This window comes from Pithys albifrons, chromosome 3, assembly GCF_047495875.1.
Source record: "Pithys albifrons albifrons isolate INPA30051 chromosome 3, PitAlb_v1, whole genome shotgun sequence".
NCBI lineage: Eukaryota > Metazoa > Chordata > Aves > Passeriformes > Thamnophilidae > Pithys > Pithys albifrons.
In genome coordinates this window covers 33654515-34231230 of record NC_092460.1, presented here as the reverse complement: position 1 = coordinate 34231230, position 576716 = coordinate 33654515, and the positions used below count along the sequence as shown (strand labels likewise).

Below are 576716 nucleotides of genomic sequence, written 5' to 3'. Positions count from 1 at the left end.
AAAACTCCCCCTCATCTCTCACAAAATAGTAAAGAGAAAAAGAAAAAGGACATAATTTTTATAGAAAAAAATAAGTTTGAACTGCAAGTATGAAGCAGAACATGAAGGCTGAGTAGAAAACTGAAAAAAAAACCCAAACAATTGTGAGGCTGTGGTTTAAACTATATACAGAGCTTGTGTTTCATTCCATTTGTTCTCACTGTACTGATGGCTATTTGGTGGGTAATTTCAGAAGTGTCAGGATTAGACTTCAGTGTGATTGAGGGGGAGGCGGAGGATTCTGTTTCTAGAGATGTTCTGTGGGAGGGGAAGGATTTTGCTTGTGTCTTATGTAATGAGGAAGAGTCTGGAGAACTTGCCTGTCTATGAGTAGGAGGTGGAAGGATTAGCTTTTGATGTAAAGTCAAAGGAACAGCCCTGGTCCTGATCCCTGGAGAAGGAAATCAGAAATACTTTTCCTTCCTGTATGTCCTGTTTTGTATATTAAAGAAGGGATTTTTGTTTAGATTTTTTTTTCTTAGGTTGGAAAACTGCTAGATTATGCGCAGGCAGGAAGGCAGGGGAGACAGGAAGGCAGGGCATGTTGTGAAGAGGCTGGATTGTGCCAGTGAGTTAGGGGAAGATTTACAACAGAGACCTGAGAGAGGGCTCAAGTTGTAACTTGAGCTACCTGGAATATGGATTTGTAAGGATGAGATGTGCTCAGGGTCCTCCAGAGAACCAGGGAGCAGGGTAGGGAATCCCAAAGTCAGGGTTTGGCTGTTGTAGTGATACCCTTTGATGAGGGCTTTCACCTTTTTGGGACAAGGCTTGGTGGCACAGTTTGGGTTGAGGACAAACAGCCTTTACCCCAGCAGGGCTGAGAGGCAGGAGTCCCTGCTGTCTGAAAATGTCTCCTTCAGCATCCTTTAGAAAGTCTGTCCCTGTGGGCTTTCCTCCAATTCCCTTGAGGTTCCTGTAGTCTGGGGGAGCACCAGGGAAATCCCTTCAGCAAACCTCAGATTCCCTGTGTGGTGGCAGTGAAAGTCCTTCCCCCTGTGGATGGCCACTTACTTTTCTTACCCTGAGAAATTCACTCTCAAGAAAATATAAAAAGAGTCATGGGAAGCAACATGGGAAAACTGGCTAGTTTTTGTTTGTTTGTTTGTTTTAACTCTGCCCCTGCTTCACCATCCAAAACCAAGCCTGTTGTTCTGAATGGGGCACATGCACATCCATCCCAGCAGACAAATTACAGATTAAGACTCCACAGTCACTTTTTCAAAGTGATTGAGTGATCACAGTTTAAAAGATTTTCAGAGGCAGTTACAACAGCCTAAGAGCATCCACACAGGAAGTTATGGCTCAGCTGACATGTAACCCATTACGCTGTTGTAAGTGTCTTCACAGCTGCATTTGTCCTGAACATATTAACATTCATTCTCTGTAATGTTGAGTTTGTGCTTCATACAGCTTAGTGAAGAAGGCAAAGACAGTCTGAAAAAATACCCCCAGGAACTGAGTAACAATAAGTCAGAGCCTGGATGCTTTTATATTCTCTTTATTTTTGCCAAATGCCACTTAGACTATAATAACAATTATGAAATTCAACTGTTTCATGGTGCTTTTTACTCACAGATTTCAAAATACTTTATTAAAGTGGTGAGTTACTATTATTCTGGCTTTGTAGGTGGAGAAATTAGAACAGAAGTGGTTAAGATCACCACCCAAATAAGGATCCAGCTGGAATAATACATGTCTGTGTTTTCGTTCTGGATCCAATATGTTGTCCTTTGAATGTAGATAGTGTTTTTATAAGTGTGAAACTTTGAAGAATTCCAAGGAAAAGACCAAGTTCAGGATTTGCTGATTGCTGGGGGTTCAGAGCCGAACCTAAAGATTTCCAAGAGTCAGTGTTAACTTGCATAGTCACAGAGTATATGCAATGTTTCTCCCTTTCTCTTGTGCTCGACCCTGCTTTTGACAGGAGACTAGGAGAAAAGGGAGCTCAGGTTTGGCTCAGGTTAGACTCACCCGCACTTCCTCATTGTTTGGATTATTTAGAGAATCTCAACAAGACTGTATTAGTGTTTGTGGAAGCCAAACAAATGCTAAAGAAACATGTAAATTTTAAAAGAAATTGTTTTCAGGTGCCTGATTTTTGTGTTTGGACCCAGTTTTGGAATTACTTTTATTTTTCTGCATAAACCCAGCAATACTTACAGTTGAGAAGTTGTGGAATATTCCTATTTAGAGTCTGGGAGAATTTACCCCATCGGTTTTGTGAAGCAAGAGTATTCTCTTTAAAGAACTATTATTGGTGAACTAACAAAAATAAACTAGACCTTATTGCATCATTTTTCTAACTCGAAGAAGGTGTCATAAGTAATTGGGTCCAGGGTGAGGTCAGTGATGGAACAAAGAGATGACACAGTCCCCTACACTCATTTTATTGTCTGTGGATTTACAGATCTTCTGTTTTCCTGTGTCATTGTTTTTTTCTAGCATGATCATTTCTCTTTCTCTACCCACTACTGAAAAAAAAAAATAACAAAACGTTTCAATATATAGTAGTTAATTGCTATATTACAGCTCTAATTAAATTCTTGGAGACTCTGCACAGTATGATGTCCATGCCAAGAGGGACATAACCCATTCTTAAGTGAATACATGTTCTTGTCAAGTTCACTTATCTACATTTTACTCACATGAAATATTCCTCATCTCTTACTTCTTGACACACGTGACTGATAAATGTTTTAAAGGCACATTTAACATTGATATTTTTGTCATATGAAATGACAATGGCTTCAATAATTCCCAGATTTTATTTTATAGAAAGTGACACACTGTGTGATGGCAAACTCCCCAGACCATAAAGCAAGCTACACACTTGTAGGAATATATATTGCATCAAAACCTGGTCTTTCTGTGATTTGAACCTAGACTTCTAATGTTTCAGCCACATAAGAGTAGTTTGAAGAGTGTTAATATTAAAACACATCATACAAATACCATGGATTTGCAGAATAGCCACAGCTCAGTTTTTGCTATCTATTCTTCAGTTTACTTTGAGACATTTAAAGAAGAGGGATTTTTTCTTACTTTTTTGTTAATCAAGTCATCTGAGAAGGGAGATACATTAGAAATACAGATTTTTGTCAAGTCATTTGCAGATTTAAATGAAGTGTTATGTAGGATTTTATTAATTCTACATTTTTTATCACACATCTGTCAGGGTCATAGGTAATTTTTTTGTTCAGATCCTTAGATAAACATTCAAGTCCTTACTCTATGTGTGGACAAGTCTGTTTCAAAAAGCTTTACTCTTGAGAGAACTTTTGTAGTCACAAACCAATAATTTTGTTTTCACATTGAAAGAGATAGGAACAATCATTGTTCTTGACCTTAGAGTTCCATTAGATCAGATATCTGCAGTAATTTGTGTGTGTGTAGCTTAATGACAGTGAAATTCATCTGAATGAGCTTTGTGTTGGCATCATTATTCATTTGATATTAAGCCGTTACATCATACCATGTCAACACTTATTCTGACTTTGGGCCTGATTCAGCTTGATATTTAAGCACCTGGCTAACTTTGAGGACTTTAGTAAGCATTTACTCAAGTGTTCTCAGTGCTTGCTGAATATGGGTCTATTTTTGTCACAACTAAATATTAATGCAATAATTAACAAGTATGTTGTGTTGGCAGCAAGCAGATGGACCCACATGTATGGGAGCTGTATCTATGTCATCATATGTGTCTTCATTTGGAAACACTACAAAGTACTGCAGAGCAGCCAAATACTGACTCTTGATGATGGACATGATAAGGAGGAAGAAATAGTTCATGCAATTAAAACAGAATATCCCAGGCTTGGTTAAAAATGTAGTCATGCACTTTGATGCTTCAGTTTGACTTTTTACATGAATTGTAACTAAGCTTTGGTCTTAAATAGCTGTTCAAAGCTCCCAGAAATTGCTTTGTTCAATTTATGATGGACCATAGTGCTGACCAAAGCATCAATAAGAAATGTGTACAATGGCTTGAGGGTTTTATTCATTTATTTTACTGTCTGTCTGTCTTCTCCCATACTCTTATCTGTGCATATTTTTGGTTCATTTTATATATGGGTCAGTTTGAGAGACAAGTTCTACTGCTGAAGTTAATATTGGTGAGGATTTCAATGTATAAAACATATTTCCTTCCAAGCTGATGACACGAGGTCAAGTGGGCTTACCTTACTACTGCAAGTAAACAAGTGGCAGTTCTGTCATGAGCAAGTGAAGCAGAGATTGTCTTTTTTTTTTTTATGTATGCAGTGATTATGGAGTGAAATGTCCCCAAAGATGAGGAAAAACTGTCACAGATATATCTCAGGAGCCAGTGAGAATTTATCTAAGGACATGTGACTTGAATCTAGAGCTTTGCATGCACAAATGTTTTAAAGAATTTGATGTGAGTGGTTTTTGGGGGTTTGGGTTTTTTCTTACCTTAAGCAAGAATTTCTGAAAAACTAATCGTTCTCTTTTGCTGGTCAGCTTCACTTCTCAGTTTTCATTAGACATAACCCTACATCATTCCTGTTTCTGTTGGGTCAAGCCGAAAAATAGACAAGTCAAGGGGGTTATGCTGATTTAAATGCCACCATGTTGTTTTGTGAAAGTTGAAACTACTGGTCCATTGTACTTTTAAATAACCTTAAAACTTCCTTCTGTTCTTGTCTCTTTCTGAATCAGAATGAAAAAGGAGGCTTTCAGGAATTTTCACTTTAAAAAAATCCCAAACAAAAAGCTCACTCTCCCAGAAGTAAAATCTAACCTTGAGAGAAAGGCACCACTTCATAGCCCAGAGGTTAACATGCTCCCACAAGACATGTAGAATCATTGTCCAGGGTTCTCATCTGAAGCAGAGTTTGAACTCTCAGCTTGGATGAGCGTCTGTCCTGCTGGCCTGTGGGGTGTTTTGGGGGTTTTTTCTTTTTTTTTTTTTTAACTCAGTTATTCTAGGCTTGAGAATTTTGCTACTGAAATGAACAAGTTTCCATTGGTTGGTTGGTTGGTTGGTTGGTTGGTTGGTTTTTTGTTTGTTTGTTTGTTTGGGGTTTTTTTCTCAATTAAAATGCATTTAATTGAAAAATTGAGAGTAAGTAATATTGTTGGGTAAATTTTGGTTAGTGTACCCAGTGCAGCGCTGGGACGGGAGATTCAAAAGTTGCAGCAACTGAACAAGTAAATTGTTTCAGCCTGTGAACAACAGACTCTTACCACCCCTTGCGATCCCTTGAACTCCAAAAGAAGAGGGTCTGCACTAGCAAACTGCCTGGCAGAGCTGTTGTCTGCAAATTGAATTCTTGCTGTAGGGAAGAATCAGCACTAGAAACATGTGTAACTGGTGACTTTTGATTTTATTATTTCTTGTTACACTTCCATAGGTCTTTTTGGTACTGTTTTCTGCAGAAGAAAGTACTTTCCCTGGTCTTGAACTTCAAGTGATATGTAACTTCAGTGCAAGTGTAGTATTGTTTCCTTGCCTTGTCATTCATTAGCAGGTTTTTCCTTTCTTAAAATGGAAGCTGTATGCCCTGGCAGAATGAAATGCCATTTTCAGAGCTGGAGCTCCACATTCTGTGTTTTGTTGTACCAAACCATAAAAGAGATCAATTCTCTTTGCTCAGAGTCTTCTGTATTGAAGAACTGTCCCACAGAGCAAGGTCACATGGCTTGGAGGTTTCAGTGTTACTTTTTCAGGAGCAATCTGCAGCTTTGCTTCTTCCATGAGTCAAAGTGCACTGAAAGAGGGGAAAGATTTCCAGTGACTTCTGTAATTTCAAATGCTCCATCCTGTGCTGCTGTGTGCTACAGCTGATGGAAATCCTGACTTAGGGCTGTCTGTTGGCAATTGTCTGGGGGTGGTAAAGGTGTTTCTTTGCCATTTCTTGTGCAGAGTCTCAAGCAGTGAGGCCCTGGCTTTGGTTGAGGACTGTTAAGAAGAAATGAAATAGAAATGATGTCCAGGAGTAGCGATTTACCCTCCTGTTTTAATACCTGTGAAATTGCTGGACCAAACTGGGAGCTTTGGCATAACTGCCTTAAGTTATGACAGGCTAAATCAGAAGCTTTTCCTTTCCTCTCTCATTTATCCTTTCCTTCTTGCTTTTCCCCTTTCCTTTGATTATATTTGTTGAAATAAATTATTGCCACACACAACCTTTTTTAGTGTTGGTTTTCAAACTCATTGTTCCTTGTTTCAAGAGGAGCATTTCACATGAGGTCCCTATTCAAAGTGAATATATATGATAAGGCAAATTGTTTCAACACTTGCTTGCAAGGCCAATAAAAAAAGATGATGTAGTGCAAATTACCCTTGCAAATGCTCTCTAAAAAGCTAATAACATTTTTCCCCCCAAAGGATAGTTCCCAGCCATAAGGAGAGTTTCTCTTTCATGTTCATTTGCCACACAGATTTATAAAATGATCCCAAATCCTTGCATAGGCTGTGAGGGATTGCGGCTTTGAACTGCTGAATTGGAAAAGCTATTAATGGAAGAGGAAAAGTTTTCAATTTCAGTTAGATTGGGTCAGGATGGTATAAACTCAGCCCTCCAAGTTTTGGTGTAAGATGGAAGGCTGTTTCTACTTTGTTGATAATTTTCATAGTAAGATTCACATGGTTTTCTGTTTAAAGGCATGAAATGAGATGATAAGAATGTAAGGAAAAATCATTAGCATATTCACAGCTTTATTTTATTTTCAAGTAAAAACAGTCATTTTAATTTGCTTTCTGTGAAACATGGTATAATTGGAAACTTTTCAAAACCAGAACTATAAGGCTAGTGGTCAAAATCTTCAGGGAAAAGATCTGACTGTCCTGCACTGGAACTTGTCCTTTATGCAGGCCTGTGGGCAGTGCCAGAGATGGTCCTTTCCCTGCTGACTTGGTGCTGGCACATGGTATTTTCTCCTTCTCTGCAATCCAGGGTAGCATAAAGAGGCAGCCCTGCTGCTCTCACTTGTGTTTAGCCCCTTTAGTGTTTGGGGGGTGGGAGGTGGGCTGCCTACCTCCAAGATCAGCAAGCTATGTTCCCAACCCTGCGAAAACCCTGGAATTCTTCCACCCAGGGAGTGTTTCCAGCTACACACGCTTTCCCTTTTTAATCGGACCTGCAGTGTCTTGGTGATTGTAAAGGACTTTGAAAATCGGAGCTTAGCCAAATTACTTCTCCTTCATGCCATTTTGACAGAAGGCTTTCACAAAAATTAAACAGTAAATAACTCCTGTGAAATTGCATCTTGTATTTACTGCTTTCAGGGTAGTGGGATAAGTGATCAAGTGAAAGCCAAGCAAGCTGAATTTGTGTGGTTTTTGCCAAGAATGGCATCCACAAACTTTTCCTGCAATCCCACTCTACATGCCCTTGGTAGTTGGGGAGAGGGACTTTGCGAACACACACACACACACATATATATATATATATATATATATATATATATATATATTTGAACACTTAATGTATATATATTAAGCACTGAACTTGGAGCAGTGAGTGCGGGTTCCTAGTACATAGCTGGTGGTACCAAGTCTCAGTTGTTTGCAGCCTCTCTTGGATGTGAAGGAGTGGTAGGGAATATTTGCCTGTAAAAGACTCTCTAGCCTTTCCTTGCATCACTGAGCTGGATGGGACTGGCAAGGCAGTGGCTGCTGTCTACACTCTCCTAACTGCTCATGACATGCTTTTGAAGCGGAACATGTGTAGGGCTGGGTTCTTCTGGTGGAGCCAGCCCTATCTCCTTCCCCCATTTCCTTTCTGTTGTTAATCTGGTAACTGACCACTTAATCTCATTTATTATCTTTGTAATTGGAACTGAGAATGCCTGTGGCAGGTGAGCCTCATGCTTCTGTGCGCTCGCTTTGATTTCTCCCCCTGTAGCCGTAAAAACACAACCCTTCCCCCTCTCCCTGTTACAGCAAGCCCTGAACACAAATAACTCTCAGAAGCCTGATGCTGCTATATATTTGATTTTGTTTGCAAGCTTGTCTTATGACCAGCTCTCAGCGTGGGAAGAAGCAGGGAGTGGGGAGATGGAGAGAGAGAGTTGTTGCAACATATTTTAACATATGTGCTTTAGGCCTCTTGGTGGACTCCCTCTTGGGAGAGGGGAGGGAGCATGCCCCCAAGCAGTTGGTTGGCTTTGCTTGTTTCTATAGCAGCCTGAAGGAGGAAAATCATGTTTTAGCACTAATATATTCAACCAAAACCCCCTAACAATTACAGGAAGAGTCTTTTTTATTATTATTAAAGAAATTGCATTAAAGATGAATGAGCATATATTGGAATAATTATGTTTTAAGGTGTGTAACATTAGAGGGTACTGAACGGAATATCGACTGTTTTGTAGGAACAGTAATAATGAGATTTCTGTCACCTAATCTTACAATAATTGGGTTATTACTATGCAAATTAAGGTATTACTTAAAAAAAAAAAGAGGAGGTAAGACAGATCCTTAAGGCAGCCATTTATCTATCCTTAAAGCTATGCTGTCGATTCTCTTTAGGCTGAAGATCCTTTTTTAAACAATTTGGAGATGCTAATTTCATTATTTTTCACCTGTGTTTCCTACTAGAATGATTTTTATTCTCCCCAGGTAGCAGATCAGGAGTGGTGGTCTTTATACATTTTCTAGTCTCTTATGGATTCCTTTAGGAATAATTAGATCAAATAGCTATGATTATTACGTTTTTGTTCCCACTTTCCTTTAAATAAAATAATGATTTGTGTATTTTGCCTGAGATTTTTACAGCAGGATCACAGAGAATATACATAAATCATTTTTATCCTACTTTTCCTTCAGCAAAGAATTATTGAGCAGCTTCTTACCATTTTCATGCTTTCCATTAGCTATTTAAGTTTACTTACCTACCAGTTATTAGTCTTGAAGAGGAATTGAGGAGGGCTCAGCATTTGTGGTTTTTTGTTTGAGACTTTAATAGCTTTTACTGGATCCACCAGAGGTCTGATGGCATTTGCTCTGTCCCTGATTTTTAGAGGTAATATTTAAGATTGAGCTCCCGATGGGAATTCCCTCATTTTAGCATGAGTCTTAGTTCCTTTGTAATGCATAATATTTGTAGAAATTTTGTTTGTGGGAGAATAGGTGTTCATAAGGGCTTTCTGAAGCCTCAATCTCTGCACTGTAAGCACTGTTGTTGTCTGAGGGAGTTCAGTTCCAGCTCGGTGTGGTTATGCCCAGATGTGCTGTGCTCGCACTTCTCATAGCAGGATACGTGTCCCCAAGGAGGTGCCGAGTACTTCAAACTCCCACTGGCTTCAGCATTCCCAGCTTTACATTTGTTTCAAGCATACAGATGCCTCTCTGCACTAATCCAGAATTTGACTTCTTCTGTCACCAATTTACTCTGGAAAGCAAAGCAAGATTTAACAGTTGGATTTTGAGTAATTATAGTGTTACTCCATCTCCAGCCCTCTTGTAGTGCCTCCTTTGGTCTCTTTTTCTAGTACATGGTGACTCTCACTTTCTCCTGTTTGGTTCACTGCTCTCCCACTCTATTGAAGCCTGGTTCTTGTTACACTTAATTTTAACACTTTCAGATATTTCTTTCTCTCTCTTTCTTTCTTTCTTTCTTTCTTTCTTTCTTTCTTTCTTTCTTTCTTTCTTTCTTTCTTTCTTTCTTTCTTTCTTTCTTTCTTTCTTTCTTTCTTTCTTTCTTTCTTTCTTTCTTTCTTTCTTTCTTTCTTTCTTTCTTTCTTTCTTTCTTTCTTTCTTTCTTTCTTTCTTTTTCTTTCTTCCTTTCTTTCCTTTCTTTCTTTCCCTTTCTTCTTTTTTTTCTTTTTTCTTTTTTTTTTAATGTGCAACTCCCAAGACAAGTGAAGAACTATAGACAGGCAGAACGGGCACCAAATTATCACTTGTGGTCTTATCCCATCACAGGCAGCAGCTTCCTCTGTGGCTTTCTGCAAGCAGCTTAATCTCATTTTCTGTCTTTGCTGCAAGTAGGTGTAGGTATCCATAAAATTCACCAGTCCTAGGTAGTTAAGGGAAATGATATTATCTCATTATTTACCAACTTGTATACTGGGGCAAATAACAGCATAGCAAGAACACATTTATTGGTTAAAACCTATAAATTAATCAGGGCTTTTAAGGCGATTTTTCTCATGAGTTAATAACAAGTTTATTAACGATGCCAAGTAATTTTGCAAAATATACTTTGATTTTGCAACACTGTGAATTATTTTGTATTATTTGTGGCAGCAGTTTTGAGGTCCTGCCTGTGAAAGGGGTAGGGGTTTATGTGGCATGAGTTACTGTCAGTTCACACCTCATGTCACCACTGTGCCCCTGAAGCTGCTGGTATTGTTTGTTAAGGAGAAATCTTAGTGAAAGATGTGAATTTCCACGATCCCTTTGAATATAAAAACAACTAACTACACATTAACAGTGATGTGGTGTCACACTTAGATGTTTCATGGTACCTGCCATCCATCCAAGAGAAAGCTGTTAAGCTCTTAGGGATTCGCAAAGAGATGGTCCTTTTATTGACTCTTAACTGACAATGTCTCCTTTGCTCAGTGTATTAATTGTTGCTTGATTAACAGCTCTGAAACAAACTGAGCCATTGACCTTGTGGACCCCAAGTTGTTTGACTTAATAATCAAGAAGAGTCTGTTTAGGTGCATGTGCCTGAAAAAATGAATCTGAATTTAGATCTGAATCACAACAGCATACAGTGAAAGAAAAACTACTATAATAGAAATAAGATGCCCAGAATAAAAGACCTGTGCAATTTTTTCCTAGAAGGTCAATATTAACACCACATTAGGGACCCCTAAGCCTTTGGGGCATGGTTGAAGTAGCTGCAGTGAAATAATAATACTAAACCACTTTTCAGAGCTCATAGTTTAAAAAAAATGTTTGAAGCTCAAAAAGATTATTTTGTTTAAGATTTCAGTTTAACACATATGCATCCTGCCCTGGTGATTGCTGGTGGTTGCCAGGAAGTTCTCCAAGAAATCTGCAAAATGTCTAGTCTGTGTAACAGACGGGAGAGCTGGGAAAATTGTGTGAAAGTCCAGAGAGGTTTAGATTTCTTTTTCTCTTTTCTCCAGAAGGAGTTTTGGACCACTTAGATAAGACGTGAGAAGCTTCAATTCTCTCTCTACACCCATTGGAGCAAAAGCTCTGAGCCTTCATTGAGTCTGTTCTTCCTTGACAATTCCAGGTTGAGAACAGGGTGAACTAAGCAAGCTGTGCTTGGCAGGACTGATGAGGGAACAACATAAGTATTCTTTAGGCAGGAACTGAAATTTGAGCAGCTACTTAGCATGTTTTGGATGCTGCTATATTACATAGTGTGGAAGACCTATGGGATAACTAACTAGACAGGAACATATCCTGACTGTGCTATGGCCTGCATGCCATATCCGTGAAGCACCAGCACACTTGATGGAATGATGGAGATGCCACGGTGACATTATTTAATTGATGAAATAAGAACTGCTACACCAAAGTTGCATTTCCTCTTTATTAACTGACCAATACACTTTTCACTGGGATCATGATTTCCTATGGTATGAAAAGATAGAAGCAAGAGGAGAAAGGAGACACCCTGAGTTTGATTCTACATCTGCCTCATGTTCCTTCAGCTTCACCTCTTTTAACTCCACCTCTTCCAAGGGTCCTTTGCCAAAACACCTCCCTTCTCTGTGTAGCCCCAGGCAACCTCTGCAAGTCTGGGGAAAATCAAAGGAGGAAGGGCTTCAGTTACTAATTAGTGATTGATTGAGCTAAATGTTGACACCTGAGCTGAGGGAATGACTAATAGCTGGTTCTGTGTACTCTTTCCATGGGTATATGCATTGGGAGAAAGGAGGGCAACATGGATGGAAGCAGAGAAGGGAGCTGCAGGATCTGTGCAGGTACTTATATTTATTACTGTTTTTCCTGGTTTATTTTGGTCTTTGTTTCCTCAAGCTGTTAGAGACTTACTTGATAATCTTTACTAGGTAGGAGGTGTAAATTTGGTGTTGGTCTCTAGTGAGCTGAACTTGCTGGTACATAGTTTTACCAGCCAGATGGAAGGAGTGGTGCTTCATTGTTTTTATCTGTTAAAACCCATAATGATGATTAAAAAAAAAAATCACTTATTGAGGAGTTTACGTACTGAGTCCAAAAACAGTCTCTGACCTTTTCTAGTACCTTAGACTTTAATTGTAGATAACCAGAAATTCCATTAGATATTTCATAATCTTGTCTCTTTTTAAAGGCAAGTATCAAAAAAGAAAAAGTTCTGTCCCATCAGCATGTCTGAAGTCACTGCTGTTGAGTCTTCAGTAGCAGACGGCAAAAAGATTTTAACAGTTGCAAGTTGAAGCAAAACTGGCTGAAATGTGTGTTTAGCTAGAACAAGATTGGTTGGGAGCGAGATGTGGGAGTCATCAGCACAGAGGTGGTGAATTGAAGCCATCATTCCTCAGTGATGTGAAAATGCAGAGCTATAATGCATATAATTGCTCAGATACTACAGGGACATTAAAAATACACAGTGTTTTATGTAACATAGCAATTTATAAAAACACAGTAGCAGTGTGAGTGAGGGTAGTGGGAAACCCTATAATTATTTGGGCTATGATGTTAATAGATCTGATGGCAAGCTCAGATCCAGATCAAAATAATTAATTTTTGGTTTACTTTTTGCTAGCTTTTGTCTTTTTTTCTCCCTTCATATTTCTCGTGTGAAACTCTGTCATTTCTTTATGTTCTTACATGCTGGTAGGTGATTTCACCCTCCAGTGTGATGGCAGGCAGATGGCTCTCTCTGCAAATAATAGTCCATGCTATTCTGCCTCTTGGCCACTGAGCAGTGTTGTAGCAGTAGGGCAGTTGAACTCACTATGTGATAAGTATTAGCTTGCTTTGCCTTTCCTGGTGTAATGTTTGTGATTCCAGGCTTGCTCATGAATGTGCTTTTTCCCAGGAGACTGTGCAAAACACTTGCCGAGGCACCAGGTCAGCTGTTAAAAGCTAATTCTCAAATGGGTTCAGCTCTCAGTCCGTTTGTGGATAACCTATAAGTGGGAGTAATTTAGACATTTAACCAGACAAAAGTCCATGCCACAAACGAAATGAAAATGTTGTTATAGATTCATGATATGTTGTTTCTGCAAGCAGTCAAGGATGATGATAGTGGGTAGAAGGATATAAGTGTAAGTGGTTTAAAACTGAACAAATAAAGTTCTATCACTTTAACAGTTGTCTGAAAACATTAATGGATGATATGGGGTGATGTTCTTCCAACTAAAAATCTGTAAACTTCCATGAATGAAAGTAATTTCTCTTGACCTTGAATTTCTCAGTTGTATGTGAGGTATGAGGAATAACGTCTCAGAGATAGCAGCGGTGAAGAACTAGTATTATATGTAGTATATTTTAAACCCCAGGACTGTTCGTTGACTGGGACTTTTGCCTTTCTCCCCACTTGATGAAATCAGCTCCTTCTTTTCAGTGTTCATGCAAAACTTACTTAAGTTTCATCTTGCATGGTTTCATGTCCCTTTAGTTTCCCTTAGAGTCCATGCTTTGAATAAAACCGAAACCCAGGAAGGAAACTCAGCTGAAACCACCACCACATTTTGCATAATTTCCACCAAAACCCATAAATTAACCAGGTTCACTCTATATTTGGCCTGGCTACACCAAAGAGTTACTGAAGCCTTACGGAAATGTTCTGTAAATCTGGATTCCTTAGCCTTCCTTATATCCTGATATACATTTCTGAGGCTTGAGTACAGTCACAAACCTTTGGAACTGCTATTTAGTATATCAGATGACTTTGGGGGGCATGGTGTTTTGACTTGGCCTAGGAAATCGCTTGAGCTGGCCTGAACTCTCTCTCTTAAATGCCTATTTATTTATTGCTTGGATTGCTAGGAATACAAGAAGCAGAAAAATGTACCTTGCCACGTTTCTGTGTCAGGAAGGTTCTTCTCAAATGTCCCTTTGAATCACCCCAGATTTGAGTATAGGTGTGTGAGGTTTTTTGTGGGGTTTTTTTCCTCTTTTTTTACCATGAGGGGAATCTATTGAAACAGTTAATAGCATTAACAGGAGTATAATCTCATGGGAGTTCCTTTTTACATTAACAATACTGTATTCCTATGGGAATTAATTTTTGTAACTCAATGAGCAAGGATCACTTTTGTAGTACTTTACTTTTGACACCTCTTTCCTTACCCCATTTCCCCCAAACCAATGAATTGTAACCACACTGCTTATATTTTATGGATAACCATTTGTCTTGGGGTGAGTTGGCAAAATGCCAATTGCCTAACACAGAGAGTTAGAGCCTCCCTCCCCCTGCCAAGAAAAGGGAGCAAGGAAAAGAAAACTGGAGGCTCTAGGATTTAAACTTGAACTAACTATATATATTTATACAGAAATGAGAAAATTAAAAGAAAACTAGAACGTAATACACAAGTTAGATATAACAAAAAATAACTCCCCACTCCCCATCAAACACAAACCGCACCATTCTAACTACAAATGACTCCAGAGTACTCAGTTCCCCAGAGACAGACCCAAACAGAGAGAAGGACTAAGAAGAAAGATTTTGCTTCCCTAAGATAACACGGTGATGAGCCAGTGCTGGGCCTGGGCCTCCTGTGGCACGGTGCATCCTGCTGGGACCACAGCTTGAAGGAACTAACAAGCCGCTCCTACACTTTGAGATGATGTCGGAATATGGTATAGAATACCATTGGCTAGAAGAAGTCAGCTGTCAGCTAGCCCAGCCCAGCTCAAGTCAGCTGATAGTCTCAGGCCTAGTCTGAAATCTAAAGCCTAAATTTAGGCCTAATTAGCTAAACCCATAGCACCATTCCATGAGAAATGTTGACAAAAGATGCACTCTGTGTGTATAACCAGTTACTGCCTTATTTCTCACAAGCTTTGTGAAACTCTTTGAATCCATTAATAGCCAGGCCTTTACCTTTAAACAGCTTCCAGGGTTTTGCCTTGTTGATAGGCGTAGGAGTCACACTTCTGTTTGTGAGCCCAACTTCTCTGAATTAATTTTAGTTAGGCTTGTGACCCCAGTTGTCAAGGCCTCCGCCTCTGAATTGGTAGCCACTGGCTCAGGCAGTTTCTCTTTTGATAAATTGCCATTTGTGTAATTACATACTCCTTACTTTTGATATCTTCTTTGACTTCAAATCTGGGAGCAATTCCACTTTATTTCTTGTGAAGTGGTGTGCTTGCTTGGTTGCTACAATCTCTTTTAGAACAAGGTTGGGAAAGTGATGCCTGTTCGTGATCTGTGAATGATTGCTGGGCAGGTTGAATTGCAGGGAGCTTGGTGTCTGTGGATGGGCATGTTCGTGCATGTGTGTTTATACATAATTGTTGAACTTGGTCAGGGTTATGATCTTTGTTTAGGATGGGTGAATTTGGATGGTGCACTTACCCTTCTACACCTCCATGTATGACAGTGGAATGCTCTGTAAAATCACAAGACTGCTGCCTGGATTGTAATGGGAAACTTTGTGATGCATGTTTCAGGTTGCTTTTAATAATTTATTTTCTTACCGAAAATGTTAATTTAATTTATATCTTTACAGTTCCTTGGCCATGGGGGTACCAGACATTCCCAAGTACCTTTTATGCTTTGCTTTGGAATGACTTGCTTTACAAGTGTTGCAATTTCTTTGGCAGTAATGAGTTAGTGCATATTACAGCACAAACACAAAATTTTGATCCCAGACTGCACCAAATATAAAGAAATATTACCATTTTTGTTTGAAGTTTTTCTCTGAAAAGTTTCTTCTAAGATCTTCTTCGAACTACAGAAACCATTTGTAATTCCTGGTGGACTTGTAGTTTTAAAGAGGTGAGTATCTTATTTATTCTTTGAAGGCATCAGTATCCAAACCTTGACCAATATTTGATGTTGGCTTCAAACAACAGCCTAAGTCAGTACTGAAATCTTCCTCCTGACCCATTTGCCACTATTATATTAATAACTGTCATTTATGTAACACCTTTCATCATGCTGAATATCCAAGCAATTTACAAACACGTGCCTTGATTCCTCAGAGGAATGTGCAGTTAGTCGGGTTTAAATTTGTCTGGGGTCAGGGAGGTTAATAACTCAATTCCTTCAAAAGGTGCCGCAGTTTTAATGACCACAGCCCTTCGGATCTCTGAGACTCTCCTGCCGAACCAACACCTCTGTCTGCAGGGTCTCTGAGCACTGTGCTGGCATCATTACTGACTTGTGCAGCCTGTCAGGGAGAACACTACCTTTGGAATTAGTCGTGCTTTCTGCAGGACCCTTACTGGTTTGGGTTTGTTTTATTTCCTCCCCTAATTAGTGTCCATCCACCTTCATACTGGCCATCCTGAGATAGGGGTCTTTAGGAGGTGCAGGTGGGTCAAGTATCAGGGTAACAAGGTATGCTTATATGTGTGATTCTAAAATTTTTATTAAAAAGAGTGAGGGGAATGGGGAAAATATACCTCCAAAACTGAGTTTTGGCAGGGTAACTTACATGTTTGGCTTTTTCCTGATATTTCAAATGAATGATGATTTTAAATTAGCAGAAAGCTGAGACAGTTTGAGCCCTGGTGATTCTGGAAATAGATATTTATGCAGATGAGCATGATGTGTGTGTGCTACAATTCACCACTGTCTAACTCCAGATGTCAAGCACTCCACTGTTCCCAGTACATAGGTCTAAAATATGTTCATGCATAACATAAACTTGGTTTACAACCACTTATATTTAGACTGATTATAAGAGTTTAGCTACATCTGTGTACTTCTTGCTCAGGAAAGTATCAGAAAAGATTACTGAAGAATTATTTCATTCATTGCTTTTGAGATTTAGAAGGTTAGTCTTTGAAGAAATAGGTCTTATAACATGTAGGACTTTGTTTCATGATGACAGGTGTATATTTTATTTGGAGGTACTAATACCCTTATATAAACAGCACTCAAAGATCTTGTTGAATTGGGCATTAAATCTTAAGCAGATACATAGAGTATTGGAATCAGGTAATATAATCTTCAAGATACCAAATGGGGAAAAAAATTCTAATAATTAAACTGTGTACTCAATTATTACATCCAACACATCATGTTTAATGTTTACACTCTCCTGTTAACATACTATTATCTGCATTCACAAGTCATTCATAGATAACTGCTTATTTATTCAGGTAACCAGCAAAGCAAACATGCAATTGATGAGATTTTGCTCTGCTGAAATCATTACAATGAAGTTAGAATATTATGCTTTATATGCAAGTGGAGAATATTGGTGTAAGTGCTCTTATGGGATACTCTCATATGAACTATGTTGTAAAATGTCACAGTAAAATGCAGCTGCAAGGCTATTGAAAATTAGTCATTTAGGTAGTATAAGTATTATTTTACAAGGTTTATCCATTTATCAATAGTACCCACTGTTATATCCTAGAGAAATGCCTTAGGAACAGAGGAGATAAGCATATATGTACAGTTCAGTGTCTTGAGGATGGCAGGGAGTTATAATTTAAACTGTTTCAGAACAGAGTTACTTTTGTGGTTGTCTTCTGTCATATAACTGTAGCTTGTATAATTACTGATGTTTTTAATGGATGTACTTTTTCTTTTGGCAGTTTAGTGCAAAATACAGATCAAAGGGTGAATTGGTGCAGTACTTGTCAGAGAACTTGTCACCTGTGCTTGAGCTTAAAATACCAAAGAATCTCTCATTAAAAATAAAATGCTATTACCCTCAATATTGCAGTTTATGATAGTATGACTTTACAGTGTTTGGGGCTCTTACTATCACTTTTCCAAGAATTTTCAGTGTCTTGTTTCTAAAGTTGGTTAAAGCATGGTGCTAATAACATCAAGGTTGTTGGTTTGATCCCTACTGGGGCCACTGACTTAAGAATTGGACTTGATGATCCTTGTGGGTCCCTTCCAACTTAAGAGTATTCTGTGAAACCTGGAATTCCATCTTGGGCTAAGGAACCCAAGCCCTGTAGTGTGAGCAAGTACTGCTGAGCTCTTTGAAGCATCAGAGACTTTTCAGCATGAGTGACACAGTGCTTGATGTGGCACAAGTGTGCCTTTGTTTTGAAAGTGCCTGTCATGAAACAGCATTAGGCCTTCTTCACAACAAGTCAAGCCAAAGGAAGACCATTTAATAGTACTCTTCTCTGGTTTGGAACATCAGGCATTGCATGCTTGAGCATTCACTACTCCTCCTGTAACAACTTTGCATCTTAGAAAACTCCTTGAGATTGTTGCCTGAGAGGGAAGGCTGTGCTCGGTTCAGTGCGGTGGTAATGCTGTGGCCAAGGCATTTACAAAGTAGGTTTTAGGGTAGCTGTGGGCAAACAGCCCTGTGGCAGCAGTGTTTGAAGCCTTGGGCTGCAGTGCTCTACACAGCCACAGACTGCACGCATCAGCGACAGCTGAGCTCTTGCAGCAGTGTTGGACATTGCCTCCTGTAGCCCATGCTTTATGTTTATTTTGGCATATTGTTTGCTGTCAATAGTTTTGGTAAAAAAGTAAATTATGTAATCCTCCATGAGGAGGAGTTCATGAAGTGCTTGGGGCTGGCTCAAGGTTAGCAGGATGGTCACAGGTGTCAGGTGCCAAACTGTGGTTAATGGGAGCAGTGTTCTTGCCTGCCTTAAGCTTGGGGAATATGCTTGACCATTGCTAAGTATTTTGTTTCTCTTCTTTACAAAGTGATGGGAGCCTGAAAGGTTAGTTTTCCTTTTCCTTATAGTTCACTAATGGGGTGGGGGGGAAAGCCCAGCAAATATCTTGCTGACCTTTGAAACCTGCCTGAGTGTTTGGGGTCTTGGTTTTGTGGGAGTGGAGGGACAGAGTGAGCAGTTGTTGCGACGGCACCAGCAAGGGTTAATCAGCCCTGCCAGCCTGAACAATGGAGACAGGGGGACAGCTTTAAACGAAATGAGCTGAATATTTCATTCGGCCACTCAGCTGCCTGCTCCAATTGCCTCCTTTGCTAAAATGAGAGCTTAATCTAAAGTGACAACAACATCAGTTTCTATGTGCTCCAGTCACACAGAACATGACTTCCTTAACATAAACACTATTTACATGGACCGTCTGGATATAGCAGGGAATCAGGAGTGTGCCCAGCTAAGACAGAGGCTACAATGAAGGACGAATAACAGGCAGCTGAGAATTAACATCAGCAAATGAAAGTCTGACCCTCAGAGGGCATGTCCCTGTTACATTTTAAAGCTAGAAAGCCTTGCACTGGTAACCTTACTTTCAGTAAAGACTATATAATTTAAAAGAAAATAGTACCTTTTCAGTTTAGATACTTAACCAAACACGTTATGTCTGACCCATTTTCCTCCTCTGTGTGACATGAGATGAAGGACCCCCAGCTGCAATTACTACTCATTCAAACAGCTGTAACTGGTAAGCCTCCTCTGTCCTTGTGCAGAGCAGCTCCTGGGGTTTGGCATGAAAGTGTGGAGATGCAGCTGGGCAGAGGCAGGATCTAAGCCCAGCACCCTCCCCATGGCCCAAGCCCAGGTGCCACCAGGGTGAGACCAGTGCCACCAGGGTGTGCCATGTGCGTCTGCATGAAGAAGCTGTTGCTGAACCTCAGAGCTGCTGTGCTGCTGCTGGAAGAGCAGACAGTGCTCTAGCCTGCCTGGACAGGGCATAAACCAGGAGTGTCCATGCACAGCCTGGCTTGCTCCAGGCCCTGAGACTGACTCTGCAGGAGTAAATGCTTATGGTCCCTGGCTCCATGTGGGAGTTCTGCCCAGATGTAGGATCAATGGAGAACAGGATTGGCCTCTTCTTTCTCTCACCCTGCTATATCCATAAGGCCACTCCAGCAGCGTCCCAGACTTGCAATTTTTTTTAAAGACATTTGTGGTTGGTTGGTTTTTGCTATACAATGGAGTTTTAGGCTACTGGAATAGTGAGGCATTTATACTCCTCTGTGTATTGTAAAAGGAGGCCTCCTCATTGGGAAAAAACTCCAGATAATTTACTGGGAGGGAAGGCGGGCTGAGAGGGAGTTTGGGGTTGTGTGGCAACGGTAAGTACAGGAGAGATTAATGCAACTTCTTTTCTCTGTGATGTGGGTGCTGTGAGGACCTAACCTAATCCAAAAGGGTTTTTCCATCTCCGTTTTGATAGATGTTGGGACTGTCCAGGCAGCAGCCATGAGCACCTTCTCCCTCAGCCACCCTAGCAGCCCTGTTATTCCCCCATTCCTTATGCCTTCCCTCCTTTCCCCTGGCTTGCTGTTTGTGCAGAGTCACACGTTCAGCTGCGCAGACAGGGCACTGTGCAACAGCAGTACTAGGTATCAATTCACCTTTGGGTATATTGGAAAATCCACAGTTTTCTGAAAGCTATGCTAAGGGGGCAGTTGCTCAAGTAGACATTACTCTCTAGTTCTTTTATAAGACCTCTTTTTGCTCAGTTTGCCGTCCTCAAATTGGAAGTTACTTCCTTTAATATTTTTTAAGGTGTGGGATAACTGTGTGGTGTGTTGAGCTGAGAAGGACAGTAGGGTACCTAGGTCTTTATCAGTCCCTGCAGTTAGACCTGAGAAAGAGGAAAAAAGATTGTGTGTTTGTGTCATTTTGTTCTCCATCTTGGACCGAAACATATGCCCTCCTTTTGCATAAAGAGAGGGCAGTGGTTCTATGCTACTAAAGAAGAAAAGATTTCTTTGCTGTTACTGGGAATTTACAGCAGAATTTACCAAAAATTACTGATCCTTAAAAAATTCTGTTTAGTCTTGTTGGAACATTTGCTATTCTGAAAACTCAAAACATGCTGATACTTATAGCATCAAGTAATATTTACTTTTATTACTAAATGTTACTCTTAACATTAAGGACATTTGTGAAGTGTAGAAAATGAATATTTGCATCAAAATAGGCCCAGTGACTGCAATCCTGTAGCTGAAATCCAGAGCAGTTCCTTGTTCATATTAAAGAGTAACTACTGTTGCCAAGTTAGGTGGAGTTTTGTGACACTTTTTAAAAACATACTGAAGTTAACTTTGAGCTGCTGTAGCTACACTTTAAAGAAGGAATATAGATCACTTATGGTGTCAATACAAGTCTTAAAATAGTAGCCAAAATCTGTGCTTTTTGATTCTGTCTGACTACTGTCTTTCCTTTTTCCTCACTTTTGGTTCCAGAAGGGAGTATAAGCAGTCACAGATTTACAGAACTACAGGTTTATTCCTTACACCAAAAGAAAACAAGGTCTATTATTATTGAGATGCAATGCACTGGCATTGGTTTGAGAACTAACACCTCTTCAAAGAGAGCAGTCACTAAAATCAGCTCATCACTGAAGTGCAAGGGGGAAAGGCAAGACTAATTTTACTACAAGGGATTTTAAGGGTCATCTGAAACACCATCTCACAAGTCACTGTTACTAGGTACTGACCATCAGCTGGGAGTGATAGATTTTCAGAGGCATAGAATATGTAAGTTAATATTCCTACTGTATCACAAGATAGTTCTTACAGCTTTGAGGGATTGGTTATTGTTTTATCATTGAATCATAGAGTGTTTTGAGTGGGAAGGGACCATAAACTTTTTTCTTAAGAAGGCCACTCCATGGTATTTATGGTATAGACAGTTTCCATGGCTTCAGTCCTAGAAACAGGCATTGTGCCTATCTGCCTTTGGCTGATGCCTGAGTTTGGTACCAGAGGAATAACAGGATGTGCCTGTCTCCTGCCAAGCCTTTTTTAAATTTAATTTTATTTTTTAAGAGGATAGCAACAACGGGAAAAATACAAGAAATAAAATAACATGAAATGCATCTTTGTACAGCTGGATATTCATTTAGCCTTATTCTAAATAATTGGAAGCCCTAGTGAGTTCTTTGCTGTTAGAGATTTATCTTATTGGATCTGCTTATCCCTTCCAGACCAAGCCCTTTGTCTTGATTTCAAGACTACCTTCTTGCCATGTGATACAGTGTTAGGAAAGGGTGGACTCCTTTCTGGAGAGGTGTCATCTCAGGTGTTTCAAGGGACCATAACACTTGGATGCAGGTGAACTTGTGACTCCTCTGTCCTCATCCTGGGCCCCATAAAGAGTGTGGACTGGGGGTCATTAACCCCTTCTTGGCCTGTGTTTCTCTAAGCAGGAAAGACGTAGAATACTGGCTTTCATGTTGGAGAGTAGCTCTTGGATGCTAACACAAGTGATTACTAAAAAAAATCTCGTTTTCTGAGGATTACTAATCTGTCTATTAGAAGTATGCTTATTACACAGTTATTAAACCTAATGAATGTATTTTTAACATGCAATAATTATCTAATTAAATATAAAGCATTAGTTTAAGTAGTCTAGCTCTTACTAAAATGCTGTCTATTAAATGTAGATTTATTGAGGATTAACAACTACATAATAGAACTGTATCTATTTTATGATTGTTAATCCTCAGTGAATGTTTTTAATAATTAATTGGCACTTAACTAAAGGATTATGTTCATTGTGATGGAGTTTATGAAGCAATAGAACGTTTTTGTGTATGATTAAGTGCCAAAGGGAATAGGCCTATGATATGGCCAAATAATTAGGGGTGGGACATAACAATGACACACATGACAGGACACCAAAAAGAGAACCAAACCAAAACACAAACCCAAGGAAACTAAGGGGAAATAATGAGAAAATCCCATATAGTAACAAAATTTTTAGTTCCCTTGTTGCCTGATATGTTTTTGAAAGTTTTGTTTAGTTTCTTATATATTATGTAGGAGAAGTAGTAACCAGTGTGAATTTTTCATAGCGTCAGTTATGAAAAAACACATTCCTTTGGTTTAGGTGACCCCACAAGAAGACATTGATCCTGATATGCAGTTAAGATTTCAGCTGTTAACAACTAGGAAGGCTGAGTCAGTGGGAATTATCATCAGCCATTACTGTGAACACCTTTAGATTTTTCATGGGTGGAAAAATTCTAATGTAACCATGAAGCATTGTAGTGAATATTTGGTGAATTTCTGCACTTAAAGTATTTACACATATCCCTCAGGTCTCTGTCTTGGGACCAGGGCACTTTAATATTTTTATCCATGACATAGAAAAGTGAGATTGAGTGTACCCTCAGCAGGTTTTCAGATGACATGAAGCTGAGTGGTGCACTTGGCTCAACAGAAAGAAGGGATGCCATCCAGAGAGACCTGGACAATCTTCAGAAGTGGGCCCATGAAGAACCTATTAAAGTTTAACTAGTCCAAGTGCCAGGTCCAGCACTTGGTCTGGGGCAATCCCAGAAACAAGTACAGACTGGGAGAAGAACTCATGGAGAGTGGTCCTGACAAGAAGGACTAGGGGGCTCTGGTGGATGAAAAGCTGGACATGAGCCAACAGTGTGTGTTTGCAGCCCAGAGGTGCATGGCATCCTGGGCTGTGTCAAAGGCAGGGTGGGCAGCACGTCAAGGGAGGGGATTCTGCCCCTCTGCTCTGCCCTTGTGAAACCCTGCCCAGAGTCCTGAGTCCAGCTTTGGGGTCCCCAGTACAAGAAGGATGTGGACCTATCAGAAAGGGTCCACAAAAGGGTCAAAAAGATGATCAGAGAAATGGAGCACTTCTCCTATGATTAAAAGCTGGGGGAATTGGTTCTGTTCTGTCTGGAGAGGGGAAGGAGACAGCAGCCTTCCAGTTCCTAAAGGGGGCTTGTGAAAGAGAGCGTGAGTGACTTTTTACATGGGCAGATAGTAATACGGCAAGGGGGAAGGGTTTTAAACTAAAAGAGGGGTGATTTAGTTTAGATGTTAGTGAGATTCTTTACTGTGAGGGTGGTGAGGCACAGGAACAGAGTGCCTGAGAAGTTGTGGATGCCCCATTCCTGGAAGTGTTCAAGGGCAGGTTGGGTTGGATGGGGCTCTGAGCAACCTGCTCTGGTGAGCAGCATCCCTGCCTATGTCAGGCAGTAGGGTTTGGAAGTAAATGATCTTTAGGTTCTCCTAAAGAACCAAAGCCATTCTATGATGATTCAATGATCCCTGCATAGTTTATTTCAGAAAGAAGTTGTTCCATATATTACATATTTTCCAGTGAAAGACGATAAATGAAAAAAATGGCAAATATTTTATTTAATAACAAAGGTTATTGACAAATAAATCTTCAGTTGATGTAAACCATTGTAGACAGCTTTACTGTTTCAAGACCTTTAAGGAAAATTATTGGACTTTGTGAAAAAATGAAACACCTTTTTAGGTGCATTGAGTGGGGAAAAAGGAGAGCAAGTTTGTCTGTGCATGTGAACATAAATGCATATATATTTTTGCATTTGAACAGCATAAATTAAATTTTCATTCTTTTTAGACTCAGAATCATTTAGATTGGAAGAGACCTTTGAGATCATTGATTTGAACCACTAACCCAGCACTGCCAACTCCACTGCTAAACTTTGTCCCTAAGTTTCATATCCACACATATTTTAAATATCTCTAGGGATGGTGACTCGACCACTTTCCTGGATAGCCTGTTACAGGGCTTAACAACCTTTTGGTTAAGAGATTTTTCCTTGTGTCCATCCAACTTAAACATTGCCTGGAGCAACTTCAGGCCATTTCCTCTTGAGCAATCACTTGTTACCTGGGAGAAGAGGTCAGCTCCCACCTGTCTATACCCTCCTTTTAGGTAGTCGTAGAGAGACATAAAGCTGTTCTAGAGCCTCATTTTCTCTAGGCTGAACAACCCCAGCTAGCTCAGTTTCTCCTCCAAAGACTTGTGCTCCCGACTGCTCTGGCTTAGTTGTCCTTCTCTGGGCACGTTCCACTGTGACATAGTAGGTCTCTACCCATTTCCTCTGGAGTTCTGGAACTTCATTCTGCTCTGTGTGTTCCAGCTTTTGGGGCTGAGTATTGTGAGAAAAACTGGTCTTGCTATTAAAGATTGAGACAAAGAAGACATTAAGCACCTCTGTCTTTTCCTCATTCTTTGTCAGTGTGATTGCCCCTGCATCCAATAAAGGACGGAGATTCTCCTTAGTCCTCCTCTTGTTGCTGATGTATTTATAGGAACATTTTTTGTTGTCTTTTGTAGTAGTAGCCATATTAAGTTCTAGCTGGGCTTTGGCACATCTAATTTTCTTTCTGTGTAACCTCACAACATCCTTGTAGTCCTCTTGAGTTGTGTCCCCTTCTTCCAAATGTTCTAAATTCTCCTTTTTTTTTTCCTCAGTTCCAGCTAAAGTGAAATTGTAGTTAGAATTTGCTGCAACTATTGGCGAGTGTGTGTTTTCTGGAATGCTTTGTAAAGTAGACTTAATACAACAAGTGATATGCTGTGGTTTGTGTTGTGGTTGAAATTTGATCTTTGTGGGTTGGAATGTTTAATCATGTCTTTTTTAATGCGTTTTGGAAGTGAAGATAGCCTTTTTTTTTTTTGGCAGCATTGGATGTTCCTGTGCTATATGGGTCTCAGAACAGTTTGGGGATGGGGAGGAAGCAAGGTGTATTTAGATATCCAAACCCCATATTTGCAAGTCTTAGTTTGTAGTCACTTAAAGAGAGAAACTTTAGGAATAATGAGCAAAGGGGAGTGTAGAGTCAGATGTCAGCCTGAGAAGTCTTAGTGTCCTCTTCAAACTTAAGGTCTCTGAACTCAGATGTTAATTGGAGAGACTCTGGCAGCTGGGAAGGCCCTGAAGGTTCAGATTCTGCAGATTCCTAGGGCTTCAGAGTGAGCCATGCAGGTGACCATATTAATACACAAGTCTGCAGGCTTTTTAAAAAATAAATGGTAAAAACAACAACAACAAAAAAAATCTTATCAGGTTAATTATTTTTCAAAGGTGGTAATCCTGAATGCCCACAGGATCTGGCAAACTACAAGACAAAGCCAGGCTTTCCCCCTAAAGCTTAACAGCAGTTGTGTTGCAGCAGCAGCTGCTGCAGAAGGTGAATGTAGTGGTGATATTGATGAGATTACTAATTTGTTTAGTAGACAGGGAATGAGGATTCGTCTGTTGGCTGTCATCATCCATCAGCCGTATGTTGCCCCAGGCAGTGGGTATATGCTCTTAGCCTGTTACTAATTTTACTTTGTTTTTTTCTCAGCTTAGTTCTTTTCTTTAGTTCATTTCATTCATTTGTTGTGACTGAAAACTAAACAAGAAAAAGGAAAGAAAAGTCCATTGCTACCTCTCTTTGTTTGTCAGAGCAGGTACCCTACAGCTCCTGCCTGCAGCTTCTTCCATCTGATTTGGCTGAAAGCTCTTGATGAGAGATGCTGTGGCCTACAAGGAAAATACCTTTCATGGTGTAAGAAGTTTTCTCTAGAAACTGTGATCTTAGCTGTATTTACCCTTCAAAATCAGTGGGTGGGAGTTACTCCATTATTATGTGGTATTACATCAGCCTGTGAATGAGTTGATGCTCTGACATGGCCACACCTGTGTTGATATAGTGTTGTATGTGCCATGAGTGTTGAGGGTTTTTTCTGTGGTCATTTGTGAGTTTTGGTTTTTGGTTTATTTTGGTTTTTTTGTGGTGCTTGGTTTTGTTCTTTTTAGTTTCTTAGACATTTTGGATTGTGCTAATCAAACTTCTACAAGGGGTAGGAAGTTCGTGGAAAGGAATTTTGGGGTCAATATTATTAATTGTAAGCTCACTGAAGTTTTTATCTCACACTGATTATGATTTCTCATTAGGCCAGTTCTGCAGGGGGAGGTCTGATTTGTAGCTGCAGCTTATTTGATTTGGATTAAGCTTTCAAAATTGAAAATCCCTGCTAGAGATGATGTTTAATATAACTAAGGGGTCAGTTCCCACTGTTGTCATTAAATTTGTACTGTAATGTTGTGGCACTCATACAAAACATGCTTAGTATTGTGGTTATGAGTGTCTTCAGGATCTTTTCCAGGCAGAGATGAGTGAGGCACAAAGGACTATAAGTAAGTCTGAATTTCCAGGATTTGTTGCAATGTCTGATTTTTATCCTAATAGTTCAAGTATTGATGTTTAGAGGCACTGATCACAGTTTTAAGTATTTGCTGAGCTTTACAGCAATTTAGAAAAGTTCTAAGGAGCCATCCTCAGGGAAGTGAAGTTGGTGGTACTGTTATAGAAGGTAACATGCATGAATTTGGAAAAACAGTTAAAAACTCAGTGGGAGACGGATATTGGGAGGTAGTAGGGAAAATGTATTATTATATAGCTATGCTATTTTTTTCTCTTTATCTTTCCTCCAGTGTATTTCCTCTCTCAATAAAAATAATATGGCACTCCTTCTTCAGTCTTCTCTCATTGAGACAGCAAGTTTTGATGATGACTATAGTGTCAGCATGGAGTGCACAATTGCTTTCTAATGAGTGGATGGCAGTGGTGGAAAGCCTGTAGGAACCTCCTGCTGGTGGCTTTGCTGAGACTGATTGAGCTTCTGGGTTCTGAGGTTGTTCTCTTCTCCCCCTTTCCCAGCTTTCTTTCCCTTTTTTCAGTGCCGAGGGGACTCACCAGCCCACTGCAGGGTCTCAAGTAGCGGTTCCCCTGATCCCTTTCCTGGCTTCCCACCTGTGGCGGCATCAGGAGAAGTCAGATGCTCCTCTAAGTCAAAGAAGAGTTTGACAATGAGAGGTTCTGTGGAGATGACTTTCACTGGTACCTTCTGAATGCACAGATTCTGACTGATGAGGAGTTTCTGATGTATTAGTGCAGACATCATAAAGAGGTTACTTGCATAGGCAGAGTAGGATTGGACAAGCTCAAGGGGATATCAAGGAATAGACAGGTGAATCTTGATAACATATTTTGTGGTTGTTGTTAAAGATGCCAGACTATGATTTCAAAACAAATGAATTCTGCTCATCTTCTCACAAAAAAGCGCAGTTTTTTAACCAGATTTTTGCATCAGGCTGGTGGCTTGGTAATCCATGAGTTAAGGGTTGACTTCAGAACCCCAAGAGTCCAGCTTTGAAAACTTGTTAGTTTAATCAGCTTCCCACATGTAAACAATTTCAGCATGCTTTCTGAGTGGCTTCTAATTTTTTTTTTCATTTTAAAATACAGTTGTTGATGCGTATCTAGCATAGTTTTATTTTGTTATTTTTAACTACTTTTGCTTGCGTGAGTATTGCTTGATGATTTATCCCAGTTTACATGGAACTTTAGACAGGGGAAAAATAGCTGCAGAAAATGTTTCAGGTAGCAGTAAAGTAGCAAATCCTCTAAAAAAATCAGTGTGGTATAGAGGAAGAGCAGAGGATGGTCAGAAGAACTCTGTTAGAGCTTGTAGGTGAGCATTGGTGGTCCCTGAAACTTCCTTCACTGTTGAAGGTGTTAGTAGCATGTTAGCATGTTCACCATCATTCTACTTGAGTGAAGAGCTTCTGTGTCCTTTGACCTTATGTTAGGGCAAGTTGGATGCAATTTTCAAGCTCAGTGTGACCATTGCAATGCCATGATACACTGGGTTTGGGGTTTGCCTTTTTTTTTTTAATGGATAGAGAGAATGGAAGAAGAGCAGAATGCATTGTCTATTAGTTGTGACTGTTTATAATATTGAAATTAGAGATGGAGAAGCACTTTCATAGAATCATTTAGGTTGGAAAAGACCTTTAAGATCTAGTCCAACCATAAAACTTTTCAACAAGCCTCAAGGATAAACAGCATTCTTGGACTCTTGGGTAAATTGTTGGCTATTGAGTTTGACCTTATCTTTTTATAGTCATGAATGTGTCCAGGTGCATTGTAGTTTTCTTGTCCAAAGCTTCAAATAGGAGCTAATGAGTGGTGATGATTATGCTGAGATCTTTTGTAGTATCTCATAAATTCCTGAGGTGAAAAGAGGCTTTGTTGTCTAGGAAGTCATCCTGATAGTTTGTTTTGAAATAGGTAGGGGTAAAGTTGGTGTGTTTTGCTTCTTTCTTTTCTACTGACTTCTGGTGGGGGGGAGGAGAAAAAAAACTATCAAGAAGTGATGAGAAATGGAGAGTCCTTTTTGTAAAATACCGCGGTTAACGGATGGCAATATTTTGAGTACTTCCAGCTAGTTACAAGTCTTTTATCAAAGTGTTGTTTTTGCAAATTATTTCTGCGCTCTGCATGTGTGTCTGTGTACTTAAACCGAGCAAATTACAGCAGCGAGGGAAGAAAGACGTCCTTCAGTAGGTAGCAGCGCGGCGCTGGCTGTGCGCGCACGCTGGGGACTGCGGGGTCACATCCTGGGCCACTCGGGGAGGTGAGGGCAAAGAAAGGCGACGGGGCAAATCACTAGAAAGAGGAAAAAGAAAAAACAAAGGAAGGGAAGCAATGGGAGGGGTGGTGAGAGGGGTGTTCTTGCTTCTGTTAGCGATGCCTCAAACAGCAGTGCTTGTACCCAGAGGATCCTCCGTGGGGGCCTTGTCTCTTTAAAAGCAGTGGGGGGTTGAAGCTGGGGGAGTGCTCACAGCAGTATGTATAACACAGCTGTGCTTTGTTTATGCTTAGGCTACAATAAAAAAGCTATAAAATGTGAGATGTCATAGCTCCACTTTGCTTTATTTATACTGTTTCCTCTGAGCTCTGTCACACTGCACATTCATCTGCTAAGTTGCAGCAAGAATGGAGATTAAAATATCACAGCTCAAAATAGGAGTCAAGCGGAAGGAGATTCATCATAGCCCTATTAAAAAATATGTAAATATGGGAATGAAGTCATTTTAAAGCTGTATGGCTCCCCTTCTCAGTGGGCTGGGGAAGCTGTGAGTGATGCGCTGTGCGAGTGACAGATTTATGGGACTTGTTCTTCTTTCTATTTTTTTGCTCCATTCCATCAAAATACTTTTAAGATTAAAAATATCAATTTGAATTGCAAATTTTCTGTATGCTATATTTTTTAAAAAAGGGTTTTCTTCTTAACCATTGCCTAAACTAATAAAAGAACGAAATATTATTCTCGATTAAAAGGGGTCAGATGCACACTCTCATGTTGAACTTGCAGGAGACAAGCTTTGTCCTTCTAGAGTGCTTTTCATCTGGGATCCTCAGAGCACTCTGCAGGCATTATGTCAAGCCTCTCATGCCCTCAGAGATGGGAGCCTGCCTTGCCCTCTGTACACCAAAGTACACTGAATACTTGCAGCTGGAGTTCTTGGAATTGTCCTGTAGCACTCAAACCACAGTATTTTTAATGGAGGTTTGTTCCTTTTCTCCCCTGCAGCTATTTTGAAAATGGAGCTTGGGGTAAGAACTCTGAAGTCCCAATTTCTGATAGCTTTCTGTATGTGCTGTGCAAAGAGAGCTGCCTGTGCTAGCAGGAGCAATGCTCTTTCGAACTTTGCAGCAAGTCTGTGGTCTTTGATGTGGTCAAATTTGGGTACGAGTTTTACCCTGGACGAACAAAGCACAGATGTTAACATGATATTTGAGAAATGAGGGATTTTAATTAATACCCTGAAGATACAAGAAAGCCACCAAGATATTTCACCCATGTTCAGTTCTGAAGCCTGGCTTTGAATAAAGGAGGTGAAATGTGGTGCCACTAAATGGAGCTGTGCTTTGTAGGTCAGTCTGGGTAGAGTGCAAGGATGAGGGAGCCAAGGGAGAGGGCTGCTGTGCTTTTCTGCAGCAGCTCTGGGAGCCCAGGGGGTGTAAGAAGGGCTGGAAACTTATTGTTAGTGACCAAGGGAAAGCAGTGGTTTTTCTCTGTGTGAACTTTGCAGCCTTTCAGCGGGGCTGCTCTTGAAGAATAATTTTGTCAGTCCATTCAAGCAGGATCCCTGTTCTGCTTTTGATCAGCAACTCAACAGTATGGAGAAAATTCATCCAAAGGAGGGATTAAAATTTATCATTACATATCAAAGGTGGTTGAGAAGTGCTAGCTTTTCCCTTACTTTTTTTTTTCTTAAGTGATGGTATGTAAACACAAGAAGTTAACCAAAACTTAATTAGAAGGTTGTGCTTTGTGGATAAAAAAAAAAAGTCAGCTGAACAAGACCAGGTCACCTGTCTGTCCTGTAACTATGTCAAGTGCAACACAGACAACTGAAAGAGCTGGATCACAGTTAAGTTAGTTTCCAATTCTTATTCTTGGGAATGCCAGCATGCATCATAACTTGTGTGAACAAAAGTGTGAGTGAAACATTGTCCACTAAGAATGGGGCTAAACTAAGCTACTTCTTGTGGCCCTTGGTTTATTCCCTGGAGTGCTGGCTTTCCTGATGGTGACTTTCACCCAATCTTTGACTTTAGTGTGTTGGCAAGAGTAAGGAGGAGTATCCTTGGATTTGGGTTTTTGGTTTTGTTTTTCCTTCTTTTCCCTTGTTGCTATGAAATACAGGAAAAGTCAACTATTTTTACTACTCCAGTATGTGATTCTGGAGTACTTCTAGGATATATTAATTTATTCATTAAGCTCTTATTGTCAGCAGGCAAGACAGATTTCCTTAGTAAGCTATTCTTGTGCCTTGCATGTTTGAGCATTGCTGCTTCTGGCTGGGGCCACCACCCATACTATATCTGAGTTGTTTAACCTGAGAAGAGCCTTGGATATGGGATGTTAGTGCCCTTCAAGTAGAATAATAATTGCTTGTCCCTTTAAGTAGGTGCTGAGTCAATCACAGGTTATGTTGAGAGTATCCAGGAAATGCTTTGCATTTATGAGCATGCATCCTTCCCTGTTCTGGGTGCATTGTTACCCTGCTGTGTTGATCAGTGAGGTGTTTATCCCAGAGCACCTTGTTTATATGGGATGAGATAAACATGGATTTGCGCAGGTTTGGGGTTTTCTGTGTGATATTTTGGCCTGTCAATGTAAGCCTATTGACCTGATAACATTAAACACGTATAGGTGTATTTTCTTAATGCAGCTATAGTCCTGTAAGCTAAAGAAAGCTATAAAAATGTAGTTGAGCTTTACACATTCACAGCTCCGAAGTACCTGTAGGTTATAAGGTACTCAGAAATAGTGATCCTCCTTCTCCCAGGTCACTTGTCCTTTTTTCCTCCCCTTTGCTTTCTGTTTGCTTTAGCTTCAATCAAATGATGAATTATTTGGTGGAGGAACGAAGAATTATATTTTTCAAGATGCAGTGTGATTTATAAGTCCAAATCCCATTAAAAAAATTACTTGGGATAATTTAGGAATGTAAGACTTGCTGGAAAACAATGGATTTGAACAAAAAAAAAAGTGCTTTGTAATCTGTTTTTCTTGTAAAATTTATTGCCTAAGCTACCAACGTTCAGGATGTGTTATTTCATTTAGCTAATGTTTTACTTGATCTATGTTTGTTGCATGAAAGGTGTTGACATATCATTACAAAAAGACAGTAATTTCAGTATTCTCATATCTGTTCAGCAATGGGTCTTCTGGTTGGGGCCTAGGATGTCCTGTTGCATTTCAAAGTCCAAACAGGTTCAGAAAAACATCTCTTGTTTCATTAAGATGATGGTGGGAAGAAAACTCATGAACTGAAGTTGTATTTTAGAGAGATTCTCAGAACTATTCAAAAACCAGACTTAGCTCATGCTTCCTCAAATCAGTCACACTCTTGGGTCCCTTCAAAACCTTATCCCTTGCATTTCTCAAGTAGGTGTCTGACTATGTACATAACATGAAATATTGCATTTGTTCTATATCTGGTTCCATGAAGTTTAACATTTAAAACCCACATTTTTTGTAATCAATGTATCTTTTCATAGATTATGAACTTTTAAGGAGAAAATACTGATGTTAGTTTAACATAGTCAACAAAATTGTATTGCAAAATTCTAAGAATAAAAGTCTAAACATTAACAGGTTGAGATTATAAATATCAGTTCTGACTTAAATCTAAGTCATATACTTCTATATATATATAGCTTCACAAGGCTTATTGATTGAATTTACATATGAAATCATCAAAGTATTATGCAAAGTTTAAGAAGTGCAGCTATGATACATTTAGTTAAAATTGGAAATTAACTTTGGAATTAGTTCCTAAATTTGAACATCTTAACCCAGGCAAGAATGTGATTTAATTATTTGGGAGTCTTTTAAGAAAGTCTTACCACTGTGAATTCAGTTGATTATGAGAACCTAATTTGAGACTAAGCTATATTGACAGTTTTTGTGATATAACCGAGTTCTTGGTTGCCCACAGTAATCTGTCCAGCTGATATGACCTGCAGCTGTTTTCTTCTTTGTTTGAAGCCAAGCAAAGGAAACATTAGGTAAGAAGTCAGCATTGCTACATGTTTCTTCCTTGCTAGCAATGTCAGTTTTCAGCCAGATGTGTTACAGCTGGACTGTGCTAAATAATAAATACAGGTAATTCAGTGAATCCACTAAAGGATTAATATTTACAAAACATAAGGCTCTCCCAGGCATACTGTATCAGCTTGGCTAAATATGGAAGACTATTAAAGCTTGACAACATAACAGGGTAAGTCATTTGCTATCAGTTACATTTTAACAAGAGTGTTTCCTAATGCCAGTTGGTTGACACTGATGTTTTGCAGCCTTCATAACATTTTTTTCAATATATTTAGTAGCAGTCTTAATACTTGCTACTAATGCTGCACTGGGTAATTTGTTTTGAAAGCAAACAAGAGTGCTACTGTCTTGAATATTTTTTACAGTATATTTTAAATACTTTTCCAAAGCACAATATTAATACAGTATATCCTGTGATGGTTTTTAAGTGGACAAGTTTTTATTCATTTCAGTAGTTTCTCTCTTTAAAGGAATAAACCTTTAAAACTACCTAAACTGTCATGGGGTTAATGATTTTCAAAATGACTACACTGTTAAAATATGTATACAAAGTTAAAACACAAAAATAAGAAAGTTTATAGAGTGAAAGTCTTGTAATTTTCAGACAATTGCTGAATTCAATTCCCCCCCACCCCCCATAAATACAGTTATATCAAACGGTGTAGAAGAAATTAGTGAAATGGGTTTTATAGTCACACTGAAATACACTAGCAATTAAAAAGGTCAAAATTGGCTCTTGAATTTCCCCAAATACGTACCAATCAATGTTGCCTGTAATGCTGCCATGTTTGGGCACCATCACTAAATTTGATCCCTCCTTTGTTTTGAAGGATGAGATTTCTTATTGCTGACCTATTACCATGTGTGGCTCTTTCTCTGAAACACTGGTATGAAGCACAAGGCTGTTCTGTCTGTCACCTTGCTCAGGAGAACCAGAGTTCACTGTTTAGCTATTCATTCTTGTTGGTGAATTAAATATGAAGCTGAATGAAACCAGCTCTTTTCTTTTGATTCATAAGCCCTTGTGTTCCCTTGGACGGGAGGAAGGAGGGTTGTCCTTTCTCATCTCATTCTCTGCCTCTAGGAATAGGAGTATGTTGAGTTTGGTAGGTTGTATATTTGACTGCTCATGAGATGGTGACCATATTCTGTCTTCAGCAATCTGCATCTCAAATGGCAGGTTGAAGGTCAGCAGGTCTTGGTTCCTTCGTGAAGTCTCCTGTGATATCAAAGATGGTCTCCTGTACTTCAAGTCATTAGCTCAGTCTTTCACAGAATGTGAGTTTCTTGCAATCTATTCTCTTTGGTTCACCTTTGGTTGTATTAATTAGTAGCTTACATCTGTCTTCTTGTTTGCCTGGTTGCACAAGGAACTCTTCCCTCTTCTGCCAACCTGCATAGAAATGAGCAACTCTTATTGCACAGCTTCTGTTTCCTCCCAGAATTCTTCTGTGCAGCTTGGATGTGGACAGACCAGATGAGGGACTGTAAGTCTTTCTCAAGCCACTAGACGTGATAAAGCCATGTATGTTTTTGCATCTTGTGTTCCAATGCCATAATTACTTCCATGTTATATTTTAATGCGTGTCTCCACTGGCTACCCACAAAAATTAATTGAATAATAAGACCAAGCAAAGAAGCTGAACTGGAAGCTTCAGGCTTAAGGTGGAGTTGGCATCTGAATCAATAAAAGGGTCAATTTTCTTTTTTTGATGCATTTGCGACTCCCATAAGCAGAAAGGAACATGCCTTCCTCGTTAGCTGCTGAGGTAGGCATGCAAGCCATAACTGAGGAACTGCAGGCAGTGGGGAAGCAACCAGCAATAAAAGTGGCTGGAATAAATTCCTCTGGTGCCTGGAGCTGCCTGGCTACTGTCCCACCACTGCCCAGGAGCACCCTTGTTTAAATGACAAAATCCTGTAGTGGCCACACATCCTTTTGGGGACCACCCAGATGTGGGTTCCTTGAATGCAGCAACTGATCTTTCTGGCCAAACCAGTGGGTTGTGGAGCTGATCCAGATACATCACAGTTAGCAGGGATGATTTGGGTGGAGAGGAATCTTTTAAAAATACAGTTCTACAAAATTCAGTAGGAAAAAAACCAGAGTAACTGACATTACACATTGCTCACCTGCAACCCCTGCAGACACAATGAGTTTACACTTTAAATTACAGCTTCCAAGAATAATGAGGAGCAGTAACTACATGACTGTGCCCTGGAGAAAGAAAGAAAACCAAAGATAATGTACTACTTACTAGGTAGCCTCATAACGGCTATGAGAGAGTACACTATTAGTCCTACTATGTGTAACAGTTTATTGAAGGGGGGGAGGGGGGGACTCTCTGCCTCTCTTTCTCTCACTTTCAATAGAGTCACAGTTATATTTTCTCATCAACTAAAATGGAAGAGGTAAGACAGATCCTTTCTTTGCATATGGTGGTGTTTGGGGTTTTTTCCACTGTCCAGGAAACATTGCAGTTATGTTTCAAGGAATAAATTGAGTGAGAGTAAATCCCAACTGAACTTATTTAGCTGAAGAAGTTTTCACTAGCAATGTGAGAACACAATGTCGGACTGTAAAAATAAGGAAATAAATAAAAATAAAGCTGCTATTCTAGCTCAGTAGTCATATTAAAAAAAAAAAAAGAGAGAGAGCTGACTGTTTAAACTTTAAATATTTTATTGACTTCTTTGCTACTGCAATTTTTCTGGTATAAAAAGATAAATAGGAAAATATTACATAAATAACTGGGACAATTTTTAGTGTTGCAAAAAATCACTGGTGGAATATCGTGATGCCAGACTACCATGTTATTTTATCTCTAAAATTGTTTGTTACTTGGCTTTAGGACCTTTTATCCAAAGAATCATTAATGCACTTTAATTGTATTATTACTAATAGGAGTAGTAAAAACAATAATAAAATATTTATTTGAATTGCAGTAATTACTTTGTCTTTGTGTCTAATTAAAGTCAAAAGACTTTTAACATCAATGGGAATCTTTTCACCAACTTCAAACGTTTGGACCCTGCCCTATGAGAATATTCAGCTATATTCTTAATGCTATTGGTTATGCTGCTGTTCACTCTGATAATCATCGTAATTTATAGATTCATCACACTTGCCTATAATTAAACTTTATTTTCAGAAGTATGATGATAATTGGATTTCTCAGTCAAGACAACTGCTGATATCAGTGCAAGAATAACAGCACAGAGTGAGGATCCTTGCAGTCAGCACATAAGTTAGGAGCTAAATTTCCCAAATATCTGAAATGTGGCAAATGTAGTAGGACCCAGAACTTTGTTACTGCCCCTCATGTGGGTGCTGTTCTCTTTATGGGGACAAAAGCCAGGATTCACTGTGATTGGGAAAAAACCCAACCAACCAAAAAAAAAATCAAACAACTAGACGCAGCTCTAGAGTTTAATGAAAATAGTGATATTTCAAGTGGTTTTCTTCACCAAATTATTGGTTAAGCACTCAGAGGGCAACAACTAAGCATATTGTGAAAGTACATGGGTGCTGGGGGTCACTGCTTCTTGCAGAAGTCAGATACAATCCATCAGCTCCTTAGCAGGGATTTGGGTTTCATGTGACAGTGGCTTGCACAGAGTTGCAGATCTGTGGGTCCTGGTGGGAGGGATCCTGGTGTCCCTCCTCAAGGGCCCTGTCTCCCAGCTCTGTACAAGTGTTCAAAGGGATTCAAACAGATTTTCTAAATAATACTGATACTATGCTTGAAGTGAACATTTTGAAAATATGTTTCGGTCACCTGAGAATATAGTTTGGGATTTTGATGTTGTATTGTGCTTGCTCTGGTCCTGTTTCTTCTTTGTGAACCATCCAGGTAGCTTCTGTGAGTGGACTGGAGGCAGAAGTTTGGCCTTGACAGTGGTTGGTGCTGCTTTTCTGAAGAAACAGATGGTACCAGGTCTTCCTTTTCCTGTTGGAGTCATCAAACATTAGTGGACAGTGAACTGCAGGAAAAGTTTTTCTTATCAAGGAGAGAAAAGCAGGGAAGAATTCAAAAAACACAAGTGAGATTTCCTCTTTCTTGGGTTTGTTGCAGTGAGATAGCTTTGTGCCACTCATGAAGACTAAAATTTTGTTGTAAAGGCATTGCTACAGGTGAGGTACTCCCTACTTGTCAGTCAGCTGGAAAAAGAGTGAAAGGACTGAATGAATGGAGTAATTTTGTATTGATTAAGGGAAATATTTTGAAACTAATGCTGTAATAATTGCTTAACAAATAATATTTGAAATGAGATTTCATTACTAAAGGGCAAAATACATTTGTCACCTTTTCTGTACTATACATTTAGATGAAAAGATTGGTGTGTCCTGTACCAGTTTTATCATGGCACAATAAGCACCTCAGGCTGTATTATATCCAGTGTTGTCACATCAACCAAAGTATAGTTAATCATTTGACACATTGCTTATTTTATAATAATAAGCAAGGCTCTTTTCCCTGCCCTCTTTGATATATTGTATAGATATAAACCACTAATGAAATGAGGCTCAGGTAGATAAATACTGTACTTTTGGGGGTAGACCAGATTAAGAAAGGATAGACATTTACATGTGTTAGATATAGATTTATGAGGTGTTTGTTTCATGGTGTGGCCACGGGTTGACTGCAGTCAGGGAGAAGTTTCCTGTGTGATAGGCTGTGATATCACTGCAATATACCTGATATCTTACACTCTGAGCTACTGGGTTCTGGCTGCTGTTACAGTATTGAACTAGGCACTGCTTGGTCTAGTGAGCATAGCACATGTCTTAATTCCTTTTTTAATGTTCTCAGTAGCGCTATTGTTTCATGAGTTCACATAGAAAAACTTTATTAGCATTAGTTGCCAAAGATATAACAGTATTATTGTCACTAATAGATTTTTTAATCCAAGTTTTCTTTTTGTTTATTTTCACTTCTGTTTATGATCAGTCTCGTACTAAAATACAAACAGTAATGGTGTCAAGTCCATTGGCATTTGCCTGTGTGGATGTACTGAATATGGAACTGGGGAATAGTGCTTGTGCATATGCTTTTCTTGTATGGTCTCCTTAGGTAGCATCTGGGTCGACATGAACTTTTCTTTTGTATCTAGATGCTAACAATTTGCTTTTGAAAGTAGAGTGAAAATTACAGACTGAGAAAGTAAAAGCTGTCCTGAAATAGGCAGTGGAATTCCAGAGGTTAAGTCTGACTGTAAGCGTCTAATCTGAGCTCCTAATTATCTCTGGTTCTTCTGGAAAATAGAATCACTAAATCTCTATAAAATATAAAGCCTACAGTTTTTAAGTGTGTAATACCAGTGGTCACTCAGCTTCTCAGCTCCTGGTCTTTATCACTTGAGCTATTTCTCGCAACTTGACTCATGTGCATTGCCATTTGGTCTATTCCTGAACAGGAACACAAACATGATCCAATACCTGTTTTGTCTTAGATGATGCATGTACAACCACTGCCACATTTTGCCTTCTCTGGTGTGGCACATCCTTCTCTGTTACTGAGAGTTACGTAGGCAGTTAAATGCCTCCCTGACATCCGATCCCGTCAGATTTCGGAAGCTAAGCAGGGTCAGCCCCGGACTAGTACTTGGATGGGAGACCTCCTGGGAAATACCGGGTGCTGTAGGTTCTAGTCCTGAGGACTTCACTGGCACTGTCCAAGCTCGCTCGACCATGGCAGATGAACCTCAGGACTTAAATGGTGGGGCCAGTTCTGCACACGCTGAGCCTCACCTAAAAAATCCACTGCGCGGGCTGGAAGGGCACACCCACGTGGGGAAAGCCCTTCCCAAATCTTCATTTGCGAAGCCGAGCCACACACACACACACTGAGAGTTACAGTGTAAAACTAAAAGTGAGTAAAATTGTTTGATTAAGCCAGCATCTTGTGTATTTATGATATGGTCCAAATAAAGGTGAGGTTAAGAAAGAACTCAGAACTTTTCACTTAAAACAATATACTGCTTTATTTGGAGCTATTCAGGAACATGAGAAAAGGTGTCCACATTAAAACTGTTAACTAATACAATCCAGGGGCAAGTGAATGTTGGAAGTCCCACCTTCTGCTGATCAGGGAAGATATGAGTTGTTCCAGTCTCCAAGCTGCTCTTTGCTCTAAAGTGTAGTTGCTCATGCTCTCAGTTTGAGATCCCTGGTGCAGTCCCCAGCATGTTGGTCAAGAGAGCAGCTGTCATACTAACATGAGGCAATAACTGCCTCTCTTGCAACGTTTCTGGCCTGGAAACAGAGAGAGAATATTAATAATCTCATGAGAGTGAATAAGCTCTTCTCTGTTGAGATGTGATGGTTGAGTGAGCTGTGGGAATGGGTAGGCAGCTTTCTGCAGGAAGTTTTGGAACAGAATGTGTCTGTGCCCAGCAGTGAATTTGAGTTTCTAAGCAGAATGGTTCTCACCTTATATCTGAGTTGCTCAGGAGAACAGAACTAGGTCCTTAAATAAGTGGTCCTAAGATTATGTATGAGAAAATATCAGGACTCTGCCATTGTGAAGACATATCTTTGCAGCCACCAGGAATCAGAAGGTGTGCTGCCATTTAGGTGCTCAAAGCATTTCACTCTAGTAAGTGTTGCTGCCTGACCATTGCTTCTCTGGAAAACTCTCCTGGGAAGACCAGTTTTTCCAAGTGGTGACATGGTCCTCACCATGGCCACTGCAGGGTGAGTTCCAATAACTTGTATTTTGACTAAATGCTGGAATTGTTTTTATTGCTGTTTTTTTTTTTAACTTGCTTTACAGTAAAGCTGACATGAGTTGGTGCTTTCTGGATGCCTCCCTGGGGAATAGAGGCAGAGGCAGCTAATCTTTATAAATCTGGTGAAAGCAGAAGCTGCTTGTGCCTAACAGCATCCAGGTACTCCAGAAAGTGTCGGGATAAATCTACTTGTTTGGGTGTGCAGTCATCTGGCTGTACCTGTTTCCCAAGACTTTTGCCCCAGAAACTGTGTATCCAGGGTGACAGATAAGGGCAAGTACATGTTTACTGCTGACCTACCTTTCCTGTGAGTAGAGCAAAAGGCAGGTAAGAAGCTGTATGAAATGGGATTCTGCCTGGTGTGGGATGTTTTCCACACTATTAGTTCTTCTGTAATTTCCAAGGAAGTGTAATGTTAAAAATATCAACATCTCTGGATAGGTGCCGTGCTTTTGGATTAGTTTAAGATTATCTGTTCATTGTGAGGAAAGATTAAATTTCTTATAGATTTGCTGCTGTCATCAGTCCCCAACATGAGTAAACAGCTGAATTCCGAGAAACCTTCTCTTGCAACTGTCTTTTCTTTAGAAATATGCCAAGTGTAGCATGCAAACTACCGTGGGAAAGTTGGCTTCCATCTGTTGGCACTGTTTAATGTCCAGAATTTGATCCTTTCTTGTGTGTAAACACAATAGACATTTTCTAAATTGGATTGTTCATAGAGCAATACAAGATGTAAATGATATTGTTTCTACTGGTTACATTGGATAAAATATATAACCAGCTGCTGAATTTGTAGCACAGAGGCCTGTCATACTATTTCTTTTATGTACTGCGAGTGAGGTACATTACATATGTAAGTTCATTTACTCCAACAGCTTACTTTTGCAAATATTATTACATACGGAGGCTATGAAAAGGAGTACCTATATTTTGCAGTACCAAAGGCTGTAATGGCAATTTTCCAGAAGCTTTGAGATCTTCATGTGATTTGCATAAAATACTACGTTTGCATGTTTTTTCATCTCAGATAAATGTATTCTAGTAAGGTATGTATTAACTAGATGGATGTATAGTAATGTTATTTTCTTCATCAATAACATTCCATGAGTTGTGCTTTCTATCCATTGTGCCAGCATTTGTAACCATCATGTAATGTTTAATTCAGAATTATTTTGGTGAGGGGAGCGAGGTGGTAGTGGTGTTTATTGGTTTTGTTTTTTTTCTTTTCCTCAGCTATTTTAAAAAATAAGTAGTAAATACTTATTTGACTGATGAAGAAAAATCTGATCTGCAGCATTCCACTGTCTGTGAGGAGCACATTAGTAAAACTATGATGAGGATGGAGCTGACACCAGGATCTGCAAAAGAATCTCTCTCCTGTAGGATAAACCAGAAATGGCATTATCTGGCCTTTCTAAAGGGCATGTTAGCACTATCCTTGTGTTTTAAATCCTGTCTGAAGAGTAGATCAGCAAACAGTAATCAGCAGATGTGGATTCCAGGGAACGGACAAAGTGTCTAATGACTAAATGCAATGATTAGTGAAGGTAGGATCAAGACAAGACTGTAATCCCCAGAACAACCAATATAACTTTTTTCTTTCCAAAGCTAGTTAATACCTTGCCCTTTTAATTATCCCAGCATTAGAGGGAAGTGCCATCTTCTACCTGGTTCTCATTACTCTATCTGTCATGTTAATTTAAATACTTGTGAACATATAAAACAGGCTTCTGAGAAAGCTTTTTTCTGGCTTTATTTCATTTATACATATCTTTGAGTCTCTAGGTTTTACCCATTTTATAGCTAATTGTAAAGTGTACAGCTCTCTCTAGCTACACTGAGGGCAGAGTTGGGGTCTGCTCTGGATGTCCAGTACTGCCCCAGGTAGCAGTGCCTGGAGGCACCAAGCTGTAAGCAGATCCCCATCACTGCCTGATGGGACCTCTCAAGGTCTTGTAGAGAGCTCAGTGGCTTCACCTGGGAAAAGGTTTGTTACTTCCTTACAATCAAAAGTTTCATCATGTGGAGAAGGTAGGAAGAAGCAAACTGGTCTTACCTTGCTTTTTCTAATTCTCAGCAGCAGTTTGAACAGCCTTGTGACAAAAAGAAGTGGATGGAAAAGAGAAGAAAAGCAGCAGGGGTAAGCTGTGGAAAGAGTTACAGAAGTTGAGAGAAGTTATAAGGAAGAATAAGTGAAAGAAATCTATATGCTTAAGTTCTTGCAGTTTGAGACTGTCTAAGACTCAACTTAACTTTGAGCACTGATTTTTTCCTTGTCTTCCCCACCCCTTCCCACCTCCCTTCCAACTGTGTATAGATTTTGTCCTCACAGGTCTTCTGGGTATGATGGTAGTTGTGATTAATACTGTGAATTTTTGGTATTCACTATGAAAAGTAATATTGATTTCAACAAGTCCTGCTTCATTTCACTTACCATTTTGACTCTGAAAATCCGTTCTGATAGTGCAAGCAGAGCATTTTTGCAGAAGTGAGAATACTGACTTTGTTGGCATTACTGACTGTGAGGAATGGTTCTTTCCAAATTTAATGTTAAAACAGTCACAGAAAAGTTGACTAATTTTTCCTAATGAAATCTTAAATGAGTTATTATCATTTTAGTCACTTTTGGTGGCCTGTCTTTTGTTTGTATTGATGTGAAAGTAAAACTAGAAAAGAAAATCTTCTCTAAAAACTGTGAACAATGCAAAGATAATGTTTTGATGCTTTGAGAAGGTGTGGGCTATGTAGTGATCTTAACCCTTTCAGGGAATGGAAGGCATGAGGCACACAAAGTGCCAGTTTTACTGATGCTCTGTGGAATTGCATTCAAGCTTTAATTTTGTCTTTCTGGTATTTGGAGGATGGGATAAACAATAATTTATCTTTCTGAGGCTTTTTCTTTTTAAGGAACCCCTTATTTCTGACGTACAGAGAAATACCTGAACTAGTTTTTCGCATAAACATCCTCCCATAAATAGTAGTTTCAAGTAGGAACTTAGACTGGTACACTCAGGGAGAATGACCTGCTGTAACATAGCTGTTAACATTATGTTTGGGGTTAAAAGGAAGGTATTGGTATAAAGTTGACCTTTAAAAGGAATATAAAAATAAAAAAAGCCTTGCTTTTTAATAAATCCCTTTTTTGATAAATCTTATTTTTTTCAGACAGTAATTGTATTTTAGACAGTTATATTTTCCTTATGGAGAGGTTGAAATTAGCTAAGACAGCAAGTAAGCAATCTTATCCATTCTACATGGGCCTGTTTCATCCTCTGCAGATCAATACAGATTTAGTCTGGAAGAACTTCCTTGATCAGAGGAGCTAATGGAAAGAAGTAAGTTTTAGGCTTTTGGGTTTTGCTCTTTATTTCTGAGCATGTACTGTAAATGTGTTGTGCTTAAGGGGACAACTGCACAATGGTTTTTGATGTGTGGTGTGTCTCTGGTGGGACTGAATTATCATAAGTGGCCTTGTGGAAGATCAGCTGTTATGGTCAGCTGTAACCCTTCACCCATCCGTGACACAGCCCTGAGCCACAGTCTGCCCTCCTGATGGAAACAGCTCCCTGCTGCTTCTCACCTTCCTGCACTCACCTTTATTTAACATTTCTGCATTGCCTTTGAAACACAGAGATATACCGGTTGTTCATCCTGGAGCTCAGGTTCATTAATTTCCAGATGACTGAAGAGCTGCTCTATCAGATTTGTTGGCCTCTGAAGATAAATTCCTGAAATAGAAATGTGAAAAGCAAGTATCTCTTTCTTAGTGGTTTACCCAATGTCCAGTTATTTTTCTCTATTTACTGCTCAATATTTTTTTGCATTTCCACTTAAGATAATCATATGTTGGTATCCAGTATGTAAATTGAATGTGACCATTGGAGGATGTGGTGTCATTTTTAGAATCCATGTGTGCACCTCACATTGACTTTTGAAGTTTTAATACCTGTGGGTGTGACACTTGAGAAATCTTGGGCAAAAATTAATGCCAGGCTAAAAATCTAAGGTCAGTGAGTTTCATGGTGTCCTGCTAGAAGCATGTAAGAATTTATTTTATTTTTTGAATACTTTTTGCTAAAGGGGCGTGGAAGAACCCTGGTAACCATAATCAAATGCAGCACCTACTAATAAGGCAGCAACTCACAATTCCTTTAACATGCTGGCAGCTTACTATATTTCTAGGAATGTGACATGCTCCTATGCACAGACAGGCACGTGCAGAGGAGTTTTCACATAAACTTTGCAAAGGAAGTTCAGCCCTTCTAAGAAGAGTGTTTTAATATCCACAGGGAGCAAAAAAGTTGTTCATAAGTCCTGCAGGGAATGTATGTTCAGGGCTTGCTTTTTGTTGTGGTGCAGGGTGTACCCTCCTGGAAGTCTGCATGGTGAAGGTTGGAGGTGGCCTGTTACCTCCTGCAGGATGGTACCACCAGCCTTAGGCTCACCCTGCATCCCCAGCAGATGTGTTGTTGCTGTTGCTTTCCATGCCAAAAACTCAATAATGGTGGCCACTTATTTTTGGATGAGTCCCAAACCTTACAGCACAATTTCCAGACATTCCTGATGGACCCTCTCTTGGTGGCAGAGAAAGCCATTCATTATGAGGAATGTGCAGAGGAATGGTGAGCTTTGGGATGCCCCTGCAAGTGCCACCTCACACACAATGAGAGTGTGCTGCTTGGATAAGGTAGGTAATAGTTCTTCAGACTTCTGCTCTGGATGCTATTTCAGATGACTGATAACCAACCATGTGTTTGCAGCTTCCAGCTTAGGTAGGAGTCCACTGCTTCAAAAGAATATTGTTTTATGGTATGCAGGTTGTAAAACAAGCAATTCCAGGTTGTAAATGAGAAGTAGTTCTAAATTCAAAGAGAGTGGCAGGTTCTCATTCTATAGGATGCAAAGAGTGAAACTTGTGGAGGGACATGACAAGTTATTTCAGGAAAATAGCATGTTACTATTGCACAATAAGAAAGAAAAAGTATGCTCAGGAAAATTGTAATGTTAGTTGTTTTTATAAATCCTGTAGAAGGGAATGAAATGCTTATGGACGTTACAGAATTGTTGTTTTTTTCCCCAAACTTCCTATGTTTTTTTGGTTGAGTTTGATTTCAGTATCATAGGTTTCCTTTAATTTGTGAGCTATCTTCACTTTTTTGTTTTTTAATTTTTCTTTCCTAGGAAAGAGTAGGGAGTAAAGGAAGTACCAAATGATTATTCAGAAAAACTAGAAACTGAATACTTTGAAAAACTGAAGAAATTTACCAAAACAACCTTATTTTACCCTTTTTCCACCCCTTACTTTTCTTAATATTTTAATTATTTTTATCTAGCACTAAATAAAAATGCAATACTTTCTATAAAATGAGTCTGTGCTCTAAGCTGTGGCATAGCAATGTATGTGTTTGTGAAACATCACAAGACACTTTCAGGGATTAGTAGGTAGCTGAACTGAAAATCCAGCAATAGGCAATAATCAGTAGCTGATACACTTGAAAAATATCATGGGATTGGCACTGGTCTCAAGTGGGTGGGATCTCAAAGGAGCAACCTGGTCTAGTGGGTGGCATCCCTGGCCCATGGCAGGGGGATTGGAACTAGATAATCTTTAAGGTCCCTTCCAACCCAAGCTATTCTGTGATTCTTTTCTCTGGCAGTATGAAATAGTGATAGAGGGAAAAGATTGGTGCCTTCTGACAGTGCACTGGGGGCTCTTTGATTCCCAAAGATGAAAGCCAAGTAAATCAAGATGTTTGTAGGCAGTTCTGTGCATAGTGCCAGTAAAGAGTTAATGGTATTTTTTTGGTTGACCAACTCTTTTATATGCTTGTGTGGAGGAAGTAGTAAGGAACTTGTGTTTCCTCTTGAGTTACTGAAGTTTTCTTTCATTTTCATTCATGAAATTCAAACCATCTCAGTTAAATAACAGCACGTAAGAGGTTCCTGCTTTTATTATTACGTCTTTGGAAGATAACAAAAGGAATGGGTGTAACCAGCTGAAATACTGCACTCTTTGACAGTCAATATTGGAAAGCAGTAGCAAAGCCCTCACTGTCCCTAGATGAGCAAATACTTTACTTTTCCACTCAGGGTCTAGTAGCTTTTTAGGCTGATTGAATTTGAATCTTTGCTGTTGCTTAATAGCAGCTGATAAAAACAGGGGGAAAAAATGGTTAGAGAGTATGAAATCTGAACAGCAACACTTACACAGACTTTTCCTTGAGAACATTGTTGTGGTTTTGTTTGTTTTTTTCCCCCATCCTACCTCCAATTACCTCTATGTGTCAGTGGAATTACACAGTTACTTTTAAGTCTTTGGGTCATGCTTAGAGATTTCTGAAAACATGAGAAAGTAGGAGATAAAGTTCTGCAGGGATTTAAAACATTAAAGTGTAAAAGGCGGCCTTTTCTTCACTTGTTTCAAGGGTTTGAAATGTGCCAACTTGCTTCTGCTGCATTTCTATCTGCTAACTGAAACCTGAGCGAACCTTCCCCATCAGCTGGGGTAAAAGCAACAATGTGTTCTGGGCTACTGATACACTTCTGTTTGTTACCTGGCATTCCCTCTTGTGAAGTTATGTCTGGGATTTCAGTGCCTGGTTGTCACAACTCTTCAGATGTCTTGGAATGGTGAAGATGTGAAGTCGATCCACTCTGTGATGGCTGTGGGCCCTCAGGCATCCCTAGAGGCTGCAGCCACAGCACTGCTGTTCTACAGACACTCGGGAGCTCCTGGAATTGCAAAAAGATGACTTGTCTCCACTGCAGCCTTATACCAGCATAGCAGATATAGTACAAAATACATGTGTTTAATTGGTTTGGAAGATAATTGTAAATGGCAAAGAAGAACAATTATCTAGTTCCTTACCAAGCTTTGATTTCTTCTTGGTTGTGTAGATGAGCCAAACTTTCCAGACATGGAACATGTTTATGAGTGTCTGTAATACTTTTTTTTAATCCCCTTGCATTTTTCCCATAGGCTTGTTCACAGCAACACCCACTGGAGGTAATGAGCAGTGACAGTATCACTGCAACTTTCCCCCGGGGAGCTGAATAACATTGGCTCCTGCAAGCTTGCGCTGGGAGCAGTGTTTTTTGGGTTTTTCTTTATAAAAAGGGTGGGATGCCTCTAGTCTCCAGCAGCATGTTTTCTGTCAACCAGGAGAAAATGCTTAAATAAAAAAGTCTAATAAACCTGGTAAAGGCAAAGCTGGGATTTGGGTTACTCAGCTGCTGTAATGCGTTATGAGAACGACACAAACTTTAATGCAATATCATTTATTTTATTCCTGAAGTAGATTCGTTGTAATCCAAGCAAGAAGTGGAGCTGTCATGACAGTGTGAGCATGTTCAGTAGAAGCATGAGATCCTGTTTTTAACAGAAATTCAACCCTAGGCATATGAAAATGTGGTATTAAGAGTATAAACATAAGAAGTTCCTGCTAAATACATGGATATGGCCTTTTCCTGGCCTTTTGATAGGAAGACAGATCAAGCTGAACATACAGGACCTGAGAGTTGTGTTGCTGTGAGAGCTGGGCTATAATTTAGTGAGCTGACAGGAGGAGTGAAGCATCTCCTCAATATCTGTGTTTGGCAGAGGAGATGAATGCATACATCAGGAAACAATGTTTAAGTGTTTTATTTCCTTATTTCAGCCTGTCAAACTGTCAGTGTAGTTAATGGCCACCAAGGGAGAGTGCGAGGAAGGGAGGGAGAGGAGTAGGAGGATAAATGGAAGGAAACAAAGGTGCTGTGGAGTCTGGAAGAAAGGAAAACTGGAGAAGATTAGCAGGGCACTGAGGCATAATAGTCCCCTGGACACAAATGTCCAAACTCCCTCCATTGGCTTGAACCTCCTCTCCCCTCTAGACTTTCAAGGAAATGCATAGAGATAATGAATGTCCTGGAACACTGCACAGGAAAACTTTATTAATTTTGCTGCACAAGTACCTATGCCCACCATCAGCAACAGGACTTCATGTCATATTTAAGTTGTGTGTTTCTCTGAAGTGAAATCCAAACTCAAGTGAGATGGAATTGGCTTTTCTGGACTTGGAGATTTTGGGATCCAGGCAATTTATTTGTGTTGTTTTACAAACTCTGCGTAGCTGGACTTTTTCTTTTAAACAAACAAGGCTTGAATTGTTTCTTTATTAGGTATACAGGGAAATATAAGTGTTGCGGACTACATTTTTGTTTCTGACACACCCACGCACCTTCCACAAAAGTCAGTACAAATGGAATGCATTTCATAAAAGAAATATTTTTAAGGCAAAGCCAATATTATAAATTATTTTCATTGCATGGAAACAGAATGAGAGTTTAAAAAATTTTTTTTTGTTTAGTACATCAAAGACTGTTTGGTTCAGTAACCGCAGAGAGCAGGATAATACAAAATATTCTTGTACTTTAGGCAAAAATGACGCCTTATTAATCACGTGGGTTGGCAGCAAAAGGACATATGGTTCTGCCACGGGAGGTGGAGTTGGCTTGCACCATCCAAACTGTCTTTTAGAGGTGCAAAGCCCAGGCAGGTTTTGTCCCAAACTGGATAAATGAGGAAGCTGAAGCTTTGTGGGCTTCACGAGGAGCGTATGGCTCACTTGTGCCTTGATTAGAGCGATAAAAAGCTCTCCCCTTGTGCATCAAGGCAGAGAGCAGAGGCCATATGAAGGAGGGAGAGGTTGTTGGGATTAAACCTTAGGATCAGTAGTTTTTGGTTCAGAGGAAATCTCTGGGCACTGCTTGTTTGTGCCAGTAGAGTTATGGGGCCACAACTTTTCAATGTGAAGCTACGATTGTGTCATGCAGCATCATAAGGTATGAATTTGAACTGGACATGGGGAAAAAACAGTTTTCCTTTGACAGAGGACTGCTGGAATAGTTGTGTATGTTCTATCCAAATATACATTTCTTATTAATTATTCTACAGGATTCAAATAGCTTTCACTTGGTATTGCCTATCCGTTACTTCTTAAAGTTTAAGTCAAACAAATTAATAAAATAAGGAAAGACTGAAACAATGATATTCAGCATGGTTTTTATTGTATTAATAGTCCAAGTTGTGAGTTCTTCTGTAGTCATTTCAATGGAGAAGGGTTTTAGGAGGAGGTTTGAAAGATAATAGTTTTTCAAGTCTTCCAGAATATTTTTGGTTATGAGGGGAGCTGTGGAGAGTACTTGGTGTACGTTTCTGAAAATATTGTTATTAGGTGTTGGAGGGTGGTGCAGCCAGCTGCCTTGAGTGACGATTCAGCCTGGCTCCACAGGATTGAAGAGAATAAAGTAAGATGACATTAGGCTGTGAGGAAATGAGAAAAGCAAGGGATCAGAAGGGTGACTTGCTGTGGCAAGTGGTAAAATGGGGATGAAACTGCTCTTATGAACACTGAAGTAGCTGTGTGCTTAGATCATGTTTTTAATGGCTTTATACTGCAACTCGAGCTGAAATCTGCATGATATTGGAAGTACTCTGGTTTTAGCACCCTTAGAAAAAGTTGTTAGTTACTTGTCCCTGTCGTCATGTGGGCATGGGTAAAGCCTGAAACATGATGTCAGTAGAATATAGTAATGCTTTTTTAGTGCAGCCTTAATCAAACCCAAGAACCCTCCTTACTGTATGCACAATCATGTCCCCAGGCTCTGTGGTCTCAGGAGATGCAGCAGATCAAGAGAAGAGTATCTGCTCAAAACCTGACTTAGGGATTTTCAGTGACTCAGGGCAAGCATGGCTGGTGATTGAGTGATATGAGAACTGAATGGGTCAGCCATGGCTGTGCTGGGGAGAACTGAGCTGCCAGTGAGCTTTGCTTGCTTTCTTTTTTCATGGTTCATTGAAAAAGAACATGCTTCATTTCAGACCTGTAGCAGCATTAGTAATGTCTGCCTGAATGCAGAGACAAGAAATTGCATCTCCATGTTTAAATTTTACATATGATTGTGATGCAGATTTAAGTTACCTTGCTATGCTAAGCTGTGATAGGAGCTCAGTGTTAAACAACTGCATTTCATCTTTGAGTTTGGAGGCTCTTTACTAAAGTAGACAAATTAGTCCAATGTGCAGGCTTGCATGGCTGGAAGGACTGAAGAACTGAAGCAGAACTCTAAAAAGAAGTGACTTTGTTAGTCAGCCAGTTTTTCAAAAGGAAAGAGTTTATGTCAATCCCTGGAAACTACTTCACATTGTTCTCATTCAGAAATATACATAGGAGATTCTTTTTGCCAATAAAAGCATTAATTCATGGGTAATGAGGAGTCCTTGCCATACCCATGTGAAAGCTCTGCCAGATTTGGTCAGATGACTCCACCTACTAAAACTATGCATGCTTATGACATGCACTGCTTTAAGTCATAAATAAATCTGTGGCATTGTGCCTGTAATAATCTTTCTGCAGAGCTGTACAGGCTACTACCCATTAGCTGATGTATTTATCATGCTTACTGTTCTTTTCCATTATTGCTGTAGTAGGAGTACAATGGCATCTGGTAAAGTAATTTAAAAAGTATTGTTAAAAGTACAAAAATAAAGATTATGTGAAGTACATCCAAAGGTAACGGAGCTCAATGGGAGCACAAAACTAATTATTTTGTATCATTTTGTTCATATAACTGATGTTCATTCATACACACTGTATATGTGTGCGTGTTTGTGTATGCATAAATACATTTATTTGTGCTACACTGAAGCTCTCATGCATGTCAATACTTGACTATTACAAAAGCACGGTGACTATAAACACATAAGATTATGAGATTCCACTTGTGATGTTCATATGGAGATGCTATTTTAGTATGTAGAAGGAGGTGATTGTGTAATGAAAGGCTCTGTTACAGTATAAAGATGTAATCTTTAGAATTACACAGTGTTAGACATTCACAGCTAGGGAAATACCCACCATGCAAGACTGATGTTCTTTTGTTCTTAACTATCTGCTTTTACAGAAGTGAAGGAATAATTCTGTAATAGTGATATTTCATAATGAATTATACTATAATATTGTAATCCTATACTTAAAATAGAGGGGGTTCATTACTGAACTCAGGTGACTGCCATCACAAAGCTGAGTGTTCTCTAACTCTGGTTGTTTATAGGTTTGTTTATTGTTGTTGTTTAAAAAAAAACCAACCCACAACTCTTAACAACTAATTCTCCCTTGTAATTCAAAACTTTCTTGAAGCATTAAAACTTAAAAAAACCCACACCAATTCTGATTTTAATTGAGATAGGAAATTTTCTAGTTTAGTTTTGTGAAGTATTATACACCTAAGGCAGAATTTTGTTGGGATGATTTTTTTTAGTCTTAAATTAGAGGTTTCTCTGTTGATGTCACTCCAAAAGAAAATATTCTATGAATTGTGATTAAAATTTCAATTTTCTTAGTTGACATTGTGAATACATTTCATCATGATTGTTCTGGGTACCAGGCTGAATATTTTGTATCTCATTCAACAAAGTTAACTGAGGGTGTAGGGATATTTGGGGATAAAAGGACAACTTGGAGAATTTGTGAAAGGGCATCAAATGTAGATCTGTGAGCTGAGGGTGTATATTAACCTGCACTGGGTGTATGTAACAGCTGACACATCATCACAATCTCTGTGTTTCTGCAAGACTTTGCAGTCTTGCTGGAAGCGCAGTAATAATTATATGGACTCGGAATGGATAAAATGGCAGCATTGCTGTATCTAAGTATTGCAAAGTGTCTGTGTGGAGTGTGGCATTTTGGCATCTCCCTTCTGGCAGCAGTTGAACACTATTAATTCTGAAGTAAAAAAAAGGTTTCAAAGCTCACATGGGCCTTCCCTGGAAAAAAAGCAGCAAGGGAACTCTGGAGGGCTTTGTTGGAGAAGTCTGCTGTCAGCTGTCTTAATATTGCACTCCGCACTGGCAGCTCTTGGCAAATGCTGTGATGTTGTGCCCATGACCTGCTAATATAGAACATTTGCAAGTTTACCAGGAAAGTAACTTTTGTTGTTTGGAGATACTCTTTTATGGATTTTAGGACAAGGTACAGTTAATGAAAATCCTTTAGAATTTCTGATACAGATACCTCTGTAGAGAATTGTGTGTGGTAGGAAACTAGTAAGCTATCAGTCTCATGGGAAACATTGATGTCTTTACATTAAGACTAAATCCTAGGTATTCTCTTAAGTACTTTGAAGTCATACAAACATCCTCTATTTGCATAGCAGGAAGTCAGTGGTCCTTACAAGTACTCCCTTGATTTAAAGAAATCTAGATATTGATAGTAAAGCCCAATTTTATTATGGCCGGGTCATGGCCAGGGTCACACAGGGGTCTCATGCCTCCAAAGTATGTGTCCACTGTATAGACAAAATTCAGCAATTTTTATACAGTTTGCTTTGAATATTATCTATTACAGACACTTGTTGGGCTTATGTGTATTTTCTACTATAAGAATGTTATATAACATAACATAATTTAAAATTCTACTTTTCTCCACCCCTCACCACCCAGGTTTCCACCCTCCAGATGTGCTGAAAGCATTTCTCTTATCAGCCTTTATTCAAGCAATTCCCTAATTCTTTATCTCAACTGCCCAAATGCAGGCAACCTAAGTCTCTTTTACTTTGGCTACTGGCAGTTTTGGGCAAGCCCCTTCTACGAACAGCTACATGTTTGCAAAGTCACAGTAAATTTAAAAGGTGATAGTAACACCTATTAGTTATAGTTAAACTTCTATGCTATACTATTTTTGTCCCTGTTTCATCATTCCACTGGAAATACCAAGCAAAAGAACCACATAAAGATTAAAGCAGGTTCAGTTCCCATCCTGCATTTATGTCTTCGTGCTCTGCCCAGAAAGCCTGTCTTGAGCTTCCTTGTTCATTTTGTCATCTACTGCAGTTGCTGAGGCATGAAATATCTTCTGGCCCTACTCCTGCCAGATATTGTGCCGTTTGGCCTAAAAGTGGATGTTCCAGGTTCTCTGAGAATGTCCAGTGCAAGAAGCATGAGATAACAGGACTCGAGACTTTCTGGGGATGTCTTAGAAACCCATTGGTGAAAAGTTTTTGCAAATGCACCAGACCTTTTCAGTTTTGTCGATGCTGGACTGTCCAACCAGACTCAAACAAAAATTTTAAAAAGTGTATGATTGAGATATATATGTTTATATGTACATATGTATATATGTCACATTTGTGTGTGCATGTATGTTAGTAATTACAAGCTCATTTTGATCAGGACTTTAACTTACCTGAATTAATGATTGGCTTGGTGTTTAGTGCTGAAAGGTGTGGAACAGGAGGGAAGTATCAGAGTAAATTCAGAGAACAGTCATTCTTACAGTTCCCTCCTTTCTGTAAAGACTGTGATTCTGGGTTTCAGCTGTGCCCACTGATTTTAAGCTTGTTCTGCACTCTCTCTCTTCTCTCGCTGGTATTTCTGAAACAAGTCGCTCAGCAGCAGCTGCCAGAGCTCTTACAATCAAGCAGAGGATTTCAGATCTCAGAAACTTCTGTATTAATACCATGTTATTTATTTGCCCCTTGATTTATCAATCTGTAAAACTGGTAATGGTGATACTTATCTTGAAATTTGCTGTAGACTCAGAGCCTGATCCAAATGCTGCTCAAGTCCATGGAAGCTCTCCATCTGCAGGTACATTTCTGAATTAGACCTTTTATTCATTGGTGTTTGAGTCATCCTTAGAGGAAACTAGGTATGAAACATGAAAAATTACTGCTGTTTGCACAGTGTTAGGATGATAAGATTAAAGTAAGTGAAATGTGCTTGACTCTGGCTTTGAAGAGTCTAAATTAGAATCATAGAATGGCTGGGTTTGGAAGGGTTGGAGATCATCCAGTTCCAAGGCCCCTGCCATGGGCAGGAACACCTTCTGCTAGACCCGGTTGCTCAGAGCCCCATCCAACCTGGCCTTGAACACTTTCAGGGATGGGGCAGCCACAACCTGTCTGGGCAAACCTGTTCCTGTGACTTCACCACCTTCACAGTAAAAAACATTTTCCCAACATCTAATCTAAACCTGACCTTTTTCAGAAATTAGGCAAATTGGACATAACACAACAAGATTATGGGGGAGGGGTTAAGTGTGGATGAGGAATCATAAAATATATGCATTGTGTCTTATGTCTTCAAGAAGTGCAGAATTAGGATGCTTTTCAGTCTCCACCTTGTTCCTAATTTTGCAGCATTCTGTTAATTTCTGAGACAGAAAAATCCAAAAAAACCAAAAGTTCTCTCGATTTAGCTCTGTCTGGTGCTCTGGTTTGTAGGAATGACTGATTGGATTTCTGCACCAGAGGTTGGGCACTGTGACCTGGCTGCTGGTATTTGTCCAGTAAAAATAGTTCTCCCTCACTAGCTTTGGATTTGGCCTCAAACACAGCATTAAAAAAAAATAAATAAAAAGACAGAGAGAGAGGAGAAAAGGGAAAAATGGGGGAAATGAGCTGCCAGGAGGAGCTCCCTTTTTGATCATTAAGACAGCAACAACAAATTATCCCCATTTAGTGTATGTTTTGAGATTGCTTTGGTGCCAGGAGTTCTGCCACCTGTTCCCAGCAGGACAAGGTGGGGATAAGAAGAAAACTGGTAATCTTTGAGAAATAAAATATACATGTGCACTTACAAAGTGAACTTTGATAATCATTTTAGTGAACAAGATAAACCTTTTCAGCATTACAAATCACTCAGAGGATGAGCTGCTTCAGTGTACCCCAGACAGCCATGGCCTATTTGTTTTCATTTATTTAAAGGAACCTCAGCAGGCAGTTTCAAACAGCAAGTCTTGCATTTTTTGTTTTGTAAAACAAACCAACCAAACAAAATCAATCCAAAACCAAAATAAACAAACAAAAAAGCCCCTATCATGGTGAAAGGTTTTTATATTATCTCTGTTTTTCATAATCTGTTTTTCCTAATGCTTGCAAATGAGACAGTAAAATTCATTCTAAACCAGAAGCAATGCTGGTTGCTGTAAACCAAGAAGTCAGAGTAGAAGTCATTAGAAGTCATACAGGTTATCTGGTCATGCAAATAACCACAACTCCATGCACCTCAGTGGCCTGGAGGATCTGACCTGTCAGGTGGTGTGGAAGCAGAGACAAATATTTATGACCATTAATAAATTAGAAGGTGCCCTAAGCAAAATGAAATGCAAGAAAAAAATACCTTTCTAGGCTCCAGTTAGGCTGGGTCCTCAGCAGGAAGGCCTACTTTCCCAAAGGCATTTTCCCATCCTTGCTTCTCCCAGCAGCTGTTCAGACAGACCCTGTCTCCACTCTCTCCAGTAAAAGGGACAAGAGGAAGCTGGGAATTAACCCTTTGCTTGCAAGAGACTAATTCCCTTCTTGTATTTGGGAAGATACTGCTTCAAAAAAAAAAGTCTACTTTTGCTGTAACGGGAAGGGTCAGAGGTAACAGATGAAAACATCCAGCTGTTGAAAATAAGTATTAGAAAATTTGTCCCACTAGAAGGACAGTGAGTCTTGTGACAGTGGGGTCTTGTGTTCTGGTAGCAATGAAGGGGTTAAATAATTTTTGGCAGCCCATTGATCATGTAAAACCATAAAGCAGTTCCAGTAGAAAAAGATGTGTAGAGGTAGAAAATATCGGACCAAGTGCATGCTCTTTGTGGATAATAAAAATTACCCACTTTCTCACAGATGGCGAATCTGGCAGTTTTCCACCAAAAATTTGGACTGCATATCAACTATCCAAATTATTTTAGTGTCTGTTGAAGAGTGTGTTTGGCAGGGTTTCCAGTAGGAAAATAGGAAGTCGATTTGAAAACATTAACACTATTTGAATACAACTGCTTAAGCTGATTGTTCCTTAGATGAACTCCAGTGGAAACACATTCTACCCTGCAAGTCCCCAGAAAGTCTCCAGGTGGAAAAAGTGAAGATGTGAAAGTGATGCTTAAGGGGGCAGGGAGAGGTTTACCTTCAGGGGTTTTATCTTCCTCGTCCTTCTGTTTTACTCAATTATATACAGCCTGGTTAATAATAATCATTGTTACTTAATATAATAATTGGGCAAGTATTTGAGAGGAAGGAATGCCAAGAAGGAGGGGTATGGCTGAAGAGAGCAAATATACAAAGTACCTGTATAGCTTTTAGGGTTCTAAATTAACTTCACTGATTTGGGAAAGGGAGGTGAAATCATTATGACGTATGTGCAATGGGCAGGTACTATCAAAGAAGTAATTGAGGGATTAGTTGCACCAAAACTGTGAAAGAAGGACAGTATAGAAAGCAGTTAGAGGTATGTCATTATGGTCTAATTCTCCTAGAATAACAGAGGATTTTTGAGTTAAAACTGGACCTTGTTAAGAGGATGGACAAACACTCAGGTGCCTAGCAAAGGGCTGATTGCATCTTACTCTGAAGCAGAGACAGGGTAATAAATCAGAGGAGTGGCAATACTGCAATTCTTAACCTCTGGAACACATTAGGACAAATTCAGAAAAGTATCTGAAGAATAAAATGAAAATTTCCTGATGATGAGTTTGGCTAGAAATAAACTTATAGCTACTGGTCATGGGTAACGTGAAACACTTGAAAAGTAAATAACAGGACACCGATGCACTTCTGAAAGGAAGTGATGGAAGTCATGTTCTGGCAGGCAATTTCACTGCCTTTGGACAGACTATTTTAATGCCAGCAGAAGTAAGTTAGTATTTCTAACTGGGGATATAATCAGAGTAATGTTTTACTGAGTTTTTCATAGAACAAAAAATAATAGGAAGGAAATGTCCTCTGATTGTCTGACACTTTCTGTCAGAGCTTGGAAATGTCTTGTTCCCTTGGGCATCATGAAGGATGCAGGTTTAAGGGTTTGGGCCAGTAAAAGTGCTGGAATAAAGCTGTTGCACTAATATGACTTTTATTAAACTTGCATCAGTTTAAAGCCCATGTACTGTTAGTAGGGCAGCAGACAGAGCAGCACAGTATTTATCTTCATAAATCCTGTGGCTCTTCTGGTTTTCACTTCAATCTGTGTCCCCTTACTAGACTTAAGTATGCATCAGCAGAAAAGCTCAATCCTACCAGCCTATCTACTGTTGTTACTGCACTGTCAGGAGTTGGTGTATTGCTGTAGTATGATCTATCCTCATGAGAGGAGTTCATGCTCTGAAGAGGTCAGAGTCTAGCACTTCTCCTGTCTCTGATCTGTCAGTACACTGATACACTTCTAAAAACAATCCTTGTAAAGTTCTCAGGCTTTGCCACATTTCATCTCTTGTTCTGGTGCGTGCAGAGTTATTGTCAAGCCCTTCTGGGTGTCTGAAGGATAACAATGGAATTCAGAAGTTCTTTTGGTTTGGTGAAATTCTTGACACAATGAAATTGTTAAAAATTTATTACTTGGATTTTGGAGAGGAAATCTTTTAGAGGACATTCAGGTCTCTTCTGATGGGTGGTGTGTCTGATGAATATGTTGTTTCCTGGGCAGTGTTACACAGGTCTGGCATTTACTCTGGGAATGGAGAACACAGTAGGATCCTTGCCCTGGAGTGGAGCATAAGGCAAGTCATAGGCAAAAGTAAATACACTTGAAATATTATTCTAGAACAGTCAGGAGAAGGGGAGGGGGGGGGGGGGGGCGGAAGAGAGAGAAGTCTTTGAAATAGTTACTCAGTTTGTTTTGTTTGAAGGGTTAAGTGTACCTGTACAGTCAGGATTCATTAATATCTTTTGTTTGTACTTCATCTTTTGAGTCAGCAAAAGTATTCCTAGATACTGAAATGGCCTACTGGAAGTGCTGAGTCAATCTGTGGAGTATTTGAAAGATTTTGACATGTCTTGTAAAATGATCACTGTACCTTTGTGATAGGCACAGTTTCCTGTACATATATGTTAGAGCATATGTCTTTAGCCAATTGTAGTGGCACAGAAATACTGATTTTAAGATCCCTACATTCCAAGTTGTGGTAAATGTTTAGATTTTACTGCACTGTCCCTAGTAGGCAATGTCACCAGCTGAAATGTTTGGTGCCAGTCAAGGAATTTTTCCTCTTTGCCATGACATAGCACAGAGAATAGGTGAGATAATTCAGTATGTGGATCTGAGACATGTCAACTTGCACTACTAAAGCACTACCTTATCAGTTTTGATTCTTTAATAAGATGAAGAGAAATTTGTGTCAAATCCAAAGCCAGACTATGCCTGATCATTCAACCATCAAACAGGAAAAGATTTATTTTTATTATCAAGGAAGGCATCTGACAAAATTGCTTTTGGGTCTCCTAATCTGTGTCCACGATATCAAAATTTCAACAAATTTTAGGTTTGCCTTATGTAATGAAGGTGGCTTCATGCATAAAGTCCCTATTTGGTATGTATACTGTGTTGTGTGCCCATCATGAAAAGATGAGTGAGTAAATTTGAATGAAAAAGCCTCTCCTTCCTAATCTTTAGTGTCAAAATGGGATGCCAAATCTGTAAACAGGCCTTTTTTTCTTTGAAATGTTTTACTTGGATCTCCCCAAGTGATTGGAGATTTCCAATACTTCCCCTGTCTTCTAAGTTTTCTAAAACCATCAATTGAAAAGTAGGAAAGTGAGTCAAATCCTAATGCTTAGCCTAGGTCTAAATCTAATCTTTGTGGCTTCAGCCCAGGTCTACTCCAAAGATTTTATAAGAAAGTGCTTTTATCATTCCTGTGATATGAATACAGGAAGTTCTTGAACTTTCATGATAGTCAGTTTTTGTAATATTTCAACCCCAGTTACAGAAACTGGTTTTGATAATTTAAGATTATAATATCACTTTTGATTAATTTTATTTTATTTTTCCCAGATTTAAAAGAATTCTGATCGTAGAATTGATCAAATTGTGGTATTCTGTTTGAACAGAATCACGTTTAGTGTTTTACTATACCTCCAACTCTCCAATGCTCAAAATTATGCAGTCCTTTAACTTTTGGGCCTCCTTTTACATGAAAAATAGGATGATTTGATACCAGGGCCACTCTCTCTTCCTGTTCTTTGGAGACATATATTTCTTCTGGTATGATAGCTATAAATGCCCTTGATCTTCACAAACATATAGCTGGTGGACATTGTAACAAGTCTCAGCTTGCTGGGAGAAGTCTGTAAAACTAAGACTGTTTTCCAATGTGGATAATAAAATACTTTCCTACTCCTTTTTATGGTTTTAACAAGCATTCAGTGTTCCAGTTCATATTAACCTGCTTTCCAGATTTCTTTGGAAATAAAAGTTGTGAGAGCACATCTGACTTGGGTCCTGATTCTGCAGGTTGCAGGTGCTCAGAGCTGGTCAGGATCTGCAGTTCTTCACACAATTAAAGTATACAGAAGTCTGTTACTTGAGATACTTTTGCCATCAAAGTTTGGATTCATCTCTCTAGGACTAGTAATAGAAATTACATGAAGTCTTGCCTTTTGATCTCAGTCTGTGAGGCTCATGCCTCAGCCAGGGATCCAGTTGTCAGGATTTTCAGGCTGTTTCATTTTTTGTATGTTTTATAATGGGTTGGTGTATTTCTTTTTGTTAACACCCAGTTGAAAATTGAGCATGTGCTGGCAGATGAAGTTACCATTGGTCAGTCCTAATGCAGGAAACCAACATGACCTTCAGTTAAGCATTTGACAAGTGTACAAAGACAGTACATCATTTTCTGATTCTCCTCCTCTCACTCCTCATTCTTCATCCAACTTTAGGTGAAAATTATGGTAAGACATGGTGTTCTGTGAACCTAAGGCTTTCTGCCATGTTAGGTTTTCCTGTAGTTTAATTTTTCTGTGTTTGGGTGGACTGTCTTCTCAGCTAGAGCATTTGTCTTGGTGACAATCTGATATTTAGCAGTAATTTCTACTTGCCTTTTTTTCACTTGAGCATTATTTCCCAACCCTGGAGGTGCTCAAGACTAGGCTGTGGATGGGGCTTGAGTAACCTGGTCTAGTGCAAGGTGTCCCTATCCTGGCAGGGGGATTGGAATTAGATGATCTTTATAAGGTCCCTTCCAATGCAAGTATTCTGTGATTGAGAATAAATTTGTAGATCTGTCTTTTTCAGCCTTTTCCTACTTTTTATAGCTTGGAGAATTTTAAAAATTTCCTTCACACAGTTCTACCTTGAATGGTGACTTGTAGGACTACAAGGTATCTATTTCACATGTATTCTTAGTGACTGAGATGAGGGTTGCCCTGTTACACATTAGTAGTGGCTTTGGCCACCTCTTCATTTGCAACTTGGAATTTGAAAAGTTCACATCTCCAACTCTTCTGCACTTGAAAATTAATTAACAATTACACTGTTCATGAATCAATCAATTTTATATAACCTTAAGGCAGGAAAGGGAGTTTGCGGGAGTAAAAAATAAAATGCAGGAAAAGACTTGTAGCTGTTAAGTCTGAAAACTGGCACTCACAGGAGTGTGTGAAATCCCAGAGCCAGTGTGGAGGGATAGGAACAGGAGTGAGCAGCATCTGGGTATGGGTAGGCTTGGAGCCTGGGTTCAGTCAGGCCAAACCTGATGGAGATGTTTAGGTGCACAGTGTCATCTGGATGAAGTAATAGAGAAGCAAATACAAAGCTGCTTCAACTCTGACTTGTTTATGCAGTTGGATTGTGAAGCCAGGTGTGTATCGGTCTGGTGAGCAGACAGCCAGGTCTCTAGAGCTTTCTAGAGCCTCTTGGTTGACTTACTGGGTGCAATTTTTACATACATACTTTTAAAACTACCTATTTGAAAACAAAACAAAAACAAAAACCACCATCCCAAAGTCAGCATAAGGATGTCTACAACACTCCAGCTAGCTTTAAAAGAAAATGTTTGCCAGCTCCCTTGTTGATTGTCATAAATGCAAAGTGTAATGAAATTTTTCTTTATGCTTTTTCCTTTTTTTGGATGGCAATATTTAAATAAACTTCCAAAAACCAATAGGTAATTGAACATTATACTTTTAGCTCTTTCTTAGTCAGAGCAGTCCCTACTAGCTTTTGAGCAAGATTTGTCCAAGACAATTAAGCAACTTGGCAAAAGAAATTAAATAAAGCAGCGCATTTTAAATGAACTGCATTCCAAAAAAAAAATGGTTTTTACCCACGCCACCCACATATATGTTAACATACAGAATTAGTCCTAACCTGCCAAAAGAAAATGCACAACACCTTTCAAAGATGCAAATTGACAATTAACAAAACAATAGAGTTCTAGCCTTCCTTTGCTGAGGTGCAAATTGATAATCAGATTGCAAGGGAAAACGGATGGCTTCCATTTAAGATCTAGTTTGAGGTGAAGGCTCCCTATGGAAGGAGAGGGAAAGCAATGAAGTAACGTAACCAGTTCTACACTGGGAAAAATCCACATGAGGAGCACAGGGATACACCAAGCTTGCATATTGTTAATTGTGACAACAGGAATGAGAAGGGAATGGTAAAATTTAGTTATGTCATGGGGTTGCAGAGAGGAGAGTAATAAGCTCTTTTGTCCCCCTGCACATATGTAACATCCTACAGTGATGTTGATGGGAGAAACTGTAAATCCTGTGTAAGAATTTTATTTCATTTCTTTCACAGTCAGTCTTGCATTCACTTTGCCCGTTAAATTCCATCTCTCGTATTTTTCCTAATGTTTCATGTACCCATGAGTGGCTGCAGGTAACTACAAGTTTTTTATCCCAACTTACCTCAGATATAATTTATCCTTTCCAAAAATGATGTTTTATATAACAATTTCTACTTGAGTTTAAGAGCAAATAAATAATGAGAACCACCATTGACTTTTGTAATAGTAAATTTCAGTGCCTGGTGGTTGGGCAAAACAGGTTATTGTACTGCAGGAAGTTTTCATGTTACAAATTAGAAAGGACATGAGGAACTGCAGATTTGTTTGGATAGTTGCAATTTGGATGCAAATTTGAAGAAGCAGTCATAAACTTTGTTTTGTGTTTTTCCACCATCTAACTTGTGTTTGTTCTGAGCTTTTGGCCAGCTCCCATGAAATTAATCCCTTAAGTCATGTTCTGTTGTGGCCTGTTGTATTTCTGCCATTACATACTTGTGAAAGTAGCTGGAGTTTAATGGGATTTTTGATTATTTTTCTTTGAATTTACCAATGGCTGATTCCAATGCTATTTAATTTATAACATCTAATATCTCCAGAAAATCTGTGTTGTCACATGTGTATGTCCATTTTAATTCTTTTTCTTATGAATTCTTTTCTCTTGAAGTTTTGTTACTATGGGAGCTGCATTTTAAAAGTAGAAGAGTAATTTGAGGATAAGGCCTTTTTAATAATCTGAATAATTTGTGGCATTTGACAAATATATAGCTATATACTCTGGAATTTTAAAGACTAATTGAAGTATTTGAGACTTGGTTAATTTGAAATTAAGCTGTATGATTAAATGTCCTAGATATCTTAGAAAGTTTCTGCCCTAATTATATGATTTTAATGAATTTGTTGCTCTTGAAAATGTTGAGTTGACAGCTGCTTAGGATAAAGTCCTGGCTGGTTGCAGCACATGATGGGTAGGGGATTGCAGAGCTCTGAGTGTGCTGTGCATTACTCGTCTCTCAAAACAAAGTTGAAGATCACTCAGTAAATGAGCAGCTGAGCCTTCCCTTTCCATCAACAGAGAAACTATATTTTATTTTGTGGACAGCTGGCTAGTAGAGAACACTTGACATCTTCCTCTGATTTGTGGTCGGTGTGTATCAGTGCATGTCAGCCCACAAGGATGGTTATCGCAGCCCTCATCATGCAAGGAGGAGCGGAGAAATTTTGGATGCTGACACCAGCAGTGACAGCACTTTCGAGCCTGTATTCAGGGAATATATTAATTCCTCTTCCAGGTGTCAAGATTTAGCACATTTTATGTATTTTGATTAGCACTGAATAGAAGATTTTTATCCTTAGTGGTGTAGTGGCTTGTTGCATTTAGATACCATTTATTATGAACTAGATTCTGACATTGAATATTATCTGACTTCTCTGAAAGCTAACCCCTCTTGAGTGAATGTAGTGTTTGACAAGTAAATAATAGTGTATGATGGCCTATGAACATGTTTTAACCTGCTCCACTTAAGTTTTCTTAGCCTTGATGCGTGTATTTAAAGAGTGTAGTATGCAAGGCATGTAAAGATGGAAAAGTTTGTTTATGCATTCAATGATTTCTTCTTGGGCAAGAATCATGTTGGTGTCATTCTACACAGCATTTTATTATCCTGCCTCTGGTACAAAGAGGTATGTAATCTGAAGACTGGGGGGTGGACTTACTTTTTCAAATAAAAGCCACTAAGGCCAGCACTTTTTGTCCCTTTTCATGTCTTGTGAAGTCTGTGTGATTTCTAACCCTTTATTTCTTTTTTTCCAGGCTATTCATGTTTGCTGTCGGGCAGGGCAAATCAATCTTTTCTAAGTACTCTTTAATCATAAATCTAGATGTATTAAGCTTGCTATTACCTAGTCAGTGGTAGTCAGAAACAGGCAGGGGGGAATATCTAGTCAGTGTGGCTGAACTGTGATTGGGATCACGGGGCTGCACACTCTGCACCTTCACTCCTGACTGCAGTGATGCTTTTGATTTTGTTGGTGAGCTGCCTTTTTTTCAATTTTTATTTTTCTGTAATAGTGGCTACTTTATTATTCTGCCTAATTATTGTGTTTTGCAGTGTCTGTTTTGTGTGCGCTGAATGTTCATTCCCTGAGCTTACATTTCCCCTCTGGTTTTCAATAAATCTTGGTGGACCTTTGTATCCTGCCATCTTTTCTGCTCTTTTTCCCTAGAGTGCTAATTCCCACCCCCTGAATATCTGTAAAATCAGCATTTTATTTTTTCCCTCCTGAGCAGCTATTGCCATCAGCTGTTATAAAATAATGGCTTTAGATGTGTCCCTTATAGTACATTGACCCCTCTGTCTGATTTATCATTAATTTCCAGAGATTTGTTCCAGGCTTGAACTAATTCCTTCCCCCCAGGGTCTTGAGTTAAAAACCACACTGAAACCCACTTCCTTTTGCTTTTGTACCTGGAATATTAATCATATTGCCACCAGCATCCCTGGTGCATGGAGGCATCCCACTACTCTTAATGATATCCTGAATGTCTCCATTGGCTTCTGTTACAACAACATTCAAGCTTCTTATGCTTATTTCTGAGCTTGTATTGTGTCTTCCTACAGTTGATATCGCATTTTCCTCTCCAATGACCACACTTTTACTTAGTGGAAAATTAATATTTGTCTCCCCAAAGTTTTTGCCTGATTGCTTCTTCTTACTTCTGTTTTGCACCGTTAAAAGGAGAAAAGATATGACCATTTGCAGTGGAACTTGGGCTCTGTCTAAAAGTTTTGCAATATTTGCAGGTTATGGTTTTGTGAGGCTAGGAAGAATTTCTATGTGTACTTAAGAATATTGAAGGAGGATAATCTTATGAGTGCCGCAACGTAGTCCGTGGAAAGTGTTGTATCTCGGGTTGTAAGTTTTCTTCATTTTAATGTATTTCTCTTAGAGTGGGATGTGTTTTTGAACAAGCAGGTTGAAGACATTGGTTAATATCTACTTGGCTCTACGGAGTGTAGCACAAAAAAGCATTGGTGTGTCCACCACAGAACCATTGGGAAAGGATGAAAAGGAATGTTAAGCCTTATCACCCATCACAGTGATGACATCTCCTATGTCACCTGCTATAAGCATTGTGAAAGCTACATTGCCTTGAGTTGAAACTTGAAATCAGAAATATTAACTAGTCCTTTGGAGATAATTCCTCTGCCACAGAGCATTTATTAATATTCTATTTATTCTTAACATTGCAGTTAGCTCTTTATAGGAAAAGGACTGAAAAGGATGCTTTTCAGGAACATGTTCCTTTGTAGCTGAGGCCCATCAGAGCCCCTTATTATTTTCCTGCTGCTGCAGTGCAGCCTGGCAAGCAGTTACAAACTGCTGCTTAGGATGACTGCAAACCTGGTGTACCCAAATGTCTCCCTGTCAAGACAATAGGAGATGTCAGTGCTCATTACTTCTGAAAATTAACACTTCAGAAAACTAAGCCCACCCTAACCCGTTTTGAATTTTAGCCCTTTTGATTTTAAAAAAAGAAAAAAAATTATTTTGACAATGTGGAAACCTTGATACTGAATTGCTTGATTCACAGGTGTTTTCTACAGCTCCTGGAGTAGTTTAGTAACCTTTTATCATATAAATTACATCTGTGTATATGAAGTATCTATGAACAACTCTATATGTGGACATCTATGTATATGAAGCAAAGAATAATGAAATACATGCTCAATGTTGCTTCTTGTTTGCAAACCTGATGCTAACTAAATCAGCTGTAATCTATGAGGTTCCACATTAGCTGGTAGAGCTAATATGTAGCAATGCAGACAAAGAAACACATTGAAAGTAAAACATCAAGTCCTTACTCATTGCAACAGTTATTTAATTAAAGATTTCAAACACTGGGGCTGCAGCATAGCATACATCTTGCTCCTTGCCTCTGCCTGGTGTCAGGAGGACATGCTGCTTCTGATGCCTGGAGTAAATATGTGCAAGACCAAAGTATGTCTTGGAAGTTTTGTTTCTTGCAGGGATTTGTGTGTAAAGACTCCATTTGTGAGGCAGAAGTAGCTAAAAATAGTATATTATAGCATGGTTAACAAACTATACTGATAGCAGTGGAAAAGCCGCACTGTCACAATTTCTGCTTGCCACAGTTTGGGGCATTTGTGGGGGTAAGACAATGTTAGTTATCCCTTTGTACTCTTGCCTGATACCCTTGGTTGTTTATGCCCAAAGTTTTAAATACCTGGAGATATTTTCTGTAATATAAGACCATTTCTTAAAGCATTTTTTAAAAGTGTGTAGCTTAAAAATTCTTAGATTGAGTTATAAATGTTGGGATGACAATAAAATATATGTTGATGTTTTTGTTTTGCTTCCAGCCTTAAGTCAGAAGTAGTGTTTATGCCAGCTTTCTGCAGAAGCAGGAGGGATAGACCTAATAAAATTGTAATGAAAGCTGAATTCCAAAGCATTCACAGATGTCTAGGAGATGGAGTTTTAAGAGAAGTACTGACACAATAGCTTGTGCACTAACAACATCAACAACAGTTTTGTGGTGTGTACAGCATTACCAGTCATGGTTGCGATAAAGATGCTGAAGTGATGGTAGCCACTTTGCCATATACTGTCAGCTCTTAAATACCCCTAATAGTCTGGCTGTCCTTACTTAGACTAATTTACCCTGTGTTGCTCAGTTCTTTTGGCTACAGGACAGAAGGACCTGCTTTGGTGTTCATGTGACTTTTTTTGAATTCACTTTGGGTTTGTTTTTTTGGTTTTTTTTAACATCTGGCACTTTTACATGCCACTTACCATCAGGGCCTCTTGCCTTTGCTGGCTCATGGTTGGCTTATACCAAGCAAGTGACATGTTGTGAGCAGCATCTTGGATTGCCTCGATGTACCAGGAGGGTCACTGGTGCTGCACTGCGGTTGGGTGATCTCACTTTTCACTGATGACCTCTCACCTTCAGCTTCCTGGTTGGGGATCACTGCATTGAAGCCACCAAGTGGGTGATGGTAGTGTGGAAACCAGATGCTGTGGTGACAGTTTCTAACAAGGAACCAGCGTGTCAGCTTTCAATTGCTGCCAGCAAGGGGTGGAAGTGCAATGGGCAGCAGCTGTATGGTGGTAGGACAGTACACACAATACTTCTGTTACAGGAAAACATTCAAAGATGCTCTATCACTACAAATCTTTGACATCAAAAGTTCATTTGAGGTTTTTGAAGGGCTGGGTAGCTGTTCCTCCTTGTACTCTTTTCTCTCTGTGTTAACTGCTTCCTGTATGATCCAAGCTTGTGGGAGCACCTGTGGTCAGATGTCAAAGGGTGTGAATTGTTTCCTTCCTCATCATGATTGCCTGTTTTCTGTCCTGGAAGCATCAGCCATAGGGTTTCTATTTGAAATTATTGTCTCTGGGGCAGACAAAGGAGTGCAGCTCTGCCAGCTGGCTCATTGCCCTCCTGCCCGTCCGTGCTGTTGCAGACACCTTGCAAAGTGTGGGGAGAGGTGTGGGTGGTGTGATGCTGGGCTGGGGCAGCTCCAAGGCTGCATGCCTGAAGGATTGGGCTGCGCTGGCCAGAATGTCTCAGGACACGCTGCAGGAAACAGTATTTTGGACCCCACAGTGGCAATGACATAATTTCTGCATTGTTTGGGAGCACATTTATAATCAGTCTTGCTGCAGGGTCTGCACTGCAAAGAATGGGATTTACAGATAACTTTGGGAAGGGGGGAGTCTACTGGAAAGCTGCAGTTTCTGCCTATTTTGGTTAACTGATTCAGCCTTTCAGGGTCATTTAGGGTGGATTGATATGTTCTCATTCTCCGTATGTGCAGCAGCGCAAGGATCCTGCAGATTGCAGTAAACGGGGAAAGGGAAGGAGCAGATTGTCCTACCGGAAAGTAAAAGACTCTTTCAGGATTGTGTAGGTTGTGTAATTTGAAGATCAACATTGCTTATGGTGAACAGATGGAGAGGATGATTAGAAGCTACAAGTGCCCTCCTGTGCTATAGGCCCAATGTCAGATAAACTACCTCTACAGAAAATTATCACTTTCTGAAATTCTAGGACAACTGTAGGTTGTATTCTATGAAATTGAGAGAGAAAAGTGGTGTGAGGAGGAGGAAAGGATCTAGACTGTTAACTGTGTGAGACTGCAAACTGCCTCTCAGGAAGCTTAGATTCAAGGTGGTTTTAGTGTCTGAGTGCTCAGCATTGTTTTTATGAAACTGTGAAAGAGGAAATTCCCATTATTTCAGTCCTGGAGTTTACTGTGGCTATCATTAGTACAAACCAGGATGATTTTTCCCTCAGTGAGGGCATGCTTACCTGCCTCATGAGGTCTAACAGTGTAGTATTTATTTATTGCACACCAGAGCACACATGCTAAAACCTGAAGAAATGATGCATTTTGTCACATGTAGCTGTAGGAGAAGCTTATCTGAGAACTCCTGGTGGAGAGCTGTGAACCAGTGAGTATGTATGGCAACAGTGCGTAGGTAATATTTAAGGCTGGTTTTGTGAATGTTTGGTTTTGGGGTTTTTTTTGAAAGATCTACTTAAGGTATTATGAATGATGTTGTAAAGCAATGGACAGTGACTGGGGAGTAAATGGTGAGTATGGACTGAGTTGACACATCTTCTGGCTGGGAATGAGGCATCTTCCTCTGGGCTTAGCTGGCAAAATTACCTGTGTGTCACAAGGATCTCATTTGGAATCAATAGTGTGAGGACCAGGAAGGCATCCAATGGCAGGCTGGAAAATCCAGTAACTGGGTAAGTAAGCATCAGTCTGACCAGAGCTTGGCAGACAAAGCAGTAAGTGTCATAGCAAGACAGCAAGGAAAGTGCCTTAGTGGAGCTCTTTCTGCCAGTCCTTTAAGGGTTGGAATGAAAGTTGTCAGTAAGTAGAAAAAATGCTGAAATTGCAAGAGGGAGGAAAAAAGTGCATTTTCCTGAGGATGAACTGAACTGAACTAGAACATGTAAAGAAGAATTTTGTTTTACTCATGGTTAAATTGATGGTAGTGAGCAATGCCAGTCAGTTAGAAAGGCAGGTGATCAAGCTCTTCATCTACCTCTCTGGCATCAATGGAGAGCAGTCCTTTCTCTAGCCCTAGATGCCAAAGTCTTTGTACCCACAGCAGGTTGAGGAGCCCTGTGTAGCGCAGAGCCAAAAGAAAAACCTGCCTTTATCCTGTCTTCCTAAAACTCCAAGGAGTGGTCATTTCCACAGGCTTAGCTTAACAGGAGAACCTCTGTTCAGGGCCCAGGACAAGAGCTCCATGTATTTGTGCACATGTGCTCTGATCCACATTCATACACAGTAGAAGCTACTTGAAATATTTTTTAGCAGTGAGTAAAAAACTAGAAATGTTGACACACATTTTGTGTACTAAAAGTAAAAGGTAAAACCACATTTTAACTGCTGGCACCCCTGAAAAGCTTATTTTTGATGATAGTAAATATAATGGGGAGAATGTGCTACAGAAGGGGGAAACGACAGCAGACAGAATATGGTTGTGTATTTTTCTGCTTGTGCAGTATATGTGTGTTCATATGTGTGTAAACATACCTCACAGAATCAGAATATGCAGCAATATGGAAGATGTTACTGACACGTGTATATAATGTATGGTATTACATACAGAAACTGTTTGGTAAATGAATGCTAAGATTGTGAAGTCAGGCACTCAAAGCATAGGAAATGCCAGAATTAGATTTGCCTGCACAACCTTAATTCAGCCCCTTTGTGCATATGCATTATGATACAGTCTTTAATTACATGATCACATATCAGACCACTGAAATGATGGTGCTGACAGAATGAGAAGATATTCCATGTTATTTTTTTTAATCCTTTTTGTGTGGCCCTCTGGCAGGCATAGTCTGCACACATTCAAACCCCAGCTTAAAAACATCATTTCTGTCATGTTATTGCTATAAGAAATACATGTGAAAATTAGTAACTTCTTATGGGCTTCTCTGTGATGCTTATCCCTGTGTTACCTGTATATTGCAAAGATGTTAATTGCTTCTTAAAACACCCCTAGAGTTGTTACTCCTATTCATTTTATAAGATAGGGGAAAGTTTCTGAGGGGAAGCAAACAGCCCAATTCACTCAAATCCTACCTATGTAGTTACAGTTATCCTAAATCCTGGCAACAATCCAGTGCATTGAAGTCTGCGTAGTTCTGAATATGATACTCTCAGGCACATGGTGTGACTCTTGGGAATGGTCCTCTGCAGGGCCAGGAGTTAAACTCGATGATCCTTGTGGGTCCCTTCTCTGATTTTATTTGTTGTAGGGAGTTTCTGGACCACCTTAAAGTGTTTGAACCCCCATACCCCAGAAGGGTGCCCTTGCCACCTGTTTCAGGGGAAACATTTTCTATCCTCCTTCCTTAGTGGTGGCACTGTGCACCAAGGAGGCCAAAGCCACATGCCAGCTGGGCACCACACTGGCCTGGTGGTGGGGTTGTAGAGGGACCAGTTCAGTGGAGTGGTTGGTACTTAGACACAGGGCCTTAGCCTTTGCTGTTAGTTTACCATGATGATAACTGAAGAAAAGCTTGAGCAGAAGGGATCATCTCTGCAGTATCTGTTCAGTCAGTTGAGAGAGGGGAAATTCAGAATTTACTTCGATAGGACTTCTCCCTGCAAGTCTTCAGAGGTACCCCTCTGCCTCCATTTGACATGTAGGGGAGGTAGCTCCTGTGATAGGCTTCTAAATGCATCTGGGTCAGATCTGACTTTGTAAAGTGTTGTTTTCACTTTATTATAGCTGTTTGTATCTTTAAAATATAGCATCAGTTGACTGCAAAATATGGCATCCCCAAGTATACGTTCAGGTATACCAGGTCAGAAAGTGGGACGTGTATGGCTAAGGGCTTCCTGTAAAAATTTGGGATTCCTGAAAAACTGTCCTCCTTTTGGCTTGAAAATCTATGCTGTCTTCAATTCTTGTCTTCCAGTACCTAAAATGAATGAGTTAATGGTCCAGCAGGCAACTTTGTCTGTAAGCATGCAACTCACGATCATTCTCAGAGCTGGCTCTTCTAGGGTGATCTTCTTCTAGAAAAAAAATTGAGTTTGATCATGCAATTAGAAAGTATAGCAGTGTGTACGCACAAAGGCCGAATCTTAGCTTGTGCTTTCAATGGCTAAATTAGGAATGATTGTACCATCTTAAAGTACAGTATTTTGTTGAATGCTCACTTTAATTCAACATTTTTAACTGGGAAATTTTCATCATATTAAACTGAAAAATAAGAATTTCACCCTGCAGAGTTCTACAGCCCTTCCCCTCTTACTTATGTCATTAGAGGGCTGTTACTTAGAGGCACTTTGTAGAGTCCTGCTATTTTCTGCCAGTTGTGAACTGCTGCAGATGGGCTGAGTTGGTCAGAAGTCCAGCAGTTACTCCAGGTTGTGGGGGTAGTGATCTCTGGCAGAGCTGGTGTATTCTAAATTATTTTTGTTTTTCTTATCTTCCCCAGTACATCTTTCTCCTCAACTCCTATCAGCCCTTGGTGCTTCATTTTTTAAAAAAAAATCAATTCTGCTTTTCAGTGCTTTAGGTCTTTACATGGAGTCATGTTGTTTAGTCTGTCTTATGAAGCAGGTTGGCACAATGAGGGTAGCACACGGGATGTGCGTAGGGTGGAGCATGCCCAACATACTGGACCATTCACTCTGTTACATGGATTTTCAGCAGATCTTTTTTCCTTACATGCAAATTGAGAGCTCACTCTTCCCCAGTCTTAGACAACATTCCAGTGGCTGGTTGCAAAGGACAAGTTGCAAGAGTTATGTTCCTCCATGCCCATTTCAAGGGTCATCCAAGAACGGTTTAAGCGATGTCTCTTGACAGCGAGTGATTTAAGAGAAGAACGTGTGGATCAGGTCATGAATGGAAATGTATATAGCCACAGGACTTCTGCATTTATTTTCTTGTGGATAATATATATTATATTAAGCCAATCACAATTAAGAGTGTGACGCTTCTGATGAAGTGTTCAAAAAGGTTGTACCAGTAGTGTTGCAATTCCTGCTGATGTGCCAGAAATTTGGACAGAAAAGCGAACTATGTAACAGAGGCCTTACATCATAGATTGGTGAGAATTTGGCCCTTTGAAGAGTACTAGTCCAGAGATTTAGTGAATTTCTCAAAATTCACCTTAGCCTTTTATTATGGGGTTGCTTGTGCTGTTTGGTTGTGTGCACCACAGTTGCTAAAGTGAGAAATACTGCTTTGCATTCAAGGAAGCAGATTTTCATGTTTGCACCTGAAAAAGCTGCCATAGCTAAAATAAGCAACATTATCAGCAATATAATTCAAGTTTGGGGTATGAAAGGTGCAGCCATATTTGGAGGTTCTGGTCTGCCTGTTGTATTGGTGATTATATACTGCGAGGAGGGATGAGGATTTGCTGCTTTGCCAGTTTTAATAGAGGCGAGATAACTAATTTGATTCTGGATACTCTCATCATGAGTTGCTTGAAGGTGTTCAAATTTGCTTATGAAATAGTCCCTTCTGAGCTGAGGAGATGGAAATGAGACACTAAAAGGGTTTTCTTGAAGTGCTTCCATGTTTCCCTGCTCAGAACATCACATTTGATATTAATATTAGGTACTGAGGCAAAGTCATCAGGTAGAAAAGGGAAGAAATGGAGAAATAGTCATTTTCTTGTGTGTTTCCTCAGGATGCTATTTTGAGGCTTTAAAAAAAAATTCATGCTTTGCTGATGAGGCTGCTGTAAACCGGGGAAGTGGCAGATGTAATTGAAGTCCCAGGGCCCTGCCCTAGAAGAGGTCCAATACTGGCAGCGTACATATTGCTTATATGAAAGCGAACAGATGGATACATTTGGTCAATTCTGCCAGGTTCATATGGAAACCTTCAGAATTTTTTCTTACTATTTTGAGTGGAATACTTAAATCTGTTCTCTACTGGGAGTCTGTAGTTGCCTGGGATGGGTGCTTTGGTAGCTTTGAGCAGGGAGCATTGCCGAACTGTGGATGTCTTCCGAACAGATATGTTTATCTCCCCATGTTCCCCCCTCCATTCTCCAGGACCAATTCAGCTACTGGAGGAGTGAGCTGGATTTTTTTCAACTTCTGTGGCATGAGAGCTGTCAGCTGAGTCTTAATCATGGAGCTATTACTGGTAGTGAAAATGAAGGAAAGAGAAGAAATCCAGCTTGCCATGCTAGATCAATTGCAGAGACACGTTTTGGTCATTCTTGGGGTGGGGAGAGGAGAGGGAGAAAGAGATGGGGAGAACAAAAACATAGTATTTTCTTTAATTAAAAAGCCCCCTAATTTTCTGATACTAATTCACACTGAATTCTTGCTCACAGTTTTTGATGTTTCCCAATTCAAAACAACTGAAAGCAGTCAAGTGAAAGGAGAAGAATGGAGAATCAAAGAGGAGGGGTGTGGCTGTATCAGTAGAACATGGCTTGAAGTGCTAATACTTAGTCTGGGGGAGTGAGGAAGGAGGTAGGATTAATCTGTAATGCTTGAAATTAGTCGGGTTTGAGTATCCTTTACATGTGTGTACACATGCGCACACACACACTCAATGATCTAATAATATGGTATTGGTGGCATCAAGTAAAGAATTGTCATAGAACTAATTCTAAAAGTCTATCATACAGAGGTGTCAGCATCTGTGTTGTCATCTAGCTATCTTTTTCCAAGTGTATAGCATATAAAAATATATACATCAAGTATTTATACACTATGAATGACAGCTTTGTTCAGTATTAAAGTTATTAAAGAAACTTGCATTTGGATTCATGTAAGGAATTGGATACTTTTATCAGAAAGTTTTAGTGTTAAAGCTTTCCAGGAAAGCTGTAAACAAAGTAGGAAGAAAAATGAAACCTCTGATATTAAAAGCATGATTCTGTGAAGATTGTAGTTGTGCAGATACTAATTTCTCTGGTTTTTTTTCCTAAAGAAAAAAATTCTTTGAGCCATTAGCACTGATAACTTTCATTGAAAATGAGTGTTAAAAAGTAGAGTAGAAGCCCAGCACACTGGGAGAGGGGAGTGAGAGAGCCTGAATTTGACAAAAATAGTTTCTTCTCTATTCCTATCTCACTCTCTCGAGCTCCATCCTTCTCACAAAAACAACTCCACCCACTGATGTAGAAAATGGCCATCTCTTGCTGTCTTCTTCGGAGGTTTTGTTTTGATAGTGCTAGTGCTAGTTTTGGGGGATTAGCATGAATAACCCTATCAAATTTTGTTAAGACATTGTACCAATACAGAAAGACCCATGTATACTATTTAAAATACCCTTGTTAACAGAGATTTAGCAGTCATTTCATTCTCCACTGTTCATCACATTCACACATGTGGGATGGGCATTAACAGATTGAGCTACATCTTTTCATTTCAATTCTGCAGCAGTCTCTCTTTGCAGGAATATTTTATGTGGTAATAATTTTCTTCCTATTACTGACTTTCTAACTACGTTAATGGCAGTAGACTGGCCACAGAGACATTCGTGAGAACTACCTTTGCAGTGACATTTAAACAATTTATTTGATCTTGCTTTAGCATACCTGCTCATGCCTTTTTTCACTCTGTTGTCGACCTTAGGAGAACTTTGTGTGTAATTATGGGTCTTTCAATCACAGTCAACTTAACAAAATGGTATGCAAATTTCTGCAGTATATAATTTCTGAAGTCTTTGGGATTTGCAGTGTGTCTGCTGCCAAGTGGATACCCCTTGACTGCAGGGGCACTTTTAAGTAACAGCCGCCCAGCAGCTCTGAGGCAGTGTCTCAGCTGAGGATGCTCTCTCTTATGGATGTGCAATTGCTGGATGTGTGTGCCTTGACTTACCCAAAGCAGAAGGTGCTATCTGTATCTGATTTTGGTTTTTGGTTTTGTTTTTTTGGGTTTTTTTTGGTTGGTTGGTTGGTCTTTTTGGTGTATAATACTGGAAAAATTAGAGCAGAGAGAGGTAGAGGGCAAGGGGGGAGTTGTACATATGTCCGTATTACATTGAATTGATCATCTTATCACCATTTAGAGAAATTGCAAGTGGTGGATTTGTGGCCAAATGTGTTACTGGTGTGGGATTGCTCTTGGCTAAAAGCCTAAAATGAGGACTTTTTCTTCATGAGGGCATATCTTATCCTGTGCTTGGAGAAGCTTCTTCTGTACTGGACAATGTGTAAGAGTGTTCATAGGATGAGAATAGTTAAAAACAATTACCACTGCCACTAAAGCCATTAATACTTCTATCAGGTTCTATTAGGATCAAAAGTCCAAGTATAAAGTGCTTTTACTAAACCATCCAAGTCAAACCTGGGGAAATTGAAAGGCAAGAAATTAACTGAATTACTTGGCAAAAAATTATATTTATCAGCTTGTTGATTTTTAGTATAATTCATGGAAATGAATTCTGTGAAATTGTCATTCCATGACAGCTGATTGGGTGGGAAAAACGTAGGATTGCTGTTGAATGCTTACATTGACAGGAACATTCCCATTTGCTAAAAATAAAAACCTTGGACAGTAACATCATACAAATTTGTGTATGTAGGTTACCTACTGTATGATGTCCTCTATGTGGGAAACACGTGAAGCACATGATTAGTCTCTTCAATTTCTGTTGAAGTGAATAATGTTTTAGGTTTGTTGTTTTGTTTTTTTTGTTGTTGTTGTTGTGGGTGGGGGCGGGGGAGGGAATTCCATTTTTTGTTTGTTTCTTTTGATTTTTTTTTGGGGGGGGGGGATTTTTTTAGTGGTGTTTTGTTTTTTTTATTTTTGTTTTTGTTGGGTTTTTTGTTTGTTTGCTTTTGGGGTTTTTTTGTTTTGTTGTTGTTCTTGTTGGTTTGGTTTTTTTTTAAGATCAGAAGGTAAGCCTATATGTTTTCAGCTTGGCTTCCTCATGAACATTTGTAGATTGAGGTGCAACTTATGCTGCTGGTTATACTTCATGCCTTGACATTTTTCAATCCTGGTCATGAAAAGAGAATTGAAGCCTCAGAAAGTTATGTGAAAAGAAGGTAGGTGTCTTGGCTGGGTCATACAGCTGCCCTTAGCATAGGTTGCATGTTGTGTTGTTACTGCATTACTGAACTGGATTCTTTGCCCACATGTAATAGTCTGCCTACAAACAATAATAATCATGGTGTGTGTCACGCTCAGTTCTCTACAGCATTGAAGCTCCTCTGTTGAAGGGGAAAATTCAAAGCAATCATCAGTTCTCCTAAAATTGTCAGTTTTGGTTTCCATGGTCATACCAATTTAGTGTCTGCGTCTGATTTTTCCATTATCTTGAGTCTCATATACAACTTTGACTTGCTGTCGGAATTGAGTAGTCCAAGGATGAGACAAGGGAAAATCAAGCTTTTTTCTGTCCTTGGGGTAAAGGAAATTATATGTAGTTCAACTTTCTCAAGTGACAACATTCATTAGGCTGTTACTACAGACATCTGTATGTAGTCATGGATAAGTTGGTATTTTCTGGGCACTTCCAATAATAAAATCCTAAATCAGTGTTTACAGAAAATGCTGGAGCTTTTTACAGCAATTCCTTCCAATGTAGCTTTTCCTTAAAAATATTTAATGGAAATGTGCAATCAGAGAAATCTAAATTAAGGTACACTATGAATTTCCTCAGACATGCTTCTTCTGCCTTCTTTGGATGTCAATGTTGGTCCTGCTTAACACATAACCTGTGTGTACATTCTGGCTGCTTCCAACTGGGGTCCGCATTATTATCAGCTCTACTGTTGCTGTGCAAAGAACACTGTAGTCATGTCTCTACCTAAAAAAGAAGAAATAAAACAGAGTTGTAGATGGAATGTGGGGAGAAAAGAGATAGCCCTTTCCATTTATTTATTTATTTTTGTGCCTGATTTTTGTTTTGCCTTTTTTTTTTTAATTTAGTTTTATTTGTTTGGGCAAGTTTCCTGCCACTTACCTTTGCATTTGCATTTCCTATTGATTGGCAATTTTTAAACTGTTTATTGTGTTCTTTTGTTTAGCTGTTCAAGAGCTAAAACAAAAGCCACCAGGCCCTGTGAGGGACACATTTGCATGCGGCAAGCGTTGCCCGAGGAAAAAGTAATTGCTAATGCATATTTATGTGGCACAAATTTGCCATTTGTTTATGCATAAAATTATCAATAGTGCAGGGCGGCCCAGCCATAGAAAATGGTGACCTTTTTAGCTTAATAAAGAGAAATCAGCTGTTATTGTGAAGAGATCAGCCATTTATTCTGTGTTGAGGGACACTGTCGGGAAAATGTAGATTGGTGCCAGCAATATCATTAAATGGAAGGCCAGTGACCCTTTCGGTATAGTCTATTATACTTTATCTAATAGGGGATAAATGACTCTGGTTGGCAAATAGATTAAAAAAAAAAAGGAGAGAGAGAGAAAAAAGAAAAAAATACTCAACTAAACCCACTACCCCTCCCGACTTTTCTCGTAGAGCTCAGCCATATGAACAGGTATATACTGAGGAGGTAATCATGCACAAACCAGCTGGTATTTTTCTCACAGAAAAATTACTTTAAAGCCAACTAAACAACAATAAACTCCCAAACAACCCCAAACCAACGCCCAAGTCCACTCTGTTTAGACTAGTTTTGACTGCTTTGGAGTGGGAAAAACATGCAGAGCCAGCCTGTGATTCTTCCTAGTGCATTCTGTCAAAAGCAGTGTTCCAAAGGGCCATAACAGGGTGAAAATTCATAGTCGGAAAGAAGAAGGTACAGTCTTTTCTGAAGGTAACAGGTTTTCCAAAACAGTTATGTTTTTTCCTACATACATTCAATTTTTTAAGAGTGGATAAGTATTTGTGAGTTATACCCCAAGACACTGTGGAAGGTGCAACAACACAGTTTTCTTTATACCACTCCATTAATTCCCCTCAGCCTTAATGGACAGACTGAAGACTTGAAGAGTTAAAAACTGACAGCCATAAACCTCAAGAAGTTCTTGTGAAAACGAAAAGTGTATGCACAAACCCTCATGTTTCCCTGTTTCTCCCATTCTGCTATGCGTAGTGCATTGCACTGTGCATAACGGGAAGCAGCTTCTGCCACTGCAGAGGTGAAATGTGGAGAGCTGTGAGTCACAGTAACTGTAAATGGCAGCATTTTCTGTGGGCTGGGCATTTGATCATCTTTTTTATCTCTGGGAAATATCCAGCAGATGATTGCAATGGCACTACTTTACTTCTCAAAGGCAGTGCTAGATTATGAGGTGTTTATGTACACACCCAGCCTGGTTAGGTGAAGTGAGAGCCCACCCACCATGACCGTGGGACTGCCCACCTTCAGAAGAGGGAGGTTGGCCTTTGCCCACCCTTCTGCCTTGTGCCTTCAGAAAGCCCTTAATGGTATTTCTATGCTGATCAAGAGGTGATCAGAGTAATTTTGGGGCTTTGCTCTGTTTGCTTCCTAAAAATATACCACAGGCTGTTTGTCACTGAGTGTCATCTTCCTGGTGGCCTCAGTAAAGAGACGAAGGGTTTAACAATGGAACTTACAGATTGCATCAGTGGAAGCTTTTCGAGGGAGGACTGTCTGGACATGATGGTGTGGCGGCTGTGGTCAGAGACAGGACTTCAGTCTTGTCAAGGCTGCTGATCTGATTTCACCACTATTAAAATTTGGGCAACATAAAAAAAAAAGAAAGTAATTTCAGTAAAATATGATACAATACATAAAACTTAATATGGGAGATATTTTACAGTATATGAAGTATTACTTTGTATAATAATGTTGTGGAAGTCTTGTAAGGATGTGTGCTACAGTTCAAGACTTCATACTTAAAATTTTCTCTCTTATTAGGTGTTTTTGGAAAGGGTTGATTCGATTTCCTAATTACACTTTTCCATGCATTTAATTCCTATGCATAGAGCTCTTGCCTGCTTCTGGAAGGATGCCCTTGCAGTCCTCCCAAATAGTGATCCCCAACCATGTTGCTGTAGAAACAAAAACATTGTAGATTGTGTTATGGAAATAGAGAGAAAGTCAAAGAAATTACTTGAAAGTATACATTTTCTTAGGTACATCCTATGGAAACTGCAGTTAATATGAAGTGAATTTAACTGCAGAGTAGGATCTAGGTTTCTTCACATGGCAACAGGCCCCTTTTTTACTGGTTCTGTCACTCCACTCAAAACTGTAGCCAAGAACCACAATTTCAGAAGTCTCTATTAATGTTTAGGGGTTACCTCATTGACTTGTTAATGAACAATTGAATCAGGTAGTATTTTATCTTTAGAAATGCATTTTTATTTTTACTTCAACAAAATAATTAAGCTTTGTTTATTCCAAGTAGATCTGCTTTTTTTTTCAGAGGGCCTTTTTACGTGTAGATATCTCTAGTTCTGTTCCTGAAAAAAAAATATCTTCCTTTACATGTCAAAGCTTGTAGCCAGTTTTGGGCCTCAGTTTTGCTTTTCCTTTTCTCACAGTCATAAAACAACCCTTTGGAAGTGTGTTTTAACTAGAAGATGCTTTAGTCTCCTGTATGGGAATAAACTGGGGGTCAGTGTTGTAAACTAACCTGAAACCATTTGAGATTTTAACTTGGGTTATAATTACTACTACTGTTGTTATTACTATTTCTTTTTTTTTTCTTTTTTCTTTTCTTTCTTTTCTTTCTTTTTTTCCTTTTTTTTCCTTTTTTTTTCTTTTTTTTCTTTTTCTTTTTTTTTGTATCTGCCTACCTAGGCCTGGTTGTGAAATACAACTGAGTACAGAGAAACAGAAAGCAAAGCTTCAAAAACATAGAAATATCATGTTTCATGGAAAATCACAAGTTTTGTAAAGAGGAGTTGGTTAAGGGTGGAGATAGGTCAGAGACAAGACAAGCAAAATCACTGATGGAAGTTAGCAGCAGATAAAGAATGAGCAAAATCAGTATTACCTTTTCCTTGTATTCTGCTGATATAAAGAAGTCACGGAAACAGCACTGTGCCTTGGTTCCAGATCACTGGGAAATGTAAAATTATAATGGGGAATATTCTGTAAACCCAGTGACCTGCCTTCATTGTCCTGAGATCTCACCCTAAGCAGGAATTAACTGAGTGGGGCTTGTGCTTTTCTCAGCTTCTGGTGCATGTCTGCTGTATTAATAGTGTGTAAGTTAGGGAAGGAAGATAAAGGACAAATTTTATATGATGCTATTTAGTTGATGAGTGTTTAATGCAATAACCAAGTAATAAGAGTTAAGAAGTTGATATTCTTTGGTTCTTTGTGATGCTGGTAACCAGGTAGTCTGATAGGTCCTGCGGCTCTTGACCTATTTTAGTAAAGGGTAATTTTGGTAACTTACCCTCACTGAAGACTGAATTTCCACCTGGCTTCCTTCTTCAACGTGGATTTATTTGAAAAGCCCATAGAGATAATAATTTTTCCAAGAGCAGAAATTCACTATTGAAGAGATTTCTATACAAAATTAACAGAACACATTTCTGTTTGTTCATCTGATTGCTCAAAAATTATATAGGAAACTGAGGTTTATCTTCAGAAAGTTTGCCTGTATACAGAGCTTAGTATTAACCAGGAATGGTTGCCTTCTGAAACCCCATGAACTAACCTGCTCTTGGTGGTGTCTTACGTTTTGCTGCTTTTCATGGAACCCTCTGAGCTATAAGTCTGGCAAAGCAATTCCATCAAGTTAGACTTGTAGAAAAAAGTGTCTGATTTATATGCTGAGGTTACTGATTTCAGAATTTTGGTTATGTGAGTTTTGCAGTTGAAAGAGAAAAGAAATTCCTATTTATTTTATTCATACATACATTTTGCACTACAAATTATTCGTTTTGGTTAGATTAGGTTGATATTAATAGACTGCAACACTGCTTAGGGATGCAAAACCTGACTGAAAGGGTGGCCACTTCACATGTGAGATGAACTTTGGCTAGTGTGAACTTGATGTGTCACACCACAAGTATGGTCTCAGATTTGCTTATGTGATCCAGCAAAATATAGTAGTGCTAGAGACTTTTTTATTTTTGAGTCACTGCTTTGATGTGCACTTTGAGTCATGTAAGACTTACTTTGCTACTTTTGCAAGCAGGTAGACTGAGGCACAGAGCTCGTAATGGGGATCCTATGGCTGGGAGGGGACACCAGGGGCCTGCAGCCCTGGAGTGCTGTTCAGTACAACAGTGGATGCAGGTAGTCCCGGCTCCCACCTCCTACATCTCATACTTGTACACTTGGTATCACAAAATGCTTTTCCCTTCTCTGCTGAAGGCTTGGAGTAACACAGTAGCAGCCACAGCTGTGACAGGTGCCCAGAGTGATCTGGGGTGCATCACACTCTTCAGCTGTGGAGGACCAGGTGGGGTTTGGGAAGTCGTGCTGAGTAACGTGAGTCATTGGAGTTCTGAGCTCTGTCTTACTTGGGGTTGATGCCACTCTGTCACCCATGCAGGGAGCTCAGGTACAGCTCAAGTATGTCAAGGCACCACCTTAGTCATGGAGTAAATTTGTGAGTAATCCTCCTACTCCCAGGGTGTCAGCTGGGAGCAGAGGCAAATGCAGAGGACCTCTTGCTCCCAGCACCATACTCGCACCACTAGCCTTGCAAGCATTTTAGATTGGGGATGTAAAAACACTGAGTGTAGGTGAGCTGTTTAAACACTCAATAGAAACAGAAATATGTAGTCATATCTTTCTCCTAGTTCAATCTCTGTATTGATTTACCATGATAAGAGGTGCCACTTTAGTTCTAATAATGTCTACTTTTTTTTTTTTTGCTATTATATGTCTATGGCAGCTTTTCCATGTGATATATTTTGGGTCACACATTAATTTACACCAGCTTCTGTTCTGCAAAAAAGAGTTCATGAACTAAATGAAAAGGAATGGGGAGTGGGATGTCTAGCAGAGCCCAGGCTTTTGTTTCATGTTTTGGATGTATTTTAAAATAAAATTGTTGATATGCATTTGCTTTTATTTTTCTAGCCTTCCTCTGGCTGATGACCGGGTTCCTGTTTGATCCTGTTTACAAGCTTTCGAAGATTGAAAATAACCCCAACTCCTGTGCATTGGGTAGGAAAACAAAGCCATATAAAGTCATGCTGCAATTACTCTGAAGGGTGGCAACATGGAAGAGTGTGGTAGGAAGGAAGAGCTTATGGAGAAAAAGGAGAAGGTTACTAGGTTACCACAAAAGACATTAGTGCATACAATTTTTCTCACACACTCTTTTGGACCAGGAGCAGGGTTAGGGTATATAAACAAGTAAATAAGAGTGGTGTGTGTATTCCCAGTCTAAATGTTTTGTCTGTACTTCCTGTTACTCATTTAAACTGCTTTGCAGTTTTATTTCAATCTATTTAGAACACCAGCTAAGGTAACTTAAAAAAATTTTTGGGGGTAGGTTGCTGTTTTGGTTTGTATAGGTTTTGGGGTTGGGGTTTTTTTTATTTTTTATTTGTTTTGGTTTTTGTTGGGTGGGTGGGTAGGTTTTTTTCCTTTAAAATTTACAGACAAGATAAAGATTATTCCCTAAATTACTGTAAACTTTTGGATATATGTACATTGTTTTAGTAGTGTTGATGTGTAAGTATATCCCGAGTACTAAATTTTTATAAATATTTTATAAAATGACATTTCTTGCACTTAGGGAGAGTAGATGGGGAACAATCTGGTTAAACGTTGTTGGCCTGACAAGGGACTGAGACAATGGCACAGTTGTGGTGTTTTCTTGATCGTTTTAGTTTTTGTCCTTAACCTGACTGCCATGAAATAAACATTTGCAGAACTAAGGTTTCAAACACAAGCACCTCCTTTTGGTAGCATTGGTTTTCTCTTGTTATTGTGGACCTCAGGAACTAGAGTATGCCATTACTGAGTGTGATGAGTTTGTCCTAGGCTTAGGTGTCATCCAGCTTGACCAGGATGCCATCCTATTTATGTTTCTTGTATAATTAGTGCCTCTGCAAGGAGTGCAGACATGGTGAGAGGTCCACTTTTTGTGGATGAACATGAGGAAGAGGTGTGGAAGGCAGTAGAAAGCCAGTCATGCAACTGAGGATTTAGGGCCAACTTAAGATGATACTCTGAGACAGCCTTCTTGAATTCAGTATGACTTTGTCCACATGTAGAGGGCTATTATACTGTTTGCTTTGGGGGGAAAAATATCTATTTAACTTTGAATGCAAGATTATGTGATTTATTGATAATATTCTGGTGTAAATCAATGCTTTTATGCTTCATGGTGAAGCCTTAGATACGCATACAAGATGACAGTCTAAGTCATGGTGTTTTAACGTGATTGATTCAGATATGAGTGAGGTTTATGATTCACTTTCCTCTTTCTAAATGCCAGAAGTCAGTTGTGACATTCTCATCTTTTCCTCTTCTAAACAAGATTATCAAAGAAGAAATCACTAATTTACCAGGCAAGGCTTAATAATCAAGGAAGTGAAACTTCTACTTTAGAGAAAAAAGAAAAAAAAGAAACCCTTTCCTGAGCTGCTGGTTGATTTTTAAATAATAAAAGCTTACCATATAATGAGCAACAGCTTTATTTTTTTTAAATATTATTTTTTAAGGCTTTCATTCTGAGAGGGGTCACTAGCCTTTGAGAATTGAGCCACTTTGTTGACAAATCTGTCCTGTAAATTGAACAGCATTAATTAGAAGTTTATGCTGCAGAATCTTACTTTTTAATGTGGGTGGTGGTATCAACGAAAATGTCTAATGAATTTGAAGATGATTTTTAAAAGGTCTGCCACCTGTAGATAAAAATGTGCATTACTACACATGGTAATTATCAAGACTGAGGGCCTTGACATGATCCATTGACCTTTTGAAATCAAAACACTTACTGTAAAGAAAAAAAGGCACTGATTTCTCCATCTATGTTAACATAGGACGTCTGTATATTCAGCTGTATTGATACAGTGTAATATATCTAGGGGGAAAAAAGATACTTTGAATTATCTTAGATCCAAGTTTTCCATCATTTCCTCTACAGACTTATAAAGCTTTTACTATTTTTGTATGTGTTGAGGGATATTTTCTTTTTTAATGTAATGAAATAGATTACTAAAAATATTCAGGTGTCTGAGACAGCAGCAAAACATCTCTGAGCCACCCTACAAAAATAAACTAGATTTGTGCATGCAGGATGAAAAAGAAAGTATACAGGAACAGATTTCAGCTTCAGGCTTTCTTTCAGGGGCACTTGCAATAAGGGAGGGGAGCAATAACCCAGCAACTATCATTGTAAAAATTATGAAAAGCACTTTGATGGTCCTTTTTAAAGTCAGTTCACTAAACAGGGGCCAAATCAAAAGCCTGAAAGGCAACTTGTAGTTTGCTATTAACAACCTCAGCCCCTTGCTGCTATTTGCAGTTGAGAACGAGTGCTTCTGCATTCAGTAATGGTGAGAAAAACTAAAGGGAAATAAAGGACGCAAATGAAAGATTTTCTGTTTTCATATGAGTACTTGGAACACCAAGCAAGCAAAGAAGCAGCAATTTTAGCTAAGCTATTGTAATAGAAGACCATTGCACCCAAACTGTCTCAGCAGAACTTCCTGCATAATTAGATTGTAAATCTTCTCAACTGAGGAAGTTTTGCCCAGGGTCAGATTGTCTAAGTAATAATCCATTCTACATAAATTAGAAGATTTGAACTGCTGGGATACATTATTACATTAGTTTTGTTTTTTATTCCTAATATAAGTAAGGAGAACAAATGCAACAATTCTTTTTCTTTTCTTCTTTTTAATTATGTTATGTCTCTCTAGCTTTCGATTACCTCAGAAGGCCTTTCCTGTAGGTTTTGGGTTTTTTCCTGAGCAATGATGATGAAGTTGTCATCTAGGCAAATTAATACATTTTTAATATACTTCAGAAAGTGATACCATAGAATCCTTTGCCCACCAGATTCTGTGATATCACTTCCTCAGTGAAGCATTTAGCCAGAGATGCTGCTGCTCTTTTTGTGCTGCTCAAGTTTTATCTCGCACTATGAGCCCCTTGTTCTGCAAAGAATAGAGTTACCATCTTCAGGGTAAGAATTAATGGGTGAAAATTTACTAATAACTCATTTACAACAAGCAGGCTTCTAAGTTATTAGCTCAAATATTTCTTTGAGAAAAGGAAGACAATGGGTACTTTACATGCCTATGCAACTATATGTAAAAGTGATGGGGTAAGTCCTTAACTTTTTATTCTGGCAAAAATTGCCATTGAAATTTCAGTATCAGATCTGCTTGAAGGAAGCAAAGTTTGCAATGTAGCACAGATTAATTTATATGAACTTGTCAGTGTGTGTTTGGGGGGTATGGGCTTCTTTGGTGGGTTTTTTTTGTTTCCACATTTGAGTTTCACTATGAATTGGAGAAGTAGTCAACTGTTCAGGAGAGCTTTTTGGAAATAGAACAGCCTTTGGATTGGGCTCTCAGTGTGTCTGTGTAGACTCCACCAATACTAAACACCAGAGAGAGGAGATAAGGAAGGGCTTGTGGAAGTGCTCACAGTGCTGAGGACTCCCAGTTCCTGGGGCTACTTCGGGTGTGCACCAACTCCATGGTCTCCATAAGTGTTAGAGATCTAGACCTGCACAGGGGTAGGAACTGGTAGCAGGATTGCAAAGCCAGCTTAATCTAGCTCTGGGATGGGTTGTCAGTCATCTTGTTGTTGTTGTTGTTGTTTATGTGTTGAGAGAAGTGTAATAAGAGGAAAAGGCTGGCTGCTGTCATTAATGATGTTTTTTTCAAATATCTGCCTCTTCTTACTGAAAGTGCATGTTACATAACGGGTTGGGGTTTTTTTCTTTTGGTTTGGTGTTTTTTTTAAGACAAGGAGACTATCTGAGGTTGGAGATACTAAACTCATTTCCCATCTAATTCCTGTGTTCAAGGGTAGAAAAAAAAAAGATGGAATAAATAATTCTGTGTTTTCAAATACAGGGAGTATTTTGATCAGCTGATGCTGGTTCTTTGAGCTTGGCTGCCTTGTGAGTCTGGGATCAGCCTACTCTGCAGAGCACTGGCAGCTGAAGGCAAAGCATATAAGTTTTGATGGAAATGGCAGGTGCTTTCAAAAGTCCTGGAACTGGAGGTAGTCCCAGACTGAGGGGTGTCTGATCACCCTTCCCTCAACTGCTGCACAAGGAGCACACTTCAATAAACTTTTATAGTTTCCTCCACTGTTGTGAGACACAAGTGGATGTGGACAAAAAAGCATAATACTTTAGAAGACATGAAGGAAAGAATGGAAGCCCTTAGAAACTGGCATTTTGGGGAAACACTAAATCCTTCGAGTGCTCCTGGATACATACAAGACCGTTGGAAGTCAGTAGATAAACTATTATTTTTTGCTTCTACTTAAAGTCCAGACTTGCTTTCATTGCTGTCATTACAATCCTTATAAAATTACTTTTTCATAATTAAAATCTCCATTATTATTATTATTTAGTAGCAAGTAGCTGTATGGGAGTTTTTTTCCTCAGGAGCATCAGATATAAAGGAAATAAGAAATCAGACCTCAAGACTACTTTTGAGGCAGAAATAATCCAACCATTATTTCTGGTGTAAAAGGTTTGTGAATAGCATCATTTGCCTAGAAGCTGTTTTCCAACCTAATAACTCCTGGAATAATGACCTAAAACTATTTCCAAGAGGATTAAGGCCCATATAACTATGAGGAAGTATAAGTTTCTGTAAAAGCTGCTTTCTGATTGGTAGAGAGGTGAGTTCTGATTTAGGTTAAAGCTGCTTGCTTCGAAGAATCAGTTTCAATCTTTCTGAAGTCAAAATGTTGAAGTAATCCTCTGGAAAAGGATTGTCTGAGGGTTTGGGGATTTTTTCCTTTATATATATACATATATGTGTGTGTATATGTATTGTGTATGTTTAGATATTACTTACTGCCATAATGATCTGAAGGATAGTCATTTAACTGGGTTTTCAATTGGTTTGGGAGAAGCTTTTTTAAAATCTCCTGCTTTAGTGTGCCTTGGGCAGAAGCTGTTCAAAATGGGCTGAAACTGCAGCTGAACACTTGGCTTGTTGGTTAATCATCACTTGAATACTCTTCATTGGAGAGACTGCAAAACAGAGAATTTATTATCTGTAATGATATTGGTGTGTTTTTAAGGTTGTGCACGTGTTGTATATGCTTTGCTCTTGTTAATTGCTTTTTTAACTAATGTGACCTGTAAGAGGGAGGGAGGAGAAAACATGGGCTGGGGATGACTTGGGAATATCCAGTGCACAGGGGTCAGGCATTATGCATTAGAAGAATGCATGGATTTGCACCTGAACCTGTTTGATAAAGAGCTGCTCACTGAATTGCACTTTTAAATTGGCAAAACTTCCTAAATGTGCATCAAAATACGCTGGTGACAGAAGTTCACTGCAGAAAACACGTGAATTCACACTGAAATGGCTGTTAACCACCTATTGTTTTTCACCTTCTTGAATTAACCGAAGCTAATGCTGTAATTCTGGCTGAATCCCAGAAATGTCTCAGCAGATCACACTGAAGACCTGAAATCATCAGTGAGTTCAGCCAGTTTTATCCTAGGGTGCCTTCCTTGCCAGCAGTCAGGATTGGTTTATGTCTGTCCCAAGAGCATACTCGTGTAAGAAGGTGAAGTAAACATCTGGCATGAGCAAAGTAAAATAGAATTGATTTATTTACAGGAGGAATTAGTATCACTGGCTGTTCAGAAATTTGTAATATACATATACTGTATTAATTCTGACCTTTGGAGGAGTTTGGCCTTGTGCGTGATTTAAAGGCGATTTAGCAGAGTTTCTCACTAATAAGGTAACAATCAGATTTGGCTGTCAACTGAGTTGCTATACAAGACAGAGCCACTTTTGTGGGACACTGAAATCCATCTTTGAAAAACGCAGAAGGAATGTAATCAGTGATGGTACTTAATATGCAGCTGAACTGGGCCCTGTTTTGGAAAAATCGCTCTAATTTTTTACAGTGATTGACTGTAGCCACAAAACAGAAAAGCGAATAAGTGTTTGCTGATCAGATCTATGGCCAAATTCTTACTTTGATTCAGGGTGCACAGTGCCAAAAATCTGATGCATAATGCTTATGGAAGATTTTTTTGGTTCTATATGTACTATAAATACATTCCACACGGCTTTATACAAAGCTCTCTGTTATTTCAGTAAGTCACAAGCTACTAAGCCTGATCCAAAGAAGGTGAAGCTCTGAATAAAGTTCTTTAACATTTTATGACTTTGAAACCCTGTTTTAAAGTGTATTTGCTTCATTAATTTGTGGCTTTGATCTCAGTTGGGTAAGCATTGAAAAGATAGGCAAAATTTAATGGGGAAAAATCTACCTTTTCACAAAGGTCTCTTGTTGCCATTAAGCCAGCAGACTGAGGAAATTTCCTTTTGATTTCCAGTAGTCTAGGTTTTGGGTTTCAACCAGGAATATGTAGTTTTACTTAAATAATTCAAGGAATACTGTTGCTGAAGATATGATTTGGTGTGACCAGGTTTGCAAAACTGCTTGCCTTGTGTGAATAGGAATCTTTCCTGAGATTTTTAGAGGAAAAAAATATATCTGTGCTCTACCTACTCTCAGCTATGTCACTGAGAGTGTGGTTGTGTAGCATAGTCTTTCCTAGCCCCCAGGCAGGTCTGTCTGGACTTGGAGCTCCTTGGAGTGTCCTCAAGAATCAGTAAAATGAATTCTGGCTTTGTTTTTTATTATAAGGACCAGGAATTCCAGCATCATAACTAAAAGTTATGGATTAACTAGAGAGGTAAACCAAGGAGTTTGGTAAACCTCAGCAGTAAACTCTAAGTAGAACTGCAGATGTATTTTGCCATTGCAGCAACAGGTTGCTCAAGTTCCTCCCTATTTGTTTGTTGGGTTTTTTTCCCCAAACTACCGTTTATATAGTCAGGCACTAGAGTGAAATGAAGTTGAGGGAACTCTTTCCTTCCGTTCCCTCCCCTCACCACTCTGGAAGCAGTTTGATATTTACAATGGAAAGTGCAGTCTTGTACCCAAGATTGGTGATACAAATACAGTATTAACCGATTCAGTTGCCTTGTATTTTGCTCACAAGATTCATAATTGTGCCTTCTTACCTGTACATACCTGAGGTTTTGTGCTTTCCGGCATTGCAATTCTGGAAGAATAGAGTCCACTCCCTGCCATGTGTCATCTCTGCAGCCACCAAATAAATGCCAAGCATAAGGTAGATTGTGGTCATGGCTTATGCCTGTGTAACAGCAGTGGATGTGACTGGGTTTGGGAATTGAGAGTTCTGGCAGAGCATATGTGGTCATGGGAAGATTATTTTGGGGTGTCTCACATGTGGGGGCAGTGACAGCAAAGTTGAGCTTTGAGATCTCACACTGGGTTCACCCCAGTCAGAACAAGTGCTCTGCATCCCTTCCCTCAGGAGAGAGGGTGAAGAGAACATCAAAGAATATTGATATCCTGCAGCAGCTTTTTGGTCAGCCTCTGTAAACTTGGATGAAAGAGGGAAATGGTGAAGATAATTTTATAAGCGGTCTGTTGTTTCATGCCTTCCTCTAAGAGTTGGACATAACACAATGGCTTGATTGGCAGCTGGTGAGTGCTGAGCCCCTACACTCAGAAAATTAGGCTTCCTTGCAGCATCTCAAGTGGGGTGCCCCAAACTGAAGCACCTGAAGCTTCCAGCTGCTCCTGAGTCATTGGGTAGGAGCCCTCACAAGGTCAAAGGGAGATGGGGGATTCAGTGACTGGAACTTGTCATCAGCTTCTAATTTCTACACCTTAGAAAGGGTTAATGCCGAGGTGCTCTATTGTATTAATGATGGTTGTCTCTTCACAGAGCCCGTTGGGCTCTTTCGGGGGCCTCTCAAAACAATGAGTGCAGTGAGGCTGTTCTGTCTAATTACTCTAAGACAGGGATGCTAAAGAGGAATTAATGACAGTTGACAAGTGCAATTAATAATTATAGCAAAGCTGGGAGTCATGCAGCAGGCAGATGACAATAACAGGGTAACTGTACATGACAGCTTTCATCCGTTCCCCCCCAGCCCCACCCCTCCTGCTTCTTCTTTCTTTTGCCCTTTAATCTGAGCTGCTGCCTGTAACTGGGCCGGGCCCTGTGCAGACAAGGGAGAAAGCTCGGAGATCTTAGATTTGTCCAATTTCTAAACTGCCCCTCGGCCCCAGTCTCTCTTTCCTAAAGAAAAATAAAATAAATTAAAAAAATAAGAAAATTACTAACAGCACCAACTTAGCAGCATAGGCTTCTGTGAGCTTTTGTGGTCAGGTGTTGACAAGACTACTTAAAATTCATGTTGGGAGATTGGAAGGAGAAGGGGACAGGGAAAGGCAGCAGCAAGCTGGAGTTGAAGTGGGATTTCCATATCAAAGGCCAGGCCTTTGGCTCTGAATGGTAATTAAAGTACCCAGATTTCATCTCCTTGGTCAGCTCATGAAAAGGAAAAAAAAATTAGAGAGAGGATTTTTTCACTCCCTTTAGACTACAGTACAGCAAGCAGTAAATTAAATGAAAGTTGAGCTAAAAGGTGCCTAACGCTGCAATCTTTTGCATCTAATAGAATCTATGATGTTTTTAAAGCATTTATTCAGTTCACATCTTCATCTTGCTGTGATTATAAAGGATATCATGTCTGCTTACATTTATTGGGCACACATCTTGGCCTTCCCAGGGTTGTAAAAGGATTTCACTTTGCATTATGTTGCTGTTGTGTTACAGCCTTTCAGCTTAAAAAAAAAAAAAAAGGGAGGGGAGAGAGTGTGGAAAGAAAGGAAAAAAAAAGGCACATTCACATTTCTATGTAATTTTTAGCTGGTCATTGCAGGAACCACTAACAGTGAGAACCAAATAAATGCAAATTTAATGATGCATGGGGAACTAATAATGAGATACAGCAGCCTCTCACCTCGAGGTTATTGGTTCAAACCAAGAGCATGGCACCATTGAAAGTGGCCACAAACCAGCAGTCACATGATAGTGCATGTGCAATGCTTTCACTTGGGTCCAGTTCCTAGTGGATACACAGCGATGAAATGGAATTTCATCGCTTGAGCTTGCATTTGCTCAAGTCCCTCTTCAGGGCCAAGGACTGTGGGACTGTGTCCTCTCTAGATTTCCTGCCCATGGCATGGGACATCATGTTCAAGGGTTATGCTGTAACATGCAGCATCTTGCCTTGAGCTCCTTTCCTGGCTGTCTTGATTCTCGGTCTCCTGTAGACATGCAGTGGTCTTTGGAGCTATTGGTCTGGCCTTTCAGAGGCATTGGGTGAGCGCTGAAAGCTTGGAAGCTTGGCCAGTACCATTGGTGTCCTGTTGTGCTCTTCAGTTACTCTTCAGGTCTGGGCTGGCCAGGCAGTTACTCAGCAGCTTGGGCTCCTGCCTCTGAGTTTGCACCTCAGCAAATCCATGGTTGCACCCTCTTTGGCTGACTGCCCTGAGGAAAATAGAAGTTTAGCTCTTTTCAATTCTGCTTCATAACTATTAAAGACCTTACTCAGGGCCAAAATGTGTATAATTAAAGGTAAGCAGGCTGGGTCTCACTTGCTTGGGGGGGCTGGGTCAGAACCTGCTACAGGTCACTGAAAATACCTCTCCTAACCCCACTGAATGTTGGATCAGCTCCCTGAGCTGAAAACCTAATGTTTAGCTGGTTTGGTGCATTTGCCTATAGTTACATCTCCATTATAGCAAATGTGTGTCTCCTGACATAACCATTTTGTGTGAGTCACTATAGGTGTGGGCAGTGCTGGTGGTGTCCAGTTTCGGTTAGTACAGCTGTTGTGATGGAAGGGGAAAGAACAGCTCCTTGAAAAAAGGCAAGGAATAGTTAAGATTAAAATTTAAAAAGGAAAGGAGGGAAAATAAGGTAAATTATTGTTGTTATAACAAAGAGCAGGAACTCAGAAATAAGCTAAAGTAAGTACTCCCTGAATACAAAACAACCCTGAACTCTGGAGTCTTGAAAATCTAGACTTGTATTCTAGATGCTAAGGTTATTTTTCTTCCTCCCCAATTTTTTCCCTTTTCTCTTCCTTTCTTGCTCTTTTGCTTCTCTCTTACTCTCCAAGGTGCGCTCTCCTCCCCACCTGCCCCCAGCTCAAGTGCCTCATTTTCTGCTATCGTGTTTAAAAAAACTCTGCTGCAGGGGCTCCGAAATGAATAAAAATGTAATCCTCAATGTACCCATTGTGCACTCTCATTTGTTTCTGCTGTATCGATTTATCAGTGGAGGGAAATTACTTGCTGGAAGAGAGGATGCCAGTTAGAATGACATTTATTTCATAGTACAAGGAGGCTCTCCAGCGTGTTTCCATGTAACCCAGATATTGGAGCTGTAAAAGGGCTTGTAACAAGGTTTAGTGCTATGATTAGATCGTGTGGAGCACCTTGCTTTCATAACAAGCACTTGGTGGGAGCCAAGGCCTCTGGTTATGGTCAACATTTTTATTTCCTCTTACCTTAACACAGAGTATTTAGTTTGTACCTCAAAATATTCCTGTGTTCAAGACTCAAGCATGCCAACTTGTGCAAATCTTGCTTAGTATTTATAAGGGTTTTGAGTTTTCTTGTCCCTGAGTAGGAGAAAAAAAAACAAACCAAAAAACGAAAAGATAAAATATTTACTTGTTAATCTTTTTAGCTTTGTGTTTCCTTGTATTTCTAGTGAAATAACACTGTGATTTTAATTCACTAAAGCAAATATTTTCCTCCAGTGACTGTAAGCTATGGTTGCTCAAGGCAAGCAATTACCTGTAAAAATGGAGCATATTCTTGGCCCAAAACCAGTAATAGGTATATATGAGTTGCAAATAAAGGTGGGACTCAGGAGGCTGAATCCTGGTCCTGGTGTTTGTTTGGCTGCTGTTGCTGGATAGTTTGTGCTGAGGGCTTTGCTGTGTTGATTGATGTCTGGGATCTGTTTAACTCAGCAGTCCCTTTTCAGCAGCATCAAAGGTCAAGTGGTTCAAAGAGGGATTCACAAATCCCAGAATGGGTCTTGCTCCATGGCACTGCCTTTTAGCAGATGGATGTTGCCTTATTCCTCACAGTGTTTTATGTACCTTTGGAATTGTCCTGTTAGAAGGTATTCTTAGAACCCTTTAATAGACATTAGTATGTCAAAACCTGTGTCTGGAAATAAACTGGATTGTCAAGCACTTTCTTTCTAACATGAGTATTGATAGCATATAATCTTCATTAATTTCCTGTGATTTTATGTATTGCTACAGAAATGGCATTGTTACTAACTTCTATACATTTATAGTAAGCTCTCTCTCATTTAGCTGATCATGAGCTTCATTGGCATCATATAGTAGGGAGCTTTGGGAATGAAACCTGCTGGGAGCTGGTGCTGGTGGGGAGCCCGCCACTGCTGCCCATTGCAGGAATGTGGGGAAAGAGGCAGTAGGAGGTATGGGAAGTTATGTCTATACTGAAGATTTCTTGATGCTTTCTATTCTAAAACTCTCAGCTGTTCATATCTTTGCCAAATGATTTCAGCTTTGGATGATATTTTCCATTTTGGGTGTTTGCCTCAGACACTAGAAAAAAAATTAAAATAATTTTTCAGCCAAAATGGCTCAGCTGTCCCCAAGCTGAGAGAAAAAATAAGTTGTTTTGCTTTTATTAAAAATATTCTCATTTTCTCAATGGAAAGCTTAGCTCCCAAGTTACAGCCTCTGCAATGCTAAATTTTGTGTATCCAGGAGTAACTTTATTGAGTGATATAATTAATCAGGTTTACCTAACCCATGGAGATTTTTACTATACTGTGAATGTCTCTGTTGCCTTTCTCTTTGAGTTGGTAGCTGGGGAGTAATGGTTAAGGTGTGCTTAGCTAGAGCTACTTAGCCCATCTGCCTCCATCACTCTTTCTGTTTTAAACACTGGATAATGTTGATATAACTGCAATAAGAGCTCAGGCTGCATTCAAGCCACAGAATGAGCTAAGGGCTTTGTTAGTTAGGCCTGACCTAAACTAACTGTTTCTTTCTTGTCTAGATAAGATGTGTTATTTTCCTCCTGAAGTTCAGGTCAAAGAGAGCAAAGGAGAAACAGTAGTACTGAACTGTGACAGAGAAATAAAGCCCAGCAAGTGTCTGGCAGAGGACAGCACTATTGCTTTTGGTAAGCAATCAGGTAGGTCTGATGGAACTTGTTGCAGCAGCAGGAGTGTGGTTCTTCCCTGCAGTGACAGGCACCTCATTTGCTTGAGACATCCTCTTCCATGAACAGGCATTGAAGCTTTCAGAAGATAATAAATTACAGGTTTCCTTTTTCTGCTTTGCTGAGGTAGCAAATGGCCAATATGAGAAAATAGCTGTGTTCATATGGGGAGAAAGAATTGGAGCTTGTGAATACATGGAACTGAGGAAAGGAGGTCTCAGCACACCAAAGACTGAAGAAGATGGGAGATGGGTTGATGTAGCTAGAAAATCTTCTAGGCAGCTATGATAGCCTGAATTCTTGAAGCTTTGTATGTTTTAGGAATTAGCTATTCTGTCAATACATTGGATGATGGAAAGGTTGATTGATTTTTTACTTTTCCCCCCTTGTGAATACCCAAGTAGCTAGATTTCGAATGAAATATGGATTCTGATAAGGAGATAATTGGAAAAAAACAAGTTTAAATGGTGGTGTTATCTTAAAATAAGTGCTTCCGTGTCATACAGGCTGAAGCTATTTAAGCATATGGAAATGTATGTGAAATCAATATACTACTATGTCACTTTTTGCGTCAGAATCGGTGTGTCTGTGCTGACAAAATGGCATGTATTACCTTTCCCCATCTGTTCAAACCACATTTAGTAGAGCCTTGAAAAGCTTTTGCAAGTCATGGCATAAATACACAACTGGATTGTGCAACGTAGATAGAGCAGTAATCTAGTGAAACCTCCTTTAAAGGGAAATTATTTTAATCTTTTTTAGGCAAGAAATTAATTTTCAAAAAATGGTGTTAGTATAAAAGTGTCATAGCATTTACCAGTCATATCCACATTAAACACTTCTCCCCAACACTATATCAGAAAATAGCTTTCACTGTGGAGAAAATCCAAAATCAATTAGTTCAGTTAAAGTTATTCCAGATTTCATTGTTTGTTTTTTTTTTAACAAACATCTCCCAGATTGTCTCCAAACTTTGCAAGGAAATTAATTTAGTTAGAAGTTTCTTCTCACTTGCATATTTTAGCCTAGAGGAGCTGAAAATTTGCAGAGATCACCAGTAGAATAGTACCATTCCCACACAGCAGTACTTAAGTAGTTCTTCAAATGTCATTTTCTTTGTAATTCTTGAATTTTTACTGGCTTTTTAGCAAGGCTTTTATGATATGTAATAAAACCAGACCATTTTCACACGTGTAGGTAACTATACATATCTTACAACATGAGTGTAGTTGTCCATCCATGTGACTTTAGTGATGATTTTACATCATTTTCTTTTAAGAAGTATCTTTAGCTCATAGATATGCAGAAGTCTAAAAGCTATTTTGCTGTCGATATATTTTCCTAAAATATACAACTCCTTACACGCCTCAGGTGATTGCCATTTCTAGGTCAGAGTGGTCTCAGTCTCTTAGGCAACTTTCAGGACCACACAATTTGAGTTTCTTATCTGTGGTTACTTCCTTTTCTGTGCAACCTGATTATCATTCAATCCATCAAGTCATAGCTTTTTTCCAGTAAAACTCCTGGTAAATCTCAATGAACAACAGCTGATGGTTTAAGATCGTCGTGTCCATATAGACAACTAGAGGGAACTGTAGATAGGCAGAAGCAATGCCTGAGGTGAAAGCTGGTCAGTGTTCATTTGTGGGTGGCTTGGTTGGTTAATAGACTGCAAGGCTGCAGAGGTTTAGTGGAGCAAAAATGTGGATAAATGCTTGGGGAATACCTGTTCCTGTTTCTGTGGCACCTGGTCAAGGGCTAGAAGAAAGGATGGAAGCACAAAAGGGTAAACTATTTTTGGAAGGTTTCTTTTCAAAACCACAATGTAATTTGAGAACCTTCAAAGAGTTAGGACCAACAGGAACCAGAGGAGTATGTGCCTAATCCAGTCCTTCCTTCAGCCTTGGAGTAGACCTTGCTGATTTTCTGCATTAAAACTAATAAAATGAAAAGTTTTATAAAGGTGCAAATTGGTCATAGCTATTACTGTGACTTTTATCTTCTTATTCTTTGTTTATTATTATATTATATTTGGAAAGTATTTGAAATGAGCCAGAAGCAATGGAAAGACTTCCCTTTTGAAGCAAAATCAGAACCGCTAGCTAGAAAATCTAGCACTGTTTGTTCATCTCGTCACCATCACTAAATTTCACTTTCACTTGCAAGTGTGAACCAGCAGATTAGACACTTCCAAGGATTCATTCACTGTGAGGTTTTGCAGGTGATTTCAGTTTAATGCAACCAGATAATTGTAGCCCTGGGGCTTGGCTGGGTTATAAAGCTGCTAATCCAGACAATATTATCCAATCACATGTTGTGCTTATATGAGAGACCTCTGCCTTTAATAGTCTCTCCTTGTGCTTGTAAGTGGTAGTTTTGGTTTGGTTTTTTTGTCATGGATTTTTTGTGCTTGGTTTCGTTTGTTTTTTGTTTTGTTTTGTTTTTCTTAGCAGCCCTATAAAACTCAGACTCAGGCTAAGATTAGGCTTCTGAACAAGTCACTGGAGTTATTCAGCTCTCTGTTATGTATACCCCATACATGAAATACACATACATCATAGATCAGCTGGCTCACAATGCTAAAGTGTATGTTCACCTCCGCATTTAAGAGAGGGTAAGGTGGTGGGCACTGACAACTCTGAAAACTGAAGTCTATATTTAGTTCTAGGCCCACATGTAGCTGAAGCAAATGTATGGCAATGTTTTATAAGCAATACTGTCAAGTAGTCAGAAAACACATATTTTTGTTTTTAAAAATTTGTGTATTTGTCAAAACAAACTTTTCATGGCAATACACTGGTTTGAAAGCATTTTCAGGGAGAAAAAGGCAGGTGAAATCATGTCAGCCTGAAATGTGGACCTTTTTCATTTGGCAACGGTGTTTGCTCATCTCTAATGGAATTTACATTATTCAGTTTCAAGAGGGACAGTTCTTGCAAGTTGCTCATTCAACTCTTTGAAATGCCAAAGGCTGATATGGGTCATACCAAGCTGTGGATGTCCCATACCTGGCAGTTTTCAAGGCCAGGCTGGATGGGTCTTTGAGCACCTGGTCTGGTGGTTGGCATCCTTGCCCACAGTGCGGGGGTGGAACGAGATGGTCTTTAAGGCCCCTTCCAACTCAAGTCATTCCATTCTAAATAAAAACTTGGATGACAGCTCAGGCCTGTCATTGTCTGTGCCATGTGAAAATATAGCACACTGTTCTGCTACTGGCACCTTTATAGCACTGCTTTGGCTCAAGATACCAAGTGGAAGAAGGGGCCGCCTTCTTAACCAGCCAGCAAAAGGTACTCCCTAGGTTTAGGTGAACTGCTGTGACTGGAATAAATAACTTGAAAACTGATAGTAACATTGGTAAGACTTGCATCCTAGTGGTTTAGTCTGTTACAGATGGGAAGAGTTCTCTACACTGCCAATTTTATAAGGTAGATTGCTTCCACTTAAAGAGAAATGAGCATCAGGCCCAAGAGTGTGTTGTGCGAACAAATGCGTGGCCTGGTTGTGCAGATCCATGTGCTGAGGAACAAGGTGGAGTCCTCAGCTTCTTGGAGGATTTCATTGGGGTAAGGATCATGCCCTTTATGAATAGGAATGCTGGGCTTTTTTTTTCTGGAAAAGCTGAGTGAGCCATTGTTCTCTTCTGTATTGTAGTACTCTTTACTTATATAGCTAATTTCAACACTTTATCAACAAGTATTTGTAAAAGAGTAAAAGGAATCAATCAGGGTTAATCTATCCACACTTGTCCTCCTTGGGGAAAAAGGAAAATAGCTGCCAACTAGAACTGTGCCTCTCACTTGAGCCTGCTCTGGGGCCTATTTGACCATGCTCTGAACTGAGTGAACTTGCTAAACTTTAGCCCTTGACCAAGGATCAAGCCTGTTCTCCCTCCTCCTGCTTTCAGAATAAATTCGACTATGGAGCCCTAGTCTTAAAATGAGGATGCTGTTGTCTCAAAAACTCTACTGGAGTGTAGCAGTCAAGTCTCTTGGCTTTTTTGGACTGCTTTTATCCTTGAACTAACTTCAGGGAAGGAGGAGATACATTAAGCTGAAGGGATTGTGCAGTACTACGGTCTTTGGGATATCTGTTTTGATAATTTTTTAGAGAAGAGATCTCCCAGTGATTTCTCCATAAAATTTCTGTTAAATGTATTTCCTTAAAAAAAGAATTTCATTTCAGGCAGTTGTGACAAGGTCTACAGTGTTCACTGTGATGGTCTGGATCTGATTTTGCAAAGGTATGGCAAGCTCACATGTTAGTTTGCACATCTGAATAGTCCCTCTAACTTCAACAAGATTACTGACGTGCAGAGTTACAGGCTTGCTGAAGTCTCTGCAAGGTGCCAACCCTAGATTTTACACTGGGGAAGACTAATGTCAAGTGTGTAATTAAAAATCTTCAGGACAGGCAAATTTCTGAGCATGTGCAGTATCCTTTTAGTGAACCTCAGGATCTCAGCTGCTTTTGGTGAAAAACACAGAAAGCAATTAGCTTGCATCTTAGAGGCTAATAATAACTGAACCTTTTGGCAGATTTTTGTGATGGGATGATTTTCTCTCAGTCATATAAGCCAAATGAATTAATAAAACAGATTTTAAAAAATTGCTTATTCTATTGCTGTCATTTTACTGTCAGAGGTGCATAAATGCAAAGAATTTGCAACCTGGGCTCTGTTACTTTGCACTTTAGACCTTTTTGTAAGGATAATCTCATGCATTTGTGCCATCATGTTGGAGCAGTTTTCCCTTTGGAGCTACAATCTTGTGTGTTCTGTTGGAGATCTGATCGAATTTCATAAACTCATAAATTAAGTCCTCTTTATTTTCTCTTTTTTAATATATTAAATTGGAAGAAATTTCTTCCGTTTCAAAAGTAAAGGTTCAGTCAGATCTGCCTGGATAAACAAGATAATAGAAATTTGGGTCTACATCAGGCAGAAAAGGGTGGTGATATGCTCACTCTTGAAATGGATGATGTCTGCTTTCCCCCCAAATACAGCAATTGTAAGCTGGTTTACCACCAACTGACTTCTTTAATGTGCTTTAACTCTGACCCAAAGTGACCTCCTTGCAGCTGCACCAAATGTTCAATCCCTACAATCGTTCAGTCTTTGTGGTCTCACTGAGCATTACCAGAGACTCAACAATGCAACAAGAATTGAGAAAATGGTGCCTACATAGACAAAAACATCAGTTGCCTGCATGGACAAGTCCAATAGTCCTAAAAGCACTTTGTAAATGTAGGTACAGGAACACTTTTTCTGAATAGTTAATAGTAATACTAACCTGGAGCTGAGGCTTAGTTCCCAGTTTTGCCACAAGCTTTCCTGACTGACCAAAGGCAAGGCAAACCATGAGTGTGTCTAACTGGAAAATGTAAAGACCAGCATTACCTAAAAGGAGAGCAGTGCAGAGGGGCATATGAAGTGGTGGGGCAGTGCTTGTGACCCATGTCACTGTGGCACTCATCAGGGCCCAGGACACAAATGATGTGGTCATCCTTGGGGTGCTGGAGGGGGGAGGGAGGGTATCTGGAATTCATCGGTAGAGGATAACGTAATTACCCCCGGAAGTCACAGTGGCAGTACCTTCCAAGTAATGAGAAACAGACCTTGAGGGGAGAAGCAAGAGCTGCTGGAAGAGAGAAGAGTGAAAGAACATGAGATGTTCTCCTAATCATTATAGTTCAGTTTAGTTAGGGTTGAGTTATATGTAGGCAATGCTGGAGAATGATGCTGGTTACATGAAAACTCAACTATCTGGCACATGATGAGATGCTTTTGGAAAAAACAAATATCACTTTCCCCTTTGAAAGTATAGCTGGCTTTATAACATATCAAGCCAGATGTGAAATCCTCCAGCCTTCCATTCACCTTTTATTTCCCATCTCTCCAATTAGCTAATGTAGGAGGGTTCTGAGACACTAGTTAAGGTATCAAAGGATGTTTCCTCATTGTCCTCTGCCCTTATCCTATAGTGAGTTAAGCTTGGTGCTCTGGACTGAATGTCAGGGAAGTTTTCTTTTGCCTCTCTCCTACATGGCCAAACATGTCTGATGTGTAGTGGACTTTTTAACTTTTGTTTTGATCTTGTTTACTGTAAGCCTAGAAGGTCTTGTCTCTTTTGCTGAACTGTGAAACACATGCTGATTCTTCTGAACAGGTAGCCTAGAAACCAAATGTTTATGCCTCTTAGTTTTAAAATGCATATAATAGTATCATTTTCTCTTACCTTTGAAAAAGACTGACACATCCACCAACATTCTTCTGAGCAACCAGAAAATAGTCTAAATGCTTCATCCTCACCTGGGGCTTGTGTTCATGTTCCCATTCCCTATCAAAAGCAGTCATGTGCAGAATACAGACTGAAACCATTGCTGCCTAAGGCCACTGTTTAGGCAGGGAATAAATCTGGTCAGCTGCAGACTTTTATTTTTCAGTGGAGTCTCTGTTTTTCCTGCTCCTTTTCCAAGAGCGACAATAGCCCAAGCAAACATTCACAAAGCACCTACCAGGAGAATTACGCTGTTTGTTTCAGCTTCTTATGCTGCATCCATCATTCTACTCTCCGAGGTCTGATGGTTTTGTATGTGAAGCTGCAGAGTCTTAATGCAGGGCTCTCCTTGCACAGTGTGACTTTTCTGTGCCTTGTTCTCTAGGCTTTCAATGGAAATGCAGTGCTGCATCGCATCCTGGGGTTTAGGCTTCATAAAAATAGCCATCTGACAAAGCTTACTTTTTTTTTTTTTCCGAGGCAAAGCAAGGTGAAGGAAATTATCATTTGGTGCTCAAGCCAGTTACTCAGGCTTTCAATGACAGCTTGGGTCTTTTAGCATATCCTGTCTCGCATCTGGTTGCCTTTACAGTAAGGTCCTAGTCTGGTGCCATGTCCTGTGTCTGAGGGATAGGTCCAGTTTAGCCATAGCTGGATTTTCAGCTCGGTGAAATTGGGGGCAGTATTTATCTGTGGAACTGCTGAAGAAGCTGCCTACTAGTATAGTGCTCTGCCTGGCCCAGTTAGCCTCACTGTGAGGGCAGTTCATTAGCTCAGAGCGAGTGCTTTGGAAACGTGGTGAAGTGAGGCTGCGTATCTCTGCAGAGCACTCTTTGGCTGTGGATCTCCACCCTGAGATCTTCTCCCTTGATCTGAGGGCACTGGAGGAAGACCATTAAAGCAGGCCCTTTGGTTGCTGCAATGCTTGCTGCCACCTCACCTGGGTGTCTCTGTCCCAGCGCCCTCCCTTCTCCTGATCTACCCTACCTGGAGCTCTTTTAAAGGATAATAGCCTGCATGGAAGCAGGTTCACAGAAGTTAGAAATCAGGGTAACCTTTTGCTCATCTCTGCCTGTCTCTTTCGAGTGGCTTTGAAGAGGGAAGATCTCTCCTCCTTCCCCACTGCCCCTCTGCCCCAGCTCCTTCTCCTTCCTGCCTGGGAGTAAACAGTAGATGTTACATGTATTAACACTGCACTCTAACACAATGCTCCTGGGCGTGCTCTGTGTGCAAGTCCCTGGCAGCCGTAAATTAATTAAAAGTAGACAGAAACCCTAGGAAAAAAGCAAGTTCCCTTCCCCCGTCCCCCCTGCCCCTCTTTTCCTTTCTCTCTCTGTCGGTAAATAGCTAATTCCTTTGTTCCTTGCTGCACTATTTCATTTCTGCCATCATTGTCCTCATTGTTCTCTGAAACAGGAGGGGTCTGGGCCAGGAGCAGCCAAGGTCTTGGCTAATGACGGGAAGTCTTTAAAGTTTGCGCTGCATTTCATCTTCTCTGTGGGAGTTTTAGGACGCATCCAGTGTTTGATCCCCACCGTGCAACTTTGCTTCTAGTTAATTAACAGATCCCCATTACACTCTCTCATCTGCAAGCACATGGGAGGCCTATCAGGAGGTAATTCAAGGCCAATCTGAGTGATGGCAGAAATTAGAGAAAACGGTTGGTTTAGGGTTCTAACATTCAGGAATAAAGCTCTCCCTCTGCAGAGGTGCCCTGTAAATTTTGGCTTGTTTTGTTGTAGCATTTTAAGTTTTTAAGTGAAGTCCTTTGCAATTGCATCTGTTTTGAGGGGTTGCTTTTTTCGAAGAAGAGTAGATGAGAAAGCAGTTTATTTGTTTTGCTACTGCTTTGCTGTGCTGGCAGCCTGCATGGTGTATGGTTTTGAGGGCCAGTTGAAACGAAACCGCAGTGTTATTAGCAAGATGTTTTCACCTTCCTTTCATTCCCAGCTTCCCCATTCCCACCAAGCCTATTATACAGGTTACAAGTATCTTATGGCAAGTTTTTTTGGTGTTGAGTAAAACCACCACAGGCCTCCCAGCTGCAGAGCTTTGTCAGGCTTTCAGCTAAATACTCTATCTCTCAGGAGTGCAACCTTCTGTCGACTTTGAATGTTTAGAGTTGTCTGATATTTTCCCCCTTCTTCCCTCTTCCCCACCCTATGAGCAATGACCCCCTTTAACTAACGAATTAGGAACTGCTCCTGCAGTTGCAATTCTCAGTTCAGCACTTGGCAATGAGAACCAAACTAGGGCTATTTAGTGCAGCGTTAAATGGCCCACCACATTAGCCCCCTGGCATGCGAAGCTATTAGGTTGTTTTACTGTTGTTAAAGTTACATTTGTTAGGTGGAGTTGCTGCTCCAACAGAAACTTGGTAATGTGGAAAGACGCAGACAGCCTAGTGTCTTGTGGCTGCACTGCGTGGCTACAAGAGTCCAAAGCTTCCCCCTCTCTCCATGAGGTTATTACAGAGGAAAGTTTTCAGCTTTGCAATCGAGCGATCTCGATTGACTGTGATGCTGTGGCAGGGAGTAATCAAATCATGAGCAGTTGCTTACCTGTTCCTCCATCAGCTCCCAGCTGGGCTGCAGCAGGGTGGAGCATCCTAGCAGGGAGCCTCTGGCACTTTGGGAGCTCCAGGTAGGATGACATTCTGCAGGCTGAATTTTCAACATGATGGACTATTGTTTGTACCTCACCTGGCCATCTGGACTCCTCACCAGATCTGGAGGGAAGAGCAAGGTGTGGGGTTGTTCTCAGATTGCAGATGTTGGGCTGATGCGAGGTCTCTAAATGACTGTGGTTGCACAGTTTCCTCAGAAGCTCTTCTAGCCAGTGCACTGCAACACAGCATAGCCTAAGAAATGTTTTTTTCTTAGAAACGCTCCAGACCTCCCTCAGAACAGGCTCTCCCAGATGGAGGATTCACCATTTTCTGTTCTGAGTGAAAATGGGGTATTATTTTGATCTTGTCACCAGGGCTGCCTGGAAGATCCTGAATACAGTTCCTGTAGCTGGAGAGGACACTTAACCACATTGGGAGGCAGGATTCATCCTTGGCCATGAAGTCAGCATGCAAGTGTAGAAGGTTAAGTAGAAGGTTATATGCACCTTTGGTTCAATACTGCATGCTTGCCTGTTCAGTGCCCAGTCTTGGTTGTTGTCTAGCAGTATGTATTGTCTGCTTATTTAAAGAATCTATTGTCTTACATTCTGAATTAATAGTAACTGAAATCTCTAAAATCATGCATAGATATACACGTAAATAATGCCATGTGTTACAGCAACATGCATAGGGGAAAAAGAAAAAACCAAACAGGAAGGGCGTCAAAGGGAATGATTTAGTATTTAAGCATCAAATAGTAGTTTCAGTCCCAACAGGGTCAGCAAAGCCTTCAGTGTACCTGATTTCCTTCTAGCTTACTGAAGGCTTCATGGACAAGAGATGAAGGAGTGACACTCTTTTGCTCTACTTAGGCACAGATGTTCTATGCGGCCAACTGTACATTGCAGGAGTTTGGTTGCCCTGCCTGAGTGATGTCCTTTTTCTTGTTCTTACTCACACTGCAGGGATTTCCATCCTCTCTTCCTGCAGCAGCAACACCCCTCCATTGCTGGATAGAGAGATATCGTAAAGCACTGTGGTTCTCTGTGATGGGAGGGGGAATGGATGCGCTGATGCGAAGTGTAGCTGCTTTATTTGATTTAAGCATAATGAAATGGGCAGCACGTTCACAGTTAAGGCACCCTGTTGCTGACGCGACTGGGGTAGACAGGGTCCTCAGCTGCTAAGCAGGGATGCTTGGATGTGCCACAGGGTTTCAGAGAGAATCCCCCTGCAAAAGGAAGTGTGTGCCAGTATTGTAGAGTGCCTGTGCCAGCCAGCTTGCAGGGTTGATTTGGCATTTGGCGTATTGGTAGCGGCTGCCAGTGTGTGTGGTGGAAGAGATGGGAATAGACAAGAAAAACACAGGGGTTTAAAATAAAAATGTAAAATTATTTGCTTTGTGCCATATGGACTTCAATATTTTGACAAAACTAAGGCCAAAATTAATCATGCCAGGTTAGAGTTTTAGTTCAAAAACATATGTATAACTGTCCCCCTGAGTGTGTGTTTGAGTTACAATTTTCATACAGGAAAACCTTAAGCTTTTCAGTTTCTCATTCTGTGCTCCACTATCAATTGCTCCACCAAGGTGAACTTTTCCTATTGTGTGAAAGTTTAAAACAATTTTGCTTTTCTCGGTAGTTTCTTAGTTAAATGTAAAAGGTTTTGTTGATTTCCTTATTTAAAATTTTGTTTGGAAGAGTTTATTTTCTTTTCATGGAACTAAATGTATTTTAACAAAAGCTATCTTGTGACCAGACTGGACAGTTTGGTCAAAAAGAAAGGGGGGAAAGGATGAGAGGATGAAGGAGAAGTGGTAACCATGGCTGCTAGTAATGATTGAAGAGTCCCTATATGAAAAGTGGGAGTCTATCATGCCATTCCTGTTTGTCCTAACTGTGATGGTGTCCGCGCTGCACCTGTAGCAGGGATTTTCAAATTCACGGGATTCGAGTTTAGAAATATGGAATGTGGCCAATTTGTGGATTTTAATTTATAAAGGAACCATTCTGTGTGTCTACAGCAACATGACCTTTTGCACAAGTAAACCACAGAATTTTTCACTGTAATCTTCTCATCAAGCACCCAGCATCTTGCTGTACCTGAGCATATTATTCAGACTTGCCATGCATTAGGTCATTTTTGGACAAGCTTGGCTGTGCATTGGATATCGTTCTACACTAGTTCCTGTTGTGGCACTTTGCTTCATCACTAAAATGCCATATGGAGTCTAGCTGAATCCACTTCAAAAGCAAAGCTAAACCATACAAAGTCACTCCTGAAAAGGAACGAGGATGAGTGTGGGGCTGTTCTGTATCAGTTTTTCAGGGCTGGTTTGTTACATACACAAGTCCACAGGATGATAGCAAATCTTGAAAGATCCAGTTTTTATAGAGTTCAGGTGTGATTGAATTGGGTATTTTTGTTCATTCCACTATAGAGATATGAGATGGATATGAAATTTAAATATAGATCTCTATCTTTTTAAAGTTTGGAAATGTTCAGAGGCAGGATTTTGGCAATCTTTAATTCATGTGAATGTAAGCAATACTATGACTATCTGAGGACAGCAAATATATCTCTGTGATTGATCTCAAGATCAGCCTATCTATTATCTTAAAGCCCCTTCTTTGAGAGTGGGAGGAGGTGGGTGGAAATTTGAAAGAACAAATTTAAGCAACTGGTTTCCTTTCACTTTTAAAACTGAATAGTGAGAGAGGCATAAAAGAGCCCCAGTTTGGATGATAAAGAAACATTGCTTTGAAGTCCTAACTAAATTGCATTTCTTGTTCTCTGCTGTCGCCTGTAAGACTCAAAAAAATTGGACAAGCAATGATTAGTATATAATAATGTATGTTCAAATAGCTTATGGTATTATGAAAACAAAAATTCAAAAGGCCAATATACTGACAGTTAAAATCTGTCTAAGGGGCAATAGGAGGGAAACTTCACAAAAACAATATGCTGATTGCAAGCAGCTACCCTGCCGAGTCAAATCTTAAATAAATTATACATAGCTGTACTGGAGCTGAGAAATGAAGCAGTTTAAAATGTTCCTGGTTCTATGCTTTAGGCAAAGCCTGTATCCACTCTGTGTCCTTAATGCATCAGACATTTGGTCGGTTGGATTGAGTTCCCTGCCACAGTAACTGGGCACTACTGGGTACTTCAGAGGCCAGTGGAAAAATCCAGCTTTGTGCTAGATCAGATTTAGGGAGAAGTGTGGGTGATAAACAATTCCTCTGATTCTTTTATAAGGATTCCCTTTCTACTGCAGCACGCCCCCCTCCCCACAGTCCACTCCACCCACTTGTAAGAAATCCTGATGAAGTACTGAAATCTTGCATATTTGGGTAGAGTTTTTTTACCACAGAAACACTTAGGCATCCAAAAATTCAGTTCCTAAGCAGCAGAAGTTCTTCAAGAATTTGGGTCAAATCTGATCAGTAATTTCAGCCAAAATAAAGATGAAAAAAAAATTCTGAACATCAAAATGATTCATTTCAATACATATGAAACAAAGTATTTTGATTTCTTGGGATTTCCAAGAAGACTCATTAAGAGTACAGCCTAGTGGTGAGGACTGCTCACATGCACATAGGAGATCCATGCTCTTATTCTCTTTCTTCCTAAATTGAAGAACACTCTTGGATGAAATTTGTCCTCATCTCACATTCCATTCTTAGTCAATCTACACATACAGTCATGCTTACAGGTTCATGGAGCATTACAGACTTATTCTGTAGGTGTATGTTCAGGCCATTCCATGTGAAAACAGATAACTGGTGTCCACTCCTTATTCCAGGGAATATCTTAATGCCTATGTGGAGCTTTGACTGAAAAGATTGATAATGAGATCCTGATGTACCTCTGGTTAGGGCAGATATTAGGATAGGTTGGACACACAGATACTTGTTCTTAATTTAAGTTCAAGTCCTCCTGATCTTAGTGAATACTTGAATCTCTAAGGCACAATGGTAAGGAAGGTTTGGCAGCACCATCTTGTTCACAGGATCTACTTCTAAACGTCTGGCAGCACCTTCTTTTTGCCCATCAAAAGTACCCTTAATCCATGGTTATTTGTGTGCAATTCCCCTTTTCAGTGGTGGAAACTCAGGTTCAGACCTAAACTATTAGAAATTACTCAAGAGAGTTTAATGAACATCAACACACTTTGCTCAGGTTTTGGGAGTTTCTTAGGATCAAATCATGCTTCCTCAACATCCACTAAATTCACATTAAACAAATGAATGAAGAAAATTTTACCTGCTGCTCAGGAGGTAATCCAGTTTTGATCTTTGGCTAAGAGAATAAAACAAATTACTAATTTTAAAGCTAACATAAGGACATGTAAGCAAATCATGCTCCTGCTCTAAGTGTACTGTCATGAAATTCTTCCTTGTTCTACCAAAATCCTTTTCCAGAATTTCAGAGGTAAATCACAGTGAATAAGAGCAAAATTTGGCCCTTATTTTGGCCTGGTATTGATTACTTGCTATCTTTTCATCAGTTTCATTTGCTAGAGTAAATGCTATTTGAACTTATTTTAAAAAGTGTATTTTGATGTTGCTTGGCCACAAACAGAGGCTAATGTGTCCAGCTTTCAGACAGCTTATTACCATTCGAATATTCTCTAGGTAAATTATATTAAAAGAAAAAAAAAGATGTTTCTGCTTCTGACTCATTCTAAATGGAGACATAGCTCTAAGTAATCAAAATTGCTTTGGTTGTGCATAGCAGCATTAAAAACCTTGTCCACTAATTGAGTGAAGCGGCTCCAGTGAAGCGGCCTTGTCCCCTCATTATGTGATCTTGCAAGTGCTGTTTGTCATTGTCGCTTGCTGGACTCAATCTAACTATACTGTTGGTGCAAATTAATGGTAATTCCTTATGACAGGCCGTGTCCTTTGAGTGCAACCAAAATATGGATCTTGTACCACCCCCGCCCTTCTCTCAGTTCCTCCCAACACCTACCAGATCCTGATTTCCCACCTCAAGTATCACCCCTGACTTCGCCTTCCAGCTCCATGTAACTCACTGGTGTGTCACGGTGTGTTGTGGCTTGACTGATGCGTAACACCCCATGCTCTTCTGCTGACATGTTGTAGAGAGACATGTGTCAAACAAAAGGCAGTGTTTTCTGGCAGCTCAGGCGATCTCGGTGCTGATGGAGAACTTTGTATGTCAGGAGAAATCTGTGTGCACACAAATGTCATCATCCGCCACCTTCTGCAGCTGAAGAACTCTATCAGTAGCAGGCTACAGTGAGCAGGAGAGACCACTGGGTAATACTTTCAAATCAGTTAACTAATATATGTAGGAGTTTTGATGTGTGACTACTGTACTTTTACACACATTGGGGTTTATTAATTTATTAAATTTTTACTTCCATCCTGACTTCAAGGAATGGCCTTAAGAATGGAAGTGTTAGTTGGGAGCTCAGAACTCAAGAAATCCATGCTTTGCTTTTCCTCAGGTTTGTCACTTTGCAGCGGATGTTGATGTTCCTTTTAATAATAATCGCTACTTCTCATCTTTTAGTTATGCTGTCCTTTTAAATTACAAACTGTGCTGCAAGGACTGTCTGTGACTTTCTGTGTATAGGTTCCTACAGGGGAGCCCTGATTTCAGCTGTGGCTTCTGTCCCAGATTCTCAGCTGGTGGAAGTTGGCTGAGGGTCACTGAGGTCATTAAGTGTATGTGAAGGGTCTGTGGCATATCATTGTTATTTGCATTGCTGGAGAGCAGGATCTTCAGCCAGTGTGATCTTATCCCATATCTTAAAGGAAGTCATGTCCAGTTCTCAAGGATATGCAGATTTTTTTCTTCCTCACTTCAGTTATTTTAATTTAAAAATGAAAGTGAATAATTTTTACCTGAAAATTGAACACTTTTTTTTTTCCTTTCATATCAGGTTAGAAAGAAAATATTTATACTTTTGGTGGGGGAGAAAATTTAAGTTATTTTCTGAAGATACTGGATTTTAGTTAATTTTTCATTTAAAAATCAACTCACTAATTTCTCAATTGAAAAAAAAACTGGGGGGAGGAAGCAAGAAAAAGAGGGAAATTCAAATCAGACCTTAATTTTTTGTGGGTTTTTTTAATTGTTCGGAAGACTCCAAAGCTTTTTAAAATTAAGGTTATGGCTCCAGGCCCACCCTAACTATTGGTAGGCACTTTTCTGAGGTCACTAGATTTTGAACATTGTCATCTGAACCTGCCTTTGTAGCCAACACAGAGATATGCTTTTCAGCAAAAGTGTTTCAGCCCCCATGAGGTCTTTATGACCTGTAGGGCAGTCTGTCCATCTCAGCTGGAGGGATCCTGGGCAAACTGTGTTCTTAACCTGTGCAGTTGAGTTTAAGTTGGGTTAGTCATCCCTTGCCAACAGGTCATTGACTCTGGAATTAATTTTTTTTATTGATGCTAAAAGGTCCACAGGATGATCTATTATCACTGAAATATAATGTAGCCCCGTCTACAACACTATTTATCAGTAACAAGGTTAATGCCATTACCCCCATTGCACTGATGAGAAACCTGAAGCAAGGGAAATTACTTGGCACAGGTCAGCCAGAAAAGACATGTCTCCACTCGCACCCCACTCCCCAGTCTCATGATATTTATTAGGAGGGAACAAAAGCAAGATTTTTTCTTAACCTGAAGTTCTGGAGTCATGTTTTCATAAGTTGGACTTTCAGCTAAATTACTTCTTTCCCCTGTGGATTCAAAGCTTGGAGATGCGATTTCTGACAGTTCAAAGTCAAGTTAAAAATCTTCTATGAGAGTTTGCGTATAAAATGTCACCATATCTTTTTGCTAATTGTGTCATTTTGGCATTTTGAAGTATGCATGACAACAGCACTTTCAGAATCTACAGCATCCTAAAATGTCTCTCATGGCTGCATGGACTACTTCATGCACAAGACTTAAAGGTAAATGCTTTGGAGACTGTATCCCTGTGGATATATCATAGAAGAGAATTTCAGAACTTCTGACCAAAGAGAGGAAAAGTCAGTTGCCACCTTTGTGTACCACATTACATCCAATTGACAGGACCAACACTGGGTTACCTGCTTTAGTGTAAGCTCAGAGACGTCAATGCTATGTTGAAATAATTCCTCAGACATACAGTGTATGTATAGCTGGTGACACAGCCAAAATTACTGTTAGAGGTGCTGCAGGATCAATATCAATACCAGAGGTGCAGATGAATACTCTCTCAAATGATTGGGGGAGCAAAATAAATCCCAATTTTCCTTCTTCAGAGGGGTAGAAGTGTCCAGGCATTTAACTCTCTGAAAAGCATCTTATCACATCTCCATTGAAAGCAACAACAAAAGTCCTAAACTGATTTTAGTACTGAGGATCACACTTCGGGTGTTGCAGGGCACTTTCATATTCGATGAGAAGAACTTTGGGTTCTTTGAACTGGGGAAAAATATCTATAATTTAGATTATTTATACTCTTTTTTTATTACAGATTTAACTTGGTTAAGTCTAATCAGGTAGCTATTGTATAATTTTAATGGCCAGTGATTGTTATTTGATAATAACAACTTACATTTATATAGTGCTGTATATCCCAAAGGGATCCCAGAGGACTTTAAAGACTCAACAATAAAATACACAACAAAGTAAACATTAATTACAATTACAGCATTAGTAGAAAATATGAGGACATTAAAAATCTGGCAGTCTGTGCCTTGCTTCTGCTCTCATTTGAATTCATTAGCCAAGCTCACCCAGAGTGCAAATGGATTATTAGTCATTCTGCCATATATGATTTAAGAAATTTACTGTATGAGTACTGTAGTGAGAGCAGAGGAGGGTAGGAAAGGATGAAAATGCCCTTCTAGATCTTCAGTCATGCTGGCCGCTTAAGTGGGATGATATTTTTGAAGTCTGTTGAGCTACTTGAATTAATCCGTCTCTTATTTGGGTGGTTGTTTTAGTTTGCCCTCTCTGAAGCTGGTTCCTTGTTAAATCAGAGGAGGCTAAACAGGTTATCTTTAAAATGCCACATGCTTACAAAATCAGACTAGGAAGTCATATAGTGCTTTGTACAGCCAGTTCTTTTTTCATATGTAAGTCTTGAAATAGTTTAAACTTCAACTCTGCTACAGTCATTTTTGGGTTTTCTATGTTAACACCTCATTGAGGTGGGCCAAGCATTTTATGCCTCTTGAGCTGCTCTTCCAGGTTTTTGTACATTCAAATTTCTTCACCAAAACATTTCAAGCACTCAGACAAGCTGCCCAGGGAAGTATTGGAGTTTCCATCCACTGAGGTATTTAAAAGATGTGTAGACATGACACTTAAGGACACTGTTTAGTGGTGGACTTAGCAGCGTTAGACCATTGAGTCCAAACATGAACCTTAAGGGTCTCTTCCAGCAGATTCTACGATTCCAAGTGTTTAGCTTTGATTTTCTTTCCTTAATTGTCAATGCTGAAAAAAAAAGATGAAAACTTGAGGGATGTTAAAAAATGTCTTTTACTGTAGCATCTCAGAGAAGATTACTCTGAAACCACAGGTGGGGACTGGGAAACCTCCTGTAGCTGGCACTGCATGGACAAGTTGTGTGAAGACAGGCCCTGCCTTTCAGAGGGTGCTGTAGAGGGCTTGAAAAGCATAAAAATGAGAATTACAGAATTATTTGGAAGGGCAAATCACTGAAGGGATGGGACTACTTTCAGAGTAAATTCTTACTGACCTCAAAAGTGGAGCCAGGAAGATAGATGCTATTTCTGTGGATGGGCAATATAGGTGACTTGCTTTGTGTTGTTTCTTTTCTAATGCATAATAAGTTCCAGCCTAATTCTGAAAGATTTCCAGGATCCCCTGAAATCCTTTTGAATTGTAAAGTGTTTTCAACTATTGACACTTGAAGATGAAGATACATTGCTATTAAATTTGAGGATATCCAAAAGGATGTGTAAATCATCCAAAAGGATGTTTTCTCACTGGTTTGCAAGAGTCCTTGTCGATTGAGACAGTTTTCAGTCTCTGAAAATATTAATTTTCTCTGTCTTTTGGCCATAATATATAAAAACATTCTACTTCAAATAATTTAGTCTTAAAACCCTAGTTCTTTCTTAATCTTGGAGCTTTTCTTTAGTTTCTGTTTTAACACTCATAATAATTGTGTGAAACTTGATTGCAGATACTGACTTGTTTTTCAGAGTTGTAATGAAGCATGAGGGATTTTTACATTTTGTGGCACAAGTTTTGCATGGGTCCTGCTGTAAAGCTTTCATAATGTCTTCAAATTGTTTATTTTTGGGAGATGGAAGAAAGGGAAATGGTGATCTAAAGATGAGTTTTCTGCTCTATTTCCTCTGTGCAGCAGATGATAACTCTCAAGTACTAATGCTGCTACACCCAAGACACTGAGCTCTAATTTTTGATCTTACATGCACCACCTATTTTCTAATCTGTAATCTCCAGTTAATTTTTTGTAATACAGTTAAGGGCCTCGTCTCTGAGTAAAGTTGAACAAACATGTTCAAATAACTATCCAGGTGGACTTTCTGAAATTCTTTTCCATGGTGTTTTGGATCCTACCATTCTGATCCCAATACAACCAAGCACTGGGAATCAAACCCACATGTAACTTCTAGGGAAGGTGCTATGAAAATGTTATTACTTTCTGAAAATTAACTTAACAATAGATTTAATAATAAGAATAATTCAATGGCACTTATGATCATTAGACCTTGGAATAGCATCCAAGTCTTTTCACTCATCAACAATGCACAAACTATTAGAACACCAAGTTGGACAGTGTCTTGTGTCTCATGCTGTGCCCAACACTACGCTGTTATAGAACGCGCATAAAGACAAATTCACCTTCCATATGGGAAGATGTAGCTTTCTGCTTACTTCTCCATAGCTTTGTAGAAAAACTCCCCCTTGTTCTGGTTAAAGCTGTCTTACATTTTGAAAAGTCTGGATAGATCCCATTAGACAAGAATCCAGTCAAGGACATCATCTCCTCTGAAAGGAAATTAATATTCTCTCTTAAAGAGACTTTTTTTTTAATACATTACTTAAAAGAATTTTAAACCTGCCTTTTTTTAAACGGTCCCATTATTAGTTGAAATTTAAGGACTGAACTAGTAATTACTAATCAAAGTCTACCTGTGGGAGCAGGAACTAGATAGAACCTTGTTTCACTTATTTAAACATAAATCTCTACAATTTGAGATTAAATAGATTTCCCCAGGTTACTGCTAGTAGCCTTTTCTGTGCCTTTAGGTCATTTACTCTAAAGTGGAAAAAATGAGTGTATGTGGGTGAGAGATGTCATAAAATGTGACTGGCTTTGTTTTTTGGTATCATTAGAAATGGGTGGATTTTGTGGAATGAAGATGGAAATGAAAGGCAGACTGGATGCAATAATTCTTTGTGTGTAATAAAACCAGGTATATTCAAGTAATTTGAAATCCTAGTGGTGAGGACTTAGGTACAATGTCCTAATTGCAGTAGTTTTAGAGGGAAATAAGAAGTAAATAAAATGCAAGAAAGGTTCACTGAAGTCAGCACTTTAATTTTTATTAAGGCTTGTGGTTTTACAACAGAGACAGAGACTGTACATGACAGAAGGAATGGCAATGCATTAGTGAAAGTAGGTGTCTAAAAGAAAGTAGTCTGTGTTTGTGGGAGCATGAAACTGTTGAAAAGAAACTGCGACTTTCACACTGTCACATACAAACTCATGATGAGCCTGGCAATGAAGTGTAGAGAGTCTCTGTTGTCTCTCCAAGAAAAATAGTGTATGCAAGAAAGAGAAGGGGAAAAAAAAGAGAGAGAGCGAGAAAGAAAAAAGAAAAATAAAATAGTATAAATTACTCTGGATTTAGTTTTTGTAATGTTTGGTATCAATCTGTAAGACCAAAAGAAGGAGAGAGAATCTAAATAAGAATGTGCAAGTCCTGGGATTTTGTTCTGAAAACCTTTTTTAAAATACTTTTACAAATATCTTTAAAATGTTGAAGAAGTCTGTTAGGACTGATCTCAAAAGTGGGAAATAACCGGGGATTATTATTACTGCAAATTCTATAAAGCATTTCCTTTGTATGTTTGCAGCATGCAGAAAATATAAATAATAGCTGATTAGTAGTCTACTGTCAGAGCTCTCTGTTTTCTCCCCATATTGGATAAATCTCCTACTGATGGATCAAACATTTAATCAATCTACTAATGTGGCCTTCAGCACTATAGTATCTGAGTGCCTCCCAGTGTTGGAATGCTCAATAATGCTTGGGTTTTTTCCAGTTACTCTATGCTCCTTAATTTGATTTTGTTCTTAGTTATACTGATGTAAATCTAAAACTGCTCCATTGATTTTGATGGAGGAAGCCAGCATTTATAAACCCTAAGAGCAGAATCTGTCCTTCCTCTTGCAATTCCCCAGCTGTTCTTAAGTTGTACTACTAATAATATTTATTAGAGTTATTAATCTGCACACTCATTTATTCTCCCTGTTCCTGCTGCATCTTTTTTTTTTCTTCTGCCACATTGGGTATGATCCAAAGTCCACTGAAACAGCCATCAGTCTCACTACTGATTTCAACTGAGTTCAGTTTCCCACTTTCCACTCTGTCCATTTTTCCCCCTCTTTTCTTCCTGAAAGTTCCTGTGTGTTTGTGTTCATCTAAATAGAGGCTTCTGGTTAATTAAAGTTACATGTATTCCTACAGTTTTGTGAATAAGCACCATGCTGTAATGGGATCCTAATCCCCACACATATTCCTTGATATGAATTGCTGCTCTCATTTAGTTCTCGTTGAAGGAGAACCCCCTCCTCCTCATGCCACAGGTCTTGCTCTCAGGTTCAGCATTTTGTATTTTAGGGAGACCTTTGCTATGAGCTTGGTCTGAGTTCTGCAGAAAAATCAGTGAAGAAACTGCACTTTCTTCCTTGAGATTTTTGCTCAGTTGTAGTGAATGTAAAAAGGGTTCTGAATGAGATAGTTGGATAGTTCTGGCTCTTCCTTTGACTTTTTTTTTTTCCTTTGCTGCTTTCAGTGTTGGAAGCAGAAGAAAATCAAAAGAGAGAAGTTGAGAATTTAAGCTGGGAGACTTGGCAGGTAAGAGGTGTGTTTTCTTACTTGCCAGCGAGGTGTTTCTGGAAGTGCTGATGTGAATTGGCAGTGAGTTGGCTCAGCTCTGGAGACGAGGCTGGCCCAGGACCTGTACACTCAGGTTGAGTTCCTTGTACCTTCACAGCCTTTTTGGGTAACCATGGGCAAATGCTTCACTTTGCTGCTTTCTCACCTGTGACAGGGGCAGATCTGCTCCTCTGCTGCAGGAAGGAGGCTTGTGGAGCAATGCAATAAAGGCTGGGAAATAATGAACTGGTATAAGAGGTGGCCTGTGAGCTACGTGGACAAAGTTGCCCAGTGTGGACACTAAGATGCTTGTGTGATCTCTGTAGCTTCACTGTTTTTTCTTCTTTCAAGGTTCGTTTGATTATTTTATCCTCATTTCTTGTCCACATGGTTATTAATGGGGTGAAGGAGAAATACAGTTTAAACAAGATGCAACACTTGCTTTCATATAAAAACTGTGCTGAAAGCACAGTGACAACATTGGAAAGACAAGCACTCATCGTTGGAGAACTGTAGTTTGCAAAGACAGCCTCTCAGAGTACACTTGAGGCATATTTGAGGACAAAGACTTTTCTTGAGAACAAAAGGCACAGCCAGGATGCCAGATTTCAAACCTTTCTCCTAAGCTTGAAGCACCAGAGTGTTTTTCAGAGGAGAAGCTCAAAGAATTTTAAGTGTAATATTCCATAACCTTGTTCTTAGAAGAAGCTGTACCATTTCCAGAACACTCAGCCCGTGGCAGTCATGCATCATAGATAAGTCAGCTGAAATGGCAAAATATTGGCGGGCTATGAACAACCGCGGGTAGTTGTTTAATCGCTTGTGTCAAGTAATCTTAATAACAGGTGTAGCTACTGATCCAGTCAATTATATAAATTGTCCTGCAGTCTTTCCTGGATTCTTACTGAGGTAGAGCTATTGATACATAAGATGTGCCTGAGTGAGACTACAGTACTTGACTGTTTCAGAAGACAGAGCTTATCCAAACAGGGAGGGACTGATGTATTTCTGCCTCTCTGCGTTTTCTCTGTGGCACACTGCAGCAAGAAACCTTGATTTTCCTCCCTCTCCTGTAAATTTGTGGGAATACATTTAGATTTTAATATTCAGAGATCCAGAAGATGTAAATAGCACTAAAATAAGTATTGCCCTGTTTGAAATTCCCTGCTGGGTCCACCTGTCGTGCTTTGTCTGACGTTGGAATAATAAGCTCTGTGGGGCAGCAAATGCCTCTCTCCCTCATCTGTACAGCCCTTACCACAGCAGTGTTGTGCTGCTTTTTGGAGGGGGCTTCTAGCAACACATCACATGAAAAATACCAAACTCCTGTGACTGAGAGTTTGCAGGCACATGGAGCAAGTTTGGCTCAAAGTCAGAGATCAAAACAAGTTTGATGAGAGAATAAATCATTTTCTAATCTCAAATAATCTGGTTCTTTACATTTACAAGAAGACACGTCAGCATTATAAAAATAGCTTCAGTTGCAAAACTTTTGCTCTGAGAATGGAGTATTTGTGTTTTCATTATATGTCCCTAATAGACCTCTAACAACCTGTACATGAAGATGATTAAGGATGTGTTGTTTGATCTGGAAAAATTTATCTTCTGGGTTTGGATGTTTGGTTTGTCATTGGGTTTTTGTTGTGGGGTTTGTTTTGTTTTTTGGTTTTGTTTTTTTTTTCATTTGCCAATGCTTTCTTGGTTTCTTGTAATTTTAAAAACCATGTATTGGCATCTGGTTTTTTTGCTGTGAAGTTACATCATCTCCAAGAAAACCGGTGTAATGCATCAGGCTGTCTTCCTATGAGTGCTGGGTCATATGTTTAGTATTAAAACTCAGTTTCTGTGCTTTTTCATAACAGTTTAGTTGTCTGGTAGGAACTGGTAGTTAAAGCATGGCAGACTGGAGATAATTCTTCAGGCTCAGCCTGTTTCTATTGCCTTTGATCAGGATACATTAAACTTTCAAATATTATTTATAAATTATTTTTTCACATGCTGCTTTTGATTTTCATAGATATGCCCTTCCACACAATAGGAATAGTGAGTGATTTCTTATTATAATTCCTTAGCATATAAACATTATGTTGCTGTAAACTCTAATTAAATAAGAACTGTAAGTGCAAGTAATAATAGAAAGACATGGATCCCACTACAAAGAGTGTGCAGTTAAAGTGGTAAAAAGTGACATGGAAAAGGTGGAGAAGGCAACTGTCAAATGCAACATGTTCATGTACGTACAAATGTACTTATAGAGAGATATGCCCTTGTTTATCCCTGCAGTTTAACATTATAGTAAAAAAAAATTTACAGTAGAAAGATCAATGTATAAACAATTTGAACCATGTGGCAGAACTTGTCTTCCTGATAAAAATGAAAAGCAGCCAGAGATGGAAAGAGGAGGAATGTCGGTATTTTTTTATCGGTAGGTTGTCTTAAAGTCATTAAAAATAAATTATTCAACCTTTTTCCAAATAAAGCATGATTTTTTATGACTTCTCCCTCTATATGATTTTGATGAGAAAGAGTTGAGTATCAGTAGAGCTGCAGAAACCTCTTCAACACAGATATGGTAAAGCTTGTTAAATCTATGGGGTCTACAACTTGTGCACTCATTGTAGGCTGCACATTGTAGCTACATGAAATGAGGAAAAGGAGTTTGTCTGAGGTTGTATTGCTTGTCTCAGATTTTACTTCTAGTCGGTAAATAATATGAAAGTTTGTGGGCAAATTCTCATTATAATCCCATTTTGTTGCAGATATGATTTTGGTCAGCCTGAGAATTTGAGTCTGCCTGTGTGGCAGGGATGGGAAATGGGTGTTGGGAGAAATCGGTGTTACTGTATTACTTCTCCACCAAAAGGGTCTCAAAATGAAACCAACTGCTAAATTGGTAATCTGTGAGCTCACAATATTTGCATGCATTTCTGAGTGTGGCTGTGAGAGGGAGGAAGCCTCTGCTCTTGCACACCATTTGTTTTCTGTGTCATCCTGAACTTTGAGATTTGAATCTTTTATTTGCAGGATGGCTTTAGTTTTGGTTTGGTTTGTGCTGATTTTGTAAAAATACATGTTTGAGGCTTATTTGCAAGAGTCGCTTGTGAGTGGGTACCTCTCCCTGATTGATCATTAGACCCAGCAGGTATAAAGAATATCATGTTTATGTCAAAGGAGCAAATCCAAAGCATAATACGATGTTTTGGTGATATGTGAGGGTGCTTACTGTTATATCTTGGTGATTTTCAGCTGCAAGAACTGTCACCTAAGAAGGAATCCTGGGTCCTGCACTTTGGCCACAACAACCCCCTGCAGCGCTCCAGGCTGAGCACAGAGTGGCTGGAGAGCAGCCAGGCAGAAAGGAACTAATTGACAGGAAGCTCAACATGAGCCAACAGCGTGCCCAGGTGACCAAGAAGGCCAATGGGATCCTGTCCTGTATCAAAAATAGCTTGTCCAGCAGGACCAGGGCAGTGACCCTTCCCCTGTACTCTGCGTTGGTGAGGCCACACCTTGAGTACTGTGTTCAGTTCTGGGCCCCTCAGTTCAGGAAAGAGATTGAGGGGCTGGAGCGGGTCCAGAGAAGAGCAACAAGGCTGGTGAAGGGACTGGAGCACAAGCCCTATGGGGAGAGGCTGAGGGAGCTGAGGGTGTTTAGTCTGGAGAAGAGGAGGCTCAGAGGTGACCTCATCACTGTCTATACCTGAAGGGACGTTCTGGCCAGGTGGGGGTTGGTCTCTTCTCCCAGGCACTCAGCAACAGGACAAGGGGGCATGGGCTTAAGCTCTGCCAGGGGAAATTTAAGTTGGTTATCAGAAAATAATTCGTTCCAGAGACAGTAATCAGGCATTGGAATGGGCTGCCCAGAGAGGTGGTGGATTCCTCATCCCTGGAGGTTTTTAAACTGAGATTGGCCGTGGCACTGAGTGCCATGATCTGGTAAATGGACTGGAGTTGGACCAAGGGTTGGACTTGATGATCTCGCAAGTCTTTTCCAACCCAATTGATTCTATGATTCTATGAATTAGGCTAATTTTGTAGTGTGGGAGAGACTTGGGATAAGGTTTTTCTTGTCCCTCCATTTTGCACCCAGCAGTTGCTCATGTAACAGAATCTGGGATGACTATTCCCATACAACACAAGTTAAAATCAAGCACATTCTCCACTGATACATCCATCAAAATGGGACCAAACAGGAAATGATAACTAAAGAAGCTAAGTGTATCAGAAAACACATGTGAAATGTCCCTCCATGTGCCTGTTCTGACAAGCAGAAACTATTTGTTTGTGTGTTTCTTTAAAAATAAATAAAATTCAGTGAAACCAAGACTAAATTCTTTAAAGGAATCTGTATGGGTTGGAGTATCACATTAGGTTGGATAGGTGGTGATCTCTTGCCTAAATATCATGAGCAATGAAAATCATGTAGCTTCAACAAACAGCATACTGACCAAATGTGATCTCTTCCCAAAAGCAGTGTTGCTAAGGCAGCTGAGGCCACATTGGGAGTGAGAAGGTGGCACTTGAGTCTTGGAGAAATGTTGTAAACCTAGGAATGCCTTGGTTCAATCTGTTTGGGATTTGAAGTCATAATCTAGTGGTTTGTATACTTGTTTCTGACTTCCTCTGTGGCCAAATTTTATATGTGCATGGATTCTTTTTCCCTCTTTAGTTTTGGTCAGAATGCTTCTGGTCACTTTTTTCTGATAATGATTTTGCTCTTCAGAAACACTTTTTCTAAACAAACAAACAAACAAATCTACAATTGAAAAGCCGAGTTGCCCCTGAAGATGTGAAGAAGTGATTCCTCTGCCTTCCTCCTATGAAGAAGTTTTATATATATATGTATCCTGCATGTAGGTACACTTTGTGTTAGGTGCATGGTCTTTCTTTCTGGATAGTGGGAATAAGTGAATCAGGAGTTAGATCAGTAGGATCTGACCAGCCCTGGTGTAGCTGGGCCAGCTGGAGAGCAGGGTTTCTGAAAAGCTTTGGGGTTTTTTTTGGCTTTGAGGCTATGTGTGGGTGTTCACTTCTTGTTCACTTTTTCTGAAAGGGGAAATGCTCTCTATTTAGGAAAAAAAAAAAAGGTATTTGAGCTTTATCTGCCTGTACTGTTTTCCATGTGGTTTTCCATTGCTTTTCACTGGGAGATGTGGGTCCAGTTACTCTGGAAGCAGAGTGCATCTGGACTGGTTTTCTGAGGTGATTAGTAAGTCTCCTCCTGAAGGTGGTGTAGGCACCTCAGGACCTGTGAAAATCAGCTAGTAAACATTTTTCATCATTTTCTTTAAGCATCATTTAAAAGGTAGGTAATATTCCAGCAAATGTCAGCTTTGTGTAGCTGTTAAACTTCTCTAAAATAGAGGATCAATCCAGTGGACAAATCCTGCTATCTCTTCTTGGCCAATTTACAAAACTGCAGGAAATTTTGTCTCCTTTTCTACTTCTAGTCAGATACCTGTTCAACAAAGGAAAGAGACCATGTCATTTAGCAAATTCAGTTCTGAAGTGTAAGTAGCATTTGTGGTGTTTGCTTGTGTGAAAAATTCATAGCTTTCCGTTTCTAGAGTTTTAATCACTTTAAAGACCAAGATGTTAAACAGTTGAATTTAACCATGTGAATAAGTGAGCATATATAAATATAGAGTGAATCAATCCAACAAATAAACTTGCCTAATGTAAGGATGTGAGAAGGTAGATGTGCATGTTTTTCAAGTGATGGAGAAACCAAATCAAGCTGGGACCTCCTGTTCCCACAGGATAGGAATGGCGTGAGCCCAGGGCTTGTAGCTGCAGCCACGGATCAAGGTGTGTGTTTGCTCCATGGCTTCTCCAAAAAGAGACTACACTTTGTGGATCAAAGTGCATTTTGACTGCGGCTTCATTTGAGAGGAAACAAGATCTAAAAGAGTGTTATCTGGGTGATTTCAACTGGTTATCTGTCACATAAACTCACCACGGAGTAGCTCAGAGTTGTTATACAGTTTTCTCATATGGAGCAGGGAGCATCCCAGCTTGAACACAAAAGAGAATGGAGAAATACTGAGCAAGAGCTTACTAAATAATTTCATGTTGGGAGACTTGAAATCAAGTGAAACATCAGTAAAAGAAATTTCAGGTTTGGTGGTGATTGCTGCTGCTGTTGTAAGTACAATTACAAGCTTTCCGGTTTTGACCCATTGTCCTGAAATGCTGTTGCCAGTTGTCATTAGGAAGGCCAAGTGTTGCTACATACCCAAATGCACAGCAGAGTTCTGGCTCTCCAGAATCTGGATCAACTCCCAGTATCGGGAACAGGAGTCAAATGGCCATCCTTTCTCCTGTGCTAACACACACCCCACCATTAACAGTCTGAAAGCAATTTTATTAAAATACATAGTCCTGCTGAGCTGGTCTCAGAAGATAAATAAGCGATGTAGAAAAGAAGCTTTTGTTTAAAAGTAATTATTTTAACTATGCATTACAGGTAATTTTCCTTTACCAGTAAAGGAAATGCTATCAGAATTTCAATAATAGCTTTGTGTTACTTATCTAGATAACATGATATTGTCATTTCCAGGAGCTTAAAATGCTGTTTTATTTTCATTTGTGTCAAATATTAGGGTAAATGAGACTTGAATATATATTTTTAAAAAAACATGGTGTTTGTATAATTTCCTGAGAGCAGCATTTTGTTTTCCAACCTTTTATAGTAAAATAACAATCTAATGACAGTTTCCTAAAGTGTGGACTTGAAACAGTAGGTGACGAGCATCTTATTTTCTGTTTTGTGCAAACATGCTGCATTTTACAATTGACAGAAAATGCGAGTCTTTTGAAGAGGTTTGTCAATAAAAGCATAGAACTGTGGGAACTTTATAATGTGTATGCAGATGTAGCCAAACACTAAGTGCTTCAACCCATATATAGCTTAGAAAAAGCAGGTGTCATGTTTTACCCAAGATTTTTTTCACTTTCAAAAATTACATTAAAAGCTTAGCATCTATGTTTCCTTCCTCTCAGCATTAATTCTATTATTCTATTATTTCTAATGATCACAACATAGTTTATTATGAAGAAGATGAAGTCACTAAGGGAGGAAAGCAAATTTTTTGTATTCTTGAAGAAGTACCATCTTCCTTTCAAGTCTTTAACTGAAAAGATGGGCATTTTGTTTCAATGAAAACTCTTTTATTATTATCATTATTAATATTCCTAAGATGGATATTTATACCTTTTCTCTTTCAGTGTGGACAAGGGAAGGGCTGCTGCTTTGAGAGCTGACAGGCTGAAGCCCCAATGTGCAGTTGAGCCCATGTGGGGCTCTCCCCTTTGAGACTTGGCTGCAGCCTCAGTTTCTCGCAGAAAGCCCCATGGCATGTTTTGTCTACAAGGAGATAAAGTAGGAAAGATACCAAATTCATTAAGGCCAGTTTTTAACCCAAATTTAGGCCTAGGTGCTGCCTAATCCCTAACCTAGAGGGTTTTTAGTGGATGTCTCTAGGCCTTCAGAAATGCCAAGCCAATTGAAAGTGGAGGCTCAGGGATTAGGTGGATTTTTATATCATTTACATCTGGCCATGGTCTGTCTGCATCTGAGTTAACAATTACCCAACATTGAGAAAACAGCATTTCCCTACTTCAGAGAAGATTTGTGAGGATCAATATGTTTGAGACTGTGACAGTAGGATATATCTGTAGCCTACATAGGTAATAGATCAATTTAAATACTTTTAATAAAAGTAGGCACAATAATTCATTGCTCCATCATAGGAATATTGTGATGCTTAGTGTTTGTGATCTATGTGAAAGAGGTTGAGATCTTTTGATTAAAAAGTGATACTGCTATAACTGTGTGAATTATGACTATGCCTGCTTGCACACTGAATTTACTTCCTGACCTACCTAGGCTGGAGTTTTAATCTCCATTGAGTGAAAATTGTTGCCCCCACCCCGAAAGTTTTTCTTGTTTCAAGCTGTTCCAGTCCCTGGTTGACCTTCTCCCATTTCTGCTGCTTGAAAAAGATGGTGCTGGGGTGAAGGGCAGAACAGGCAGCTGATGGCAGGCAGGGGTTTTGCCACCAGAGAGCCAAGCTGATAGCAAGGTACCACCATGACCTGGAGCTGGCAGGCAGAAATCAAAATGCCACCCCTTGGCTGTGGAAAGAGCTAAAGATTTGTCTCCAGTAAGTGACAGGCGCCAAGGTACTGTCGCCCACTTTCTAATTTTAGCAGGAAGGCTGGCAGGGATCATACCTAGACAGACAAGCGTCGTTTCTGCCCAGGCCGATCTGCTGCCGTGGGTCCTGTTCCAAATTGCTCGGCTTGGTGCCTCCCTGGCTTTCAGGAGGTGGCGTGCCAGTGGGAGGGAAAGGGGAAACCCCTACCCTTTTCTCAGAAGGCTTGTGAAACTTCTGATCCTGCCTCAAGACAGTAAAGCTCATACCTTGTATCAGCTGTCTGAAAAGAAGTGTTTGTAGGAATGTTATTGGCAATCATGTGACTGATTTGCAAAGCCTGTTGGAAGTGCCTGTAATGGTACAGGCGGTTGCATATACATGAGAAGCTCCTGCTTGTCCTCTTGCCTTGTGCTTTGGGTGTGGTTCCAGTGCAGAAGCAGAAGTGGTTACAGGAGTTCACCAAAGGGGGAAGAGAGTGGGTCTTCCCCCCTAGAAAGTGACTGAGGCTTGGATGATCATTACACAGCATTTTCTGTCTAATTGCTCTGATATTGACATTAGATTTGGGGGGAAAAACTGTCAAGGGAAATGTAGGAACAAGTTTGAAATACTTTTCAGTCTCCTTCTTTCCTTTATTTACAAGTCACCTTCACAGCTTGGCGGCTGTGCTTGGTGATACATCCACCTCTCCATCTCTTGCAGAGTGGCTTGATATTCATGGCATCACTATAGAAACTTCTGCAGTAGAGGGCTTGTTGGCAGCTTCCAGGTTAGGCTTTATCAGCACATTTAACTTGCCATTTCAATGATCTCGGAGCCCTTTGGAAAGGTGTGATTCAGCCCTTTAGAAAGGTGTGATTCTGCATTAGAGAAAGTGCAGGAAGTTTCAGCAGCAGCAGAGTGAGAGGTCACTCAGAATCCCCTTCTAGTGTGTGGTCTGGTGATGATGCATTTGCCCACAGCTGGAGGCTGCTGGAAGAACAGGGCACCCCTGCTCTGCCAGGTTCTGTCTAGCCATGCACTCCCACAGCTCCCCTTCACCTGGCACTGACCCCTTTTGCCCCACTGTAAGCCCAACCAGAAATTTAACCTGACAGAAAAATTACTTTAAGAAACAGTGAAGCATTTTCTGCTGGTTTAGCTCACTCAACTGGTTCATTGTCAACTCAGACAAGTGCCAACAAGGCACTGTTTCTGTAGTGTTGAAGAGTAAACACGAAATGATCTGTCACATTTTGGAAATATCTGTAAGGATGCTGCAGCTAATAGTGTAGCTGTGCTTTTCCAGTGGCTCATAGTCAGATATAATCTGAAATTAAGGGCACATATTATTATCATACTCTTAATACCAGCATTTTCATGTATTTTTCCATTCTCGCAATAATGACATGGTCAGTATTTAGCTATTCTGGGTTTTGTGTAAATACTAATTGGAAGAATCCTTTTGACTAATATGGTTGGAGGTGGACTATACAGGAGAGTTGATATTTATCACATCTTTGAAAGATCATTTTCACCATCTCCACTAAAAGCTATACTTGCTCCAAGCACATCTTGCTTGATGGAGGATAAGTTGTGCCATTTTGAGAGGGGTAGTTTTTCTTTCTAATTGTGAATGTGTTTAGCCACATGAGGCTGTCAATCAGTGAGACAAAAGCCCAGTAGGATTATTTCTGTAAGTGGCCAATTTCCCCCACCCTTTTGCTCTAAATCAAGGACAGATGAAAGGTCATGATTAAAACAGTGATTTTTTCCTAAATTGTAAGTAATAGTTTGCAACTGTTTTTTTACCAAGATGTCAAAACTGTACTTTATCTTGGAAAAAGTGGGGAGGAAGAAAATTATAAGTTCTAGAAAATGTTGGCAATTTTCCAAATGGTTGTGTTGAAATTTATTTTAATTATTGTACTTGTGTCAGTTCCTAGCAGGGGTAAAAGGGGGGGGAAATAATTCAGTACAGTATTATGCAGCTATGGATTAAACAATTAATGGTGAACTTCTGTATCCTATTAGTATATTTGAATTCATTATTTCAACAAATTGTTTTATGAGCCAGTGACTAGTGGATTTAACCATTTATTTTGTAGTCAAAACAGAACAGAATAATAATTGTCTTGCTGGAGTGCATCTCTGTGTATATGCATCCATCCAAGGAATTAACCTGAGACAGTCAAATAATGCAGAATGTCATTAGGAAGTACTTTTGCCCAAAGAGTTTGGTTTTCTTATAGGCAGACAAGGAATTTGCTGTCTGGGAGGGTTTTGGCAGCTCTCTGGTGATCATTGCAACAGCTACCATCATTAAAAGTGTGGAGGACTTTGTTATAATCAGCATTTCCCTAGAAAAATATTGCAGTTGGCATTCTATGTTGTATTCTTCTCTTGAATATGTGCTAACCACTCATGAGTCAGAAATAACGCTTATTTACTGGTCATGACATGAAGATAATCACTAATGTAAATACTTCTGTGAGCGATCTTAGGGTTCAATTTTGTATGTAACAATCATTAACAATCATCAACTAAAAAACATTCTGAAGAAGTATCCTAGGGCAAATTATCTAAGCATGTGAGGATGTCACTGTTTTTTTTTTCACATTAGAAGTAAGCCAGGACCCTCATGATACCCTCATGGAATTTGAGTCAGATGTATCTTCATAAATACTCTTTATGTTAAATATTTTCTTCTCAAATTAGGCATGAAACCAAGATGCTGTCTTTAGGTAACACATTTAACTTGATAGAAAAGGTAAAATGGGTAATATTCTAATCTAAATAGCTTCTGGCTTTCCATTTAGTGCTATTTCTGTGATGGTAGGATTCCCTTTTAGCCTTGAAGAACCCTGTGCCTTTGTGATGCCTGATAAAATGTGTCATCTTCCACCACCAGTAGGAATGTGTAAGCAGATACTTAGTCACTGATGATGTGAGTGCTACAAGTCATACTGGGTGATTTCAGTCATCTTCACACACAGTTAGTTAATCTAAGTATTTGATAATGCACAGGGCCCTTGCATCAGGTACAGTTGACTAAAGGATGGATGGTGAAGTGAGTAATTTCTGGGCTTATTTTATAACAGCTAAAGCCCTCTCAAAGAAGTTCCTGTGCTTAATATGTCTTTAGTTTTTATGACTGCTTTTTGCCGTTTCCTTCCATTTATCTGTGCTAAGTATAAATTTAAGTGAAGAGCTTCCTTTTTAATGTTTTTTTCATATGAGCTGATGACAGTGGTGCCACCCTTCTTTACAGACTTATAGGTCAGCTAAGAAAAGTGACTATTGGTTTTGGCTGTGTCTTGGCTTTTTTGTGGGTTTGTTTGGGTTTTTTTCTTCAAAGTATGCACTTCTTTGTTGGCCAATTTAAATTAAAGATAGGATACTGAAGCAACCTCTGAAGTGTCCGTGGTGGATGGTGGAACTGACACTGTATTCTGCTGGGTCAGTCACTTAAGTATCTAGTGCCAAGCTGTAGGACTAAGAGTGTAGCGTGAGATAACTGTTCTTAGGATCTCTGAAACATCGAGTGTGGATGTTGCATAGATGTGTTGCTGTGAGCTGTTTATCACTGGGTGCATTGCTGGGCAGGAGGGGTAGAAGCAGAAGTGCTGCCCAGGATGGTTATGAAGGAAGGGTGCTTTGTGATTTTCTTCTACTTTGGTAGCCTGGATTCACTAAAAACAAAGCAGTTCTTGACTCAGCTCTTTTAAATTGGATTTATTGGTCCACCTCTTTTCAAATAGAAGAATGAAATTAGGGACATGTGAAAAAGTAGAAGCTTTGTGTGCCAGCTGTGAAAATATTTCAGGGGTCCTAGTCTTCCGTTGTACACAGATATTGCAAGCTAAAGATCAGCAACACAACTGATGTGAGGTAAACAATGTGAATATGGTGTTGAGAACACTTGCAGAGTGTGCCTGTATGAAAAATATAAACAGTAGGCCATTTAAAGGTATGAGAAGAAATGGAGAAAAAAGTAAATTTTTACATGCACAACCTTTTCCTTCCTTTTTGCTACAGGAGAGGAATAAAAAAAGAGATGATTTGTTTCCGAATGTTTTCTGTGTCTCTGTGAAATGATTAGCAGACAAGGTGTGCTGTATACAAGAGGTTTTACTGGCTGCCCTACCAATGAATTAGGGCCCTATTCTACTAAAAAAATAATAATGTTAGCACTTCCTTTGCAGCCATCCTAGGCTTCCGTGGTGCGGAAGTCAAATATAAATTCTGGCTGAATTGGACCCTTATGGAGATGGTGTTCAAACAGTCTGTGAGGAGAAGAGAAACCATTCAGGTCACAGGCCTCTGCGTGCTTCAGAGTTCTCCCACCATTGCTTGCAATTCTCTGAAAGCAAACTAATAAAACTTCCTATTGACTTGCACTTGTGTGTGCTTTAAGCAGTTATTTACAGTCTACCATCAGCAGATTAAAAATCAATTAAAATCCATAGAAGCAGTCAAAGTTACATACTCCTCTTTGCTGGTAAAGATTTTTTTTCAAAGATTTTACATTAATACTTGCTACTTGGTATTACTGAAGATAATGAATCAGATTTAGGCAAAGTCTATGCACCTTTAACTCTACAGATTTGTTCGTCTTTAACTTTACAGAAGCCCTGCTAAGAACTTCTAATCCTCTGTGCCTCTTGCCCTCTATAAAAATAGAAGAATTTGTGCAATTTATTAAACTGAAATGGAGATACTGAAAACTCTCCAATGCTATCATGATGGATGCTATTGCAAATGTGTAGGGAAAACAATAATCTTAATGATAAAATGATAAGTTTAATACCAGTACATTAGAACAGGAAGTGAATTTTGGTACTGCTAGTACATTAAAATAGAGGAGAGTTTGCTTTGTATTCCTGATTTTCCACAGAAACCCCCCAGATTAATTTGGTTGCATCCCATAATTCAGGGGTTGGCTGTGTGGTCTCAGGGAGATGGTGCTGGTCTGGAACTGCAGAGCCCCCCAGTGACCTGCTCTGGGGGATTTTGGAGCATGTGGATTTTTTCTTGAATTTCCTCTCCATCGTTTTGCTTCCCATTCTTTGCAAGTCTGATCTGCTTATACCATTAAACTTTCAAACATAGAGTTTCTTTTTAACTTCTATACAGGTATGTGCTCTGAAGACTATTAAACCATTGAATAGTCATGATGCTTGTTCTAATGGTATTTGTGTGCATATTGGAAGGATATAACCTACATTTCTAATTACTCTTTTTATTTATCCTTTATATTTCTTATCTTAATGCAACTTTCATTTAAAATTTATGGTAGCTAAAGAAACCACGACTTCAGCATGTTGTAGTGGTACTCAGGTATCAACCACAAAAGCCAATGCTGATTTAATGAGTAAGACAGAAAGCCCAAGCACTGAAAAACTTGGAGGAGGGACTGGAGGGAAATCAAAATTACAGTAGTTTGTGCAACATCAATTTAGTCCTCTTGAAGGTAAGCATATTTGTGGACTGCTGTATTTGATGCAGGACAAAGACTTTGTCAATGGGTGACTTCAGAAAAGCTAAAAAGGAGCTGCTTTATCAATGAGGAGTCAGAGTAACAGAGAAGATAAGGCCAAGCTTTTCCAAGAAATGATGAAAATAAACAAAATATGAAATGACTGTTTGTTAAGCCAGCAGAATCTGTCCTGCGGGTGACATTTTACATAAGAAAGACTGGCATGATATATTTATAGACTACCACGATACATATGCACAAGACAACTGAATTAAGATTGCACAGTCAACTTAAATCCTACAATTCTCTGAATAGGGTTTGCCTATGTGTGATGGGGAAAAGAACAGAAATGTCACCCTGTCCATCACATTGACTCCTTGTGGTTGTCCTTGTGAAAGCCTCACATCCAGCTGCTCTGATATCTGCCCCTCTCTGCCCCTGGGTTGCTGCCCTCTCACCAGCTTGGAAGGAGGGAGAATTGTCAGTGCTGGGGAGGAAGGACAATTTCTTCCTACCTGGTTCTTCCTGTTTACCTATCTCTACCAGTCGATTCATGGCTTGTCTGTACTGTTGATGGTGGCCTTTTTTCCTCACTAAACTGGTTGTGCTCTCCACTTTTCAGTGGATGCTGTCATGCTCAGCTTGTCTTGCTCACACTCTTCCACACTATCAGTTCAAATTTTGTATATTCTCAGTTTGTTCTCTAGCAGCTCATGTTGTTCATCTCCTATAGCTCCAGGTGTCAGAAATCCTCTTCTCCTGGTTCTGCAGTGTTCTCACTTTCCTCACGGTAAAGTCAGTGGGTGCTGACTGCAAAGGCAATCCCACCTCCCTATGGGTACCTGGAGCTCAGGGCTGCTCAGGCCTCTGTGCAAGCATAGCCTGGTGAGCCTTGGCCATCAGCAAGGGCAGGTATCTGCCTGCTGAATGTGGGATCAAAATTTCTTTTTAATTTGAGAATATCTTTTGAGTCCTGCCTGTATTTGTAAAGATTCAGATGTTCTCTGATGTGTTTGCCTAACTCCCTCTCCAGGTTTGTATTGTTAGCACTAACAAATTAATTTGCTAAAGTTATAATATTAAGTTACTGAAGTTATTCTGCTTTCCTTTTTGTTACTATGTATACCTCCTAAAATCTGTCAAAAAATATGTCTTTTTGAAGCTATACAAAAATACCATTGCTTTCAATAGTGCTACCATTTCATTCTTGGAACATCATTTTGCTTTACTGCTTTTAGGATTGATTTGGCTACTTTCTTCTATGCTGAGCCCTGACTCATAAAAATTAGCATTACCTATATGCTAAATTGATTTCTCAAACAGAGATGGTTTTTCTGAGAGGGGTTGTACTTTCAAAGCATTCTCGCCAACTGAGACTGTTCACATCCTGGGGTATTAGATAACAGAGGGTCAGAGTCTGGCCTCCAATCCGATCCTATTCAAAAAGAAACAAAACCAAACTGATGAGGTTTTTCAGTGTTTTACTTGAATCTCAAGGGCTGTATTTCCACATATAGTTAATGTTCCTGCATTTCTGAGTTATTGTAACATGAAATATTAACTGCCCTGCTAGAGCTATACAATCTTTCAGTTTTTTCTCAGCGTATAATTTCTCTTTTTAGATATCTGACCTTTCTGTAATTCTTCTAATTTATGGAATAGTGCAGTTTATCTTTTCTTTACATGTCATCTTACTTAGGATGGCTGAGTGGAGGGATGGAGGGGCTGCATATATCTTCTTGTTTCTTTTTTCTGACTCAGTGTTTAGTCATTATTTTCAGTATCATTTCATCTGTGGAAAGTTTCCCCATATGTCAGGCGTATTTTAAACATGCAGCTGAGATCTATGCTACAGCAAGCCCTTTTCAGATACGATGCTCAGCAAAGGGTAGAGTTCAATCTACAGCATTTATGGAAGTGAAACTTTTTCAAATGCTGCTCTCTAAACAAATTCCAAGCCTGTGTATTCTTGTTTTGTTAAACATGTAAATCAAGTTTCCCTATGTATATAATTTCCCTTAGAAGTCCATTTCTTTGTGTTGCCTACAGAGACAGAACGATTAGGTGAGCATACCTAAACTGTGATACCCTTTGATATAAGACATTTCAAGTATTAAAAGTTCTTGCAATAATCCATTAAGTGGTGCTGAGCACAGAGGTACAACCTGTGAATGAGGAAGGCCCCATGTCTTCCAAGATTTCAGTGCATATTGAACCTCAAACTTACCAACAATTGTTTTAGAGATGTGGTCTCAATGTTTAAAGAGTTCATCGTTGGAGAACAACACTCTGTTTTAGTTTCAGGCAGTCAAGTTGTCTTAATTAACAACTAGAGGTACTGAGCCTCATAAAAGGCCACTAAGAACTGTGTCTGTGTGAAGCTGGATGTTGTGACAGTTTATTAAAAAAAGTACAGCAAGGAACTGTAAGAATATTCTCAAAGTAGCAATATAGAAGCTTTGATTATTATTTGCTTCCTGCAAAAGTTTATTAGTTTACTGAGAATGTTGAATCTAAGAACATTTAGTTTTCTTTACCAAGCATGTGTAATTGAATGTAGTGGGGTTTGTATGCTGTTGGAAGGGAGATAATGGAGAAAACAGGTATTCTTTAACCTTCCTCTTTGTCGTAATTATTGAATAATGCTATTTATGGTAAGGTTGTATACATGTTCATGTCTTGGGAGAAGGATATGGGATTACTTATTAACAAAGAAATGGAACTCCTTTTCACAGGGAATTAGAATTGCGACTCTAGACCTGCTAATTTAAATAACTTGCAGGCTAAACAGACTTTTATAAAGCATTAAATGCTATTATGTCTTGTGAACATTAAATACATTTTCTGAAAATATTAATTTCCCATTGATTTTCTTGCCTTCTTCTTGTTGCTTTGATTTCAGACCAAATAATAATCCTTCCTCCACACACCAGAGATTGGGGATTTCTGACACTATTCTGGTGCATGTTTTTTTCAGCACTCTTTCCTCTCCCTATGGCTTTCACCTGTGTTCTATGAACAGTAGATTGTTCACATGTCGACTGATTCAGGATGACAGAGCCAACTGGTAATAAGTTTGCAGCAGCCTGATACCCTTGGTGACAGTGTAGCCCTGAGTGTGGTAGCCTAGGAGCTGTGAGCCTTCCTGAATTGCCAAAAAACCTGGTGACCTGCTCTTTCTAGACCCTGAACACCAGTGCAGAAAGATGAGAGAGCAACAGATAAACTTGGATTTTGGGGGAAAATCAGTAACAAATTTTCAACTGATACACATCAGTCTGTTTGACTTATATTTTCTAGACCAACTGCCCAAGAAGAACTTAACTTTCTCACGAGTGTTTTCTTGCAGAGCAGAGAAGGAAAGATGTTAGAAGAAGTTGAAATTCTCTATTTATAGCTACATCCTCAGCAGCTACAAGCTTGTGAGGTTTGATTCTGATCTCAGCTGTTAGTGTGTGGGGTGGTTTTGTGACTACCATTTTTTTTAGAGAATCACAGAACAGTCCAAGTCAGAAGTGACCTTGAAAATCAACTGATCCAACCTTTCTTATTAGAGTTCTAAGCTGAGATGTTTCTTGGGCAATCCACCATGCCAAGCAGTTTTGTGTGTGAAGAAAAAAACACTTTAAAGCTGAACACTACAGCTAACTCTTATCGTTAAGTCAAACATTTCTGTAGGCTGTGCTCCATCTTGACAGGTTCTAGAAAGTTTGAATGAAATATGATTGTAATCTTGGACATGGGTTATATAGCTGCTATTAACTCATATTGGCTACTGATTATGCAATTTCTGTGCTGGTCACTTCGATTAGCCTTGATCATTTGAAAAAAAAATCAATTCACTCTCCTGGTTTTAATTTTGATAATTCAAATTCGCGGTGTTCTTCATCTGCTTTGTTTGATGCTATACATAAATCAAGGTTATAGACAAAACCAATTCCTGAATGAAAAGTTTCAATTTTCTTTTCTTTTTGGCTACAACCATGCAAAGAAATCATCATTTGGGCAACTAATATGCCTAAGTATCCTTCAAAAGGAACTGTGATATATTAGAGCTGTTCAAACGTCCTCACAAATCATGTTGCCTTGCAGCTTTGATCCTGAAATATGTGAAATGATGTCTGATTTATGCCACTGATCCTTCTTTTAGATAGTTAAGTGTTCTTGCTTAATGTTATTAAATAAGTTCAAAGCAGCAAATAGGCCATCCTGGGCTGAGGACATTTGAAAAATAGCATTCTCAGCAGGCTGCATATACAGTATATGTTCTTTAGTTCTTACTTTTGGGGGTTTAGTGTACAGCAAACTACTAGAATTTTATTCTGTTCACAGCTTTGGTTACAATGGCTTTGGTGGGGGTTTTTTTCCCCCTTCACCCTCTTGATAGCCTCCTCCTGGGCTTTGTCTCCTGGGGTGTTTTGGCAGTGTGTGTGTCAGGGGAATGCACAGAAACAACTTCAGGGCAATATGGGAAAGATATCACAGTCTCCCCTAACTGGAAGGCTGATAACGTGCAAGCAAAGATATAAAACAAGCTGCGTGACCCAGCTCGAGCAGGATAAGGAAAAGAAAAAAACCTCTTAGATTGTAAATTAGTGGGACAAATTAGTACACTAAGGAACAGAGCAAGTTTGACTATTTTTCGTGAAAATCAATTGATGTGTTGTCATTTCTGCTTTAATGGGTGAAAGGAAAGAGATGAGAAAATTCTTGATTCAAAAATATTCCAAACTTGCATCAGAATACCAAAGTGCAAATCTCTCTCGGTGTAAGGGTTGCATAGGAATCACATCAGCTCTAAATTTACTAAGTCTTTTAATGGAAATGTCATACAGTTCAGACACAAGATTTAGGAATTTCAGTATGTTATATGAGCTTTATAACCGGTATTATTCTCCTGAAATTTCAGGAGGAAATATTAAATCAGCATTTGCAGTCTGCTATGATCCTTGTTGAAGCAATGAGCACCATCTCTGTCATCTCTTGCTGGAGATCTGTTAGGGAGAATTTCTTCCCAATATACTACCTCTTCACCAATACCAATGCATAAACATCAGGCTTTCAGATACCAGACTGAAAACAAAGATGAAATTTGAGCATGAGATATCATCTCAGTACTCTCTAGTTGCATTGACTTTAATATCTATATTTTTAAGAATGCAAATATTTAAATTTTAGAGTATATAGAGTATAAATAGAATAAATATACTTCTATTTGCTTTAGTCTTGTTTTATCTACCATCCTGAAGAAATTTGGAAGTAAACAAGAGCAAGTAGATGCTCATCAGTTGATTGTTTTGGTGGCTTTTTTATCTATTCTTCATTCTAGCTATTTAATTTTCCTTTTGACTGCTTCAAAGAAGTTATTACCCTGAGATTTAAGATGTCTGGATTGATAGTTATTCTCTGCCATGAAAAAGTTACATTGTTAAATCATCTGAAGTCTTCATTACTTGGGGTCATGGATGTGGGTGTGTGCTAAAATCACTTCAAACTTTTGTGTTTGTACCCCATTAAAGGGTAGGAGGGATTCAGGTACTGCTGCAGCTTTAAAGAGCAGTGAAGGATAGAGGTGCTTCAGAGGGACTGAAACAAATGCTCCCATCTCTGACTTTGTGCCAAATACTACTGTATTCTGGTTATGTTCCTAAAGGGTGCAGTTTGCAATCATATTTTCACGAGGTATTAGACCTTTATATTCATGGAGAGACGAGTTGTATTGTTTTTCATGTTTGCTTTTTATATTTCTTTTAAAAGAAGAAATTCTTAATAAATGAAAACACAAAAGACAGCGAGAAATGTGGGGATTTTTGTGGTAGTGGTGATGTTTTTTGATGTTTTTGGGAGGCTGCATTTCTTCGAGCATGGGACTTTTGTAGGCAGATCTAATCGTTAGTGAACGCCAGAAAGCAGGAGAGCCAGGGAGAGAGGGAGTGTGCGAGAGGCAGCTCAGTTTATTTCTGTGGTGTCACATCAATCTGCCCGGTTAACTGATTGAAGGGGAGAAACGCGGCCTGCAAAAGAAACTGGGCCCTGATTTGTTCAGGGTCACCAGCAGTGGTTTGAAACCATCTTGTTTGCAGATACCTCTTTCATGTTATTAGGCTGTCAGTTGAGTGACTTTGTAAGATTTATGGCTCGAAGCTGGAGCGCGTGTGTGTGTGCAGCGACGGCAGTGATGGGCAGCGGGCGGGGGACAGAGATGTTATTGAGAAGACAGTGATCCATGCCTGCCCTGATTGAGCTCTGCAGCCTTTTGTCTTGTCTTAGTTAACCTCCTTATGCATTTTTCTTTTCACGTGCTGCATAAGTAGCTCATGCAGAAGGTGAAGCAACAAGTGGTAAAGGGTTGCTCGTAACATCCTAGAACCACAGTGAACCTGGAGTGCACTTACTGACTGTGAAATGATGGAATAAAGGTGTTTATCAGGCAAGTCCCAGGTTTAACTTACTGATGTCTTTCAAATAGTTTTTTTTTACTGTAATGTCATCAAAGTTGTTGGCTGAGTGTTCCCTTGTCAGTGGTAACCTCATAGGGAAATGTGTTCTTTGAGAGAGAATTTAGAGGCAGCACTGTTTATGCTAAGAGTGAAAATTAAAACAAAATTCAACCAAGCAATTCAAACAGAAACAAATTAAGAAAGAAAAAAAAAGAGGGGGAATGACTTGATCAAAGCAACATACAATTTAATAATTTTTCTGTCTTAAGTAGTAACAGGAGTTTTTATTTTACATATACTTGAAACTTTTAAAATGCTGAATTTTGAAAAATTATTCTTTTTATTTTTTTTAATTTTTTTGAACTTAGGTAAAATTCAGAAAATAATGTTTTCTGCTCTTCTGTTTATACAGTTTGTAGTTGTGCCAAGACCAAAGCATGCATTATTTTAAAAGGTAAGACAACATTCATTGTCATAGGGTTCAGTTTCAGCTGTGGTGACTTCAAGTCAACAACACAGACTTCAGAGTGGATGAATGTTTTTGAAACATTACCACAGGGTTCTGCTATTTGCATTTTATAACAGAAAGATTTTGTTTGTATTTAGTTATCCATAAGCTAAAGGAGTAAGTAAAAATTGCTGATCTGTTTTCATTCATTTAAAAATCAAACTATATTACTGATCTGGCATGATTTGTGTGTTGGCTTTGTTTTCAGCCTAGTCAAGTTAATTAACTTAGAGAAATCAATTTGGTTGTAAATTCTTTGTAAGAATCTTCCAACACCTTTGATATCATCATATGCTTAATATACTTGACTACGAAATGCAGGTTCTGCTTCAGGAAGCTGTTCTACCACACTGTTGTTTGCTAATTGATACAGTTGTGGGAAAGCTTCCAGTAGTTCTATTGAAAAGGGAGCTGATATTTGTCTACAAGATTTTTTTTCTTTCCTCTCAAGTTTGAAAATGAGTGGTGCAGCCTTCTTGGGAAGATGTTCCCATGATGAAATATCCAGCAGTAAGGTTGCTGCTGGAGTCTTTGGAGAGCACAAGTACAGCTGCTTGTTTCCCCCCCACCTCCATATTACAGCAAGAATTGTTTACTGCATCACTTTCTTGGTCTTTCAAAACTTTGTATTACACAGTGGATAATTTTCAGGTTATAATGTAAAATTGGAGGTATTATCTATTTTTTTAAATTAATCAAACATTAAAATCCTTTCTTAATTCTGTTTCTTTATTAAGTCACCAAGAAAACACCTGGTTTTGGGTTTTGTTTTTGTTTTTTTGTTTTTTTTTCTGGGATAACTGTGCACATTTTGACCCTACAGTAATCTCACACATTTCAGGATAAATGGGATCTTGGTTGTACAGACACAAAGATGCCTTCTTTTTCTGTTTATGTAAGTATATTGATGAGAATCAGAGGTTATTAAGCTGAATAAAATGCTGCTTTCAGTAGAAAATTCTCTAACAAATTCCTGCCATCAACAGGACTGGGAAAAAAAAAAGGTGATCCTATTCTTAAATCACAGAGCTGGGTGTTGGCAGACCATCACCTTGCCCTGTGCCAGGCATGGCTGCAGCCCTGCTGTGTGACCTTGCACCAGACCCCTGATCCCATCTGCTCTCTGTGTTCCTGCCACAAAATGTACGATGTGTTGGTTGGAAAATGCCTGAGATCCCTGAATGAAAAACAACCTGTAGTAGAACTGCACTCTGAATTACATCACACAGTAGCTAATTGGATTGATAGAACATCTTGCAAATAAAAACTCATAAATATATATATATATGTAAATAATTTAATGTACTCTCTGTCCCAGTCCCTCCCACCCATACCCTTTCTCACTTCATTTTGGTCAAAAGGTAGATGAGATTTTGGGGGGGGGGGGTTGAGGCAAAAATGTAAACACTTATCATTAAAAGAATTTCATTAAATCCTGAAGTGTCTACCAAAAACGTGACTTTAGCTACTTTTAAATGAATAAGTCATTCTGATTAACTGTATTTAAGTGCAGTTTTGGGAGAAAAGGAGAAAAGACAAAGCCAGGGTCTTCAGTGTGGTGTAAGGTGAGAGGAAGAAAAGTCAGTGGATACAGATGGAAACCAGAGGGATTCAGACTGGACATAGGGAAGAATGTGGGACAGGCTGCCCAGAGAGGCTGTGAAATCTCCATCCATGGGGCTTTCAGGACCCAACAGGGTAAAGCTCTGCACAGGATGGGCTGAGCTGTCCCTGCTTTTTTACAGAAGGCTGGAGTAGGCATCACCTGAGGTTCCTTCCAGCCCAAATTATTCAGAGGAATTCTTTGATCTCTTCAGATGAATTGGTACAGATTTGTTATTCTACATCTTACATCTGTAATTTTAAGAAATTCTTCAGGAAAACTTACTGATACAGTTGTCTATGGTGCTGACTAGCTAATCTAATTCCTGGAATAACTAATATTCTGCCTGTTCATAAGCATTAAATGTAGAGTTTTGTATTGTAGAGAGTATTCAGTATGTTTCTTAAACAGTCAAAACCATTCTAAAGAGAAAGTGATTGGAAAAGACAAAAGGAGCTGTATACCATGGCTTTATTTGGGGCATTCACTTGATTCAGTCAACTCTTAAAAGCTGTCCTGTCTTCTTTAAATCCATGGTGGCAGTTACAGTATTGCTTCGTTCCTCATTTTAAATGCTTTCTGCCTCTACTTTTCAGTCGCTCACACTTAGGTGAAATTAAGAAATCTAACTGTTGGGTATTATGTTTTAGACCTGCTGAAATAGCTCTTTCTGCTTGCATCCTTATGGTCTCATTAAGACGATGCTCACAGCATGCCTGACTCTAGTGAATATTTGCAGACCTCATTTGCCTACATTAGAGACAAAAAGCTTTAAAAAAATCCTTCTTGAGCAATAAACGGTTGAGTTTGTCAGTATCAGTGATCACAGAGCTGGTGTCTCCCAAGGCAAGGGCTGAATGCTGTCCTTGTAGTTGAAAAACTATTGGAATGCTTCATCCAACCCCTTTCCACTGCTGTGATAATACAGTCGGTCCATGGCTTTGAGCTGTGGTTTTAAAGTATGAGGGCTGCTAAAATCAGTGAGAAGTCTAAGTATGTGCCAGTGTTATAGCAAGTTCTGTACATCAAGGATTCATGTAGGCAACATCCCGTCCTTTTTTTTTTTTTTAGTACCAATTATAGAGATAAGGAAGTCTTAAATTTTTATTTTAATGAGTTCCATTTTGTTGAGTCAAGCTATGATAGCTCATCATAAATCAAGATCTGTGATCTTTGGAGCAAACCCAGATTCCAACAAGTGTGAGTCATTTTTGTGCTTTACCTTTACAGTTGTGGCTCAAAGGTTTTGCTTACTCTGTGTTCAAACTTTCATGCTGAGACTTTTGTCCTATGGGGATTTAAAAAATCCTTGACCTATTCTGTAAGGCTGAAGTCATGCTTTAATGGTAACCAGAATTTCCATTCTCTCTCCATTTATTCATTTTGTTGCGCATCACCTGTTCACCTGCCCACCACAGGTGCCTCATTTCATTGTTGAGCCGATAACAATGTACAATGGATATTTTTTTAAAGCAATGAAAGATGCCATATAAATCTGAAGTAATAATGATGTTATATTTTTAAATCAACAAAACTAGAAATAATGGAACCAAAAATAATACCAGAAAAAATTAATCAGAGGTGATGTAATGTCCTGGGTTGAGCTGGCAAAGTGCCAACTGTCCAGGACAGGGTGAAAAGGGTTCCTCCTCCCCCCAACCAGCTAAGGGGAAAAGAAGAGAGAGGAAAAAAAACTTCCAAAGCCAGGTCTATGCTGAAACTAACTACATGTATTTATACAGAGAAGAGAATATTAAGAGGAAACTACAATATAACACACACTTACACAAGTTACATATATATAACAAGGAATAGCTCCCCACTCCCCAATTAATATAAAGCCCATTACTCTAAATTCATAAGCACTCCAAAAGACACTCAGCAAGAAAGAGAAAGTATAACAACAAAATATTTCTACTTCCCTGAATGCAAACAAAATGCAAGCACAGGCAACAGGAGCAGGGCCTAGCATAGTAGAGGAGCTGCTAGATGTCCTCCTCTTAGTGCAGCCATGATGGAACTAACTAAGCCACTCCCACACACTGGATTTTACACCCTTTGAGATGATGTAGTATGGTATGGAATACAATATTATTAGCTGGAAGAAGTCAGCTGTTAGCTAGCTCAGCCCAGCTCAAATCAGCTGACAATTTCAGGCCTAATCTGAACTTTAAAGCCTAATTTTTTTGGCCTACTTGGCTAAACCCATAACATGTAACTGTCACGTTAATGAGAAGTTCCTGAAGATTACTGAGCTCTACTATAAATAGATAGTAATCTCATGGATTTTCAACCCTTATTTACTCAAGAACTGGACCAGAAACATGTTTTTTTTTTCCCTTGGAACTATTGAATATTCCTGACAGAACAGTTTTTAGAAAGCAGTATCAGTTTACATATGTATATCTTGAAAATAACCTTTTTCGTTGTATTTGAATAATTTTGATACTCTTGGGAAAACAGAGAATAAAAGCAAATAAAATGTTAATGTTTTTGTTTGCTTTCTTGTTTGAATGACAAAATAGAATTATCAAGTTTTTCAAGAAAATTTGGATTAGCTTTTTCGATGGAATCATTAATGGAAGTGAAGAAAGGAAAATAAAAAAAATAATATTCTTTATCTAAAGATGAGTAAAGTGCCTCTTCATCTGATTCTTTTCTTGTTATTATTATTTACTAGGCTATTCATACTATAAAACTCTGATTGAAAGAAACTGAAATATTTGATAAATTTGTGCAAATGAGTTTCTCCTCTACCTCAATTTTGTTGGTATTTTTTTCTTTTGACAAGTTCATTCCAGATAGCATGAAGAGGAGAACTACAGAAAAATTGTTTGTCCAACTCTGGAAGGATTTTGTTTCTCTGGTTAATTGTCATCCTTACCTTTTGAAACCATAACCTGAAATGTAGTAGTAGTAGGTCTTTGAATGGATATGTGGCTTCTATGTCAGAAATGTTCCTCCTACTATTCCTATGAGAATATAATTCATTTTAACCCAATATTATTCACCCTATTAAAAATCATTTTCAAATGTTCATTAAAGTTTTCCAGATTTTGCAGATTGACCTCCAGTGCATCCATTCTTACAAAGCTTCTCAGGTCTTGCATGAGGCAGAGCAGTGATATTTTTCTCATCAGCCTCCCAGAGAAATAGATCATAAGCCATTTTACTCTTCATTTGAGTAGTTAACCAAACCTCAGATATGTAGTTCCTAGATAATAGTAAAAAAAAAATCCTATTATTTACAGTTTCCACTTGCTCCTGGACTAGATATGCACAGCATGATATGCAGTTGCACAGAAAAGAGTATTTCCTAGTTTTTGAGATGCTGAGTTTGCATTCTTAACTTTGCTGCTGCTATCTTCACTTTTAACCTTTAGTTTTTATGTGCAATACAAGCCACTGTAGCGATTCTCTGCAGCCATCCAATCACTTTTGTGTTTTTCCATTAGCTGGAAAAGTTATTCCATATAACTGGGTGGTGCTGTGCTTCTTTTGAGTTCTCCTTTTAGTAGATATTGGACCAATATATGGTCAGTGTAACAACCTTCTTCCACTTTTGATGAGGGTGCCTTGTTCAAAGAATGCTGTGGTCTGGAGCTGCCTGGGTTGTGAGAGGGCCAAATGAGAGAGCAGTGGCCGGGATTTTGATGTCTTCTTGATGCTTGAATTACCAGAAATTCCATAAGCATTGGCTCCACTGAGGCCAGGACGGGAGCAGTGCATGTTAATGCTACACACAGGGTGTCACAAAATAAATTAGAGAAAGCTTTACCCTAGAGCATCTCCCTAATGGTGAGTGTGGGCATTTCCCAATCTATTGGCTTACGATAGAGGAGCTGTCATTAGATGCATTGTTCTTGAAGACATCAGTGAGTATTGCAACAACAGTTTTTCTCCATAGGTAGCACATTACCTAGTTCATAGCCTGAGAGGCACACACTGCCTGCCAGGGCAGTTCATCTGGCCTGTGGTCCTCTTTGATGTGTGCCTTGGGTCCCTTTCAGGGGTGGGTTGCAGGCTGGGTGACTCTCTGTGGGGGTGGTGGGTGTCATTCAGCAGAAATGTGTGACATATGGCTCTGCTACCTTGGTTAGAAAAGGCTCAGTTGCTTATACAGCTTCAAGATTGGGCTGTGCTCCATTAGATCATTGGGTTTGGGCTGTGTCCTAGGTGGCCATTGTCACAAGATTCCCTCTGTGTGTGTGATCTGCTGACTCCCATCAGGGGACTTTTTTTTTTCTATTTTTATATGAACTGAGGCGTTTAACCAGAGACTGCTTCATCTTAGGTTTCCTGTTTCTAGTTTACAGTTGTGAATTTTAACACTACTTCTGGAATTTGCTATGTACACTCAATGAAAATTCCAATTCATCTCTTCCCCACCTTTGTTTTAGCTTGCTCTTAGCAAGTTTTGAAAGAATGCTTGCAGACTCCCTAAAACTGTTCACTTCTACTTTATTCTGTCTCTCGATGTAGATACAATCATTGCACAGTGTCTGTATTACCACAGTTTAAGGTTAAAGTTTAGAGGCAGCCACAGAGTTTGGGTTTTTTTAATCTATAAAACTTATTTACCTCTGGAATTTTTGGAATGAAACCATACTTTTTTGTCAGAATATGTGAAGTTCAAAGAAACTTTTGTGAGAAAAGTTTCTTATCTCCAGGTTCTACTTTCTCTTCAAAACTAGATGAAAAAGATCTGTAAGTTATTCTAATCCTATGAGAACTCACTTGTGACTTTACTGATCTGGCTAAATTCTTTGCCCTACCTGATTAAAACTTTAGATTTGCTTTCTGGTTTCCTTCATAACATAAAAGCCTTTAGCTCTCACTTGTTTGACTGTCTGGCTGTAATAGAAGGAACAGAGACCCAGCACATGCTCCCAGCATGTGAGAGTCTGGTAAAGGCCTTCAGGCCTTCATCTGAATTAATTACGGTAGCAATTTGAAGGTTGTGTATTGTTAAAAATGAATGCTCTAACTGCTGGTGTCAGTGCAGTTGACTTACCTGTTTGCTTGGGTATGTCATACTTTTAACAGTACTGGAGTTGCTCCATTTTGAAACTTAGAGTTTAAATTGCAGAAGGTTTTTTTTGAATAGAGAAGCTATTCTCTGCTTAGCTAAATTTGAGAATTATAAGAAAAGTTTTGTGCAGGTCTCTTATGTGCCATAATAATGCATGGACCTACTGCACAAGAGAAATTATTTTTTTCCATTTTTTGCCAGCATGAACAGGTGCTTTTTCCATAGAGGATTGTGATAAGAGAGCTGGTTGCAATAAACCTTTCAGGGTTTACTGTTTTATATGCAATCAGTAGTACTCTTTCTTTTCTCTTAGGACTTTTGGTAACAGTAGTAGTTGGGCAAGTCATCTAAAGGTCTACAGTTGTGTCCCAAGAGTTGAGAGCTCAGAAATGTTATAAATCTTGAAGTATTATTTGGGATGTGACGTTAGAGTTTTTATAACAATATCAAGCCTTTATATATGGCACCTTTGATTCTGTAGCACCCCAAAGCACTGTATAGAATTATTAGAGTGAAAAAGCTTTCCCTCATATCCCTTCCTGCACACTCGACACACATCTCCAAAAAAAAGTGTGTATGTATGTGGGAACCCCAAACCTATGGGCTCTGATGGTTTCCTTCAGTGACTTTGTTCCCTTTGCCTCAATTCCCCTCTGCTGTGTTCTCCTATTGCAGACTGCCTGGAGAGTTGCAAGGAGGAGGAAGGGCTCAGAGTTGGAGGAAGGGCTCAAAGTTGGATGAAGGAAGGAATTAATGCAGTGAACTCCCATGTGCTGTCAAGTTTCCAGAAACCTTCCTATCCCATTGGCATAAAGCTTTGTGGATTTGCAGGAACCATGAAGGGGAAAGCCAGAAGCAGTCAGTCCAGCAAATACTCATATCAAAACCACCCATATATCTAAACAGGATTTAATGCTTGTAAAAAGCAGAATTCACTACTATGATGTGTAAGGGCTTTCAGAAAAAAAAAAAAAGCCCGTGAGGGATGGGGGGAAAGGGGAGCTTTGGTTAGCTGCCAGTTTTTAGGCATGGACTCCTAAAGAAAGATTTCTGTTTTATAACCTCCATGGCCAACACATGGGTAAAAAACAAGCAACAGTAAATTAGTTTGCAATGCTGGGATGGTATACAGGTTTATGTTACCCCATTTTGAATAGGGTACTTGGTGTACAGCACCAATATAGGGCATGTAGTGTATCAGTAAATAATCAGATGGTATAACTTTTGTTAAAGTAAAAATATGCCAAGTAACTCACTCAGTGTTGGAACTATCATGATCTGCACAAAAGATTGAAAAGAATTCAGCTAATTATGGAATATTTCTGAGTTCTCTTTAAGTGGCAAAAGACCAGTGTGATTCACATTTTGTGCAATTGCAGAATTACAGAATAGGTTAGAAATAGGTTGGAATGGAGCTCTGGAGAGACTTGTCTAACCTCCTACACCAGGTTGTCCAGTTGGGTTTTGAATGTTGGCAAAGGCAGAGACTTCTCAACCTTTCGGGTCAGATGATGGCAGAGGTGACCATCCTTGTCATAAAAAAAAATCTTTCCTTGTACTCAGCTGGCATTTCCATTCCCTCCTGTTCTATTTCTGCGTGTCCCCAGCAAAGCTCTGGCTTTGTCTCTTCTCTCTAAGGTACTTGCGTAAGAACTTCTTGCAGCCTTTCTCATGCTTTTCTAGTTCCACCTCCACCTGAGTTCTTATATTTCTAATTCCCTGTATGCTTGGACAACAGTTCTGTGTACCTTCTTCCATTATCTATAGACTTCCTGTTGCATTTGAGGTAGCTGAGGAGTTCCCTATCAACCATGCTGGTGGCTTTCTGCCACTCTTGCTTGACCTTCTACACATAGGAATAGACTACCTGTGTTTTGAGGGAGTTGTAGTTTGGAAATCAAGCAGCTCTTCTTGAGCCCTTTTGCTTCTAAGGCAGTCTCCAATCCTGACAAGTAAGTCATGGTTCTACTATGTCTTCCTCACTCATCTGAGAAGCTTAAAATCCTGAATGTCATGTTTACTATGGCTGAGGTCCCCCTTGACTTTCACATCCCTGACCATTTCTTGCTACTTCTTGAGTAATAGGCTCAGCAGAGCATCTTCCTTAGCTGGATTGTCCATTTCCTAATTAGTTCTTCGGATGTTTTGCAGAAAGTTTCAAAATAAGTCCCTAATGGTCTATAGTTTCCTGAGAGAATCAAGGACTTAGTCCTGTTTAAATGGCTTAATATTTATATTGTATGGTTGTAAAGTGACTCAATAAAATAACACACAATCTCCATTCGTGCCAGTGTTAAAATTACCTACAGATAACTGAGTTTAGCAGAACAGTGTGAAAGGCTTTGGTTATTAGAATGGGATGGAGAGTTTTGTTTGTTTTGGTTTTCTCTTGCAGGGGAAAAGAAGCGACTTTGGTAGGCAGACCCTTTTTGTCTTTTGTGGATGAGTGTTCTCACTTGAGTCTCCAAACCTCTCTGTTTAAGCATATGGAAGGTAAATAATACCAAATATATATGATGTAAAAGCAAAAAGCATTCTTTGTCTTGTGGGAGTCAGCACTTTGCTATCCTACAAAAGCTGATACAGCTACATGTTTAGACCCTCTACTTATAATTCTGTATTGCAAATTATCTTCTCCAAATGCACTTGTGCTGTGTTGGTCAACCACCTTATCTCTGTGGTGTGTGGGAACTGTGGCAATATCAAATATGCCAAGGTTTTAGATCCCTGCTATTGTGCTAATGTTTGCTTTGTTTTTTTTCTGCATAATCTTTTTTTGCATCCACTACTCACTGATCTGATAACACCTGTGTGCTAATAGAATTACAGAGCTAGCGATTAGCAAAGGTGTCTTTGTTTTCCACCCCTTTCTCTCTTTATACTTTATTAAAGAGGATTTTAGAACAGATGCTGTGAGTTTTTTCCTCTGCTTCCTCCCACGCCATAACAGAGTATCAGCCTGTGAAGTCTTGCTTTGTTATTATATGAATATGGACAAGGGCATTCCTCTTCTAGACATTAAATGAAAAAAAAAAAAAAACAAACATGCAAGAAGTCATCTTTCTCCCAGAGTTTTAGCAGAGAGTATGCACTTTCAAGGAGACTAACTCAGTTTGTGCAAATAGTTAAAGGTTCTAAATACAGGTATTGTTCAAGGAAGCAATCAAGACGTTTATCCAGCTCCTTAAAGTCTGAAGTATGCCGATAGAAATCTTATGCCAGTGTTCTCTTTCACCGGGAAGTTCTTGTTCCAGTTTCTGGAAGTGGAGAACAAAAAAATCCTTTAATGAAACATTTCAGGGTTTAAAAACTCATGCTGACTGTAAAAAGTTACTAATTTCTTTTGCTAATCTTAACCAAATAGTGCATCTTCACTGCCAGTATTCCTGAGCAGAAATAGTATCTTAACTCGTTCCTTATGTAGCTGAAATCCTAAATAATGCTAGTAAGTTACCTGTTTCAAGCTTGCTGGGCAAAGCTAATTGTAGTTAGACATTTCTAGTGATTTTGTCCCAGTGTGTTAATGAGGGGTTAAACTAGCAACAAATTTTCCATCATCCATCCCTGTTGTTAAAGGGATGTAAACTGTACTGTGAAGTAAACCCATCTACAATTGGCACGCGGCAAGAGAACACTGCTTGTAAGACAAAGTGTTGGTACACCACAAGATTTGAACAGGAACTCAGAAGAAATAGTGAAGTTTTAGCTATTTTAACATTTTGACCTTTTTCAGAAAATGAACATATTCTCCAAAGCACAGAATATGTTGAATCAGCAGCAGGCGATGTGAAACCAGATTGTGATGTAATCTTCAAGAAAACCATATTTGTAATAAGGTTAATTAAATTTGCTGCAAGCTTGTGACAAGCATGCTGTAAGTTTGCCAGTAAATCTGGTCTTGCTTTATCAAACTGAAGGGCAAGAATTAAAAAAAAAAAAAAAGGATTAAAAAAGAAAAGATAGAAAAAGGGGGGGGGGAAAAGAAAAAGCTTCCCTCCTCCAGAACAAGTAGTGTGTTGCCAGAGGACATGCAGACTGGCAACAATAACTAATACGTTATGAGAGGTTGAACAAGTTTAAATGGGATTTGTCTCTGAACTGAAAGGCATATTGTAAGAAATTTCTTTGTCTCCTTGTGATGCTGTTAAATTGAAAGCGCAATGGGAGGCTTCAGTAGAGGCAACAAAGGTTGAAATGATAGCCTGCTGTTTGCAGCAAGCATCATGGCTCCACTGATGGTCCAGACATCTGGTAACAACAGCCACTCCTTGTCAGGTTTTGCCCCTCACTGGGCGCCTGAGCACTTTGCACTGTTTAACTCATCAGACTCTTCTAGCTCAGTATGCTCTGCATCAAGAATGTTTATGTAATAAAACAGAGCTAATTAAACATTTCAAAGGGAAACATTACTTTAACTCTAATTAGATATGATTACGGTTTCCTTATGCCTGTGCTGGATTGGTACTGCAGCTCTCTTGTTTTGTCTCCTTACTGAATTCTGCAGCATTGTTGTTTGAAAATAATTTTTGCATCTGCTTAAATAGCTTTATATTCCCCTTGCCCAGAAAAGAGCTTAAAATCTTTGATCCAAGGTGCCTGTATTTAAAATAACAGCAGATGCCCCTAGGACTCATGGGGGAAGTTGATACCCCAGGCAGTCAAGGAAATAGGAAAAGCCCCCTCACTTGAAATGTTTGAGGGTATTCCAGACAACCATGAGTGCTGCCAGGTGGGTGCACACCATGCATGAAACCTCTACTTTTCAGGTATTTGTGCTCTGAATCAAACTTTTCATAATTATTAAATCTGGCACGAGTGGAATCAGGCAGGTACCACAGAGCTGTTATCACATGCACAGATAGATGCAGGTTCTGTGACCTTCCTGGAAGTCCATCATAAAGCAAGGCAGTTGTCACAGGCAAATATAAAAGCATATCCTTCTGTATGTATTTAATCTAGAAAGATAACATCTGACAAAGCTTTGGAGACACATCATGTCAGGATACTAAACATCCAAATAGCTGAGAAACAAATACATAGGGAAATCAAAAAGAACAGGCTAATGGCAGTAATAATCAGTGAATATTTTGTCAGTTAAGCAAATGCTGTATAACTTGTTTAGTGTTTTCTAGCTTTTATGACAGAGCCAGTCTGCAGATCATATGGGAGAAGCAGACTGAATATAAGAACCCATCCTTTCTTTGTCATCCCTAAATCCAAGTTTTTATGAGGCATTTCTTCAACTAAAGGATGTTCAAATGCAAGTTTACTTCAGCTTTTCTCTTGGTTTTCACCCTACCCAAGAATTTTTTTAACTCTAGCTTGGGTTTCAAAAACTAAAAAAAAAGGAGGGGGGAACGGGTGTGGGGGGGAAGCAGGCTTTCATTCAAACTGGTTCTCTGCAGTGCTAATTAAAATAGACTTCAATGAGAAGTTTTCTTTTCCTCTTCCAACTGAAGCTTAAGGGCATAGTTCTAGCTGGAGAGTATATTGTGTTCATTTTAGTGTTTGAGTGGTTTGGTAGAGAAGCTGTCTTTCAAACGCAGAGTGACTACTATGATGCCTCAGGACTCAGCTGTCACATCAAGGCTGTTTTCCACATGTATGTATTATATAATGTGCATAAAGCATCACCATCAGGTAGCTGAAGTTTGTACATCTTACATGGAAGCAACTTTTTCTCATGTTTCAGAACTTCTCTCTACAGTGGGATTAGAGGTAAATATGTCTTATATTTTAAAGAGAATAATGAAATGGGTTGTCCCTTTGGAAAGAAAAGAATGATGCAAATCGAACAACACATGTATAAATCTCCCTGTACATAAATTGAGCTGCAGTACTGGTGCAGTATCCTTTCCTTTGTGCTAGGAAAACCGAAGGGGGGAATTATTTCCTTTAAATGTTACAGTCAACCTAAGTGACTGCAAGACTTAGTAGACTGAGAGCAGCACTGGAAAAAGAAACCTCCCATTTAGCCACAGAGGAAATCTTCCATTTAGCCATTTAATTAAATAGGAAATGGCAGTGCATAGCCCAGTCATTGTCTCAGCCCTTGTGGAGAGGATCAGAAGAAGGTCAGGAGCTTGTTCATTTTCCATGCCCACGGCCTCAGTCATGAGACCACCAGCAAGGATGGCCAATTAATAGCAAGTGCTTTCGGGGGTTTTGGCTTGTGGGGTGGTTGTTTTTTTTGTCCAGTAGGATCTAGACTGAGGTCGCAAATTCATTTCAGAGAAGCTGCTAAACAGTAGGTGAGAAGGATTTCAGTCACTGCATCTCTGAGTAAGAATGAGATTAGTCAGTGAAAAGTGAAAGACCGGTGCCTCATGGGGTTTTTGTGACTAGCACTGCCACACCACCGAAAGATACTTTCTCAAAACCTGCAGAGTTTTGGTTTCAGAATTCAGTGTTCTGCCCAATGCACTGAAAATACGATGTCAAGTTGCAACACTGAAAACCCCCAAATTTTCTCAGCCTTGAAGAGGTTTTTTTAAGTTTTATTGTCATACTCCTTTTCTGAATCACCTGCACCTCGGAGAAGTCTGTAGAAAGCTATCACCGCTTCCTGGTAAACTTTTTTAAACCTTACCAAAACAGCATTACTACTGCTGGGCTCTCTTTTGCACCATCCCATTATCTCTGATTATTAAAGACTCAACGTGGTGCAGTGAAATTCTGGCAAATTTGAGCAGTGGGAGCATCTGCAAGCCAGGCAGCACACTGTCATGGATAGCGTGAGCATCACCTGTAGCCGTCTGCTTGGGATAGTATTTATGGAAGTATCTCCTAGAAATTAGACTGACAGCCCCAATTTGTGCTGTGTGCTGTACATCACCCAGCAGATTTCAAAACACCGTTGACCTCAGCTGGATTCACTCTCTCTGAGAATTGAAAATGAGTTATATTACTGAGGCAGGATGCCTGTGTTTTGCTGGCTGCTGGCCTCTTGTTGCCCAATCCACGTGTCAGTGCTGGTGCTTTGGCTGCCTCCCCACTGTGACCACGGCAGCCAGGTCTGATGCCATGGATCAGGTCTGATGCATCCTCGAGAGTAAGTTGCATAAACTTGGATGCTCTAGGCTGGACGTCTGGAAACCAGACCCACAACAGCTACTCTTCTCTTGACTTCAGTGGGAGATGGGTTTTCAGTGCTGGTTTTAAAATGTTGTATGATTCCAGTTGGTAAGTGCTTGGCTGTCCATGGCTGTGTTTAGATGCCTTTAAGAATCCTATAAACTTACTTTGAACAAATGTGTGATTGTAGAGGTAATACTGGCTTCTGCATGTATTGTTTTTCTTGCTGATCAGGATAGACAATACATGCAGAAGCCAGTATTACTTCTACAGACTTGTAATATGCACAAGTTTTTGGAGGAGCTGGCTTGTCTTTCACCATGCAGTGTGATTCACTGGTGGTGTGTGGCTGTGCACATACATGTACTATACATACACACTATGCATACATATATTCCCAGTTTTGGTGGTGGTGAGCAGAGGTTTGGAGATAACTGTGACTTTTTTAAAAAAAGTAATTAAGGTTTCAAAGAACCATCTGACTATATGTGTGAGAAAGGCAGAGACATTGTGTGATAGCTTAATTTGAACAGAGCATAAGGTTAGCTGTTATCTTTCATTGCCCATATTTAAAATCTAGTTCCAGGAGCCCATCTTTACAGCTAACCTTTATATTACATTTAAATTCTCTGTTGGGAAACTTAACTTCACTTATGAATGTATCTAAATGATAAATCATTGGAATATGAAAAGAAGGGAGCATGGCTTCGAAGATGCCCTGCTTGCCTGCGGTTGTGTAACTCAAAGGCAGACTCAGCTGAGGGAGAAGACTGGGTTTGTACAGATCCAGCCTGCAGTGAGGCCTGGAATCAGTCGGTGTGGTTACACTGGGATTGTCTTGGTGAGATTAAAGGAGATAGTGAGCTATGGCTTGCTGCTTCACTTATCCTCAGGGCTGCCAGGCTCTGCCCAGCATGCCAAAGGGTGTGGGACTGACCGCCATCCACCCTCCTCCCCAGGAGTTTTATTTCAACATCCACTGGCATTGGCTGCAAGGGTTTGTGGCCACAGGGATTGGTGCTGGGGAGTGGTGTGGCTGTGCCCAGGCCCTGTGCAGCCCCCGTGACAGGGTCCGGGCTGCAATGCTGCTGGCCAGCAGGAGCTGGGCAAGGGGATGCCAGGATGAGCCTTCGTCCTGTCTGTGTGCTCACAGGATGGAAATCCAGCCTGACAAGTCTGAAGCTGTATATAGAAAGAGATAGATAAACTCTGTTAACCGCAGAAGCAGGTTTTAAATACATTAAAATATTTTATCCCATTATTTGTTTTGACCAATTGACCACAATATTAAAAATTCAATCATGGAGCAGCTGACAAGTGCAGTTGCCTAATTTTATTTAAGGGTTCTCCCCCCCCGCTTCCATTTTTCCATCCTGTTAACGCTGCTGCCTGTGCCCAGACAGTAATGGGCTTCTTGTATGCCCACGACTGTTATGATCATGTAAATTTATTGGTGCTTAGAAGAAGCGAGCTATTAAAACATTACAACAACCATTACAGCCAGGCTCGTGTTGGCTTTCGCTCCCAATGAACATATGCTTCCGAGTGAATGCCTAAACTCTTATTTATGGATTTAATTTAATATGCGGAAAGAATTCAAAATTAAATTTTGTGTCTGCCTCCAGAGAGTGTCAGTGTATAATAACATGGTAATTTTTACACATCTTTATGAGAAATGGGAAAATTAATTCTTTCTGACAAGTTGTAATTATTCGACTTGGAACAGTTGCAGCTGAGCAGTTTGCATGCCTGTTGTCTGTTGTTGCACAGTGTAAGGGGAAAACGTGGGGATGGAGATATATTGTGTGTCTAAGAGTTTCTAATAGCTTCTGACATTTTAGCCCTCCATATTATCAGGGTGCTCTTTAAAGGAGTGGGGACTGTAACCTGCTGCCTAGCTGGGCACACACAGGCAGCAGTGGACTCGGTGACTGGAGGTGGGTAGGAAGTATTCTGGTCTGTCTAAGGCTGAGGAAGGGACTGTCTGGTTACTTTGCAAATGGTCAAAGGAGAAAGTGAGGTAACATTCTTTGTACTCTTTGACCTCACAATTTTTCCTCTTTCATGAAGATACAGGTGGGAAAAAAATGTTTATTTCAGCTGCACACAAGCAGAGGTCTCCTGTTTATGTTCTCTTTTTTCCTTGACAGTTGATAGCACTTAGCACCTCTCAGCCTCTAGGGACTGATTCCCCAAAAAAGTTTGGTGGTCTTTAACAGTGAGAATATTTTAATGTAAAACACAACTCTTGTTGAGCTTTCCTGACAAATATATTTTAGGAGGGTAACTTTATTCTTAGCTAACTTAACTTCTGTTTCAGAGTTTCTGCTGAAAGGTAGGACACATTCGTGAAGCACAAGCCTGAAGCATCACTGGATGTATTAGATAAAAAGGAAATTTATTCAAGTGAATGAAGTGTGTATTTGTGGCTTTGAAGGCAAACCTGGCAGTAGTGGGTGCTGCATTTTTTTTTGTCCTTCTGGAATGGTCCCTTTGGGATAAACACATACTAAAGGCAATGCTTAGAAAACATTTTATCAGGCACACATTAAAGGAAATAGAGTGCCACAAATGAAAAAAAACCATACTGTGCATACTTTCATTCCCAGTGATTTATTGTGGTTGTGCTAGCTAGGAGAGTGCTAATGGTTTAGAAGGTGCTACTCCTTCCTGTAAGACACTGAAGAGGTTTTGTTGTTGTGGGTACTTGGCACATGAAGATACCATGGTTTAGAAATACCTATTTATTCAAAATGTAGTGTATTAGCTCTGATTTGTGTCCTTGTTGCCATCTGGGTTATTGCTGAAGCTAGGGAAGTAGTAGCAAACCTGTGAGTTCATGACTTCTGAGGTTTTGAAAACATTTCCTTTGAAGCAAAGGATAACTCAGCTTCTAAGGTCTCAGGAGTCCCTTTGTGTCCAGTGGACACCTTGGCCTGCTCTGCAGGTGGATGCCAACAGCTACTGCAGCACAATGGGGCTTAGTTGGGACCTGGAAAGTGCTGGGGGAGAGAGAAGAATGATGCTGGTTTAACTCAGCAAATGCCTTCTTAGGGAGTCTGGAACTTGGTATGGATGAGTGGATCCAGGGAGCTCTTGTAGAAGGTAGTATGTTTGTAAGAGGAACTGGTGTAAACCAGATTTCATTGGTAGTGATCGATGCCAGAGACTCCACACTCTTGGGGCATCACTCCCTTTATTTAGATGTCCATAGTAGTCTTATCAACAAATCTTAAAGTTAGCGATGATAATGGAGCAAATGCTGCCCAGCTGGCACAGCAAGAGCACAGGGTGCATCCCTAGGGAGCTGCTCCTCTCCCCGCCAGTTCACCCATGAGCCTGGGAGAGCAGCCATGGCAGCACACCATGGCCTCACCTGCCCTGGAATCGCCATGCCATACCTTTCCTCCAAACTGAACCTTGACTCTGAGTTGGTTATTGGGACTCCCCATCAATCAGTGGGGAGAGTGGGGAGGCAGTTTGCAAATTCACCTAATCAGCATTTGATGCTAAAACAGCCCTAGTGAATCATGTACAAAATTGCCTGTTTCTCTACCCTTTGACTCAACAGGGAGTTATGAAAATGCAGAAGTCAAATAGATCCTTTATTGAGAGACCATGGAGAACAGAAAAAGTTGAATCTTCCCCATGAAGATGTCCCCTCTCTTTTTCTTTTTTTTTTTTCAAACCAGTGAAGGCTTTATTTTCAGTTGCAGTGAATCAAGCAGCACATGAAGAGAGTGTGTCTCTTTGACCAGCATAATAAATAACCTTCAAAAACTCTAAGCTGATATGAGAACTACTCCTTGGCAAGAACACATGCAACTCTTGGAGTATGCCTTCAGGTCTTTTTTTGTTTTCCCTTCCAGGAAAGGCTGCAGTTTATTTCTGCTATGGAGAAACCTCTCCTAACTGCTGTCACCTGGCCCTCTGAATCCCTTTTGTACAGTCTTTGCTGCTTTTAAGGAAATGCTGCTCAGACCTCTTTCTGCAAACATAGTCTTCTCATGCCATACTGAGCCACTGCATTCAGGAAGTCAAGAGTACCAAGAGATTGTCAGAGTTTTCTTTCAGTTCATTTTGAACCACAACAGGGGAGAAGTTTAATCTTAAGGCAAAGCTCGGGCTGATATAGCAGGACTTAAGAACAGTCTTGTAATTACAAATTTGAAACAGAAAATCATTGAAAAACCCCAACCAAGGGCAAATAAATGCTGCAATTCTATCTGAACACCTGGATATAATGATATATGCATACATTTCTGTAGCTGGTTGAGTTCTTACCTAACCCAGAATCACCCTGTGAGAACGCAAGTCAATAATATCCTATGACTTGTGTTTCCTTCAGTTTTCACTGCCCTTATCTTTTGTTTTCACCTTCCCCTCTTATTCCTCTTTGGAATTAAGTGTTGGGCTATAGTTTTAAGTACTTAACAGTGACTTTGTCTGGTTCACATGGTCTGTGCGATTGCAAAACCACTTTCACCATACTTAGCTTGGAGCTGACCAACTGCTTTCCACCTACTCTTACCTGTTCCTCTTATAGGTCTATAATTGCATCCACATTAAGAATGTACATAAAAAAACACCCTGTAGACCAGATTCAACTGATCATGTCTGGAAATAGGCATGCAGTTGCACTGTGCTACTGTGGCAGCTCAGCCCTTTTTCTAGTAGTATTTCTGCATTTTTGCTCTGAATGAGAAGGCTGGGGTCGAGGTCCGTGAATTCTCTTTGGCTGGTGATTGTGCCAGCTGAGCTGCCAGAGGTGCATAAGGAGGGTTGTGGGCCTAGCCCTCATTTGCTGGGAGATCTTGGGATCCCAGGAAGCATCTGCTGTGCCATCTCATTGACTAGCATGCATAGGCGATGCTTGTCACGTCCTAGGTGTGCTGGAGTGGGAGTGATCTGGGGGAAAAACTGGTTAAAGAGGGGTGTGCTCTAATTCAGGAAGATACACTTTGTGCTGGTTTTAATTTTGCAGGGCATTTGAGTTATGTACAGAAATATGGAGACATCTACTTTTTTGTCAAATGCCTTCCTCTAATAAAAGCTTGGTCATCTTAGATGTTGTCTTATTATCACTACTCTTATGAGACATGTGCTGGATGATATTTTGTTGCAATCCTCTTCCTTTCCCAAAGCAACAAAAAAACAGACTAAAACAAAAAAGCCAATCCCAAGATAGCCCAAAACATATTTCAGCACTGAACTTCTGTTAGATGGCAGCATGAATGATGGTCTTGTATCAGTAAGACAAATACAGCTTCTGGAGAGGTCACAGCTCATTAAATAACATACATTTTTCTTTAAATCGGGGACCTTGCCCTTCCCATCTGAGCATGGGTGAAGAGGAACACTTTGAAAGTTCTTCAGGCTGTTCTACAAAGCTCATTCTAGAAAATACACCCACATTTGTGATCTCCAACCTGGGTATATGTGATAGAAAAGTAAGCAAAGGCAAATCACCAAATGTACTTACTTTTATTTGGTTATTCCTGACTATCACCGAGACCGTTTGGAAATGTGTTGTTATGTATGTTGCCCAATATACCCATTTTTTACTTATGACAAAGAAAAAAAACCTGTTCTGTGTTATGTCTTACAGAAAAGAAGGGAGAAAAAGAGGGATTGTTTTTATTCCCATAGTTTCTCGAACTATCAGTCACACAGGGCATTTATGTTGTTCCTGATATTTACATGGTGCTGTTCAGTGCATTATGTCCAGAGAGTTATTAAATGTTATTTGTTGAGATATCCAGAATATCTCACCAGTGCAAGTTTTGCAAACAGCCCTGATGACACCAATTCTTTTCTTAATTTGTTTAAATTATTTGGGGAACAGACGGTGGTTTAGAACAAGATATGGGGTTTTCATAGCTTTCCATAGTTCATGAAACATAGAAATTGCTATTTAAATGTAAGTAAGCTTTATCTGTAATAATGCCTCCCTTCTGTGGGGCATTTTCCACAAACCCAGTTTCTTCACACCACTTCTCTCTTTTACAGATGGCAAAATGAGACTCAGTTTAATTAATCCAGCATTCTCAGAAATATAGCAGCAGATTAAAGAATAAACCATGCTTCTTAAATTACAGTCCAGTGTTTGAAAATAACAGCATCTTTCTTTACAGTGCTAGATCAAGCTTAGTGATGAGAGAATAAAATCACCAATGCAATAAAGGGATCTGGTTCAAATATACATCCAGAAATTGGGATTATTCTTTTTTGAAGTTGCCAGCATGCTTGTGCTACTCCAGAGTAATGCCCTTCAGAGCCTTTCCTGTACTAACAACATCTGATAAAGTATTGTTCATATTAGAAGGTCTGGTGGATTTTGCTGACTGAGGAGCAAAGTCACTGAAGAAGTTGGGAAGTTGACAGCTGATCATTGCTACTGATCATTCTGTCACTTATGGCTGCTAAATTCATCTTTCTATTGGTTTTCCTTCTGTAAGACAGGAATAATGCCTGGTTTGGTGTGCAAGGTTTGATGAGATAAAGCACTGTGGAAGTTTTATCCTGGTGCATCTGCTTCCAGTTTTGACATGGTTCAGGCATGCTACTGGAAGGCTTCTCTGTGCAATAGGAGATATGAGAAGGAATGGAGAAACTTTTGAGCGCACTAAAATTTGGTCTGGGTTTGGAGGAACAGGTTTATACGTCCTCATCTCTTTATGCATGGGACCAGGGACCATCATGGCTCCTTCCTAGTCTGTAGCTTTGTAGCTTGACCCAAATTTTTATGCAGTCACAAACCTCAGAATTCAGGCCCAGTTAGGATTTTGGTGCACCAAACCTGCCCTGCTCTTCCCTGCTGATAGATAGCATTTACACTAGCCTCCCAGCACTGCTTGGATCACATTTCACTTCTTCCTCTTTTTGAGTTCTGCATATCAGAACGTGATTAAAATCATTATATCCCTATCTATATCGTGCTGTCTGTTTTCCTTCTAATTAGGTTGTAAAACAATTAGTTACCACCATGTCTTTCTCTTCCTCCTCTCCTTCTCTTTTTTTGTGAGTCCCCCAGTGCGCCCAGAGCTGTTTGTTCTCCCCGGGCAGGGAGGAGGGGGCCCTACCGTCTTGCTTTATTTACAGCAGGGTGAAGGTCAGATATAAACAGTTTTTGTTCTTGTGCTGTTGCTTTCTTTTGTGACCTATCCTGCATTGTTTGGCTTTTTTCCTCCCCCGTGCTTTGAAGTGCCGCACACCAGGTGTTCCTGTTCTGAATTACACATGAAAGGACCACATCCCTGGACTAATTAACTAGTAAACTGCACCCGCCTCCCCTGGGTTTAATTGATGCTGCTCTTAAAAGGGGAAGCCAGTTTCTTATTCCTCCTGATTTCACACCATAGTCATCTCCTCTTTATCTCCCTAAATACTGAAGATACTCTTGAATTTCTCACTCCCAGGCCATGTGGTTCTTAATATGCCTTTTCATTTCACAATTAACAAAACAATTATGCTGTACAAAATTTTTGAAAGAAATTCTCCACGTTCTTTTTTTCTTTTTGGCTCCTAATTTCTTTGTGTCTGATGGTTGCAGCCTCTCTGGGGAGCACAGTGTGCAGAACCACACTGCTCCCTGAGAGCTGGAAGATCCAGTATCTTGCTGCTAATTATTTTACTTGATTGTCTTGACCCAACAAAAGCATTGGTGTATACTGACATCTTCCACGGCTCACAGTTTCTTTCCTGGGGCAACATTTCTTGCAGTGTAATGAGCAGCAGCTTTCGTGATTTCTTTGTTCAGCCCAGTGGTCGCACACCAATATGTATCTCGCTTGTCTCTGTGGTGGGGTGGGCCTTACTGATGGCAGAAAACTGCACAAAGTGATCAAAACCAGTTTAAAATCAGCAAGCCTAAATCACATACAGCTCATTTCTGTGGGCCCTCCAAAACTGCTCAAGTTTATCCTCCAAAAGTGTAAGTTTATCTTAAGTTCATAAAGACCTGTCTTTGGTTTAACTGGGGCAGAGCACCAGAGGAAATGGAGAAGGCTGTCATGTGTCAGTCACTGTGCCATGTATCCAACTTGGATTGTATGTGTCTATGTTTATATAGTTGTTACTTCTCATGTTTCAACTGTGTCCTGTACAAGCTAAAGGACATTTTGGACTGGGGCACAGTTGATGGTCCATTGTGTAGTCAGACTCAAAGTCCTCACATGTTGTGGGGCTGTTTCAGTGCTGGGATGTGGGGAAGTCCCAAACTGGTGGTGCTGGCAGGTGTGGTTGAGCGGGGAGAGAACCACATTCAAACATTTATATAATGGTTTAATAATGTTACACTTTCTTGCCTTTGAATGCATTGTTTGTGTCTTGCTAGTGCTTTCACATTTTGAGGTATTAGGGATGATTTCATTCACAGATTTTCTTTACCTCAAGTAGGTAATTTGTTCAAAGGTTACTGACTTAAGTTTATGGTGAGGGTATGTTTGTCTGTCTTATGTATTTGTTTGCTCGCTGTGAGCATCCTGTATCCTCTTTCAGTTTAGGTCTTTCTTAAGTCCAATGAATTCTTTCCACTGGCTTCAGTGAGAGCTAGCACCTATTCATTTGATTCAAGTTTTTTCAACTTGAAATGGAATTTCAAACTTCAGTGTCTTTTGAAAAAGGGAGGAAGGATTCAGGATATTACAGGAAAGTGAGTAGGATGCAGCAACGGTTTTAGTTACTTAAAAGGCACTTCCCTCTCTGTGTAGATGTCACAGTGTAGGTAATGGTGTACCTGCCTCTTTCTTGGATACCTGGCAGAGGGAAAACTGAAGCCCTTTGCTTTATGTGAGCATTTAGTTTCAGAGGTGGGACCTGCATACTAAGTCAGATCTATATTTCTTCAAGGCAAAAGGTATTTCTTGAAGGCAGTGTCTACTAAGTTACAGTTTTGGGCCAGCTTTGGGTGGCATATGTTAATGCCAGAGAGTTTTGGATTAGGGATGTGGTGTTGCAGACATAAAATTTAAAAAGAATGTGCTGCACTAATTGGAAATCACAACTGTTCAGCACTGATGTGAATTAGGACTGCAGTGGGACTGCCACTGGTTTTTGTTGTTGAAGATCCAGCAAGATTCCCACCATGCCGAAGTTAGGAGTTTTTTAGCTGGCAGCAGCCAGCAAAATCAACACTGTTCTCCCTGTGGAGGGTAAATTTTCCACTTTTGTAGGGTGCAAAGTGACTCTTGTGGATCATGCCATTTTACAGAGCACAATGGGACCTTAGGTTTTGGAGTATCCCAACTGACACTGGAGAACAGACCTTAGAGCAATTAACTGTAAACTGACTGAGGCTTATATGCCAAAGACAGATTCAACTTTAATTAACATGCAGCTTAAGACAGGTATTTTCATATTCTAAAGCAGCTACTTTAAAACACACACACACACAAAAAGCACTGAAATCACTGGGTTTCAGCAGAAGGTAAAGGTAGAACTTTGGCCTTTATAAGTTTCATAGCTCTTTGAAATCCATGCCTTTCTGTCTTGATTTAAGCTGCTTAAAATCTGGAGCCTCTTTTGCATTATATTTGATTGTTTAGATTTAGTATTTCCTGAAATCTTACTTTAATTTTAATCAATTTTTGCTAACATTTGCAATAAGTTCATTTTAGGGAGTTTTTCCTTTAAAAATACCTTCAACCTGGTTATTATTTTCTAGCAAAGATGTTTTCAGCTTAGGGCAGATACAAATGAAAACTAAAAAAAAAGGCATTTTATTGCCAAAAAGCACTGGTATAATTCAAAAGCACCTCTTGCTAAATCATTTGTGAGTGTCTCATCAAAAGCATACGATATGGTTTTGTTAGCGCAGATCAAGTCTTTGAGAATGGTTGTCATGCACCTTCTTAATCTTAGTCATTTTAACCCTTTTCCAATTCTTTTTACCTTTTTCTCTGAGCTCTGATGTTCTGTAATTTTTTTGCTGCCTCCCCCTTCAAAGGCAAGTTTGGCAGTATTTTTATGATTAACTTTTATATGTCTGTTTTTCCAAACACTATCAGATTATAACAGCATTTAAAAGCCCATACTCATCTTTTTTATTAATCCTACCTTCCATTATCACAACTGAAACTCTTGTCATATCTTGTTTACATTTCATATTTTATTTTATTTTGTCCTTTAGGAAAAAAAAAAGAAGAAGATGCTTGTTTAGAACCTGAAATTAAGAGATAATTTGCAGTGACCCCAAGTGTTCTTGCAATCCAGCAACTAGCTGAGTTACCCCACTTAGTTTCACAGAAATAGCAGTCATGGCTAACTTATTTTTCTAGCTGGTTTACGTTTTCTTATCTCTCAATTGTAATATCTAAAATTGTGATGTGGTGACACTATGAACTTAAAGGAAAAGGGCATATGGATTGTGGCATTGTTTAAAAAAGATGCTGGCAATGTTTCTACTTACGAAACATATATAACATTTTAATTTAAACTCATCCCTTGTTCCTCAGGTTTAGATGTTGAGCCTAATGTTTGGCATTACCATTTGTGTGATGGTTGGAGAACAGGAAAAGGTTGGTATAAGTTAATGTGTAGGAAAGCAAGACATAGGTACTGTTGTGCTGCTCGATTTAAATTAGTGTTAATATCTTATCTCTATTGTATTTTGGTACTTTACTCTTTCCAGCTGGCCCTTCTCCCTGAATGTGCCCCACTTCTTCTTCATCTTTGCTCTCTCACAGTGCCCATCCTCCAAATCTCCACTGTGATGTGGGAGGATAATGTACTGAGCTCTCACTTGTGCTCAGATGAAAGATCTGATTTGCTAATTTGAGCTCTTTTTAAAAACAAGACCTAAATTAAGTATTATCTTAATCAGCAATAAAATACATTCTTTCAATTACTTGTTTCTCTAACTTATTAAGAGAACTCTAAATAGTTTCAGCGAGTATTGTTGTAATTGTTTCCTCCTTTGATTTTCATTTCCTTAGTTGTCATCATCTCCTGGCAGCGGCAGCAGCTGTAAAGCAGATCTTTCAACAGCCTTGTTAATCGTGTAGAAATTAATCTGATTTCAAAAACCGTATTGATACAGGGATTCATGTGCCTTAACGTGCCTGTGCATATCCCTGCTCACCTCTTTTACCAAGTGTGTTCTTCCCATGCCAAACTAATGGGCAGGTTGGATAATTATCTCCACTTGCCCGTGAGGATTCACAAGTTCCTGAGGGGTCAGATTTTATTGCAGTGTTCCTATCAAGTTCACTGGACACCTCCATGGAAATACAGAAGCTTATGTGAAATACACTCATGACTTAGACTGGCTAAAAAGCAGTGTTTCTTACATATATCTTCCTTTTATTTACTTCTATTCTATGTGTGCAAGAGGAGAAAATGTAAATTATATACGTGCAATTTTATCAAAGTATGGTGCTATTGCCTTGTCCAGTTACCTATTGCCATAAATCAGGAGATATACTTGGAAGGAGCTAGGGGTCCCACAAACACATCCCCTGAAATACTGCCCAGTTTGTGGCCAAATGATGTTACCAAAATAGTCCCAAGGTTTTATTCTTCAGAGGCTTTCAGATGAGTTGAAATTACATAATGCACAATGTTCATGTTTTGTGGGCAGCCATCTGTGTTTTCCTGAGAGATATTTTATTCCTCTGTGAAATAAAAAAATGATAAAAATAAATTGACATATTAAACATTCTTTTGTAATAAGGAGAAAAAGATACTATTATATCTTTCCCCATCTTCACAAAGAATACTGAAAAGAAGTTATTGGCATATTCCTCTAAGCAGATGAGAGGGCTATTGTTAATAATCTGAGTATTAATATAAATTGCATACAATTGAATGGTAGATTCTCTTTCTGATCCTATTTGTAGTCTTTACAGCTTTTGTACTACCAAATATTAATTTTAGCATTGTATCTTAATTTCCAGACTGCAATCTGTATAGGTTAATTGTTTTGCCTACAATCAAAGTTTACCTCTTTCTTCCTGTCATCTAGAGCAGAGCTCTGGTAAAGAGCAGCATCCTCTCGGCATGTTGGTGACATGATAACTTATACAGCATTATGTAAAGAGCTGCAAAGTGCTTTGCATTTCTTTAGGATAAGCAGTGACAGAAAAGAATGAAAGTTAATAATTTTAAAGGTGGTAAAACAACAGGTTCTCCATGTCAATGCAAGTGGTGGAGGCAGGCATAGCTTTTTCAGCTTCAGTGAGATTTGGGTAAAGTTTTTAAAAGAAATTCAGATACAAGCTGTCCTTTCTGCACATGTATCTGTCAGTAAAATGAGCAGCAGTTCTGTTGTGTAGGGGAACTTTAGGTGTGGAGCCCCTGCACTTGCTGGCTGATGACTAGAGCAAGATTAGTGTTCTTGTTCTTTAAAACCATTGTTGAGTGGCTGCTAGTTGAATTGGAGATGAAAGTTGAGTGTTTTCATCCTCTCACGCTGTCACATAAAGTCAGAAATCCGGTGGAGAAACTTGACGTGCAGTTCAGGCTTACCTAAAAAAAAAAAGTTTTAACACTGATTTTGTTCGTAGAGTTGCTCTTTATCTCATTGCTTGCAATGCCAAACAGCAATGTAAGAAAAAAAATGACAAAAGCATGTAGTGAAAATGCTATTTGGGATTCACAAATAAACTCTTCATGAAAATCCCAGACTCAAATTTCATCAGAATAGACTTAGCCTTTCATCCCTATGAGACAGATAAATTGAGTATCATGCAGCTTGCAACTAGCATTTCTTCTGTGTGAGAATTATAGAATCAGCATCCCATCTTTCACACATTGACACTGGAATACTTGATATTTTATTTTAACAATGATGATTATTATTTGAAAGACTTAACAGTTCTTCCTTATACTACCTGAGAGTTTTATTTCAGTGGTTATATATGTGCTATATATATTTGCAAATGATTTTGCATTTGTTGAGAGGAAAAGGAATGCCCATAGTTTTAAATTATGTAAATAAAAGATGAGACCAATTGAAAATTCATTTCTGTTGTGAAACTCAGGCTTTTGCCAGTGACTACTCATTTAAGCTCTGCACACAGAACTTGAACTGAAACACAAAACCAGGAACACTGTGCTAAGGCACATCTTCAGTCACTGTGCTGAAGTAGCATTTTTAAGCAGCCCTTGAATTCAGTAGCTCAGTGCTGGTAGCAGTGTAGGTGTGGCTGCAGTCTGATGCATGGGGAGGCAATTGCTTATAGAAAAACATTCTTACATGAAAAAGGGCAATCCTGGAGTACTAAACTTGCAGCGAATGATGAGACTACATGTTCACACACCCATGCACACACCTAGGCTTAAGGTGTCTTCCAAAGAGTAGAGGGCTGGGAATACACAAATTTTGTCCATAATGTGTTTGGGTTTGATGAAAACACTCCAAGGCAGCCTTGATGAGAATGATATTCCTCTTTGCCTCAGCTTCCAGGGACTTTGGATTCTTCCCTGTATGAATAGCAAGTATTCTTGGTCTCATGAATGGTGCTGTAAGGTGACAGGAATGGGTTGCTACCAACATGTCAGTTGTCACTTGTCAAGTGGATTGATCTCTCATTGATGCAATAACTTCCTTTTAGGTGCTTGAGCTAAGATAGTAATTTAAACATATTTTATCATTAATAGATACAGGTGTATACCTGAAGTGAACAGTTTTTCCTGCCTATCTTAGTTGCCAATTTTCTTGGAGGCTCTGTCTCCATTCATTGAAGGGATAAGTGATTGAAACTAGGCACTAACTTTCAGATTTTCAGTTAAGTAAGACCAAGAGAGTCCTTCAGTTTCTTTCTCTTGAGCCTTCATACCTGTATTCCTACTACCTTCTAGCTCCCACTTATGTATTATAAGGCAGGGAGTCTATAATGGGCTGTAATATAATTTTGTTTTTCAGATAGAAAAACGTATCTTGTTTTGGCTACTTCATTAAATTTATATCAAAACCAGAGTTGGACACCTACATACAGCAAGTCCACTCAGCAAGATCCCTGTGCAAAGACAAGGTGCTATTTTGTGACTAACCCATACTCTGCAGGGTTTGGTAAAGAGTAGGAGCCAAAATTCTCAGATGCTTTGAAGCTCCTTCAGCATATGAGGAGTTTGAAAATCTTTTATAGGGGTAATTTATCTACAGCAGCCTGTGCTAATACATTGCCTCTTCCTTGCAAATTCCTGTGGAACACTTGGAAAATTTTAAATATCTTTGAAAGGATCATGAGGGCTGCCAGATGATATCAGATGAGTCAGAGGTCTGTTACTTAAAAGGAATCCTGCAGGACTCTTGTTTCACTGGTTTCCATTCTCCTCTGGTCTCCACTAGAGACTAATGGACTAATTGGGCTAAAATATTACTCAAATGAAGCTGCTGCCCTTTCCTAAACTAAAAGGGGTTACTGAGCCACTGTTGTAATTTAGTTATTCAATGCAGAAGAAATGAAGAATAAATTAGTTATAAATATGCGTGGGATGGCTTTTTAATATACAGTCTGCTCAGTGTTATTTTGCAGTAGGTGCTCTGTTGAAAACAGAGAAACTTGGTGAAACAGAGCTGGTGTGAAGTAGTGAGCTGGGATCTGCATGGTAAAACATGCAGGGTTTTAAACTTTTCTGACCAGTACCACTATCTTACATGCAGTGTGCTCAGCTGGTGCAAGAAACAGGAGTAATTTGCAGCTTGAATTTTATGTCTAGGCTTAGATTTTGAGCACCCTGGTTTAGTTTGTCTGTGTTGGGGAGGGTCTTGTCTGTTTATCTAAGTGTGCGTGGGATGCATCAGATGAGACTATACGGGGTGATTCTGATTGTACTGCTGACAGAAAATACTCTGGATGTTGTCTGCCAGAACCCTTCCTTGGTGGGGAAATAAGTCATGGTACCTGACTTAACTTCCAGTGTCAGTAGGAAAAGAGAGAGTAAATCAACAAAATGTGGAGTATCAAATTGCCAGGACCAGACAGTATTCATCTATGAGTTCTAAAGGAATTCAAATGGGAAATAGACACCCTAACAGACCATTTGGAGGAAACAGCAGAAAAGAATGGGGTTAGTAAACACAAAGATAAGTATGTTATATTGCAGAAGAGTTAATGTGGTTTCTGTTAACAGAAGTTGTATTTCACAGATTACTGCAGTTCTGCAGAGGAGTCAGGAAGAGATCCTGGTGTTATCTGCTTTGATTTGAAAAGGCATTCAACAGGTCCCTCACGAAAGGCTCCTGGAAAAACTTAGCTGTCATGAGATAAGAAGTAAGAGTCTCTATGGATAAATATTGGCTAAAGGGTAGGAAACAAAGGGCAGGAATAAATAGACAGTTTTGACAGCTTAAAGAACCAGTGGGATAGTCTCATAGGATGTCTGTGCTGCTAGGGTATCTGTTGCTCAACATATCCTAATGATCTGAGAAAGGAAAATTGAAAAAAAGGTTGTAGCTTCTAACAGGTTATTCAAGGAGTTGAAACCAAAACAGATTGCAGAGAAGGATCTCGCTGAAACCAAGACAGATTGCAGAGAAGGATCTCACATTAGTGAGTGACTGGTTGGTAAAATTAATGGCAGGTAAAAATCTTGTGTGTATAAATTGTGAAGTAATGCATATGGGGGAAAAAATAATTCTAATTTTACATACAGAGTGGTGAACTATAAACTAGCTTATCACTCAAGAGTGTCAGTTCAATGCAAAATACCAATGATTAAAACAAGTAACTCAGTGTTATTAGGAAAGGAACAGAGAACAGTATTATGCCACTGTATTTACAGTATTATTATTATGTCCTTAGTGTTTTATCCATGATTCAACCATGTATGGAAGACTGTGTTCCTTTCTGGTTGTTCTCTCTCCTGCCTTTGTCTCCAAATAGAAAAGCTGTAAAAAAGAAAATCCATCAAGGACACAAAAATAACTAGCGACAAGTTGCTGGAAAGTAGGAGAATATACTGAAGAAATATTTCCCTGTGATGGCCCTAATTTTGTACTCTCCTCTTGCCATCTTGTGGCACTGCATAAGGCAGAAGACAACTTTGGTCTGGTATAGTCCTCCTTGGGTTACAATTTCGTGGAAAGTGTTACGCGTTTAGGGGCCATGTATGTATTCAAAGACTTTTTAACTGACTAGTCTAAACCCACTAGTGTCCCAGTTGATGTCACTGGCTCTAGATTCTCGCTCTCTTTTGTTCTTTCTTTTAGCACAAGCTTGATCTAATTTGTTCAAATAGAAGCTGTGTTATATATTTTTCCTACTCTTTCTCCTATTTCCATAAGCAATGACTGGGAGTCTTGAAGGAATCTGAAGCATAAAAGCAATCTGTTTCAGTGGGACTGTGTATCTAACTCCATTGAGATCCTCTGCTAAGTCCTTGCCAAGGGAATACAATTATCAGACTGCTTAGCTTAGTATTATTAATGGACCTAGTCTGTAGTCAGAAAAGCACCAATAGTTTATAGCTTGTGTAACACTTTAAATAAAGGGAAGACTATATTATGTTTCAACTTTTAATGCACCTTTATTTGTTCGGAAGAATAGAGGTTTCAAGTGTTATGTGAAACATGCAGACTAAAAGTTAAATATTTTGGTGGTCAGATGTGTTGTAATAGCCATGGCCAAGAAATGGGAACTAATCAAGGCTTAGATCCAAGAGTATTTAGAGAACCAGAGAGAAATGACCAGAAGATCTAAGAGACATCTAAGCTGACGGATGCCAGGTACAAGTTAAAATAGCTCATTAAAAACATCTATGTTAATAGGACATTTCATCACCTAACAGAAAATGTCTTTACATTTTACATAGTCATTAACTCAATTGTTCATGATTCTGCTCCTGGTGTAATAGGGGCTTTTAACAGTTTTGGGGTTTTTGTCATATTTAAAAGGCAAGATGTTGAAGCTGTGTATAAAAATACAAGAATGGAAGGATCTTTGTCATGTTGGCATACAATGAATCTTGTTTTCTCTTCCTCAAGTCCCTAGACTCCAAATGATGAGGGCTCCAGAGACTCTTGGATACATACACGCAGCTTAGTTGGTTCTTGAAACAAACAAGTCTCAAGCTGAGAGAAGAAATGATGTTCGGAAATAGTTTTCAAGGAATAAAATACCTAGATGCTTTTAACTCTAAGGTAAAACATATGATGGGGATCTCAACTGCAGGACTGTAAGTTAATTTGCAAAATGTATGAGACATTTTTTGTTCTAATTGCATTGATACTATGTCATTTTGGTCTGGATTTGCGTGTTGTCTTTTTAGTATTGCAGTTTGAAGAAGGTACAAACAATCACACAAATAATTACTGAGAGCAGGAGGGGCAAAAAAAACCCCCAAAACCACCACCAAAAACCCCCAAAGACCTACATCTCTCTGGACAAAACTCTTGTCAGTGCTGATAATGGAAGAAATACTTGATGAGGAAGTAGAAAAAGCCGGGAGTGCAGCTGTCTGTAATTGAAAGAATATTATAATAACTATTATTAGAACAAACCAGACAATAGTTTCGGCAAATATTTTTGTAGCAACTTAAATCATCAATGGAGATGATAAGCCACAGTCGCAGGGCAGCATTAGTGTACTAACAATGATGAAAGTCGGCAGAGGGTGATGGGCACGCATCCACCCCAGAAGCCTGCTGAAATCCCTCCTCACTCTCACCTCCCCTCTCCCGACATGGCATTCCTGGTCTTTCCTGCCGGGTAGGCTTCCCTGTCACGCTCCAACCGTCCCAGAGCTGGGTGAGTGGGGTGCACCTGTACGCGCTGGGCACCAGCTGAGAAGCCCTCGCAGGTGTGGGAGCAGCTGCCAAGGGCCCTCCCCTGGACCTGGACCTGGACCTGGACCTGGACCTGCTCTGCTCGGGGGTGATCCCGCCCCACAGCGAGCGCGCAGCCAGTTCCAGCTGCATGGCATTTAGATGTTACCATAGTGATGAGTAGTGGACACTGCCACCTTTCTCTCTTTAATTAAAGAACAGATGTGGGGAAAGCTGATCTCTTGGTGACCCTCTTTAAGCTGACATCAACACGCTAATTGTTTTCAATTCTTTTCTTCCATCAGCAGTTGCAGCTCTGTCCTTCCTTCCTATCAAGATCTTGCCTCTGGTTAGGTTAAAGAAGCAGTGACTCTTTTCAGGGTCTCCCTTTGGGGACTGTTCAAGCGGTGGCTGCTTTCAGAATGGCTAAAATCTCTCCTCTCCATTAGCAAAGTGAGTACAGAGAATTGAATGCTCCTGCCTGTGATGGGAAACTTCAGACTTTCCTCTGCTAAAAACTATCTTAGCAGTAGTGCTAAGCAGGGATTTGTTCAGAGTATCCTAAACAGTGTATGATTATGAAATGTAGGCATGCCTCCTTCCAACCTCCCCTCACCTGGCACTGTCTCAGTACAACACAATCCTTGCTAAACAAACAGGGAAGTTGTGGCTGGGATGCATTTGACTCCTGCCTTCTAATCCCACATCAGCCCTTGACTCAGAAAGCAGCCTCAACTCTCTGCCTTAGTTTCCTTTTATACAATAGCACTAGAATTGCTGTTCACCGTTTATAGAAAATCATTGTGCTTTCTCCAGATGTTTTAATGCACAGTATATATTATAAAGAAGAACTGCTGCTAGAACAGTCAGTCTTCATCAGCAATTGCTGTACACCAGTGTCAGAGATTGTTATGGCTTTTCTATAGGGACTGAAATTACACATGGTATTCATGTTAATGATAGGCAAAAAAATACATTATTTAGTGGCTTCTGCTGTATTATTTGCCCTTTTTGTTTAGCTTCAGGCTAGAGTCAATAGGCAATTTAGCTCAAGAAAAACAGTCACCAAACAAGAAAAGGGATATTATTCATCCCATGCAGGTGTAAGTAGAACAAAAATAGTGTCAGATACTAAATTTAGACTTGCAGAAAGCACTTGCATCATGTAAGTTAACTGGCGATTGCCACTGGATGTCCTCATTGCTGAAGTGTAGAGTTCGGCTACAAGATCCTAAAGATCATCATTGATAAGAACCCTTGAAATGCAGGAGGCTATTCAAACTGTTTATACAGGGAGATGGAAGAGCTGATATTCTTTGTTGTTGTTGTCTCCTTTATCTCTGTGCTTGCTTGAGTTGGAGCAAGATCTCATTTTCATGATAACCTTACAAGGCAGAAGGTAATTTATACATATGAAATACATCATTCTAACACATTCACAACACTAAAAAAAAATAATTACTTTAACTGTAGAGCCAAGCTATCTGATGAAGCAAAATTTACATTTGGGCTCATGAATTGCTTTGTGTATATAGTGCACATGGTTTCTTTCCTTAGTATTTTGCCTATTTAAATGTAAAACAAACACACAGAATTTCTCCATTGGTCCATGAAGCTCAGATCTCCTTGTCTGTCACGTAAATACTCTTTCTTTGGCAGTTTTTAGTGTATGTTGTTTAAGAGAAACACAAAACCATGTAAAATACTGCTAAATATTTTGCTGTCTCTAGAAGGAAAGACAAAATTTTTCTTTCTGCTATCATCAGCCTCAACTGAGAATTGAGGTTGAAGAATAAAAGACTGACTGACTCTACCACAACCCACCCAGCCACCGTTCTGTTACCTACTAACAGATGTTGTCCTTTTTAAAATACACCAACACTGTGGCATCAGTGTTTAAAATGAATGCTTCTCTACTCGTAGGTTTTCTTTGCATAAAATTGGCAGAAATTACATAGCAGTGTTGAGCTGCACAGTTAAAGTCCTAGTGAGCTTCCCTGGAGTTTGCTGAGTTTTAGGATGTAGGACTGTATTTTGCTGCGTCGTGAGGATAAAATGAAGGTGTGAAGTTCATATCTGAATGTCAACATCCCACAAGTAATCTTTTAATGTATTATGCTCCCACTTTAATTTGTCTGTAGGCAATTGAATTTTTCTGTATCAAGTCAGGGAAAACTGACAGGCACAGCCAAAAATGCATGTTGGCCTTCTATTCAAGTGAGACAGTGTGGGGTTTCCTTTCCCAGCAGAATTTGGAGACTTATTTATTTGACTGTATCTTACAAATGGCAGACTATTCATTTAAACCCAGATGCTAATAACAACACTGATGCAGAAAGACCTTTAATAATTTTAAACAATGGTGATTTGTGACTTCATTTATGCCAAGAACATGACTACAGAAGAAAGTGCTGTGTGCTGGTATAACAAATTGCAAAATATAAGATCCAGTTTAAGCTAGGACTAAATGCTCAGTAAGTCAGTATATTCTGTCTTAATTTGAGCTTCTCCACAGGAAGCATCTTTTTCAGGAAATGTAGCTCAAAGGGCAAGGCTTCTCACACCTCTTTTAGGGAGAGCATCTCCATTCTTCTGAGGTTTTGTTGCAAATTTTTAGATGCTAGATGTTTGGTGTATTATGATAGTGATTTTAACAATATTTTTGATGAAAGTGATTTGAGCAGCTTAGTTATTGGACCACCCATTTCCTCAACATCAGGAGGCCAATTTCCCTTTGAGAATTGTCAACTGCATAGCCACAATGCTTGAAAATTTATCCTAAGTTTCATATTTGGTTGTATTTGTTTACTTTGCTTCCAAGTACTGGTTTGATATTTCCTTTCTTGTTGACAAGTTGTTGACAACACACCAAGGAAATAGGGCCACAGCTTATACAAGGGCCCCAGGTTTTCTTATATTTTTTGAAGGTCATTCCTGTTAAGCATTTGATTTTTGTCATGTGCAAAGGTGCTGAAGTCAGATTCTTTAATATAATGCACTCCCATATTTGAAGACCACAAAGAGTCTGTTCAGCACTTTAGCAATGATGCAAGAGGTCTTATGGAAGATTTCAGAAGGTTGTTTGCTACTCTGTAGGTAATATAGATGTGACTGTGTATGTAAGCCAAGAGTCCTTGAGAACGTAACAAATATTTTAAACATTTGTAATTGAATTTGGTTTTATGTAACTATTGCCCCACATAACATGCATTTCTAATGAAAGCACACAGGGATAAAACCTTACATCTAGTTTTTGTCAGCTTCTGCCTCATACTCACCCACAGGTTCTGTTCTCTTTTGCGATGATTTGTTGTGTATCAGTATGACCAGCAGACCATACAGACTCAACAGACCAGCTGCATCCAGTATTTTGACTCCTTGAGTCCAGGATCCTGCCTCACCTTACCACAAACACAGCCAGCTTTGTTTCCTGCCACACCTTCAACATGCATGATATGTGTCCATCTCTCTATCCTGAGGCCCTCTATGCTGTGTGTGTGAGTCTCCTTTAGAAGGAAGAAGGAAACTCAAGAAATGTGGTTTTGCTTTTCCTAAATGAGGACTGATTATTTTATTTTAATTGCTGGACAAGTCGGTCCTCAAATTCATATACTGCGGTTCAGATTGGTGCTCTGACTTCCTGGGAAGTTGCTGGAGCTTTTAGACTGGAATCCGTCTTTACATCATGCCTTTCAAAATACTGCACCAATGTGTAGCTGGTCCAGCTTGCTTCTGTTATCTAAAAGGGAGTCCATAAAGTTGAGCAGGGGAAGCATCTTCTCCTTGTCTATCATAAAGCATTTTCCTGTTCCTTGTCAGTATGGAAGCAGTACTATACAGATCCTCTGCCCAGAATAGAGTAGGTTGGCATGATGGAAGGACACTGTTCAGAATAACTGCTGGAGTTGTCTGCGTCACGTTGATTTGCCGTGGGATGTATAGAGGGATTTACTGTCATCTGTAGCTACTGGAAATAGGAATCCCAGTTAGGAAGCAGGCATTACACAAGTATGTGGTGAAAAGACAGAAACTCGTAAAGCTGCAAGGGTTCTTTTTGTAAAATGCGTGTGAGTAGCCAAATGGGACAATAGCAACACTGCTAATTCATTTAATTAATATGTAATTTACTTGGAATAGTGTTCATTCTAGTCTGTCTTTCTTCAGAAAGATGTTTTCTGCTGTGGTGAAGCTGTGATTCATTTCCATTTCACTACTTTCATTTTCATGGTCTCTTTGTTAATTGTCAAGGCCTGTTTGATGATTGCAGTGTCTAGAAAATGCATTGCTAAATTATGGTCATAATCAACAATAGAAAAAAGGCCTATTCATTTAGAGGATTTTTTTTTCCCTTTTTCTTTTCTTTCCTTTTTTTTTTTTGTTTTTTTGTCCCAAGCAGTAGACTGTTCTGCTCATTAGCAAAAACAAATAATGTAGTATTTCTTTTACCCTATTTGCTTCACACTGTCTTTAATGTTTTCACTTTCATATGCTTTTCCACGGGGTTACGTATATTTGCTGTATGACAACCTGGAATGCAGAAGAGGAAGCAGAGCAAGAGTTGAAGTACATTGAATTTCTGAGGATGTGAGTGGCATACAGATATCTCAGCACCACTTAGAGGGAACTGCAAATTCCTGAAGCATCCCATTGCTCCTGGTGCATGCTCCTCAGAGGAGGTTCACCTGAGGAGATTTTGCATCTAGGCTTGAAAGACATTAACTAGCAAATAAGATGATTTTGAACTTATGTCTGCTCTGCAGCAGAAAGGAAGGATATCACTCACTGGGCCAGAAGTTAGGGCACAAAAGTTTGGAGGAAACATAAGCCACATCCTTGTTCAGTTTGTGCTCTGTGTGTGTGGTTGTATTAAGTTAAGCTATGCAGAAGAAAATAGAGATTTTTGCCAAGTTGGTGTCAAAACTAGGCATTACCACAGGCACTTTAGTAAAAGCTCTCCACAGAGGATGATATCTGTATGCAAGCCTTTACATTTTTGCCTTCATTTTGCGTTTGATGTTTTTGCTCCTGCTCCACAACAGCAAGTATGAAAATAACTCCCTTCAGTATGTCTCTAATTTCAGTCCTCCTCCTTTTTCTGCAGAATTGTGGCATTTTGAGCTTAAAACCATCTTTGCTTTAGAATATATGAAAACTTTTTGCCCAGCCAAAGATGAAAGATTATTTGTGGTGTGTGGTCAAAAGATGGCTCGATCCTGTCTAACCCATGAGACCATTTGATCAGTTTAACTGTGATGCAGTAGCTTTTCCAATGCCATCATGTTTCCCCTTATAGACAGAGTCTGAATTGAATTCAGTGTAATGAAACATTTATTTTGGCTGTTTTAGAAATGTTGCAGTTTGAAAATATCTGTCCTGGTAACAGTGGTTACATCATTTATTCTTTAAAGCAGTAGAATATTAGATAAGTTTTAGAAGTTACGCTTAAAATGTTGTGTTGGTAAATGAAATCTTTTGTGCTGTCTATGAAAAGCAGTTCTGATTGACTCAGCCGAAGTGATTAGTGCCCAACCTGTGTTATCCAGACATTTGTCAGATATTTTAGTTCAGTTCATTTCATACAACTCGAACTACGAAGGCAACCTTGTCATTGCAATTTTCACACCCTTTCTTTTTCTTTGTTCTATATGTCAGTGAAATCTTATCTCTGCAGTCTCCTGTCATAGGTTAATAGTCTGGAACAAACTTCATTTAAGTCTCTTACGCAGGGAAAACGGAGAGAGATTATAGTGAAAAAGTTGGTGGCCACAACCACTGTTAGATAGATGGTATCTCACACCCTCTGGTAGTTTTGAAATACCAACCAAAAGTATGGGAGAGGAAGAGCAGAGCCAACCTCAAAAGAGTAATTCACTCAGTTCAGGTGCCTGGCTGAACCCCTGAAAACCTCCTTTCATGTCACAAAGTTCAAGTAATTTTAAGGATGGGACAAAACCACAAAGATCAGACATAGATTTGTTCACTGTTGTTGTTATTGTACATATAAATCTACAGAAGTTTGCATAGGGTCCTGGGAAAACTATGAGAGAAGTTTTCTTATTTCATACTCTTAGAAAAAGACCTGCACTTGTTTTTCTTCAACACATCCTTTATTGACAGGTAAAGTTACTTCTTTTAAACAAGACACTGTCTTGTTTACGTGTTCCTCTATTTCTCCCATTTCCAATGCAGTTTCTGTTTGAAGTGTCTCAGAACACATTTTTATAAGTAATTATTTTTGCACAGAAAGGTAAATTGCAAGCAGACAATACTGTTAAAACAAAAAGGGAAGATCTGGGGCAAAATACGGTCAACCTGGAATTCCTGCTTTCTGCCTGGAGAAGCAGAGAACCCTAAAGTAACATTTTCCTCTGTCTCCTTTCAATATGTGCCCTCTATGTTAAGACTATGGATTTTTACTACCCCTTTGATCCCGTGTTCAGTCCTGGAAAGGATAAAATTTGCCAGCCTAGATTCAGACAGTGAGGGGGCATTCTCCAATTAATGACTTTTCTACTGTTTCCTCCAGGACATTGTTACTCTTTTTAACAAATAATCTTACTCTTTCTTAATTTCCTGTTTGTTCCCCGCCCATTTCTTTTGCTTTAATTATTTGCAGTTAGCCAACCTAGTAATAATCACACTGTGATTGATATCAGGTTCTGAAAATACAACATGATTTTTTTTTCCACTTTTTAACAAAATGCAACATAAACCACTGACTCAGAACTCTTGGACTCCGTGAAGACCTTACTTCAGATTCTGGTGAAAAAGCCTTACATTTTGCCTGCTCTGAAAAAATGTCAACACAAGTGGCTCTCAAGACTGCATGAATAAGACCTTATAAAACAGAGCCTCTCAGCCACTCACATGGGTGGATGTTTACAGGTACACTTTGGTAAGGATGTCAGTAGCGTTATGCTGGTGATAGTATTGGAATAAGGGACAAGCTTCCAACAGAGAAGAATGCAGGAACCTCTGGTTGGTTGTATACCTTTGGTATAAAAAACCCAGATTTTCGAGTTGATCTTCACCTCCTGATATTTCTAATTGTCCTCTAATCTGAACCACAGCAATTCTTCGCTGGGGATCCAGCTGTGGTGTGGCAGGAGAAGAACTGCAAGCACAGATAGGATGTCTGTAACCTGAGTGCCCAAAACCTGTGCAAAGCAAAACTCCAGGACTTTGTACCGACAGGTGCCCCTGGGTCAGATGTTGCTTACCTTTTTTTAATAAGGATGGCCACAGTCTTCATCAAACATGGTGTCACCAGTAAGAGAGACACTAGGAGACTTGCTTTCCCATGTCTGCTCCTTGCTGAGCTTAGCCTTTCCTCCTCTCCCTCCAAATATTTCTAACCCATCTCCCCTCTGAAGACCCAGAACCCCATGGTGCTGCAGGCCAGCATGGTATCAAACCACATCTCACACTTCACGTGAGTGGCTGCAGAGAACAGCTGGCTGGGACTGACTCCACAGTGCTGCTGAAACTTCAGCTGCTTTACTTCTGACTACTTTGAGTTTTATTAGCTATAGTTTCTCCCTCCCCCATCACCCCACTCTTTTTTGCTCCATATATACCCCTCTCCTCACTCCACATTATATCTCTCTTTTTATTTATTTTAAAGAAAGTTCAGTATTTCATAGAAAATGTGGAAAAACATGTTTCTTTGCTGGGCAGGCAAGGGTCAGTCAGAAATGTCTCTGTGTTAACCAGGAACCTGAGGCCTTTGGGAACACCTTAATAGCAGCAGTAGCTCAGGTTTGCAATTTAAACACTTCACCACTGTTGGGTGAGCACATAAAAGCACATAATAAAAAAACCCAACAAGACCTCTGACAAACAGACTTTTCCTTTAAAACCAGGTTGACCTGAATTGTATGGGAGTAGAAAGATGAAGTGAAAGATTGTGTATCTTGGGGAGGGAGATTATAAGTTTTGATAAAAGTGAACTTCTTACAAGTATCCTTTGCACAAGGAGAAAAATAATGACAGTCCGGAACGGTAGATGATGTACCAGAAGCATTATTGTTCTTATTCTTTGAGGAACTGTTTGTTTTCTCCTATTGTATGTTATCTGATCTCAGCAGTTACAATCTCTCCAGTGGAATTTTATGAATGTAACTAAGATTTATAGGATGCTACAGAAGAAAAATATTTTTGAAGTTGTCAAACACTTCCTGTTATAAGACTGTAAAGTGTTGAATATCTGCCTTAGGCAGATTTCTTGATTTATTTAAATTCACTGTTCTGTAGACATCTGCTCTGGTCACTCTCATTGAGAAGGTGCTGGGCAAGGTGGACTTTTGGTCTGACCTCACACTCTCATGCTTGTTTGTTTACTTTTGTTATATTGAATGATATGAGACAAAATACTTGATTCACCCACTTCAGAGTGAAAAAAATGAGATACTAGTGGGCTTTTATTCACAGTCTTAATACTCTACAGAAATGAAGCAAAGAGAATTTTCCAAGTGATTGACCCCGTCCCTTTGCCATGACTTTTGAGCATGTGCCCATATATGTCTACTTTAAGTGATTTTAAGAGATGCTGAGGTAGAGGTGTGGGAGTGAAGGGAAAGATTTGGGTTTTAGATGGTGAAGATTGTGAGTTATTACTGGTAGACAAGAAGAGTGGGACTGAAATGAAAGAGAGACAAGAAGAGTGGGACTGAAAGGAAAGAGAAGTAGAGAAAAAGATAAAGTAGGAAGGATTTAGGGGAAAGGGCAGAACAAGTACCTTTTATCAAGAACACAAGATGTGTGCCCATTTGCTGGCATCAAATGTCTCTGAAACTTAGGTGGAAGATTCACTGTGTAAGAGCTACACAGATATAAGCCTATTTTTGTCCATGGTTATGTCATTAGTAGAAGAGCAAGTTGCAGGAGGTGGAGCTGCAGGTTCTGAGCCAGATGACGAAGATGTCATTGGCAGTGCGATAAATACAGAGAAACTGCTGTTTTCTCTGTTTGCCTTTTTGAAAAATGTAGGAAATTACATGCCCAAAAGCTCTGTTAAAATAGCATTGCTTGCAAAGCACTCTAATTACATTGCTGTGTAATTTCATTTCAGAATTCTTGTATGTGTACATATGACACAGTTATATGATCACATAGAGTTTTCTTTTACGCAGAACCTCAGTGACCACACAGAATGAAGATGGTCAATTAATGAGCAGCTGTTCAACCTTGTTTGTACAGTGTGCAGCACTATCCCTACAATTCATTGTTCTTGCTCTGAAGGCAGAATTACTTGTTTTTTCATAGCCCTTTGTGTGGCATTTTTGAAGAGAACATCTAGGTTGAATCAAACTTTTTACTTTACCTTCATAATGTGTGGGTTGGGAACCTGAGAAAGGTGGACATCTCAATTTTACAAATGGGAAATAAAGAAGCAGAAATTTTGCTAATATGGGGAATCCAAGATAGTTGAAGATACTAAAAGTAATCTGGTTTTATACATTTCTTTTCAATAGTAAATATTATCTAGCATTTCATATGTGCAGAGTAATGCACTGAATGATTCAGGTTGCACCTGTGAGTGATATGCAGAATGACAAAGAAGTTTTATGCAGAAAATGAGGAAGAGGGAGTCAGGGATACCTGGGAAAGTGCACTTACACAGGGCATCTCTCAGAGGCTGTGGCAAGGAGGCAATCCAGCCTCCCCAAGCAGGATCCACCTGCCTGTCTGCCTAATGGCAGCTTTTATTTCCTTCCTCTTGTCCCTCGCCTCATTCCCACACACCTTCACAAACTGCAAAAAGTGAACCAAAGCCACATTCTCACTGACAACCCAGCCTTGATTCATTATGCAAGATTTGTTCTGTGCGATGGTACAGAGATCTTGTGGGAAAATAGTCTGTAATCCTGCAGTTAGTGTATTGCAGTTCATCTACGTGATGGGGCTAAACAAAGGTTGTACAGGCAATTATTGTTCTTCGTGTTTTAACTTCGGAGCACCAGATTTTGAAGCCTTTGCAGCATTTTGCATGTATCTCATGCTGTCTTTTCAGACTAGATATGGTGGTTCCAACAAAACCTTCTTCTCCCTTTCATCTTCTTTAACTCTTCATTGGCCTTCACACCAGCATCAGCTGATGTTTTTATTATGTTTTAGTTATTCTACTTTTTACAGCTCTGGTACAGATATTTCAATGTCCTGTAATTTATTCTCTCTCTAAATGTCAATTTTCTTGCTGCTGCTGATTTGCTTTCAGATATAATGCCTAAAGCAGGCTGTCAGCCATTCTGAAAGTATGTGATTCTTCTTTCTCAATATCAGACAAGCCAAGTTTGGCTGGAAGGACAGGGGAAAACTAAATTGTTCTCATAAAAAGAAAACATAGCACTAATATATCTTTATACTATGTTCAGGTATCCCCTTTGTGTTATTAAGGGGACTCATGATCTTGTGTGTTTTCTCTACAGGGGATCACATTAATTTATATTTATAAGGTCTCTTGTAATAGATGCTTTCCAGAAACATAAAAGTGAGTCCAAAAGTTCTCTGGATGCCATCAAACTAGAAATAAGCACTGCATAGTATTATTCAGCAGAAAAAAACCCCAGAAGACCTCAGGATTCAAAAAATGAATGATAAAATTCTGTGTATTAACTAGAGGTTGATCCTGCCATTCTTGTGAAGCTCCCTAATTTCAGTGCAAGGGAACTTTGTAAACAAGTGTTGTTGAAAGGTTGGCCCTCACTGAGACAGAGAAGGCAGTAAGACATCAGGACTGTGGATCTATTTTTGCATATAGAAATATTTAAATGATTTGTTGCAACTCATCAGGTTGCCAGTCCAGTGCCCTGTGAAGGTTATTGTTGGTCCATGTCTGGGTGCGGTAGCTCATCCCAACTGCAAGGTAATGAAACTTGGTGGAGTAAAATAATTTTAAACTGAGTTTTGTTATCTTCTAATCGTAGAGCATTGCAATTCATGTTTTCTAGCTTGGCTGTGGACTTAGATATGCAGAAGCTCTTCTGAGTTTGCACTTTGACACTCATAAATATCATTTCACTTCAGAAACATGTTTTTGGGGTTTTTAAATGTAGACATAAGTTTCTTCATGTATCACTCTGTATTACGCATCTGTCTTTTTAAAGGTGTCTCAGTGTTCCATATATACTAACAGTGTGAATTTTGACAGTTTGAATAAATCCATCAGTATTTTCACCTATCTGTCTATCTTGGTAGTGCTTGACATCCTCTTAGATTTTGCTGATTGTGTTTTAGGGAAAAGAGTGTGTTACTTTGGCTTTTTTTTTCCTTATCTCTCCATAAGAGGCATTTCAGAAAGACTGGTGCTTGAATCATGTGACAATAAAGGTGTAACTCTTGAGTGTATTCCAAGTTCAAAAGGGCAACAAAAATTTACTCCGTTTCAGTGATTTTGAAGGCATGTCTAAGATTATTATTAATAACTTTAAGGAAAACATAGTTCAATCCTTTTTAACCTCCCCTAAAGGTGCCTCCCTCTGGAACAGGCAACACTGTTCAAGTGTTACTGGCTGTTCTCCAAATGAGGCTGCTCTTATCAACTACATACATCAATGATTTTTACTTTTCAGGAGCAATCCCTAATACAAACCCAACAACTGGCCTATGGATTATTTCAAACAACCTTGAAAGACTAAAAAAGCACTCACCCCAGTGCTACTATAGACCAGCCAGTCACCTATATGATTCTCCTGGCAAAAGAGGATCAGTGTTCACCCACTCCTGTTGGTGGCCTCTGCAAAGTCTTCAACACTTCCATACTGGCCCTGTCTGGTGGAACCCAAGTTGTTGCTGCTGTGATGAGGGAGGAGTTGTGTTGTCACACAGTCCTATCATTGCTGCTCGCAGCCTTCCCTGGCATCCATCCTCTCATAGCACTGTGACTCTGCTAAAGTTTGGGGGAAGACTTTATTTGAATGATCTTTGCAGAAAGGTGGGAAAGGGTTTTAAACTCTGCATCCACATTTTTATTGAAGAGACAAAGACACTCTCTTTTTTATTCTTTTTTTAACACATGTATGTGTGTATAAAAATATACATATATTAAAGAAAAAAGAAAAGACAGCATTCAGAATAGTTACATTAAATGGTAGAGAAAACCTGAACAGCTCTTATGAACAGCTTATGAACAGCTCTTTTCTATGTAATGGCTTCTTGTGGTTTAGTCTCTCCCCTTCAGTCTTTCTTTATGCCTAGGAATGTAGGGGCTCCTTGTTTTGTAGCAATCAATCTACAGTCTAGTCTGAGGTACCAAGAAAAGTCTTCTTCCATCACCTGAGGGACTTGGCTGAGCATCATCTCCTTGGTAGAGCGAAGTGCTTCTTCTGAGAGACTCCACAACAGCTGCACAGCCATAATCGGTCAAGGTTTTCTATCCCTTGAGAACTGAGGTTCTCCTACCAAAAGGCAAAGCTAAACTTCTCAGTCTTGCCTCCTCCCACTTGCTAAGTGCTGTCATCTAATGGAAAGAAGAGCTGGGTCTGCAACAAGAGTTCTAAAAACAGTTACAGTCTTGATGAGGGTCTGTATATTTAGCTCACTTGTAATTGGTTTTAATTTGTTGCATCTTTTTTTAAAACACGTGTGATATGAATCTGAATGTGGTTCACATTAGCTTTTGATTATAAAAATAAATAATATCAAATTCAGTAGATTCAGCAGTTTCTTTGAGAATGGTACTTCCTCAGCCCACCCAGCAGTGGCTTTTTCCAGAATGAAGCACTTCAGCTTGTCAAGCTGTAACTAGGAGGCCATCACCTGGAGGGCTAGAGTCATCTTCAGGGCTGAGTATGCACAGCACCAGCAGTTGCTGAGAAAATAAGCACCTCTTCTCTAGGCCGTCAGCCTATCTGCCACTCGATCATTGCTGGGATACATAGAGCTGTGATCCAGGGCTCAGTGTAAAAGGACTGGTTGCATATTTTTAGTAAATATTTTCAGATTTCTTCAGTGATATATTCCATCAGCAACTGAAAAAAAATTATCCCTTTATAGGAGGCTTAGGGTTGTGCCTTGTGTATTTTTGCATTTTCCTTCAGTTGTGTCTCTGTTTTTTGATTGTTGGATGCAGCATTAGCAGCGTAAGTTTCTTCTAGGACCCAGATTAACCTACTGGAGCTGAAGAGATCTTTTCTGTAAGTGTGCTAGATTTAGTAAAAGTGTAGATTATGAAGCATAGGGCTAAGTAATTAGGGGTATGACATGTGTTTGGGGGGTTCAGGGAAGATTTCAAAGTCAACTGTACATATGTACGGCCAAACTTTGCAAACGAAGATTTGGGAGGGGCTGTCCCCACGTGGGTGTGCCCTTCCAGCCTGCGCAGTGGATTTTAGGTGAGGCTCAGCGTGCGCAGAACTGGCCCCACCGTTTAAGTCCTGAGGTTCATCTGCCACGGCCAAGCGAGCTTGGACGGTGCCAGTGAAGTCCTCAGGACTAGAACCTACAGCACCCAGCATTTCCCAGGAGGTCTCCCATCCAAGTACTAATCCGGGGCTGACCCTGCTTAGCTTCCGAGATCTGACGGGATCGGATGTCAGGGAGGCATTTAACTGCCCAAAGTCAACTAGTTCACTAGGTATCAAATAAAAGTCCTTATCATGGCTTAAAAGAAGACCTAATATGAATATATATAAAAGCTCCAGAAATGAAGCTTCCAGAGAATATGTGCTTCATCTTTTGAAGCTAGTGAAATTTTCTATTATGAAAAGTGAGCAATTGTGGGTAAAACAAACTAAGAAAACACGTAAACATTTATTTATTTACCTGGCTGAGCAATCCAAAAGGCAGGTTCAGTACAATATGTGCTCTCTAAATGCCATGTTGTCATGTGTCTTTGATGAAGATTTTTTTTCTTATATTCTTTTGTAGGAGCATCTTTCTTTTAAAATGCATTTTCTTATTTTTTTTTTTTTTTAGATCACAGAAAGAAATGTTATTGACCAGCAAACTCCTAGGAAATCCTTTTTCTGGCCTCTTAATTTGTTCCTGCAGTTTGACATAGGCTTCCATTTGTAGGCAGAAACCCTTGGCTATCAGCCTATAGATGATGCTCATATGTACAATCAGATATTTAAGTTTTACTCCATCAAATAAGAATGTGCTAATGGTACTGACTCATTTCTGGGTCTGCATACAATCAAAATGTGGGGAGCAAATTTGGAAGGAGCTTAGTGGTATTTCTTTTCCACATGTCTGGAACCCATGAATCAGTACTCCAACACATATATTTTGCTGTTTAAATAGAACATGCTATAGTTATTTTTTATTAAAAATATGGTTTATCATTCTATAAAACTTCTCATCTATAGATATCATGTTGGTTTACCAGTTAAGTAAGTAACCAATTCCTGATGGTTCTTGAGATTCTCCTAGATCTTAATGTACCATTGGTTTCAGCCTGAATTAGATGTTTAGCCTTTGATTCAGATGAACATTCATACTGGGAAAGGTTCTTAAAATTAAGTCCATACTTATGGGTTTTCCTAAAGTGGGTTGGGATTTAAGTATTTGCTCATTTTCCTTGAGAGCAAAAGCAGAATTTGGTCCCTGGCATCATGCTATTTCCTGTAGATAACTGTTCCAGGGTGGCTCAGTATCATAACTAAGTTAAAGTGTGCTAGATCCTTGTGGAAAAAAAAACAAAAAACAAGAAACCCAACCAAAACCAAAACCAAGCCACCACCAACCAGCTACCTATTTGAAGCCCTTTTTCCATATTTCGTCACTGTCCTGAGTGACCATGTGTTGAAGGTGTGGCTGACTGTGCACAGAGGACCTTTTGAGAATGGGCAAATACAGCATTAGAGCTGCATGGCTCTCACGTTTGCTCGCATTGGCTGTGGTCGTCCAGCATTGTGAAGGACAGAGAGGGGGAAGCAAAGCACTTTTCAGTGAAGGAGCAGCTCCTAACACTAGTGGAATATATCTCATGAGGTTGGGGTCAGTTTTTTGGGAAGGGAGGGCAGGAATCTGCAGCAGCTAAATGCCATGAAAACAGCATGATGCAAAATGAAAGAAAAAAATTGCCAAGGTCAGAAATACAAAAAAAATTGCCATCCCATCATAGGGTGAACACTCTGAAACTGTTCTCTAACGATGAGTTTAATGGCATTTGACTGTCTGCAGGTTGGGTTGCTGCGCTCCCTGTTGTCAGGCAGTGGGGGGGGGGGGGGGTGTCGCGATTTTGGATTAACTAAAAAAAGATGTGTGTGTTTTGGAGGTGCGTGGGTGAGGCAGTGCAAATGTCAAGTTAAGTACCGGTTATAAACAGTCTTCTTAAACAGCAGCACATTTTCATTCAGATCTTTTTAGGCTGTGAAGAATACTGTATCTCTAGCACATATTTAAAATAAAAAAAGCTTTCTGGCAGCGAGCTCGCCGTATCTAGTGCAACATTCTCACTCTGTCTCTCTCTCTCATCCTCATCTGTTGAAAGAGTAAAACTTCTGAGGTACGTCTTCAGAAATAGCAGCAGTAGCCAGCGCAAATGTGCAGTAATTGATTTGCTGCTGCTGTTGTTTGCGATTGAAGCGGTGAAACCTTCCCAAGCAAAACCAAGTGGTGCAAGTGAGCTCCTGCACTGCTGTTCAAACAGTGAGTTTTCTAAGACGGTTAATGGCAATTGATACGATGAAAAATAATAGCTTCTAGTTTATCCTTCGTTTCCATTTTGCACCAAAATGTATACTCAGCCATGCATATGCCGGCTAGAATGGAGCATATTTAATCTTCCACTTTGTCTCTGCAGCTTCTCTCTATATACCAAAATAGCAAGGACTGGAGTAGCTACTCTTTCAAACAGCACTTACTGTTCTTAGACGGGCTTTTTGTTGTTTTTAGAGTTTTCTGTTTTTAATCTGAGCTAAGTTTGAACAACTGTAATGGTGGGAAAATCTATCCAGGGTTCATTCTTTTTTGCCAAGGAATTGGCAAACCAGGAAGAATAGACTTTGTCATGTGCAAATATAGTGACCATAAATGGTGCTGGAGGCTTTCTCCATTGTCCTGTGACTTTGCCACGAGAGAAAGCGCGCGCGAGAAAGAAAGACACGTTTGATAGAGTTGTGAAGAACGCCTGAATGGCTATTGGGTGTTGGGCATTGTCTGGCGGTGACCTCAATTCGGTACAGTAGAGACCCTTGAAAGCACTGTCTGAAGTCACAATACCACTATTCTCCTCCGCTCCCCAAAAGGGATTAGTTAAAAGGGTGACGTTCCGTGCAGAGAGTTCCAAGTATTCCCTGAAACAAAGGGCCCTGAAATGTTTTTGAAGTTATTTTTAATTGAGTTGAACTAATTTAATAAAGGTCCCAAGAAGGAGGGGGGAAGAAAAAAAATATAAAGGAATGCGATTGTTTTATGATTCCTCGCAGATGGAATGGACATTTATAGCATACTTCTTCTTTAGTCTTCCAGAGAACAGTAGCCCCATTTACAGCTACTGTTAGCAATTTAAAACTGCTCCAAAATGAAGTCTTTCAAGAAGTTGACAGCTTATAAATAAATCTGTCTGATAAAATTGAACATAAACTGCATCTGTGGTTAGTTTGCCAAAATTAATTCTACATTTAATTAGAAATAGCAGTCAAACATATTTAATAAAAAACAGTCTTGGAGAGTAAATCAAATGAAGTCAGATTTTAGCAGATGCTTTGCTTTCCCCCCCCTCTTTCTTCTTTTCTTTTCTTTTCTTTTCTTTTCTTTTTTCTTTCTTTCCAAGGAGTGATGAAGTGACCTCACCTCTATGATCCTCAGATATTTAGAAGAGCAGACTGAGAGGAGGCCTGGGCAACCCATGAGATTATGTAGGAGAAGCCATGAATGACCAGCCTCAGACAAAGGGGGGTAATTATGGTGCTGCAATTTTTATTGATTTCTATAATTAGGATTTTCAGCAATAAGGCTGTGTTTGCTGTAAATGTTGAAATGAATTAATATGCTAATTATTAACCAAAGAGCAAAATTTGGGTTCAGTCTGGACTTAAACCCTCTGCAGCCCCAAAGTTCAGGTGTGTTGGCATAGGTAGGCTGGAAGGAAGGCTGTGCTGTGATTATTAATTACTAAAATTGTGAATGAAGTTTTATTGTTACCTCTTGAAATCAGGGAACCAGGTCCCTGCATACAAAATTTATGTTCACTGCTTTGTATTCTTTTTCATGTGCAACTCATTCATGTCTCTTCAAAAATATGATTTAATAGATTCCTTAGCTGGTGTAAATAGGTACAGCTCCCACTGTGTAAAGGGAGTCTGGCTCTTGGCAACAATTTAAAAAATACAAGGAAATAAAATAATTCAGTGTCCCAGTTCACCAAATAAAGTCAGACGAGCTATATCAAAAGCATTTGATCCATAGCATTTTAAAATTAGGTGGAACATTTTTCTTTTATAATCCTCCCTCTCAAAGCAGCTATCTGTCTACCACCAAAAAACCCCAAACTTTATTTACAGCCCAGACCTTGGATAGGAGATTTTAGCCCACACTGTCAAGACATTAAAAACTTGTTAAGGTTACTAGAGAAATCCTGTCTGCTTTTTTTTTTTTTAAATCATGTCGAAAATGATTTTTAGACATAAGGTTGAGTGCATGAAACTGTCTTTCTTTCAGGAGTTTGGGTTGCTTTTGTATATTTTGCATCCCAAAATAAATATTGCACAAACTCACCGTTTCCCATGTAGAAAGTATTGATTAACCGTCACTACAACCATCTTCCTTCTCATTCTTCTTTTTTCTCCTTTTTTGTTTTCTTTTTTCTCTAATCACTATTTTCAAAACAGTTTTAAGTTTGTAGAAAGAAAAAAAAACTTTAAAAACATACAGGAAACCCTGATAGGTAACGTGGTTTAGATACCCCTGGAGGTCATGATTAAAACCTTATTTAGTTAACCTTGTTAAAGTTCTACTGTTACCAAAACCCCAACTGACCCAAATTATACATAGGAGCCCCTAACTGAGAACTGTGGAACATTTTTAGTACACTTTTTTGTTAATGTGCTCTTGCAGCAGCACAGTCACTGGCAGACTGAAATAAATATTTGTTTCTGCTTTGAAATGCAACAGAAAGGGATCTCTTTGCTTTCCTTTGGCCCTTAAATTATGAATGGTAATGTTCAGCAGGGACTGGTTTCTAATCCCGTTTGTGAGGATATCATGCACTCACACTTGTACATCTCATTTTAAGGAGGCTGCAACTTGCAAGTCTAACAAATTGCAGTGCGCCCAGTGCCTTAAAATAAACCGCAGCAGTGTTGACTTCCACTTTCTAGGAACTGTGGCTGAAATTTCCAGAGTTGCCTATGGAACTTGAAGTCACAGGCCTTTTTGAAATTTCTTGGCAATTTAGATATAAATTCCATAGGCAGCTCTGAAATACTCAGCTCTTCTTATTTGAGCAGTGGAGAACTGTTGTCTAATTCCCAATACACTGTATGTTAGCTGGGTCCTCAATCGATAGAGCTGGTATGTTAAATCTTCTCTTGATTTAAATATTGGATTTGTGACCCTACTGACATCTGTTTAGGGCATATGAGTTGTTATTTTTGAGAGCACTCCTTGAGTGAGTTGACTTGAGCGTGACTTCATATGGTTAATTATGCTGAGACAAAAGTGCTTTGCTGAATCAAAGGCTCTAAGGGGACTGCTTTGTGAGAAATATCCTTAGAGGAGTTTTAGGAATGATACGCGCGCATATGCTTGTTACCTGCAACACACAGTCATACAGATACAGGTCTTTTAAAGAACAACTGATTCTCCAAGATCTAATGTATTTCTTTGAATATGGCCTAGTGATGATATATATCAGTCTTCTTTTTAGCCTTCATAATTACTTATTCAAATATTTCCTACTTACCCACATTTTAAAGTTTTCAAAGCCTTATCTTTTTAATGTGATGTTCAAAAGTGCTGTGTGAAGGTCATTAAGACCAAAAATTGCCATTTTGAAGCCAAGCTAGAGATTTTATTCTTCACTTAACACAAAGTTGCGATTTGAATTTGGAAGGAAAAAAAATCGGTTTCATAAAGATGTCTTTAAAAGTAGAGCACCTTCTCACAGAAATTAGCTCTTGGTTTTAATTGCATATCAGTGCTTGAATCTGGCTTGGATTTCTGAAGTAGTAGGATGCTTTGATGTTTTATTAAATATTTTTTAAAGGTGGGACTTTCAGAGAATTAAGCATGAGTATTGTATTTCGTGTACCAAGAACAGCATAATTTCTTTCCTGTTACAAGTACTCAAGGAATCTAATATGAAACGTTTTCCAATTTTCATAGTTTACTTTTAACACTTGGTGTGTAAGAGCTCTTTTTTTAAAGGGATTAGCTTAATGTAGGTAAAAGGTAAGTAGTTTCTTTACATAAAACAAAGTGAGGATAGGCTATCCTCTTCTGCCCCCTAAGTGGATAAGTCCATCTTACTGTGAGGAACACTTTCTACACAGATTGCAGTTGCAGACAGAATGGAAATCATGAAATTTCAGTCATTCCTCTGCAAAGGAGTAGACAGCAGAATCCCTCAATATTTTCTGATCTTCTGTCATTACAGTATGACTGAAAATTTCAGGAGGGAGAGGTTTATGTTTTCCGTTGTTTGGTTGGTTTTTTAACAATTTGGTACTTCCTAATCACATCCAGTATAGAAATCATATAGCTCACTTGGGCTTTCCATTATGAGAAGAGGGCTGGGGGTCACTAACACCCACTTTCCCCGCCCCGTACTTCTCTTGCAGGACCTTTGGAAGATGTACTCCATTACTCCATCTCCTTTATCTGCTTCATTCTCTCTTTTTATGCAGTGGGAATAACTATTGGGTATATGCAAATAAAGAGATATCTGCTGCTGTTTTCCTTTTATTGCTGTGGTTGGAAAAAAAAAAAGAAGTGGTTCTTCACTGTGCTGTTCATGGTAGGTACAACTTGGAGTACCAGTAAAAATCAGTCCAAAGACTATGATTCAAATGTTGGGTGAGTCTTTGGGTTAAGTGTGTCAGTGTCTCTCAAATACATGGGTAGAGGGGACTAATACACTGAGAAATTAAACTGAATTGGAAATGTTCCCCATGTAGAATTTACTGTGTTGAAGACATGCTTTGATTACTTTTCCTACAAGAAGCAAACAACATGTGAATGAAAGCAGGAGATGTTATCTCTCTGCCTAGAGGCTGGTTGAATATTTTGAGAATAGTCAGAGTTGAGTCAGTGAAATCATTTTAGGGGCAGATGATGCTGAGCTGGAAAATACGGGTCTCTAATCTGCCAAGCTTTTCAGGAAGCTGCACTTCAAGAAAATGTGCCTGAAGGTCCAATAGAACTCCAATATGATTACTGTATTATTCTCTCCAGAAAACTGATTTTGAGTAATTTCACTGTGTTATTACCTTTCCTTCCTGATTGGCATAATCTAAAAAAGTTGCCAGAAGGATAAGGGAGGGTTTTTTGGGAGGCGGGGTGGGGTTAGGGGTTAAAACTAAAGGTTTGTTTTAGATAAGAGGCCACTACTGCAGCAAATGCAGAACTAGATTGTAGCTGTAAAAACCAGAATTTTTGACTTGGACTGACAGCTGATTTTCAGGACAATTTTAATTAAATCCCTGCTCTTTCAGGAAGTGCTTTAATGAGTGGAATTACTGGAAAATGAACCTGTCTGGTCTTGGATATTGTCTGTATTTGGTAGGCTAATAAGGGGTTCATATCAAGGAACATTAGTGTAAACCCCTGATTTGGGGTTTGGAACTAGGTGATATTTAAGGTCCCTTCCAACCCAGGCCATTCTGTGATTCATTGATTTAATTTTGTATAATTCTGTGGGCTTGATGAGTTGCATTTGAAAAACATGCCTGTCCACAGCGGACATGCAAGATGTCCAATGTACCCTGGGCTTGATTTGTCTTTTTAGTGAGCAGAGATGCTTCTGAAAATTAAACCAGCCAGCAGCCACTGTTCAACAAGCCTCTGGAAGTCTGTTTCTTGTTGCAGCTTTGCTTACCTTGTGTTTAGCTGAGGAGAGCCTAAGCCTGAGTGGCAGAGAAAGTAGCAATTCCAATATAAATGTCCACAATCAAAATGATCATCCATTCAGCCACTGAATCCCTTTTTGGGCTGGTACCACAAGGAAAGAAAGAGTAGGTTGTCATGGAAAACTTAACTGTGTTATTGCCAGTTTGCCCATAATGAAAAATGCCAAAGAAGATCTTTGTTTTTAAAAGAAAAAAAAAAAAGAAGTCACTCCATCCCTGAAGAGCCTGTTTTTGAGTGATCGCCAGGTCTGAATCTTTTTAAAGATTGAAAAGATTTATACAGTTTGATTAAAGTTCACCTAAGAACCCACATTTTGGGCTTCCTGCTTTGAACTGATGAGAGCCTTCTGAGGATTGCTCATCACACCTGGAAACCAGACAAATTTCCCTCCTCTGCACTGGAAACTCCTATACTTTTGGCTTCTCTCCCATTCTGCATTTAATTATTTTGAATTCCAGCACACCAAGCCATGTTTAACTGCTACTTTCCTGCAAGTATGCTTTATTCTCCAGCTCTCGTGCTGCCTGTCCTGTTGTGATGTGCAAGTGAACAGCAGCAGTGTGACAGGGAAGAAGGTTTGTTAAATTAAGACCCTCTTAGTCTCAAAGGAAAAGGGTTACTCACTCTTCCATAGATGAAAAATGACCTCTTCCTCTCCCCTTGCCCCTGAGGGATATTTTCCTGATATAACAACATGAAAACTTGGCAGGCTCCATGTGTTAGATGACACTGTATGTTGATGAAGAACATTTCTGCGATATCTCAGCAGGGGCAGACAAGATGGTATTTGGAGAGCAAGAAGAAAAGAAGAGAGAAGAAGAAAAGAAATTGGATGGGGGGTAGAAGTGCAAGGGTCACACAGGCTGCTGGTTGTAACTTGTAACCTGCCAAGACTCACATGCATGACACGGGCCGTTAAAAATGTGTGACAAATACCTCAAATGAGGGACAGGACACCGAAAAGCAGGGAAGGCAAAAAGCACAGAATGAACGGGGAATATGTGGCTTTAGTATATAATGGGAGTTGTAACCCTGGCCTGAAAAATTTGTTATTTCTGATGTCCTTAATCTTACACAATTAAAAAGTGAGAGTGCCAACACAAAGGGAATGGAGGTAAATTGTTATTCTGATTTATTTATTTGTTAGGAAATAATGCTTGGGTACAATCAAGGATAAAATCCATTTGTGTGGAGCAAAATACATTCACAGACAGAAGAAAAAAAATACAGTGGCTGCCACAGTAATCAAAATACAGCTGAAGAGAATTGGGTATAAAGTTAGGAGTATACTTCATAGTGGGTGAGTAGAGAGCTGTGTGGCTCCTGCTAGTAGAGAATAAAGCTGCTAACAGGAAATACTATTGAGATAATGGAATTTCTTTCTTCTCTTTTTGTGGAGGGTTGAATGAAAGATTGAAAGAGATACTCAGATTTTAATATATATTTAACCAGCTCAATTCACTCCTGGCACAAGCCCATTTACGTCAGATTTCACCCAGCACTTCTTTCTAATATTTTTTTTCCTTTTTTTTCCTTTTTCTCTTCCTCCCCCCACCCAGGTTTGCATCTCTGCAGACCTTTCTGTCAGCCAGGTCTGATATACTGCATCAGTGTGATTGCTAACAACATGCAGGATTATGTATGGGGGGAGAAAACACTAGTTTTCCAAGAGGTACTGATGGATAGTTAGTCATTTAACTGTGACTTTGGGTTATGCATCCCTTCTAAATTGATTCCAATGTATTTTTAAAGGAAACCATCAAAGCTCATGGCAACAAAACAAGCTGAAGGCTCTGTTTTAGAAGTGGCAACTTGAATATTAGTTTGCTGTGTGGGTTGGGCTGGGTTAGTGCCGCCTTCCAAGCTGTGGAGCCGGCAGTGGGCCCCGATTTTCCATGGCTGGAGCTGGCAGAGTGGGAAGCTGGGGTTGTATTAATGCTCTTTTTTTTTTCTAAAATATCCCTCTCTGGTTGGTTGTTGTTTGTTTTTTTTTTTAAATAAAGCAATCAACACAAAACACTGCCAAGGCTCTGGGACCCATCTTACCTGTGGTTGTGCAGGGGGCTCATCCCTCTCAAGAGGAGTTCGAGGTGGTGGATTGAAGGGTCTCATCACTGAGTGAACGGGGGAAAAAGTCAGAAATACATTTCATGTGAATTTCTCAAATTGAGAGAGCCACTTTTTGCTAATAGTTGCTTTAACAGATGTTGATAAAGGATTTTGTCCTATGAGGCCCTTTCTAACCTGGCTAACCAATTGCAAGTTGAGGTTTACACATTAGGATTTCCCCCAAATTCCTGACATTTATCAAGTGCTTTTGACATGATAATGGCAAATTGAGTTTTATTTTAAGTATGGCTGAAAAACAGATGAACCCTTACTATCCAACTACATCTGTTGTTTGCTCCTTCCAGAATAAATATGGCAGTTCCTGATGCTGAAACAGCTGGAAATCTTGCATTCATTTGTGTTTCTTGAGATGGAGTGTGTCCTATGGGTTTACCCGGTGACAGTGCTCATGTACTATTTATTTAAGATGCCTCGCTATGAAAAAAGTTACTTAATGCAAGATTTCCAGTGATAGTGTTTTCCAGTCTGGGCACCTTGCTAATTGTTACTTCAGTGTTTCCAAGGGGATCCAGTTTTTGGAGTTGATGAATATTTCTAATGCGAGGAGGTTTCTGTAGGAGACACATGAAAGCTCTCTAACCAAACCAGCTCATCCTGACAAAAAGTAGCACAATGGGAGCTTGATCTAGGGGTCACTTCAGAATAAGTAACTGAAATCATTTGCAGCTGAGGGAGAGTAAAATGTGTAGTGCATTTCAATCCCAGACCTACAAATGTTTGTAATGATATTATTGTTTTAGTTAATTTGGAGGCTTTCCCCTCCTCCTCAGACATGAGTGTGCTGCCACTGGTAGTATTTGCTGCCTCAAATAGTATGTGTTCGTTTCAGTTTTGCAGTGGGTGGGGACGTGGGATAAAGGTGCGGGGACAGAGGTGGAGTGGCATAAACATTTAAACAGTCCAGAGGGGTGAAGAAAGGCATCTTTTGTCTGCCCAGTTGCAGCAGAAGTTCTTGCTTGTGCTGCTGAAGATAGCCTGAGAAGATTAGAAGAGGCTCAGCTGGGGAAAGACAAAGGGAGACTGTGTAAAGCAGGATCAAGCCTGTTTGCTTAGCAGAGCTCTCTGTCTTCTTGTTGACAGATGTAGCTGGTGCAGTATCAGACATTGCACGCTCCTCCTCTGGACTGTCAAGTGACAATGGTTGCGGTAGTAAATGACGGTGTAAAGTACTCCATGAATCCTTTATTTGTTTGGCAGTTGTAGCCTGGGATGGGGATTTAATATTGAATGGACTCCAGATTGTCTAAATTGCAATCACAGTGTTTGTTTAAGTAGTCTGTGGGGACTGCTAAAGCATGTTAACTTTTGCTTCCATCCTTTTCATGTTGCAAAGTACTGAGGTAGAAAAAAAGGATGGAGGGGATTGGAAAGGAAAAGTTTGCACTGTAAAACATGAGGATGCAATTCTCCTTAGCTGAAGAGGACTCATCAAGAGTTTCAGGTCACCAATTTAGCATATAGTATGATGGACAAAAGCCTTCTGCATTTCTTAAATAAGAGCTTTTCCTTTTGCTGGTGCACTAATCGGTCACAGAGTGCATCCCCCTATCTCAGCTCAGTTAAGTTGCTTTCAATGCCAGGTCTCAGCTTGTAATGTCAGCAAAGAGCATGTACAGTAATTTGTACTCCAATAGCATTGTGGCACCTAAAAGGAAACCAGACCAAGTCCACAAAGCAAAGCAGGGGACTATCTACTGAAGTCATCAAAAATTGCCAAAAATAATCAGTTTTTCTTGATTCTTATTTCAAAATATAAAGGAAAACTAAATCCCCTTAAGGAGCCAGAAGTACCCTTAATGTAGCCATGCAACCAAGTGAGCCAAAAAGGTTAGGGAAAAAACAGCCAGATGTAATGAATCCTGACTATAGAAAAAAGTGTTATTACAAATTCTTGGACAGAGGAGGGTTTTCTTTAGCAGAAAGGGCCCTTTATTTCATATCGTGGCTCAGGACACACGATCACCTTGGAAGTGTTAACAAACACATTCAGTAACAGGTCGCCGCTTGTTCAGTCAATAAAGACCCTTTCTTGCTCCATGTTTTGCAGGGTCCTAAGCCTCAGGTATCTTTGACAGAGCTGTAAACAATTCTATGTGGCTGTGTGTTTGCATCATCTGATAAAGAGGGCTTTAATAACCTCGACACCACATCTGGAGCACAATCCATCTTTACTTCTCTCTGATCTTACTATCCACATCAGATGCTTTTCCCCAACTGCATGCTGATCTGCAGCTTTGTCTCAAAAAAAAATTCCAATTCACTACACTGAGCACAGTTCCTCATCTGGCCCATCTGGAGCAGGAGAAAGGTGTGAAAACCATTTTTTCCCCCCACACGGTAGTTGTTGAGACTCTTAGCCCTGGTAAAGAGGGCTTGTGTCCAGCTCATCTGAAGATCATTGTCTGAGTCCTTCCCAGTGAGCAGTGGGTTTTGCAGGAGCATCCTCTTGCTTGCAGAGGTACAAGAATAACACTGGTCTGTATTCTCCGCAAGCAAGGAGAGAATGCTATAATTTTCCAAAGGAGGGTTTCTTTCTCTGAGCACTTTGTTCTTCCCTTAAAGCAATCATCCTTTTCAAAAGTAATAGAGTTTTTCAGTGGGGGAAGAGTTAGTAGCAATGACTTGATGTTTAAAGTGGGATAAGGACCTTAATGTTTTCTAAGGAAATCTTGGCTATATGAGTTTTGGTGATCCTGTGAACTTTGTGTGGAAAATACAAAAGCACACAGATGATTTCATGTAGAGTTCTCTCTTTTATTCAAAACCAAAGCATGTTTGACTTAACACTTTCAGAATTAATGTGGGGTTTTACCATTTAATTATGCAAAAATTTAAAGTGTCTGTTACTGTACTCTTTGTTGTTGTGTGTGTAAATGTGTAATCAAATAACTGTCCAGGTGACAATTTTTTTAAAACTTTGTGACTTACATGTCACCAGTCACATCATCCAGACTGGTACTGGAAGCCCAGTTTTCAGTAGGCTGTGGGAGCATCAGCTGAGGCCCCAGTTCAGAGAAATACCCCTTTGTGTGAGTACACATTTAAGTACATTCCCAGATACAGATACTCTGAAACATGTCCTGAAGTGGTCTCTCCATTCAGGGAATGAAAGGAGTCAATCAGTCTTGGTAGGTGGACATAAAATCTTGAAATATAACACAGACTGCATTTGAAGTTTGGTGGCTGATGTTACTGCAACAGCACCAAGACTGTTAATTCCCAAGTTGCCATATTTTAAAACTCTAAAATAGCTCAATTTAATGACAAATCACAGCTTTTATTTATAATCACATTGTACATGCTTTCAGAGTTATATATCTGCAGTACTTAAGCAAGGATTAAGCCAACTCTAAAGTCTGATGATTTGTTTTTATAATTACTATTGCCATTGTATATATGGAAAGCTGACAACCAGTATGAAGTAGTTTTGAGGTCTTCACTCCCTCTATTGTTACATCCAAATTAGGCGTTCCTTCTTTTCTGCTTTTATTTCCTTTTTCCTTTTTTCCTTCTCCACAATGTCCTTTTCTAAAATGAAAGGGAAGAACAAATCCTCCTGTGCTCTAGCACAGATCTTCTCTTCTTTATCCTCTGACACGTGGAGTTCAAGCCTACAAACAGTAAGTCCTCACCACCACCCCCCCCCCCATTATCGCATGGCAACACTTGTGAGCAGGAAAAAAGTCTCCCCACCAACCCCAGGATAAATTTTTCATCCTCAAAAATAACTGATATGTGTTTAACACACTTAACATTATGAGAAAAGTTTTCTCTGTGTGCAGTTGTTCCTAACTCCATGGAGTTTGTGCTTGGATAGTGATTTGCTGTTTCCACGTCCTTCCTGCCTGGAGCAGGGCTCCAAGCTGTGCCTCACCCAGCAACTGGGCAGCAGCAACAGCAAAGCCAGCAAGGAAAGCATCAGTGCATGGAACAGTGTATGGGACAGCAGCTCTGCTTTGTCCTCTCTAAGGGAATGTGGAGGCTGAGGCTCAAGGTGACTGACTGTCAGACCTGGAAATCCTGCTGAAGTCTGAATTTTGGTAATTGCTTGATGGACACCTTAGTTCATAGAATCACAGAATGGTTTGGGTTGGAAGAGACCTTAAAGATATCTAGTTCCAATCCCATTACCATGGGCAGGACACCTTCCACTAGACCAGGTTGCTCAGAGCCCCGTCCAGCCTCAAGGGTCCAGTTGGGTCATGATGACTGACAGGCTGCCTCTCAGTGCACACTCATTTGGCAGCTGTTTGCACAAGTGTGAGAGACAACTGCTTTTAAGGCATGTGGATCAAATCACACGAGGTTCTCTCTGAAAAAGCTCTATGCCGTTGGAATATATGAACATGCATCTTGCATCATTACGTGGGTATGATATTACCCCATTACTGCCAGTAGTGGGATGTGTGGTGTGATATCAGTTTTAGATTAGGAATGTAGCCCGTGTGTTCAGCAACAGAGCAATTTTAGGTAATGTTCGTCGCTAAGATCCTGACTCAGCAATAGATGTCTTCACTTCTGCTGGAGTCAAGCTATGTGTGTGTTTATGCACTTTTCTGGTCACAAGTAACTAAATTACTCTGACTTTTGTGTGGCTTTGGTGTGTTCCTTTTATTTCTCCTTTCAACTGATATTTTTTAAGTGTTGTGCCAGATAGTAGTGCCAGCTATGACTTTTTAATGTACAGATGATTGACTCAGTAGACCACAAACACTTCTTTGGAGCTGTTACAATCCAGTGCATTAAAGCCTGCTCGGGGATGGAGTGATGCTGTATTTCCCACATTACTGATACAGTGGCTCTATTGTGTTGGAGTGGCTGTTGCGCATGTGTATCGTTTCCATCTGTCTGCTGAGACTCCTTAGGAAACTTGTGATGAGAACTAGTTATTGGGCTTGTGCAGCAGCCAGATCTGAAACATTCATTTCAGAAAACTGTGGAAGAGAATGAATCACGAGACTGGGAAAAAGAGCATCTCTAATGTACAAGTCAGCCCTGGCCTTCCCTGTCCCATCCCTTCACATACATATTGTTTTATACTAATAATGTATTTCTACTAATAGCAATGCCAGTAACAATATACTTCATTCATTTTAAAGTAGCCAAACATTCAGAACATTTTTTAATAATTGTAGCAGTTCTTTAAATATTGTTTGATCTGTTTGAGACAATGTGCTTGCCCTTTTTATATGCAGTGAATATGAGGAGCTGTAGAGATCAGTGCAGAGCCAGAAAGCACCATCACCTGGGATGTACATTCTCCCTGCCTGATCTCCTCCTTACAACAGGCCATAAATTTTCACATTGTAATTTTATCATCAAACCTAGAACCATTCTGTCTGTTTCAATATATATTTGAGGAGTCCATTATGTAGAAAAAAGTATGCTTTATAGCACTATGAAAAGCATTGACATAGTAGATCATGAACAGTATCTTACATGTTATTTAGAGAAAAAATAATATATGTTTTAAAACTGTGAACTGTCTCATAGAGCTGACCTTTGGCAAAATCCCTTGCAGTGTCAGCTTTGAAAGTGTACAATCAATCTAAATGTATCACAGGGGTTAAAAGGAATAAACAACCTACTAGTCTTTCAGCAGATAGAGGGTTGGGTCATGACAGTTATAGAATTAATGAATCAAAACCTCATATGGTTCGCTTCTGTTTTTAAAAAAGAAACCAAACAAAAAATATAGGAACACAAGAACAAACTGTGATTTACACAATGAGATTTTCATTACTCATATACCCAAATAAACGGGGGAAATAAGACCAATAAAGAAAGTACATTAATTGCTCTTACATTGTGCTTTAATGAGAAACCAAGCATACAAATTTGAGGCACTGTCATTTTAGGGGAGGATCATGATGCCATAATGACAAATTAGATGACTTTGAAGACCAGGGGATTAACAGTCAGATAAAACTTTGCAGCATAAACAACAAGGTCATTTGGTTAAGGACTAATGACAAGAATGTTTGCTATCCCTTGTAATCTCCTTCCTTGCTCAAAGTGAGAGGGAAAGACCTGGACATTTAGATGATCATAGGATTACTCTGAAACATTTAATGTGACAATATGAAAAGGCAAACTGGGTGCAGGATGTGTCAGGTTTGGTATTCCCAGCAAAAGAAAAAAGAAAGCAATTGTACAAATCACATAGAATGTTGCATACAGCTCCATTTATGTGTGTTTAAACGTATTACATGGTTTATCTGGTATTAATCCATCAAGAAAGAGAACAACATTTTAAATTAAGGGATAAGCAAAAAGACGTTCATACATACAGCGATGATTAAATTTCAAGTGGAAATTTGAAACCATTTACAGGTAGTTCGCATCTCTTTTCAAGAGAAGTGCCCCAAGATTGTTCCCTACAGAGATCTTACCAGTGATGAATAGAATGCGAGATTTTCTTCATGTACCTTCATGTATCATCTGATTATATGTATCCCGGGGTGATGCTGGCCTTTCACAATATGATCATGTTGTTGACTTGCTATTGACTGTAACACCCAGATCCCTTTGCAAATAAGTGCTCCCTAATCAGTTCCTCCCAATCCTGCATTTATGCAGTTAACTGTTCTACCTAATTATAGTTACATCTTCTTGTCCCAATTGCATCCTTTTCAGACTGCTCCTCCAATTTTCAAGATCATTTAGAATTCTGATTCTGTCTTCCGACTTCCCATCTCTCAATTTGATGCTGTCTGCGGATTTCATAGGAACACTATTCCATCGTCTAAGTTGTTAGTAAAAACATTGAGTAGCACCAGATTTAGGGCAGATCCTTGTGGAACAATGTTCTATGCATTCTCTTCCATTTATGTAATGAGTCATTAGTAATGTTTTTATTGTTCTTCTTGTAATAGTGTACTGTTTTCCTGTTTGCCTTATGAGAATTCCAGAAACCATCTCTCTTGAAGGTCCTATAGTTCAGCTATGTGAAGGGAGTGTCAGAAAGTTTCAAAAAATGAACCACAAACCTAGTATGGCAAGTACTACTCCTGGTGCTCTGTAAAGAACTGTAAGTAGTAGAAAGAAATGAGATTCATTTAGCAAGATACTTTTTGACAAATCAACAGTGATGTGTATTATTTATCTCCATACTTCTTTTGCTTACAAAAAGTTTATTTTTTCTGATTTTCTGCAAACTGAGGGTAAACTGAAGTTTGTAATTCCCCCAGTTTTAATTTCTTTAAAACCAGGTACTGTTTTGTTCTTTTCTACCTAAACTTTCCTTGCCCTTCATAAGTTTTATGCTAACTGCAGCAGAATTTCTTCAGTTACTTGCACAAATGCCTTTGGATAAATGCCATCAGGTATAGCCTTTTGCAGGTAGCTTAAATATACTGAAATGACAAACATTGCATTGGTATTCCCCAGAATATTTAATTTTACCATATTTTGGCACAAACAAAATTTTCTTGTAGAAAAGTTTGACTTAGGGAAGGTTATTTTTCAATCAAAAAAACCCATAGCTGACAGTTCCTGAATATCCCAAAGTAAGAAACATGGAGCCTATATTAATTTCAGCTTCTGGGCAATTTATATTTTAGCTCTATGAAGAATTATTTTTGATATTAATACAAGTATTAAACTCTCCTAGTAGAACATATTTAATGAATATAAGTTCGAGCACAGAATGATGTGCTGTTCCCCATTTGAATCTTTTCATAACAACTTTCCAGCACTTCTATTTAACTGGTGCTGCCACAAACCTGATCTGGTGAAACACCTCCTAGGAGTAGGTCTGTTTCCTGTATTTGAGTTAGGGTCAACTGATGGTATTTGTAAAGGGAATTTTTGCAGTGTTAGTTTGGTTCCTAGGGAGTTTGTGTTATGATCATCAACTCCCGACCAACTATTTGATCTGTTTTGACCTTTACTATGTTCAAACAGTTGACCAAAGTAAGGCACATCCAATAATCAATCCTCTTAGACACTCATCCTCAATCTTTATGTGCTGAAAACAAATTCATAGCTGGGTTTTCAAAACAAGAAGATTAAAAAATGGCTTCCTCTAAAAAGATTTTGAGGCCTTTTTACTTGCCCCTGTTCTTACCTGACCATAAATTCCCAGTGAAGGAGACTATAACTGGTCCTTGAAAGTTTAGACATGAGATGATCAATGTTTTGGATTGGAGAGCTCGGGGAGGCTGAATATTGTCCTGGCTGGAGCTGCGAGGCAATAGTATTGATTTCTGTTCAAAGTACATATGGATGCCTACAGATGCATTCTGTGCCCATTAGGTTCTGAATGGGGAGCTTTTAATTTCTGGCAAGGAGCAGCACAGTGCATAGGCAGGCTTTGCCCTGATTTGTTTGTTTTAAGTTTAAGTAGAAATAATACTGTGCATGTCCATTTAAAATTAATTGACCTTTTGTAAGAGTGAGGGTTACTTGCTATGCATTACTTGCTATGGAGTGACTCCATTTGTCCATGCAAGTAAGGGCGAAACAAGGATTATATCAGGCTATGGCAAAACTGAGAGGCAGGTCAGATTTAATGGGAACTTCAGTCATTAACCCTTTTACAGCAGCTGCCTAGGGAAATCCTTGTGGGTGAAGGTTGCATTGTTATCTCACCTAGTTCTGCTGAGGCACAGGGAAATGGGGAGCCTAATGCACCTACTCTGTCTAGCAGGGTTCACTTAGGAGCTCTGCAAGGAGACAAACATAGACCTTTCCTTTTGATTTTCACAGAATAAGAATCAGTTAAAGCTGCTAAGTTCCAAGCTTTATCATTACTCATGGTCCTGCTGCTTTCCCACTGCTGTGCCAAGACAGTGGGGAGTAGGTACAGGGTGGGCAAAGGCACAGAACAGGAATGGTAAAGTATGGTGCCTTTTCTGAATATAAAAATGAACAGTTTTTTGAACTTGCAATTATGACAGAAAAGGGACTGATTTTTTTTTTTCAAACTGTCGGGATTTCCATGCTTCCATGTGATGTGCCAATCAGCAATAATAAATCCAGGTGGTTATGAGGATATGTGTAAGATGAATTTAAAAAGCAAAAGAGTTGCTCATTTCAAAATTAGAGTAGCTCTGGACAACAGGTAGTTGTTAATAATAAATAACAAAATAAATAATGGCTAAAGTGAATGTTGTTTTAAAGTACTGTCTGCATGATGATTTTTCTACAGCATAGAGGCAGGCATGATCTCTGTCCCAAGAAGCCTGTGTATTTTACACAAGGGAATTGAACAGTTCCTTAGGGTACAGCTGACCAAGAAACACTCTAAATCAGGTATCATATTGAATGAGATGCTAAAATTAAAAGCCTGAACTGCATCCTTTGTTGAGTGGGAAAGCATGTCCTATTCAGTCCCCAAATTTTGGTGCAAAGTTGGTTTCATGTTTCTTTGTTCTGCTGTGCTTGTTGTGTTAAGTGGCAACATTACAATACATAGAAACGAAAAGCATTGATTGTAAGTTGTAGGAAAATAGAGGGGTTTTTGTAAGCACTCCCACCCATCTGGAATTTGCTGCTCCCTTATAATCAGTCACAGACTGTTAAATAAAGTCGACTTTAATTCACCCTGAACTCTTGCTTTATTCTCATGTGAGTAGTCCAAAATAAGTATTGGATCCCCTAATTAGAACTGAATAATCAATTGGCTTGCATTACCTGCTGGCCTTCAGAGGTCTGTAGCCACTTTTCTATTTCCTTCTGATCATTCTGCATTTAATGAAGTGGTTTGCTGGCCAGATTCCACAAGGGTGCTTGCATTCTTGGTGACTACAGTTACTGTTTTTATTTATAATTTGTGCAATGCTGCTTTAAATATTTTATTATACAAAATGTAAATTATCTCCTTTAGCTTCCCTTTGTGGACGAACCTGTTTGCTTGACTTTCTGTATGTGTGTCATCTTTCCAACTGACATGTAGCAGTGTGGGATCTCACATTTGGATACTTCTCACTTGGCTCCCTGCTCATCCTTCCACTTACATTTTGAAGAGTAATTTCATATTTTCTTCTCTATCATTTTGTTTGCCAGCATGGATGAAAGCCATTCCTGGAAGGGGGTGTGCATCGGAGCTGGCACTGAGCAAACCACTGGCATAGGGAAGAGAAGCTGTTCCTGTGTCAAGAAGGCTTGGGCATGTCTAGGTTGTGCCGCCTATTCCACTCTCAGCTCATTGCCAAAATTCTGTGTGCTCCCTTATGCCAAGACCTATTGAGAGAGAGACTGTCTGTGAGTGTGTGAATTTATAGATATTTAATTAATAATCAAGCAGATAATTTCCATAGTAATTTCCTCACCTATGGAAAGAAAGGGAAGGTATGTGTGCATGTTCTGTATTTTACCCTTGACTATAACCACCTTTTGATCAACTTGCGTGTGACAGGTGAGGCATTTTTTTGTGTTTGTTTGTGCTCTGTTTTTTGTTTAGGGGAAATTTATGAGGAGTTGTTTGTATTGCTTAATTGATGCAACACAGGGTCTTCCAAACCAGCCCCCTCATCAGGAATCTTTGTTCTGAGAAGCCTACTGTAATAAGGATTTATTGCGTGTAGCTGTTAATGTCACATGTTGGTGAGAGTGTGCCACAGATACTCCTCTGCACTTGAGCTGAACATGAATCTTTCAGTCGTAACTGGTGAGCCATGACTGTTGAGTTTGAGCTAAAGCAGCTTGTGTTTTTAGATGTAATTCTTTGTTAGTCATTATGAATGTTAGTCATTACAGTGGCTAAAACTAGACTCTATTTTTTGGCCCTGCTGTCAGAAGGTGAGTCAGGGTAAGGCATTTGTGAAATGAATTTGCTGAAGCTGCTTTCTTCTGAAATGTTGACAGGAGACAGCATTGGCTTCAGCCCCAGTGAATCGTGGAGATGCTGCACACCCTGCCTCCCGCTGAGAGCTGCAGCAGTGAGCTGTGGCCCCACCTAAGGAGTCCCAGAGACATGCAGTCTAGGAGGGGAGCTTAAGAAGCATCATGTAGCTAAGACCCTGTGCATAGGCAGACACAATTAGCTAACTGCCTGGATCACTGGAGGAGCTATTGGCTGCTTCATCCACTGTCCACAGTTGTCCTTTACCATTCAGAAGTTGCTGGTTTTTCTTGTTGGGATTTTTCAGTTAACTTAAAAATATTTATGTAGTTTTGAGTTTTGATGCCATCATTATCATTTGGGTTACTTAAGCATTTTTCATCAAGAAGACTAAGTCTCCATCTTCTTACAGTTCTTGCCATTTTAGCAACCCTGAAGTTCAGGGAGTTGAGCAAGAGACTTCTCTTGCTCTTGGTACAAAGCTGTCGTTACTCTGATTCCTCTGCAGCACTCAGCTGCTGTGCTAACACCATGTCAAGCTGCCTGTAATTACTGGTGAGGCAGCATATGATTGTCCTTCCATCACCCCACATCTCACCAGAGCTACTAAAATGAGGAAGACAGGAAAGTGTGGGCATGTTTGGCAGTGCATTTGCCCGTCAGACTGGGAGCACTGGGCAAAGCATTGGAAAGGACTTCCAACAAGCCCATCCAGACCAAGTGAACAAACAGTAGATAAGAGGTGGACTGTAAAACAACCGCCTTTTGCAGAACTTCAAAGTGATTTTGAACAGTTGAAGTCTAGTCACTGACTCATCCCCTCCTCCCCCTTTTCACTTTTCCTGCCACTCCATGAACAGCATGTGAAAGAACTGAAAGAAAATAAGAATCTTAAACTCATAAACATACCTGCCTCCCATCTGGCACTCATCCCAGCAGCCTGGTGATCTCCTTAGTTGTCCAGCAGATAGTTGAAAAACAAGAGTCCTGTGAAGATTAGCATGTCACCATATCCCTGCCAGATGGCGGTTAGTAAAACATGGGCAAATTGCATTGGCTCTGCTTCCATCATGACAATCACAACAGAAACACTACAGTGTTGCAACATCGCTATTTTTTAAGCTAAGAAAATGAAGGGACCATAAAGTAGGGCAATCAGGAAATGCTAAACACCACTTAAACCTAATTGCAACAAAATCAGTAGACTCTGAAGGGTGGCCCCCAGGTTTTAGCCTCTCACTCAAGGAGTATGAAAGTGAACGTGAAGATGACAGTGGGCATATTTACCTCACCACCGTGTTGTAAAGCTCTTGCCAACTTAAATTCCATTTTTAATCAATTTTTTACTAAATGGCCATTCTTAGTTTTATACGCTTTTGGGTCATCAGACCTCAGCAAAAGAAAAAGGAATAGGACTGGACCTTAAGGCTTGATTGTGTGTTTTTGAGCCAGGGCACTGAGAGACTCCCAGTTTCATAAGGGTAAGCAATTTGAGGAAATAGCATAGAAAAGATGGAAACTTCAGCATGCTTTAGGGAGTCAGGCTGCTGCTAGTGTAATGGGCTGCAGTAAAACAATGCCTTGACACCTCAGCTGGAAATTTGCACCCCAAAATACAAAGGACAATCTCTTCTCACCTTGTCACGCAGTGGTACAATTCAATGCTCAGCTGAACCGATGTAACAACCTCCTACTGCAGAAAGGGGATGCCCTGCTCCTCCCTGCTTGTAGCCACTTTGTCCCATGCTCTTCCTTGTATCAGTTAAGCCATTTTCCAGAGTTTTGACCAAGTAAATGACTTATTTGAGTCAATGTGCACACAGTCTTCTGGAATGAGGAGCAAGACCCATCTCGCCAGACACCACCTTCCAGTTGGTACAGAAAACCATTTTCCATTTGGTGAGAAGAGGCTGGCTGACTGCATAGGAGCGTGATGTGATGTTCGGGGAGCAGAATTCTGGGCTGTTGCTCAGGATCTTGTCTGCACAGGTCAGAGCATCAGAGGATAAAGCACTGGCTTTCTGTGCCAAACTGAGCCGGCCAGCGCCTGGAGCGAGCTGTGGTACTGATCCAGTAATGTGCCTTAGTGTTTGAGGAGGACGCCTGGACTGCTTTTTGACTTTCAGTGCTGGCAATGCCTGTTCAGGTTCTTTGAAAAGCCTTTCTTCACTTTTCCCAGGCTCCCGACCCCATCCTGAATAATTTGTTTTAACTAATATCAGAAAAAACGTCCAAAAGCATCAGAATCTGTGGAGTTGTCTAAAGACATTTGAGCCTCCATAGGCTGGTTAGCAGCTAATTTGCTTGTTAGCAGCTACAGGCTTTCAGCAGGCATTTGAGTTCCTTCTGAACCATCACGGGTGAAAACGCTGCGGGGAACGGCTTCGTCAAAACAGAATTCGAGATCAGGGTAAGATGAAGAATTCAGTCTGAAAAAGGTACTTATTCTAGTGTTTGGGTGTGATTTAGGCAGAAGTGCCCATTATCCCTGTGCTTATCTGAAGCTGTGAACAGCTTCCTTCAGTCCGATTTCAAGGATAAAAGCAAGTGTGTGGGCAGGCTGAAGCTGCGCTCCCCGCTCAGAGTAAATGCACTGCCGGCTGGGATGCTGGCAAGGTATGTGCCTCTGCTGGCTGGAGAATTAGCTTTGTTTGCTGCTTTAGATTCGTTTTAGGTCAGGTAAATGGGGAGAGATGGGCTTTATTTAGCCCTTTGATGAGTCAAAAGGCAGTTTGGCAGCTGCAAGGCTGTTCTGCTCTTGGGTAGCTTGAGTGCCACGGGTTTCAGCAGCACTGCAATGCCTGGTACAGCTCCTGCCCCACCTTCCACAACTTAATTTTCTTTATATTTAAGGACAGTAGGCAAAGATTTGCAAATCCTTCTACAAGCACCAGAGGAACTCAAATGTAATTATTTAAAAACTCATGTTTGGTTTTTAGCATTTATATATTTGTTTATGTTCAGCTCGCTGTGCTCTTAACCACAGATGTTTTCCGTGCTGCTTGTTCTGCTGAGCAACCAAAGACTGAACATCTTCAGTGACATTTTCAGAATTCTTCTATCAGTTTTTCTGACTGTTTTTCTGCTTGAATTTGTGATCTAAATTACCTGTCAGTACCCTGCTTTAATTGAAAACAGTAGCATTACTAGCTTGGCTTGACTCCATATCTGAGAGTTACTCCGCAGCAGCAGTTCAGTTTATTGCTTGTCGAAGGAAAATGGGGAATCTCTTCCAAACCAAAGGTTTTTACATCATATCTTAAAATCTTACCTTTTCTCCATCTCCCCGCTGCCTTTTATTCTCTTTTCCTGCCCTGAAACCTTAATCCTCGTTTCTCACCGTTGCTCTTAAATATGCCTGTTCCCCTCAGGCTTTGACCTCGCGCGAGCAGTAAGCGCAAAGCCGTGTTATTTGGAGTGAAGTAACACCAGTAGTCAGGAAGGAACAATGTAGTTCAGGCCAGACAAAATAAATCTCGCATTTCCTGTCAAGAAACTGGGCCAAAAGCAATGATGAGAGACAGAGGGGGCAAACCACGCGGCTCAAAAACTAGAGACATATGGGTTAGAAACAACCACAAACCGTCACTTAAAAACAGAAAACAAAAAGCCAAGGCACTGGATGAAAGAGAAATAATACCAGCTCCTCGGCAATAAAAACCGCACGACGTGGGGTCTAGCCAGCTTTCAAACCCATTGCATGTGCGGCACAAGCGGGGTCTGAATTTCCTGCTACTGTACAAGATATTAATTGTCCTTTGATTAATTTATTTAATTGATGCTTTGTGTTGTAAATTAGAGAGCTGATCTGACTCTGACTGGCTTGTTTCTTCACCAAGCTCACTTCCAGACTGGAGGAGATGCGCTGATTAGAAGTTGTTGAGTTTTAGTAACTCTGGCTGGTTTGCATAGCAGAGAAAAGTCTCAAAATCACAGAGGTTTTGTAACTGCAACACCCTTGTCCCAACAGTCAGCTGTTCAGACAGCGCTGCTGCTGCAAGTGAATATTAATGAAGAAATGGGAAGAGAATTCAGGATTGATTCCCAAACTAGTGAGAGTTTTGAGGATGTGTTTATTTATAGGACAAGGTAGTACAAAGCCAAACTACAGAGTTAGGATTTGAAGGGTCTTTTATTTTCTTTCTGGGAAAGATATTGATGAGTGTCTTTGTGTGTATATGAGGAGCATCCCAACAAGGCAGTAAATGAGGGTGGCAAACAGGACTCTTTGGGGTGGTTCTCATGTGGGCTGGTTTTAGAGACTGAACCAAAAGCAATGCACCAGGTGTAGTGTAGGAATGTTGAAACAGACAGCACTTTCTTCTTCAAAGTACTGCACAAAGATTAACTAATTAGATTGTTTTTCCTCCTTAGGAAGAGTTTGTAAAATAGTGGCCAGGGAACAACTGGGAATATTATTTATTTAAGTGCTGAAATGCTTCGTATAAAGTCCCTCACGGGAGGCCATTAGGAAGATGCAGTTACTTTAGGATGTGAAAAAAAAAAGTCCTTTGCAGTGAAAAGGCAAGAAGCAAAGAGCAGTCAGTTTTATTATGGACAAAGATAATACCTCAGTTTTAAGCACTGAGAGGTCAAATCGGGTCTTGAAAACATACTGAAGATGCAAAATTTTCTATCATGAACTATTTTTGAATAAATTCAGTACAAAGTGGGGAGATTTGTGAGGCAGTCTGTGAGAATTTGTTGTTTTTCGGGAGTTAAGTCAAATGGGTGGGGAGGAGACTGGCAGAGTGAAGTTCCTTCTGCTGTCCTAGGAGAAGGTATTGGCCTGAGGGAGGCATATTGTGCGTCTGTCATCTGATTTCAAAAAATAATAAAATATTAAAGCCCCCCAGAAGGCAGCATGAAAAGATGCAAAAGGAAGGTGCTGTTTGGAGCACCTGTAACTTAGGCTAGAAATAAAGAGAAAGTGAGTGAACGTGTAGCGGGTGCATCTCTGTGCCCTGTTGCCCTCTGTGGAGGTGGTGAGTGTGTCTCTCGGGACACACTGCGCTCCCAGGGGTGCAGGTGGAGCTGCTCCCTCACCTGGGCAGCCTGAGAAGGGTGAATGCAGTAAGGCTCGTGCACAGTCCCACCACAGCCTGTCCTGTGGGCTTGCCTGTGTGGACAAGCCCAGTGTTTGATCACTGCTGAAGTGAACATCCTGACAGAAAGCTTAACTGATCTGACACAAAACTCCAGCCACAGAGTTGTCTAGCAGGATATCAAATAGCAATGCATTCAACCAGTGAACCACTGTGCTAGAACAACACATCTTCAAAACAAACTGAGCACGCCCTGCAGGTATCCCTGTTTCTAGGTATTTCTGAGAGCTCTCCTCATTCTCTTAACCCTTTCACATGCTGCACATCCAGCACAGGTGATCAGCTTGCACTGAGGCATGCCCTTTACCTGCCTCAGTGTGATAACTGTATCCTAAATAATGTGGTGAGCACCAGGGCAGTCATTGTCCCTTTGTACTTGGCTGCAGCTTGAGTGCTCTGTCCAGTTCTGGGCTCCTCACTTCAAGAAAGACATTGAGGGGCTGAAGCATGTCCAGAGAAGGGCGACAGACCTGGAGAAGGGTCTGGAGAGGAAGTCTTGTGAGGAGTAGCTGTGAGAACTGGGGCTGTTTAGCCTGGAGAAAAGGAGGCTCAGGGGAGACCTTATAGGTCTCTACAACTATCTGAAAGGAGGTTGTAGCCAGGTGAGGGTCAGCATCTTCTCCCGGGTAACTGGTGATAGAACAAGAGAAAATGGACTCAGGATGCACCAAGGGAGGTTCAAATTTTTTCAGGAAAGGGTTATTAAGTGTTAGAACTGACTGCCCAGGGAGGTGGTGAAGTCACCATCCCTAGAGATGTTCAAGAAATGACTGAATAAGGCACTTAGTGCCATGGTCTAGTTCACAAGGTGGTGATCGTATATGACTGTAATGGCATTGTGCAGGTAGGATTTTCTTGCCATCTTTAAAAGGACTTAGTTGTCTGCTCATTTCCCATTGTTGTGTGTTGTGAGCTGGGAAAGGAGAACGAAGGGCGGTAACACTTTAATGGGGAGTGATATGCAAATGCCAGGCAATTTTTGTACTTCTGTAAATTCTGTGCTGCTTATGAAGTATAGCATAGAAATGGTTCAGTAGAGATAACTGAAGGCTGGGAAATGGGCATGTCAGCATTACTGTATAATCGAAATAAACTTTTGGACAGGGGCTTTATAACTTCTTTTAGGAAAAGACGAATCCAAATTTCCAGCCAAAACTATATAGCTATATATAGCTAGGCTGTATAGCTAGGTCAGAAAAATTTGCATCTAGAATAAGATCTTTGAGTTTTAGAGCTTGAGGGCATCTATATCTGAATGTAGGCTTGTTTTTAGTGAAACCTGAGTGTAACTCAGACCCCCACTCATTTGGGATTGAGTTTGCTTGTGGCAGACTAATGTGTGCTACAGTGAGGACTGAGGTTGAAATTACCACACCATGTAACCTCATCTAAGTTAGGTACCTAAATTAGGAGCCAAAGGCACCTATACAGTCCACAGAGACAGGCAGGCTCATCCAAGGGGGCTTCAGAGCAACCATGCTAGGAACCTCCCTTGACTCTGTGAACAGTTAGATGCCTGAAGTTAGGTGGTGCGAATACCCACTTGGGTGCCTGGTGAGTGCATTTTGTCTTTTGAGTTCAGTTTTCAAACATGTAAAACAACATGAGAAACTCTAGGCTTACACTGGAACTAGGAATTGAAGAATCTGAAGTACAAAATTTCCTCCAGTTTAAAGAAGATCATCTTGGATAATGGTTTTGAATTTCAGAGTTCCCTATATGCATTCCTGATCAAATGCAGGATTAAATTCTCACTTTGAATGTGCACATCTGTTAATATTTTATTTCATTGTATATCTGAATTTTCCAGATTTTCTGGCAAGTCATGCTCAGGATGAATTCTTTCCAACTGTGTGTACTCAATGATGTGTTTATATATATATGGGTATATACAAACACACATGCTCTAGACAGTGTGTAGGTGAAAAAGATGTTATGAAAAAATATTCTTCACAATTTTTTTTGTGAGAGACAGTATCAGTCCAAAGCATTTAGATTGCCTCAACTAATTTTAAAAGATCCTGCTGGACCAAAAAATGGCAATGTTTGCTCTGTGCTTGGCTTTCTTTAAAACATACTAGTGAAAAAAAATTCCAGGTTTCAGAAGTATTCTGATGTTAGCTTGGTTGGTTAGAGCCTGGTGCTAATAACCAAGGTTGTGGGTTCAATCCCTGTATGGCCCATTCATTCAGGAGTTGGATTTGGTGCTTGTGGGTCCCTTCCAACTCACAATATTCTGTGATTCTGTAAGTATGATTTTGTCATGTTGTGAGGCTCTGTCCAAACCTGGTGGTGACACAAACAAACCTATGAAAGTCACCATTTAACTTTCATTGCCATTATCTGGACAGGGTGTCATGGTGTCAGTGTCACAACAGCAGCCAAAGAGAGGTTTTACAAGGAACTGAGCTCAGCCAAGACCAAGCCACCTCAGCTACCGCAGCACATACCGAACGAGGTATCTGTGAATCTGCCAGAGCAGCTGTAGCAGGATGGAGAGCATGTCCTCTCCTGATCTCCTCCTTGGACATCCAATTTCCCTTTCCTCTCCCTCCCTAGGCTGGCATCAGCTGGAACTTCCTCAGCAGTGTAGTTGAGAAATGGGAAAAAGTTATGAGATCTCCTGACTGCAGGCCTGGTGGTACCTTATTTTCTGCAGACTTGAGCTCATACCCTGAAGCTCAAAGAGTAGATTTCTGTGCAGAGGGACAGACACTAAACCTTGCCAGGGAGGTGTGATTTGGAAAGCTTCAGCAGTTGTATGTAATATATTTAGGTATTTTGGGTGCTTTTGCCCCTTTAGAAAAGGAGGAAAGTTCATGCAAATTGCAAAGCCAAATACTGACAGTTTAAGGCCAAATTCAGGTTGTCCCTCCAATCACACTTCTGCCCTCTTGTGTGAATGCCCTGTGATACACTTTTGAACTGCAAAAACCTGGGCTAGTTTTCCCTCCTCAATGCAGGCAATGGACACACAACAGGACAGAATTAATAGGCAAGTTGAATACCAATACTTCCTACCTTCAAAAGGCTTTATTTTAACCTTTTTTGCAGTGTTTTTTGTATATGTCATCTGTTGCTACTGATTTCAGAATAGACACTTCATTGCATCTGAAAAGACATATTTCTGTCTCATACACCTTCTCTGAAGTTACTGGTTTCATCAGGGCTGAATTTGGCCCATTACATCTCATAAATTGTATATTCCAAAATCAATATTAATAATGCTGGGTGCTCTTTTTAAAATAGACTGTAGACATTCACATAGTCTATGTAAAGTTCATACGAAATGATACTTGCCTATTCTTTATTCATACTTTTGTTTAATAAATAACGTTCAGCTTTTCAGTAGTTGGTTTCTGGGATCCTGTTGGACATCTGTATTTATCATTTAGAAAGCCATCATCAGTAAATCTTTCTCTCCTCAGATTTTTGACAGAAAACCCAGGGTTTTCAGGATTATTGACTGCTTCTCATTGAGTTTGGTACTTGATTTTTATTTTTTAATATGTGTTTTACATATTCTGTTGGTAAATTTGCAGTTTATCAATTGAGAAATTGTTCAGCAGCATGTACGGATGGCATGGTTAAGGCAATTGAGAAGGAAAATCAACCATCCACTTGCTGCAACTCTATATTTGCTGCAAGGCACCATTTCATTGGGGGGATATGAGTGACTCACAGAGGTTGAAGGGATTCATAATTTCTATACTACAGTATTGTTTGCTAGGAATTTCTGACTGTTGTATTTATCATTAGAGGCAACGTTACACAATGTCAAGGAAAAAAATCTAGCCTTCATAATGTGCTTTCCTGATTGTAAATGGGGCTGGATATCCTGTACTGAAATGTCAGGTTAGATCCTTTGTAAACTCTGAAGCCTGCTCTCAGAATAGAACACTTCTGGAGTGTATTAAATTGGTGTTAATTGAGAAACACATATGCCAATGACATTTTAAGCTACGCTAAATAAAACCAAACCTTTAGCAGGTCCCTATCACAGAGAGACCCTGAGATTTCACTGAACCTGCTGCTGCCGTCATCTTTTTTCCATCTATGCATATGTTGCTTGCAATGATATATGGTAACTCCTGATGCAAATACCACTCATGCCGTTACAGCTTAAAAGGCCCAGAAATAGAATGCAAACACAATGTCTGGGTTTTTTTCTTCTCCATGTTATAAAAACCTATGACCAACAGCCTAAAGTTTGATTCCTTTTCCCTGCAGCTTTCACACCAGCTGACTTCAAAACATACGTTTAGCACTGCAAGTCATAAAAAATTCATAATTTCTTTCTTTTTTCAGGAGGACTAATTCTGCAAGTGTCTCAGGGTTCTCTGGTTCACGTTGTAGCTGAGCCACAGGTCAGCACTCAGGACAGGTCCTGTCCTCAGGCGACCCAGTGCCCAGTGTGTGCACTGACTCCTTTTCCCCAACAAGGCTGGCCCCTGTATCAGGCCCTGAGCATATCAGTAAAGTATGTGTGCTTTATCTTAAGATAAATAAAGCCATTTGAAAAAAAAAACACAAAGCAAAATTGGGGTTGAAGTCCCTATTGTGTCAATATACTCATGGGATGTGGCAATATTTTGTTGCACATCTGATTTGTTACCGAAAAGAAGGGGCAGTCTGGGAGTTACCTCGGGCTGGGTCCTGGCAGCACTGGTCACACAGCAGCTCAGTGGAGCAGCAATGATATCCTGCTCTAATGCAACCACACAAACTCTCCCAGGCTGGCTTTGCAGAACTGCTCTTGTTAGAACAGCTGTCTTCTGCTGCAAGTTAGGGCAAGAGGTCAAGAGCCATTTATGAAGTCTGGTACCATTAAGCTGGCATGATATAGCTATGAGTGAAACTCTCACTTGCAGCTCATTGATTTCCAAGTGACAAAGCCCACTACTGCTTTGCCACTTAGTAACTTTTTGCCTTTGAACCACTCCATTGTTAAAAAAAACGAGTTTTTTTCCTTGAATATATAATGCATTTTTTGTGTGGTTTTGTTTCTGTTTGTTTGTCTTTCTGAACAAGCAGAAGCAATTTCGAAGGTGCGTTACACTGCCACTCTGCAGTGGCAATACAATGTAGGAGCACTCTTGGTGAGAATATGATTTGCAACAATCCCATGAGTATGTCCTGAACATCCTTAAGTTTATTTCTGACTCACTGCCTTTATGAGCATAGGTAAATGGACAAAAAGTCCCTGAAAGGAATCTACACAGGCTTGTGGATGCCTGACTTGTGAGTGGAGAGGACCAGGGCAATCATTTCCCTAATTGCTTGTTTCCTAGCTTACCTGAAAGAGCAACCAGGGGGATTCTCTTCTTACGATGGATGCATGAACTGCTAAGCTGTTACAAAGTCCTTCTTATCCTCCTGTGGCTCCCACAAAATCTTGATTTCTTTACTGTACAGTTTCAGAGTTTCATTATATGTGATGCCAATCTTCTTTCCAACTTATGCTTACTTCTGGTGTTTCAGATAGGGCCTTGCATTGTGGCAAGTCTGGTAGAATTGCATCAGTGGGAATGTGTTATCACATGGGACATGGTCTATCAGTAGCTGTGCTCCAGGTCCTAGTAAGCTGGATGTTGGCCTGTGGTGTCTATCAGGAACAAGAACTGGGGTTTACATCTACAGTTATCTGATAAAAGGAAATGAATGAAGCCATTTAGTTTTTGAAGTGGTATCTCCCAAGTCTTCTCTTGTGTGAGAAGTATTAGGCTGTGTTTGGTAGTTTCTAATTCAGGATGTGTATTTTTCATGTTGGTCAGGTTTTCCCGTTCCTTTTTGCTGTGTACAGTACAACATATGTTCTCAAAATGAATATGTGCCCACAACATCCTACAAACATGGCAGCATCTTTATTTGTGTTTCACTGGTGAGAAAATGCAGAGTGTTCTACCAAGGCCAGACAGGAAAACCACAGCAGGAGTAGGGAGGATTCCCTCACTGTCCATGTAAACATTGTCTCTCCAGCCTGTCCGTCTGTCCTTCTTCCTCATGGCATGGCATTCCACCACTGTCTGTTGGAGCAGCTCTGGAGCACAGGAGACTTGCAGGCTATAGTGACTATCCAGCTGTTTGCCATGCAGTCTTACAGGGTAGCTGAGTGTAGAGACTTAGAATCATAGAATCGATTGGGTTGGAAAAGACCTCCAAGATCATCGAGTCCAACCCTTGGTCCAACTCTAGTCCATTTACTAGATCATGGCACCCAGTGCCACATCCAATCTGCGTTTAAAAATCTCCAGGGATGGTGAATCCACCACCTCTGTGGGCAGCCCATTCCAATGCCTGATTACTCTCTCTGGAAAGAATTTTTTTCTGATATCCAACTTAAATTTCCCCTGGCAGAGCTTAAGCCCGTGCCCCCTTGTCCTATTGCTGAGTGCCCGGGAGAAGAGACCAGCCCCCACCTGGCTATAACTTCCCTTCAGGTAGTTCTAGACAGTGATGAGGTCACCTCTGAGCCTCCTCTTCTCTAGGCTAAACAACCCCAGCTCCCTCAACCTCTCCCCATAGGGCTTGTGCTCCAGTCCCTTTACCAGCCTTGTTGCTCTTCTCTGGACTCGCTCCAGCACCTCAATATCCTTTCTGAACTGAGGGGCCCAGAACTGAACACAGTACTCAAGGTGTGGCCTCACCAACGCAGAGTACAGGGGAAGGATCATTTCCCTTGACCTGCTGGCCACGCTATTTTTGATACAGGACAGGATCCCATTGGCCTTCTTGGCCACCTGGGCACACTGTTGGCTCATGTTGAGCTTCCTGTCAATTAGTACTCCAAGGTCCCTTTCTGCCTGGCTGCTCTCCAGCCACTCTGTGCCCAGCCTGTAGCGCTGCAGGGGGTTGTTGTGGCCAAAGTGCAGGACCCGGCACTTGGCCTTATTGAACTTCATCCCACTGGAATCAGCCCATCTCTCAAGTCTATCCAGATCCCTCTGCAGAGCCCTCCTGCCTTCCAGCAGATCGACACTCCCTCCCAGCTTGGTGTAATCAACTCCACTAATTGGCCACTTCCCTGTTACTGTTCTTGCTGCCACCTCTCCTGTTAATGGTGCCCCTTCTGATGGCAGCACCAGGAGGGCAATGCTGTGCTATCCTAGAGGATGCCTCTTTTCTCCTTTCGTGTGTCTCATAGTGTAGCTGCCTTGCAGCCAGCGTGTGACGGCTGTGTTACACACTGAAACACATCCTTACAAACGCTGGACTGGGGATTCAGTCAGTGATAACTCTGTAGAGGCAGTGCTCAGCATGTGCAGATTTTAAAATAAAATATTATGTCCTGTCTGTCTGCTTGTCCATCTCTTAATCTGTCCATCTATCTTGGACCTACGCGCATGCTGGAATAGCCTGGGGAAGGTCAGAGGGAGTTCAGGATCTCAGAAAAAAAGGTCAATTTTTGTGTGAGTGCATGTGTTGCTCCAGCTAACTGATGAGGCGTCTTGGCAGGACGTTTTGACTTAGAGACAGCCCTGTTTACTCAGAGGACACCAGCACCCTTCTTATGAAACATGGTCAAGAGTTATTTGCCAGAGGTGACTTTTTTATGGCTTTCTTGATAATAATGTTGCCATGCAAATTACTCTGCTGGAAACCTGAAAATATTTCCAGTGATTCTGCTGGACTTGGAGATAAGCGTGGTATGCATGGTGGGGCCAGGGATTTCGTTTGTGTTGAATCGGGACATCTGTACATCCACACATGTTGTTAGAGGGAAGCTGCTTGTGAGCACCGGGGTAGGGGGGCGTGAGCATCCTGGGATGGGAGCACACATGCAGTGGTATTGCCAAAACAGCTTGGAGATGTTTCACTTGGTGTTTTGGTGTTGAATATTTTTTCCAGTTTTAGACTTTTGTAGATGAGTTGGAAATTAATCCCCTCCCAGCCTGAGGATTCAGTGGCTGGTGTGCTGCTGGGGTCCTATGCTTTGGAGTCATCGGTGGGAAGGGAGCCACCAGACTTCCAGCCCCAGCTCACAGACTGACCATTAGGCAGGAGGAAGCCCCCAGCGGAGTTACGGACCAGACAGTCTGTAGCAAGGCAGGTCAAAGGGTGAGCTTACTGTTTACTGAATTGGTAAATAGCTAATTATTCAGCCCAGCAACAGGCAAAAGCCCTACATGGGATGCAAATCCTCGGCAATTCAGCGTTATCTGGCAGCGAATGGATTTGAGATCGGAGGATCCCTTGCAGCAGCAAAGGGGAGCTCTCTGCACTTTAAAACCTTTTAGGGTCATTGTACCATACCATGGAGCCATTAAGGAGCCCTCACGTGCCAGAAGCAGTTTAACAGGCCCAGTGTTGGGCACTTAATTGTGTCAATAATTATTCACGCATTAGCACCAGCTCCTCCTTAAAGTGTGTACTGTGGTGACTCATTAGGTTATTACTGGTATTCATTACCAGTAAAATTAGCCTTTTTTCAAAGTGTAGAATTTATGTTTTATAGAAAAATACTGCTAGGAATGCAACAGCTTTGCTCTATTCCCTGCTTGGTGCAGAATAAAACAAGACTATGCAGAGATGAAGCAATATTTTGTATCCAAAAAGAGGCCCTCAACTTAGAAAGAGTCTTGTGCTTTTTTGTTTTCCTTTTCCCCACAGTGGGTTTTATGTACTTTAAATTGGGGTAGGAGAGAAGGTACGTTCCTGCCTGCTTTTGTCTGTCAGTCCTGTGTGTTTGGGTGCTATTTTGTGGTATCATGAGGTTGAAAGATACCCAGTGTCTTCTGATTAATAAAGTGTTAATGTATATGCAGCTGTCCTTACATTAAATGCGTCACGGTGCACTTGTTTCTTTAAATGCTGAATATTTACAGTGAGCATGTACAGTATATGTGCCTGGAAGGAGAGCAATTGTTATACAACTCTTTAATCCGAGCCATGATTAAAACCCCTTTTGTTCCTCCCTCCTTGCATTACTCCAGCCTATCATCTTCTCTGAGAAATCTTTTGGCAAGTAGAAACGTGTGTATTTTAAGAGAATAACTCCCTTTTAAGCATCAGTTTTGCTTTTGTTCTGCTTTTTAGAACTTAGTTTTTTGCATTTCAATATGCAGTGCTGTTCATAAGGCGTAGGAGGGTCAGAGCCATTTTTTGAGTGAATAAGGTATAATTGAAATATGATGTATGCAGATATCATCACTTCTACAGCAATTATCCAGATTGTTTAGTGGGAACATACTTTCAAGTAGGGGTTGGTCAGTGGCAATTATGTTGTGTGACACAGCTCAGAGAAATGACGAAGAATCTATGAAGTCTCACGCTGTGAAGTTTTACATTGCACCAAGTGTCTGCTAGGGGGAATCATTAGGAATTTCGAAGGTGAGGGCCATGACAGTCTCAGAAATGGAAAAGAGGACAGGGAGACTGGTGCTCAGATCTTGGGGAGAGGGCCAGGGTTTGGCATTCTGTTTCATGTGAAAACGAGCAGTTAATGTGGTCCTTGTTGAAACTTGAAACAGCTCTATTAGTAGCTTGATTGGGGAGAGGAGAAGAGACCAAAGTAAACAAAAATGTGCGGTCTAGAGATGGGCTTAATTGTGCACAATACATCTTGCCTCTGTGCGGCTTATTCTAATCACTCCAAATGGCAACACACACGCTCACACACACACACACAAATTTGATCTGCTCAAGCAGATAAAACTGCTATGTCTATAATACTGCCAGGCTAGAAGGAAAAAAAAAATGGACATCTGTTTAACAATTCTCTATTGTAGACAGGATCATAGAAACACTGTTGCCTGCCTGTCGTGTTCAATCAAAATGAATAAAATGCTGATTTAAAAAAAAAGAGAAAAAAATCAGGCAGAAGAGCGCCTCAAAGTATTTGCTTACACTTTGTTTTTGTTTTGTTTTGTTTTGTTTTAATTTCAGCAGCATGATGAGGAAGGGGAATCCCAGGGGCAGGAGGAGGTTTCAGGAACAGCGAAGGGAAGATTTTGTTTTGGTTTGGGTTTTATCCTCGGTACAACGGAGAGAGGCGAACAGCAGTCGGAACTAATTGTAGATCGCTCAGGAAAGTCTTCATTAGCACTTGCCACACATGGTTACCAGATGTGCCGAAAAGGGGTGGGAGGAGGGAGGAAGGGGTATGTGGAGAATGAGCTACATACTTAAACCTAATAATCTGTCTTTTGTTTTCAGGTCTATTGTGTTGGGGAGGGGACGAATGGAGAGAGGTAGAAAGCCTGGCTGCTTTTTGAGGCAGCCAGTCCCTGCTAGCTGAATGGCATTCCTTGTCTTGTAGCCTCCTCCAAGGGAGGAAGAAACTCTCAATCATGGCCAAGTAAAGAGGAATTTATTTATTTATTTATGTAACGGCTATCAGTGAACTATTATTCCATTGAACCCAACTGAAGGTGTTTGGATACTCAAACTGGTAAACCACTGTCTTTCTGGCCAGCTTGTGAATTTGAGCTTTTTGTTGTTGTTGTTGTTGTTAGCTTTTGGGCTCCCAGAGTATCAGTGGGGCTGTTGAACTGTCAATTCAATAGCAGCAGCATCTCTGTTCACGTGTACTTTGCCAATGAGCATGAGATCCAATCAGTAAAGCCAAGTCCAGCAGGAAGGTAAGAGCAGCTCTGTGGTCCTGTCAGTCAGCCCTGAGGTTGGCATCTTGGTCAGCTGTTTAACCTTCTGCCTGTTGCTGTTAAAACAAATTAAATAGATCTTCCATGCATAGTGGCTGTTGCTGCTGCAGACCAAATCCTGGTCTTGCTGCCCACAGAAATGGTTTTGACAGCAACCAGTGTTAATTTTACTGCAGATGTTGCCAGAAATATCACTTGTCCCTCTTTGGAAAAAAAGCATCTTCCTTCTTATTTTGAACTGGCCATTTCCAGGGGGATCCTGTGAGGGTTACCCCCACCATATCCCCCTGTTTCAGCAGCACTGTAGCTTTCCTCCTCTCTCAATCCCCGCAACAGTGCACATTTTTCATACTGGCATTGTCTGTGCTTGGACATCCCCTTCTTCCTGTATTCCCCTCTTCATTCCAGTGGTAGGAGAACATCACTGTGTCCAGATGACAGGGCTTAGATGACTCTCCAAGCTCTGAATAATCAGGGCTGAAGGTTTAATTATGGCACTACACATGATATCCACAAGATTTGTCACTCTGGTCATGTGAGAGAAAAGCATTAGATGAACTTTTCCTAATTAAGCACTCTGTTTCTCTTCCTTCTTAGAACTGGAAGGACTTATAAATATGGGAAATCATTTATGTTAATGTAAAAGAGACATTTTTGGAATCTTAAATAATCTGAGTTGAACTTAAATCTTCATGGCTCTGGCCTTGTTTTATCCAGCTCAGTTTGCCAGTCTGTAATCTCATCCTGCTTTGGAGCCTGGAAATGTTCTTGCTCACAATCTCAAAGCAGAGCAGATGTTGCATAAATAGAAAATAGGTTGTGTGCACAACCTAATCTAAGCACAGGGCACAGAAGGAGGTTTGGATGAATGTAAGCTAATCAGGGCACAGATCTGCTATACTTTGGGACTTAGGACCAAATTTTTTTCCAGATACTTTCTACTTGCCAGATCCCAAATATGCCATTCTTTTTTTTTCTTTCCACTGCATGGCAGCTACCACTTAGAACTTCTTTATTTTTTTGCAGAATAAAGCAATACCTGTCTGTTCGAGCTCACCAAAGCAAAAGGCTGGTGAGAATTCATCTGTTCCATTCTTTCTTTCATATTTGCCTGACTTCTCCATCCAATGATCTTGTTACTCCAGGTCCACGTTATTCAAAGTCCTGAAATTCATCCTTTTGATTTCCCCAAAGGAAACAATAAAGCCAAATCACTTACATGACTTCCTTGTATCTACCCTTCCTACTGCAGGATTGTGGAGTCTCCTTCAACCTGTTGAAGCAGTCACAGAGTGTATGGCTTCCATAAAATAACTGCTGTAAGTTTGTAACATTAATAAATTAACATCCAGAAAGGCCCAAGGAAAAGTTTGTTAAAAATGCAACCTATTTTACTATTCCAATTTTGCTGTAACTGATATTGCATCAGTTGTTTCCTTAATAAAATTAAGTGCCATATTTACAATTTTATAATGCTATCCCAAATTATTTACACGAGAATGAACTGTGGTTGTGCCAACATGCATTATGTAGAGACAATATCTCTGCTTGCAATGTTTAATGTTTAGAAAAAATAACACTGCAAGCCTGATGTTTCTGTGAAGTTTTAGTTCTTCTGATGATGCATATGCATGCATTTATTTTTGCAAGTTCTGCCCACTAAATGAGTTTCATATATATGTGTTACTGCCTTCATGGTGAAACCCCAGCCATACACCAAAGGTATCAGCTGATTTTCATTGTCATATATTCCTCAAATAGAGTAAATAAAATTTGAGATGGCCATTGATGGCTCAGATGCCTGTATTCACCACTCAACATATTTACAGTTACTTGGGCCTTCAGCAGAACTTCGAAGTGTTTTCCGAAATTTGGCACTGAATGTAATTTTAAAACATTCTTCATATTACTAACTTCTTCCTTAATTATTAGTTAATTACTTAAGCATTTTATTAACTTGCAGTTGGAAAGCAGAAAGATCAGATTTATTTCTTGCTTTTTTTGTGTGTTTCTGTGCTGAAGTCAAGGTTTCAGGCACAAGGCAAATATTTTTATGCAGATGCAAAACTAATCAACCAAACATGAAAATACTCCTGGGGGGTTTCCTGGAGGCCTTGCTGGGGATACTGGAATGCATATAATATATAATGGAAATAATAAATAATACAGTATGAGTATTGTAAGACAGTAGGATTCAGTTAGGAATATGATGTATTGGGTGATCCACGTGAGCTGGTACTACCATCCTTTTTATGATGCTCAGAATTGCATGGTTTTGCTGCCTGGATCTTCTATCAAGGTTTTTTTACCCTCACAATGTTCTTCTATAATGTGCTCCATCAAAATGCATGTTTCTTCACAGATGATGTCATTTAAGCGGAAAAAGAATTGTAAATCCTCCTTTGGCCTCCTGTAGTTTTTTCCTGGATAGTGGCTGAGTTCAAACTACTTCTCCTTCGAGTATGATATACAAGTAATCAATATCAGTTTTTTTACATGCATGTCAACAGTACTGTATGTAATTAGAGAGTATCCAGCACTATGCAAATGCTATACAGTAATTGCACTTGGCAGCATTTTGCTCCCCATGATTTGCAATTTTTCCAGCACAAAACAAGTGACCAACATGACAGGCAGGAAAGTTTCATTGTAATGTTAGGAAAATAGAGAAGAGCAAGTTTACTGGGGAGAGTACAAATAGCTTTTCTCTTTTCCAAGGTAATGACTTGGAGATAGATATGCAGTGCAGCAACATGAGGTCCATTTTTTTGTCACCTCAGAATGAGGTTCCTGCAGTGTGCTGTCCGGGAGGAGCCAGCGGGCTGCTCAGGGCCGGATGCTGGCACAGGAGATTGCAGCCTGCTTTGTTTGCGTGATGTGGCAGCCTGTTGGTTCCAGCCTGCTCTGGCTCCCAGTAAGTTTCCAGTACGTATGGATTTGCAGGTAGTGACTCTAACATGTAGTTTCCAGTAAGGTTTTGGACCCAGTTAGACTTTTGCATGTTGGGTCTCAGGTGAGACCAGAGCAAGGCAAGATGGAAACTTATGTGCAAAGAAAGGTGGCGGTAAAATATAAAGATATATCTTGGCATATATACCATCCCCCCTCCCCTTGTTTTTATCTTTGAGAAAGATACGGGATCAGATTGATATATTTGAGCGATCCTTATCTTTTTAATTTTTAATGATTGAGCATTTACAGTTTCATCATATACACTAGAAGAAACATGAAACTATGAAACGAGAAGCATTCCTAGCTGAATAAGTTAATATTTATTCTGTTTTCCTTGATTCTGTTTCAGTGGCAAAACAGATTAGTTTCCCAACACAATGCCTGCAATTTTATCATGAAGCTTACTACATTTCATGTGTCTCACAAAGCCCTGTTCTGAGAATAACAGAGTGTGTGAGAATCTCTACCTCCACTTACGGAAAAAATTAAACTTTTACTACAAGGAATTGCAGTGAAAAACTTGAAAATATGACATTGGGGCACCCTAAAGAAGGAAGAAAAAGATAAAATGAAGGATCTCAAATGCGTTGGAAGGCATTTATGTATGGTTTAGGATGGGGTGGTTTTTTGTTTCTAAGTATCACTATTTGTGGCAAATGTTAGGACTTCAAGTCCTTGTCTTATGATGTTTGAGCGATTGGGAGGGGTAGTACCTAAAATATTCTTCAGACTGTCTCCTCAAGTTGTTTAGTTTCTCATATGCCAGAGCAGTGTGCCTCATCCTTGGTCTTTCCCTTCCCCCAGGCTCTTAGGTCCTGGCAGTGCTCTCTTACCATGACTGTGCAGGTCTTGGCTTCTCTCTGGCTCCTGTGAAACCAAGTGGCTGGGAGAGCAAAGCACTTCTAGTGCTGCTTTCCCATCTGCCCCAGGCTCAGCCTCCATCATTTCCCTGAGTGTTGATTATCTTTACTTAGATTTGGCCCCAGGAACAGTGAGTTGTGCTGCAGAGTCAGCTGTCTTTTGCATTATATTTTAAGGAGAACAGAAAGCAAATGTCACAGAGTATAAAATAAGTACTTAAGTAAACATTTTAATCTCACTTGGGGCAGTTTGACAAAATAATGAAAACATACCACATGCATATGTGTCTGCACATAATCATTGTCATCCTCATTTGCTTTTATTGTCAGTATCCCTGAAGGTATTTAAAGAAAGGGGCGGTCCCGTGGTGTAAAGGAGAGCACTCTGGACTCTCAATCCCAAGGACCTGAGTTCAAGTCTCAGTGAGGTCTGTCCCTTGGCAGTTCAATGCCTCCCTGCCATCCCATCCCGTCAGATGGGATCCTGTCAGATGCTGAGCAGGGTCAGCCCCCGGTCGTGTGACAAATGGACCCTTAGGACTTAAACGGTGGGGCCAGTTCTGCGCATGCTGTGCCTCACCTAAAAAATCCACTGCACAGGCTGGAAGGGCACACCCAGGTGGGGAGAGTCCTGCCCAGATCTTCGTTCACAAAGTCTGACCATACATACATTTATAGAAAATGTGGATGTGGCACTTAGGGATGTGGTTTAGTGGCAGACCTGGCAGTGCTGGATTAACAGTTGGACTCAATGACCTTAGAGGTCTTTTCCAGCCTAAAAGATTCTGTGATTCTCTGATTTTAGGGAAGGTTGTGCTTGTGATTCAGGGCAAGCCTTGGCTCGTGGCAGCCTGCAGAGTGAGACTGAGCCATGTTGCTCTGCAGATCCCATTGTTTTAAAGAACAACCTCTGTGTGTGAACAAGTATCTACTTTTACACAAAATAAGGATCAAGGTATCAAATGCTAATTCTTCAGTTTCATCTCCCGAATTTCAGCCTGTTTCTGATCCATGGTAGATCAATAAAAGCAATAGTGCTTTCTAGAGGTGAGGCCATACTGTCATCCAAACCAGGTAAAGAAATTGTGTCCCAGTTTGGCTTGTATTTATTTCAAATTCTGTGCAAAAGTTTTGAGTAGATTTTTCTTTCCACCAGACAGTGCAACTGTGACTTTTTTCATCAAAAGGAAAGAAGCAGCATCAATGATAATTCACAGCAGTGCATTATCAATTCTTTATACCATTGGTGAATGTGAAACAAAATGAAAAATGCCAAAAAAAGATAACTATTTGACTATAGGGACAGTAATTTCCAGGTCATTTCTTGACTTCTGTGAACAAATTTCTTTCAGTTTAGGAAATTCAGAATTATTTTCATTTTGATGAGAACGGAACATTCATTCAACAGACAATAAAAGCTGTTTAAACCTGTTAAATACTATGAAGTAGATGTGTACAGCTAATTAAGGTATGTGTTGAATAGTAATTATGTCATCCTGAGGGATTCACAAATAGAGTCGAGTTAAAATTTGATTCAATCTTCTATCATTCACAGAAGGTGCAAATTATTATTCATTTAGCATGCTCTGATTTCAGTTCTAAAGGTAATCCAGAAAAAAGGCAGAGGGATTTCTGTTTTATCAGCATTGTTTAAGAACTAAGATCCCTTAATTATCACACTGTACCAATAGTGTGCTACCCAACTTACTGAAGCAGTCACTCAGCTTTGAAACTAACAATTTACCTTCTAAGCAGAGAAAGATACTAGAAAAAGTGTTTAGCCAGCAAGCAAATACACCAAATTGTATGTTTTGGCTTTTGTTGGTATTCATGTTTCTGAGCTGTGCAAATGTGAGTCACTGACACAATACCTTTCAGTCAAAGGCATCAAAGCAAATGAGACAGATTTCACAAGAAAATGGAAACAAGGCTTCATGAGATCCAGTTCTTTCAAGATCCTGGAACCTCTTTCCAGGCTCTTTGTTTTTACATAACATGGATTGACTCTTGGTCTTATTCCTTTGTGTAATTTCTCATCATAATAATGAAGGATTAGATAAGGTTCCTGATAATTTTATGAAAGTATTACAGATTCATTTACAAAAAAGTTACTACTGTATTTCTGGATTTATAACAATTGGCAATCCCCGTAATTGCTATTAAACCTTGCCAAAAATTAGGAAAAAAATAGTTTCATGAAATATTTTTCTATCTTGGAAAAAAATCTCTATCTTTGAAGGAAATTATGAAATTTTTAAGAAGTCAGAAGACTCCAGAACCTACAGCAGCAGTGGTAGAGTGGTTGATACAGGTTAATTTTCTGTTCTGCCTGAAGGGGTAGTCAGGCAGGGAAATGGGCTGTGCAGGGAATTGGTAGAGTCACCATTCCTTGAAGTGTTTAAAAGGCAGGTAGATGTGACACTTGGGAACGTGGCTTAGTGGTGAGGTTGGCAGTGCAGAGTTAATGGTTAGACTCTATGATCTTAGAGGCCTTTTCCAACCCAAATGATTCTATGATTTGAAGATTCAGTCTCTTTAGCTGCTGGGACTTTTCTCCTGCACGTCTGAGCTGTCATGAAAATTTGGTGAAAACAGATATTTTCTTCGTAATATTTTTGTGTGCTACATTTGAATGTATTTTTTTAAGCAGTAACATTTTTTCCTGAAAATTTTTCTCACTAAACCTGGTTCTTACATTAAAAAAATAACAATCAGACAATAGTCATATTACCAAAGGTACAAGACATTACTCCACTTTTTCCATAAACTAAGAACACATAATCTGGGTTGATGCATTAGCAATTAGTGTTTGGACTCCTTGGAAAGTAAATTTAATGTGCTTAGACTGGATATGTTTGTTCTGCGGTTTTATTGCAAAAAGATAAATGTTCTCCTGCACTACTTTTTTTACAGTACATGTTTTCCTATTGATATCAGTGGGATTAATTATGCATATTGAAGCAGCTTTATGGGAATAAGGGTTGTGTATCCTGCCCTGCTTTGTGCCAGCCAGAACTGAGGAGCAGCCATCTCTGAGAGGGAGAGCAGCAGCTGCCCAGCAGCCTCAGAAATGGTGTGCAATCCTTTAGGTTGAGCTTAAACAAAGGTGCTGGAATTCTTTGGAAAAATTATCCAGACGTAAAACCTAATTTGCTGTGTTCTGATTTTATCTTTCGAACTGAAGTGGCATTTTGGTAAGGTGAATAGGAGAACCCACGTTATCTTCGGTTGGTTGAGTTGGGTTTTTTGGAGAGAGACAAATGGGCTTGACAAAACTGGTTTTCTCTGCACATCCCGTCGTATTTAATCTTTTGATACAGCTGCTTGCTTACAGTACAGCTTGGAATACTATCCACTGAAAAACTCGTCCTAGTTGTTGCTCACAATCTGGCAGAAAACTATCATATTTATGCATTTTATTTTTTTTCATGCAGACTCTTGGAGTGCTTAATAGGGGTGGCAAATATTGTAATAGAAGTGGAAAGCATTCCCAGTTCTTAGCAAGATAAGGAAATGTTGTTTCTTATCTATGATTTGAAAAGAGATGAAGGGTCAGTGAGGTAGAGATCCATGAAAGCTATTGAACACTTGGTAGGAGCTACAGAGGAGGAGTATCTCTCACCAGTGGCTTGTTTGAGTGGAAGGGAAGAGAAAGAGGCAGCTCCTAAGTAAAGGGAGAGGATTAGAAAAAATGTCAGGTAAAATCAGAGAAATTTGTTGGTTTGTTTGCTTAAAGAAATGGGTGCACAGCTTTGAGATGGTTACTGAAAAAAAAAAGAGCAAGTTGAGGGGAGTTTTAAATGCCTGCCTGTTGTCAATGCTTTAGGATTTATAAAAATTCATAGGTCTCTGGAGATAGCTGAGAGGACCAAGGAGAATGTGATGGGCTCTAGGCCACCTTTGATTTTGAGGGGTTGTATGAAAATACAGGGCAGTCTACTGGTCCTCGGGTGTAGCTTAGCCAGGGCATGCCTTGTCTTCCCACCTGCCTCGGTGCAGCTGTGTCAGAGAGGGAGGCAGTTGTGACTGAAGTGGAATGGGGAAAGTTTTAGACTATGCCTGTCCCATCAAGAGCAGCTCCTTTGAAGTTGTTTTTCTCAGCAGTGTGTCCAAAGAGCTATCGAGATAGGCAAAGTTTGGCTTCAAGATACAGAACACATGCACCAAACTTGCCAGGGGGAGCTGGTTGGGTTGTCAGAATTAAATAAATTCTTCTCCTCATCATGCTCAGCAGATTTGTAGCTGATTGTCACCTGATGTAAGCTACAGGAGTTGCTGGCTACTTGGCTTGTGCTGGCGTTTGGGTTGGGAGTGGAGCAGATGTCCCAATATGTACCTGTCTCTGCTTTCTGCTGTAGAAAGCAGAAGAGAGCTGTCCTGAGCACCTCTTTGTTGTGGCACTGCAATAGCAATGGATGTATTTGGTCATTGTGGTGAACTATTTTTTCTCAACACATCAGCTTTTGCCTTGCATTTATTCACAAACAATTCACCAGTGAGCAAGAGGTGTAGGTCCTGTACTGAGAGAAATAACAGCACCTCGTGGGCCTGGGGACTAGGGCTGTGAATTGGGTCCTAAAAAAATCCTGAGTGTGTGCTAACTAGAGAGTAACTACTGTGAGTAGTGGCTGAGGGAGCTGTGGTTGTCTAACCTGGAGAAAAGAAGGGTCAGGGCAGACCTTGGAACTCCCTACAATTACCTGAAAGGAGGTTATAGCCAGGTGGGGGTTGGGCTCTTCTGCCAGGCAGCAAGTGACAGAATGAGTGGACATGGGCTCAAGCAACATCATGGGAGGTCCAGGTCAGACATACGAGGAATTTCTTCATGAAAGGGTTATTAAACATTGGAATGGGATGACCAGGGAGGTGATGGAGTCACCATCCCTGGAGGTGTTCAAGAAATAGCTGGGTGCGGCACTTGGTGACATAGTCTAGTTGACAAGGTGGTGATCAAGTGTTGGACTTGATGATCTTGGAGGTTTTTTACCACCCTAAATGATTCTGTGATTCTGTAACTCTTGGAGAAAAACTTATTAGAATACATAGGAAATGTGTGGTCAGTCTTTCTCCTATTAGACTGATGGCTAGAAGCTTAACTAACTTTAAACATGAAAATTGAAATTCTATATTCAGCTGGCAGAAGAAGTTGAAGTGGAACAGTATTACAGGGTGATGATGTGCAGCCTGAGTGGAGTCCATTTGGATTTTATGGAAGTGAGACCTTGCTTGCCTCAAAGAAATTACATGAATAAATACCAACACCAGGCAGTCATTTTCCAAAAAGGTGCTGTAGAATGTTTCTCAGTGAAGGTTGTTACAGTCAAGTCAAGGACTGTAAAGTCTTTAACTGTATGTTGTCCAAGACTACTGTCATTTATCTATATACAATGAATTATTGCATATAGAAAAATGGCATCTCTCAGAAGGACAGGCTGATGGAGCTGGGCCTGTCCAGCTTCAAGAAGAGGTGACTGAGAAGGGACCTCATCATGTTTGTCAGTATCTGAAGGGAGGCTCTCAGAGGATGGAGCAGGCTCTGCTTGGTGGTGTCAAGCAATAGAACAAGGGCAACAGGCAGGAACTGATGCACAGAAGGTTCCAGCTGAACATGAGGAAAAACGTTTTTACTGTGCAAGTGGTGGAGCACTAGAATGGATTGACCAGAGAGGGTGTAGAGTCTCCCTCACTGGAGACATTCAAGAACTATCTGGACACAATCCTGTGCAATATGCTATGAGATGACCCCACTTGATCAGGGAGGGGGGGACCAGATAACCCACTGTGTTCCCTTCCAACCTTAACCATTCTGTGATTCTGTTTCATATCACAGAATAATAACTTGATGTTGTAGTTTGGGATTATTATGTAAATTCTCTCCCCTGCCACTTAACTGCCCAGGCCAGCGGTTAACAAAAGAAGCAGTTAACTGTTGATCGCTGGGGTGGGGGCAGGTTTGTCTCTTTTGGGTTTTTTTGGGATATTCTCCCCAGTCTTGGCTCGGCGGAACGGGGGAGTGGGGGCTCGAAGGAGGCAGGCTGCCCTGCTGGTTACTGCTGGGGTTTTCCTGGCTGTCTTGCCGCTGCCTACTCCGGACTACTTTTCGTGCCGCGCTGCTGCTGCTACCTGCCTTGGATTTGCTGTTGGTTGCTCGTACCTTTCTGCTTCTTGGACGGGGAACACAGGGGGAAGAGACTGAGTCCATCTGAAAGCTCACTGCTCGTCTGTCTTGCTGGAGAGGGACTGAAACTCCCTCTGCAGCCAGCCGGGCTGTGATATGAACACTTGAGTATAACCTTTCCTCCCGGAGAAAAAAACCTGCTGGGTTTTGTTGTTGTTTTGTTTTTTTGTTTTTTTTTTCCTCTCTTGTGGTGTTGGGGAAGTGGGTTGCACTAGTCTGTTTACATATATATATATATATATATAGCAGTTATCCTTCTTGTATTAAAATTCCTTTTCTTAAATTTGATAAAGAGTGGTGTGATTATCATGGAGGAGGCCCCTCCCCTGCTTGTGGGTAAAACATTTTGGTTTTTTCCCCTCAAACCGAGACACTTGAGGGTCAGAATTTATTATATAGCAAGAGGGTTTTTTTTCAAGAGAGTGATGTCTCTTTGAGAAAAGGAGATGAAGAATGGCTCCACAGCACTTGAAGTAAGAATAACAGAAAAGGACAAGCTTGTCCTCCCATTTATTCTTAGTGGGATATGTCACAGGTTGCATTATTTGACAAATGAGTACATAGGCTAAAGTTTTGGAGCTGCACACTTAAAACTTATATTTTACTTTTGCACTGAAGAGTAGAATTAGCTAAGATAGCTGGTACTGCACATTGCTGAGCTTCTAAAAGTAACAGACTTCAAAAATTATGCTTTCATTTTGGAGATGGTGGAATTCTTGAGAGATTTATTTCTAACAGAATTTGCATTCCATATAATTTGGATTTAATGATGTGGTATAACACGGGCAAAAGGGTTTCTAAGTATGTGACTCTCCTTTTCCATGGCACAGTAGGTATTTCATCTTAATTTTTGGTTGCATGCTAAGAAATCAATATGTAAAGTAAGTGTGAACAGATACTTAAAAGAAAAGCATCAGAGAATTTGAATAGTCATTTACTGGTTTAGTATTTAAAACTTGAATATTTCTGAGTGGAAAAGGGCTTCAGAATGGGGTAATTCACAAACCACTTCTTCCCCTCCAACAGCTCATTCAGAGACAGCAGGTGTGTAAGCAGCCCCTTGGAAAGAGGACCCAGTGTAGTTTTTGACAGAATTGGATGGAGATGATCCCAAGCTGAAAGTCAAAACAGGATCTTAACTTTTAAGTTCACCGAGTGACCTACAATTTTATTCCAGCACCTACCACAGGTAAGAGACTTCTACAGAATCTACATCTGCATTTCCCAAGGTGTTTTAATATGTGAATCCTAACTCTTACTCATTGGTGCCTTCAGGTTTTGAAACTACTGGCATTGTGCCAGGTACTAGGACTAGGTTTTGGGTAGTTTTATTGGGCCTTAAGGTATCTCTTGGCAAAATCAAGTCAGAGAGTCATGGTGCATTTGCCAGCAATCCTAACAGTAATGAGTTCCTGCACAGAATATGTTTGGGACCAGAATTTGAGATTAAAAGAGAACTGTTGCTTAAATCTTTGTGTCTTGTTTACATGTAACTTAGGAGAGATTTGTTTGAGTTAAGCATGAGGTCTATATCAAGGTGGGAAGTGTTGTTGGCTCTTGGCTCCTTGCTGGAGTTGATTGCTGAAGAAGGTGAATTTGGTCCTTAACTGTGTTGCTGTTACAGAATATCAAAAAACTCAACCGAACAAAAAAAAAAACACAAAAACCAAACCAACCAACCAACAAACCCCCCTGCAAATGAAATCCTGAGAAATTCCAGCTTATCTCTTGAAATGTTGTGTATAAAGAGTAGGGATCTGGCTGAAAGAGGGTACCTGCCCCTTGCAGGCTGGGCCAGCTGCAGGCAGCTGTGTGGCACATTGGTGTTACTGGGCTGATGGGCAGAGCCCTTCTGGAAGGCAGGGGGGGTTGGGTTGATCTTCATGTTGCAGATCCCCACCTTGAAGCTTCTTTCTTGTTCCTTTTCAGTTTCTATAGGCTTGCTCTTGGCATGAGGGTCCAATCCCTAAGCAGACTCGAGCTTTCCTTTTTTCTTTTTATAGAATAACTGTGCGGTCTATATAAATGTCCTGCCACGTAAGTTACTTGAGAAGTGACATTCGGTGGGAGTGGGGGAACATTCTCTGTGTCTGCTCACTGGAGGGACAATTCTAGCTCATTAAAACTGATGGCTGCTTTACTCCATCATGATTGTACTGGGGGTGTGAACAGCAAGAAAATATGTGATTTTATGCTCTGTGACTTAGTTTTGGTCAGAGATAGGTCTTCAGATTAGGAATATCCTTCTTCCTCAGCTAATGTCCCCACTAGGGCCCTCTATTAAGATGTGGGCAGAGCATTGAATGTGTACCACACATCCTGTTTTACACCCCTCAAGTGCTGTTTGTTGCATTGACTGTGTGATGCTGAATGAAGCACAGCAGTTCGTGGCTTCTGCTGCTGCTGGAGAAGATGCCCCCAATATGAGGAGCTGCCTCTGCAGCTGCATGGGCAGTGAGAGCCAGGGAGCTTCCATGAGGCAGCAGCCACAAAAGCTGCTTTCTGACAGATAGTGTCCTTATTCCTTAATCATTAGCCCTAATGAAGCGGTTTTGTCATAATGGAAAGAAAAAAAGGAAAAGAAAAAAAAAGGGAAAAGCAAAAAGAAACTGAGAAAGAAAAGAAATAGACAAGAAGTAAAAAAGATGGGGAATAGTTGGGATTATCTCTGTGCCGTCTCTCAGGTCCAGTGACAACACGACTACAATGGGTAGCTTTCAGGACTGCATATGGTCTTCCTTCCGAGGGAGTTGATTAAGCGACTCCGGATGAAATTGAAATCCTGTGATTTGACCTTTGTCTGGCCTGGGAGGACTGCAATTCGCATAACAATTTCCTTTTGTTCTTTGTTTGGAGTTATTAATCCAACATGAGCCTCGAATTAATCAGGGGTAGTGCGTAGTTACATTTCTAATTCACAGCTCCACTGCTTGTGTCTTTTTTAATTAAGGCCGAATGATAGCAGGCCTTAGCCCCTGATTGCAACACTTACTAACCACACATTGAGGGATGAAGAGGCTAAATAGGCAGAATGAGATTACTTCAAGGTTTCACTTAATTGTTTTCTTCCTTTAAGTAAAGAGCACTGAGTGAACATTGTTAATGCCAGGCTGGGAGGATTTCTTTTATATGTGTGTTATGCGTGTGTATGTGTAGGGATGGGGGAGGTTATGACGGGTGCACCAAGGACTCAGAGCTCTAATGGCTCAAGGGTTTGTAAAATTGAAGCCTTTGGTTATTGATTTAAACCATCCCTCCCACCTCCCCTAGGGGGGCAGGGGCTAGGGAAGGAGGAATTAAATGGAAGAGCATTAAACTTAAGTTAGCTCCATGGATTTTCTTGTATCCTGCATGAACCTGTTTGTAGTTTTTTTCTTGCCACTTGCTACTGGTTCAGAGATAGAAAATGTAGGAAGATTGAAGGCTGTCAGAGATGCTAAAGAAATGTGTTGAGACACACAAAGGTCTCCAAAGCCTGGGAGTGGTAATAATGATGATAATAAAATAAAGGGAAGCCAGTTGTGTCACACACCAGATCTTGCTAAAACTGGAGGATGTTTGAGTAATGTTTCAAAAGCTGCTTGTAAATTTGTACTGCGAGTGCAGTTCAAGGCCACAGGGGCTCAGGTGTTATTCCAGGGGAATAGTGGACATGATCTCAGTGAGATTCATGCTGGATAACTCAGTCTGCCAGCCATTCAGGATACTGGAAAAGAAAATGCACTGAGTGCCCATTTATTTACACAAATAGTTCTGCTAGCTGAAAAAAGTAAGAGAGACAGAGATGACAGGATTCATATTGCTGGATCAGGCCCAGTGTTTTGGCCTCCTATGGTGTGGTACATTGGATATGACTGCTTTGAAGAAAGGTTAATATTTACAATCCCAAACCTTCAGATGCTGAATATACAGAAATCCCACTGAATTCAATTTGTACTGTGTGCCTGCAATATCAGATAGAGGTCTGTAATTGTGGGAAACTAACTCTTACTGAGTTATTTCATCCATCCAAGGAGCTTGGATGGATGGGGGAAGCACTTGCTTGGAAGAGTTAATGTTTCTGAGTAAAATGACAAGCTGGTGTTAATTATACCAGGCTGTACATACAGAGCTGCTGTTCTGACTCTGGCATGGGATATACAGGGCAGCAACACTGTTCCCACTTTTCTGAATTCTTGATGTAAGGTGGCTGTTCCACAGGATTATCTAAGAATGCAGTGATAAAACCTCTAGATTGATTAGGGTGTAAGCTCCAAAGGTGAAAAATGTGCCAGGTAAAAGCTTATTTCTGTGGTTAGAAATCTAAATTGTAAACTGTGTCTGCTTTTTTAGATGAGCCTGAAAAGAAGAGTCTATATTCGGCCTTCCATAGAAATGTATATAGTATATGGAAACAAAAAAAACAAGCTAACACACAAATCTTTAGGCCTGGCTTTCAGTTGGTGCGAAGAACCACTAGTGACTTCTATGATCAGTAATGTCAACACAGGATTTACACTGAATTGGGTTCACATTTTCTTCACTTTCCTGCTCTTTTCTTAGGTGCTGCCTGATCCTGTGTGTCAGGATACTTTTGGTAGATTGCCAGCTCCCGTGCTGGGAGAAGTCAATGGGATAAGAAGATACTCAGCATTGGTTGGAGTAGGGCTGCTTGACAAGCAGTTCAAGTACCTTACACGTTATTTTGTTTTTCAGATCCAGTTTTGATGCTCTTACATTAAATAAAACCTTATTCAGCAACTAAATTAGACTTGGCATGAAGAGAATAATATTAAATAAGCACATGAGAATCTGACCATCAATCAGATGTTGTTTGTTTCCATTTAAAGGGTGAAGGCTTTACATTTGTCCACCTTGTTCTCTTTTTCCTAGAAATCTTTGCAGGGTATATTTGTTTATAGCAGACACGATTCCAGAATCAAAAATAACTTCTAGTTCCATTCTGTGTTTTAAATCTGCATGCTTCTTTTTTTCTTTATTTTTTTAAATTATTCTTTGAATGTTCCCTCTTGTTGATTTAAAGGTCTTATATTACATTTCCAAAAGGTCTCAGGATGAATGGGTATCCCCACATGTTTCTTGTGTGAGTGTTTTGAATAACAACTGAAAACTCAAAGTCCAGTCTGTTCTGTCTCATGGTTCTCCTTCTTCTCCTTATTCTTGTACAGCATAGTGTTCGTCATTGATGTATTCAGTAGCTCTCCTGAGCAAAGTTGTGATACCATTTAAATGCTTTGAGGTGGTTTAAGATGAAACAAGTTGTATAAACAGATGGCAGGGATTACCCCTCGATGTGAGCTGTCTTGCAGGACCTTGCTGTACAGCTAGAGCCAGGTACCCTGTCAGTAGTTTTCAGCAGTTGGCTTGCTCTGTATAATATGACAATCCTGATTCCTTCCAATTACTGTGTGAAGGAAATTAGTCTTCTTGCCATACTTAGGAACCAAAAGACCAGGTCAGGGTGCTGGATAATACTTTCCCATCCTTGCCCAAAGTGGCTATAGTTGCACTTACTTGAGGGAAAGTCCACTGATCTGTAACTCATGAATAGTGCAGCTGCACCAGTCAACACTGATGAGTCCACACATAAAAAAGGAAGGGCTTCTACTGCTGTTCTTCCTGACACTCTTAGACAATCTGCTGCTATTTATTATTTCTGTTGCGATCAAAACTGCCCTGAACTGTCCTCTCTCCTCTGGCTCCAGCAGGGTATGTACTCCTCATGTCTGAAATGACAAGTCACCCTTGTGCAGCAAAATGCCAAATTTCAGCAGCAATGCACGGACTGTGGCTCTCCTCCACCGCACGTGGAGGTGCTGCCACTCCTTCTCCTTGAAATGAGTGGCAGGTCGGCCCCGGCCCATTCCATTTCTGCGCTCTCCCCTTTCGGACATAAGGTAGAGATTACGGTTTAATGGTCCTTTGAGCTGCTCGGCGCTCCTCCCTCTGCGCTGTCTCCCCGCGATCCCCCTTCCCGCGCCCTCCCTCTCCCCCCGTCAATGGGAGCCTTTGATGTCGCACAAGAGAAGACTGTTGGCTAACAGTCTGGAGGCTGCTTCGTTTGAGCTAACCACCACATGAAAACAAATGCGATCCATCATATTTCATTAGCTAGCTGCCCCCTGTTCGGGTGCCCTTTTTTGATGTCAGAGCGCATCCTGACAGAAATCAGAAAGATACGTGTGATTAAGACCAGTACTAATAGTTTGTGCATTGTATTGTAAATTACCTTTCTGGGCCCTGGTACTTCATCAGGCCCACTGGCCTTGGCTTGGGTACATTTTTGACTACTCTGTATATACAGTGTATTAGCGCAATGGAGATCATTATGTGGCCTGTATTTGAGTCATTTTTATTTAAGATGCCAAACAATAAGCTGTTGATTGGGGGAACAAGAGGCGAACAATAATGTTCTGTGTCACATAATACACCACCATTTTCCAGCTTTGCTTTAGAAGGGCCCTCTTTATTGTTTTTGTATAAAAATGGTTCTTAGGAGGAGGAATATTTTGCTGAGGTATGTCATTATTTTGCAAATTTCTATTATCTCATCATGTTGTCTTCATTGTAAATTGCAGCTAATTAGGAACCTAGTTAGAGCCCCAGCTTTGAGGCTGGCTTTTTTGTGAAAAGAGCCCACCGATTACCGCACTACAAGAGAGGAAGGGAGAGAAAAAGGAGATTAATCTGGTTACCTAGGCGACACTCGCTTCCATCTGCGAGGAACAATACATTTTTGTTTCCTTGGCTCAGTTCAGATCTGTTTTGTTTAGGAGGGAAAAAAGAGAGAGAGGGAGAGAGAGAGAGGGAAGGGGAGAGAGGGAGAGGGAGAGGAGGCAGCCCCACAACAATGCTGGACTCTGTCTGGCCCCGGCTTACCCGCTTCCATCCCTCTGCAAGTTCGGGGTCTCGGGGGAGTGGGAAGATGAAAGAGATAAGCTCCAAAGTTGTCAAAGGTCATAACCTTGCCACACAAAGCCAGCAGTTTTACTTCTAAATCCCCTTCTCCCGAAAAGCACTTAATGAAATAATATACTGTGCTTCTCAACACCCTGTAGTCTTTATTAAGCAGCATGGCCCCAGAGATGGTGAATTTAAGGAGTCGGTTAAAACTTCTGACTAAAGAGTCACTGACTAGGAGCGCCTACTGTAGATGTGATGGAGATTTTCGGAGAGACAACTTTTCTTCCACTATCTCTCGTTAGCAGTATTGTGCCTTCCCTGACACATTTTATAGCTGACTTCACAGTAAAGGCAAAGGTCTGTGAAGGCAGAGCAGTCTGATTTTTTTATTTGGTTCGGGGTTTTTTGCTTTGTTTTTAATTTCTTTTTGGTTACCTTCACAAGATCATGTCTTAACAGATAACAATCTTTCTCATTATGCATCAAACTATTAAACACTTATGTGGCTTTTGCATAGGGTAGGCAATGCAGCCACATTATTTTCTACTTATTTTGGAGCAGCTTGCCAGAAAAGGGACAGAGGTAATAACCAGAGCTGATAGAGCCTGGCCAAAAGCTCAGAAATGCTCAGGAGCTCTTGAACTGAATTGGCTAAACCCACAGCCTTTTGATAAGCATAATGCTTTCTCCAGGTGTTATGTCATCATGTATAATGTTTTACTATACAGTAGCATTATGGATGATGACATAAAGTCACAAAAATATCAAAGTTACCAATATTAGCTTATCTGAGCTTTCCAAACCTGGACTGTGTGGCTGATAAAATCAGAACAAGTATCAGGTGAACAACCCTAAACCTCCCATTCTGCATTGTTTTTTGTTTCCTTCCTCTAAAGGAGCTTCTAAGAGCTGCTTCAGTGATGATGCATTGCTCCCTCTGACTGGAAATGATGGTCATCATGTTAAAAAATTACAAATGTTCAGGAGGAAAGAATGAATGAAGGTACAGCTGCTTTTTGGGGTGGGGAGCATGAGACACCTTGGAAGTGAAGTCATTTGAATTTTCAATTCTGCCATGTGCTTTCAGTGGGATCTTGGTCAATTAATTTGGCCTACTTCTGCCTCAGACCTTGACCTATAAAGGAGGCAAAGCTATATTTCTCTACCATGGAGGATAACTTGAGCCTTAATTAATTAAGGACTTCGGAAGACTTTGAGATGCTCGGATGCAGAACATTTAATCCTTACCTACTCTGTATCAATAAATGCCTTGTTGGGTACACCTGAGCCAGTTCTTCTGAGAAGAACTCTCAAGTGAAAATTAAATCAATCATACTTGACTTTTGTTAATTGGAGAGACTTGCTGAGATGTTTTGCAGACATTGGGATGGAGCGGTTGTCACCTCACAGACAAATTAGCCCACTGTTAGCTGTTGTTTTACAAGCTCTGAGGAGAATGTCTGCAGTAATTCTGCAACACGTTAAAATGAGGTAAGGGAGGAAAGATGGTCTATGTTACCTGTGTGCAAGAAAGAGAAGGACTGTACTCTTCAGTACACAAATGGTACCGTTTGAGGCAAAGATCTGGTGAGTGAAGTAGCAATTAGAGACTTAGCAGGATTAAGAAAGGAATAGAAATATATACAAGTTTGTTTACATAGCAATTTTGTATTTCAGTAGTGATATTATTTCTGAACAAATCATTTAGAATTCTCCAAAATTGTAGTGGGGTGGAAATTTTCAGCCATTATTAGAAAGAACCAGCATGACTCCACATAGCAAGTAAAAGATGTGATTTTGAACTGCGTTATAATTCCTATTCTTAAAGATGGATGGGCAGGGGGCGTTTAATAACTTTTCTTGGCCTATATTGTTCTCTCATCTTGTGGAAAAGGTTGATAGTGTTGGAGCATGGGCAGGGTCACCCTCTGTCCCCACTTACCTCTTTGTTAAACAGACATGAAAACATGAATAATTACTTCTACTAGGATGTGCTGCATATGCATTTGATCACCAAAGAGCATTATCTCCAGCTAGGAATTATTGAGGAAAGATAAAAAATAAAGAAAATGCAATGTTGGTTCAAGTGACTGCTGGGGAGAACCAAGAGGATGGTTCAATCTGATTTGATTTCACTTGGGGATCAGGAATCAAGAATCAGAAAAGCCTTTTAGGAAATATGTCCAGAGTGGGCCAGGTATGAAGAGTGTTGCTGAATCCTGAGGCTACAGAGACAGAAGAATCCACATTTAGAATTGTTAAAGTGTTGAGAATTGTGTCAGCTTCAGCCCCAGCAGAAGAGGTGGAGCATTTATTGTCAGTTCTGTACCATTGTCCTGTTATCACAAGGAATGCTGTTTCTGTGTATGCACTTTAAATACACATTTAGATCGGTTTTGTTTTCTTGCAATGGAGGGTATCTGTTATTCCATTCTCTCTCATGTCCTGGCACTGCTGCTAAGGTTACGATACTATATGCTTGTCTGGATAGACCTGGTTTACAGCTAAGATTTCTTAATGCCCCAACTAGTTGTTGTTTTTCGAGATGGTGAAGGTGAGGTGCTCTGCCCTGCAGCCTCACAAGTTGTGGCATCAGCTGACTGTGCCTCTCAACACCAGCTTGGGATGGGGACAGGTTTCCAGAGAGTAGCACCAGGACCTTACTCCTGGAGACTCTGATGTTTCCCTGGAAGGTCTTTCTGTCTTTATTACTAATTGGTAAAATCTGCTTGGGTCTGTCAAATCTGATAAAATAAAACCCAGAGGGGAATATTGCTGCAACTTCATGTGTTGGGTTTGGGAACAACCCAGAGTGTCATCTTGTTAGTCTGAAAGCTCCTCAGAGGGTTTCTACTCAGGCCAGTCCTTTATCAGAGCCAGTTAAGGAATTTAGCTCTTAAATTCTGTTTCTTTTGAAACTCTTTTTTCTGTGTTCTGTAATGGTTTCCCTGTGTTTCCAGTCCATTACTGTCAGTTCTTTCAGGGAATGTCAGATTGCATAAAAGTTGATACAAACATTCAGCAGAGCTTGAAGCAACCCCTGAATGAATTTTGTCTTGGCAAACCTACTTCTTTACCAAAATAATTCCTGGATATTTTTTGCAAGGATGAAGATCTGTGCTATTATAAGTATTGGTAATTATTTTTCATATAGGAACTTGAGGAGATGTGAAGAACTTGGAGGGACAAATTACAATAATTCATGTTTCTTGGTCTGGCACTTCTTTAGATAATTTTACCTTCCTTTTCAACTTAATGAGAAATGTCCCTGGGAGAATAGGATGCATTGCAAATGTTTGCTACATAAGCAACTCTACAATTAGTCTCTAGCATTGGACAGTTTGGCTGTTTAAACCATGGTTAGAGTCAGAATTTAGGTTCAAAAGAACCTCTGAAAGCCATCTGGTCCCACTCTCCACTCAAAAGAGGGCCAACTTGGAAATCAATGCAGGTTGTTCAGGATCTTTTTCAGTTCCTAGGGACTTGGTCAAATGCTGTACCACTCTCACTGTCAATTTTTTTCTATATATTTTACAGTTATTTCCTTTATTGTAATTGCTCTACTGTATAGTACAGGCCGGATCTAAAAGCATTTTAGTCACATTTCAGGACCATGTCCAATGTTGTATCTTTTTGGCAGAGGGAATTTACATGGTGCAGGATGGAATGGTAGTGTAAGTATTGGCAAACATGGAAGATGCACACCGTGGGTGGATTCCCTGAGATGACAAAAGTATGTTAGGTATCAGAGAATGTGGTGCTGTTGAGTAACCACCTCTCTGCCTCACTCTCTCTGTTTCTCTCTCACTAAAACAGTTATTGTGACAATAGAGAAGAAAGGATGGGAAGAAAAGAGAGAGAAAATCCTTCTTCTGTTACTTAAGGAGGAAATACAGTCTAAGAGACCAGTGTTCTATATGCACATGAGCTGTAGATAGTCATTTGGTTTATCCCTTTCTAGGCCACACCACATCAATGGCTTGACTGGGGGCAATTGGAAAGGAGTTCAAGCAAACAGTTGCTGATCACTTTTACTTCTTTTTTATTTTTATCCTTGGTTACCCAGTGCCAAAATAGAGGACTTTTGTGTATCATTTGTATTTTCTCTGTGAACAGGGAGCTATGTTTAGATTCTCATGACTGAATAAATTTCCTACTGATAAGAGCTCTCTTTAAGACAGGCCCTATCATGTGGGCATTCTGTGAGACTGTTTTGCTGTTCTACTTCATCCCTTTCTGCTCCTTCAAAAGTGAAAAAGACTAATAGGAACAGATTTTGAGAAAATATCCTTGGTATAAAGGGTTTCCTGGGTTAATATGGAGCCAGCAGAATAACTGTGCCTTCCTCTGCAAATGAAACTGTTCTTTATTAGCTCTAGAGAGAAGCTGACAGATACACCCTCTATTTCTTCACGAAACATATGTTAGAGATCTTTGAAGAGGACTTCAATATAGTGCTCAGAGATTTTGTTGGCTGCTTTGTCAAATGCTTTGGTTCAACAGTCCATAGAATAAAACAGAAATGCTGCCAGCAAATACTATTCAAAAATCACAAATTAAATCCCAAAATGCAAACTTGGCATAATAGTCCTGGTATTATAAAATTATGTAACCTGCAGCCTCTTTTCTTTGCCTTTTTGTTTCTGTACTTCTTCAGTGCATTCAGCTGATGCATTATGGGCATTTAAACTAAATAAATTTTCAAAAGTGAATCCCAATGTGATCTAATGTGATCGCTTGATTAGAGGAGATACAGCTCTGACAGAACCACAGACACTGGAAGATTTGTGAATAATGAAGGGTGAATGTCAGAAGATTCAGAAAATCAGTTCGCTTTGGATCTACTCCTGAAATCTGGAGTGACTGTACAATTCAGGCAGCTAAACAGGTTTTCCTATGAACTTTCTAGAATTTTATCTACTGCTTACTGTTTACCGACTTACACATCTTGTGATAAATGATGACAGGAGAAAGGGCTCGTTTTCATGGAAGTACTATGAACTTAGGAAAAAAAATTTGGTTACAGAACAGTTACAGAATCACTATGGGAGGGGTCTTAACAGAGTTCCATCAAAAAAGCACCTCAATTGACTGTAGCAGATATTTCTCCTTGAGAAAGTTTACAGAACCATCCTCTAGCTGCAAATCTGCCTTTTACTTTCTGTCTTGGAATGTCGCACCTGCTATAATTCCTGTAAAATGAATAACTGAGTGAGCAGGTTAAAAAAAAAGTTTTCCTGTTAATTGCTATCTGTTTGTTGCATACATGTTTGAGGTATTTTATTCTCCTCTTGATCCTGCTAATATTTAGTTGTGTGCTTGGCTATGTGTAGGTCAATAGTTTGCAGGTCTAGAGTGCAAGTTATTGTCATTATTGCTGAAAACACCCTTTTAGACAACAAAAAGGAAATTAAAAGTAACAAAAAAGGAATGTAAAGCATAGGTGTTTAAAGTATATACAACATTTATCAGGCACTCAATTTGAAACATTTTATATTTGCATGTATTTGTAATTGAGCCATTTAAAAATATGAAGTTGATTGGCTTCCTTTCAGAAGATGGTTTGGTGGTATTTTCTTTACCAGTGCCCCCTGTGGACCTGCATACATTGATTGCTCTTCCTTCAGGCTTTCAGTCTGGAACTTTTCGTCACATTGATGAGCAGTAATTGAAAAAAAAAAAAAGAAGGGAAATGGTGGGATTGATGGTTTCCCATGCTTTTAAAAAAGTGGCTGTGTAAGTCAGATTAAAACAGAAAAAGGCAAAGAAATTAAGATTTCTCAAGACTTTTTCCTTCTGGGCTGTGTTTGTATATGGTGTTATAGTAAAATTCCCCAAACTGAGCTGATTGCATACATTGGATTGACTGAAGACTTTTATAATTTAGTTTAAAATCAGGTACACTATGCACTATTCTCCATACTTTCTCAATTCTTTCTGCCATCTCATGTATATTCTGGCCTTTAAGGACAGTCTTTCTATAGATAGTGCTTTGTAGTATGTAAATGTTTCAGCAGCTAGATGATGTCTTTGGCCAGCAAGTCAATAAAACTTGCTGTGAATCTGCACATTTTCTATTGCATTCAACTTTTATGCTTCCAGAGTGAAGATGATTAACTTTTAAAAAGTTTGGAGAACTTGACTTTAAACATTGTTGACAGTTTCAGGAATCATTGGGCAGTCTGACATAATGTTATTCATGATGAGAGTGCTGTCAGCGCAGATCAGGAGTGGTACCAGAGAGAAATGTAAAATGATATTTTTGCTATATTTTGTGGGGATTTATCTGTGCAACTTCTATTAATAATGGGAGTTTTGCCATTAAATCCCTGAGCATCATGTCCCCCCCCCTCCCCCCACTAAAAAAATGCTGAAAACATGCCCTGTAGTGGAGCTTGAATTAAATTTTATATTGGCTGTTGTCTGGACATTGAAGATCATCATGTCTGAGCAGTCACTCTGGTTGCAGTTTCCTTCAGGTGCTGCTGAAGAGTGAGTAGGGAATTTGTCGTGGTTTAACCCCAGCTTGCAACTAAGCACCACACAGGCACTCACTCACTTTCCCTTTTGAGTGGGATGCCAGAGAGAAAATGAAGGGTAAAAGTGAGAAAACTCGTGGGTTGAGGTAAGAACAGTTTAATAATCTAAATAAATAATAAATTACTGTAATGAAAAGGAAAGTAACAGAAAACGATAAAAATAAACCCCAAGAAAAAACAAGCGATGCAAATGAAAAATTAGTGCTCACCACCAACCCACTGATGCCCAGCCTGTTCCTGAGCCCCTGGCCAACTTTCTCCCAGCTTTATATGCTGAGCATGATGCCAGATGGTCTGGAATATTCCTTTGGCCAGTTGGGGTCATCTGTCGTGGCTGAGTCCTCTCCCAGCTTTTTGTGCACCCCCAGCCCAGTTGCTGGCAGGGCAGCATGAGAAGCTGACAAGTCTTTGACTCAGGGAGAGCACTGCTCAGCTCCAACTAAAACATCAGTGTGTTATCAATGCTATTCTCATCTGAAATCCAACACACAGCACTGCACCAGCTACTGAAAAGAGAATTTACTCTATTGCAGTCAAAACCAGGACAGAACTGTAACAGTGGATGGATGAAGGATTCTATGATATGTGATCTCTGTTGCTTTCTGTGCATTTAAGCATCAGCAGATAAATCTGTCTTCCAACAAATGCACTGACTTTGGGCAAATCTGATATATCAGTATTTGTATATATTATGACTGGTCCATCAGGACTCTGTTCTGCACATTGTAGTTACACAGCAATGCCTATAGTCACATTTGACAGAATTTCTGAGTGAGTTTGTTTGGACCTTTCTTCTCCTGAGTTATGTTCTTGCTGAGTTTCCAGCATATTGAATTGTAGCATGCTTCAGATGATGCAGATGACATTGATAACTGGCCTGGAAAAGTCGACATGAGCAAAGGGATTAGATGATCTACTCTATCATAATTTTCTTTCTCTCTCCCCCTCTCAAACTACCCAAGATTATGCAAGACTTAGAACATCAGGCAAAGGAGAGGTCAGTCTGTATGAGGAATACCTCAGCTTCTGAAGGCAGCTTATTCTGTCATTTGTGGTTCTGCCCTTGCAGTCAGGGAGGGAATGGAAGGCTGATGGGAATGACCAGCAAGCCTCGGTAATGAGGGAAATCCATACTAAAATGTCTTAATTTGCTTTTAAATTAGTTTATTTACATTCCTGTTTAGGGTATATAGAAACAGAGGGACTTTGGTAGCCTCCTTCTCCAGCAACAGTGTGGAAGAAACAAGAAAATGAAACCAGTTCAAAAAATATTTTGTAACTGCTATTGTGTATCTGAGTTAATGTATTTCCATGACACAAACAACTATGCCGTAAAACCATAGCTGTGTACCATTACAGAGATCACTTGCTTGGCTGCACAACTGATTGGTGAATAAAACCATAAGTGTTAACCAGAAACCCAGCCCAGCACGGACGTACTGTTCCACATTCACATTGTCTTCAGAAAGTAACTCTTTTTTAGGATGAACATTATACCTCTGTGTTTGTATAGTGTCCATTATATAGTGATTATGAATGTAACCTAAACAGTAATAATGACAACTTCAGTAATTTTTATGTCCACTCAATATTCATTGTCTAAATGTTTCCATAACTCTTTTTCCTTTTTATTACCTTTTTTTCCTCATTAAATTTTGATGCAACTTGAGGAGGGGAAGAGTAGAGGAAAGAATGTATTAATCCATCCAAAGCAGTGCTGAAAATGTTTGCATGCTTCTACTGGAAGGTCTCACATCTCAATTTTAGGCCACAGCTTCAATCCACTCTTGTTTCTCTTTACCTTTAAAGTATTTTCAGTCATTGTATAATTATAAAATAATTAGCATACTTCAAAAACTACTATTTTTGTCAAGCCAGGGTTTCTATGGTATGAATTTTTCCTAGCTGTGACAAAACACTCTTGAAATTAACAGTAGCATGATGAAATCTCTATAGAACTTGTTAAACAGGAGCAACCTCTGTGCTGCTGTACCTGGTTTACCTCAGCACTTCCCAGTGCAACCTGAGTTTTCCTATGTTTTTCAGCTGTCAAGGCATCCACTGCAGTGATGCTTATTATACAGAATTTAAGGGGTTTACTTCATAGTGGCTATCAGATTCAAATATAAGACATTTGGTTGAATTATTCTTCCCCAGGAGCTGGGTTTTTTTCTCTTTATATCATTATTTTTATAGTAATTTATTAGACTCTCTGGCTATTCCTGATGTCAGTTACCTTTGTTTTTGTATACATGTCTCTTAAATATTTCATTGAAGCTTGATCTTGCAAGGTCCAGAGTACTTACATGACTGAATATGAGTAAGTGCTCTGTAGGATCTTCAACAAGACTACTGGGGCAGAAGCAAATCCTGTAGCAGGACCAGGGTGAGCTCTTGGCTGAGGACTGGCACTTAGTACTCATGACAAGGAGGGACCCAGGGATTCACCCCCTGTTGGGGATTTACCTCACTTTACTCCACTATAGTGTGGATAGGAGAACATTTGTGTCCAATTTCACAATTTTCTTTGGTTAATCAACTGATGTTTGAAAAATACTGTGATTTTTTACAGAGAAGTACACGGTGTGCATATTTGGGCTTTGCATTTTCATAAGGGTACAAAATACTTATTCATTCCAATTTGATGAAGTGGTAGTCCCAGCCTGAAAGTAGTCTCCTGCAGATACACTGTAAAATGACTGAAAAAAACCCTTTTTAATGCATCGGACACTGTAATGTGCAATCCATGTCCCAACCCCTAAGCCGTTACGATACTAAAACATGAAATGGCTGCAGAATATCAGGTAAAATTCATCTTTGTATATAAGGGTTTAGGACAGGTATACATCTTTGTGCTGATTATGAACAGTTCTAGTCTCTATGGCAAGTGTTTAATTTAAAAACTTCTGTGACAGACCATTGATTCTTGAAAAATGGAAGCATGGCTTCTAAGCCTGAACTGTCGTAAGATCAGGCGCAAGCGCACACTATCATGAGGTCTGAAAGCAATCTAAATCTGGCACTACCAGGTGTCTTTGGCATTATAACACATGCTCAGCCCTATTCTAACATGGGATAGAGCGCTGGGATCCCTGGTGGAACTTTGCCATCTCCTGTCTGTGAGCCCCTCCTCTCTCTGGCTCTCCAGCTCTGTGATGTAAGTGTTCAGCATCCAGGCCAGGGAAAGATTTTATCAGATGGTTCTCGAGGACAAGGTACCAGCCACCCCAGCAATAATGAGTGTCACAAGCAGAGTAACTCCCTTTGAATTTCCCTTTTATGTTCAAGGACAGCTGGGATTCTCACTCTTTAAAGGCTGAAGCAGTGCATGCATTTCTTTTGAATACTTTGTTGTGGACTGTTCAGCTGATCTCAGTTTTTCTGGGTGTGTGAGAAAACAACAGGATGATAGAGATATTCTGATTGCATGAAGGCCGGGGGCTATGGTGTTTAGCTTGTCTTATTGCTTCTCATATTATGGTTTTACTGCTGTCTGATGAACAGATTGCCAAGTGAGCCTTAAGTGTTGGGAGACATTCTCAAATTTCATGTACCTGGTTTTAATCCTATTAGTTAGCAGTGTACTAAAATTCCTGACTTTATTTTGGCATCCAGGGGAATAGAGGTAACTCTTCATCTGCATCACACAGGGCTACATGATAAGGTTTGTGTTCTGTGGGGTTTTCTTCCCTCCAGCAGAAAGAATTAATTCTTTGACTTTGGATATTTGGGTCTGGGCAATTATGTGATCTTTGAAGGCGATTCTGTGTGGTTGGTCCACTTGCAATTATCGCACTCAAACCAGACGCATCTTCCCCAGAGACCAAATGACAATCTGAAAAAACCTGCTTACGTTACTTTCAGATGAACCTGAGGGTCTTTGCAATAAATAGAAATTACAATGCATTACACACTAAGGGTTTCTTGTTGTTGATTATACCCTGTTCAGCTTTTGTTTCCTTTCTGCTGCCGTCCTAATTACCAGATTTATTTAGATATTGACTGAAGTTTGTCCAGGTAGACCAAGCACTCAGGTGAGAAGGTTTATAATAGGAAATGACTTGTTTAGTGTCTCAGTCACTGAGGACTTGGTGACATACATTGCTTTTACCATATATGTTCATTTCCTTTCTGCTTTTAGCACAACTTGTATCGAGCTAACAATTCAGTAGACATGAAATGTTATAATCGGGCTATGGAAAGCACATACACAAGGAAAGTTTTTAGTTTTTCGTTCCTATTGGTGTACATGAAAGATAACCCCCACAGGGGCTCTGTCTACAAGCACTATGGACTTCTCAGAGGAAAATGTACTGACAGATCTCAGGTCAATACCATAATCATCCCTCACAGAGATTGATTCTGGACATACTGTAGGTAATGGATATATTTTTGTTCTGTTGGGATTTATGTCACTTTGTGGTCCAATTGTTCTAGACATTTTGTCCATCAAAGTAGGAGCATCTACACAGAGGAATAAAATAACAGCTTGTCTCCGTGGATCCAGCAAACAAAAAACCAAAAATGCTTTCTGATCATCCAGACTCTTCCATATTTGTAGCACTTAAAAAAATTTATTGCAGTAGCATTTATTGGCAAGAGTTGGCTGCTAGGGGCTTTCTGGACTCAGAATGAATGCAGCTACCTAGCATTGTATCTCTAAATGTGCATCTGAAAGAAAGTAGTAGTTTTACCCAGCTCCTTTCTGCCATGTTTCCCTTTTTCCTCCATGCTACCTACAATCCACAGTGGCTGGTGTTGCTGCAGAGGCACTGCAGGAATCTGATAGCGTGACCAAAAATGGCAAAGTCTGCTGGTATCGAAGGAAACTGCTCAGAGGGGTCAGAGTTGCAGCAAAAGATCTTGAATGGCTTCGGTGCCTCTGGAAGTAGTGTGGAGATCTCTTTGGGAAGAGTCAGTACTCTTGTCAGTCAAGCAGGAGAATGGCAGAGCAAGCTGTGTGTATTTATGAGGCTGGATTAAAGAGGAGACCTACTGAAGATTTGGGGGCTTTGGGTATAAACTCATTCACTTGCAGCTCAAGTTCTTATCCCATCCTCCTTTGCTATCAACATATCCTGTGGTTTTCTTTAATCTCTTCTGCATTCCCATTTTGCCACCATCCAGCATCCCCCTCTGCATGTCTAGTCTTCTCCCTCTTTCACTGGTTCTTTCAGTCTTCCTTATTTTCTCTAAGGAACATCTTTTTTGTTGCTATTCTTATCTAGCCAGCAGGAAGAACTGCTTCTAGCGCTGAAAGTTACTCTGGTTCTGGGGTCATTGGATCTGGCCCGTCGAGGTATCTAGGAGAAACACTTGGTATGTTGACATACTAAGATGAAGTTGTCATGATGGCTGTTTGGAACACTGTCTGATTTGACAGTATTTACTTTCCCCGTGGTTTTGGTTGGAAAGAAAAACAGTGTGTCTAGGGAATAAAGCTGCAACTTGTAGCCTTAATCTGGTGCTCTTAAGAAAAACATTGTTTTATAAACAAATAGTGAAATGGCTTGCCATCATAGAAGGTAACATGGTAGTGATCTGTGATAATTTTCTGAGGCTATTAAAATTCCAGGCATCATGCAAACAGTTTTCACTTGTTAAACTAGAACTTTATAGGTGAGGGTAATGTATTTTTAATTGTAAATGTTCCCTGTTAATGGGCAGATAGCTAACTACAATATATGGATGAGGTATGTTTTATTATATTCTGTATGTATATGTAGCCAATACTTGTGAAATAGTCCCATTCTTCCTCTGTTTCAAAGAAATAGTGTTAATGCTTGTGCAAGCTAATGAATTGAGCTCTAGGGACTGAAATTCTATGTCCATTCACAGAGCTGCTATACCACAGTCAGCAGCAAGTTCAGCCACACTGTATTACACTGTATTACAGAAATGCCCTGGTTTTATGATGGATTCCTACTGTAGTCAAACAGGTAGCTCTCAGTAATATGATTCATTCCTTGGCCTGTTTAGTTCCTTGGACAAATCGGGATTGTCAGTCCCAATCCTGAATATAATTTGCTGAATGTTGCAAACAAGTAACAGTCCCATTGAAATCACTACTCAGAATTAGTAACCAAAGAGTGATGTATTGTTTTGGTACATTTCCCTGATCTAGGAGTATTCTTAGCTGGGCTTTCTTCCAATCCTGTCATTTTTGCTAGGTACTGTCAAGAAAAGAGCAAAAGCTGCAACTGAATGCTGGGTCACATCTTAATTTCCAGTATGAGTCGTGTTTCTTTTTCTCTGTCCTGGATAAAAGATTTGAATAATTTGAACAGGGGGAACATCTAATGAATGTAATATCAATAGATAATACTAATCCTTAAATGATGCCAACTGCAAATTCCTACCTCTTTTGATGTGTTACTTAGGCATAATTTCATTTCAAATGGAAAAAAAAAAAAGGAAAGGGTCAAATTATGCCCTTACAGGCAAATCCAAAGGCAACATTTACATCTAAATATACAATTAGGTCATAGCAAATCACTTGATCAGTCAGTGAGCTGCCTGATCTTTTCTGCCTGGCAATCAAAGGGCAGATTCTGATACTCTTTTGATAAGTAGCCAAATTTGCTCTTTCTACAAGAACAGATTCACAAGTACTTTAATGTGAAGGAACTTCTTAACTCACATTTCATACATGCCTGAAAGTCTGTAGCTCCCCTATAATGTGAATTCTCAGATCTAAGTATTGGAACAGTGTTCGAGTCCTGGCAGCCCACAGAGTTTCATGTGGATATAAAAAGTAGCCAGAACTGTAGCCCTCAGCAGTAACACCGTACATCATTAAAAAAAAAAAAAGGTAAAACATTCATCCCCTATATTCCCACAGTTAGTTTGAACAGCTCCCCACTCCAGCTGCACTTCCAAAATTTTTCCTGAATTCTGTTGATTCTTCTGTTAGTTGTTAACTCTCCAGCTGTTGACAGGGACATTCTCCTCTAGCACGTATTCAAACCAGAACCTAAGAGTACATTTTAAAATCTTTTCAATTGCTCTTTCATGCTACTCTGACATGGAAATCCAGAGAGGGAGATCAGAATACCAGGGACTTCTTGTCCTCATAAACCTCCAGGAGTGCCGGCTACTAGTCTGCTACGGGTTGCTTTAAACTTTACAATGTTTTATAATCTGTTCAGCTGTATGGTCTCCTGTGATCTGCAAACATTAAATATTTACATTAAAAATCTAATGCATATCACAGGAATAGGGAAAGGCATGTTAAAGCTTCACAGAACAAATTACATGAAGTGGCTGGGAAACCTCAAAAAGTGTAATTACCACAGAGACTTTCTTCCTGTCTTTTCATTGGGATCAAGTTGATTGGCCAGATTAGAGTGCTGTGCATGTCAAGTAGGTACAAAATATTAGCTATGTAAAGAGTTACCTGCTCTGTAGATGACCTTACCCAGAGCTGTTAGGATGTACACGAATTTAGCTTGAAATCGGGACCCATTGAGGCCATTGGGACTGCTTCTCCTGAGTAACACTGCCATAATTTTTTAATTGACAGGGTGAACTTCTGAAGCACAGAATTTGTTAAAATAAACAAATATTGCTTCAAAGTGAGTGTTTTAAAGAATAGCAAAAAGTATATCTCATCCTCAATTTTTTACCTTTTTGTTCCCGATACGAGCCATTATATAATATTGCACACTGGCTGGTATTTCCAGCTTTTTATAATATTAACCATCTCTGGCTGAGATCAGCTTCATCTAATGCTTTTGGAATACGATGCTCTTAATTTGCTATGTTTTATATCTAAACTATTGTGCATAGGCTGCTGACCTGCCATCAATCAACTCAAATGCTTCAGTGCCCTTTCCATCCATTTGTGTTTTCTCTCTGTGTGCTGAGAATTAGATTTAAAGCAATGTGCCAGTGATTAAACAATTACTCTGTCCTCTCTCTTACATATCAATAATTTGAAAGACAAAAAAGCCAGCTATTCTTTTGTGTATTTGACTGTGGCCTCTACCTTTGAATCCAGTATATGATGACAAAGTGGTGCCTGCTTAAAAAATAATAATATTGTAACACATGTGGCCTGTTCAGTTCTATTTGGGGACCTCTAACTATAATAAGACAAAGAGAGCAATTTAATGTAGGCTTTGATAATGTAATTTTCAGTCACCTTTTAATTAATAAACATGAAAAGCCTGAAATTGGATAGGTCTTCTGAACTAACAATGGCAGCAATGTGAGCTCATTTTCATAGACAATTTTAAGGGTATTTGAAGGTAAGCATGACTATCTAGAAAAAGGGCTGGGATGACAAGATACCAATTAACAGCCACTACAATGTATTTGGGCTGAGACTGCAGGAGACTGCTCTTCGTGTTAGCAAGTATGTTATGCTGTGTAAGAACTAAATGGTAGGAGAAGTTTATAACTGAGAACTGAAGGAAAGCACAGAGTAGCTGACTTCCCTACCAAGTTGGAAGGATTGGCTGGGAGCCTGAGACACGTCTAGTGCATGTCTTCTCTTTGTCTCCACAGACCTGAGTGAAGGGTATTGCTTCTCCATATGCTCACTGTGGAGGCAAAGGCGTAATCCCTGTACTGGAGCTGGTACCAGTGTATGCACTACCCTTTTTAGATGCTGTTAAAATAATCATTCCAAGTGAGTGCAAGTCTACAGAGACTGCATGTTGTTTATTAGACCCCAGGGCTTCTGTTTTGTTTCCTGGTATTTCTGGACTCCATAGCAGCTCTGCTTCTTGAGGAGATCTGTTCCCAGACTCCACCTTTCCAGGAGTTCATAAAATAGGGGAGGGAAAACACAAGGAGGGGCAGAATGGCTGTGATATTGGAAATGACTTCCCATTGCTTTTCCATTTCTCTCTGTGCACACCTGTGATTATATGTGCAATGTGTAACTTGCAGCCAGAGCTTAATTCTTAGTGGTTTGACAAATTTAAGTTTAGTCCAGATTCCTGCATTGAGCTAAAATACATAAATAAGCAGCAACCTGACTAGGAAATGTAAAACTACTGTTTCAGTTTACATACTCCTGAAGAAATGATGTTTAGTAACACTAATTGAAACATCAAGTGCTGATTATGATTATCAGGGGAACTTGTCTCTCAACAATGACAGTACTGTAACTAGAAGATTTGTTCTTTTCCTGAAGGATCAGTCTATTACTGGTAATCCCTCTTTTGCCATGTAGGAAAACAATGGCATTTTAAATTGGGAGTGTCTTGCAAAACTGGGCTAAACTGTATTTTCTGGTAATTTTTAAATACTTCAAAGTCTATATTTGCTATAATTGAATTCATTAAATCACACAACAAAAAACTCCATCACAGTTCATCTAATTGGACAGATAATAACCTAAAGGATGATCTCTGTATCACGATGCTCTCTTTTTGATTTGAAATGGAAAGAGCTAGTGCCTTTTGCTGTTGTGATCTGAAGGAGAACAATTCCATGCAGTGATATAAATTATGAGGGAAGCAGATGAAGGGATCCTGAATATACACCCAGGAAAATACCTGCCAGTCTTTCACCTTTCAAAACCAAATATGTTTAACTGGAATCCATCTATTGACCACAACTGTGAGGTTTGAACATGGAGAAGGTGCTTGCCACGTGTCAGGCTGTTCACAGAAGTGTGCCATCAATGATTCACAAACACTATGTAAAATTTGCTGCCTTGTTGGTAAAGTAAGCAGGAATATTCTCCAGTGACTATATTTCCCAGTTGATTTCAAAGTAAAATACCTTTAGAATTCATTATATTAGACTAAATGCCCAACCTTTAAAGAGATTTAAGATTGCATCCACCTTTGAGGCCCCCAAAAGAAGAGGGATGTGGGCCTGTTGAAGCGAGTCCAGAGGAGGACCATGAAGATTATCTGGGGGCTGGAGCAACTCTCCTGTCAAGACAGGCTGAGAGAATGGGGTTGTTCAGCCTGGAGAATGGAAGGCTCCACGGAGACCTTACAGCACCTTCCAGGGGCCTATGGGAGAGCTGGAGAGGAACATTTACAAGGGCATGGAGTGACAGGACAAGGGGAATGGGTTTAAATTAACAGAGGGTAGGTTTAGATTAAATACTAGGAAAAAATTCCTTATTGTGAGAAGGTGCTAAGACACTGGAATGGGCAGCTCAGAGAAGCTGTGGATGCCCCATCCTTGGAGGCCAGGTTGGATGAAGCTCTGAGCAACCTGGTCTAATGAAAGGTGTCCCTGCCCATGGCAGGGGGTCGGACCTAGATGATCTCCAAAGTCCCTCCTAACCCAAACCATTCTGTGATTTAAATTCTTAAATTCCATTGATTTTATGGAAGTTAACACCTAAAACAGTATGAGAATGGGTTTCTAAGGGACTATGGTGTTGATATTTATAGTACAGGTTTCATTTGAAATGAGAGGTTGTTCTCTGCCTGAGAAGAATGAAAAATAAATACCACTGAGAAAACTCGAAGGATATGCTCCTGTAAAAGTGTCATCCATTCCCACTGAAATAAGGATATTTTGTATCCCAGTGCCTTGAGTTGAAAATGCTTCACGGATATTCAGGAGTGGGATTTGGCTCAGGCACAAATGAAATATAGAAGCAAAGGCATCATTGAACTGAATGGAAAGGCCATTGAACTGAAGGAAAGGCACAATGAACTGAAGGGAAGTGCCATATCAACCTTAAGTAGCAGGCACAATTTAAAACCTACAGCTATCTAGATTTTTCCTAGCAGCGTTCTCTCCTGATATTACCTGCACTCACACTGGTGAATTGGCAAGAACACATCCCAGAGTAATCCATTTGCAAGCATCTTTTCTAAACTGAAAAAAGAGCAGTTAATACATATGCAGAAAGGAAAATATTCTTATCTCATTAACAGACTTTCTTTAAGCTTACTAAGATTAGAATACTTAGTTATTTCAAATTGGTAAAACATGCATTCATTATAAACATGATTATAATGATAACTTTGTAGATAATAATCAATTATTTAAATATGAATTATTTCCCTACATTAGAGTCATGTTTTCAGCTATAATCATCTCAGGTGCTCAATCCCTCAGCACCTCTGGCTGTGTGTGGAGCATTAACCATTTGCTTCCAGACAAAGACTGGGAGAACACCAAATCCAGAAACAAAATATCCTGTGCTGTCCTGGCTAACAACAACAGTCCTTGAGACTGTCTTAAGTGGGAAAAAATTCCATGCAAATGGTGATTTTAACCCTCAATTTCCGCCCCCCCCCCCCCCCCCCCTTTCATTCTTATAAAGGGCTTGTGAAAATGCACCAGGAGCAATGCTCATGGGCTTAATAAGTCAAAAATGGATGCACGGATGCACTGGCTGTTTGGAAGTGCATGTAATCATCCATTTTTAATAAGAATTCTGAGAAGATTAGCACCCTGCAACAGGAGCTTCATTTACAGTGTTGCAAGGCTTAGCAGCACAATAAACTCTCCTGGCTTGCCCATGCTCTGTAACTCTAGATGACAATTTAACCAAGTTCTCCGCTTCTCCTCATGGTGTGGAGAAAATCCACCTTGAAATATTAGCTCTGTTGAGCATGTGTAACATGCTAAACATTTGTAAGATAGACTATTCACAACATTTATGTATTGTGAGTGGAATTTAATCTCTTTTATTCCTTGCTCCAAGTCTTGTCAGTTGTTTCCCCCATTCTTTAGTAGTCTCTTTAACATGGTTTGCACATATTTAATATATTCCCTCTGAGGTTCTCAGCACACTTTCAAGAGCTAGATTTGCTTTACTATGACTCTGTAGCGTATCTAGAATGTAATAGCACTATAATATACCTTTTTTTATAGATACATAAACTGAAACATTGAGAAGCTAAACGATTTGCTGGTGGTTATATTCAAAGTCAATGACAGAAAGGAAGGAATTCATAAAACCGGACTATCAACATCCCGTTTTAACCTCCAGACACAGTGGTGCGATCCATCTCACCTAACTTCAGATGCCTTCAAAGTAGCTGCTGTGCTAGAATTAGTCCACTGTTCTTTATTTGTGGTCAAAGCAGAGGTGTGGATACTTCTGAGATGCAACTCATCAAATCTTTAGCTGTTACTTAGAATGAGCTGAATTATTTCTGTCCTGTGAGACCCCACTTTTCTCTGCTAACTCCAAATGAGTTAGAGATCCTATATTAACAGCTACACTGAAGATGTGGAATGTTAGGTGAGACAAATCCCATCCTAGCTTTCTTTCCCATAAATTTTAATTCTGAGTGCTAAGTGGCTCTTTATCAAGGTTTCAAGAAGAATACTTTGGCAATAAGATTAATTAAATACTTGAAGGGAAAACTTGGCTGCTACTAGATTTAACCCAGGAAGAAAAGGTTTATTGTCACAGAGCACTGAGCTGAGTATGGGAAGAGGAGGAAGTTTTGAGCAAATTTTTTACTCTGATGGGTCAATGCCTAAGTTATTTAGGCACTGGAAGGTTCATCTGGGATTTTAAAATGTGTTTAAGTGCTACTTCTGTAAACAGTTTTGAATGCTACAGAGTGATCTTCTAGTTACATTTTACGGTATTTTTTAAAACCTGGCCCCAGGTACTTAAGGCAAAAAAACCCTATAGATATCATAAGGGAGGTTGAGCAAGAGAAATTCATATTTCAGAGGGGGAATAAAATACACTAGAGAAACTGTACTGCATTTTGGCATGGTGATTTATATGCTTGTAGGGATTAATAACTTCTTTACTTCGTAACTGCTTCATAGCACAGCTGTGTCTCTCAGTCTGTACTCTCAAGCTTTCAAAGTTGCAGTGACAGCCCTGGATGAGAGTCCATTACTGCAGAAGGTGAAATGGTACAGTTGAGCCATTCCCAAGCAATAAACCACAAAAAAATGGTAGTCTGCAAAGCTTGACAATGAGGTATATGAAGTTGTTGAAACTGTGGCTGGACTGATAGTTTGTCTTAATATCTAAAATAGCTTGATAGGTCTCTGTGAGACCACTGCATAATAATCCTGAGCAAATGTATTTCATTGCTTCCATACCGCCACAGTCTAACTGCTGCCTCTTGTTTCATAACTTGCAAAATGCCTAGGGCAGGAACTATGATTTTTCTCTGTGTTTATGTAGCAACTACCATCCACTGGTGGCTGAGGTTCCTAGGCACTACTGTTATAATAGTTCTATTCTGATAATTGCATAGGAATAGAGGCAGACACTTGAAATTTCATATATTCCTGGATGGCTCGCTGAATTACAGGAATATAGATGCAAAGAAAAGAGGGGGGGCAAGGGTGGGGGGGGAAGCAAAGAAGTGAAGAGTGTTTTTCTATGTGTCATTTTTTGAACCACATCAATCCCTAAAAATATGCACTTGTGTTTAGTAAGTTTAGGAGTTATGCAGAGTAGGGAAAGATCCTATGCTGATGTCTGAAAATGTTTCTAATTGAATTTGGCTTGCTTCAACAGAACACAATGATAGGTGTGTTTTATGTTGGGCTGGGAAAAGAAGGTAAGAATTTCATTATGAATATCTTTGTAAATAGACCATTAATCATCATGATGGATATAAAGTTGAAAACATGGCATAGCTGGCAAGCGCGTTCCTTAAGTGAATCTAACCTGAACTTAATAAAGAAATGCCAAACTAACTGCAAAACACTATTCTGCCAAGATTCAGGCTCCAGTCAATCATCCTGCCAGGTGACAGTGTGTTTAATGCTAGGACAATATATCACTAACAATCTCAGCTGCTACCACCTCAGCAGAATTAGACTATTTACTGAACAAAAGCCAGTGAAGTACTGCCAGTGGCACAGAAGTTGGAGCTGCTGCTATTCTTGGAGGAAGATTTTGAACTCCAGCCTGCACAGAAAAGAAAGTAGGAAGATGGGAAGTAGACAGCCCTGCTCTTGAGTATCCCGAAGAGGACACGGGGACAGCTCTATCAGTTGCCTTGCTACTCAGTTTGGCTGAAAAGCAGAGAAGTGAGCAGGGCAAAGTTCCACACTTGTATCCCTTGGGTGTGGCTGATGACAGCACAGCTGCTAATACACACAATTGATATGCCTTCAAAACATGACAGCTACTCACTAAAAAATCTGGTAGAGGTGGGATGACTCTTGTCCCCTTTTACAGTTTTTGAATGAAAAAGTAGAGATGGTAGTTTTTATGACTCAGTTAAGCTCAGATAACTGTCTTGCCAAAAAACTCAGAAAATTCCTGTTTGTTTTCTCAAGTGTTTTTCATTTTAAAATGTGCAGTTTCTTGCCATTATCTATTCTACTCTAACCACTGTGTTGCATTTATGTGTATTTATTCTCTAACTAGTTGAAAATGTTTGTTGACTAGTGAAAGAGATATGTGAATCTGAAGCAAGTGCAAGGGCACATGTGATTATTTTAACTGATTTTTATCTCTAAATTGTGTTCAAGCACTGGGACTGCCCATGTGCTTCTGCACAGAAACTCAGAGTTGGAAATAAACTTGCACAACTGAGGAAGTTTGTATTAATTCCCATGACTGTGCAAGCTTTGGGAAGTGTTCAATGCTATTTTCCTTTGGTCCTTTGCTTCTGTGCTAGAATCAATGCCCAAGTTGGGATATGGCTTTGAATTCTAGACTAATTTTGGGAGGCAGAAGCTATGAGCTGGCCACTTATGGGACCAACAGGTCAGATTATAGAATGGCTGCTAGGAAGACCTGTGCAGGAGGATTGTTTGAGAGGCACCAGCTCCTATCGAGATCCTAATTCCCCAGGAGCCCAGAGCCCCTGCCTCACACAGAGGCAAGATACTGCCAATCAGCTGATTGGCAGCATGTTGCCTCTTTGAGAGGCAGCGTCTGTTGGCTCCTGCAAAGTTCCTGCCAGCATTCTTAAACTCCAATTTGGGAAAGAAAATTACAATCTGGCACATCACCGTTGGAAGGTTGCCGACCCCTGCTCCACACTGTATGAGCGGCAGCTTCAGAGAACACTGGTAGGAAACTTCCTTTGTTTGGTGCGACAGGAGCAGGCGCTTGAGTGTGGCTCCTCTGCAAGGCTGGACGGCCCCACTGACGGCAGCAAAGGCAATGGAGTTGTCCACGTGTTGACAGTGAACAAATTGTCTATTCCTTTTGTTGCTGGATGAGCCACTAGGTAACCAGATTGATTTTATGATCCCTTACTGAGTGTTCAGGACTGGTGCTTGAAAAAGACATCTTTTATCTGTCAGCCAGTAAATCTCACATTGAGTTGCAAACATACTGGAGAGCTGGAATTCAGCAAGACCGTTTTTATGAATAGAAACATTTTCAGAATAGACACTCTCCTGAACACACAGTTGTTTTACAGGAATTAAAGAAGTCCTTATGGTGGATGAATAAGCCAACTCTGGATAAAATAAGAACCAGATCTGCTGTTTGAACAGAACCTTTTAAAAGAACTTAAAAAAGTTTTGTTGGTCTTTTTGCCTTCTTCCTCCTTGCTTTTCTCTTTTTAGGCTTAATTGGGAGCAAATAGTACACAATACAAGATAAGAGGCTTGTTTGCAGTATTATGGACATGAAGTATATCAGATTTGCAATAAATGGTTTTTCTGGTTTATCAACATTACTGAAGATCTTGGATATTGACATGCATATAAAGCAGAATCCTCCGTTGACCAAAACCCAAATACCACACCAAAAAATGTGTCAGCAACAATGGCCACCACTGTTAACCTCATCTTTTCAGAACAGCCATAAATCCAAAAGAACACAAACAAACTATGAGCAAACACTGAGTTTTTCTCAAATGAATGTTCACAACACTTCCAGGTCATCCAGTAAGTAGTATTCCATCCCTTGCACCATCTCTGTCTTTTCAGTAACAGACGATTGATGGGAGGTCTCTAGAGGAAGCTGCAGAATATAGCCCCACTGCAATCTCCCTCTAGTCTGAAGTTTTGTCTTGGTTTCTACAAATCCTTGCTATGTATTAGAGGAGTCAATAACATACAGTGGATCAAAGAAAATAGTCTCTCAATGAGAGAAATCGTGGCCATTTAAAAAACAGTTTCACCAAAGGAAAATTTCAGATCCATTGGCCAGTTCTTTTGGCAATTCTGTGCACTTACACAGAGTTCTCTGTATTTTGAAAGCACTGTAAAAAAAAAAATTAACTAATGTATTGCCTTGGAATCCTGAAAAAATAACTCCTGGGTTTTTTTAGGATTGGGATGCCTAGTGCTAGAGTTGACAGGACATTAAAGATCTGAGAGAAGCTGGATTAGCACTAGCATTATAAATTGGGAAATTTCTACCCTAAGGTCAACTTTTTAGAACTATTAGGCAAATCATCTTTATCTCAGTGATGTGTTCTATATCTAGAGATTACATGATATGTATTTTTTGGTGATGCATGTTGAAATAAAAAAGAAGGGTTAACTGCATACTCAAAATTGTTCAGAAATTATTAAGTAAGTGTCTTTAGAGTGTTTGTTTGAGAGCGTACCCTGATGATACAATAGTACTTAGCTCATACCACAGCGCTGCTGTCTTATGCTGTCTTGGCTGAGTGCGTTGTTTAACTGTACTGAAAGAACTGTGTGAAGAGTTCTGCATATATCCTGGTGGGGTGTGACCATAATACTTAAGAAGAATTAACTCTTGACACTCCTTGAACATTTGAATGGGTTTGAGCAGATATGAAAGGTATAGCAAACATGTCTTTTTCAGAATCAAAGGTACTAAGGCTAAGAGATTTCTAAACACCGGGTTCAAACTCTGGAGTTTACAGGTATTTCCAGTCTGTTTCCTGACAGGGAGTTCTATTCCAACCACATCCATTTTCTTTACACAGGGAATATCTTGTTCCCTTTAATTGAAGCTGCACTTAGTCTCAGATCTGCAAATGTTTAAAGTGAACAGTGACAGAGCCTAAGTGCCTAAATGAAATCTTGTGATCCCAAGAACCTCTTCTTAGCTTCTGTCTACCCTGATTGTGCTGAAACTCCCCAAATGCATGAGATCCTTAAAATAAAGCGCACTCAGAAGTGCTGATGTCTTGGTAGAAATGAACAGCGTAGCACTTATCTTCCTCAGAGATCTCTCTGGATCCACAGATGAAGTGCTGCTCTGTGGGGCTTAGTCTCTCCTCTTGCCAAAGGGGGGTCAGGTGTGTGTTTCCCACTTTGCGTAGAGTGACCCAACCACCAGAACAACAGTGAGTCTGGACTGGCTGAGATCAGTAATGTTCTTAATTAAATGGTTCAAACTGACTAAGAAAAATTAAAAGAGTAATTTGGCTTCAGAAAGATATTTCTCTCTTAGCTTAATGAATTAGGCAATGAAACAATTTTAATAGTTCATCCATGGCCATTTTCATGTGAAATGATGCAAGAGGCTACGGAAGAGAGTCTGGAAGTTGGAGGGCCATCTTCTCAGTTGTGTGCTTTACCTGCCATGTGAGTGGATCATCAGAGTGCTACTTTCCCATAAAAGCAATTTTTCTGCATCTTGTAGTAGCTTCTAGGGAGACTTATTGCATTTGGCTGGTTGGTAGCTGCAGCTTTAGTACCTGGAAGCTGGAGCAAGTTTTTGGGAAGAGCAAGGTGTGAGTTTGTAGCCTTCAGGCAGAGGAGGGCTGGCCCCAGCTTCTCTGTTCCCTGGGATGTCATCAGTCATTCATAATCATTGAACTGTTAGGTGTGTGGGCTACAGAGAGCTGTAGGCACTGTTCTTCCTTCTTCCTCCTCTGGCAGCATTCAGAGGAAGGAGGAGTTCCCTTCTCTCCTCCTGAAAGCAGTGGCCTGATAAGGTCCAAAGGGAGAACACAGGCTTGAATTGTGGAGTCTGAAGGCAAGGAGCAGTCTCTCAGCAGCAGGGAAATCAAACACCAGTGTGGGATAGTATTTAAATAAATAATCTTCCTTACTGACTGCCACAGATCAGGCTGTATAGTGTCTAAGGCACCTAATTCTATACAGTATATAAACAGCTTGTTTGTGTAACTGGGAGCAGTGTGTTCATGTGTGAGTGGCATGTTCCCACCCAACTCCATAAGGAAAATCCTTGTGATGTTCATTTTTATTTGATTTAAGCATTGGAGGTTGTTGGGTAGGTTGTATTATGGGTGGGTGATGAACTAGGGCTTATCATTAGGGTGCTAACAGGGGCCAGTGGTGCCTGGGGATCTGGGAGCTATGAGGGCTAGCTCCACGCTGGCTGGGTAGGAGCAGGGCATCTCCAGCTCCAGGCACAGGGCACATCCATGGGACCAGGCTAAGGCGAGTCCCAACGTGGGCCAGCTTTGGCAGGGTTGCAGGAAGCTGAAGACTGGCCCCACTGTGGCATCACTGGGACAAGGGCTGATGGCCTTGGGGGCTGAAATGGGGTCCTAAGCCATGGGTAGGGTGGGGAGAGTCCTAGGGATGGGCTCCAGGCCCTGGCACCTGGCACTAGGCAGTGAGTGAGACCTGCTGTGTAGCAGCTCCACCAGATGAAAATGGTTCATTTCTTCTTGCTTTACATTTTCTGAATAGTCTAACGATAGGTTTGCTTTCACATCCTTTGAGATTAGTCTTTATTTCAGACAATGCTTTCAACACTAAAAGGGTCATAAAAATAGACAGTTCCTGAGAGCTTAGAAAGAAAAACTGCTAGTCTTCCATCCTTCTCCCTCCCCCAAATTATTTGATAATGGAATGGGAAGCTTTCCCATAATCTTTTGCTTGATTTTTGCTAATATGAACCTGTCAAAGATCGTGGCATTTCCTTAGTGTGTGATGTGGAGCCAGCTGGAACCAAATAATCCACCCACATTTTCCATCATCTTTGTATCCTGGTAGGAGCTTCTGCTTAGCAGAAATGAGAAAATACCTGTTATTCCTTCCTTGCTGTCATGGTGGCCATACTAAGGCTGTTTCCTACTTTGCTGAAGTCTGACTACATCTGAATAAGTGTGACCAGAAGAAAAATAAAGGGTTTTCTGCCTGGAACCTATGCCTTATGTGTATGGAAGTTCAAGAGGAAAGTAATTTAAGAAATTACACTTTCCTTTCCACTCACTGCCCCAAATGAATATTTTCAAGGATGTAGGATCATTCCTTGTTTGGCTTAAAGATGCAGAGATTTGGGTCTGTAAAAATACATCCTTAACATTTCTCCTACAGAAAGGAGAAATACTCCTTTTATGTGAGCATGTGGATCTGCTTAGCAGAGAACATGAGTAACTTCTATTATAATTTGAATTTGACTCTTCTTAACAAAAGCATCTACAAGGTTGGACAGCCAATGCAAAATTCAGCCCCTCAGCCCTTTGGTTTCCATGCCTGATGGCTCTGCAGCTGGAGGAAAGAATCTCTCCCACTTCACTTCCCCATTTCCAGACTCTTTTTTAGTCTGTATTGCATCTATTTTAAGCATTAATGTTTTGCATGTAATATTTCCCAAAGTCTAATCTATTGCTATGGACCCACCTAGTGACGACTTTATAGATACTTTATATTTATAAAGGCACTTTGCACTTACCTTTTTGTGATTTTTGTTATGTTTGGGTTTGGCTTTTTTTTATATTTAAAATGGATCACAGTACCCAAAATGAATACTTTCTGTGAATACTTCCTTCCTTCACCTTTGTGTATTTAAACACTGAGAAAGTGGTTACCTGTGAATAAAGGCATGAACACAAGGAGAATGGTCACACTGTTCAGGAGATAACCACAAATATTATAGGTGTATTTTACATCACCAGAAGTAAGAATTGTCTGAGTGTGAAGAAACTTTTATTCACTGGTATGAAAATGGATCAGTATCAGCTTTCAGTTTAGAATGATGCCAAGAGACCTGCACATGTTTCTTAGAGGGATTGTATGTTTGCGGTGGCTTTCAGGAATAATCTACTACCTCATTGCTTTGTGCAGTAATCTATGAGATTTTTGGATGGCCAGAAACAGCTCAGCAACATCTGACATGTCAGCAAACAGTGGGAAATATCTGAAAATCCTAGACAGGTGCTGCTGTTTTATGCAAAGAGTGACTGTGTAGTCAGGCTAATGCCACAAAGATGAATGGAATTTACTGCCTACATGATATGGGATCCAGTTAAGTGTATGTAATGGGTTTGTTGCCTTGTACTGCCTATGTAGGTGGGGCTGAGCCTCCTTCCTGTTATTTCTTGTGCTCATTAACCTGTAAATCTGAATAGTCCAACAGATTTGCTCACTGTAGTCTTTCTCACTGTGTTATATTGATAACTGATTATTCACATATGAGCATTCATTGTGGTACACAGACATTGTGTGTAACAACCTTTAAAAACACAGTAAGATGAATTTTTCATTGAATATCCTGTATTTTGAGGGTAGGCTATAGGTCCTGCATGGATACCAGAGAGAGTGGCAGAAGTTGGTGTTTATTTACCAATAACAAAAGTAGTGTTTGCAGCTAAAATTTTAGTGCAATGAGATATTTTGAAAGGTTTACAAGAAATATGCCTTTTAAAAACCAAAACAATAACCTGTAAGGTTTCCCATGCTTTCTGTCTCCCCTATGAAAACAGTGCGAGCCATGCACAGTAGCCAAGCAAAACTGCCGTCAGATTTGTAAATGTAAATAATTGGATTATTTCTAAAAAACCACAATATTTCTTCTTATATGGTCTAGTCCAACCACGTCCAGAGATTGTCAAGACTCTTACATGGTGCAAAATCTACATTAAAATCTCTGGTCCAACTCCCAGTTGCAGGAACCTATAGTTCCCTCTATTTTGGAGAGCTGATGCCTTTTCATACCACCTTGACAAAGATAGGCTATGATTTTATACAAGCCCTTGCTAAATCAATGCATGGTTAAAGTTTATTAACCCTTGAGGATTTACTAAGTTTAGAATATGGACTTGGCTTCAAATTGAAGGCTTGGTTTGCACAGCCCCATACACTGTATTAGGAAAGGGAGTATGGTGTTAGAATAGGTGTGACTTAAAACTGGGGTATGTCATAGTTTTTGCTAACTAGAAGTGCAAGACAACTCCATCCAAAATAAGCATAAGGTCTTAGAGATGTGTTGATCTGTTGAAGTTGTATGCAGTAAATTCAGATGTTTTCTCAAAGGCCATCCACATCAAGTTTGTAAATAATTTTCCCCTCAGTACTGTAGTATAGACTAATAGGTGAGGACTGTTTCCTTGGTACTGTAACACAGAATAATAGGTAAAAAGGGTAACAGGTTTGCTGAGTTATTTTCTTGTCATATTCTATCACATAAGACTCAAGAGAAATCTAACCTGTAGCCATTCTTTTGCAATTTTAAGAATTAGCTACTGTCAAAGAAAAAAGTGAAGGAAAGGTAGGTGCTAAACTCATCAAATGAAGAGCAATAGAGTAGCAGGTAAAGTTAGACACATCAAAATGTGCTGCTGGAAATTGATGATGAGCTCAAATAGGGCTGCTAACTTAATATGTAGTCTTTCCTTTTAATATTGGCTTCTAACCTGTAAGGTTGGAGAAAGCAATTTTTCTGCTTCTCTTTAATTGAACTGTAGAATTGATGCTGAGAATTAGTCTAATGACTTTTCTTTCCTTACTTGATAAATTGGTTGAAATAGTAATAAAAAAATAAAATAAGGAGACATAGAGATGAGCATTGTGATACTATAACTATCCATCAGCATAGCTTCTGTAGAGAAAAATTATGTATAAAGGTAATTCCTTGAGCTTGACAACAAATAGTAAAATATAATCATTAGATTTTTTTTTCCTTTAAAGAAAGTTTTTGAAAAATACCTTCACAAGGGGCTTTTAGAAAACTGGTTGTGTCATAGGAGTGCTTTCAAGAACTAGATAGTCCTCTGAGGGACAGAAGACAAAACTCAGAGTGTATTACCAGTGTTTGGTGTACAAATCTGCAATGGGGTATCCCAAGTCTGTGTGTTGTAGGTGGTGTTTTGCTTTTAAATATTAATGAATTGAAAATAACCACGACCAGTGGTACCTAAATATTTGTGTGTGAGGAGGAATCATTCACGCCAGGGCTGGAGAAGACAGTAGAGGACTTCATGCAGGAGGATGGGCTGGTTGGCTACACAAGTGTGGTGCTGACAAATGCACAGTGTTGCAGGTCAGGCAGAAAAACAGATGTGATGATGCTCAATGGTCTGTTCTAGTGTAATTCTGAGCACTTCAGAGCAGAAGACAAGATGGCCTATGTTTCCTTATAGAATACTTAATCAGGGTAGGTGGAATGATGCAAAGACAAGATCCAGTTATTGAAAATGGAAGCAGAAATAATGCTGAAAATACTAGTGACATATGTCAGTACCTGTAATACTGAGTTCTGTATAGGTTAGGCTTCCTGAAGAATCTATAGAGCAGAAAAAGAAGTTCAAAGAGAAGCCATGCTAATTTTAATCTTTAATCAACTGACTTCTATATGAAGAAAAAGCTAGAGACTATTTAGAGAAAAATAATAAAAACAGAGGTTTATGAAATAAAAAAAGGAAGAGATCGGTTACTCCTTTTTGCTTTTTCAGTTATTACAAGAAAAAGTCATTCAGTCAAATGCAAACATATAAAATAGAAAACAGTCTTTTATGCAATTTGTAATTCAGTTTTGGCTCAGAAGTAATGTATAATTATGTACCTTTATAAAAGAATGTATATGCCAGAGGTAAAGCAGTCAGCCGGAGATGAGGGGCAAGAATAAATTTCCACCCCTTATTATAGAATGCTTGTCCAGTCTGAGCATGCCTTGCTTTGAAACATCTAGGACATAACATAGTGGAGAACTGATTCTTGCTTTGAAGCAGGCTGTAGTTTCTATCTGAGGTGGAGTTCTCACTTAAATTCAGTGGTGACTTTCCAAACTATCGTAAAAAAATTGTTTTTATTGAATGATGTGCATTTTTTCCTTCAATTAAACACAAATCCCTCCTAACATCATTTTTTTCAGTGGTCCTATGTGTCATGACACAAAAAAAATGGTGATCTTTTTCAAGATTGTAGGCACAAAGGTCTGTATGGTTGCTTTTTGTCAAAGACTTGTCCTGGCTGTGTACAGCAGGTTTTAACTTTGATTGCAGTATTGAGGCCCATCTGAGAAATTTATGGCAAGTTGCAAAAGAAAAAAAAAAAAAGCAAACAAGCAACAACAAAAAAAAGGTAGTGTCTCTGTCTCCTTTTATTTTCCACCCAATTTACACTTCTGGAGATACCTGCTGCCATTCTATTGCTAGGTCAGTATTCCTTAGGAAAACAAGTTTCACCTGTGACATTCTAACTTGTAAAATCCTTGCCCAGACTTTGAACCCGATTGCTCTCAAGAAAGGGCAGTGGCTACATGCAAATGCTAGGAGAATGGTGGACAGGACTGACTGTGTGGGGTTAAATGCTAAAAAGGTATGTACAAATGTGATCTCATTTCTTGGAAAAGTGTCAAGGGACTATCTCTGATATCTGATGTGGTGACATTCACTGTTTCTGCATTTTGTTGTTTTCCTCTGTATGCCCCAGGCTGGTAACATACAGAAGTTGTTTAATTTATTTTATTTTATTTATTGGTTGGGGGTCAGGCACTTTGTAAATTATGGAGTGCATTTGCAGTGAATCAAAATATTTAGGTTGCTTGTGAGGTTCAGTCCTTGGCATTGTGTCACTAATTACTTTTACACAACTCTGAAATAATGACAAAAGGAAAAAGCATCAAAAAGAAAGAGAAATTAAACTTAGTAAAACAAAACAAAAACCACATTAGAAAGTGTTATTTAAAGTGAAAAGCGGGTGACCAAATGTGCAGTCTGGATTTAGTACAATGCTATATGGCAAGAGAAGAGACACTCAGCGCTGGACCTTCTCCAGGCAGATGAAAGTTTATGACATAAATTTTCTTTGATAAACGTTCCTGAGAAATGTCTTTGTGTTTTTATCTTAATGAATGTTTGTCTCACCACAGTGGTTTGGGATTTTTTTCTGTTTTTATTTTTTTCCTCTCTCCTTTCTGATTCTTTTATATTCTGAATATACCTCAATGGCAACTGTTGAAGATCTGTCTTACAGGCTAATTGGTACTAGAAGGTAGTCAACCCTGTACCTGGATTGCATTAGGGCTTTTGAAGTGTCCCCAGATATTTCGATTTTCCCATATTTCTGCTTCAGAACAGTGCAGCAGTATTTTCTCAGTTTTTCCCCATACAAGGTACAGAGGCATTCCCAGGAGCCTCCAGCATGCTACCACAGCAATGTTTCTAGCCTCTAGCTGTCCCATGTAATGAGAGATGAGAAGCAAGAGTTAAGCCTCCATAGAAAGAGCAATAACAACAAGCCGTTGGTCTGTTTTATACCATACTTATGTATTTATTTCTCTGTAATAGTGGCTGAATTGAAGTCTGTGTGTTGAAAGTAGGAGTTCAGATTTTTGCTTTTACTCACAAGTGGAAAATCACTTACAAAACTGCATCAGAGCACCATTAAAATAAATTAAGGCTTATGTATGCTTTTGTAACTTTATAAATGAAATGTAACTCTACATACTCATTGATTCCTGTTTCAGTGTGCAAGGTGTAAGATAGCAATGTGTTTTATAACTCCTTCCCTTGCATTTAATGTCATTAGAATCATTGCTTAATTTACACTTTGATCTTCACAGTGACATATATGACAAGTTAAATATCAATGGAATGCATTTAATAACTACTGATTTCTATTAGTCTTATCATAGACATAATGTAGGGACCTTGTGCATGGCACAGTAGAAAGGGAATATATTTCCAAATTTGTTCTAAATTTAAATTTTCAGTATCTGTATTTTTTGAAACACTTGATAGGTAGCAGCTACATTAATCCTTATGATTATACAGACTAAAAGGGAATAAAATAGATAAGCAGTTTACGGAATGGAAGAAAGTGTCTTTCTTTGTCTAATTGCAATTGTAGTCAAAACTGTAAACTGGTTCAGGTAGAAGATGATATTTCTTACAAAATACCTAGTTCTTTATTGTTCTTCTAGTAAAAAGTGAAGAGCAAATGATTATATTATTTGGAGGAATTTTATATTCCCGCTTCTCGCAACCAGCAAAGTTTATAAAAGAGGGGCAACTATGGAAGGCAACTGTGAACTGAGCTATATGTGTTTGAGTCATGCACAGCTCCAAAGAGTTCAGTCTGTTTAGCTCAGAGTGGCTGTAGTTCTATGCTAAAAGTGCCATGAATGATTATAATGGCACTAAAAGAAAACAGCTTTAGTAAGAGAAGCAGACAGTAGATGTACGTGTGGGTGGGGAGAATTTTGATTGCAAACACCACAGCAAACCTCATGACCATAAGAGGAAGGCTGGAATGCCTTCACAAAACCCATAGGACAAGGTGCTGTGGATTATCCAAAACATCCTTTCACTTTTAATTGTATGTTTCTTGACAACCTGTGGAAGCAAATCTTTTTGTTTTAAACCCAGTATCCTTGATGCATAGGCTAGTAAGAACAGACTAAAATAGGAAAAGCAGTCAGATTAAAAATACAGAGACAAAATGTGATGACTCTAACCCTGTTCAATGGAACAGTTAAAAAAAAGAGACAGGATTGTTATTGTGGAAGTGATGAGAATGTGGTGGTAAAGGAATTATGAGAGCTATGCAGAAAGACTTCACTGGGTTACGCAGAAAGGTCTCAATTTCAGTGCACTGGGAATCATGCTCAACAATTATTGTCTACTCCTACAAATAGATCAAAGTTGTGGTTTAAGGACACTTAGGCTCAGAAGCTTATGTTTAGTTATAACACCTGTTGCCTGTGCAGAAGAGACTTGATTTCTACCAACCACTCCTCCACACACGCACCAGGGGGAAAGGGAATAATTTCCTTTTGATGGGAGTTGGTTATCTGCGTGAAACAAGTTGTTTCATTGTCAGGTGTATTGTGGCAGGCATTTACCTGTTCAGAACAGTCATTGGAAATGACACTGAAGAAGAACATTCCTGCTGGCATTGTCATCAGAGAGGCTGAAGATCAGATGGGCACTGACAGTGAACAGACCTGTCACTCAGAGAGGAATCCTCCCAACTGGGATGGAGGCAGAGTAGGGATTCTGCACGTCAGGTGAGGCTGTGAGCTTCAGTCGGCAGATCACTGTGCTGAAAAAAGAACATGAAAAAAAAAAAAAGACTTGGAGCAACAGGTTCCTATTTTAGTAACATTTTATGCTGAGAACCTTAATGAGAAACTGTAAATTTGAAATCCAGTTAGCTCCTTAAATCATTTCAAGCACAGTTCCTATCCATGGATATGGTCTCTGTTTTTATGACTTTTTTTTTTTAAAGTGTCCTGGTTTTATTTAATTTTTTCAAGCTGCTTCTGTGTAGACCAAGGGTACTAAGACAAACAGAAGAGAGACCCTGTAGCTAAGTGACAATATAGTGAAGTAATAAAACAAGCTGTACCCAAAATAAAGGGGGGTGGATGGGTGAGGGACCAGTACATGACACAAAATCAGGAATGTGTCATCTCACTGATTTTCTCATTTTCACAAATAAATGTTACGTACTGCTAAAACAGATATGTAATTTAATTTTAAATGTGTTTACATATACTATTTTTAATTTCTAAAAAATTCTTACTTCACTTATAATTTACAACTATATTAATATTGAGGTTCCTTTACACTGACTGATGTGGAGTGGACAAGGCAAAAGAGTGCCAACCTCCTTTTAAAAACTTATTAGGGACTTCATTGTGATATTTAGAGAAGTTTGAATCCAGATTTTAGATGAAAGTTCCGATTTTTTCTTAAGGGTAGCATCAGTTCTCTTTTAACAGGGAGGGTTGCAGATGGTAGGGCCCTGCTGAAAGTGCAAGTAAATAGCTGATAAATGAGGGCTTCCCACTTGCAAATGAGATGGCTTTACTTTTCCTTGAAGAAATTCAGTAAATTGAAAAACTCTAAATAGCACAGAAATTTCAGTCCTCCAGACCGCCTTCTCCTTCTCAGATTTTGCTATACTATATTCAGCATTCATTTTTGCCAACACTGAACATGCCTGATGTGGCATTTACATTCTTTAAAAAAGGCATAGATTAGTTATATTTCTAAGAGTTAACTTCTCCTCTTGACACATGTACTTAATTCCCATTAATGGAAATGGCAGCTAGGCATGCACACTGAAGGGAAAAATCTGTTCCTAAGCATATGATCCAAACTGCATTGTAGCTAAACATTTCCATGCTCTGAAGTAAGCACTCATTATTTGCAAGATATTCTTCATAGTAAATGTATCAGCCCCACTCTATTCTCCCTCCGCTCTCCCATAACCTGTTTCAAACCACCCTTTCTTAGAAGTCTTACAGATTCATTCTTAATGCTGCAGTTGTTTTGAGTGTGTGCCTAAAAAAGAAAATCCATTAAGAGTCTTCGTAGTTTTGCATATTTTCTATGAGAATATTCCAGTAAATCATTCTGTGGAACATCTTACATTTCCTTGGACTTTGTAGGTCTCTGTTATTAAAACCTACAGTGGAAATAACAAAACCTGAAAAGCTCTTTTTCTTTTATTCCCCACCACTTCTTTTAATTCTTGTATTGCAGTATCTGCCAAAGGCACTAGACTAAAGTGCTATCATTTGAGGATTAACATAAATAAATAAATAAATAAATGTTTAATTTAAGGTTTTCCTTCTTCCACTATGCTTTTATGAAGACCTGTGGATTCTGTCTGTGCAATATTCCAGAGTTGTGGCATTTCTAACTTGAGCTGGGTGGATAATTGATTTTTTTGGTTCACCTCTTGAACTGGAGAACCACAATAGTGAAAAAAAAATCAGTTAATCACAAAAATTCATTTAGGAGTTTATGATTTCAGAGTTTTTCCCTCATCCAAATGAAAATCAGAGCTTTTTTGTTTAGTTCAACCCGAACTGTCCTCTTTTACCAGGACTTGTTTGTTTTGAGCATCCCTTAAAGAAAGCAAAGCAAGAGAAATGCAGATTCCCTGAAATGCTGGGGGAGGTTTAATTTTTCTCATCAGTTGCGGATATCTGAATTTATATCCAAATTCTCAGTTTGAGAAGAAAGAACTGAGAGAATTGAACATCGATGTTAGAGGTTGCAAATGGATTTTGTAACTACAACCTGCTCAGTAAAAAGGGCATCAAGGTTTGCTATTACTCATCAAAAGTTTCAGAAGAAATGAAATTTCCTATGTTAAAAACTGGTCAATTGTATGTTATGTACATTTTCTTCTTTCTTAGTGGTTATTTATTCCAATTTCTGAGTTTTTTCCTAATTCTGACATTTTAGCAACCTTTGTGACATGTCCTGGCAATTTCTAAAAACTAAGTCTAAAACTCACTGTGATTTCTAGAAGGGTTTCAGAGATTCCTTCAAACCATTTAACTTGCTTTTTTTCCCTCTTGCAATTGTAGTTGAACTTACTACAACAGCATAATTTTATCAGAAAGTCTATACAATAGGCCGTTAATAATCCAGTAAGTACAGTATGAGGATACAGTAATACAATATTATTACAATAGCAACAGTAACTTTCCCCTCCTCGTTTTCAGACCCAGCTCTGTTTCCCCTGACTCAGCTGGGAGAGGGAGCTCAGTAGTCATAGAAAACGTGAAATGAAGAAAATAGGGAAGAAGGTATAGGTACCTGAGCACAAAATGTTATTGGGGTAAGAGTAATTGTAAACTGGGGTAAGGGCAAAGAAGAAGTCATGTCAGAAGCATTCAGGGGAATGAGCTCTATTTCCTTCCTTTTTTCCATTTCCTCTCCCCTTCCTCAGCTCTCCCTCTTGCTCAGTTATCTTAGTTTTCTCTCCCAACTTTTTAATTTTTTTTCCTTCTTCTTTTATTATGGTCCTTTCTACTTCTTCCTAGTCTACCCAATGTGCTCTTCTATAATTCTTGATGTTGATGGTGGTTTATATTCATAGTAGCTGAGATCCAGCAACCCAGGAGTGCCATTGTCCTAGGCATAATACCAGCTTGGGGAGGTATGTGATCATTGCCCTGAAAAAGTTCAAATAGGAAATCATAAAGGAAGGGGTAAATGTGTGTGAACGGCCAAGGGAAGGATGTGATAGAAGCAGGGCAGTTGTGGAGTGGAGCTGAGTTGTAAAAAGAATATGAGATTAGAGAGCTGAGTGGAACTAACATGCAGTCAAAGGAGGGTATTCCTGTTGAGATATATTCTTTAAAAAAAAAAAAAAGATGATCTTAATTTTCCTTCAGCTGGGGCTTCTGTGTTGCTTCACTCTGTAAACTTCTCCCAAGACCAAGTGTGAGTAAATTGGGGAAGGAAAACAAGAACTGGCAGAGAAGGAACAGCATTTATGAATGGGCAGTGGTGCATCAAGGGGAAAATGAAAGCCCAAGAAAAGGGGCCCTACGAATGTGAATACAGAAATGAAGTATGTTTTAAACTAATAGTAGATGTGAAAAAATCATGTCTCTATGGGGAAAACAGCTCAGATATTCATATATATGTCTTTCAACAGCATAAGGACTGTTGTCGACTGTGAGGCACATGGGATCTTTGTTTCTCATCCTTTTGCTGGAGTTGGCTAACTGTGTCAACTTGGGCAAGCTACTAAGCCTGCCTGCATCTCAGTTTCCTTATTTGAGGCCAAATTCTCCTACTAAGTAGCCTCCTACTCCACACAGAGATTTGCTGATTTGAATGGAACCCCTGCGGAGTGAGATACTTTTCAATACAAATAAAGTTTTGGAATCGGCCCTAATTATATTTATTACCTGCAGAGGAGTAATGTGAGACTTAACATGGTTTGAGACCCTCAGATGAAAGAGAAAGTATTTGGAATTGTTCTTTTTAATCGTCTGCTGCCTTTTCAATGTCTACTTCATGGCTGTCCTAAAAGGGCTAGCTACTAAATAACAAATGAAAAATCCTTGTACATATTAACTAGGTTTGTCAGGCTCCTATGAATGGACCTCTGTGGAAAATATTATTTGCTAGGGGCTACTGAAGGAAGTTGGTTTACCCTGCCCCACAGTGAGGAGCCATTAGATCTCCCTCATGCCAGAAGTTGACAGATTGTATGCGACTCGTCTCGGAGCGCTGTGGTGGTGTAAGGCAAGCTGGAGGCAGCCTTTGCAGATCCTCTTTTATGAACCGCAACGACGGCTCCTTTGCAAACTTGGCTTCGGTGTTTTGTTCCGCGGATGGTCTAATGCTCTTCGGGGATGATGCGCATAAATTGCGAGTGGGTTTGCTCCTTGTGATTAAAACGATCATCTCAGACTTCCAGCTGATGATGCCTTTATGCCAACACTGTACTGACTGGACCCTGCGTGAGCCTGCTGGTTTCTAACATATGCATTGAGAGGGAAAAGGAGCGAATTAAACAGTGTAGCTGTTGGATATTAAAAATATTCCAGCTTTTCTGTTGGGCAGTTTTTTAAGCCAGTGGGCATGAAAATGTTGAACATCTTATGGCTGCTCTGTGCGAATATGTGTGTATATTTCAAAAAGTAAACTTACTATCTCCGTGATGCTGCGAGGCAGGGATAAGAGGGGAAGAGAAGGGACAGTGGACCTAATCAAACTGTTGTGGGGTCAAAACCTCGGGGTTTTTAAAGGCCCTTAATGTTGTCCAGCTGCAAATTAAAGGAGAAGGTGGGGGGGCGGGGGGGAAGAGGAGAGAAAGGAATTAGGGCAAGGGAACTGGAAAGAATGGAGAATAGATACGTGGTCGGGTGTGGGGGTGTGTGCACGTGTGTGTGAAAGAACAGGGAGACAATTTTTTTTTCCCCTCTTTTTTTTTTTTCTTTCCCCTCCCTCCCCTTACTGCGAGTTCAGTGCCAGGCCGGACACGGGCCGCGCAGACTATTGAGGCATTGTGCGCTCCGCTTCCAGAGTAGCCCCCGGCTAATCCCCGCGGCTTGGACGAGAATTTCCTCGCGGCGTTCTCCCGGTCGCTGCCCCCCTGTCCCCTCCGGGGCGGGCTCGGGCGGTGCAGCCCTTCCCGCCGGAGCGGGGCGGGATGCGGGTGTCCCCGGGGCGGGTGCGGGTGTCCCCGCGGCGGGATGCGGGGGCTGTGGACACTTCCATCCCCGCGCGTCCGAGGCCCCATTACCTGATTGCCTCCCTCGCCTGCCAGATTTTTATCTAGATAATTGGAAGTGCGGCGCGGGCTGCGCTCCGCTAGCCAGCCGAGGGGCTCTGCAGCCTCGCGTCGTCCACCTTATTATCAGGGGCTGTCTGGGCAGGGGAAATGAGAGAGAGCCACGACCGAGGAACTCCTATTGCTCGCCCAGAGGGGGGGAGAGAAAGCAGAGGGATGTGTTTAAATAGAAAACGAGAAAAGCCCTAGCAGACGAACGGAAAGTTTATTTTTGTTGTTGTTTGTGCACGCGTGTGCGTGCGTTCGTGTGCGCGCCCGCTGTTTTGGCATGTGGCTACCTTCTCCCTTGCACACAACAGGGCTGTTTGATGGAGTTTGGAGCTGAGGAAACTTTGGGTTTGTTGCCAGGACGGTTCGCAGCACTTTGTGGAAAGCAAGAGCTAACAGTGAGACCGACAGAGTGAGTGACAAGTTGTTTACAGGTTTCCTTGAAGGGGCCTCTGCTATATTTCAATCTGTCAAAGTTGCTTTTCTTCCCTCAGAACAATGCCTGATTGTTGTGAGGGGTGTGTTGGTTTTTTTTTCCCCTCCCCAAAGACAGAGAGAGAGAGAGAAAAGGGGGAGGGGGGGGGAGGAATGCCTTTGGTAACGTTTGTATGTCTAATCTCCCCTATTTCAACTCTGAGAGTTGATAACTGTTTCAATTTAATCAGTCTGCTCTTGTTTTATCTTCTTTCTCCACTGATCTTCCTCAGCGCAGGGGATTTGCTCCTCGTTTGCCGGTTTAGGTGGATTGTCGGGCTGCCTTTTTTTTTCCCCCCCTCCCTCCTCCCCCCCCCCCCCCCATTTATCCCCCTCCACGTTTTTTTAGGACATTGAAGGAGCTGACTTTTCCCGTTTGGCGGCGGCGGGCGAGCAGAATTAAAAGGAAAGCACAGGCCCCCGGAGGTCGCCCAGCGCGGCGGGGGGAGCTGCGCGATCATCCTGCTGCGAGCGCGCTGCCCCTTTAAGAGACTGGTCAAGGAGTCCTCGCTCAGAGCGAGCGAGCCGGGAGGGAGGGAGGGAGAGGGAGGGAGGGGAGGGAGGGAGAGAGCGAGCGAGAGAGAAAATCAATCGGTTTAGAAGGTTTGGACTCACTTGACAGGTTCAGTTGGAGGCGACCATAGGTGGCTGCTGTGACAAAGGGAAATTGTGCTTTTCCAGCATGCTAACTGACCCTGATTTACCTCAGGAGTTTGAAAGGTGAGTCGAGTTGTTGGGGTGGGAGGTGTGTTTGTTGGGGGTGGGGGGGAGGGTGTCTGTCCCTTTTTTTTTTTTGTTCTGTTTCGTGGTTTGTTTGTTCTTGTATTTCTTTTTTTTTTTTTTAATTTATCGGAGCACGCGTTTTCGCACGCGTGTGCGCGGATGGGCAGCGGAGACACGGACAAGGGGACGGGCGCGCAACTCCGGCGCTCGGCGGCAGGAGGCCGGGGAGATGCTCCCCCTACCGCGGTCCGTCCGTGTCCTCCCCCCGCTGTACCTTGGCTATTCCAGTGGCATGTCAGTGACGGGGGGACAGGGGCGGGAGCCACCGAGCCCCCGGAGGTGCGCCCGCGGCGCGCAGCTTTGTTCCGCGACCGCGGAAGCTGCCGTACCATCCTCCTGCCCACTCTCCCCTGCCCCGACCGGCCCGCCGAGGCATCTTCCTGGGTAGCGCTTCTCCGCTCCTGCCCGCAGACTCCCCGGGAAGCGACCAGAGGATGCCCGGTGGCGGCGGGGCGGGGGGTTCAACTTCCAGCCTCAGTCTCCCGTCAAACTTGGGAATGCGCTCCGCCGAGCACATGACCTTTTGTTGATCTAGCAGCAGCGATTATTTTTAGGCAAGTTAACATCCCGGCCCTCCGTCAGGAGAACATCTTTCTGCCTGAGGAAGGAGGGGAAAAAAGAAAAAGGGAAGAAGTGAAACTCTTGCCTCCAAGTTTTGGCCGTCGCCTCTCAGTGTCAAGAGCGGGGTCTGAGTATGACGAGCGGGGCTTGGGTATGACGTAGATCTGCCCGTCTGCCCCTGCCCGAAGCAGGAGCCGTCCCTGCCTGGAATTAAGTTTTTGCTGTCACTGGCGACGGCTTGTGACCTCCGAGAGTTTAGTTCTTTTTTCACATAATCTGGCACTCTTAAGAGGTTTTGAAGCGTTCTCTCAGACGCCTGTACGCACGTCCATTGATGGTCCCGCATCCCTTTTCTCAGGCTTCTTTTTTAAAGGTTATTAATAGTCCCTTGTGCGGCTGCAGTAAACAATCCAAACTTTCATTTCTAAGTGGTAAATAAAAGAACGCCAGGATGCGCGTTACTGAGGTTTTTCTCATCTTCGTGAAAGCTACCTCCTGTATAAACATTTGGTTGTATCTGACTATGCAATACAAGCTAGGTGCTAGACCAGCTGGTTAAAAATATGCTAAGTCAAGCTGTTCATCGTTCAAACCTACTGAATTTGATAGTAAAGGCATAGAAGAGAAGGCAAGATAAAAAACATTTTAAGTGGGCTGAGGAACATGCATGCAGAGAAAGGACAGGAAAGAACGCTTGAATTAAAAGATCAGAGAAAATGGAAATTGAGAAACACAGAAAAGAACTGCTTTAACACTTTCAATCCTTGTTCTGCAACTAGAACGCTTCCTTACTAGAAAGTGGAATTGGCTTGGTTACTCTACTCCAAGGTCATCTTTAATACAATTAATTTTCCAGACTTACTTGGAATACTCAACGTTTTTCTTTGGTTTGCTATTACAGTAATAGAACAAAATTAGTTTTGTTTATGTCCACTACATTAACTTGGTTCAACTACCTGAGGAAACTGTTACTGTTTCTGATGTCAGATTTGATCTAACATGATGATGATGTATTTGTCTTGTTCATACCGTCGATAGACTCGAGTATTTCTTATGCTTCACTAAGATTATACATAGAAATTTAGCAAGTGATTTGGATTATTCTTTGAACTTTGTGATGAACACAGTACTTGTAAACTCTCTCAAGCAGAATGAAGTCCTATCATGTTCCTGTTGGGAGACTTTTTTTTTAATCTGAAGTCTCTCTGCATTATAAATATATATATGTATTTATGTAAATTTTATATATAAACAAATCATTTGGGCCAAAATATCTTCCTTACAAATAGAATGAGCTTCTCTACTCTTTTTTCCCCCAGTCATACGTTTCATTTTCAGAGATCTCAGCTTTGCTCTTGTAAACATTCTAGTTAAATAATCAATACGCTGCTCTCCTTTTGCTGTGCAGATAATAGCAAGCAGTAGAAATGGGAAGCAATAAAAATGAACCTTGAGACATATTTTTTAAAAAAATTTTTAAACAATTTTCCCTCTGTAGTTGAAATTGGAAATACAAACCATTATCTTTGTTAATCATTACCATTTGTTTACATTGTGTGTGTTTGACTATAGTTACACACACATACACAGGAAGACACTGTCCATGTAGAATATGTGTGTTTGTCAGAAAACAGCCATGAGGACACTTTTTTTTACACAGAGACACACAGGCCTTCAGACACACACATGCTCACAGAGTTCATACATACACAATGCACAGATGACTGTTTTTTTAGGTGTTTATGGTAGGTTATTTTCTCAGATTCTCAGTAAACACAGTTCTTGGAGCACGTTTCCGCAGTCAGTTGTTGTCCAGCATGTTGTATCTGCATGACCCACTTCAGTTTTGTTATTACTATCCATCTCCCACTATTCCTTTTTAAACTTGAATAGCAGACTGTAAGGAGATAAAGATTTGTCAGGCGAAGTTGTCTGCAGTTCAGATCTCAGAGTGCCTGTACGTATCTCAGGAGGTTGTTCTTTGCCGATCATCTTTCCTGTGTTGTTTCAGTATATACCAGTAAACTGCAAACAGTTCAGAAACTTTAAGTCTCCCCAGCTGAAAGGAGCTGAATCAAGGGGACTTTTCTTGCGTGTCTGTGGCCATTATTGGAGGTATTTATGAAACACAGTTGCAATGAAAGCGATCCTCAGTGTCAGATGAGTAAGCATTCATTAATTCATTCAGCATCACTGGTAAATTGCAGTAGGTTTTGTGAATTAACATAATTAATAACCATGCCAAAAATATGAGGGGTTTCGTCCTTTCCTAAGAAGTTCCTTGAACGTCTTTCTTTCTGTTTGTGGCGGTTCAGCTGCTTGATTGAGAGGAGCATCAGAATGCGTACACTGAGGGGGATGATATTTGCAGAAACGTTGTAGGAAGAAATTATAACTGGAATCTGCTCTGTGTGTTGCCCAGGGATGTACTTCTGGGATGTACTCTCTGATGTACCTGTGGCACCCTGAATTGCCTCTAAACGTCTCAAAAAGAATAACTCTTTTGTTGTTTGATTTTTCTCTTTTTTTTTTTTTTTGTTTAAAGTTGGGTCATTAAATATAACGTGTGACTGCAATATGAAGTTTTCTTCATTGAGGAAAAGGTAGAGACAATGTGGCCGGAACCATCGCGGACAGCTGGGAGATTTACAGAATGATAAAAACTCAGAAATACCCAACATAAAGTTTTAATGTCTTAATAAAATCTGACTAATGAAAAATAGATAAAGTGACTGCTTAACAATGTCCCTAGTGTATGGAATGTTCTTATACCCAAATTAATTACTGCATATTTACATTTTTCTGTAGGCTGAGAGAGAGGCTACACTGGGCATCTGGACAGAGTGACATCCTTTCTCTTTCTCATTATTTTCTTTGGTTTTAATTTTAAGTTTTGTTTTTAACATGCCAGTTCAGGGTAACAGTGATATGCATTGTTTGCAGAAGGAAGGAATGATGGGTTAGTGCCTCCACGGGGAAAAAAAAGAAGAGCTAGAAAAGACAAAAGGCATGGATGGGAGCAGTGGGGATGAGGACACTAGAACAAGTTCAGCGTTTACGATCACCGGTTCTGTGCTCTTGAAACCTTCTCTGTGCTAGTGAATAGCTTGTAGAAAGGAAAGGCTCAGGGATGTAAAGCAACTCTGCTAGGAGGGAAAAAATATACTTAGCTGCTTCGCTCTTGCACTGCACGAGTCATTTCAGACTCCCACTGAATTTATTTTGGGGTTGTACCAACACTGTCAAATGGAGAAATCGTTTTCCTAAAAGGAAACTTTGCGTATTCCTAAGTGCTTTTCTTAGCTAAAGTTACCCTAAAAGCTTTCTTCTGCTGCATTTGCTGAGAATTTTGGAGAAAGAATAATACCTTTCTATTAACCAGCTTGCTCAGAATGACATCTCTCTTTCCTAAAATCTACCTATGGAAGTGAGAGTGATTATTCCTTCATTTAAAAGAAAACAGTGAGATTTCTTTAATATCAGATTCAATAGCTTTTAACTTCCATTGAGATGTTTTAAGAAAAGGACTTTATTGCTTAGGTGTGTTGTTCTAGAGATCTGTGATTTTTGAAGAATATTAAATAGAGTACCAGTTAAAAGTTTCAGATGCTGTTTTTTCATAGTGATGAAAATTAACACAATTTTATTTGCCTGAGATAAGGCTGAAGGAATTAATGTGTTTGCAGACTACTCATTAATGTCCTGCATGCACTAAATTAATTTGTTGTGCTTATGCTTAGAGAGGAAGAAGTTGACTGTTACAGATTATGGATTTTAATGAACATCTCAATAATTTACTAGTTGCTGAAATTGTGAACTAGACTTGGAAAGCAAAAGCCCAAATGAGAGAGCTGATGAGTGACACACCAGCCCGCACAATTCAACTGTTGTATTCATTTCATTTGAATCAAATTGGGAGTTTGGCATTACTAATTCTGGGTGGCTGGCTCATCATATGCATTCAAGGAGTTAATTAAAACATACACAAACACATGCACACAGTCTCCCACCAAGCATCTTGCGGTGTTTATGTGCATAGTGTGTTTGATTGGTACCTTTAGATAGGAGAGGAATTGTTTTTTCCTTCTCTTGCTGTCCAGAGAGCTTAAATATGTAACTAGTTTACAAAATATTTACTACTTCTCAGAGAGCTTTTAACGATCATTTTTGGCTTTATCATTTAGGAGGGATATAGTTGAGTTACTTAAATACAAAGCTGCCTGATAGGATAGACTTATGAGTCTGTGTAATGTGATATATCTGTAGCTGTATAAAATACACTTTTAACAGTATGTATACAGGAAAAAGAATATCTCCTCTCAAGGAAGATTTATAGTTTCTTTGCATGCTTTTCATACTAGACTTAAAAAACAGGATACCTGCATGTTTGCTTGTCAGATAGCTCTGCCTTCACAACTGTTGCAGAAGTCAGTCTGTCATCCTCTTGACTTTCTGTTTTATTGTATTTTATTAATTTCTTGCTCAGGCCTGGTTATCGCATAATTAGCTGGTAACTGAAGGGGCAGAAACTTTATCATGTTGTACCTTTACACACTGGAGTTATGCAATGCCTGTGAATTCTGCTGCTGTAGTCAAGAGAAAAGAAGTAATTAATCAATAGCAGCAGTACGTGCTGATGGCAAGGAGTTCATTGTTTAACAAGTAGCATCTGTAGAAGCAAAGAGATTTTCCCTTATAAAGTATCTATGGATTTTTATCAAATTTGGAGAATGTGTGAAGTCTCCTGTGCTCCCTACAAAAGGTAAAATTATGTTGCGTATGAGTACGTTAAACCCCTCAAAACTCCAATTGAAGCAAATCCTAATCGCATTACTGACTTACCTAGACCAGAGTTTATTTCTTGAACTTTTGGGGTGGGTTGTGGTTTTCTTGGGAGCTTTTGGCGGGCTCTGGGCAGCAGGAGAGGGTGAGCGGTCACGCGCCCTGCACCTGGTGGGAGTTTATTTATGGCGTTTGTGCCTTCCGTGTCTCCTCCCGCAGAGGCCCCGCCGCCGGCAGCCACCATAAAGTTTTCACCCACGCCTTTGCTGAGGGTTATGATGCTGGGCTGCCGCCTGCCACACGTCCCACCTCTTGCACACCCTACAAGGGACTGGCTCGGTCCAAGTGGCTTGTTCCTCGCCTGGAGCTGGGGCTGGGCTCTGCCGGTGGCCAGTGGGCTCTGCCTGTGGCCAGTGGGCTCCAGGGCCACAGTGGGGAGCCCAACGTGCCGCACCCTCTGCTCGAGAGACGTTGCTTGTCACCTCCGCGTCGAGCCCAGCCTTTGCCAGCCTGAGAAACCAAGAGTCTCTAAAAGTTGTTCCTGAGCCCACATGTCCTTGTGACAGCGTGAAGTTCTGTGCACGGTACTCGTTGGGAGAGAGCAGATCTAGACAAGGTTTTGGAAGAATTTTGGTGAGAACTGCTTGCAGGGGCCATGGTGCTTGAAAAGAATGTGAGTGAATGGAAATTGTGAGGTGTGCAGTGGTAATTCAGAGAAGCTGTCTGTCTTTTTTTAGGAAAGGTGCGAAATTTATTTTTTCTTAACAGGAAAAGGGAAAGAGACATTGAATTCCAACTGCTAGGATTATCAGATGTTTAATATGAAGTTCAAGTGCTGCCCATGGTATTGAGGGAGCTGTTGTTTCTTAGTTTGTTTTGAAAGAGATTGGCAAACATTTTCCATTTCCCTCGTTTTGATCTGGCTTGGCACTTCGCTTTAACTTTTCCTTTTGTCACCATGTTTAAGGAAAATAAATAATTCCAGCATGATGATACTACTTTTGGCTTGTGGAACTCTGAGAGTTGAAGTGAAAGTGAGAAAAAGCTTGAGGCTTGCTTTGAAAGTTTGAAAGTTTTGACCTGCTTCCCTTAAATGTACTGTGGGATTAACCAGGTAACATTTTTCAATCCTCAAATTGTATTTATGTTTTGTAATTTTAAAAAATTGTGTTTAATATTCCCAATTTCCATTTTATAAACTTTTTTTCTAAAGACCAGGTATTGAAGTTTGTATCAGCATCTGCTCTTTGAGATCTATAATAATTTTTTTTTGTGTTGCCAATGTGCTTCTGTTTTTGTGTCTTTTCAAGCTCATATAGACTGTCTTAATTTTGTTGTTTTGGTTCTTTTTCCTAGGATGTGGGTGTCTGAGTGCTATTTGCTCTAAACGTACCATAAAATGTTGCCTTAGTGCTAAATTTTCACTGTGGTTGTGTTGTAGTCTCATTACAACACATTTGTTTCTGTCTTAGTAATCTTAATGTAATTCTTTTGGGGGCAAAAATGTAAGCAGAGTTAATAGAAATTTAATTTTCTTGTGTGAATAATCAGAGTTCTGTTTAGTGGTGAGGAACTTGAGAGGGGAGGTATGTGCTATTTTTGTACAGTTAAGAGAGTTGGCTGCATGTCCTTCATGGATCTTTTCAGTTCTAGAGAGGAGACCTAGGAATCTAGTTCCTCTTGGTTTCTTTGGTGCTGGGCTTTATTGTTTTAAGAATGTGGGAATAAAAAGAAATGCCTCAAATTACATTGATTCATCTCGCAGGTTGGGCATGGGCAAAGATAATGTATCAGACAGTGAGCCGGAGTTACTTGCCATTGCCAACTCAGTATGTAGCAGAAGACCAAGACTAAGGAAAATGTTAATGGTTCGGAACAATTTTTAATGTTGTTACTTGTTTTTACCATAGATACATGAAAAGATTTCACCAAACTTTTTTTTGTGGTTTAAAACAGTAAGCCTTACAAAATCTCAAGAGTGTGTGTGCACAGATGCATTCTTGTTTGTTCCCTGTTTTTGATGTGTCTGTTTACTGCATAGCATTAAGTTGCATTATATTCAGTTTGTTTGGAATCCTGAAGAAATTGCACTTTAATAGGGTGTGATGGAGCTAAAAATCATCAGAGTCTGAAATACCAAAGTGCATCTCTGCACACAATTTTTATGATTTGGAGGTATTTCTTGTTTAAAGAGAGAGAACACGGAATAAAAGGTGTGAAGTGTATGGTGTCCTCTCCCCGTTTGGGGTGACCTGCCTGAGTTAGGGTTGAGGCACTTCAGCAGAGCTTTGTGCTGGGGAGGAGCTGTAGTTCAGCCTGTGCTGTATTAGACTGTGGAGAAGTCTTCTGTTTTCAGATAAATTCCCATAGTGTCCTCATTACATTCACTTTGTAAAACAAGACTGCAATCATTTGCTCCAAAGGTTTAGTCAAATTTCTATTCATAGAATTTTATCCCTAAATTTCGATGCTATGGCCTCACTGGGGCAGAGGCTTTTTTGGATAGAAATGAGATGTGTGGGAAGGTGATGGTTGGTAAGGGTGGAGGGAAGGATGTTCTTACCCGTTTGGCATGTCTATTAACAAACTGGGTCATTTTGTTGTGTTGTATTTACATGACTTGTTCCTGTGCTGGTGTGAAATGTGAATCACCAAAACATGATGATTATTTTAAAAAAATAGGCTAAATGAAACATAACTGAAATAGAACTGAAAGGCTAAATGAAATCAAGTGAAAACAGAACATGCAACATTATTCTTTTGATACAGTTTCCTTCTGCAGTTGCTGAGTAAAGCCAAATAGTTCTTTTTTCCACGTCTGTTAAAAATATCCTGGCTTTTGAGTTTGAAAATTACAGGGACATAGAAAATACATCTCTCTCTTAGGTTCAACCTTTGATTTGTCTTTTGCTCATGGGTTTTGGACACTTAAGTAGATATTTATGGTGTGTTGTAAAGAAGTCTACTGATTCTCATATTTGTTGAAACCATATGAACATCAAGTTGATTCTGGTTTTGCAACTGAGATTAGAATTTGGCAGAATTTCTGAGTGGAAGGCTCTCATCCTTTCCTTATGTTTTCTAAGTCTTGCTCACTTTTGCTGTTCTTGCCTAAACTCTGAAATTAATTGTGTGACTCAGGAATCTACGTTAGGCTATGGCGTTTGTATGAAATACCAAGCAAAGTATGGGAAAAGTACTGTGCCGCTCTCAAGTATTCCATGCATCTCTTTTATAGATAATCTGCATGTGTATTAGTGTCATTGATTTAGTGTGTTTTTGTAGAGTGCAAGCATCCTGAATCAGGACCCCATTATGCTTGTCACTGTACAAACACAAAAAAGAAGGTTTCTTTCCATTCCACAGAGCAGCCTTTGTGCTTAGAGCTTAGAGTAATATCAATGTGTCTTTGTATGGGGAAAATTCAGAAACGGAGGGTAGGTAAGAGATCCCTAGTGTGGTTCATGAATGAGATTTCAGTCCTGAAGCCATGCTTAACAATTTATAAATTGAGCAATATATGTGCATGTGTATTCTCTCTGTCTTTTTTACTGCATGCATGTATGTAGAAGTTGCTTTACTGTTAGAAGTACTGATATTATTAATAATAGATTCATACTTCCTATAAGGTCTTTTGATTAGGAATTCAGAGCATTTGGAAAGCATTGATATACAAATGATGAAGATTTCTGTGCTCTTCAGATTGAGAAGCAAGATTAGCCTCAACGTATAGATGAGAAAACTGAGGAACGGTGTCACAAAATCTTTTGCGTGTGTGGGTATAAAAAGTAGAGATACTGACTGATAGTTCTGTTTTGTAACCTCAAGACACCCTCCTTTTGCTTCTTGAGATCCTAAGAACTGCAAATTACAGACTTCTCTCTGTCCAATTATAATTTCTAAAAGTCTCATTCTAGAAAGATGAGCCATGGTATTCAAATTACCTAAATATGTAAAATAGGGACTATGGAGTATAATTAATAAAATAAAGTAAGGAAACATTTACAGCCACAGTCATATCGTTGAAGGCTGGGGGGGGAATACTGTCTGTAGACCCTTCAATTATCTGAGCGTGCTTCTAAACTCCCTACCTGGAGGCGAGTTTGGGTAACTGGAGTTAGGCAGCAGCACCCGCCGTTTTTAAAGAGTAAATTGAGAAGACAGTGTGTGCTCCTCTGCTTTGGTCCTGGAGAACAGTTAACATCTTCAGCTGTATGTATGAGAGCTGTCACATGTTTTATAACCTAAGGACCAGGCACAAGGGCAGTCCAGGAAAAAATTCTTCATATGGGGAGTATTAATGTGAGGAACAGACTCTACTGCACTGCAGGCAGCAATATAGGCAGCCACAGTGAGCAGACCCACAAGCTTAAAAGCAAAAACCATGCTGCAGAACACAAAATGCATTGTTATTCTTACCCACACATTTGACATCTGTTTTTTAAATGTGTGACAGAGAACCAAAACAAAGGATACAGCCTTATTAAAAGGGAGGAATTATTTTCTTATTCATGTTCAAAGTTCTTCTAATCTGTTTTAGTTGGGTTTTTTCTTGTTTCCAATGTATGCTCAGTAAGAGTAGAGCTGAAATGCTGAGGTCTGCAGGTAGCTTTAGATCTAGGCTGTGGTTTGCATCCCTTACTACACACTGTTGAGAAAATGGGATAAACTGAAGGAGTCCTGGGTGGATTTGATCTCTGTAGCCTATAAATATCATGACTGATCTATTAAGTTACTCTCTTTGGTAAGTCCTTTAAGAGGGACACTACTTTCAAGATAATGCATTATGATCGAGCCAGTTCCATAGTGTTTCAATAGTAGTTACTCAGCAGTGTGTTCACAAAGACCTATTTTGTGATAGGACTAGGCAAGGCATCCTTTAAAAAAGTGCCCATTCATTCTGAGTGTTTGGACTCTAGCACTGGAGTTCAGTGTCGGGTCCTAAAAATGTAGGCCTAATTAATTAATGTTCTGCTCAACTCTTTGAAGAAGCCAGACATTCTTCACCACAGTAAACCACAATGGCATGAAATGGTGATTCTTGTGGAGATCACTAAGCAGAAGCCTGACTTTCCTTAATCTGCAGCAAACTTCCATCGGTTGCAATGCTGCCAGACTTTTTAAAGCATCCGGAGAGATTTCTGCAGGCTTCAAATCTGTAGATTTTGGAAGTTCTGCCTTGGTGTAATTTAAAGACAGGTTAACTATCTGTTTCTTCTAAACAACATGTATGCTTGGCAGATGAGAATGATCAGAACAGTGGTGATGAAAATGTACCTGAATTATGCCAGAGCTAACATCTGGGCCTTAGTAGACTTGGCACTGTATACAAAATCAATCTTTGTTTTGAAACTGTGTGTTTCCTAAGGTAGTAATTCCCAGTTGTGGCCACCAAGGTCTATAGCGAGACCTCTTCACAAAAATGCCTTCTTCCAAATACACATTTGTTTGATAACCTCAGTTGTCAAAAGTGTGACCTCTGTTAATTTATCACCAGGCAAATTATTGTCACCCGTTCACAGATTCCTTGAGAACCCCAGGCAGACAGCAGACCCCCTGCTGGTGATCATTTCTGGTTTTACTGTTTATGGTAGTAAACATCCTACTTACAAATGAGTTGACTGAGGTACCTGCAACTGAGGTGACTTGCGTGGGTTGTCGTCCAGCCTAACAGTGGCAGATTCATCAGCAGATCCTTAGAGAGCTCGTTTCTCTTGTCTAGAACTGATCCTTCCAGAGCAGTTTAGCCTATCTTATATTATCATTTTAAATGAATGAAATGGTTATTGGCTAAGAGAGGCAAAGTCTTACTGTTAAAATGATCTATAGATTTTCCTGCTTGATGTTTCTTAGATGAAAACAAGATGAATTGAGTTTCTGCTGTTTGGGTAGAGTCTGATATGGAAGCCTATCATTTTAAAAGCAGCTATAAAAACTTAGAATAAGAGTTAGAGCATTATTTTAAAAAGAAGATAAATAAAATAGCTTCTTACATAAATGTACAGTCTATTGAAAGGCCATCCAAAGCACTGATACCAATTTAAGATGATGATCTTTTGCCTTAATTATACATCTGGGAGATATTAGCTGAACATTTTGTGGAGAACTGTGAATACCTTAGTTGCCAGTTGTCTAAAATGCAGCTAATGATTGCTTCAGTGCCAGTGTTTTGATGGCTAGAACCTAGGCCTGAATATGAATACAAAGAACTCCATCTAAAAAAACCACGTGTGCGCACACACTTTTTATACAAAACAGATTTCAACCATCTGCTTGGCACTTAGCTTTGCAACTGTAGGCTCTGATATGAAAGGGAGCACTGTCCAGATTATGAATGGTATCACTTTTATTGGTACCTTAGAAAAATGGTAGTGTTTTAGAAGGCTCGTGGTGCCAATGGTTTTCTTCAGTGGAATAATGAAAACAACTGCCTTGGCCAAAATTTTGTGCCTTCCATCATTCCTCCGACGGCAACATCTCCCTTACCCTTGCTAAAGGGATTTTGTAGTGAAGAAAAGTTTCTGTTCTTCACCTCAGCATTTCCAAGTGTATCAGAGGATTTTAGATGAGTGGCCCTTAGAACTGACACCCCAGATGGTTTATGACACAAAGCACTGTTTGCTTAGGAATACGTTGTATGGCAGAGTCTGTTGCCCAAGCACTGCAGAGCGTGTCAAATCAGCATGGAAGTTAATGGACCAAAAGCCCCCCTGAATTTAACACTTTCCCATTTGATCTGAATTTACAGCTTTAAATCAGGACCACAGTTTTCCTTTAGTGGGTCAGTGGTGGAAAGTAAAGTAGATGGCATAATTTACAGGCATATAATACAATCATTTTGACCCAATTCAACTGTTCAAAGATTTAGAATTAATGAGACTGACTAAAATCTTTGGTAAAAGTCAATTTATTAAATATGTATATATATCTATATCTATATATATAAAAGGGAAAGTTAGGAGATTTGTGTATGTACTGATTGGGTACTCTGACCAGTTTGTATTTTACCATTAAGTTAAGCAGAGGAAAATGCACCATACAAAAAATCAGAAAACTCTGGAGCTTTCACTCTTTTTTAGCAATTTACGTATTATTTCTTTGCCTTTGCTAGATTTATCCTTAAAATATGCAGGACAAATTAGTTTCTCTTTCCTTTTCTTCTTTGCAAGGACTTGATAGTATTTTTCCTTAGGTGCACATTTGGAAAAAGATGGTAAAAATGCAGCCTCCTGAGTGTAACAAAGCCTCTGTGTTTGGCCATCCATTTAGTGCCGTGTCACGTTAGTACTGCATTGTTAACACCTTTGGACAGGGCTAAAGGTTCCTTGCTGCTGAGACTAGAGAGCTGCTTATGTCAGATCATAATGTTGCTGGATGCTTTCCTCAATAAATGTACTTTTGATTTATAAGTAGGGCTGGATTGTTTGCTTCTGATGTCTCAGGAGGGTGAATAAAACGACCGATTGGTATTTACGTTCTCATTTTATAAAAATTTCATTTTCTCTGTCTTGCGGTCTCGAGAAAGTGCTGCTTCTAACTATTACATTTTATTAGCTTGAGTCTGGCTTCTTGTGAAGATCATCTGAGATGCTGAAAGACAGATAAAGTTGGATTTCTGTGGATAAAATGATGATAATATTGAAAACTTAAAAGCTTCGGTATAGTTTTAGTTGAATCACTATATATGGACCGCAAAAATCCAACTCTTTTAAAAATTGTGTGTGAAATAAGCCTTGACAGTACTAATATTAGAGCCCTAGTGAGTGAATAGACTTGCAGCCCTGTTTTATTCCCATCCTGTCTCTTCCTTGATTCTTTTCCTTTCTTCTTGCAAGAAGTCAGGCTTGCTTTCCACATTTTTATGAAGAGTCCCGTAACTCTCACAGGTAGGGATTAAAACAATAAACCTGTTAAGCCTGAGGAAATTCTGAGGCGCTTTAAATGATGATCCAGATGGAAAGAGCCAGTTCTCCCGCAACTGTGTCACCATGGCTCCCCATAGCAACTCTACTAGAGTTACTTAACCATCTCATTAATGAAGCGGTTCTTCATGTTGCATGCCGTAAAATGGGCTTCTTCAGGAGTGGGGAATAGCTACCTATCTACTGTTGAGCATTAATGATTGCACAAAAATAAGCTCCTGTATTCAAGGATGGGCGAGAAGGAATTCTGTAAAAAAGGTGTGGATTCATAATGAGACCTTTGCTGTTCAGCCCTTGAGTTCTTGGAAATTTTAGTGGGGAAAGTCTCCTTGACCAGTGTCAACAATCTGGTCATTTTCTGTGCTTCCCCTCCTTCCTTTGGATAATATAGTGATATTTATTGTCAGTTTATTTTCTGTAGATTCCTCCAATCCACTGTAACCCGAAGGTAATTCGGTAGTGAGCGCATTGCAAGGTGAATTTGAGATGGCAGTTGGTGGTGTGGGAGGGAGGGTTGGGAGAAGGAGGAGGCAAAGGGTGCAGCTACAGTTTTAAACAACCTGCCAATTGTCCCCCTTTTTATTAAAATGGCAGGTTTCAAGCCAAGTCCCTGAACTGTTTAATTTGATTTACACTGTTAAGTCTAAGTTCCCTCATGCTGTAAATAAGAGCTGAGCTCTCCCTCCTTTTTTGTTTTTTTCCTTTTTCTTTTCTTCTTTCTCTCTTTCCACTACTAAAATTACAGTTTTATCTTTTTCTGGTCTCTTGGTGTTGGTTTTAAAGAAACTGCCCTTCCCATAAAGTTTAGACAGCTGACTTATGAAAACAGCTTGAGTTGCAGAGAGGATGTCTTTCAGTGGAGAATACACTTGGCAGATCTGTGATTTTCATCCAGTTCAGTGTTACCATCAGGTTACAGTTGCATTTGCATTAAAGTTGGATATGAATGACCAGGTTCAAATGTTGGACTCTGACTCTTCTTGTGGCCTGTTGTATAATGCAAAGTAAAATGAGGTTCACAATATGCAGGTACTAAAGAGCTATGGAGTATCAGGCTGCCAGTTCCTTTGACTGTCTAGTTCCAGAGTGTGGGAGAAAGCGAGGTCAGGCACATGTCACTGCAGGACTTTGGAAATCCCTTGAAGCATTACATGCTGCTTGTGCCTTCCAGGAAGCCCTAGATAGATACAGATTTGAAAGTCTCCAGAACAAAGTTGGTTCCTACAGTTGAGGCCATATAATATCTCTACTTTCAAAGATTCTGATGTTATATTTAACACTGAAAGATGGCAATAAAGATGAATGTGTGTGTAGGAAGAGTAAATGATTTTCGTAAGGAAATAAAACATTGTTTGTGAAAGAATTGCATGTGAGCCAGCTAGTACAAAATACTTGTGTGTCTTTTTAGAATTTTGGAGCCATTACATGTTTTTAATAGCTTGGCTCATGCATCTCATCTATTTGGAAATATACCACTCCCAGGGCTGTTTGAGGGAAAAATTGGAGCTTGTTTTGCTCTCTCCTTATTTTTATCTGTAGGAAATATCAAAGTGACTGCCAGAAGTAAGTTGACATTTTTACACCCCTTTATCAGGTAGAGTCCAATAAAGTAATACATGTGCATTGTAATTTTGAACTGTTGGGCAGATGGCTTGATTTTATTTTGAGATGGAAATAGCCTTGTTGAATAGGAGGGTATATGTAACTCCAAGGGTGTGTCTTGTATTGTGTTTTTTATTTTTTAAAAGCACTTTCAGAGACTAATAGGTGAAAGTTTCATTTCACCAGACTCCCAAGTCCCTGTGTCAGTCCAATTTTCAGCAAATTAGTTGGATACTCTTATGGGTAGTCTTAAAAAGAGGACAAGGACTGAATAAGTCCAGAGAGCAGTGTTTGCCCCCACCTCCAGAGCTTTTATTACTGGCTCTTCAGCAGCTCTGGGTAGTGGGAGCATCACGGGAAGTTTGTTCTTCCTCTCTCTTTGCAGTATAGTTGTGTGAATAAACAGAGGCTGTGCTTGTCATTCGGCCTCCTTGCACAAGCCCCACATTCATGTCCGATCGTAAGGCTCTGTCCAGCTCCCACTGAAAACAATTGTAAGGCTCTCATTGACTTAACTTGGGTGTTGGATTGGGCCCATCAGACGGGAAGAAAATAAAGTGGAAGTGTTGTTAATGATTCCTATTGATGCTTTTCTTGGCACAAAATACTGCAGATAATTGTTTTTAGATGAAATGCAGTTGCATCTAAGTATTACATTTATTAGCTTTTCAAAGGAGGAATAACCAAACTGGACATATGGGGTGTTTGAAGTGTGATTGTGTGAGACTAAGATAATTTCAGGAGAATAGCTAAAGTTGCAGGATATGTGTGATGCCCTTTGTATACAGGATATGGGATTGTGGAGTTTATTTTGTATGCACTGGTTCTCACTGAGAAAGAATCCAGAATGCAAATAGATAGTCATATTTAGAATATATAAGGAACACAGCCTTGCTGCTGTAGGCTTCAAGACCCATTAATCAGGTCTGATAGTGATGTGATCTCTGGAAATACTTCAGTTAAGTAGGTTTAATCCTTATTAACAGTAAGTTGCTTGAAACCATTTTGAGTAAAGTCTGGGAAGGAGTATGGTAGATTGAACACAGAAATAAAGGCCAGCCCTGTTAGGCTTTGAGTGACTTTGGCTCCTTTGAAGTTCTGTAGGTTTTGGACTGGCTGCAACACTAGGCCACTAACAAAGGAGTTTTCACCTCATCTTCATGTTTTTTTGCTGTAATTGTCAATGTCATTTTCACATTAAAACAAAATACTACTTACATTTTTTGAATCATTTAGGCGTGGCCCCAGCCCTCCCCATGACTTGGTTAGGACATGTGGGACAGGCACATATTAAACAGTCTATTTTTCTTTAGCCTTACTCTGGATTGTTCAGGTTAAATGACGTATGTAATTTCTCCAGGTTTTGGAATGTTTCCTATTGGCTTCAGTGTGATTTAGCTGTGGATGACTGTGATCCAGAGCCCCTTAAGAATAGGGAGGTAGGAGAGGGAAACACTTGTTTCAGTGCTTTCTTCTCATTCAGTGAAAGGGATGGAGGGAAAGAATGAAGTGGCAGGGCTTTTGTTGCTACTGTTTTTTGGGAAATGTGTTCAAAGAACTATTTTGGTAGATGATGGTGAAGTTGTTCCTACTATTTGCACTGCATTGCCAAAACATTTTGCTCTTGTATGAGGTAATAGCTGTGGTTTGTGGCGACATTGTGAAAACATTGGTTTGTTATGATGATTGCAGAAAAAAATCCCAGCTACATGGTAACGTATTTGTAATATTTTATTGAAGTGAAACATGGAAAATACAGCATAGCTTGGAGTCCCCTTGGAATGATTTCATGTTTCGAGAATGAAGAAGCAATTGTGCAAAACTGAAATGGGTGTACCTGACATCAATTAAAAGAATAGAATTTTGGCATAGTTCAGGAGCACTTTTTTGTTCTGGGTTTGATTTGGGTTTTTTTTAGTGTCACTATTATATATTGCATTTGGTTGGTAGCAGAATGCATTCTACGTGGCTAATAATCCAAACTAGAATGTAGATTTTCTGCTATGATATGGAGGCAATATTAACTAAAAGGTAACTACTGCTGAATGCCATTGTAGAGTAAGGAGTGGGACACAGGTAACACCTTGCAGGTTATATAGTAGAGTCATTAAAGATTGTCTAAGTAGCTAGACAGGCAAGGGGACCCCAGACACAGTCCTCTCAACATCTAGTCTTGAGGTAAGGCACTCAGCAAAATAAGAAGAGTTTGATGCTGTCCCTTTACACACCCTAGCTGGACAGGCTCAGCTCCTGGGTTTCCCACCTGTGCTGACTGAGAGGTTTGAACTTGTGATTGCCTCTCTGTTTATACAACATATTTTTGTTTCTTACTTGATTTGAATTAATAGGCATTACTGAGTCTGAAAGCTTGTACCTTTTATGTTGGGGTTTTTTATAGTTTATTAAGGAAGTAGAATTAAAGTAGCACGTGATGACCATGACACTTCAAAGCTCTAAGTGTATAAAACTGCTTGTTATCCTCATTGACAATATTGTATGCCTGCTAGGTGTGTGGGTCTTTCAGTTCTTAAACTCTGCTTCATCTGTATTTGGTGTCTTCCCTTGTGTTCAGATAATCAAGCCAGAACCTCCTAAGTGTTTAGTAGGAGTGGGTTGCAAGAGAGCACCAGTGATGAGAAACAAGTCCCTAAAGAGGTGTATGTCACTATACCTGCAGACCAGCTCTGTTGGCTGCTTCATCTTTTTTCCTGTGACTTTTCTCATCTTTTTATCACACATTGCAAAAGACTAGCATATTTATCTTCTGTGAGCTGAAACTTCTGCAATATTTTCTTAAAGCATTTTATTAATGACATGTCTGCTATAAAGCAGAGCAGGATCTACAGCAGAGTCGGTGACTGTGACATGCAATTGATTTCTGGTTTTTGAAAAAATACCCTTAATAATTAGTCATTTGGCTGAACTACTTCTTTATATGAGTTGTGTGCAGAAAGAGGCATGATACATGTTATTACTCATATATCTGTGTCAATAATGATTGAACTATATAGATGTGACAAATGGACTAGAATAAATAATGGTGAAGAACTGAACTAAAATATTTTGCTTTAGGTAAATACTGACGCTTTCTGGTGTGTAAAGCTGGACTACAAGAAAACCACAATCTCAGAACAATTACATCAGAAAATCTCTATGTTACAGAGATTTAAGTCAGTGGAGTACTTTTTCTGGGTGTCTCTTTATCTGCTTTATATTGTGATTTGAGCACATGTGTAGCACTACAGTTAATTCTGTGAAGAAAGTGATGTTTGGGGTCATGTTCTGTTTGTACAGGAATGTCCTTTTATAACGTGATAGGTAGTACCAGGCTAACAAAGCAGGACAGTTAGACTTAAAAGGCATGAGTTTGTCAGAAATCACCACACATTAATCAATAAGGGAATAGTAGTAATTTAGTGTCCTGATGCTGTAAAGCTCAAAATGGGATGCCCAAGAGTTTGTTGCAGTCAGTGGCAGCAAGACGTTCTAAGATCTTTACGTGGTTAGGCATCTTCCTCACATGCTTCAGGAGGTGCTAAAGTCAAAAGGAGTTTTTAACTTTTTTGAGATCACATGACCTTAATATCATGAATCATAGAATGGTTTCTGTGGGAAGGGCCCTTAAAGATTGTCTAGTTCCAACCCCCCTGCCATGGGCAGGGATGCCACCCACCTGGTTGCTCAGGGGTCCATCCAGCCTGGCCTTGGACTGTGAGACATTTGTCTGCAGAACATCCACGTCTTGTGATGGGATGAAAAAGAAAGTGAGAGAGGGAATGGGAGGGGAGGGCAGGGGGGAGGGGAGGATAGGTAAACTTGTATGAGAGATACAGCTAGTTGCCTTTTGTCATACTTTTTTCATTGTAAATGGATGATGACCTGATATTGGACACTGTTCTTGTTTTTGAAATATATATATATTTAATTAATAAATAGTGATGGTGAGTTGTTCAGAATTGCTTCATTTTATTCTCTAACAAGCTTGAACAGAGGGGTTTACTTGGCAATTTTTTGGTTGTGGAGGGTGTAGCTGGAAGTGTATTAGGAGTGGCAAAAAAAAAAAGGAAAGAAGGGAAACAAAGATTGTTTTAGTCTTTTTAAGGTGGATGGCTGTATGGGTTTTGGAATTCATCATCCAGTGGAAAAAAGTGAGAGACAGATGAAGGAAGATACCCTGTTTATTTGACAAGGCCTTCCCTAGACTCAGTATGCTATAATCATCTTTATGCTGGTTGTCTTTCAAAGTATAATTAGCCGGGAAGTAAATGTGGGTGGTGGGTGGTATGGCAAAGTATTTCCTCAGAAAAAAATAAATAAGAAAAAAGCGGTCTAGTGAATTAAAAAGTCTTGTGTAGCTTTCCAGTTTTTTGGTTTGGACAGTGTATGTGTGTAACTCCAGAAGCCAAAGACGTCCCAAGCAAAAGCCCAGAGAGACTTCTCTAGGAGCAGTCTAATTTATTACAGTGATGATAATGCTTTATATTTCTGTTGTGCCCTGTGTTTTTCGATATAAAAGGTGCTTTGCAAATATTAAAGGATTAACTTGCACAATGCCACTGACAAATAGGTATTATTACTGTCCCACTTTACAGAACTGGGAATTGAAGTACCCAAGGAGCACAGTAGCTCAGTTGTGCAACACTTTTGCCTGGAGAGAAGAACTTACATTGTCACCCCACTGCAGTGAGAGGTTTGAATGGAGCAGGACAAAAACTTGGTACCTGCATCCTCTTGAGTGCTTGCAGCTCTCCACTTCACTTTGTTCAGTTTGTGCTTGGTAGAAAAACTTGCAACCTTAGAGGGACAGGAGGCAAAGTTGTAATTAATTCCTCCCTAATTGGCATAGCAGTAAGTAATTCTGCCTAATCCATTCCTTGCTGTGAGGATGAAGTAGAGCTCAACATTTGAATTGTGGAGAGGACAAGGGGAAGAGGGGGAGTAGGCAGTGAAAGATGGACAGAGGCAGACATTTCTTATGCTGTCATAGCCATGTGTTGAGAAAAACCTTCATAAGTAAGACACCTTACTTATTTTTCCATCAGATTGCCTCTTGACTTAATCTGGTGAAATGCAAAGAAATAGACAATTCATTTTTGAAAAAAATCACTGAATTTTCCCTTCCCCTTCTTGTCTTTCATTCAGTCCATGAGAGTCTCTGGAGTGTGAATTGTGAAGACACCAAATTGGAATTAATTTTGCTTTTTCATTTAACAGATTGTGTTACATTAACACCACACTATTGCCAAGCAGCAAACCTTTCCTTTCCTCAGATGTTAGCTACTAATACAGACTAAAGACTGCTGAAAGAATGGATATACTGAAATGCTTTATTTAAGTTTATCCTCCCTTGTGGCTCGAGCAGGCCCTGATTCTGCTAAGATGTATTCACATGAGTGGGCTCAGTGAGTTCGCTTTTATTGCTTCCTGGCAAGTCAGCTGGATTCTATTTCATAGAACGTCGCCCGAGTTAGAATTTCAAAGCTCACTCAATCCTCAGAGAGACCTTTGCAAGACTCTCTCCTGTATCTACATAGGCACTAAACACACTGAGGACACAATTGAATTAATCAGGACTACTCATGTACAGAAAATCAACCAACATTCTGTTTAAGAGATGACAACTTTGATATCATATTGTTCATTACCAGCCCAGGAATTGTTACTGCTCATGTAACTGGATTATTAAATTGTTTAGTGATGATAAATCTTGCTTCCAATATTAAGCATGCATTGAGAGTCTTCATGTAGCTCTCCTGAAAAGAAATAGCTATAAATGACATCACAGGATGTATTTTCTCTCCCTAAATTGTGTTTTGCTTACACTTCTGAGCACATTTTTTTAATTTTCAGTCCTACAAGTTTAGCTCAAGATCAGGCAGCCCAGCTGAGTTCTCTAACACTCTCGGCTGGTGACCAGCATTCAAATTCTGCAGGTTAAATCTTCTCAAGATACCTCTCTTTCTGCAGAATGTCTATTTTGTGCCTCCGATGGTCTGGATGGATCCTGAAAGTAAGTTCTGCAGATTCCAGGGAGGTTAAATTTGATGCTGCAATTAGTATTTTATTCCATGTTATTTGACTAGAACAAAATGCCTGTGGAGTCATTGGGTCTGCAGGACTTAGGAAAGCAGTACTGCTAGGGAAGAGGCCTCAAATCAGAAAATGAAACAACCAGAAAGATGTACATGACTCTCAGTGCATCCAGTGCTCAGGACTGTTTAGGGAGGAGGTGCCATTTGACATTACCCAGAAATAGTTCAGGTGGATCCCTTTGCTTTTTTTGCTGAAGATGGCAGTATTTATGGCTCAAGCTCACAAAAGCAGTGGCCCATTCATTGGTCATCTCACTGAAGAAAATACAAGTCTCTTTCATTCTTTTTTAGCAGATTTTTATCTAATCTCTCTGTAAGAGACTGTTCTCTTAACTGCCCTTTGAACTAGAAATTTCTTGTGCATTATTTAAAAGATCCTGTGCTACAACTGTAAGTCTAAATTATATGAATTTGAGAGAATTTGTACAAAACTGTCTTTGAGGGATGGTTCTTCTTTCAGATATGGTGCTCTTTTTCTGTCTTTATGATGCTAATCCCATTGCATTTGGAGTCATCAGGACTTGGGGTGGAGTTGCTGCTGATGGAGCTGAGTCACGAGCCCAGTAAACGGACAGTAAACTCTTTTGCTCTGTGTATGTGTATGTTCAAGATGATGTGGTTGCATATGTGTAGAAGTAGTGTGCATTTCAGTTTTCAAAAACAGAAATATAAATCAGTGCTTCTGGGAGCACCATTCTCAAGTGTAAAAGGCTTCAGTTGCTGCTGTGTTATATCTATAAGCCAGGGTGATGGCATTTCACCTGTTTCAGGTTTTTTGACCTGTGGATCATTTGTTTAAAAAATTACAATTACATGTTTTGGGATACTACATTCCTTAAAAATGTCATGACCTGCGTATGTCTTCCTCTCTTAATTCTTTGGCTCCTAAAACTATGGTGGGCATGGCAATACACAATTAAATGGTTATCAGGGTTGCAGTTTATTGCTGTCATGTTTGGGTATCCTGGTTGTTTTTTAAAATAGGATTTGTCAGGTGTGTTTGATCCTACTGAAGGTGCAAGGCACATGACATCTATGGCTGCTGCAGTAAAATTAACTGGCAATTATCCACTAAATTCAATGGACTTAAAGTGGGAACTGTGGGAGTGTTAGATGTTGTACATTGGTCATAATACTGCCCAAAATTCTGAAAATGGGGTGGGGTGTATCATACCCAGAAATTCTGGAAAACAGTCATCAGAATTTTTGCATCAAGACTGGACTGGATTTTGAAAAGCAAACTCTTGTGCAAAAAGGTCCTACTCTGTTTCTGAGTGACGTGGACCTCAGAGTGACAAAGACATGCAGCTGTCTCTTCATGAGTTAATTTTCATAAACAAAATGTGGAAAGATCTTTTTGAATTTTTACTGTTAGATTTGCAAGCATTGACTTCTGGTAGAAGAAAATTAGAAAACTGCAAAGGGGAAAAAGAAGTTTGTGTATGTCAACTTGAGATTGGCAGTACAAAACAATGTGTGCTTTATTAAGCACAGTTGAATGGTTCTAAATTAATTGTAGCTGCTTCTACATGTGGGAAGGTATAGAATGTGAAATATAACATTAATAAGAAATGCTTTGCTGTTGGTGAATAACTAATTTTTAAACTGCCCAGCAAATGATGTTGCTGGGCAGGATTCTCTTTGCGAGGCTGCTGCCTGCCACGTAACTTGGCTGGGTTTAATAATGGCTGATTACATAGGTGGCAGTAACAACAGTGGTAGATTTTCTGAGAAATGCATTATTTTCACAGTGCCGCTGATGGAAGAAACGCTTAGTAGCAGCTGATAATTAATGATCAATTTGGAGATTATCACAAACAATTTACAAAGGTTGACTTTGCCTTTAGAAGTCCTTTTGGATAAACTGGATGGTAAATTACCTGCCTAAGGCTTTCACTTTACTTGTGCTAATAAGATGAAAATGAATGTGTTTGAAGAGCTCTAAACTGAACTTTTCAGACTGTCTGATAATCCATACAACTCTTCTTTACACATCTTAAGTGAGTGAGCAAATAGAGACTATAATAAAATTGAAAACCGTCATGTGGGCGCATGTTACCACCCGGTCTAAGTAATGGGGCATGACAAATAGGAGGCACTGCTGTAGAGTTCATATTTTCATTTTATGGCATACATTAAATATTTGATCATCAGCCAGAAGATAGAAACAATTGGACTAAGAGTATCATTTGCAAATAGAAGGGTAAGATTTAGATAGTCATAGTCTGAGCACGGAAGGGAGAACTTCCACATCTTAATCCATGCTTCAGTATAGTCTCTTTACATCATAATGTGCAGACCACTTAAAATCCTCCTCTGTGTTTCCTGAGACTGTAAAAAGGAGTTAGTAATCCGTATTTACTTCAGAGAGGATAATAGTCCTTATTTACTTCAAGGGATATATGAAGAGTAATTAGTATTTTGTAAGTGCTTTTAAGGATGGAAAGAGTAGGGCAAATACAGAATTCTCTCTAGTAAATTACATAAAAGAAAGAAGTAGGGTGAGGTTTGTGGAGTTCCACAAGTGCTTAGAGACATCGAAGGGCTACTAGGCAGATTTTCAGAGGTGTATAAGTGTCTTAATATTTGAATTACATTTGTCTCTTAACAGCAAGAAAAACTCCATGGTTTTGGCACTTTTAATTTAAACCTGGCTTGTCATTTATATCCATGCTGTGATAGGGAGGCAGTAGAGAGAAAAGGGTGATAGGGATATAAAGGCCTGGTAAAAGCTGCACTTCTTGGTTTTTCCCCTCTAGGTAAGGATGGAGGTAGAGAGTAAGAGAAAATACAAGCAAAAAAGTAAAAACTTTTGTACATCTGATGAGCTCTTCTACAAGGAGGGATTTTGCAGGCTCCTGAAAATGCCAGCTAGGAATCCCAGAGTACAGCTATATGCTTGGTCATGTCATGAGTAGATCAGTGGAACCAGAATTATGCTATTGGTTAAAAATGTTCCCCTAGCATTAGTTCTATACTTTTGAGACTTTCTTTTATAGGTGGCATATTTAAAGCTTGAAATCTGGTACACTTGTGTGAGCCATTTCAAAAAGAGAAAAACTAAACAGAGGATGTTTGCTTTGTTTGGGAGTGAGGGGACAAGTGTCTAGTACCTTTTCTGGGGAGTTCCATCTTTTTAGAATGTCTTTATAATTAGTTATCCAGGACAGAGGTTGGAAAGGAATCTGGTTTTAGCTTTCCATCATTATCTTTATAGTGTTTGATGAATGCAATATGCCTCATTTTCATTGTACTGGGGACTTATCACCAGAGCTACTGCATAATGGAGGAAATTGGAATCAGAGCATCTCACTGTCTGAATTTGGTGCTGATGTGCTGTGAAAAGGTGGGTTAAAACTTGGGCTGCTACTTGAGGGGCAGTACTGGGCAGTTCTGTGGGTACACAAGACTCAAAGTTATGTCAGTCACGGTTCATCTGAAATGGTTGTTGCTATTAGTATTTTGTGATGAGGGTATGTGAGATTCCTTTAAAGTAGTTTTTTTTTTAATAAAACATGCTAAGTAATTGTACATTACCACAGCATTATCTGGAAAGGAGTGAATTTTCTTCTTGTGTGGACAGAGTGGGGGATCCAGTGAAACTGCACAGTAGTGAAAAGGATTAAGTGCCATTCTGTGCTAGATGCTGGTTTTAGGGGTTTTTTGTTTGTTTAGGGTTTTTTTTTTTGTTGGGTCGTTTTGTTTTTGGATTTGTTTGTTGGGTTTGGTTGTTTTTGGGGTTTTTTGTTTTTTTGTTTTTTTTTTTTTTAAATTATCACTGTCCAGAAAAGAGATATTAATAGTTTTTTGCATAAATATAGTCATTGGGTAAACCCCCCCTATTATTAGGGTCTGTTGGCAGGACTGTTTCTAGAAACTTTACTTAGAAGTTGAACTTGGTGATCCTTGTGGGTCCTCCCTTCCAACTCAGAGTGTTCTGTCGTTCTGTGAAACTTGGTTTTGCAGTTTCAAAATGCAGTAGCTGAGGAGAGAACTTAATTTTTGCCCTCACTTATGTGTCAGTATGTACAAAGCTATTGGGTAAGTTAATGGTATAAGTAAGTAATGCAAGCAGTGATCACCAGTAGAATGTTTTCTTTAAGAAAGGAAAATCAAAGCTTGCTGAGCGTTTTATAAAGGCAGTTTAATATTCTTATCTCTAATGTAGAAATAGAAAAAAGGAGCCAGAAAGATTCAGTAAATTATGTGTGATCACATGGGAAGTTGCCATCTTCTGAATTCTTAATGTTGTGTCTTGGTTTCAGAGTCCATACTGAGGCAGAGGGGGTATTCAGTAAACTAATTGGTCATAGTTTCACTGTTTGTGCTTCTTTGGCAATCATCAATGCCAAAGGCCATTGCTATTCTTCAGAAATAAATTTCTGTGATGTATTTCACTCACCCAAACCTTCATCCTAGCTTTCATTCAAACAACTCTAGAGCTTGCCAGATGACTCCTTACCAATTCAAAAGGTATTTACTACCTTTTTCAAATAAAAAACCAGGACAGTGGACTTTTCTTGTTGTGTTTTGTGTTCAGTTCAGGCTGTTAACCTTGAAAGCATAACTTAACATCAGCCTGTGATATGGAGGTGCTTGTTAATGTATGATACAAATAAATCCATGTTTTTTCTCAGTGTTCCAGTTTATTGTGACTAATTATTTCAAATCGATTATTAACATGGAGTGTCTCATCATCCTCTTCCAATAAAGAAATGTTCATTCAAGTATTGCCTTTAGATACATCAGAAGACTTTCTGTCCCCCTGGCTATTTTTTATAGGGATTCATGTTTGAATTGTTCTCAGTGCCAAATCCATGTAGTCAGAAAAACAAAAAAGTGGTATATGTGTGGGAAGCATAGAAGAAAAAAACGAAGTGGGAAATGAAGTAATTTGACTGTTTATTTTTATTTAAGAGATAAGTTAATTGTCTAAGATGCTCCACACCAACACCTCTTATGCCTAAAGTAATCCAAAGGTCCTCACTCTCTTCAGGGCGAGAGGTGCCCTTTGAATGCCTCCTTCTCTGTGCAGCGGTCATTTTCCTTGTAATACTCATGACACACGTTTTAGGTCTGAACATCTGGATTCAGATTCACTTATAATATAATTAGGTGTATCCCAAGCAGGGAGAAGGTTCTTGATGGAAGAAGTCTTTTCAAGAAAGCTATTATACCACTTGTTATGGCAATAGCAGCCAGATTTACTTTACTGTAATGTATATTTATTTTTTTCAGAAGACTGTAGCTCTCATCTGAGGTTGGACTTCCATGGCAGTATGTGCCTGAGACTGTTAAATTGTTTTAATACATCTCAGTAAAAACAGTTCTAGGCAAGAGCATTTTAGTGGTGATTTCTAAGTCTGTTTGAAGGCAGTATGTGGACAGTGTGATGTAGGGGAAGAGTCAAATGTTTATTTGAAGATGTTTGAATGAATCTTCCTACATAAACTTGCCAGTGTTAAGAAAGAGGGGCTCTGCCCCTTTTAGATCACAAAGGCCTCTCAGTGGGGGATGGTTTTGGTAATGGAAAAAACAAAAAAGGATCCAGTATGTGGTGGAGGAGGTAAAATAAACAAACACAATGGATGATTACTTCTCCCCATCAAGGCTTCTTTATCCTTGCAAGCTCAGTTAGTGGTCAGCATGTTATACACCCCTCCCTGTTTTATCCATCCCTTAACTGTGTTCTTTGACAGCATTGGTTTATACAGCTGGGTCACTGTGGGGCTGGATGGGATTGCTGTTGTACAAGAGACATGATGGTAGACAAAGTACCTGTGGAAGGGTGAATGGCAGTTCTCCTCTGAGTTTTCCTGGAGGGAAGGATACTTGTTTCAGGGGTTTTCTCCTTTCTACCCCACTCCCCAATTCCCAAAAGTAGTACTTTTTAAAGTAGACATCTATTTTTGCAACGGTGTTTCCGTACCTGCCACCACAGCCTGTCTGAAGTAAAATTTGAGACTTCTTATGGTTCTCAAGGTATGTTGTCTGTTTAGAATGGTGTCTCATTTTACTGTTTGTGGATTTGTCTTTACATTGCATGCCAATATGAATTCCTTTGTGCAAGGATATACATGTGTTATATGACTAATAGCTGTATTTTTCTTACCTAATAGCTCCAGCAGCATCTAGGGTTATTGTTTGTTAAGCTGGATAATTATCAGCTGGTTATGATTGTTTTTTCTGTTGCAATTTGACAGGCATTTCTCAGAATCAGATAAAGAAAAAATAGGCTTTTAGACTGTGGAAGCGATTTCACTTGCCTCCATGAGGAAGCATGTTAGTCAGTGCAAGCAGCAGTTCTGAAAAGAGTTCAGTAATGATGTAAAGTGAACATGGATGTTCAGGAATCAGAAAGACATGAAGGGGGCTTGTACAACACTGCTGCGAGTGAAGGGTCGTGTGTGTGGCAGTGATTGCTCCACACATTTCTTAATGTAGTTTTTAATTCTTGTTTTTATGGATAAAAACTGGGAAAACAGTGCCAGTGTCATTTGAGAACTGAAGAAGACTTCACAGTACAATATGCTCAGTGAGTGAGGCAGGAGCCCTCACATCATAAACTGTTCCTGTTTTATCCCTCTTGCAGTCCTCTGTTGGAACAGAGATGGCATGACTCTGAAGTAGGAGATGGGAGAGCAAAACTGCCTGAACACTTCAAAAAAGTTCACTTTCTCTTTTGGAATATCAGAATATCTGAGTAAAATTATTTTCACTTAAACAATTTTGTTTTACTCTATTTGTATTTCAGAGTAATTTTCAGTGGCAGCAATTTTCAGTAGTTTCTGAAAGGCAACATCTGGGCTTTGGAACAATCTCTTTTCAGCTTTGAAAATTCTACCTCAAATTGCTTACACATTATAAATGTTCAAAATTTTTTGTGATGTTATTTTTTTAGCATAATGGAAAGGCAATAATGTATGTATTTCCTGTAATTTTATCTTCAAGTTCAGTTTGATTTTTCTTTGTCAGGCTTTCCAGGATTATTTGTTCCTGGGCCAAGAATGCACCTGTCATGTATAAATCCTCCAAAAAAGGAGGAGCACACACATGCATGTGAACAAAAAAAATAATAAAAATTCTGGGCAGCTGGAATTAACCTGTTGGAAAGAAAATGTTTACATCTATTAAAGACTTTGCTCTGCTTAAGCATATTTTTTTCATACCCACACATACTACACACACAGAGATGCAAAAACCATTTCACTGTGCCTGTAATTCTTGAAGGTACACATGGGTTCTCTGATGCCCCAGTTCTGCTCCCCCTAAAGTTGTTTAGAGACCCAGTATTTCAGCAGTGCAGGTTCATTCTATCAGTGGATATGCATTCCTACTTTATCAGCATGATCAGTTTTACCAAGAAACATACAGGATACATATGGATGTATGTGCTTATGTGTTTTCATGGTCTTTTTGCATTTTTTTTGTCAAGTGATAGACATGGTACAAATGTGGATGTGAGTGATGGTGGGAGCAAAAGTTCTATAATAATGGTAGAATGATACTGTAGTTACGCTATGTAAATATTAGTGGGTATATTGAAAATTATAAGTGCAAGTATATGTACGTTTATAGAAGCAAACATACATGCCATAACAATTTACTATTTTGAAGTCAGGTATAGAGAATTTGAGAGTGAAGTGGGGGGAAAAAAGACTTTTTAAAATTTTCTTGTTTCTGGTTTGTTTGCAATTACACATGATCTCTGGTGAGGGAATGTTGTTTAAAAAACTAGTTAAAATTCCATTTCTTGAGTTCTAAATTTAGGTAAAGAAGGATAGGGGAAAGGAGAAGGGGGCTTGAAGCTCAGTAGCTCTTTCTTTGGCACTCACGTTACTGAGCAACGGTGTGATGGAAGAGTGGGAAAAGCTGTGAGTTCTCAATCAAAAGAATGGCTTCTCATGCTGAAATATGGGTGTCTTTTGGAAGAGAATTCTTATTATGAATGTTGAATCTACTGAAACTAGTTCATCATTTAACAATGCTTAAAGAAAAATTTATGTCAACTTGATTAGACAAAGACTGCAAATGAATAAACTCCTAAAACTGCAAAAGTTTTGATATTAGCTAACCTTTCAGAATGAGCCCATGCTTCCTCACATTTCTTTATAATAAGTTAGTCATTCATAGATGTCATAATTTTAAAGCTTTTTCAACTCCTTGCCTTGCTTTCACTCAATGTCAATGGAAATTGGGTATGCACGTCTGTGTGTGATGTATGGATTCCTTGTAGCGTGCAGCACAGCTCTCCCACTCAGCGTCTGGAGGATGACTGACTTCCATAGTTTTCAAGTATTAGTTTGTACAGTGAATTTTTAAGGCCTCAAATCTCTAATTATTTGACTAGATCCTCTTTGTAGTTCAGCAAGCAGAAGAGTGATGATTACCTAATGTCACAGTGATTGAGATAGTGCTTTCAGCAGTGAGCATTTCCTAAAACTTTACATGAAAATTAAAGCAAAACTGCTATTTTTGTGGTGACATGAGAAGAAATTTTAAATAGTAATTAAAAAAAAGCAAGATGTATGAGGAGTTAAAGAGCAGGGGGGGAGGTACATTTCTGAAAGGTTGGGGGGTGGGGTAAAGGAAGCCAGAGTTAATTTGAGGATGCACTGGAAAATAAATGAGCTTGTGGATTTAATTCAAAATCATCCAAGCAGAGTCTTTTGCATGAAAGAAGCCAGTGATCGGGCTCAGTTTACTTGAAACATCAACAATGACTGCATCCTGCTGTTTCAGAGTTTGTGCTGATAGATGCTCATCGTCTTTGACACTGCACCATTACAGTTGTATGTTGCCAGTACCGTAACCAGATTTTTCACTGTGGGCCTCTTCTGGTTATAAGAAGTTCTCACAAAATCCAGGGTTTGATGTTTCATTTCTTAGAGACAGACTTTTCAGCAAGTAAAATCTCCTCCTGTAGTTCCTGGTTTTTAATCACACCACTAGATTTTTGGGTTTTAGTTGACATACAGACTAGATAAAAACAAAAGGTTGATGGTTGACAAGTACCAAACAAAAACAGTGTACAGGTTCTCATGCTAAAGCTGATTTTGAATGTATCTCTTGAGTAAATTGCTAAATGTTCCTGCCTAACAGGTACTAATTACTGTGCAAAACAGGGACAGTAATGAAAAGTCCTGTGTGAGTTCTACAAAAGAATTAGGTAATTTTCTTTGCAGTAATAGAATATAGTATCTTAATAAGGAGTTCCTTCATGACCTTACAATTTCTGTTTTTGTTGAAGATTGGTTTGTTTCAGGCTACAGTATTTAAATAAACTTGGTCATGCACAGTCTTTCCCTGCCGCCTGCTTTGAAAAGTCAGTGAAAACCTTAGTGTAAATGCATGTTGAGAATGTTCAATGTGAACTTTTTTCACTACAGATTTTTACTAGACTTAATTTTGCAGTAATTTTTCATGCATAAATTCCTTGCAAATGCAAGAAAATGGAGGTAAAATTTTAGTTGAGAGGATAGTTTGTATAAGGTATTATTTGTTTGGGATTTTCTTATTTTTGTAATAAAAAGGTTAACGTTTTCTTGAAAGACACTTGTAACAACTGTATTGTTTGAGAGTTTCCAAACTTGTCAAAATGAAACCATTAACCACTGGAATTTTGAACAGTACCTTGTCTCAAAAATCAGTTTTCCCATTATGTAGAACATCAGGTTTATTGGCCAAGCTGCTGATTCTATACTATACTTCAAAACGGAAACTTTAAAATAAATTTGGGATAGGATATTCCCTGCGTATTTTGTATTCAGAATCCTGTAAGCTGTAGGACTATCAAAAATTGTTAATGTTATCCTCTACAGGGAGGAAATCTGGAAAGCAGGAGGGAGAAAGTGAGCTGAATGAAGTGGAAATTAATGGATGGCCTTAACAATAGAATTACTTATGGCACTTATAATAATAGGGAACTCCACAGAAATATTACACAGGTTATGCCATAGTGATCTTGATTTGTTTTAGCAGAAGTGTCTTGTTCACCAAAATCCTTTTTGAATAACACAACTTACTTGTAGCATATGTGCATTTTAAAAGATGGCTGATTGATATGCTCTTAGAAAGTAATAATGAACAGATCATTCCATCTCAGTGTGAGTGACAGATGAGAGCACGTTTCATGCACAGTTTTTATTGATTAACAGATTAGAGAGTTTTGCTTCTTTTGGTAATTTTTTTCCTTTTTTTTTTCTTAAATTGTAAAATTACTTCAGTGAAGAATTCCAAACCAGGCTGTAAATGACTCAGAGATATTGCCAAGTGAAGTCTGTTTTTAGCGGTATGTGTAGAAACAAGTCGGGCTTGCAGTTCCCAGTGGGACAGAGTGTGGGAGTCTGCCACCCTTACTCATGTTGAGTAATACCTTATTACACAAGTAATCCTGTCAAAATGAACAGAGTTGGGTTTTTTTAAAGGTACTAGTTATTCAGTGTACATAAATAATGAATTAATTTGAGGCCAAAATGGAATGAAGACAGTCATTAGTGTTAACTGGCGCCTCTTGCCTGAGCTGTGTGTAAGGAGAGATCATAGCTTAACCAAACCTGGGATTATGAGCCATTTTATTAGTGCTAAATGTGATCAGAGATGAGGTAGATGCATTGCTGACATTGGGGATAAGCTTGTATTCATGCATCTATACATGTGCATGTGTATACTCATACATCAGTTGTGTGTAGTATTGCTGCTGTCTGTAATCATAATTATTTCCTGTGGAAAAGCAGTCTGCAGATTTCCAGCATGTACTGTGATTGGAGAGAAATATCCCTGCAGATGAGGAGGAGAGTCAGATTGAATTCCATTGACGTTCCTGGGACTAGTTTAGCGTATAGCATTTGGTTTGGACTTGAGCCGTGTTAAAGAGCAAATTCCTGGTGCTGTTGGCAGCTGGAATGACCCTCCACACTGCTGCTGATATGCTCCTCGTCCTCATGTATCTCTTCCCAAGGCAGCTCTGTGCCCGTCTCCGTATGGGGCCGAGAGATTTAAACTCTACCCATGAGAAAGCCTTAGTTTGGAGCTGCCAGAGAAACTCAAGAGGTGAATATTTTCATGCCGATTCAGAAACTGGCTATGCGACTCCAGTCAGGCACTGTCACGCCTGGTTATGGGGAGAAAACAACAATGCCTCTCTTGATAAGGGAAAAAAAGAAAGTCTTGCACAGTCAAAATTTTGACATAACAATTTAAATCATCTCTCTACATCCTGTGGACTTGGAGCTGTCAGAAAAGCAAAGCCTGTGTTTGAATGGAAAAGCTTTTTATTTCTTTAAAAAGTGTACCAACTATAATTATCCATAACTATGCAGGCCTGTTTTAATGCTGTTTTATAATTACAGGTCTTAATGCTAGATTATACAAATTCATTTATAAATAGTCAGAACAGAGGGACTTTAGGAGTTTTTAACCTGTAGATTGCTGTTGGTTGCGGCAGCTGACGAGATTTTGCCTGTGTATATATGGGGTGAGCTGTGTAATGATTGATGAATCCCTTAATTAACTCCCAACAAGTTAAGATTTATGGCCTCATATCTTTTTCTCTTGACACATCTGTGTTTGTCACTTTGGAAGACATGGATAAGCCACTTCTCCAAAAGCTTTTGTGGGTATATGAAATGTTTCAAAGGTATTTTGCTCAATGTAACAAGATTAGAGTTTTATGACATAAAATTTATGAAATTTTATGGCATGAACAATCAAATTGGAAGGGATGCTGGTTGTGTGCTAGAGGGCACTATCTCCTTGAATACAGGATACCACTTTAGAATTGTTTTGGGTATACAATCACGTATGAAATGAACTGAAACCAATGAACAAATGGAAATGGAGTGGAGGACACTTAAATGAGTTTCTGTTAAAATAACAACAATAAAAAAAATAGAGCTGCGGAAAGATCACTTTTGTGAGACACTGAATTCAAGGGGAAAAACAAACAAGCAGAAAAGTAATTTTTAGTAGCCTGAAATTGTTTGGATGGAACTTGTAGATGGCACGAGGAAACAATTCACGTGGAGTAGTGTAGCTCTTACTCTCTCCAGTGGGAAAATCCAGCCACGCTGAAGTCAGTCCAAAACCACTGAGATCAGTAGACACAGGGTGTCAGTTTAAGCCTACAAAAAGTCTTATAAATTGAAGGAGGGTAAAGAAATATGTGGAGAAACTATTGTAACATGAATCACATAAAATATTTGTTGGATAAGAGTGAGTTAGAAGAGTGAGACTTTTCTTCCCTGAAAAAAAACCCCAAAACTCAACATTCGTTTTACCAGAAAAAGCATTTTTTAATTAAAATTTAACAAAAGACTTGTTTTTCTACTGCAATTTCTGCATATTAAGAAGCCTTTCTGAAAACAGAAATAAGAGTCTCTTTACAGGAAAGTGTCATATTTGAATTTGTGGCCAAAAGCAGATCTTTGGTTTCATCCTAACTGCCGACAGAAATCAGGTGTGAGGATACATTTCACAATTCCAGTGTGTCTGTATAGTGGACTGGGTACTGCCTGTGTCCCACTGTGTCAGAAATTTGCAGATTTAGGTTGTGTAAAAAATGACTACTTAGCTATTTTTGTTCAGTAGAAATGATTAACAGCAGTGAAACATGCAACTCTTTTTGCAAGTCTGAAGTTGCAACAGATTTCATCTGCAGTGACGCCTTTTACGTTGAGAATCTGATTCATTGTATTGCTACTTTCTTGAGTTATATCTTGGAGTTTTATTGGGGATCACTAATCCTATGCATAAATTGATGTTTGAGGAACTGATGTTTCCTCTTCCATTGTAAATCTGCTTTCAGAGTGGTGTAATTGAAAACCCTTCTGCGTTTGAACTAGTTTGGGGAAAAGATCCTCAAGTTGTGTGGGTTGTAAACTGTGTGCTATCACCGAGGGTAGATCCAAGATATTTGCACTCCTTTGCTAAGATGGGATAATTCCAGTACTTCATTAAACCTAGATCTGTTTAAAAGAGCTCAGTTTCAGATAATTTTGTTACTCAGAAAATATCCATTTTCCTTTCCTTATTGCTTAAAATGGGAATTCTAGTTGCACCTTAGATGCAGAATAGGGTAAGACCTTGTATAAGCTCAGTAGGAGAATGCAGGTATATGAAAAGAACAGAATTTAGGGATATGTGCTGTGGGAGCATTTCAAAGTCAGAAAGTGGACCAGTAAAACTGTAGAAATAATGAAAGCCTGTTTGTGAATGGATTTCCCTTGTATCATGTTTTTTTTGCTTGTGAACCTATCAGAGATTTGATCCTTTGGTACTGGTCTTTGATAGTTACTGTTCTTTTGGAAGACACTTCCAGATGTAGATATGGATTTATTCATTTATTTATTTAAATCTTCCAGTCTCTTGTGGAAATTTCACAGATAAGAGAGTAAGGAGTATGAAATTTCTGGGAAACTGTTAGGTTTTTCTGACTCACGTTGGCTGTGGACAGAAAGCATCCATTTCTTTGAGTGTCCTAGTCACTTGGAATACCTAACTTGCATTAGAGCCTCAACTTTGCTGCCTTAGCCATTTTAGCAATTTGTTAGCCTTCTAGGATGGTGATGGGCAGATGGCTTGTATTTTAAAGTAGATCTTCTAGAAGTGAAGGAAAAAGTTTCTTCTTCCTCCTCTAGTATGACTTTAGTTTGGCCTACAATCCAACCTCTAGGTTTTTGGTTTAGATCAAAAGCATAACAATCTCAGTTATTGTGAGGGCATGGAGGTGGACCCCTCTTCAGCTTTCCTTGCCTGTTTTTATTTTATTTCTTTTGGATACAGTGACAAGGAGAAGATGAGGATCTGCAGCGTTTAGCTCAACCACAGCAGATGAAACTATATTTACTTACAAAGTTACCAGAAGAGCTTTATTTCTGTGTGATAGTCAAACTCTCCTTGTGAAGTAATGTCACAGAATCTGGGTTATTCTGGGTTAACATCAGTAGGAGTTTTCAACACAATTTGAGTATATAGTGTAAAACCCAAATCATTAATACAAAGCAAAGCATCCTCTGTTATTTATTGTCAGAGTGAATTGCAGTGGAGGCTTTTGTAGATAGTTTGCAATATTTTCAGTCATCTTATTGAATATAAATGTTCTAAAGTATAGAACATTACTGTGGAATAATTGACTAATAATTTTGTGTCCCTCCCTTTTTGTTTGTCAAAATTGAGACAACTGCTTAGTGCTGATTTTCGAAAGGGAGATTTTGTAAAAACCCAGGCATCTATTAAGACAACGTGGAAATGAGTAACCAAAAAACTTAAAATCAATAGCAAATGTGTATCTATGCAGTACAATTCAGAATATGAATAATTCACATTAACTTAAGAAGGGAGTTGTAAGGTTTCTGCAGAAGAAAAGCTGGAGATCTGTCACGTCAAACATAGCTGTAAAATGCTGAATTCAGTGGGCTAGTAGAAAACTGATCTCTGTCTTTCTACATATGCTTTGCTGCAGACACGTAGGTGGGAAAGCCTAGAAGACAGAATTCAGGTAGGATGTATGAAGTGTTAGTCTGTTGGACTAAGTCAAACATTAATAGAAAATACAGATTGCTTCTCTAAGCACAGGCAATAGGTGGTGTTCAGAACTGGCGATGTGCAACTGGTAGGAATTTTTGGTCTTGAGGTTTTGGTGGTCCTGTTGGAGTGTTTTTCTGGGGGGAGGGATGTTGGTGTGGTTTTGTGGGTTTTTGTTGTTTTTTTTTTTTTGTATATAATCTAACTTGGCTTGAGAGGCGCAAAACTCAAAATGAGATCATTAGAAAGAAAAAAAGACCTAACAAAGGGCTGTTTAAAGTCACTGTTTGTTTTCAGACCCAGTTGACTGCTGCTAAGAACCATTTCATGCTCAATACGCCAAATCGTGTGGACATGCTCCACCTCACAGCAGCCCCACGCATGGTTCAAGAGGATGCTGGGCTTTTGAAATGCAGCCCTTTAACTGTGAAGTGGAAAATCAAAATGGGGTAATTAGAATCATAAATACGAGATTTTTGAGGAGGAGCAGTATTACTTCAGCCCGTTTTTTCAACTTTGACATACAATAGTCTTCAGTTTCCTTGTTCATAACTTCTTTTTTTCTGTGAAATATTTCCCTAGCTTGCTTTCCTTTCTTCTTTACACTGTGCCTGTAGGATTTCTTATTTCTCATTCCACTCTTTCTTAGAGTTGCCTCTGCTAGTGCAGGGGCCCATTATGCCATCCATGCACATACCCTGATTTTCATGAACAGTGTTGCTGTAATTAATCCCTCAAGCCGTCTGTATTTTAGCACTTCACTGCACCCCTCTGTTTTTAAGACCAAGCTGGAAGCATTCTGGGTTCAAATTGTCCTGTAAGATTTTCAGTAGTACTTGGTTTGGATGAAACCTGGATTTTCCAATGACATAAACTTCTTTCAGTCTTTTCTAAAAGTTGAAGATATACACTGTGTTATCAGACAGTCTCAAGAAATTCAGAATGTGGGCCTGAATTTTAAGTCAAGATTTTGTGTGATTTTTACAATGTATGCTCTGTGTATCTTCCCTTTGTATCCTGCTTTATATAGTTACGGATATAAATTAAGTTTACATGTATTTAAGATACAAGTAGGAAGATTTGATAGCAAATCTTCATTCAGTTATCACATCCATGAATTTGTGTTGTCAAAGAGCTGAGGTTATTAATGTCCAAATATTTAATTGCTTAACTCTACCAGATCGGTGTACCTGAAAAGGTTCTTGCAACATGACTATAAGACTGTTCGCATGAGTGAAGTTTTATAAACACAGTTTGGCTTGCTAGCAAGTTGTTTTATTGTATTGTATTTTATTTTGCTTTATTTTTTATCAGTTATGGTTGATAATGACACAAAATTGATTATTCCTTAAAAGCTGAGTTGACAATAGCTTTAATCGGGAGACATTCTATCTTCTTACAGTCTCTTGCAAATGCAAAACCAGATGGGTATTTTTTTAAAGGAATTTCATTTCATTATGCAGTCTTAGGTGAATGTTCATGTCTAAGAAGCTAGAATAAAAGAGAGTGCTATATTAATGCATTATTCTCACAACAAACAAGCCACTGTTCTGTTGCTACCTGCTTGGCCATTGTTCCCAATTGTGTATGCTTTGCAGTGGTATTTGGATGGTTTCCTGCTCTCTGCCAGCACAAAAAAGGCATTTCTGTTACAATGGCCCCTAACCACACAATGACGGCATTAAGGATTTATTTGGAGGTTTCATTATTTTCTCCTCTTTTGTTCCTTCCAGGATGTCTTCCAAGCGACCAGCCTCTCCGTATGGGGAAGCAGATGGAGAGGTAGCCATGGTGACAAGCAGACAGAAAGTGGGAGAAGAGGAGAGTGACGGGCTCCCAGCCTTTCACCTTCCCTTGCATGTGAGTTTTCCCAACAAGCCTCACTCTGAGGAATTTCAGCCAGTTTCTCTGCTGACGCAAGAGAACTGTGGCCATAGGACTCCCACTTCTCAGCACAACACAATGGTAGGTTTGCTAATGGTCTATTGTGCTTACATCCATTCTTTGAATTCTGCCTCTCCAGTAGTTTGGCATCCAGATCTGTACTTTACAGAGTATACAATGCACAGTTACACGTACAGAACACGCTACAATAATGTGAAAGCTTTGACCTAGCTGCACTGCCTTTACCCTCCACTACAAATGCTAAATCATTTGCAGTGCAGATTTCTCCTCACCTTTGCCTGATGGCATTTAGGGCGCTAAAATTTGTTTGCTGTGGTGATGTGGGTTTGCAGTGTATGTGTTCAGCAAACAGTAAGTGGTTTTGGAACACTCCAAGTGAGAGTCACGTTTGGCATGGTGTCTGAAAATGTCACCCCAATGCCAAGTTTATGGAATAGTAAAGCAGGAATCTGTATAAAGCATAGAAAAAGAAACTTTGAATTTTCATGGTTTTAAAAATCCATGTTTATTGTGTAATTCACATGCCAAAGATACATACAAGAAAATTTACTTGTGGAATTAAATCAGCATACTATTTCGTCACTTATGAATTACCATCTTTTTGAGCACTCTAGAAATGACACTGAGCACTTAATTCATTACAGTTAGCAGCTCACTTGAAGTCCAGAACTGGTTGTATCTTAAAAGGAGACAGAAAGAGCAAAAAGCCGTGCCATGTTCCTCACCAGTATGGTAGTGTCACTGTTGTAACATGGGCCCTTCACAGGGAGTACTGTGATACATTTTTAGAAAGATTGAAAGGTGTAGGGAAGGGCATTGAAACCCCAGGACTGAGGCACCTTCACAAAGCTGCTTATTGTGAACACGCTTGCACAGCTCTTGCCTGTTTACAAATTGACTGTAACTTTTCTGTTCATCCTCCCCCTTTGACAAGGGCACTGACAATTTCACTTTAAGTGAAGATAATGAATGGACCTGCATATTTGAAGGCTTTTAAAAAGGCATAGCAGAATAGGTGATGGTGTATTCTCATAAAAGCCTGCAACAGCTCCATAGTGGTATTTAAGCCCTTACAGCTCATTATGCGTATGTAATAAGCCCTAAGTAAAAAGCCTTAGGGATTATTATTTCTCATAGGACCAAGTCACTGGATATTCACTGAAGCTGCTCTCCTAGACAAAATAACTCACTGATCCTGATCCATTTTTCTTCCTTTTTTGGGCTAATGCTTAAGTTCAAACAGAGGTTTGGAATATTTAATTTTACTTTATGTTATTGCAACTTTACATGAAGAAAGAACATCATTGGAGAAATTACTCATGGGCAGACATGTCATTATCTTTTTCGAGCTTGTTTACTTCTCATCCTTTATCTTATGTTTTGTGGAGATGGAATTCATTAATATACAGTTCCAGCCAATGGGATGTTAGGGTATGTAACTGGTCTATGAGCTTTGCTGTATTTTGGCCTATTTTAAGAGAGTGTGGAGAAGATAAGGAGTTGTTCCTGACAACATTTAAGTAATAGATAAAATTGTGGTGGCACCAGTAGTGTAGAATCAGACCCTAATGAAACAAAAACTTACTGTTTTCTAAAGAGCCCAGCAGAAGTATTTTAGCTGCACCTCACTGAAACACTTCACTTTAACTGATTTTTACTAACTTCTTTATTCATTTATAGTTTTTAAGACCAAGAGGTTTAGCTGATCATCTAGTGTGACTTCCTGCTATGAAGGCTGTATTTAATGTGATGTCAAAACAGTGTGTTCTGACTCTTTATAGTACAAGGTACTGAAGTATTGTGTGCTGTGGACAGTTTTGCTGTAGCAGTAACGTACTGTAGGCTTATCTGAGACAGTTTTTGGCGGAGGGGGTAAGGGTCTACTTTTGTCGTCTTACATATTTTAAAAAATTACCCATTTGTATGAATCTGACACTTTGACAATATCTCTTTTAATGAGGAGTGTCTTGTAAAAATGATCACCCAGGTAGGTCAGAAAGGGTGTAACCTATGTGTCTCCAAAAAGAAGGAAGTGATCAGTGTAAATGAGACACACATAAAATATACATAATCACTCCCTCTGCTGTTGTGGCATGTAGTTATAAGAAGGAAATAACTGAATAATTTTTGAATGGCTTTGATTTGTGTGATTAGCAGTTATGAAAATCATTCTCAAGGGATATTCACTTCATTAGCATTGCAGAGGTCAGTTTTATACTGTTTGAATTGACAGTCTCTGTATTTTATAGTCTCTGGGAAGCAAATCCAGGTGTATGCACATGTGCACACACCACCACAGAGTGCAGTCCAGTAGAGTTTTATTCATACAGCTCCTGCAGTATCCTTCACACTTCTTAATAGCTTGTCAGCTGCACTGACTGAGCCTGCAAGTGACTGTGGAGTTCTCGTTTTGCAGCCACATGCTGTCTTTGGCAGGCTACACCTTTACAGATCTCTCCAATGTCACATGAGAAGGTTTCAGAGGTTCAGCCAATCTGAAATTGTGTAGTTCATCACTCTGCTGGACCTGTCTAACCCATACTGCTTTGTATGGGGTTGTCAGCTAAGACTCTTCTCCAGAGGGTTTCTTAGATAGTTGTGGTATAGATCCAGAGAGGTGTTGCTCTGTTAGGTACATGTACAACACTCATTTGGTTTAGGGGACAATTGCAGCAGAGGAAAGCCACAGCCAAGGGCTTTGGACAAGGTATGGAATTACCAAGCTTTGTCTTAGCTGTATTCCTCTTGTCACCAAAGCCATCCCTGCTGCCTCATATGCCGAGTCTCAGTACTGGATCATGAAGGGGTAGTTAGGAAAACAATTGCAACCTTGAGAATCAATTTCTTGGCCTCACTTTTCCAGCTGCTAATTGATCCTCTGTTTCGTAGGCTACTTTCAGCTGCACTTTCTTTTACAAGTCCTGCCAGCCTGGGACATCCTAGGATCCTTAAGGTACTGAGCTGATTGCACCATTGTTAAAACTGAATGGTTTACCCAACTTAGACTTTTGAAAATTTACCCTGTTGCACTTTACCAAGTTGCAACAACTGCCGACTTAAAAGAATAGCTCAGATTGTTGTTTATACAAGAAGGACAAAATTCTTGGAAAGAAATTTTAAAACCTAACAAAAATTGACAAAAAGTCTGCATAGCTATCTTCCCATCAAATGAACACGGTATTTCTGAAGATGCTGGAACTGCAACCAGAGAAAGTGTAGGGGGCACAAACTGAAACACAGAAGGGTCCCTCTGAACATCAGGAAATGCTTTTAGCATGGGGGTGACTGAGTATAGGATCGGGTTGTCCAGGGAGGTTGTGGAGTCTCCCCCCTTAGAGATATTCAAAAGCCATCTGAACAACTGACTCTCAGTGGCCCTCCTAGAGCAGGAGGATTGGACCAGGTGTCCTTCTGGAGATCCCTACCAGCCTCAACCAAGTTAGAAGCAATTCTGTCCCAAACAGTTGTCTTCTTGATAAAAGAAACCAGATACTTACTGTAAGTAGGAGAGCACTTCTACTGATAAAAAAAGAAATTTATCAGACTTAAACCAAAGGCACAGTAGAAAATACAAGACAAATCATTTGACCTAGAATACATCTGAGAGTCCCCTTAGGATGTTCATAGCAGGCCAGAAGCTTAGCAGGGAAACACTTGAGGATTACAGTATCAATCAATAGCTCTTTTGAAGAAACCTATTAAGGCTACAATATTTGGATAGCATGGATAGTTGTTAGCTCATCTAAGTTACTGAGGTTTATTTGATTTGTTTGCCTTACCGTGTTGCTTGTGCCTCCTCTCCAGACTACTGATCTCATCAGTGGTGTCTGTGTGCTAATTTCTGAAAGTAAGAAATGTCTAGGCTGAAAATACTGATTAAAGTATACCACAGGCATGGTATGCTCAAATCCCACCATGCCATTTAACTATAGTATATCAGTGAAATGCTGGATAAGATTTAAAAACCCCCAACCCAAACAAAAAAAAACCCGATAACAACAAAAACCCAACCAAATCAAAGAAACAAAAACCCCCATCAAATCCAGAAAAATGAAGTACTGATCCAAAGATCAAACTGTTAAGGTGTAATTTTGCCACTGTCCAGTTGTTCCAAACTGTGTGACTGCACTGCCAGCCCACATTTGTCCTGCACTGCCAGTGGGATTTAATTTTGAGCTGTGCTTTAAGTTAATAGGAAATATTACAGTGCACTATTAAGTAGTCTTGTTGCTTTGCACTAAAAGATGTTGTGTGTCTGTGCTGAGTGAGGTTACTCTTTTGTAACTTGGGAATAATATTAAGCAAGTTTGGTTATATTAAGAGTAACAGTGCTACTGGTCAAAGATCTTACTGACATACTGCTTCATGCTTTTCCTCCACTTGTCCAAAATAAAAGGTTCTTTAATGCTGCATTTGAATTCTCTTATCACATCCATCCTGGCCTTTGCTTCACCTGTTGGTCTGGAGTTGTCAGCATATGAATAGTACTGGATCAGAACAACAAGAGGCTGGAGCACTTAGCAACTATTCAGAACTTCTGAAGAGAATGGAAATCTGAATGCATATAGCTTTTTAAAAAGTCAAATAGGACTCTAATTATGCTGAGCTAAAGAATGCCTATTTAAAAAAAAGCCCACAGTGGTTTTAGAGAAATTTTAATTTCCAGTGTACCTTTGTGCATCAAGCTTAGGATAAGTTATTGTGATGATACAATGCACAGTGTTGTGAACACCAGTGCCGTTACTGTGCCAGCTCTAATAATGAGAATTTCATTGTTTGGGGAGAGCAGTCTCCTACACTCTAGACAAAAGTGTAATTACTTTTGAACGATGCGGAATGTGCTCAGTTTAATAGCACGGCGAATAGATTCACAAAGATTCAGATAAAGCTTGCTTGGAAGCCATATGTCCAATGTGGCAGTATGAAATTGTTAGCAGGCACCATAATTACAACACACACACTCACACACACACACACACACACACACACACAATTTCACAGTTTAAACTGTAAACTGTTATTTTTGTAAGTTAGACAGGCTTATCTGAACAAGACTAGTTCAATTAAAACAAAGCAGAAACAGTGGTAAGTTTGCATTAGTCTGGTGTTCTTTCCTTCCTTTATAAATGGTAAATTGATATTTATAAGATGTTGAAATTACATTGTTACAAACATTGCATTGTAAATGTCATCACAAAAGTAGCACATGAAAGCAGTTTCCACAGATGTAATTTCAGGCTTGTATCAGAATTTGATCTTTACGCTTGCACCATTGCAGGGAATCACTTTGTGGGCTGTTAGGAAAGGGAACAAATAAAAAATACTCAGTCAGGACTCATCAAACAGATGTAGAAATTGCCTACTTCACTGTTTAGTCTAGCCCCTAGAAAACTCTCAGCAGTCCTTGAGAACAAGTTGTGATGGAGACAGAGAAAGCTTTGATAACTCTCATATCTGCCTGAAAAGTATCTTCCATGTAAGTCATGATAATGTGCCTGTCCTCCTTGTCATGATCAGTTTTCTCCCAATTCTCCCCTCCTGTCCCATCTATGTAAGTCATGCTTGTAGTACTTAACAATTACTTGCAATCTGATTGATGTGCAGGTCCTGTATGGGTAAACAAAAAAAGATGTTCTCATTCTTCAGGTGAGGCAGGGATCAAAGCCATAGTGCAATTCAGGAGGAGGTTGCTAATTTATGGAAATTCCATTGGTTTATTTGACCACTCTTGTAGTACGGTGAGTTTGGGCTACTTGTGGCCATGGTGAACCAGCATGGATGTGTCATTCCAGCTGAAGTCAGAGGTTAGAAAGACTGGGTGAAGTTTGAGGTGACCTGTTGGCATTTTGATCAGTCTGAAAGGTCCAAAGGTTCGTTACGAGGCAATAAATAAGGAATAAAGTAAGAAAACATTGTTTTGTGGTTCGTTTTTTGTTTTTGTTGTTGTTTTTTTCCGCAAGCAGGAGGGTTAGAACTACATCTAAACCAATAAATTAACAAATCAAGTCCAGACTTATAATATATGAATTGCCTGGAATACAGGCTGCAGATGACTGTAGTTTTTAAAGGCCATGAAGAGAAGTGGAAACAGCAGTTGTTTGTTTTTGCTGAAGATCATCTTACTGTGAAGCAGTCACGTTTTTAATGGATTCATTTGAATGCAGTTAAGCAGAAAATAATCAACAGAAAAGTAAACACCTTTGTTTTATGGAAGTGCTGGGAACTGTATGTATCCATTGTTTGCAAGTGATTATGTGCCTAGGAATCAATTCATTGACCTCATACTGGAAAATATCTTCATTTAAGCTTCTTGCATAAATACTAGTAAAATCTAAGTCAAGGCAATAACTGAAAAATGACACAAAAAAAAGGGATAGGTAGAACAACAAAGCCCACAGTCGATAGGAATATTCAAACCAGATGGTCTTTCTTAGGATGAAGAGAAAAGAACTATTAAGTGCCCTATAAAAAAAACTATATAAGTCATAAAACCAAAAAACTTCGTCATCTTTCTAAGCAAAGTAATCTGCCATGGGACTTCCACAGTGGACACAGTCTTTGCATTCCAAATGAAACCGGTAAGTAGCCTTTAGTAAGGAGTTCAGTTTGGGTTTACACAGCCTTTTTGAGGTCTACTAGGTAATTTCACTGAAGACTGTACGTTTTAATTGAAAAAAAGGTGCATTGGCATCCATTCTGCCAGGTCAGCCTAGTGGTACAAGCAGGTTTTGTGGCTTGGAAGTGCAGCAGACCAGGACAAGGATGTCTGTCAGAGGGAGGCAGGAGATACTACAGATTTGAAACAAAATTTTGAAGCTACCAGTTTGAGGAGCAGTGATGAAGACTAGGCTGTAGAGAAAGCCCCTTTAGGACTGCAAAACCACTTGATAGTAACAATGCAAAGAGACTACATTTAAGTGTTCCTAATTCTTGATACAGCTTTTGCTTTCAACAGTCGGTCTGTAGGTGTGACATGACATAGGTAGCATGTATGGTATCTCCACTCAGAACTTAAATAGTAGCTGTAGACTTTGTACAGTTTCTGCAGTCCAGTTCCATCACCTCTGGCACTCTACCCATATTTATTCTGAAACGTTGCATTTGATGATAGTGAATCTTTACGGTCTTGTAGTAAAACAGAAATTCTGCCAGTTAAATGCCCAGTTCTCTGTTTTCATAGAAAGAGAAGGCCATAAAAATGTAGGTTAAGTATTCATGCTTTTCCTTTCAGACAGTGAGTTTGTCTCCTTTGGCCAAGCTTCTGCGCTGTTGAGAAGTTTTGGGTCTTGGTCTGTCAATGTAACTACTACCAGAATAGAGAGCTGCATACCAGGCTTTCATACTCTTATCTGACCCTAGGCAAGGCATGTGGGAATCCAAATTGATTATATTTTGCTGCCTGTGTAGCACAAACTTCTACTTTTGCACACCACTTTGACTCATTTTTGCTTCAGGAGTTGCTCATTCATTTTAGAACTTCCAGAACAGTTTCCCCATGTGCTTTCTGCTTGCTCAACATGCTTTCCATATCCATGTTACTTCCTCTGAGCAGCTGATGTGGCTTTCTCTTTTCTTTTCACTGCAGTTGAGAATTTGTCTATATTTCCAGCCTTATAGGAGCCAATATTACTCTATCACTTTCTTTCTGCTTGCAGTTGTCCTCTGATAACCTTTTTTTGCTTTGCCCATTTTCTTCCTCTGCTTGTAGTCATATTTAACTTAGTCATTTTTATTATTTAATCCATTCTAAAACCTTTCAGTAAATAGCTCATATGAAGACATAGCACAGTAAAAATAAGTATTGCACTATTTGCTTGGGCAGAATGTCAATAAACTAGAGGATGGTTATTTTTTGATATGCAGCTCTACTTTCAGTAGAGATATACCAAAACTGAAATGCATTGTGAAGTATTGGTCACGGTTTCTTGAATTTCAGAGTTGCAAGGAATCTCTGTGGTTATCAGCTCTGGCTCCTAGAAGTGCCAGAACCTTTTGCTGCACACAATACTCAAACATGCTTTAAACTCTCTTCTCTCACTGTCAGATGTTTGTGTCCATAGTTAGGATGTTACCCATTGCAGTGACAATTTGAAGCCTTTCTTAATTTTCTGTCCTTTAAATGGACAAATAAAATGCTCCATCATGGTTTTTGCATTGTCTCTTGAGTGTGTTTTCTCAGGTAATACAAAATTCAGTTGGATTAAGGTATGCCAAGGCCAGCTTGCTTTCTCTTAGTTTTTCTTGCCACTGCTAATGCTTTTGCAGTTTCACCAAAATAATGATGGTTGGAATGGTAATGAAAATGTGGCTTCAGGCTGTTGTTAGCATTTACAGTGTCATGTCATCCAGTCATGTTTTTTTTCCTTTCATGTAGCTAACTGCTTCCTCTTGTCTTGTTTATATCAGTGAAATATCACCACTGTAGTAAAAGGCTTTATTAATTTTCTCTAGAGATTCATGGCTGGAGAAGGACCTGTGGCAAAACAAATTGTTTACTTAAGAGTGGGACTCTACCCATAGGTGTGTCAACTTCTAAGACACATTCAGAGACCCCCCTGCGAGATGATGTTGATGTGCTGCAATGTTTCTGAACCAACCAATGTTCCAAAGTGTTCAAAGACAATGAAACAGAGGAAACACACTTTCTTAAGAAAGTCCTTTATGCCTGGGGTAGCAAGCTTGTCTGAATAGTTTGGCCAGCCTCATTTCCAGATTCTCTTTAACACTCTTAAGTTCTTTGTTTCTTTTTCCAGTTTAGGTGCAGTTGTGTGACCAGATAAGGTGTTTTTGTTGTAAACTCAGTGAATCCTATGAATTTAGCATCACTAGATAAACTAATGGAAGTAACTGAGTGGAGTTGTGCCCAGTTTAACTAAGGATAGCTTATGCCAGAGCAGTGTAAACAAGACTGTTATTATACATGGAAATAGACTGCTTCAGAATCCTTTTTTATGCTTTTAAAACTGAATCCACCCCAAGGAAAAAAAAAGAGCTATAAAGATTAACTTTTTGTAGTTTGTACAGGCAGCAGGCAAATTATATAGATTGTCTGAAACATAGACCAATAAAATCTTAAGATCAGACTGTTATTATCTTTATTTATATTGTACCCAGAGCATGATTTATTTTTATAGAGACAGAAAAAAGAAACATTCCTGCCCCAGAATGCTTAGCTTATGACCCTGTTCCTGCAAAATAATCTGGTTGATTGGAACCTAATGCTGATGGTAGCAAGAGGGAGGGAAGGAGAGGTCATTGACTATAACTCCTTCTGCACATAGCTTTTTGTAGGATTGGAGTTTGATGACAGAAAATAAGAAATATTATAGCAAAAAGGTAAAATCTTTTTGACATCTCAAGTCTAAATTACTGCACTAGATTGTATGTGTATCTCTACACTAAGTCATGTCAGAAGTGGGAGCTTGCATTGCTTAATAATGTTGCTAGCCAGAAATAATATAGAATATCTGTGATTCAGACTCTCCTTTATGCTGATTTTCAGATTGAATTTAAAGTGTGTGTTTCATCTCTGTAAGTGAAACTTCCCTCTTTCCTGTTCTTTTCATTTTAAACTGCTGCAGTCGGAATCAGGAGAGTTGCTGAGGTTTGGATCCATCTGTGTTCAAAGGCAGTAGCATTTACTGAGGATCTTTGGGTCTCCAGAAAACAACCATACACAAAAGTAGAGCTTAGTGGGTTTAGGACTCTGTTAGGAGCAAGTTAGTTTCTTGTATAATTTTCAATTAAATTTATGGGGGGTTTTAATGGGATTTGACAGCAGTCTCAATAGTAAAGGAAGTTACTTCTTTTCATAGAAGGAAGTGGTCACTAGCACAGTGTCATGTCAATCATAATGCCATTTTCAGGGTGAAGATTCAAGAGTGAAGTCTGATCAGACTAAATGTTTACAAAGTGTATGTCCAGAGGTAAGCTAGCAAATTTAGGTTAAACTTTGTGGTTAATGGAAGCAAATAGGGAATAGCAGAGCATGATACGTTTTGTCCTAACATACCTTCTAAGTAGGTCAGGGAACTCACACCCTAGAAGTGCTGATTTTTCTTCATAGGGTACAGCTGGAGCTTGGGGTGTTAAGCCCAGCTGTTGATCCCTATAGTTTATAAATCTGTAGTTAAATGACTTCAACTGAAAAAGCATTGAGTGAGAGGTAATTGCCTGGCCAGAGCATTTGCTTGTTGTTAAATAAGAGTTTGCTATATAGTGCTTAGCTCTATTGGGAATATAAAGCCTTCTGCATCTCAGAGCTCAAACCCTTCAACTCACTTGAGTTTGTGTTCTGCATTGGACTGATGACAGAGTCTGAGTCCATGGTGTATTCTTTACTTCTGTAAGTATAAAACCTGCAAATACATCCCTCCCCCCCACCGCAAAAACTCCTAAGTTTATATTGTCTTGACACAGACAGCAGCACTCAGAGTGTGAGGGAGAGCAGATTGATCATTCACAATAGTTGCATGTATAAGACTTGTTTAAATTATCTTTAAACCAATCTGATAGATTTTGTTGGAAAACAATTCTCAGAATTTTATACATCTACAAGCAGAGTTGAAAATAGGGTGATTCAGTTCTGCAAAGAATACATCTGTGGCGGATGATGTACTTTTCCTGTTTGCTTGTGGCCAGTGTAAACTTAGCTTTTGGGCAGTGACCATAGCTTCAGTTTGGAAGCTGTCAACATGAGTATTGGGTAATATATTGACACAGGGTCACAGTGAATTCCCGAGTTTTCCATGTGAATAAGTTAATTTGACTGAAATACTTTTATATTTGGGACCTGTATTTTTATATTGCTCTGTAAAATATCACGAAGAGTTGTTGGACTTGTAAGTTCATAAATATTAACAAAAATGGCAAGTTTTCAGTGTACTTGGTGAAATGAGACTGCATTTCCAGCTTCCCAGTTGTTGATTTATGCTTGACAATTCAATTCTGTTGTCTGTGGATGTGCTTAGTACAATGGAAACTAAACTTGTCTTTCATCCACAATGGTCTATGATCTATTAGTGTTTCCAAACTCATGGAGATTCTTGAATGCCAAACAAGGAGAATGGGGTTCAGTTCACCAAATTTTAGGCACAGAAGTAAGGTGTTTAGGCTGTCTTCACAGCTGATCGAAAAAGATAACCACTCTCCTTGAGCAACCTTGCCAGTCTTAAAATAAGCATCTAAGACAAGAAAGATGAATTATCCTCTGAAAGTGCTTGTCTACTGACTATAGAGGGGGCCTTGATGACTAGTTTAGAGTAGGTGTCTAATTTGGGGCTAAAATTAGGTGAGAGTAATATAATTCACAGTACATGGAATTAAATAACACACATTCCTATACAAATATTCTCTTGTATTTTTGCAGAAGTATCTAAGTTCATCCCTTTTTTTTTTGGGGGGGGGGGGGGGGGGGGGGGGGAGAAATGTGTGAATATTCTAGCAGACTTCCTTTTTAACCAGTACTGACAGAATTTAGTGGGCTTATGAATTGGAAATTCCCTAAAAGAAAATCTTTCTTGTATATCTATCAGCAGTGTTAAGTTCAAATAATAACTAATGTGTTGGTCAGCAACATAATTGGAGAACTGAAGTAATATAAAGCACTTTTAAAAGGCTATTTTGAGGAGATTCTCTTGGTAGTGAAAAATGACATTGATTCTAGTGGGTTTCCTCATTTAAAATTTAGGGAATCCTCAAATGTTATTAGAAACTTAAGTACTTAATAAACCATCTGTCTGTCTTGCTATCAGCTGCAATGAATGTCACGTTTTATTATTAAATTTAATTGATTACTGAGAATTTATATGTAACATGTTGTGTTTGAAAGATTCAATTCATTTTTTCAAGTCCTAACGTCATGCAAAGGCTTAGTAGATAGAGCTAGCAATATATTAGTTAGAAAACTATAGTTAAATTCCAGTCTTATTCTGTAGAAACCTTGTCTGCTGTGCATGTTTTAATTCTACTTACGTCCTCCTCTATGTTTAATCCAGAAAGTGGGTCTATACATGTGCGCAGTTTCACATTTTGGCACTGTATTTGGTATATTGTGTGCTGTGACTTGTATCGTGCCTGCAGGCCATAGGAAAATGACACAAATTAAATGTGAAATAGAGAGGAGACATAATTTAAAACTTGCATGCTCTAGAGATGCAGTATGGCATATGAGAGTTGCAACATATTGCAAAAAATTCACCCTATTTCCCCAACAAGAAGCCCATGTTTTCAGCTGTGCAGGCTGCTGGAGACACAGGCAGCTTTCTTTGCTGTTCACTCGAAATAGCTGTCACTGCATTTCATTTGAGGCAGTATCATGACCACAGCTACACATGCTCTGTCTTCTTTTTGTTCCTGTCTAACTGCACAGGTCAGTGTTCTGCTCTGCCCTCTTCTGTGATTCTGTAGTTATATTTATTTTACATAGACATGCGAGTTCCCTTTTCCCTTTTACATATGTTGTTTTGCTTCATGCTGAGAAGACTCCGCAGCCTGACAGGGCTCTTTTTTTCCTTCTTTTTTTTTTTTTTTAAAGCACTCCAAATTCTATCCAGCTTTAAACTCTTATGTTTATAACCCTGAATATCTCTAAAATGTCTTTACCTAAAACACTTTATGGTTTTATTACCAGGTTTATGCCAGTAATAATATTCACATCAGCTTTCTTAGGGATAATCTTTAAGCAGAACCTAGCAAGAAAGGCTTTGAAAACTATCATTCCCAAGAACGCAAATCTCGGAACATGAAACATCGGTTTAATCGCCCTCTCTGACAACTTAACACGACAGATTGAAAAATACAAGCCGATATGGAAGTGGGATCAATGGATTATCAAAGTCCTAAACATCTTTTCTTGGAGGGGAGGGAGGCGGGGAGCTTTGGGGGCCACTGGCATGCGTAAAACATGAAGTTTGCAGAGCTTACCGCAGATCCGATGCCTCTGACTGGCAGCGAAGTTGAGAGGGAGAGAGAGAGATTTACATGAGGGAACTCAGGGGGCTTTGTCACGGCAATTGTATAAAGTGATATACAGTGCAAATCGACTAGAGCATGTCCCTGGATAGCAGGCGGTTTACAGCCTCTTCGAGCAGAGATTACTGCTTTATCTTGTCATACTAAATTAACGTGGCAGCACACTGTTAAACAGTGGTGACCTCTTCATCTGTGGAAATTGCTGCCTAGAGGAGAGATGGTATTTAAGACTCTCTTTCTCTCTCTCTCTCTCTCTCTCTCCCCTCACCACTTTTTCTCCCTCTCCCCCTTCCTTTTTCCCTCCCTCTCTATCTTGTCTCTTTTTTTTTCCTGTAGGGCCCTGAGGCATTTTTAGGTTAGGTTGTAACATTAAAGACAAAAAGAAAGAAAGAAGGGGGGAAGGGAGAGGCTTTTAACATCAAGGTGACAACAGCTATGTGTTAATTGGGCCTTTGTTGTTTGATTAATAGCCACTTTGGTGTAGAATATTAAGACAGTTGTTTGGACAACTTTCTAAAAATGACATGTCCTTTCAGTAAACTGGGATTAAGCGATGTTCTCTGGTCTGCACATTTTAACTCCTTATTGTTATTGCCTTCAGTGCTAAGCTTACTGTTCTTCAGAAGAGAGTGTGCCATCCAGGTCTGGCACCATCCTCAGCTGGCACGAGTTGCCATGGCTCTCTCCAGTGGCACTCCAGTGAGCTGCTCTCACTGGTGCTGTTATTACTGAGGGTCAAGGTGATGAAGATACCCCTACAATGTAGCTGGGCTCTTGTCTTAGATTGTATCAGCAGAGTTTTAGAATTAAACAATGCTTCTAGAAATAGGAGTGGGAAAGGGGACATAGCCTGCTGGCATTGGGCTGTCAGTGTGATACTGAAGAAAGGGAAAATTAAATCCCATGTTCCCATTTTTTTCAGTAAACTGAGTTGATGAAGGAGAGAATGTGATCTCTTCCTTAGACCAGGTTTTCTGTGCTTGATTTTTCTGTTTACTGTGCAGTGATTCACTGAGGGTCCAATCCAAAGCTCTTTGAAGTCAATATAAAGACTGCTTTGTCTTTAATAGGCTTTGGATCAAGGCCCACATGACCTTAGGCAAATTATTGCAAATCATTGTTATGAAGTGCTTGGAAATTCTCAGGCATACATGTCCAAAGTACTAATGTTTGATCTACTTTTTGTCAGAAGTTGGGAAACCAGGTGAAGACAGGGTGGTCAGCCAAGCTTTGGAGAGACCCTTATGTGCTGAAAATGGCAACATTACGATTGCATGTTTGGGTAAAGGTAGCCTTCCCTACCTCTTCCTCTGCTAATGATTTTGTGTTTAACAGGTTGTTTTCCTATGTTGTTAGGGTTGCCAGTACACAAGAGAAAATGCTTTTACTTCAGAAACTCAGCACTGACTCTGGGATGCCATAGGATTTTGACTACTTCATTCAGATGAAGAAGGTTATAGAATATTTAATGATACAAGATCAAAGAGGAGTTGAAGATCATCTAGCTCAGATTTTTCCTTGCTGTAGACAGTTATTCCGTACTGTGAATTTCTTGAGCTGCCACCTACACACAGATTCATGCAAAATTCTGTGCGTTTTTTACTGTACATTTTGTATGTAACATTTTCAGAGGCAAGCTTTTATTCACTTTCCTGGGATGCCAGCACAGCTTATTTTTGCAGCAGAATATTTGCCATTTGAGATGCAATGTATCTGTGAACACTGATGTTGTCAATGTTTTCTTTGGATGAATTTTGAAGGCCATTGAGCTAAGCATATGTAGTAGAGATACGGAAAGGGCTGACTTCCCGATTTATTATTTGTAGAAATCAATGCATTCAATAATTTATGTACAGCTTACAGAGGCCACGTAAATGGCTCGTGAATCGATCAGCAGCCAGCAAAAATGAACGCTAATGAGCTCATTTCAATAGCAAGTTGCTCATTAGCAGGTAAACTCACTGATCTTTGCAGGTTTTCCAGTTCAAAGTCACATGCTCTTTCCATCTTCTTGGAAGAAGTAGTTTCCTTGCAAAGAACAAAACAGAAAAAGAAAAGGTGGCAAAGTTTTAAACATTTTCTCATTGTTTTTACATATACATTTACAGTAAATGCTTGATACTGGGCTAGAGGTGCAGCCACCTAAGTCTGAGCCTTTGCCCTTCACTGTGGTGCCAACAACTTTCAGCTGCTGAAATTGAATTTATTAGTGAATGTACTAGATGAATAGAAAGAGGACTATGGAAGCCTCTTCTGTGCTCCTGTGTAGAAATCTACACATTCCCAGCACAGCATTTTCAGTCCAGATTTTCTCCTACTCAGAGGTGCTGGATGTGGGTTGCGAATGGCTAGGCAGTATGTGCTTTCCTGTGTTCCCAATCAATACTGTGACCCATCCTGGTTAGGTAATACCAGACCTCTCCTAGTAATAAATATTTGATGCCTTTTTTTGAAATACTTTGGTGCTTTCAGTAGGATTTTTTGGGGTGTACACCAAAACTAGCTTGTTTGGCTTAGTTGTTATCCTTCTTGGTAGAGATGCCAAGAGCTGAAGAAACATGGGAATTTACATCCCCCTCGAAACTACTCTCAGGGTCAGGATTGAGAAGTATTGTAGATTGTATGTCCTAAGGCTCATAAACCTGCCTGAGAGCAGGGAACTGATTTTAGCTTTGCGCATCAATAGAGTATGTTGGTGTCCAGCACTACCACTGATTTTTTTTTCCTTTTAGTAAAGAAACAAAGTCATTATTAATCTCTTTGAAAGTAAACCCACTGCTATAATTACCAAACCTTTGATAGAAAGTTTTTGAGTCCTTATGCTATTTGTGTATGTAAATATCTATGTAAAAATATGTAGGTGTATATATACAAACACAATACTTCAGCTATCTCCTATAGACATAAGGAATACACCACTCCTAATCAGACTGGAAAAAACCCAGATTCTTGACAGAGTTGCCTGAGGCCTCTGCAAAAGAGGGACTCTCAAAACATATTTTTAAAAGTATTTTTAAAAAAGACAGATTTTCCAAATCTCAGGAATAGATTTTCAACTGCCTGATTTGGCTTGAAATGAGTTGGCTGAATCAGTTTCTTTTTCTTTTAAGTAAGTCTATAAAGCTTTGATGAATCTGGCTCATTGTTTAGCACTTATCTCATGTGTAAAGCTTGAGAGGTTTGGCTTGAAACTTAGCAAATCACATCTTTGGAAAATGGCCCAAGCCTATTGATTTATCTGAAAAAAAAAAAATCCAAAGCAAAACACAACTAAAAAACCCTGATCCAGCTTAGTGAGTAAGTCCCTTACAGACCTATAGAGCCCCTACTGAATGAGCCCATCTCTTTCTCACCATACGCGAGCCCTGCACTTCATGGAACTGTAGGGCTGATAAGGATTGTGAGAGGTCATGCATCCCCACCTTCAATCCAGGGATCAGCTGTACCAATTCCACTTCTTTCAGGTAATAGTCTAACTTTTTGAAGTTACTCAGTGCAAGAGACTTAGAACCTAACTGTCTGTCTGTCCCAAGGTATTGCTGTCTGTACCATTGGGAAGTTATTCCTCCTGTGTGATCTTTTCGGTGTTAGGTTTATCTCAGTAATTCTTGTCCTAGCCACTGCAGCAACAGGGTATGTGCTCCCCTCTATAGCAAATGTGTTTGTATTTGAAGGGTGGTAGCACATCCCCTCATCTCAGACTTTTCTTTCAGTGCATGGAGTTCTTGTCTCCACCACATTTTTCTACTTTTTGGGGTATTTTTTGTTGGTTTTCTAGAACTACTTAGTGGAATAATTCAAATTTTAACAACTATGTCTTCTGTTTAACAACTGATGCTTTTCCATTAAGGATGATTTCTGCAGCAGGTGCATCTGAGATGCAACTGAAAAACTCTAATCCTGAGTGAAAACAGACTCTGGGTAGCTCAGTCACCGTTTCATAAACGGTGCTTTGTGGTTTTGTTCAATTAACTTGCAGTTAAATCCTTTTCTGATGGAAGGCAGGCTTTGTGTGCCACTGTGTTCTGCTTAGGTAACTGGCAGAACACAAGTTTTGGGTTCTGCTTAGCTTTGCTGAGCTTTGACTGTTAAACTCTGGAATAGCAAAATGGATTATAGTGCCTCCTGCATATCCTAAGAATTATCAGTGAAGTCTTGACTACCGAATCTTTTCTTGTAGGGAGAGGGAAAAACAAACATTGAGTTTCCAAGACAAAGAGCTGTCAGGGAGGAAATCTTTTAAATTTAAGGCATTGGATCTGGAAATCAATGGGAAAAAATAAACAGTGGACCTCCTGACATCTATTATCTGATTTCAAAAAGTAGTCAGCCCTCTGAATATAATTATTTTCATATATACAAGATAAAGTGTGCAACAGATTTAAAAGCAAAATCCATTTCTTTTTGTTATCTTTAAGGAATAAACTGTTTGTACAATCTCAAATAACGTAACTAATGCAATGAGGGTTATACTTTTCTATATTTTATGAATGTAATAAATTCTCTTTTAAAAATGAGTTATCAAGTCAATTTTTCCATTTTATTAGATGACACTTAGTAGAAAATGATATTGATGTCAGTCAGCAGTTCTTTGTATTGTGTTTTGGGCTACTTGGTAAGAGTAAAGCCTCTTCCCCTTGAAGCAGTTCTTTCTCCCTTGTATCTTGATTTTCACGTTTTGAGATTGTTACCTTGTGACCACCAGAAAAAAGGTGTGAGGCAGCTGGATGGGCTGTTTGTATTTATGGAACTTGATGTATTTTTACAAGGTAGTGAAGTAAGTACTGATCTGAAAGGGAGAGCAAAGACTTAGAAGGTAGTTAATTTGCTGAATGCTAATAGTTTGGTTTGTTTTTTGTTTTGTTTTTTTTTTTTTGAGCTGTTCTGTGGTATCTGCAACTCCAGTGCTGAATACTTGGTGATTTCTTCCCATGCAGTGGAACTAAGGGATGTGCTTTACTGCCAGAGGGAAACCAGTATGCAAGACAAGATGGCAGTGATGGAGGAACTTTCCAGTTGATCATAAGTGAATCTTCATGTGGAGAAGCCATTTTCTTTCCGTTCTGCCTCTTGACACTTTCTGGTGTAAGACTTTGAGCAAACTCCCCCATCTTTGGAAATGTAGAGGGGTACTGCAGTCAGAAAGTCAAAGTAAACTGATGGCAGATGACAGCTGCTGATCAACCACTCAGACTCATGCTTCAGTGAGGAATTGGTGTGGAATTTCACAACCTAAAAATATTACAGAAATTTCACAAAATTAACAAAATGTAAAGACCACATGGGTTATAAACCACCATGGGTCCTGTGATAAAAGAAATAAAGTTCCTATGGAGGTGAGAAGATGACAGCTCACCAAATAGGAATACTGTGAACAGGCATTGTCCTCATGCTCTAACTAAAAATGGAAAAGAGTAGATATGACCAGACGTGTCAGAACTCTTCTGAATTTTCTGCATGTATTTCTGAGGGAAGTATTTGAAGATTCCTGTAACTACGAGATATTAGCATATATTATTTCCGAGAAAGAAGATGGAGTTAGAAAAAGAAAAAGCTCTGAGATTTTGTCAAAGCCAACATGAATTAAGGAACAGTCCCTTAAAATGGATGGTGGTGGTAAAACTGACTGTAGGACTTGCTCCAGGATTGTGGTAGGCAATAGCTCTTCATCACTGGCAGAAGATCAGTTTGTTCTGTTACAGTTTCCTTTTTTGCTTCCAGATTCATCAGTTCTCTGTCGAGTACACTTTTGAACTGTTTTGATAAATAATTGTACTTGTGAAGGTTAATGGAGTGTCAGTCCCTTATTTACTCTCAAGTCAAATGTGGTGCATGCTAGTCAGAAGTGTAGCTCATGCTTCATGACCAGCTGACCTGAACACTTTAAAGTGTGGTTATAGGCAGATAAATGACTGTAAAAATGACGTTGAAGGGCCCTATGTTTTCTGTCTTGCTGTGGCTTTTGAGGTCAAATTTAGTTGCATAAAAATATGATATTTTTATTAATTGCCTATAATGCTATAACTTAACCTGGGGTTTGAAAATAAGACTGTGTCTCTGCTTCACATCATCCCTAGTTAATCAGCATTTTGCAAATGGTGCTTAACTGACTATTTTGTTGATAATATGTCTGCAAAGCACTGTCCAGTTCCTTCTTTTGTAGCTGTATTGACTTGTTCGTGCTAATGGCAGATTAAAAAAATTAATCAATAAAGCAAGCAGATACATGACTCAAAATACATCTGGAACAAATATGTTGAATAAAGGTGACATTTTAAAGTCACTCTTCTACTTATCCCCATACATTGTTGGAGGTTCACCTGTTACAAAAGCAGAGCACAGATACTTTCATGCAAGCTTTTGCTAATCTGTGACAGTCTCAAATTGATGCAGCCTTGCAGTCATAAGAACAACCAGCAATGGCCAAAGGTGTTTGTTGCTGTCTCTTTTCCATTTTTTTTTATTAGTGCCTTCACTGGATATTGTAAGAGTATTCTTTTCATCAGTATTTAATTGAGGAAAGTCTAAAATAAACTTAACTAGTTGTTTTGAGACATAGTCACACCTAATTCTGTCTGTATTTTATTGAGTGCACACTGTGTGTAAGCTGAGCTCTCTGGTACTAACGGTCCAAGGAACATTCCAAGAAAGAAAGTTTGACTTTTTGTTTAAGTGAGTAATAGCTGACATGAAAATTAATAAACACAAAGACTTGAAATGGAATATGTTCAGGAAGTGAGGTTTCCAGAACAGTTTAGTCTTCTGAAAATCACATTTTTCTCTGATAATAACTTGTGGAGGTAAATGCCTGGAGATCTTCTGAAACTCTTGCTAATCCTTCAGTGTCTGGCCAGCTCTTTAGAGAACAAATGGGTAGTGAAATCTGGAGAAGGATGCCAATAATTACTATCTTAATGAAAAAACAGTTTACGAAAAGATGGGGTTTTACAGACAGTCCTCAGAAGTTCTCTGTTTAGTCACTAAAAATGCGACTTGTGCATCGCTTGTTCTGTTCTGTGGGCCTTCCTAATCCAAGGTTTTCTTCTCTGAAGATGATGTTTGGGCTGATTTGAGTAACTGATTTATATATCCTGTAACCTTTTCACATTACCAGCTCTTTTATATGATAGCACTATCTTGATTTTTATAGGCTTGATGTGAATTTGAACCTACAGTGTAAATACTTTCTTGTGTTATGAATCTGATTCCTAAATAATCAGATAAAACTGATGTCATGATAAGGTTGTGTACAACCTGGTTTAAAGACAGGACAGCTGGCAGAGTAGGTGTGTGCTTCTTCCATTTTTTTTAATTTTTCTTTAACATAAGGACTTGTTAGAAGGAAGAAAGTAACATACATTTCTGTGAAGGACACAGCCATGCTTCTCAATTAATACATGATACTGATGAAAGAAAGAAAATGTTCATGCTGTAGCTATGACTCATATTAATAGCCATGAATGTATAATGTATTCCATTAACTACTCAGGAAAGCAGTCAGTGGTCAGGTGTATCAAAAGTGGCAGCAGAGTGCCATTGTAACATATTCCTTGGACCTGCTATTTTCCAAAGTTTCTTTGAACCTGAAGTTATGAGACCCTATGTAATATTTGAATATCAGAGATGTAATATCAAATGTATTGAGAGGAGCTTTTGTATGTGTATAAGTGCAACATCCAATACTGTCAAAAATGCTGTAAGGAAGATTGGATGCTTTTCACAGGGACCAGTCTTACGTGTCTTACTTTTGCCTCCTTGTATCTTGTTCAGTACAAATAAGCTCTCACCATAGTTCCCATTTGTAATGTCATTTGCATGTGATTTTCACTCTTACTTCACGTAATTGAATCTGTCCAGGCAATTTATTTTTCAAATATATTATCTCCACATACTTGTACATCTGAAGATTAAAAAAACTTAAATCAAGACATTTTATGTAACTCCTTTGAGTATGTTTAATATGTACACTATGAGTGTAGACACTCATAGACTGAAATAGAAGGAAGAAAATAAGAAACCTCTTCAAAATGTACTGTAATTTCTTTAAATTTGTATGAGTAGATATATAAATAAATATATATAATATGTCACTCTCACAACCAAATACCCTGTCTTTGTGTTCACCCCCTGTCTGCACTCAAGGTTTCTAGGTGCTCAATAGGAGCTTTTTAATTATTTTTCCCTGTTTGATGTTGCTAAGTATAATGAATGGATTGCAGAGAATTTTTTGTTAGAAACCTTCTGTACATCAGCTTAGTGCTGGTAGGCACAGTGATACCTGCTTGGATCATATCCTGAGATCCACTTTCTAAGTAAGCTCAGGAAGGTCAGAAAAGGGCAAGTTTTGTAAGACCATGCTCTGTTAGTCAAGCAGTACTTCCTCATCATAAAGTACGCTGACATTCTTTCCAGCCAAAGTGGACAAAATTGTCTCTGTCTTATTTGGGTTGGGCAGTTCTGTGGGTTTTTCAGCATCACTTCATGATGACTGAAAACTGCAGGGAATACTCAGAAGTCAGTGATTCAAAGAGGAGCTTGGAGAAGAAAGACTATTTCCAGCAGAAGTTATTCATTCTCTCCTGATGGTGGGTAGTTGGCTGTGATGTAGAAAAATTGAGGTTTTTGGGGTTTTTGGTTTATTTGTTTGTGAACATGCCGTACAATAGTGCACAAAATTAATTGTTAAGGAAAATACATAATGCACTTATTCAGCTACAGGAATATGATTTCTTTAACAAAATGGCGTAAGAGAATGAGAGAATGAACTGCCTTAAAGCTACTAAAGATCATTTGTATTACTAAGAATAATTTAGGTAAGTGATGAGAAAGGGAAGGAAAATTAGCATTTCTGTATGGTTTACTTACTGTGTAATTCTTAATCAGGAGTGTCACAACATCTCTTGATATCATCTTGTCACAAAGGTCTCTTCATAGTAGACAATGAATGCTACTGACTGCAGTTTCCAGGAACAGTAGAAAGAATAACTGCAGAGTGAGAACTGTGAATCTGTCATAAATTACAATTTATTGGGGTTTTTTGCATCACTCAACCACAGTCTAAACTGGCTCCTCTCTGCAGGGTCTATGTGCATTTTAAAGTCTTGTTTAATCTCTGCTTGAATGAGCTTTAGAATGGGACTTAAATGATAAAATGACATCATGCTGCTCCCCAGAGCAGAACATAATGTTACCATTTGAAGTAACTAAGACCCAGAAGAGCAAACAGAGAACGGGTTCTTGGTAACCCTTGGATGCTGAATATGCTCTGCCTTTACTGTGCTTTGGAACCCAGCAAGCAAGCCCATGTAATTTCCTGACTTGCCCAATATGCAATGCCACAAAGGTATGTCCTGGGGATTAGTTAAAAGAAATTCGGAGTAGCTCTAACCTATGTTATGTTTATGCACTAGTGTTATGTGGATTGACTTTTGTCATACTAAATTTTTATTAATTATCCTGATTTATTTAACAGTATCTGATCAAACACCATCCTCTGAAGTGCATAAGATCCAAATAAGTTCCATTCCTTCTTTGTAAACATGTTCTGTGGAACTGACTTTCTGTGAATGTATTTATAAACTCAGAATATATATCTTCTTTTTTATTTTCTGTGCAATCTTTTCTCCAAAGGTAAGAAAGTTACTTTGGTTTACACCAGACTTCCAAATTCTTTTTCACTAAAATTATGGAACAGTTGTTGATAGAAAGAAAATCAAGTTATAAAATACATGAGGAGAAGAACAGGTGAAATTAATTTTGGAGGGAAAAAGTTTTTAATAATGCTTAAAAATGTTTTAAACCAGTTACAGCTTAGAAAAATCCCATAAATTATTGTTTGTGTGGTCATTACCTAAGAACTGTAAAAGAGTAAGTAGTGGGCAAAGTAACTGGTGAGGTCTGTACAAAGCAGGTAAAAGAACAGAGAACTTGGATAGAAGCAAATCCATGAGTCCCATGGGCTGGATGATACACAATGCAGAAATATATGAGACAAACATTTTGAACCAAGAGAATTTTTTCCAAATCTCCTATTCTTAATGTGATGTCTTATGTTGCAATAGACTCCAGTGGAGACAACGGGGCTATTTCTTGGGTAGCTATTCCATTTTAATACAGTTATGTTTTCTAGCCTTTCTTGCAAATGAAAACTTCCAGAAGATTGCTTTCATATAAAAAAGAACCAACCAAAACAATAGTGTGATCCTAATCTCTGTGAAGGCAAAGAGTCTTTTGATAGTTATCATCCTGTAAGTCTAGTTACAGTCTTTTGAAGAGGAACGAATACAAGGTAAATGTAGATAAATAGATGTCAGATTAGAAGGCTTGTGAAAAATATACAACACGTATAAAGCAGAACATGATTATTTTAAAAGTGTAGTGGATTTTGCCACACAGCTGCCCTTCAGAGAATCATAGGATGGTCCAGGTTGGAAGGGACCTTAAAGATCATCCAGTTCTAACACCATGCCATGGACAGGGATACCTTCTGCTAGACCAGATTGCTCAGAGCCCCATCCAACCTGGCATTGAACAATTCCAGAGATGGGAACGCCACAGCTTCCCTGGGCAACCTGTTGCAGTGTCTCACCACCCTCAAAGTAAAGAATTGCTTCCATATATCTAAACTAAATTTCCCCTCTCAGTTTGAAGCAATTACTCTTTTTCCTTTCACTGCAGTTCCCAATGAAGAGCCCCTTCAGATACTGGAAGGTTCTGTGAGATCTCCACACAGTCTTCTCTTGTCTCTCTCCGCCTCTGTCCTCATAGGGGAGGTGCTGTAGTCTCCTTACCAGCTTTGTGGCCCTCCTTCATGTAGGGTATGTGCAAGATTCCTGATACTCATATGTGGGCCAAGATCTTCAAAAGTATGAAGACCAAATAATTCCCAAAGAGCTCATTATTGGAAGTTGCATGGATTTCAGTCCAGAAGTGTGCAAGCATTGAGCCATGCTTCCTTCATGCAGTCTTTTATGTATCTCATTTGAATATTCCAGGTAAAGTAACTATAAAAAAAGAAAAAAAAAGTATTGCATTAAGTTGTTGAGGGCAGAATCATTTTTTACAATGTGATTTTATTGAACTTGTAAAAAGAGGAAAATATGCTGAGTGTCAGAAAAAGATGGATACCTTCTCTGAAATTCCAAAATGGAAGAGATTTTCAGAGGAATTCCTTTAGTAGAAACGAGAAAGAAATTCAGGCAATATACTCTGCACAGATCTCCTTCCTCCTTGTGCCTTTTTGCTTACCCTGGCCTGTCAAAGGCTCCCAGTCACATAGCAACATTGGTCTCTTCCACTGTTCCCAAGTGGCTGGAAAAAAACATGGACTGAAAGGAATATGCTTATATAAGGTAGTCCTTTGCTTGCTGTAAGCTGTCTAGTTCTTGATACAGAAGTTTGAACAAGTGAACTACAATAAGATCATTAAGTTGCCAGTGGTACTCCAGGGAGAATGAAAAACCCCAATACCAAAAGAAACAGGACTACACATTGAAACAGCTGGATCACGTAATCAAAAATCCAAATCATCAGTAGGGGTAAGGCACTTGGAAAACAGTAACACTGCAAAATACTTAGGTGTGTTAAAACAAATTAGATAAGAGCTTGTCTTGTAGCAAGACAGCAAAAAAGGTGGTAACAAGGTCATTGTCCTCCTCGTAGCTCTTCTAAGATTGCGTATGGAATAATGTGTCCAATTTTGGCCACAATAGAAAAGTCAGCAATTTGTAGGGATTTCAGATGTAAACAGCAAATTATTAAAGAGTTGTAGAAGCTGATTTTTGAGGGAAAACTGAAAGAGTCAAAGCTAAATATGGCCAGTAATAGTGAAGGAAATTTATGCTGACTGTCCCAAAAGGCTCTAACACAAGTGAAGAACAGTCCAGAGTGCTGGAGGAAGCAGCTGTATAAGAAGAATTTTGCATTGAAAGGAAGTGAGTCTGAGGCAGCGTTTCAAAGCATCGAAGATTTGGGGGGTTTTACTGTGTAGAATATTCACAGGAGGAGTGGGAAACTTCACTGTCTGAGACATTTTGCTAACCTGAAAGAAACAGCTGGGACCACACCAGATGTGTGGGCACAACAGAGTGTGCCGTTTTGCTGCAAAGCTGCTTTTGGCACTTGGCAGAATCGCTCTGCCTTAGTATGAACATGAGCATGGGCCTTTGTGGGTGCAGGATGTTCTTTTTTTCTTTTGTTCCCCAGTTTGAAGGGTCATTCTCTGGAGAACTAAATCCTCCAAATCAGCCTCAGCACAGAGGAGGCAGTTTTAACCAAACCTTATTTGACTTGTCCTTACTCTCCTCTCAGCCACCCAGCCAGAGGAATGAGGTGAAATATATCTGTGATTCCAGAAAACAGATTAAGTAATCTGACAGACCTTTCCATCTGAAAATTGTGGTGAATTAAAATATGAAAGCCGGGAACAGTCTGGGAGCCACTGCTGGCCTATGGCATTCCTTCTGTCATATTACAAAATGCTGTTCAGATGGTCCTCTCCCCTTCTTTCAAGGAGTTAGCACAGACAATGGGTTTGTTTCATAGTAAGAAAGCTGGTGATCAAACTGTTTTTGACACTCAACATAGGTTTTATTACACTTTCAAAACCAGAGTTGTTGTACATGGTTAGTAAGCTTGTATTTTTACAAAGATAATCGTTTTATACTGCACTATTTCCAAACTATTAGAAGGATTTAATGTATGCTGAAGACTCTACCAAGCTGTTTTGATAAGCAGTCTTATTTTTGTTTAGCAAGGTCTTAAGGGTGATCTTTAGTCCCTCAGGGAAGAGCTCATAAAAGTCTTAAAAGTGCTTTTGCAGAGCTTTATTTATTATTTTTAAGCATGAAGATTACTAGCATGAAGATAACAAGGCTGTTATAGTACAACATGTTCTTTGTTTTTGCAGGTTATAGCTAACATATTAGGAGTTCTCAGGATGCCAGTTTTGTTTGTTAAGTGTTTAGAGAGCAAATTGATGTAATCCTATATTGCGTTATTTTCTTAAAATGAGTTTGGCTGGAGAAAGAAGCAGCAGGAGAGATCTGCTCTGAGTATGGGTGTCCTGAATTGTGTCACTAACCACATTTACCCATTACAAAGTAATTGTTACTATTTTACTATATTTAAGATAGAATTTACAAATTACTTTTATATATGGGGGAACACTTCATTGCAAGAAACGGGACAGAGAGGTGGGCAAAAAATGAACCCAAAATCTGTAGCACAAAAATCTGTAGTGCAGAAGATTTAAAAAAAAAATTCCTCTTTGACATTCAGTAATAAAAATGTTCTAAAATTTCACTCACAACAGTTTCTCATATATTTTTTACTACAAGCAGATCCACAGTTTGCATATAATTCTTTGATTTGTAATAAATCAAGTAGAAATGGTGGGATAAGCACAAAGAAATACTAAACCTGTGCTGTGTGTTTGGGGATGGGCTGGAATGCAGAACAGCCAGAGGAGAAATATTTGTTTGAAAGCATCAGTTATCAGATTGTGCTCTGTACTGTAGATATCTGATAATGGTCTGTTGAAGAAGCACAGAGGGTCACCCAGTCACAAAGGGCTGGTTCCAGCTCTTTATTTTAAGGACCTATAATGAAGCCAGTGGGAATTAAATGGATATATTTTATTGTGCATTTTCAAAAATCCTGCTAGGCACCTGCTTATACCTGTAGATACTTTAAATCCTTCAAAGATCTGGTCGTACATACTGCAAATCCCAGAGGATAAAGTTAGAAAACAGTGCTAAATGCATTACAAGTTACGCCTTTTGTGTGAATGCAACTGAACAGTTTCTTCCAGCTCATCTCCAAACCTTGGAAAGGTTTGAAATTTTCTCTTGCTTGTGCAGTTGTGTCAGCAGTCTGAGTATCATGGTAGTTGGAAAAAATCAAAGTACATTTCAGTGTTGCTGTCAGATATTGTGGGGTGGCGCTTGATATATGAGAAAGTTCCCAATTTCCGGTTTCAGGTGATTGGGCTGTGGTTCCCCACGGAGTAATGGAAGAGTAATATAAGGGCTGAGTATTTATTGCATCAATAAAAATGAAAGTACAACCGCTATGAGGCTTTTGTCCAATAATCTCCAGGCTTTTTACATCAATTATATAAAATGCCCTAAGCTACAGGAAATATTTATTATTGTTTCAGTTTTACATATGGAGGAAAAAGGTAGAAGAAAGGAAAGTGTCTGATGTAGCAGAGTTCATATGGCAGATAGTTGGGGTTTTTTGAGCTTCTAAACATTTTCAGCCAGGTTCATGGATGACAAACACTGGAAATACCTGTAAGTTTTCCCACTGAAACCACTGCTAGTGTATTTACTGCTTCATCAAGAAAAGAGCATTAATTAGATACAGCACTTTAATGTCAAAAAAAATAGAACCTGAAGGACAAGAGCTAGTAATGATTGCCAAAAATAAATAAAATTCCATTATCAAGCAAAGTATTAATACTTTAGAGGGAGAACTAGATGTCACCAGGATTCTGTAAGTCTAATAATTGGAAATACTTCCAAAATACAGATCATAGATTTCCAAATATATCATTTCAACAAAGCCAAACCAATATTTGACTTGAATGTACTTCACTTGGCTACAGCATGGTCACAGTAACAAGAAAAAAATGTGTGCACCTCTGTTCACCGTGTTTAGTTCACCCAATTTGGGTACAATTCTTACTCCTCTGCCACGATGACCTCTTCAGCTGACTCTTCTGATCCGTTCACTAACTTCTTCACTCTCCATTACGTTTCATTCCCTTGTCATCATTAAAACTACAGTCCTGGGGAAAAAATAATCTGTGTAAGGATAGCAGTTGGTTTGCATGGATTTAATTGCAGAACCATGGCCTCTGGATGTACATCTTTTTTGGTTGGTTTATGTGACACCCTTCATTGCTTTTATCCCTCCTTGGATTATGTGTCCTTGTTGATTCTTCTAATGATCTATTTATCCTTTTCCACCTCTTTTCCTCCTCTGTGCTCTTCTATATAGTCTCTCTTTTGCTAACTGTATTCTTCACTGTTTCTTTTAAATCTCCTTGGGATCTTGTCCACCACTTATGAACAACTGTGGAAATGAGGAAAACCTATAGACAAAAGACCTATTTAAATATAAGATAGATGCAAAGACATTTTAAATTGTAAGATGAACAGTGTCCACTGGGAAGCCTTATGGGATATGTATTTCATCTTCCTGAAGGTGCCAGGTTGACAGCCACCATAAACTACACAGCTTTGTGGTAATACCTGCCCTGCAGCCCCTGTAACATGGAACATAGAAAGGGAGAGTTTTCCAAATCACTTAAGTGATTTGAAATTATGATTCCCCTTGAAAGCTGATGGCACTTATGCTCCTAAAGTAAGTTCATTACATTAATTAAGACAAAGATTGTAAATGGAAGGTTAAGAAAAAAATGAAAGATCATTTTTGCTTTGTGAATACTGTGTGTCTGTTTTGTTTCTTTTAAACCTTAAAAAATATTGGAAATGTCAAGTTTAGTTTTCTCATAATTGCTGGTGGACCTCATGTGGGCAGTGGGAGGTTTTTACAGCTTTCAGATTTTCAGTTGGAGTAGCTATGCTGTTGAATCTTTATAAACCTAGATATTAATTTCCTAAAATATTGTTAGGTGAAATAAATAAAAATAAATAGGAACCATTACTAAACTGCTTGAGAATAATTTGTTTTCAGAAGTGGAAGTATTCTGTTTTCTGATTATTTCTTATGTCATACTGTTAGCAGCTTCCTGGTCACTATGGAGACTATAAAATAGATAGGCCTACATTCTAATGTAGAAAGCAGAGAAAAAATACTGCCTTTGTGACTTCTTTATATGTTATAAAAGAGCGAAGTATGGGCAGAATTCCAGCTTTGTAAAAAGAACCTGTTAGGTTGCTTTTAGGATCACAGGCTTCTGAAAATTAGACAATATCAGTGCTTGTTTAAAGACACAAATATTTTATTTCAGGTGTTCCTGGCTGCAAACTCAGAAGATTCTCCTGATATCTTTTTTCTTTTTTTTCCCTTGCAGATGCAGCCCCTTGCATACCATATGGTGGTAATTAACAGTTTCAGAGTTCGTTCTGAGTTTTCTTCTGCTTCAGTTCTTGGTTGGTTTGGGACAAAATTTTAATGTCACAGAAGCAGAGTTTTCTGTCTGAGTTTAATTGCAGACAGGAATAATGTGCGTCTCTAGATGAGGAAGGAGAGGATAAGATCTATTTAGAGCACTAAGAGATATTTTGGAAATCTCACCAAGTACAACCTGTTTCTTTTCATTAAGTCTTTCACTGTCCCTCTGGAGAACTGAAATAGGCCTCACTTGGACCCTGGAAACAGAGAGACAATTCAAAAGATACACTTGGAATGAATAGTTTCTTAAACAGCAAAATGTTTGCAGTTTTTATGAGAGCAAGGGTAATATTGTGTAATCTTCAGAAAAGATATTGCTCGATGAGGGTAAGTCCATTGTCCAGTGACATGACTTTTCCTGTCAATCACAAAGGTGACAAGGGGGCTAGATTAAGTAAAGCTTGCCCAAGATTAACAAAGGAAGATTATTGACCTCATCCTGAAAGGGCAGAAGCCTGTTTTATCACTGAACCTTGGAAGAGGTATTTCCTCCATAGGTGGAAAGCTGTTTGGCAATATCAAGGCAACTTTCTTGTAAATGAATGAGTCTTCCTGTGGATTCTAGTTTGGAACAGAGGCAGAAGACACAAAACGAGGGCCAGTCCCTTTTTTTGTTGCTGTTGTGGGGGGAAAGAAGGGCCTAGTGTGTTCACTTCAGCAGGATCTGTGTAGGTCCTTGTCTGCCTTTCTGAAGTTGGAAAAGCAAGAAGCAGCAGCAGCATCAGGTGTTGGTGAGTACAATCCCAGCTCAGAGTTAGAGGAAATGTTGTGCCAGCGCACATTAGCAGAGCAATTCGCAATGCAAATGAACAATAGAGCCCCTTCCACCAAGCAGCTGCCTACTGCATCAAACTGTTACCAGGATTAACAGTGCCAGAGGCTGGAATGTAATCAAACTTGAACAGGTGAAATGGTTGCGCAGCTGAGAGAGCCTGTTTTCCAGTAAAAGCTGTTTATCCACCGTATTGGTGGCAGAGGGATAGGTCTTGTGTGTGACTTGATGGATTTAATTTTAAAATGTCAGTAGTAGATATTTATGTTATTTAATACCACTCCTTACGGTGTTGTTGCTTTTCTCGCAGTTAAACTGAAAAAAGTCATGTCGATTTGTCCTTTTTCTAAAAGGAACCTGCTAAATCTCACTTGTTGGGAGGGAACTTCCTTCTCAGGGGATTAATTTTACACTGTTGCTGACATATCTTTCTTGCCATTAAAGATTTCTCTTGAGTGTTTTCAAGGGGATAGTTAAACTCTCATATGCAGTATCAGAGGATTTTCTTTACTGGAAGTTTTTTACCTTTATACAACCATTGACACAAGCAGGCTTTATGTGGAAGTATCCTTTCTTTTTATGTGCTAGAAGTAAAAATCCAGACCCACTGAAAGTTTCTTTTTCACTTTCCCCAGTAATGGCATAAGAAAGAGCAAAATAGAACAGAGAGACGTAAAGTGAGAGGCAAGATAACAATTGTGCATGTCAGGTTGTTGTTCTGAATGACAGAATAAAAAGATCATGGGCAGGTGGGGAGGGCAGATTCTTGAGCTGGTGTGCTAGAGGATACATGTTGAACTGTCAGCAGCAGCAGAAGCTGATGTTGTGTGCTCATCTGCCGGTATGGAAAGGAGAGGATCCCTCTTAGATTGCAAATCACGCAGTGAATGTGTGATTGCTGCAGATCTTTTTGAGTGAATAATTCACTGGTGTACTGTAATTTAGCCCACTGAGATGTGATTGCAGCTGTTCCCCTACTGTATATGTGTTTTGATTAAGTGGAGTGTGTCTTAAACCCCACAAGTATATAAATAGCCCATGTATGTGATATGCAAACACTGCATACGTGCACCTCTAACAAGAGCAGTCTAAGGAAATGTGATTGTTTTCAGGGATGATTACTTAGTTGTATATTTTAGTATATAATTCGCCTTTAAAAAAATATGTAGAACACTTCCCTTGCCTTTTTTATCCAGCTGTGAAGTCTTCTTAACTGGTACTATATAAATGCTTTTAGCCAACATTGCAGTAGGAAGGCATCTCTGTTATTAGTGAGTTTATCATTCAAAAAAACTTTGCAATATAAGAAATCACTTCTTTTGTGCCTGTTTTACAAGTAGGAAACTGAAGTACAGAAACAAATGTGACTTTTTTCTGTGGTTTCACAAAACATTTGAAAAAACTAGAAACTGAGTATCCAGAGTCCTTTCATGATGCTTTGCCCACAGATTACTGCCTTGTCCTATTCCCCTCACAGTTCCTTTTCCCCAGAAAGCGAGGCAGAGAAATTTTAGTAGTTTTGAAAATACTTGCGAGTTCCATTTAAAAGCCAAGCAATTTGTGATTTGAAAATCATCGTGTATTACTTTAAATAATCTTTCAATCCTTGTGTTCTTACACTTCTCTTGTAACGAAAAGCTTTTATACTCAGAATATATTTGTACTTTAAAAATCCCCTCTTGCATGTACCTAAAATGTATGTGAAAACAGCAGAGATGATACCTGAGGTTTAGGCAGCTGTTGCAAGTACTTTGTGTCTGTGACCAGTGTGTGACACGCACAAACACGAGTGAATGTCTTCGGAGCCTGCTTTGGATTGCAACAAGAAATTTGTTTCTGGTAAAACGAGGAGCAGTACTGTTCCTATATGTAATTGATGATACAGGTAGATTTAAGAACTGTAACTAAGGATGATATTTGGCTTATCTGATCAAAGTGTAAATAAAAAAGCAGCTTCCAAGATACTTCCTCTTTTGGCCTTGTTTGTAGGGGAAAAAATTGCAGCTTGGTGATAATAGGTTTGAATCTTAGATAACATCTGAACTGATGCTGAAGTTAACTATTTTGCTTGTCTAAATTGGTGTTAAAACCCAGTTTATTCAGGCCTATATATGTGAAAAAAATTACATTTGGTTTCATCTAATTTTTGTAATTCAGTATTCGGAACTAGTAATTTTCCATGTGCAGAATAAAAATGGAGGGAGTTGCAAGAAAAAAAAAAAGAAGTGTTTCTGTTTACTAGAGTCGGGAAATTTTTTAGGGCTTGGTCAAAAGCTCATTGACGTCAGTAGAAAGTCTCTCATTAACAGCACTGGGTTTGGCTTTTGGGGCATATGATGGCCCAGATTGTAATCTCAGTTAAATCCGATTCTGTTAGGGAATTTATTCACTAGTATAACACATTCGAGCTGCTCAAAACTGTTAGCATTAAAAGTTTTCTTAACCAAGGGTAATCTTTTTGCCACAACGAATTAGTCCATAAAAACAAATATATTCTTTGTTGAATATCATATGTGTAGCTTTATTCAAATTTTGTTGAAATAATATTTAGCATTTTATGTTCTATTTTTAAAAATATACATTATTTTTTCTGAAATATTGGGGTTTATTTGTGCAGAGATACCAAAAATTGATCAGGAAAAAAATTATAAAATTATATTATGAATCACCGAAAACTCTGTGTGTGTGTGTGTGTATCTCTATATATACACACACCCTATAAAATGAAAACAACTTAAAAATTATTAAGAGTTTTTCAACCAAGTCTATAACTCAGATCACAAGATGATCCAGTGGCTTTTTTAGAAATAATATTCATTGAACATCTGGAGTACAAAAATGTAAGGAAATAGAATAGTGAAAATAAAACCAAACTGGAAGATCAAATCAAAGTAAAAGCTATACACGTTTATAGCATTATATTTTATGCAGTGCGTGTACTCTGCCCCAAGCTTTGTTTGGAGACATTGGCCTGAGTTTGTAGGTATAGAAGGCTTACGTTAGCAGGGAAAGAAATAGGTTTGAGAGATGTGTACAGAAAGGTAGGGTGTAACAGAGACATAAAAGGAAAAGGAATATGTGCAGAAAACATTGCTTTGTGTTGGAGAAGACATGGAGTAGAAGGCTCTCACATTAATGAAGGCAAGTTTGAAGATGCTGGAACCAGTTTTGCTTTCCATTAAAATTAATGAGTAGACCTCTGTGGACTCTCACGTGAGGAGGGTTGTGTGTACGTTCCAGGAAGTCACAGACTTTTGCCATTGTGCTGCCAGTTAAAGTCATTAGGACCACCTTTGTGAAAAATACTGTCTCTATGAGAAACGAAGGTTTGAGGCAGAAGAGTGGAATAGGAACAGAATTAGAAAGCAGAAACCAATTGCTTCATCCTTTATAGATGGGAGAAACTGCTTGAACTGTGAGTTAAAATAAGTCATATGGTGAAGGGCATTTAGCATTTGGTTACTATTTTATTTCTTACAACAACTAGCCATCAAGACATTAAGTACTTTATAAAGTCAGGAAATTAATGGTCCTTGTAAAAATTGAAGGGGGTTTTTTTTAGAAAGAAAGCTGTAAAAGAACAAACAATTAAAGGTAATCAATACCATTGTTATTAGGAAACCTATGAGTACAACACTTCTTCTCAATTAGGGAAAAACTGTATTTTATGTCTCTCTCTTGGAAGCTGATCTTTGTTCACTCCAGCCTGTAATCTTGGTTTATGCTTTATGGGTAGGCTTTGTTCTGGGTGTTTTTGAAGCATTGCATGCCTTTTTAAAGGTTTCAACAGAAGAACAAACAGCAATGAACTCAAAGAACAAAGGATTGTTCTTCTTTCTTTCTTTCTGTCTCTATTTTTTTTCTTCTTTAAGAAAAGAAAGAAATGTTTCATCTTGTTTTTCTCCCCTATCAGGAAGTTGATGGCAATAAAGTGATGTCTTCATTTGCCCCGCACAACTCATCTACCTCACCCTTGAAGGCAGAAGAAGGTGGGCGTCAGAGTGGAGAGTCATTGTCCAGCACAGCCCTGGGAACCCCCGAGAGGCGCAAAGGGAGCCTAGCGGATGTTGTAGACACCCTTAAGCAAAGAAAAATGGAAGAGCTCATCAAAAATGAGCCAGAAGGTAAGGCCTGGGAAACTGACCAAAATTTTTTGTTTTCTTTTCTTTTCTCCCAATTTCTTTGGATATGTATACTTTTTAATCTTCCCCTTTTTCTGCTCTGTTTGCTTTTTCTTTCTAGCAGAATTAAAGTAAAGAACTTATACTTCTTGTCTACATTAGAGATAAATTTCAGGAATATCCCATCATAGCTAATGTTTTTAGCTTTTCCCAAATGAAAGTCTGGTAATTTTTTTTTTGTCACAGTTGCAATAGGCACAGCAGCCTGCCCAACCTGGATTCAATGAACTAATTTTAATCACCTGGGTGCTTTTACTTCACTGCTCCCCTCTCCCCCCTTTCTAGAGCTAAAAGCAATGTTATCAGGAGTGTCAGTGGTTTTTGTGAAATTATCTAGCAGGCATGTCATTATTTGAAAGGTAAGAAGTTAAACTGGGAGTTCATGAAAGCTTTTGGGTGGAACACATCATCCTTTATTTATCTGTAGTGCGGGTGCTATACAAACAGACACAGTACAGGTTTTCTCTGCATCATGTCTGGCCAGCAAGTTTCAGCCTTGGCATATAGGGATAATTTCTGTAGATTTGGTTTCTTTTTGAGAATGTATATCCCGTCAGTGATGGGGGCACTTACACTGAGGCTAAGATGGACCATCTCACCTCTGAGAAGCCACAGAGCAGCTTTCCTTTAAGCAAGCATTTCAATTTTTGCCTGTTTGGGGCAGAGTCAAAGCCCTGACTGGAAGATGAAGTTCTCCCTGCATTCTCCGTAGGTATTCAGCATGCAAATTTACAGCCAGCTTTTCGGGGCACTGTAAGCATGTTGTGAGAACATACCGAGCCTTGTTCCCTAGTGCGCAGTAATGGCACTGTATTTTCATTTACACTCACCTATTCTCTTGTGGAAATGTATTTCAAATGCTTAAAAGCATGGTCCTCAGAACTCACTTCAGTGTAGAAGCATGAATTGACAGTACCTACAAGAAAATTTTAGGACAACCTGCATACCAGAGTGAAAATATGGATGCAAACACAAGCACACTGTCACACACACAAGCATGACAGGATTGTAAATTAGTGTTCTCTTGAATGGAGGACACAGTAAAGGTCTGCTGGGAAACAGATTCTTTGGCTAAGCATTTTTTGGAGTGTTACTTATATAATTTCTTTTGAATTTACATTGACTTAATAGTCAGTGCCATAACATACCTTTTGCCTTCGGATAGAAAAGACTGGGCAGGGTGGGGGCTGGGAGGGAAACCAGGCTTTTATCTGAGAGAGAGAGAGAGAGGAAAGAACAGGGAGTTGTGGGCAATGTATAAATACTCTGTTGAGTATGAGGTTGCACAAGCTGCACAGACTCCATTAAGGAAAGGCCATAGATAGACATGAGAATGGTTACAGAGCTTGTGCATTATCTCAGCTCTACTAAAATGAAAATATACAGTACAAACAAAAGATCTACAGCTTTGTGAAGAGATTGGGAGAGAGAGGAGTGGGAGCAACTGAATGTTGGGCTTTGCAAATGCATGCAACAAAAAATCTTTTCTTCCCTCTAGCCATTGTTCTATTGTCTTTCAAAGGCTATTAAATTGAACAGCAGGTTGTGATGAAAATTTCATTAAGCCCTAGTTAAATCATTATGAGGGTGCCATATTCATGTCTCTGCTTACTCCCCATCCAGGAAAAAATGAATAGGAAAGAGTTGAGCTTTTTTTCCCTTTCTCCTTAAAAGCGAACTAACAAAAGTTCAGAAGTTAGAAGAGAATGGGAAATGGGACATGAAACAAAAGGAGGCCAGAGAGGTGAGCTGGCTAGGAAGAAAATTAGACTTGCATAAGAGCATTGAAAGGTGGTGAGGGACAAATACATCATTTTGACAAGTCTCCCTCCCCCTTCCCTTCAGCCAACATGATTGTTTTTAAAGTGGCTAATTAAAAAATATATATTTCTGGGTGCAGATGGCAAGACTGCTCTTAGGGATCCTCCACAAATACGAGTCCTTTTCCCTAAGTGTGGTATGTACTGATGCAAGGACAATGTCTCTCTGAACTCCAGCAGAAAATTATTGTCATGTCTTCTTCATGTACTGCTAAAGTAAAGTTGTCAGTCATGACTTGTTGCTAGTCAGGTAATTAGCATATTAATGAATTTCTCCATGAATAAGATGTTACAAGTGGGTATCCTTGATAGTACATGTAGGTAACAATTCAGCAATTTGTGATCACTGTGTATTTCAGTAATAATTTTTAGTTTGTGGAGCTTTGTAAGATGGAGACCAAGAATCTTGGTTAAGCTTTGCTGCTTTATGTCAACAACAATAATATAATACTTTATTTCCCTTTGGGAAGAAAGGGAAATGTTTGCACCAGTAGTTGAAGTTTTAATTAAATCAATTTCCTGTGAATCTTTCAAAGACCAGATATGAGCCAGATTCCCATTTCTCTATGTACTCAAAAGTTTATATATTATTTAACTTGTACAATGGGCTGTGTTTGCTCTCTTTTTATTGTTTGAAATTGTCTTCTGAATTACTGTGGGAAATGTGGTTTTCAACTTTTCTTTCAAATGGCCTTTTTCTTCAAAATCAAAAAAAATGGAAGGGCTGGGTAGACAACTTCAAGTCTTGATCCAACCCTGGTATCAGTCAGTGAAAGGAATTCTGTTCTCTGAAATGGGTTTTTGAGGACAAGTGAGGTGTTCCAAAATGCTGATAACTGCTTTGACTGGTTCTAAGAATCTTAATTGATACAGGGAGAGGTTTTCCTAAATGATATTTGTTAGAAAATATGAGTTAAAATTAGTAAATTTTGTCAGTAAGGGATGATATCCTGCTCAGAGTGCAAATGCACACGTATATAAGCATAATGTAAACATATACATGTGCTCACACATGAGTTGACAAGAGGAGGATCACTCTGCTTGTAAATGGTTTTCATGTTGATTTGTTGTATGAATGCCATTGGTTGATATGCCCTGTAGGAAAGCATGTTGCCTACTTTTCCAAAAGCTCGTCACTTCCTTTTCCTCTTTGGGTATGTGTATGGTTTTGGATGTTTTTGGTTTTGTTTTTTTTTCCTTAGGCGTTTATTCTTAGCTCTAAAGCTCCATGCCCTTTTTTTTTTTCCCTAAACTTGCCTTTTTACTCTTGCTGTGTGAAAGTATGTGATTGACAGTGAGTCATGCCGATGCAGAGACATGGACTGTTTCAGTGGATCTAAAACTTGTGGAATTTTACTCATAACTAATAGAGTGCTCATTTTTCTTCTCTCAAATTCTGTGGAAAATCCTTATATGCAGCTTTAGTATTAGGCCCCCAAAGGCATAAACCTATTACTGAAGTCACACAGTGTTATTTTACATGCAACATTCTGTCCTTTCTAACTTGAACTTCAGAAGAGGAGTCAGTCCCCTTTTATTCCTGGCATACAATAATGAAGATAATGGAGTGGGTTTGGAGAAGCCTTATACACTGTGACAGACCTCAAGCCCTTGCCCTGAGGGTCGTCTGCCGACCACGGGATTCCTTTTGCAGCTAAAATCATTAGGCGAATGAGATACAGGCATGTTTTTCTTCTGTTTTCTTCAGGCATCAGAGGATGGCAGAGACTCTCTGTCTGTCTGTTCTCCTCATTTGTAGAAATGAAATGGAAATCTCTTTGAAGTCACTGAGCTTGACACAAGTTTGTGAAAGCAAAGACCAAAGCAACCACTTAGCTTTTTCTTACACTATTAATGGGATTGGATTGCTGTATTTTAATTTATGTCCTCTGCTTGTGGAAAATTAAATCTCTGAAATCTGTAGTCTTTCCCCTAAACTTATGGCTTCTGGAAAAGAAATAGGCAAACAAGTAAATTCTCTCCTATTTTTAGAATAAGCTGGAGTACTCTTTACATCTCCTAACTTTTAATTAAGAATCAATCTTCTTTTTCCATTTTGGCAGTATATATTTGTACCAGGTTTTGTATCTGTCTGTTTAAAACCTACATGCTGTATCTTCTGAGGCCAGATCCATATTACTGTACAGAATTTGTGGAAATTCTGGATAAAAAGGATCATACGAGCATCTATGTGACCATAGAGACTGCATAAGAGTGAGTGCACGTGTGGGTACAGTCATTCATTCGCATGGCTCATTTTTGTGTGTTAAGGACCTCTGAAACTCAGTTCAGTTGGGCTGTTTAAATGAATGCTTGGAATTTTCTATAAGTACATCTACACAGCTAGAAATATACATATCACTATATAGCATGTATTATATATATTTAGACCTAAAAAAACATGCACGCACAATAATTACGTATATATGGTGTTTCATATTGTTCCTACTTCGGAATTTCAATGTAGTAATCCTTCGGTCTTCTGAGAAGAAACAGTTCATCTAAACTGTTTAGTAAGAAGGTAATGTGTGTGTTTGCAGTGCTTAAACAGGCAATGAGAGTACTAGAGCCTCATGTATTATAGTATGCAGCAATACTGTAAGTAATTACTTGCCGGGGAAAAAAGGGATGAGAAAGGCCTCTCGGGCATGATTTTTGTCTTGTGAACATCTCCCAAAGGCTATTTGTATTTGTTGTTTAAGTTTACATTATAAATCACAACACCTGTTCATGTACTAATTTAAATGGCTGTTGTTTAAGCTGTTCTGTAGTCTCTAAAAGTGAATTCAGACTCTCTAGTTGAAGTAAGATCCCCAAATACCTCCTAATATTATCAAACTTTTAATCAACATATCTTGTAAAGAAATCAAGAGGTCTCCCTCTTCTTAGGCCATAAATTCCAAAGCAGGTCATTAATGGGCACAGGAAGGGTGGCCTTTGAAATGCAGACTCTTTTTAAATCACATCTGATGAGATGGGAAGAAATAAAGTGCACAGATTCGGGAAAAGCCCAAGGATACTCTAATTGGTTGGGGTTTGAAATGCTTTTATTTGGTTCTTCCCTGTCCCTTTGACAGAGTCCGTGTTGAAGAGGCTTTGTAATGCTTTTCCACTGAAGGACAAACAAGGATACTTGGCAGTTGAGTACTTTTAAGTCTTGTTCGTGCTCTCCTGCTGCTGGGGAAGGATGCTTTGGGTGCCTTGTGCTTCCATGTTCATCCCTGCAGTCTGTCACCAGAAAATGTGTCTTTTCTTGTAGAGCAATTCAGCGTCAAAACTTCCATGCTCTTCTTTCAAAGACCCTGCCATATGGAAATATGCCTTCATAAATGCTGATACAAATAAAAAAATAATTTTAAAACAATTTAAAGATGAGGCTTATGAATTAGGCATATGTGAAGAGAAGGCACTGTTAAATACTGTGGTAGCTTAAACCTTTATTAACAAGTGCTTTAACTCTAGAACAGAGGTAGTCTAGTTTGAAGCCCTGCCAGCTCTGACTTGCTCAAAGTGAAGTTTATTCATTTGTCGCCTTCAGTTTTTAAGTGTTTTTCTTCCTAACAGTTTAGCCCGATAGTCATGGTTTATTTCAATGGATGTTTTCAAAATTTGCTTAGATTCTCTTCCAAGTCTCTCTTGCTTGCATCCTCAAAGGTTTGTAGCTTTTGGATTTTTCTTTTCTCTTTTCATAAAGGCATCTGAGGTGCTGATACAGCATCTTAAATATAGAAGAAAGCATTATGGTCAAGTGAGATACAGGAAATTTGTGCTTTTGGAGAGATGATGGCAGTCCCACTCCCCCTCCCTGTTTTAGAATGAAAGTCTTCTCTGATGAATCTCTATAATTAAAGTTTCTTTCTAGCATGCATTCAGTCCATAACATTGGACAAGCAGGAGCCAAAGCAAAATGGTTTATCTTTTCACTTCTCATCTTTAACAGTGCAGGATATAAGTGTATCACTAAGACAAAAATAATTATTTGGGCTCCTGTCTGCCGCTAATTCCCCAGGTAGCCCAGACACTTTGCTAGCTATGGTTCATTTCAGTAGAGGTTTTCAAAACTTGGTGTCACTCTTGCCCCCACATCATTTTGATGTGCTTGCTTCCCCTGATACATTCCAGCTAGATCAGTTTGCCTTTTTTGTGCTCTTTTTCAATATTATTATTATTATTATTATTATTATTAATTAATTTTGTTTTTATTCTCCCCTCCCCTGGAAAAGTCATTAGCTTTCTGAGCTTCATTTCAGCCCTTGGATAACTGCTGGAGAAACCTCTGACCCAGACTGTAATATACAAATATACATGAGGGAGTGTGCCTGCTCTTTCTGTATGCTCATGTGCTGCAGCTTTTGGGATGTCATTTATTCAAGAGTGAAGAGCGAGCCACCTGTTTCTCAGGCCTCTTGTCCCTCATATTAAAGGTTCAAGCCCTTGCTGAATAGTAACATCTTAATCTGGGCAACATACACAACATTTAGCTGAAACCTATTTGTCGAGCTAGCAGGATTTGTGGGATTTTTTTTCCCCTCTCTCTTACCCCCGAGGCGCTTGTCACGACCGTGCATATTAAAATTAATCAGACCTCCCAGGCTTGTGTGACTGTGTGGTTTAACATGAAGAAGTGGATATCAAGCATTTGCCCTAATTAAATAGGCCTGCTTGGTTTTGTTCTAGTGGATGCTTGGTCTTTTTTTTAATAAGAGCTGCTTACAGAGGAGGCACGACCAGCTCTAGAGTTAGTGGAGAGCACACTTCAAAGTTTTGCCCACCACCTGCGCCCAGGATGCTGAGGCCTGAAGGGCTCCCCACGTTCTTTCTTAACAGCACAATTTGTGGGAAGTGGAGGGGGAAGGGGAAAAAATGAGTGAGAGCGCGATCAGGGAAGGAGAGGAGAGGAGCTGGGACGAGCATGTGGATTGGCTTTTTGAAGTTGATTAAGATGACCTGTCATCCTGTCTGATTAGCTTTAGATCTCAGTCTGTGCCATGAGCTATTCACAAGGCTGTCTTGTGTCTTCTGTTTACCAGAAGCAAGGGAAAGCCTCTAGTATGGCAAGGAGCAACATTTGCAGCAACTCCCACTTGCTTGTTTAGCTAATGAAGTAGCCTTGTAAAATCACTCTTAAGTTTGAAGCTGCTGCTTACTTTTATTAGTTATGTGTCTATTAAACTTTGATATTTTTAAGGTGGTTTGAGGGTTGCCAGTTTTACAGAACTATATACATCTCCCGCATTGTACATAAGCTGTACTGCGAAGACAGAATTCCTTTCATCATCTTTTCTCTTACAGTTAATTGTATTGTAGTTCCTGCATTGCCTCGGGAGAAAATGTGCTTTATGCATGTGATTTCTATTCTGTGATCTATAGTTTCAGAAAGTGCTCAGAAACCAAGTGAGAGAAGTGAAAGAGACTTGGGGGGAGCTCTCCACCCTAAAAAACACTAAAACCTGTTACACAGCAATTAAGGACTGATACCATTTAGCAATTCAACAAGTTAATTTTAGCCAAAAAATAGTAGAAAATTTGGAACAGTCAACACTTTTAGACAAAATGTTTCATTGGAAATGATATTTTTTTGTTTTTAAATGTTTAAGATGATTAATCTGAAGGAGAAATGAAAACATTTCAATTAGGATTAAATAAAACATTTGGGTCAGGTGGAAACAGCTTTTCCCCTGACTTGGTTTGGCAGCTGAAATGAAAAAAATGCAAACTAGTCTAACTAAAATGAGTTGCAAAACCTGGTGAGGTTCTGGGGGTATTTTTCTGTATAATGACCTGAGGAGGACAAATGAGCAGTTGTTGTTAAGAGACTTTTAAATACATCTGAATGGTTATGTCCTGTGGCTTTGAGGGTAAACTGTAATATTTTAGTCAGAAAAGCTTTCAAAATTTTATTTCCTCCAAACGTGCAAATTTCTGTGCTTTCTGAAGCCTCAAGTCAGCAGAGTTTTGCAGCACCATGGACATTGTATTTGGAAACCAGATTTGGAAGTTTATCACACTTCATACATTAGATGTCCTTGGCATGTCTTTGCAGCAGAAACCTCAGAGCCTGTTCTAGAGAGCCTAGAAATCTGCAGTTGTTACACCCCAGAATCTGATTTTGCTCTCTACTAAAATTCTTGCAGTCCAGAATGCAAGCAGAAAACAAAGCTTTGTTTGTTTCCTTTAGCAGTTCAAATTGGTGAAGTAAAACCCAGCAGGTGAGATGATACTCCATTGATTTAAAAGTTTATTGCATGTCTGTGCACTAACTCATTTCCATCTTTCTCTTCCTCTCTCAGTGTTATTATTCCTATTTAATTTTTAATTTCAAACCTTGGCACAACCCAAATATAAAGAACCATATTGACACTGCCAAGCATCTGTGTGGTGCTTGACAGCATCATAGAAACCCTTCACTGTTTCATCTGGGTTGCTATTGGTTATTTAACAACACAATGCAATCGGTGCAGTGTGGGTGTATGTGAAAAGGAAAGAAAGGTTGAGGTGGGGGGAAGGAGGCCTGTATGAGTAAATAGGTTTTTCATCATACCTTTTGTTTGGTCTGTTTGCTGTGCTCTATTCAGTAGTCAATAGAAGTTGCTTGATGGTTCTGCAAAAAGGGTAAGAAACCTTTTCTTAAACTTTCTTTCTCCTGCTTTTGTCTCAGTCTGTAAAGTGTTCTGCCTTTGTTTTTCTTGCTCCCCTTTGTTGTCACCTGTCTGTTGTCACCTGTCTGTTGTCGAAGGGCTTTTGTCATTTCTGTTTGGCTGATGTGATGTAAGCTGATACTTACGAAATGCTCCTCATTGAGGACCTTTCTTGTGCAGGTGAAGTGGAGTTTAGAGAGCTTATGAAAGGTTTACTGTGGTGGTCTTTGGGGCAATAGTGTTCTTTCAAGCTTGGTGTTTTAATTTATTTATTTAGCGAGAGGACAAAAGTGATAAATGAGTGAAGAGAAAAAAATCAGTCTGTGCTTTCTGCTGAAGAATGCCCTCCTAGCACTCGTGTGACTTGGTAAGGCTTTCTGAGATGTTTAGCCTTGATTTAATTCGTATTTAAGATCTCTCCTCCCAGCACATTAATATAATGTCAATGTAGAATGCATTGCATGGTGTAATTACTGGAGAGAGCAGTAGTTGGGAAAACAGACGGTAATTGAACACATGGCTGTTTATTACAACAGGACAGTGCTCCTACGCTGGTATTTAGGGCATTAATAGGGAAGAATTGATTTGTTGTTTTAAGATGAATTCAATCACTGTTGCTTAGGCCTTTGTTTGTTCAGGCCGAGTTATGCTTTGTTTGTGTTTTGTGCCCAAGAGGTTTACACACCACAGTGTGGCATTAGTCATGCAGAGGGCTTGGGAGCAGAGAGCCATTTAAATGAACAAAGGACATTTTTCTTTTTGGCTCTGTTTATCTTCCTCTCTAGTTTTGTTACCCTCTAATCTATCTCCATCTCTCCCTCTTCCTCCCCCCTCCTTTCCACCCCAAGCATTTCTGATCAAGGCAGAGGTCCTCCTGCTTTCTTCTGTCCCCCTCCTTCTCATTCACCCTCTCGAAGACAAATGGAACTGTGATTGACAGGTGGCAACGTGGGGTTGCGGCACGGTGTAAATAGAAGTGGTGGCTCCCAAGTTTGTGCAAAGAGGAACTGAGCTTGGGGGTTGGGGGAAGAAACATTCAACTTGGAGGAAAATTCCCGCTTTCAAAGCGAGCAGTGTGGGAATGAGGTGTAACACTGCACATCTCCACTCTGGTGGCTTTGAACAAGGGAACGCACTCACCTTTTTGGCTCCCGAAGGCTTGTGGTCCGATGAGCCCTGTGCAGGGCACATCCTGGGATGAAATGAGCTTTCTGCCCTCTTCTCCTCACTGCTGAGAGTGGAAGGGAGGAAGAGAGAACCATATGACTCAAGTTGAATTCCTGGTCTTCCTGTTGTGAGCAGTGGGGTTTATATTTTAGGCTCATTGTGCTTGAGAGGAATCTCGTCTTTATTTATTTCTGAGTGTGGGAGAGTTAGTAGACACTTCAGAGCGATGTGGGCCAAATTCTGCTCTCAGATGTATGTTCACCACTCCCACTGAATACGCAAGAGCTTTAAGAAGGCAACATTTGACCCAGTACAGGATTTGTAAAGAACCCAACGTGACTTGTGTTTTTTATCCCGCTAGAGACAGGGATTAGGTGTGTTCCTAGAAGGAGCAGTACTAAGAGAACTGAAAGGTAACAACAACAGCAAAGTCTGTGCAGTCATTAATCGGTAGAAACTTGTATTTGCTAGATGGTGAGATATTTATATCTATGTGCAATAGTGAATGATGAGTTAGCATTAAGACTTGCCTTGTGGAGGTATAGAAAGTACTGGTTTATACAGGACAAGGAAGGGGAGGTACAGATGTGTGACATGAGAGCCAGATTGTTCCTGTCAGGGAGAAATAGCAATTTAGCACACATGTTCATACACTGCAATGTGCAGGGGAGGTTATCAACCTCTGTTGTTCATCCTGAGCCTTTTAGCCATAATTAATTGAATTATTGAATCTCCAAATAAATAATAGATATGCAGGAGATGACAGCTGCAAATGAAGTCCAACAGTGACTGCAGTCATCTCTGCAGTCACAGGCAGTTGGTTATATGTAGGACATGCTACTTGGCCATTATTTAGGAAAAGTTTCTAAATATCTCGAAAGTGAAGTTGAAAAAATCCAACCCGTATGTCCAAGGGAAAACTTCATTCCCACTGCAAAAAAAAAAAAAAAAGAAAAAAAAAGGCCCAGATAATTATTGTATTGCACTGCCAATAAGAAAGGAGGATCACAGCTAAATATTTAACAGCCTCAAAGTTACCACTGGTGTCCAAGTGCTTTATCAGAAAGGAAAGTGTCTCTCCCGACTTGGAAGTGGTTATCCAAGTGTCCTGTTTTTCCAGTACAGTTTGGAATGTTGCACTAGTTTTGTGCTGTAGATTAGCCCACGCAATCTTAAGGTAAATAGTCTAGAGACAAAGATCACATAGAAGAAGAAAGCATCTTGGTTTAGTAGGCACCCTGATGGCTTTTTGCTAAACCTTTTTTTTTTCCTTTTCTGTTTTGCCCACAACACATCTCCCATTTCAGTAACAGCATCTTATCTCCAGCAGAGTCAGGCGGCAGGGATAAAAAAAAAGAAAAAGCAAAAAAAAGTCAACAACTAACCAGAAAAATGGTTTCAATGGTAGTCGTCATCACTGTGTATTCATTTGATCCTGTGAGATCGCAGTCATGTTGCAAAGCATAGAGCATGTTAATGTATTTTTGCTGGGATATCTATATACGAGACTTAAATAAAGCCAAGTATTTCCAAATAGTTCTATTTCCTTGTATATGAAATTAATATATGAAGATGAAACTAGAGGACAGCCGGCTTTTGCTAATGATTGTCAGCTGCAACAATTCTGGATTCCACACTGAGCTCATGTACAGCCTTAATCAGCATTGCTGTTTAACTAAATATGGAGACATTTCACTGAAGATTATTTTATTTTAAGTCTTTTTTATGCATTTCCTCTAGCTGTGTCATCTAATTGATTCACAGCTCCTGTGAAGCTTTGGGGGATGGGATGCATATCCAGGCAAAATGCATTCTTCTTTAACTCATTTGGCCAAGTCAATCCTATCTGAGTTCAGATGAATTAGGAAGCTGTCATTGGGAATCATTCTGTAACTGAACATAAAATTATTAGACAAATAATACACATGATGTGGGAGTTTAGGCTATACCTTGTTCTTTCAGCTGGAAACCAAATGCAGTCCTTCTGAGATGATCTTGCGATTTTCTATTATTTTATTGCTAGACAGGTTACTGAATGGGGAAACACAGTACCCAGTGGATGTTACACGTTGAATGACCCAATATTTCAAAGTAATGGGACCAACAGAAGACAAAAAGACAAAATAATTAGAGGTGCTTTCTTGCATTGCCAGACTGCAAAATTTGCCCAGTTTTTCTAATGTAAACTCATTTTGTTGGTTGTTGGGTTTGTCCTGGCCTGGTGCCATTAATACAGCATAGAAAAAAGTGCCATTAAAGTGCTAGAGAGAGAGAGAGAATACAGCTGCCAGTTCCATTTCATCCTTGGTTTCTCAAAAGTTGTTGCTAAAAATTGATCTGCTTATACTGGACATTAGAAATGTTCACCAGAAATCAGAGTGTGTCTACCAACAACCACACTCCTGAGTATTTTCAGAAGCAAATGAGATGCAATATGGGTGTGTTTTTAACTCATCTGCTTCAACTCTTTTAGTAGACAAGTCCTTGTAGACATAAAGACAGGTGAAAAAGCATCAAGATGAGAAGAATGAAGATGCCTGCTGCATTTATTTAAAGAGGCACCCTTGTAGGAAAACGAAATGGGGAGACAATTTTTGTAATCTTTTTGGGTTAAAGATGTCTTCTAGTATTCTTCAGGTCTTCTCTTGTCCCTTAGGATGCACCTTTGCAATCTGATTTATCATGGGATAGTGGAAATACTGGTGGGGATTTGTTTGATCAATTTATTTTCAAAATCTTGTTCCTGCTAAAAGAGGGCACTGGGATTGTTTAGGCAGTCCCAGGTAGCTTTCCTCCCAGGCTGAATGCAGTCCATAAAGCTGTCAGTTCTTTAGCTTAATACTGGGTCTTAGTGTATTAATTCAAGGCTTTCAGTGATCTAGGACACAACATGTGCCAGGAGTGGGAACTAAAATTAGAGGCAGACTTTTGGCTGTGAGAGCTGCTTGAGGCTACTTGGGGTGAAAGAGGAGGGAAGAGGCCTGATGTCAGTCACAGCCCAGGGACTGTGAGATGTCCAGAGCATCCTCCCAAAGCAGATACAGGTTTTTCTGCAATGCACACTGTAGTTAAATGGTCCTTCTGTGTTAGTCTTATCCCACTCACTCATACAGCACTTGGTGGTTCATTTCACACTCCAGGTCCGTGTCAAAAGTTTTCTTAGTTTGCTTGCTACAGCAAAGTCCAGTTCTTGCTATACTAGGATTGTGATTTCCTCTCATGCTATAAAAGAAACTCAAATAGTAGCTAATCTTATATAATATGCACCTAAAAATGTGAAAACATTGTGAAACAAAGTGAAATTCTTATGGAGGATTCTGTTTCCATTCATAGAAAGCAGCTTGATGATGTAAGCTCATGGTTAAAAAAAAAACAACAGGCGAAATGGAGCTGAGCGACAGGAAAATTGCTTCTTTCTCCTTCACTTCAGAAATGTATTTTATTACGTAAAATTTTATGCTATTGGCTGTATGTGAGAATCATTTCCCTGTAATTTTTTTAATATATAATAATTCTGTTAAAGACTATGAATGAGGAATAATTAGGCATTATTGTTTAGTTATGTAGATTCTCTTGTGATCCTTTCATGTTTACTTCGTTTAAACTGTTGATACTATTCTTGCCGTGTAGAAATAATGACTGTGTTATTAATGAATATGAGATTACAGGGACCTTTTTTTAAATTGCTGTAGCACTTGTTCCTCCTCTGTGATTATTTCAGGCCATCTGAAACATATTTTTTTCTTTTTGAAAAGAGAGATACTCAGAAGCACAAGTTCACAGACATTTCATCTTTGCTTAAAACATCTTCAGTCTTTACCTTATCCTAGCCTGTCTCTTTCTAATAAAGTCAGAAGGGTGCACTTTGGCACTGCTGTGGGATTTATGGAAACATAAGAGGGAGTCCTAATCTAAATGAGATACATAGAGACCATTCTGCAATGTGCAAATTTTGCCTTATATTCAAACATAGAAAGATTTGTAAGTTTTTATTGTTAGGGAGAAAAACCTCCTCTGAAATCTGTATGTGACTCTAAACTCTGATATTTTGCTCCTATTCATGTACAGCACTTTCTTTGATGACTGCTGGAGTTCTGGTCTCATAGGGAGAGAAGAATATTGAAGTTGAGATTTCTTGAACAGAGCTTAGGGGCTAATATTGTGTTTAGTTTGTTTCACTAGATGCAAGCTAATCAGAGAATAATTAACAGTCAAAGTGCCAAGGTCCTTATTCATGTAAAGGATCTGGTATTGAAGTCCTCAATAAAGTAACACTCACATTGAATTCAATGAGACTTTAAACTGAACAAATGCTTAAGGATTTGTCCCCAGCTTTTTTCTCCCTGTCAGTTTTTAATGAGCATCCCATGAAAGTGTTTAACAATTGTACTGACTTTGATTTTTTTCAAGGTTTGGGAGAAAATTGCTTTCTCAGGTTGAGGAAAAGATGTTGAAACAAAAAAAGCACATTTTTTCATCGTGATGTCTAACATACTGTAAGCAGATTCAAAGACTGTTTCACCTCATGCTTTATGATAGTTAAGGATGTCATAAAAAGCATTGTAGAGAAATTGCCAGGAGGAAGAATTACAGATGATAGCTGGAGGTATTTTAAACCTCATTCTAAATTCTTGACATAAAATTTAGATAGAGAGGTAGATACATTAACAGGTGCTTTGTTTGTTTGTTTTATAAATGAAAAGTCAAAAAAATGCCCCTGCTAAGATCACCATATACAGAGCCTGCTGTTTGAATGCCATGGTTTTGTGTCAGAAGCAGCAGCTAGTGTATCTGGATTCATCCTTTGCCTTGCTTTCCTCGGTTGTCACTGAGAGCTCCCAGGCTGAGACAGATGGCTGCTGGTTTAGTTGTGTGCGTGGGAGACAGGAACTTCCACATGTGATTTTTTACCATTTGGTAGTAATTAGTTTGTTGTATAAATTAACATTAACTGAACCATTCTTCAGGCATTGTTTGTAATTATCTTCTTTGAGCCTCTGAGTTGTGTAAAGAAATAAAAAGCGGGGAAGAAACTGCTTCTTATTTTGTACAAGGAAAGGACTCTATCATTAAGCAGAACAGAGCAGCAATTATCATTGCATGCCCAGTAGACTGAGAACTTTGAAAAAAACCTTTAAAAAACATGATTTTTCCCCCCTCTGTAAATATTAATGATTCAGAAGTGAAGATAGGCTTTTTAAAATTTGTAAGAATAAAGTATTGATACAAGCAAGGGCGATTGTGCTTTCCTGACATCATCATCATTATTATTACTACTGCTAGTGCAGCTACCACTGCTGCTGTTGTGATGTGTGTTTATAAGGAGTAGAGGATTTGTTTATTTTTAAAAGTCCATGTTTTATCCATATGATTCCATTTTTCCCCACATTTTTGAAACATTTCCTGGTTTTTTTGTGGTAGGCAGCAAGGATCTTGCACTGCATATTGGGCAGTGAACTGTCATTAGTGCTGGTTTTCTCTGGAGATTTCTGTCATTTCCAGCAACCAGCCAAATTGGAATTGTCAGGAGAACAGCCTCTCACATGTTCCTTGGCACTTCTGTTTCCAGACTTGGCCAGAATCCAGACATGCAGGGGTTCGTGGACGTGAAAAATAACAGGGAAAATGCCCTCTATTATTAGCCCAATATCTTATTAACATATTGGGAATCTCTAAGTTCGTTTGCTGGAAAAGTTCAGTGCTTCAGCAAGGAAGAAAGTTTTATGTCTCATTAGACACCCTTCCTATGCAGGAGTAGGTGAGAACTGGTGTTGGTGTCCATCTTTTAATAGAGTTCTTCTACCCTGCATTAAATCCTCTTGCATATAGGCTGGGTTGTAGTAGTAAAACTCAGGTACAGTCCACAAGGCACTCCCCAGCTTCATTAAAATTAATTTAGTGTCCAAAGTGCACCCTTCAGAGAAAGGTTCATGTGATTTGAGTTTCAGAGTGTCCTGGTATTTTCCGATTGAACAAAATGAAGACAGTTTTAGACCCAGACTTGAAACTTGCATAGGTAAATTGGTGCTGATTTTAGTTTTACTTAAATTTGTTGCATGAAGGCTCACACCTGAGAGGTGCGTTTGGGTCTTCTTTCTCTTGTCAGAATTGATGTAATTATTTACATTTGCCCAGATAAATAGTTTTGCCTGGACAATAAATGCTAAAAGACAACTTGAAATTCTGAAATAAGTAAATAAATGTGGCTCAGTTAAGAATTGTTCTGTTTTGCTTGGCACAGTGAATTAGTCTATATGAAGCTCCATGCTGTTTAGGGAAGAGGAAGGTGGAAGGGAGCATGTGGGAGCTTTAGTGGCTGGAAATATAAAGAGAATACAAGCTGAGTACACCAAAACCTGCAGCCAAGAGAAAGCTACCATGGATGGCTTTCTTTCTGTTTCTCTTTCTGGCAAGGGTTAATTCTGGAACCAAGAGTATCTATGATTCTCCAACTTTTGATATCAATGAATCAAACATCTTCTGAACCATTCCACTGAATACTGCTCTTTTTTTTCAACTACGAAAACTGAAGGTGCCAACTGTGCTTTGATATTGGTGTGACAGCACAGTGGATGGGCTTGCAGTTCGCTGAAGTGAGCACGTGAGCTTTTCAGTTCACCTTTGTCATGCTGAAGGGCTACGGAACACAAGGAAGAGCTGAACACAGCTCTTTGTTGTACGAAGTGTAGAACTGCAGCATCGTTGTACCAACTGTAGGACTGCTTTTTTTCATCCCTGAAGGAATACAAGGAGAAAAGTTTGGTCCTGTGGCTAAAAGCACAGAGCAGACTCAGACAACATGATTTCTTGTGGGTTTTGTTCTGTGGGGTGTTTTTTTCATGGATTTGCCACATGAACTTCATTCTCAGTGTCCAGGCTCCAATTTTGATTTTAAAGCAGGGCTGATAGTAGTAGTTGTGTACTTCAAATGGTGAAGTTTAATTGCTGCTTGGGAGATGCAGCCTGACAGTGGTCCTGCTTATCCTGCTTACAAGAAGGGACTAGACATAAGTCTGTTACTACTCAGAGTTACTTGTCTGCCTAACTGGAAATGAGATTGCAGGTTGAATTTGGGAGCCTTTGGCCTGCATTCAGTAGCAGAGCTCACTTTTGCCTCAGTGGGATTACTGCAAGTGGAGCAGCTGCAGAGTTGGGCCCACAGGGTTGTTTGGGCTATGGGAAGCTGGCACAGTGGCTTTGTGTGGTAGTTACAGCACTAAGAAAGGATTTTGTTGCCACAGATTCTTCTTTCTTGGTCCGGACAGTTCTCCTTCTTGAATCCCCTGGTGCTCTTACCCAGAGCAAGGGCTATGCTGGGACATCAGTTGTGGTCCTATGGGCTTGCAGTTCTTGTGGCACAGGACACTGTGCACGCGTGCCAGAGTGCAGTATCATAGCCTGAGAGGCAAAGATAAAATCATTCCCTCCTTGCCTGCCACATAAAAAAATTCTTCCAGTTTCACACACTTTTCCTCACATGCCTTGTAGAATTTATTTATTTATTTAGTGGCCATGTGAGTTACAAGCCCTGGCATGGCAAGAAGGTGAGGAATTTTTTGTTTTGTTTTTAGTTTGGGGAAGAAGCGGGTGGGAGGGAGCGCGTGGGAGCTTCAGTGACTCGGAGCTCAGAGAGAATGCATTAATTAACCCAGGAGGATGGCTGGGTTGCAGGAGTGAGAAACTGCAGCTTGAAAACCCAGTGATCTTTATCCATTGTAGGGTTTGGGTCAAAGACCTTGGATAAGAGAAGGGGGAAGAAGGGTGAGCAGGAGGGTGGGCACAATGGGAACCAGATGTTTCAGGCTGGTGGGGGTTGGCCCCTCTGTTATTGTGTGACGAGCCACCCATCTCCCCCGCACTCCCAGCCTTCCAAAGTACAGCATTCTTTTCTGGAGTCCTCCTATCCTCTGCAGAGGGAAGGGGGGGAAAGGAGGGAGAGACCCACACATACATGCACACATACATATGTGCGTGTGTGCACACATGCCCACACAGACAGCCCTGGCTCTGCTTTTTTCCTTTGGCCTACCTTGTCGAATGGCCCTGGAAGACTAAACAGGTGTTATCTACTTTTGATTTCAGTGCATTTAAATTAATCCTGTCAGCTCAGCTGTTAAAACAACTGTCATCTCCAGCTGTTAGTAATTTTCGACTGGGCACTTTTACAGGTTGCCAAGTTCTGAGCCTGCATTGTGAATCTCTCGCTCCCTTTCTCTCAAAGCGCTATAGTAACAATTTGTAGTTTTTTTTAAAGGGGACTCACATTGCACTGTTTTTACAGCGAACCCTGTTTATTATATATTGAAATAATAGTATTGCAAAACCCAACATCGTCATGCCAGACTTTGGAATAAAGAGCTAAACCATGTGTGGAGTGTGGTGCATATCAATCTTCTGTGGGTTTGTTGCAGCCTCTCTGTGCATTTTAAATTTGAATGAGAGATGAATCAACCTGAGGGTCTGGGCAGGAGGAAGAGAAGGGGGCTCTAAATTTTTATTGCCAAAAATAAAGCCTTCATTTTACAAGCACTGTGGTCTCTCTCTTCCCTTAATGTGCATTTAATTTTCATAACTAGTATTAACAGGGGGTACCTTGAACTGAAAACATTTTAAATACCTTTCAGTTGTTAGATTAATGACATACACATGGTAGCCTTAAGAATTTTAGGGGAAAAAATCATACATTGGATACATGTTATTGATTTCAGTAGACACTCTCTAATGTGACTTAATTCCTGTGTGGTCAGGATCTATAGTCCATTACCAGTGCTTCAGAGTCAGAGCACTTGTGGATTTCACAGACCTGAATCCTGACAAGGAAGGCTTTCTGTGCCTTTAAGATTTCCACTCATTACAGTTGTCTGGCCACATTTTCAACTGGTATAGAACAGAGGCTGCTCCCTTGACTTATGTTGCAAGCTGTCCTTAAAACACTGGAAAGGATTATTCAGGCATTCTTTTGCACATTCCTAAGAAAAATATGTACTTAAAAAGTGGCAATCAAAGGAGGTGATCTTTTCTCAGCAGACCAGGTAGCCAAATAAAAGGAAACCTTTAAAAAATAATTTTTTGTATAGTCTGTCTTCTACATAAATAAAGGCACTGTCTCTGTAGCTTAAAGACTTCAAATTTGAAGCCTTGTTTCTTAAGATTTTCATTATCTTTTAGTTTTGAATTTCTTCATGAAAATTCTGTTAAAATAAGAAATACTTCCCAAATATTAGTGGTAAATTTCTTTTCCTTTTAGTCTTTATTCTTATGTTTAGATTAAGATTTCTATTATTTGGGGAAGAAAAAGCAACCAGAAACTTTAACAATTAGATAAAAGATAAAAAGAAAAAGTCAGATGCTGATGTACTATCTAATTTAGCAGGGAAGGTGCTGATCTCTTTTCCACCTTAAAATGTATCTCTGCTCTTTGGCGTGTTCCATCTGTAATATGAAATTGCAGCTATCTGAGCAGCATCTTAAATTCCAGTACAGTTGTGGCTGGTTTTGAAAGGTCCCCACATTAATGTCTTCCTAGAGAAGTTTTATTCTTTATGAAATAACTGTATTCATATTCATCCATCTCTGGGTGAGCAGTCATTGCTATTTTTCTTCTGAAACATAAGGAGAACATGAAACAATTTCCTCAAATTTCCCATTCCTTAGTAAACAATTGTAATATTTTTCGGTTAAATGTGAAAGGTTAACTGAAGGTTCCATTTAGTATTAAAATCTGAAATACTAGCTATGAAGATCACAGTGGGCTGTGGACATGTAGGAGCAAATGACATACATATTTCCATACATACACACAACTGGTATTGCTACGAGCTTTAGCAGGAGCTGTGGTTGCTTATCTTGAATTCTGCTGTGTCTCTCATGTTGCATGCATAAATACTGGAGCTGCAGTGGTACATGAGACACATTTTAGTAGACTTTAACATTTCCTTAATGTAAGAATTTAATGAATAAACTATTGATCTAAAATTCTGATTTCATAGAAGCTGCTACTGGGCACGAATCTCTTTAGATCAAAGAAAGTACTTCCTATAAAATACTGCTTTTTTGAAAAATGAACTGAAATGATTGAAACTTCAAATAAAGAAAAGATAGGCTATGATGGAGTCCTTTTTCTACTCAGAGTCCAAGTATTTTGTTTTAGAGAAATTAAAGAGTTCAGGCTCTGATGCGGTTTCATTTATAGTGTATGTGACACTTCATTGTTTAAAGTTGCATCAAGCCCTGCTGGAGGGTGCATTGCCAAATGTTCTTGCTTACAAGGATTTATCAGGATAGGTTTTGTTTATGCTTTGCAAGAAGCCCCTAGTTGCTTGAAAAGTAACTGAATTTTGAAGCCAGACATGCCTGTGGTCCCTGAGGTGGACTGCAACTTCCTGACTCTTTCCATGTCCACATCTTAATCCCCACCAGCTCTTTCACCAGAGTTGATGCTGGACTCAGGGCTTCTCCAGCAAGCTCTCCCCATCTCCTCAATGCCAAATACAGCTAAAGGTACAGCATTTTTTAAGATTAGGTGGTGGTTGACTTAATTCTGCAAAGGCTTGTTTACACGTATTTTTCTTGTCACCTTTCTCTTTTGCACATTCCTTTCATTGCAGACACATATAGTTTGAGTCTCCTTTGGCATGGCACTGTTGTAGAAGTCAGGTAATTCCAGTGACACCACTGAAATTACCTGTGCATAAAACTGAAGTGAGTGAGACTGAATCATATCCCAGTGTCTTAAACATAAAAAAAAAAAAAAGTGTCTGCTTTGGTTACTCAATTGAGTGGTACTTCCAAACCTTTGAGGGTTTTGTGCAACTTGAAAGATTCCATTAATCTTATCTGTATGCAGTAAAACCGTGTCAATTCACACTAATGATTCTGAGGGTTAACAGGTAAGCACATTTTTCAGCTGGCTTCACTGTGGGTGAGAGACTGAACCTAAACTCTTGACCCTACACGTCTAAATTTAGGGGTATTCAAGATCTGAATTTTGCAACTCAAGTCAATATTTAAATTTCTTTGACTTCGCATTTAGTAATTTTGGCCAACTGATTCGTGTTTGACAATCCAAAGGTGTAAGAGATATCTACATACTCTATTACCTCTCAGAAGATAGAGCACACATGCAAAGGGTGGGAGCTGTGGAATGCTCTGGCCTGGCTGAGGAGGAGTCTGCAGGCACACAGATATTCATGCTGCTGAATTCATAAAACCTGTTCCCGTCCTTAGGGGACCAAGGAAGCCCTTTTGTGGCCCAGAACCCAAGGGACCTGTGTGTCCATCCCTTTGTTTCTTTCTCCTGCGACTGGAGTTAGTGGAGTGAGATTTACTTGAAGTCTGGTGTCTGGGAGGAGAGGAAAGATTGTTCTGTCCCTTCCTTTCACCATTGGCAGAAAAAACTGCATAATATGAGGAAAGACAGGCTCTGGTTATTTATCCCTCTTGTTTCAGTTTTCATCTTTCAGTTCCACATCTTATTTTCCCTTTGTTTCTACTGACTTTTCCGATCTTTCCACTTGTGTTCTTGGAAGAGCTCATTAACATCCAGTAACTAGATTTGGCGAGCACGAAGAAGCATCTCTAAGGCAAGCAGCAAAAGCAACAGTAATAGCAACAATAAGAGTGAAAATTTGATATCAACAGGACATGACTATATAAAGTGCATTGCAATGTCAATATAGTGTAGACTATTGATAGGCTTTTAATTAAGCAGTGATTTCTCTTAAATGACATACTAAATGCAGTTCTTGACTGTTCTTACAGATCTCTAACCCCAGTACGTAATAAGCTGTACTTCTCGAGTTCCTATACTCATAAAGCCAACACTGCTAATTTAAAATTATCAGTATATTGCCATGACCCACTGTGTAGTTATTCTTATTTTGGTAAAACAGTGACATTTTCAGTTTAGCTTGTTGTCTAGGAAGAACTATAAGCTAAGCTGAAAAAATCCTCATTTGCATTCAAAGCCACGATGGTAAATGTATTGCTTAGATTTCTAAAATTTCCCCAAGTAAAGCAGCAAAACCTTCTGTGCCCTGGTAAGTATTGCCAAAGGTCTTTGATAGATATACCTCAAAGCAACCACATTCAAATAGCTGCACTTGTTTTCAGTTGTACCAGCTTTTTGGTTGGATTTACTTCCAGCATGAGAGAAGTGGTTTTTCACTTTCCATAGTCAAGTGGTTGTTTTGGTCCTTTTGAACAAAACTTTATCAGCTGTTGGTGGGTGTCCTGGATGATACACTGAAGTATTTATCCTCTCCAGGTGGACTTCTTGTCAGTGGTCATGTGTCTAGATTTTTCTGATTCCATCTAGGTCATGAAAGATGACATTTTTCAGCACTTTCAGAAAAACACAGGAGATAAGCACATTTATGTGGCATTGATGGGCTGTCACAAAGTTAACAAAGTTAAGATTAGGACTGTGCATTTCTCTGTGTGCCTACACATGTGTATGTGTTTATGTTCTCTGAGAAGCTAATGTAAACTGATGCCTATTTCTGGAGGAAAGGAGAAATACAAAGCCCAATGTCTACACTATTTTTTAAAAAATTTGTTATGTTATAAACTTAGAGATGGTGCTTACTTTGTGTGTTCTTTATGAATGGCTATAACGTTATTACTATTTTAAAAATAGCTCTACTCACATAATATACACTAGTAAAGGTAACATTCACTGTTATTTTTTTTTTCAAAATTTTGATTTAGAATTTTCAAAATCTTAACATTTTTTTGACCAGTTGATGTGACAAAGTAGTACCAGATTTCTACCTTGCATGTTGGCTTTTTAAGTAGATTTTGTTTTCAAGTTGTGAGGAAGCCACAAAGTATGTAACTTTTTTTCCAGTCCATTTCTGCCCACCTTTTTCCACAGTCAAAAATTCTGGACTTATCCATGGGTTATTTTCAATACAAGAAGTGCCTGTAAGTATTTCACCTCAAGAATGTTGTAGCAGATAGGTTTATGCTAAGCTAGAAGAGTAAGTGCAGTTGAGCAAAACCACTTTAAAACAAGTTAAATGTGTAGTTGTTTCATTTTTCTGCAGTTTCTGAATATGGTCATGAGGAAGTTACCATGAGGTAAACTAAAATTAAGAATTTGCAACTCATCAGTTAATTCTGATTCTTCCTTGCATGATTCTTCTGTACCTACTGTGTACCACTGTAGCATTATCTTCCCTCAGGGATCACAAGTTTAGCAGGTAGGCTGTGGGTAAGAGAGGGGATGTACAAGCAGTTCCAATGAATGGCCACGTTCTGCAAGGTCTGTCTCATGAGAAGACTCGTGCAAACAAGAAGGATCCTTCCCCTGTACTCTGCGTTGGTGAGGCCACACCTTGAGTACTGTGTTCAGTTCTGGTCCCCTCAGTTCAGAAAGGATATTGAGGTGCTGGAGCGAGTCCAGAGAAGAGCAACAAGGCTGGTGAAGGGACTGGAGCACAAGCCCTGTGGGGAGAGGCTGAGGGAGCTGGGGTTGTTTAGCCTGGAGAAGAGGAGGCTCAGAGGTGACCTCATCACTGTCTAGAACTACCTGAAGGGAAGTTATAGCCAGGTGGGGGCTGGTCTCTTCTCCCAGGCACTCAGCAATAGGACAAGGGGGCACGGGCTTAAGCTCTGCCAGGGGAAATTTAAGTTGGCTATCAGAAAAAAATTCTTTCCAGAGAGAGTAATCAGGCATTGGAATGGGCTGCCCAGAGAGGTGGTGGATTCACCATCCCTAGAGATTTCTAAACGCAGATTGGACGTGGTGCTGAGTGCCATGATCTAGTAAATGGACTAGAGTTGGACCAAGGGTTGGACTCGATGATCTAGGAGGTCTTTTCCAACGCAATTGATTCTATGATTCTATGAAACTGTGAAATACAGGAATTCCAAACAGTAAAATATAGGAATTTTACCTTGGTCATATTCTCTTTACTGTTTAACAGTTTGCAAACTATCTAATCAGAATCCCCTCCCCACCATTTTTGGACTTGGCTGAAAGAAACTTAATAGTAAATCAAAAAGCTGATTACAAGCCTTTTTCTAGATCTAAGTTCCTTCCTGTAGAACTGCCCCTGACCTGTTCCTTCTCTCTTTTTTCCCTGCTTCCATTATATTGAGTTGAAGTATGGCCAATGGCTTCTGTGGTTTAAGAGAAGCCATTTAACCCTTTCACTGAAGCATAAAAATCTATATGGAGATGAAGATACTTCATGGAAAAAATTCTGACTTTTTCTTCCATAATTCTCTTCCATTTTTTAAAAAGGATAATTATACTGCTAGGTGTCTAACTTAGGTGGGCTAACTCAAACTCTGACAACACCTGCCCAGCTTCACCAATTCCATGGGGAGATCAGCTCTTAAGCACCCAGCTTGAAATAGCTTGACACCAGCTGAGATCACAAAAGGGTCTAAAGTAAAAAGCCTAAACACACTTCTCCCATTCAGCCAACCATTACATCATAACTGTAATTCTAAACTTTAAACTTGACCTATATATGTGGGGCAAATGCAGATTTTATCAGACTGACTAGATAATTTTGCCAAGAGAAAATGAAATATCTTGAAACATTCTCAGAGTCAGCGTGATGCATTGTGCTGTGACATTTCATTGTGATATGATGGGACAATATTATGACATAGGCAGTTTGACTTTCAAGTTTCACCTGCAGGGCAAACTCAACATGGTGCAACTTCCCCTCCCACATGCTCAGTTATGGTTGCAGGACAGTCAACAAACTCCTCAAAGCCAAAGGCTACTCTGGCCATGCTCCAGAACTCTTGTATCTCCAGCCTGCACCGTGAATGCTAGAAAAAGGTTGCTGCATGGATTCTGACTTCCAGTGTGAATTCCTAGGCTTGCTTCTTTTCTAACCCTACCTCTCCATGGAGATTGTGACAGGAAGTCAATATTTGAGGGGCATGTTGATTCTGTTTGATAGAAAAATGGTAATCCAGAATCCAAAAATTTTCTTTCGTTTCAGTGTGTGAACATGAGCAATATTGTCATTTGTCTTCTGGTATCAATTCAGCTAATTTGTTGACTATTCATAGTGATAAAAGAACTACAAAAGATTAAATAAACCTGTCCTTGAGTTACCAGAGGGCATAGGAAGTTGGTTGTGTTGACTTTCTGTGGTTCCTCTCTTTTTAGGAGAACAGCAAGTACTTCAGGAGGAATTTGGCTGTTTTGTTTTGGGGGGTTTTGTATTTTTATGCAGCCATTGGTGACAAAAAATCAGATAAGCCATAGACTGTCGCTTTGAATGATGGCATCATGCTGGCCTGTGGCACTAAGAGGAATAACCATATGAAATAAAACCTTAACAGTCCTATTTGTGCCTATTTGGCACACTTGTTGGCAAACTCAGCAAAAAAGAGGAAGAAGAAAATGACCTAGGAATACTGTGCTGTGTATTCCCCTTAGCTGCTCTTCTTCAAAGATACTTGCTGCATGAAATTACACTGGTGTTACCTTGATTCTTCTGGGTAAATAAAATGAAGGCTTTAATTCTTTAACACATTAAAGAATTCAGCAAAGGCAAAATTATTAGCTGTGATCTTATTTAGTGATTGTCTAAGCCTACTGGAGTCAATGGAAGTCAGTGAACTTTGAATAAAAAACCCAGAACATCTTCTGCTGAAACTTTCTTGTGTTGCAGACAGGGCTCCAGTATCATTTAAGCTATTAAGCTCTTTCCCTTCTTTGGAGGTGTCTTCTCTGTGTTAGGGGTAGAGCCTTCAGCCAGTGCATAGTTCATGGAGTGTATATGTATTACACCTGTGTAAAGCCTGTTGTGGAAAAGCTCTGGCTTGGTGAGGTGGACAGACTTAAGGGCTGATGCTAAGATACGATACTTAATAGTAAATACAATACTGTTCATAAATTTTCAAATCTGACCAGTTCTGACCTGTAATGTTCTGAGGCAATTTCTGGACAACTGCACTTTGTTAAAATAGGTGAATGCAAATAATATGGGAGGCAAGACCTTGAGCAAGAAAGCTTTGAATAGAATAGTAGTGTGTAATTTCAGTTGTAAACAGCATGCACTAATTTTTGCCTTGACAGGATTCAGCCAAAATAAGTTGTAGTTTAAAGGATTTGGGATGCCATTCTGTACAGATAGTTAACAGTTTGAAGGTTTACAAGGTTTCTTTTAATGTGGTTGTGCTCAGGCTGTAGATCAGACAGCTCCAGGCTATTAAATTGCACTCTTCTTGCTACCACTCATTCTCAGCTTCTAGAAAATTTTCATTTCTGTTTGTGTATTAGTTAAACACCATCTCAGCAATTCAGATGCCAACATGAACCTTTTTCCAGAAAGATTTCAGGATATGAAAACTGTAATCAAGTGATATATTACAACTAGTTCAACATTTCATTTTGATTTTCCTTGAGAATTTTTGTTCTGTTTAGTCTCTGTCTATTTGTGCAGTGAGAAAAGTGCTAACAGCGTATATGTTGAGGCTCACATGTTCTTTGCTTAGTATCTGCCAGTAGCAAAACTTCCAGGTCTGATCCACTTTATCCTGCCTATAGTGGAACCAATGGAGTCCCATAGGTTGAATGGCCACCTTCTCCTTTCAAAAGCCATACAAGGAAAGAAAATTGGTCAGTACTGGTTTCCTGTAAGACTGTCCCCTCCTTCGAAGACTAAATCATCAGGACAGCCTATAAAGCCCTACATTCTCCTGGCACTGTTGTGCAAGGCAAGTGCTTGTTGCGGGATAGTGTTGGCACAGTGATGCTGCATAGATGTACGGAAAGACTGATCCTGAGTTTGCAGCAGAGTAATATTTCCACCTGAAAGCACAAAGAATGTAATGCAAATTGTTTTCACCATCAGAGAAAAGAAATGAGAAAACCCATAAAAACTCCTAGAACCTCATAGGTGAGAAAAAGGTGTGTAAAGTGATGTTGGTTAAGTTTTTGAAAGGAGTTAATGATTCAAAAGGCTGTGTCCAGTTTCCAGATGAGGCTGATGGGCATATTGAAGCAGTTTTAGTTTTCAGTGCAACTCGGGACCAGGAGTATCTACTTGACCTTAAATTTTGACTTGTTTCCCACATTTTTTAAATGTTCTAAAGTTACATTCTAATAGTTCTTCAGTATTTCTTTCAAGCAAAGTACAACCCTGCCTGTCTTTAACTTACATTAGAAAAAGAAACAAAACTAATATTGTTAAATGTGTGTTTTAAAAAGTATTCTAAAATCAGAACTATTCTAGAAAAGTGGTTCTGTTTCTTCTACTAGTAACCAGTAATAGCATGTATTTTGGACTAATCCAGTGTTTCAGATCTACAGTATTCCTCCTCGTGGAAGAGTCAACTGTCACCTAAGCCCAGTATTGTGGGTATTTTTATTTACAGATGTATTAACCCTGTGAGGTACGAACTCAGGCTGGGATCCCATGTGCTAGGATTTGTATTGTCAAACTGTAAAAGCATTTTTTGCCTCAGAGACCAGAGACTAAAAGATGTCTGATTTAGATGTGAGCTGAGGGGACAGAACAGAGTGGGGACCTAAATTTGGATCACCTCAAGCTCACTCCTATATTCCAGTGGACACAGTGCATTTCCAGAGACAGATTTGAACCTTGCAGCTTGGGCTCACACCTAATTAAGTTTGAATGTGGCAGAGTGAACTATTGTGTGGGTGTGCATTGTCATGTGTGTACCAGGGGCATCGCTCTGTGCTACACTAATTAACCAAGTTTTTGTGAGAGGTGACAAAAAACAACTCTGGTATTTCTGTCTGTGGTGCAGTTGGAATTTAAGTGAGAAGAGTAAGACAGTAATGCACATTGAATAATTTAATACTTGACTTACATTTTTCTTACAAAATCCCTTTGTCTGTGGTATTTGGTTGATGAAATGAGTTGAACTGTGACATTATGGGTTTTTTTGCTCTTTTAGTCCCACTTGGAGCCAACTGAAGGAAGTATTTAATAATAAAAACATAGTTTACCCAGTTTCTAATATGATGGACTAGAAAACTGCTCAATCTAATTTCTCTCTCCTTTTATTTTTTAATTTCTGTCAATTAAAATATAGCTTCTTGGAGAGAGCTAATTTAAATTTCCTGAATCCATCTTCACAAATGTACAACACTTTCAGAAGAGGTCTTTCTTAAAATACTGAAATGGAGCTTTTCACAGAACTTTTGTAATAACCAGATTAGATCAATGTTTTTATTAAAAAAAAAAAAGCTAAGACATTGTTAGCAAAGCATAAAATTCACTTAAACTAGATGCACATAGGCCTCGCTATACAAAGGTGTATTTAGGGACATGTTTTAAATTAAGCACATCCTAAATGTGTTTAGGCATTTGGGCAACATAATACTTAGTAATAAGCATGGTGGTAGCTATTTTCCCATTGTATAGAGAATGCTGAAGAAACAAAAACTGAACTGTCTCACCTAGTTTGATTTATTTCAGTTTTGGAAACAATAGGTTAGATTTTCCATATTCAAATTGGTTGTCTTTTGGCTATTGTCTTTTGCTTCTGGTAGTAACTAATAACTAGAGATGAACAGGAAGATCTTCCAAAGAACTAAAATGGAGGGGAGAAGAAGATGAAAGAAATGCTTAATGGTCCTACATAGACATGTATGTACTTTTTTTGTGTTACTGGGTAGAAATCCAAGTTGTTCTTTGAAAGAACTCACTCTATGTCTAAAACATGACTCGACCACTTTCAGCACAGCACATTTACCCCAAATAGTACCCTCGGCCATCAAAATTCCTAGATCTTTGGGTAGCCTTATAGCTGTAATATTTGACTTTGTAATATTTTTCCAGTAGAAGCCAGGTTGTGGTGCCCAACAACCTGGACAAGGAAGTGAAAAGCTGGAATTGAAATCCATACACAAAATTAAAAGCTGCACCCAAGATCTAGGCACTCAGTACAAATGTTGCCTTTTGTGTTTATCAAACAGACAAAGGCCTATGTGTCAGGTTTAAATTTGCAAACTTCTGGTCGTTTGTGTGCAAACAACAAAGTAGCATTAGCATTGCTTTAAACATGGTTTTGTTTGCTTTAATATCCTATAAATTTTATTCTGACATTAAATGTGTCGTTGAGTGTGATGAAGCTGGAGGGTAATATCTCACTCAAGTGCCATTTTTGTCATCGTTCAAAACTATGGTAATGCATTTGATGATTTTTATCTGTTCTTCAATGTCTCTGGTTATCTTTCTTATTTTCATTCTCATACATATCTATAGCACTGTCTAGATCTGGAAGATTTGATTTGCTGTGTAAGTTGAAAGAATAGAAAAAGTGTGTTTTTATTGTATTTTTCTGCAATCTTATAGACCTTGAAATTGAAGCTGTCACATTTGTAAATACGATTTTCTTTCTTGAATTTTTGAATGTTGATTTTCCTCATAGGTAAATTAACCTGTGATTCTAACAGTGACTATGGCAAAATCAACACAGCAGGATATGGATATAAGGATTCTTCAGAGTTCTGCATTAATAATGCCACTCTGCTCCTGTACATGAATCTACCACGCAGCTAATTGTATTTAATGGAACTGACAAAGAACAAGCTTTGCTTCCTAGGAGAGATTCTAACAGAGGATTCAGTGTTTGGGTGGAAACGGAATGAATGCTCAACTCAGTCCTGATATGTCAGTTTAATTGATCACCTGCCTGTCTATCTCTAGGAGTTTTACAAAGTCAGGTAGAATAATTCCACAAAGCCACAAAAGAATATTTCCAGTCATAATTTTTTTTAAATGCTTCCTTATTCAAAGCAATATGCTCTACTTGCCCCGTTTGAAATTTTGAAGTCATTGTAAGAACAGACATTATTTTCAATATGCATATTGATGTAGTTGGTGATACAATTTGAAGTCTCACAGTATGAAAAACTCCAAATTTGTCCCTCTTGCACACATAGGGTGATTATTAGTGCACTGCAAGGGGGGAATGTGTCATAGTTATTAAACCCTTCATGTTGTAACAGAAGTACATTAGCTTTTTTTATCATACTTTCCTTATTCTTGGTGGTAAATATTAATAATCTGTTGGAAAAATGTATGCAAATTTTGGACAGAAAAACCACATGAACCCTTTTATAAATTAATAAACTTAGGAGTGAATGGTAAAAAGTTTTTGCTTTAGACTATGCATTGATTTTGTGCTACTTCTACCCTAACAGTATAGCCACATGTTAGAATAGAACCTAACATTTAACATTTTCTATGTGAAAATTTATTTCTGTCCCTCAAGTATTGCATGTATTGCATGCATGTTGTTAAGAGTTGAGCCGTGCTATGCAATCACAGGATGGTCATCAGGATTTGGTCTAATTAAATTCAAAATCTGAGGTACATATATCCTGTCAGGTTAGTTCAAAACTTAACACTCAAGCCAAACTCCCTAGTTCTCTGTATTAACCAATTGCTATTTCTCCCTTTCATTCTACAGTGGAGCAACCAGCTACCTCTCCAGACATGTCAAGGATAGGGCAGACTCACTCTGAAATACTGTTTCGGTTGATAGTTCACATACAGCTGGGTCCAAGACTGTAAGACTTGAGCCCATATTAAAAAGAAAAGAAAGAAGAAGCCTCAGGTGCTGTAATATTTACTGGACCTATTTCTACATAGTTGCAGTCGAATTGTGGAAAAACACTACCAAAGTAGGGAATTTTCATAAAACCCCAGTGACCACTTCTCTTCCATCCCCAGTTCATTGCCCCTTAGTTTTGCTTGTCCTTCATCCTTGTGTGCAGAACATTTTACAACTTGACCCACCTATCCGCAACAAATCCCTTATACCTGTCTGTTTCCCCAGTAACAGCTTTGGTCTGACAGCCTGGCATGTTTCTTTGTAGCTTGTACCTTTTAATTTAGAATTTGGAATGCATCTTCATTTGTTTTGGGAAGGTATCCAGCCTTTCCTTTGTGTTAGTACAGTTAAAAACACAAGGTAAAAACAAATGCTCAGCATTGCTGCCCATATCTTGGTGGACAGCTGTGCACCAGATCCAAAGTTCTGCAAGCAGGACAGAGACTAGAAATTAACCTTTTCCTGTGATAACATGAATAATACTCAATGGTAGTGATTTCTATTTTGTTTTGGGTTTATTTGGAATACAGAGTTCATGAAAGTACAATTTATAGTTTAGTAGACAAATGGTAATAGAAGTCTTTTTTGTGAAATGCTTTATTACCTGTTGGAGTCTTCCCTTTATGAATAACTTTCAGTTACTGTGTTAGCTTTGTTTTGTATGTTCCCTGTGTAAGCGATAATAATGTGTCTGGTGAGCTTAGTTTAGGAAGAAGTGTTTATCAGTTACAAGAAGAATATGTGCCCCAGGCAAACACAGGACAAATTCTGCTGTGCATTCAACATTGATCATCTAGTAAGCTAAATTCATCACTGGTAACTTACAAGTTAAATAATGCTGTCCCAAATTCTGCGTGTTTTCAGTAGTCATAGGCAAGCATTAGTTCAACAAGACTTGACTATGGATAAAATGGATCACCTCCCTGGGGAGCCTCTTCCAGTGCCCAACCACACTCTGGGTGAAGAACCTTTTCCTAATATCCAACCTAAACTTCCTCTAATACAGATTCATACCATTCCCTTGGGTCCTGTCACTGGTCATCAGAGAGAAGAGATCAGTGCTGGCCCCTCATAAGGAAGTTGTGGACTGCAATGAGGTCTCCCCTTGGTTTCCTCTTTTCTAGGCTGAACAGGCCAAGTGACCTCAGCTGCTCCTCATATGACTTACGCTCTACACTCTTCACCCTTTGTAGCCCTCCTTTGGACACTCTCTAATAGCTTTCTATCATTTTTATATTGTGGTACCCAAAATTGTACACAGGACTCAAGGAGAGCCTGCAGCAGTGCAGAGTAGAGGGGGAAGAATTGAGAAAGTTTTAAACCATTGGAGCAGTGAGGTTCTGGAGCAGCATGTTAGATAGAAAAGAAGCAGTACCCCAAAACACCCAAGCTATTTTTACAGAAGAGCTCTCTAAGTTAATCAAAGGCATCAAGTGACATGCTGTAGTATCAGAGGGACAGACCTGATGTCCTCGAAGGCCCCTTGCTATGCTGTAGTGCTATGTAACATTTGTGTGTGATTATGAAAAAAAACCAAACCCAAGCTATAAGGTTTATTGTTTGTGCTGTTAGAAGTCCCAGGGATTAATAAGAGTACAGAATATTAGAATATGTATTACAAATATTAAAGTATGTCACAGCTGGCTGCAGTCTTCTGACTTTGTCTGAAGACAATGCTGAAGGAGGTCTGTACTCATTTAGTCTTCACTTGACAAAATTTAGCATTCTTGAGCAGTGTAGCTGCCTTTAAAAAACATTTGAAGGAAATTAGACACTAAAATCCAATGCTAATTTTGCTTAGAAATGGCAGCTTAAACTGTCAAATTGCAAGAAAGTATTACTGCCCTTGTTACTCCTGTGTTTTTGGTTTTTTCCCTAGCTTGGAGGCTAAGCATTTCAGTGTGGACAGTCGAAGTTTGCAAAGTTAAAAGCAGAAAACAGAAGGCCAGAAGGGGAATTTTAGGCAGTCCAATTAGTATGAATTATTTTCAGCATCTTGTGTGGCATAAATTATATTTTTCCTTTGTTAGCACTTGCAAAAATATAACAGCTATTGATTAGGCCTGTCAAGCCCTTGTGGCCCGACAAGATATCTTTACTTTAGTGTTGTGGGGACAAGCTAGAAATGATGCTGAGAGAGTGAGATCCTCTACAATCATCTCTTCTCATTGTTATTTTTAGTGGGCTTTTTTTTAGATGTACTGTATACAGTAGAATCTTATTAAAGCCTCACTTAAGATCCTCAGATGATCACCCTTTACCAGGCTGCTTCTAAGAAGTTTTCTGCAAACCATTTTTAAATGCAGCAATATATTGATTTCTGAGGGGGGCAGGGTGGGGGGGCAAGTGGGAGGTTGCTAATCTGGGCCCTTGGGTCAAAGCTACTGTTCGTGTCCCCGATTCCTTATTTTAGTGGGAGTGGGCAGCAAGTGTGGGCGCATCTCTGTCACTGATTAGAACTTGGTTGTTAGTTTTTGGTGCTGGCAGTCTGAAAAACTGTGAATGTTGTCTCTTAAATGTAGAACAGATGTAGATTTTTACTCTGATGAAATGAGATGAGGGACCAACACTGACAGTGGTATGAAGAATTTCAGAGGTGCCACTGAGAGGATAGAGTGTTTTGTTTTCATTTTCATATCGGAGCTGAGCAATAAATACTGTAATGTTTGCAGTGATCTTGTATATTGGGGCTGAGATGGGCACATCTAAAGACTTCATGTTGTCAGGTGAAACAGGTGGGAGAGAAAAGGCTTTGAACAATTTGGTTTCCTGAATCTTTTTGTCCCTCTTAGTAACAAGATATGGAATGAGAGGGAATGCTCCTTTGTCCCTGTTATATGTAAAGAGATTATTACAGCGGGTTGTGCAGAGGGTTGAGATTTAGACCCTGCAAAGATAATCACTCCTGCAGAATGCCTTTCAGATTTCTTACAGATGACATCAGCCATAGTTGACACCCTGGACCTGCTTTTGACACCTTTATTAGCTTCATCATTCATTTTGAAGTGCAGCTTAACCAGGTGATAGAGTGACAGAAAGCCCTGATTATTTTGACACCTGGCTCAGTGTTAGAACAGAAGATGCAGTGCCCATCCAGGGCTGCCAGCCCTGCTCCCAGGGGACTCCTGGGGCAAGTTGCTTTCACTGTGTGGGGAATGTATCACAGCCCATGCTGGCAAAACTCTGCAGGTAGGAGTCCTGGCATGTCGTGACAGTCCACAGTGAATCACAGGGAAGGGCTGTGTGAAACTGTGAAGGGGCCAGAGGCCTGTGAAGGTCTTCTGGGGCTGAGTTGGCCCCTGCCAAGGCATGTGGGAAGCAGGAGGGCACATCCCAGGCTGTCCCTCTCCTAAATGACCCAGGATTCTCCCTTTGTGCTGCTGCTGTCACCTGCTTTCAAGAGTTTATTCACAGAAAGGTTTGTTAAACATTGGAACAGGCTGTCCAGGAAGATGGTGGAGTTCCCATACCTGCAGGTGTTCAAGAAATGGCTGAACGTGGCACTTAGTGCTCTGGTCTAGTTGACACAGTGGTGATCAATCAAAGGTTGGATTCAATGATCTTGGAGGTCTTTTCCAACCTAAATGATTCTGTGACCTTGGCTTTGCCACTTGGCTTTCTTGACTGACTTGGGGCAAACCATTTCTTTTTCTTCTTTATTTTCCCCACTTGGAAATAATGGTGTCTTTTCAACTAAAGCTGGAAAATTACACAACTGTTAGGACATACAAAGTCATCATGAGGTTTGAAATGGGCAAGCCAACATGGTCACTGTCAGCTGATCTAATAAAGGTCTCTGCTTTTGCTCACAACTTCTGCTTCAGTCATATACCCAGCGACCTAGGCAGCTACAACACTACTACTGTAATGATAATGACCTCCTTTGTAAAGCACTGAGATCTAATGATGTAAAAGTACTATTCTAAATTGCCTGATCAGTTCTAATTGGGACCCTCAGAGTAACAGCCCTCAAAGGAATTGTTTCGGACCTGCCAGGAGGAAATTTTATTACGTGCTGCTTTACAGCTCCAGCTTCCCTAAGTTTGCTGATTATTCAAAGTATGGTGCCTAATTCTTAAATTTTTGTATCTGGAGAGTGATTGGAGTGTATCAGGTTGCTTTACAGATTTGTAGAGGTATGGTAGGATACTGAGCTGGAATCTTAGAGCTTATCTGGTTCAACAGTTAAAATACATCACTAACCCTCTTGGTTTAATTGCTCTCGCTATTCCCTGTGAGACTTGTATCCTTTCTGTCCCTACAACCACTTCCTTAAAATACTCCATAAGTTACCTGCTGAGATTTTTTGGTAGGCCTCCTTTATTCCTCTCCCTTATTGATTTTCAAACTCTTTCAAGGACTAGATGTAAATAAAAGGACCTGTCTTTGACTTTAATAAGCTTTTAATAAAATCTAAAAGAAAAAATGCCAACAACACCCCTACAAGAGCAGTTTTTATGAGGGTTTGCCTCCCTACTCTAGCCTCTCAAGACCCCATACTCTGTGAGTACTGCTTCCCTACACACCTGGCCATAGTTAACTAGCCTTTGTTATTTTTTGTCTTAGCCTTGTTTTACAAAACATGGTGTAATGTAGTATCGGGTGGAGTTTATGAAAGTATTAAAGTAAAGCCCGACTGCCTGGTAAATGTGCCACCCAATAAGAGACCTACTTAATTTAGAAATGTTGACTGTTTTGAAGCTTTGGATGTCTCTCTTTACAGTAGGATCATTAATTTTCTTTTGATTTTATGTAATGTTCCCCGTCCTGACTTTTTATGTTTAGTGGAAAGTTACAGGTAGATGAGGGGTTTCTCATACTCCTCAGAACCTGGTCATTTCAAGCTGAACAGGAGATAAACTGGTTGGTAAGAACAGATCCCCCAAATTAAAACACTTCAGTGGGGTTTGGATTGAAAAGAGAAACATGAAAGAGAAAATGAAGGCGTTGCAATATGGACATCATGCACGATCTTGCTCTCCTTTCAGGTAGGATCTAGCACAGCAGTTTTTAACAATCAGCCCTTGTATGTTTGTGTGTTTTCCTTCCCTCCATGTTGTTTCACAGTTATCTGTTAGTAACAGCGGTATTATTACACACAGATTAAAAGACAGGCAGCTTTTAGACTCCCTGACAGTTGGCCAGAGCAGAGATTAGAGATAAAAGTTAATCCCGTGAGGTAATAGCAAAAAAAGAGTACAAAGACATGAGATGAGCCGATAATGGTTTGTTTAGGTAAGAAGGCTTCCCTTGCCTTGGTGATTGGCTCTTGCTCAGTGGTGCTTTGAGTGATAGCTTCCCAAATCCTTTCTAAGGTTTATAACAGTTAGCAGTGGGCTGGGGAGAGAGCTGGGGAAGAAAAATATGGCAGCCAGCAGTGGTAAAACATAATGAAATCATTCTAGCCATAAATGGAAGGTGCTGGACCATGGGGGAGATGAGAGATGTTTTCTTCCACAGCTGCAGAGCTATTAGTCAGTTAACACTTGGACAGAGGGAGGCTGAAACAGTCTCTAAATCAGGGTTTTAAATATCAAAGAAACTTATGTTTATGTTTCTTGTAAAGAGAGAATAACTTGAAAATGTAACAACATGAATATGACTGAGGGTGGTTAAAATGTTAATAGTATGATAGATTTTAAGTTACATTTCTCTTAAATGTCACTGTTTCTAGCTGTTTCATTACACCTATTGTACGTTCAGAGAGAAAAATTCTCAAAGATTTTCTGGGATTTCATATATTTAGGATTGCTCTTAAATCTGCATGACATCACAAATGAAATTCAAATAAATCCATCCCTTTATAGTCAAGTTATGAAGGGATATCCAGCAGAAGATTAGGAACATGAAACAAGTGAGTCGTTATTTCTGCACAGCCCTATCATTTTGCCTCTAACACAGATAAATATGTGTTTGAAATAGAAGCTATCTACCAACCACCGGCAACAGTCTCAAAATTGAAGAGGTGCAAATGCGTATCTTTGTTTTTTAAACAAGGATTGATGAAAGCAAAAGCATTCCAATTCTTGAGTATAAGAATAATATGATTCTGGAATAACCAATTAGCAAGTTAGAATTACTGGACCTGCCTTAAAACTGCCCGTTGCTAACAGTAGGCTAAGAAGTGAACTGCGACAGAAACAAAACCATGCTGTATTAGGGCATCTAGCCATTAGAATTGATGGAAGAAAAAAATCTGCCCTCACATTTGCTTCATTAGAATTGATGGAAGAAAAAAAATCTGCCCTCACATTTACTTTTTTGTCCTTCTCTATTGATGAGGGCAAGGTAGTAGCATGAATACCAAAAGATACAGTTATAATTAGGAATAACTCCAGAGTGACCAGGAGTTCCATAAGATATAGTTTGTTCTAATCTCTGAATTTCTTTAGTTCTCCTAAGAATCTGTTTCTAGGAGTCAGTAAATCAAACTCTGATTTATTTTTCTTTTCTGTTAAGGATTGAATAGCTAGATGTTAATATTTCACTTAGAATATTAATGCAGATTATTTCTGTGCTCACAATAAGGAGGTCTTGAAGGGCAAAGAGATCAGAAGGTTGGAAACTAACCAGTGTGATTTTCTCCTTAAATTTAGAAAGGGGAGAAACTATTATTTTTACTTTTTTTTTGCTTTTGAAATCATAAGAAAGCACTTTGATAACTCACTGGAGTTTTTGCCATTCTTTCAGGGTCTGTGGGACAGACTGGGGTAATAACGTTTGTAGATTAGTGTTCAAATTCATGAATTCTGAATGGTGTATATTCGTCATTCAAGGGCCATTCTTTGAGATTTGAGACAAAAATATTAGTTAGCAGTCAGTGTTGTACTATGTGCTTTTTCTGAGTAATGTTTGACTGAAGTGTTTGCAAGAAGCCATCTAACAGTGGAATGAAAACACCAGTCCACAAATCAGCAATACAGCATTTTTACTTCAGAGGCAGAGCATCTTTTGGGGAAATAGCAGTTTCCTTCAAATACAGAAGGCCAGGCTGCTGCAGGTGTATTACAGAGCCATAGACTGTCACCTTCTGATGAGTAAGATCTTAATATTGCTAAAGTAACACTAAGGTGTTAAAAGGATAGTATATCCTCCTACAGAACAATGTGTCTGGGAATGTCTTTTTTGGTGGCCGGGGCTGTAGAAACTAGCAAAGTCCTAATTTGTGAATCAAAAGGGGTGATAAGTGGGAATTTTCACTTTCAGAATCTCCTGGCAGCAAAAAAGAGCATTTTTATAACAGTTTTTCCAAGTTAGGCCTTCCTTTCTTGCGAGTGTTTGTCCAAATATGAAGCAGTTTTGCATCCTTCCCTGTCTGAAAGCCTGCAAGCTTGCCAAGGTGCATCATGTCCTGTTTTGTTGTTTTGCTTTTGGCCATAGAAATTCCAGCCCTGTTTTCTCCTTTTTGTGCTTGAATGAGCAGGAAAAAGAAGTCAGGGTTCGGAGAATGTCCTTTTCCAAAGGGGTTCAGATGAGTTGTTCTTCCTCCTCCACTTGCCAAAAGAATTGTCCCACTCCTCTCTTCTGTTCAAAGGTAATTCCCGGTTTTGGATAACAACTTGCCACAGCTTTCATAAACAGGGCTAATAATAATTTGTCTCTAATAGAATTTCATGGTGCATGTAGCTTGCAGATAATTGGTTTAGAAGTAAATTGAGGGGAGGGTTTTTCTCCAGACTCTCTCTTTTATCATTTGCTGCTACTATGTGTCATTCAGAGTCCAACTCAATCAACAGTCTATTACTGATAGCTGAACAATGTGGTGCCTACAGATCTTTTATGATGCAAAAGTGGGCAGTTGCATTGTGCATGTTTCAAAAGACATGACATAAAAAAAAAAGAACAAAAGAAAGAACTTTACATACAGGTCCTTAGATTGGAAAATGATTCATTGGAAACAGATTTTTGCTATAATTTTCTTGTTTGGAATCCTAAATTGAGGAACGGAGCTTCTTGTAGTTTTTGGGGTTTTCTATTGAGAGTCAAAGAAATTATGTGAAGTTTGATATCTCTCCATTATTGTGTCAGGGGTGCTCTGCTCCTCCAATAGTGCTTCTCAATGCTTCACGTAACTCTAACCTTTCCACACTAAGGAAAGAAAAAAGATCATTTAAGCTCCCTGCAGCACCGTTTGGTACCATCATGTGCAATGGTCTATCTAAGTGTCGGGTTGGTGTTACAAGCCTGAGCACCCATCAGAAGGGAAATAGTTAATACCCATAACCTGTGTTGGTGGTTTTTTAAAAAGGTAAACCAAAATATTTTTTAAAGACTTAGCCCAGTGAATGACTTTCTATTCACTTGAGTGGGTTTTTTTCCCTTTAGGACTAGTCTACAATTTAGATAAATAGTATATTTGCGAGGAGGACATACTGGGAAAAATCTTCCATTTTCCATCATTGCAGTCAGTCTTCACATAATGGTGATTAGTTGATAAAACCCTCAGTTTAGATGATTTTCAAATATTTGTGCACTTTTTTGACTATGATACAATCAGTAAATAAACTGATTCCACAAAAATAGTTTTTTTGAAAACATTTTATCCATGTCTATTGACTTTCCTGGCCAGACATGCCATAGAAGTAGGTGTGGTTTAATTGTGTTTTAGTACATTGGTGTAGACCAAAAGATGAAATCTCAAGCCCCATGAAAATGAGGATCAATCAAAAATATCCTCAAGTTTTTTACTTAGCAGGATTGAAGTCTTTTAATCTGAACTGCCCCATTCCTAATGTCAAAAGCCAGAAAGTTAAATGAAACTCAGTTTTTGTGATCAGGAATGAAATTGTGGTTTGCTGAGTAAATATAGCTTCTCTGTGGTACCATTGGAGATCCCCTCCTGTACTGCTTAAATTAAAAGTTGTACCTTTATCCCAGTGATATCATACATTCAAACAGCAGTGATTTGTATTGCATAAAATCAAACTGTAAATTTTGTATTTGGTTTCTCACACCATTTTGTGTTAATAGGGCAGTAAAAAAAAACAGATGTAAAAAATAACAGGAATCCCTTTCACTCAAAAAGTTAACCTGTAGAAAGTTTTGAGGCATTTTCTTTTCTTGCTGTTTTCAGACACAAACATCTCTACAAAAGAAAAAGAATAACAAACAACTTTAAGAAAGATCTCAGTCATTCACAGGAAGATGTAGGGGATTTGGGTTCTATTTTTTCCTATCTTTTCCATCCTCCCACGCGTCTGGGTTCTAGTTGGGGTCAAGTTGGGAAGTGTTAAAAATCAGAGAAGAACAATTTTTGGTATGCAAAACACTTATCCAAAAGTAAGAAGAGCCATTCAAAAGACTTTTTTTTAGTGAGTGAACTTTCCTGAATGTTTAAGGGACCCAGGTGACTCAGGGAGTCTCAACAATGTCTATAATTTTAAGTGATTTTTCTGAACTTTCAGAGTTTTTAAAGGTTACTCCCATCACTGGCAGTACAATGCGCTCACCGTGACTGGCAGCTTTAGGGAGAGTGTAGTTTTTACTCCATTGACTCTTGTCTACCATTTTGTTCATGATCTGCTCTGTATTCTTGACAGCAAATTGATTTAAGTTGAAGCAGGAAAGAGTATGTGTGTGTATGTGTGTGTGTGTGTGTGTGTGAGTGTGAGCGAGCAAAGCGCACAGGAGAGCGCGGACGAGGGGCAGAGAAAGAAATGTGCCGATGTGAAATGTGCCGGGGAGCAAGGCGAGGATACTGAATGGCAACATTTAGGCATTGACTGTGACATTGTATTAACCTTTTTAATGGATGTATGTAATAAAGTGACATGTAAATGGAGCACAAGGGGAGATATGACACTATATCTGGAAAAGGATAAAACAGTCAGTGAATACTGGGCTATTATAGCAGTTTGCAAACCTTGGATAAACTCAGTCAGCGGTTGTATAATTGGTTATTCAATCCCGACCCTTGTTCACAGCTCAAAGCCAGGAACACTGAGACCTGTTGCCAATTTGAGTGAATGCAGTGACTGTACTCGGCCGGGGCCTAACACTGGAGCCAGGCCTTTTCCTGTGGGCTGGTTTCCACCATGTCTGGGACTGGCGCGGTGACAGTAGCCCTTTTGTTGTGAAGGGCTGGCTGGTACTCCCCTCCTTTGCAAAATGTCTAACAGCTACACAAATATAAGAAAATAGGAAAAGGGACTTACTGTAGCTTTTCTCTTACCGAGTTAAACGTAGGGGCTTTGAAAAGGAGGCAAAGTCCAAGCAATAAGGAAAACTGAGGCATGTTGTGAAACGTTATGGGCAGATGAGGAAAATGCCGTCTTCTTCCCACGTATAATGCGAATCATGGGGAAACCTGTGTACTCCCAAATCGTGCTCCCAACCCATGCTGATCAGCCTTGAATGTCTCTGGAGACACGACTGCTGTGGGCTCACTGCGGTGGCCACTTGCACAAGCACGGAAGCTCCTCCATGGACCCACTCCATAAAAAGTTCCAGAATGTTGGCGTTGTCGTCATGGGTTTGTTTGAGAACCGCTGGTATGGAGGTTGTCTCTCTCATTATTGTATAAGCCAGCTGGAGATGAACAGAGAGAGCATTACAAGTACCCCCGTTCCCTCCACCCTCATCCCTACACATACAACTTTCCAGTAAAAGCAGGGAGATATTTATGGAATGTCCTGACTCAGAGGCCAGCTGTTTCTCTTCTAGTAAAATGGTAGTTAGAAATAAATCAGAGGAAGGTTTGATTTTGGTTGATGAAATAATGAATATTCAGTAACTTATATAGAAGATGAGCCTAGATGAGCTAATGGTCCCTTCTGGTTTCCAGCTTTTTGTGAATGAATCTGCAGTGCTGTGCATCTACAGTTTCTCTTTTCCCTCCCTATTTCCCCCACTTTTCTCTAGGTTTCAGTAGTGAGATCTAGGTCCTCTACAAGCATTACAGTTTTGAAATGTACCTGGGTTACACAGTAGTGTTTTTGTCATGTCATCTTTCCCTACAGAGGGAAGGGAATTATTGACCCAGTAGATTAAGCACAATCTTTTAAAGTTACAAAATAGAGGTAATAGTTAAAAATTATATGCCTCTGTATCACAAAGAGATGGGCTTGGGGGCTAATCTCTCTGCCATTCTGATTTACTCTAGTTCAGAGAAAATAATACAGAGTGCCCGATTTAATGAAAGGCTGCAATTCAATCAAGAGGTTCTGCTGAGGTCATATAATGTAAATGGTTACAGCACCTCTTGACTGAGTTACAGCCTTGATAATTCAGTACTTTGTTGTTATTTATGAGGGTAACTTTTCAAAGCAATCTGCATATCTCCCGCTAAAACCTGCTTTGAAAATTTTATACCATGATGTCATTGAAAAAGAATTTTTTTCTTTTGGTAAGAAAAGAGAAAAAAAAAAGCCCCACAACAGCAAAATGAGAGGGGAAAGGAATGCATTGTTTTAGAATAGAAAATTAATCACTTGGAAATGGACTGGTTATTGTGAAGCAAATGCAGAAAGAGTACTGAACCTGCGATACATGAGAAAAACTACAGAAACATGAGAGAAACTGCAGAAAAGCCTGCCAAGGCTTTTAATGGAAAATACACCACACCGTCTCATTATAAACACAGCTTTGGGAGTGAAGAGTTATAACAGTGGAGAAAAAAGGGCATTATGGAAATATATTTTTATAAACATAGTTAATGTAGATCAACCTTAATTGAAGTATTGTATGGAGTAGCAGGAATACATTGTAGTAGGGACTTTTGGAATACTTTGAGTGTTTGGCGTGTTCATATAAAGAAGGATGTACTAATACATCCTGGTAAAACTAGAATGGTTTAGTCGTCAGGAGAACTGCACTGAGTCCCTTGAAGCCTATCCCTACTGACATTAAAAAATCCACTCAGCATACTCTTTATCTTCTTAATTTTCCCAAATATTATCTGTGTTTTACATTACAATGTAATATTGTCTGCAAGGATAACGCACTGATGTCTCCCTCAGGTCAATGTTTCCAATTTAGTGAATTGTAGGTGTCCGACAGAAGAGTCTACACTCTTCTGCAGAAGAGTGAATGCTTGAGATGCATCATTAATTTAATGTAGCTAAGAAACTAGTGGGTTTATAGGAATTTGTCGTAGCCCCACAGAGAACTATCCAAATGTAATTTAAATAGGATGAAGGAAACTTTTTATTCCTTGATTTTTTTTTCCAAGTTAGAAACGTTCAGAGTGGTAATAGCTGCTTTCATATGTTTTAAACTTCAAAAACTATCTGTAGTATATATGGAAACAAGTGTTTCAATTAAAGTAAGGTTAGGGCTTCACAGAAGCCTAACTTTTGTGCAGATGCTCTAGTGATTTGCACCTATGGTGCTCCCTTTTTTCCTGAGAGAAAGGAAGAAGGATAAAAAGTACAACACACTGTACCAAGTACACCACAAGTCACAGCTGAGCTATACTTCTTCACCTCTGAATTCTTGGAAGTCAAAGTAATTTTCCTCTATTAATTGTTTTAAAGTTGAATGTCATTCAAAAGATTCACAGAGACTTGAAGAATTTCTGTAGCCAAACTGAGAAAAAATTAATAGGTTCTATCTAGATGCAGTAGGAGTTTGAAAATTTAGAGTCTGAGTTTCATAAAGATCTGGAAAGAGTCTGATTTGGGGATTGCTGCATTCCATTTATGCATTTCACTATTCTGCCTGAATTAGAATAAAATCAAGAATATTTTTTTTAAATAGGAATCTGTTGTTTCTTTTAAGAAATTGTAGTTGATGGAGAAATGTGTATTTCTACCTTTCCCATGAAAAAAACAGTCATTGTTTTGTTTTCCTTAATCCCTGGGCCACATAATAAGTAATACACTGTCTCTTCTGTTACATGTAAAGCAAAGGCTGATGGTGCCAGTTTTAACAGTCTTCCATCTTCCATTGCCCTGCCATCCTTAGAAGGGTAGGCATAACATCCTCTATATTATGGCCTAGAGCCTGACCTTTACTTCTTAAACTAGTCTGCCTTTTCTGTATTCTTAGTTCAGCTTGTGCTAAAGTAACAGAAAGAGGCTGTTTTTGATGTCCCAGGAATTAGATGGGACCCTCCAACTCCATCATCTGCTTTAACAGGACCCAAGAAATATATGAGCAAATGGAGAAGTTTTGCTAAGACACACAACGCTTTGTGAGATACTTGGAAGGTTAGCCTCTGTTTTACCCAAGCATCTATTAAGTAGCTTCCATTTCTTTAGTGAGGGAGAAGGAAGCTGTATAAATTGGTGGTGTATTGCTTAATGGCTGTGTTCATATAACCAAGAGGCTCTGAACTTAGCTCAGTGGTTGGAACGTTGGAGAGAAGGCAAGCTAGCACAGAAGAATTCTGTCTTTCTCTTCTGTTCTCCCCGTGTAACCATTGCATTTTACGTGGCATTTGACCATGTCTGTTTGTCATTCATGTGGCTTATTTGTCCCCTAAGTACATTGGAAAATGCTGTTGAAGAGGAAAAGGGAGACATGGGAGGGCATGATTGTGAGGTTTTTGCCAGTTGCAACTCTTAAGACTTTGCTGAAAGCTGCAGTCGTCAGTGTGGTTATGTGATACAGAAATTTATTCCATCGGCTTTCAAGGTATAGACTGCTTTCATTTATGCCATAGCATCCCCCCAGGATTAAGTCATTTGTTGCTCTGGCATTCTCTTAAAGCCCAGTCACAAAAGAGAACTTTCTGAACAATGGGCCTGTTATCCTATTCAGCCTTTTCTGATCTATTAAATTCCCTGTTACACCATTCTGCAATTACTCCACACCCCACCTTCCCAGACACCCTGTTCTCAAGCGATCTGGGAACTTGCCCTTGTCATTTGCCGCACTCTGCAGGAGCCCCACATCCCTCTGTTTCACCCCACCACTTTTGATACTGACTCTGGGTCATTTTCTGTGCTTGGCATACTTGCATGTATCTGATATGGCTCTCCTTCATATCTGCATACCAGAGAAACATTTATATAGGTTTATTCAAAGACTATCTTATTCAGGCGAGGTGGGCTTAAAAGAAAATACTTCAATCTCAACCCTAACTTTATGTCACTGTTGAAAAAGAAAAGCTAAATTATGTGTAGTTCTTTTTCCAAACATGTCTTAGTATATATGAAATAAATCTCTGTGTAAACTGCTTTTCGTCGAGCACTGTGTCTGCAAAGAAAGGCAGGTACCATACATGAGAGGTCACTGTTAATCACAAAATTAAATCACGAAACGTACAATTGCATATAACGATAATGGTATTACTATTCAGTTCATTAACATGAGATGTATCACTTTTAAAACTGAGGTGCAGTTGATATTAAGACTTGGATTGATTTTTTTTTTTCACATCTGCACTAACAGTTATCTGACTGAAGTGATTTCTATGCAAACATTAAAATTTAGCTGAGTTTCTTAGGGACTTTGACATGGTTTGAATCAATGTTCAGAATTAGCCCACGAGACAAGAAGTCAGAGCCAGGAATCCCAGCAGCAGACCTGCACAGATCTGCTCTCTGGGTTCTTTCACAGATCTGTTTTTTCTCCAGTATGCTCTTCATTTACAGATTTGGTCTTTATTTGAAGGAGCTGTCACTCTCAAAAAACCTGCACTTTTTGCAAGATTGCATTTCTGATTATGGGTCCAACTCCTTATGAAGGTTTGTCTTGCGTATTCTCAGATCATGAGTTATCATCCATATTTCCTGTTACTTATAGCCTAGTCAGTGCTTGAAATCACAGTCATAGAGGGAAGTTTGGGTTGCATTTTTCTCTCAGCAGGTAGATGTGGTCCAACTGAGGGTTTTGAATATGAGGCCAGAGTCTTAGGAGAGGCAGCTTTCTATACCAGTCAGAGCTTTTCCAGAAGATGCCTTTTTCCTTATGTAACCATGGAAGGTAGAAATGATCAAGACAAGAACACAAATATGAAGATCACTGGAACAGGTTTCTGTGTGATTAAACGAAGTGCAGCTTCTGCCCATTCACAGCAGAATGCAGATGTCTCTTACCCCCACACCCAAGAAATGAAGAATGAACAGGATCCTGAATTACAGGTGTTACATTGAAGGTGATCTCTTCCAAGTGGTTCTTTCTTCATCTGAACTTCTTCGCCCTGCTTCAGTTCCTTTAAGCTTCCCCTTCACTGATCTTTTTTAGGACTGTACAGGTGAATGCTTTGGAAATGCAAAAAGGAGTTGATGTCATTTATGAGAAAGACCTCATTTCATTCATCCCCAAGCACTGGGCCAGGCCTTCTCAAGTCAGTTGTTTGAGAAATCTGGGAGGATGAGTACACCTACTCCTCTCTTGTTTTTCGATGAAACAAATTAGGTCCCAGAGTGACAAGGACAAGGTTTGTTGGAGAAAGTGGAAGAAGGCTAACTCTAGGTGGCCATTGATGTGATTGGTACCACAGAGGTGAGAGAATTTGTTGTTCTTGTTTTTATTTGGTTTAAATTCAGTTTGTCTGAGGAAATGTTGATATTCTTTGTATTTCTGGGGTCTATGTTCTTTTTACCGAGAGGAATGTAGTGCCTCTTAATTGTCATCATTGTGTAAAGAGCTGCTCAGTGAATGACCTTTATTCTTGGGAAGGTATTCTGTTCCTGTCCTGCATTCACCTTGCTGGTCCTTGGTGATTCTTCCTGAATCCAGATCTTGTGGATCTGGACAACTATTTGCAGAGCAAGTTTTATCATCCTGACATGAATGAAGAAAGTCTAAGTTTTCTATAGTCTGGAAAAGTTCTGCCGCAGATATGAATAAGATTCCTCTCTGATAAAAATAGATATTTTCTCTTTAGAGTGCTGGCAGTAATTTGAAGGCATAGTTTATGCTTCAGTCTAAATCCTGTTGCCTTCTCTGATAGCAGAAGTTCATGTTACAGCTCTTTCATGTTTACCCAGGCTGCTCAGGTTGTCTATTGGATGACTGGGGAATGGTGCAGCTCCGTGTTTGTGTCCATTTTCAATAGCCAGGGAGTGGCTGCAGAGTCGCCCTGACTCTCCTACTCCTTCAGTGCATTGTGTAACATACGTACATTTTGATTTGACAAATGAGTCCCCTTTCTTAGTCTTGTTCTTTCCTTGTTCTCAGCATTGTTTTCTTTGTCTCTCATCTCTTTTCCCCTCTTTGACTTTTCTGCTTTTACCTTCTGACTTTCCTTTCTCCTTGTCTAGAACTATTATGTTAAAGAGCTGTGCATAATAGACTTTCTCTGATTTCTCTGCTTATTTGGGGATTGCCTGTCACAGCTGTTACATGGCTGAAGCACCCATGTATCTCGATGTTATTCCCTAACTCAGAAAGAAAAATGCTTGATCAAAAGGAAACCCAATGTATTTCCTCTCCTATTTACGCTGAAAATAACAGAGTCCAAGAAATCCATGAATGGAGACAAGTGAGAACAAACAGAACAAGTTGTCAAGGCAGATGGAATGCTGTACTTCAGTGGAGAAGCCTGTGTGCAAATCTTGGATGATTATTTTAGGCAAATCCAAGGATGACATTAGCCTTAATAATTTCTACTTAATTTGACATAATGGTTTCATGCAAATATTATTTACATCACAACTAGCAGTCTGATTTACTGTGAACCTACCTGCACTTCAGAAGCTCTGATTTATCATCTACCTTTTTTTTAAATTATTATTATTGTTCCTGTCTTTCTGGCATCTGGCAATCGATCATTGAGATTTTGTGTTCACATATGTTGTGCAAGAGGAGTTCAGGATGTGTAATTGTTTAGCATCAGGCGTATGTGCTTTAATTCTCACTTCCAAGGGTAAAACAGTCTGTCATATTTTGAAAGAGAATAGAAATCCAGGCCTGCTATGTAGGGGTTTTTTTGTTGCTTCAGGGGGATATCCTTTTCAGTTTTCTGTTTTTAATTTTTTTAATCCTTTTAATGGCTTTATTAACATCCCAGATGAGTATTTTATGGTTCTTCCAATGTTTCATAAGGTTCAAATTACAATACTACACCTTTACTCTAGGAAGTACATAGAAAATCTGATGTCTGTAGACCTTTTACTGCACAATCAACTTATATTTTAAAAAATTAGGTCCAGGTGATCAAAATATGTACATACTTTTACCTCAATTTGATTGATAACACATGACTCCAAACAAACCAGTTTTCCACAATATGTCAGTATTTTGATGGAGTTTAGGTTTGTATTTTCAACTTTCAGGTGCATTTGTGCTTCCAGGTGACTTACTTGCTAGTTTACTGATTTTGTTTGGACATGGAATTGACTGGTTTGCCTTCATATTTACCTGGTTTGCCAGGACAGTGGCAACACAGGGTTTGCATTTGATAGAGCTTATCTGGTTTATACAGTTTATTAATTGAGTAACCTCAGCTAGTAAATATTTATGTGTTTGAATGTGTGTATTCATTATGAGGATCAGAGAACATTTTGGCACAATTTTTTCTCCTAGAGGTAACAGGTCTGAGTGCATTGTTTAAATGAATGCAGTAATTTTCCCTTCATGTCAGGGAAAATTAACTTTTCTTCCACCTGCCATTGTTCTCTGAAGACGATTATAACATGGCCAGCGAAATGCTAGGAAGGGTAAAGAAAACCTATATCAACCTCAAATGTCTTATTTATCTCCTAACCTCCTAATTAACCGGCAAAGAAAATCCCAAATATGGAGTGAGGAAACCTCTTCTTTCTGTCTGACTTCCACCTCCCTGTACTCTCATCGTCACTCCTGGCAGTGTAACTAATGGCCATATCTGGATCCAGCCCTCCCCACCTCCACTCCGCTGACATCATAAATTATCCAGATCTAAATGGACAACATTCATTAGCTGTGCACTTTACAGAAAGAGCCAGCTCAGGAGCTAAGCGCTCACCCATTTTTACTAAAAGTTAAAAAGCTCCTTGCTGTCACGGAAAGGGGAGTTTGGAGGAGCTACAATGGAGGACAGTGCCACAGAGCTAATAAATAAAAATAATAACTATTACCATTGGTTGAGTGACCCTGGGAGAAGAGCACTAGTGAGCCATTTGTTGTTCCTTTTCACTTGTCAACAACAGTGGCTTAAAAGCCTTTGCCATTGTTCAGGGCCTAATAGCACCTGTTGGGAAGACAGGAAGACAGCTGTCCAAAAAAAAAAAAAAGAAAGAAAAACAAAAAAACAAAACAGGGTGGAGGAGGAGGGTGGAAGCTGATGATTAGTTCTGTAACGAGTGCTTTGGTGCAGCAGCAGCTGGACATTTCCTAGCTTCCATTCGGAAGTGAGGCTCTGCCACTGCCATCTCTGGCTCTGGCACTCCCTGGGACAGGCACCAGGGGAGCCCAGAGTAGCCAGGAGTTCTGGACGAGTGCAGTGGAGCCATGTGAGTCTGAAAACAATGGTAGTTTACCCAAAACAACCCCAAACCCCAGCCAGACCTCAACAGGAGAAGTTGTGTCTTTGGGACAAGAGTGCTTGACTCTCTTGCACTGGCAAATAAGGCTCCTCTTCCCTCTTTGGCAAGATAAAGGTGACCTGTAGGGAAGGCCAAGGGGTGAGGAGCCCCAGGGATCAACAGCTCCCTTTCCAGAGGCTGGAGGTGACTGTTTTTTGGTGGTGGGAAATAGTGACTCTGGCCAGGGCTGAAATATAGGCTGTTTAGAAAATGGTTTCCTCAGCATCACATACAGTCCTCACATGTGTCTTTTTGAGGAAAATTGCGAGCACTTCAGTACTCCTTTTTTTCCATTTTTAAGTAAGTTGCTCTGAGACTTTCAGGTAAAAATGCTGTAGTAAATGTATATGAAGTGTTACATTGTTGCTGTTGAATTTAGGAATTGACAAGTGGAGGGGTTGAACTTCAGAAGGATTTCCTTGAAATTCTAGCCAAACACTGTAGCTCTCAATTTATGTTTTATTGTTATTTAGATTATGTACCTTTGGGCTTTCTTGGGGTTTTGTTTTAGAGTTTTTCAAGAAACATTTAATTACTTAACAAGAGACAGATCAGCATAAAAGATTTTTCCTGTCAAAGGATAAACTATGGAATCTCCCTAGAACATCCTTAATGATGTGTCAATACCCATAAAAAGTTAGTGTTTAGGCATCTCATTGAATGCTTTTTTTAGTCCCTCTTGCTTAATAAGGATGTGCTGAAGATGTAAAAAATTAGCAGACTGAAAACATCACCCTCTGATAATATTAACAAGATATTATGGCCCTTTAATTAGAAACTGGCTCTGTTGGTAGCACTAATACATAAATGTATTTCAGGGGAATATGTATTTGAGTGGAGTATCTCTGTCCAACTGAGACAGAAAAAACAAAACTGAAGTGAAATTTAATGGTATTTAATTCCAGATGTCTCTGTTTTTATGTTGCTACTCTTGAAATAGTTTCTGGAAATATTAAAACATCTTTGTGGTTTCAGAATTTCAGCGAAGCTCAGGCTTGGTATAGTGCCTCCTTCTGTCAACTGACACAGGGCTTTTTACTGGGTGGACCACTCCTAAGAAAATCAATTCCTTCTTTCATTTAGAGATGTCAGGAATTAAAGAGGCATTTGAAACCTAAAGAGGACAGATTAAGACAAAATTCTCTTTTTTGATGCATAGCAGAGGATTTTTTTTTTTATTTCACTGTCGCTTTTCATAAGGATTCCCACTGGTGTAATATCAATGAAAAAGATTGCTACTCAGGTGTTTGAAAGTGAGTTACTATGTTTGACATACTAATTTATATTTTGTATCTCAGGAAAGTACCAGGAACATGAAAAAATTTAACTTTTTTTTTAAAGTTTGAAAGTGTTGAATAACTTGCTTCGTTCTTATATGTTAATTTAATTAGGGGTGAAGAAGATAGTGGCAGCAGGGAGTTGGGATCATCTAAATATTGTGTATGCTGCAAGAGATGTTCCAGCAACAGTTGTGCCAGCGAAATGCCACATTTGGCAGAATGTGTTCATGGTCGGATCTTTTGGCCAACTCACTGGCCTGGGTCTCCACAGGCAGTTGGAGCCTAATTCCTTTCCAGAATGAGATTTATGTTCCTGAATGCCTTTGGGAATCCAAAGCACTGAGTTCCAGTGAATTTCAGTGACAAAAGATGTATTGTCCTGTGCATGGCATCCAGTGCCATTCACACTACCTCAGTGTGCCCTTCTCTGGGGGACACAGTTGCTTTGCTGCGGAAATGGGAAAGGCAGAGATTGAATCGAGTCTTGAACTGGCCATATCCTACTACGTGTTTCAAGGACAGGGATTTAGACGGAGAGTAACTGAGCAGTGACTACAAGCTGTGCTGTTCCAGAGTTTCTTCAGAATAATTAAGCTTTAGTGGTTTTGGGGGTGTCCTGCAAATTATGCAGCCCCATCTCTATATAAATCTGAGGCACCCATCAGTGGCTTGATGTGGAAGGCCAGATTAATGGAGGTGTGAGTGGAGCACACCACTGCCCTGCTGCCCTGACACATAAATTCCACCTCCAAATCAGGGGAAGAGGTGGCAGTTATCATACAGCAGTTTGCAACTCCAGATTATTGTGGTTTGGAGGGTAATCAGTGTACACTTAGTAGCCTTGCTGGAGTCCGTTGTCACCAAGGTAGGTAAGGCAATGAAGTATGTGCTCTACAAGTTAGTGTGTTGAAGATGACAGAGATTGAGCTGAAATTGCCTGTTGTTAGAGGGGATTGCAGGCTTGTTCCCTAGTTCAGTGCTGTGCTTGTGGAAGAGGTGGTTTTGTCAGGTATGTTGGCCTCAGAAGGGCTTTGTGGACATTTTATTGATATAGACATTGTCAGTTCAGAGAGTATATAACATAGAGACTTCTGGAAATACCTAAATTGTTGCATTCTGGAAGCTGGTTCTGTCCCAAAGTTGTGTGTCAATAAAGAGGATGGACGCTGAGAAAATCTCAGCTCTTGGCCTTTGTGAACCCCCAAATGAACACGGACTCTCCTGTTAGGAGGCTGAAGGGCTAGCAGAAGGTATTACATGACAGGTTTCATTTCCTTGCATTGCACGTGTCATATCTCGAGTGTGACGCTGCTCCTGGAGTAGGTGACCGTTTATTGAAACAAAGCAGCCTGAAAAGTAGTCGGCTAATGGAGCACTTGCCAGGGCACTCAGGTGATGGAAACTACCAAAATTTCAGACAATAGCCAGACTGTTCCTGAGAGCGTAGTTGAATGAGATACTCGTTTTGGCCTCAAATGTAGCTTAAGAAGTCCCTGTGCCCTCCCCCTGTCCTGCTTAGCCTTGTGCTGTCATTTACAGGCTCCTTACTGACATCCTAAGGGATAATTAGTTCAACAACTGGTAGGTCAGTGTATCTGAAGACTACTCTAACCTTTTCTTCCTAATAAACATTCTTGTGTTTTTAGGTTACTTTCTATAAGTTGGCAGTAGGCATTGGTGAGCAGTTGTAAAAATAAGTGCTTTTTATATTTGTAGATAAAGTAAAATCAGGTTTTTGGTGGCATTCATACATTACTGATTTGGATTTGAGATTTATGGTGCTATGGAACCTTTTCTGGCTATGTGAATTATTTTTTTAGCACAAAAAGCAGAAGTCTTGTGCCAGAAATTACAATAAAAATGTCTTATCATTCATATAGCATATACTTCATTAGTGCAGCATGATGGGTATTGCAAAAAAGAGCAAGCAGCTTGAAGACAACAGTTGTATTATTAAGCATACACAAAATTATGTATGTATGTGCAACAAGAATACGATGGTAGCCTGGTGTCATTGTGAACTACAGTCATATGTGGATACAGAAGTTGATTTTGTCCTCTGCAATAAAATGCTGTGGGAGCTAACATGTGGCCAGGATGGGACTAGAGATTCCAAGAGCAGGAAGGGTGGTTATCCTTGCCAGAGAAGGGAGCTTTTTAGTAGGCTTGGAAGCCACCCATGGACATATGTAGCCCAGCTGTTTTCTGCACAGTGGTTGTGATGGAGCAGTGTAGTAAGAGTCATACTATGATGTGCTGGCCAGAGCACCACGGCTTCCCAGTATCCAAACGTGAATGTTTTGTTCAGCTCTGTGAGTTTCTGCCAAAAGACTAAAAAAGATGTTATGTGTTAAAAAAACCACCCCACCAAAAACCCAACAGCACACTACTTTCTGTCCAGTCAGAGAAGCCCCAGGTAGTATTGTACTCAGCACCATATTTTTACTTACCACGCCTGAGCAACCATGTCCTACATTTGAACAATATTTACATTTATAGAGGTGTTTCCTAGTGTCTGCTCCAAAAGTTTAAAATGCTTTTAGACTGGTGAGAAATTGCAGTACTTCCTGAAAGGCAGGAGAAATATGTGTGTTGTGTGGTCTTTGATTTCCAAATTTAAATACATTCTGTGTTGTGCCTGCTCATGATTCATAGTGTCTTGCCTAGCTGCAAGTAGTTCCCTAAAAGCATGATTCTGTTGATGGAGAACCATATGTGTATGCAGATGCTGTATGTCTATGTAACCTGCTGATACCAACCATTTCTTCATAATAGTTGCTTTATTTTCTTTGCTATGAAAATTGTTTCTGCTCTTGTGTAGGTAAGACCTTCATAATAAAAAATGGGCGTATAAAAAGAGAAATTTCTTATGTCTGTCTATATGCTTGTCTGCTCTTTTAAAGGAAGAGTGAAAATCTGCACTTAATCGTGTTTCCTGATTTAAACCAGAAAGGGTTTGTTGTGGTGCTTGAACACAGAACAGAGTGCCAGTGGGGTGGCATGTTGATAGGTGAGGGTTGAAGAAACATTGAGTGGAACTGTAGCTGACAGTGTAATGTATTTATGACCATAGCAAAAGAAAAGGGTGAATAATGGATGCCAGCTCAGTATTTGGCAGCTCTTTCACAATATAAAGAAAGGTGCTTGCCAGAAGTGCAAGGTATATCAGCCAGTGCTAAAGTTTATTCATGATCATTTGTGCCGACCAAATACTCCTTCCTCTAGGAATGACACGTGTTGGCAGGAAATGTCTGGTGGTCTGGCTGGGTATTGAGCAACTCTTGGCTTCTCTCCACTGTGCTATACTTCATGTCATCATCCTCACTCAGGCCAAACATCTTTCTCTTACTTTGTTCGAAGGAGTGAATCTCTTTCAGCACAGGACAGGATTTGTTCCTGTAGTTACAAAGGAGGGAACACTTTGGGCGTCTCCTTGGGAGGGCACCCATGCTTGGACATCCAGACACCATGCAAGTGGAAGGCTCCAGGACTCACGCTGTTCTCTCACTTGTGGTCAGCTTATGCCACCCTCTTCCCTTTTATCATAGTTTTGTCTTCTGTATAACAGCAGTCCTTCTCTCCCATTTCCTCCTCAAACATGGCTCTTCTGGCTGTCCTAAATGTGGAGAGCTCCCATCCTGCAGCTTCTTACGGCATGATGGAATTGCATGCCTTTCTTTGGAAGCAGGCAGCTGCATGAGAGCAAAGTTTGCTTTCAGTAAATAGTCAGCAGGAGCAGAGAGAGGTAATAGAGATTTGGCACTGTAGACCATTCTGATCTTTTATAAGTGGATTTCTGGGACTGTGACCCTGAAGCATGGATTGAAAAGAACTACTGGAGATGATGGGCCTGAAGGGAATGCTGTACTGCGGGACTGTGTTTTTGGAAGGCTGCCAAGGCAGGTTCAGGTACACACACATATATCTGTGCTGCCACTGAATTGAGAGCAGGATTAGGTCACTCCCAAAGGGAAGTTACAATGCTTGAAAAAAATTAACACAACTTCTGGAAGTAGGCTAAATTCAATAGAAGTCTAGCAGACGGTGATAAAAATGGTGCCTCCCTCTTACTATGGCTTTGTAGGCCTTGTCCACGTCCTGGAAATGAACCACTCCTAAAGTGTGAAAACTTTAGGTCTTTTAAGCAAATAAGCCAATGAAGCTATATTTAAACATCAAATACAGAAATAGAGGGACAGTGGCATGCTTTTTAGCATACAAAAAGTTAGACTAAAAAGTGGTTTAATGTTAATTTACTTAGATGCTTTGCTTTCCAGTAGTGTGAGAGCAATTAAGTGTATGTACACACATGCCCAACATGTACAGATCCATGCATAGACCAGTGAATGTGGGACTGTCACACCACTGAGAAAGTGGTTTAATTCCATGTGCTGAAGGCCTGTGTGAGAATTGTTGGCTGCTGGCATCCGTCTCCAAGTCTCATTGTTGTGGATGAGGGAGTCAGTCTCGATGGTGCTTGGCACAGAGGGAGAGCGGCGGGGCCGGGGGCACCGAGGAGCCAGTGTGGTGCTGGCACAGTCGGAGAGCCATTCACCAGCGGGTATTGCCATACGCAGTGACGCGAAGAAGCATATGCAAGCAGCAGAGGCAAGGGTGAAAGAAAAAAACCCAAAATGTGCCATAAATATCTCTAGAAAGAGCTAATGACTGGTAAATGTGTTGAATAGAGACAGCAGAAATCATTTTTGTGGATTAATTTGTATCTCTGTTGATTCAGCCAGGCTCTTCTTCGCCAACATTTACTTAATGACTCCCATTCTTCTTTCCATCTCAGTCCTTATCTTTGGTGCCCTATCCATAATACTCCTCTACAACAGCATTTAACACTTTTCATAGTTGTGTCTGGAACAAACATGTTTCCCAAACAGTATTACTGTTCACAAACAACAATGAACAACTTTTGTAGAGGTATTAATAGCACATTGTGGATAGACTTGGAATTGTTTTATTGTGTGTTGTAGGACCAACACTGCAGATAGGAAATAGGGAGAATCCTTAGCTGAGGTGGAGTTCAGAAGAAGGAAAGGGGCTAATTCTGAGTTCTTCTCAAAGATGGAATTAGGAGGCACTGTGAATAACCACAATACTCAGAACACTATGTGTAGCTTTTTGGAAATACTAACGCAGATTATTATAGTACGTAGCTGTCCTGAGCCATATCCAAAATCTGTCACGATATAGCTCAGATTTTGGATGTAGAAACATTGTTTCAGGAAATCCAAGAGGAGAGTAGCTGTTGGAGCAGGGATCAGGAGTAGCAGTTCCTGTGTGCAGGTTGCCTTTCCCAATTTCAAGCTGCACATGTGCAAGCATTAAAAGTTTCACTGACTTTCTAATGAATCCAGAGAGTGCGTGCTCTGTGAACAAGATACAGTGTTTATTTCTTTTTTTAATTTGAGAGCATCATCTTCCCAAGAAAGTCTAAAAAAAGCTGAACAAAGGATGACTTTGTTTCTGTATAATTCATGAAATCTCTACAGTCGTAACCTTTTAAACAGTTATTTAAGATGTGTAAATTTCAAATCTTTTTTTAATGGGGTACATAAATGACATAATAAATGTTTCTTTCCAAGATATGGTGCATAATGTATTTCACAAGCAGTTACTGAAATGTGATAGGTTGAGTATATGAATAGCATATTTTATGTAAGTACAATATGTTAACATGGTATATAATAGAATTAAACAAGCTGTAATTTAATCTAGCTCTTTAGCTCCATAAAGCTATAGGGGTGGGGAAGCTATTGTCTTTCAGAATTAAAGTTCTTTTTAAGTATTAGCAGAAGGACGATTATTTGCTGATTCTGTATGAAAATTCTGTTCAAGTGTCTTATGTAAAAATTGCAGTTCAAGTCAAGAGAGGTTTGAAACTAAGTTAGGACATCAATTTAATATGATTGCTTGGGGGTTTTTAAAGAGGAAAACTATGTATAATATTATTTTGAGTAGTTAACATACAGTATTTCAACAGGGGAAGTGCTGATTAGATCACCACAATCTATTTTATGCCATCAGGATTGCTGAGGGGGCTTATAATTGTGTTAAATTTTCATATTACTCATATTCACACATTAATGAACAGATGCATTGTTACTATTGGGATTTTGCCACTTGGCCTTTCACATCTCTAATCATGATTTCCTACTGAGATCTTTACCATTCTCGCTGAAATCCAGTCATTGATACATGGCCGTCCACCGCATTCATTATTCCCCGCTCGTTTGTCCGCGGCTCTCCCGGAATCACCGGCGGAGGCGGGTTGCGGGGTATACTCATTTGTAACACGAGCCCTCCGGCGGGGAACTCCGGCACTCGGGGTTGCCGCGGCAAAGCGCGAACTGCCCCCGGGACAGGAACACCGGGGCCGTCCCGGCGCCGCTCCCGGTGCGGCTGCAGCGGTGGCTCGGGGGCTGCAGGAGGGGCGGGGCGGGGGCGGGGGGCAAGGAAGCCGGGAGGGAAGGCAGGGAAGTCGGGAGGGAGACAGCGGGGCCCTGGCAGCCGCGGCGAGTGGCTACTGTAGCTTTAAGGCGGCAAGTTAGACAGAAGACTTGTCTTTCTTTACGAGCGCACCACGGCGAATATTTTGTCTAGCGGCAGGGGAAAAGCTTTGTCGTGGACTTTGCTGACAATGGACTTAAAAGTAAGGCGGGCTGCTTTTGGTGCCTGGAGGCTCTGGAGCCCCATTGTCAGCTCACAATGGATCCCTATTGCCGCATTCCTGGTTTGCAAAGGTTTGTTGGCTTTTAATGACTGACAGCCCTCCGCCGCAAATACCGCATTTGCTCCGGCCTGTTTACACGCTGCTCGAGTTTTTAGAAAAGCACAGGGGAATAAAAAAAAAATTAAAAAGGAAAGTAGCGGCGTTTATCTGACCTATGCACGTATGGGAAAATGGTGTCCTTGGTGGGTGCTTCGAGGGGACGGACAAACTTCAGCAGTAGCAGCACAAGTCCCCGGAGCCGGCGGCACCAGCCCCGGCACGGAGCGCACCCCGTACGGCAGCGTCTCCCGCCGTTTCCCTAGGATTTCATGGCGGGTTTAGGGATTCTGACAAGAAAACCGCTCTCGGGCGAGCCCGGAATCAGCGCGGGCAGAGGCCCTGCCCGCCGGCGTACAGGGGGAGGTCGGGGTGCTGCAACGTGAATAGAAATGTCACGGAACAAAATACCCTCCGGTGCTGTCGGTGGGATCCGTAGCTTATCGCTGCGCTCCAGGCGTGGGGCTGTGCCCGGCGCGAGGGTCTTGACTGTCCGTCTGCCTGTGTGTCTGTCTGTCGGCACACACCCGTGTGCGAGGCAGTGGCGGCAGTGATGGGAGATGCAGGAGGGCATCCCTCGTGCCCGTGTCGCTGTAGTTGCTCGGGGATTAATATTGCACTGCGGGTGGGTGGTTTGAGGGGAGCCCGGGCTCGCTCGGCCCCTCGGGAGCGGCGGGGGCTCAGCGGGGCTTTGTGGGGCGCTGCGGGGGGACCGCGGCCGACAGAGCCGCCCCGAGCAGCCGCAGCGCCTCCGAGCTCTAAGTTGGGGCTTCAAGAAAGGAGGTGGAATTAGCCAAACGAGATAATGAAGGTTGCTCATAATGGTTTTTACTGTGGGGAAAATTAACCAGTTGCTAATAATTGTATGGTCTCTAGGCCAGACGGTCCCTTTGATAAGTTAACATGTACTCCCTTTATGCTCCTGGTAGGGGGTAAACAAATGCCTGAACAAATACAAATACACATAAACACAAATGTGGAGAATAGCAGTATATGTCTTAGATCCAGATAATAAGTGTGGGTATTGTTATTTAGATGGCACATACTGGGACACTTATCTTTTAGTACACTCCATTTTCTAACTGAATGCAGTGCTAATCGTGGGATTGAAAGCTATTGTAATTGTGTACCCATCTAAATGCTGACAAGAATATACAATTACATTGTTTGGAATTGAGTTTAATGTTCTCTGAATTTTATTAGCATTTATATTTACTTATGCATTAAAATTCCACACAAAAAGAGGTCAGAACACAAGAGTTACAGACATAAATATCAGACCCATCCACACCCTCACTGCATTTTTCCTGAAAATACTGAACAAATATATTTTATTCTATTTTATTTTACTTTATTTATTTTTAAAGGAAGTGATAGAATCTGAAATGAGCAAATAATGGGTTTCCATTCTAAGCAATGCCTTTTCTCCCTCTGGATTTTGCAGTCTTTTAAAGCTTTTTTTCATACCCAACTTTTTATTATTATTTATAACGTACGTGTTACTGAAAAAATCTTTCCACAGTATGCTTACCACCACACGATGTTTAAACACACATTATAAAGTGGATGTAATTGTAAAGACTCAGAGGGATATAATTACATGTAGCAGATTTAGGACCTAATTCTTTGCTTCTCTCCCTCTTTCTCTCTCTCTGTCTCTTTACTTCGCATTTTATCAACATAATTATTTTTTGACTGCAGACTAACACCCAGAAACTGACAGGCATCCATTATAGGCAGCAACTAGTTCACCAAATTGAAAAACAATGAGCTGCAGGTTTATATGTGCCCATTGTCATACAGAATTACCGGAGCTTTGTTCCACTAGAGGAAAAAGCTAATGGTTTTGAAACAGCAGGTGACAAAACACATTCTTTTTTTTTTCTCTTCCCTCCCCTCTTATCAGTTTGTTGATGAAGTCATTATGAACTGGGGCCCAGAATAGGGTTGGCCTTATTTTTAGCAGATAGACTTTTAATGAGTTCTATTGTGGAGACAGTCATGTTGATTTGCTTACATTTTTCTTCCCCCCCTTCACTCAGAAACTCCCAGTATTGAAAAGCTACTATCAAAGGACTGGAAAGACAAGCTTCTTGCCATGGGATCAGGGAACTTTGGAGAAATAAAAGGTAACTGCCGTTTCTGTGCTAAAGGAAATTGAGAATGAATATACAGATACCACTGCCTGTATGGAACTTTGTTTGTATGCTCTTCTTCCCCTCCCCTTCAAACATGGTAATTTGGGGTTTAAATGAAATGTATGCACTCCCATCTGTGATAATATAAATCAGTGAGATGGTATATTGCCCTAAGTGAACGCACGTACGTAAAGATTTTGTTGCATATACCATTCTGTGTTACAAACGAACACATCCTGTTGCTGGATTGGGGAAAAAAAAGTTGATTCATATATCAAACATATGTGGTATCAGAGTACAGCAGAGCTCAGCTTCTGAAATCTGAGGGTGATCAGAATTCCTTGTTAATTTTTAAACAGATTTTGATGATGTAGATTTTTTTTTCCTTTTTTGCATGTAGGAAAAAATGAAAAGAACAAAGTTTGTGTAATGATACCTCTAGGTACTGAAATTAGCCAGTGCAGATTTTAAAAGACAGTGTGCAACATCTGTGCACTAAAGCATGTTCTTTAAAAGCTGTACTCCAGAAGGAAAATGACAAAATTTGACCACTCTCCAGCAGCAGTAGCTTCTGCTTTGCCAAGATATTTTCCCATTTTATGTATGTGAGGTCATTTTAGGCAACCTGTAGTTGTTTGTTTTCATGTAATTTAATATTTTTATAATTCCTCTGCAGTGCTTAGAATGAGGTACTGGCTCAGAATACACGTGTCAAAAATTTTAAGTTTTCAGAGCAGCAGCCATTATCACTCTGAAAAGAAACAGTGACTCTGATTCTTCTCCCATTTGTATCAGTGTACATCTGGAGTAGCAAAATCAAGCCAATGTTGTTTTGGAAATGTGAAAGTAGAACGAGATTAAAATTAAACCCTTCTTTTGCGCTTATAAACTGGATATCATTTCTCTCCATTACTTTTGGTATGTTTGCATGCTGTTGTTGTCCCTGATACAGTGATCTGCACCCAGGCAGGCTCCCAAGCCTCACTCCTGGCCGGTGCAAGGACCTTCTGTGTGAGAGGCGGGCACTATGCAGTTTAAGCCTACAACATGACATGCTGCCACAGGTTAATGTATTGATGCATGTGCAAAGATAGTGTTATTTTAATTATGTGTGCCTTCCAGCTTGTCACCAATAAAGCCCCAGCATTAGTTTGCACTAGTCCTCTGACTTACACAAGTAGGAAAATATGTCACTTGCTTACTCTGGCTTCTCCTTGAGAGGCTGTAATTCAAAAATATATATTTGTTGCATATGTAGAATAACTTTATAACAGAATTTAGTTCTCCAGCTCCCAATAGCCAGGGATATTATTATTATTATAACAGAGTGGTTCTGTATTCCTGCTTCATTTGCATAAAGCAACAGGTCATAAAGAGGAAGGGTAGCCACTGGGCTTACATGTGAGTTCTGCTTTTTAAAAGCATATTGTTTTCAAATAACATTATCATTTGCCATGAACTGATGAATCTTTAAGATGTTTCAAGCCCAAAGTACCAAGACGTCTTTCATACCCACTTTTGGTTGTGTGTTTCAGCAGTTCTTATATGTTGTCTGGAGCCAATCTTTAACTCTTGATACTCTGGAGCCTTCAGAAGGACTCTCGATTCTCCAATGTCTTTGGAATCGATAAAGCTGCTGTGAAAAGTTCTGTGCACTGAGAAGGCAGTTTGTTCCCAGTGTCTATGATCTTGTTCTGTTGGAGGGCAATCTTTTTTCTCCATTCCTCTGTTTCTCTTTCACAAGCTAAACTTGAAAGCGGCAGCAGGCAGCTATATGCTACCACGAGAGAAATTCAACAGTCCTTTCAGTCTTGCCCGGGGGGAAGGATGGGGAGCAACAGCACAGCCTCAAAGAAGAGTTTTCTTTGCTTTAATTTTTATTTTTTAGCTTCATATTTTGAGCACAAGTCGAGTTATTGTTCTGTAGCTCTGTTCAAAAGCCTCACATCTGAGACTTTTTAGTGCAACTGTGGTCCTATGGTTGGGAGCATGGTTATTAGGTGTTTGGATCAGGTTTGGCAGTAAGCTGTGAAAACAGGCACTGGTTTATTTTTCCTACTGACTGCCGTGACAGTTGCAATTATTGTCCATTGTTCCTAGGTGGCTAGAAAGGAGGGAGGATACAATAGAGCATTGCCCTCTGGGGGTAAATGAATTTGACTTACAGGTTCTTGGGGGGTCAGGCAGGCTGATTATTTAGTGCCCAGGAATGCGGTTTTCATGCCACCTTCAGCCATGAGCAGCCAACAAACAAAGGCTCAGCTGTATTGCAGCTGTATTTAGTGAGGCAACATGAAAGGTGTGCAAGTTGAGCTGCTTTATACTCACGTACGCGTGTACAAACATACATATATTATGCTAGAAAATGTTTTTGTCCTTCTATAGGAACGTGGAGTTATTAAGTTTTCCAGTTGTGATTTTTTAATTAACTTCTGTCTATATGTGGCTTGCCAGCTGCATTTTTTCGCTTCTCATGTCTCTATTAGTGATATTTGGAAACCCCACACAAGTAGTGTCTTATTAATACAACCTGGAATGTGGACAGCACTAGAAGCTGTACTGCCCAACTGTCTTATGCACTGAATAGTTTTTTCCATATAACTGTTCAGAATTTCATTGTGTTTTTCATTAGATCTGGGGGAGTTTTAGTATGTCATGTGCTAGTCTCAGCACTAGGCTACATATTGTTAATGCCCCAGTCTTTGTTATTACCATTGAGTTTTATTCTCTGGGAGAGATTAAAAGAAAGGAAGATGAAGACTTTATTTTCTATTAGTGTGATTTCTTTTAAGTTAGAAAGCAGTAATATTTTATTAAAGATAGAGGAATTGGTGAATGGCTGGAAGTCACCAGACTCCCACGTTTTGTATTCAGTTGTTCCGTGGTTGCTTTGTTACCTTCGACAGCTACGTTAAGCCTCCCCTTTCTTTATCTGCATGCCCGTACAACGGGGGAGCCATCAATGAGTATCTGCAGAGATCCAGCTGCAAACTTCAAGATCACAGTTAGAAGAATCTATATATGTCCAGTTACTAATGGAAAAGGAAAATTATCATTTTATTACAGGGCTTGACTGAAAGGTACTGCAAGGTAATACGCTCAAAATGAGGCAAAATCTGAGTCTTTTATGTCCGCAGAAATTTTAACTCAAATGCCTCTGTTCAGAGAGATAGTCTGAGGCTAAATAAATAATACAAGTTTGGCATTACAGATTTCTTAAGAAATTCTGTCTTGAAATCCATGGAATTTTTACTCTTCTCAAAACAAGTCACTTTGTAATAAACCCCACAAAATGTGCCATTAAATCAAAGTATTTTAAAGTAAAGCTGTAAAACTGTGTACTGAATTGGTTAAAGCCCATTCAAACTTACTTACATCCATCATATTCAAAAATAGGGCTCAAAAGGCCTTTGGATTATTCATGGATAATGCAGTTTATTGGATTCAGTGGAGCAGAGACATCTTCAGGTCTCAAACCGATCATCTACAGGAAGGAAAATGATACCCCCCTTCTGCTCTCAGCGTAGCTGCCCGATAGTTGTGCATTGCAGGGTGAAGTGCTTGCTGTCCTCCAAAGCAGTTTTACCAAGCTGCAGTAGATGCAGCTCGTAAGGTAGGCCATTAGTAGGGAAAGGTATAAAAAAACCCCATTTCCATGCTTTTGTCAGTGGCCATCCCTATATATGTAAAATTAACAGGAAACTTCACTTTCACTGATGTTGGGTCTCCTCTGAACAGATCTCAAGAAACATTGCTGGTCCCTCAGGTGTATTATGAGGTGCACAGCCTTGATGACGCTGGAGTGAGTGAGGCAGCTTTAGCCATGATGAGAACTTTTAGTTTTTAAAACTTCCTCAGTGTGCACAAAGCCTTCCTGCTAATCTTGTCCATCTCTCATTTATCGAGAGTTGTCAAGAAATAATAATGCACCTTTTATATGTTCTCCAGTTAGTTAATTTTGAATAGGTGTGTAGAACAAAAGGTTAAACAGACTTTTGTTTCCAGTCTTTCTGAGTTAGTTTGCTGTCGAAGTGAAGGCATTGTTAACAGTAATTGCGCCTGAATCTCTCAAGAAATCCCGGGCAAGCCTGAACCTGATTTTTTGTTGTTGTTTGAAAACCTTTTTCTATTGTGCAGGTTAGTTTGTATACAACTCAGGTGAAGTGTTTTCTGCACTCACTGTGAAAGGAATCACCATTAGCTTAAACTCAGCTCTTCGTTGTATCCACTTAAATCTGGGTGACTCCAAAGGCGGTACTGGAGTAACCACAGATTTAGGAGTGTAATTGAAAGCAAGATTAGCCTACCAATCCTAATCTCTAATTCATGAAAACAGAGGCATTTGTTTTATGCAAGAAACTGTGTTCCAAGTTACATGAAGTATCAGTGCAGGTATTATATCGGGCTGTGTTTGATATGTGATAGAGCTGTGTTTGCAAAAGACTCTGGTTTTGCTTATGTGTTCAGAAGATGGGGCATGAGAGAGTACGCAGTGAACGGTTTTAGTACTGCCAATAATGGATAAAGAGAAATAATCCATTCAGCGATACTATAGCTCATCAGAGCCCATGAATTAAAGACATATGTTATGTAGATTAAATGTATGGATTAAAACGGATAATCTGGTAGGTGACACACAGAATCTTGAGATAAGTGGGCTATGCAGATTCGGTATATGGATTGTGACAGATAATTCCATTTAAGTAATGCTGGACAAGTTGAAGACAAGTAAGCTTCGGGTAGTGCTCAGGTTATGTGCAGTAATCCAGTGAGTGACACTTTGGATCACATAATCTGTAAACTGAAGACAAGGAAGCTGGGGATTCTGCATTTAGATGTGGACAGGAGGAAGGAGGGGGAAGGGGAAAAAGATTATTCATGAGGAATACACTGGGTTTAAACCTTTGACTAATGCAGCACAGATCCTCAGGAGATGTGTGAAAGCTGCACACTTTCATAGGAGCGTGTGAGTTTTGAATTGGCAAATTTAGGGTTCAAAAATGTTTGCAAACTTGTGTCAGACGTGGACATTTTACATTGTTTTTTGTGGATAGTGTTTTATGTGCAGTGGGGAGAGAAGGAGAGTCATAAATCAGGGAGGTAGATATGTTGGATTGTTGGTTTTTAACTGATAAATTTAGTATTTATTGCAAGCTACTTAGTATCTTCTTATTTGTGTTTATTTTTTTGGAGGGGTTTAATAGTAGCAAATTGCTAACAGCGAGCTTTAGTCCTTTTCTAATATTTATCAAAAGTGCTGGGGTGTCGGGGAAACCTGCCCATTGGCACACAGGGAATCCTAAGTTTTGAAAGGAAATTTGGCAGCTGTCGGAATAGCGGAGGTTGATCACAGTGCAATATGATACTCTCAGGCTTCAGAAAAGTAGCCAGTGCCAACTGAGCCACACCAACGCAGAACTTCTCTCAGGCTAAATGAAAGCCCGAGATGGAGATTGTGGCTGGATAAAGCTGCTCCTATTTGACCCTGGAACGGGTTAGGTGAGGGTAGTATTTGTGGAAGGAGGGTTACAGGAATCTTTTTTAGGGCATCTAAAATGGAAAGAAAAGAAAAAAGGAATGTGTGGCAAAGCAGCAAGTTCAGGCTGTTTTATATTTTTGTACTTAAAGGTACTTAATTTTATGAGAAAAGTCAAGTTCTAATTAAGTCAAATGCAACTTTTATTTTTAAGAAGTGATTATTGTTAGATAATAAAATTGAACTAAGTAAGATAGCAAATGCCAGTGACTTTATTTTGTTTGAACATATGGGGCCAAAACACTGTATTTAAAAATCATTCAGAGGGTTGGATGGCAAAAGGGACCTAAAGCAGTGCTTCTTTGTACTAAAATTACCTGAAAGATATGCTCATAGAGCTGAATGTTGCTGAGCTGCAACTCCCAGTTTCTCAAAACAAAGCAAATATACATATACACACATACTTTTTAAAACTCTTTTTCCTGCTGCTGCATAAAATTCCAGCAGCAAATGCCATTTCTCTAGCCTAGTTCTAGCTTGTTGTCTAGACAGTAAAACAATGAATAACTGCTGAGAAATAGCCTCAATGCAAATGTTGTCTATTCCTTTTGTAACCTTGACATTAAGTTACTAACCTGGTTGAATACCAAGCTTTGTTTGCAGTCTACTGTACCAAAACTTTTTTCTGACAGCAAATAAAGAGTACTCAGTGACAGCTTCTTTCCAGCATTGCGAAATAGTAGTGTGCTGGTTTGTTACAGAGCAGACTGCTAAGCTTTTTGTCCCCACAGAATATGAGTTCTTGAGGCTGGTAATGGCAAAAGATGGTAATTGTTCATAATTTGTTTTTATTCATTCTGCAATCTTCCACTCAATCATAAAAGATTAGGACTGTCGGTCTGCTGAAATAAATAACTTCCTTCTAAAAAGGATTTTTGTTTGTCAAACAGAGAGGATTCATTACATAAGTCTGTAGGTGCAGACAAACTGTTAGAATCATGCGCTTTTTCTTTCCTTGTTTCTTTTTCTGGTGGCTGTGGCTTGCCGAGTAAAGAGCAGTCAAAAAGTTTTCTTTTATTATGCTGACTTCCCATATCAATCAGATGGAGTAATCTAATTTAGCAAGGTGGGTAGTTGTAAGTGATGGCAGTCATTGTGTAGCAAAGTTGGATTAAATATGTAATGAAAAATGCCAGATTTCAGATGTTTATGTCCTGACAGCTCTGGGATTTACTGGCCTGAAAAGCTATGTGCCAGTCCATAATAAAACACTCTCTAAAGTATTGATTAGGGAAACATCAAGGGAGTTTGCACACGTGCACAAGCACAGACCCGCATCCACCCACCGACACATACCACTAAGTACATAATTTAAAGTATATACTCGTTGCTTGGTCATAAACATTTGTCATTTTTGTTCAAAGACAGAGGAAAGAAGAGTTTAAATTCTGAACTTACCTCAGCCAGTTAGATCTGTTTATCAGACTACATTTCCTGAAGACAGGTAACATCAGCTCCTCATTGCCTCACATATACGACTTCAGGTGACGTCAGCCTTCTGTGTAGCGAGGGCAGGATTCTCCTCTTCAAATTTGTGTTATAAATAGATTTTTTTATTAGGGAGAACATGATAAAGATTCGTTTGCTGTAAAGTAGAAGACTAGGTGCCCTGTTTATTTTACTTTCCTGGTGGATTTCTTATGTGACAAGGTTAAAACTGAGGTGAAGAGTGGGGATCAAAAATAGTTGACCATAGGATGAGAAGGATACTCTGAAGAAAAGACACTGGAAGAAAACCCTTGACAAAATCTTCTTATTCTATAAACTGCTGATAATTTTATTTATTCTTTGGATTTAATACAGTTGGTGTTAGTAGGAATTTTATTCTTCTGAGGTCAGCTTAGTTAATAGGCTGTTCAGTTTGAAAAACCTCCTTAATTTCAGTATCAAAACTGTATCATTCCCTAGCTTAAAAAACATACTGAAAAAAACACAACACTGCAGGAAACACTTGGAAGTAGTTCAGTTTTTAGCTCACATAGGGGTTATATCTAAGTCCTTGTCACACTGTTGTTGCATCAGAGTAAAGTTACAGAAACTGTGTTGTGGCATGGTTTGGTTGCTTGGTAAGTTGGATGACATCAGTAATTAGTTCATTCATAAGGGTCCCTTTGGCTGGAACCCTACCTGGTATCCAGCTGGGTCAAGCACAGACTTAATTATCTATTTAACATGTCTCCCCGTTAAAGTCAGTGGGGAAATTCTTGGCCTTGCTGAAATAGTTCTGCTGGTGACTTCAGCGAGGCCAGCAATAAAACCTCTTACACCACATAAAGTTAAGAATGACTTCAGGCAAGTTACTAAAAACTTCATGCCTCAGTTTGCTCTTGAAAAAAAGGAATGCATACCATTACCTCTCTACCTGCACACAGTCTTTAGAAGATAAATTAGATAATGCTTTGAAATTAAAAAATGCTCTATATTATGTGCTCTAATTATTACTATACATCTTAATATTCTTCAAATACAGAGTACTTCAAAATATTCTTATTGCCATTTAAAGTTTTCTTTACCCTATGAAGCATTGTAGATACAGGAAGAGAAGATTTTTTCTTTTGTAACCCCAGTTAATGATATGAACATAATACAATATTATCGTGTCTCCCAGGCTTTGTACTTGCACATTGTTTTCTTTGATTTTTCTTTGAAAGACAGATGCTGACAGTTCAAAAGCGATTTATGTAATTACTGTGATGGTAAACTGACTTGGTGGATAAATTTCATTGTCTCTATGGGTGTGTGTGAGTGTGCACAAGAGCAGCCCTGATTGATGCCATTCCTAGCATTTAATGGAGTCACGTCAGAGGGAAGGAGGAGAGCTTTGCCACGGCTCTGCCCTTGTGGGATACACGGGTGCTGCACGACTACGAGTGGATCCGTAGACTGGCTGCGAGCAAACGTTCTCGTTGCTTGAGCATTTGCAGCAAAAACTTAGAATGTCTGCTAAAGAAAATATTGGCTTTACTAATTTCTCATTTACATTCTCATTCTGTCTAATAAATTATAATAAAGTATTTACTGTTTTGATTGCAAAGTGGTTTCTCTGCCTTTTTTTTCTTTGCTTTGGTTCTGTTTTGGGTGGATATGCCAAGGTTTCTCCTGTTCGTTTTCTCACTTTAAGTGTGTCATTTGGTCATATTGGTGTCTTCATTCTAATGTTTATTAAAATGTTACTGTCGCTGCCAGTCTGAGGCTGTGAATCAGAACTAAGAATGTGTAATAGTTTATTTCACATTTGAGTAAATTTCTTTTACTACTTAAACACTATTATGGGTAGTGTTGATCTGAGATGAAGTTTAGGTTTGGCGATACAGAATGCCACTAATTTGAGTCTTCCTTTTTTGCCATCTGCTGTGGGTGTTGCATCCACAAACATGTTCTTTTTTCTTTCTGAATATCTCTTCGTGGTGGTAGGGAATAATCTGACGCATCTGGAAAGCATCTTTTCTTCGGCCTTTCACTGTATCAGCCTGCAGTGTATACTTTGATGCTGTCTTGCCTGAGTTGTTTTGATCAGTTGTGAAAAATCCATGTTTTACTATTGCAGTGATAGAGTACAGAGAGAACAGTATGAGCACCTACATCAGTCTCCTGAAAAGCAGGTGGCCTGGTAGTTAAAAGCTTTGTTAAACGTAAAATGTGCAATATTTATTTGTTGTGGATCAGACAGTAATTAGAGTAATTTTTGAGGCAGTCCTTTATGTAAGCCATTCTCCTTTTACTCCTCACTCAATACCTGTGTGAAGTGATCTAGCTTGCTGTCAAGTTGTACAATGCAATAAGGTACACTTGTTTTTTTTAACTCCCAGCCACACTGCATGGCTAGAGTGAGAGCACTGAACTACACAGATAGTACGAGTAGAATACAAGCCAGCTCCAGGACCATTCCCAACACTGAGCTGCTTGGAGCAGCTCCAAGTGAGTTTAGTGACAAAGTGACTCAAGGTAGCTGCTGGGGCTGGGGGTTTGCACCACCTCCTGAGTTCTATCAGTGTTAGCAGCCGTGGGGATAGTTCAGTAATTCTTGAGTAGCATAATTTAAGAAACTGTTGGTTTAGTTACTTAAAATACTGACATGTTTTGCCCTGTAAGCTACAGAATTCTTAAAATGGAAATCCCATAGCTGCCAAAACACTTCACACGATGATACAGGTTTAGATCTCATGCAGGTTAACAGACAGAAAATAATGAGGACAGGACAGAAGTCCACCACTCTTGCTTGCCCATGATCTACAGCATCTAGAAGAGGATACAGAAATGGCAACTGGAGCTCTTAACTCTGCAGTGCACTTTAATACACCAGGAAAAATTCCCATCACTGACTGTACTGAGGTAGTGACTCTGCTGTTGCCGTCACCTCACCATTAAATAAATAACATTGGCCTTCGTATGTTATGCAAACAATGCCAGTCAGAAATGCTCAATGTCAGTGGCACCTGTGAAATGGCAGTTTTGTTGGCCATTTCCATTAAAATAATTATAGAAAAGATGTGCTAGGTAATAAGGGTAACATAAAAAATACCACACAAACTAAACTGAAACACTTAACATTAGTATTATTATTGCAGTCTCATTCAAGTACTTTTCTTTTTCATTTTCACACTTTTATAGGCCATCAATTACTTGCAAGAAACCTCAAAACTGTCGGTGATTCATCACCGTGGGGCTTATATAGATGTGTGGGTAAGGCAAGGGGAAATCTGCCCCAAAACTCACCATCTCCCAGTAGACGCACACATCTGATCTCTCTTACCTCTGGTTTTGTGCAGGTCACTTGAGAGTGCAGTTATCCAAGTACTTATTTTACAAGGAATTATTAACTTAAAGAAGTGAAATTATCATTAAGTACTATTCCAGTTACTGGAAGAATGGCTTAGTCACATGAAAATAAAGTACCTACTAAGCCATATTTTCCAGAAAGTATTCTCCAACAGAAGATTTTTTTAAAAAGTTGATGCAGATAAATTCTCCCTTTTGGTTTATTAGCAAGCTGAAATTGCTCAGGAAATATAATGCAAGCAGTCTGCCTTTTGTCAGACTACTTCCACTCCAGTTTATAAACTAAAGGAATTACGCATTGTACTTACCGAGTTAGTACATAAAGCACCCCCTTGGACATCTCAAATTTTCTTTAAAAACTGAGTAATAATGAAAAGACTGAGTTGGTGGATTTGTCACCAGCTGCACGGCAATAGTGTGCCTGTGACTCCAGTGTCTGAACTGGCACTTCACTGCGCTGGCTGCTTGCTCTTAGTTCATAGAACAATACTTTGGGTTAGGACACCTTTAAGAGTCATCAACATCAACCACCCTACAATGAGCAGAGACCTTTCCTTAGACCAGGTTGTTCAAAGCCTTGTCCAACCTGACCTTGAGCATTTCCAGGGATCAGACATCCACCACCTCTGGGCAGTCTGTTCCAGTGTTTCACCACTCTCATTGTAAAACATTTATTTCTTGTATCTGCTCAAAACTGACCCTCTTTCAATTTAAAACGCCTTGTCATGTTGCCACAGGCTCTGCTAAAAAGTTTATCCCCGTCTTTATAAGCCCCTTTAGGTTCTGGAAGACTACTATAAGTGTCCCTGCTATAAGTCCTCTTCTCTAGGCTGAACAACCCCAACTCTCTCAGCCTTTCCTCTTAAGAGAGGTGCTTCCACCCTCTAATCATCTTGGTGGCCTCATCTGTACCGCCTTGAACAGGTCCATGTCTTCCCTGTGCTGAGGATCACAGAGCTGGATGCGGTACTTCTTCCAGACTTTTTTCTTATTTTTGCAATTCAGTGAACCTTTTCCCAGGAAAGAGGTTTTTTTGGTGCTCTGTGGGTCTGTGGGATTAAAAAAGCAGCACAGTGGGCAGATGGCAATGTGACTGTGCCATGTTCGGTGTCACAGTCAGGGCAGTGGCACCTGCCACCTCTTGGGAGTGTCCTGCTCCCTCTTGGGAAGCACAGCCAGAGCCTTGATGCACAGGACTGTGGGTATCAACGTGTCTTTTTCTGCCTCTCTTGGCAACTAACTCTGTGACCCCTTTGTCTGTCAGTGTGCACATATGGAAACATTTTTCCACCTTTCAGAGGTGTGGTGGGAATTAATTTAACTTTACAAAGTGCTTTTTGATTCCCAACTGAAAGCTACTGTAGGAGCTCAAAATACACTGATGAACCAGTACAGGCTGTAGATCTTTGATGTGTGTCAGTATATTTGTTGAACAGTTTATTTGACAGTGATTTCTTTTTGCTTACCCTAACTTGAGGACTGAGCCAATCCTGTGTGTTCCTTCTCTCTCTAGGTCATTCTTCCTGTCTCTTGGTGCTCACCCACCCCTCAGTAAAAGTTGAAATAACTGCTGAATAAATAAATAGAAAATAGTTTTCAGGTGTTTCAGTTTACTGGGTAACAGTGTACTCATAGTCTTCCTTAGAGTAAACTCACATGGTAGCCATGGACAGGACAAGGCAGGGACTCCCTTCTAGAATAATTCTTCTATTCCACTTGGAAACACCATACCTTTTTTCCTAGGAAAAAAGAAATAAAGGATGGAAGAGTAGCAATAGAAATTTCTGATTAATTCCATGGCCAGGTGGCAAATGCATTACTTGTAGCAGTTCTCTGTCTCCAGTGTTGGAAATAAAAATCATAGTTAGAAGTGTTTTCTTCAGCAGTGTTAGTGTTTTAGCACTGGCTCCCATTCTTTCTCACAGCTTTTAACAGAACAGGTTTAAAGTCCTATGGTTTCTGTTTCAGTGTGTTTCTCAAGTTTCCAGCTTGCTCCACAGTTTTTTTGGAGACTATATCTGAGAATATTCTACTGTAGTTCTTTGTTGTGTGGTGAGAATATTTTCACAGAAATTTTTTAGCATCTTAATAAAAAAGTAATTTAGTTGCATTTCCTTTATATGAAAATGTTGATTCTTTGAGGTTTTCCACTTGTGTATGGCTGTCTACAAATGTATTTAAGGGCTTGGACTTGGCTAACATAGCAAATGGGGTGTTGCTTGGGAGCACAGGGTTGAAATTAAGTGAGAGTAAATTAAGCTCACTATCAAGCAAAGAGCCCTCCCAGTGACACCTCTAAGGCTGTGGTACAGTCTTTCAAAGCAAGCAGTAGATGATTCACCATTTCAGACATTTCAATCCAATCTAGAAAGCTGTAGTAAATATATTGTAGGGAACATTCCTGCACTGGCAGGGGGGTAGACTAAATGAGCCATTACCAGTAGCTCTTTTCCACGTCTGACTGATAGTTGGCTAGGAGCACGTTTGGTATAGTCGCCAATTTTTCTCTTTTCTTTTTTTCACTTGGAGAGCACTGGTGACATTGGCAGAAGAACATTTCCTGTGTTTGAAAGAGGTTTGTGTGGTAGGGTTGCCCCAAAAGCAGGCTATTTTCAGACGAGGGATTGACACTGATAGCCTTAATCCTTTCCTAAAGGTTTTTTAGAAAAGGTTTCATGGGATCTGACTCATGTGAGAGGGTGTGGTGGTATTGGGGATATCTGTGGATTAGCTGCTACACATATTTTCAGGTCTTTTAAATTCAAAGTCAAATGATCCTGCATATTTTAATAGAGCCATTTTATTTTTTAGTGTATGATTCATAGCTTTTGATTTTTCCTGCTAATTTTTTATTCCCTTCCTTTATAACCCCAGTCCTTCTGGGTAGAAGAACGGTTATGAAAGTGAGGCAGTGGGTTTCTCTGTATGTGTCTACTGAATTGTCCTTTCAAAGCCATCTAATGACAATACAAATGAGAGCAATGGTGACTTGCACTTAACTCAGATTATCGCATATGTTTATACAAGACTTTTTCCTTTAAAAATGCATATTGGTGGCAGTAAAAGTGATAGTAGTTACCGGCAATTTAAATATTGTGTAATTTCATCCTAATCAGGGCAGCTGTAGATGATATAACAGCATCCTGACAGCTCTTGTGCACTGGTAGCAGTGAGAAGGCTGTGGGGAGCTCGAGAGGTACCCAGCACCTGGGAGACTTCTCTCCTTCCCCTTGGTTATAGAGGGATGTTAATACACACCTTACATCCGTGCTTAGACACTTACAGAAGCTGTATCTTTGTTATAAGTTTCTGACAAAAATATAATTGTCTTTCAAAACTGAAGTATGGATTTTGATCCACAGGAAATGTAAACAAGTGTTTAAAACTTGAAATTCTTTCAAAACAGGCAGTGTTTATTTTCCGTATTAATCTGATAAAAAGGCAATAGAAAATAGATGTAAGGGCAAGGAAACATTGAAGGGGGGACCAGATCAAAGCCTGTTTACAGAATTATCCTCCATGGCTCATTTTCCTGTAGAGGAACAGGTCTTAGTGTGCAGTATATTGCAATATGCTGCTGCTCTTTCGTTCTGCTAGAACTTTGCTGACAGTAAAGCTGCAAAGTAAAACCCTGGCTGGCTCTAAATTTCCTCTTTTCTTTTTACCCTCTTTTTTTTCCCCCACCATATGATGCCCAGGGACTCCAGAAAGCCTCGCTGAGAAAGAAAGGCAGCTCATGGGTATGATCAATCAGCTGACCAGTTTGCGGGAACAGCTGCTCGCAGCTCATGATGAACAGAAGAAGTTGGCTGCATCACAGATCGAGAAACAACGCCAGCAAATGGAGCTGGCTAAGCAGCAACAAGAACAGGTGAGTGATTATTACAGTGGCTTTCAGCTTAAATCAGTTCCTAAGAGGACTTTCCAGTAGTTTATCTTTTAGGCTTCATACTCTTAAAATTTGCTCTACACACAAATTTTTTTCCCCAGGTGAAAAGGTTTGAACAATAGCGAAGGAATGATTTAATTTGAAATATGTAAAGTGATGTTCTTTGTCATATAAAGATACACCTTCCATTTTGGAGGTATTTTCTTTCAATACTGGTTTGTTGGTTAGGTTTTGTTTGGGTTTTTTTAACTAAATGTAAACAAGCAAGTAAATTCAGCCCTCCTAAATAATCTTCCAAACCTGCTTGAATTCAGTAATACTGAATAGGTATAACAGGAACAAGATGCAGCACTTGGATTGTAATGTAAGAAATGAAAAGGTTGGTTTTGCCAACTGTGGAAATAAGTAGAGAAGAATGTAAAGTCATTGCACAAGTGTGACTTCTCTCCTACACTTGAGAGTCTTGATTTTCAGCTCTTGCAAATGTGCCTTTTCCTGAACATGCAAACATGTTTTCACATGTGAGCTGTTCCAGTGTGTGCATACATGGACATAGGAGATTTTAGACAAGAATATTACTTTTCTAACTGGTTTAACATAAATAATGTCCGGTTTTGTACCTGAACATGAGCAGAGAATACTCAGACATCTAGTTTAAAATTTTGTCAGCAGTCCACATTGATACTTCTTATCTGAAAGTGTTTTGGTCTGCCTGACCATTTATTGCAGCTTGGAATAAAATTTGAGTTTATATCATAGAATTGCAACTAGGTGAATTATATGAAACCCTCAGAATTCTTTGAAATCTGTCATAGTTGTCATACTTCAGTGTTGGTATTGTACCCAGCAAGTCTTAAGATTCTAAACTACTGCTGATACCTTCAGACTTTTAAGCCTTGAATGTATCAATTTTTAATTATTCAGAAACTTAAACAATGTTTTTTTGGCCTTGCACCTGAATTGCCACTTAGGGAGAACAGAAGTGACTTACCTATTAAACCAGAGAAGTTGTATCATGCTGTTGTTTACATGGTGTAGGTAGATGAAGGTGTGAGGGTGGAATTGGCAAGATTCCTTCACTAGGGGACATCCTGAATAAGCTATTTCCTTTGCACTACCTTTTCAAATCACTGCTGCTATAGGATAACTGAATGATTTGAAAGTGAAAAAGCAAATGGAGAGAATGGAAAAAGGCAGTAAGAAATCCCACGGTATTGTTATTAGAATAACTAAATTATTTTAATTGAAGAAATGGTGTATGCTTCTGTATTATATAGACACTAAAATAACTAAACAATGAAAAAAATGTATTGATAAAAATTAATTTGGTTGCTCTAAGAAAAGCTCCAGAAGGAAAACATTTATTTAATCTTTTAGATGTGGAGTTAACTATGAGTGAGTGTTTCTTATGCTAATAGTCTAATAATAGAAGTAAAAGAAAATACCTAAGGGGAAGAATGCACAAAATTCCTCCCAGTAAGTATGTATAAGTTCCCAACTGACCCTGATATGTGTACACATACCACAAGGGAAGAGCAGTGCTCCTTCTAATGTTTGTACTGCTGCATGAGCTGTTCATGAGAGCAGAGCTTTTGTGATAACTCTGATGAAAGTTTTCAAATTTGCTTTTTAAGTTTTAGGTATGTAATGGTTTATCTCCATTCAGCCTTTAGAACTCTAATTTGGTTCTGTTACTGCCTGCCATTTCCTTCACTGTATACAAAATACGTCTACAACAGGATTCCCAATCATTTAGTCAGCAGAGAGGGAGAGTGTAAGTCCTTACGGAAAATGCACATGGCTTGGAGAGGAGACTTAGGATGGCTCCATCACCTTCCATAAACCAGTTTCAATGTTGAGCTGTATAGCCTTGCACTGCCCCCTTAGTTCCTGCAGTTGATACACACATTGAAGAGTCAGTAATTTTCCCAAACTATGTTCCAATCTCTCTGTGCCTGTTTCTGCAGTAAAAAATACATACACTATTTTCCTCCAGGGTGTCAGATTTCCATTTTTTTGAATTTTTGAACAAGTGATGCCAAACAGAAGAATATTACTGGCCAATCTACTTTCTTTGGCCTTTTCTGCCTTCTCCTACTATTCTCCAACTTCTCTGCCAGTATTGTTCTTCTTCCTGGTGAATTTTTGCAGTGCCACTCCAGGCAGACTTTTGCATAAGCCCTTCTCTTGATATCCAGAACAACATTTTCCATAACATTCACTTTCACACTAGTATTAGTTGTGAATTTCTCCTGAGCAGGCACCCCTTGCTTCAGCAGCAGTCCAGGCTGCTGCCACGTGCACTTGAAAGTTCCTTAGCTTAATAAAAAGATTAGAAGAAGCAAACAGGGTGGAAGTTTCCTATCGACTGACTCCAGGAATGGTGATACATCTCTCATGTTTCCTCTGTGCAATTTCTCCACAGATTGCAAGACAACAGCAGCAGCTCCTGCAGCAGCAACACAAAATTAACCTTCTTCAGCAACAGATCCAGGTCAGAGACGCGTCTCCTCCCATGCCCCTGTTACCTCACTTTTCTCCCTTTTGTTTCCCAATGCTTTCCCCCAGCCATTATTGCCATAGTTTCCGTAAGAATCTCTACAGGTGACACATCTTTTTTATGGAAACACCTGAAGATTTTACCTGTAACTAGACAAAAAAGGTCAGTTGCCAGAAAGAGACGGTTTGAAATTGTTGTCCTACAACTCTGAGGTTTTGTGGAAGCAATTCTCTTCAGCGATCGATAATTGAGTTTACCTCCTTCCCTGGGCACCAGGTGCTGGAAGTCTGGAAAATGTTAACATTTGGGGTGAGGTGTTGTCTGAATGAGAAGCTGGTTGAAAGGTTGGTTAGAGTCAGGAGAGCAACTGTGTAGGTTCTAGATACCTATGGGTTTGTTCCCAGTAGTAGAAAAAGTTGTTAACCCAGCATAACCAGTACAGTTTATTTAACCTCTTTCTTCCTTAATATATTCACAAGTTTCTTTTCATGCCATTGACTGCATTTCATTACTTTTCTTCCGTGTGCAAATGTGCATGCCCCTGTTTTGGGAACAATGCACATCAGTTTGCCTGTGAAGGTTTTCACAGAATAACAAAAGAAGGAGTTTGATATCTTACAGATCTCTAGGATCATGGTAAAATCTTGGGCTGCTGAAGTGTGCAGTTATGTATAGAGCATTGCAAATCACTGTGGAAGTGGATGCTACATTCTGTTTATTCAGTAACAACAGGATTTTCCTTCCAAAGCTTCTCTTTAGCATTTCAGAATTAGTTGTCTAAAATTATCAACCATAACTGTAACCCATCTAAGAAAACCTAATTCCAGCAAAATCAGAGGAGTTGTATGGCTTCACATGAGAAGAAAACCCATCTCTATCATTTCAGAGCATAGTCTGTCAAGTATCAGGACTTGTTTAACTATGAAAAACTTCTGGGGAATGTCCACCCCTCTGTTACAGGGCAACTGCTATACAATATGTACTTTGCTGAAATTGGTAAAGCCTTCCTTGTTTGGCCTTGACATCTGTACATTTTTTTTCTTCGTCAGTTTGTGTGTAGGAGGGCTTTTTCTTAATTGCTGCATCTTTAATAGAACTTTAAAAGAAAAACAATAGCAGAACCTCTACAATTGAAAGGAAAATATTTACATTTTTAGCATTTAGCTATGGCAGTGAGAGAGGAAGTTGTTTTATAAGCAGTGAATAAAAATAAATTGAAGTAACATAATTTGACCCCAACCCTTTTAAGTTTAAAGGCCTTGTAGATAAGAATGAAGTATGTCGTTTTTAGGGGAGTGGAGAACCCTAATTATTGATAATGAGATATAGAGCCTTTCATCTCCTGATCCCTGGTCCAAGTTTGACCTAAGTCAGTAGTAAATGAAAGTCAGCTAGCTACCATCTGATACAAGCTGCAAGCCTAAGAAATGATTTGGAGGTCTGTCTCAAGGGATTTCAGATGAAATACTGACCCTGCTGAGGTCAGAATTTCACCTTCAGGGTCCACTTCACACAAACCCCATCAGATTTGGGGCACCCTCCTTTTGGATGGTCAGATGATAAAGGGCAAGAGTTAAACAGTCAGAGAGACACTCCTGTCCTCTCATTCCCATAGAGATGATCTGTTTGTAGTGAAATTTTGATTATACTGGGCAGGCAGTCTGGACAGTTCTGGGCCTGTATGGTCCTGAAATCTCATAAACCACGCTTGCAGTCCAATAACACTGAAGTCACTGATAGGAAAAAACATTTTAAAATAAAAAAAAATCCTTGTTGACAGTGAATACAAAGCAAAACATTTCTGCTCAATTACTCGACTGTTAGAGAAGAAACAATTCTTGAAGTAATCTTGCTTTGTGTATAAATGAAAACAATGAAGTCACCCAAACATGCCCATTTTTAAATGGTCAGTGAGTTTACAATCAGGTTATGGTTGGTGGAACAAAATTGTGACATGAATGTAGATGTGAGTTCAGCTCTTCTGACCTTGCCCTAATTAATCTAATAGGCTCCTGTCACATTGGCCTGAAGTTTTTAAATAGCACTGGATTTATTGACAGGGAAATATTCCTATAAAGTCTGGATAACTGTTTGACTTAGGTGCAACTGAATGATTAGGCTGCAGTTATGAACACAACCTATTTATGATAAAGGAATCATTTTACTTGAGCCAATTTTTTCTAAGCTTGTAAGAGTTGCTATAATTCCAGGTAAATTATTACATGGAAAAAAGCTTTTGAAATATTGTATTGAAAACATAATACCCTAAGGTAAAAAAAAAGAACAACCCGACTGACCCCATGATTTATGAGTCCTTTCTCTAAGTACGCTAACTTGGAAACAGATCCCTCTCCTTACCTCATCACACAATCACTGATACACACACAATACATAACCAGGGAGAGACTGCTACTCTCTCTCCTTCTTAGAGGACTGCAAATACTGAGTAACTACAGCTCACCTAAACTAACCATTCTGTGCTGCTGAAGAAAGATACTTTAATTCCTTGAGCTTAAAAAAGTATACCTGACATGTCAGTCTCTTAATTGACTTGTCTTTTCCAAGTCCATCTCTTCTGAATTAGCTGGAAGGAGGTGTCACTAACAGAGAAGATAAGCAATTTGTATAGAGAGTTGAGTAAAGAGATAATGCTGAACTGGAGAAAAGTTGCACATTAGGTTAAACTGGACAATCTGTATGACATCAAAATGCTAAAATGTGATCAAGGTGGGATTTGGGGTTTTGGCAAATGTTCATAATTTTTTTTCTACTTTTCAAGATGTTCTGTACCTAATTTGTGAAGAGGTTTGGGTTTCTCTGAATCATTAATTAAACCTCCCCTCATCTGATTTCATGCCATCTTGGAATGTATCCTCCTATGCACACTGCTTTCTGTTCTATTTAATCTTTGTGTGTATGCATGTTGGAAAGGTGTTCTCTTTAACAGTTTCTGCCTGCTGAATATTTGGGGTCTTCTTCCCTGCACTCCTGAGTCTTGTTTTACCAGAAATGAAAGTGGAATGTGTGTTTTGTCAACTCTGTGCATAAGCAGCCCCAAAGATCTCTGACTACATTTCAGAACAACTCTGTAGCCATCTGCAGCTGTAGAACAGGCTGAGGAAAGAGCATGCAGACACCAAGTAAGGCTCAGCAAGTTCATAGGCTAAATCTGGTTTTGTCCTTCAGGGCCTCAGGAGAATTCTCCTGGTCACCTCCTCATCTTTTGTGAGGCCATGATCTACTTCCTGCTGTCCTTGCTCTAGAACATGGTGAGATCTGGGGCTCTATAGATGTCACATCTTGGGGGCAGAGAGTGAAAGAAACTTGAAAAGCTGGATGGTCCTTTTTCATGATGCTGAGCTAGTCTCCAGGACGGGCAGTGAGTGTGCGTGGTGTTCTGCTTTGAAGGGTGTCTCTGAGACACAAAGTTTTGAAGGGTCATAGAGTTCATTCCCTGCACTTGCTCAAAGAAAAAGTCTAGCCCAGGATGATGATTGAATAGTTTGCTTTGAAGCTCAGTGACAAATGTCACTTTAATTGAACTATATTTAAAATGAAATATGGTTGTTAAAATTCATAAAGCAATTCATATTCAGTAGGGCACTGTTGATAAAATAGGTCAACCTTACAGCCTAAATTGTGATAAAACTGATGCTGCTAATCTCACAATTTTGTAGAAAGCCTGACAATGTTTTATGTTTTTCCCTCAAGCCCCAGCTCTTGGAGTCATGTGATGACAAAAATGCCAGCTTTCATTTCTTCAAAATGTAAACTTCCAGCTCTCATATTTCTAGGCAAAATCTGAAACCATGAGCATTACAAGTTCCAAAATTAGAAGGCAAACAAAACGGAGGCCAAATGCTGTTTTTTAAACTGTTCTGATTTTTAGTCAAAATTTTTTTTGGAGAGCCCAGCTTAAGATCTTGAAACACTTCAGGTTGCCAATAATGTAAAACTAAGATCTCAAAGCAGCAGCAAGCAACAGCACTGCTTTACAGTGTCGCTAACATTTGGGCCACAGTTTTGTTTTACTTTTTAGTTTAATACTGCCATACTTCTGTACTTTAGTACTGCAAGTTACTAATCTGTTTTCTTTTCTGAGTGACGTACTTAGCCCAAGAACCAAGTGCTGTCTGAAACTCAAGGGCAATTGCTGCCAGACAGCAACCATTTGATGACTCTGCATGTGTTTTAGTAGAGGGTTTTCATTTTCCTTCAGAGCTAGAGACTTGTCAGCAGATGGTCTAATAGGACACCTTTTTCGTGAGAAAGTTCAGATCTTTGAAGAATGAGAGGATCTCAACTGAATTCTGATGCAAAGCTGGAAAGAGTGCCTCTGACCGACTCCACCTGCCAGGTGGAGGGGTGTGACTTCTGCCTGGCTCCCGGCACATGTGGGGGCTCCTGGGTGGAAAACTTCCGTGGCCTCGATGGCCTCAAGTTTTGTAGACCTTTAGCATCTTGTCTGGCAGGGAGTGTGGGCACTACAGCTCTCCAGACTTTATGCTCCTTTGGGCTAAAAGCTTGGTCTCCCAGCTCCAAATAAGGCCTTTTTTTTGTGAGTCTGGATCCAGATTTCCATTATCCCACCCACTGTCAGCTGGCTCTGTCCTTGTCCCCATGAGTTGTGTTGGTAGATGGAGAGGCCTGGCTGTGCTAATATGTTCCCAAGTCAGAATATTCCCATTCTCATTATCTTCTGAAGTTTAAGATGTTGTTCCAGTTTGGAATGTAATAAAATCTTGAACACTTGGAATTTCCTGCAGGATGGTTACTCCATTTTGCAGCCAGATCTCTTTTTCAAAATGTTGCTAAAATTTGGGGAGGAAAGAAGGATTTGGTTTCTGAGTTACACAGAAGTTCAGAAAAATATTTCTTAAGCTTAACATGCAAAGTTTTGAAATGACACAGTTGTTATTGTCAAAACTTTCCAAGCACCAAGAGGCTCTGGATTGACTCCAGGCTTCCAAAATACTGGTAGAGACCTGCTTTCAGAGTGCTTTAGATATCGTAATTTACCCATGCAGTTACCTATTGCGATAATTGTTGTTGTTTAGATTTGTTATTGCTTTTGAACTCCTCAGGTGGGCAATAATCTGTTATCCAGAACTGGCTGAAGGATGTTCAGGCTCTTTTGTGTTCATTTTGTTTTGTTGTAAAAAATACCAGTTTCTTGTTGTGAGAAGACACTGATTAATTGACTGTACATGAAGAAACGTGAAGATTTTTTCCCTGCCCCAACAAGTTTGTACTCTTAAGTTATACTTCAGCATGGTTCATCCTTTTAATTTTCCTGCTGGAAAGCAAATTCAAGCAGGCCACTATATGAGCTAAAAACTTGGAATTGGAATACTTTGTGCCTATAATAAGTAGAGTAGAGGTCCTTACTCTTAATCTTTGCCCTGATGGTTTCTCGTCAGTGCAGCCACGGGACTTGTGAAATTTCTTTCCTGGTCCCCAGCTTCTTGGAATTTGTAACCCAGAGTTCTCTAGGAGGCTTTAAAGGGCTGGAGATTATGAGTCCTTCACTTGAGATAGAAAATTGAGCAGCCACTGTACGAGGGCTTGGTCACAGGTTTAGTAATATCTGTTGCTTCTGTATTACCATTTTCCCTGGGAATTCTTGTTTTCTGAGGAGTCAGTGGCAGCAGAGCAGTGCTTCATGGTGCTGCGACCCCTTTGCAAGCCATTGCACAGCAGAACAGTATTAGTTTTTCTGTAATTAGAGTCCTCTTTGCATATCAGAGAGAGGTGAGGACAAAAGGTTTCCTTGGTAAGACAATAAAGCTGTTGAAGTGAGGGCCTGATCCAACTCCCACTGAACATGGAGAAAAGGCTCTTATTCATATTAGTGGGAGTTTAATGAGACCTTTCTTCAGTAGGAAACTGTGAGAAAGTATCTTCCTTCTCACTCTGCAAAATATTTTCAGAACAGACTCCGTCCACTGAGACGGTTTGTTTTTTGTTTTGGTTTTTTTTGCCAGTGTGGATATGACAAGCTGTGACTGCACAGTCAAACCGACCAGGCTCATGGATTGGGGACATTTTGTCCAAATTCATCATGTGTCAGGAGCAGCTGTTTTCCTGCAACTTATAAACATGGGCATACTGGACTCAGTGAGACAGGCCCAAGAAGGAGTCACACTGCAGCCTTTCCCATGACTTTGCAACCTCTTCCCAAACAACTGAGGTTGCCGGCAAAGAGGCAAAACAATTGTTTCTCACAAAAGCTCTGCAGCTGATGTCCTATCAGTTATCAGAATAACTCTCCTGTCCCTTGAGCAGGAAAAAGCCTCTGGGAAATAAGTTATTCAAAAAAACAACCTAAAAACCACACACAGACTAAAAGAGAAAAGACAAGGCTGGGGGAGGAAATAGGGACAGGGAGGAGTGAAAATCAAAATCTAGGCTAGCAGTCAGAATGAGCTAATTGCTTTCTGTTGTCTCAACTTCAGCATGCAATGTGTGTGTTTGGCTGAAGGGTATGATGCACAGACTGTAGAGTAACCTGTGGGCCTTCACTTCCTTCTATTACTGTGAAAGTTAAATTATGTAAAAAATTGCAGATTGGTGAGGTGTTCGTCTGTACTTATTTCAGTGCAGAGTATCATTTTGCACTGAGGTATCATGGTTTTACCTCCAAAGATTACCCTTAGAGCAAGTTTCTGTGGGTGATTTGATCTCACACCTTTACTACACTGTTATACAATCCAAATTTGCTGAGTGCTCTAGTTGTACCAATGCAAATAGGGAGTATCTGCTTGAGACTTGTACAGTTTGAATTTATTGAAAGTGCAAGGACATGTTTGAGATAAATCAGCTCTTTTTGCCTATGCTGGGCTACATGATTGTGACAGCACTTGCTTTCTCCTGTGTTACCATTCCAAATGTTCTAAAAATTATGAGATTGTTTTGAACTTCAGGACTTTTTTCTTGCAATTTTAGCATCTTTTCTTAATTTACTTTTTGTTACTGAGCTTTCAGTGTTCCTGTTTTCCATTTCTCTCACACAATCACATGGGAGGGCCAGAAACTTATTTTTATTAAAAAACAGAGTGCTGAAACACCCAAAATAATCCAGCAACTAGGACTGTAAGCAAAAGGCCAGCAGTCAAGTACAGTCATCCCAGCTGGCAGCATTGTGCTCCAAGCCCTCATCTTGGTCTCTCTCCCCTCGGCAGGCATTTCAGGGCCCTGTCTTTATTTTCAGATCTCCTCTCCAATTTCTGCATCTCTCTGAGGCATCAATGAACTTAGACCACTTTCTTCCACTTCCAGCTCCCTGACACTGTGGTACTGAGCAACCTTCCTTATACAGCTGCCATCCTTTCCCGTAGCAACTCCTCCTTTCTGCCAGCTCTCCCTTTTCCTCCTTGTCTGTACTTCCACAGTCCTACTAATGGGGGTTTTTTTTGGCATTTTACTTGCTGTAGAGCATGCATATGTAAATGTTTGTGTTCAGGATGCATGGCATGAGGTACCTGTGTGCATGGGAGCGATGTCCCCGTTTGTGTACCCGTGCAGGTATTCACACAGCAGGCAGCAGAGGCACGGGAGCAGAAGGAAGGTACCAGAGTAGTTTGTCTAAGTGGCTGGAGAAGCTGAGCATGAACTCTTTATGGCTGCGATCTTGTCTGTGTGGAGTGTGTGTAATCATGAGCACTTTTGTTGTGCAGCCAAAAAAGGCTGCTACTGCTGCCTCTGCAGTAAGGTAAAGCAGGAGATAACAATAAATTTTTTACTGCTGGCTGGTGGAGGTGTTTAGGATGTGTTTTCTTTATATCTTCATCCGCCCCTAATTGAAGACGCTTTAAAATTGAATGACTAGCAGTCAAAACGTGTTTGCTTCAAGCTGAGAAGAAAAATGCTGGTGTCTCTGCTTCCAAACTGATTGCGCTTTGTACACAACTGACAGCCACAGTCACTTTGAGTGACTGATAAGTGGGAAGCTTTGCCACTTATCAAGGAATGCACGCTGAAAAGAAAGGACTGGAGCCGTTCAGATGCTTTGGCATGTTCAAAATAACATCTCACATCAGTCAGACTCAGAGGCACTAGAAGACATTTCAAAATAAACTTTATATCCATCTATCTATCTGTCTAGAGGCAAAGATTCAATTTAACAGACAAATCACTGTGTGGCATCACATTGGCTCTGAAAATGAGAACATCATTATAAGGGTCACGGGTTACAAAATAATTCAGTTAGCTGCATAATTTGAGAGCATTTATTGTAGGGTTCACCCCCCAGAACAAAACAAAATTTGAAAATTCACAACTGGCATATCATTCTAGTGATTTCTCTGAATCGAGGGTTTTCAGCCCTGTTGGCCAGGTAATATTTAGTTTATGTAGCACATGACATCCTGAAGGATCCCAAAGAGAATGAATCTCTAAGCTAAATTCAGATCTCATTTATTTCCTCTTCAGTGTTACAGACTGTGTGTGAGATTGCCTGGCTTTAATTCACAGAATGGTTCTTAGGGTTTTTTTAGGAGTTGCTGTGCTTTTTAGTGATGCATATCATGAATAGAAGATGTTGGTGGTACTATTAATGATACTTATATTAGGAGATTCTGACCTGCAAGAGCTGAGGTGTGAGGGTACATTTTCTTGTACTGACTCTGTAATGACAGTAGTAACAGCCAGTGTAGGGGTGGGCTGGTCCTCTGGAGGTGGGGACGTTTCAACCTGCCTTACAGGAGTTAACCTGATAGACATACAGGTAAGAAACACAAGCACACATACTTGGAGCTGAGATGGGATGGGAATCTTCACATATAATGATAGAACAAGGACATAAAAGCAAGTAGTGTGTAATATCCCAAATTAAAAATTGGACAGAGGATACATGGTGTTGATCTGGATCCACTAGTACTACTTAAAAAACCCCTCAAACTACCTCCAGGTTTACAACTCTTTCTCTAACAACATGGGCAGTGTTGATGTATAAAGGCCATTATCTTTTGTTGTTATTGTAAGCATTGCATCTGGGCATCTAATTCTGCCCAGCGTGTTCTGTCTAAAATGGTTGCTTTTCTAACCAAAATGGCTATGTTTGAGAAGCAGGGTATATTTGGGATTCCAAGGTTGACACCAGCACCCATACCTATGTCAAGAGGAAGAAATCTGAGGATCATTTAGTTTCTGCTGTCAATGACTTGCTTTTCTGATTCATCTCCTGCCATGTTAAGTGGTCAAGACACTGTTTTGATGGTTCATTCGAAAAGAGTACTTCAAACTCTCTGCTGAAATAATGGCTTAGAATGATTCAGAGGGCAAAGTGTGGTTCCACCTACTGAATCAACATCGCTGTCTTCACCACCTTGGAATTTTGTCCAGACATCTGGCATCCAAAAGCTGATGATGCCTTAGCCTGCATGGTTTAGGAGACAAGATGAGCTCACCGTTGGTGATAATAGCACGCAAGAGGCCAAGGGGAAAGGTTTTATTTTTGTTGTCCACTTTCTGTTGCTTATCTGCTACTGTATTGTATTTTGCAAATTGAAGTGGAAGGCAGTTAATTATGCTTGGTATTTTTAAGAAGAGTAAGTGAAACAGTTTATAATCCTTTGAAGGGTTGTGATTGAAGGGATGATGTGAGTGATGCCTGACTTAAAAATTTGGAGAAAGAGAGGAAAAAATACAGTTGTCATGTGGAAGTCTCTGCTGAGGAAAGATTAACTCAAGAGTTATGGGGCTTGTGCCAGCTGTCTTTATTTTGCCTCTTTTATATAGTCTCCAGTTAAGTTCACTTTTCACATTTGAATAAATTGTGTAATGGGTAAATAATTTCAAGGAACGGTTTAAGATTTTTATTCAAATTGATTTAAAATATGCTTTAAAGAGGCTAAGTATATGTTGAGAGTTTCTTGTGTGTAGAAGTTAAATAAAAGAATTTAAGGTCCAAGATAAACATAATAAAGTTATAAAAACTAAAATGAAGACTTATATGAAAAGTAGTAATAATAATTAAATGGGACAAATTTAATTCACAGTACTTGGAGTTTATAAATATTTGGCACAAGGAGTAAACTAATTAAAATGTGTGTGTTATATTTTTATCAATTTGACTTATTTGAAAGATGATAGTGATAGTGTTCAGCAAATTATTCTAAAGTTGGAACTTGGATAGGCTCAAGAAAATAGCAATTTAAAATGGATTTAGACAGAAATGATCAAGAGATTTCTGTACTCTTGTATGCTGAAAACAATTGAGAAAATTTTATGCAAAGGAACAATTAGCGAGGTAACAATTTAAGATGTTTGAAAGGTTCAAGTGCCAGAATTAGGTTAAACAGGTGTTTTATTTTACTCCCATGCATCTCTGTCATACATATTGAATAAAAAAATGGTATCCGGGGGAGCAGAATTACATGACAGTAAAATTGTAAACTATACTCAGAAGAGGGAAAATTAAAATAATGTTGACAACCTTAATTCTGATGTTGCCTAATGTTTGAGTCCTTGACTTTTCACCCAAAGTACCAATATTTTAACTGTTTTTCTATGTGTTTTTGATGGCCATAAAAGCACAAAATACTGATACTCCAACCACCTATGGTGTATTGTCAGCCCATCTTGAACCCTGAAATGTCACCGTGGCAGAAGTGCCAAATGTCTGTTGGGTTACAGGAGAAATGCTGTGTTCTCCTGGGCTAGCAGAAGAAAACAGTTCTCTGGCTGTGGTCGATAAGAGCCTGTACTATGAAGACCCCTCTCTTTCTATGTCCTGTTTCATTCCTTCCTTCAGTTATTGTGGAAATTTTATTGTGTGTGTGTGGTTTTGGGGTGTTTTTTATTGTTTTTGTTTGTTTTGTCTTGTTTTTTGTTTTGTTTTTTTGTTCTCCATCAATACAGAGAAGACTTTTCCTGTTGTTGTCCTCCTCGGAAATGGAGATTGATTGCTTGAATGCCTTTGTTGAATTTGGGCTGGCTATGTTGGAAATGGAGTTTGACTCATTCTTTTCAGCACCATCCATTTGCTCCCCGCTTTGTTTCCATCATTGGTCTTGGGACCATATGAGTTGCAGCCACTACTCAGTTCTTTACTCCTAATTTACCACATTCTTTGTGCTTTAGCAAAAAAAACAAGGCTGAAGGTACAAAATTCAAAGCCACTGATCTTTTAGTTAAGGAATCTCTTGCTTTGAGTATTTAATGGAAGCTTGTTGTAGCATTTGGCCCTTTAAAGCTCTGTGTGGTGAGAATTTGTTTCCTTATCTTGCAAACTTTGTGTACAATCTTGTCTGCCTTTCACACATTTCTGAGCTGTGGTTTGTCAGTGAGAGGGCTTTTTTATATACTGTGTGGAATGAGTTTTAAGTTCCTAACAACTTTAAGAATCATGTACATCTGCATTAAATATCTTTCCAGGCTTTTTAACCCTGGAGTTCAAATTTGTACTCCAGGAACAAATAAGTGTATATAAACCAGGTGACTGATGGTGTTCTCACCTAATACACAGAGGTAAGCTGCCTTGTACACATTTTGATGTGTGCATTTGAAATTCTCCATTTTAGATATCAATTATAAAACATGACTGCTTTTCTGAACATCGATTTTTACCATCTCTATAGGATTTTAGGAGGAAGGAATAGGGATGTTTTTGTTGTGGGGTCAATATGTTATTAATACTTAGCAAATTACAGCTGGTCTTAGTTGGGAATTGTTCAAAGCTTTATGAATTCTTCAGCCCTGCTGACAGCTCATGTGAAATCATGGCAAGTAGAGAGAACCCTTAATTTAGAGCAAGATATGAATGATCACAGTATTTCCTAGTATTGCAGACAGACTGGTACATGCACTGGGAAATACGAAATAAGCAGAAATTGATTTAAATTGCTTGAAAATTAAAGACTTTCCAGAAATGAAACATCCCAACTTCCTTCTTTTCCCCTTATGTGATTCAGTGAATGTCTCTATAGCTGTAGACACCCCTATAAATGTAGCATCTGTTCTTCCATGGAACCTGTTTCTGGCAGCAGATTTCCTTGGGTAGGACAGCTCCCAAGATACATGATAGATCCAGGAGTTTCTTTACCACTGTATTGGTAAGCAAAGATCTGGAGAGCTGATATATTCTAGTGACTAGAATTAGAATTTTGCTCTATTTTATGCATTTATTCTTTATTTGAAACAAAAAGCAGATATAAAATTATATTTTTCAAGAGTTTTAGCTTACTGTGTCATGAGTTTCAGGGTGTTATGGCATCTACTTTCCTTCCATTCTTTCTTATTGCACAGTGCAGAATTCCTGTCGTCTTGGTACAACCAGAATAAAGAAATTCAAATCATAATCGAATTACTGACATAGAAGTCTTGTGTTCTATGTTAATAATATTTACACTTCTTATTTAAAACAAAACACATCCGTTTTAGGTGTTCTTCACATTCCCTTTTGTGTATTTAGGTGGATTTGTGTAAATCACAAGTTTGCTTTCTGCATCTTTTGAGAGGGTGGTTTGAGCTCAGTATCCTCTTAGCAGAAACTCTTGCAAAGTCCCCGTGGGAGGAAAATTGTCCATTGTGTTCTTTTGAAAGCCGGCTATCTTTTTTCCTGGTGCTGGGCTCAAGTGAGTTTATTCTTCCACTCAGGGATATCTTAGGAGGTTCCTGTCCCTTCTGGTGCCTAGGAAGCAGAGCTCAGATATGTATATTGTATTTGTTGCCATCATATAATCTGTGCAACTTCCCTGCAAATATAAAGAATTATGCTTTCCCCAGCTGTTCATTTGATAGGATCCTAGTCTTTCATTTAGGGAAAACTGTCCTTCTCAGATTCACATTGTTTGAACCGTGGCCTCCTTTCTATACCTGTTGTTTGTTTTGTCCTTTTTTTTGTGTGTGCGTAACAGGTGTTTCTTTCAGACAGCCAAGGCAGCAAGGCAAGGGCTTCCTTTATGGCAGATCTCTTGAGACTTTGATTAAACTCTTCTTTGTGATAAAAATGCCACTGCCTTTAAATGAATTTCACATGTAATCTGTGTTTGCACAAATGCCCTCCATCCCTCTGCTGTCATTGCTGCTCTGTCTCTCTTTTGGTTTGGGTGTGTTTGCCTTTTCTCCTGTCTTTTGCCACAGAACTGATTCCTTTTTACCTTCCCAATATTGCACTCCCCTCAGAGCCTGGATGCAGCCATGGGGATGGTTTACAAAGAGCAAACTGTTTCTGCAAAAAGAGCTTGCCTTTTTTCCAGCATTTGCCGTTGCTGCCTCCACAAATACCATTGTCAGAGAGCTGGGAGAAGCTCCCTCAGAATTTCTCAAGGGGGAACCACGGGTTAGAAATGAAGCACTTTCTTTGCATCTAGTGAAGCATGTCTTGGTCTAGTGGGTTGTAGGTAGCACAGCTATTTTTCTACCTGCTGTGCTTTTTTTTCCTACACTCTCACTTGTTGAGTAGGACCTACTGTTTTTCTGGCCAAGTCATAGGAGTACTTTGGAGAGGTCTGGTCAGTTGTGACAGGAGCCTAGGTGTGTTTTAGACAGAATGTACACAGAATCAGTACCCCACGCTACCAACTTCTCTAATGTACATTTTATATTCCTTCTAGTTTTTGTTTAGGATAGGACTCCCACTTTCTCCAGTATCCTCTTGACTCTCCAGATGTTAAAACAGCCAGAGAAGCAGTGAACACCAAAGAAGGGCAAGAGGCTGGTAGCACATTTTTGAGTGGCTCATTTGGCTCATACCGTTCAGGCATCCTGATGGAATATTGCTCACCTATAATACATTTTTTCATGCCCTGCTCTTTATGCCAGGACATTTATTGGTTAGAAGCCCCAGGGGTGAACAGATACATGTTAGTCAGAGGAGGTTTAATGGATGTCCTGGGAGCTGTGCCAAACAATTAAGAATATAGCCATAATGGTTTACAGGGTGAGCAAAAACTCCAGAGAATACCACATCTGTACAGGCCGCCCTGTGAATCTGCAAAAGTTGAATAACTTGCATCATTTTGATCTACCAGAGAGAGTGCATGTTAAGGGAACAAATATGGATGGACTCTGCTTTCAGTGTGAGACACAGCCTTCTGCTGGTTTGATCAGTTGTTAGAGCTTCCCAAATGTCACCTGCAGTGCCATGAGATCCTCTCTATATAAAGTGTGTTTTTCCTCCTGGTGTAGTTACAGTGCCAGGGGTATCAGCACAGACTGGATGTGACACTGGGATTGTATCTATTTTAGTGCTTAACTTAGTGGCAGTGGCAGCATCTGTGGAAAATATGAAGATAACTGTCAGAAAGCGTGTTTGAAGGGTGTTTAATTTAGAAACATTAACCCCCCCCAGGCTGACATTTACTTTAGAGTGCAGTAGTTAACAGTGGAAGATGGGACTTTAATAATGCTATAGAATATAGTTTCCTAAATGGGTTCTTTCTCTTAAGTGTTGTCTGTTCTTGTTGGTGTGTAGTTACCTAGCACAGTAAACATAGTTCATCACATTGTTTGAATCAAAACTCATGAAGTTTTATTTGATTTTGTCATAAGATGTAGATTGCAGGGGCCTGAAATTCCCTCTTCACGTACAAGTGTAAAACATAAAATCAGAACATGAGCATTTAGAGACACTTTGTGCTGAAATAAATGACCAAGATGCAGACAAGACTAACACGATGTTACAATTTTATCAAGTTCCACACAGCTCCTTCTCTGTATTAATTTTCTTTATGTTTAAGGAACCTGAGTCACTGTTTTAATACTTAAATAAAAAATTTTAAAAAATTGGTTTAAAAAAGCAGACTGTTCTGAAAACAGCCATTTCTTGAATTCAGGCATCCAAACTTGCTCACAGGCAGCTCTTGTTAGAGTATGGGCAAATTTTCCAAGAGCCTCACACCCATTTTTCGTTGAGACGTCATCTCCCCATTCCTTGAGGAGGTGCCCCTTTTGTGGGAGGTTAAGCCTTCTTTCCACCAACAGAGGAATTGAGGAGGCTTCCTTGGAAGCTTGTCATTGCTGTTCTTGGATTTTGCAAGACAGTGATGCTTCCTGAGACTTGTGTGAAGCTCACCTGCCCAGAAAGATTGCTACTCAACAGTCTGCTTTAAGACGGCTTTGCATGCAAAAGGCTGATTTTCTTCGTTTTGGGACTATCACTCAATGGAAATGTCAGAAATACGGAAGGATAAATATCGAGTTACATTAAAAAGAGAAAAAAAAGCACTCTGAAATTATCTCCTGGCTCCATGTTTTCTGAGGTTTTGCATTAGCAGGGACGAAGTCACGGTGTGTTGACACAGTCTAATGTGCAATGACATAATACCTGGAGTATGGAGACAGCAAGAGGCGCAAAATCAAACTTATCTGAGTTTTCACAGGAAAAGAAGGGATTAAACTTTGCTGGTTAAAATATGGATTTTTATTTTTTTAATAGAAACTATCCTAGTTCGATTGAGATAAACCTACTCAGATCTAATTCTATCCAGTCCCTGGGAAAAGTGGGCCTTAAGATGTTGAGCCTATTTGCCCAATCCCTTTTTTTAGAAATAAAGATTAGGGTAGGAAGTTTGGTCCTTATCTCTAAGGTTCTTACTGCTTCAGAAGGAAACTAAAATACTTACATGAAGGACACTTTCTTGAACTCGTGATTTGTCTTCACTCAGATTATTTCCGAAAGCTTTGGCAATGTAGATTTCCCACAATGCTTGGCTATTTTTGTTTTACATATCTTAGAGGAGCTATGATAAATTGTTGTTACTGCCTATTAAATAGTAGAAAGAGATGTCAAAATACTCTAGTGACTTGAAATTCAAATGTTACTCCCTATGCATGGAAACTTTGATCTGGAAGCATCATCGCCTGTTTCATAACTGCCAGGTGTGATTCTTCTCTGCCTTTTCATCCCCTTGTGGTTACTTAAAGCTCTACAAAATAACATTAAACCACCAAGTTTTACTTGCATTTCACAGCCTATTTGCATGGATATTTGTGTATGATCCAGATATTACGTAGCACCGTCATCCCTGGATCTTGGAATATTTTTCTTCCTTTTTTTATTTTCTTTCATTCTTTTTAAAGCATCCTGTTTTTCAGACTAGGGGAATTGAGGACAGAGGGGAAGCAGCTTGCACATTGTTAGGCTGTAGCTCATTGCCAGAACCAGGAACAGAACCCAGATTGTCAGTCGGGTCCCATTGGGCCACAATACAGAATGTGAACTGAAGTTCAGAGTTATCAGGGATTCAGGCCTTCTAGGTTTTTATCTTCTGTCTCCATTTTTACTGTTTTGCTATAGAATTTCCCATTTCACTGGAAGAAATTGAATACAGGCTGCAGTGGTTGTGGGGGAGAGAATGAGGCAGGGAAGCATGCAGAAAAGAATCCCTGTTACTTTCAGAGTCAGATTAATGTTGGTGCCATTCCACTGAATCACATCAGTGGCATTTGAAGGCAGAAAATCTGATCTGATCCATCAATCAAATGTGAGGAAGTAAGTTGTAAAAAGTTTATGAGGGTCAATTTCTGTCCTCTTCAAGGTGAGAAAACAATTTTCCTTGCATTTTAAACATTTGCTGTGTTTAAAATTTTCTAGATCCATTCACTGTAACAAAGCCAAGACTTTGTCAGCACATACCTTTCTTTTTGAAGCATCCCTTCATTCTGTGAAAACTGCCTTAACAAATCAGAATGTAAGGCACTCAGTAGTCATTATGCATGAACCCTCTCCTCACCTTGACCACTGTTAGGTTTTTATTCCATTCTAGCTGTGCTAAGCTGTGCTAAATGTCAGTGGGATGCCTGCCCATGTGTTTTTTTGTCCTGGATTGATCTGCTCCAGCTCAGAGTGGTTCATTCACTGACTGGCTTTCTTTTCAATTTCTGGTACTTACCCTGTTTTCATGCCAGTGTCAAGACTCTGGTTACCTAAGGCCAGCTTGTTGTATTTAACAGGCACAAATGGCTGTGCCTCAGGCCTGCTTTTCCCCTCTCTCCCCCTTCTTCTCCTGTTTTTCATTTAATGGCTTGCTAATAATGAAACCACAAAGGCAACAGTAGGGGCGGCATAAACACATGCTCACCTACGGGTAAGTTGCTGATGTTTTAGAATTAAAAAACAAAGCAGGATTATTATGATAATAAAAGCCAAGGCAGGTGCTGGGCACTTTGTTTATTCACTGATTAAAACAGTCGCAGTATGACATCTTTTCATATAATAAACTGGGGAGGGAGGTGGCTTATTGCATTGCCAAGACAGTGAGTATACTTTAACAGAAAATATTTGAGGACCATCTAATTTTAAGGGACACCATGTATCACTGCATGCCGGGAATATACCTGTTTTGAGGCTGGTGGGTAAGAAGTCAAGTATTCAAAATAATTAGTCAGCTACAAGAGCATTCATTTCCTTCTAGTTTGGCTTGGTCCCTTGTTAAGTCCCCAAGAAACAAGAGGGGGAATTGTTTAAAGCTGTGCCACTGAATAGGATGTCAGGTAGTGGAGGCAAGACATATGTTGCCTTCCTTGTTTCTCCCATCTTCATAGTAAGATGCCCAGCTTCTGTTAAGCGATTGTGAGCCCTTATGCTTTCTTAAATCAATATTACAATGTTTTGGATTAAGTTTTAAAAATCCTTAATCCTGTTCATCCTCCTCTGAACATATTGTGCTTGTATTTTTATGAAAATGTTTTCCTAGATTTTTCTTTCCTATTTTTTAATAAATCGATTACTTCATGTCCAGTAAAACTTTACTATGTTGGGAGTTCCATCTTTACATTTCTGTGTTTGTGTGTCATACAAATTCTCTGCATTATGCAATTTACAATTTCTTCTTATCCCTGATGCTCTAAATCTGCAGTAGATATTTCTTCCTTTGTCAGGCAGCTTCAGGCTAAACGTTTAGACTGCCACTCTGAGTTAATTAAACACCTATTTGAAGTTAAGCTGTTGAATGGCAAATAAAATAAAATGGTTGTTTTAGCCCTGTGAAAATGGTTATTGAGGTTGACACTACACTTTATGCTTTGTTCCTTTCGGCTTTTCAGTCTCTCTGCCTGCCCCATATGCTGCTTCCCTGGTTAGGGACACAATATTTGACAGACAAGAAAGTACTTTTTTCAAAGGTAGTGCTTAGCTGATGTTTCAGTGTATGCAGAAATAATGCTGATAGCCCTAGTCAAAGTTTGGCAAGTGAAGAAACTTCGGTCCTTCCTTATGGGAATGGCACAATTTCATCTCTACCAACTGCAGCTAAAAATACAGATCCGGGTAAAACTGTTACCTGTAACCACTATCCCTCTGGAATGAAAGAATATAGTGGGCTCTGCCTTTTTTCCTCATTTGTTTCCATTTTTTCACAGTTTTTCTAATCTTGTGCTGCCATGGGAAATAGGTGTTCATGGGGTAGGCAGCTCTCTTGTCACAAGGTAGCTATGCCTGTCTTGCTACTTGCAGAAGGATTGTGTTTCCTTAGGTAAAGATACATTTCACTGATTTTGTGCAGGAAATGAGGGATTCAAGATTTGTTTTAAAATGGGGCGATGAACAGTCTAAGGCATAAAAGCTTGTGGTATTGATAAACTTGGTTCATTATTCTAGTGAAAGACTATGGTTGTTAGTCATAAGCATCTTAAGCATGAAGTCTTAGCAGGGAATTGTTAAAGCACTCATTAAAAGCAGTAATAAATCCTTACTTTTTGGAAAGCGGTTTTGGAAGAATAAATATCACTAAGGCAAGTGGTCAAGGCAGAAGCCTCTGAGATTTGTTAAAGGTTATAACTTTCTTTAACCTCCTTTGCCTGCTCTTTGATATCTCCTCAAGTTGCACATCCTCACAAACATACTTCTCTGTTTTTCTGGAATTCACTTAAGTTCCTTTACAGAATCTGATAATTTTACTTAGCAGCCTCACATACTACAAGAGGGATGAAAGTGCTCTTGGGCTTCAGAGGAAAAACACGATGAGAATTAATTTCTTCTTCAGTTGGTGTCAGAAGCAGCCAGACATATGAAAGAAATTGGGATCTTCTTAGACTGCCTGTTTAATTTTGGAGGAGGCTTAGATGTTTAGTGAAATTTCCAGCCTTTCTAAATTCACTTGTGAGTGCTTTATTCATAGCTGCTGCTGAAAAAAAGTACATGTTACCAACATAGTGCATTTTTTTGAGCTGGGACAGTGTCTTTATGCTAAATATTTTGTGTGTATGCAGGTGGAAGTTAGCATTGACAACTCAGCAAAGGACTGGAACAGAAATGGTTTTCATTCTAATAGTTTTCAGAGCGTATCAAGTACAGTTTGCTTAGTTTTTCCTTAGATTGTAGCCTAAGAATACTCCAGTGGTTTTGTCCATGTGTTTCTTGGATATGCTGAATGCCTTCATGCAGTGTGTGTTTCCATCACAGAGGACTAGAAGAGGGGTGATGATCTGAAGAAGGCAAAATCAGTGGAGGGATCAATGTTTGTATCTTCTTTATCCCCTGAATTCTGCATGAAAAATGTCTTCCTTTTGTACTGCTGCTACTGTGTGGTTTACTTTGTCTAAATATTTGTACTTCTGCAGGCCAGGTTACAGCCACCTTTTCCAAGCCATTCTCCTTGGAAATGCAGACTTTAAGGTAATGAGTACTAACTGGAATGTGGCTTTTGGATAAGTACTTGCAAGTGCACCTCCAAAGCCAAAAAACCTCAAGAGAATGAATTTCATAGGGTACTGAGCAAGAGACCCCTGTTATCTTCCAGTGTGTGCACACACATGCACAAAACTGAAAAGGCAAAACTAGTTTTAACTTCCCAGACATCACTGAACATAAGCATTATTCTCATACATACAGGAAGGTGAAGTTTTGAGGAGTTAATAATTTTAGGTTAAGATACAGAAACCTGATTCTTACAGCTAAGCAAAACAAGACCATGTCTTTCCTCAGACATGACCGACTGGGAGATCTAAATGATCTCTGAAGGAGCTATTTTACTTAAACTGTCATTCATTTTTGTCAAGCAAGATGATCATACCATAATGAGAGGATTAGAAAGCACAAAGCAGGAAAATACAGGAAAAATCCTTCCATTGGTTACATAGTTGCTTTCTGATGGCATTGTAAAGAATGGATTTATTTTCCTTTTCTTCCATGAAAAAAGTAAGATGGCTTAAATGTTCTTTAATATTACTGTAATCTTATCCATGCCCAACATACTGCTTACAGCACATTATATCCTCTGTCTCAGACCTTCCAAACTCTTAATTACTCAATGAGATACAGATTTAAACCAATTGGATTGTGTACTGTGTAAGATACCAGTTTAGTCCTGTCCTCACTCTATAATCAAAGTTTATATGGTGCAGAGTTTATCTGGGTGTTGACCTGTGTCCTTTATCAAATTTAGATGGACTCCATAGGCAGTTAGCTGTCAAGCTTCAGTATAGAGCATCAGTCTGGAATACCAGGTACTCTTTCATGGCCAGCAAGTAAGAAAGGTGATAAATTAGTTGTGATTCAAGTGCCTTAATCTCTAGCTCAAGGGAACATCAATCTTGGACAGAGTCACTAACCTCAGATGAACTCATTAGCTCTCTTCCCAGAGCTTCTCTGATTCTTCTGTCTTTTAACTGGTAGTAACCTCACCTTCTTCTCTATCAAGCAGATTGGTATTCCAAGAAACCATTTTGACTCCTTTGTCCACTATTTTATGTCCCAAATTTTCTTGATTATTTTGGTATGGCATTTCTAAAATTTAGTTGCTTCTTCTAGCTAAAAATTGTAGCCACATTTGTATCAATCTCATTACTTTATTGGTGAGCTTTCTGTTTTCATTACACTTCCATTGTCTCCCTGTTCCCTTGGCAGGACATTCCCCAAACACTAAGATCCCTTCCCTTTTGTTGGTATTATTAGGCCCAACTCCTTGTTTTCCATAATATGAGATTAAAGTTTGATGTTGCTTCTCCAACATTCTTCACTGATCTTTCACTCATATTTTTTCTCTCCATAGTTCATGCTATTCCAGTCTCTTCTGTTGGTGCTGCTCACCTCATTGTTTGTTCACTTTTCCTATCCTGTTTTACACTTTGTTCCAAAGTACCTCAAGTGTGTTGAGTACAACCCACCGGACTGGCCAAATTATTTCTTGAATTTTAATGCTGATGTTACCTGCAGACAATTAGCAAATATATGAAATCTAGATGAATCCAAGCACAGGACCCTAAATAACCTTGGTAGACATTTACTTCTGTCTGCTGTATCATATTGCACACTTGCGGTATCTCATCTTAAAAAAAGATATAAAATGTGCAGGACTCTCTTTGATCATGCACAGTCAGATGCTGAACCTGTGGAGTCCTTTGAACTTTCTCAGAGTTTAACTAATAAATGGTGACAGTAATAGAAAGATTCACTTCACTTACTTTCCTCTCCAAATTCACCTGAATTCTGAGAGTTAGTGTTTCTGTGTGACACAACCTTGTGTTAAAGAGCCTCAGCTAAGACAGAACAACCATGTGATCACAGTAGTCACATCCCACCCATTACTCGCTACTTTATTGCACAAATTTCCAAAGTTGTTCTTTTTGGTAGGTGGATATCCAAATAAACTCCATCTGCCCACTCATTGATCTGTCTGTCCATGTATGTTCAAGGCTTTTGACATTATTTAGGTTGGGGATTGCTATGAAATATGTACCCAGATTTGGTCTCGAGCATCACTTTCTCTCTGCTTCTACCATCTGCTCATTAGAATTTAGTTTGCTACTAATGCCTGGACTCAGAGATGCTGAGGAGGTAAGGAAGCTTCCCTTATCAGAAAAGATGAGTAAATTTAAATTTACTTATCCTATTCCCTTTCAGCATGGGCCTCATTGGAAGTGCACTTTGAATTGTCATTTATATCATGCACAGCATTCGTTCCCCTTATGCCACAGAAAGCAAACAGTGGCAAAAGGCAAGCTGTAATAAAACCAAAATCCACATGATGTTATCTGTTCCCTCTTGGGAACTCCTGCAGTTCTCAGTACCTTTGTGTGCAGCTGAGTAAAATAAAGGTAGCAGTGGGATTATTAGTGAAGAGGGCTTCTTAGGAGAAACATGAAAAGGGGACCAGTTCTTACTCTGAAGCTCTTTTTTCCCATGCAGTTAAAAAGAGAGAATCATTTAAACATGCTTCTGTCAAACTCCTTTCATTGGTCTCTTTTTCTCAGCAAAGTTACCAGCGGTTTCATTCATAAGATGATCTTGAAGGTTGTTTCACTGTCACTGGGATATAGTTAAAGTGTTTTGTAAAGGGTACCACTCAAGTGTAAAGATGCCTGGTAGGAAAAATAAGGCCCTTGCAGAAAAAGAGCAGCAGCTCATCAGATCTTGCTTTTTCAAACCAGGCAGGTTCCCCCATGGAAAGATTAATTACAGTCAGGTTTGGAAGACAGCCTTGCTGTGTTTTTTTTCTCCTAACATTAGAAAGATAAAGGGGGTGATTAGTGTGCACAAAGCCTCTGATCAAACCAGCACTGAGGTTTGTGACAGGAGGTTCAAACACTTTATGGATCACTGGTGCTGACAGGTAGATCACACAGGCCTTAAACAGATGTTTAGCGAGAAGATGAATGTGTGAGATCTCAAACATGCAGGAGTCCTTTGCCTGGCCATAATAGCCTGTGAAGCATTAAAAACCTTTCCTTTTTCTTTTGGCTGCCCCACTAAAAAGGGAAAATGGAAACTACTAACAAGCTTGCATTAAATTTTGGATTTTTTTTAATTGAAATTAAATACAGCCAAGTCCTTGAATTTGTTTAACTTCTTCTTTAGGAAATAAAGGCTATTCTTTTGGGACATATGACCACACTTCACTCTCTCCAGAAAACTGTTGCAGTGAGCCAATGAGTGTGACTTCTGTAATGAATGAGGTGCATATGAGATGCTCGGTTGGGATAGAGATATATTAAAATGAAATTACAGAAGTCTTTGTACCAGAAAGCTTCAGAGACAAGGGCTTTTTATGGGATGTGTGCGCTCTGTAGGATACACTACATCAGCATGAGGACTTGAAAATACTGTAATTATGTAAGGCCTGTTGAGCAAACTGTATTTACTAGACCTCTTTGAGTCATTTTGACTTGTTGATATGAAGGGAGGAAAATATTGCATTGGTGCCATTTATTATAAAAATTCAGAAGTTCTGGGCATGATTTTTAGTAACCTCAAGAGAAATTATCTTTAGCCTTGCACTTTGCAGTCACAGAATTCTCTCATTTGGAGGTGAGAATGTCCTGTGTGTGGGACAAGTGGAGACCCTCCCTATCTAGCAGTATATTAAGACCTTGGCAGAATGTCTGATGAATGTCAGACACCTGGAGGCATCTATTCAATTTAGAAATGGGCTCAAGCCAAAAAAATTCAGAACCCAGTCTTGGATTTGAACACGCCAGAGTTCAAGGATTTTTTTGGATAAAGGGTTTAAGCCACTCCATATAAATAATCAAATTACAGAATTTGGTCTGGGCATGGATTACAAGCACCCCTAAAATCCAAGAGTATTCTTTAGTGTTTCATGTAGTTGGTCCGAAAAGCCCTGATCCTGGTTTGAACTCTTTGCCATTAAACTTAAAAGAAGTGGGTTTGTGTGGTTTTTTTTCTCCCTCCCTCCACCATTTACAGTTTTTTAGGTCTTTTTAAAGAAATGCAGAAGAAAAGGTGTTTGTAAGCGACTTCCCAAATTATTTTTTGCCATCCCCGACTGTAGAGCTGCCTGTTTGAATGTTTCCAAGAAAGTATTGTTCTTATGTGACAACAGGTCAGAAAGACTCTGCATTAATTACACTAACATATGGTTATTAACAGATTCTAGCTCAGGGAGCAATACTTTACAATGTTATCTTCCACATAGTCAGATGTTAGCCATATTGTCAGTGCTGGCAGCTATTGTTTCACTCATTTACTTCACAGAGCTAATTACTCCCTAATAATAACTTTACCTTGGAGTTTTTCACTTGCTTGTGCCAGCAAACCTGTTCACACTACATATGCTAATTATTGGCACTTATTCATTATGTTAAGATAGCTTTAAGTTCAAGCTGTGCAGCCTGGCTTTCGGTATGGAGCCAGCTGGCTGCAAAGTTCCACCTTTTTTTTTTCCCTTTTTTTTTTTTAACTAAAGTCATTAAAAGTTTTAATATGGGCCTATCTCATTCTCTTTACAAGATTCAGTCTTTCAGGAATTTAGGCTCATAGTTGGTTACTCATGGACAATTGCAGGTTTATAAGGAGCTCCTGGTTTTCTGTAACTATTTCTCAGAGCTTGCAGTGAGGTCTTTTCTCATAAGTGGATTGTAAATTGATTTGTAATTTGAACTATGAGGCCATTTACTAAAATGGCTATTAATTTTTGTCCTTCCCTTGTGCAGTTCTAGCTCCTTGCCTGTTAACATCACTCCTTTATATTTTGCCACTGGGAGTCCCAAAGCCTTTCCAGTGCCTTGTGAGGATGCTTTCTGTTGATTTTGTTTCTCTGTGCTTTCAGTGTCCAAGGGCCTAAACCATCAATGAGCTTTGTATGGGTGGATTCACTGATTTGTCCTGGGCTCAGCATAAGTACAGCAAATCAGATCATTCAGATTTGCAGCCTAAACCAGACAAATTTCATGGGATTTGGTCTATTACATCTTTCCAGAATTCTCCATGATCCTTTTTCACACTCTAGAATAGTGCATATTCTCATAAAACCCAGAGAAATGTGGTGTCTTCTAAAGATAAAATATTGTCCTTGATTTGCATGAAGAATTTTATGAATAGTAGCTGAACATCTGTGGGGGAGTCAAAGACAATTGATGGCTGATCCTGGTTAATGTTGTATATACAATATGGGATGTTAAAAAACTGACAGCTTCAACTGTGACTCTTAAAGACTCTTGTGACACATCATCATCTAAGTGCTTTTCCACTATCTGATGAACTGGTCTGACATTTTGTGACGTTCTTAAAGAAATAATTTTTATCCAAGATAAGGTGAACCTGTGTGACATCCCATTCATTTTTATCAGTAGAAAGAAGAGACTGAAATCTTCCATATGTAAGAGTTCAGTCCATATTGGAAAAAATTGCCTATTTCTGCCTTACCATGAGCTTAAAGGTTTGTATTCTGTAAACTTTGGAGCTACTCTGACATTCATTACAAATAAAAGATTTATGGTCTAGCTAACTTTATTAGAAAAAATGCATGCAGAAAACTGCCAGCTGCCATTTGGCCATCTTACCTTCTTTTTGTGTATGTTGCCTGAATTAGGTTTTCTCTCCTTGCTAGTTGTAGTATCTCAGAAAACATGAAAGAATTAAATAAGATTATTGCATAAACAGGAAGGACTAAATCTCTCTTCTTCTCTACATATGTACTTCATTCCACTGTCAGTATGAACTGGTTTTGTATACCTCAGTGCACAATTTCGCCATAAAATAGGGGAGTAAAAGCAGAACACCTGAAACTGAAATAAAAGATTTACTTGAAATAAAAATACTATTTCCCACAACATCCTGTTTTACAGCCTCAAAGCATTAGATCGGATTCTGCTTCAGTTCAATTGTGCTATTATCAATAACGAGTTTGAATACAATTCTTAATAAAACCAAACAGACTCTTGGTTGAGCCATAATAGATGAACTTTATAGACCTTTTATACTTCCAGTAAATTTTGGGCTAAAAAGTCGTAGCATTGTACTAAAAATACTGTAATTGTGACTGTATCTTATAATGTCCAGTCCACATTATACAGAGGTCAGGGCTTGGGGAGGGGGGGAGTTTGTCCTGTCCTGAAGGTACTCAGAGCTATGGAGAGAAGTGATAGACAAAAAACGGGAGAGGACAAACTGCCAAGTTTTGCTCCTGGCATGCAGCTGATGCAGTCAGTGGCTGCATTATAGGAGTAAAGCATGTAGAGTAAATCCAGCAGTGTTTCAGTAGATCAGGATTGGTTTTTCAGTTGGAAAGAAACTATGGACAAATCTAAAAGCACGTTCTCAGCAGTGACCCTGGAGCTGTCCAGTGACGTTCCAGGTCACTTGAAAGGAGGGAGCTTGGGGTGTTGAAGCGACTTAACAAATCATGTTGACATGAAATAAACTAATTTTTATGTTTAGAGAAGGTTTGAATTAAACCCTTCAAACTACAATACAACTTTATTGGAGGTTGACCTTCACCTGTTTTTATAAGATGCTGAGGCTAAATGCTAGATCTGGTTTTATTGTGGAGACTTGGAACTTTGTGATTTAGAAATGTATTAAGAGAGCCTGGTATCACTGCTCATACAACCGCTCAATGTTTACCTTGGTGACCTTCTGCCTTCTTGATAGAGTTAAAACATCATCAAACTAGCTGTACCACCTAGCAACAAAATACTAATATTTTATTCAAAGAAGTGAAGTGGTTGGTGGATGGGTGAAGAACCTGTACTGAGAAGCTCTTGTAGTCTTACAGGGTAGTGGCCAGGAACCCTGATGTTAAGAACGATGGAAAGGGGAGCCTGTGTGGGCAGTTAGATTGATCTTCAGGTTAGATTTTCAGGATTAGGCATGGTACTTCAATCCAGGTAAATGAAGATAGAGGAAAGACAGTCATTCTGGCTTGTCCTTCTGAAATTGTGTGCCTAAAGGGAAATTTGTATTTCCACATCCTTCCCTTGGCTAAAAGTTTGACTATTACTTATTGAATCCACTGGAGGTAAGTGTAAATGGGAATTTCTGGAGGTCATGTTAGTATTCATGTCCATCTGACCAGTGAGTGTGAGAAAAAAAAAAAGGAAGGTTGCAGGTTATTTTGCAGGTGCTTTTATGTCAGATGAAATGGGGGACCATCTGCCTGAGATGATTAAGACAGACAAAGGGAAAACCAACTTGATAGCAATTAAGAAAAGCTATCCAGCAAAAATACTTTGACAGAACTCTTAGAAACTTGTTTATATTTTTAAGGCTATTTCCTCAAGGAAAATTGAGAGAAAACATTTTTTTTTTAATAAAAACTTAGTTCCTCAGATATTTGGCACTCCTTAAAATCTTCTGGAGCCTATCGGACTGTTCTGATGTTCTTAATGCACCTGAGAGTTACTTCCCAAACATGCCTTTCCTTATGCTAGATCTTGCCAAGATCTTTGGTGTAAACCTCATTTGAAGTTTCTAGGACACAGCAACGTGGCATGAAGGAGCCCTAGAAGAATTCTCAAAATATGATTAACACCTATTTTTAAATCCCACATCAGAAAAATATCTGGGCCAAGTCGCCTGTAATTCAGCTGAAAGTATGTTCTTTGACAGCTGACCACCTGTAATGACTTTGGAGGAGAAATGACCTCTCGTGAGATAGGGGGAACTAGTCAAAAAGTATCTAATCTAGGTATTTATCTGTGCTTTCAACCATGTACTTTGAATTCTTGGGTTTACAACAAAAAGCCAATCTTGGTCTTAACTATAGGCAGCCTGTCTGTATTCTTGTACATAATCCATGTGGGAGAGCAGGAAATATGCACTGGGCTGGTGCACTAGGGAGAGTTTATTGACTGGTTTACAAGAGGTGTATTACTTGCCACTTGTGTATTATGCTTGATATCTTCAACTAATAGCAATGAAACCTTTATGCTACCATATACTGCAACATATTGTATGCAAGGAGCTTAATTTAAAAATCTGTTTGAGTAGGCTTTGGAGTGGTTTAGAAGAATTATTGGGATACATTTTTGAGTCCCTCTACCTTTAAACTGCTTTGTACCATAGGTCAAATTAATTTACGTAACTTACATGGAATAGCTTTTCCATAAATAATGTTTTGATTGGAGTCTAATGTCTGGAGTTGCTTCAAGGCTACGTGCAGATGTTATGGGCCACATTCTGAAACTGTGAATCATCCACTTCTCCTAATAATTGTAGAACTACAGAATGGCCTGGGTTGGAAGGGATCTTAAAGGTCATCTGGGTCCAACACCAGTGCCGTGGGCAGGGACACTTTCCCCTAGACCAGGTTGTTGAGAGCTCCATTCATCTTGGCCTTGAACACTTCCAGGGATGGGGCATCTATAGTTTCTCTGGGCAACCTGTTCCAGTGCCGCAGCACCCTCACAGTATCTAATATTCAATCTAAACCTACTCTGTTTCAGTTTGAAGCCATTCCCCCTTGTCCTGTCACGACATGCTCTTGTAAATAGTAACTCTTCATCTTTCTGGTAGGGTCCCTTACAGAAACAGTTTCATTTTAGCTCTCATGTGTTACAAAAAAGAATCTCAAAAATCCCTCTGGCCTAGGACAGAGTGTGGGTAATATGGCACCTTAGTAACAGCATGTGAAATGTTTGAAGGAAGAGGCATGTGCCTGTCAATTGACTGCAGAGAAAATATACTTCCAAGAGATTGGGGGTTGTATGATTTTGTCCTCAGTCAGACAGGAGAGCGTACGCTGTGCAAGTGAAACTGTTAGGGGTATGTGATAAATACTGTTTGTGTTCTGCTTTGAATTTTCCCTTGGGTATCGCCATCTCTTCTGTGGTACATGCCTACATGCTTTGCGTATATGTGTGTGGACTCCTGCGCGTGGGGCATCTGTTTCGTGGGTACGGTTTGTATAAATATATGTGTAAATATCAGTACATGTGCACATACACACACATTTACATTTTGAAATAAATACCAGAAATGAGATTTATAGATAGCAATCTTCATTTGCTTGTGTGGTGTGTGAGATGTGTGCACACACATCTACTGGGAAAATGTGTGTGTTTATAGTTCTGTATGGGCACAGATGATGCGTGTGTGTATACAGACAAAGGCAAACATGCACTTGTGTTGTAGTACATTAGATGCACTTAGATGTGTAGGACTCACTATTGACTTTAATTACAATATCAACATAGACCTCTTGTAAAGGTCATTAAAATTATTCTTGCATTTTTCTGAATACATGTGGAATGCACTGAAGTGTAGTGGAAACTTACTCCACTAGCTGAATTTGAGGAATATTCAGTCCCTGGAAAAATCAAGGTATGCAGGTAAACCAGCCTGTGCGCATGTTCTGCTGGTCCTTCCCTAGGATTCAGTGGTTTCAAGACATCATCAGATCATTTTCTTGAACAGATGCTGTTCGAGGAGAGAGCTAAACCACTGGAGCTCTTGAAAAAGCCTTCTGAGCAAAACTTAGGCATTGCAGCGCTTGTGACTCTAAAACAAAGGTATTGAAACTGTTTGATTAACTGAAGATGCTTCTTCATGATTACTTAATGACTGTGGGAGTTTGAAGCTTGTCATTAATATTGTCATTTGTCTGAAAAATAACATGTAAGTGCTGTTTGGCACTGAGGTGACTAAGCAGCACATTTTCACCTGAGTGTGGGTCTGTCTCGACATATTGTTAATTTTGTCGTGCCAGGACATTCTGCCATGCAGCCCTAGGGGACCCTAAGAAAGGCATTTGCAGGCAGGAACTTGAAATAAGCACAAGCTCAGCGTAATTGTAGCCAAACAGTTCCACAGAAGGAGTGTCTGTGTGTGGAGTCTGAGCGTCCAGCTGTTTGGAGGAGGATTACGAGGGCTTTAATGGAGAGCACAGATGGAATCAGTACTATTGTCCGGAGTATTCTGGGGCAGAGGCTAAAGTGTGAAGGATGATCAGTGGAGAGCTGATTGGAAAGGAAAAGAAAAAAAAAGGAAAGAAAGAGGAGGGAGAAAAAAAATCCCCTTGTTCTCTAAAAAGCAAAGGGATTGAGGCTGTCCAATGGTGAGGGTGCAGAGGAAATAGTTCCCAAAGCTTGCTTTCATGGTTAGCAGGCATTGTAAAGATGGCACAGGTCATGTGTTGTGTGCAGCTGTTTAGAGGTTCTTACAGAACTGTTAGAGACTTAGCAAGGCCCATTATTCAAGGCACTCAGGCAGTTTTACTGGATATGGACTACTGCAATTGTATAAGCTCTCCATTGTGTGAATACTAATTTAGAGTGCTACCATAAGCCAGCCATACAATCCAAGCTGCCCATGAATGAATGAGTCATCTTGATGAAAAGGCTCAGAGCACACAGCTCTGACTTTTAGTCTTAAAGGGACACAGTGTGTTCAGTATGGGTCATGTTTTAATGAACTAACTTACTGGCAAAATATTTCAGGTTTGAACAGCTAAAATAATCCTTTTCTTTTTGGAGAAAGGTATTGAACCAAAGAACTTTAGATAGGTTTTCATTTACCTTACCACATGTTAGACGTATCTGTTGTTACTGATTTGTTACGGATATTAAAATGTCACTAATGTGCTTGTATAAGAGGTTTCAAGACCACTCGGTAAGACAGGAATTTATGTCCTAAACCATTCCTTTAGGTGCCAAGGAGCTCTATGATTATTTCATTCAAAACCATTTGGCTGCAGGAATGCAACTGTGTTTTGTTAATGATGTCCGTGCACATATACAGGCAACATACTGTTGTGTAGCACTGCTGTCTTTTTACTGCTTTGCCTGCAAAGAATATGAGAATGCTACTAGGAACTCTAATGTGCTTGCAACATTTTTTTGGTAAGGTAATTTTCTGTAGAATTCTTACCTGCATGGCTTAGGGTCACATCAAAAAAAGGGGATTTAATCTCTGATAACAGGGCTTAGATAGCCCTTGGGAACATATAAATTGAGGGTCCGAAAAGCACTTCCTGAGTTCACATACACATCCTGTCCAGACTTCATTTAGACAGACCTTCTAAGAGCTATAGGTCAAATATGAGACTTGAAGCTTTGGGGGCATGTAAACATACACAGCACCTGCTGATGTGATCTGAGGGTTTTCTGTATTTCTCTTGTGCATGCCCTGAATCTGTTCTGGTCTAAACACCTAAATGCTTAACTCCCGCCTAAGGGTCATTGCAATCCAGAAACGAGGCAAAGCAGCACTGGCAGCACCCAAAAGGCTCAGCACCCAGGTGCCTGAAGCACCGTGACAGGATTATAAGAGGTAATGGCTTCCTTTCCCACATACAGCAGGTAAAGAAGGGATAGTACTACTTTCTTTCTCCCTCTCTTTTTTTTTTTTCTTTTAAATGCAGTAACCTGTTGGAAGTTCAACAGTTGCCTAAGAAATGGAAAGAACTGGATTGGGATTTTTGCTTCCTTACTGCAGTTTGCACTGTCTCCCAAGTCTCAGGAGAGACAAAGTTTGTCTCCACATCTGCTGAAACTGGGCTTTAAGCAAAATGAGACATACTGCTCGTGTCATAAATGGAGCAAAAAAATAGGTGTCATAGCTCAGTGTCCTGCTGCCAATGACATTTTAGCCTGTGTTCTGCTCCACAGATGCCTTGTCGGGTTTTTTTTAATTGAAGTTATTTTTTTAAATTAAGTTATTTCTGCTGATTGTCATTGGGGTCAATTTGTATTGACTTCAGCAGAGCAAGGACTCAACACAAAGTTCCTGCAGGTCAAATTCTGCCCTTAAGAAAAAATGATTGTTACAAAATCCCTTTTCTGAGCTGAATAATTTTTAAAAGCTAAAGGCATTTAAAGAAATCAAATATTACTTTCTGTTTTCATCATGTTTACCACTGGTTTTCTTTCTGTTATCTGTAACTATCATACTAAATTTATTGAGTCAGCTTTGTTTAATTAGTTTAATTTTACTTGTTCAGCAGCGTTGCCAGAGTTGTCCTTTTCAGATTCACAGCTCTGAATGAAAATATTTCCAGTGACTGGCAAGGCAAAGCAAAAAACAAAAGTAGAAAAGGAATTACTAAAATATTTAAATTTGCATAGGTAAAACACTTCCAGAACTGAAATTTGGAGCAGAAAATATGTAAGGATTCTTAGTTAACTAACTTAAATGTATTCTTTATGAGGTTTCAGAACTTCCACTCATTTTATTGTGAATCAGGTCTATCACACAAACCCTGTTAAATGTAAGTGCCTAAATTTAAAAAAACAAAACCAAAACAACAAACCACAAAGGGCCACCTCAGAGTAAACATTTGCAAAACTGCTTATCTGGCAAAAGTATTGGGTTTTTTAATAAATCCACACTGTCCTGCCAGTGAGTGGCTCAAGACTACTGAAGAGCTTTTCTCACTCTCCCTTCATCCAGACTCAGTGGTATCAAGAGCTGTCATGTCACGTGACATGATGAGTGCCATGAGGTTCATCATTACTGTTACATTGGTCTGGGGCTGTCCCATAGTAGCACAAAAGAGAATTGCTGGTTTGTGTTTTAGTAATCCTTAGTAATCCCCTTATTTTCAGTTGCACCCAGAATCCAGCCCCAGAGACTGTTCTGGGTTCAAACTTTGTTCTCTGTCTCAGATGTTGCTTAAAGGGATCTTAGGTGTACTTTGTGACCAGCAGTCTTTCTGTATGAACAGTTCTAGGAATAAATCAATTGATCAGAAAATTTAATTAGTAGTATTATTATTACTGTATTGTTATTGTTATCATTAGTAGTAGTAGTAGTGGCAGTGCTGGTGTTATTCCATTTATTAAAGAGACATGGATGGCTTTAGAGCAGAACTTAAAGATGAGTCCTGAATGGTCAAGATTTTTGCTTAGAGCAGAGTAGATGGATAACACCACTGTAGTAGTTTCCAGAGGTTTTTAGAGTGCACTGTTACATCCCGCTCTCCCAGACACATCCCATCTACCTTTCTCTTTAGTATACAAATGCACAATTAAAAGCATTCAGCGGATAGAGATGAATAAGCTAACACAGTGTGCTGCTAGTAATTTATTTTCATTAACTGGGAGTATGTGGAAGTTCCACAAAGAGCAAAGAGATGCTGGAAAGTTATAATAGATAAGAATCTACTTACTGCCTTTATGCAAGACAATAGATTTTGTGAATATTCTGCTTCCTCTCCAGGCAGTGAGCTAGTATGGTTAACCAAAATTGTTGAGTAATTGTTCTGTGGTTGAGAACAAAATGCTGAATTAAACTGTTCCCAGCACAATAATTGTGTGATTACAGCATTTATGTTGCTGGCCAAAAGAACAGTCATTAGGTTTGGAAGACTTACCAAAACCACAGGCAAAAAAATGCAAATCACATGTAAATTGTCCTCTAATACCTACAGTGGCTTGAAAATTGAACTAGGAGTATGATATGTGTATATTTAAAGGCAGTCAAGCCAGAAAAAATGATTGTACATTCAAGAACTACTTCTGACTAGGAAGAAAATACCCAAAGACTATTAATTTTCATTATGTTGCAATTTTTACCCCTCTTATGAGATCCTGCACTTCATATATTATGCCTGTGTTCTGCTTTGTGAATGCTCTTCGGTTTTCTCTGACTGCGCCCCAGTTGGGTATTCTCTGGGAGCTGTGGGGCAGGTGGGGCTCCCACACCTGAACTGCACCTTGGGCCAAGCTGACTCCAAGAGCAATATCCAGCGGAGGCAGGCAGCAAATGTTTGTCTGATTGCGGTAATCCACCAGTAAAATTAAAAACTGATTTATAATGAGAGGTACTTCTGTGAGGGAGACAATTTTCTTCTCTGTTGCATGATCCATATCTACGAATGCCAAAAAAGAACTGCGTAGTCTTTCCTTCCTTTCATTTTTTTCTTTCCTTTGTTGTTTTCCTCCTATTTTTAGTAATAAAGGAGGAGGAGGAAGACAAGAGCTGAAGGAGACAGCAGAGGAAAAAAAAAGCTAAAATGTTTGGGGAAATCAAAATATTTGTGCTTGCAATTCAGTGCAGCAACAAGCTGCAGGATTTGGATAGTTGGTTACCTGGCTATACACAGAAATGGGATGATGAGATGTCTAAACTTTATCAGTTTTCTACAGTTAATTGTGCTTTAAGTGTGTTGCTGTCACTAAATTGTAGGCACAAAATGAGAGACTGTCTTCAGTCCTATTCAAAAAAACGTTCCCAAGCAAAACTTGTGAAAAACAATTTTGTATGAGGATTTTGGTTACAAGGGAAAAACAGGTATCAGGACATGAATGGATGGGTGGTGACGTATCTATTTAAATAGTATTTCTTCTTCAACTTGAATCCATTTTGCTTTTAAAATCAAATTTTTGATGTAAATCTGAACTCTACTGAGGAACACTTCCACTGGCAGAAGATCCAGTCAGAAACAAGTCTGAACAGCTGAAAGATTGAAAAGAGGTCTTTATTGTGCATTTCCCTGGGCAGTAATTAGAGGCTATTCAATACTAAAATGTGTTTTCCACAGAGGTTTCTACTAACATTTGGTCTGAGCTTTCCTGGCCATTTGTCCATCATGCTTAAGTGCTGTGGTTTTCAAGATCTTGTAGAAAGCAGTAAAACTCAGCCTAAAATAGAAATAATGGCAATACTATCAGCAATAATAATAATAATAGCAATAGTAGTGGTAGTAATAATTACACCAGAATTTTTGTTTTCAGGAAAGAATTACTCAAAGTTCTTGTAAGAGCTTGTGCTCTGAAACTGATGTCACTGGAGACCAGATAGACTGAAACATGAATGTGATTTAACAATAGTAAAATTGGGAAAAAGAAGGGGCATTCCAAGGGTTTAGTCAGGGGATATGATTCTAAGATTTTCTGAGCAGACCCAATTCTGCAAGAGCCTGCACTCATTGTGCCATGAAGAATGTTTATTTTCCTGTACTGTATTAGATTGTATGCACTTTTATTAACTATGTCCCTCAACCTTTCAATTTAAAGAAAGCAAGAGGAGGTACTGACTTTTAGTGGAGAAATTTATTTTTTTAGTCCTCTAAGTCTATTTTTTCTCTCTTTTTCTAGAGACTATGATTTTAAGTGGATGACTTTGATAAGACTTTCATGTTTGTTTATACCATTTCACTGTTCAGCAGCCGAATGGGTTTTGAATTTCTGCCCACTACATGATATTAAATAACCCCTGTTTCTTGCCCACCGCCTACACGCTAAAATGGTTGTTTGTTATAATTAATGATATTCCGCTTGTCAAAGAGATGCTGAGTGAAAAACATGTCTGGGAACCTTAGGGTTTTGCTTGAAAGAATACCCTTACCTTTCTGTATGGTAATATTACACTAAATCATACTAAGGAAATTGGCACAAAAAATGTGAACCAAAACAAGTAGTTACTATAAGGCATATTTTTAACAATCTCCTTGTCGTCTGTGTCCACTAAGTAAGCAAGATTTCTGTGTTAAGGGTAATAAAAGTAGAATTGTTTCATAGTAGTTGGTAAGACTTAAATATTTTGCTGTCATTACTTAGAGAAGCATTGCAAGCAATGTGTCATGGGTGACTCATAATAAGTGTTTGAACAATGGGCTGAGTGCTGCTCTTGATTCACAGCTGTTCTCCACAAATGTTTTCTGTGCCATCAATAAAATAGCAAGTCTCTGAAGAAGGCAGTCCACTATTAGTGGTTTAGGTCTTAGATATTGATCTGCTCATGAATTTGGACTGTCAAAAATGAGGTCATGGAACTGACCATCATCTATACACCATCTCAGATACCATAGTTTCCTAATTTGAACTGCTCTCCTTTAAGAATTTGGGATTTGGAACAGTACACAGGAAAAATATTGCTGTGATTTATTACTGGTGTTTGAATATGTTATGGAAAAATCAACAAGGGGTAAAAGGGGGAGATTATAGCAGCTGGCTTTAACAGAGATGCCTTTGAATAACTTCATGTGTCAAAAAATACCACTTGTTTAAGTATGTTGGCATCAACCTTGCTTTTGCCACCCCTTTCTTGATCTTTTGGGGAAAATGTGCTAGAGAAATCTTTGGTGAGTAGGTTCACACCCCAAAAGCTGCATTGCTTCAGTCTACACAGGCGTAAGGACCATGGTTAGGATAAACTTAGAAATAATTTATAAATCATTTAGAAGTTTAGAAAATTATTTGGAGTAAATTACATAAGATGCTTTCTCAACCTGAAACCCATTTTGGGCATATTTATAGCCAAGCATTTTATGGTCTTGTTTGCATGAAAACATTCACAACACTTGGGATGAGCCCAAAGGCACCTCAAAAGTACTGAAGAAACATCAAGGTGGGGCATATTTCCTAGGACACAGAATTTATCTTGCCAAAAAGGAGCCAGACTTGCTGCCTATGATAGTGTGTAACACTAAAATTTATTTCCCTACCTGAATCTATTGACTTCCAGCATTCACAGAAGTTGTTGAAATGTCATTTTTGGGTGATTCCTCTTCCTCTTCTCCCCCCCTCTCTAAATTGCATCCTAGTTCTGAGCCTTCCTACCCATTCCTATTTGTTCTTACAACCCAGCCATTGATTAATAATTGTAAGATTTACAGAGTCAACCTTGAAATAGCCCTGTATTCTTACAGGAAAAGTCCTCTAAATTCTGCACACCTCTCCTGACTGTTATACCTGTCATTCTGACATCCTCATATATCAATAGCCCCCGTAACAAAACTATCCTGTTTGCTCTTCCCTGCATCCTCTGCTGCAGTGCTTCATAGCAGACCTTCTTTTCAGAGCTCTTCTGATAGCAGTCAATGATACTGCTGCACAAAGACTTTTTATCTAGTAAAATGTGACCACTGGGTATACCAAAGAAGTGACTTTGAAAATAAGGAGAGCTGGGTTAGTACACAGTATGCGAACCTTGGCCACTTCGGTTTTTAAACAGAACATGGAAAATCAGAAGGAAAAGTATACAGGTGACCTCTGGAAGGCTACTGTGAACAATGAGAAGGGAAGTATACTGCTTTTTGTTTCTGATTCTTTATGGCATGTACATATCAACCCATAGTTCATCATAATTTACCTAACTGAACCAATATACAATAGATCAGCTGTAGGAAACAGTACACATGCGCTGCACAAGAAATTGTCCTACACACTGTCTTTTAAATCACATAAGGAAATCTCACACCTGTTTTCTTTTCACTGACAAATGTTTTGCTGAATAGCTTACTGCTAGAGCAATCAACACTGGTCCAAATCTCATTGGGAAAAACATTAACCAAGCATCTGGAAACTGTGTGCTCCATCATGCGCTGCAAGGTAGCATCAGTCATTAAAGTAAGTTCATAGATTTTCCAGTTTGAAGGAAGTGACTTTGCAGATTAACTCTTGCTACATGTCAGTTGCATTTTAGGAGCAAGTTGCTGGTAGCCAACAAAAGCACAAATAGAGGACAGTACAGCATATAAGTCAGCAGTTTTGACAGCCACAGGTTTGCAGCAGGTTCCCATTATAGTCCTGGCTTTACTCTTCTAGAATGGGTACTAACATTTAAACAAGGTGCCTAGGTGCTTGGAAGCTGTGCCACGAGAAACATAGTATTTGTGTGAATATTAAGTAAGGTGAAGGAAGTCAGTTTGGCTGAGACATTGGTCATCATACCTCAAAAGCCAATTTTGTGTCCTTTGCTGACTTTAACCTCTTCATGAAACAAGTGCCTCAATCAACCAAACAATGGATCTTTTTCTTCTCTAAAAAATGAAAGAGCATATTATTTTGAGTGTTGCACTTGAGCTTAGATTAGAAAGGGTTTGTTTGAGAGTGCACTTCAGTCTTCCAGTGTAGCTGTTACCTGAATAAAGTAGCTTGCTCTGAAAGTCCTTGTTTTGCCAGAGAACCCCTCACACTTGGGTGTCGTATAGTCTGGAGCAGCCATTCCTGTGTGAACTCTCAGGTTTTTGTCTTAAATCAGCTGCATATTGAAATGAATTCCAGTTTATGTTATTTTTATTTCAGTTATTCTCTTCCTTTTCAGGTAGGCTATTTGTTCCAATACCTTTGTGGCAGAATTGCCCTGTGGGTAACTTACATGCTAAGTGGCACAAGCATGAATACTTCTTGTTACCCGTCATCCCAAATGCAAAAAAAAGTCATTTGACTGCTATTCCATCTTCTCTGTGGGTTTTTTTTCTATACCAAATCAATAATAAAAAAACTGTTCTGAAGTTCTTTATTTTAGTTACAGAAATGAATAAGTAATACTGCTTTTACCTTTGGAGATATCCAGGAGATGTTCTTTAATGCAAAAAGTCCTTTTGGCTTCTGTCCTTCAAAGTGCTGCTGGAGGTGTTTGTCTCTCACCAGTACATTTTGTTCTGTAGTCTGAAGTGGAGGAGGGAAGCCTTTGGAAGAAGTTATCGACATGGAAACAGCTACTGTCTATTATTTGGCAGTTTAAGGCACTTCTCTGCACTTTACTTAAAAAAGCTGAGTGTGTGTTCATTCACAGACTTTATGATGAGATGAATTTGAGATGGATGCTGGTTGTGACACCTGGATTCTCTTGCAGGACTGAGCAGATACAGAAAGTTTTCAGCCTTAAAAGCCTTGCTTTTCTAAAATTAAAAAAGGTTATGTAATTCCTGAGTTGCGTTTCATTTTTCCTGAAGGTTTGTTTCTTGTATTTTCCATGACCCAACTTGCGTATCATTACTTTGTAAGGAATGTCTCCATATTCCATCAATCTAAGTATTTTTTCCCACACCACATTACAAATACAGCTCCTCTGTGCTAGTGGAATTGTTGTGTGTCTATGGGGGGTGATGGAGGTGTCTCCCTAAATACCCTTCCTTACGCTTCTTAAAGGACTGCCACTAGGAGAGCATGTTTTCTACCATCAGTATTGCTGCTCACAATCAATTGTGAGAACAGTGACAGCTACTGAGTGAGCTGAGCTGTTTGGACAAGGTAAATTTTGATAAGTAGTGGTATGAATTGTCTAAGCCTCTTAAACACATCAAAGGGAAAAATACTATTTAGGATCCAAATCATCAACTGCAGAAGAATTTACAGGTAGTCATTAGAAAGAAAAAACCTTTACAAAATCCTTTGTCAGGATACCTACCTTTGATCTGCCTGTCTGACAAGAGGAGTGAGCTGCTCTGCAGTGGTAGGAACTACAGATCATGGGATGGATGGTCTGTCCCATCAGTTTCTTCCTCTCTGCATCTCTGCTTCTTGCCATCCACCCTCTGGTTTGCATCCTAAGCACTCACTAAGCCCCCTGTGAAAAGCCACCTCAAACTCAGTAGGAGAGTGATCATTGCATAACTTGGATAGGCAGAGCTCCCTACTCTTTAGATTTAGGATACATATATGTCAATTTAGGGAACTGATACAGGGAAGAGAAAGAGAACAACATTTTCTTTTTTTATTTTAAACATCACTGTAAGGGAAAATAGCAGATTGTAGTTATATGAGGACATATATTTTTATTTCCCTTAAGATAGACATGGGGGGGGTGGGTGAGGGAGAGAGAAAGAGATGGCCAGCACGTGCTAATTAAAGAATCCGGTCCTGCAGCATAGTGTGCACCACCATGAGCCAAGTGTTTCTAGAGAAAGGGGACCAGTGCAATTAAACGTGTCATTTTTGAAGGACAGATTTATGTTACTGCGTGTTAAATGTGCATAACATTCTTACATATACAGTAGAAGAGATGCTTAACTTACAGACAAGTCGCAGGCAAAAAGATATTCATACAACTGTTCAAAGTTAATAGAATAATTCATGTGCATCCACTGTTCTAGGAATGTAAAATTTGAACTTATTTGAGGCAGGCGAGAATGACTCAAATGAAAATAAAAAATAGCCTCACTTCTACATGAAGAAGCCATGTAAGACTCTCTTTCAGCAAAGATGCTCATGCAGCTCCTAAAGGGCATCCTCTAAACAGCTCAAGAATAAAGTACTGCTCAGAGTTGTGTCAGTTCCTAGAGCAGAAAGTGTTGCTTTTTGCAGCCATTCTTGTTCATACGGAGTAATTCCATCACCAGTCCCACCAAAATGCTTCTGAAGAACTGGAGGTGGGTGGACGAGCACATTCGCCCCTCAGTGGAAAGTGTTACATGTGGATGCTGGGAAATGCACTGAGATATTTACCTTGGAGAGAGGAAAACTTATATAAAAGTTGATGCTCATAAACATGGAATGAGCAACTGGCGGAAATGAAATTGGTGAAAGTGTATGAAGAGAAAATAAATAAAACTAATAGCAGCTGCTATGTTAGGGGCTTAGGTTTGTTGAAAGTATGGGTTTATGTTATTTTAGAAATATTTTAAGCCTTCTATGTTAAGCAAGAGTTGTGTGAGGGGGGGAAACTGTGAACTTTAAATTAAAGATCCTGTCAGGATGCATGGGTATAAAGGACCAAAATAACATCATGCATGCTACCCTGATTCTGCTGTTTCCTAAGATTTGGAAAACTGACTAACTTTGCAATCTTCATGTTTCTTTAAACTATTTTGTCTGTGTAGCTATTTACATAGTGACCCAAAGCACATGGGAAATTTTACAGAAAATAGAGTAGAACTGTAGTTGTCAAGTGTTTGCTGTCTAAATTTATGTAAGTCACAGCAGGAGCTAGTAACAAACAGTAGGGGTAACTGTTAAAAACATACTGCTTAGTGCTTAGGTAGCTGTGGTAACCATAGTATGTTCCTAAAAGTAGGTAGGAGACCAGGATTTAAGCGGAAATACTACAATTAAAATGAAGCCAGGAATGCCGGGAATCTAATTGTGGCTACACTGAATGTACAACTTTATGTGATTGGATTTGTTATGGTCAAGTCATAAAGGACATGCACAAATTTGGGAAGATGCTGGCCCGGGCTTCAACAGCTTGAATTGGTTCCAGGTTTACTAACAATTCTTTTTATATGGTTAAGTCATTTAGGGGCAGATTTTTCAAAAGCACCAGAACAAATAAAGATACAGTGAGGCACTTTTCAAAATCAAAAATCTCTACAGGCAGCTGTGAGGGCCTCAGTTTCCCACTTGGACAGTACATACACTAATAGCTGTGTAATAAAAATTCAAGAGAAGTAACTAATGTAGTAATGGCTTAAAAAAAAAGACAAAAAAGGGGGAATACCCTTCACGTAAAAACTCAGGAGGGCCTGTATTTGATGCCTCTTGAAACACTTGTATCCTAGCAATTCTAGTTAATAATAATAAACATAGCCAAAGTTTAGATGTAGTAGTTAAATAAGCCATAGAAAAAAAGAGTCCATAATTTGTATTGTATTGTGTCAGGTAATCGGATTAAAATAATGTTTGATTTATTTGTATTTAGGAGAAAATTAAATGTAGCTATTTGAGTGCTGCTACATACATTCCATCCTGGAATGAAAATCACATTGTTTTGACTGCGTTTTTTCTGTATCCATGCAAACCATCCTCACCACTCTATAGTTCTTACCTCCTTAATGCAACCAGGGTTGTGTCATTTGAAATTAGTGGGTATAAGGCCCCTTGGAGAGGTAAAGAGGAGCAGCAATTTGAAAAAATGAAATGCAGCAGAGTTAAGAAGAAAGGGCATTTTCCTGGTAAATGTTTTCCTAAATGGGAATTTTTCAGTGTGGTGTTTTGCTCGTGTATTTGGCAGTCACTTGGAATCAAGTGCAGACTTGTGCTACATTGTGGGCTTGGCAATGACAATCTGTGTGTGTGTGGTGCTTTAGTTATATTAGCCCTGGAGGCAGAGTTAACACTTGCAGTGGGACAAGAGTATTTGCAGTCATCAGAGAACTTTGCAGTCAGCTTCAATAACATCACTCCATTTTTTTCACTTTTTTTTTAACATTTTTTTTGGCAGCAGAGCTCTTAGTAGAACCATCTGTCTTTCTATTAGTGTTTTTGAGTCCTGTTTTGAAGCTTCTTTGCTTGGCAAAGTCACTTTCATCCTTGGAAACCATTTAAAAAAAAAGTTCTGTGGCTCTTTGCCGAAGAAGAGTACTATGCAAAAATTCCACACGGCTGTTCATTTTTGTTCTAAAAGAATATAGTTACTTTGTCTTTGTCTTTATAAAAAGCTAACCACAAAACCCCAAGCAAAACAAACAAAAAACAAACACATGAAGAAAAAGCAGATATTGGGCAGTACTATGATGACTGAATGGGGATAGAGAACAAATCACATTTTATGTAATTTTTTCTCCAGCAACCCAGTTGAAAGTAAGTATGCCTTCTTGGTAACAGGATCAGAATAGAAAGGAAAAAACACTGAAGTAACAAGAAATGGATCAAGCTAGTTCAGTGACTGGAGCTACATCTATTCTAGCTTCAGTCCCAGTCTTAATCTCCCACTGCAAGAATTTCCATCAACAGCGCTCTTGAACTCCATCCTTGAAAATTATTTGACTATACAGATGCAGTCAGCACACACAGAGGTTTTGACAGGTCCTGGCATAAATTAAGAGGTTACCATCCCAAATTTCGTATCACTCTTATACCATGTAACAGTGTTGAGTGAACTGAGACATCTCCTGGATTTTCAGGAGATTATATTAAAATCAAATTAAGTGCAGGTGCTGTAGTCTGAACTGTGGCAGGCAAGGAGCTCATGCAGGTTGTCTTTTGCCTGTTCTGCTATGCAAGGCAATAATGAAGAGTAACACCTTCTTATGCCTCTGTTTGTAAAAGCTTGTCTATTAACACTCTAATTCTCCTAGTTTCTTGAGGCTGTGGATCACAAGCTAAGTTGTAGTCTTTGATAACATGTCCATCTCTGATGCCTCAGCTTTACAGTGTCATTAAATATCTAGGTGAGCTCTTTTTAAAACTTAGTCAGTCTCCCTTTATTGACTGATCTGTGCAGTACAGTGGGTTTTTTTGATTAAAACTAGTCATTTAGCAAAATGTCTGGCAATTTTTTTGTTTCTCATCTGTGCAAAGTACAAAGATGATGTCCAATTCTAGCAATTGAAAACTCTGACAGAACGGGGTAAAAGCAATGGTATTATACATTGGGCCATGGCCAACTTCCAGTTTTGATGACTAATTTCTGCATGTCTTGAGTCCTCTGCAGTATCCACTTAATATTTTTCACTTCCTGACTTGCATGGTTGTGTACAGTTGCTGTGCAGGGTTGAACAGCTAACGCATCAGACATAGCTGTGTTTATTTGTGAATAGAATGTCTCAGCCTTTTTTCTTGCCATCTCAGAGACTTTTCACCTGCACAAATAGGTGCATGTGTACAGGCAGAAAAGTAGTACTTTGCTGCTTATGCACTTGTTTTTACTTCCAAGAGGCGTGTGTTTGGATGTCTGTGTTGCTCAGTGAGGGTGAAAGCTACTGTGAGACAGAGATAGTGTTACACAGTGCAATAAAAGTGAAGAAAACCATCCTACAGTCCAAGATAAGTGAGTCATCATGGACCAGGGTGATACAGTAAGTGGGATATAGGTATGCATTATGTGTAGGTATGTGGAATTATGTAGAGAGATATATGGATACAGCTATGGTATAGGTATGTGGAGTCTTTCAGTTTATTTTGGATTTATGTAATTTGTATGAAGTGTTTGGTAATCAAGATGAAGCTAAATAGTTGATGCTGCTGAAACACCCCATTATGGAGAGGGATATTCAAACCTGTCTCAGGTCAGAAGTAAAAGAAAGGATGTTAGCAAACACTGTCTCCAGAAAAAATTCCGTGTTTGATTTTCCCTCTCCTGTTCAGCAGGTCCAGGGTCAGCTGCCTCCATTAATGATTCCTGTATTCCCTCCAGACCAACGAACCCTAGCAGCAGCTGCACAGCAAGGATTCCTTCTTCCTCCTGGTTTCAGCTACAAAGCGGGATGCAGTAAGTCCTGTAGATTTTTTTTAGCTGAAAGTGGGTACTGGGCACAGTTTTGTGCCAGTCTGTGTAAAAGTATCACCTCACTGATGGACAAAGCCTTTAACTTGCAGAGATGAGTGTGAAACAGAGGATTAGTCATTACCATGTGAGAAAAGGTTTTCAGAGGCGAAGTATGTGTTTGAACATAACAGCAAAACATTTCACACAACAGGTAGATTTGGGCCCCTTCTCTCTGGCAGGTCTTTTTGACAAGTGAACATGCTCATGACCACACATATGAACTTCCATCTGAAGAGAAGCTATTTGAAACTTCCAAATCAATTTCAACACTGTTGTAAGAAAACATGTTTTTTTCCTGAAGCAGCCTGCTTACTATTTGTGAACTGAGGGCCTATTCTAGTCTCTTTCTTCACACAGAACTCACATTAATCTCAACGGGGGTTCTGCACAGAGATCAAAGATAGCATATGCCTTTCAGTTTGATGGACTAACACAAACTATGAGTATATTTATGAGAGCCTAGCACTAAAAAAATACGGCATCTACTTTTTTAATCTTTGAAAGATTTGTAATGTTCTCTACACTCCCCAGTTTTTTTTTAAATTTTGTTTAAGTCTTCTATAGGATTTCATGTTCCTGTCAACAGGATGATAATAAATACAAGTTAAGCAATAATCAAGGAACTCCGTGTCCATGAACACACTTATCTAGACCATGAATTTCATAGTCTTGTTTTCATATTTGTGTTTATGTAACCCTTCTGCCATCCATTTCCTCTTGAGGTGTCTAGGACTTGCTTGTTCTACCCTTCTCTGTCTCTAGCATGGGTGTCTAGCTTTGTTATGTCCACGTCAGTGTATCCATCTGTATCATTGACTAACTCATGAGTTCATCAGGAGTTTTGAATTGCTTAGAACTTGCCCCTGTAGCTGTTTCATAAGCGCAGAATATAAAAAGACGTCTTCAGTTGAACTGGCTTAGCCACAATTTCAGATTTCTTTCAGCTTCTGAATGTAGATACAGTACTTGAATGTGAACCTCAATTTATTTGGCCACTAATACCTCTTCCTAATATTTTACAGACTGGGACCACTACTGAAAATTATTGTTCATGTCCCTCACCAGCTGCAGTGCCAAAACATAGGCTCATTCAGTTCTTCCAGTGATTTCACACTCAGTCTCTCTCAACTGGGAGAAGTAATGATTCACATTACAGAATGTTTAACTGAAAGCCACACTGAATATGAATGCTACCCTAACTGTAGGCCTGGAAAAGGTCAGGAAAGCACCCCATTAGACATATCTGGCAGATTAAATTAGTTCCATGTTAACGAAGTCTGGTTTGGATAGGAAGGATTGAGGTGTTTTTTCCCTTCTTCTTACTGCATGCACGTTAACTGTGAGAAAGTCCTATAGTTCTTCACATCTATGAAGTAGATATGACATTACATGTTTGTGTAACCTTGAAAATAAAAAAGAAAAAAGAGCAAAGTTGCTGCTGCTCCTGGCAGTAAGGCTTGGAATTAACAGCGTGCCAAGGTCTAGGACTGAGCAGAAGCCAGTGGAAAAACTGCTCTGTATTTGGTGATTCCCTAGCATGTTTGCCTGAATTTGACGGAGAAGCTGAGGAAAAGTGATAAGTAGTCCAAAGGATTTCTTCTTTTCACTCACAGTTTAGTGTACACAAAAAAGCATATATGGATTTAGCTACGCCTAGAAAGCGTGTAGCAATGAAAAACCTAGCTGCTTTGAAACTACAGCGTGTTCACACCAAGGAATGTTTTTGACAGACCATTAAAACATATTTCTCCCACTTTTCTGCTTGCCCTACTGTGTATCAGTCCACTTCGCAAAGATGTAGTAGACTGTAAACCGAAGAGCTTTGAATAAAACTTTGTAAAGCACCTGAGTGATTTAGGAGACTAAATCTTCATTTGAAGAGTGACAAAGGCCCTAGGATCCAAATCTCAGGGATATTTAGCAAATTCTTGTACTATAAACTTCAGTGCAGTCACCTGGGCTGATTTGAACTGAGCTTAAGTGGATACCAGCACAAAACTGTAACAGGGAACATTCAGCAGATTAATTTGCTCAGCTTCTGAACAGGTTAAATACCTTCCACTGAGTTTGCTTTTGAATGCAAGGCCTTCCTAGGAACTTGGAAGACCTTACTGGAAGCATCTTTACATGACTGCCATTCCATGTTCTAAATTTAGTTTATGCGCTTTATGAAAATGGATTTCATTTCTTTATCTTCCTGGTCCTTTTGGAAAACCTGCCATTTTTCTGGACTGATACATTTTTCAGAGTAATTTTGTATGGCTGATTGATAGGAATTCTTTAGCGATGATTCCTTTATTTATTAGCATTAGCAACTTGAACACAGGAATGTCAAAAATTTTCATGGGACAGTTCAGTTCCAGTCACAAATAACAAAAATACTATGAAAACTGTCATATATTGTTCCTCACTAAAAGGGAGATATACAAATTTGAGGGAAAAGGAAGAGAGAATTGTTGCAACAACTGATATTTTCATAACTAACTAATGATGCTGAGTATGTTGATTTTGGATATCTGTTGGGGACACCTTCAAAGGGAAATTTAAACTCTTATGCACCCTGCTGTAAAGATTGTTCATCAATATTTGAGCCGTGTAGGTTAAGCAGGCTTTTCATAATCGAGTATACATGTTTCTGCTCTGAAGATAGATTTCCCCCCATTTTTCTTATTATCCCTGAAGCTCTTTTAAGCTTCCGTTCGTGGTCGCTCACCTGCGCAAATCCTTGCAGGGACTTAGTTCTGGAACCCTTTCGAAGTTTGACCACACACCGTCCGCGGAGCGGAGGCGCCGCTTCTCCTGCTACTGCCAACGGGCTCTGGACGGCTAGCTTCCAAATATTGGGAGCCGAGACTTCAAGCCCCACGTTGGGCGTCATTTGAGACGGTCAAAAACTACACGATCCCAGCATGGGGAACAAAACTGGAATACTTTATTGAACACTTGACCACTTTTTAAGGTTTCAGGGAGACACATGGTAATAGGTAGGAAGGGTTATGGTAATTTCAGGAATTTATGGAGGGAAGACAGCAGGGGATTACAACACAGTCTGATAACATTCATTCTAGACTCTTTTCTTATGTTAAGGTAGGAGACAGCTTATCTTCAAATTGAGCATTACCAAGCCTCTTGTGTTCTTGGTGATGGAATTTCTCTCAGCCTTTGTTGACCAAGGCTTGCTGTTTAAGATTTCTAGCTCTTTTTGCAGTAAGCTGGATTTCAGATTCCTACACCCTGCCCCTTTGAAAAGTCAGATCTCTTAAACAGTATCTAAAGTCCTGCAGATCTTTCTTCAGTCAGCTGTGGAATTGGTCACACCTGATGACTGGGTTGCTGCTGCCTCCAGCCCCAGCAGCTGCAGAGATAACCCCTTCCAACAGCTCATCACTGTGCCCCAAATTTCCAACACACAGACCAAGCTTCTAGGTTAAGTATTCCCTAACTTGCTTATGTCTGGGCTGGGATAGCAAGGACCCTTTATTAAAATTGCTTAAACTGAGCAGGCTAATTTTCATGGAAACATGTTGGGAAGGGATTAAACAAGCAGCTTGGGCACAGTGGTAACCTTTGGCAGAGGGCTGTGGTTGGAGATGGTGGGCTCTTCAGCCAGCACAGCTGCAAATGGGAAAGGATGCGTGATCAAGCCTCGGGGGTCAGTGAAAGAGAAAAAATGACTAATAACTAGTTACACTGCTGTTCTACTTTCATTCAGCTTAGATAATGAAATCAAATGAACTTACTGAGTGCTTTCTGATTCACTTGTCTCTCCCAACAGAGGGTCAAATGTGTGTCCCCCGGTGTTGTAGGGTTCCTCTGCCAGTGCTTCCCAACAGACCAATGACTTACCCAGGGAGAGACTTTCTTCTATACATGTAGCTTGTTTTCTGAGGATTTGGCTGTAGATAACACAAAAATATAACAGTTAACAGGGACTCCTCTCATGGCAGATACCTCAAGAAGAGTAGAAGAACGGGGCAGAAGTATACTGATACTTTATGCCCCATTCTTTGCCAGGTTCCAGTGACTGAGGACTCAGGGACCTTCTGACCCATTGCTGGCATGGTTGTGTGGTATGTTACTGAAGACAAAGAGGTTTTCTCTCCTTGTGTTCCAGTCTGATTGAAAACATTTTAGACAGATGAAATGCTCAAAAGAATACAACAATATCAATCTCTAATATGTGCAGAGCAAATTATTCAATTATACTTCTCCAAATATTTTTCAAAATTGAGTAAATACAGGGAGGAAAGGGGTAAATATTTTCTTCGTGGTTGCATGGCAGGTCATGGTCTTTGGCTTCCAATTCAGTGTACTAAATTTCCTTTTGTTTCTTTTTCTCCATAGCAGATCATGCTTGGGAGTGGCTTGGTTTTTCATTTTGTTTTGTTTTTTTTAAACAGATGGTTTGCATTACATAAGGGACAATTTACACAAGTTGACACTTCCCCTTTTTTCTCTATGGCATATTGTGTGGTGGTAAAGTTGGCAGAGATAAAGAGACGAACTTCTATTAGGATTACATTTCTATTTGAGAAAAAGATTCATAATCTGTGGTTCCAGTTGATTTTTAACCTCTATACCAAGTTATAATTGCATGTATGAAATATTTAATATTATTATTTACAACCAAAGTATGTTTTTCGTATGAAAATTCTTGCAAATTGTGGACTATAGAGTCCATCACATACTGCCAACTTATTTTTTTCGTAGTCCACAATTTGCAAGAAAAATACTTATTTGCTCTGTACTTAGTTATTCATGTAGTGTGTGCTATTTGAAATTCAAGTGTTTTTACTGTTATGCAAACCTCTTTATATGTATTTTTTGTACTCATAATATGTAATTTTTATATAGTCATATAATGCAAATGTTTTTATAAGAGCTGTTGTTTCAAAGTGGATTGTTAACTAAGTTAGTAACCTGCAGCATGAGTAGGTGTTAGGAGTTAACCCCAGTATCCCAGGTATTTAAAATGGTTTAGCAGCACCTTCCATTTCAGCTGATGTTAAAAGCAAACAGAGCCCAATTAATGCATTTCCCAAAGCTTCTCCCTCATTTGGACTCTACAGATTGGTTCAGATCATTTAACCCTTCTTTTCTTCCCAGACATCATTCCATAACCCTATCATTTGTTACAATTGCTATCACTAGGTCAGCTCTACTTGTGATACGTACTAGATAATATACATGACTCCCAGCATTTTAGCAATGGCAAGTGAAATATCAGCTCTGCTAAGGTCTGAGGAGCTGTTGCTGTTGACTTCACTGCAGTCAGATTTCACACCAGATGATACAGATCTGCTAGGGCCACTCTTAGAAATAATTAGAATTTATTTAGAGCTAATTAATATTTGTGAAGTGCTTTGAAAGCATAAAAATGGTGTAAGTGATAGAAGAGAAGGAGTTTTGTATTGTGCTCTTTAAAAACTGCATGATTCTGCCTCTGAGGAGGCTGCTCTTCAGTCGTAGGTAGTGTGATCCTTTTATTAATGCACATATGTATAGATTGGTACGTGGAATATTAAGGCATGATTGTCTTTCCTATATAGCTGATGATAAAGGGAATGAAAATGATTTGGGAAAGCAAAAGAGGGTGCTTCTGGGGACCTAGTTACAGAAAAGACAGAAGTCGTTTGGCTGAGAACAGTATTCTGAGGGTGTTCAACACTGGGTGTTCTTCAACAAATATAAGTATCAGAATGCACGACATCAGATGCTTCCCTGTGTGCTGCTTCTGTGCTTCTGCATTTGCAGAACAGTTCACAATTAACTTTCCACTGAAACACACAGTATAGCCCAAACTTTGTAAAGAAGACAGGTCTTCCTCAATTAGTGGTGCTAAGTAAGATTAATTTTGGAAACTGCCCTCCATCACTTCTTAAAGCATTTGATGATAACATTAAAAAGGAAGGGAGATGTTGACTAGCCAGTTAGAGCAGTGTGGTATATTGTATCAGTCCTGAGGCTTTTCAGTGTGAGTGAAGCTGTTGAATTCCAGATAGTTTCTGCTCTGGAAGATGAAGAACGGTACACTTTATTTTCTGAACTGAATTATTCAAAGGTTTTTAGGTGTGTTTTCTATTCTCAGGAAACAATAGTTGCTAAGTCTCTGTTTCCAAGAACAGGATTTTCCCCAAGTACCTTTTCCAGGTTCTTTGCAAATTCCATGAAAGCTTCTAGGTAGCCTTTTATTTCCTGATACCTCTGTTATTTTTATGGAGATATGCCAAATTTTGGAAACAAGAATTCTTTTTCTTTGCCCATTGCTCCTCTCCCCTGTGAATAATTTGTTATAACAAATGATATTGTGTTCACAGTCAGATGTCATCAACACGAGGTTTCCTGAAAGCACTTTAATCACTATTTCAACCATATCCAATTAGGAGGGGAAATGTGGATATACAATAGGTACATTGTATGTGTCTCAGATATCAACTCGTTACTGCTGGAACTACTCTAAATAAAATAATGCAGAGAGAGTTATCGATAAAATATCTAATTACCTTTCAAAATTGGCAAAAATATGCAAGATGAACAAGTCAAGCTTAATAAAATTGAAATATGCTGAATTTACTCTTCATCTATATTCCGAATAACAATTCTGATGTCTGATAAAAATGAAACTCTCAGTTAATTGGTTCCTCACACAGTACAATAAAATTAATGTTTAGGAGTTAAATGCCATGAACTTCCTCAGGGAAATTTGCTGATGTATCTCTGTTTTGTAGTCAGTCACATGTTCCATTGTTTAATGGAATATCATGTGGACCATCATACACAGTTTTTCTTGTGCTCAGTGTCCATGTTTCTGTCTTCTAAAGAAACTGAGTGCTAATTTCTGATTTAGCTGTGTCAGCTGACATACAGGTCATTGACAATCACCAAATCACAAGAAAAAAAAATATTGACATTGCTATGCTTTTATCAGAATGACAAAAATAGGAACCATGTGTTTTGAGGACCACATACTGTAGCTTCTTTATAAAGATGCTAGTCATCTTTGAGGGCTACTGTTTATGCCTTGGAAAAGAATGAGCATATGACTAAACCCTCATGTTTGCCCCAGGATAAGAGAAGAGTAATAGCATTGTGGATAGAACCAACAAGAAGGAGGAATTTTTGGTAACAACTTTGCCTTTTAGCATACGTGAGAATGTATCAGCTCTGTAAGGTTGCAAATGCAAGGGAAGGCATCAAGGCTGCAAAATACAACAACACATCTAAAGACTGTTTCTAAGGGAAAGAATTCAGTAGCCCCTGATCTCTGTGTGGCTTCTCAGAATAATGCTAATAAAAACAAAACAGACAAGCAAAACAATGGGGTCCTGTTAAAACAGGCTGATAGTTTTAGCTCAGTTTCTAGGCCATGGTGTTATGGTGTTATGGCATTGTTGTGCATAGCTGGGCAAGCAAATAAAGGTAGTGATTTTTAAATTCATGAGCACACATGAGTTTCTGTAGAAATGCATTATCTTTCCTTGGAACGTGGAACTTTTGAATTACTATAAACAGGTGTATAAAAAATTTAAAATGGGTATTCTGGAAATCACAGAATTATTCTGGTTGAAAGGAATCTCATAAGGCTTGTAGTCCAACCTCTTCCTCCAAGCAAGGTCATCTAGGAAATAGATTACTCAGGGCTTTATTCGGTTAAGACTTGCAAGCCATCAAGTACAGAGAATGCACAATCCTGTGTTGACAGCTTTTTTTAACATCTGACTACCCTCATGGGGGAATTCTGATCCTCTCTTGATTCACTTTATAGCTATTGGTTCTTGTCCTCCAACCAAACACTGCCACAAGTAGCCTAGCACTTTGTTGATCCACTCCTCATAGGAATTGAGAGGCTGCATTAGGTCCCTCCAAAGCCATCCCTTCACTATACTGAGTTTCTCTAAAATACTAAAACAGACTAGTGTTTTGGTTAATGCTGTCCAGAACTATCCTCAAAGAAAATCAAGGAAACAGTTTGGATGTCCTTTTGAAAGCCAGGTGGTGTCTTCTTCATACTCTTTTTCTTATTTATCTAAATCCCTAATGCCTAGAGGTAGAGTCATGGCACACTGCTCATATCTTTCACAGCTTCCTATTATTGTTACTACATGTCCACCATCACACCAAAAAAACTGAAAGGAAAATGATTCTCAGGTTGAGGATGAATGAGTGGTGAGAAGAGGTGCCGTGGCTTACCTGTCAGTTAGACATCAGCTGTGATTATTTATTATAAATCCACTGAAGTGATAAATTGAGTGTAAAATAATTGTGGCTTTTTCTAGAACTTGTCAAAAATGGGTGAAAATAATATAGGACTCCATTCAGTAGAATCCAAGGAAATATTTATTCTGGTATTTTTCATGGAATTTAGTTTAGCATACTGGTTTTGGAAATTATAATTTAAGAATTTGGTTTCGTTTCCTACTCCTTATATTCTTTGCTCTGTTTCTCTTTTCTTCTTCCATGACCTCCAACTTTTTTCATTTGCTTTCCCTGAAAGACAGGTAGGAGGAAAACAATGAGATTTTAAAAATCATGGGAAATAAACACCCTACTTCTCTTCTAGTATCCTTTCTTTAAGGCGAGAAAATTTCAGGAAAAAAAGAATTGGAGTGTTCTATTGTTTCATGTAATCAGGTTCAACTTAAAAATCCTGTCAAAACATTATCATTTAACATTAGCATGTAGCTTGATTTATATAGCAAGTAAGACAATTGTGCCTGCTCTGAAGAGCTTGCAGCCTGTCAGGAGACAAGACAAGACACTAGGGGGGATTACACCATGAAGGAGAATAAATGAGATGAGTGACAGAGAAAGGAGTACAAAAAAACATCTTAGGAGTTTGGGTGAATGGTGCAACACGCGTAATGTTAGCTCCTGTGCTTCATTTTTTTAAAAGTATTAAATAAAGCCTAAATGTTTTTTAACTTATTAAATGCCTTTGATAAAGTTTTGAAAAACATATAAATGGTTTAAGAGGCACTGTTGTATTTCCACAAGTACAGCATCATTTAATATCCATTTACTGAGTAGCTAGTCAGTTGAAAATCAAGTTCCTAAACACAGGGCTGTTATTTTGTGTTTTGGGACAGGATGTCCACTTGGCTCTGTACCACAACTTACTTTCGCAGAAAAGTGTTTGCAGTGGAGTATCATAGGAGAGTTCATAGAAAGAGTGGTTTGAAAGAATGTACTTCATGAAAAATCCTCTTGTAAGCAAGATCTTGGAAGATTATTTTGGGCAAGGATGAAGGTGTGATTTGAAATCGAAAGAAGTTGCAGTGCATAAATTATCAGGAGAGAGGTTCCGGGTATGTTTGTGGAAGACGGACCAGAAGAAGGATAGAGAAGTAAAGTATTGGCACAGAATTGAGGGTTCAGCCTTGTGTTCTTTCTTCCCTGAGCCACTGGTGTTCTCCTTTGCTCACAGTGTGCACCAACACCTCTAATACACTCCATCAGCTCCCCCATATCCCCTTGTGCTGGTTCAGAGATAAACCAGCAGGAGAAATGAACCCAGCACAAAAGAGATTATAAGTCAGAGTTACAATTTACTAAAAATATTACAATGAATGCAGTGATACAAAGAGAAATTGGTTTTGCCCCACAAAACCCAGAAGTATAAACCAGCACCCTGAGGCACAAACAGAATGGTGTGTGTTAGTCCCTGTGCTAAGACACACACACCACCCTCCCACCCTCCCCGGTGGTTCCCCTGAGTCCAAAGTAAAAGGAAGGGAAAAACCTGTTGGTGCAGATGGCGCTCGCAGTCCTGTCAAGGTTCTGGTCCTCCTCTGGATCCGACAAGAGGTCCCAGGAGTCTCCAATCCCAAAATTATATATCCTCATGTTCAGGTGGAGCTGCCCAGTACCTCCCCCAGGGTGGGGAGTTCCACAGTGGGTGATCTAACTGTGAGTCATGGGGTATTTTTGGAATTGTTGATGGCCCATTAGCAGACATGACCCCTCAGGTTGGGTGTGAACATGCTAAGGACTCCTCAGAGGGGAGTTATCACAGCTCTTATTTCACAGGCTTCTTTAACACGTAGCTTACATCCTGAGGGGTCAGGTGTGCCCTGGGCAGCTGGTGCAAATGGTCCATTTTTAACAATTCATGAGACATTACATACAGGGTGGAGAAGACAGTGATAAACTGGTCCCAGCTGCTGAACTAGGACACCCCTTCACTTCTTTAGGTGCTGCAATACCTTCTTTCTATGCTCTTTTCATGTAGTCAGTCTTGAATAATTCTATTCTTCAAAGTGATGTCACTGAGTGGCTGGGAAATTATTACAGATTAGAGAATAATACATCAGCTAATGAAATAATTTTTACCTTGCTCTCACAATAAAAATTCCAGCCTTTGATCTGTTCCAGATTTTACCATATAGTGTACTAAAGAAAAACAACAGCAACAAAACTGCTCTCTGATGCTTTGTTTATAAGAAAAGTTCACACACAACAAGAGGCAGTTTGGAACATGAAAGAACTGCACAAAATGTTTCTTTGGTAGCTGAGAGATGCAGGGAGGAACACTCCCGCCTGCATGCCTTAGTAGGATAATAGTGAATTTAGTAAATGGAAATGTAATGTAGTTTTTTGAGAATTTATTGGTGTTTTAAGTTGTGCAAACTTGTGACTGGCTTGGGAAAATCTATTTCTAAAAACTGTATATCTCGTCTCACATTCCTGAAATGTTTCTAGAGCTTGGGAAAAAAATGCAACCACTCTTTACATCTAAAAATAAGATATTTACTGAAGATGTAGTAAAATAGTTAAGACATGAATTTCCCAGACTTCAGAATTAGCTAAAACCGCTCATTCAAAAACTTCACTCTAATATGGGAATAAATTTAAGGATAATAGAGAGATGTGTACTAGAGTAACAGCAAACAATTCATCAGCTAAGACCTGAGACCTTTGTTAGTATTTTGAGGGGTGGCAGTTATTCCTGTGTTGTGTGATGTGAATATGTAAGTGCTTGGCATTATCATGGACAGGGGCCTGAAACCTTTCCTGGGAAGGGCACTGTCTGATGAGTTATCTCTGAGTTCTAATCTTGGCTCTTCCACTGGCCTGTTGAGTGGCCCAGGTCACAGCATGACATTTGAACATATTCCTTGCTCTTTTGTGTTCTGTCTCCTATGCTAAACCAAAAGATAGCAGAGAGTATTACCAAACTATGACAGTGCAAAGATTCGTGATAGGGTGCAGAAGCCTTTCAGGTTTGTTTGCTGGTTTTGTTAGTTAAAATTATTTGGTAGCAGGAGAAAAATGTAAACCCTTTAAAGAGTGAGCTAATAAAAAACTAGTCCAGTCGACAGGCAAGCCTAGCTCTGCACAGCTATAATCTGGTTTTAGGATGAATCTGAGTTCTTTAGACTTCTGAAAAACTACATTGGCATGTATTGGTGTCGTAGTTGCTTTCTAGCAGAAGTCCCAGAGGCATTGCCTGCACTTTCAAAGCAAGTGTTTGAGACTGTGCACGTGGCCTTGAGATATGCTTGTGGCCACAGGGACTTCAGCATGTTCTTCTGTCAGAAGCATCTCCTTGCTATTTCTACCTAATGAATGGTAAAGGGTAGGAATTGCCACAATAGATGAGCATAAGAGAGTCTGCCTGGCTGTTTAGGAAGGTCAGAATAGTGGGATTTATGAATTACCTCAAAGGGGTGAGGCTTACACATGTGTATGGAGAGAAGAGGAATATGGGACTGCGCATGGAGGCTGTCTTTAATATGTATATTCGAATGCAAATAAAACTAGAAATTTTAATGGGCTGTAAGAATCAGTATCCCAGGGAGAAACTTTTCCCTCTTCCTGTTTTTTTTTGTTTGTTTTGTTGGGGTTTTTTTCAGTTCAGAAACTAAAAACGTTTTCTTCTTTCATGGTGGGTTTTTGATCAAAATGTCTCTTTCTAGAGAGGAGACTTTCAGAATCGTGCTGAGATTAGCCTTTGGGCTACTGGTGGTTTGGAAGCAGCTAAACACCATTGCCCCTGACTCTTCTGACCACCATCTCTTTTTTCTGTCTTCACACATTTAAGGCTCACTGCTTGAGTCACAAGATAGCCCTCTAGAAAATTTCAAGTTGGAGAAATTCAATCCATGATATGACAGGGAAAATGGGGGCCTCATTTAAAAATTGGAAAATGTAAAACAATGGCATCCTCTGGGGAAAAGAACCCAATCAAACAAGTCAGGAAATCTGTTGCCCATTGACAAATATAAATGGAGAGGTTGTGGCCTGGTTCTGGTGTGAAGACACTTGTGAATGGGGATGCCTGGGCGGACCTTTGGGTTCCCATTGCTTGGCTGGTAGGCCTTGAAAGACTGTGAGGCTTCAATCAGCAGAGCATTTGTTAAGATGCTTTTTAAATATAAGCATGCATACTTAAATGAAGTTAAATTTCTGTTAAGATGCTTTGGCAGCCCAGTTTTTTGCTGGCCCTTCATTTCTAGAAGTTGTGGTATTTAATTCTTAACAGAATCAAAATGCTTGAATGAAAAGATCTCTGTAAAGAAGGTTGCATTATAAAAGGAAAAAATAAACATTATCAGTTTTCCTGAATGTGTGTGCGCCAACACAGCTTATTTCTAACATTTAAAAAACATTAGATAAATTTCATTCCCTTTGTTTTCTGTTTCCTGTAACTAAGGCTTGATAACATTATAAACTTTAATTCACTAATAACTAATAATGCTTGTACAGAACACCCTACATTGCCTTCTTAATTGTCTTTTTTTTTCCCCTCAGAGTTCATTCAAAAAAGCACAATAAAGGGGAAAATAGAGGGAAACTTTTAATCTACCTCTCTAGTAAAATGTACAGGAACATTTAGGTAGATTTTCCTGATAAAGCGTTCTGCTCTTTCCATACTCGCATTTCAACTGGCTGTTTTAATGCTACAGAAATCACGCATGTCACCAGAGCACAGGGACATACAGAAACGCTCTGGTGAGCCGTATTTCAGTGGAAAGTGCTTACACATTTGTTCATTGGAGAAGCAATATAATGTGTGTAACTTTTTTTACCAGTTTTCGTAATAGATTTGTGCATGGGGTAGTATGAAGTTTATTTTAACAAATCATATATGTAAGGAGTGACCAAAAGTGAGCACTCCAGAACATTAACAGAGAGCGGTCTCCATCTCAATTTTTGTCATCTCAGGTAATTTTCCTTTACAAATTACTGCAATTTATCTTAAAACCGTTACCAGGCCTCTCTATCTCATTCAGCACAATGCAGTTCTTCCTAAGACTGAAATAGTTCTCCTTCAGGAGCAGAATTGAATCCCAAGTCATGAAGTGGAGTAGGGAAGGGATTTCGGAGGCTTGTATCTGATTTCCTTACCTTCATGTGCTTTTTCCTGTTGTAGGATCAAACCCTGACACTGAAGTGAGATTTTTTCTCAGCTAAAAGAAAGCAGAGTAGTCAATTGAGTGCCATTTCTGCTCTGCCTGAGGCTCAGTTTACTAACAGCGAATGGAGTTTGGTTAACTTCATATTCTGGACAAGCTTGTAAATTTGTCCCCTTCTAATGCTGTGATCTTATCAAGGTTGTACTGTTTTCCTTTTCTTCTCCTCCACCCCTATCTTCTTTCTTTCCTTTTTTTGAAGTGCAGCCTTCTGATCAATGTGCACTTTTTTTTTTCCATTTCCCTAAATACATCATGAAAAAGGATGAGGTTTCCGCCTTAATTGCTTGTGCCTTTTATTCACATTCCTCGCTCAGCCAGAATTGTGAAAAGAGTGTTAGTAAAAGGCTGCACAATAGAGCTTTTCATTAGGCCTCAACAAGGCACACAAAAGAAGGCTTTTGGAAAGAGTGAATGCAGGACTTTAATTTGCAGGTGGAGAGCAGATAAAAGGTGCTGACGCCTCTATTATTCTCTTACTTAGGTGACCCCTACCCCGTTCAGCTGATCCCAACTACCATGGCAGCTGCTGCCGCAGCAACACCGGGCTTAGGTCCACTCCAACTGCAGGTAAGTCCCAGCACAATGCAGAAGAGGCAAAGGTTAAGTAAATATGAAAACCAGTTTTCTCTTCCATTGCAACACAATGCAATTAACTGGGGTTTGGGACTGTTCTCGTAAAATTTGCGTCTGAAGCAAAAGAGTCGTCAAATGATACACATTTTCCTTTTACCTTGCAGGAACTTCTTGTTACCTTTTTTGTGTCTTTATTGTCCATTTCACTACTTTTAGGTTTGTACTTTGAATTTCTGCATAGAGGCATGTTTGCTTCTCTTACTGTTGTGGTTTAACCCCAACCAGCAACTAAGTACCACACCGCCACTCGCTCACTCCACCCCTCCAAAAAGTGGAGTGGGGAGGAGAATCGGGGGGGAAAAAAGGTTAAAACCTGTATGTTGAGATAAGAATATTTTAATAATTGAAATAAAGCAATAATACAATAACAGAAATAAATAAATGCAATAGTAACAGTGATGATAATAACAAAAATAATAATAAATGTAATGAAAAGGAGAGAGGAATAAAATACAAGAAAAACAAGTGATGCGCAGGTACAACTGCTCTCCATCTGCTGATTGATGCCCTGCCTGTCCCTGAGCAGCCATCAGCCCCTCCTGGATAACTCCCCCCAGTTTATATACTGACCATGACATTCTCTGATATGGAATATTCCTTTGTCCAGTTTGGGTCAACTGTCCTGGCCCTGATGCCTACCAGAATTTTGTACAGCTTCTCACTGGCAGAGCATGGGAAACTGAGGAATACATGATTTAGGGTAAGCAGTACTTAGCAACAACCAAAGCATCAATGTGTTATCAACATTATTCTCATCCTAAATCCAAAACAGCTACTAAGAAGAAACCCAACTCCATCCTAGCTGAAACCAGGACACTTTTCCATGAGATTGTTCTGATGCAGGCTGTAAAGGCTGACTAGGTGTAAACCACCAAAAGGAAATGGATTGCCAGGCAGAAAAGCTCTGTCCTGACAAGCACTTTTAAACTGCTTAAAAGTCGTTAACATGATTATGTCCTTTTAGGCCGTAAGCTCTTCAAAGCAGTGACTGGCCCCTCCTACAGTGTTTTATGGTGGTACCCAAGCATTTTAGGCACTGCTGTAGTGCAGATATTTAGTGATTATCCTAATTTAACATAGACAATTAGAAAACAGGTGGAAAGATACTAAAGAATTTTTTTTTCAGCTACGTTACAGAGTTGGCCTGGTAGCCAGATGTATCTGATTTTCAAACTGCAGATACAGTTTTACATTTTGAAGGTGTTAGGGTGTCCATGGTTTCTGATCATAGTAGTGCAGATGTTCCTCAGGTGGTACTGATCAGCCACACAGCCTTTCTCAAGTCCTTGGAATTAAGCAATTGTGATGTCCATTGCTGCAGTTTGAATTTTGGTACCTGCCAAGTATACTTTGCTGGTAGGATGAAGCTGAGTGAAATTTGGGACTAAAAGGACATCATCTCTAATTCTTCAAAATCTGTATTGACACTCTTTTCTAGAAACAAACAAAAAATCCCATTCTCTCCATGCAAATGCATCTCCCCCACTCGTCATTATTTGCCAAGTCACATGGAAACAGCAGAGCTTTATACCTGCTTGTAAAGGCTCAGTGTTTATAACCAGTATGTGTGAAATGCATTTTCAAACTCTGTTTGGCCCACATCAGTATGAAGTAGACATCAGATATTTCAGTTGTTTGGCCAGCGTGTGAGAGCGTGGGATATAGTTCTGGGGAGGATCTTTTTTTTTTCATTTTATTTTAACACAGCCAGCGGAAGTGAGCTGAGTTTCACAGAAATAGCTGCCAGTGTGTAAGCTGACACATTCCATGCACCACAGAGGTTAATACATTCATTCCTATTGTGCCTTTGTATGAAAAGATACACTGTCTGTGTGTTAGTTTCTGATTCTGTGAGTTACAAATACTGTAGGCGGCTTAAGAATCATGGGAGCCATAAAAGTCATCCCTCTGAAATGAATTTTGAGGAGTAATGTCAGTATTGCTAAAGTGCTTATAATAGCCAAACACACATGACCAGACATATGGGAGAAAGAGGGGGAAAGAAGGAAAAACAAACATGGAGCTAGCTAGCAGTGAGAAGACAGAGGTCTGAGTCTAATTCTTATTTCTCATTCAAGATAGTCCTAAAATAATCCATCAGTGCTCCAGTAAATTGGAAGAATGGTTTACTTTCATTTCAGGACAATCTTTGGACTGTATGCATGCTGTGGGCTGAAGTATTCTGATTAAAATAGAGTTTATTGTAATGTCAGGTTTTTTGTTAAAAGGTGGGGTTTGTACAAATGTGACTGACTTCATAAATATCTTAGGATGAGTTTTGGTTGTATACAACTGTTATCTTAGTGAAGACAAAGCCAAGGAATTTTTCTTGTTTGTTTGTGTAGTGATAAACACTTCTTTGTTATTTCATTAGAGAATTTTAAGTTGGGTCATATCTTTAGTAGTGTACTGTGAGATCAACAGGAAGTACTTTTTTATCCCTAGTTGTCAAAATTGAGTTTTCTTTTTGTAGATGAAATGCACACCGTATTTATAGAAGAACAGCTAACACCTGATTGTTTTCCTGTGGCAAAGAAACTCCTTGTCAGTGAAAATGCAGTCTCTCAGTTTGAAGTCCCCTGTTGATTCCCAGTGACTGGTTTGTAATCTGAAGCCCTCCCTTTCTCTCCCTGCCCTTGAGTCCCCACTGGGATATACAGATTCTGTCATCCGATATCGGCCACAATTAGCCATATGTGATTGCCTTTATTTTCAGTATCCACAGAGAGACTAATGACTCAATGAGAATGGAAACTAAAACTTGCATTGTTAGGTGTTGCAAAAGGAGTAGATGGAGGGGGCCATGTTGGAGAAGCTGGAACTAACATGATGCAAGCTTGAACCTGTCCTCTGATAAAGTGCTGTCTATCAGCCCTGCATATTCACTCATTCCCACAATTAATGACATAAATGCCATTTGTGGGGGGAAAAAAAGTTTTTAGCTTTCTTCTGTTGATGAGAAGACTCAATCCTGAATGTTGTGTGAAGTGTCATTTTAAAAGGTGTCATTGCAGTTAAATCCCTCTTGGTCAGCATCTTGAGTTTATGTTAGTTTTTTCCCCCATTAATATCATATGGTCTTGTTCTTCAGGAGTAAGGCCGCGTGGTGATTCTGTTTCAAGTGTACAAGAACAAACTGAACACAGCCTTGGCACTGTGTTCTACTGAATAAGGCTAATGAGTCAAAAGTACTGCTATATGCTTTATATGAACATGAGCTTTTCCTATATGGTTCAGAAGATAAGAGAATTAAATTCTTCAGTCTTGAAGATCAACATTCCAAACTGTAAGCATAGATATCATGTAACAAGTTTTACAAAACCTAAACTGAAGTGATTATTCTAACACTGATCATCTTGGGCATAGCTAATATGAAATAGATATTTCCAGAAGTCTGAGAAAATTCAGTATAAACTTATACCTGATAATTTCTTTACTGATTAAAAAATATGTCATGAGTGCTTTCTGAGCATTAGGAAACAAAGGACCCGATTGCATCATCTGAAAACTGAGAGGAATCTGCACCATCGGGAGTGCAAATGGTTCAGATTTCCCAGATTGCTTGTTTGATAACCAGATAGTGACAACAACTGATTAATTGACAGTAATACAAATGCTGTATATACCCACAACTACACTGAAAGATAGTGCTGGATGTGTAATCTTACTTATATGGACATTTTGTGTCCCGTCAAAAAAGTAAAGCAGTGTGATGTAATACAGATTTCCTGCAAACATCTGCTCTTGGGGAAAAAAACCAACAACAACAAAAAGTTTTGAGTGCAGAGCTTTTCCAAAGAAAAAAATTTCTTCTGTCTTCATCTTAGTGTGAAACAGGACATCATAATTATTTTGGTTGTGTTTAACATTATGACCAAACCTGTCACTGTATGAATCAAGAGAACTTCATGCCAGTGTCCTAGTTTGAAAGCATTTTAGCTGGGTCTCAGTTCTGCACACCAGTCATTAGAAGAGTCTTGGTTTATTCTCTTTGGCTATTTGTATAAAGATGACAAGTAAATTTAGACCCTAAACATATCTGGAAAAATAGTTTGGCCAAGTTTTTTAGTCTCCACTTTCTTTGTTAAGTACTTGGGTCAATTTATTTGTTCTTACAACAAAGCTGTTCTCTTAGTTTCGTGGGAATATTCATACCAAGGACTGAATTTCAGTAGAGTTTAGCATGCATACTCTGGACCACATTTTTGGAAGAATTTGGGCCACAGGCAGGCACTGACATAAGCAGCTATATTTTGAGAAAAATTAAACCCATTTGGGATTTGAGGGGTTCTCAAGGTTGTTCATCTTGCTGGTGCGTAGGTGTTTGACTCATTAAAAATTTTCCTTTGGAAAACCTTGCTTCTAGATTTCTTAAGGGTCACATAATCATTTATGGTCTCCATTATTTGTTTTGTTTGAAGGAAATTAAAAGGACAGAGCTGTTTAACAAGTATACAGTGACTGATCAGAAGGCAGACTGTTCCACTGGTCATATGAGTATTACATGAAACATGTGTTGCTCATGAAACAAAGCACCTGTTCAGTCAGATACCTTTTTTTTTCCCTTACACACCAGCTTCCTTTTGGCGTCTGCATCATTGAAGGAAAGCTGCATCTCTCTACTTGCCAGTTCTAGTTATTTCTCTGAAGTATCTCCTTAAGTTTTATTTGAAGTGTAGCTGATGGCAGAACTTCCCCTTCCTTTAAAAGAGATGTCATGATATTTCCATGCTGTAATTGTGAAGCACATTTAATTACTGGGGGGGTTTGCATATCTCTTAACTGATTTCTTGCTATAATCTATAGACAAAACCAGTTTTGACCATATTTAGTAGTTCGTCTTCCAGAGTTACAACACCTCAAATCTGTGAAAGAAGACCCTGAAAAAATTGTATGAACACTGTAGTGATGCATCTGAATACTGAAAACTTTATTCTTTCCTTGTATCAGGGAGTTAGCTTGGTAGGGTTGGAAAGACATAGCAATTATTTCTGATTGAGAAGAAAAGTCTGATGCCCCATTACTGTCTCTACAGAATGTGACCAAGAGATGGCAATACTTTATCCATTATTCATTTACTCTGCAATCTGCATTCATGACCTCTTTGCTTACAAGAAGGTAAACTGTTTCTTAGCAGTGCAAGATTATTCTATTTGCTGGACAGTATCTTCCTTTAAATGCTACCTAAGCTGGCTTTTCAATTGTGAGAGTCAGTATCCTTTCACTGTTTGCTTTTCTCCTTTACCTGTTCTCATTAATTGGACTCTGACTTAATTTGTAGGGAATGAATCATAAGTGCACAGTTTAATTACAATATTATAATGCTCATGCAATCCACTTAAGCATAAAAAAGGTAGAATTAGTTTTTCACTGCGAGCCCACACATCTGGGAAAAACCCCCAACTAAGTGCATGAAAAGTGACATTTCTCATTAGCATAACCAAAAGATGGCAGTTGTCCATCTGCCATTAGCTCAGTATATCACTGCACTGTTTCTGATGGCCATCACAAATCATGATAATAATAGGAGTAGTAAAGCAACATAATACGTATACATTTTTGTTGGATGCCCTTTGAAACAGTTGTTAAAATTGCTGCCTTATGCAGATTCTATATTCCCTACTTCTGTTTGCCACTTCCTTCTGGCTTTGTAAGGGAATGTGTTCGCCACTAGATATCCACCACCTGTTCTGCAAATGGGTAGCCAAGATGGCCATTTTGAAAGAGATTAGGTCCTTCAGCTATAAAAATGTGGGGCCCAGTACTCTTCCTGGAAATGAAGCTATGACTGTCTAAACAGGGTGAAGGTCACTATGTGGATATGAGTTGTGGGCAAATTGTTTTCCAAAATTTGAACTTTAGAAGATTTCTTACTTTTTACATGAAGTCCTTAGTGACAATTTCATTATATTCATTAAACTACATAAGTAAGGTGTGAGATCAGAGGCTACTGATTGCCAGGGGAGTTTTTGAGCAATCCCTGTGTTTCTAAATGAAAAAAGTTCCCCTCAGTTAACTCGAAAGCAAGCTTTGCAACACCAGGATGCAACTAGTCCTCGCTTTCCGGATACCTGCTGAGATTTGGAGATTGTGATAGATTGTGTAAAAGCATGAAGCACAGAACATATCAACTGAAATAAATCTTGTTCATGGTGGGTAAATGTGCTTTGTAGTTGGTGTCTAAATAGCCCATACTTGGCTTTGATGTAATCTTACGAAATGTATGTGTATACAAAATATGGGTAAACTCAATATATTCTATCAAAATAGATTTGAATGAAAAGCTTGATCACATCATTTTATCAGAATCCAATCAATTTACAAGAGACAGTCATTACAGAAGACTACATATAAATGTTTTGTATTTTATTGAGCACTGTGAGTGTCTGAGCATATGCACAGTGGACATTTACAGGCAGTGAATACACATGATAAAACAATATCATGACTACTCTGTGGGTTGTCAGATTATAACTCCTTCCATAGCCCTCCAGGGGAAAGAATTAGCAGTGGTAGCATATTCATTTTATCTAGATTAACAGTCCCTTCTGCGTAACTCAGATTCCATCCATATCTATGAAAAATGAAAAAAGACTGAAAAATGACCAGCCTCTCTGCCTTCCAGTTGTAACTCAGGCCTGTTGTTTGCTAGCAGACCTCTGTCTGCATGAATGAGTTTTCTCGTAGGTTAAAGAGACTGAATTCCCTCTTCCCCCTCCCTCCGACCCTGAGCCTGCAGGGCAGACAGACAGAAGCACACATATGATTAATACAGCACAGCTGCAGTAGTAACTCATTTGCATATGTATTAATAGAGGCAAAAACAACAATTCAATTACATACAGAGACATTCTGCATACTAAAAAACATGTGCAAATATCCAGGAAAAAGTGCAGCCAGCATTTTCTCCGACTTTCCTGAGCCCATATGGACTAACATCAGAGTCTAGCTGTTTTCAAGAAATCCCTTCAAGAAAAACCTGTTACAAGACGCTTATACAGCTATTACTCCTCCTTCCCTTACCCTCTGGGTTCCCATTGGCGTTTGACATTTGGACAGTGGAAGCAGCACATCTTTTCCATGTTATCTTTTACTTACCAGCCTTCATCTTCATATTCTTGTCTCTTTACATATAAACCCCAGCATGAGGAAACTTTGCCTCATCTTCCATATGCACACATTTATTCTATTTTTCTTTCACGTCATCACTTGTGTTATTTTCATTTTGCTTTGTCCTTCTGCAAGCTTTCTCTTCTTGACTTTTGTGAATTAGCAAAGGTGACTGTTTCTGTGCCTTTTTCTTGTAGTGATCCTTATATATCGGATCATAGTATAATCCAGTGATTTTCTGCTAGGGAACTGTTAATAATTTTAATGGATCTAAATGGCATGTCAGTGAAGTTAACCTGTTTATTAGGTAGACTTTTATATCATGTGTCTTTGTCTCTACTAGGAAGGTTGTTCTCAAATGGAAAAGATGAAAAGCCATGGGTATTAAGTAGTTTATACTACAGTTGATGTGGATCTTGATAACTGGTACGGAATCTGATTCTAGTAATAGAAACAGATGTTCTCTAAATCTCATAGGAATTTAATAGGCAGTAGTTTTGAGCATCTTTCAAAAGCAGGTTGAAATAATTCCAGCTTTGGAACTTACGCTACAGGAACACTTACTTAAGCTATAAACAGTTTCTTTATCTGTAAGTTATTCCTTATGTTAGTTTGTGTTACAACTGAAACACCACGTGTGTACTCAGTATGCTTTTCATATGGGCCATTCACACACTGTAATACACAACAAAATGTTAGAACATGATCCATACCAGTGCCCTCATTTTTGGAAAAGTGAGACATTAACACTGGCCTTCATGGACTAGATAGAGCTCTATTTCAACTTGAAAAGAGATAACAAGTCACTAAAAACTTTTGGAAACATGACAAAGACATTAAGATGCCCAACTGTCTTATTTGGGTGGCAACCCTCTGTGTTTTACACAGTCTGAATTACTGGCCATTTGTTTGAAACATCTCTGTGGTGTGAGCAGGGAAAAATAGGTCATGCAAGAAAGAGTGTGTAACTGTCTGGCAAGCATGCTTGTGAGGTCAGGTCATCCTTAATTTCTTTTCTCTTGCAAAAATGTTACACTTCTTTCTTTTTGGGGTTAGCCTGACAGACGGAAGCAGATTACTCCTTGATTATTTATAAGGCATTAATTTTAGATGAATATTGCTGAAGTAACTGACATCATAAGTAGTTTTAGCAGCCAGCAGAAGAGCCTGTTTGCAGATTGGAATATGACAGTCTTCACTTACACAACGTCCTGTCTAGGACAAGTCTGAAGGGTATGAAATAACACATGAAAAGCGGAGGCATATATGTCAGCTAAGACTTTGTTTATATTTTTGTGTGATATAACTGGGACTTTACATGGTTGGAATGGTGGTGGCGATGTTGTGAGTTCAACCAGCTGCAAGACAAAACCAGAGTCAAAATAGCCACAGTGGCAGCACCTGCCCACCAGTGTTCTAAACCAGGATGGGAAAAAACTATCTGAGAATTGTATTACACTGTCCCAAAGTAATTTCTGTTGAAAAAGAAGTAAACAGCAACCTTTGTATATATACCTTGAGATAACCAAAATGATTCTTCCTACCTTGTATTGGCAACAGGGAAGACCTGTAAAGTATTTGTGTTTCACAGAACACGCTGTTTCATGGCTTGCATTTGTTTGAAATTAATTCTCCCTGGAAAGGTCTGTATGAAAAATCTAGTAACAAAACAAAAAAAACCCTTTCTTTTCTTTTCCTACTTTGTGCCCTTTGCGCATTCCAGACACTGGGTTTTGAAAGAGTTGGCTTACACTACTGGTTTTCCTATTATGTTGTTTGCTCTTTTCAGAGGGATGTTGCTGAAAAGAAGATTATATAATCATGCAAATCAGATTGTATAATCCTGAGCAAACTGTCCAGCGGGGGGAGAGGATGGGAAACCACACCAAGTCAGGCTCGGCTGGCTGCTGGGCGACTCTCTGAAACCATAAACTGGGGGGTTACGGACCTCCTGTAAAACATTAAAGCTGCAGTCAGACCAGTGAGTTTTTCTGAATATTTTTGGAGTTTATTGTCTTTATGCTGAGTTCTGCCAATAGTGTATATTTACAGTGCCTCAGCAGAACATCGTGATAGGCAAATACTCAGGAAAACTGCAAATCACTGACATGCACACACTTCAGTGCTTGCTGAACAATGCTACAAATGACAACGGTGAGAAACACTGACTTACACAAACTCCTTACTGGCACATGCTTACTTCTTTAGGTCCACTTTAAATTACTACATTGTATGCATTCTAAAACTTAGCACAAGAAATTCTCCCTTGAAATCTTGCTTGCTTTCTTGTACCTAGGTCATATGACATGGTTTGCTGTTAGATGCAGATTGGTGTAATACATGAATGTGTAAGAATTTTGATTTATGTCTAATTTCTTACTACAGTCTTGTGTATGACCATTCTTTTTTCTCCAAAGTTTAGGCCATTTCCAACTGACAAAGCAGAATGGGATAGAAATAGTAACAGAATAGTAAATATGTACATAGGGAGCACATCACTGGCCTGTGATATGAATTGCTTATGGCAAGAACACTGAAAGCCATTAAAAGTTCTGTGCTCTTATTCTTAACCTGTCGTTTTTCAATCTGATTCCTTGGCAGGCTTAACTGTTAACTGTTACCAGCCAGGATATTTGAGCACCTTTTATGAATGAAGGCTAACACTAGGCACAGTTTGTAACTATGAAATACCTGTTTACTGTAGACTGTAGGTCTGAGCATTAGACAACAAACCGCTGAAGTCAGGATGCTTGTTCTATTTGTTTTCTTTCCAAAGTCATCAATTGAACTTGGCTCAGTACAGGATACCACAGTAGCTGGAGTTGTAGCTTTCAGAGTGTTAGTTATTCTGTTGTGCCTGGATAGCATAAGCCTATTCCTGAGGTTAAGTCAGTGTGCAATTATTTCCCCTAAACTTAGGCTCAGTTTTCTCAAATTCCTTTTCTCATTTTGGAGGTTCTGAATGGTTTTAGCTCCAGTGGATTTTGAAAAACCAATCTGAACAAGAAAATTTGGAGGCAACACTACCTCTAGGTTGGAGGTCCCCAAGACTAGCTTTTAAATTTTGTAACCTGCATGAGCTCTGATGGTTTCTAAAGTTTGAATCTAATTCCTAGATTGGCTTCTAAATATCCCATTCGCTTTGCATAACTGCCTTACTTGTTTGTCATTTTTATCAGTGGTCTGATTTTATACCTTTCCACTCACTGGATAGCTAAGGAGAAAAGTGTTGCAGACTTCTGGGTTTACCTTCCTTAACCCCTTAGCCGAAGAGACTGGTCACATCACAGATAACTTACCCGACTGGAAATATGCTGCAAATTTGTTAAGTCATCTATCTCAGAGGTTGACAAACTTTGGTATTACAGAGAGCAAGGCTGTCAACAGGCTACTGTGTGAATTGTCTTTCCCTAATGGACAAAAATACAAATCAAACTAAAAAGCAGAGTAGATGAAAGAAAAACAGTTTTAAAATACACCATATGTTTTTAACCTTTGAAATCAGTATCCTGTGATTATCAATACAGAGCAGTAAGAGAGTTTAAAATGCTCTCATGGTAGTAGAAAGTGAGATTTTAAAAAGTGTTTTCCAACTGTATCTGCACCTCTGTGTCTTGCTGTTTGGAGTGATTGCTCTTACTATTAAAAAGCTGCATTACATCAGAGGCTTCTAGCCATACTGCAAGCTGTACTTTGCTTTAGTAACCACAGCTGTGGCGCATACTGCACCAGTGGTGGCTGACAGGGGCAATCTGTTAGTGGCATATTGAGGGAGTCAAATTGTCTTTGGAGACTGCTGTGAAGTGGCTTTTTTCTGTTTCTTCCTGTAGGTACAGTATCTGTTTCTCCCAAAGGGGCCTGGGGCTGCCAGTTCGTGTGCAAGGAAATGAGGTTAATCCCTCAGAGATGTGGGGTGCCATGAGCAGTGGTACCTGTAGCCCTGCCTGATGGGCTCAGAGGCCCAAAGAGCAGCATCCCTGCATGTCTCCCTTTGGATGCTGTACTGGAGAAGGCTGGCTGTAACCTCAGCACACCTGGGCAGCAACACCAGCAGCACTGTGCTCTTCTGAAGGTGAAGTGTCTACTCTGCAGCTTACTCTTCTCTCCACATTGGAGTGTGAAAATCACATCTGGCAACAAGGCCGTTACTTTTTCTTTTCCAAATTTATCTTTTCCTTTCCGTAGCTTAAAACACTCTTTACAAATTTTAACAGTGTGTTCTCTGATAATACACCAAAACATTACAGCTTGTGATAGTGTTATTAAAGTGTTTTGGGCCATTACCGTAGAATACAGCAGCATATTTATTTCATTAGGGAACCAAATGGATCTAGCTGAATTTGGCAAAAGAACATGGCTGAAGTCCTAGTTTATCTCTGATGTTGATTTTACCATTAAACTCTGAACTTCTGAAAATTAGAAAATTCACAGTAGAAACACTAATAGGTGTGCTGCATTTTATAGTAGGTTAAACTGTCCTTAAGTACCACTTACTTTCTCTGCAGTAGTTCTGTGCTGATATTTTTTTCAATATTCCAATATTTACTTTACAAACTTAGGGCTTACTGGTGTTCAGGGTAAGCAATACATGGAATCACAGAATCAGAAAATGGGCCTGGAAGGGACTTAGACATCATCTTGTTGCAAGCCTTCTGCCGTGGGCAGAGGCACCTTCCACTAGACCTGATTGCTCAGAGCCCCATCCAAACTGGCCTTGAACAACACTTCTAGGGATGGGGTATCCAGTACTTCTCTGGGCAACCTGTTCCAGTGCCTCATCAATAGAGAATTTTTTTCCTAATATCAATCTAAACCTACTCTCTTTCAGTTTGAAGCCATTCTCCCCTACTACATATTCTTGTAAATAGTCACTCTCCATCTTTCTTGTAGTCTCCCTTCAGGTACTGGAAGGCCACAATTAGGTCACCCCAAAGCCTTCTTCAGGCTGAACAGTCCCAATTCTCTCAGCCTTTCCTGATAGTGCTCCATACCTGTAATCCTCTTGGTGTCCGTCCTCTGGACTCACTCCAACAGGTCCGTGTCGTTCCTGTGCTACGGCCCCCGGAGTGGGATGCAGCACTGCAGAACCACCTCCCTCATACATCATGTGTTTATACCTTCCTACTGTGCCAGTAGCTGCCTTGCAATATGGTTTCTTTTAGGGTCATCAACCCTACGTGCCTATCAACCTACTTACCCTATTCCCATTAGCATGGTAACCTTGCTTCTTGCTGAACACTGGTCTGATATACTGGTGGCAAAAGTAATTTAGACAGTGTATATCAATGTGTGTTTGGGAAAGGTTTTTTAAAGAGCCCTGAAGGGATTTGGGAGCCCAGCAATAATTAATTTCTTACGGTGGCTTTGAAAATAGGATATACAACGTTCACACTTAATCCTTGGTCCTTTCCACAGCTGTTTTATTTTTGATGTGTTTTGTTGTGGGGAAAGGAAACAGTCATCCAAATTGTATCAGACCGTTTGATGGTGAGGTGGTGTTCATTTGGTAACTCGGTTTTCTCTGGATACAGTGAAGGACACCAATACTCAGCATTTTGTACCACTAGTCCAAGTTGGCCAAACTCACATTTGTGGTAGCTTGTGTTTCAGTGTGTCATGACTCCTTTCACTTTAAGTGGGAAAAAAGAGAGAATGAACATAATTTCCCAGCATTTTTTGTTCTGTACTAGGATGTCATATCCCACATACTCATCCCTTAGAATTTAATGTCACACACCTGCAGGACTCCAACCAAACTGAATGCTGCCCCCAAAACAATGTTGAGTACCTTGATTTTTATCCTGCTCTGTGGGCACGGGGAGATGGACCTGAGTACGTGACGTGAGCTCAGACAGAAGAAGATAGAGAAGAGATGCAGAAAGGAACCATGGCCTACCCAGTTAAAACTCAAAGGATTATGCTTAGATTTAAGTATTTTCTCAAGTCTGGTTTTTTTTTTTTTTGCGCATCAGTTCATTCAGATTACTTCATTTCACATTAATTGCTGCTCTGAAGCAGGTCATAAGGGATGTAAGATACGTAGATGCTTGCACAGCAACTATTTCTTTCCTATCACACTGGGTGGCATTACAGGTTTGATTTCACTAAAAGGTATTGTTCCCCATCAAGTGTAGAAAGAAATGACTACTAAAAACCGAGGAAATGTTAGATTTTTAAAAAAAGCTGATTTGTCACTTTGTTCATTGACTATGAACTGAATAGAGTTCTAACCCTTAAAATACTTTCACCCCCCTTTTCCTTTTTATTGCCTGGAATCTTAAGAGCTTTATCATTTGCAGTCATAAAATGAAAATATACACCAAACCCTCAAAGGGCAAGTATGAAATTAAATTATATTTGGGCAGCTGTAACCTTTTAAAACGATCAGATTCCAGTTAATGTATTTCTTCCTGTTCCGAGTGCTGCCATGGTGTTTGATGGTGGGAAGCAGTCCAAAGGGCATTGGGAGATAATAAATTCACTGGAAATTTCACCCTGAGGCGAGCCTCGATACACCAAGGCTTCCATTTAGCAGGACTGACCTAAAAATCTTGTCACATCCAAAGGTCACTTAGGTTGGGGTTGGTGTGTACCATCTATCTTTCCCTGGTGCAAAGAATGACAGCTGAGATCATAAACAGCCATCGGAATATGGAAGACAAGCAGGGGGGAGAGGGAGGAAGGATAATACTGCTGACAACTTCTTAGATTTCCTCTAGGCCAATGAGAATAGATACCATCTTTGGGGTTGCTTGTTTCAGCTACTGCAGAAATGGCAATTCAATTTAAAGAGGTTACAGTTAACTATGAAGGTCAAAAATAAGGGATTCCCCCCATCTCTGCAAATGCCAAGCGGTCCTGTACATTATACTGTCCCCAGACTCATCGTGTTAGTCAAAACAATTTACAATTTATACAATGCCTTACTTTCAAGGAGGGTCTCAAGTCTAAAAAGCTGTCAGTGATGACACTGATAGGTGACACCTGTGAGAACAGTGATTCTAAGGAATAGTTTGGCACTAATTAGAAACAATACTGGAAGATAAGATATTTTCAGTCTCGTGAGAAAATTTGTGATGTACATCCTCTAGGACATTGCTTATCCTAAGCTTATTAAAATCAGTATAATCCTCCTTCACAGCAAATTGAAGCAAAAGACCTTTCAGGATGTTTGTTGTCTACTAGTCAAAGTTCTTTCTCCTGCAATGGGAAGCTCTAGTGGATCCTTCCTATGCTTGCAGTACATTAAATACTGGGAATAGGGCTCAGAGTTGCATAACAGAAGTGTGTTTGAAGGACGAAGATCTTACTTACCATAATTGATCTTACTTAATTGGGAATGAGCCCTGCAGCATATGTCCGTTGTATCCTAACAGTGTGAATCTCCTTCTCAAAATTCCCTAAGAGAAGAATGAGAGAGGCTGGTTGTCAGTCACTGCTGGGATGCAGGCAACAAAGATTCCTTCGTCTACATCCTGCCTTGGCTGAAAAAAAGAAGCTGTAGTTGGTGTTCAGTGTCCTTCTGACACTCGGCAACACCCCACTGTTGGAAGAAAGATACCGTGTATAGTATAAGCATTCGTCTGATTTTTTTTGAAACATTAAATTGAAAAATTAATAAAAATAATTACATAAAATCACTCTAACCTTGGACATGTGAGAAAAAAATCCGAATGAAACACACATGTTCCAAAATTTGCAAGATATTGAATAAGTTATGTTTCTAACTCCTCCTGGGAATTTGCTGACGTCTCTCCATGAATTCTGGTAAATCAGATCCTTCTGAGGAGACTTGTAAATTTTTATGTTCCTTTGCTTGTTAAAACTAAATGGAGTATAACTGTTATTTTCAGAAGTATTTCACACATTCTTACAAACATACTATATTTGAGACAAACACAGTAAAGAAGGGCAAGGTTGGCCAGCTGTCAGTGTTTGTCTTCGTTTTCCTTGGGTTCACACTCTACTTTATGTTAACATATATGTTCTCTACAAAAATCCAAAGTAATTTGCAGGCAACTTTGGGGGAGTTGTGTACCCTTTCCCACATGTTCTGTGCTGAAAATGTAGCTGTATGCCTCACCAATTGTACGGCTCTGAGGAAGACAAAGTCGCTTTCCATCTGACTTGTGTAACAAGAAAAAAAGGAAATGTGTATTTTCTGTGAGTTTCAGAGAGGACAGATATATTTCTTTTTGAAAAATTCAGCTGCTGACACAAAATTTTAAAAATCACATAGACATGCTGAGCACAGACTAGCTAGTTTTTTCCTTGTTTGTACTCAGGATGGTGGGATCAGAATCATCTTTAGCCATGGTTGCCTAACATGTATAATTTATCTGACATAAAGTTGCATGTTCCATTCTAGTTTTTATAAAGGGAGCTGAGGATGATTAGGTCAAGACTAGTCAGGTGGATTCCCACACTTAGTCCCTCTTTTTGTTACTCTTCTACTGTGGTTCAGTTTCCTTTTTCATTTCCCAGGAAATTCCTGTTGGTAAGCAAGTAATGGTGGACCATAAAGTCAGAATATTTCTGTGATTGCTGTTGAGACATGGAGCCTCAGGACCAAGTGACTTTGTATTTCTGCAGTAGTTGGAGTTTGTGAAAGTCAGTTGGAGTCAGCGCAGATGACTTTTTAACTGCCAAGTATGTGTAGCTTCCCTGTCAGTTGAGTTTTCTGCCCTTGGGAAGAGGAGATATCCTATTGTGCTGGTTTCTTTACTTTGCTTCCCTACATTTTCATAGCCATGTTCATTCCATTTCATGCCAGGTGACTTTGGAAAATTGTCAGCAATCCTGAAGTGTGTTAATGTTGTTAAATGCATGATGGAAATATAGATGGTGAGAATAAGGATTGCATTTAATGCCTGCGATATTGGCAAGTGTTTTTGTGTTACTTTAGATGCTGCTTTTATTGTAGTGAATATGATCACTTTGACCAAAGGCCTATAGTTATGCCATGGTGTTAACTGGAGAAGTCAAGAGATATTGTACAGTTGCTGACTTTGGCAAAAACAAGAAGTATCCCAGTGTAATGGAGGACTTTACTGTTTCTTGCATTATTCATGCTTCCAACACTGGAGTCACAAACACTGGGTAATGTTAATATTTGTCATGGAAAAATTTAATGAGCAGAAATGTTTTATATATAGCGATAGATGGGAGGACCCACTAGAGACCTTCCCTATTCTGAATTGTTCTGTGTTCCTCCTGATAGCAATAAAGGAAGGGACTGTTTGGATGGAGCATATCATTACTATATGGAGGGAAGCAAGGAGGATCCAGTCAGTCTTAGAGCAGCATAAAAAGGGTCAATCAAATAGGTCGTACATCATATGAGGAGGCAGATGTTAGAACATATTGTAATGGATTGCTGTGCGGTACGTGAGGATGGCTTGTGGAGCACAGGGATGGGGAAGAGAAGCTATCAGCAATGTTTTCTGTCATGGTCACTGCAAGTATCCAAATTTTTGAGGAAAACTTCTGAATGCAGGAAATTAAAGCATTAGCATTCCTGCTATGTTAGACTTATGGGTAGAATGATGGAGGTAGAAAAGTAATAGAAGCATGAGTTCCTCTGTAATACTCCATGTAATATGAATAAGTCTAGGTATTATCTATGCTTTGCCAAAGTCAGCGTTAGCCTTGGAATGTGTGAGTATTTTACCTGAAAAAAAAATTACTGAGCTTCAGACTATATTAAACACAGAACTGCTAAAATAGCTTCTATTTTAGCAGCGCCCCTAATTCACACCCACTCAAACACCTCCTCGCTCGTTAACCCCATCATCAGACCCAAGTAACTCAAGTGAAATGAGATGGCATTAGGAATGAGGTAATGAACAAAGATTTCTGGATAATGTTATTACTTCATGATAGCAGCTCTTGTTAGTGTGACTACAGTAAAAGATTCTCGGTATTTCCATTGCAAACTCTTTGGTACTCCCACCCCTTCTGCTTTGCAGACACGACTCAGCCAGAAGCAATTTAAAATTTGCTTTTACATCGATTTTGGCTCTTGTTTTGAATTGAAGAGTTTAGTGTTTTGGTACTGCTTTCTAAAACATAAAAATTGCTGGGGTTTTTCCTCTTAATCCAAATTTTCAGATGAACAATTCAAAATATGGATTAGCTCTTTTTATAACCCAGCTATACTATTAACAATTGAAATATGTCTCCTAAGTATGCACAGTAATTTCAGTATTTCATGTTTTTGGCTAAGCAGATCCATCTTTATATTATAAAAAATTCCATAGTTCCATACTAAAAACTGGTGTGAAGCAGACAATTTTTGAAAAGCACTGTTTTCACTCAGGAGTTTTATGTCTTTATTTAAATTTACTCATTGCCTTAAAAAAATGTGAAAATCAACTTTAATGTTGTCATGGGTGGATTAGATGTATGGATGGATTATAGAGCTTGTTACTAATTTAAGTAGTGTTAATACAGTGCATGTCTCTGGCTGTGGAATATGTGGCTATGTAGAATTCTTTAAGAGACAAGTTAGAGGTTGCAGCCCTGTTGCCAATGAAGGGCATCCTTTTTTCCTCAATAACAGGAATTTGAAGGGATGTATTTCTGCATTCTCAGTGTAGTCTTAAGAGCAAAATGAAAAATTAAAGAGTTAAAGTAGAGAGGGAACGCTTCCATAGGGTAACCCAAGGAAGCTGGAAAAGTCTGGTACTTAACAGATTGCATCAGGATGGAAGTGGAGAAGTGTGGAGAAGGTTGCATTTCCCTTGGTTAGATTAGTGCTTAGAACTAGAAAACTCACACTTTATATGGAAACATGAGGCTCCAGCAGCTCTTTGTTATCCATATGGATTGGTAAAACTAGAAGCAACCATCGTATTCCTCTTGCTAAATGTAAAGTTCCATAAGTTCTTCTTGTGCCTGAGTGATGAATAGCTTGTGAGGGACATGAAAGTAAAGATGTAATTCCCTTTGGCCTTCCATCATGTTATTGTGCCTACAGCTTCTTAAACCTCGAGTACAGCATGGGCCAAAAAAGAGGAATATTGGCGTGAGTTTCAGGATGGATTTAAGGCTTTTTGTGCATGAGCTGAAGTCTGACCATACAGTGTCTTTGGACCTAAGTGTTTGCGGTTTCATTGTAGTGAAAGTCAGAAACTGAATCCTGAGGGCTTTCAGATGTTTCCAGAGACCACTTTTGGGGGAACAAAGCCTCTAAGAATTAAGAACTGAACTTCTGTACGTGTCCTAATGGAATATGCAAGGTGTCACTCTTCCCATTACATCAGTGCAAGCATGGAAATAGTGAGATGAACCAGAAAACAGCTTCTTATGTTATTTCCTGAGAAGTTTGCCAAAGCTTCACAGAGGTTTCAGGCTCTCTGGAGTTTTATGGGTTCCATTGGAGGGGGAGTTTTACTGACCACACCCATTTTTATCATAAAATCAAAGAATAAAAGATTGAACAGCTGTTGTTGTTTCTGCTACTTCATTTTGTTAAAGGGGGACTTTTCTACAATGAAGCAAACTCCAAAATAATGGAATTAATTGAGTGCTTTTCTACTCTCTCAGCTCTTCTCAGCAATTTGTTACCAAGTAAGGGCACTCCCCTCCACATACTCTCAACATTTCCTCTTTGTAGCCTGTAATCTCCTAACCTCAAGCATCCCAGTTTAACAAACATTCTTCTGTGTTTGCAACCATCTAAGTTATCCACTTTATAGCAATGGGGCTAGTTTGAAGTTAGGCACTCTGATGTGTTTGAAGTGGATAAGACTCACTGTTGAGAACATTAGGAGGAGCCTGACCAAAGTGAAATTCGGCCGATTTCTGGTTTGGAACACAGATTTGCCCAGTTTCAGTGAGGCTCAAAATATTCTAGTTCAAAGTTACATTGATTTCTTTGTCTGTGATTGGAATTACAGTTTCGTACAGGTCTAGTAAGTTTGATTGACCTTCTCTGCAAACTTTGTCTTCAGTAATACCTAGAACACAAACACTGTTTTAGAACAGAGGCTTCCATGTGGATTAAAGCTGAAGGAAAGGTACATATGAGCTGGAGCTTTCCATAGTTCCTGTCATATGTTCTGCTTTTATGGAAAGGGATCACAGTGTGCTGCTGGGAAGGACAACTAGTGCCCTTCACAACAGGATCTCAAAGGACAAGGTAGGACTTGTTAGCTTTCTGGAGGACTTGGGGATTGAGCATGTAAAGCAATGAACATGAAGAAAAATTATATGAGAGGTAAATGAATGTCATCGAATTTACTTGAAAGCTTGCACTGCAGGACTGACATTCTTCTCCCCCAAATTAATAACCTTGCTCTGCTTTCTCCACCCTCAAAAATGAAATAATTGATGCATCTGAATAAAGATGTCATGTCACATCCTATTAGTACATTCTGGTAAGGAAAAAGGGAAGGAGAAAAAAATGTCTTCAGGAGTATTCTAGGAATCCGTTTGTTTCAGTTAAGCTCTTGGAGTAAGAACATATCCTTCTGCAGCTCACATACTCTGTCCATCACTGGTCCCTCCCTTTCAGTATTCTTCTTCTACCCATACTTTCTTCTCTATGTGTTCTTTTTAGAGAGGGTTGGCACAAGGGAAGAAGCTCTAATGCAGTCTTTAGTTTCCCTTTAAGGTACAGATGCCACATTGTTTCCTCTACCCAAGCTGGAAGAGAATAGCTGTGGCTTTCTGAGCCTGTGAAAGTGAACTCTGTTGAAGGTTGCTTGTGATGGACTAAGAGTTTGTCACTCTCTGTCTCCTGGCACCTTTATCCAGACCCTTTAACCACATAATACAACTCCATTCAAGGAGCAAATTAAATTTTTGAATGAGCTGATTAGATGTCACTGAGCTCCTGTGTGTGTCAGATAACCAAGGAACAATGTTAATTTATACCTCCAAGGACAACAGATACAATTGTGTGATACTTGAGGTTCAGAAATATTTTGAACTAAAGACTAGAAAAGTATAAAGACTACAAAGTAATAAAGTATAAAAACTATAAAGACTAGAAAGAATATATTTCTCATTTCACTGTTTGATACCATAATTAACAAGTGAAGATAATACTATGGGGAGCTTCAGAATATATACAGTAAAAAATATCCAAGTATACATTTTTACATTTATTTCTTTACCCCTCCTACAAACTCATTTGGCAACTTAGCACTGTTGCTGCTGGTAGATGATTATCATCTTTTTACCAACTTTAAGGAGGGATTAATCAGGATTTTAGGACTCTGTTCTTTTAACAACTTGAAACAAAGAGTTTCTAGAGCAAGCTGAGTACTGTAGTCCACATATACTGCAAAATACCTATTTCACTACTTTATTCCTGAAGGAGAGGAGGGACAAATCACCGAGGAATCTTAGAATCATCAAGATGCAAGAACCCGATGCCATATCAGCATTCAAGTCAGAAAATCCATGTTCTTAAAATAAGAGATGCAGTTGACCTTAATCTTTCTACTATGAGCTCTGCACTTAACTTCAGGAGAAACAGAGTATTCAGATTTGAAGTAATTAATTCAGTATCAGTCCTAAAGCAGGCACATAGTTTTCCTGACTTAATTCCCTATTGAATACAACAACTTAAAATGCAAACAGGAAAATCTATAAATAAAAGCTGGAGAAAGAGTTGCTTAAGGAAATGTGTATAAAATAGTGAAATGCCTTAATTATGGCCTGGCAATCTGAAATATATAGAACCTTATTTACTGTAATTCTGCTGGCAGTGTTTGCTTGTTAACTACTCTAGTCACTTAATGGATAACAATGAATGATTATATACAGTATCAGTCAAGTAAAGCAATGCAATATGAAAAAAGTATTTTGTCAAATGGCCACTCATAGAATTCTGGTCTCTCAAATGGGAAATTATACTTACTGAAGTCAGGTGCTCTGAGCTAGTTGCCAAAAATCTGGAGATATATATATGTAAAAAGCTCTTGGGAAACATGCTTGTGGTAAACAAATAGGCAGTAGTGAGTTTTTTCCTACAAGAGTATAATGACGGGGCCACTTTACTGACTTGAAGCTTCTAATTTGCAGAAGCTGTACTGAAACTACAGTCTCCATGTGGAACCTTCATATGAACACTTCATCTTCATTACAGCATAGTCAGCTCTATTCTGCATTACAGAATAGTCAGTGATAAAGGGAGTGCAGTTTACAAAACAAATGCTCCTTCTTAAGTTACACATCACTGTTGTTTGTGGTCTTCTACATTACCAGTGCCCATCTTCCTTCCTTAAGGAGTATGCTGTCAAAAGTGTGTCCTTATTTTAAAGAAGTTACCTTACCTTTTTTCCTAGCAGAAGAAGTTCCATTGGCATAAAAATAATTAATAGTAATGGCAGCAAGAATATATTATATTGTGGTGCTGCAAAACAAACCATAGGAATAAATTGTTGCCAGCTTATTTTTTTAAATATGTTAAAATATGTACATTATTAATTACTTCCCTTGAAAAGGACACTGTTCATCTGCAACATTTCATCCAACAAGCTTTTTCCAGAAGACGTTATCAAATTTCCTCTCCAATATGCATTCCATATAGTCACTCTATTTCAATTACTGTCATATGGTGTGAACATGGTATGTATGAATATGTAGGCCACTTGGGCAGTTTTCCAGTTAAAATCTCTTCATTTGTAAAGAGCAGGCAATCTTAAACACAGTTTGCAATGATATTTTATCACAGAAACTAACAGATCTTATTAGCCTGTGATAGGAAGTGTCTATTGATAAGTTTCTACTGTTACATCCTGTAGAAGGATTGTCTTCTTGTTAAGGCAGGGGATAAAGGAGCCATGAGGTCTAGTCTCTAATCGGGAGTTTCCTACAGTCTTCCTGTGGCACCAGGAACAGTCAGTTGATGTCATGGGTGCTGGTTCTCACCTTGCTAGTATTTGAATAACATTTATCCATTGGCAGAATTAAAGGCTGCTTTTCAAGGAAAAGTGAATTGAATAACATTTGAGAGTGTTGTAGTTAGTATCTTTCCCATAGAACCTACAATAAATGCAAATATAGCCGTGCTTGAGCTAGAATGTTTGTCCTATCCATCAAAATTGCATCAGTTTCTAAGAAAACTCAGAGAGCTACCATAAATTTTACCTACATGTTTTACTTTATCCACTGTTACTGTTCTACAAGCGAAGCAAGCATTATTTTGAATGTACTGCTGTGGAAGTCTTTGTTACTTCAAATGCAAACTTAAAGCTCATTCAGGTTTTCAGTGACCTGGACCCCAGCCTTGTTTCTGGATGCCAAGCATCCCCAGTTGGTCATACCATGGAAGTTCCAAATAAGAAAAGAACTAGTGCATTCAGCCTGGCACGGGCAGAGCAGTCCTGTTGACTACAGTGAGATTATTCTCAGCAATAAGGGCTGCAGGCCTGGAACCCTAGAGATCAGCTACCTGAATCGTATTTTGTGGAGACTGTGGTAAGATTCTAAAAGTGATGTTTTTCTAATACGAGAGAGATGGTGGTTACAAGGCTGTGCTTGTAGCTTGCTTGCAAGAAGTGTATAAATGAAGCCTTGTTCTGTTTGTGAATGCTTCACAGTTTTTCTAATGAGAACTTGTTTTTCTAAATGTTTCCTTCTAAGTCTCAGGTTTTTTAAGGCTATTAGATTGTCTAGCCTGACAAAACAAGATGTAAAAAATTATTGGGCATAATAAACTCTTTGTTTAAAGTTCATCTTCCTAAAACATATCTGATCTTGACTGAAACATCAAAATCCTCCAGTGTTACCAATGCTCTCTTTTTAAAAGCAGTATGTTACTTATCTGTTAACTTTCCTAGCCTTAACTTTCAAATATTTATTACTGTTCCTTGATACATGATTTACTTACCTGTCTTCCTCCCTCAGGCTAAATACAGAGTGTAGCTAGGATGGGAATTTTCAAAGGAAGTTAGCTGGTTTCTGTGGCCACAGGACAGAACAGTGGAGCTTTTCAGCATTTAGTGCACCTTCTTTATTCTCTGTGTGGTCCACAGTTTTGGGGTGAATTCATCCAGCTTGCTATTTTTTGCTTAGTGAATAAAGGAAACACTAGTTCAGGCAAGGTCCTCTGCCAGAGGGGGTCTCTCTTCATACCTTGACACTGGGAGCCAGGGCAGTTTCTTGTAGGAATTGGGTGTGATAAGGGTAATTGGTAGATAGTACAGTAATAATTACCCAGCTCTGTTCAAAATTCTAAAGAACAGAACAAAACAAAACAAAATAAAACCAAAAATAAACCAAAATACTATCAGTTCATCTCAGGATCTAGATCTCACTTATTATTATCTGAAATTATCCCAAAGTGAAAGCTGGCAATTTCACCTTGCAGTGGGTTCTTTGGGCAAGGTTTTAAGGGAACTTATTGACTTTGTGTTCAAATATTGTCTTTCTTTTCTGAAAAATCTCCCAGTTGATGCAAACAAATGGCACTTTAAAGCCTCTGCTGAAGTTTGAATGTACAAGTGTGTCCCTTTGAAATTTTTGACTAACAACTTTTGAAGGAAACTCAGACAAAAGATGAAAATCTGGCATTTGTTCCTTTCAAATACATAATGAGGATCCAAATGGTGAAATTTTTTCATAGAATATCTAAAGAGCATTGCTACCAACCACTGCAGCTTTAATTCTAATTTCAGTAGTTAACCTTTTATCTGTGTTGCCAGTATCTTTAAAAAACTATCTTAAAGTAGGATATATGTCAAATGTTTATTTAAATTTGTTTGAATTTCTTTTTCTTTCTGATTCCTCTTTTCCTTTTTTTTCAATAAAAAGCCCACCTGAACAAATCCAAAATTAATTCTTTCTGCCACAATCAAAGACTTCTCATGCCTTATATAAGCGTAAATTTTGAGGTAAAGAAAATGAAATTCATGTATTCTGAGAGAATCTCATTTTATACCATTTTCCCCCCAGATTATGCAAAAAACAAAGAACAGGGCCATTCAAGTGTATATTTTTAATGATGGGTCTCAGAATGACAAAGAAATAGAAGTCTTGGATGAGTCAACAGTTTAAACACTCAGGCACAAGAGTTTGTAAATTCATTGCTGTGGTATCCTCAGTGAAAATCTAGTTTATATGAGAAACAAATTTATTGCAGTAACTGATGCAGTTTCCAGAGCCACCTGTCTCTATCTCTCTGTGGTTTTTTTAATAACAGCTCTTAATCTCTACTGTTCACTAATAAAAATATTTTAATAAGAGATAATACTGTAATCCAGATGCCTATAGGTGCTTGAATCAACTATCTCTGCCTATGTAATTGCTAGCACTTTGTTCAACCCTTTTTAAAATTGCTATTAAATCTCATTCTCATTTTCTGTATTAATAGAACAAGAATTCATTTTTAGTGTACCCTCCAAGCAGTAAGGAGCATTGTTAACATGTAACAACAATGCCCAAGGGGAAAGTTTTCAAAGCTGGCCTAACCTTAAGGCTTTGCTATTGATGTACTACAGTCATCAAGCCAAGAGCTCTTACAGCTAGTACATTTGGAGATTTCAGCTGAATATTTCTGCTTAATATATTGGAAGAATTATAAATGGTCAAGATGGTGACCTAGGGGGAAGGAGGATTTTTCTGTTTAATAGCTTAAGAACAAAGGGACAACATTAAAAAATTAATGATACCTCCTGCTCATTTTAAAGTGTATCACAATTGTGCTTTTGTTCTGATGATTTTGCTTCCATACAGATTTTCATAAGAGGTTAATGAGAAAACATTAACAAGGCATGCAATATTGCACATGGGCAGGGGAGCTGAAACATAGTCATTTAGTTATAAACAAACAATAGATGTTACTTTTTAATTGCTTTTTCAGAAGCCCAATTCTGCCTTCCTGAAGAAGTATTATCTATCTTATTAAATTCAGAATATTATCCTTTTTTATTATGTATAGCAAAAATAAACCTGCCTAAAGCAGCAGTGCTTCACTGATTCCAACTGAATGCCTTGGTCACAATAAACCAGTCAAAACCCTATAGAATGAAAGTCCTGTGTGAGTTGTAGTGCAGCAAAATGACCTCCCGGGGTGCTAGAATTTGACATTGAGTCTTTAGGTTAGCTATAGGTAGCAGAAATGGCTTCAGGAGTCTCTGTGTGGGGTAAAGGTAAGAGGCTCAAAAACAGTGTATTACAGTGATACAGAATAACATAATTTTTGTTGCACTTTTTGAGGTCTTGGTTTTATTACCATGAAGGGTATAAAGGTACATTTTAAATGATGGTTGAGTGCTTCAACAGAGGTCTATTCATACACTGTTCCAAAATCCGAAAGTAGTGAAGAAGCATGGGTAGAAACATTCTTTTGTTGGGAATTTAGTTTGTCTATGAAATGAATGCATAAATTGTCATTAAACTGTCTTGTTTCGCAGCAGTTGATCACACCATTGCCCTTCTTTGGGTACAAGCTAAAGGTCATCATGTCCTAAAACAACTAAATATGAACAGACAAGTTCAATAATGTTAAAGCTCAAAATTACTGGCAGTCCAAGAAATATGCTGCATGTTGTATATTTCTCTCCATTTTTTGAAATGTGAGGGATATAGGAGCAATCTTATTGGTTAAATAGGATCCAGACCCTTGCAATTTCATAACTTCATGTTTTGCAGTTTTAAGCCAGGCTTGGCTCTTTATACTGCTTTTTCTGTAGAATAGTTGGTTTCTGTTGCAGGAAGGGACTTTTCAGGAGACTGCTCTAACAAGGGACCTCTTATAAAATTTTATTTAATGCTTCTTTTTAATTCTCAAAATAAATTAGAGTTAAGATGTTGAATCTGATAACAGGAGGTCAGAAGTTTTTACAAAGCATGAATGAAGGCTTTATAGATTTTCCTCCACCCCTCCTTCCAGGTTGCTCCACACTATGCTGTGTGTTTCATTCTCTTCAGGTATACCTGTCCCTGAACTGAGAAAACACCATGCATTTGACATTCCATATATTCCATTTTCACCTGAAAATACAGCTTTCCCCTGGGCTGTTTCATTGGGAAATTCATTCCCAGGGCTTATTTAGTCATTGTCTGCTTAGCATGCATTGTCAGAAAGATGGTTGATGACAGTACTGTAATGAGGAACCACAGCCTCCAACACATTTCTCTGGGACCACTAAGGTATAAGATGTGCAGATTCTTGGACACCATGTTGTGGATGTATTTCCTACGGTTTTGTTCTTGTGATTCTGTCATTGGACCTCAACAGAAAGTTGAGAGTAAGGTTTGAAGTAGAGATTTCCCTCTCTTTTCCGGGTAAAGATTCAGTTTGAAAAGTCCTGCCCAAAGGCTCACAAAAATTTCTGGAAACCTCAGTTCTCAGTAGACTGGTCTCTGTATGGCCTGTTACTGATCTCCACTTGGTTCAGGACTTTAAGTGTCCAAACTGACCTTGTTATTTTTACCTTTACATGTGGACTAGACATATTCTCTGATATCTAATCTATAGATTAGCAGCAAGCTTAAACTTTTCCTGCCTAATGGCTGGTTGACTTTCTTTTGTCTTTTTCCAATAGTTGTCTCAATTTGTTTTGTCATTTTTTCAATAGGGAGCAAAAGAAAAGGAAAAGCTTTCCCTAGATCTGCTCTGTCACTTCCAGAGTCTGATTATGTTTGAGTTGTTCCTGAGTCATGTATCCTATTTCTTAAACAACCATTGCCCTTCTGATACATTAATTCATACATAATGATGGCTTGGTTTTCCTTGAACTCCCTGCTGCAATGCTGCTCTGGTTCACACAGGCACTTGTTCCATTTTCCCTGCTGGATTTAGTCTTCTTTAGAAAGAATGAATGGATATGGGCTTCAGCTGATAAATACATGCATTTGAATCTGTGACTGATTTGTGGCTGGATTGTTTTTGATGACTTTTATCTGTAGCTGATTTGCATCTATTTGGCTCAGTCTCGCTGGGGTAACACATAGAATAAATGAATGAATAAATTTGAGGAAAAGGCAAGGAGAGAATGGATGAATGAATGGTTGATAAGGAAAGAGAGGGAGACTAAACAGAACAGGATGGATAAATGATGATTAAGAAGTACAGAAAAATAAGGAACAAGCAGTGATCCCAGTAGAGAAAAACAAATAAAAAGGATTCAAAACTGAAAAGAATAGAAAGTCTGAAAATATTAGAAAGTGTGAAAAAGAAGTAAGAACTTAATGTCTGACTACACCTAAAAGAGCGATGGACTGTTTTAATTACTTGCAGGGGCTAGGATTGTGCACCAGCAAAGGGAAGAGATTGTCTGGGAAACCACAAGACAATGTCCAGGACTGTGCAAGATTCAGAGCAGGAAGCCTTGCCCATTTGATCAAATTTAGTGTTTGCTACAGGGCTTATATACACTGAACTGACTTCAGCAGTGTTTCTGCACCTTTTGCACAGCTCCATGTGGATTACTCCTATAATGAATCCTCATTTTCCTCTTTCAGACTTGCTGGTTTGGGATAATATTTCTTTGTGCCCTCCAATCTAACCTTGATTCTTTTATCAGCATATAAAATTACCAAGAAACAGCAGCAAAACAGCTAAGCATTACTAGCAAGACTTCTTAACTTAGTCGCATTGAATCCCCTTGTTTTTTCACATCCAGTTACATATTCCTGCATATTATTCCTTGTCACTGTCACTCTGTTAGCAGCTGCAGACAGAGAATACCTTCGTTCAGTGTTACAGATCACACATGTACTGCACAGCACTAACCATACATAGTGTCAGTCTTTGATACTGGGGCTGAGGAGGGAAAGCCTTTGTTACTGCACTGCCTGCTCTCTTGGGCACCTGACTTCTGAATTCCTCACTGTTCACAAAGTAGCAGCAATTGCTGCTTTTCCTGCCCCCATGTTTATTGTTTTCATGTTTTATTTGGAGGTCGGGGGAACTTCCAGATGCTGTCAGTTTGCCTGCTTTCTCCCTGCTTTTGAGCTCTGTCCAGTAAAGTCTTACTGTAGTGCTAAACTTTAAACAGATGACTGTGATTGTAAGTATTCACAAGTTAATAATGAAATATGTGTTTAAAGTGCCTTACTGGTTTAGTTTTGAAGAGAAAAACATTTGCATGATGTGTCTGCTTTGCATCTATCACAGAAAGGGTTCTTAGACTTAATCAGAGCTTCTAATAGCTAATGGGCAATACTTTACCTTCAATATGTGTATATTTGCACTGACTCTAGTGGGTCCCCAGAACCCAACTGAAAGTGGACTCTTACAGTAAGTAGTCCCAATTTTAACATTCCCTGTCCCAAACACCTTACAGCCTGTGCAAGGAAGGCAGACATGGCAAGGAAAATAAAAAAACATAAAACGATGGCACAGAGACATATCAAACATCATATGAGTTTCACAAGTGTCGATGCATATTATTGGTGGAAATACTTTTATGCCTAAGTCATCTCAGGAAAGGAAAAATTGCCCAGTAGTTCAAGCAATGTATTCCTTGTTTCGAATCCCTGGACACACAGGGATGCTGGGACATTTGTCATGGTGACGTCTCATTCATCCCCTGAGGAATGAGTCACAGAAGTTGAGATGACAGTTCTTGTCTTGAAATATACATTTGCTAAATAAAAACTACTCATCAGAAGGAAAACATATCCTCTGCAGTAGAAGTTTTGGGAAGATAACTTATTTATTGACGGTGTCTCTCCTCTCTTTCCCCCTCACCCCAATTTTTTTTTTTTTTTACAGCAGTTGTATGCTGCTCAACTTGCTGCGATGCAGGTGTCTCCGGGAGGCAAGATACCTGGCATACCCCAGGGTAACCTCGGTGCTGCCGTGTCCCCTACCAGCATCCACACAGACAAGAGCACAAACAGCCCTCCACCCAAAAGCAAGGTACTGTACCAGGCCTGGTATTCCGGCACACAACTGTTGTTTCATTTCAATATTGGAGTCTGGTTATCAGTGTGTCAGCGGGAGATGGAAAGTGCTGGGGCACTTGATCTGTGGTCAGATTCTGTCCTGGGGCAGAGCTGGAGTTTGTGGAGGAACAAGTACAGACTGGGGAACGAGGTGCTGAAAATCAGTGGCACAGAAAGGGACCTGGGAGTCCTGGTTGACAGCAAGTTGAGTCTGAGTCAGCAGTGCCCTGGCAGCCAGAGGGCCAACCGTGTCTGGGGGGGCATCAGGCACAGCATCACCAGCCAGGGCAGGGAGGGATTGTCCCGCTCTGCTCTGCAGTGGGGTGGCCTCACCCTGAATATTGTGTGCAGTTTTGTAAGAAAGATATTAAGCTGTTAGAGAGTGCCCAAAGAGGGGCAGCAACGATGGTGAAGGGCCTTGAGGGGAAGCCATATTAGGAGTGGCTGAGCTCACTTGGTCTGTTTATCCTGGAGAAGAGGAGACTGAGGGGAGACCTCATTGCAGTTAAAGCTTCCTTGTGAGGGCAAGAGGAGGAACAGGCACTGATCTCTTCTCTGTGGTGACCAGTGACAAAACCAAAGGGAATGGCCAGAAGTTGAGTCTGGAAAGGTTTAAGTTGGATATTAGAAAAATCTTCTTCACCCAGAGGGTTGTTGGGCCCTGGAACAGGCTCCCCAGGGAAGTGGTCACAGCACCAAGCCTGCCAGCATTCAAGAAGTGTTTGGATAATACTTTGAGGCACGTGGTGTAACTCTTGGAGATGGTCCTGTGCAGGGCTGGAAATTGGACTCATTGATCCTTGAGGGTCCCTTCCAAGTCAGCATATTCTGTGATTCTGTGAAGTCTCCAAAGCAGTATCTGTTGTGTCATGGAGCAGAGCTGACATCTGTCCACTGAGTGATGGGCTCTGATGAGTAATCTTGGTCATAGCTGGGCAATTTGGTCCATACTCATTTATGAGGTCAAGATCACAGCTGGGAGTCACATCTGTATAATTCCCTCAGTGTGTGACTGTCTATACCTAGAGAAAGGATGCAGAACATCTACAGTCGTAGAAAGTGAGCTCAGTGTGTGCCACAGCTGAGCAAAATTAACAGGTTAACATTGAATGGCACGTCTTAGGTGTTGCAAAACAAGTAGGAAGAATTTAGCTAAGGAATGCAGGAAGAATGCACTCCTATTTAGGTGACAGCAAGAGCTTGATAAAAATACATCCTTTCTTTTTGTTAGTGTCCTCTAGCATGCTGTCCATGTCCTTTATCATGTTGGGAGAGATTCCTTGAATTGACAGTAGTGTCTTGTTTTTTACCCTAACAGTAAAACATCACAGATTAAAAATAACCAGACAAATAAATAATACCATTGTCAGCTCAGTGAGATACGTGTTTAAGGAATAAAAGACATGACTCGAAATCAGTAGCTGTTGTGTTAATGGATCAAACTTGTCTATGCTGTCTTTCTTCTCTTCTTAGTGTAGACTTTCTGACTTCCTGAAGTTTATCCTTGGCTTGGCCTCTTCTCTTAGAGTAAGGAATCACAAAGCTGTGCAGTGCTCAATGGTAGATTGTTTTTTGGGAGGTTTTTTTGTTGTTTTGTTTTCATTTTTTTAAAGAAAAAAAAGGTTGTGTCTGTGGTTTAACAAGAGATTTTTGTGCCTTTTACAATAGGGGTTTTGTGTGTGGCTAGTAGCTTGTGAGATCTCCTACACTTAAAATCCTGATGTTATTTTTGGTTCTCTTGTGCACAAGCAGAATGTCTGATGAGATCTAAGGAGGGGCACAGTATGTACTTTGTGGCAATCGCAGGATTATAAGGCCTGCCATATCTACTGGTACCATTGATCATGACCATCTTAACTGGCAGCTGTCAAGATCAACTCTGTACTCCCTTGTGTTTTACTCTTTTTTCATGTTTGTAGGTGTTCTAGTGCTTTTGGCTTGCAGGTCTGTCGGGCGCAAACAAAACTTAGTTGCAGATTTGGAAAAAAGAAAAAAAAAAAGTCGGCCAAAAGGAAAGTAAGGGGGTCCAAAAGGCTGTAAAATTGTGCAGCATAAGTAAGCCCTGTGATGCATGCTGTTTTCAATCTGCTGCATGCCAGTTGGAGGCTCAGAGAGAGCGCGAGAGAAAGAGAAGGGATAATGCTGAGAAATGATAGAGTGGCTGTGACCTCCAAGCTCAGCCTGGAAATCCAAGACATTGATTTCACTTAGCATTCCTGCTGAGAAATCCGGCGGAGATCAGTTGTAATAAAAGAACAAGATTCTGTTCTAATGGTAATGGCGTATGACAGACATATCACTTTGTCTGTCCTCAGCACCAGAGAGAGCAGAATTGGAGAAAGGTCACCTGACCTGCCTGTGCTGTTGTGCGAGTGCTGTTCTGAGCTTTGAACTCCAGTCTGGAAGCACAATTATTTATGATACTAAATTATAAAGAAACCTTTATAGAGCCTACAGTAATTAGAATAAAGCTTATAGAATAGTGCAGTGGCCTGGCTCAGAAAATGCACTGGCAAATCCATCACAATGGCAGAAACTGAAGCTTACATGTTGAAACTAAACACCATCATTTGTGTCTGTGGTCCTTTGCTTTTTTCAAAGATTGTGTTCAACATCCCTGAAAGTTTATTATGTTTGTTGTTTGGTTTGGGTTTTTTTTTATTTTTTCTAGCTGTTTTCAGGGAGTATCCATCTACATTTCACATCCGTTTTCTAATTTTTTTTTTTTTATCCCCAGCATCATTTTTTTTCTTGAAGTCAGTTTGTGGTGGTCTTTCTCACTGTTACTGTACATCAGACCTCCACAGATGAATAGTTAGTGCCTTAGACAAGCTTTCAATAAATGCTGTTTACTGAACATTTTCAGTATTTTCAGCCCACAGTTTACACTGGCACAGCTTTGGTAATGCACTCAAGTGTTTGGAGAACAGCCTTACCTGAGAGTGTGTCAAGCTACTGGCAAACATCTAGGTCACTTCTGAAAATCTGTGTTTTTTCCTCACTTGTGTAGTGTTAAAGTTAGTGTGCTGCTCTTTGCAAGGATTCTTCAAAGTCGGCCTCAGCGACAGATGGAACAACTGTTGGCTCTAGAAATGCTGAGAAGCATCAGGGGGAGTTTGCCAAGGATCATCCTTTAACTCTAGTAAGACTTGAAAACATCCCTGAAACTCCTTTAAGACCTTGGCAACTCCCGTTTTGGCAAACCTTTTATCAGTGGCCCTCACCAGCGTTTGAACGCTTTGCTGGGCAGGCTACTCTGACATCTTCTGTTGTCTCACTCACCTTTCAACAGATGTGACCTGGAATAGTCAAATTCACTTCCAAGGTTTCTGTACTGTAACTTTTAGGAAGCCATGAAGCAGAGATGCCATTATGCTGTGCTGCACACATTCTGTCAAGTTTTGGTTAGGAAACTGAGCTGGTGTCGTACATTCTTCCAAGAAGAAATCCGTGCCAGAAAAATTGATTTAAGAAACAGAGCTAGTGGAGCCTGTCCAAAAGAAAATGCATGTGTCTTGCGGAAATGGATTTTAACACAGCTTCTTCTTGAGCAGTTTTAAAAACAGCCGGTATGCTAATCATACCATTCAAATTTACCAAGGCCTCCTCCACAACTCGTTTGAAAGGCAACTATCTTTGAAGTTTGCCAAATTGTGCTGGATTTCCAAAGTCTGTCTTAAGTACATTTTGCCTTTGATCGTGTAAATGCTTGCATGCTGCTCTGTTGGGTCTTCAAGGTGGTTACAGGCCCCCAAGTAGAAGAGGACAGGCATAGGTGCAGATAAGAACTAGGGAGAATAACATTCCAGCCCACCTTGTGATTAACTTCAAGCCTTTTGCTTGTACAGGGCCATGCACAAGATAAAAAGAAAAGGCCATGTTAAAGAGACTTTGTTTATCTGAATACTTCAGCATGCTACCAGGATTCTCACCTGATAGCTGCAGTCTTCACTGGCTTCAGATGAGGTGCATTATACTCTTCAATAAGGACAACAACATCATCCGCACTTGTAAACAGCCAAGGCCCTGTTCGTTCCTGCCTTTGTTCCATGCTTTTTGTGTGACATGTATAAACATAGCATCCAGTGCCTGCCTGATGCAAAACTCTAGCCCTTTCCATGTAACCTTTCAAGTACAGTAATTCCGGAGTGAATTTTCAGTGTAGCTTGTAAATGTAGCTAAATGATTCCCTGTATTCAGTGGAGCACAGTGCATTGTCTGTAGCATCTGCTGTGAAACAGGAACAATTCAGTGTGAAATGTGACAGGAGAGGATTCCTGGGCACTTTTCTTTTAACCTTGTTGTGACCTCAGCCCCAGTCCTCCTCAGAGTTGTGTCTCCATCAATGACAAGAGCACACAGATTGTCCAAATCAATTTTTTTTGTTCTTTTCAAATACTTCTGGCAGTGATGTTACTATTTGCTCTGCAGTAGCACCTGGGAGTTGTGACAAGGAAAGGAAATGTGTTTCAGACAAGCCAGAAACAGCACTAAGCAGTTGGATATACACAGTCAGATTCTCCTCAACTGCAATATTCAGAAAAATAACAGCGTGAATCTTTAACTGAAGATGGCACTTTGTTTTCACATTATCTGATCATCAAAGTAAACAGGGGATTGAAATTTTTTCATGTGACCTATGGATGGCAATTGAATTGCCTTTGAAAGATTTAGAGTTTGCCTCTCTACCACAGTACAGATGGGCTCTGAGACAGCCAGAGACGCTCCAGAAGAACTTCTTCCATTTTTGAGGAGTATCTGGTGCTGATGCTGCAGTTGCTGCCATGTGCACCAGCTGTGTCTTGCATCCCGTTCATAGTATACAAAACATAAAGAGAGAGCAACGGTGTGCTTGCTCCATTCTCATCCAGGCAAGGTAAGCCTGGCTGGGGGCACTACAACTGAGCAACTGTAGACTCTTACCAAGTACATGTCATACCAAGGACAAAATAAAGAATAAGAGGCCTTTGAAAGGGGCGTTTTAATTCAAATGCACCACAGGAAAAAATAGTACATTTTTACTAGCTAAAAAGAGTAAACTATTTACTATGGGGGGCTGGTTGTGTGTTTTCCTGTCAAAACAGATGATGGGGCTATACTTCCCAGTTTTGATAGGAGTTTTCTTGACTCAGGATAAAAATATAGTGGGGAAAAAAAATGAAACTATCTTAAGGGAAGGAGAAAGAAACAGGCCCTAAAAAAACCCAAAAACAAAACAGTAAAAAGAACACTCATCTATATGATATTTAAGATTGTACTTCAGGCAATTTGTTGACTTGAACTTCATTCTAGATGACTACCCTAAGCAGCCCTGTTAAATTGGGTATATTTGTCTCCCTTTCCCTGATTTCATTCTTTTGTATGATAGTGTAGAATGTGAAGTTTTATCCTGGGGAGATCTTGGGGTAAACATTAAGCTCCGTTGTGTACGTAGATGCATCAACTTGCTTTCCACATCATGCTATGACTATGACAGAAGCCTCGCTGGTAACGGGACATGCAGCTTCCTTGTGCCCTCAGAGCTGCCATTTTTGAACATGTTAAGGGAAAATATTTAATTTCAGCTCTGCAGATGATACATGCATTGCTATTCAAGTGCAGAGGATATAGTTTTTTCCTCTTCATAGCACTTCTTTTTATTTAGTGTTATCAAATATTTTTGGAAACATGAACTAATTGCTCTGCAGAGCACAGTGAAGTCCTTCAGCTGCAAAGAGGACAGATGTGTGATAAAGAAGACTAATTGTGGCTGTGTACAGGTGATCAAAGAGTGCGATTGTGTTACATGGGGCCAAATCCTTTTTCCCTGAACAGCAGAGACAAGAAACCTGTCTGAAACTAACCCACTGCACAGGTTAGACATCATATACTAATGCCAGTTACTGTCCTCTTTATTGGCTGAAGAGCTGAGCAGCTCCTGGATGCCTGTCCAAGCAACAGGAAGTTAAGGCATCCTTATTTTCATTAAAGGGAGTACTGAGGTATTGTAGAGTAAAGAACAAGAGTTCTCCTAAAATGTAAAATAAAGTATCCCTGACAGAACATCAAACCTATGTTTACAGAAGTTTTATCTCCAAGATTTTCATGCTCTTCTATTTTTGAGAGTTTCCAGACTGGACACAATTCTTTATATGCCATTGATTAAAAAAATCCTTGTTAAATTTATCTAGGAAGCTTTTCAGCACTGGAATAACAGCACTAGAATATTATAAATTAGAACATTCAAAACATGTTTCAGTGATTGCATTTCCCAATCCCCTTGCATTAAAGAGGTCAGAAAAAGCTGTAAGATAATTAAGGAGAAGTTTATAGTACAGATGCAGTGATGTACAGGGAGCTATAAACCAAGACCTCATCTGCCTTATCTGTGCTGTTCTACTTGGCTCCTTCTCTAGTATCCCTGTCCATTCTCAATAGAGACCTTGTAGCTAATAATCTCTTTACCTGGAAGTGTTTCTCATTTGCTGCCTATACTTTTGATCCCAAGTAGTAAAATGCAGGGTTTGTGACAGAATCTTTGAAGCTGTTTTCCTCTTCCTTGTTCTTCTTCCTATATGTTGCATCCAGGAATATAAGCAATGACTTTTTAAACCGTTTGCTGGAGCACAGTGAAGTGATGGGTATTAATGCAACTTCTTAAGGTGCTTTTCTAAAATAGAGAATGTATCTAAATAGCAGCATCTGTAGGGACTTGCACAGCATCCTGCCTGCCTCCCACCTCTCCCTGCATTCCTAAAAATAAATTGGATGCATGGAGGGGCTCCTAGGATGCTTTTTCAGATTAACTGTCCACAGCTCTTTTTTCCTGATAACATATCTCTCTGGCAGGAGCCTGTCTCTCAAGCAGAGTTGTCAGGCTCAATCAGCACCGTTTATAATGGAGACTCAGAAGAAAACATAACAAAAAGAAAAAAGGGGGAAAAAACCCCTTCAAAATCTCTAATGACAAAACAGAAGCGAGATACGCAAATTAAGCAAGACTGCTGCATTTCTGAAAGAGAGGTGTTCAGAATTCAGACAGGCAACAACAAAGATGTAAACCAAAGTGGAAGACAAACAAGCACTGTGTCCTTACTAGTTCACTGCTGTTCTTTGCTGCTAATGCCTTCTACTACAGGCATGAAGAAATAAAATACCCCCTTTTTTCCTACATGGAAAAATTGGTGGGGTGGGCAGCAGGTAGTAGTTTCATTATCTTTGGTTAAATGATACACTACTGAACATCAGGATATTACACCAGGCACTGTTGCTTTCAGGAGGCTGCTGCTAAAGGCAGGTTCAGTTACAGAATCCGTCAGTTTAGGACTCCTGAACTCCTCAGTTTAGGAGTGCTGGCACCTGACATTTTGTACCCTGTTACTTAGAAACACCCAAGCACGAACTTCTCAGAAGCTTTTGGAGAGACCTGCCCATATTGTGTGTGTTGGAACAAAGACCTTGAAAGACAAAGAGCAGTATTTCGCAAGAAGAGACTAGAATAGTCCCAAACAAGAAAACAGTATCACAAAGTCAGGGGGGTTTTAATGCCATTCTGATAGCTGTTGAGCTGATGTTGCCAGTTGGCCACAAAGTCTTAAAAGTAACAGTAAAAGAGCTTTAGGAGAGCGTGCAATCTGGAGCTGCATAAGGAAACAGAGAAAAATGCAATTTTTCCGGTTTCAGTGGTTTTAGTTGATCCTCCTTATATTTGGGTGGGCTTGTTCTGTGGGGAGAGTTGAAAAATATTGAAAAGACAGTCTTTATGCTGAGAAAGGGGGACCAATCATGGGAGAAATATTCAAAGTTCAGCTTGGGACATACCTTTCTTTGCTGGGGGCTGCCAAGTATTGCAGCACTGAAAAGATGAAGGACCAATATTAGCTCTAACTTAAGTATAAATAACAAACCAGCCAGTTATGCCAATATCAGATTAATTTCTGCTTTCCTTCAGAATATGAAATTCCTATAAAGTAAAGGTCACCCTTTATTCAGGAGACTTTTTTAGACTGAGCTGTTAAGAGTCTCTAAATCAAGAGACATGTTTATTCCAGGAGCACAGGCTTGTGCAAGTAGTAGTGTTGTAGCAATGTCTAGTTCCTGGATTAGGAGACAGCTTGAAATGGAGCAGAGAGCTGCATTCTACCAGATCCTTCTAGAAGGGAACCAGGTACTGTACGAATTAAATCTTGCCTTTTGCAGTTTCAGAGTAAGTGTTTGGGCATTTGGTGTCATGTGTTAGTAATCAAAAGTTCATAGTTTGCATTGGCCCTGTCTAGTGGAGAGCAGTGTAGCCTTCTTTTACCAAATATAGAACTTCTTTTCAACATGAAAAATGAATTTCTGAGGTGATTGAATCAAATTCTAATGTGATCAGTCTAGCAGCTTCCAAAACCTGCTTGCTTTGTCTGCAGAAGGGTAGTTTGCATCCACGTTACATGCTAGATTTGAAATTAGCTCCTTTTGACACGTTCTGGCAGAATGGAATTCAAACTAAGCAGCACAGAAATATATTTTGCAGTGAGTATTTCTGTACCCACAGCTCAGTGATAATCATGTAACAAGGGAGCTCCAAAAATATTTTAATCTGAAACATTTTAATCTCTAATCCCTGGTAACTGTGGATAGCAGAAGAGAACCAACACTTAGCAGCAGAATGGAAAAATCTGTTTTATTTTCAAATTCAACGAGAGAGTTTCTTACATGTTAGTATTAACTTCAGAGTTATATGAAATGCTTAGCAAATATTTCTCTCAAGTTTCTCAGAACTGCACATTTGTTGTACAGAATGCAGTTTGAATTGTTTAGTGTAAAGTGAGCTGGTGCAAAAGGGATTCAGAGGCATTATGTGGAAAGCATCACTTTAGAGGGTGCATACTTTTCAAAGCTGTGTGTCTACATCTTGTGATTTTATAATGGATAGCTTCCTTAGAGCCCCAGGTCCTGGAGTCATATGAGAATTTAATTTAAACAAAAAAGCTTCAGGTTGTCATGGCTGAAACTTACAGATTGGTAAAAATTTATCTCAAAGGCTTAGCAGCTACAAAAACGAATCTATGAGTTACTATTTTTATCAAGTGGGATTAATTTTCAGTCTCAAATCATGGAAGACTTCATGTTGGCAATTCTGCTAAGGCGTAAGTACTTCTCAGCAGAATTGAGACTTCTTACTGTAGAATCTCCCAGTGAAAGTGCTTCCATGGTATCCAGAGAAAACATTTGCGAGCATCCCAAGGCCAGTCAGAGGCAGACAAGGTGATACAACAAACCATCTTGGATTTTGATGTAATTTGACCGGATTTAATATGTGAAACCTGTTCAAATTTTCAGTCTTGATCATGTGCTTTTGTCCGTTAATGCTGCCAGACTATGAATTCAAATGGGTGCTTTCAATGCTAATGAATGAGTTTAGTTTCTATTTGTTTCGTTTTAGTTGCTACATTTTTACCTGCTGCTTTAAAGAAAAGATAAACTATTGCAAGGACTGATATCTCTGGAAAAAAACATTGAGAAAAAAATCTTTGAAAAAAGATTGCTCAGTATCTTGACACCACAGAGTGCATGGAGGGGAAGATCTTGTCTCTAACAGGAACATTGTAGAGAAGGTTTTGCAATTTCTAATCATGATGTTGCAGAAGGAATGTAACTTTGAGTATTTCATAATTTGTTAGTGTTTGTTCAACTTTTTTGAGTGGATATGCCAGCACCTGCTAGTGGATTCAAAACGAGGGAGCGTTTCCAAGATGTGTGTGTGTGTGTGTGGAGATGAAGCTCATGGGCTCCTACATCTTTCAGTGACATGTCAGGCAGTGACATGTCACGTCATGAATCAGCCACATCGCATTACGTGATTTCAAGCTAACAGAACACAACAGGAGCTGCAGAGTGACAAACACAACCCAACATGACATATCCATGGGAAAATTGGCACAAAAAGCTTCTTAAAGTTGAGTTTCGGGGGTACATTTATTCATCTCCGAAATGCTCTAGAGAAAACCGTGAAGCAGTGTACCAGAAAAGGGAGTAATATAGTGACAGAATTAGTAAAGCAGCTTTAATTCAGTGAACAATTAGGAAGAAAACATGCGCATGTAGCAATTTTGGAAAGTGTTTTTGTTGTGTGGGTTCTTGTGAATTTCTTTCTTTCCAAAGGTAGCTCTCTCAGGGAGAGCAGTCATTCCAGGTCACTGATTATTTTTATCTTTAGCCATACCAAAAGCTATATAGGCTTCAGGTTACAGCTGTAAGTTAATATAGTTTGAATTTAGCTGTTGGTTGCCTTGGTAAATCTTGAGCCCTTCTAGTCTAAACTCTTGGGTTTTTTATGCTTTGCTTGCAGGTCAGGATGAGCCCTTTTTGTGACTATTTCCAATATTCTTAGCCTTCTCTGAAATTATCTTCTTTCCCTTTCTGGGTGCTCTTATCCTAGTTTCAGATTTCCACTGAACATAGAGTTTGCAGTTAAAACTTGTAGATGAATTAATTCATCTCTATTTGCTTATTATTCATCAAAAATGAGTGGATAGCCCTTGCTTTCAGGATTTTCTGTAAAGGGACAGACTAAATTTGGGGTCAGAAAAATTCAACATGCACATTTGGCTAAGAAATGCAGGTCAAGTAGCATTTAGTTTGTGATATCAGAAGTTAAAATGGTGTCATATGACTGTTTGTCCACTACATTTCATGCCTTGGAGACAGCAGTTTCTGTACACAAAATGTGTCCTCCCAGTGAACTGCAACTCTTAGGCAGAAGGATGTGGTGGTGTAACACTTGGGAGATTCACTACTGTGCCAACCAACTACATTTTATTGGGGCTGAGAGAAAACAACAGTCACATCATTTTGGCTGGCCCAAGCAAGGAAATAGCGCGGGTACTCGGAGGACTGCAGAGCAGAACAGAGTGCACCGATACATCGTCGTCTGCTTTCCACTTAAAATGAGCAATATGCCCCAAGATCACCAGAAGTGGTAAACCTTAGTTTCATGGTGAAGTCCAGCAATATTTGGGCTGTTGCTGGAAATGTAGAATTCCTCTCTTCAGGGCATGCTCTGGTATCTGTTAATGTGTGGGTAAGCACTGGAGTCTTCTCTTGAGGGGAGATTCTTAGAGCATTCCCCTTTCCTACCCCACTGTCCCCCTACACAAAAGATGTGGAACATTTGAGGACTCCATCAGATCTGATGGAGATTGGCTGGTGCACTCAAAATGTCCATATTGATGACGATTGCCAAACATACACGCAGACCTCATGTGCACACTCGCCCACATGCACAACACAAATTTTGAAGCTAAAAATAATCTCACTTTTGGGCAACTCTCAGCAGTTTTACCAGCATGACATCTTAAATTTCAAATGAATGCAGTATATCTTGCTACTGCTTTTCCTGTGCTGTTGTTCTTTACCCCCAAATGATTACTGTTCAGTGCTGTGTGGAAGGATTCCCATGATAGTATCATTTGGGACTCACTTTGTAAATCGCTCTGGGCTCAAACAGAGCAAAATAATGCTATAAAAATACATGTTATTACTGGTGAAGAGATAAAATTATCTTATGCTTACCAAGTATCCTAGTCTCTTGTCTTGATGATAATTAACTGGTGACATACATTTTGAGTCAGTGCTCTAGGATTTATGCCCAGAATAAGTCACAAAAACATAGCAGCTTTAGTATGAGAGGAAAGATGAAGGGGGCTTTTTTTTTCTCCCCTTTCTCTTTTTTTTTCAGGATAAGATATAAAAACTGCTCAGAGCTGGCCCTGTTCAGAAATAGTGCATCAGCCTCTTCAAATTCTTTTTAAGATGTCAACTCTCCTCTCATATACTTCTGTGAAGACAAAGAATGTCTTAATGTCTGTATTGAAGTCATCATTAAAATAAAAGAAGATCTGTAGACATCAGCTATAAATCATCAAGAAATAGCTTGTGGGTAACCTTTGACACAGTTGAACCTACTTGAAATGAGCTAGGGCTGGATTCATTGCCTTCAGTGAAGCCAGTAGGTGGACTAAAGGTCTCTTCCCTCTCTCCCTCTCCCTCTCCATCCCACAGTGTTGACTTCTGGGAGGTGAATGTGTTCTGACTGAGTGATGGAAATGCACTTGGATGTGTTCTTAAATAGACATTTGTTTTATGTCTGAAAAGAATAGGTTGGTCTTAACAGTGTGATACTGGGGCTATTTGAAAGGTATTTTTTAAGGCAGTTGTCTCCTTCAGCTTTACGAAAAACTATTTTAACCAGTTGTTAAGGCTTGAGGAACAGCATGGAGTATGTATTGTGTGTGGATGCATGCATGTTCTACATAATTAACAGGGAAATGGTAGATAAAAATCTGCCTAATTTTACATAATAGATTTTTGGCATTCTTGTGATCTAACTTCAAATTCCCACTGAGTTTCTACAGTATAACAAAAATACTGGTTTTGTAGTTGTTAATTTTAATTTCTAAGACACAGGATTTTAAAAGGAGTCGAAAGTGTTCATCATCTCATGGGGACAAACTATGAGTCTTGCTAATGAATCCAGCAATTTGTGGTTCATTGTGCCTGCCAGCCATTTGGCCCCAAAACTGGTCCTGATGGTGGTTTCATTTTTACTGGTGTGAATCAGGAGTAGGACCTGAAGTCTGTTCACCAAGGGAGGCCGAATACTCCTTCAACACTGTTCTGCTTGTAATCTGTGTTTGGTATGGACAACAGGAAATACTAAAATAAAGGAAAATACAGTATTTCAATTTTAATTATGATTATTATGGTCAAGTAATGCATTCATCAGGATAATTATATATTATCAATATTACTTACTAAACTTACAGAGTTGTAAATGGTGGTGTCCCCATGCAGTTACATAAACGTATATATGATGTTTGCCCACCTTGCACAGAATAAACCCTTTTCATAGATGAAAGGATGTATTTGTTCCAGTTCTGTGAGTAGATAATTGAGACAAAAGAGGGGATCTTTTGCTTTCTATAGCTATTTTCACTTGTGCAAAGCACTAAGATTTTTATTTGGTAAGATAACTTTGCAAACATGTCACTGACCGTGTGCAGATTAGATAAGGAGTGACTCATTCAAGTTGACAGAGAAGGTTTTTTGGAAAGTCAGAAACTGAGCCCAAGTCTCTTCAGCATGACCCAAGAACACATCAGTTAAAAAAAGGTGTGACTATGGCATAGGAAAACGAACAGGTGTATTCTCAAGTAGTTAACCCCATGTATGCAATTATGGAGGAGGTATAAATATTAAACGAATTCTTCTTCTGTGAGTGCAGTACTTGATGAATGAGCATGTGTTTGCTTTGAACATTCCCTACAGTACATTCAACTCCCTCCAGTTTCTGGAACTGCTGATTAGATTTCATCTTGCTGCTAAAAGGAGGTGAAATGAAAAAATATCCAGCAAGACAGAGTTGTAAAATCATTTTGATTTTAGTGGTCGGGTTGTTGTTAATAGCATACAAACATTAAAAACAGATGAGTTTTGTGTTGATAGGTTCCCTTTGAAAAGCTATTAGTTGGAAAAACAAATTGTCAAGCAGGTCATATCTACAGTCATAAAATGTATTTTGACATTTTTCTTACAGTTGTATGTATCTATAAATAAATACAGTGTATATTATGTTTGCAATACATATCCCTAGTAGTGTATACATTGCTGCCTCTCAGTGTAAAATCTGCCTAGGTCACACAGAGATATCCAGAGTCAGAGAAAGCACAGGTGATTTTTAAAAAGGAGTGTCTTAGTCTGCTGACAGTTGTCCAAGCTGTTTGAAATATCTTTTCTTGCAAGCTCTTTTGACTTTTTTCTTCTAAAGTTTTCAACTACCAGATTTTGCTTTTTTTTTTCCCTGGTTTTGTTTTGTCATTTTTCTCTTGAATCTTAGCAACTGTGCAGCATCTTTGCTTCTCCTGCCTGACCACAGCAGGAGGAGGGGTCTGTTGCTAATTTGTTTTGATACGGTTCGCTTTGGTCTGTATTCTTTTTGAAATTAATTCCTTTTGCAGGTGTGGGGTTAGAGGTGGTGGTGTGCTCCCAGCGAAGGTGTCATCCACCACAGAGAGGAGGTGGGAGGCTTTGATCAGTGTGGCTTCTGTTTTCTTGTTGTTCATTTAAAATGTACCAGTTTGTAATGCTGTTTGGCTTTGCAGGTCCTTGTTTTATTTCCTTCCAAGTCCTTCCCTGTCCTTTCAGGTTTTGTTGTTTTCATTGCTGTTCATTCTGTGTAATGTTTACTGGGGATTATTCGTTGGAAGGTGATGACTCAAGGTTCAATTTAGGCAGCGAACAAAATCCAATCTTATGTCTATTTCCATTTTTAAAACAGCATTGTTATAGGTGGGAGAGGGCATTATTAGGGACACAACTCCACAAGTTTAGTGGTTTGGGTTTTATTGCGACAGAATTATGTAGAAAGCATTAAAACCAAAAATCTAACCAATATTCAACCTAGAAATCATCACACTCCGGGGCATGGACCACTCCAGCTCTACCCAGCACAAGTTCAGGAATACATAACCACATGTCAAGCTATCTGACTGTTAACTACTACTTCTTGGAACTTCTTTTGAAACAGCTGGACATTTTAGGAAGTTCAGTACAGTATCAAAGAAACCCCCAAACACCAGTCTGTGTTAAGAGTGGCAGTTGCTCTGCTGTGCCTTATGACTCAGCTGTTTACTCACTATGTGAGATTAGACAGATCATTTAGCCACTTTGTGCTTTATTCTTCCCATTTGTAAAATAAGGCAAAAGCTGTCAGAGTAATTATGAGCTTTAATTAATTAATATTCCTACAGTACACTGGAGAAGTGATTTTTTTTTCTTCTTACAGTTTATTACTTGCTATGTATTTCAGTGGCAGCAGTTTAGAAGAAGGATTCTTTGTAGGAAGAATCCTTTCCCTTCCTGTCCCCTCACGATTTTGTGATCCTCTCTAATGATTTTTACCGCATGTAAAGAGATTTGCATGGTTAAAAGTATGAAAAATCAGTTGTTGTCTTTCCCTGAAGATTTGCAGTGTCTGCGTCAATCCCTGCTGACCTGTGCCTAAATCACTCTTCCTGCTTAGCCACGGACTTGAGCCGCCTTAGGGAAGCACTTCATTAATAGCATTATACCAAATAAATAGGTACAGCAGTGATGTGAGAAATACAGCTGAGCAATAATTATTAGATGCAAAAAGCTAACAACAGCACCCAAGTCTGACATGAAATACGGACTAGCAGAACCCCAAGTGCCTGGTCTCTCTGTGCTTGCTCTTGTTTTATCTTTACTCAACATGGACCCTTCACATTTCAGGCCAAACCTGGCAAGATTTACTCAGAAGCAGCTTCACCAAAGCTGTCTTTTAAATGAGGCTACCGAGTTAAATTTTCACTCACTTGGAGATGCAGAACAAAAAGAAACTTCTTCATTATGAGGTGCCAGCAAATACTAAAAGCTTTGTTCCTGCAGGGTTTTTTTCATACAGTACTAAAAAACCACATATTAGGTCCTAAGATGTGTGGTGAGCAACTCTCACTTCTGCTTATTTCAGTCAAATAGAAGGGCCCAAGCAGCAGAATAATTGTGATAGGAGTAAGTCAGTTACTTCTGTATGGATGAAAATGAATGCTTGAAGTTTGGATCTGGGTTGGGATAAACATCCATAAGTCATGAGGTTTCCCTAGAGGTTGGTGTGGCTGGAAACTCATGATCAAGCAAAAATAGCCTAGAAATCTCATACCAGCCAGTTTCCTCAAACACATTGTGCTGTTTGTCTGTGGAGATTATCAGGAGAGTTCACAAGGATAGTGGGCGTTTTGACAGTCCAAAGCCAGCCAGAAGCTTTGGAGGATGCATCTGTGAGGATTTATGAAACTAAACGAATGAATTTTGGGTAAACACATACCCGTCTGCTGATTTTGCTAAGCTGCATGCACTGGTGTGTTCTGTTGGCCAGGCAAGCAGCCTGCCTTGTGCTCCACAAGATCCCAAAGGGTGAGGTCCCAGTGCGGCGCTTGTCTTTCCTGAAGATGTTTAAAGAGTTGCTTTTAGGGTTCTGTGTGCAGAGGTCTGACCAGCTGCTACACAAACTGAACGTCTTTGCCCCAGGTCATCATCTGATGTAGATTTTGAGGAGTTACGTTGCTCCCTCTCCGGTCACTGCTTTTAGGCTGCCCTGCAGCTGAAACATCCCACACTGTTCCATGTCTGAGCTAGCTGGAGGACTAAAATGATCTTAGACTTGTTTGGCATTTTGTCCTCTATTATTTCAGCATCTGTATTCCATGGCTTATAATAGAGAGATATTATAAAGTAAGTGCCACACATGGGATAAAAAGGTTGTGGGGAGGAGGGGAAGGCATCCAGCTTCCAGGGCTTGCCATGTTTCTAAACAGGTCATTTTGCATGCTCCTCTTTTGTTCTTTCTGTATCTGTTTGTGAATCCTGCGTACAGCTTGGGAAAACAGCACTGGATACAAAGAGAAAACCACCTAGCAGCTCTCTGTTTTTTACTGTGACAACATGTGAACCAGACAAAATCAAAAGCTTGGGGTTTCCAGGGCAGCAAATTAGTCTTTGTAACTTGTAGACTTCTTCTGTGGCAACTAGGCTTCCTGTGAAAAAAAATGAAAGGGGAGGATGTTAGGGATCTTTCTGAGAGGACAAAGTTCCCAGAGAATATCCTCACTGAGAGCCCCTGGTGTTACACAAGAAGACTGGGTAAGTCCTGTCTGTCCCTGGTGCTGCAAAACGGATTCAATTGGTGTGTTTCTGCACCACTTTCCCCCACGAACAGGAATGGAAGCTGGGTGATAATACTCCCAGTGTATAATTCAGCATTTGGGAGTAATTTATTTGTTGAGTAGTCCCCTAAAAGGAGCAGACCAGTGAGCAAAAAGAGTATTTGTCACAAGTTAAGACAGCTCAGTTTCCCCCTTAGTTTTGAGTCCCATGAATAAGAGTATTTGGGCAGTATCAGTAAAGTCTGGAAGTATTAACTGTGGTTGGGTAACATGCACTGAGACCAGAAAGTGTCTGCCTTCTGAAAGCAACACAAAGCAACGCCATTAAAACAAGCTGCTCTGGGTATAGAAAAAAAATCCAGACAGAGATGTTTCTGCAGCTATCACAGAAGGAAAAGTCTGTGCACTTTGAAGAATCAGAAAGAAAGAAGACAGTTTTTCCTAATACTTGCCCTGTGCCTTGTCTTTGGTGCCTTTTCCTTTCTAACCAGTCTACTCATACCTTCTACTTTTGGTGATGAAACTCCTGGGCACAAGAGTATGATAAACTGACTTCTCTGAACCTGAAGAATAATTCTGTTGTGTTTGTTATCATATCATAACCAAGATGCCTGTTTTTGTGTGTCATCTCTTTTTCTATGTAGTTAGAGAAATTCCCACCTTCGCAGGAAGGGACACATTATTCTTAATCAAAACTTGAGAATGTGGCAGGAGGAGGTACAGCTGCAGATGAGCATTATCTAATTCACCCATCCTGTCATGTGAACATCCCTGCTTAATTTAATACAATTATTTCATCAGTGAGGATAATATCAGCAGCATGATTCATTTATACAACATATTTCACAACTGCCTTTACCTCTCGGCTTCTTATTATCAGTACTGATAATTTTACCATGAGTGGCTTCAGAGGAAGGGGATGTGAAGAAAGCTTCCAGTGTCTTTGTGTGAGTGTGTGGACAACTGTAATCTTGAGGGACACTGATGCCAAAGGATTTTCTTTGCATCTATGCTGTTGCCCCTCAGTTTCTGATATACTTCAGTTAGACATTTTTGGATGAGCACAAGACTGAATGGATAAGCTACTGAGTGGCTGCATTGTTCAGTGGGCAACAATAACATCATTGTCTTTGCCCCAGACATGCGAGTAAGGGCTCTGTATTTTGCATTTCTGTTGAAATGAAGATCTCCACGAAACAGAACCAGGGTGGGGGAATAAGGCTTTGTTTCTGGTGAGGTGATAGAGGCATTCTTTTAGAAACCCCCCTCTCTGGCTTCTTATTTCTAACTCATTTGGCTGTAATTTGTACTGTCAAGGTCATTTAAATAGGCAGCAAGATGTGGCGAATGTGTTCCCAGAGGTCATGAAAAGCCTCTTTAGCAGAGCAGGCTAGGCTGTGCTTATGCCAGGTCATTTAAGCCCATTTGTATTGCCAGTCAGATGATACACAGAGTAGTTTATGATTTTGTAATAAACCATGCAACCTGGACCTTTAGTGTGTGCCACTGTGGGATACAGCACTTGGATTTAAGTGACAGTACAATAATTAAGTAACTATTTTAATAGTCCCCTAATCTTTAAAATATGTGTAAAGGACTGAGATTATCAAATAATAATGAATTGTCTGGATTCTTCCCCATCCTTCCCCCCTTTTTTTTTTCATTCCCTGAGACTGGTTCATTCATCTGAGCTATCAGTCATTTATTTGGCTCTTGGTGCCATTTTTAACATGCCACTTTATAAATGGTTTTGGGAGTTTCTCAAAATCTGACTTTATTCTCTTTTTTCCATATCTATTCTTCATAGATATAAATTAGCCTTTTGTCTTAGGAGGAAATAAACAGAGACAGCATGATTGAAAGATTAGAAAAGACACCATTTCAGCCAACTATTTCAAGATTGGTGACTGTGAGTCAGAATTCCTGGGTCTGTCTGAAGCTCTGCTGCTGAGTTGCTGTAGGACTGTAGCCAAATCCTTTCCTTTTCCCTCTCTTTTGGTTTTTTCCTCCCGTGTTAATAAGCACTTTGTGTTAACCTGGTGTGTTACCTTTTCAAAGAACCATGCAAACCTTATAAAAGCAGTTTGATGCACACTCAAATTGCCAGTAGTATTTCTGTTTACACGTTGCTTGTCAGGCACTTACATTTGGAGATTTCCTGTGTCTAATGCTTAAATATGACAGCTCAAAGTTATACTAATCCAGGATGAGTGAAGCTACAAAACACAGCTCCTGAATATTTTATTTATCTCCCAAAATCTGGTGTAGGTGAAGGAATCTTCTTTCTTCCCTTGTATACCTAGAGATCATCTGGGGGAAAATATCTAGAGCAAATCAAGGATTTAAAGTTCTCCAAACTCAAGTTTTAGTTAATGACAGTCTTCCAGTCCTGGGAATTTTGGGAAGCAAACCAGCTCTCCCTAAAATAGCAACTGTTCGGACACTGCTGTGATACAGGGGATGGGAATCTCTTTACCAAGGCTTTGCTCTTGCTGTAGATGCTTAATTTTATTAGCCCCTCTTCATGTGTTTTTGCTTATGCTTTATTCACTACATTTATTCTGTGTGTGTGTGTGTTTTGTTTTGTTAGACAAATGTGCTACTTTAAAAGAGACATCTCAGAACCTTTAATCAAGATCATATTTTACTTTCATCACATGTGTTTATATTATTACAAGCCTTTTGGGTCTTAAAATCCTCAGGTCTAAGGATTAATCAGTTTGGCTGATACATAAATAGATGTTTGACTTTTAGTCTTTTAAAAATACTGACTTGGGAAATAAAAAACCCTTATCAGTGGCATCTTAGAATAACTGCATGTCAGAAAAGGCAGGGATCAGTCAATACTTTCTCTAACAAAAACTAAGTGCAGGGAGTAGTTCCAGATTCTCTGATCCACTGCATAAAATCGAATCTCCTGGCTGTTGAGAGATACCATCTACCTGAAGTGAAAATACTACATCTGGTTTTATTTCTTCTGTTTCTCCTATTTACCCCAGCTGTCATGCTGCACTTATACACAATCTTGATATAACTGGAAGTGAAGCCTGCTAATCTGTAATGTGACAAAATGCTAGCTGGGAGGTTTTATAGTTAAAAATTAAAGGTAGACAAACACTTAATTCTTCTTGTGGTTATACAGGCTCAGATCAATAATGAAGACAGTGCAGTTCTTGATTTAAACTGGAAGAGCAGAGGATTTTGAATTTATAGCTGCAGAAAGGAGAAAGAGTAAAATGTTTCACTGACTATAGGAGTGAAGGCCCTAACAGTCATCTTTACACTTAACACAATTGTATGTTATTACCTGTCTCCTAGGTATTTTTTAGAATCCTTTGGAATAAATCAGTGTAGTTCCACTGTGGTAAAGGAAATTACTTAAATTATTACCAACTCATGATGCGACGTAGGGTTTCTAAACTGTCTGACTGAATTTTTAATGCATTTGACTTCCAGCGAGGATTTGAGAATGCTCTTTGAAATAGCAGAAGTAAAAATGTTATGAAGACCAAACACTGAAGTAATATCATTTTGTAAATACATAAAATAGCTGAAAATTGTTTACTTATCCTCCTTTATGAGAACCAAGCTTCTGTGACCTCCGATTAATTTACCATTAGCCTGAACACACAATGAAAGTGAATGAAGGGGCAATTTGGAATGACATTTATCAGCTCTGGAACTGTCGACTTCTATTATTTCCACAAGGCCTTATATTTCTTGGCTCCCGAGAGGTCTGTGCTGACTTGAATGAAGCAGAGCATTCTTACTACCAAGAATAGTTGCAGCACAGACAGCCTCATTGCTGGGTGCCTTCAGTGAAAACCACTGTTCTTTGGTGGTTGCACAAGACCTTGCCTTCACACCAGAATTAAAAAAAAAAAAGGAACAGAAGTGAGGAGGATCAAGAGGAGGCAAGGAAATAAACTCTGTAGAAACGGGATAGCTGAGGGATTGAGGTGAAAGGATGAGAGCAAAATAGCTTTCCAGCATGAGGATGCAGGTTGGAACCCAAGCTGCCTTCGCAGCAAGTGAGAGCCATTCTCATCAGGGATTGCTGCTCCCTGGGAACTGCTGCTGCTCTTGGTCAGATTCCAGTGGCTGGACTGCATACTGCAGGTTGTGCCACCATGTGTGGGACTAATCAGTCCCTTTTCTTGAGACTTCCAACAGGGCTCAAGAATTGAATGTTTAGGGAAACTAACCCCTCTTGGACTGAACTGAAACAAGTCTGTGGGCAGGATTGTTTTGCTTCTGATGCTGCCTTCTGGAGAGATGACTTTGCTCTTCAGGGATCCTTATCTGGCACAGGGTCACTGTGTTTGGTTGGTTTATTGGTTCATCTGTACTTAAAACTTTTATGCAACTATCTCAGTACTGATTTCACAACATTATGCTTGCACTGTTCTGTTTTGGGTTTTTTGTTAATTGAAATTGAGTGAACAGCTGAGCAAGTCCCCTTGCATTTGCCCAGTAGGTTATTTTGTTCTAATTTTATTTTATCTTCATTTTTACCTATTTAATACAATGTACTTGTATTTCTGTAAAGTAATGAACCCCTTCTTAAAATGCCAAATGCTGGTTATACTGGTAACATTTTTAACTCTGCAGCTTAGGTCTCTTAAAAGATCAACAGACATCTGCCCTCCAGGTGCCTAGTTCACTTCTGAGAACACAGAATAGAGGCTCCTAAGATAATTCAATGCATTAATTTTTTTTCCCATTTATTTTATGCACAAGTTGTGTCTGGGATGGCTTAAACACCACTTTAAGGATGACAGTTTTGTCCACTATGCTTCTGATGTGTTTGTCTGCTTTGACTATTCCAAAACTATGTAGAAATAATCAAATACAACAAAGGTGCTTTGCTCAAAGCATTCTTCTTTAAGCAATGGAAAAGTTATATGACAGTCTTTTGCAGAACTGTCTTGTGTTTGGTGATGTACATCTACATCATACTTCCATAAGCAATAGGCAACTATAAAATTCTTTCTTTATGGCAGCACCACCCTCTGTGGAAAAGAATCAGTATTATATGATAGTAGTTACAGATGCCTTAGTGGTAACAGTAAAGCACTCAAACATTATGAGTCTAATTCCAGTCAGCTTTGCATTGTTCTAAGTCAGAAATAATTCTATAAAACTAAATGCACTTAGAATTTAGAGAGATCAAAATCAGTTTCTTCAGTGCCTGGAGCTGAAATCCAGTTGTCTGATATAACACTTCCTGTAGCTAAAGAATGACTTTCCTAAGACATGGTGTCAGAGAAGAGCTAAGCTATTATGTGATGATTTGATCTAATACCATATTCATTAGTTCTGGGTATTTAAAAAGTCAGTTAAAATCACTTCTAAAATACACCCTTGTTGAAAGACCTTTTCTCATTCAGCTGGATTTTTTTCTCTTACTGTGTTTTGTTTTGGTCAAACAAAGCTACATGACTTAGAATTTTAATGTGTTTTATTGCACTGTCTGTCACTCTGTGTAATCAAGCCAGGTTTAGGAATAATTCCAGTTACCCTGCAAAAAATGTCACCCAATCTTTCTATTTTCACATAATAATAATTACTGAAATTTGGAGGTTCAGCTTTGCAGAAGAGGAAAACATCTACAGCTATATGCAGAATTATCCAGGTTATTGTTTCAGATTTTGTGGAAAGAAAGGGAGGTTTCTCCTTCTCTCTTGTTAAGGTGGAAGAGAAGTATTTGTTTCCTGTGATATTTCTGTGCTTGGAATTCTAAGCCTGGGAGGTTCAGGGGAAAGTACAATTAAAAGATTAAAAGGAAAGGAAAGGAAAAACAAAACAAAACAAAACAAATCACCAACCAACCAACCAAAATAAGGACTGTAAAAATAACCCAACTGAAACTCCATTCACTTAAACACGTTTGCCCAGTTTGGATGGTGGTGGTTGAATTTTAAGTGAAGAAGCTCTTCAGTTCTTCTTTCATTAATGAATATAACATTTAAACTAAAATAGCAGAAATATAACTGTAAAATTGCTCTTCATTTTCATGATGGAAGCATATATCTTATTGATGGGAGTAATTTCTTCAGAGACAACTCTCATCCAAAGTGCAAATGGACGATGTTCTCTGATCATGTCATGCTAATTTTCCAGTTTATCCATCATTTCAGTTCCAAACTGAAGTGACAAGATGATATCACATTTGACCTTCATATATATCATACAATCTTTCAGGTTTAGAAGTTCATATGAGCTGAAAAGAACTGTCTTTGCTTGGACGGTGTTGTGCTAACAGCAGTTTTGTAATAACATTCTTTTCTCTTCTGCTTGTCATAGGATGAAGTGGCCCAGCCTCTGAACCTTTCGGCCAAACCCAAGACATCTGATGGCAAGTCTCCCACATCACCCACCTCTCCTCATATGCCGACTCTGAGAATAAATAGTGGGGCCAGTTCACTAAAGTCCTCTGTGCCAGCAACATTAGCTAGTCCTTCAGCCAGAGCCAACACAATAGGTAAAGCTCAGACTTGTGTGTTCCTCCTCATAACAGTTAATAGGTATTAATGGAAAGTGGGCATTTATCAGACAGTGTCAGGCAGTGGTCTAGGAGCTGTCATCAGTTCACCATAATACTCCATTTGTTTGATGTCAGTAAAGAAACTCATAGAGACTTACCTTTCAGGAGGGGTATCTTAGCTTTTACACACTCAGAAAACAAAGACTTGTGTTATTTCAGATACTGCTTTACGTAAAAGTTACTAAATGCTGTTTTTTTTCATGGCATGCCTTAAAAACAGTAACCTGTCTAATGGTGGGCATTAAAAACCAGTGATATTATACTATGTCCTCTAAAAGCAGTAGATAAACTTTCAAAAATATCCCTAAAAGTTAGAAGTCTATATCTTTCCAAAATTACAGGTTTAAACCTTAGTTTGTTCAAAAGCTGCATGGAATATTATTTTACCTTGGTGTAATAAGCAAAACAATAATTAAGTTCTTTAAAAAAAACCCCAGATTTGAAGTTGTATCTTGCTAAAAGTCTTGACTAAGGCTGTTTTTAGCGTTGTTCCAGAAAATAGTGATAATTCTTCCTCCTGCCAAAACTACATCTTTGCCTAAAAAAACCATATAAATAGTAACAGTCTTAGTGGTGATTTTATAAGTCTGATGTGTTAAAGGGACTGCTCTTTTTGTGTATAAGAAAAATGTATACACCCCCCATTCTTCATGCTTGTAACTGAAATATTTTATTCCATGAAGTGATTGAATATAACCTGAATTAAGATTTCAGTATGTAAATCAACCTCTGTTTTGAGAATTAAGGGAGGTAGATGTACCTTTTCTGTTGTCTGTCTGTCATGTTTCTTTTAAAGCATCACCTGCTGGCCACTTTCAGGGACGGCACAAAAAACCCAAAAGAAGCCATAGGTCAAACCCATCAGAAACTGTTTCTGTGAAATAGCAGTGCTATACAGTAAACTTTATTTGGTATGACACATTAAAACTGTAGAAATATTTTTTAAATATTACATTACTAATTGTTAGTGCCTCTATTGTTATTAACCCTACACTCTTTACCTATGGTAGGTAGTAATGTATTTCATCTTTAATTTGCTTGACCCTGCTGCTCCCCATGCACAATGCATAGAGTTTCATTTTTTTCACATTAGAATTTTTGTCCTTAAGTACAGTGAACATCACGTTTAGATGGGGAGTTAAGCATCTGACCTGTATCTCAGTGGCAAGACATCTGTTATCCTCTCCTCTCCAATCTTCTTTCCCTACACACCTGATTTTTTCATAGGTTTAAGACCCCTGCAATTTACTTCCTTTAACAAGATGCAGATTTTGAAATGCTGTACCTGTAATGAGTGATAATGTAATTGGATAAAAGCTGTGAGGATGAACAGAGCTTTAAAGGTCACTCTTGTAAGAAGAATTAATGTGTTATACCATTAATAAACCATGGAAAACTGTGAAGCAAAAGATAACATACTTAAGTTATTGTTAATGACATAGAGTTCACTGCTGTATATCTCTCGGCTACAAATATAGAAAGTGACTTTTTGAGGTTGCTGTGCATGCTGTATATATAAGATAAGCCTTCTTTAACTGGTGCAGGAGCTGGACAGACAATGTACTTCTAACAAAGGTTTATCCTTTAATGGAGGACTAGATGAAGGAAAAGCTCATGAACACCCTAGAGAGTCTTCTGCCAACTGCTAGGTCAGATCCAACCAAAGTTAAACAAGTTGAACTCATTACTGTAAGGAAACCATTTGGTGATCTTGAAGTGAGCATGAAAATTCAAGTAACCTTCCAGCATGAGCTAAGCCACAAAAAAAAAAAATCATAGTATTTTTAGCAAAGGTACTAAGGTCCCTCAACTGGATCACTTTCTTACCTTGAGCGATAAATCCCTCTACAAAAATTCACTGGGAAACACTCAGACATTTGCCAGATAGTTGCCTCCACCATTTGAATGATTGGAGCTGTCAACACAAGCCACAAGTTGTCTGTCCTAGGTGTGCACAGCCCACCTTGCTGGGATGCAGTTGAGCTGTCACTTTTCACCACCGCTAACTTGAAATTAAAACTGTTCACTGAAAGCAGTTCTTCAGGCTCCTCAGCTCTCATGGCATGGAGAAATACTCATGTATCGTTCAGTTGTCTTTGAGGGACGTAAACTTAGAGCTTCAGTGATTAACAGCATAGTAGCTGCACTCGGGAATACGGATACACAGCCCTTTCCAGAGCCATCCTTATAGCATGTAAATAGTGCTACAGACTGAGCAGTCACAAATGTCATGGCTTCATGTATGACTTTAAATCCAAGCATTTCTTTTTGGGAACAGGCATATGTCCATGTACTAAAAACAGAAACAACTTCTCTCTGCTCTTTGCCATTATCTGCAACATCTCTGTGCTAGTTTGGCAATCCTTGTAACTAAGTGCATTTTATGTAATGCAGTTCCCCTCTCTGTCAATAATTCACCACCTACCCTAAACAACAATAATTTACATTCAAGTCGCTTCTATATTAATCATTTCTCTGCACACCAGCATCTTGGCAGCTACTGAAAAACATAAGGAGTGCTTGCTTTTATTCACTGTCATGTGCCAAACTGTCTCAAAGATAGCAGTATTCAGGAAAAGCCAAATAGTCTGGAGAAGGGCATGAATTCCAGTTCCTAGGCAAATTCGGCTCTATTACAGATTGAAAGTATTATACCTACTCTAATCAACAGCACAACCAGCACTAATACTACTGTTTGTTTGTTTGCTTCCTTTTTAATTTATTCTGACTACATGCAAGGTTGATCAGTAACATATGCAAACTGGGGAAGAAAACAAGCACATTGATAAAATAGAGGTAAATATAAGAGAAAAATCACCTGGAAGGCACTGATACTGGTGCAGGCTCTATCCTTCCTTATGCAGGGAAAGCTGGAATTACTGGAATTCCCTTGGCTGGGAATTACTGAACTGGGTCATTTGATAAAAGCAATGTGAATCAAGTTATTTCATATAAAACTCTTAGGGTTCCTGGGGATTTAGCCAAAAGCTAACTGTTAGTACAATTAACAGCAGTCAAACCACACAGAAACTTTTCTTTCTAGTTTTTGCACTCCAAGGAAAATGGGAATACTACTCCCACTCTGTCTGCAGTCTAAAAAAAACAATAAAAGCCCAAACCAAACTAAAATCCTGACAGCAGCACAGCACTGAACTAATCTGACATCAGCTTCTTCCCCTGAAATGTTTTAAGCAGCAAGACAATGTCCTGCGTTTTTTGGCAATCAGTGGATCAGATAGAAGAGTCTAGCAATACAACAAGGATGTGTAATCTGACATGATTAGACAAGGCTCTTTAGGAACAGAACATTCATAATTGAGACAAAGGAAGAGTATTAATAACACTTTCCTAACACGGCAGTTAGCCATTTTATATTTCCTTTCTTTAATCTTAGTGTTTTTCAACAAATCATGGGATTTAATAGCGTGTTTTGGCAGATTAGAGGATTTATGGCCCAGATGTTTTTTGTTCTAAAAATGGATTAGGGTGTAAAGTTTGCTGGAATCCATGGAACATGTTGAGGCAAGCCGGTCATTTTGTGTGTGATTAGTGCCTGCCTTCTGTCTCACAGTCCCTCCATCTGTCACAATTCACCAATGGATCTGGTTAGATTTAGCCTCATGTCACAAACAGAAGTCCCTTTTCTGGGCAATTTCATATTACAGATTCATTTTATGCCATTTTTATGCCCTAGTTAAAAGACAGAAAGAAGTGTGTGCGTGCGCACACGTGTGGGGATGTGGAGAGGGGGAGGGAGATTGATAGATATTAGCCTCTCCTTTAATGTTTGAAAAATAGACTGGGGCTTGGAGTCTCCCATCAGTATTCTATCCTACAAATCACATGCAGATCATAATAAGTATAATCTACAGTACGCTAAAGGAAAAAAATGACCAAGTGTCACATTTAAAATTAAATAGTATTAGCTGTGCCGGTGATGCTTGTAACATTTTAAAAGGAAATAATTCAGTGACTACTAAGGCTAAGCCCTAGGCTGTGAATTTGCAGCAAAACAGTGGACATTTGACCTACTATTAGCAGCATGAATAGGAGTGAGAATGTAGGTCCGTGTAGCTGTGGTTTCTTATACGTTTGTGAATGACAGGTGGTGGTGGGGAGCATTCAGTGGATGTTTCTCTTTCCAGCCATTATGCATTTCATATCTATAGCAAACCACCGCCACCTGTGGTTTATTTTAATGTATTCACAAGTTTTAAGAAGGGGAAAAATGAAATGCTCTATTTTTAAGAGTTTGGGATTGCTGGCATGATCAAAGCTTCCCCTAACTCTTATCCGGTTACATCCTGCTGCACACAAACCACAGGGCTAACCTCTGCAGTGTCAGGGAAATACTCAAACTAATGGGATCAAATAGCAGGAAGGATGATTTTGACATTGAGGTTTCTCATGCTTTCTATCCAGGTGGCTCTGTCACAACAACAACAGAATTACAAAGCATGGATGGGTTTCTGCGCCTCACTTTTAACTCTTTCTCATCAATAATGATAAACGGAATTTTGTCAATGAAAGCTAAAGTGTTTTCTTGTAACTTTCTTTTTTTAAGATATCCTTTCTTCTATCACGTCGTCAGGTTATTTAAATGACCACGATGCTGTTACCAAGGCAATCCAGGAGGCCCGACAGATGAAGGAGCAACTTCGGAGGGAACAGCAGGTGCTGGATGGGAAGGTGGCCGTTGTGAACAGCCTGGGTCTCAATAACTGCAGGACAGAGAAGGTAAGTTTCCAAGACTCCCTTTGGAAAGGGTCAGCAAGACTGCATTTGGCTCTCCCTATGCATACCTAGGTTCTTCCTCCCTTCTTTTCCTTCTTTTTCTTGCTCTATTTTTCCTTCCCCAATCATAAACAGAATAGTTCAAAAAAAGCAAAAAGCAAAATGAAAACCTCAACCTAAAGATGACATGAGAGAGAGACATGGAGACCCCTGGGGGAGAGCAGGGAGGAGGCAGAGATAGTTAAAGCCCTCACAAGAACTTTGGAGGCCACTAATTCTCTGTTCCAGCTTGTCAACGTGTATTAAGAGAAGGTGATCTTGGAAATCTCTGGGTCTAAGTGGAAATCTTGCTTTATGGAAATGCTTACATGTGTTTGTGAGATGAGCTGGATTTGAAATATTCAAGCTTCTTTAGGAGCATAAGCTTTGCTGATACTCAGGCTCAGCTTCTGGGTATTTAGCCTTGTAAGGTTGTCATATATGATATTTTGTGACCACTGCAATGTAGCACTGTCATGTCACGTTAGATGACTTAACAAAATTGAAAAAGCAGAGAATTGACAACACAAACTGCACCAAATATTTTCAGTGGAACTTAGAGGCAGCAGAACGTATGGACCTTACACCTTCTGCTTTTGGACTGGCCTGTGAAGCTACATTATGACAAAATACAACAAAGTGAATATTCTGTGGTAAAATCCGTATGTACTGTAACTGTCAGGTTTGTCAGGGAGGCTGTGATTTGCTGCTTTTCTCTGGAAATACCTGATGTCTTTCCATGCAGTGCCCTGGCTTATGGAGGATAAATAGACCTGCCAGTCCTTGCTGCCACATTTATAGTGAGCTTTCCTTATAATACTGCCACCTAAGATATACATCCAAATGCTTGCGTGTATCTCAGCATTGTATGCTTGGCAGTACTCTTTCCTCAGTTCCCCTCTTCCCCTTCAGTATTTTCTGAGGTGATATAGCCATCGTTGTGCAGTACAACAGGGATCTCTGTTGTCACATTTGGTGTCAACAACTGCATTTTATTGAAACCACCTCTACTGGCTTTGCACTGTAAGGTCTTAAGCAAGTCACTGAGACAGGCAGAATAATAGATTGAATAAAAATGATCAGCTATTTAACAGAAACTTGAAATTCAGTCATCCTAGGAAGCTTGTGAGTCAAACAATATTGTCCAGAATGAGCAGATTGCTAATTTGGATAGCTTTCCATTTTCCCTGTTTTTAGATGGAGTTTGATCAATAAGCTGTGAGAAGCCAGCAGACTGGGTAATGAATGTTAAATGTACATGTGAGTCTCTCACCACTGTACTTTTTTCATCAGCCTATCTTGAGTCTAAGTGATGTAGAAATGACTCCAATTTCATGCACTTACTTGAGAGGAAGGGGAAGGAAAAAAGAGGTCAGTGTAATAGGTGTCTGGCAGTACATACATTCTTTCTTAGATGAATAAGAGTGCTGGTATGGGGAGAAGGAAAGAAAAAGAGGGATGGAGCATGTTTATGGCATTTCACATAGAAGAGTACCAGAAGGGAAAAGGGAAAAGCAGAGTGTCAGATATAAGAAGAAGTGATCACAAGCACAAAGGAATTTATATTCAAATATTTAAGCATTCTTGAAAGGATGCTCGGAGCAGAAATTCCTTTTCTCTGCTCCCCATGTAGAAATGACTTTAACACTCAGCCAGATGCTAATGCAAAGTGACTCAAGCTATTCCTCGCAAGCATAGCTAAATTGCCGTTATTTGTTAAGCGCATTGAATTCAGCTGTGGATACAGCAGTTGGTTGCATTCAGAAAGCATCTGTACCCTTTTTTTTTCTTTTTCTTTTTTCTTTTTTTTCTAATCCTCCAAAGCAGAGACAACTCTACCTATCTCCCCCCTCTCCTCCCTTGTGCTGGCTGGGAATTGTCAAGTGACAACCGACCAAATCCTTTTGGACAGGAAGCCTTCATCCTGAGTTCTATATACTTGCAAAGCAGGCCTTGTGGTTGGATCAGGAAGCCCATTAAAAGCACTTTGATGGTATGGAAATTCATCTTCATGAAGCACCCAGGCCCCTAAGCAGCATGCTGTTTAGCTGTGGTTACAGATCAGTCATTCACATCGGAGGGCAGTAATTGTGCTGACGGCTTGTTCGGCAGTGGAAGCACATAAAATAATCCCAGGCCCTCCACCATGGCATTGCGAGTTAATCTTCTTTAATACAGATCAGCTGTTGTTCTAACACATGACTTTATGCTGGCTCTAGTGACTCTGCACAGCCTTTTGATTAAGTAACAGGAGTGGAACCATCTGCATTCACTTTATTCTGTTACTTTCCTATTCTTGGGATTCTCCTTATCCTTCTGTTTTCACTTCTCACCCTCAACCCCAGTTGAAGTTTATTTTCCTCTCTAATTCATGCCTCCTGGTGGGCCCATGGAGGGCAGAGACAAGTTCTTTTACATGGTAGCAGGAAGAAAAAATTGTTTGTTCAATTGAAAATTTTTCTAAAGGAACTTCAGGCTTTAAGATGTTTTAATACAATTAATGCCAAAACTTTATTGGAGCTCACTGATTTGGACTTGATGTTCTCAGAAGTATTTTCCAACCTAATTGATTCTATGATTTATTTTATTACATTTTATTTAATTTTGTTAATTTTTAAAATCAAGATAGGAAAGGACAGTATGAAGTCTGAGCCCTGATAGACTACAATGGCATTTAAGTCGCTGGGGTGACCACTTAAGCCACTAAGCATTAGTAAAGAATTTGCACTTTTTAACTTGTAGTGTCTCTGAGTAGTCTCTTGCATTTGACCCAACAGAGGAAAGACAGGCTATAAAGTTTAGGTACTTGTTCTCCTTTCCCATTTATGCTTTAGGCTATTGACTGACTAGCCAGCTGTGAAGTTCAGTTCCAGACAAACACATCAACTTCCTTAAAGTTTGTGTCTGTTTGATACAGGACTTTGAAGTTTTCTCACTTATTAAGAGCAAGATTTGAGAGGAAAGCAAATGAATTTTGAATTAAATTTTATTCTGGTTTTCCCTGTTTTCAGAGGATGAAAATGAGATAGTTGGGAAAGTGATTAGTGAGAAAGAGTTACCACGGAAGATTTCCCTTTCAGAAACTTGAGGTCCCAACACGTGACTTAGAGGCAGCCCCTGGACTTTTGGGACATCATGTTTGCTTGCTGATCACTTCCTAACTGAGAGATTTTGAGATGGGGGATGGTATTAAAAGATGTATGTCCATGGGCACAATGTAGAATTGTACATTATGTCTGTAGTTACGTACAGAAGGCTCTCCTTCCCCTAGAGTGACCTCGCTCTTTATAGGCAACAAAACCATCTAAGGCTATCCCAAATTTTCCTCCCTTCTTTGTAGCAGTGCCTAGTGTAGTTTTGGATTTCTCTGAGGCATCATGAGCTTTTTGTTGCATGCTACTGCAGCCTACCAGTGAAGGTGGGCTCTGTGCAGTTCCAAACATGTATGTGAGACTCTTGGTAGGGATTTATCTGCTGGGGTAGATGGACAGGTTAGGCTGGAAATCACCTCTGTGAGTCTCTGTTAAAGCTCTTGGGACTTTTCATTCACATGTGCGTGTCCTGTTGTCTTGCTTATGCTCCCAGATGGGTTGATCCCCGTGGACAGCCAGACATGCCAGCTAAGGCAGTAGTCAGACAGGAATTTTGTGGACTTAGAGAGAAATTGTATAAAAGAAATCATAAATAAGAAAAGATTTTTAAAAATGGCTAAGATGATTTGGGTGAGTCACTTTATGGGCATTCAACTTGGACCATCTTGACAGATTTGATTTTCAGAGGATTACAGTAAAAACTATGAGCATCATCATGAACATGGATTTTACTAAAACCTATTTTAATTGCAAATGCAATAAAACATATTTTTATATTACTTTTCTTGGAAACATTTTGGTGTATAAATGAGACGTGTGTATATGTTTTTTCTGGTTTCTTGGAAACCCAGGAGCATAGTTTTATTTGTAATTGTCATCTACAGTTAACTGTAGATTAATATGTACTGTACACAAACAGTGTTACCTATTAGATGTGTAGCTGAGAGTGCAGGTTATCAGCTGGTGTAAACACCACAACAGGAAGCATCAGCAAGTGATCTCTGGCCTGTCTGTTCAGCCCCAAAACTGCTTGTTCCTCTGCAAAGGAGGTGTACACAAAGAGCCAGCATGTGTGTGCAGTGCCCTCCTTCAGGGATACACAACACAAACATGCACTGCACTAGCCAGTAATTCTCTGACTACAGTCAGACTCTCAAGCACTCGTGTATGCGCCCTGGTAACTAAAAAAGAAGGGAAGGGACACAGAAGCAGGTACTTGAGCATGTGTCCATGTGTACTGGTACAAACACAGGTCCTGGTTTCTGAATGCTGGCACCTGCCCCTGAAGGTGCTGGAGGCTTGGGCAGTTGTGTAAGGACACAGCAACAAAAGCGTGTCAGATGTGTAGGGATGCACTCACCCTCTGAGCCAAGTACATCCCAGTGTGCACACCTCCTGTGCTGAAGTGTTTCTTAACCTGTGATGCAAGTTCTCCCTGTTATGACTTGGAGTGTGTCTTTTTATAAGGCTCTGACATGTTCTTGTCTACTGGACTGTAACTAAAGAGCTATTTGTAACAATATTTATTCCAGTGTTGTAAGCAGGAGCCTATTTATTACTCATGCTTATGGAACACCGGCTTCAGGATGTCTTTCCTCCTATTCCCACTCACCCCTCCTCCCACCATCCTCCCCACTTCCAACTCCCCCTCTTCCCCTTAAGAGAGTGCCAAACATGAAATGACAGTGACCAATGTTGACTTAATGTGGATGTTTAATAATGAAAAAAGTGTGTCAGTTCCAGCGTTAGTTACAAATGGCAGTAAGTATATCAGGTGGCAGCCCTGTAATAATTTTACATCCATCATTCCTTCCTGATGCCTCACTGGCTGCCTGATGGATGAGAATAGCAGAGTTAACTCTTAAGAAACTGCTGTGATCTGCTGAGCTGAAATGAATTCTGTCCCTGCTCTCCCCTTGGGGAGGTGTGGGATAATAAGAATCTCAAACCTGGAGATCCTGCTGCCTTTGAGAAATAAAACACTGGTGCTCACTTTACTGAAGGCATAAGGAATAGCTGGTTTAACACAGGGGATTTAAATTTCTCTTGCAGTAGAGAATTGTACTTCAATAACATTTTTTTTCTTCCCCTAATGGTTAGATTTGAACTAGAAAGTCAAGAGAAAACTGGAGGAGAGAAGGGCAGGAATGAGAAGAAAAGAGAAGGGTTGGTAAAACAGACCCTGAGCCTGCCACAGACACTGAGAGACCATGGGTCAGACTAGAGTAAGTGACAATGACTAAAACCGGGACCTGGCACAAGCTGGGCTTCTCAAACAGAAGAAACCCCATGGAAATAAGTCCAGAGGCTCGGTACTGACATCATAAACCAAATCACTTTGCAAGAGTTGAAACCTGCCCATTTTCATCATCTCTGTAGTATTTTACTGGGAAAATACTTTAGCATTCTCAGTGATTAGCAGAGGCTGCGTTACCCACAGACATTACATATGTGCACACTTATCCTTGCAAGTTCAGCAGACAGCTAGTAGGTATGTTCCATAATTTGTAGGCCACTATTCCTTACTGACCTGTAAAACATTGGGAAAGATGATCAGTGTAATATTGTTCTCTTCTTGCTGTGTGAGCAGAGATCCTTTTGGAATAATTATTATACAATGCGGGGACCAGGAAGTCTCTTGCAGACAGTGGACTGTTAAGAGTCCCACAACACAAAAGTTAATGTGTTATCTTAACAACTATATATCCCCCTCTTACGACTACGTTCCCCATCCTCTTAATTTTGTTTTGCTAAGGTTTTTTGCCAGCAGAAATTCTTGTGTGTGGGTTGCAGTTCTCCTTGTTAATGCTATGAACACAGAGCAGACAGTTTTCAGAACGTGTGACGAGAAGGTAAGCAGGTATTATGTCACCACCCATCCATCACCCAGGATGTCAACCTTTCAGTAAGCCAAATCAGCAGCCTCAGCAGGATCATTGGTGGTCAAGGACTCCTGTTCAACAGGGCTACTGTCCCCTTTGTCATTTTTCCTGCAACTTTTCTCCAGTTTAATTCAAAACACAGGTCAAACTTGCACACTGCAAGGATCAAAACTGGGTTTACGCAGCACTAACCATTAAACATTTTGATTTACTTCAGCTGGAAGTTTATCTGTCTATCCCCGACCTCCCTCCATTTTTTTGCCATTTGCTTTGTGGAGCTTGTGTATATTTATATTTACAGCCTCTGCATTTAATGGCCACATGCCTTGTTTTCACAGATGGCCAGTGGAAGGATTCCCCTCCCCCTTTTTCTCTTAGTAAAGCCTGCCTTTGGTTTTGCTACTTTTGTCACAGTGCCACTACTCTCAGTTAGCAAGTGCCTACGCATGGGAGGGGGAGATTCTGCAATAATGAATTTTTTTATTGCCTTAAGGATTTTAGCTCTTTATTTTAAAACACTTTTTTTTTCTTCTGGATGACCATCATTTACTAAATGTCCATTTTTCAGAAAAAGATTAAGTGTGTCTCTATTTCTGTGTGTCTTTAGTGCATTGTTATGGCAGGGCTGCATGGGCAGGGTTAGCTCATAAAAATGAAACATACAGAGGGAGGGATGCATTCTGCCCACAGATGTGTGTGTGAAACTTCCACTGAAGTCAAGGAGAACAGCAGGAAAAGAGGCAGGGGAAGAGCCCTGGATGCTTGCAGCTGCTGAAGTCTGAATGGCAATTTAAGTCTTCGTTCACTCCAGAAGGCAGAGATTGGAAACATTCACAACCTAGTGTGCATCAGGGAGGACTGCAGCTGTTTATACCATAGTGGAAATTTTATTAAGCCAAATAAAGATGGATCAACTTCCTCCTGAAAAAAAAAATACAATTGGTTTGGAGTTCTCGTTACGACTTTTGAGCTTCATGAGTCCTTAGGTTTAAGTTCTAAGCTGTGCCCTACAGCCATGAGAGCTAATTGCTTCCTGAGATTTTTTTATTATTTTTTCATAGTCACATGCCTCCAATTGCTGGGGCTTTCAGCACATTCATGGGCACCAGTATCAGTGCAGTACCTCTCTTTTGTGTAGTAGAGTCTGGGCCTGATTCTTCTGTGAATTCAGTCTCTTGAGGGATCAGCCCGTCCTGTTCTGCAGGTGGTACAGTCTTCTGGGGGATCTGCCTATCCCAGTATGCAGGTGTTCACTTGGCTGAGTGACAAGCAGCCTCTAGAATGTTTTGGGGATGATGAACTTTACTTTTAAGTATTGATGCTGATGCTGAGAGAAGACAAACTAAGCCTTATTTCATGACTAGAAGAACATGGTGGTTTCTTTGTTAGACAGGAACCTAGATTGTATGCCTACTTCTTTGTTAGGGCTGGAAGAAATGTAAGCAAAGGTACAGTAGCCTTCATAATTTGAATGCCTTCTAGGGAAAAATGGAAAAGAATAGTCTGTATGGCTGTTTTGCAGCTATGCAGTTGAGTCACCCATTGTTCATTAAACAATTGCCAGGAAAACAGAGACTGGGTTCTTGCTTTCTCTTTGCGTGTGTGCAGACCTTCCTTCCCAGGATATCCTGCGTGGGTTGTGATTTTCATCTTGTTTCATTCTTAGTGTGCCACCTCTCTTCCCCAGTTAATGCTTCCTTTCCTCACTGATCAGCTGTACCAGTTTTCTGACTCTGTGAAATCCTTCATTAAAATTTACATGACAGATTTCATCCAGGGATCTCTAAACTCTTCACAATGGTGGGAAAATGCCACCATCTCCATCCTGTAGAGTTCAGGAAACTAAGGTGCAGCAACTAAACAATTCACACAGAGTCACAGACCGTGTCAGCCCAGGAAACAGTCTGGATGAAAAACTGCATCATGTGACTCTTAACCTATTTGCTGTCAGCAGATTACAACTGAATCTGGTTAAGGTCAATGCCTATGTCCACTCTAAAAACCTTCCTCTGCTTTGGTTTCCCTTTCCTTTTTATTTCTTCTTTAAAGTAACGGACTGGGCCAGTCTTACGTGCATTTTCATGTAAAAGTCCTGACTTGCACTGTCTTTCAGAGCTCATAACCAAAGAAAAGCCGGTCCTCAGTGTCCTCTAGAATTGCTACTTCCCATCATTTTGTTTCCAAGCCAAATAATATGTTTTACTAAGGAAGTAATTCTTTTTCAAATAAAGAATTTAAAAGAAACAATCTTAGGGACCTGACACCTACCAAATTATTGAGGATTTTCCACTTTTTATTTCAGAGAACTCTGTCATGCCCTCAGTGCTTTTAAAGGTACTGAGTTGAGAGCCCTTAGAAACCAAACACCTATGTCCACAATGCACAGCAAAGAAAAAGACCATGTAAACTTTATCAAGTTCTCCCTGTGACTGGGTGTCTATTCCTGAGAGGAGAGTTAAACAGCTGGGTCCTCTTAATCCACCTGATTTTTTCCCTGTAACACCTCATAGGGTACCTCTCTATTGGGTCCATATAACAATTCGTAGAGATTATTATTCTGATGCAATGATTTCTAGGCAGTATTAAAGCAATATGGATTTTAATATGTACTGTAAACCAAAAGATAGGGTTCCTTCACCAGGTGATGGAGCCCCAGTTAAGACTGTCATAATTTTGAAAGAAGTACCATAAAATCAGTAATATTCAAAAATAAAGAACGTTCTTTTAGTTTCTTGCTTCTAATGCTGCTTTTAGGTTCTGTGGGTGGATTATTCCATGACAAAGAGATCTCAGATAAGTGAGACTGAAAGAGCTGAGGGGGTGGTGAATGCATTGTTTCTTCATACTCAACTTTGATGCAACAACAAAAAATCTCCCAAATGATAACTTGCTGTGGCATTATAAATAATCTTTCATCTTCTTTGGTGGTCCACAGAGTTTATATAATTGGAAGACTAAAACCCTTCTTTGTTGTTTCTTCCCTTTTCATTAGTACAGTAGAAGACTATAAAATTGTGCAGCCAGAAGGGATTTAACAATTACTGAGTCAACTTTGAAAGTCTCACTCTATTTTATCATTTTATGCATGTGCTTTTTATGAGCTTAACAGCCCTGCAAGCGTTACTTAAGCAAGGCCCATTGCAATGGTGGATTTGTAACTGCTCTTACTTTTATTTTATTTTACTCTCCCTGGTAACATGTGCCATCAGCAAGAGTCACAATTCCACACTCACAAAGAAATTATGAGCTTGAGATTATAATTTTTATAACATTCAGGAGTTCTAGTTTCAGCTCCTAAAACTACCAGTCTTCCTAAGGTACCCTTGGCAAGTCACATAATATGTGACTCAGTTTCTCGTCTCATAAACAGTTAATAACCTTGCCTTTGTGAAATTTTTTAGTTAATTACTGATGAGTGAAGAATGCTTGGGCAAGGTGATCTGTTACCCAGGAAAACCCAAACATAAATAGGAGATCCCTCTGAAAAGAACTGGAAAGTCTGTCAGCAGTTATAGGTGTTACAGGATCTGGGCTCTAACACAGTTTGGACTGGGACGTAGACAGTGGGCACAATACCTGTTTTGAAGTACCATCGCCTTAATATGGAGGACTAGAGTCTGACTGCAGACCTCTGGGCACACCTCTCACCACTGCCGGTGGTTCCTAAAAGTTCTTCCGTCTCTCTCTCATCCATAATGCCTGCCTACCTCATGTTTTCCACATTTTGAAAGACAGTGGATGAAGATTTTATAATTCAAGCGGTTCTGATGTTTGTTATTGCAGGAGGCAGAGGAATTGCACAGGAAGATTGCTTTTGCAGTCTTCACTTGTGTTAGATAGAGATAAGAATCTTCACCTCCTTGGAGAGCTAAGGAAAATACCTTGATGTTGAATGGATAACACCTAGTGCCACCAATGTGTCTGATAATTAAATGTTTTTCTGTCATAAAGTGAACTTTCATTGTGGGATCATAGCAGTTAATCTGCCTAGTACTTTAAGATTTGGTGCATGTTGGCCAAGGTATGTGTTAGAATGGTTGGTATTTACTGGGCCTTGCTGAGGAAAGACATCTGCTTCAGCACCACAGACTGCATCGAATGCTGTCACAGGCCCTGTCCAGCAATCTAAGATAAAGAACTACCTTATCAATACACAATCTATTTGAAAATACCACCTTTAGAGTTTAGATGTGTGATTTTTTCCCACAAAGCAGGACAATAAATAGCTGGACAAACTGTACTTGGCAGGGATGGGGAGTGGGGGAAATGGAACATTGAAAAGGACAGTAGCAAGCGACCATCTGTTTCTTCTTATGTATTGGCACTGAAGGGAACAAAGGTAGCAGCCACTCACTTCATCAGTGTGTTTGTAATCCCGAGGTGCAAGAACCAATGAGCTACCCTAAAAATGCATTTTTTTTTCATTTCTGGCCTTTTAGTTCACTTGGGATAAGAAAAGCAGGAATGTGAAGTGATGTTCCTGAACACTCCTCCTCTGGAATTCTATACTGGCTCTTTCTCTGCAGGCATCGAACTGAGAGGAAAAATATTCCTATCAGGGGAAATGGGGGTAGGGTGAGGGGAGTAGCAAAGTGGAGAGTGGACTGCTTCAGTAAAATTGCTAACCTTGAATTATGCAATCGGAAAAACAGCTCCTGCCAAAATACGATTCTAACAGAGTTCAGAGTACCGTCAGTGTTTGCCAAATACCCCAGCCAAAAGGATGTCTCAGAGAGGGGGGGAAGGATCTGTTGCCATATGCCCAGCATTCACAGTATACTGGAAGAATTGTGGAGTCCTTCAGGGGTGGAGGCATGTTCATGGTCTCAGGTGCACCCTGAGCATTGGTACCATGATCCACTACAAGATGGGAGCAGTGAGGTTGGAGGGAAGTAGGCAAATATGTCACAATGTCTTTATTTCTCAAACCTTCCAAGGTTTTACTTCACTCTTGTGTAGTAGTGGGAGGAGTTCTGGCAAACATGATCAGGCTGTTCTACATATGTTTTGACTCTTCTTGTTTTATGTTTCTTCTATGAAAGAGGCTGCAACCAAGTTCTTGTCATTTTTAGATCAATGTTTTGTTAAGCTATGACAGCTATCCATGACAGAGAGCCAAGTAACTTTTGCAGCTGACCACAAAACTGAGTCTGACTTGGTGCTTAGTCATTTTTTATATATTTTTTTCTACATAACACATTCCATGTGTGTATGTGTTTTTCATTGTTCTTTTAAATATAATCAGAACATTTCTAAGAGCTGTGGTACAAATCAATCTTCTCTGGCAGATTAATTTCTTTGATTAATAAAGTTTTAGGGACTTCTCATCCCATTGTGGCTATTGATGAAACCTCTCTGTTTATACTTGGAACAATTGGGCTATTGTGGAATTGATTGCTCTCTATAGTATTATCTTCTCTGGTTTGCCCATTAGAATTTTAAATGATCCAGTCAACAGAGCTCTTGCTGCCCCTGCAGAGAGTGTCTTCTACAATCATAGAATCAACAGGGTTGGAAGAGACCTCTGAGATCATCACATCCAACCCTTGATCCAACCCCACTTTGATTACTAGATCATGGCACTAAATGCCACATCCAGTCTCATCTTAAAAACCTTCAGGAACAGTGAATTCACCACCTCTCTGGGCAGGCCATTCCAATGCCTGATTACTCCCTCTGTGAAGAATTTCTTTCTAATCTCCAACCTAAACCTCCCCTGGTAGAGCTTAAGCCTGTGCCCTCTTGTTCTGCTGCTGGTTGCCTGGGAGAAGAGACCAACTCCTACCTGGCTACAACCTCCTTTCAGGTAGTTCTAGACAGTGATGAGGTCACCTCTGAGCCTCCTCTTCTCCAGGCTAAACAACCCCAGCTCCCTCAGCCTCTCCTCATAGGACTTGTGCTCACGTCGCTTCACCAGCCTTGTTGCACTTCTGTGGACCCACTCCAGCACCTCAATATCTTTCCTGAACTGAGGGGCCCAGAACTGAACACAGTACTCAACGTGTGGCTTCACCAGAGCTGCGTACAGGGGAAGGATCCTGCTGGCCCTGGTCCTGCTGGCCACGCTATTCTTGATACAAGCCAGGATCCCATTGGCCTTCTTGGCCAGCTGGGCACACTGCTGGCTCATATTCAGCCTCCTGCCAATCCAAACCCCCAGGTCCCTTTCTGCCTAGCTGCTCTTGAGCTTTGGTAGCGCTGCAGGGGGTTGTTTTGGCCAAAGTTCAGGACCCAGCACTTGGCCTTGTTGATCTTCATCCCACTGGATTTGGCCCATCTCTCCAGCCTATCCAGGTCTCTCTGCAGAGCCCTCCTTCCTTCCAGCAGGTCGCCACTCCTTCCCAACTCGGTGTCGTCTGCAAATTTGCTAATGATGGACTCAATCCCCTCATCTAAATCACTGATAAAGATGATAAACAAAACTGGGCCCAGCACTGACCACTGGAGGACACCACTGATGATCAACCACAAGCCAGGCACAGCCCTGTTCAACAGCACTCTCTGGGCCCAGCCTTCCAGCCAGTTCCTAACCGTGCATCGAGTGCACCTGTCCAAGCTGTGGGCTGCCAGCTTTTTCAGGAGCATGTTATGGGAAATGGTGTCAAAAGCTTTGTGAAGTCCAGATAAACTACATCCACTGCCTTCCCTTTCCTCCATTAGGATGGTCATTTCATTTCTGCTGACGTCCTTCATAGAGAAAAAAGACGTTTATAAGATGTCTTTCAGCCATCTGAGGTCTGATACAAAACTGACATATTTAGAAAGAAAGTAGTCACTTCATCATTAGCAAAAGATCCCTATTTTTATTCTCCTGCAAGAGTGGAAGTGTTCCTTGCTATTTGTTTTTGCTGATTTGTGCGGTCTGATTTTCAGCAGGTCTCACAAGCAGTACTTCATACTACTTTCCTTGGTTTGGACTAACATTGCCTGCTCTTCCTGGCAGTTTTGGTGCAAGGCTGCAGTAGACATCACTTATGCCTTTTTCATAGAATGAATAGCATTTCATACCTGAAACACAAGGATGTTCTGCTTAACTCAGCATGCATATTGTCCCTGAATGGTGCCTTGGCTTACTAGTGTTTACACGGCAGAGTGGTGGCAGTGTTAAGAACATGTAATTTGCTGTTGAATTACGATAGTGATGATATATAGATCCTGCTTTTGTATAAACTTTAAATCACTGTGAACTTGTCTGAATTTCCTGTATAGGCGTCTGCAGTGGAGGCGGTGTTGGAACTAGTCGATCTTTAAGGTCTTTTCCAACCTAAACCATTCTATGATTCTGTGAGAGGAGGCAGGAATAGCAATGTCAGCAGGTTGCCAGCTGACTTGGGATCAGGAAGAAAAATTTTTTCCTTTGTTTCTTTGGAGGGTCCATAAGTACTTCCTCCATAAACTGAAAGACTCTATAGGAAATGTTAAAGAGATGCTTCCATGAAACAAAAAGCAGTAAGTCATCAACTGAATGCTTTCAAGCAAAATGACATGGGAATGTTGCTTAGCCCCTTTTGAATATTTTGTAATTTTAAAAGTGTTTCTGTACAACAGGATTGGGGGAAATCAGCTGCAGTGTGTTTAATGGGAAGAGCGTAGGACATGAAATCACAATGCTGCTTGTAGAGAGGCTGAAGGAGCTGAGGTTGTTTAGTCTGGAGAAGAGAAGGCTCAAGGGTGACCTCATCACTCTCTGCAACTCCCTGAAAGGAGGTTGTAGCCAGGTGGGAGTTGGTCTCTTCTCCCAGGCAACCAGTAGTAGACCAAAAGGGCACAGGCTTAAGCTCTGCCAGGGAAGGTTTAGGTTGGAGATTAGAAAGAAATTCTTCACAGAGGGAGTAATCAGGCATTGGAGTGGCCTGCCCAGAGAGGTGGTGAATTCACTGTTCCTGGAGATTTTTAAGATGAGACTGGATGTGGCATTTAGTGCCATGATCTAGTAATCAAAGTGGGGTTGGGTCAAGGGTTGGACTTGATGTCTCAGAAGTTTCTTCCAACCCAGTTCATTCTATGATTCTATGAATAGTCAGGCTTTTATATCCTGCCAGACTATTACTGATCTCTTTCTGCTCTCCTAGTACTGTTTTTTGAGTGGGGTTTTGGGGTTGATTTTTGGAGTTTGAATTTATATAATGATGTAGGTTGGAAGGGATTTTAAAGACCATCTAGTTCCTACTCCCCTGCCATGGACAGCGACACCTTCCTCTAGACCAGGTTGCTCAGAGCTCCAGCTAAACTGGCCTTGAGCACATGGATGGGGCAGCCACAGCTTCTCTGGGGAAACCTGTTCCAGTGCCTCACCACTCTCACATTAAAGAATTTCTTCCCAATATCTAATCTAAACCTACTCTCTGTCAGTGTGAAGCCATTTCCCCTTGTCGTGTCACTCCAGGCCCTTGTAAATAGTCTCTCTCCATCTTTTCCTGTGGACTCCCTTCAGGTACTGACAGCCCACAATTAGGTCACCCCAAAACCTTCTCTTTTCCAAGCTGAACAATCCCAACTCTTGTAGCCTTTCCTCATAGGAGAAATGCTATTGCAGAGGCTCGGGAAAGGACAGACATAATTATCTCTGTACTTTTTAGACTTAAACATTTCTAAACATTAATACAGAAAAGTACAACTGGGTGCTTTGACATCCTCTGTTTCAAAAGTGGCATCATGCAGAAGTTCTTTTTAGCTGTCACCTTATCACTGCTGATTAAATTATATTGTCATTCCCTACGTTTAAGCAGCAGGGAGTAACTTGTCACTGTGTTAAAAGGAGGGTCTCCCCACTCAGCCACATTTTAGTTCTCCGGAGAGCCATCTCCAAGCACAGGACTACGCAGAGCAGCCCAGGAGCTCAGCACTCATCTGGCATTCCTTCACAGCCCCTCTTCCATCATGCCTGCACTCTCTCTCTTCCTCTAATGTGTCTGTACCTCAAAATGCAAAACTTTGCCCAAGATGGATAGCAGTAGAGCATCTGTAGGCTTGTTAAGTCCGACTCTGATAAACGAGCCATGCCCGGTGTGTACCTTGCAGACAGCATGCGGAGCGTTCACTGACCTTAGGACTCAATCACATCATGTTGGCAGAGTGTGGTTCTGAATGTAACTGCCCCCAACTTCAAGAGCTGCGTTTACTGCATAAGCAAAAGCTGTTAAGCCTGTGCCCTTAGCACTCTCAGCTCTGTTTCTCTAAGAGGTTTATACATGATTCCAGAACAGTCTGCAACAGAGTAACTCCCCTCCTCTATAATATACCCCAAAAGAGGAAATGTTTTTTTATATTTTAGGTTGGTGGCAGCATTCTGAAATTATTTCTGACATAAAAATTTTTGAACTCTAGCACTATGAAGTTGACAGTAAATAGATTTTTTTTCCTGAGGAAAAACTGTTGATTTCCATTATAAATCTGTGATCCATTTGGAAGAAATACAGAGTCAACTTATTCCTCCTGACTTTCTGACTGCTGACAGACTGCTCTGGAAATGAGAGCTGAGTTAAAACTGGAAGATCAAAGAGTTGGTAAGGCTAAATGCCTGAATAGTTCAGGTGCTTATTCGAAGCCTCTCCAAGATTTCTGGATCTGCTATGCGTGGATCTGCTATGCCCTTTTGCTTGTGATAGGCTGACTCTGCTGCATGAGCTTTTCCCAAAAAAACCAAGGGGATAACTCATCTTGCACACTTTCCATGGTAATGTGTCAGGGTATAGACAGAGCACCAGGAGTACGAAAGGGATCTGCAGTGAAAATTAATGTGAGGAGTAGGAAAGTTAACCTCATATTCCCTAAACGCTGCAAGCATGCAAAGTTGAGCAGATAAGCCTTTTTTCTAACATTCTCGAGTAAATCTTTCTTCAATGACTTTCATGAATTTGAGCCATTCTTTGAATTGCAGATACAGGGACATCACATTGCAGGAAGCATTTATGTATTCGCATTGTTCACTTTTCTGTTTTCTTCTGGAACACAACCCAGTGACATTATTAGGCTACACAGAAGTTGTGAAGTCTTCAGTTGCCATGTGAAATCTGAAAGTTTTTTTAGTTTATTGATCTTTTACAGTCATCAGGAGTAGAATAGAACAAGGAAACAGTAATCTTTCAAGAAGAAGCTCAAAAGAATTTTTTCAACTGGAGCCACTTTATTATCATGCTGTATCATGTCATTTTCTTAGCTTTGCAAAAGGCACAGTGCCTAACATTTTGAAATGTTAGTATTGCTTCCCTGAAAGATTTATTTTTAAATGCATGATTGTCAGGAAGATAGAATGTTTATGAGCAAAAGTCACAGGGAAAACAAAAACAGTTGGAAAATGGAACACCTTTGTATTTGTAAAGTCAAACAATTCAAGGGGAAGCGAGGTGTTTTGAAGAGAACATTGGAATTAATGGCCCTGGCATGTTGTTCTGGCAATGTCTTTAGACACTGCTGCAGCCTGACAGATTAATTGGCAGCACACACTAGCCTGTTGCAATCCAGGGTTCACAGTTAGTTCTGACTAGATGAATGACGGACGGGGTGTTAGTAGGGTTGGGCAAAACAGTCTGGACAGGAACACAAACTGCTGCCCAAGTATTGTGCTTAATTCAGGCTGACCCTTTCCCAAGGCCTGAATAAGTTTGAACTGCAGTGTGTTTTTTTACCCTATGGGCTGCTTCCTAAAATACTGCCTTCCAAAAAAGAAAAAAAAATCAAACAGAAAAAGGCACCCATATCCCTGCAGTTTGATTACAGGCTGCAAATAGAGCAAAACAATAAATACATTGCAAAAGAGTGTGTATCATCTAAACTTTGAGTCCAGCTTTGTGGTCCAGGGACATGGAGAGTTGAAATATTCTTCAGATATGCAGCCAATTTTATCATGCTGAGCTAAACCGATCTTTTCAACACTATGGAGTTTGCTCATCACTAGCTAATAAGCAAGTTTTAAAAAGGAATTTACGGTAGAGCCTGCAATCATACCTCTTCCAGAAGCAACATTGTTATGTATTCTTAAATACCTGGCTCAGTAAACTGTTGTGAATGGTTATCCAGCTTCCCTATCAACTTTCTAAATGACGTATGAACTTAGCGATTGCAATGTCAATTATTTCCTGATCCAAATGCCATCATCTTGCCCATATAGGACAAAACAACACTGGAGACCCTGACTCAGCAACTGGCAGTAAAACAGAGCGAAGATGGGAAGTTTAGCCACGCAATGATGGATTTCAACATGAGTGGAGATTCTGATGGTCAGTAAAAATGGCTTATCCTTATTTCCAGGTTTGTGTGTGCATATCAGCGGGATCTGGGGAAGAATCCAAGGGCTTTGGAGGCCTGTGAGCAGTTAGCAGTAAGTGGCTATGAGAGAAGGCAGAAAAAAGTGATTCATCATGGGGTGTTTTAAGTCTGGAGGTGATTTTTAGTCTTCTTTCTGTACACTGAAGGTCTCAAGATGGGACTAAGAATGTATTTCTGATAGTATAAGGGACTAAAGGAGGAAAATATACGTGCTATAAGTGAGATCACACAGAGAATCCCTGCAGTATAGACCTGATCCTCCGTAAGTGTTGTGTGCTCTGAATCTGTGGGAAATTTATTGGTTTGATGAAGTAAGTACAATGTTTATTTGTTTCTCTGCTATTGCATATATTGTTATGGGGATGTAAACACAAAAAAAGGCAGATATGTAAATATTTATTTGCTAGTTAGAGAATTGCTTTAGAAGAAATGCCTGATGTTGCCATATATCTCACCCCCTGTCCATCATAAAAAGGTAGATAAGTAACATAATAAGACCTGCATTCTCTAAGCAAGAAAGGAAGAAAGTAAAAAGTAAATCTACATTGATAAGTGTAGACTTTATGTTATTAACAGTAAAAGATGTTTTAGAAAAGCTTTGAATTGAGCAAAACCAGTCCAAACTCTTCATCAAGTCTGTAATATGTGATACTGAATTAATAGAATAGCTAAAACTAGACAATATACAACATATTAACCATTAACCTGTTGGGAACACTGACTCACTGAATGTGCAGCACCTAACACAGGTTACTGATGGCAGAGGAAGCTGCATAATGAAACACAAGCTGGGAATTTTTTTTCTCTTTCCTTCTAGGAAGTGCAGGAGTCTCAGAGTCTCGAATTTATCGGGAATCCAGAGGACGTGGTAGCAATGAACCCCATATCAAGCGCCCAATGAATGCATTCATGGTGTGGGCTAAAGACGAACGGAGGAAGATCCTTCAAGCCTTCCCTGACATGCACAACTCCAATATCAGCAAGATATTAGGTAAGAGGGATAGAGCACTGTTTTTTCAGAGCAAAACTCAAAAATATTCTGAATTAATAGAGCTGAGCACCTGAAACAACAGAAGTGCTCTCTATTTTGCTACTTAATCACTGCACCAGGGACAACAGTGATAGGAGCTCCCACTGTGGGCTGCCTGGCAGTATGCATTAACCATACCTGAAATGTTCTTGTGGCTTTGTAATTACTGAGGCTGTGGTGGTAATTTTGGTGTGAAAACGTGAACTGACTAGACAAAGCCAGTTCATTAGACTGTTGAACAAGCACAAAATAACTGCTATCATTTATTTACCCATGTATTTTACTAACTAGTTTCTGTGCACACTACGGCATTTAGAATCATAGAATCATAGAATCGATTGGGTTGGAAAAGACCTCCAAGATCATAGAGTCCAACCCTTGGTCCAGCTCTAGTCCATTTACTAGATCATGGCACTCAGCACCACGTCCAATCAGATGAACAAAAAGCTGCTGATCACAACTCTTTCAGTGTGACCATCCAGCCAACTACTTATCCACCAAGGAGTCCATCCATCAAATCCATGTCTCTCCAGTTTAGAAATAAGGATGTCATGTGGGACAGTGTCAAATGCTTTGCACAAGTCCAGGTAGATGATTTTGGTCACTCTTCACTTACCCACCAAAGTGTAACCCCTGTTCATTTGTCAGTTCCCTCAGGACCTGCACATGCATCTCAGCGAGTCCCATGGACTTGGGCACCTTCAGGTTCTCGAATCTAATCTTTTCCTGCAGTGGGTGGTTTTTCATTCTTCCATAGTCTGAAAAGAATCATGAAATTGAAAAAGAAGAAACATCAGAATTAATTTCCTTATCCTCTACTCTTCACATCCCAAGCAGTATTTTTCATGAATGTAATCTACTGCATCTCATGCCATAGTCTTCCAAATTTTCACTACTTGCTCAGGTTCTCAGGACCCTGTTCTGTCCAAAGGTCCTCATCTGTGACATGCTGAATGATAAAGCAGATGACTAATGAGGCTCACTGAGGCCAATGATTTACTGTTCTGCAGAAAAAAAAATAAAAATCTGTGACCAAATTAGAGATGTTGAATTTTTACCAAGAAAAACTGCTAAAGGACCTGAGCATCCCTCAGGCCAGTGGCAAAGCAGGAAATGTGTTTACCTGGACTGCAGGTCTCACTGGTTTTGCAGACTACTCAGAAAATATAATGGCATTAACCAGCTGCAGTCTAGTAAATATGCTGAGTCTAGACTGGTCAGAGGTTTGAGGCTTACATTGATGAGATGGTATTTTGAAAAGTTAGGAGGGGGCAAGTGGAAATGAGATAAATTGGTCAGAGAGGCAGAATGTATTGCTGTGAATGGTAGATGTGATGATTTTAACCCATGATTTAAAGGGTGGTACAAGATGATTAGATTAGTTATGGAAACAGGATTAGAAGGCTAAATTGGTTATGTTGATGGTTAAATAACCTTATACTGGTTAAAAGGGATTATACTGGTCAGAGGTGTGTGATGTGATTAGCCGGAGGACAGGGCAGTAATAGTTTTGGTCTGTTTCTAAATTGAGAGTAGGCTTGGTTAAACCTGTTTTTAAATAATCAGCTTCAGAAATCTACAAGATCATTCTGAATAGCCCTTTTCATATAGAAAGTACAAAGAGAGCTTGATGTTTTCCCTCTTAACTGATTGTTTTGGATAACAACCTCCGACAGCACGCTGCTAATTCATTCTGCTTAAAACAGGCGGTTGAGCTGGGCTGACATTTTACGCAGTCTCTGGGGATCCTGGTTGACATTTTAAAGGGCTTCTAAGCATTTTATAATACCCTAAAATCTGGTTTTAATAAGCCATTCTGCTGAAATTGTTAACATAAGGAATCACCTTTTACTATTTGGCGCTAGATCAGGGAGATATGGGGACATCTTTTTCTGATTAGATATACAGTAGTTGGAGTAAAATGTGCAAATTCATTACAGATCCCGTTGAGGTGACAGACAGTATAGCTGACTCCAAACTCTCTGTTTTGCTGCCAGATATGGGGAAAAGCAAGGTCTGAGGCAGTGAGAGATGATGTTTCTATTTCTTTCCAGCATCACAGTTAATTTTTTCATTCTACCTCTGCAATGGAGAGGGATGTCCTGACGTCTTCCTTCTTGACAGAAACATTACAAAGGTCTTCCCTCAATTGCAAAAGGCCAGTCTTTTGAAGTCAGCAGGGAGCTGTCTGTTAACTGGTGTAGGGTGAGCAGCTAGAAGCTTACAGTTCAGCCAGGTATTAGGGTCTCCTTATTAGAAAGGCACAATTTTTCTTTCCCATTTTTCCAGCAGCACTGCTGCACATTGAGGTCAGAGAGCTGGTTGTCACGGAGAGCAGCTTAAATAGAGTTCTCACTGATCAAGGGCCATTTTATAGTAAAATGAGAGGAGGTGCCCTTCCCAGCACCAGAATTCTCTAGGGATTATGTTTGACACTGTGGTATTATGTTTTGAGCATAAAAATTAGATACACGGATTTGTCACTAAATTCATCTGTGCATACGTTTGTCATCCATCTGTTCATTGCAACTTAAACTTGCAGATAATGATTTTTTTTAGTAAATTTCTTAAAAAGTGCTAAAATGGGTCTGCTGGACCCTATCAATTTAATAATGCATTGTTTAGATATTTTTGTAAATATTTTAATTAATTTCACTGAGAAACCTACATGAAGTTAGGAGGAAATAATGAAGTTAGATACTACCTTCAGAAATTCTCCTGGAATGTATGTGTGTGAATACTACTGTACATACCTGTTCGTTGTACAAGTGTTTGTATATGTGAGGGTATTTATTATACATAAAATCAGCCTGATTCAGGTATTCAGATTGAAAAATGTCAGTCTAAAGGACTAAAAGTTAGAGAATATTGCAAACAGCTGAAAAATACCCAATTCTTGTCAGAGAAACTTGGCTTAAAATCAGTGGTTAAGCAGAGCTCTGAATGTGCAGGCACATGTGTGACTGAGCACAGGTGTCTGGGCATACATGAGGGCACCTCTTCTCTGTGCTGTATTCTAATATTTGCCCTCTCCAGATGTGTTCATAGTCACACACAGCTGTTTGAGCACAGCTCTAACTGCCCTACCTCACTCTGAGGGCAGAAGCCATGATTGGTACTGCAGTCTTCTAATTTTCTCTTCTTTTTTCCTGAATATTTCAGTCACCAGAACAGGGAGAATTGTGCAAGAATACTGCTTGTCATTATGTATTCATCCAGGGAGGGGAACAGGTTCTTGTTTTCATAGTCAAGGAGAAAAGCCTTGCATACTTGACCCACTCAAAGCTTTCCAACACAGATGGTGAGCTGAAAGCTCACCCAAGAGTGTAAATCTCCCCTTAAAAAGAAAGATTTTTCAAGATTCTTCAATCACACCTTGTTTGGGCTTGGGTTTGGCACTGTGCATAGGTACCCGTGCCTGCCTTTGTGTGTTTATTATAGACACATAAACCAATGACAGATAAAGCTATTACAGATTTATTTTGTCCAAACATAAGTTATTTTTAACCAGTTTTAGTATGTTGATTGACAATACTCATTCATAGCTTACCATGTGGGTGCAAATTCAAAGATCAGAGTTATGTATTCTTCAAACTTCCAAAATTTCTGATTAAGATCAATCAAATTGCTGGACGGATTATGTATATGACTAAGAAAGGAAGTGAAAATGTTAAAATCTAAGTAACAAGGGTTTATTAGCAGAAAATGTGCTCTTTCTTAAGATTTGACAGCATTGTTTGTTTAATTATGTATGATAGTTCAAAACATACAAGTAAATTATATTTAGTATATTTTGTAAAAACAGTAATGTCATAGTAAGAGGAGGTATCACTGCAGAAGGCACCTATAAAAATTTGCTAGGAAGAGAGGTGAAACTGCCAGGATTTTTGTTGTATTGAATTTGCATCTTACGAAGGAAAAATATAACAAATGACATTTATGTATAAATATTGTATGTGGAACTGCATGTACAGATATTATGCATCAAAATTTCACTTTTTGTGGCCCTGATCCTGCAAAGACTTTTGCGTTTACCTAACTTCACCCACTATTTACAGATCTTTTCACATGAGGGGGTTGTAATCTGCCTGCCCAGATCTGACTGTAGGATTGCAACAAGTGAACTAGCACAGCAGAAGAGGAACTGTGCTGGAATAGAGCAGTTTCTTGGCAATTTTGCAGCAACTGACTTTAATTTCTACGTTTCTGTCCATCTGTCTGCCTCAAAATACGTGTGAGTTCCTACACTGCAGATCCCTTCACAGCGTGTAAAGCAAATGTCAGGATTTGTTTCAAGACCGTTTTCAACTTTTCTATTTGTAAAGAAAAACTGATTCTGCAGCAGGAAAAGGAGCTGGGGCAGGTTTTTTAAGCCGCTAGGATTTCAGCAGGTCTGTGATTAGTGGACTCCACAATTAGACTAACTGCTGTGATTTTCTTTGTGTGCCAGTGTCTCTGAGATAGAATTTGAAAGAAGAAGCACATCTGGGCATCTTCCAGTAGAACTTCTTTGCTTTACCCTGAATTCTTAACATGGTTCAACACAGGCCCAATCTGTGTTTCCATCTTAGCAGCGTTAGTAGGTGTGCAGTGTTTTGGCAATCTCCACATGTTTATCACTGTGTCATTCAGTTCAAAATCTAGGAGGAAATCTGTGTGGAAAGTTGGTGTCACTTTTTCTAGCCACATTCTTTGCCAGAAAAAGCTTGGAATAATTTCTCTGTGGGAGGCAAGGCTGCTGACCAGGATTCTGGCTGCAGAGGTTTTCTGCCCTGTGTAATACAGAGCCCTGCCACAGATCCCTATGTACAGACACTGCCTCAGTATGACATACAAAGAGCTGTGCAGAAATTTCAGTCCAAATCCTGGAAGCCATCTAGTCATGCTAATATGGTGCTGTGCCTAAGCTAATAACAACGTCATTAGACTGCTTCCCATTCCAGGACTAGCTGGGGGATCTCTGCATGTTACATGTTGTAAACATCATGAAAAATGATGGGTTTGACCTCAAATCAGTGCTTGTTAAGAAAAGGATGTCCATTGCTCATCTTCAGAACAAAGACATCATTGTTTACAAGTTACTTATCTTTAGATGTCAGGTCAGGCTGTACCAGCCCTTTTCTCCAGAATCTCAAACTGCAGCATGGAATAAAGATTCAAAGAGCAATGAGGGAAATAGTGTCAATGATCAGAAGGGGCCTTTCTAGAGGGAATGAAACTGTTTTCTTTCCTGGGAAGGGATAACTGCGCTCTCTATATTGAGAGTCTTGGGGGTACAGTGAGCTAAGACCAGCCTGAGTAATAGCATGAGCTAAGTACAGTATAAGTAACCATAAAAATGAAGAACAAGAGCAAGTCAAGTATGAGATACGACATTATGAACCCATTACATTGAGAAACTATTCAAACTTCTTTTCCAATGGGAAAATCGATTATTTTCCAATAAAGTTTTCCTTCCAGGCCACATGTTTCACAGCTTGGACTGTTCCTGTTATTTGAAATATATCTTAGCCTGAGGCACTTCTCTGTTTCATGGGAAAATAAAATAGGGCAACTGATTCAAGAAGTTTTACTTTCTGCTCCCATATTTATGTCCTTTAAGAAATATTAGTTTATAACTTTCAGGAGGTATTTGAAAACAATTGTAATGTCTTCATTATATACGTAGCTCAGATATCCACATTAACATAGGCAGAAAACAAGGCTGCCAGCAATGAAGCCATAGTGCAGCTCTGCAGAGAGGTGTGCCTGTATCCCAGTGCCCTTTCCTTCATGACACACACTAAATTCTTTCAGTTGGGCCTGGCAGCATTCCCCAGGACTTGATCTTGGAGTTAAAACGCTACTGAGACATACAGGATAGTTTATAGCTTTTAGAGGCATTGGGTTAGGGACTATGCAGGCTCCTGTACCTGGCTGCATAGCATTTAAGATCACTTCATATTCTACTTCTCACAAATGTGGAAGCCAGAAAGATGCGGTGTTTGTCATGAACAGTTAAGCTGTGGACATGTTCACATCCCGAGTTCATGCCTTGGTCTGGCCATGATGGATCACGGTGACTAGGTGGCAGCACAGGAGTGATGCCTCCTCTCAACAGGAGGGGAAAACAAGCCCATGGCCAAGGAAAAGTGTGGGGATGTAGTAGAACAGACTATATCTAAGGGTTCTTTGGCCATTCCTCCAAAATGAACTACCTTGTTTTCTAAAACAAAGTGTCAGGGATTGCCCAGTGTGACGATAATGGTTTTACTTCCCACCTGAAAGGCATTATAATGTATAGATAAGTTTCAATAAAATATTGAATCAAAACTTCCAGTGCTATCTCTCTTTGCCTCTTGGCCATAGCCAAAGGGTTTACCAGTAAAATACAAACAGGACCTGACCCCTGTCTAGAAGCTCTGACAGATTCCCAGCCCCAAGCAATATGACCGTAGGTATCTTATCCTGGCTGACCTACTTGTTTCTATGCCTTTCAGTGTTTGGGGATGAGTAGAATCTCATTTTTTTGATTTTTTTTTTCTTGGTGACAGGATCTCGCTGGAAAGCTATGACAAACCTAGAGAAGCAGCCATACTATGAGGAGCAGGCCCGACTCAGCAAACAGCACCTGGAGAAATACCCAGACTACAAATACAAGCCGAGGCCGAAGCGTACCTGCCTTGTAGATGGCAAAAAGCTACGCATTGGCGAGTACAAGGCTATCATGCGCAACAGACGCCAGGAGATGAGGCAGTATTTTAATGTTGGGTATGGGACCTTTAAAAACTACTGCTCTTTTCATAAAAAAAATAAATAAATAAAAATCAGGGAGAATTCTTAATTCATTGTGGTAAATGTTATAGTTTATTGGCAAGAATATCACATATTGCTAACAGAAAGTGAAGTTTATGCTTTATAACAGTGTGTTCCAGGAGGAAGTTAGGCAGTTAGGGATCTTTTTGTTGGCTCTGCTCTATGCTCATCTTAAAGCCTCAGCCAATTGTCTCATTTCCACTCTGATCATGAAAAAAACAAACCTTAAGATTTTCCAATGAAACCTAAGCCTTCTTAATAAAGCCTTATAACTATGACTTTATTATGACACCTAAGAGAATATATCTGAATGAATCTATGTTGGTGGCTCTTGATCCAAAAGCCAAAAATGCAAGTTTGCATTCAGTGTGATCTGTGACAAGTAGTTTGCAAAAGGACTGCTGAACACACTGAGCTTGAGCTGGAATATCAGGTGTTCATTGTGACAGCATTTCTTATACTAGGAAGTGTCTTCTAGCAGTAAGCTAAATGCTTTGTGTTGAGCATAAATTTTAAGAAGACCGGTTCTGATAAACATCTAATAGATCAGCTTGATATGATTAGGTTAATATCTGCCTAGAAGACTAGGCTGTATTTTGCTTCTGCAGAGAAGGCAACCTCCCTTGGTTTTGATTCAAAAAGATCAAAAATAATCGGAAGTAATAAAATATTCCCTAATATTTCTGTATTCACTTCAGAAAATTAAAAGCTGCCCAGTGGTTTTAAGAATAGCAAAAGCAGCAACATGAGCGACTCTCAGAAATGATGGAATTTGTGTTCTGTTCGTCTGAATTTTAAATCCTTTTAATTTTAACTGAGTGGCATATCTCTCTAGTTAATGGCTAGAAGTAGCAATAAAGGAGAGAATATCTGTCCAGCAACTGTTAAGTGTCATCAGACTGTGTTTAAAACAGCTACAGTGTGCATTGTTATAATAAGCTGCTCAGCAGAGAAATTTGAGCTGCTTAACCCTGTGGTGCTGGCAGGTCCAGTGATCCCAATGGTAAGCACTGAAACAAACACAGGGAAGTCAGCCAACATTTGGCATCAAGAGATTAAAAAAAGAGGAGGGGGCCTTCTGGAAAAAGAATAGGTGGCAATAGAGCCCCCAAAATACTGCTTATCTGGTTAACATGCATGCCTCATCATGGGGAAAAAAATTAACCTTGTAACATTCTGCATACTGTTTAGCTTTCCAGACAAGTCTGACATTGAAATCAAGACATTTCTGGAGATAATTTGCACAGGGGCATTAGAGCACAGAACCTGGGGTGAAATCTTTAAAGGAAGCTAGTAACAAAGTGGCTGATGGCTGCAGTAGGGCAGTATGTGATGCCAGCAGTCACAGCACTACAGTTGCGTTCCTGGTTTTAGCTCCCCATCTGTTGCATTCCCCAGTACAGATCATTTAGGGCTAAACTTCTAAACACCAGTCCAGCTCCTGCTTAGGCACCACAATAAGTGATTTGGTTTACAAGAGCTGTGGCTATGCCAGTTGCTGGGCCATGCTGAAGGCATCACGATGGGAAGGATTGGGCATTTTTTAATGCTTTCCTATGTCAGTGCCTTCATCTTCAGTGGTAGCATGGCAAGCTCACCTCAATGGACTGCTGAGAGCCCTTACACATTAGTATATGAGGACTGCTGCAAGAACTTCTGGGCTGGACATCCTACAGAGGTGGAAAAATACCATTCTTTAATTATTTAATATTTGAAAAGCACTCTGAAAAGCACCATTTAGGTGCAAAGTGTTTCTATTGTTAAATATTAAAAGCAATTTAAGTGTGCTGAATCTTGTTACAGAAATGCTGACTCTAGAAAACAAAAGCCTTCCTATTGAATTAAGAATAAAATGCAAATTAGATCCGTTCCCTACTTTAAGAGCTGTATCTTCAGCTGAGACAACCTCGACTTGTTTCAGAAACGCAGAAATAAGGACTGTGTGGAGGGAGGCCTCACTCAAATAGCAGGCAGGAAGTATCTGAAAATGCAGCAGCAATTCCAAACAAATGTAAAGCTGTTTGGCAGAGGAAAGTCTTTCAGGATCACTGTACTGTGCGAGGCTTACTGTACAGCCAGGGCACAGGCAGGCAGGGAAACAGGGGAGGGTTTCATTCTTAATTAAGAATGTTCATCTCAAGAGACTCTGCCCTGTCTCCTGTGGCAAGGCTTTTCAGTGCAGATGGACACACCGCTGATGACATTACAATGTGCAGCATGTACTGAAGAGTATTACTGCAATGGAATTACTTCATGCAGCAAGGAAACAAAAGGGGCATGAATTTTAAAGCTCTAGGCTTGTTGGGACTCTGAAGCTTCTCAGGGAAACAAACACTAGTATAACACAGCCAGTGTTCTTGATGCAAAGGGAATTTCTGTGGCCTGGAATAATTCTTCTTTCATTACTGCAGACAGGTTTCCAAGGCTTAGACACCGTATAAAGGCATCCTGTAGAGGATTTTCTCAAATGCTTATGTTGCTTGCTTGCTTTTTATTTATTTTTAAATAATGCCTGCTTCCGTTTTAAGTCTGCCTTTTCCCATTTTTATCCACCTTCCTTCAAAGAGCCTGCTTTTCACAAGGGCTGCTCCCAGTGGAAACTATCACCTTCCAGTGGGAGGCCTTTAGTGATCAACTTATAAACCCATGCTGGTCCCAGAAACTTTAGTGTTCCTCTGCCTGATAACAGGCAGGTCTCTGAGTGAATGTGGAGTAAGCATTGCCTCTTTGGAGAGGCCTGCCTTGGTTTCTCCTCATCCCCTGGAATTTTTATAAAGCACCTCCCCATTCCCGTGCAACTGGCCTAGTCCTTGCTGCATTTCTGCTGTTGGCAATGTGTTGCTTTTATGCCTAGTCCTACCAGCAGATTGGATTATTCAAAAGGAAGATTTTCTAAATATATGGGTTTTAAGTTGGACTGCAGTTGCAAGAATGTTTTATTTTTGTCTGACATCTCATGGGACACCCTGTTGACCCAAAAAAGAATTTTGCCTCACAAGCAGGCAAGCTGAGGCTAGTGCAGGTGCAGCTAGATGTTTAAAGAGATTGGGTTTTCTTATCAATGTAGTTCGTTTGGGCTTGATGTTCATTTCTGGAGCATCAGTTGGTGAGTCTGGAATATTGGTATATAGGTTGTCTTTCATGGGCAATCCAGGGACTTCTCTACATGCCCAAGAATATATGCTACAGGCTTGCAAATTGCTGTTGAACTTGCCATCCCTTTACTCATTCCGGTATTCAAACGTCCTTTTACTTTTCCTCCCTGACAGGCAACAAGCACAGATTCCCCTTGCCACCGCGGGCGTAGTTTACCCAGGAGCCATTGCCATGGCAGGAATGCCTTCCCCACATCTGCCCTCGGAGCACTCGAGCGTGTCCAGCAGCCCGGAGCCCGGCATGCCCGTCATCCAGAGCACTTACGGCATCAAAGGCGAGGAGCCACATATCAAGGAGGAGATGCAGACCGAAGACGTCAATGGAGAAATCTACGATGAATACGATGAGGAAGAGGATGACCCCGATGCGGACTATGGCAGTGACAGTGAAAACCACATTGCGGGGCAAGCCAACTGATTGGGGTCCAAGTATCTTGTGACCTACAGGACTTCAAGGAGAAAAGAAAAAATAAATAAAGCCCCATCTGGTTTATCCTTGCCAGTGGCCAAGCACATTAACTTTCTCATACACTGACTGTTACTTTAACTGTTAGTCTTAACTAGTTGGGACATCAGCTGACTAATAGACATCAGCCTGCATCAGAAGAAAAAAGGCTCAGAAGAAAGGAAACAAAGACAACGACAATGACAACAACAGAATGATATAAGCTATGGGTAAAATAATGCCAGTAATTCAGCTGCTATACCCAAGCACTGAAGTCTTACCCGTCGACCTTTTATTATTATTATTTTTTTTTCAAATAAACTTTATGGCTGTTTGTTCTACAATGTTCTAGAAATTCTCACTCAGGTACACAGTGCCAACAAGTGGCTTGTGAATGTGTTTTGTTGTTTTGTGCTACAGTTTAAAGAGAAATAATTTTTTTTTGGTAATGCACCTGACAGGAAAAGAAAAAAGATAAATTTCCTTTTAACCCCCTCTGTCTCCTCCTACTACTCCTTCTCCCTGTCAAATCTGGGTCAGATCTGTGTGTGTGTGCGCGCGTGTGTGTTGTGTGCCTGTGCGCGTGGCTGGCAAGGAAGGAAGTGGGGAGTCTGTTTCTGTTAACCCCAACAAGCAATTATTTCCTTTCAAGAGAGGACTTCTCTTCATCAGTTGCACACCATACTGAGTCTTTGAGCAAGTGCCAAATTTGTACTAAAGCGCTGAACTAGTCCAACTTGCTTTTTTTAGGTTGGTCTCGTTTTGTTTTTCTTTTGCTTTTTCTTTGCTTCCTGCTCTGTCTTAAGTTAGGGCAGTGTTATATCTTAGACAATCCCTTTAAGAACCTGATTTACCAGCAGCTGGTGAGATTAGACATATAGTTTTGGTTTTGGTTTTGCTTTTTAAAGGAAACTGTAGGTGCCATTCTCAGGTGAAAAAAAAAAGAGAGAGAGAGAGACATGAGAAATTTAGAGAAAAAATATTTTATGGGCTTGGATTTTCCTGTGTGCGTGTTTATGGTACTAATAAGAATAATCTTGGACTATCGTGAGCAAAAAGCATGTTCCAGAATGAAGTTATGCACCCTCCAAATGACTTGGTCTGTGAGGAGCCTTTGCTTTTGGTTTACACTTCAAGTGGTAGCATAAACAACATAGAAAAGGCTTGTCCAGAATTCGGTTTGTTCTGTACAGGACAGAGCAACTAGAAATGTTACCTCCTCGCTGAGCTTAATTAGGTAACCACCAACCATGTCGAGTTTTGATGAACTCATACCTTTAGGGTGGCGGAGTACTGATCTCTGATTCAAAAGGCAATTTTTTTTTAACTTGACTTTTTTCTCCTTTGCATTGGCACAAATCCTTTTTTATCAGTGGGATGTTTTGTGTAGGAAGGAAGACTAATAGCTATGAAGAGATTTCCATATTCAAAGTGGGCATGTAAGAACCCAAACCTTTTGTGGTGCTGAGTTTCCCCAGATGCTGCCTCTCACAAACAAAAAACTACTCTCCTGTGGCAAAATATTTTTAGAGTTGTTCTACAGCACTTAGATGTGTTGCTTGTGTAATTTTGCCTTCCTTGGACAGCAACAACATGGTGAGGAAGGTGGAATTACAAAAGCTGAATCCTGAGCAGAAATTTGCATTTCTGATAATGTAACTGAATGTTGTGCTTTATTTCAGAAAAAGAAAAAAAGTAAATATAAATTAATTAGAGTTTCTTTTCATCTCCTCACTATAATACTCCTGTAGAAGGAGAGCACCCAGGTTTATGTAGCAAGACAGAAGCATTAGATCTAAACTGACCAATCAACCACCAATGCTACTCCAAATTCCAGACAGCAGCTATCCCAGAGCTGCTCTGTTGCCTGTAAAGGAAAGTCTTAGGATTGTACTGAGGCAAAAGCCTTCCTCTGAATCGTTTTTCTAACCGAGGATGCCAATTTTATATCTGTGTTACATCCTGGTAACTTCCTACTCCCAGAGAAAGATCCATTGCTGTTGTCACCACCTCTAACTTGTAAAATGAGCCCAGCATAGCTTAGTGGCAGTGAGGTCACAGCCCAAGCATTCACCAGAACCCTGGTCAGCAGTATTTGGCAATGCTGCTTTTAAAAACAGCCCTTTAATGAGGCAAATTTAGCCCTTGCTGCAGTCAGCCAGGTGCAGGATGAAAGGGGCAGGTAGGACAAGAGACTGGGAAGGGAGGGGAATGTGTTTCTTTGCCTCTTGAAATCCCACTTGAAGTGTAACTTGACCTCTGCAGACCTTGTGCAAAGCAAACAAGCAAATGCCATTGAAAACTTAAGACAATACTCAAATGAGTGGTTTGGACGTGATAGTTTTACCCTGCAACATCTGTTTTATTTTTCTCCTGTTTGCCCTGTTCTGATTTCCACCTATGCCTCGAAAAATTCTTTTCTATTTTCTCTCTCTCAGATTTGCTCTGAAATTATGCTTGGAGTAGCTGATCATATCCTCCATGTCAGAGAGGGTTCCTTTTGTTTGTGTTTTATGACTGTATTGGTCTTTTTTTTTTTCAGTTGAACTGCCTCTTCTTGCTAGTGTTGTAATGGTAATTATAATAATAATAATAATGGTCAGCTGTTCCCAGATTAGTAAATTATGTATAATTTATTTTACACCCCCGCCCTTTTTTTAACTTTATTTTATTCTGTTCTAATTTGGCAGTGCAGCAAATGAAGTTGTTAGGCTATTTAAAATGGATACCCCTCCCCACCTTGCCTTTTTATATATATATAAATATATATATATACATATGAAAACAAATCGCTTCTTCTTCTGCTCACACCATTTCTCTTTCTTTTATTTTAATTTTGGCCCCAGCCATGTCGACTTCTGATGTTTATTATGATGGAGTGAATTAATGGGAGTGTTGTTTTCAATCTTAATTAACTTCTGCTCTCTCATCACTCATTTTAGTTATTTAATACACCAGTCATCTAGAGCCAATTTTTTTAAGCACTCTGTTTGGATAAGAAGGAAAAAAATAGACAATTGTTTTTATATCATTATTATGTACAATGTGAAAACAGATATTTGCTCCTTTTTTTAAAAAAAAAAAACTTTTAAATTTGTTCCCTGTCTTTGTGAACAAATTACTTCTGACTCTTGTGGGTTCACCTCACATTTGCTGGATGCTTGATTTCCACCACATTATAGAGACTCTCTGGTTTAGTTGTGTCACTTGTGGGCTACCAGAATACTTTGTTTTAGCTCCAGGTAGGTGCCACTGCGGCAGGTGTGATTGGAGCAAGTCAGACACGTGGGCTGGAAAGTTGGCCTCGGGGAGGACAAGGGGAAGAAGGCCCTTTGACTTCAGTGGGGCCAAGTTTCAGCCCTGAACTCTGGGCTGCCCTGTGGGAGCCGCTCTTGGAGACAGCCCAGGGTCCGTGGGCAGGGTGGCTCCCACACTGCAGGAGCTGGGGTAGCAGCACCCAGCTTGGCTCTTGGGGATGGATGGTACGATGGAGCACCCTCTGCTTTGCTCACCGCCTTGGCCTGGGCTGGGGCTCAGCGGAATGCTGATTTGGTTACCGCGCACATTTCCATCTGAGACACTACGCTGGGGCTCGCCCAGGCTTTGCAAATGGGTGGCTTTAGCAAACTGTCCACCTCCTGCATTCGGATGTTGAAAACCGATGCAGAAATGTTAAAAAAAAAAAAAAGGCCAAAAGAGTAAAAAAAAAAAAAGGCTCTGGGGTTCCAAACCAGCAAAATACTTAATGCCTGTGCTAATGTTTTCCTGTGTCCAAGGATGAACACCTGTATATCCTTTGGCAGTAGAAGACCAGATTTGAAAACGAGGCCCTGTTTGTCCCTCTTTAATTTCTTAAGGGGGAAAAAAAAAAAAACCAAAACCAGACAAAGCAAAACATGTATTTATAAAAAGATCATCTTGTCTTGTTTCTTTTTTTTTTCCTGGGCTCTGTGCCCTGGAGCATGTAGAAAAACCAGGTTAGAAGAGAATAGGATCGTATTAACCTTAAAAGCGCATCAAGGCCCTAATGCCGAGGCAGGCTCTGTTCCTCTCTTCCCTGGGAACCTGGCGAGCGAGGATGCTTCTGGGGAGCTGCCTGGTGTGGGCTGTACAGGCCACCCCCTTCTAAACAGGGGGAGCCCCTGGCACTGTGCGTCTCACGAGCTTACAAAGGAACACCGCCAGCAGTGGGGAAAGGGGGAAAAGAAATGAGAAAAAAACTGAGGCACTTGCTTCTGAGCTCAATTAAATAACACAGAGTATATCCTTTTTCAATTTATTCATGCCTTATATTAGTAAAATAGGATTTTTAAGTGCATTTAACATCTTTATTTAACCGTTCCGCTATATTAATCAGGCCCCCAGAAAAGAACACTAGCTATTATTATAGCATTTAATTAGTTTTGTAACCAAATCCTCTTATTACGAATGCATATGGAAGAAATTCTTTCTTCGAAGACATTATTTCAAAGATTTGGTTACTGCAGTAGACTCTCTTTAATTAAATCATTTTTTAGAAAGTAAATTGTCTTTAACCTTTTTACAGCACATTTTCAGAGCTTTTTCTTTTTAATCCAAAGAGATGAGCTGTTATTGTCCCCGAAGAAGCCTCTGACATCACGTTTGTAACATCAAAAATAATTATACTCTGTGGAAACGTAGACCTTAGCAAGAATTCATCTGCTAGAATGAATGGCAACTATATGGTATCTCGTATGTTTGAAGGGCATGATGTATCGGATAGGAAGTTTTTTATCTGCCCACTTCTTGGTAGAACCATACCTTCCATTTTGCAAAGAATTGTGTGTAATTCACTAGATGTGGATTCAAGTGTATCCTCAATTCACAGGGCATGGGCTGGCTGTTTAGCTTGGTTTATATTTACAGTTTTTCAACTTTATCTTAACTTGTCAGTTTCCCAGATTGAAGAACATGTCAAGTTCGTTTTTTCTACTGACTGATTTCTCTACTCCCCAGTGTTTTTTGTCACTGGTTTGCTGAAACAGTATTTATATAGCTCCATTGGCTCTAAAGCTCTTACTCCTTCTAACATTTTGGATTTTACAAGTGAAATGAAAATAGAAAAGAAATAGAGACAATCAAATGCCTGGAGCTTAAAACAAAGTATGTGCAACCTACCATCTCACTTGAAATTTAATAAAAGAAATAATTATGTAAATATAACATAGAGTTATAGATTTATATTTTGTTCATAACACATAGTGTAATATAAGTTGTATATTTTCATGTTTTGGTTTTATGTTATCATTCATGCCACAATAAATGAAAAAAAACAGGAGTTGATGTACTCTTTAAAAAAATACAATGTGGGTTGCCACCGTCCTGGGTTTTTGTTTTTGTTTTTTTGTTTCTTTGCATTCCCCTTTTTCAGTATTATTGCCCTGCAAGGCACCAATAAAACAGCAAATGTGTTCTTTACCTATCCTGTGGTCTGTTTCGTACTTATTATAGCAAAGGGTGTGCTAGCTAATTTTCTTGTCAGGAGAACAAAACAGCTGGGCTCAAGCAGTAGAAAATGTGATTTAGATTCAGCTTACCAGCCTGATCCAAAATTCAAGGTTTTCATCAAATCGCAAGAAAAAAAATCACCCTGTCTTTCAAATATTAGCATTAAAATAGAAGGAAAAGTTGGTCCCTGAACAACATGATACAGCGCAATTTCCAGTTGTCAGGAGAATAAATGGGGATAGCTGAATCCAGAGGTTTGGCCCGTGCCCACCTTCCCAAGCTATGTTCACTTTCTACAAGCTTATCTGTTCAGAGACCAAAGCAAGTTCAGGGAAATACCCAATTATAAACGCCAATGGCACAAAGCTATGAAAAAAATAGCTCTGCTCATAGTTAGTCAAAATGTCCCAACATGCTGCCTAAACAGTTCATGAAGTTTTGACAGCAGCATATGGCACAAAGTGGGATGAAATGAATTTGTACCTGTTTTTGACAGTAAGTTATTCTGATGGGTGCTTACTCTCAAGTGCCTACGGCTTGACAGATGCCATTCTATGGTTCCAGATTTCCTAAAGGGAAAAGGCAATATTTGGGAAAGCAGGAGGTAGCTGGTTGAGGTCCTACGAACCTACCCACACTTCTCTTGCGTGCCAGGTTGTCCTCTGCACTCTTCGTGGAAGCAGCGTGGTCCCTGAAACACCAGCAAACCACAGGTTTATTCTGACATCTTCCTGGTACAGTCTGTAGCACACCTGTATAGCACCTGTGCAGTGGAAATGGGCCTGAGCAGAACCATATAGTGTGAGAGGCCAAGAAAAGTCCATATCATAACCCCTTAACATCCCTTTTTCTGTTACTGTCAGCAACATTTGATGAAGGGAGCACCTGGCTCATGCTGACCTGGCACACACTGACCTCCTGGTCCTGAGCGTCACTGAACAGATGGGGCTTTCTTGCCACCATGCACTGAGGTGGAGTGTCATAAAATTTCTTTCTCTTCCTTTTTTTCTTTGTGGCTGGGCTGGTACCTAACAGAAGCAATAACATTCCCTAAAGTGTCTTGGAGAACCTGAGAAAAGCTAAGCTGAAGATGCATCTAAACTTTAGTATGTACTGAAGTTAAAAAAAAAAAAAGTTTTCTAGAGTCTATAAGTGATATGGTCTAGACTTGTGAGTGGTAGCAATTCTTTCCCTAGACAAATTGTGGGGGGTTTTTGGGTTTGGGAACTCTTGTTTGTTTGAGTTTTGGGGGTTTTTTGGTTGTTTTTTTTTTTTTTTTTTAAAAATGCCAGAGCATTTCAGCAATTGCCTGTAGCAGGAAGGAAGAAAATGAGGGCAATTATGACATTAATCTATTTAAAAAAGGAAGATGTGTGACAATTAGCGCATTCCTACCAAGAAAGTAACATACAGAGCTATATGTGTGTAGGAAAGTGAAAAGACCCCCCACAGAAGCCATGAAAGGTCATGGAAAGCATATGTACTTCATGAGGAAGCACAGTGTTCTGACTTGGGCACCAGTGAGAAAGAGTGCACGGGAGCTTGTCAATAAGCATTAGTTAATAAATATTCAGCAATACTGTAGAAAAGCAATGTAGGAGAAGAGCAGACAGCGTCTGTCAGGTCAACCAGTTGAAAGCATATCCTGTAAAGGTACAGAAAATCTCATGCACATATTTATCAAAGTAATCTATGCCTAAGACCTGTGGGCACAAGATAGTCAGAGTAGCTTATTTCTGTCTCTGGGATGCTTATGTTCATGACTGTTGGTGTTTCTGTAGCACTGATGGCCATACACTGAAATCAGATGTTGCTAGCAAGCTGATGACAAGGGCAGGAAAGAGAAAATTACATCGCAGCATCCTTGGCTAATTTGGGAAGGCTGGTGGTGTCAGCAGCTCTGGGAGCATCAGCTGTGCCTCAGCTGCACAACCTTCCTGCTAACACTGCTACACAAGGCAGAGGGGTGGCAGCCTGTCTTTGCCACTCTGGGATGGATTTGCAAGGCTGGCACTGTGAAGTTTCAGTGAGTGTTTTTCTCCTTTAAGTAAATTTGAGCTAAAAGCTAGTGCAAAGAAAATCCTACAGATGCCCAGGTATGATCTCTAAGAGTTGCTCTCCAGTTTCTAGTCACATGAACTTTGTGGACATTATTATGGTCTTGGTCTTACAGTGTGGATCAGATGGGACACAGGTCCCCACTCCCCACACACATGCACAGACACCTACTTACCCACCCTCTCCCATGTTATGCCATGTCTGGCCTGGCCACTGGGAAATCCTGCCCTTGGGAGCTGGCACTCTGTATCCAGCACTCTGAGAGATTAGCCAGTGCTTAGTGGTTTGGGGGCCATGGGGGGCTTGGGTAGTTTCATCTGCTGGCAAACCAGCCTTCTCAGAGCACAGCAGGTGTCATGGGGCTGAGGAAGTGGGGACAGAACTCAGTGCTCAGCTAGAGTCCTCCTCCATCACAGACCAGATTCAGCTCAGAGCACTGTATGGCCAGAGAACTCGGCTGTCACACCACAGCAGCACTGTGTGAAGGGAATGCAACAGCAGAACAAAGGGCAGTAATTCCTGACTCACTAACTTTGTCAAAGCAGACTGCTTGGCATGAGTTTAAGAATGTATTGATTATGGGTTTGGTTCTTTGCAGATTTACACCAATTTACCTTTTAGGATGCTTTTAAACTTGCTGACGGAGGCAGAATGGAAAGTTACTTTGACCAAAAATCAAGCATGCCCATCACTCCATGCCTGTGATGGCCAAGTCACTCAGAAGAGGTATCGTCACACCAAGATACACCTCTTCAAAAAACCTAAAATACTTTAAACAGGCAGCCTTTCAGTAGATCTGGGTCTTAATGGCAGTAAAATGGTACATACATAATTGAAAATCTAATTAAAAGCATGAATTTAAGGTTTAGTTAAAACTCTCCCAGCCCTGTATGGCAATTCAACCTGCAGTTTGAATGGCATTTTGAGATAGGTTGGACATATTTAAAGTCCTGACTATATGTTTAGTCTTAGTTAATGATGTCAGGAAGGAGGAAGGAGGACTGGTGTATCACAAATAATGTAAACTGCGTGTGTAGGTGCAGTTGTAGCCATATGAAGGACCACTTATGGTGCAAATTATCGCCCCTAGAAAATGCCAATTTCAGGTAGCTGTGCCGCTGTACCAGGGACTGCGGTGGGTGTCAGCAGCACTGATGGAGCTGTACAGTTCTGAGTGTGTGTACATGAAGACAGGGGCTCACACTAAGCCCTGAAAAGCCCCTCCTATCCTCCCGCAAGAGCACCCCCACATAGGGATTTGTGTCGGTTTAACTTCACGTTATCAGCGCAACTTTCACAGGCAGTGAATGCCTAACCCACCAAGGATAAATCAATGCATCCCGTTGTATTTAACAGAGATATGACTTAAATACAGTAAGTAAATCAAAGTAATTATTTAAAATTAAAATGATTTAAGAGACTTAGTCTGGGAGAATGGCCTGGTGGTTAGAGAAGCAGCTGAGACACGGGACTTCGTCAGGCTATTCCTGACTCTGTCAGAGACTTGCTCTACAACTTCAGGAAAATTACTCAGCCCATCTCTAAGACTGCTATAATAATACCTACTTCAAAGGGGTGTTATGAGGCTTAATTCATTAATGCCTGCAAAGCACTTTGAGATCTTTGGATTAAAGGCACTACAGCAGTGCAAAGTATTATTAGCTACAGGAAAAAGCTCTCAGACAAGCATGGCATTAAATGTCTGCAGTTTAAAAAAAAATAGGAAGAAAAAAACCTCAAAGATGAGCAAATTGTAGGTGGTTTGGTTTTGGTGTTTTTTTCCACAGCCAGGTTCCATTAGCCTGATCGGTAGTTTGCTAAACCTCAGCAGTGGTACAGCTCAGGGCCCAGTTTTGTTGTCATTCCTAGAGCTCCCATATTGCAAATGTAACTGTTTGGATTTGGGGCTTCTTTTCATTAAAATCCTGATTTTGTGCCTCAAAAGCATATTCTACTTCCCCCTAAGGATATATTTACCCACTGAATTACACAAGAAGAAGAAGAAGAAGAAGAAGAAGAAGAAGAAGAAGAAGAAGAAGAAGAAGAAGAAGAAGAAGAAGAAGAAGAAGAAGAAGAAAATAATTCTACCTTGTATTGACTACTTAGATTTTTTTTTAGTTCAGTTTGAGCATTTACTTTCCCAATGAAAAATCTCTTCCACCTGATTTAAAAGAGCTAAGATTTTCATTATTGATAATTATTTTGAATTCAGAGGGATTCAAACCGCACAAATCAGGGTCTTTTTTATTACCTCCTACAGAGTTGATGCACCCACTGTAAGCACAATTGCAAATGTGCAAATTGTGATGGACAGTCAGAAACGGATGAGATGGAGGGATTTTTTTAATGACTGCCTTGCTCCTAAGTATTAATTTATTTCTGATGTTAAGTTTTTAAAGCACACAGCTAAAAGGAGCAGTCTGTAGGTTCAGATTTAAATCTTGTCTGATCTTCCCTTTCCCTGATGCCTGTGACAGCACCACTGACTTGGGGTTCATTGGAGCCCAACAGGACAGGGGTGAGCAGGATTTCTCCCACCAAACCAGGCAGGAGAGGTGAGGATACAAGAAACATTCCCAAAACAATCTGCTGAAGAACAATCTTAAAGCTCTCACATTTACCTTGTTAACCAATTAAATGTAGATTTTACGTTTTTCATATTCTTTATACCTTTGAAACTTTTCAAGTGCAATTTATTGACTAGAAAATAAGCATAACCAACAGGCCCCCCCTCCCCCCTTAATAAAAACACTGCAACACAACAGCTTAGAATTTTTTTTTTTGAAAGCGTTTCTCTCTTTTGTGGGGAAAACCTTTTACCTTTACTTTGTTTCCAGGTCCCATTGAAAGTGAACACAGGAGAAGTGAAGTATAAGTGATTCTGGCTCCCAGAGATGCTTTTTTTCTCTTCTGATAGAATATGAAACTTCATGTAGGTGGTAGGTAGAGCCATTGTAACCTGCTTTCTTCTGACTGAATGAGACGGGTCGATATATTATCATATCAAGGAAGAAGAAATTACATAGGCGATTCCCCCCCAGACAATAAAGACAATTCTGACAGCTGATCAAAACAACTGCATAACTTTTTCTTTTCTTACAGACACACCAGTGTTTAAATGACAGCTGAAAGAGGATGATGGACTAAACATATTATTCTCTGTTCCATCTACTTTTTTATAATAGAAGTATATCTTGAATACTATATTCAAGTTGATCAAATAATAAGTCAATTTGTCAATAAAACAGATTAGGCAACCTGTCTGCTGAGATGATATCTGTCAAACAACATATTTTTGTTAACACAATCTGGAAGAAAATGCCTTTACGAAAGACAATGCAAAAAAAACCGCAATGCCACTTTAAAGTTTATTAAAACAGAGCACTGGCTTATTTCAGTTATACGTGTTTAAACTTTCTTACTTTTAGTTGCTAGTTAACAAACCACAATTTGGAAGAGACTAGAAACAAGTGTTAACGGCCTGGTGGGCAGTGTCTGCTGCCAAGATGTGGCTATATTTCCAAGCTTCTTGGTGATGTCCACAATGTGGGCACAAGGCATCATTACTGGTGCAGAGGTATCTTCCTTTCTCCAGACACGTTTTTTAATTCATCCCCCCACATTTGTTACCTCTGTTACTTACTACTGGCAAGACATGTACAGTATCGACTGATCTGCCTTGTCACATCAGGAGCCCTGTCACTGCTCTGGGCAGATTAAGGCGTGATGCTTTGACACATTGTGTACACTGAAGCAAATAATCCCTGGGAGATGTTGGGCCGTGGCCTGATCTCAGCAGCACGGGGGGAATCTCTCCATTTACCCTGCGTGACAAAAAGTAGAGGAATCACTAACACGCACGTACGCACCGAGGGTTCACACACAAGTAATGTGGAACTAAACGGCATAAAGACCCATTGCTGAAAATATGTATTGATGACTCTGAGCAAGCTTCAGTCATCCAATATAAGGGTAAATTGATGACTGGGAAGGGCTAGAAAATTTTCACTAGATCATTAGATTAACCAGTGCTGGATATTAGTGTTTTGCCAGGTGAAGATCAAGCCAGCTGTTTCAGTCTGTGTGGTTTTCTTCCACTCCTTCGCTGTGCTAATGCCATGTAACCCTCAGGAAAATGGGGCTGGTTCAGAGACTCAGATTATTCTTTCTCAACTGGAAAGAAACTTGGGATCTGTGCTAATAGGCTAAAAATTCAAACAGAATCATCTTGGTTTATGTTTTGTTGGGTTTTTAAAAACAGAACTTGGGAAGCTTTTTGTTGCTGAACTATCTGAGGCAAAATATACAGGCTGAGGAAAACTTAAGCTACTCAAAAGTGTGAACAGGCGCTCTAACAGGAGGATCAACCATGGTGGCTGAAAACCAAGCAAACAAACAAAAATGAACTTAAATCCTGACAGAGATTTAAGGACTTTCCCACCCAAGTTTATCTCTGCAGGCTTAGACTGCTGTTAAGAATTAATGAACGAATTTGCTATCACACAATATTGCATCAACACCTTGTGGGACAGAAGATCTTTCATTCAGAAAAATCTTTCCAAAACCTAAAAATGTGGAAACTACATTCTGAAAGGTATGAATCGTTAAAAAAATTTAAAATTCTATGGCAAAGATTTAAAGGCTACAGTGAAAAGAGGAGGGTGTTAGAAAAAAAAGAAGTCCAAAAATCCCTGTCAAAAAATTATGTCAAAACATTACTTTTTGTGGTGAAATTACTATAAGAGTCAAAGATATTTCCATGAAGTCTACTGAGGAGTTCATTCAACTTCTTGTAGTGGAAATGCTCATTTACAGAACTGAGCAGCACACCCGGTAAGAACCTGAGCTTCCATGTTAATTTTTCCAGCCCTCTGAGTTTATGTGACCACATGGTGATGTCAGGAATACTTAATTATTCACCCAGCCCTACAAACCTTGAGGCATGAGATATCCAGCAATCCACTCTCACTCAGAATCGTTTGGCATGCCTCCATGTTGTAACTAACCAGTGTTACCCCTAGCAATTGCTCTTTAAAGCAAAAACATGTGCAAAATGTCTTCTTTCAGCCTAGTAGTATCATATGTCAATCAGATTCAGGATGCAGAACTGGCCAGCAATATCCTTAAAAAAAAAAAAAAGAAAAAGAAAAAAAAGAAAAAATCATCCCTCTTGTTTGAATCACTTTGAATTAACTTGACTCTGTCATGTTACTGGCAAGAATATTCTCTCTTGAGCATCTGATTTCTAATTTTTTTCTTTTTTTTATCCTTTTTTTTTGTCTTTTTTTTTCTTGTCTTTTTTTTTCCTTTGGATTTGTCTGCAAGTTCTAAGGATCTGGTTTAAGCTTTACAAGACCGACTTAGCCTGGGGCTTTGGCAAGAAATTGAACATTGTCTATAGCACACTGAAGTTTATTGACACCTTTCAAAACCCCTGCAAGTTTGTAAATCAAGCAGTGGTTCATTCTTCAGAAATAACAAGGGTTTGGGCTTTTTTAATGTATGCAAACAGAAATGAGATGTGTGTATGCATGACATGCATGTGGTTATATTTAGGTGACATTAGGTATTTGCTATAATGATGGAATTGAGACTTATCAAGCTAAAGACAAAGATAGTATCTATCTAAAAGTCTACCAGATACTCAGACTCCTTTTTTTTTTTAATGGACTGGTTTTGCTTTTGGCCTTAATATCCAGGTCTTCCGCTTCTCTGCTCTGAAAAGGAATGACACTTTGATACCTGATGCCAACACATGACAAATCCTAATTATCAATAGCACAGCGATGCTGTTATTTTCATCCAATTTTCCTGAAGATTTACTCTTCTACCAAATCCAGTTATTTTTCTTTCTCTTTCTGCCCCAAGAGACTTTATTAAGATTCACAGATGAACACCAATTTTGTGGTGTTTCTTCCAGATCTAGAAGATCTTACTACTTTACAGGAAGGTCCTGCTAAGATACTCCTCTCCTGGCTAGGCAGGGAGAACCATCAACCCACAGAGGAAAATTAATGCTGCTGTAGTTTACAATTCATCAATAAATTGTTTATTAGCATGCCTTCGGCCACCATCATACTTTCATAATCCTCAATGTAAAATGTTTCTGTGGGCTTTCACAGACCTTCTGCCTAGGTATAAGTGGGGTGGCCTCCAGCTACATGACTATTTGCCTTTTTTTCTTCCTGGAGCCTTGGCTCAGCATAGAGATATACTGACTTCAACACAGACCCAAATCTAGAGTTTCCATTGAAGTTCACTGCTCTGATTGCATCTTCTGGCCTATGTCATTGCCCACAGCCCTGTTGCTGAGGCAGATGTATTCGCTCCCTTTGGCATGCACTGCAGCGTTACTTACAATTCCTCAGTTCGCTGTTTTCATCAGACATTTGAAAGACCAGGGAGCACCATTGTTTTGTTGATAAACAGCAACAGTGTGGTGAATTTAAGGTCAAATAACTTGGTTAATTTTAATCATGCAAGTGGATAAGCCCCAAACCTACCTGTTGGTTAGAGCAGTTTATGTCTGCCAGACTGATTTCTTTGGTTTTCAGTTGCTGTCTGAAACATTAAGCCTTTTCACTAGGTAGATTTTCAGAAAATGGGGACTATGCAACTAGTGGCAAATCCTGACGCTTTTTGCCAAGAATAGCTCAGGTAGGTAGAGAATGACTTGATTCTTCCATCCACTGAAAGTTCCTGTGGATGTGGATACCCCACTGTGACCATGCCCTGCAACATGGGAGTCTGAGGTCTCCTGGAAGGCAGCTCCTTCTTTGTGTGGCTCCAGCTCAGCTGGAGCAGCCACAGGCTGCTGCAGTGAAATGAGAGGACATCCCGCCCATGCCCAGCAGAGGTGGTGGGGATGACAGGTTATGTTGAACCTGTATTGATTAAACCTGGAATTTCCTAATGACAGAAGACTTGGATTTGTGAGCTTCTTGGGGCTTCTTAACATTTTTGTGTATCTGTCACCTCATACACACATACACAAATGTCTATACACATTATTCCTCATGTTGTCTAAAGATTTTCTAAACTGTATTTCATGCTACTTTT

The 576716-nt window shown here is 39.5% G+C and overlaps 1 protein-coding gene across 10 annotated transcripts; it reads left to right on the top strand.

Annotated features, from left to right (window-relative positions):
• The first annotated feature begins 271072 nt into the window (after positions 1-271072).
• SOX5 (SRY-box transcription factor 5) lies at positions 271073-567573 on the top strand. Of its 10 annotated transcripts, none has more exons than XM_071551297.1 (15): positions 271073-271153; positions 309214-309445; positions 343186-343396; positions 402139-402225; positions 416248-416420; positions 418864-418932; positions 462250-462373; positions 476327-476412; positions 505265-505411; positions 528450-528627; positions 533255-533427; positions 550548-550656; positions 551523-551696; positions 558269-558485; positions 561800-567573. In XM_071551297.1, the coding sequence occupies exons 2-15, from the start codon at positions 309215-309217 to the stop codon at positions 562101-562103; spliced, it is 2283 nt and encodes a 760-aa protein (XP_071407398.1). In that variant the 5' UTR covers positions 271073-271153; position 309214; the 3' UTR covers positions 562104-567573. The 10 variants fall into 10 exon arrangements, with proteins under 10 accessions (XP_071407398.1, XP_071407404.1, XP_071407403.1 ...); XM_071551303.1 differs by lacking the exon at positions 271073-271153 and adding an exon at positions 271795-271935 and having other exon boundaries at positions 309214-309340; positions 462253-462373; positions 533282-533427; XM_071551302.1 differs by lacking the exon at positions 271073-271153 and adding an exon at positions 271795-271935 and having other exon boundaries at positions 309214-309340; positions 462253-462373.
• Positions 567574-576716: the final 9143 nt, after the last annotated feature.

Bases quoted from the DNA above. Each gene is read 5' to 3' on its own strand.
- SOX5 (XM_071551293.1), top strand. From the start codon at position 271,898: ATGCTAACTGACCCTGATTTACCTCAGGAGTTTGAAAG. The intron at 309,446-343,185 runs GTAGGTTTGCTA...CTCCCCTATCAG, and splicing joins CTTCTCAGCACAACACAATG to GAAGTTGATGGCAATAAAGT. The intron at 551,697-558,268 runs GTAAGAGGGATA...TCTTGGTGACAG, and splicing joins CAATATCAGCAAGATATTAG to GATCTCGCTGGAAAGCTATG.